The 576,716-nt window shown below is 45.3% G+C and overlaps 1 protein-coding gene and 1 pseudogene across 1 annotated transcript; one reads left to right on the top strand and one right to left on the bottom strand.

Annotated features, from left to right (window-relative positions):
• The first annotated feature begins 159,708 nt into the window (after positions 1-159,708).
• Positions 159,709-172,348, top strand: LOC147697942 (fez family zinc finger protein 2-like; annotated as a pseudogene).
• Positions 172,349-192,749: 20,401 nt separating this feature from the next.
• Positions 192,750-443,836, bottom strand: DNAJC3 (DnaJ heat shock protein family (Hsp40) member C3). The gene is made up of 12 exons (XM_086934645.1): positions 443,657-443,836; positions 425,598-425,708; positions 397,670-397,794; positions 390,228-390,302; positions 330,819-330,971; positions 308,334-308,515; positions 306,224-306,343; positions 271,630-271,735; positions 271,418-271,538; positions 226,822-226,954; positions 205,533-205,681; positions 192,750-196,731 (listed from the first exon to the last, which is right to left on the bottom strand). Exons 1-12 carry the CDS (start codon positions 443,736-443,738, stop codon positions 196,577-196,579), a joined length of 1,512 nt encoding a protein of 503 aa, XP_086790771.1. The 5' UTR covers positions 443,739-443,836; the 3' UTR covers positions 192,750-196,576.
• Between the last annotated feature and the right edge of the window lie 132,880 nt (positions 443,837-576,716).

Raw genomic sequence — 576,716 nt, forward strand, 5'->3', positions numbered from 1 at the left:
GCTAAGTCTGGAGACACAAATGGAACAAAGAACTAATGTATGTGCGAGCCGGGTTTTGATACTTCACCCAGAAGGCCAACTATATCTTCAGTAGAGAGAGGACAACAAGTATATAAACTAAGTGAGTGATACTTGAACTTGTGGTGTATCTTGGTCTCTAGTGATTTACCCCGATCCAATCCCCCTTATGCATGTATACAGGATTAGCCATCAATTTTCTCAATAGAAGCTATTACAACCATAGCCATTTCAACTACAGTGATCATTGCAGAGCATTATCTTATGTTCGCAGATATTTAGTAGGTAAGAAAAGTGTTTGTCCTACCAATCCGCTAGTCAAAATTGTGACATACAACATAGGTGTACATGAAGATCGGTACAGAACCTGGGACGTCAATTGTTCAGCTTACTCCAAAATCGATGGTCAACTGTCTTCTCATCATCGCCTAACAGATAGAGGTAGCGCCAGATTGTTTGTAATGAGCACATGTATACCCTGCACTGGGCGACACTGACCAAAGGGGCTAAGTGCCATCTGGCCGGGTACTTGCCGCTGTAGCAGTATACATCTTTGAGTCTTCTGGGCCGTCAAGAAATTTCTCTAGGTGTAGTGGGTCCGTGAACATTTGTGGTACTCCCTGAATCATTACTCAAAAGCGTGCAGTGCCAACGAAACCATATTGATATTCAAGTGAACGAAGTCGTGGTCGAAGGGCAAGGAAGTCTTTCCTCAGATTGACCGTCTCCTTGCAGTAATCTTGGGAAATGTATATTTTGTTGGTCTTCCAGAGAATGTGATTGTGTTTGCGCATGAACGTTAAGATTTGCTCCATGTGCTGGTACCTTAGCGGTTTGCAAATAATTGGTCTAGGACCTCTTTGTTGGTGCGTGATACGGCCAGGGACCCTGTGGGCTTGATCAAATTCCAGCGGAGTATTGAAGGAGAGATTAGTGGCTTGAGGAAACCAAGTCTCCAAGAAAGAAATGCATGATCCTTCTTTATCTTCTGCTCCTTCCGGAATCCCAAATATCTGTAGGTTCCCCCTTCGGTTCCTGTCTTCCAACTCCGAGAGGCGCAGTGACATGGATGTTGTTGATAGGGAGAGATCTTTAAGAGATTTGTTCACCTTTACTTCTGAGTCCTCAAGTGGTCTGATCCTGCACTCAGTTTCAGCAAGCCTTGTATTAGTGTCTTTAATGTCTTGTCTTACTGCCGCAATTTCCTCCCTGGTAGATTTCGTGAACTTCCGCGAGTCTGAGGAGTATTGTGTCCAGCGTCACATTCATGTCACGCGCCCCTTTGGTTGGTGAAATTGGATTTGGTGGTTCGTCTTTCAACCTTTTAAGGTTTTTAGCTTCCTTTTCCCCCATGGTTATGTTTGTTCCACTTCGGGCACTCAGTGATTGCGTCAGATAGTAGTAGTACTGATATGGAGCTGTGCGTGCCACACGTTTGTTGAGCGTAGAGGCGTTCTTAGTAGGCGTAGGTTGCAATGGGCTATATGGTAGTAGCCTGGGGGTTGAGATAGAAACTATGCCTACTTAACATTAAGCTTGCGGTTCGTGAACATCGTGTAAGTACAGTTGTATCACCCCTATTGCTGCAACCAGTGACACAATACAGTATTCAGACCATGATCTTATTTATTGTTGTTGTTGTTATTGTTATTATGGGTTTATATAGCGCCGGGTCACCTACAGGTCTCAGGGCGCTTTGACCACAGAACATAACATCCGAGAAAGAGAAAGGGTGGAGTGCCTAAGCTGGACTAAGTGCTGTTCGGAACAAGCTGGTCTTCAAGGCTTTCCTGAAGCGGAGTAGATTCTCCTCCTTTCGGAGTGTTTCAGACAGGGCATTCCAAAGCTTCGGTAATAAAACCGAAAAAGATCTCCCTCCCATTGTGGCCAGCTTAAAACGAGGACATACAAGGAGTTTGGCATCAGAGGACCTGAGATTTCTTTCCGGTCTGTATATCTCGATCCGTTCCTTGATGTAGGTCGGGCCTTCCCGTAAATGGCTTTGTGGGCTATGCAGAGGCCTTTGAAAACAGACCTCTGTCCAATTGGTAGCCAATGTAGATCTTTTAATAATGGAGAGGCATGCGTTCTCCGCGGGAGATTGAAGATAAGTCTCGCTGCGTCGTTTAAGACTACCTGAAGTCTGTTTGTTAATATTTTTGGCAGGCCTAGGTATAGCGCATTGCCGTAATCGAGTCTTGACACTATAGTGGCCGAGACCACTGTGCGTAGCATCGATTGGGAGAGAAGAGGGACCAGTTTACGCAGCTGTCTTAGAAGACCTGTACAAGTGCCAACCACGGTGGAGACTTGGTTGGTCATTGAGAGGCCACTGTCCAGTTTAATGCCCAGACTTTTGACCGTGGCTGCCGGCTGTGGGGTTGGGCCCAGCTCCTGGGGCCAGTACATATCGCTCCAGGAGGTGCACTTAGATGGTATTATCAGCACCTCTGTCTTTTCCGGGTTGATTTTGAGCTGGTTGATGGACATCCAGTGGACCGTGTATCGGAGTATATCTTGCGCGTGCAACTGGGTATGTGTTGTATCATCTATGCCCAGCAGCAGCTGTGTGTCATCAGCATAATTGAATACTCGACAGCCCATTCCCGCTAGTGTGTTAATCAGGGGCTGTAGATATATGTTAAACAGGAGTGGGGATAGTGCTGAGCCCTGGGGGACACCACAGGTCAGACTTCCCACTCCTGATACACTGTCTCCCATCTGGATTCTCTGCGTTCTCCCAGATAGAAATGATTCCAGCCACCGAAGGGCTAGACCCTGGATCCCAAACCCAGCCAGCCTGTTCAGCAGGATGGGATGGCTGACGGTATCGAACGCCGCCGATAGGTCTAACAAAATCAGGGCGCTCGGTCTTTTACTGTCAGCCATCCTTCTGAGCTCATCCAGCACCGAGAGCATGACCAACACGGTGCTGTGGTGTGCACGAAAGCCTGCCTGCCTCTCATGGAGTAGATGGTTAGACTCCAGATAGCTTGACAGAGATTTAAGTACATGCTGTTCGAGTACTTTAGACAGGAAGGGCAGCTGGGATATAGGTCGATAGTTTTTTAAAGCATTGGGATCTCCCCCCACTTTTTTTAACAGCGGTCTTACACGAGCTTCCTTGAAGCCAGTTGGGAGCCTGCCAGTACTCAAGGATTTATTAAGTGTGGCTAGAATATGGTTCTCTAGGATTGGGCCTGCCAAGCAAAAAATGCTTGGGGGGCATGGATCTGCTGGGGAGCCAGATTTCGTCTTTCTCATCAATGACTCAAGGGTTAGTGGATCCATGGGGGGAAATGATAATTTATCGCCGAATATAGGAGGATGAGCATTGTCCTTATATGGGGGACCGTTGCCCCTCAGTGAAATGTTGAGTCAAAGAATAGCATTTGGATCGACAAGACAAATTAACAAGATAGAATGTCCCATGCGTCGGCCATCTTGGGGTCAGGCAAGGCAGAAGGTGGATTAATTCCCTATCTTCAGCAGTATATCGTCAATTTACAGACACACAGATCATCGGGTATTCATATTACCTTTGGAATAGGCCACAAACGTCAGGACATGAACTCGAGCCTGATCACACACATATGGGCATTTAAGAGAGACCAAAAAGCCTGGCAGCGTCATGCAGTCAATTTGCGGAGAGACAGGTGTACTGAAAGAGCAGCCCGCGCCCTGGCCAATGTATTTGTTTTATCTTTGTGCTCTATGGTCTTGTGCACTATGCATCTTTCAGTTAGGTTCTGATAGGTTTTGCCCGCAGCGCTCGAGGACCCATTAATTAACCGCTTCACTGGGTCAGGCCGATGTATTTCTGGGCGGCCGCCATTTGTCTCAGCTAGCGCAGTACCTGTATTATTCAGCTGCGATTCAGCTGAGATTCCTTAAGCATGTCTCGGATGTCACCGAGTGTGCAGAGCAGCATTGAGGTCGTCCCGCGAATGCGCAAGTAGGTTCCGAGGATTTTCCTGGCAGTTCAGCGGTGCGGGCAGAGTTCCGCGTCAGGGACCATGCGGCTCCAGAAGTCTGACGGCATTCAGGCGTATAATGCAGCAACTCTGGTTTCATGGATCACCAGCAGGCTCCCAATGTATTCTGCCACCTTACCGCATCGATTAAAGTCGGCGGTATTCGCGGGGAAGCACTAGAAATACTTTAGGTTCGGCGCCACGGGAGGAGAGAAAGGCTTAAGCGGCCATCTTCTCCGGCGTCCAAGCCACGCCCCCAGAATCTATTTTTTTTGACAGAACGCCACCTGAAAAGGATCCTCTGCCTCTCTGAGTTTTCTTCAAATTCATCCCGATAGATCACAGACAACAAACATGTGCCTAAAGCAAAGCAGACCTATTGGTCTTGCCAGTGCTTATAACAGTATCCTATAAATGAATAAAACCATGTGAATAGTTCAAATTGAAAATGTATAAATTCTGGCAACATGAGACTGAATTAAACATTTCTAAGTTCTGGGGAAGGAGTGGCTTTGAAGTGTCTTATTCTGCTATTTTAAATTTACCTCCATTACTGTGTCTGTACCCCTAGCCCCGTTCCATCGCGGCTTCGTGCCGTTTGTGTGGAGGGCAGGGTGAGCTTCATTATTTCAGAGCCGGCTCCCCGAGCAGAACGGAGTTAGCGTTCCAGCTGGGGGCGGGGCTTAGAATATAAAATGGCCACCCGGAAGCGCAGCGGTCGAGCGCAGTGGGAGCGCCGACACCGCGCCGAAGCCGTGCCAAAGGGGTGCCAGTCTGCGCCAGTCCGCGCTGGGACCACGCTGCGCGCCACATGCCCTGATCCTTGTAATTCCTACCACACATCGAAGGTAATTATTTACTCTAGAGCACAGCTTCTGAGCATAGGTAATACACTCAATTACAAACAATGCTCTCATTTTAATGCAGACTCTTTATGCAACTTGCCTACTAACCCATGTCCGAACTGCGCTTTTAAAACAACTAAACCTCACTCAAACTTAGGAGCCCCTACGATCTTTAAAATTGCCGAAAAACACATAAACTGTGCCCTTATAAATGCCCGCTCCCTCCTAAAACATAGGGAAGAGGTGGCCGAACTTATAGCTAACCAAAACCTAGACATTCTGTTCATTACAGAGACCCAGATTTCAACACAGCCACTCCGGATGGCTATTATGTGACCCGATTAGACAGATCCTCTGGAAAAAGAGGAGGAGGTCTAGCTATTATACATCGCGCCAGCTTAGCTTTAAAAACCGAACCATTGAACCATGACTCCGTAGAAGCCTTAGGTTTCACCTTTATTCTTTCTCCTATTCAAACTTTTAAAGGAACCCTACTTTACCGACCACCCACCTCGCGAATACCTTTTTTGAAAGCTCTTAATCTTTTGTTAGAACCAGTAGCCGCCAATACAGAATACACAATACTGGGAGATTTTAACTTTCATTTAGAAAATCATGCAGACAAAGATTCAACTAGGATTATCTCTGATTTTCTGGCTGCCGGCTTAGAACAATGAGTCTCCTCAGCCACTCATCAAGCTGGTCATACCTTGGACGGTCTATTTACAAACAATTCATTAATGAATCAACCCACTGTGATCCCACTCACCTGGACTGACCACTCGGCAGTAAAATTCTCCATATTAGTTAGGAACCATAAAAACTCCATGCCCACTATACGCTCTCAGATCAAATGTCGTGATTGGAAAAATATTGATTATCCTGTTTTCAATAACATTTTTGAATCCACAAAACCCAAAGACTCAGACGACCCATATGAAGCATCTAGCAACTATGGGCGCTGGCTGAATAATGCATTGGATCGCGTAGCACCTGTCAAAAAATTGCAGCCTAACCGCAATAAACCTTCTGCACCTTGGTTCTCGGAACTATTAAGGCTCGAGAGACAACGATGCCGAAACCTAGAGAGGCGTTGGCGTAGGAATTATGACAACAATGATAGAGAGAGATATAAGAAAGCTCTGCTTAGCTACAAAAAACTCATCATTAAGGAAAAATGCAATTTTTTCACTACACAAATAGAATCAGCTCAAAACTCGAGCAAACAGCTATTTCAGGTGGTAAACAAATTATCCAACCCCCCGGTTCCTGATTCCATAGAACCATCTCATATTTTTTGTAATGAAGTTGCAGAATTCTTTAAAGGAAAGGTCACAGATATTTTTGATAATTTCACTAAAAGAACCTCTGCTGCTTCAGCTAGTCCAGATAATCCCCATATATCCACAAGGCCAACTCTGGAAGCTTTCTCCTCACTCTCTCAGGCCTCCATGGAAGAAATTATGAACACTGTTAAATCAGGATCACCCATGGACCCATGCCCCCCGCTTATTCTTAAATTAGTCTCTAATCAGATAGCCCCGGTGCTCACTAATATCTGTAACACCATGTTCCTGACAGGTGACTACCCTATAATCTGGAAGAAAGTCATTTTGAAACCCCTCCTAAAAAAACGACACTAAATCCAGCAGAGTTAAAAAGCTATCGACCTATTGCCTTGCTCCCCTATCCATCAAAAATTTTCAAGAAGGCAATTAACTTACAACTATCAAGCTTTATTGACAAGAACGAGCTGTTACATGATACCCAATTTGGGTTTAGAAAGGGCCATGGGACCAAGACCGCTTTGATAAAAGCAGCAGAAGAGGTCAGGATAATCTTGGACCAGGGCGGTGCAGCGGTCCTAATACTTCTAGATCTGTCTGCAGCTTTCAACACGGTCGATCATAACATCTTGATAGACCGTGTCGCTGCTATTGGCATTCAGGGCAAAGCTAAGGCTCTCCTGGCATCCTTTTTATCGGACAGAGAGCAGTCTGTGAAAATGGGGAGTTACTACTCGCCTGATTTCACCTTGCCTTGTGGAGTTCCCCAGGGCTCCTCGCTAAGTCCGACGCTTTTTAACATCTATGTGTCGGACTTAGCGAGGGTGATTAAGTCATTTGGCATTGGATTAACATCATACGCCGATGACACTCAGTTAGTCGTGGCAATCCACAAAAACGGAGCAGTAGTGGCCGCTAACTTCCAGGAGGGTATGAGAGCGATTAGCACCTGGATTGACCAGAACTGCTTAAAACTAAATTCCGACAAGACGGAGGTCATGCTATTTGGTGAGCTGACCCCGTCTTGGTCCCCATTCTGGTGGCCATCGGAGCTGGGAGCTCCTCCCCTACCAGTATCAAAAGTCAGAAATCTTGGAGTCTTATTTGACAATAGGCTAACTTTTGTCAGCCACGCTAACGCAGTGGTCTCAGCGTCCTTCTACACCTTGAGAATGGTAAAGAAATTACTCCCTTTCCTACCCCCAAACGCAGGTAAAACCTTAATGTCCACTCTGGTCCTGTCAAAGGTTGATTATTGCAACGGCCTATTGTTGAATGCAAAGGAGCAAGTCCTGAACAAGTTACAGCTTGTGCAAAATGCCGCTGCAAGGATCCTAACCGGCACACCTAAATTTTCATCCATCTCTCCCATCATTCGCCAACTACACTGGTTGCCGATCAGATGTCGCACAAAGTTTAAGGCCTTGTGCATCATTTACAAAACACTGAACAATACTGGACCAGACTTCTTAAAAAAATCTATCAGTGTCTACAAACCCAACCGATCCTTACGTTCTTCGGCATTTCAGCTGCTTAACATCCCACGCACAATGAAAGCAACATGGGGAGACAAACGCTTCGTAGTTGCTGCCTCGAAATTATGGAACAAGCTTCCCCCTCATATTAAATCCAGTTCATCTTTATTAATATTCCGGAAACACCTTAAAACTTGGCTTTTTGACCAGTAAATTTAGCAGGAACCCTTTGCAATCTTAGTGAACTCCAGCGCCGAGACACCGGAAGGTATTTGTGCGCTCTAGAAATTTTATAAATAAATAAAATAAATATACACTTAGACCCTTTCATTCCCCGCATCTTTCTGAAAGCCTCTCTCTAATCTCTTTCATCACCCTTTTCACTCACACCTTTTGCATTTACTTTCTTGCATCTCTCACTCATCTATAAAAACAGAATTCTCTTTTCGGTTTTGCACAGTCTGAATTTCCAGAACTGTGTACCTCTGTCATCTACTTTCACATAATGTAGGCATACTATCAGCATGCAAGGTAACATTGCTCTGAAGAGAGGCCAATGATTGGAAGAGCATGTAGTCTGCACACCATTATGATCTACAGACTCACTGTGAGGAATGTGTACTTCCTTGAAGTTGTACCCTGTAAACACCCAGACTGCAAGTAGTAGACATGCCAGGATGCCAATAATATGCTGTGGACAGGTAGAGAAAGTAAAGACAATCAGAGTTAGAGGTAGATAGGGGGATGGGAGTGGGAGATTTAGAGAAAAAAATAGAAGCAAGTAAGAGAGAGAAGGAATACCGGGGACTCCGCTACATTATGCTCCCAAACAGGACATTACATGTCCATGATTGTTCAGCAACTTTGAGCAATGTTTGTAATTTTTAGGACAACAAGGTTATAGTGAAATTAAACCCCTTCAGCCACTGGAAGTGACAGTGACTGATTCATTCAAGTGTATTGCATGATTTAATTCAGTTTTCTGATGAGTACTAACCATAGATGATTCAAATGAAAAGCTGTATATAAAGTAAAGGTTTTCTGAGGTTTACTAACTGTAAATCATATAAAAGGAAAGCTGTGTATAGTGTAAGGATTAGTAGTGCAGCTAGGATACCATGGGCTCTGGTGCAAGCAAAGAAAAGAGACCCTTTTACTGCTGTTGGGGTAGTAAAATACAGCAATGATCAGGATTCAATTCAATTCAATAAAACTTTATTTCGGTTTTTGTTTAAAAACCACAAAAGTACCATATACAGCATCCAAAAGACAATAGTACAAAATTAGCAGCAGTTTACATTGATATATGTTATAGTAAGATATCAGGATTCAAAGTGCCCCTCAGAGCTCAAAGCCCCGGTATCACTGCACCTGTGACAATAATAGTAGATGCGCCCCTGGTAAAGGTATTCTATAGTTTATCTGTTTAGAGTGTTTTCACAACAGTTTGGTTTATTTTGTCAAAAAATCAGCACATAGAGCACTGAAATTGTCCTTTTTCAATGCATTAGTGATTTTAGCTACTTAAAAGTGCATTTAAAGCACAATTTTCGAATAATCTTTATCCAAATTTTCACAGGGCAAGGGAACCTCCAATCAAAATCTTACTATGAGGAAGGCTCCCTTGCTGAAATTCAGACCGGGTATTACATCTGACTTTTAGCAGCGCCAGTTGAGGATGTGGGTGGAGCTAATAGTAAGTGGGTGAAGCCATTGGAAGAAGTGGGTGGAGCCAGAGAAAAGTAGGTTTGGCCCGACAAACATTTGAGCACCTGCCCTTCATATTTTACAAATTAAGCACTGAGACCCAGTAATCGCAGCCTGCTCTGTGGCAGGAGAATAAGGAAAGTTAAAATGGGGGTGTTGTGCATTCTCTTATCTGGCCACCAAACTTTGGAATGAGCTCCCTGAACCTCTTTGTGCCTGCCCAAATTTTACACAATTTAAAAAATTGCTCACGACCTGGCTATTTTAACGAGTGAACATCTTATTCCTCTTCCATTTGCCTCCTTCTTCGGGCGCCGAGAGATCCCCTTGGGGATGATTCGTGCGCCTTACAAATGAGTTAATAAACAAATAATAATAAAGAAGCAGAGGCTTGGACAACCAAGCTCTCAGGAGTGGGGTGTTGGGAGAGAAAGAGGGGGTTACTGGGACCTGGGCAATGGTATCGGGCCACGTTCCTGTCTACAGAAGCCCCTGTGTTGGGCCTGGACCAAGTGCCCAAAAGAACGTCCAAATGTGCATCATCAAGGTTTTCACCTGGAGGGGGAGGCAAGATGGCCGCTATGCTGCTGTAGAGAGCAGTCGCACCTACTCCATCTCCTGGACCCATGGATTACGAGGCTGGATGGAAGGGTAAAATATGCTGAATTTCCGAGGAGTTTTCTGCAGTAAAGAAGGCATCAAGGAATCTACTGGTACCAAGATATTGCGGAAGGTGATCTCAACCCTGAGATTCTACTACGGCAAACATTTAAGGAAAGTGCTGGCATATGGTATCATTACAGGCTTGAGGATGTCACAGTGTACTGGCGCGATCCCAAAAGCCACGCTGAACAAACGAGCCACAGCACCTACTGCTCCAAGCAATTCTGCCCAAAAGATGCAAGTTAAGAGAGGAGAGAAATCTAATAAAGAAAAGGAAAAGATTGATCCCAAGGCCGACCCCAAAGCGGCATTACAATAGACACAGGCGGGAACTCCTGGAGCCAAAGGTCAGACCCAACAGACACAACAACAGAGGCGCTCGCAATCGGACGGCGGAGCGCCAAAACATACGAACGCTGTACCTGTCTCCAGTAGAGATCTGCGACAGTCCACCGTTACGGAGGCGTTTGCGGGGAGAAGCCAGCCTACAATCGTGGTTACTGGATGCACTTCAGAGCCGACCACGAAGGTAAACGCGGAAGCCGTTCTCGCCGACCGCGAGGACGCAAGTACGGCGGTTGCTAGGCAACCGGCGTTGCAGACGTGTACGCATCAAGCGGGAGCCGCGCAGGGAGAGGAGACCGCTGCGAAGGCTGGCGAGGATAGGAACAGAGGTGGGGATGCGGATACGGAGACAACGACATCGAGCAGTACCGGTAAGCCTAGCAAGGGGCAGCTGGAGGAGCTGGCAGTCCCGGGGAAAGATAATAATGCCCTAATGCTTGAAGCACTTATGGAAGTAAATGTGGCACTCACACCTGCGGAGAAAAATGACATGGCACAGTCTAATTGGGGAAGTTTGAAAAGCCTAGAGAGCCGCACAACAAAGGGGGCTAAAGGAAGGAGAATACGCTCCCCGGAGGTGGAAAAATTCTACTCAGTGACTGAGGGATCAGACTCTTCTCTGTTGGGGTCAGAGGAGGAGGGCATTACTACAGATCTCTCATCAGGAACTGAATCAGAAGAATCTCTTTCTAGTGAGCATAGAAGTAAGGAAACTCAAAAGAAAAGAAGAAGAACTATGATAAGGCGAGAAAGAGATTTAGACAGAGCTGCGTCAAGCACAAATAGAAAGCTGCTATGGGATTATGGTAGCACCGCCAAAACGTATCAGGAACAAGACTTGGGTGATGCACCTGAGAGTTACCCCTTAAATGCTTCTCAAGACGTATCTGATATTCCACCTCAAGCGACTTTGGACGGAATGTTTTCCATGTTCAAACAAATGCACCTAGAGGCTCGCCTAGAAAGTAGAAGAGCGAGACAAGACACCAAGAAAATTCAAGCGAGCATTAGGAAAATGAATAGGAAATATGTGGAGGTGGAAGGCAGGGTGGAACAAGTTGAAGAGAGAACTGGAAGACTGGAGGATGAAGTCACGGACTGGCAGAACGTAAGAACAGAACAAGGAAAAGTGATCGAGGACTTGCAGTGGAAGCTGGAAGATTTCGAAAATCGCCAAAGGCGGAACAACCTACGCTTTTTGGGCTTAGAGGAAGGATTGGACGGGAAGGACCCAAGGGGGTTTATGATTAAATTACTAAAAGACGCATACCCAGAGGCGCAGTAGCAGTGGGAACTGGAAGTACAGAGAGCGCATAGATTTCCGCTAACGCAGAAGGGAGGAAGAGGCACTAATCAGAATGGTTTACCTAGGGCTATGTTGGTTTTTTTTGGTAACTTCTTGGCCAGGCAGGAAATTATGGAGTCTGCAAGACCAGATAGGAAAAAGTCAGTTGAAGGAATTACCTTTTTTACTAGGCCTGACTTTTGTCACACGACGGTGGAAAGGAGGTGGAAACTCAGGCAGCTTATCACTCCGTTCCAACGTCAGGGCTCTGAAGCATATCTGATGTATCCATCTAAGCTAAAAGTTATCACAGGGGGACGCACCAGAATGCTCTTTTCGGAAGTAAAAGCAGGCGAATACCTCGCAGAGATTACAGAGAATCAGAAAGATAGGAAAAGTAGGGAATCGGAACCAGCATAGGACGCATATGAAGATTCTAAGAGTTTGGTCTATCTTAATGTGAGTAACTTGGGCGGGAGAAGGAGGCGACACTACAGCAGAGAGCAGCCACACATAGGTCAAGATTGACCTATTTGCCTGTAACAGGGGGGGGGTTAGCAAGGGGAGGGGGGGAAAGGGGGGGTTGAGGGAGGGGGGGTGGGGAAGGTGGTGGAGAGGAAGTAAGGGTATGCACAGCACAAAGTAAGAAGGTATGTGGGCACAAACAGGTGGCAATAAAAAAACTTGAGGAAAGTGATTGTGGGCCTTATCTCAAAATTAAATGGCAATAAGACTTGCTACCATTAATATTTGCGGTTTGAATGATGGCGGGAAAAGGCAGAAAGTAGCGGCCATGTGTAGATTATTAAAGCTGGATGTTATCTGTCTTCAGGAGACACATGTGAGAGGAAAATATAAATATCTTATGGATCAGCTAGGATATGAAGTTTTAGCACATACACAGCAAGATGTTAAGTCAAAGGGAGTCGCTATTTTTGCAAAAAAAGGTTTTGTGCTAGTAAAGAGGAAGAAGGAAGACGCTGATGGTAGATGGGTAATGGTAGAGGGAGAAATAACAACTGGAGGCAGATACACAATTGTTTCTGTTTATGTCTCTAATGAAGACGAACCTGACTTATTTGATTTTTTAGACACTGAATTGGCATTATGGCCAGAACCAGTAATCTTTTGTGGGGATTTTAATATAAATGGTTTGTCAGGGTTGGGTATGACGGGAGGGGGGATATTGGGAGACCGTAAGAGAAGAACAAGAAGGGCTATTGCTAATTTAATGTATAACAATGCACTGGTAGATGTTTGGTCAGCATATAATCCTGCAGGAACAGGTAGCACTTTCTACTCTGCTCCCCACAAGAGTATGGCAAGACTGGATTATTTCTTAGTTTCTAGTCCCTTAGTACCAGAAGTAAAAATAGAAATGTTACCCCGGGTCTTCTCAGACCATAATCCATTGGTGCTGTCTATCTCCCGGAATTGTAACGCATGTCACAAAGAATATAACTGGACATTCGAAAGGAGGTTACTTAAGGAACCCGAGTATGTCAGCAGAATGAAGGTATGGATTAGACAATTCTGGGAGGTAAATAGAGGTACGGCAGCTACAGGTATGGTTTGGGACGCATTTAAGGCAGGGGTAAGGGGGAAAACACTGGCTTATACTCTACATAGGAGTAAGAAGGAGAAACTGGATTTGACTAGTAGGCTACAAGACTTAATGAAGTTAGAACAACAACTTATTCAGGCGGTCATGAGTCAAGAACCCCTCGAGCAGATCTTATTAGAAATAGAGCTGAAAAAGGCAGAGACTGGTGAAAGATTGGCTAACAAAGCAGCGAGCAATTATTTAGCAAAAAAGGAAAAATGTTACGAATTTAATGAAAGGGTTGGACATTTGCTAGCAGTTCGTACCAGACAAGACCTGGCAGCCGGGGAAATCAAAGAAATTAAGAATAAAGGGGGGAATGTTGTAACTAAGGTGGAAGATGTGAGGGAGGTGTTTAGGGAATTTTACTCAGAACTTTATGATCAAGACCTGAGAATTGGGGTTGAGGTGATAGAGGATTATCTGGCAGGAATCCCTCACAAAGAATTGAGCTTGGAGGATAAAGAGGCTATGGACCGACCATTAACACTGGGTGAAATACATAATGCGGTAATGAAACTCCCCTCAGGGAAGGCCGCAGGGCCCGACCAAATTCCGGCAGAATTTTATAGGATTTTCTGGGACACTTTGGGGATCGATATGTTAGAAATTCTAAGGCATGCACAGATGGGGGAAAATATACCGCAATCATGGGCTGGAGCAAGTATTATAGTTATTCTGAAAAAGAATAAATCGCATCTGGACCCTGGCTCATATAGGCCAATTACGCTTATGAATGCGGATGCAAAAATATACTCTAAGGCCCTTTCACTTAGGCTTAGCAGGGTAATTGAGGGGCTGGTATACAAAATGCAGCATGGCTTCATTCCAGGTAAAGGGACTACGGAACACACAAGGAGGATGGTTACCATTTTGGACGCTGCGGGTGCTGCAGGAGATCCTGCCTCGGCTATCTTTTGGGACGCAGAGAAGGCCTTTGACAGGGTCTCCTGGAGCTACCTGTGGAAAGTCTTGGGATGGTTTGGGATAGGAACAGGTTATACAAAGGCTATTAAAGCGCTATATTTAAACCCAACAGCTAAGGTAAGGATAAACAGAGGGTACACGGAGAGCATAAGCATAAAGCGAGGTACAAGACAGGGCTGTCCGGCTTCACCATTACTATTCGCCTTATATTTAGACCCCCTCCTGAGAAGATTAGAGGGAAATCTAAATATTCTCCCGATTGGATTTCATGGACATGAGTATAAAACGCTTGCATACGCAGATGACGTGGCAGTTGTCACACCAGATCCAGGGTCAGCTATTATAGAAATTGAACAAGAGGCCGCACACTTTGGTATGTTTGCAGGCTATTCATTAAACAAAGGGAAAACTCAAATAATACAAAACAACTGGGTAAACTATCAGGATATAAGAACAGCACCTGAAGTTACATACTTAGGGGTGAAGATTACAGCTGATTTAGACAGCTTGGTAGAAATTAATATGCGCCCGCTGCTGGAAAAAATTAAAACAAATACAGAAAGAATGAATAATCTACACCTGACCTTAATGGGCCGAATTAACGTTATTAAAATGGTAACATTCCCCAAAGTTTTGTATTTATTTAGATCCATACCTTTATTTTTTGATACTTTATGGTTTAACAAGTTGGAAGCGATTCTGAATAAATTTATCTGGGTTAAAGGGAAAACAAGGAGAGCCTATAGGCACTTAACTCTAGATAGGGAAAAAGGGGGTTGGGGAGCACCGGATTTCAGGCTTTATTATTGGGCAGCAGTATTACAGTATAGCAGGGTGTTATTAGGTGGGGGAGGTTCAGAACATTTAACAGGAATTGACTCCGGTTTACCCAATGTTTACACGATACTTTTGGGTGAGGAGAGTGAGAATGGGTTCTTAAATACAACTGATTTCACGTATTTTAAGCACACGAGATTTAAGACCTTGGAAGCGGCATATAGGGTGTGGAAAGGAGTGGCCAAAAAATTTGGCTTAGGCAGATATAACAATTATACAAGACTATATACAAACAGTTCTCTGCCGAGGGAGATCTTTAAGGATGCCACTATGTATGATTGGTACAACAAAGGCATAGTGAAGATAGGGAATCTACTGGATAGTCAGGGTAATATGATACAGTTTGGGTTGCTTAAAACGAAATTTGGTTTAGAGCAAAATAGTTTTTTTAAATATCTTCAAACCAGGAGCTTTTTAACACAAAAGCAAGGTGGCACGGCAGGGATGGGACAATGCAAATGTATGGAATATATAGGAACAACTGACAAATGCACGATAAGACAATTATATGCTGAACTGAAAGAAAACAAATCAGATGAAAGGGCGAAATATTCGCAGAAATGGATGGAAAAATTGGGGGCAGGCTCAGAAACTTTTCAGGAGTCATTGGATTTGGGTAGAACAGTGTTATGCTCGGCAACCCTTCAATCACAGCATTTCAAAACAGTGTTCTCACTCTATCATACCCCGGCTAGGATCGCCCAGTGGGGTGGGACGACGGGAACAACATGCCCTCGATGTAACGCGAATGGGGCAGATATTGTACACATGTTTTCGCAATGTCCACAACTGTTTACTCTGAAAACGGCCATTGAAGAATTTTTTGATAAAACACTGAGGATTAAGATTAAATTTGGAGATAAACTAGTTATTTTAGGGGTGGCCGACACGGCAGAAGCTATGCCAGTAGAGTTTATTTTTGTTTCAATTGCAGTTTTTCGTATCTGCATAGCAAGGAATTGGCTGAATAAGGCTCCCCCACTATTTTCAGATTGGATAGCCAGCCTTCTCACTATATATAATCTAGAAAAAGCAATATACGCCAGGAAAGGCAGAAGGGCTAAAGCATTGGGCGATATAATATGGCAACCTATTACGAGGTGGAAAAGTAGCAGGACAAACCTTGTATAGCATAAGAAAGTGTGGTATATAATTAATTTTTGCATTTGTCTGTTTCCCTTCCCTTTTTAGTTGTTCTGAATAGGGTTTGGGGCTGGGTGGCATGTAGTTTATATCTGAGGGTTGGATGAATACTTATTCTGTTTTTCTTTTATGTTTTAAAGAATTGGAATGTATATATAAATGTATATAGAACCACCAGAGGAAATGGAATGTGCTGTAAACATACGTTGGAATACTTGGAAAAATCTTTTGAAAATTTAATAAATATTATAAAAAAACTAAAAAAACAAATGTGTATCATCAATAGGCAGCAAGGGCCCCGAAGAGGTTTCAGCCGGCTGAAGCACTTCTGTCAGGAGGTTAGTCCTGAGGGCCACTGTAGGGAGTTCAAGGTGGAGGGCCTCGGCAGCCCTATGCAACACCACTGCGTAACTGGCTCCTTCCTCCGTAGCCACGGTAGGAGGAGACAGCCTGCCAAGGTCAGGTGAGGTGTCAAGACCCCTGGCATCCCCCAAGCCCTCTGCCCAGTCCAGATCATAGTCACACTGTTGTGTGAGAGGGTCCTCAGACCCCTCCCAGTCCTCCCCTTCCTCTGAAGTCTGTGAAACAGGCTGAAAATAAGGAGGACGCACATAGGGGTAAAAATGCCCCATCGGCCTAGGAATCTGCATTGAGCGACGCCGATCCGGCTCCGGCTCAGGGCTGAAACTGGGGTCGACGTTGGAGGTAGCACGGACGACGTCGGAGGTGGTCTCGGAGGATGGGTCAACACCGGTGGAGGTGTTATGAGGTCAACCGGTGTCACCCGGGATCTGGGTCTGGATCCAGGGGGGCCTGTGAATCCAGGGCCAAAGCTGGCGCTGGGGCCGAAGCCACTGGCGATAGAAGGGCAGGACCCCAAATCAGGCCTGTGGAGCCCGTAGGCACACCGGCGGGGCCAGACGTCCCAAAGAGTCGGGCAATGGCATCAAGAAAATCTTGCACCTGAGCAGGCGTCGCCGTGGGACCCGGAAAGGGCGGGTAAGCTGGCGGCGACGTTGCAGGCTCTGCCAGAGCCGCGTGGGGGGGGGCAACTTCCCGCACCCTCAGCCGCGGTGGGCGAAGGGAAGTCGAAGAGCGTCAACGCTTCTTCGACTTCTTCTTGGAATGCTTCGACTTACCTGACCCAACTGAGAAGACTTAGATCCAGAGGAACAATGGTGACTGCTTCTCAAACTGTCCCTCGACGACCCACGGGACCGGGACATTGGGCGACTGCCGGACTTCCAGCAACTTTTGGGACCGCTCCCGCAAAGTCTTCGGCACCATGGCCCAGCAGTCGAGGCACGACTTGGCGTCGTGGTCGCGCCCCAGGCAGTAGAAAAACACGCAGTGTGGGTCTGTCACCGACATCATGCGGTGACAGTCCCCACAGTTCTTAAATCCGGGCATCCCTATGACACCAGGAGTCGATTGACTCAAAAGAATCGAGACAAAAGGCCTCGAAAAAACTCAGTCAAAAAGTGAATGGGGGTACTTGCTCTTCCTGGATCTAGCGCGGAAAAAGAAAGAACTGCTGTCAGCACGCAACGGCGGCATCTAAGTAGCTGCCACAACTTCATCCTGGCAATCACAATGCCTACGACGGACGCGGAGCCGCACAACGCCACCTTCTGACGAGCAGGGGTATTGCTGACAAAAACTTTCCGGATCCAGTCTGACGCCTGGGGGTAATTCTAAGGTAAGGAATCTATCACCAAGTGTTTCTTTCAGATGTGCGTATTTAGTGTAACGGACCCTGCAACGGATTCTGGAGAGCCTTGTGTGTTTTATGCCCTGGCCATCTGTTCCCTGCATGGGTAAGGTGAGTGTTGCACACTGAGTCACTGGCTTAAGTCAGTGGCAATGTCCAGCCTCAATAACTGGCGAGCTATCACCTTCACCCTTAGCCAGATGGAATGGGCACAAGAGCAGCACAGCACAGCAGCGTGTTAATTGTAGGGCAACTGTGAGACAGCGAGGACGTCAAGGCTAAGGGAGTACTGCAGAGGTATCTGCAGAAGCATGAGGTGGTTGCACACTTCACTGAAGAGTGCAATGAAGAGGCTGTGGTGCAATAATAGTGGCTTCAGTGCGGCAAGGGATTCATGCGTTTGGTGTGCGTAGCAGTAGGGGATTGGGCCAAAAGATGACATAAAAGCCCCTCATAAGACTGGTGTCCACTCGGCTGCTGCTCAAGCTGGCCACCCACTGGCCCAGGTGTGAATCAAAAGGCCATTGTTATTGATCTAAATGCTTTTGGCAGGGTGTGGCAAAGACAATAATGGAGTGAGTCGTGCTCAGTCTCTGCTATGGATCAGTGTGGCCCATCTGCACCATTCCAGTGCACCAGGACCGACCACAACAGCCATGTCCCGCCTGCCTGAATACCCAGGGGCCTCCTGCAGCCTGTAACGCCCTGGAGACAGAGATGGAGAGTGGAGACCCTTACCTGGCATGAACACTATGTTTAGCTCGGACACCTTCTGTGCCTATCCTCCAAATCTGCCCGTACCGGACTCCTGCCATGACCATTGAGGGGGCTTGGCTTTGCATGGGAACACTTGCCCCCCTTTGGCTCCCATCCTGCGCTCTCCCCTGCAGCAGGTCTATGAATGTTGTGGGAAAAGAGGTTAGATATCTGGGTGCCAGTGAGACCATGCATACTAACATGAGGGTGCAGCGGAACACCTAGGACCCGATGTGGCACCTGAGCCCTGGACAAGCGGGCGTAAAGATCTCTCTCTGGGTTTGGACAGGCCTAGGGAATGGGCTGTATCTCTGGCCCATATCCTGCATTTCCCCTAGCTAGCAGCTACAGGCCTTAGTCCAATCGGAGCCCTCAGCCTGCCTGCTTCTTCAGAGATGTGTTGGGACGCCACACGGCCTCCCCCCGGCTGCACTTGGGCTCCTAGTTTGCCATCTGGAGAGGAGAGCAGCAATGCCTTAGACCTAAGAAGGTAGTTGAGACCTGGACAAGTGGGGCGTAAAGAACTCCGGACACTTGGACCGGCCAGGGGCATAAGCTCCATCTCTGGGCCCATGCCCTGCTTTAGCCCTAGCTAGTGACTGTGGGACATAGACCAACCAGGCCCTCAGGCTCTTGGCAGAGGAGAGGCTGGGGCCTCCCCCTGCTGGTGTCCAGGTGCGCATCATTCGCCCTGCAATGGTGTCTGGCCTGCATCTGCTGCAGATGGACCGAGAATCGACTGGGCAGGTATAGGCCCCACCCCTGCAACTGGTGAGATGTGAGGAATCTAAAATGAGAGGCTAACTTAGAGGAGAGAAGGGTCATGCCCCTCGGGATCCACCTGGGGCTACCGGTAACAGACTGCACTGTGCTGGGATCTCAGTTGCTATACATTACCACCCCTGTGGATAATCTCCTCTTCCATCCAGATGACAAAGGGTGGGCAACTGCCCTGCCATCAGAGCCCTGATGGGCCCTTACCCCACCCTCTACAATCAGACAAGTGAAGCCCCCCAACCACCCACCATGCCCTGTCTCAAACTTGTAAAAAAAAGCTCAGTAACTTCTCTTAGCCACAAAGCAAAAGCAGCTAAAATGGACTCTAAAGGAAACGCTCCACCAGCAGCGACCAGGGGATCAGCCCCTGTGTCCATTTCCCAAGATGACATGGAATAATTCTTTAAAGACATTCACTCTGAAATAGGTTCCTAGAAAGCCAGTTTTAAGTCCTGCCTGCATGAGCTGAACCGAGATGTCTAGGACATAGGTTCACGAGTTATTGACTTGGAACGAACAACTGACTCCTGGGTAGAAGATAAAAAAATGCTGTGGTGTCGTGTGGCGACGCTCGAAGAGAACAGCAAGTAGAATTGTGGGCTAAACAGGAAGACCTTGAAAACAAAAGCCGCCACACCAACATCCACATCCAGGGGACCCTCAAGATGCTGAAGGTGATGCCATCATGGCCTTCACTTCTGAGCTTCTTCAGAGGATCCGAGGCAAAGTGGAAGCCTCGCCCCAGCGCTGGACAGGGCACATCCTGTATCCCAGATCCCAGGCCATCCGAACGCCAACCTCAACATCCTTACAAGGGTCTGCTTCTTTACTGAAAAGGAAGCCGTCCTTTGAGCATCCCGGGGGAAAGCAGATTTGGTCTTCCATGGTCACACCATCCAGCTCTTTCAATACCTCTCCCTGGTCATGCTGCGTAACTGGCACAATTTTAAACCGGTCACTGACAATATAAGGGCATTGGATAGCTGATACCAGTGCTGCTACCCCATTGACCTCATCTTCCCTCATTCATGTGCCCACTGGCTGAAGCAAAGAAAATATTGGACAACTCCGATGACACAGCCAGCAGAAACTCTTCCCCAGCACGGACATTATCTGGGGAAAAGTGTCATGACTTAGCAGACAGTCTGCTCCTGAAGGCGGGACAAGCTGGAAAAAAAGCACATCTTCAGGAGGTCAAACAGGACATCATCACACACTAGCACAGTTTGAGGAAAGAAACCTCTTTGTCCACATCCACACTCCGCTGAGATCTGCAATAGACCACCATCACCCTCCCATACTAAGGGATCTTTTAGCGATGCACCTTCTCATTGACAAGGCCTGGGCCCTGGGCCCCGGTAGAAGCAGCACAGTGGGTCCAGAAGGCCATTCCTGATATTGGACCTTGTTCTCCTTTACCCCACTTCACCAAACTCGCCTTGTTTTGACTGAAACACTGCTCTTCCCTGAGGCACGCTTGCCACGATTCATACCCCAGGAGGGTGACAACTCCAGGGGGATAGGACAGTGTCAGCACCTATCCTAGTTGGGCTTAGATCGAATTGTTGGGACTCATATGATTTTGTTTGTTCTTTTTCTGTTTTGTAGCAGCTTGGTATCCCGCTCCCCGGAGAGGCAGGGGGTGGTGGTCTTCATTTGCCACACAATGTGAGCTTTGCTTGAACATGAGGGCACCTGTACCTACCTACATGTGAATCTACGAGGCCAGATGGTTTACTCAATTTTGGCGTTTACTTGAAGGAAGTCTGGAGAAGCAACTGCGAACCAAATTATACCAAAGGGAAAATAAGGCAGGACTGGAAATAATTGAGGCTGTTGTAAGTCTTTGAGTCTCTCTCCTCTCACTGGTAAACTTCTCCTGTTTTTTTTAAGCTTGTGCTTCTGTGGTGGGTCGTCCCCGGTTCACCAGGAAAGAAGACAAGAAGAGCAAGGTAAGTAAGACGGTCTAGGAGATGTTGGTTTAAGGGATAGATACCATCACCACACTCAGGGGTGTTGGGGAGAACTTTCTGGTGAAGATGTTACTCCTCCCCTTTTTCTATGGGGTTATTTGCTTCTTTATTTGTTAGATCTCCTCCTTTCTCTACCAGGACTTTGGGAAGGGAGAGTGTGTAAGGGAAATTAATCATGTGCAATAGTGTTTTATCTATGCCGCTGTTAATTCAATTTATACAGTGCAGGATTAGCTGTGACCCTCTTGTTATCTCAATTCTTGAGATACTCTTTTCTACCTCTTGATTATTCTTTCAAGCCCAGTCTCTTGCCTCGTTCCACTAGGGTATGCCCTCTACCCACAGATGGACAAAAAAAATTGTGTAAACAAATTGCCTAATAAAACTAAAAGAAAACACTCAATGGGCCGGGTTGTGACCTCTGGACAAAGGCACTCTCTTGATTAGGGCGACAGCACTTTCTTTTTGGTTCCCCAATCCTCACATGTCTCGTTTTGCCGCCCCCCGTTCTCTTCAGTGTCTTCCGGGTCCAGCTCACTCTGCTACTCTCGGTTTGTCCTTTCCTGATTCTCCACTCCCCTCCCTAGTTGGCTGCTTGTTAGGGTAGGCCTGCCTCCTCCTTCCGTCAGCGGATCTGCATCAACAATATTAACCTTGTCCTCTTCTGTTTGCTGTGCTGGGACAAAAGAGGTAAGTGAGGGCTTATTATGGAGGTTGTGTCGGGGTCTCCTAGGGAATATAAAGTGTTTTCAGGGAGCGGGGTCTGGTCCTCCCCACAATACCTTACCACCCAATCACTCCGACTTGTAATTTGGCAGCGATTGGGTTAGCATTAGCAGAAGCTATCCTGTATTTAGAGGCTATCTTGTCCATTTTGTGTAATCCATTTTGTATTTCTGGCAGCCATTTTGTATGCCATGTGCTACCTCGTGTTCACCATATGCTCTGTCCTACCTTTCTGTCATCTGCTCTTGTATTCTGCCTAGTGACAAGGTATATTTAACCTCTTCTGTTTCGCACATGCCTAGTTGAGCATGCAGCTGTCTTTGCAGCTGCTACTAGTCTGTAACTGTCAGGATGTGTTTACTGCAATTAACCACTTTTAGCTCCTCCCACTTGTTGATTGTACATTTTCTTTATGACCTTATATGTACCTAAAACCTTCTTTCTGTCAGGATTCAGACCTCGTACGGCATCAGGAGGTATGGAACTACACTTCCCATGATGCCAAGGTAATGACAGGAAGTGTTAAAACCTGTCCCGGTGCGCGAGTGGGTGCGCGTAATTCCTTCCTGTTTGGTTTCTCGCCGGATTGGCGAGGAGTTTTCAGAAGCCGGGGGAGCATCTGAACGCTGATACCGTTGGTGAAGTCCGTGAGTACAACGGAACAGTGCCTGCGCTAGGCACCGCCTCTCCTCTGTTGCTTGATTCAGTCAGCGGGTTCTTGCGACTTGCAGAGCTCTTCTTTGAGACACAGCGGGTTACTACGAACTGACAGCCCCGTAACACTGTGTGCGTGTGTTTACTTGCTACTTTCAGTTATTGACATTGCAGCGGGTTACTGCGTGCTAGGAGGCAGCGTAACGCCGTCTGCTTTCCTTGATTTGGCTAAGTGATTATAGGACATTACAGTGGGTTACTGCTTGCGGCTGCAGCGTAACACCGTCTGTATCTTGGGACCTTTTTCAGCATTTGTAGAACGGAGCTTAGCGGTGGTTGCAACCACAGGTTACCGGTACAAATGGATATTCCTTGGATTCAAACTTCTTTGCCTTGGCTGTTAGAATAACAGCGTTTATTTTTGTTTCTTTTATATACTGATACCATCTTCCTAGGTAGGGGGTTACTCAACGGGCATTCCTGAGATGGTTTCTGAATGGTACTGTTAAGCAGCCTGCAGTCAGGGTGCCTTACAACCTTGTCTTGCTGCTTTCACGTTCAACTATTCCTGTTGGTACATAAGGTCCTGCAAGGCTCAGATGAATCAGAAGCTAGGTAGGGGTCTGGAGATAACATTGATATTGAGAGTATGTTAATGATTGGCAATACACTGATGCTATATTCTGCTTTCCTCATCAGATGGTGTTACAGGGTGTCATATGGTGTTTTGTTATAAGCATATGCAGAGGAAAATCAGGTATCAATGACATCTGTGTTTTAGCGAGAATTTATGAGAGTAGTTTGTGTACGTGTATCTTATTGTTGTGTTTATGTCTTTTCAGAGCCTTTGTCCCTGCTGACCCCTCCCCTACCTGGTGTCCCTCGCTTGATAACTCGAAGACCCTGGGGGGTAACCCCATGTCAGGGTACTTGGTGATGTCAGGAGATGGTCCTTTATTCTACTGCAGCTGAATCCTGCAAAGCTATACCTGACACTTTCTGTACTTGTACCGCCTTATTTTGAGCCCCTGTGTGGGTATAAAAGGACCATGCTCCTTCAGTTCAGTGTGCTACTTCATACACTTCTGAAGGGTGTTGTGTGAATGTAGTTCCACCTCATGAGGTTAATAAACTTTGTATTTTATATTCCAGTTTCCGTGCCAACTTCTTCCTTTTGGTCCAAGGACTTTGTGCAGAGAAGGGTGAACCCCTAGCACTGGTAGGCCTTGCTGGGGCTCACCACGACAGACTGAGCCTTCAGGTCATCTATTGCCCTACATAAACACATCTCTTGGGCGTCCAGACCTCCAGGTCACACTCCATTTCTCCTGCTGCCCATTAGACTAAATGGGCCCAACAGTGTTTTTTTTAAATATATATCCTCATTGGCTTTCTTGCCACCCATTACTCAACGAAACCGCCCTTGGGCTTTTTACCTCATATACTGGCTGTACAGGAAAAAGGCTTGTGCAACGCTATTTAGAGATACAACCCTCCTCCAGGCACGGCCCCATTTATGTGTGGGACAGAGAGTCTTCCTCCCGAGCGTGTCAACCTTATCCTCGAATCTTCGCAATGCCTAGGAAGACTTTAACCAGTTGAGATAGGTGAAGGCCTAATCATTGGATTTATATGTTAACAAGGACTAAAACAGAATCCCTCACCCAAAACAAAAATGGGGTCCAAAATTAGTACCTCTTTTTAGTCTGATCCGAAATGTCTACTTAGTGATAGCTTTCATGGCTCGTAGCCAGTCCAATTCTGTTGGGGGCTGGAAAAACCCATAGTTTACAAATCTCTCTCCGTGCCAGCAGTATAAGCATAAAACAAAAGCTTAGCATTATCATCTGTGCATGTACCTTGCAGAGCCATTCTTCCCGATAGAACTAGCTCAGGGCTTACCTTGATCTGCAAGCCTAGGACTGTTGACATACAGCTACTCACGGCCTCCCAGAATTCTCTAATCTTCGGACATAGCAGAAACATGTGAAGATCATCCTCATTAGGACTTTTGCATTTAGGGCACTCCACCACACCGCCAGAGCTGAATTTAGAAAGTCTTCGAGGAGACCAATACGCCCTGTGGATCGTAAAAAAATGATTCCGCCTTAAATTTGCAGGTTTCACTATTTTATAGAGCATAGACATTGTTACTTGCCATTGGTCTTCTGTTGTGATCTCTGGCAAGCAGTCTCCCCACAGGGTCTCTGGCAGCTTAAAAAGGACCGTCCTCCATCTCCAGCATCAACTAGTACCACAATGCTACTTCCTTTTAGAATAGGCGGTCTGAAATAAGATTTTCTTCGAATTCATTATACGATCCGATTAGATTTTCCATTTCAGTTGATCAACTCTGAATCTGCAAGTATTTAAACCTAGACTTGCTCCGACCCCATTCTTGTTCGCAAAACCCCCAAGAAATCAATTTACCGTCCGGAAAAAATCCTTCCATCTCTGGGGGCCCACCTCTTTTAATGAATGAGCCAAAGCATCCTTTGACCAAGGGGTAGACCCTGGTGCATTCCAAATCAAAGCCATATAGCTATAATATGGAATCTTTAATGCCCTTCTAATTCTGAACCACAGCTCAGCTAAGTCTCTTAAAACCTTTAACCTGACCTTTTTAAAGAATTTCGGATCGGCAAACTTATACAAAAAACCCTGTTCATTCAAGCTACTAGTCTGTAACTGTCAGGATGTGTTTACTGCAATTAACCACTTTTAGCTCCTCCCACTTGTTGATTGTACATTTTCTTTATGACCTTATATGTACCTAAAACCTTCTTTCTGTCAGGATTCAGACCTCGTACGGCATCAGGAGGTATGGAACTACACTTCCCATGATGCCAAGGTAATGACAGGAAGTGTTAAAACCTGTCCCGGTGCGCGAGTGGGTGCGCGTAATTCCTTCCTGTTTGGTTTCTCGCCGGATTGGCGAGGAGTTTTCAGAAGCCGGGGGAGCATCTGAACGCTGATACCGTTGGTGAAGTCCGTGAGTACAACGGAACAGTGCCTGCGCTATGCACCGCCTCTCCTCTGTTGCTTGATTCAGTCAGCGGGTTCTTGCGACTTGCAGAGCTCTTCTTTGAGACACAGCGGGTTACTACGAACTGACAGCCCCGTAACACTGTGTGAGTGTGTTTACTTGCTACTTTCAGTTATTGACATTGCAGCGGGTTACTGCGTGCTAGGAGGCAGCGTAACGCCGTCTGCTTTCCTTGATTTGGCTAAGTGATTATAGGACATTACAGTGGGTTACTGCTTGCGGCTGCAGCGTAACACCGTCTGTATCTTGGGACCTTTTTCAGCATTTGTAGAACGGAGCTTAGCGGTGGTTGCAACCACAGGTTACCGTTACAAATGGATATTCCTTGGATTCAAACTTCTTTGCCTTGGCTGTTAGAATAACAGCGTTTATTTTTGTTTCTTTTATATACTGATACCATCTTCCTAGGTAGGGGGTTACTCAACGGGCATTCCTGAGATGGTTTCTGAATGGTACTGTTAAGCAGCCTGCAGTCAGGGTGCCTTACAACCTTGTCTTGCTGCTTTCACGTTCAACTATTCCTGTTGGTACATAAGGTCCTGCAAGGCTCAGATGAATCAGAAGCTAGGTAGGGGTCTGGAGATAACATTGATATTGAGAGTATGTTAATGATTGGCAATACACTGATGCTATATTCTGCTTTCCTCATCAGATGGTGTTACAGGGTGTCATATGGTGTTTTGTTATAAGCATATGCAGAGGAAAATCAGGTATCAATGACATCTGTGTTTTAGCGAGAATTTATGAGAGTAGTTTGTGTACGTGTATCTTATTGTTGTGTTTATGTCTTTTCAGAGCCTTTGTCCCTGCTGACCCCTCCCCTACCTGGTGTCCCTCGCTTGATAACTCGAAGACCCTGGGGGGTAACCCCATGTCAGGGTACTTGGTGATGTCAGGAGATGGTCCTTTATTCTACTGCAGCTGAATCCTGCAAAGCTATACCTGACACTTTCTGTACTTGTACCGCCTTATTTTGAGCCCCTGTGTGGGTATAAAAGGACCATGCTCCTTCAGTTCAGTGTGCTACTTCATACACTTCTGAAGGGTGTTGTGTGAATGTAGTTCCACCTCATGAGGTTAATAAACTTTGTATTTTATATTCCAGTTTCCGTGCCAACTTCTTCCTTTTGGTCCAAGGACTTTGTGCAGAGAAGGGTGAACCCCTAGCACTGGTAGGCCTTGCTGGGGCTCACCACGACAGACTGAGCCTTCAGGTCATCTATTGCCCTACATAAACACATCTCTTGGGCGTCCAGACCTCCAGGTCACACTCCATTTCTCCTGCTGCCCATTAGACTAAATGGGCCCAACAGTGTTTTTTTTAAATATATATCCTCATTGGCTTTCTTGCCACCCATTACTCAACGAAACCGCCCTTGGGCTTTTTACCTCATATACTGGCTGTACAGGAAAAAGGCTTGTGCAACGCTATTTAGAGATACAACCCTCCTCCAGGCACGGCCCCATTTATGTGTGGGACAGAGAGTCTTCCTCCCGAGCGTGTCAACCTTATCCTCGAATCTTCGCAATGCCTAGGAAGACTTTAACCAGTTGAGATAGGTGAAGGCCTAATCATTGGATTTATATGTTAACAAGGACTAAAACAGAATCCCTCACCCAAAACAAAAATGGGGTCCAAAATTAGTACCTCTTTTTAGTCTGATCCGAAATGTCTACTTAGTGATAGCTTTCATGGCTCGTAGCCAGTCCAATTCTGTCGGGGGCTGGAAAAACCCATAGTTTACAAATCTCTCTCCGTGCCAGCAGTATAAGCATAAAACAAAAGCTTAGCATTATCATCTGTGCATGTACCTTGCAGAGCCATTCTTCCCGATAGAACTAGCTCAGGGCTTACCTTGATCTGCAAGCCTAGGACTGTTGACATACAGCTACTCACGGCCTCCCAGAATTCTCTAATCTTCGGACATAGCAGAAACATGTGAAGATCATCCTCATTAGGACTTTTGCATTTAGGGCACTCCACCACACCGCCAGAGCTGAATTTAGAAAGTCTTCGAGGAGACCAATACGCCCTGTGGATCGTAAAAAAATGATTCCGCCTTAAATTTGCAGGTTTCACTATTTTATAGAGCATAGACATTGTTACTTGCCATTGGTCTTCTGTTGTGATCTCTGGCAAGCAGTCTCCCCACAGGGTCTCTGGCAGCTTAAAAAGGACCGTCCTCCATCTCCAGCATCAACTAGTACCACAATGCTACTTCCTTTTTGAATAGGCGGTCTGAAATAAGATTTTCTTCGAATTCATTATACGATCCGATTAGATTTTCCATTTCAGTTGATCAACTCTGAATCTGCAAGTATTTAAACCTAGACTTGCTCCGACCCCATTCTTGTTCGCAAAACCCCCAAGAAATCAATTTACCGTCCGGAAATAAATCCTTCCATCTCTGGGGGCCCACCTCTTTTAATGAATGAGCCAAAGCATCCTTTGACCAAGGGGTAGACCCTGGTGCGTTCCAAATCAAAGCCATATAGCTATAATATGGAATCTTTAATGCCCTTCTAATTCTGAACCACAGCTCAGCTAAGTCTCTTAAAACCTTTAACCTGACCTTTTTAAAGAATTTCGGATCGGCAAACTTATACAAAAAACCCTGTTCATTCAAGTTACTATTTCTGAGCATTGCACAAAGCATATTCCCAATATCTGAATTTGTCAGGTTATTCAATAGCATTCTACAGTTTTTTAGCAGGAAAGCCCATGAATAAATTTGAAAATCCGGAACCGCCAATCCTCCCTTCACATGTTTTCTCCTAAACTTCTTCCAGGAGAGGCGCGGTGAAGGACTGGGTTTTCCTAAGACCCAGCGGTGCCAGGGGACAACACCTGAAACCTTCGTGGGTTACCTGTTCCGGCGTACAAATGACAGAGACACGGGACACTTCCTTCGGCGTCAAAGATCGAGGTTTATTTACTGCAGGGAACACAGACGTCACAAGAAGTACAACATGTGTAGGTTCTAGGAGACTGCTTCAAATTGCAACTGTGGATCGCTCCTTTTATACAGATTTCTGTCATAGAACAACATGGCGAACAAAAGGTTACAACTTAGTTCCCACAGTAAATTTCAAAAGGGTCGCTTTCATGTATTCAGGGTCCCGGAACATAATTACAGTAGCATCGCTGGTTCCCAACTGTAAAAGTACATTGTCCCACCACTTGGTACATTCCATTCCGGCTGTAAACGAGTTAAAGAAGGAGTCAGAAACAGATGCAAGGGAAGACAAAGATAATCAACAGATTGAAAAAGAGTGTAAGGGGTGATATCGGAAACACGATTGCAGGATCAAAGGAGACATGCCTAATGAATGCATGGCTGAAACAATAGACCGGCACGGCAAGATGAGCCTCGAGCGGGGCCATCTGCCTTTGCAGTGTTATCCCCCTCGTCATAAAGACACCCTCAAAGGAACACGTGTCTTCCGCAAGAGCTTGGGAATCCCAGGTTCACGAAGCGGACAGCGTCCGTTCGCTGGCTACTTGAGGGCAAGAGACAAAATGGCTGCGGTATCTAAAATGGAAGCCGTGGGTTCAGATGAAGAAACCCACGAACAAGATGAACGGTTCAGGTCAGCATCGCAAAAACGCGTACACCCACTAAACTCGTCATTTGCGGTTCATAGATTCCAAACTCGTCCATATTCGAGCGAGTCGAAAACACCACTTTAATTATCACGGAACCTCAGACGCTCCTTTTGCCCTCATGTAGGCAAGCACTAGTCGATATCAGAATCAATCTCGATATTCATCAGACCATCCAGATGTTGCTGCAACATCATTCTATCCATCAATGCTTCCTTGGTAACAGATGGCCGCCTTATACACGTCGTAGCACAGAGGCCACATAAGGCAGGACCACACTGTACACAAAGACAACACGTGAACAGAAATGCTACAACAACCCCAATGATCATCAGAATCTTCCAACCCCACGTCGACATCAGGCCCCAAAACCATCCTAGTAGCGTCCAATCACCTACGTCCACGTGTATGGACTCGGAGATCTTATGCAACTTTCAGATGGCTTGATAGACAGTTGGAGCGTTATCAGGGATGAAAATGCAGCAACTCGAATGGATCACCTTACATACACCACCTCTATCTGCAAGAACAACGTCTAAAACCATACGGTTTTGCAACGTCATAAGCCTATCCGCCTGAAGCTCTGTTGTTACATTACCAAGGGCACTTGCAGTGATATTAGCAGTCGATTCCACCACTCGAGTCAACTGTCTCAGGTTCCTACTATTGATCATAGGTCCCCAAAACGGCAAGAAACCCTTAAAGAAGTCTCCTGCTTCTTGACCGGCAGTGTCTTCTTCGCTAATAACACCTCTCACAACTCTGGTCTTGTGATAGTCTGACCCGACTGTGAAAGTCGGTGGCAACAAATTCGCAATATAACAGGTGCCCGAGAAGTCACGAGGCAACCATGTATATGCGCGGTCGTAACATACAAAGTACGTACCCTTGGCAGTCAAAAGAACAGGGGAAGAGGCCATTGGTAAAACATACGTTTCAGTACAAGCACTCCTCCCAAGCTGAGCTCGCGGACTTCGGCCAAGACCTTTCAAACAGAAGTTACCAAGATGGGGTACGATCCAGATCGGAGACGAGCTTTTAATCTGCCGATCACCCACTGACATACTATACTCAGCCTCACTCAGATCTCTGTATGCTCGCACCTCTTCCTCTGGGATAAGTGATGCGTCAAAAATATCTCTATCTAATCGGCAATCGCTCTTGCCAAAGGCTTGTGGTACGGGCCAGGACCATGATCTGCAGTGCGTGGCTCTCGATGGAGGTAGGAATCTAGTGCGCTACGAAACATAGTTTGGAATGCGCGAGCTGACCCCTGGGAACTATAAGGAAGAACCAAGTACGGAATTCCCCTATCCATGGTATGTGGCATTAAACCACACACCCAACAGTTGGTAGTATTCATCACCAACTGATGTTGATGAAGAAGTTGGACAAAGGAGTTATTCATAAATTCCGCACGTCTAACCTGTTCGTGTTGAGGTAGAGGGTGAAAGGAATGTGGAGAAACAGTGGGAACAGATTTTGGTTCAGAAGAAGAAGTAGGTGAAGTAGAAGGCAATAACGATTGTATTCCATAATATACTCCACCCACCAATAGCATGGAAACAGTCAAGAACAGCAGGAACACCTGAAACAAAAAGCATTTAGTTCGTACAACCCTGTCTAGTGATGATCTTTGCGCTAGTCTTCTCCATTTCCGACAACTTTGAGAATTCCATCCTCTAAAAACCGTCCGCAACGTTCTTGACGCACTTCGTTCTGAGTAGCGATTATCAATTCCCAGGAGTTCCTAGGAATCGACAAAAGTACCAACCTAGTATCAGGAACCTGCTAAACAGAAGGAAGTACCCGCACGGCCCTACGGTCAACCCGGATGTAAGGTTCTTCAATCTAACACTCAAAATGTAATACAAAATCTTATAGCTGTGGAAAAACACACGTGGAAAAGAACTCAAAATCAATAGAAGCTACAATTGTTCATAATGTTCAAAATGACAATAAGGGGTAACGTGGATTTCAAAAAGGGGAAAGGCACAAAAAAAATATTTATTAGTCTTTGTTCTGAGAACAAAGAAAATATCTGCTTCTTCCAGGACGAGTCTGCTCTTCGAATAATTGTTCAGGTTGCGGAACAGAGTCCTGTCGGTCAGATGATAGTTCAAGTCTTGAGTTTTTCAATGATGAAGGTTCAACAAAGTTATCTGATTGCACTGAAGTATCTCCTACAGGCTGAGCATCACTGAATGGCACAAATTTCACCAGAGTTTCTGTTTCTGTTGCGGCGATGCCTGTTCTCACCCACGAGTCTGCTGGTAAAGGTATAGGCACCTTCTTTGTGTGGGTGGCATGCACCCAATTTTTGCGACCTTCCAAACGAACTGCAGTTCTCGTGGCGAGAAGGACCTGGTAAGGGCCCACAAATCTCAGCTCCAAGTTGCGCTTCCTGGCGAAATTTCGGGTGACAACCCAGTCACCCGGTTGGAGCCGATGTCCAGGACCCTCTGTCTGTGTCGACAGTGCTTCAAAGACCTGTTGATGAATTAACCTCAGTTTAGCAGTCAGATCATGAAGATAATCAATTAACATTGGATACTCAAGACTATCGAAGGACCTAGGCCTAGGGACCCCCCCAAATGTTTGCAGGACAGCTGAACACAATCTCATATGGGCTAAGCCCTACTCGAGAGTGTACAGTCGCCCTGGTCGACAAGAGAGCCAGAGGCAAGGCATCAGGCCATGACAGACCAGTCGTAGCTTGGATCTTAGCAAGTTTCAATTTTAGAGTATCATTGTACCCTTCAACCAAACCTGCTGACTGGGGATGATTGGCACTGTGGAATGTTTGTGTAATTCCAAGGCCCTTACACACACTCTTCATCACACTTCCCACAAACTCACTTCCGTTATCAGACCATACAATCCGTGGCATTCCATACCGAGGAAAGTATTCCTTCAGTAGGACTTTCGCTGTGGACAGGGCTGTATTGTCTTTGAGAGGATAGGCTTCGATCCATCTGGAGAATGCGCAAACCACAACTAAAACGTACTTCAGGTTATTACATCTCTCCATATGGATGAAGTCCAGTTGGATAACCTCAAAGGGACATGTAGGAGGAGCAAAATGGCCAGGTGGGGTAGGAGTGCCCTTGCCAGGATTGTACATCATGCATACCATACAATTCTTAACCACTCTTTCAGCACACTTAGCGATACCATCATTCTTCCATACAGGGGACAGTAACTTGTATATACCTTTCGCGCTAATATGTGACAAGCCGTGCGCCATAGTCACAACAGCTAGCAGCTAGCACATATGCATCGGGCAACATCCACTTCTGGCTTTCCGACAAATCAATCAAACATCCGTGCGCATCTAACTTTCCTGTGCTCTCCTTCCACTTAGTCTTTTCAGTTTCGGTGGCCTCATTCTGAATCGCTTTCACGCTCTCAACAGTGTCCTCACACAGACCAGTTTCTGCAGGCCACCTTACTGAACTCAGAGAATCAAGAAGGGCCTTGACTCATTACTCAGGATGGCTGAGTCCAACTAATACTATTAAACAAAACAAGAGCCAATACTGGAATGTCAATTTCAAAGACTGGTGAATTTGAAACAAAAGCTGCTTTGATTGAAGCAAAAACAACCTATATTCCTTTAACCACAGACAAGTTTATTCTATATTGTTAATCAAACTTTTTTTCTTTTTGAGCACACTATTCGTCGTGCATGGAAAATACAAAATACAAAATACAATAGGTGCTATATACACAATATACAAACAGATAAATATACAATTTCAAACACACTTGGCCGTCCATTCACACACCATGCATTCACAACAACCAAAAATAAAGAAACAATGCGTCCGGGCATCGGTCATTTAGTTCAATAGAAAATATTTCTTTTCATGTTTTAACAATCTGTTATAGTTGTAATTGTCACAATCTATCTTATTAAACCAAATAAATCCAACAACTGTTCCAACGGAAAAATGGTGACCAGATGCGGGACAGAAAGCTGGTCGACGCGTTTCGAACCCCTTTCAGTTAAGTGGGGGTTCTCCTCAGGACCGGATTGGTTCTGAAACAATAAGAAAGGCTTGCTTAAGCAAAATTGTATAGGGTTTCATGAGTGGAAAGAAGGGGGATCAACTCCCTGTGTTCAACAGCCGCTCCCTACCTTAATCCAATAGTCTTAAGAACTCAAACAATGGCAGGCAGGTAAAAATCCAAAGTGGAGTTGTATTTCCCAATATGCGTGGACAAAGCCGCTGTGTGAGGGAAAACAATACAAAAGACTACATTTACTACAGTGTCATCCCTGTCGCAATCATTCATTCAGCTCGTGTGCGATGAGGGAAAGGGATGGGGAACTTGTCAACTTACCCGCTAGTGAACAGCTTCGTGTTCGCTGTTCCGTCAGTTGGAAACTGTGCGGCCGCTCCTGTGCTGCAAAGCGGAGCAAAAAGGGTTGTTAGCTGGCTGGCGTTGTAAACGCGGGCGTGTTGAATCAAATGAATGCGTGACAACATACCGATGCGGGAGCGAAGCGTAAGTCCTTCTCCTTCGGTGGTGTCCGTGATTCACACTGATCGAGTCGTCGAGTGGGAATGGTGCCTCGGTGCTTCCTGGTTGGTAATGGAAGCCTGGGGTTGCTGGGACTTGTAGTTCAAGTGCGGTTTTGCTGGAGGGCAAACCAAAAGCTGAAGTGGACTAGCTCATGTATTTGGCTTATAAATTTCAGAAATTTCGTTTAGTCCTCGCACAGCGGTGTTAAATTTCATTATGAGCATAGCTTCGCGTTGGGACAATTTAGCTTCAGTGTCACCGCCCCTAGGGTCTTTTTCAATTTTGGACAGAACTGTCCATCGCAAATCAATGTTTTCGTGCTTGCACTTAGTCCAATGGTTGACTAATGGGGCATTTTCCACCCCCCTGCGGATGCGCGATTTGTGTTGCGCAATCCTATTTCTGATTTCCTGTGTTGTTTTCCCAATGTAGACTAGAGGGCAAGGGCAGATGATTGCATATACTACATTTTTAGATTTACAATTCGTAAAGGTGTTGTGTTTCCAATGAATATTGTCAAATGTAAAAACTGAATCCTCAATGGTCTCATTGCAACAAGTGCATGTCCCGCACTTATGGTGTCCTTTGGGTGGAGATAATCCAAAGAGGCTGTGTAATGTAGGAGCCCTGGTTATTGGTAATGCTGCCCTCACGACATAGTTAGCCACACTTTTATCCTTTTTGTAAGCAAAAAGCGGTGGTGCTGTGAAATCTTCGTGCAGGTTTTTTAGTAAATGCCAATTGGACATGATAAGCTTCTTATGTAGGTTTGCAGCTGGACCGAAGGTGGTGACACAAACCATCCTTTTGGCATCTGGTTTCACTCTTTTTTCCAACAACGTTTCTCGAGGGGTCCACCAAGCTCGTTTGAGGGAATTTTTTATTAGTTTTTTTGGGTACCCTCTCTGAATGAGTCGATTTTTCAATTGTTCAGCATGTATAAAGTATTCTTCTTTGCTAGAACAATTTCTGTGAATTCTCAAAAATTGCCCATAGGGCAAGTTTTGTCTTAAACTGCGAGGGTGATTGCTGGTAAAATGCAGCGCTTTGTTCCTATCGGAAGGTTTCCGAAATAATGTTGTACTCGAACCTCCATCCGAAGGTTCCACTTTCACATCCAAGTAGTTGATAGATTCATTAGAAGCTGAGACTGAAAATTGGATGTCAGTCGTTCTCGAATTCAGCCAACATACGAATTGATTCAAGTCATCATGTCCTCCTGTCCAGACCATGAATATGTCGTCAATGTATCGCATGTAGTGTGTAATGCTGCCGCCGAAAGGATTGGTTTGATAAATGAATTTCTCCTCAAATAGCCCCATGAACATTATAGCTAGCTCCGGGGCAAAGGGGCAACCCATCGCCACCCCTTTAACTTGATAAAAAAATTCAGCATCAAACGTAAAGAAGTTCTTTTGCAATGCAAACCGTGCAAGGTCAAGGATGAACTTGGTCGGAACTCTTACTGGTCTTTCCCTTTTATCCAAGAACACAGTTAAGGTTTCCAATGCTTGTTCTTGGGGTATCTGGGTGTATAAAGACACCACATCCAGTGTAACAAGGAGTTGTCTGTTCTGATCAAATTTGATGGTGGAAATGCGGTTTAAGAAAGCAGTGGTATCTTGGAGATGAGCAGGAATGGTCTGAATAAAGGGTTTCAAGAAATAATCAATATATTTGGCTATAGGTTCAAACAGAGATTCGCACCCTGAAATAATTGGTCGTCCTGGAGGATTTTTTTCGTCCTTGTGCAATTTGGGGAGCACATAGAAAACAGGCGTCCTGGGGTTTTTGTTTTGTAGGAATGCTAGCTCCTTTGGTCCTATTAATCCTTCATCAAAACCTTTTTGGATGATATCAAATAATTGATTCTTTAATTCTAATGTGGGATCCTTTCTGATGCGTCTGTAACAGTTCTGGTCATTGAGCTGACGATGTACTTCTAATTTGTATTTGTTAATGTCCCATAAGACCACAGCTCCGCCCTTATCGGCCTGTTTAATTACTATGGTGTTGTCATTCTTCATTGATATTAGTGCATCTTTTTCTGCTTTGGAAAGGTTAAACTTAACAAAAAAAAAGAGAAAGTCCACGTTTTGTCCTAAAGGACCTAAAATCCCAAAGGAAGTCTCAACATTTGAAACCACTGTGTTATCAGGTATTTCGTCAATTGAAAAAAAGAAGTCATTTGTTAAGTTTAACCTTTCCAAAGCAGAAAAAGATGCACTAATATCAATGAAGAATGACAACACCATAGTAATTAAACAGGCCGATAAGGGCGGAGCTGTGGTCTTATGGGACATTAACAAATACAAATTAGAAGTATATCGTCAGCTCAATGACCAGAACTGTTACAGACGCATCGGAAAGGATCCCACATTAGAATTAAAGAATCAATTATTTGATATCATCCAAAAAGGTTTTTATGAAGGATTAATAGGACCAAAGGAGCTAGCATTCCTACAAAACAAAAACCCCAGGACGCCTGTTTTCTATGTGCTCCCCAAATTGCACAAGGACGAAAAAAATCCTCCAGGACGACCAATTATTTCAGGGTGCGAATCTCTGTTTGAACCTATAACCAAATATATTGATTATTTCTTGAAACCCTTTATTCAGACCATCCCTGCTCATCTCCAAGATACCACTGCTTTCTTAAACCGCATTTCCACCATCAAATTTGATCAGAACAGACAACTCCTTGTTACACTGGATGTGGTGTCTTTATACACCCAGATACCCCAAGAACAAGCATTGGAAACCTTAACTGTGTTCTTGGATAAAAGGGAAAGACCAGTAAGAGTTCCGACCAAGTTCATCCTTGACCTTGCACGGTTTGCATTGCAAAAGAACTTCTTTACGTTTGATGCTGAATTTTTTTATCAAGTTAAAGGGGTGGCGATGGGTTGCCCCTTTGCCCCGGAGCTAGCTATAATGTTCATGGGGCTATTTGAGGAGAAATTCATTTATCAAACCAATCCTTTCGGCGGCAGCATTACACACTACATGCGATACATTGACGACATATTCATGGTCTGGACAGGAGGACATGATGACTTGAATCAATTCGTATGTTGGCTGAATTCGAGAACGACTGACATCCAATTTTCAGTCTCAGCTTCTAATGAATCTATCAACTACTTGGATGTGAAAGTGGAACCTTCGGATGGAGGTTTGAGTACAACATTATTTCGGAAACCTTCCGATAGGAACAAAGCGCTGCATTTTACCAGCAATCACCCTCGCAGTTTAAGACAAAACTTGCCCTATGGGCAATTTTTGAGAATTCACAGAAATTGTTCTAGCAAAGAAGAATACTTTATACATGCTGAACAATTGAAAAATCGACTCATTCAGAGAGGGAACCCAAAAAAACTAATAAAAAATTCCCTCAAACGAGCTTGGTGGACCCCTCGAGAAACGTTGTTGGAAAAAAGAGTGAAACCAGATGCCAAAAGGATGGTTTGTGTCACCACCTTCGGTCCAGCTGCAAACCTACATAAGAAGCTTATCATGTCCAATTGGCATTTACTAAAAAACCTGCACGAAGATTTCACAGCACCACCGCTTTTTGCTTACAAAAAGGATAAAAGTGTGGCTAACTATGTCGTGAGGGCAGCATTACCAATAACCAGGGCTCCTACATTACACAGCCTCTTTGGATTACCTCCACCCAAAGGACACCATAAGTGCGGGACATGCACTTGTTGCAATGAGACCATTGAGGATTCAGTTTTTACATTTGACAATATTCATTGGAAACACGACACCTTTACGAATTGTAAATCTAAAAATGTAGTATATGCAATCATCTGCCCTTGCCCTCTAGTCTACATTGGGAAAACAACACAGGAAATCAGAAATAGGATTACGCAACACAAATCGCGCATCCGCAGGGGGGTGGAAAATGCCCCATTAGTCAACCATTGGACTAAGTGCAAGCACGAAAACATTGATTTGCGATGGACAGTTCTGTCCAAAATTGAAAAAGACCCTAGGGGCGGTGACACTGAAGCTAAATTGTCCCAACGCGAAGCTATGCTCATAATGAAATTTAACACCGCTGTGCGAGGACTAAACGAAATTTCTGAAATTTATAAGCCAAATACATGAGCTAGTCCACTTCAGCTTTTGGTTTGCCCTCCAGCAAAACCGCACTTGAACTACAAGTCCCAGCAACCCCAGGCTTCCATTACCAACCAGGAAGCACCGAGGCACCATTCCCACTCGACGACTCGATCAGTGTGAATCACGGACACCACCGAAGGAGAAGGACTTACGCTTCGCTCCCGCATCGGTATGTTGTCACGCATTCATTTGATTTAATACGCCCGCGTTTACAACGCCAGCCAGCTAACAACCCTTTTCGCTCCGCTTTGCAGCACAGGAGCGGCCGCACAGTTTCCAACTGACGGAACAGCGAACACGAAGCTGTTCACTAGCGGGTAAGTTGACAAGTTCCCCATCCCTTTCCCTCATCGCACACAAGCTGAATGAATGATTGCGACAGGGATGACACTGTAGTAAATGTAGTCTTTTGTATTGTTTTCCCTCACACAGCGGCTTTGTCCACGCATATTGGGAAATACAACTCCACTTTGGATTTTTACCTGCCTGCCATTGTTTGAGTTCTTAAGACTATTGGATTAAGGTAGGGAGCGGCTGTTGAACACAGGGAGTTGATCCCCCTTCTTTCCACTCATGAAACCCTATACAATTTTGCTTAAGCAAGCCTTTCTTATTGTTTCAGAACCAATCCGGTCCTGAGGAGAACCCCCACTTAACTGAAAGGGGTTCGAAACGCGTCGACCAGCTTTCTGTCCCGCATCTGGTCACCATTTTTCCGTTGGAACAGTTGTTGGATTTATTTGGTTTAATAAGATAGATTGTGACAATTACAACTATAACAGATTGTTAAAACATGAAAAGAAATATTTTCTATTGAACTAAATGACCGATGCCCGGACGCATTGTTTCTTTATTTTTGGTTGTTGTGAAAGCATGGTGTGTGAATGGACGGCCAAGTGTGTTTGAAATTGTATATTTATCTGTTTGTATATTGTGTATATAGCACCTATTGTATTTTGTATTTTGTATTTTCCATGCACGACGAATAGTGTGCTCAAAAAGAAAAAAAGTTTGATTAACAATATAGAATAAACTTGTCTGTGGTTAAAGGAATATAGGTTGTTTTTGCTTCAATCAAAGCAGCTTTTGTTTCAAATTCACCAGTCTTTGAAATTGACATTCCAGTATTGGCTCTTGTTTTGTTTAATACCTTACTGAACTCGTCACGTACATTCTGGTTGTAAGGTTTCTAGCTGTCTCTTTAGCAATCTCGTCCGCAAACGCGTTACCACGACCAACATCATCCATCACCTTTCGGTGTGCACTACATTTAATAATCGCCACCTGCTTGGGCAATGTAAGTGCGTCCAAAAGATCGTTCACGAGCTGTCCGTGTTGGATCTTCGTGCCATGCGATGTCATAAAGCCTCTCTCTCGCCACAATCGACCAAAGCTATGTGCAACGCCAAAAGCCTATTGGCTATCGGTAAACACATTCACTCGCTTTCCCTTCGACAAAACACACGCTCTCGTCAACGCAATCAACTTTGCCGCCTGCGCGGAATTCTCGCAGTTTCCACAACCGTACTCAATGTTACCACAGCATACGCAGTCGTCACATCACCATTCGTCAACTTAAAACACGAACCATCAACATACAAGGTACCATCGGGATCTGCCAATGGAGTGTTTTTTAGGTCAACACGACCCTTCGTTTCTTCCTCAGTTCGCAGATAGCAATCATGTGGTGGTACTTCATCTGATTCCATATTTGTTGGCAACAACGTCGCCGGATTTAGGACATTACAGCGCTTTATTTGTATGTGACTTGCCAAAAGCGTCAACTCGTAACCGGACAACCTTGCGCTCGTCAAGTGCTGGGTTTTTGTATGATTTAAAAGAGTGTCAACTGCATGCGGAACCATCACCGTAAGCATATTATCCATGACCAATCCTGCAGATTGTCGAATGGACACCGCAGCCGCCGCTGTCGCTCTTAGACAACTCGGCAACGCTCTAGCTACTGGGTCCAAGGTCGAGGAAAAATATGCACATGGACGCTGCTTACCGCCAAATTGCTGCGTCAAAACACTTAACGCACAACCCTCTCTTTCGTGAACGTATAGTGTAAACGGCTTACTGTAGTCAGGAGTACCTAACACAGGAGCCAAACACAACGCATCACGCAATTCAGAAAAACTTTTCTGGCACTCTTCCGTCCATGGCAGAGGAGTTGGAACATCCTTGCACGTGAAGGCTACCAATGGTTTCGGTAGCAATGAGAAATTCGGAATACATTGCCTGCAGTATGACGTGATACCCAGAAAGGCACACACATCTCTCTGAGTTGTTGGCACAGTCATTCGAGCGATCGCTGCAATTCTCTCTGGGGTCAACCTTCTTCCCTCCTTTGACAATAAGTGACCTAGATAGGTTACTTCTTGACAACAATATTGCAGTTTAGAAGGTGACACCTTGTGATGTAAGTCACAGAGATGCTGTAACAGCGATACCGTAGCAGTTTTGCAGATATCTTTTGTGTCAGCAGCCGCCAACAAGTCATCAACATATTGGATCAAGGCCGCGCCAGCCGGTAACACAAACGCATCAAGTTGATTCTTCAGGGCTTAGCTGTATATCGATGGACTCTCACAGTAGCCCTGAGGAGCGCGTTTAAACCTAAAGCTGCGACCACCTAATGAGAAACCGAATAGATCTCTGCTTTCCTCAGCAATCGGAATGCTAAAGAAAGCATTCTTCAAATCGATCACTGAGAACCAAGAAGCAGAGACTGGAATCAGAGTCAGTAAAGCCGTAATGTCAGGCACCACAGGAAATTGTGGAATCACAATTTTGTTCACCTCCCGTAAATCAATAACAAAACGATAAACAGGAGGCTTGGATGGATCAGTGCGTTTCAAAATAGGTAACACAGGACTATTACACACATTTCCCCGAGTTTCCTCGATAACATCTTTCTCGATCAAATCATAGATGATCGCTAACAGCGCTCGCTCACCATCAAGGGAGATACGATACTGGGGAATACGTGGTAATCGCACATTCGATTTCAGTTGAACAACATAAGGAGAGATGTCAAGCAGGCCCACGTCATTGGGACCTGTTGCCCACAAAGATGCAGGAAGAGAACTCAATTCCGGTGGGAGCTTATCGGTTGACAAGTACATAGGAGAGATCACTCTCTGACCCAAAGTAAGCTCCACTCCGGCAGGAGAACAATACAAGGTCGCATATAACCGTTTCAGCAAATCCAGGCCCAAAAGATTTTCACTGCAGCCAGTAGTCAAAATCAAAGGAGCTTTCAGCTCACGAGGCCCAATTGTAAGGGGCAAAGGACTAGAAACCGGATTGCTAACGGGGGCGCCAGAGAATCCAACGGACACATTTGTTAAGCCAGACAAAGGTGCGACAGGGAGTTTTGAATGCATGATGGAACTTTTCGCTGCACCAGTGTCCAACAGAAAAGGCTCAACTACGCCCGATGTGGCAACTGCGACGTAAGGCCCTCTCTGATCAACCGGAACTGATACTACTCCCTCTCTTTGTCTGTGGCTGTCCTAGTAGTTACCGTCATCAATATCATGCTCGATGTAATAATCGTCCACATGATACTGTGCAGATCTACCTGACGAAGAACCACGCTGATCAAAACAATTATTTGAATCTGACGTATTATTAGAACGCTCATTATGATTCTGAGTAACACCACGACCTCTACCTCGCGAAGCCTGTTGAGGACCACTACGACCTCCTCTAGCTGAACCACCACTATTTCGGTCGCGCAAAACCGGGCAATCAAACTTCAAATGGCCCTCACCTCTACAATATGTGCATTGATTATAACCAAGCATAGATCTCTGCGTGGAAGAGTCGTTACGCGACTGTGACCTAGCAGATTGTGACTGCGATCTATTTCGCTGCTGAAAATCATTTTGATTTGAGCGCAGAGGATACGCTTGCTGTAACAAAACTTTGGTTTTGAGGTCCTTTGTTTTCTTATCCGCACGATCATTTTCCTCCTTCTCCCTATTTTCGTAATACTGAGCCGTGGCTAATATCTGAGCAGAGGTAGAAACAGCCCACGAACTCTCAGAATTTTTCAATTTGTTGCTAAGGTCAGGCAACAAATTCGATACAAACTTGTCTACAAACAACCTCTGACCTCCCTCGGTGCTCATATCTTGACCACTGTGATCGATGAATGCCTCCTCAAATCTCGTAAAGAAATTGGAGACACTCTCGTCCTTCTTTTGCTTACACGCAGACAGTTTATCCCAATTAACTTTCATTGCTGGCATAAGTGTCTTCATTAACGTAATGATTCTTTGGGGCAAAGCCGTAATTAACTGCTCAGGCTTAGCCCCACCAACCTGCAATGCATCAGCCGCTGTAAGTGCAGCCCAATCACCACCTAACTCAGCTGCGTGATCTTCTTGACGTATTTTCGCCCAAACCGGTTGAGGTACTACGTTGCCGAACAACATGTCGATGTCGGCAAGATTCATGATAGTAGCATTCACTAATTGGGACAACTCTTTATAGTATCCTGCAGGATTTTTGCGGGGGTCAGGCAAAGATTGTTTCACCTGCAAGACTTCCGATCGCTTCCATGGAAGGTGTATCCAAACTCTCTGGAAGTGTGGCAGAATCGGAGGGGCAGCATTAGGGTTACCTGGCATATACACTGGGGGAACTTCTCTCATGGGATACTGACCAGGCATTGCCATCCATTCCTCAGTATCATCTTTAAACAATGCTCGAGGTATTACAGTGGGACGAAAGGATAGAAGATGTTCTACAGCACGTCGAACATTACTACCCACAATCATACCACTCGAAAACTGAAGCTGAAGTTCAGTTACGTCGAGCGGTACATCGTTTACCTCATCATTTGCTATCGCTTCACGTAAACATTTGCACATTTCCTCAAACACAAATCTCTGTGTGGGCTCATTGAATTGAGAGAAGGTCTCAAAAATTATGCGCGGGTGTTTTTAAGGGGATACCTAATCCAATTACGCGCCATCCTAATTAACGTGTCACGTTCCCTACCACCAGGAAGCTGACTTCGTCGTTGGGGAGCATCAGAAACATCGGACCTAAGAAGTGGTCCAAAAGGAGAGTAAAGATTAGCAACAGCATTAGGAATGCGTCTTCGAACAGACGGAGAAGAGGAGAAAAGTACAGGGGCAACAACATGAGGACTAAACATAGGAGCAGCAGGAGCAGTAGGAGTAGCCACAAGAGCAGAATTAGCGGGAACAGCAGGTTGAGAAGGTATAGGGAGTGGAGCAGTAGGAACAGGAGCAGGTAGAGGACTAGGGACAAGAGGATTCGCAAGAACAGGACCAGCGACAGGCTGACCAGCAGCTGCCGGAACAGGTTGGGGAACAGGGGGAACCACAGGCGCTGTAGTATCCTGCGCATATGGAGGTGGTGACTTCAGTAGGTAGGATAACAAAGGGTCCTCTACTGCTTCCTCTCCTTTCTTATCAGTACTGGACGGTAAAACGGGATAACACTTATCCACCGCCATACGTTGTAATCTATCAGAAACTTCCTTTTCCTTCTCATCTTTGTCTCGCTGAAACTGCTCTGCATTTCTCATCGTCGTAACGATACCTTCCCCCTTATTTCGTTTAAGCTGTTTGATTTCTTTCTGCTTGGCCTCTTTACGTCATAACCGAAAGGAATCGAACATGGCCGGCCTTGCTTTCCTTTTAAACAATTTTGCTTCTAGATTATCCAAAATTGCTGTTTCAAAACTACCATGAGGTGGCCAACTAAGGACACCGTCATCTTTTGTGTAGCGGACCCAGCAATCATTATATGCAATAGGACCCACACCATGGCGACTATATAACTCATAGACCGGAGTTCCAACTGGAGGTATCGGACATGAGTCCTCCAATCGGGAATCCGCACCACAACCTTTAAAGCAACTAAACAAAGTACTACGGCCAGGCATCGTGCACGCTAACCGAGTTTCACAAACTTCAAGGGTTATCGATATGCGATATCCTTGCAAAAATGCAAGACCCTTGGTCTTTGGCAATTGCAATCATCAAATAAAACAACTAAGAACCAAGTACTAAGAACCACAAATGCAATGGAACCATGCAAAACAACCAAGCACCAACAACAATGAAGGACTCTGGGAGCAACCCACAAATACTTAACTGAAAGAGCAATGGCTTCGTCAGGAAGGCCCGTCAATTGTCTCGCTGTACAAAGGACTACGCCGAGCGCCAAAACAGGTCGACAGTCAAGGCATCAGTCCGTCGCAGCCGTCAGGAGGCGGGGAATCTTCGCGGGAAAAGTCTTCGGGCCACTTGTTTCGACAACAGGATCGATGAAGCGGGGTGCACCTTCCCTCGGAGATTTCACACGAAGTTCCTCACGATCGTCGGGCTTTGGACCGGTACCGCTGATGTCGCCCGACGTTGGGCGCCAACTGAAGGACTGGGTTTTCCTAAGACCCAGCGGTGCCAGGGGACAACACCTGAAACCTTCGTGGGTTACCTGTTCCGGCGTACAAATGACAGAGACACGGGACACTTCCTTCGGCGTCAAAGATCGAGGTTTATTTACTGCAGGGAACACAGAAGTCACAAGAAGTACAACACGTGTAGGTTCTAGGTGACTGCTTCAAATTGCAACTGTGGATCGCTCCTTTTATACAGATTTCTGTCATAGAACAACATGGCGAACAAAAGGTTACAACTTAGTTCCCACAGTAAATTTCAAAAGGGTCGCTTTCATGTATTCAGGGTCCCGGAACATAATTACAGTAGCATCGCTGGTTCCCAACTGTAAAAGTACATTATCCCACCACTTGGTACATTCCATTCCGGCTGTAAACGAGTTAAAGAAGGAGTCAGAAACAGATGCAAGGGAAGACAAAGATAATCAACAGATTGAAAAAGAGTGTAAGGGGTGATATTGGAAACACGATTGCAGGATCAAAGGAGACATGCCTAATGAATGCATGGCTGAAACAATAGACCGGCACGGCAAGATGAGCCTCGAGCGGGGCCATCTGTCTTTGCAGTGTCATCCCCCTCGTCATAAAGACACCCTCAAAGGAACATGTGTCTTCCGCAAGAGCTTGGGAATCCCAGGGTCACGAAGCGGACAGCGTCCGTTCGCTGGCTACTTGAGGGCAAGAGACAAAATGGCTGCGGTATCTAAAATGGAAGCCGTGGGTTCAGATGAAGAAACCCACGAACAAGATGAACGGTTCAGGTCAGCATAGCGAAAACGCGTACACCCACTAAACTCGTCATTTGCGGTTCATAGATACCAAATTCGTCCATATTCGAGCGAGTCGAAAACACCACTTTAATTGTCACGGAACCTCGGCGGCCTTTTAGACGCCCACAAGAAGGAACAAATCCCGATCTGTAACATTAGAAACCATTCTTTCTTAAATAACAAAGGGACTGTTTCAAACAAAAAAGTTATCTTTGGCAAAATCATCATTTTCACCAGATTTGTGCGACCAAACAGTGCCAGCGGTAAATGTGCCCATCCTCTGAGAGAAGCACTTATCTCCTTTTTTAGCTTTAAAAAATGTACTTTAGTAAGGTCCCTGATATCCTGCGTTATCCTGACCACGAGATATCTCATCTCAGCCTTACATCCAATTCCCTCAGCATTCAAATTTCAGGCCATGACTTCTGTTTTATCTCAATTTATAGCATAGCCTGAAACAGCCCTGAACTCCTTGGTCGATTCTAAAAGGCATTCCATTGACTGATGTAAATTAGGGGTGTAAATAATTATATCATTGGCATATAGCCCAATATTTTTTGACCAACCCTCAAATTTAAATGGAGCAATAATCTCTGCAGCTCTTATCTTGCATGCTAGGGGCTTGATGTATAAGTTAAAAAGAAGTGGCGATAGGGGACACCCTTGTCTTGACCCCGCATAATTGGAAGTGGTTGAGTTAAAATCCCATTAACTAAAACTCGAGACGTGGGGGAATGATATATAGATGCAAGAGATCTACTAAAGTTCTGACCTAAATTGAGATGTTTTATCACAGCCTGCAAGTATACCCAGTTTACACGATCAAACGCCTTGGCGGCATCTAACGGGATAACCGCCAAGGGCAGACCATGGGCCGCGGCCATATCCATAGCACCAATAAGTGAGAAGGTTAATTCTTTCAAGTATCTGCCCTTTAAAAAACCTTTTTGGTCCTCGCAAATTAACTGTGGAATAACAACACTCAATCTGTCGGCCATAATTTTTGCAAACAATTTATAATCGCAATTGAGTAGTGATATAGGCCAATAGGAGACCATATACTTTGGTGACTTCCCTGACTTCAGTATTAATATAATATTTGCCTCAGAGAAGGCTTTCCCCAAAAAATCGGATTAAATAACTGGCAGATAATTGGTGACAATATGCCTATCAATGATTTGTAAACTTCAGCTGGAAGACCGTCTGGCCCAGGTGCTTTACCTCTTTTTACTCCTTTGATAACCCGTTCAACCTCTAACTGGGATATTTCTTGATTTAGTACGCCCTTAAACTAGTCAGACAAAGGCTCCAAAAACTCTAACCAACCCTTTAACGCCTGCTCTTTAACCCCGAGATCCTCGTTGTAGACTTTTACAAAATATTCGTAAAAAGCAACCGCTATTCCCTTACTGTCCGCAATCGTAAATTCTAACTCCAACTCTTACTTCTTTAATCAGATTGCCAATTTGGTCTTTTTTCGCCTTCCAAGCTAACAGTTTACTGCTCCCCTCACCATATTCAAAATGCTCAAGTTGACTGGCATCCCATTTCTCCTTAACCCGTTGACTCAGAATTCCCACTAGATCTAATTTTAACTCAGCTAACTCTTGCAAGGTCCTTTCATCTACCACAGATCCACCAAGATTTACAATGTAAACCTCACACTGACTGATTTTCTTCTCTAAATCTGTGACCTTGCTATAATCTAATCTCCTCTTCTTCGCACCCAGGGCACCCAATCTTCCCCGCAAAAATGCCTTACATGTGTCCCAGACAATATGGATACTACCTGATCCCAAATTTTTTTCAAGGAAAACTTCCATCTCCTTACTCAAAACTTCCACTACTTCCTGGTCATATACGATCTAGCCTCCATATTGAACCCGAAATGCCGTCCTCTAATTCCAGTGACAATGTAATAGCTGAGTGATCCAAAAGATGCACACCAACATCACCCACATGGGTCACACAATCAACTAACCTAGAATCCAACAAAAAATAATCAATGCGAGATTTATGGTTACATTTTTTATTATAAAATGTAAATCCTAGTTGCTGGCCTGACCTAAATCTTCAAATATCCCACAAACCCAGCTCGGCGATTATCACCTTAACCCTATTCGACATTTTAGAGTTGACCATCGCTCTACTCTTTACTAATCGATCCAGTTTAGGATCCACTACAGTATTGAAATCGCCCGCCATAATTATCCTTCCAGAAAAACTCAATAGTTCCCTGGCCAGCTCATCTAATGGACCTACGTCATCCTGATTCGGACCATAATAACCAATAACGAGAAACATTTGCCCACCCATCTTTAATTTCACAATCAGCCATCTCCCTCTTACATCAGCAACTTCACCCTCCACTGAAAAATTTACCCCCTGCCTGATTAGAACTGCAACTCCTTTCGTAACTGCTGTTTGTGGAGTATAGACTGCATGGGCCACCGACCGCTGTGTCGAAAAAAGTTCCTTACTTTCAGCCCCTGATAAATGGGTCTCCTGCAATATTATAATTTGAGCCAAAGAATCTCTTAAATAATTCAAAATTAACTCTCTCCTCGATTTCACACTTAGCCCATTTATATTCCAAGATAGGATTCTCAGCTCCCTTAAACTAACCCCGCTCATAAAAGCCTAAACCAACTAGCACAACAAACCTGACAACAAAAAGGCTTCTGAGGAATTTTCCAATATTTTCCCCCTTCCCTTACCCCTACCCTTACCCTTACCACTACCCAACCCCCCCTCCCCTAAGGTCTCAAACCCCCCTACCCTGGAAAACCCAACCAAATTTCCCATGGCCAAGGCCATTTGGGTGCCAACTGTGGGCGGTGCGCATAAACACTAAACTAAAAAATAAAATGTACCTGCACGGCATCAGCTAAGAGGACCTAACAAACCCAAAGAAGAACAATCCATAGGCATAATATTAGCTTAGCGCAGCTTAATTACAAACTTCCAGCTTGACATTGTTCCAAAAAATTATCCACCTCCTCAACAAATCGAAATGAATGCATTTTGTTATTCCACATAACCTTTAGGAAAGCTGGAAACTTCAGTTGAACTGAAGCTCCCAGCCTCCTCAAAGCCTCAATCCGCTTACCTAACTCCCATTGCCTGTTAGCGGTTACCGGAGACAAATCCGATCTTACCTCCACCTTAGCACCATCTACCTCAATGGTTTTCTTTTTAAGAGCGGCAGCCAGGATCTTTTCTTTCAAACCGTAAGTCAAAAACTTAATCAGAATACTCCTGGGCTTAGAACGGTTCGGGTTCAACCTGAAGGGATCGCGGTGCACTCTCTGAATATCTCTTAGAATCTCCTCCTCACTCTCCTCCAGCTGCAATTCAGTCTTAAGAAGCTGTACTACATATTTCTTAATATACACCCCTTCTTTGCCTTCTGGCAGCTTTAAAATCTTCAAGTTATTCCTCCTTTGCATATTTTCCAATCTTTCTACTCTCTCTTCGTGTTCCCTATCCTTACTCCTAATGGCGTCTAACTGTACGATTAACCATAACAACCTGCCTAAGATCCTTAACTTCTGCCTCTAAAACATCTGTGCGGGAACTCAAAACATCGAATTTTTTCTCTAACAAACTGCAAGCAGCTCTAATATCTTCCTGATTTAGCTTGGAAACCTCGAACCCCTTATGCATGTCAATATCTAATTTCTTCAAGAGAGCAATAACTAGAAGATCACCACCTACTAGCTCGGATTTTGACTTTAACCCTTCCTCACTATGACAGCTCAACTGATTAAATTTCTCCACCTCAACAGCCGAAAGGCTCGGGGTACTCGTATTCTCTGAAAATCCTAGGATCTCTCCCGGGGTTAAGACACCTACATTAAAGGATGGGGCAAGCTGCTCTATACTATCCTCTGCACTTCCGATTGGATCTGTCTGAGCCTGCGGGGCATGACCAGCCTCCTCCATATCTAAAGAAAGGACCTGAAAGCGATTAGGGCTCAAATGCTTAGACCAGTCCAACAAATGTACCAGCCCAATAATCTTGTCGCCCTCCAAAGTGCAGTTCGTGGTCGGGCTAGCCTGATTGGATTTAGAAGCTACTGCTGTGTTGGATAAATTAGAAGGAGACTCTCCCTTTAGTGTCAGAGTCCTTGGCACGACTTTAAAAAATGAGGTGAGAGAGGGTTTTGTCTTAATCCTACGCTCCAGTGAGCCCACCTTCCCCAACTTATTACACCTACTACCCTGTTTACTATTTTTCTTTCCTGTATTTTTAGCCTTGGTCTCACAAACACTCAATACTTGCTTTGGGTGAACCACTGTGCTTGGTTGCTTGGTTAGCAACTTCTCAAGCCCCCCCCCCCTCCCAGCACTCCTCAAAGCGTACCTGGAGACCCCCTTCCAACCTGCTGTAGACAGGGATTCCAAATTTAAGATTCCCACAGATTCCCCTGTACCTCCCAAGTCCTGTGAGTCGTCCTCCGCATTTGAAACAGGGGGGAGCTTCTCCTTAATTTCTCTGCCAAAAGCTAATGTCTCCCTGCCTCTTCCACAAACGCCTCCTCCCCGAAACAAAATCCTGAAAGCAGCGCGACGACCTCTACCGAGCTCAAACGCTGCTCTCTCCCAGCAAAGCTCTGTCTCCACTCCTGGCTCCGCCTCCGTCTCCTTCCCGGTCCGAAAGCCCCTAACAGCCGAAGCTGCCATACACCACCGAAGCCGCAGTTCTCCACGGTTTGCTCGAAGAAAAACTACAAAAAAGACCCCTACGGTAAACCGCTACTCTCCACACCGTCAGTCGCTGGTTCCTGACCCAAGCAGGTGGGCCCAACAGTGTTATAACGACACTCACACGCATGGACCATGGGGACTACACAAACACTACACTGCTCTCACTCACTCTGAAATTGCCTAACAAGCATAAGCAAGTCCAGAAATATCTCCACCAACGGGACCCTGACATTATCTTCCTCCCGGAGACACACCTTCTTGTGGGATGCTGCCACTGTATGTCCCACCCTAAATACCCACATTGATTCTGGGCCCATGCCTACACTAAATCCCTGGGAGTCATTATCATGTGCAAGGCTGGTTTTTGCTCCACGGTTCTAAAGGTCACTATGATAGTCAAACCCCCAACCACGCACAGGATTCCTACATACATGGATTGCTTAAGGTACAGCTTGCCGCTGAAACAGGTAACATCATAATGGATGGTGATTTCAATCTAGTCTGGGACCCAGAGTTAGATTGCATTACAGCATCCTATCAGGACACTATTGCAATTTCCACTGAACATAAATGCAAGCTTGCGGGGCTGGGACAAGTAGATGCTTGGCACTATAGACATCCTGATACTCTGGACTATTTCTTCTACTCCCATGTCCACATATCTTACTCCTGCATAGATCATGTCATCTTCACACACATACACACTCTCCACCGGGGTCTTGAAATGGTGGTCATCTGACATCGCCATCTCGACCACGCGCATATGGAACTGATGTCATTCAGTGGTGCGATCTCTTGGCAGGGTCTGCCCCCACTGGTGCTTCCGCCCCCCCCCCCACAGCCACTTAGTAATCTGGTGGACACAGCTGAGATGAGTTAAGTAATTGTGGAGTACTTTGAGCTTAATGCCCTCCCAGAAAAGCCCCTCACACTCTCTGGGATGGATTCAAGGCCTCAATCAGAGGTGTAATCTCGACTACTGCCATTGCAAGAGCGAAGGAATCGAGACTGGTAGAGACTGGCCTCAAAGCAGAGATCAAAACTCTTGAACTACAGACTAGACCACCTCCTCCAGATGTAAAACAACAGCTGATGATGCTACAGGGACAGCTGCGGATCCACAGCACTAACAAAGCAGATTGCTCCATCCTAGCCTTGAAACTAAAATATTATAAAAGGGAGACAACGTATGTGCACGCCTTGCATGTACATTGCGTCACTAGTATCCTACAGCGCACATCTCTAAAATACAAATGAGGGACATGGCCTGGACAACCACTGAACGGGCTAAGCAACAAGCATATCACAATTACTATCAAACCCTCTACACTAGGGCCAAGATCACTCCAGCCTTAATAGACACGTATTTGCAGGACAGTGATTGGGTCCCAATTGACCCTCATCTTGCCAAACTCCTAGATGCCCCTACTACACCAGCAGAACTCCACCTGGCACTCAGGAAACTCCTGCGTGAAAAACTCAAGGCCCGAAGGTCACCTGCTCAACTCATTCAACCAGGATGTGGGCCTCACACCTACCATGGCTGCCCTAGAAATCACCCTATTCCCAAAGCCAGGCAAGGACCATAGACTATGCTCCTCATACCACCTCATAATTTTCCTAAACTTTGATGACAAAATCTTCACAAAGATCTTAGCTAATAGACTCAAACTGCATCTCCCAGAAATTTTAAATTGGATCAGGTTGGATTCATTTGCAACTAACAGTGTGCAGACAATGTACGCCCGATAGTACATCTGGTCTCACCACCACAACATCACAGCCTGCCTCATCTCTCTAGACACAGAGAAGGCTTTTGAGAGGGTGAGCTGGGGCTTCCTTTGAGCTGTCCTGGGCATGATTGCCAAAATGATGGCATCCTATGTAGCTCCTACAGTTTCCATCTTTCTTAATGGTCAACACACAAACCCTATCACTCTCACCAGTGGTACCCGCTAGGGATGCCCGTTACTGCACCTCCTTTTCGCCCTGGCAGTCAAACCCTTAGCCATTATTAACTGTCATGCTGCGGCCACCACAGGTATCCTCTTCAACGGTCTGTCCCATAAACTCAGTCTCTTTGCAGACGACCTGCTGCTTACTCTCACACAACCTGCTACCTGTCTTCCTGCAGATCTCCACTGGCTTAGTGCCTTTGAAGCTGTAATGGGCTCCAAGGTCAGCAAACAAAGTCATACAAATTGAACCTCACCGTACCCAGTCAGGACCTTCCTACCCTGCAATCTCTAGCCCCGTTTCAATGGGCCTCACGGTGAATATGATACTTTGACCTCAACTTGACTCCTACGCTACAATTGTGGACACAAGCCAACTTCATGAAATACTGTTGAGCCATCTTAGTTGACCTTTGTCGCTGGAAGCCATTGCATATCTCCTGGCCGGGCCACATTAACATTATAAAAATGGCCGTCCTCCACAGGATACTTTATCTCTTCCAAACTCTGCCTACTGCCATCCACTCTGACAATATCATGTTTACAGTGGGACTTCAGCACCTTTATTTTGGGAGGTTAGCATCCCAGGCTCTCCAACTCATTACTAATGCTTCCTAGAGACAGGGGTGGTTTGGCCTATTGTAACCTGTGTTAATGCCACTGGGCAGCACATCTTAGATTCCTTTCCAAATGGGAAGTTCACTAAAACAATAAAACACTGGTTTCAAATTGATTGTGCAGTGGTATGTTGTCCTTTGCCTGACCTAGAAGTGCATATATTGACACCCCGTCAGAAATGTCAGAGAAATCTGGGACAAACTTGGAGAGTTTACCACATTCCTGTCCCCCAACACACCCACTGCCAGAAACTCAGATTTTAGTCCACCCCTTCAGCCCCACACATTCCCTCACTTGGAGACTGCCAACCAAAAACCTCACCAGAGGTATGCATCCTGTCCAGGAGAGGATGTAGCCTTATGGCTAGAGCGGTCGACCTCAAAGCTAGTGACCTGGGTTGGAGTCTCGGCAGGGACGCTAAACTTCCTGTGATTCTTGGCAAATCACTTAATCTCCCAGCGCCTAACAAAAATGAATAGGTCTGTCTGTAATGCAACCGGTGTTCATGTAAAGAGCTCTGATACCGGATATCTTCGGGTTGAGTTTGCGTTATATAAAAACCTCTTTAAAAACAGGAACCACAATACTAGTCAGGGTAAGTCACAAACAAACCCTAAATTAAGCTGTACTCACCCCCAGGTGGGTTGGCACAGAACAGTCCGGCTTAATTCTGAAGTGTTGCACAAATACTTCACACATTGCCTCCTAACAGCCACACAGTGAAAACACCACAAAAAGACTCCACACCAGGTTAGAAAAATAGGGAATGTTTTCATGAGTAAACCAAGTCCAAAGCAACCAATATCCAATAAGTATAATCAGAGTAATACATTTCTAAAGCTTAAACTGAAATGTAGGGTTTAAAAGCATAAAGTGACAACCAGGGCTATTTGGTCACGTAAGAACGGCTCAAATTCACAAGTTCAAGCCAACTGCGATGGAGCGCGGGTTGGATTCAAGGACCAGTCTTGGCCCACTGAAAAGTCCTTGGTTCGCAGTGGAGTCAATGTTGAGATGCAGGGAGCAAAGGAGGCGATGCCTTGGAATTGATCCTTAGAATGTATACGATGTGTCAGTTCTGAGCTGCGCAAAGTTAGGAATGGGGGCGATGCGCCATGCTGTCGGCGATGCGATAGTCTTGCAGCAGGTGCGATGTGTCGGGCATCAATGCGATGCACTCAATCCTTTCAGCAGCGGCAATTAAGAACAGCACAATGGGGTTTATGTGTGGGTTTTTAGTGGAGCAGTACTTTATACCCACTTCCAAGGGCCCAGGACTGGATTGGCACCACTTGGCAGGGCACGGCTCACAGATGGCAGAGTCCAGGTGTTGTAGCAGGTGAGTTGGAAATATTTTATTTCCCTGAGACTTCAATGAGGAGGCAAGCCAGCAAGTCTTTGGAGTCACTTTAGTTTTGGGTTGGAGAGATGCATGTCCAGTCCTTCTCTCTCCTAGGCAAGAGGGCAGCAGATCAGCACAACAAAGCATGAGTCAGCAGAGCAGAAGTCCTTGTAGCAGCACACCGGTCCTTCTTCCTGTCAGAATATCCAAAGACCCAGAAGTGTACGGAAGTGGTGGTGTCAGAAGCCCAGTACTTATACCCAGTTGTGACTTTGTGCACTTCAAAGGCATCTCTTTGAAGTCTCCTCCACTTTAGAGTCCTTGCCCTTCCTCCAAACTCGCTGCGGGTGGGGAGGATGTAAGCAACCTTTTGTGTTGGGACAGGACACATCCTATTCAGTTATAAGTGTCTACTCCTTCTTCTCATATTGCCCAGGATGGTCCTTCAGGATGTGGATGTCCCATCAGTCACATCTATGTTCACTTTGTGTGTGGCTGTCTAGAGGTAATGCACAAAGCCAGCTGTCACCACCCCAGTCGTATATTCAGAGGCAGGCAGAGGCAACAAAACGACTAAAGTAAGAAATTGCCAACTTTCTTTTAAGTGGCATTTTCAGAATTACAATTTAAAATCATCCAACTTCACCATAAGCTATGGTTTTAAATTTAATTCCAGAGACTCCAAACTTTGGGAGTCCCATCTCTTCCCAATTGGAAATCACACTCTCATAAGGTGATCTCAATGTTATCCAAGGGAGAGATCGGCCTTGCAGTAGTTAAAAACGTATTCAGTGAGCACTTGAACTTTAGCACCGGTTAGCAGTGGTGAAATGCCCAGAGTACTAAGGCCAGAAAAGATGGAGTCAGAAAAAATAGGGGACCTGAAGGCAAAGGTCAGGGGAACCATGCTAAAGATGTACCTATATGTACCTGCTGTGAATATGCCTCTGAAGTCATTCCATGTTTTGTTTCTTGAAAAACATGTAATGAACAGATATTTAGTAAAACATAAAATACTTTTGGCTCTTCCTCACCAAGCGAAATAAGGAGAGTGAAGCAAGGAGAATGGCAGATGATTGTGTTACTATAGACACAAACTTAGTTAATGTTTTATGTGCTAATTATATGAAACCAAATATAGGGTTTTTCCTGCATTGTTTGATTCAAATTACATTAGATCCAGTAATGGAGCCAGAAGTTTTTTACTATTTTGATTACATGTGCAACCAAATTGACAGTGGTGCTGCATGTTCAAGAATTTTAGAAATGTTATCGAATTGTACATTTAAATTTGATTCTTTTTATAACTACTATTGTTTGTGTTTATATAGACTGTAGAGTCTAAAACTCAAAGTAAAAAAGTAATTTTTCCACTTTCAGTTCTCGCTCTTAGTAGCTGGCTGCCACAACACAAACACCTATTATATATATATATATGTATATATATATATATATATATATATATATTACCTACTGGCGGTCGCCAGTAGGTATATATAGTTAGGATTTTTTCTCTATGGAACTTTTGGAAATTCTATGTCTAATAACTTTGGCGTTTGTGGACGGAATTGGCTGAAATTTTCAGGAAAATGGCACATTTTGTTTCTGAGCAGGCACTGAAAATTTGGGGGGGTTCCGTCAAGGGGGGGCCGAGAAAAAAGGGGGGTCCCAAAACGCGTTTTTCCCATTCATTTTTCCATAGGGCCTTTGGCCTCACTTTTAGCTCGAACGGCTGAATGGATTTACACGAAACTTGGCAAAATTGTAGGGACTGTTAGCCCGATGTGCCTTTGCTGGGTCTCAATATATGTGCTCCAGTGGATTTTGAGAAATTAACGTTTAAAAAAACAGATATATCTGTGACAGCGTCCTAGATAGCGCACCAGATCGCGTACTTTTCGCGTTACGGAGCTTTGCGTAGCGAAGCTGATTGGCTCTCCGGTGTCTGTCAACATTCTAAACAGTCCGGTGCGGCCGCCATCTTGTCTCTCGGTAGGATCGAGAGACAAGAGGAGGAGAAAAATGAAGGGGGAATTTAATGAAAGGGGGCAAGGTAGACTCCTCTTGACCCCCTAGGAATGATGTTGGGGTTATTAAAGGGTCCCGTGGGGCAAATAATTAAAATTTGATTTTTCGCGGTAGAAGCGCTTCTCGGTTCGCGAACCGGGCCGCAAACTGGTAGCGAAACGGGAATTCACCATTTTGTGTTTCGATTTAATTAAATTACTAGGTATAAGGGGGTACGGGAGACGTATCCTGACCCCTTATGTTTCCTGAGGGTGGCTGAGGAGGCTCATATATGTTGATACATGTCTTCCAGTGGCTGTGCGTGAGCTTTTTTTTTTTTTTTGCTGCGTGACGTCTGTTAACGTTCGATTCGATGGAAATCAGGAACTGTTGACCGCCATTTTGTCACTGCGAGTTAATATTTTGTTAAAAATAATTGTTTATTGATAAACATTGTTTGTGTCATCTTGCCTTTTTTGCAATGCCACACTTTTGTTGAGCACGGCAGCCATTTTAGATGCCTTGACCAGACCTACTCTCTGCACGCCGCCGATCCTCAGCATGGCTCCCCACCCTCGCAAGCGTCTCCCTCACGCACTGGTCACCCCCGCTCTCTCTCTCATGCATGGGCCAGAAACCTCCTCCCATCTGCGCTGTTCGTGAGCGTTTTTTTTTTTGCTGCGTACACCCCCGCTCTCTCTCTCATGCATGGGCTGTGGAAAGTGAGCCCATATTACTATCGATGCCCGGGCTGCTGGCGCAAGACGCCTCTTAGTTCCCCTTCTGAATAGTTACCAAATAAAGAGACGGGCGCTGGAAGCAGGAATCACAAGAACAGGATTTATTACTCATGAGGAGAGCCTGTCATTTCGGACACGAAACACGGTGTCTTTCGGGAAGTGCTCTAACAAGTGAGCTGAGACATCGTCTTTTATACCTTACAAAACATTTGGCATTACAATCATGACATTGTGAAACAAAGAAAAGACATCCCCATAATCCTCGTGTCAATCCTACCCCACATATGTTTACAATAGGGACCCTTGAACTGTCGATAAGAGAAGGGGCAATGACGCAGCTGAGTGTTCCGCTGATTATTAGGATGTGTGCGCCTGATCGTATCCCAAGGGGTGGGGAAGCCAGGATCAATAGTGGGTTCTTTGAAGAGGAGTGACTCAATACAATAAGGGGCAATAAACAGTATCTTCCGGCTTAGGCGATGGCCTCGGACATGTGTGGACAGTCCATCGCGGAGGGAGGGTTTACTAACAGAGGGGTTATTCATAAAAGGAAAGGAGGTGTTGGTCAGGCGCGGCCGTGACTCCCAAGGACAGGGTCTTGCAGAAGAGGAAGGTTTATGACTTGTCCGTGTGAGGGAGGAGGGGGGGGGAGCCAGGGTGCGCACAGGGACAGAGTCGCACAGAGAGAGAGAGAGGTCTTATGACCCGTACATGAGAGAACAGGGGGGGCAGTCAGATACAGCTGGGGGGGGCAGTCAGATACAGCTAGGGGGTTATGTCAGCTGAGGCGAGGGATGCTTCTTCAAGAGGAAATGGGGGGGGGGCTTTGCGTGGGTCAAGCAGGAGGGTTGCCTTTCATAGCAGGGTCACGCAGAGGGAGAGGGTTCCATGGTCTATGCATGTGAGAGGGGGGGGTTCAAATACGCGCAGGAGGGAAGCCGGGGATTCCAATGGGCGGGCAAAAGGCCATGGTGTCTAAAAATGACTACCTGGTACAAGTGGGCACGGGCTTTTACTGGCGGAGTGGTGCGGTTAACGTACAGGGAAGGGAACGGGAAAAGGCAAATGAACGCCGCTTATGTACATCAATTTCGTTATTTTCCACAGTCGCCGCTTTTTACATAACAAAGTTCATTTTCCCTATTCTTCCTAGTTAATGGGCGTATATATAAACGTGTGTGGTTGATGAGATAACGTTTGTCAGTACTAGCAGATTGCATATAACCATGAGCAGTCGACGTGATTGGCAGAATGCAATACATAGAAATTTACATTGGTTGGGTTACTACAAGCCTAGGGTGCAGCATACTACACAGTATAAATGCTTCTGACTTTCTAAAAAAAGAATGGCATCAATGTACAGCTCTAAAGGTGACCGGTAAACATTTTGAAAACAATACCAAGTGGTTGAGGGAGGAATTCAGTCCAATACATGATATCTTCGTCACAGTGTCTTTTTTAGCAGGGAGCCATCACTGGTAGGCTCTAGTCCGTATCTTTTCGTTGGCGCTGTTGAGCACCGGCGGTGGAGCTATAGGTCCAGCTCAGATTCAACCTTACTCGTTGCAGGGTGCGGTCAGTCCTCTGCTGTTAGACCCCAGTCCTGTTTACTAATTAGTCCTGGTTAGGGGTGCCTTATGCTCGGCACCTGCATCTTTCTTTTCCTTTTGTGGCGATCAAAAAGTCAGGTGGAGAGAAGGGAGTGTTATTGAATAGTCGAGGGAGGAGAAGGCGGAGTGGGGCAAAATCTTTTCCTGCACACATCAAGAGACCAAGGGAGCGAAGGAAAATGAGCAAGCAGACCCATCAATCGGGCCCAAAAAGGGGGACGAGGACTCCAGGCACACATGGGTCAGCAAGCGGAGGGCTTCTGGACAGCCCGTCATCCTTTTATTTTCCACGTTTGATATTGCTGCCTCGTCCCGCACCTTGTTGCTCTGCAGCTCCACCTTTGGTCGAGGTCACATGTGTCTCAAGATCTGCAACCAGGCTGTACGTCACGTCCGACCCTTCTCCTCCAGTGTTCGTATATCTTTGAATAGGTATAAAACAAGTTTTAGAGAACTGGCAGAAGAAGATATTTATGCATTAGCATTCCTCCTTCAATCCTACGCACTTGGGTGATATGTTCATCGGTCACAGTCAGAAGTCTATTACCATGCAGTGTATATGTCGGCATTCCTACTATGTTCATGCCAAGGTTATTCATCGTCCACACATGGAGAGAGACTAGCAGATTCCTATCAACTGCACATCTCATCAACTCAACATTTCGGAACCTTCAGTGGTGACTCGTCTTCTAATCCGAGCCTTAACAGTCTAACATTTCCCTTCAGAGCTGGTTAACCCCTTCAAACAGGGTGGGTGTGCTATCATTGAGAGAGGGGGGTGGGGGCAAACAGGCTTTCCTCGGGGGGGGGCGACAGTTATTCGAGGTCATTAGCTATATGCATCGGAGACAGCAGCAGGGGTCAATCAAGTGGGGTGGGGGCGCTTCGGGCATTCGTGCTAGAGTACAAAGGGGGTGGGGCAATCTGGGCATTGGGGGTCAATCTGGACGTCGGCGCTTGTCTCTAACAATAAAAAATTAGGATGCCATTGACATATAGTCCCCCTTATAAAAGGGCCAGATTAGGGGATATCAGTCGTCTTACCTGTCCTCTCTTTCTTAGCCAATTCAAGTTCATTCATTTTGCAGAAAGGAGAGGTAGTAATATGGCAAGTTACAATCATTTTAGTTTCTGTCAATTTTGCTGAACACCTTCGCGTTCACTAAGTTTCCAATTAGACTGGTGCCGACGGGGCACAATATTACCATACAAAAAAGATGGGACAGGGGGACTCTCGTAGGGAGTGAGAGTCGTCCGCAACCTAAACGAGCCATCCGGTACACTTATTTATTTATTTTTTTATTTATTTTTGGAGTTTTCTATAGCGCTGGCCAGACCCCAGGGTATCGGAGCGCTTTACATTCAGTCAGGAAGAAACAGGTGCGAAAAATAGTGCAGCATACTGTAAACAGGGTACATACAAGGTCAGCAATTAGCTCAGTGGTCTTCCGCCTGGGTGGCGGTTTTGAGGTAGAGTTGTTGAGGTAGTCCGAGTTCCAGGATGCGCTATTGAGGTAGAGTTCGGGAATGCGCGGTTGAGGTAGAGGATTTTTAGTTGTCTCTTGAATTCGGGAAATGAAGGAGTGGTTCTGATGTCCACTGGGATGCAGTTCCAGATTTTTGGTGCGTTGCCGGCAAAGGAGCGGCTGGCAGTTTTTTGTTTCCGGGTTTTCAGGGGGATGAGTAGTAGAGAGTTTGAACTTCTGAGGTTTCTGGATTGACCCGCTTTCTTGAGCTTGGAGGCTAGATATTCCGGTTTTCCTGTGTGTAGGGCTTTGTGTGTGAGGCAAGCCGTTCTGAAGTTTGCGCGCATTTCCACTGGAAGCCATTTAAGATCTTTGAGTGCGGGGGATATGTGGTCAAATTTCCTTGCACCTGAGACCATTCTGGCTGCTGCATTAAGGGTGGTTTTCAGTGGCGCTAGGTGGGATATGGCTGTGCCGGATAGTGTTGCGATCCCATAGTCCAGTCTGGATAGGACCAATGCTTGGGAGCCTTGTTGGAGATCTTTTTGTGGGATGTGTGGTTTGATTTTATTGAGGAGCTTCATATTGAGGAAGGCGCTTTTCGCGGAGTTCTTGATGTGGTTTGACATAGTTAGTTTGTTATCCAGGGTGATTCCCAGTGATTTTACTGTGTTGGTCGGGGTGAGATTTCCTTTGAGAGCGTCAATGGCTTTCACCCATTCAGTCAATTTGGGGTTGTCATCTTTGTTGGAGATGAGGAGGATCTCAGTTTTCCCTTGGTTTAATTTGAGGTGATTCGTCCCTAGCCATTCTTGGATTTCATTTAGAGTGTTGTTGAGTCTTAGAATGTCGTTGTAGGAAGTGGCTTCTATGTAGATCTGAGTGTCGTCCGCGTATAGATGGAAAGGGATATTAGCTTTCTTCAGTATGATGGTGAGGGGAACCATGTATATGTTGAACAGTTGAGGGGAAAGGACGGATCCTTGGGGGACCCCTCTGGTCACGGGAAGAGGGTCTGATGTGAAGGATTTTATTTTTACTCTTTGAAAGCGGTTCTTAAAGAAGGAGTCGATCCATTTCAGGACCATGTCCTCCGCACCTACTCGTTCTTTGAGGACTTTGATGAGGAGCTTGTGGTCAACCGTGTCAAATGCCGCTGACAGGTCAAGAAGGATGAGTAGGCAGCGTTGGTCCGAGTCAAGGGAGTTGCGGATGTCATCTACTATGTTCAGGATTGCGGTTTCGGTGCTGTAGCCTTTTCTGAAGCCAGATTGGTTTTGATCAAGCAAGTTGATGCTGTCGAGCTGGTTGTTGAGTTGGCGTAGTACGCATTTTTCTAGGATTTTGGCTAGGAAGGGTAGATTTGAGACTGGTCTGAAATTGTTGAGGTTGTTGGAATCCAGGCCTGGTTTCTTCAGGAGGGGAGTGACCTGGCCAACTTTGAGGCAGTCCGGGATGATGCCAGATTTTAGGGAGCTGTTGATGATTTTACACCAGAGAGGGGCAAGGGTGAGTTTGAGGTCTTTGGCCATTTGGGCGGGGATGGGATCAGAGTTATAGGAGGAGGGTTTGGAGGATGAGATTAGGTTGAGGATCTCTGCTTCTTGGACGAGGTCGAAAGAGGACCAGGCAGTAGAGGTTGTGTCTCCAGCGGTGGTGAATGTTGTAGTTAGGTTGATGTTGATGGTCGGGGTAGGGTTGATGTCTAGGGATAGTTCGATCTTGGCAATTTTTTCATTGAAGAAGGAGACGAAGTTGTCACATAGCGTTTTGGAGGGTTGAGCATGGACGGTGGATGGCTTGGAGGTTTGTTTTTTGATGATCTCAAAGAGTTCTCTAGGTCTATTTTTTGCCTTTTCTAGCGCATTGCAGAAGAAGTTTGTTTTTTCATTGTTGATGTGGTTTTTGTACCTTCTTCTTACTGCTCTGAGTTCCTCGCGCCGGCTGCAGGAGGGGTATTTTCTCCACTGTCGTTCTGTGGCTCTGAGAAGTCTCCTCTCCTCGTTGATGTCTTTGTTGAACCAGGTTCTCGATGGAATGTTCCTGGGTCTTTTTTGTTTTAGAGGTGCCAGTTGGTCTAGGATGGCGGTAGTGGTGGAGTTGTAGTGAGAGATGAGTTCGGTAGTTGAGAGGCCTTCTGTGTGGCTCAGCAGGGAGGCGGCTATTTTTTCTTCTAGTTCTTTTGGGTTGATTTGTGTTTGTGATTTGGGTTGACACGTATGACATATAGAGAGAGAGAGAGAGAGAGAGAGAGAGAGAGAGAGAGAGAGAGAGAAAGAGAGAAAGAGAGAGAGAGAGACGTGTACGGTAATAGGTCATTTAGTGCGCTCACAACACAGAACGACAGGGGTCAGGTAACACGCAAACGCAGACAGAGGGAAAACATAAACCCGTACATTACATACACACAAACTCAGACAAGGGAAGACAGTACATGTGTTACATACAAAAGGGTTCACGACAAAACATAAAACAGTTATTGGCCAAAAAGATCTTCTGCATGCTGCGCATCTTTAGTATCCTATTTATGTACGTGCTGAGCTCTTTTTACCTTTTTCCTCCTTTTCCTCTCGCTTACTATCTTCGCGAGTGTTCTCAGTTGCTAATACTTACACCGCGGTCAGTTGGTCAGGAGTTAACCTGGTTGGGCTACTACTCACGGTGGGATCTTTGAGTCATTTTTCCTTTTCTCCCCTTGGCGGAAAGGTTCTCCAGGCTGAGGCGACGGAGGGCATTAATTGGGAGAACAGTCGGACAGCTTAGCTATATCTATAAAAGTGCGAGAAGGAGGTGGTACATTTTGAACATCAACAACATTCCTACTTTCCCAGACGGGTGGTGCCTAGGTAAACCTTACCCCGGAACTTTCCTTGTCTTTTCCCTATCTTAGTCAAACGTCATAGTTGTGTTACCTGTCGTGCTGGTTCGAGTCATATTCAGTCATACAGTACTAACCCGTCAAGTTTCTATGTCAGTCCATCCTCCCAGTCGTTACGTTCTAGGGAGGAACAGTCATATCTACGTCTACGTCTTTCAAAGCTTGTTAGCATAAGTACTATGTTCAAATCCCCTCCTTCCCTTATCGTCGGTCGTTCGACCATCGCTCTTCCATACTTCAGCCGACGTTCCGACGCGACCTGCAGAAAGGAGGAGAAGAAGGGGGTGGGGGCAGCATTTAAAACACATCAGCGCGCATAAATCCGAAAATGTTTTTACCTACCACATACTCGACCTATCTCCCCGGGGTGCATTCTCTACCATCTCGGCGTTTAAGCCCAGAGGGACCAGTAGTGTTAGATAGATAATCGTTGATGGTCTGCGTATCTACATGAATCACTTGATCGTGGCCTTTTAGGTCATGTGCAAGGGTGGTGGTCAAGTGGCATTTCTTTGGTATCATTTTAAGGGCGTCTAAAACACTTTTCCGGCTGTCTGTGACACATAATGTAGCTGCTAAGTATCGGGCCTTTTTAACCTTCAACCTTAATCATACTGCATGTATTTTACTTATGTTGGTGACAGTAGCCATACATTTCGATAACATTCATAAATACAAACGCTACGATAATATTTGCGTGTTCAAAGATTTTAATGAAAAAGGTTGGCACACAAATACGGGCCTACAAACCAGTGGGCCGGCTACGGAGCAGACTAGAACTGTGCATAAGGGGAACGAGGTCGGTGATCATTTATTTCAGAAAAGTGCGGCAGTGTAATAAAATCATATCAAACTTTCCTACACTGCAAGTATGATGCATGTCAATAATTCAATTTTTCAATAATTTTATCTCATTGTCCAACTATTACTCAAGACCTAATATTTACCAATTTATTGTCCAAATGCTCAATCAGTTCCTATTTCGTATCATTTCATTTCCTCCCAAACGTAATTAGTACCCACCCTAAATCAGTTCATTGTCCCAACACATAATCGTTATCTAACTTATATCGCTTTTCTTTCCGAACACCTAATCAATATCTATCTTATCTACTTTCATTGTCCAAAAACTGCATACACGTCTCGGAGCATCAAGGTTTGAGCAATCAAGGTGAACAAGGAGTTTGAAAGTTTCATTCTGTATTGACGCCATTTTGGGCGAGGTCAGGCAGGTCCCAGTACGGCCAGAATGTCTCCAATGACTCGTGGTTGGACCAGAACCTCTTTTGGCAGTTCAAGAAGTTTCTCGTAATGGGGTGACGGACTAGTAGTATGAACCATCAGTCAAAAGAGGGGAGGGAGGCAACAATCTTTCCTACCGGGTCATTCTGCTGTTCCACCGGAACTGAAAAAGTCTGTATCCTTGCGGGATTTTAGTCATTTTCAAACTGAGGCTGGCGCCGGCAGGAGTGCACCGACGTCTCGTGGCTCCATCGGAGGACAGGGCGGGGGGCACCTCGTGGAGAGGTCGGCCCCCCCCGGCTCTTCTAGAATCTTCAAGGTTGAGGAGCACAGGGTGTGAGCCCGTCCCGGGCAAGAAAACCCGCTTTGTGATATGGACCCTCTTCAAGCAGGAGCGTTGGGGTGTCGCTGGAAGCCTCCACATGGAGGGAGGTGGGGGAGGCTCGTTCGCGCCGCCTCCCCCTTCCAGCGACCCGGCGCCGTTCTTCGGCTCCAGCGCTTTGGTACGGCCGTGCCAGGCAATGAAGATGGGGGGGGGTCGGTGGCTGAGGCAAGACATCCCCCCCCTTTTTGACATGTGGCGGGACTACCTGCAACTCTCAGGCGTTGCCATGTGGCGGGACTATCTGCAACTGTCAGGCGTTGAGTGCAGTTGCAGCCATTATTGCGCAAAGAAACGCCGCCGTTCTCGCTTTGGCTTCGGCCTTCGATGAGGGCCGGATCAGGCGAGAGAGAGGGGGGGGTGTCAGTGGGTGAGGCAAGACATTCCCCCCCCGTGGCCCGCAGGGCAGCAGAAGAGGGGAAAAAGGAGAGACCATTACGATTTTCGGGCCGTCCGCCCTACAGCCTCCCCTTCCGACTGCGGCCAGCCGAGCCCTGCACGCATCGAGGCCTCGCCTTCCGGATGGGCGTAACCGCGGACCTGTTGCACTTCGGGAACTTCCGGAATGGGGGTAGGTACCTATTGGTTTGTTCCTATTTCATGTGACCGTTATTTGGGCGTGGTGGGCAATGAGGCAGACATGTTTGGAGCAGGAGTGGGCAGCGGGACCTAGCTACCTCGTGGCTGCCTTGCTGTCAAGCTTTTTCGCCATTTTATATTTCTTATTATGAACTGCTTCTAATGTTTCTTATTTTTAGTGAAGTCGAAAGCTCATCAGGGGGTTACTGACTTAGCCCGATTTCTTTTTATTTTTCCTTCTTTTCCTTAGCGTGTTTCGAGCTAAAGTCTCTGTTAATAGGGTACGGTGATCACTTCATATTTTTATATGTCCTTTCATTAGGAGTACTCCTGGACGGACCAGATGAGTTACCTCCAATAAATGGTCCGGGGTGGAACTAGATTATCAATCAGAGGGGAACACATATCCCTTCGTTAGGGTATCATCCTGGACGGACCAAATGATGTGCCTCCACTTACTAGGGTAGCCTCCTGGACGGACCAGATGGGTTACTTCCAATAAATGGCCAACAAGTGGGGAAATGTGTCCTCCATTAGGGTAGCCTCCTGGACGGACCAGGTGAGCTACCCCCAAATAATAGTCAATCAGTGGGGAGTGGGTAGGACTGACGAATCATAAAGGGGCATAACCTACCCTTTACTACTTGCAAAGACTAGACAGAATATTTCTATTCCACGTTGTTTGCAAACAGAAAATACCTCAAACAAACAATTCCTTGGACAACAATGTCCAGTCAATCAATCAATCAGTGGGGAGAAAAACAGGCATGACGGATTACAACGGGGACAAACGTCTGCATTACCTGCCCTTCGCTATCTGCAAAGGAAGACAGAATATTTCTATTCGTCTCTGTTTGTGGACAGGGAAGATCTCAAAGAGCAACAATCGATTATTTAATCGATTTCAAACAATCAGTGGGGAGAAAGGTAGGCATGACGGATTACAACGGGGACAAAAGTCTGCATTACCTACCCTTCTCTATCTGCAAAGAGAGACGAACGTTCCTATTCGCCGCTGTTTGAAAACAGAGAATGTCTCGTTCTCAAGAAGAGAACCAATATTTCAAGTAGCAACCAAAGCTAAATGAACCAATAACCAAACAATATCAGTATTTAAATACCGATTCCAATACAATCAATCAATCAATCAGATGGATAAAACCATCCTACCAATCAGGCGTAAAAACACCCTACTTAATCTTACCCGGACCGGACCATACGGACAGTTCTTAGTCTTCTTCCTCCAGCGCCCGATCGTTCTCTTACTCTTATGCAGCATTCCTGTGGGATTCCAGTCAGGACAGTAGGTCACTCAAGAGAGGTTCGTTCAGAATCGGTGAAGTTCCTTCAATCGGCAGCCGGACGAGGGCCCTCTCAAGGCAGGTATACTCCGATCATTTAGATGTTCACCTCTTCGTCTGGATCTCTCTTACTGGACCTTATGTCACTGATGGACCCCGCGTTGGGACGCCAATTGTGGAAAGTGAGCCCATATTACTATCGATGCCCGGGCTGCTGGCGCAAGACGCCTCTTAGTTCCCCTTCTGAATAGTTACCAAATAAAGAGACGGGCGCTGGAAGCAGGAATCACAAGAACAGGATTTATTACTCATGAGGAGAGCCTGTCATTTCGGACACGAAACACGGTGTCTTTCGGGAGGTGCTCTAACAAGTGAGCTGAGACATCGTCTTTTATACCTTACAAAACATTTGGCATTACAATCATGACATTGTGAAACAAAGAAAAGACATCCCCATAATCCTCGTGTCAATCCTACCCCACATATGTTTACAATAGAGACCCTTGAACTGTCGATAAGAGAAGGGGCAATGACGCAGCTGAGTGTTCCGCTGATTATTAGGATGTGTGCGCCTGATCGTATCCCAAGGGGTGGGGAAGCCAGGATCAATAGTGGGTTCTTTGAAGAGGAGTGACTCAATACAATAAGGGGCAATAAACAGTATCTTCCGGCTTAGGCGATGGCCTCGGACATGTGTGGACAGTCCATCGCGGAGGGAGGGTTTACTAACAGAGGGGTTATTCATAAAAGGAAAGGAGGTGTTGGTCAGGCGCGGCCGTGACTCCCAAGGACAGGGTCTTGCAGAAGAGGAAGGTTTATGACTTGTCCGTGTGAGGGAGGAGGGGGGGGAGCCAGGGTGCGCACAGGGACAGAGTCGCACAGAGAGAGAGAGAGGTCTTATGACCCGTACATGAGAGAACAGGGGGGGCAGTCAGATACAGCTGGGGGGGGGGGCAGTCAGATACAGCTAGGGGGTTATGTCAGCTGAGGCGAGGGATGCTTCTTCGAGAGGAAATGGGGGGGGGCTTTGCGTGGGTCAAGCAGGAGGGTTGCCTTTCATAGCAGGGTCGCGCAGAGGGAGAGGGTTCCATGGTCTATGCATGTGAGAGGGGGGGGGGTTCAAATACGCGCAGGAGGGAAGCCGGGGATTCCAATGGGCGGGCAAAAGGCCATGGTGTCTAAAAATGACTACCTGGTACAAGTGGGCACGGGCTTTTACTGGCGGAGTGGTGCGGTTAACGTACAGGGAAGGGAACGGGAAAAGGCAAATGAACGCCGCTTATGTACATCAATTTCGTTATTTTCCACATGGGCCAGAAACCTCCTCCCATCTGCGCTGTTCGTGAGCATTTTTTTTTTTGCTGCGTGACGTCTGTTAACGTTCGATTTGATGGAAATCAGGAACTGTTGACCGCTATTTTGTCACTGCGATTAAATATTTTGATAAAAATAATTGTTATAAATTAATCCTTATTGATAAACATTGTCTGCGCCATCTTGCCTTTTTTGCAATGCCACACTTTTGTTGAGCACGGCAGCCATTTTAGATGCCTTGACCAGACCCACTCTCTGCACGCCGCTGATCCTCAGCATGGCTTCCCTCCCTCGCAAGCATCTCCCCCACGCACTGGTCACCCCCGCTCTCTCTCTCAAGCATGGCCCAGAAACCTCCTCCCATCTGCGCTGTTCTTCTCTGAGAATCACACCCTGTGCCCGCCCAACACCTCCCTTTCACCCTATTCACTACCGCACCCTGTGACACTCCTCTTCCTCTGTGTCCGATTGTCCAGGCCGGTCCCAGGCTATCACCTAGTCCTGCAGGTGTATTTTATGGCCCCAGCTGTAGAGAATCACCCCTCTTCAAAGGAGTTACAGTAGATCAAGGCCCCCACCCGATGAGATCCGTCACACCACACGCGTTCCTACTATCTGATAACCATCCTGTATTGTGCTTGGGGAGGGGATTCTCACTGTGAGGGTGTGTGGGTCCGAGCCTGAAGCGGAAGATTCCAGGGATGCCTTTTTGTACATCAAAGTCTTCACAATTATGTGTCACATTAAAAATATATAGCACTCCAACAAAGTTGTAGGATTATAACACTTTAATAACTTATAAATATATACAACGGAACAAAAACAGTAAATACATTTAAACATTTTTTTAAAAAAGAAGCAACAATGGTCAGTAGCTGTGTTTTGTGCGAATAGTCCCAAGGCAGCACAACGTGCTGAGTTCTGGACGGCACCCAGGTGATGTTACCTGGGTGCCGCACTGGTTTTTGGTATCCTACAATGCAGCTCCAAAAAACGGCGTGGGGCGTCCCGGGTGGTGCGGGGGGAGGCCTCGTCAGTAGCGGTCGGTTGTGCGAATAGTCCCAAGGCAGCAGAACGCGCTGAGATGTGGATGGCAACCAGGTGATGTCCAGTAAGTTGCCGCACTGGTTTTGGCATCCTACAATGCTGCTCGGAAAAACGGCGTGGGGCGCCCTGGGGGGGGGGGGGGCGGCGTGAACGGGCCTCCCCAGGTGGAGGCTCGTCTGCTGTACTGGGGCGCCCCTTTACCGTTTCAGTTGCCATTCTGCCCGCTTTTGCTACACTGTGCCTCATCCTCCATTCAGCTGGTTATCGCCCGCTCTTGCGGCTACAGCGTCTCGCTCACCATGTAGTTGAGTTGCGCCCACTCTTGCGGTGCAGCGATAGGCGGCTGCTACAGGACTCTTAAAATGGCGGACGGCTCTTCGGATTTGGGCCTAGTCCACTAAAATGGCCCTGGGACACCTTGGAACTCGGATGTCCCCTGAGCCTTGAAGATTTTACAAAAGTCTTGAGGGCCCCCGACTCTTGCAGGCTTCCAGTGGGGAGCGGCTGCCATGATTGCTCGCGGAATGACCACGACGGAGCCACGAGATGGTGGTGCTCTCATGCTGACGCCAGCTTCAGTCTGAAACATCCAGAAACAAGGTGGGGCTTTCATCGTTTGGGAAAAAAAAATGTTTTAATCCAATGAAAAGTGTTATTTTTAGGTCATATGATCAAGCCTTCTATCATTAGGAAACCAAAAGTAAAATGAACCAATGAAAAGTTTTATAAACAAGTCACATGACCTGTTATGCTTACGTTACGCGCTGGTATAAAAAGCGTTGAAAATCCGTTGGCACGTGAGGCGGCGTCAGTAGCGGACCGATGTGCGAATAGGCCGAAGGCCGCACAACGTGCCAAGATCCGGATGGCACCGAGGTGGTGTTCAGCAAGTTGCCGCACTGGTGTGGCCATCCTACAATGCTGCGCCGAAAGTCGGCGTGGGGCGCCCCGTTGGCCTGTGAGGTCGCGTCAGTCAGTGGGGGCTGTTTGAGAAAGCAATGTGATGCTGTGCGTCGCCCCCAAGATGGAGGCTCCTCGGCTGTAGTGGGGCGCCCCTTGGTGTTTCACTCGCTATCCAGCTGAGTTGCGTCCGCACTTGCGGCTACAGTAGACCGAAGGCAGCACAACGCGCCGAGATCTGGATGGCACCGAGGTGGTGTCCAGCAAGTTGCCGCACTGGTGTGGCCATCCTACAATGCTGCGCCGAAAGTCAGCGTGGGGTGCCCCGTTGGCTTATGAGGTGGTGTCAGTAGCGAACCGATGTGTGAATAGGTCGGAACCAGCACAAGGCGTCAAGATCCGGATGGCAAGTCCTGGATGTTGGGTGCCATAGTTGAGAGCCAAGATCCGAATGGCAAGTCCTGGATGTTGGGTGCCATAGTTGAGAGTTTTGAGCAGTGCTTGTAACACTGTCTGAAGCTTATTTGCACCTGCTGCAGCTTCACTATTGCCCTGGTGTGGCCAAAGATCGCCCATGACATAGGCGGCCGGCTCCCATGGTCCGGCGGAACTTTTTTCCTTTTCCTTTCTGCATCTTGCCCCGCAATCCGTTTGACCTGAAGACACGACCAGGTCCCTGAATGTGTGCAGGGGGACGCTATTGATTGAATCAAAATGGCGGCTTCACACAAAGCTGACTCAAGCGTTGCTGGTGATGCTATACAGACAAAAAATGGTTTTCAGTTTGTACATTCTTCAGGATTTTTCCATCCAAGTCTGCTTGAGAGTTTGTAGAACAATGGCTTCAGATCTTGCCCTCCCCTCTTTTGACTGTTGGTTCTTGTTGCCTATCTCTTCTGTTGTCATTTAACTGAACCTTTTTTGACTGCCGAAAAGGGTTCTGGTCCGACCGCTGGTTGGTGGAGACATTTTGACTATATCCTGGACCTGCCCGGCCTCGCCCAAAATGGCGCCGGTATAAATGGGACTCGTAACTCCTTGTTGTGTACTGGTTGAACAACCTTGATATCACGAGATACGTATGCAGTTTTGAAGCACATGGCGGGCGGGGACGAGAATTGATTGAATATTTCGACATCCTTATTGATATTAAGTTCTGATGTGTTATTGATTACTGAACTATTGTAAGTTTGAATTAACGTCACCCATGGTACTTGCCCGTAAATGTATATCTAGAAAATTTTATTGTTAGTGGCCCTGTTGTATTTTAATTACAAAATGTACGTCCACCGATTCCGCAACTGTTAGACACCTTAGTTCTTGCAACCTAATGGCCCGCTTGTTACGTTCCTCTACAGTGTAAATGTTTCCTCATCATATACGTTTCCAGTTTGCTCCGTGGCTGGCCCACGTGGTTATAGGCCCGTATTTGTATACTGACATTTTCACAATAAAGGTTTTTAAAACAAAACATGGTAGTAGTATTTACATTGGTAAAGTTTTTAATTTTAGTCACTGTTTTCGAATCAGTAAAAGGCAAGTGAAATAAAGCAGTCCAATTACATGACGGATAAAAGGTATAATACGCAGGAACGCAGTAAAAATAAATGGTCAAGGGCTGTTGTGTTTTCTACTCCTGCAACATAAAGTGATCGATAAGAATCTGATATTCAGGCGTATCGGCGACTAAGACAGCAGGCCGAGCATCTTTTGCTCAACGGCTCCGTCATGGGACGAAGAAACGCCCTTTTGCTAGAAAAAGGAATATATTTTACTTGCAGGACAGTTGTAAATTTTCCGGGAAAGTACATTAGCCTGGAACATTATAACATATATGTTTAAGAAAAAATAATGTTCGAAAGCAATAAAAAGCGTAATTTTTAGGTCATATGACCAAGCCTTTCATCATTAGAATAACAAAAGTAAAATGAACCAATGAAAAGTTTTATAAACAAGTCACATGACCTGTTATGCTTACGTTACGCGCCGCGCCCCGGATCGCTTCCGGGAAGCTGCGCTTCGCGCACCGTAGCACTTCCGGGTGCGCTAACGCGACGTGTCATGTAACGCATTACGCGACAACGTAGGTCCAGAATATAGTCAAAATGTCTCCACCAACCAGCGGTCGGAACACAACCCCTTTCAGTAGTCTAAAAAGTTCTGTTAAATGACAACAGAAGGGACAGGAAACAAGAACCATCAGTCAAAGAGGGGAGGGCAAGTTCTTCCCTACCGGGTCACGTTAGGGCGCTACCGGAACTGATCGAATTGGTAGTCTACAGTGTTTCTGGATGTTTCAGACTGAAGCTGGCGTCAGCATGAGAGCACCACCATATCGTAGCTCAGTCGTGGCCATTCCACGAGCAATCATGGCAGCCGCTCCCCACCAGAAGCCTGCGGGAGTCGGGCCCCCAAGACTTTTGTAGAATCTTCAAGGCTCAGGGGACGCTTTCGAGAATGGGGCCCAAGTCCAAGCAGACAAGCGTCCGAGTTCCAAGGTGTCCCAGGGCCATTTTAGTGGATCACACCCAAATCTGAAGAGCCGGCCGCCATTTTGAGAGTCTTGTGGCAGCCGCCTATCACTGCAATGCAAGAGCGGGAGCAACTCAACTACATGGTGAGCGAGACGCTGTAGTCGCAAGAGCGGGCGGTAAACAGTCAAGTCAAAAGGCTTTATTTCGATAAAAGAATTACCATAAAAGCAGCACGTAAATCACAGTACACAATTTGTAAGATCAGAAAAGCATGTATAGAACATTCTCACAGATTGCAAAACAGTTCATTAAGAAAGAACTATGTTTTTAAAAAGGAATTAAACAGTCAATTTGAGCCTTTTGGTGCGGATGGACCAAGCCCATGATAAAAATTTGGCTAAAACACAAGCATAGGTGGCACGGCTATCAGACGTTAATATCCTGATTGCAGTCACATGATTCCTAGTACCCAACTGCCGACATAAATTTTTGAGCCAGACCCTTCTTGGATTTGTATACTCACTGCACTCGAACATAAAATGCGCCAATGTCTCTGGTTTGTTTAAGCACACTGGGCAAAGCTCTGTGGTTTGTCCATGTGGTTTCCAACTGGATGTAAAAGACTGAAGGGGAAGGGTTCCTGCTCTGAATTTGAAATATAATGCCCTATCAAAGGGTTTTTCAATAATGTCAAGATACACTTCCCGCTTGGGTTGGTCTTTAAACTTCAAGAAATCCGCCGTAAGCCTACCCATAGTAGAACTAGTGTTTCTTTTTGAGGAGATCCAGTCCCAATATAATTTCTTGAGCATAAGCTTCGGGGGTGAAGTTCTATTTGACCACGCTTCATTTAGGCCCAATTTGGATAGCAGCAACTTCATGTCTCTTAACCATTTAATTTTGTGCCACCCTGGTAGTGATATGATTTCTGCCAGGCCTTGAGCATATTTGCTGAGTTCCTCCACATGCCAAAGCCGCGCCCAGAGCAAGAGTGGACGAAACTTTGCAAGGTCATCAATTGGGCGACATCCCAGGTCCAACATGAGTGGGACCGTGGGCGTTCCCTGCGGTAAAGACATAATCGCTCTGCAAAATTTCATCTCTGATCTTGGTAGAGCATCGGAAATAGATGACCCCCAAAGTTCGGCCCCATAGAGAGCAGAGCTGACGCCCTTTGCCGAATATATTTCTAAGACTGTAGCTATAGGTCTTATTTTGCAGGAGCGTTGTTCTTTCAAGAGAGCTCCTGTTATTCTCTTGTGGGTTAAAAGCATTTTGTCCAAGTGTAGTGTCCAATCCATTTTATGTGAGAGGCGTATCCCAAGATAGTCAAAAACTTCTACCCTCTCCAGTGGTTCAGCATTCAGGATAGGAGGGCGGACTGGTTTTTTGGGAGGGTTCAGAACAAGATATTTGGTCTTGCTTGTGTTAATTACCAGGCCGCGGTTAGCACAGAAAGATTGAAAGTTATTTAAAAGTCTTTGGAGGCCTATTGGGGTCTTGGATATTAAGAGCGTATCATCCGCGAAGAGGAGGGTTGATATGCGTTTGCCAGCCAGGGATGGTTCGTCTGAGGGATGTTTCCGAAGATGCTCAACCACCCCATTGATGTAGAGGGAGAAAAGGGTGGGAGCTAACACACATCCCTGGCGGACACCTCTCTCTACCGGGATACTACTGGTTTTTCCCCCCCCTGGGCCCCACCTAATCTGGGCAAAACTACTTTCGTGCAGCCTAACAAGCAACACAAGCAAGTAGTGCGGTAACCCCATATCGGCCAGGACGCTCCATAGGGTCTCTCTAGGTACAAGGTCAAAGGCAGTCTTTAAATCGATAAACGCGAGATAAAGACTGCCCTTGCCTATGACCACAACTTTCCAGTAGACCATCATAAGCCTAAAGGCTTGCTCGATTGTCCCAGTTCCAGCTCTAAAGACCGCCTGGTAGTCAGTAAGGATTTTATTTTCGTCTACCCAATTAAGAATTCTTAGCAGTAGAACCTTGCCAAGCCAACTACTTTTTGGCTAGTATCTAACAGGCTAATGGGCCTATAATTTGCCGGGTCATCCCTGGGGCCCTTTTTGTATATAGGGACCACCTCCGCCCCCTTCCACGAGGAGGGGACGGGGGCGCCCCTACAGATAGCAACGAGTAGGGAATGGATCAGTTTTCCCCACCTTGAAGTATCTGATCTTAAAAGGTCACCGGGGATGCCATCCGGGCCGGCCGCTTTTTGAGGAATAATAGTGCCTATTGCGTATTCGACCTCCTTGATGGTAAAATCAAAGTCGCTAGGCTGGATGTTCCTAATTGGAAGGAGCATGGAAGAGCCCCCAACCCCCCCTTGTGAGTCGCTCGTCTGCAATTGATCAGCTTGGCGGGTGTAGAGCTTGGAAAAGTGTTGGACCCACGCCTGACTAGGGATATTACAAGTTATTAGATCACTATCAGGCCTATTCCGAGCTCTAATAGTATCCCAAAAGCTTTTTGGATCCCTCTTGGAGCTAGCTTCTTTAAGAGTAGACCAGTAGGCCTCCTCCCACTCCTTTTTTGCTAGACCTAATATTCTCTTATGTTCTTTCCTGGCTAACTGTATTTGGGGTTGAGATTTGCCTTTAACGGCCTCAATTAGCCGGGACTTGGCTTTCCTGCAAGCTGCAGTATACCAGACGTGCATACCCTTGGTTTTATTCTGGGACGTAAGCCTCCCAGCATTGCCCTTTACCCAAAAGACTTCCCCTATAGTCTTAACAGCAGCCTCAAAAATGGGTGTTGCCCTATCCACTGCCGTGGATAAGTCAATAGAGTCAAATTCTATTTGTGAGGCTGCAAGAATCACCTCTATATTAGCAAGTTTGTCAGGATTACTGCAACTTTGTCCCACTTTAAGCGCCTTCCGCAGGAGGAAACAGTAACCTTATGTGGGCATTTGGAGGGTGCTGACAGTGCTTTATTAGACCAGGGATTCATGATGGTTAGAGAAAGCGAGTTGTGGTCGCTCTCGACAGTCGGTATAACTGACATATATTCTACCCTACTCCAAAGCCCCAGGTCCAACAGGATATAGTCAATCCTTGAGGTATGACTAACCCTGTTGAACGTCGGGGCGCCCATCCGGTCAGAAGGTGTACGGCCATTAGCGGCTCTTAGCCCAAACTCAAGAGTCAGTGCATTTAGCTGTACTGCACTGCTGGTTCAGCGCCTAATCGGAGGGATGGAAAGTGAAGGGATGCCCCATCTGCTGTCTTCTTCGCCCAAATCAGGGATACCATCTAGGGGGAGTGGCTCAAAGGTACAATTAAAATCACCTGCTACTATGGTATGATCAGCTCCTTTGCAATCCCTGAGCTGCACCTCCAGATCTGCTATTGCGGGTGAGACGTGCCCATTTTTAGTGCCTCTAGCATAAACATTGTAAAGAGCTAGAGTCAGACCACTACATGGAGTACCTAGTAGGATGCCTAGAATGTCTGGATTATTTATCTGCTTGGATATTATTCTACAGTTCAGGGAGATGCTTACCCAAGTAATGAGACCCCCCGAAGGGCGCCCCTTTCCATTCATTGGTTTCACTGCTGGGATGAAAAAGGTGACAAACCCAACCCGGTGGAGTGGTTCTGTGCTCCAAGTCTCTTGAAACATACAGATCTTATGTGCTTCTACCAGATCACTCCACTCAGGCAGATCCAGTTTCCTATGGATGCCCGCAAGGTTCCAACTAAGAATTTTTATTTTGTCCTTGGTGGTTTTCCCTCTAGTACCTACGGTGTCTCTAAAACTAGGGGATTCTACACATTCCCTCTCTAAGGCAGGGGATGGTGGCTTGGTCAGGCTAGCGGCTGACTCAGTTGGAGAGTTAGAACATAATGGGTAAAACATGACTGGTGAACCCTTCCCCTCACCCCTATTGATGTCAAAATGCATTGGGAGAGCTTCAACATAATTAAGTCAATCCACCTCTTCTAGCGTGCTGAATCTATTCCAGTGGGCAAACTGGGATACAAAGGGGTCAAAAGGAGGAGGTGGACCTAGCCATGGTTGCTGCCACTGATGGATAGTATGTTGTGGAGCATGCATATACCCTCTATTTGTTGGAAAGCTGAATTGGGGGGGATATTGTCTGGGGGGCATGGGTAGAAAGTAAGACAAGGGGAGTGGGTAAATTTGAGTAGCCGGCCCACTAATAGGTGAATTGCAAATATAATTCACTACCCCTACGTCCCTAAAGTTGATAGTTATAACATCACCTGCTATGGTCTTGGTGTTTCTACCCACCCAATCCCCTCTTCTAACTGCGTGTATTTCACCACACATGTTATTGGGCAGTGGTTTGTGAAGGTGGAGCCACTGGGCACATTTATTCTTTAATTTGACAAGGGTTTCTCTACTACCCTCCTTCAGTGGTGGCACCCCCGTCAGTACAACCACAAAGGGTGAGACTTCCGGCGGCAGGTTGATTGACTTAAAGCGAGCCGGCCTTGTTTTGGAATCACAGGGCTTGTTAAGGGAGGTAGTTGCTGAAGAAATGGTGGCTGAGCTCTTGGGACCCTTAGCAGATTGGTTAGATACTTTTTTGGAGCCGTGTGGTGTTTGAGGCTTTATAATAGGGTCTATTCCACTAGGAGTTGGTAAGGGCGCAGGAACTTTTTCCCCCCTTTGAGCCTGATGGAGCGGTGCTGCTCCTGGTTTATCAGATATATCTTTGGTTTTTGCAGTAGGGACTTTAGATAGGTTACTATTGATGTTATTCACCAAGCAGACTTCTTTGGTTTTCCCTTGTAACTGAGTGGTCACATTTCCACTTGACTTGTTAGTCCATTTAGTGTTGATTAGGAATGTTAGTCTATCAATTTTTGACATTAAGGGCTTAATTTGAGCCGATATAGTAGCTTCGAGATCTGATTTTAAGTCTGCTACCATATTTTCGACCCAACAAGGAATGCCTGAAATTAAAAGTTGGAGCTGGTGACACAAGATTATGGTTCCTGGTGTTGGTTTTAGGTTTTTTCTTGGTCTTAGGTATATTCCTTGGTCCAGACGATACAGGAATGCCTCCTTCCCCTGATGCTTGAGGGCATTTGTCTTTGATAGGCTCTGGCCTTTCAATTGATTGGCAAGCTTCAAGGTCTGGAGTGGCCTCTAGGTCAACAAAAGATGAATCAGCCTCTAGTTGAGAGACTGATAAGTCAACTAAGTTTGGGACTGTAAGTGGACCAACAAAAGGTTGAGGTAATGGAAGGGAAAAATTAGATACAGTTTGCTGGGGAGGTGAGCTTACAGTTGATAATGGGCCCAAGGACGAGCGTTTAGCGTTCATAAGGTCCAAGGATACTCTTCGTTCCAGTAAAGAGATACTGTGATCGATTGTCTCATTAACCCGGGATATAAATTGGTCTATAGGCCCAGTTATTTGGGCTACGGCCATCGCTGTTTTAGTTTTACTTCTTGTTCTACCGGGCATGACGGACATGTGTGGAAGCTTGCAAGTTGAATATTGGGACGGTGTGAAGAGCCAAGAGAGGTGGCCCGGTCCGGTCACTGCCGGTCACTGCCGGGCACTAACGGGCAACAACGGGCCCGCCCTTGGCCCGGGCTTCGCCCCGGGTTGCGACCCGCGTGCGTCCCGCGATGCGCGTCACTGGTCTTACTAAAGTACTCCCGGGTAGAGAGGGGGCGTGGCACTGGGAGGGGGCGCGGCTCACCCAGGAAGAGGACACAGCTGAGGATGTTGGAGGCTGGTCCTCGCAGTCCCGGGGCCGCGCCTCTCGCCTCCTCTGCGGCCTCGCGGCTGGAAACTCTTTTCACCGGCAGGAATCACAAGAGTGGAACAGGTAACAGCTACTCCAGTAGCACGAGCAGGGTTGTGGCAAACAAACTCTTCTGAGCGAGCGGCTCCCGCGAAGCGGGGGCCGCGAGGAGTAAAGAGCACTTCGGTGGGGGCGGGCACTGGGAGGGGGCGCGGCTCACCCGGGAAGAGGACACAGCTGAGGATGTTGGAGGCTGGTCCTCGCAGTCCCGGGGCCGCGCCTCTCGCCTCCTCTGCGGCCTCACGGCTGGAAACTCCTTTCACCGGCAGGAATCACAAGAGTGGAACAGGTAACAGCTACTCCAGTAGCACGAGCAGGGTTGTGGCAATCAAACTCCTCTGAGCGAGCAGCTCCCGCGAAGCGGGGGCCGCGAGGAGTAAAGAGCACTTCGGTGGGGGCGGGCACTGGGAGGGGGCGCGGCTCACCCGGGAAGAGGACACAGCTGAGGATGTTGGAGGCTGGTCCTCGCAGTCCCGGGGCCGCGCCTCTCGCCTCCTCTGCGGCCTCGCGGCTGGAAACTCCTTTCACCGGCAGGAATCACAAGAGTGGAACAGGTAACAGCTACTCCAGTAGCACGAGCAGGGTTGTGGCAAACAAACTCCTCTGAGTGAGCGGCTCCCGCGAAGCGGGGGCCGCGAGGAGTAAAGAGCACTTCGGTGGGGGCGGGCACTGGGAGGGGGCGCGGCTTACCCGGGAAGAGGACACAGCTGAGGATGTTGGAGGCTGGTCCTCGCAGTCCCGGGGCCGCGCCTCTCGCCTCCTCTGCGGCCTCGCGGCTGGAAACTCCTTTCACCGGCAGGAATCACAAGAGTGGAACAGGTAACAGCTACTCCAGTAGCACGAGCAGGGTTGTGGCAAACAAACTCCTCTGAGTGAGCGGCTCCCGCGAAGCGGGGGCCGCGAGGAGTAAAGAGCACTTCGGTGGGGGCGGGCACTGGGAGGGGGCGCGGCTTACCCGGGAAGAGGACACAGCTGAAGATGTTGGAGGCTGGTCCTCGCAGTCCCGGGGCCGCGCCTCCCGCCTCCTCTGCGGCCTCGCGGCTGGAAACTCCTTTCACCGGCAGGAATCACAAGAGTGGAACAGGTAACAGCTACTCCAGTAGCACGAGCAGGGTTGTGGCAAACAAACTCCTCTGAGTGAGCGGCACCCGCGAAGCGGGGGCCGCGAGGAGTAAAGAGCACTTCGGTGGGGGCGGGCACTGGGAGGGGGCGCGGCTTACCCGGGAAGAGGACACAGCTAAGGATGTTGGAGGCTGGTCCTCGCAGTCCCGGGGCCGCGCCTCTCGCCTCCTCTGCGGCCTCGCGGCTGGAAACTCCTTTCACCGGCAGGAATCACAAGAGTGGAACAGGTAACAGCTACTCCAGTAGCACGAGCAGGGTTGTGGCAAACAAACTCCTCTGAGTGAGCGGCACCCGCGAAGCGGGGGCCGCGAGGAGTAAAGAGCACTTCGGTGGGGGCGGGCACTGGGAGGGGGCGCGGCTTACCCGGGAAGAGGACACAGCTGAGGATGTTGGAGGCTGGTCCTCGCAGTCCCGGGGCCGCGCCTCCCGCCTCCTCTGCGGCCTCGCGGCTGGAAACTCCTTTCACCGGCAGGAATCACAAGAGTGGAACAGGTAACAGCTACTCCAGTAGCACGAGCAGGGTTGTGGCAAACAAACTCCTCTGAGCGAGCGGTAAACAGCTGAATGGGGGAAGAGGCACAGTGTAGCAAAAGCGGGCGGAATGGTAACTGAAACGGTAAAGGGGCGCCCCACTACAGCGTGTCTTCAGGTCAAACGGATTGTGGGACAAGGTCCAGAATGGAAAAGTCATCAAAAGGCAAAAAGTTCCGCCGGACCCTGGGAGCCGGCCGCCTATGTCGGGGGCGATCTTAGGCCACACCAGGGCAACACGACTTGGGGAGGGAGCAGGAGCCAAGCGCCCCCTCCCAGTCCGCGCCACCACATCGTATGTTGAAAATCTGAAGCCATCGTTCTACAAACTCTCAACCAGCCTTGGATGGAAAAATCTTGATGAATGTACAAACTGAAAACCAGTTTTAGTCTGCATAGCATCAGCAGCAAAGCTTGCTATCAGAGTTTATGAGTTTCATGCTCGATCGATTGAGCTAGCCGGATCGGGCAACTAAAAGTATAAAATAGTTATGTAAATAGTTATTTAATAAAATGTTTTACCCTGTTACTTTGCTGGTGTGTTGTATATATTTATAATATTTGCATAGGGTTTGTCGTTATTTTGGGTGGGATGGGTGGCGGAGCCGAGCTGTATTGCAGCCATCATCGTGTGGAGCTCAGTTCATCTCACTAGTTTCGTATTTCTCATGAGGGGTTGTTCTTAATGTTTCTATTTTAGCTAGGTCAAAAAGAGATCCCATTAGTGGCCTACTGAGTTTGCTCGATTCCTTTTGTTTTTTAAAACGATTTTTCACTATCTGCAAAGACTAAACAGAGTAATGCGACTCTGTGCTTGTTTGTAAATAGAGAATGAACCAAAGAGAACCAATTCTAAAACAGTAAATGCTTGGATAACAATCAATCAAATGGAGAGAGAAGCAGACACGACGGATTAGAACGGGGGCATAGGCCTGCGTTAACTACCCTTCACTATCTGCAAAGAGGGAGTACTGCTAAGAGAAAAGAGGGGGGGGGGGCAGCGTTCAAAGTACATCAGCGTGCATAAATACGAAAATGTTTTTACCTATCACGTACTTCACATTTGACAGCTTTTGATATTTTCTATTAAAAAACCATTGAAATTCACTGAAAAAAACATAGGTTTTAGGCCATATATAGTTAGTGATTAGCATTTACAAAACCTTAATTTACTCGCACAAAACCATAGAAATTCGCATATATAGTTAGATGCAATAACTATATATCGCGCACCCGCAATCCACTGCTGATGATGTCACATATTACATCATTAATGACATGGTCAGTGACATCACTGATGACATCACTGATGACATCATCCAGTGACTGTATGTTTCTGTAAAGTTAAAATATGTCTTACATATTGAAGAATGAGTGGATGTATAAGTGTCTGAATTGAAGGATTTAGTAGGTGCATGACTGACTGTATGAGTAAATGATTAAATGTGTCTCACTGAGTGCATGGGTTAGTGACTAAACTGTCTTAATTTGTGCATCATTATATCTGTTGTTCTATGAAGTGCTGCATGTGTTAATCAGTAGCTATATGAGTAACTATATGGGTTATTGATTGGTTGCCTAAGTATTTCTATGGGAGAGTAAGTGTGTGTGTGGGGGTGGCTGGGAGGTGTGTGACTCTGTGTATACATGTGTGAACAGTTGATTCACTCGATCTATGGGTTCAAAACTGCATGTTGAAACAGCTGTATGGGTGGTTGACTGTGTACGAGTGTATTAGTGAGTGAATGGATATCTCAGTGCTACATGTCAAAGTAAGTAAATATGTAAAACACAGTACATGTGAGAGTTCACATATATAAATTACTGTGTATAAGAGCCAGTGAATGTGTGAGTGGCTGAATGGATCATTGAAAACTTGTATCAGGAATTGTATAAGAGAGTAAATATGTGTTAGTATATGTTTGAATAAATAAGGTGTGTATAACTGTATAGTTGAGGAAATGGAGGAGTGACTGATTCTTTTCATGACTGACTAGATGTATGAGTAACTCCATGGATGAGTGACAATCTGTGAGTGTCGGTTTACACTGAGTGTATCTAAGGTTATATTAGAGTCTGAAGAGGTTCATCGTATTATCACATGAATTATATCATCAGTGATGTGATCAGTAATGTCAAATGAGATGTTATCAGTGATATCATCAGTGATGTCATCAGTGATGTCATCAGTGATGTCATTTGAGATGTCATCAGTGATGTCATTTGAGATGTCATCAGTGATGTCATCAGTGATGTCACTGACCATGTCATTAATGATGTAATATGTGACATCATCAGCAGTGGATTGCGGGTGCACGATATATAGTTATTGCATCTAATTATATATGCAAATTTCTATGGTTTTGTGCGAGTAAATTAAGGTTTTGTAAATGCTAATCACTAACTATATATGGCCTAAAACCTATGGTTTTTTCAGTGAATATATATATATATATATATATATATATATATATATATATATTACCTACTGGCGGTCGCCAGTAGGTAGTTATAGTTAGGATAATTTTCAATGTTAAATCTCAACATTCTATTTTGAATAACTTTGGCGCCGGTTGACGAATCTGCCTGAAATTTTCAGGAAAATGGTCTCATGGCGGTCCGGTCCTTCCCTGAAAGTTTGGGGGGGATTCGTCAAGCGGGGGCCGAGATAAAAGGGGGGTCCCAAAACGCGTTTTCCCCATGTTAATTTCCATAGGGCGGTCGATTTCACTTTTAGCCCGAACGGCTGAATGGATTTCCACCAAACTTGGCAAAATTGTAGGGACTGGTAGCCCGATGTGCCTTTGCTATGTCTCAAGATATGTGCTCCAGTGGATTTTGAGTAATTTAGGTTCAAAAAAATATATATATCTATAGGCGCTCTCCCGTGCGCGCACCCGAGTGCGCTCCAGGCGCGACACGCGACTTGCGCGCAGGAAGCTGATTGGATCTCAGTTGTCTGTAAACATTCTAAACAGTGCGGAGCGGCCGCCATCTTGTGTCTCGGTAAAATCGAGACACAAGGGGTTTGAAAAAAAAAGGGGCAAATGACCATAAGGGGGAAGAGTAGACCCCCTCTGACCCCCTAGGTTTGATGTAGGGACTAAAATAGGGTCCTGCAGGGCATTAAAATTTTTTTTTCATTTTGCGCGGGGGAAGCGCATGGTACGCGCACCGGCGAAGCACGGGGAAAATCCAGGACCATATTTATGAAGGCCTTGCGCTGTTAGTTTTGCGCTTCCTGTGCGTCAATTTTTGTGACGCACCAGCGGTGTAAAAAAATGCGCATTGTTATGCAATATTTAAAAAGTGACGCATCTATCTAGATGCGTCACTTTTTAAATATAGTGCAACGAGGTACATTTTATTACACTGCTGGTGTTATGCGTCACTTTTCTGTGCGCACTCCTTATGACATTCCAGATGTGTCATATTTAATGTATGACGAATCATGTTGCAGATACAATATGGCGCAGAGTTTTAAAAAGTGACCCATGTACCTAGATGCGTCACTTTTTAAAAATAGCGTCAGGTATAATGCATGCAGAGGGGGTGTTCTCCCGCAAAAAGCTTTGTAATAGCGACGCAGTGAAATCTTTGAGATTTCACTGCGTCAGTTTTAGGATGCTGTTGCGTCAAAATCTTGTGCCTGCTTTACAGCAGGTGTTAGACTGAGGCAAGACCTTTCATATGCTGCTTTCCCCATTTGAAAGGACACATTACTGGAGTTGCGTCACTTTTGTGACGCACTCCAGCAATGCGTTACTTGGAATGTCATAAGGAGTGCGCACAGAAAAGTGACGCATTGCACCAGTAGTGTAAAAAAATGTGCCGCGTTGCGTTATATTTAAAAAGTGAGGTATCTAGGTAGATGGGTCACTTTTTAAAATCAAGCGCCACATTCTATCTGCGTGAGGTATAATGCATGCAGAGGGGGTGTTCTCCCACTAAAAGCTTTGTAATAGCGACGCAGTGAAATGTTTGAGATTTCACTGCGTCACTTTTAGGATGCTGTTGCATCCTTTAAATATAGTGCAACGAGGCACATTTTATTACACTGCTGGTGTGATGCGTCACTTTTCTGTCCACAGTCCTTATGACATTCCAGATGTGTCATATTTAATGTATGACGAATCATGTTGCAAGGAGTTACAGATACGTCAGTATTTCTGACATATGTGTAAACATAAAAGTGATGCGAGGCCGGCGCAAAATTTTGACGCAATAGCATCCTAAAAGTGACGCAGGGAAATCTCATAGATTTCAGTACGTTGTTATTACCAAGCTTTTTGCGCGGGATTGCCCCCTCTGCATACATTATACCTGATGCAGATACAATATGGCGCAGAGTTTTAAAAAGTGACCCATGTACCTAGATGCGTCACTTTTTAAAAAATAGTGTCAGGTATAATGCATGCAGAGGGGGTGTTCCTTGCAAAAAGCTTGGTAATAATGACGCAGTGCGTCACTTTTAGGATGCAGTTGCGCCAAAATCTTGCGCCTGCTTCACAGCAAACCTTTCACATGGTGCTTTTTCCATGTGAAAGGACACATTACTGGAGTTGCGTCACTTTTGTGACGCACTCCTGCAATGCGTTACTTTTGTGTTTACAGATATGTCAGAAATACTCCAGTTTATTCACTGTGTCATAACTTTCTTTTCTAACACTCACCTTCTTTCATTCCTCCTACTTCACTTCCTTTCACCTCTCATACCTTTCTGTTCTTTCTTACTCATTCTCCTTTCAATTATCAATGCACTATATTTCACTTACTCTTCATTTTTTAAGATTATAGCTCTTTGATGAGAATTGGAGGTAGTTCTGAAAAGAACTTTTGGTTTTCTTCTTTTAACTGAAGAGGAACAAAAACAGGGAATAGAAACTGCTCAACAGGAGCAAAAAGAAAAGAAAAAAATTAGGGGTGGGAAGGGCAGTGATGGTTCTCCAATGCCCGAACCATGAGCAGGACACTTTGCTCCCCATAGGTGAGGAGTTGATTGCAGTATCTGCATCTGACGACCCCATGGTTGAATGCAGGTTGAATGTTTGCTACCTGCCCCTGAGATTGTTCTCTTCCAGAAGAAGTTGCTCCTCCTGTTGATGTAGAGGCCCCATCTCTGGGAACCTCCTGTGCCAGAGCCCTGACACTTTCCCGGGCAAAATTCTGGGGGTGCCTCCTCTCCACATGGCGAATCATGGTGAAGTTGCCAAAAGAGTATTTTTTTTGGGGGTTACCCCGTGACAGGACCTGTTTGCAGATCCTGCACTCTACTTTTGGTGCATTCACCTTCTTCTGGCCTTCTGGAAACTTAAAAAATTTCCAGATGAAATGTTCCTTCACCTTTGGGGTAGGAGGCTCTTCATCAATGAAGTCATCTTCACTGCTGGATGGTCTGGCAGCCATGATGAATCCAGGAATATGGAGCAGCAAAAAAGGCAGGTCTTTCAGTCACAAAAGTGAAAGAAGAAGTGAAGGAAATGGGTGGGGATTTCATTCATTGTAAAAAAAAACTGTTAGCAACCAATGAAAAGTGTTATTTGAGGGTCACATGACCCGACGCGTTTACGCTGCGCGCTCCGGAGCACTTCCGGGTGCGTTTACGCAGCGCGATCGTAGGCGCTTCCGGGGCGCAAACGTGGCGCGATCGTAGGCGCTTTTCCGTGCGTTTATGCGCCGCGCACGTATGCGCTTCCGAGGGCACTTACGTTGCGCGCCGAAGTGACGTCATCAATCTTTTATAGAAATGCATAATCATTTTCCATATTAAAAAAAACAAATTTTATTTGTATGGTACGAAATGTTTTGCATTATTATTAACTTTTCATTCATATTTTTTTTTCACGAACGACAGTTGCGCTCTGGGTGCGCTTTCAGATGAGCTCTCGGAGAAGCTTACAGGAGAGCTTAGCTGAAAGCTTCCCGGAGCGCGCACCCAGAGCGCAAAAGAAAAAAATTATAAGAAAAAATGAATACTTAAAAAAAAACAGCAAATTGTAAAAAAAAAAAAGGTTAGAAACTCGATATACAAAGGAATTAGCATTTAAAAAACCTATGAAATTCACTGAAAAAACCATAGGTTTCACACCAGTTATAGTTAGGAATTAGCATTTAAAAAACCTATGAAATTCACTGAAAAAACCATAGGTTTCACACCAGTTATAGTTAGGAATTAGCATTTAAAAAACCTTTGAAATTCACTGAAAAAACCATAGGTTTCACACCAGTTATAGTTAGGAATTAGCATTTAAAAAACCTATTAAATTCACTGACAAAACCAGTTATAGTTAGCTGGAAATTTTACTGATATAAAACCAATGAAATTCCACGTTATAGTTAGTTGGACTCACTATAACTTGCGCGTGCAATGCACTGCTGATGACGTCACATATTACATCACTCATGACATGGTCAGTGACATCACTCATGACATCACTGATGACACCATCCAGTGAATATGTGTCTTTCTGAAAAATAAATATTAGTGAGTAATGTTTAAATATTTAAATATATATATTATTGTTTCACTTTGTGTATAAGTGGCTACATGTGTTGGTAAGTAGCTACATGCGTATGTATATGGGTTATTAGATGTTTCTCTTAGTATCAGTATGAGTGTCTATATGGTTTGGTGGGGGTATTACTTAGCACATAGATGCATGAGTGACTGACTCGCTGTTTGTATGTGTTTTGAAGACAGCATATGTGCAGGACTGTATGGATGGATGAGTGTGTATATGTGTTTGTTAGTGAGTGAATGACTGTCTCACTAGTGTCTTTATCAGTAACTACATATGTTTTAATCTAGTATATGTGAATATTGATGTATATAAGTGAGTATATGTGAGAGTAAGAGATTGTAAGAGTTCCTGTTTAAATAAGTATGTGTTTCTATAAGTGATTGTTTAAGAGAATAAATATGTGTAATTTTCAATACAAGTAAGGTGGAAGTGTGTGTATAACTCTATATTCAAATAAATGGATGTTCAATAGTTTATTTGCACGTGTGAGTATGTGTGTGAGTAACTTTTGGATGACTGTCGGTGTGTAACAGGATGTATAGGTGTATCACTTCATATGATAAGTGAGTATATGTATGAGTGACTATATAGAACTGTTGGTGAATGACTGGATGTGCATATAGATGGTGGAATTACTGAATTGCTTGTTGTAACTGATATGGGTATCTCCATTTTTTTTTAAATTTCAGTTTCTATTTTTGAATATGTGTTTCAAGGGTTACATTACAGTGATAGGAGGTCTGTCACTATGTCACAAGGATGGTGTCATCAGTGATGTCATGAGTGATGTCACTGACCATGTCATGAGTGATGTAATATGTGACGTCATCAGCAGTGCATTGCACGCGCAAGTTATAGTGAGTCCAACTAACTATAACGTGGAATTTCATTGGTTTTATATCAGTAAAATTTCCAGCTAACTATAACTGGTTTTGTCAGTGAATTTAATAGGTTTTTTAAATGCTAATTCCTAACTATAACTGGTGTGAAACCTATGGTTTTTTCAGTGAATATATATATATATGCACACACATCTCTATTACCTACTGGTGGTTGCCAGTAGGTAGTTATATTTAGGACCTATTATCCATAGGAAATCCGCACCATTCTATTCCCAATAAGTTTGGCGCTGATTGATGAATCTTTGCGAAATTTTTAAAACTTTTGGCCAGTTCCTGTCCGCTCCTTTCCTGAAAGTCTCGGGATGATTCGTCAAGCAGGGGAAGAGAAAAAAGGGGGGCCCCAAAACGTGTTTTCCCCATGCAATTTACCATAAGATTGATGAACTGCTAAACGGAATTACTCCAAATTTGGCAAAGAGGTATTCCTCAGTTCAGACTCTTGCCTTCTGCTTAAATGGTGTCAATCTGTTCAGTAGTTCCTGAGAAAATGACAGTTAAAAGCATATAAATATCTATGGCCACTGTGGATTCGCGCATCCTGCGCGCACCCTGAGCGCACCCTCCTGATCACATGCTGAATGCTAATTGGTTGTCAAGTGGTTGTCAACATTCGAAACTAGGAACTGTTGGCAGCCATTTTGTGCCTCGGTAGAAGTGAGGCTGAAGTAGTCTGTGGAATATGTATGCAAAATTCATAAAGGAGGCAGGGTAGAAATACCCTGACCCTCTAGACCTGCTTAGGGGGTCCCAGAAGGAATCCCAGGCCCCCCCCCCAATTTTTTGTTACCTCCCTAAGTGTGAGCAGGGTGCGCGGATCCTGGCGTAAAAAAAATATATATAACAGAGCTTCTTTTATAATTAGCCCCCGGTGGGGCAAAGTCCCGGGGGCAAAACTAATAAATTTAAAGGGTCCCATAGAGGTCCCCAGCCCCGGGGACCGTCACCCCCCGGGGCTAAAAAATATATTTTTGGGAGGGGTTCAAAAGCCTCTCCCAGTATAATTTTTTTTTGGGGGGGCTCAACTGCCACCCCAAGCCCCGGGGACCACCACTACCCGGAGCTTTATGGATTGTGGGAGGGGGGCTGTGTGGCCCCCCTCATGGAGCTCTTGAGGGCTCTGGGGACCACTACCCCCCAGGGGGTGTCTTGGGTTGCCCACCCCTGGACACTGCTGTTTGCTATGAGAGGGCGGGAGTCTCCTGCCCTCCCATAGCAAACGTGGTTTGGATTTTGAAAGAGAGAGTAGAGAAACCTACTCTCTCTTTCAAAATCCAAACCATATTGCTTTTCCACAAGGGGAGCTGCATGTTAGCAGCTCCCCATGTGGAAAAGCAATGCCCGCTCCCAAAGGACGAGGGGAGCCGGCCGGGACCATGGGGGTATTAGGGCTCCTCCCACAGTCCCCAACGTTTTTTATAAGCCCCAGGGGATGGAGTCCCTGGGGATAATAAAAATGAGTGCTTTTGAATTAATGTGGGTAGCAATGTAATTTGATGTTTAGGTATATATGTGTTCAAAATGAGAGGGAAACGTTGCCATTCATTAGTTCTGGTGTACAGAACAGATATTCTGTATAAGAAAATCTGGTGTTTGACTGACATACTTCTTATTTTACAAAACAATTTGAAAGGTGAGTTATTAATTTGTGAGGGGATGTATGTGGTGAATTTTGATTTTAATCAGACTAATGTGTTTCTCCTGGTAAAGTGCAGGGAATACTTTTCTTTCTCTAGAATCTTATGGTGAGAGTGTGTGCATTTAAAAACCATTCTGAGATGAGCATTTGTATATTTCATGTGTTTGCAGATAGATAACTGTGCTGTACTCATGTTTTGGTAGATTTAGAAACCAGTCATTTTTTGTATATTTGCAAAATGAGTCAAGTTTCTACATTAAAATGGAGTACTCCTTCTAGACTATGAAATGTGTGTTGGTAAAATGCAAGGTATAGTGTTCTTTGTCTAGAATCACACAGTGACTATTGTGTGCATTTAGGAATCATCCTGATAAAGCATTTTATACTAATGTGTAGTAGAACATTCTGTGCAATGTGTACAGTCACCTTATGTCTTGTAGACTAGTAAATGTGTTTTGGTATAATGCAAAGGACAATGTTGCTTGTCTAGTATCACACAGTGAGCCTGTGTGCATTTAGGAATCACTCTGGGAGAAGCATTTTGGTACTTCATGGGTTTGCTGACATGTAATTGATTGAAAACGTATTTGTTCTCACATTTTGGTAGAATTAAAAAATAGTCATTGGTTATGTGTTTCCAAAATGAGTTTAGCTTTAATAGTAAAATGCAGTAATGAAATACATGTCTGCAAACACATCAAACATCCATTCCACATAAGTACACGTACTGTTGCAGTGAGCCAGGCTTTAGGGACTGCTGTGCTTAAAACTCTTATGCACTATGCAATAAGTAGTATAACCACCTTCACATTTGCGTTTTAGGCCTACATTTCCCCAGTCAGTATCTATACACTCCATTTAAAATACTGTTATTTGTCTAGAATCACACTGTGAGTTAGTGTCCATTTGGGACAATTGAGAGAGAATGATTTGGTTGGTTGATGTGTTTGCAGACATACAAGTACATGTACTCTTGCAGTGACACTACCCCCAGCACGACCCTCTACACTACACAAACACAACTGCACTACTCTAAATCAACCTCCAGCATGACCACCTCCACTACCAATTCACCACTGCACTACCCTAAACCCTAAAACACTACCCCAGCACGACCCCCTACACTACTCAAACACCATTGCACTAGTAGTAGTAGTATAAGGCTTTATTTCAATAAAAACATATCTTAAAAGCGTGGCATTATACAATAATTTAACATCAAGAAATGATTTGATACACATATTGCAATTGGGATAAAATTGCTATACAAAAAAGATAAAAGGTTACGTAGACTTCGGTATAAAATCACAAGTTAAATATTATCACTAAGCTTTTAGATATGATGGACCAAGCCCATCTTAAAAATTTCGACAGTCCACATACATACAGCAACCGAGTATCTGACATCAAAATACGCAATGCTACAGTGTGATGTCTAGTACCCAGTTCTTTGCATAATGGTTTTAGCCAATATTTCCTCAGTGAATTATATGCCGGGCATGCGAACAAAATGTGTGCAATGGATTCTATTCTGGTGTCACAAATAGGACAAAAGGGTGATGTTTGGAACAGAACTTTTCAGTGGGCAGTTCAGTCCGCGTACTGGAAGGATTCCAACCCTAAATTTAAAATAGAAAGCTTTGTCAACGGGCTTCAAAATGATATCAAGGTAGGGTTCCCGAAATGCCTCAACCTTGATCGTCAAGAAATAATCTGTTAATCTGCCAAGTTTTGGATCAGAGCTGTTTTTGCTGGATACCCATCTCCAGTAAAGTTTCTTCAAAACTGCTTTAGGGGGAGCAGATCTAGTTTCCCAGGCATCGCTAAGGCCCAACTCACCAAGCAAGGATTTAATATCTTTAAGCCACTTGATTTTGTACCAACCCGACATCGATATTACTTCCGCCAGACCTTCCGCATACTTTGCTAGTTCTGGCACTCGCCATAGCCGAGCCCATAGAAGGAGCAGTCAGAGTTTTGCCAGATCTTTGATCGAGTGGCACCCCAAATCGAGTAGCAGTGGCATCGTAGGGGTGCTCTGTGGGAGTGCAATTAGGTCCTTAAGAAATTTGTTTTCGGATCTAGATAGCTGTTCTATATTACTTGTACCCCACAGTTCCGCCCCATAAAGGGCCGAGCTGACTCCTCTTGCCTTGTAAATATAGATGACTGGGGCAATGGGTCTGGTTGAAGAAGAGCGTTGTTCCTTGAGGAGCGCCCCCACTACCCTTTTGTGGCTTAATAGCATTTTCTGTAAGTGAGGGTTCCACTGCATGTCGGAAATGCATATGCCTAGATAGTCAAATTCTGTGACCCTTTCCAGGGACACATGATTCAGGACAGGGGATCGCCCGAGTTTTATAGGGGGATTCAGGACCAGGTACTTAGTCTGGTCAGTATTAATTATGAGCCCTCTCCAAGTACAAAAGGACTGAAAGCTGTCTAAGAGGCTCTGGAGGCCCACAGGGGACTTCGAGATGAGGAGGGTATCATCAGCGAATAGGAGGGTTGGAATTAGCTTGCCCGCCAGGGAGGTGCATCAGATGGATTTTTCAGCAGGTGCTCCACCACACCATTCACATAAAGTGAGAACATTGTGGGGGCAAGGACACAACCCGGGCGGACACCCCTATTCACTGAGATTCTGTTTGTCTTCTGCCCCTGCGTACCCCACCTCACCTGAGCAAAATTTCCATCATGGAGCCTCACTAATATTGACAGGATGTATGAAGGGATCCCCATTTCGGACAATACACCCCATAAACGTTCCCAGGGCACCAGGTCAAAGGCAGTCTTTAGGTCAATAAACTCGAGATAAACACTGCCTTTGCCTATAAAAACCACCTTCCAGTAAATAAGCAGCAATCTGAATGCCTGCTCTATGGTCCCAGTGCCAGCCCTAAATCCTGCTTGGTAATCCGATAGGATTTTATTTTCATCAACCCACTGCAGAAGCCTCCCGAATACCACCTTTCCGGCAACCTTCTGGGTAGATCGATTAAACTTATTGGACGGTAATTGGCAGGGTCGTCCCTGCGCCCCTTTTTAAAGATTGGGACGACCTCTGCCCCCTTCCATGAATCTGGGATTGCAGCGCCATTGTTAATAGCATTGAGTAAAATTGAGATAAACCTTCCCCATTGGATACAATCAAGACGGAGTCGGTCCCCGGGGATCCCATCTGGGCCTGCTGCTTTATGTGGCACTATACACTTAATCGCATTTTCCACTTCTTTTGGTGGAAACGGGTGGCTTTCGGGTTCTCCTGGGGATTCCAAAAAGTTTGGGGGGGTGAACTCATTTGGGCCATCCGGATGGTTCATGTATAGTTTTGAGAAGTGATCAAACCACATTTGACCAGTAATATTGCATGTGATAAGGTCATTAACAGGACTATTCTTGGCTCTTATAATGTTCCAGTAACAACCAGCATCCCTCCCAGCGCTGGCCTCCTTTAATGCTTGCCAATACTGGTCCTCCCACTCTTTTTTCGCTTCCACAACAGTCAGCTTATACTCTTTCATAGCCAACTGGATCAGCTCGGGAGACTTGCATTTGACGGCTTTAATTAGTGCAGACTTCTTTTGTCGGCATTTTATTGAGTACCAGCCCTGGTTGCCCTTGAGCCTTTGGTGCTCCTTTTGTGCAGTGCCTCTATTTTGTACTAGGAATAGATTGCCCAACGCATTAATAGTGTCTCGAAAAACAACGGATACCCCCGATGGAACCAGGGTAGTAGTATCCAACTTGATCTGTGCAGCTACCAGGAGGGCCCCTATGCTCTGGACTTTCCCCTCACCCAGAGCAACTTTACACCAGTTAAGGCACCTCCCGCAATTAGACGGACAAACTTTTGAGGTTGACATTATTTTAATTGATGCGACCGGTCCATTTGCACACGGCCACAAAGGATGTAATCTCAGAGAGAGCGGGTTGTGGTCACTATCAGTGGTTGCAAGGATCTCCATATCCTGCATAAAACGCCAGAGCTTAAAGTCTAGGAGGATATAGTTGATCTTTGAAGAATGGTTGACCCTGTTGTACGTATGAGCCCCCGATGGATCCGAGGTAGTTCTGCCATTTGCCGCCCTTAGGCCAAATTCCATAGCTAAGGTATTCAACTGTATGGCCTGTTGGGACCACCTCTTTATTGGTTGGATTGCAAGTGTAGGTATACCCCTCCTTGCGTCATCCTCGGTGATATCCAGAACGTCCTCTGCCGCGAGGGGCTCGAATGTACAGTTGAATTCCCCCGCGACCAGGACATGCTATTGTGGCACTGTCTGAGTTCATTTTCCAGAATTGTAACTATGGGGGATGAAGAGCCACCTTTGGTACCCCTGGCATATATATTAAATATTTCTAGGGTTCGCCGTCTCCGTAGCCCCCTTGTTGAGATCCTTAGAATATCAGGGGAATTGGATTGCTTTTGCGAAACATAGCATCCCAGAGAGATACTAACCCATATTAGAAGCCCTCCTGAAGGGCGGCCTCTCCCTGTGGGGGGGGGGGGTAAACTGCTGGTAAAAAGTAGGTGGCATAGCCGACCTTATATTGAGGCTTCAGACTCCAGGTCTCCTGGAAAATACAAATCATGTGAGACTCGATCAGGGTATTCCATTCTGGCAAGTCTAGTTTCCTGGAGATGCCCGCTATATTCCAGCTGAGAATCTTTAAAGCAATGTTAGCTGCAGCTGGCTCCTGGGATGGGTGTGTTAGTACTAGAGGTGAGCTATCTCGGCCCCCAGTGAGCTCTGTTGTCGAATGCAACAGATTAACGACATTTGAGTCAAGGGTAACTCCCAACCTAGTGAGTTGTTCTGGTGGGGTCAAACTGGTTTCTGTGGGACCATCCTGGACGGCCTGTATGCCAATCATGCTGGTCCCAATTTTGTTTTCTTACAGACGTCTCTCTGTCTCAGCGATCCTACAACTGTTCTGGGTAGATGGATGTTCAGACACTAGCCTATATGTGGGGCTGGAAACATTAGGAGGAAAAGCGCTGTCAAGGGTATGGGTGATCCCAAATGGCTCAACAAACGTCCTTATCCCTTCGGACCAGGACATATCAGCTACATTTAGTGGCAATTTGTAAGGGAGGTGATCACCATGTCAATAACCACAGTCTGTCCCATTGCACTACCCTAAGCCTTAAATCTACCCCAGCACAACCTACACTACTCAAAAACCACTGCACTACCCTAAACCCTAAATCTACTCCAGCATGACTACCTAAACTACCCATTCACCACTGCACTACTCTAAACCGTAAAACACTACCCCTGCACGACCCCCTACACTACCCAAACACCATTGCACTACCCTAAACCTTAAATCTACCCCAGCATGACCTCCTACACTACCTAAACACCACTGCACTACCCTAGAATACTACCCCAGCATGACCCCTACACTAGCCAAACACCACTGTACTACCCTACTACTCCATTTATAAGAAATATTGTTATTTGTCTAGAATCACACTGCGAGTCAGTGTCTATTGGGAACATTGAAAGAGAATGGTTTGGTTGGCTGATGTGTTTGCAGACATGTAAGTACATGTACTGTTGCAGTGAGTCAGGCTTTAGGGCATGCAGTGCTTGAAACCCCTTTGCACTATGCAAGTAGTAGGGTAACCATCTTCCCACTTGTGTTTCAGGCCTACATTTCCACAGTCAGCATTTCTTATAAATGGAGTATGTATATAGATATGGTTATTTGTCTAGAATCACACTGTGAGTCAGTGTCCATTTGGGAAAATTGAGAGAGAATGATTTGGTTGGTTGATGTGTTTTCAGACATATAACTACATGTACTCTTGCAGTGAGCCAGGCTTTAGGGCATGCAGTGCTTGAAACGCCTATGCATTATGCAAGTAGTAGTGTAATCACCTTCAGACTTGTGCTTCAGGCCTACATTACCCCAGTCAGTATCTATATACTCCATTTATAAGAAATACTGTTATTTGTCTAGAATCACACTGTGAGTCAGTGTCCATTTGGGAAAATTGAGAGAGAAAGAGTTGGTTGGTTGATGCGTTTGCAGACATATAAGTACATGTACTCTTGCAGTGACACTACCTCCAGCATGACCCCCTACACTACCCAAATACCACTGCACTACTCTAAACCACTATCCCAGCACAACCCCTAAAGTACCTAAATACCACTGCACTACCCTAAACCTTAAACCTACCCTAGCACAACCCCTTACACTAACCAAACACCACTGTACTACCCTAAAAGAGTAACTTAGTACGCCCCTTACACTACACAAACACTAGTGCACTACCCTAAACTCTAAATCTACCCCAGCACAACCCCTACACTACATAAACACCACTGCACTACATTAAACCCTAAAACACTACCCCAGCACGACCCCTTACACTACCCTAAAAGAGAACTTCAGCACGATCCCCTACAGTACCCAAATACCATTGCACTACCCTAAACCTTAAATCTACCCCAGCATGACCCCCTACAGTACTGTACCACCCTAAAACACTACCCCAGCACGACCCTCTACACTACACAAACACCAGTGCACTACCCTAAACTCTAAATGTACCTTCAGTACGAACCCTACACTATATAAACACCACTGCATCACCCTAAACACTAACACTACCCCAGCATGACCCCCAACACTACCCAAACTCCATTGCACTACCCTAAACATTAAATCTACCCCAGCACGACCTCCTACACTACCCAAACACCACTGCACAATCCTAGAACACTACCCCTGCACGACTCCCTACACTACACAAACACCACTGCACTACCCTAAACCCTAAATCTACCCCCAGTACGACCACCTACACTACCCATTCAGCACTGCTCTACCCTTAACCCTAAAACACTGCCCCACCACGGCCCCCTGCACTACCCAAATACCATTGCACTACCCTAAACCTATCCTAGCACAACCCCTTACACTACCCTAACACCACTGTACTACCCTAAAAGAGTACCTCAGTACGACCCCCTACACTACACAAACACCAGTGCATTACCCTAAACTCTAAATCTCCCTCGAGCACGACACCCTACACTACCCAAATACCATTGCACTACCCTAAACCTTAAACCTACCCCAGCACGATCCCCTACACTACCCATTCACCACTGCACTACTCTAAACTCTAAAACACTCACTACATCAGCACTACCTCCAACACTACCCAAACACCATTGCAGTAATCTAAACCTTAAATTCACTCCAGCACGACTTCCTACACTACACCAACACCACTACACTACCTTAAACTCTAAGTCTACCCCCACCATGACCCCCTACACTACCCATTCACCACTGCACTACCCTAAACTCTAAAACACTACACCAGCATGACCCCCGACACTACCCAAACACCATTGCACTACCCTAAACCTTAAATCTACACCAGCATTACTCCCTACATGACTGCCCTACCCTAAAACACTACCCCAGCACGACCCTCAACACTACACAAACACCATTGCACTACCCTAAACCGTAAATCTACCCCAGCACGACCCCCTACACTACCCAAACACCTCTGCACTATCCTAGAACACTACTCCAGCACGACTCCCTATGCTATACAAACACCACTGCACTACCCTAAACCCTAAATCTACCCCAGAACGACCACCTACACTACCCATTCACCACTGCACTACTCTAAACCCTAAAACACTACCCCAGCAAGACCCCCCACACTACCCAAACACCTCTGCACTATCCTAGAACACTACTCCAGCATGACTCCCTACGCTATACAAACACCATTGCACTACCCTAAACCTTAAATGTACCCCAGCACAACCTCCTACACTACCCAAACACCACTGCACTACCCTAGAACACTACCCCAGCATTACGCTCTACACTAGACAAACACCACTGCACTACTCTAAACTCTAAATCTGTACTGTTGCAAAACCATAGTGACTGTTTATGTACCATGTACCAATCTATTCACTAAAGTAAAAGTGAACCAATTATGAATTCACTCAGTGTCTCTCCTTATCGTATTGTGATCATTTAGTTAATATGCATGTACTCATACAGTGCTCCAGGTTTTAGTGTTATGGAGTGCTTCAAACTGCTCTGCACTATGCATGTAGTGGTCCAACCACCTTCACACTTGCGCTTCAGGCCTATAATTTTAGTCAGAATTTATATGAAATGTGTTTGTATAATAATAAAAAAGTATAATTTATAAAGGTATTAATAGATACTTATTTATCATTATTTTTTACAGATACTGTTTATCATCATTAAAATAAAGTTATCATGCCGGAGAAAGAAAGAAGAAGAAGAAAAGGTCAGAAAAAGGATACTTACTTGAAAAAACTCAACCACAAGTATTGGATGACCAACATAATGTGGCTAAAAAGAGAAACATTTCTGGTAAGACCACAAAGAACGTTATTTAAAATATTACTAGATTCAGGAAAAAAACTGGAAATGTTCAAAGCACTGAAAATGTTCCAAGCACAAAAAAAGTGCAAAGAATAGGAAAGGTAAAAAGGCAATGTACATACAAAGGATACAACTTATAGTAAAAGAAGGGAAAATCAATATAAAGAAATCCGCAAAAAAATATTTTACAACAGAGTAGTCCACAATTTGATGAAACATAGTGTTCTCTTTCTATATTTCTTTGTATTTTTTTAAAAAGAAGAAGCATATCGAATCCATTGTCGAAAAGGCTTTTGAAGTAAAGAGGAAACTATTCATTTTAGTATTAAAGAGAATTCGATCACTAGATAAACTAATCCATTTAATGTAGGCCAAAAGTAAGAGGAAAAGCGTAATTAACAGAAGTAATTTTTGTGTTTTTTTTTTTTTAGGGGAATGGAAACAGTTTGAATTCGGAGCTTTTTTTTTTTAATGAAGAGAGTTATTTACAGCCCAATGATTTATTGCATGCAGTTGACACCAGTGGTCGAGCTGATGAGGTTAGAAATGGTTGTCCAATTGACAAAGAGCAAATGGTTCCTAGAAATGCAGAAGAAGTGATAGCTGATGAAGTTCTAGGCAGACGTCCTGAAGCCCCAGTGTACACTTGGGATTGCAGTAGTAATTGTAATTTATGACAAGAATCTATTGATACATTACGCAATGTTTTACAAGCATATTGTAAAAAGAAGTGTTAAACAAAAGATTAAGGTGTTGCAAGGACTAGACCATTGCACAGTGAAAAAACATACTAGTTTGCATAGTCATTCTCCGGCTTGTCTCTCTAGGAAAGTATGTCAAAGTGTTGTTCACCATTTCAGGATGTTGGCAGTATATCATACTCAAATGCAGCAGTTAGTGAGAAGATTGTATTATGCAAAAAAGTCCAGCACTAAAGTTAAATGAGTTGAACAGTGCTCTTTTGCGTGGGTCAGTATCAGATGTGAAAAATGTTTGTGATGATATTGAGTTTTGTTACTTTGGTCGTGAAGAAGAAAGTGAATGAACCCAGACATTAATAGAAGAAAATGTTGTAGAGAATGTTGAACATAGTTGTACAAAACATTCTGAAAATGAAATTACAAAGTTTAAGGTGATTTCAGGTGAAAGGCCGAATTTTTCTTGTATTTGTTGTCAGTGAACTCACTATAAAAATCAGACTAGGCGTGTTGATCTGTATTTAAAAAGTGAAAAAGAAAATAATAAGTGGAAGGAATTTGCAACTTATTTGTTGGTAGAGAATTGTTTTGATTTGGGTTCTGATCAGCTTATTTATAAATATTGTTATAACAAATTAGATGAGAATAAAATGCCCGCTAGAGCTGTGGATAATAAGTTAAAGTTAGTTGCTATTCCTCCAGAATTGATAGATTTAATTTCAAATTTGTTTTATTGGTTTCAAGAGCAACAGTAGACAATACATTGCAAGGGAGGCATGGTAGGCATGAAAGGCAATCAAAGCAGAGAGATATACAGTATCCAGTAGGCATATGGATGGTCATTTGCACTTGGTACAACAAAGATATGGTGCTGGAAGTGCAGATGTTCCTTGCAATGCAGCAATGAAATCGTAAGAAGAAAAGCCGCAACCGTAACCCCTCCGCTCCCCCAACCCCCCTCCCTGTTCCCCACCCCACCCAGTGTGCCGAACATGTGGGGCAAACAGAGCCATAAACGTGTAGTGGATGATACAATCACTCAGATGGGCATAAGGAGTCATGTGTATTCGCAGTGAGTCGTAGAATGTGCAGGTACTTAGGGCACGTGATCTCATTAAATTCTTTGGACAAGAAGGAGAACAGCGGAAGCCACACCTTCTGATAAGCAGCCGTGGAGTGTGTAAGCATGGCATGAATACATTCCATTCCCAGAGTGAACCATATTTTATGTAACCAACCCGTGTGAGTGGGTCTGGTGGTGGAGCCCCATAGGGATAGGACATGTTGTGGTGCAGCCTGCATGGCGACCCCCATCTGGCGACCTCTAAGAGATTTTAGGGGGAAGGTGAGTGTATTGGGTAGGCCCAAAATGGTGTATGTCGGGAATCTAGGGATTTCAGTGTCAAATGTGGAGTCAATGTCGTCTAGGACAGCCTTCCAATAGTCTTGGACTTCTCGGCAGTCCCAGAGGAGGTGAGTTAGGGTGCCCCTTTACCTGCAGCCCTTCAGCATAGCGCGCTTCATGTGAGGTTACCCTTATTGAACCGGACCGGCGTGAGGTGCCAGTATATGGCCAGCTTCGTCGCCGCCTCCCTGGAAGCGGTGTTGCGAGTGGTGTGAGCGGCTCTATAATAGACATAACTCCATTCCTTGGGTGATAAGGCCCTCCCCAGCTCTGCCTCCCAAAGCTTTTGGCCTGCTGTCTTGCCCGAAGGGGAAGGGGCTGTAAGCATTTTGTAAAGGTCCGTGATAAGATGTCTGTCCGAGTCCTTTGTCACTAGCCATTTCTCGAAGGCTGTCATGGGCCTGCCAACTAAGGGGGCGATGTCAGGATGCGTAAGCCAATGTCTAAGCTGGAGGTATTGAAATAAGTGAGGGGAAACAACATCATAGCCCTGGATTATGTCCTTAAGGGGGAGGAAACCCTGCAGGTCGAAGAGGTGGCCGGTGGAGAAGCTACTAATACCGCACCATTGCGGGAAAGCCAGAGGAGCATTGCCCGGTGGGAACTCTGGGTTGTCCAGAACAAGCGTAAGGGGAGAGGGGAAGGTAGTGAGTCCTCTTTTGACCGCGACCGCATTCCAGACCTGCATGACAGTGCGAGTAATAGGAGACCGTAGGAGATAGCGCGATCGATGCCGTCTAGGAAGGAACGGGATTTTCCATAGGGAGGTACCAGCCATTGCCCTGTCCTGGAATAACCAGCGTTTCTCGGATTCCAGCCTGAACCACTCTACCAAATATGGAAGTTGCGCAGCTTGGAAGTATTGTAGAAGGTTGGGGACACCCAGACCCCCCTCGTCTGCGTTCCGATAGGCTAGGCGTTTATGTAGGCGCGCCCGTTTGCCCTTCCAAAAATGATGGATGGCGGCCTGGAGGGCCTGGATGGTGCCAGCCGGGGGGAGCACCGGGACAGTCTGGAAAATATATAGAATTTTAGGCAGGGACGACATTTTAACCGCCGCAACACGTCCCAGTAGGGAGAGTGGCTGTTTGGCTCAACGTGTGAGGTCGGACCGAATTCGGGAAGAAAGGGCCGTGTAGTTGAGAGTCAGCGTAGAGTCCGTGGAGGCAGTAAGTGTGACACTCAGGTAGGGGAGGTGCGTAGCCGATGAGACTCCTCCTCCGTAAGCAGTTGGAGGGGTCTGTGTTTGGGCGTTCTTACTCAAGGGTAATACGAGGGATTTTCCTTTATTGATTTTGAAGCCAGAGATGGCTCCAAAGGATTCTAGCTCTGTCAGAAAGGCGGGGACGGAGCAGTCCGGACGATCCAGAGCGGCGATATCATCGGCGTAGAGGCCGCTCACATGGGGCTCCCGACCAAAGGTCATGCCTCGGATGGTAGGGTTGTCATGGATCTTTTGCGCTAGAGGCTCTACATAAAGGGCAAATAGAAGGGGCAAAAGGGGGCAACCCTCCCTCGTGCCCCGCTGAATCTCAAAAGGGTCAGAGCGCAGACCACCTATGCGGACACAAGCCTGAGGGCGGTGGTAGCAACTTGCAATCCAGGCCTGAAACTGATCTCCTATCTGAAAGCGCCGCAGGACTTGCTGAAGGTAGTTCCAGTCTACCCGGTCGAACGCTTTCTCCGCATCAATAGCCAACAGCGCGGAGTCCGAGTTCTGGAAGTGGGCCTTATCAATCAGATGTAGTATATGTTTAGTGTTGTCGCTGCATTGGCGATTCGGGACAAAGCCGGATTGATCAGGCTCTAGGATCCCGGGCAGACACGGGCCAAGACGCGCAGCTAGGATCCCTGTAAAGATCTTCAAGTCCATGTTAAGTAGGGATATGGGCCCGAACGCGGAGCAGCATGTGGGTTTTTTGCCTGGTTTGGGCAACACAATAATCTCAGCTGGCAGCATATCTGGATGGATGGAACTCGGGCCCTCGAAGGAGTTGAAGAGCCGGGTGAGGACCGGAGCCACCAGCTGGCCAAAGGTTTTATAAAACCCGGCTGAAAAGCCGTCAGGTCCTGGGGATTTAAGAGGGCGGAGGCGAGAGATAGCAGTAAGGACTTCGTCCAGGCGGATAGGGGCGTCCAAGGAATCCACATTGTCCTGAGACAGCTCCGTTACATTTGCCGATTCTAAGTAGTTATGAACATCCTCCGACGAGACAGAGTCGACCTTATGTAGTGTAGCATAAAACGTTCTGAATGCCTCTGCGATCTGGGTCTCACCAGAAATGTCCAGACCAAAGTCATCTGTTAGGCTAGTGATTTTAGAACGTTGGGCCTTCGCCCTCAGAGTGCTAGCAAATAAACGTCCTGTCTTGCTCCCCCCGACATAATAAGAATGACGGAGGCGCAGAGCGGCGAATTCCACTCGGTCCGTGTCTAGGCTGGCCAGTTGGGCTCTGGCGGACTTCAGTTGTCTCCAAACCCGCGGGGCGCTGGTACGGCTATGGACCCTCTCGAGTTCAGAGACATGAGCTGTGAGGTCGTCCCTCTTCGCTTTGCGGCCCTTGGCTTCCGCTGCTGCAATAGCAATGAGCTCGCCGCGGGCCACCGCTTTCAAGGCCCCCCATAGGGCGGTCACAGAAGTCCCGGGGGTGTCGTTAATAGCCAGGTAGTCAGTGAGGCAAGTGTGTAGTTGTTTGGTGACTTCCGGCCGTTGTAGGAGGGTTTCGCGCAACCGCCATGTCCCAGGGGGGCGGGTGGACCTGGGAACCTGTAGTGTCAGTTCCACAGCGTCGTGGTCAGACAGCGCTGCTGGGGTGATGCTTACATCTTTGAGAATGGGAAGCAGTTCAGAAGAACCTAAGAAGTGGTCTAACCTGGCATATGTGCGGTGGACGTGGGAGTAGAACGTGAAGTGTGATGTGTTGGGATGAGCGGATCTCCATAGATCCACTAGGCCTCGGTCGCGTAGCCAGTCCTTACCGGCAGCAGTTATGGCACCAGTGTCCCCGTACCGATGACCTGATCTGTCCATGTTTGAGTCCATTACTAAGTTGAGGTCCCCACCCCGACAAGCAGAAGAGAGGCAGGGGAGTGAAGGGACTCGGAAGCAGCATGTTTCAGAAAGGTTTCCTGACCTGAATTCGGGGCATATAGTGAAGCAATCATAAAGCGTTGTCCCCCCAAGAGGAAGGTGTGTGCCAACAGCCTGCCTTTAATCTCCCCCACTTTGTCCCCCACGCAGCCGCGGGAGCGTTTGGAGACTAGAATAGCCACCCCTGCCTTCTTCTTTGGGAGCGAGGAAAAGAACTGCTGGGGAAAGAGCGTGAGCGTATCCTATGCCAATCTTTGAGTAAGAGATGGGTTTCTTGCAGTAAGCATATATCGGCTCCGGAATTCTCCCAGGCACACTGGGTCCAGTTAGCCCCGCAAAACTCCCAGGCACACTGGGTCCCTCCCGCAATCCCACCCCCAGTCCCCTGTCCAAGTCGCACCCCCCCAAAACATCCCAGGACCAACCAACGTCCCCCCCCTCGCCCAGGACCTGCCCCCCACCCCTCCCCCCATCATCCCAATTTGCACACCAACATCCCCAGCCCAAGGCCCAAATTCTCAGATCAGGACTGGAGTTCTGGACTTAATTAAGGTCCAGAGGTGTCAGGGACAACACCCGAAGACCCCTGAGTTCTACCTGTCTCGGTGCACAAATAAACAGAAACACGGGCTTCTCGATGGTGGCGTCAAAGACCAAAGGTTTATTACTGCAGGGATACAGAAGTCACAGAAACTACACACGGGCAGATTCTAGGAGCCTGTTCGATTTGCACTAAGTGAGTTGCTCCTTAAATACAAGTTTTTTAGCTGAAGGCAACATTCTTTTCATACAAGTACATTCCTTAAACTTTGTATCCTAAACAATAAATATTTGGCATCAAACAGGAACCGTCAACGAATTTCTGATGTCAAACATTACGAATGAGGGGTTCCCACTGTTCGATCATAATCCCATGTCATCTTCTCATTCAGGAGCCGGACCGCCTCATCGTAAATTTCGTTACCTCCCCCTAATAAAGGCCCAGAAGGAAAGGAGCAGAGCCAGGTGTAGAAGATAGAAAAACAGGATAAGAGATGTTTGTGGGTCGTAAATGGGCAAGGCTACCGACTTCGGCCGCCTAATCATGATCAGGCCAACGAGCACGAGAACCAGTATAGCAGGACTGGCCTCAGGCAGAGGAGGCAGCTTTTGCCGAGTCATGCGGCCACAGCGTTTCTGACTTAAAGTGCACGTGTCATTTAACAGGGTGAATCGCCGGCTAAAGCCTACGTGTCCTTTAAGCGAAATGAATTGATCAGAGGTCACTGTTTGTTCATTGACTATGTGAGGGCAAGAATACAAGATGGATGCCATATTCTAAAATGGATGCCATTGGTGTACCGGAAATGTGCTCATAACAAGAGTGCTCTTGCTCGTAGCATAGCGAAAACACCAGGATATACTATATGGATCATTTACGGTTCACTGGTACCGAAATTTTGGGTTTACGACGATGTCGAAAACACGGGTTCGAATCGTCACAGAACCTCAGACCCTCCTTTTGCCCTTACATAGGCAATTACTCACTCTATGTCAGAGTCTATCTCGATGTTCATCAGGTCAGTGATATGTTGTTGTAGCATTATTCTTTCTCGCACCTTGTCTCCCAACACAGGCGGTTTCCTTAAACAGGTTGCAGCACAGAGGCTACACAAGGCAGGGCCACACTGGATAATAAGGCAGCACGAGAACAGAAATACTAAGACAATACCAACGACCATCAGAACCTTCCATCCCCACGCTGATAATAGAGTCCCAAGCCATTCCATTAACGACCAATTTCCCTTGTCTACATGAATAGAGTCGGAAATCTTGTGTAGCTTAGAGATCGCTTCGTACACTGTCGGTTTATTATTGGGGATATAAACACAGCAGCTCGATTGGATCATTCTGCATACCCCACCTCGATCTGCAAGTATTACATCAAGAACCATACGGTTCTGTAATGTCATGAGACGATCCGCCTGGAGCTCAGCTGTTAAGTTACTAAGGGCACCAGCAGTTTCTGTAATAGTAGACTCAACTACCTGCGTTAGCTGACGTAGATTTCTACTATTGGCCATAGGCCCCCAGAACGGAAGGAAACCTTTGAAGAAGTCTCCAGCTTCCTGACCAGCTGTGTCTTCCTTGCTAAAGGCACCTCTTACTACTCTGGTTTTGTGATAATTTGGGGCAGCTGTGTATGTCGGAGGCAACAGTCGAGCAATATAGCATGAACCTGAAAAGTAAGCAGGCAACCATGTATATGCCCTGTCTCGACAGATGAAATAGGTACCCTTAGCAGTTAGGAAGGCAGGGGAAGAGTTTGATGGATACACGTAAGTTTCAACACAGTCACTCTTCCCTAGCCGAGCTCTTGGATTTCTCCCATTACCTTGCAAGCAGAATTGACCTCGGTGAGGTACGACCCAAACTGGAGTGGAGCTCTTACGCTTGTTTTCACCCAAACTAATGCTATACTCCGTAGCATTCCAACTCAAATAAACTCGTAGCTCATCTTTAGGGATAAATGGGGTGTTATTGACGTCTTTAATCATGTCAGTTATTCCCTTTAGCAAGGCTTTATTAGCGGAGTTATACTTGGTGGAACGTGGAGGACGCGGGGGATAGGTCTCGAGGGCATAGACAAATACAGTCTGGAAGGCACGACATGATCCATTATAGCTGAAAGGCAAGACCAGGTAGGGAATGCCTTTATCCATAGTGTGTGGTATCAAACCGCACACCCAGCAATCCGTTGTGTTAACTACCAGTTGGTGTTGGTGCAAGAGCTGTACAAAAGTGTTATTTATGAATTCTGAGCGTCGAGCTTGCTCATGTTCAGGAAACGGATGAAAGGAATGAAAAGAAGCAACAGTAGGAGAAACAAGAACATGGGGAGGTACTGTAGTCGTGATCGGTGTAAATATTAAATGGATACCAAAGGCAATTCCACCCACCAACGTTATTAAAATAATCAAAAACGTAATTGCACATTGCATCAGAAAACATTTGTTATGTAGAATTTTGTATAATCTATTTCTGCAAACATAAATTACATTCTCTCGGTGCAGCCCAGGAAGCTCCATCTTCTACAACCGCTCGCGATCACTGATGATATGTACGTAGTTGAAAATGCCTCTATCCGCCCTGGGAGTTCCCAGAACTAACAGAAAGGCCGACCTTGTGTCTGGCCCCCGCAGATTCAACTAGGCACAAAGCCACGACCCTACGACGACCCAGACGGCAAGGTAATAGAAACAACAGAAATACACAGGGAAATACAAAATATTCAGCAAGCTTCCTGGCTGAAGGCAATGTAATAAATCAAATATGAAAAATAGGCAGTTTCCTGCTTTATTTGTCCTTAGAATGAGAACGAAGGTTGTATCTCAGTTTTCTTGGCGTTGTTTGATCCGGGAATAGTCTGTTTCCAGCAGGGGCAACAATGTTTGAATTCGCAGATGACAAATGTTCGTTCGATGCAGTGTTCTGGTCAGTGATCAAAGAGGCAGCTTCGGGGGGGGGGGGGGAGTCAGAGTTTGGTGAATCAGGTGTCAGTTCTGCATCACTGAAAGGAACATATCTAGGAACAGGTTCTGTATCAGAGGCACCAATTACTTGTCTAACCCAATTGTCATAAGGGAGTGGAAGGCGTACACGCTTAGTGTGAGTAGCGTGAACCCAATTTTTCTGGCCAGCCACACGTACAGCAGTCCTTGTCACCAAGAGCACTTGAAAGGGGCCCACAAACTTCGGTTGGAGATTCCTGGTCCGTCCGAAGTTTCGGATGACGATGAAATCGCCGGGTTTCAGCTGGTGACCTGGACTTTCCGGAGGCTTTGGCAATGCATCGAAAACCTGTTGGTGAATGAGACTCAATTTAGCAGTCAAGTCAAAAAGGTAATCAATTAACATTGGATACTCTAGCTGCTTAAATTCTCGTGGTCTCGGTACCCCCCAGACATTTGCAGGGCGACCGAACACAATCTCATATGGGCTAAGCCCTACTCGAGAGTGCACAGTCGCTCTAGTGGATAACAAGGCCAGCGGTAGTGCATCTGGCCAGGACAAACCCGTGGAGGCTTGGATCTTAGCAAGTTTCAGTTTAAGAGTACCATTGTACCCTTCAACTAAACATGCTGACTGGGGGTGGTTCGCACTGTGAAACTTCTGCTTGATCCCTAAGCCTGCACACACACTCTGCATAACTTTCCCTATGAATTCACTCCCATTATCTGACCATACAATCCGTGGCATGCCATATCTGGGGAAGTATTCCTTTAGGAGGATTTTAGCAGTGGACAAGGCAGTGTTATCTTTTAGCGGATATGCTTCAATCCACCTTGAAAAAGCACAGACTACCACTAGGACATATTTAAGGTTATTACATCGGTCCATGTGGATGAAATCCAACTGAATCACTTCGAAGGGGCAAGAAGGAGGAGTGAAGTGTCCAGCGGGTGTGGGGGTTCCCTTACCAGGATTATGCATCAGGCATATCATGCAGTTTCTAACCACTCTTTCTGCACATTTACTGATTCCATCATTCTTCCAGACTGGGGCCAACATCTTACAAATCCCTTTAGAACTGATGTGCGCTGCTCCGTGCGCCATCGTTACCACCGCAAGCACATACGCATCAGGCAACATCCAGCGCTGATGCTCCGACAAGTCAATCCAACATCCACTCGAGTCCAATTTACCTGTTTTCTCTTTCCATGCAATCTTCTCCTCTTCAGTCGCTTCTTCCTGAATTGCTCTCACACTTTCCACTGTGTCCTCACACATTCCCGATTCAGCAACCCATCTCGCAGACGTTGCAACATACATCCCACTCATCGTATTCCTAGCTGTCTGTTTAGCTATCTCATCAGCAAAAGCATTTCCATGACCAACATCATCCGTAACCGCTCGATGAGCACTGCATTTCACAATCGCAACTTCCGTTGGTAAGGTTAGAGATTCCAACAAGTCATTGACTAGCTGACCATGCTGGATCTTAGTCCCATGGGACGTAATAAAACCTCTTTCCTTCCACAGTCGACCAAAACTATGCGCTACGCCGAACGCATACTGACTATCTGTGAACACATTCACTCTCTTTCCCTTTGCTAAAACACACGCTCTAGTCAATGCAATTAGTTCTGCAGCTTGGGCAGAATTCTGACTCACTCTTGCAGTCTCCACAATCGTACTCAAAGTCGTTACTGCGTAGGCAGCCGTCACATCACCATTCTCCAATTTAAAACAAGACCCGTCAACATATAACGTGCCATCTGGATCTGGTAACGGAGTGTCCTTAAGATCAATCCGTCCTTTTGTCTCCTCCTCGGTTCTAAAACAACAGTCATGGGGTTCAGAATCACTCGACTCCTGGCTAGTCGGCAACAGTGTGGCTGGATTCAGTACATTGCATCTTTTAATCTGAATATGACTCGCTAGCAGTGTCAGCTCATAGCCTGATAATCTAGTACTGGTGAGGTGCTGAGTCTTCGTTCGGTTCATGAGTGTATCCACGGCATGTGGAACCATGACCACCAGCATATTGTTCATGACCAAACCAGCAGATTGTCGAATGGACACTGCAGCTGCTGCTTTAGCTCTTAAGCAACTTGGCAACGCTCTGGCTACCGGGTCTAATGTTGATGAAAAATACGCACAAGAACGTTGTTTATCACCAAATCGTTGCGTCAAAACACTCAACGCACAACCTTCTCTCTCGTGAACATAGAGTGTAAATGGCTTACTGTAGTCAGGTGTACCCAACACCGGAGCTGAACACAGTGCATTTCGTAATTCAGAGAAACTCTGCTGACATTCGGCAGACCATGGCACCGGATTCGGAACACCTTTTCCAGTCAGGGCCACCAAAGGTTTTGCTAAGAGAGAAAAATTTGGGATCCATTGCCTGCAGTATGAAGTAATACCTAAAAACGCGCGCACTTCTCTCTGTGTGCTAGGAACATTCATCTGCGTAATTGCTTTTATTCTCTCCGGGGTCAACCTTCTTCCCTCCTTTGACAAGAGATGACCTAAGTAGGTCACTTCTTGGCAACAATATTGCAGTTTGGAAGGTGACACCTTGTGATGTAAATCAGACAAATGATGCAGTAGGGAAATTGTAGCTGTTTTGCAAGTTTCCTTGTCATCAGCAGCCACTAGAAGGTCATCTACATATTGCACCAAAGCAGAACCAGGAGGAAGTACAAAAGAATCTAACTGACTTTTTAATGCCTGACTGTAAATGGATGGGCTTTCACAATAGCCTTGTGGAGGGCGTTTAAACCTGAAACTTCGACCTCCTAGAGAGAAGCCGAAAATATCTCTGCTTTCCTCGGCTATCGGAATGCTGAAAAAGGCATTTTTCAAGTCAATCACTGAAAACCATGTGGCTGTAGCAGGAATCAACGTCAACAATGCAGTAATGTCTGGAACCACAGGAAACAGCGGAATCACAATTTTGTTAACCTCTCTAAGGTCAATTACAAATCTGTAGACTGGAGGTTTTGAAGGATCTGTGCGTTTTAGAATTGGCAGGACAGGACTGTTACAGACATTTCCTCTAGTTTCTTCTATTACGTCTTTCTGGATCAAATCTTGCACTATCAATAAAAGCGCACGTTCGCCTTCGCTAGAGATCCTATATTGTGGGATTCGTGGAAATTTGACATTTGCTTTCAAACTTACTACATAAGGAGGAATTTCCAAAAGACCTACATCATTAGGACCAGTCGCCCAAAGAGTATCAGGGAGAGAACGCAGCTCCAGTGGGAGCGCATACATTGACAAGTACATCGGGGAGATGACTCTCTTACCCAACGTAAGCTGTACTCCTGACGGAGAACAGTACAGTGTCGCATACAGGCGTTTTAACAGGTCTAAACCAAGCAGATTTTCATTGCAACCGGTCGTCAAAATCAGGGGTGCTTTTAATTGACGAGGCCCAACAGAAATAGACAAAGGACCAGAAACAGGGTTGTGAACAGGGGCGCCTGAAAAACCTACTGAAACGTTTGTTAAGCCGGACAAAGGTGCGCCAGGGAGTTTCGCATGGATGATAGAACTTTTTGCTGCACCAGTATCCAACAGAAACGGTTCGACCACACCTGATGTAGCTACTGCGACATAAGACCCACTCTGATCTACTGGAACTGATACTACTCCCTCTCTTTGTCCATGGCTGTCCTAGTACTCATTTTGTTGAATTTCCTCGCTAACCTCACAGTAGTCTTCAACATGGTACTGTTGAGATCTACCAGGCTGTACAGATTGTCCGTTTCGCTGATCGAAATAATTAGAAGGACGATCATTAGTCTGCGGAGGCATAGTACCTCGTCCTCGGCCTCTAGCAGTTTGCGTAAAACCACCACGACCTCTCTGAGTTGGAACACCATTATTTTGTGCTAGGACTGGACACTGATTCTTATAATGACCTTCCTTTTTGCAGTAAGCCCACTGATTCCATTGGTACTGCGGTCTTTGGGAACCGTAATCGGCCCTCTGATATGGCCCTTGCTGTGAGTTTGTCTGATTCGTGCGAGGCGGATATGCCTGTTGTAAAAGGACTTTAGTTTTTAAGTCTTTTGTTTTCTTTTCTGACTTTTCTTTCTCTTCTTTATCCCTATTTTCATAGTACTGAGCAGTCGCAAGTATTTGCGCAGTCGTAGAGACAGCCCACGCACTCTCAGAATCTTTTAATTTATTACTAAGCTCTGGTAACAAATTGTGCACAAATTTATCAACAAATAATCTCTGGCCTCCCTCCGTGCTCATATCCTGACCACTGTGATCTACAAAAGTTTCTTCAAATCTAGTGAAGAAGTCGGAGACGCTTTCGTCTTTCTTGTGCTTGCATGCGGACAATTTGTCCCAATTAACGCGCAATGCTGGCATCAAAGTTTTCATTAAATCAATTATCCTACCAGGTAAATTGGCAATTAGCGGTTCGGGCTTAGAACCACCAATTTGTTGACCATCTGCCGCTATTATAGCTGGCCAATCACCACCAAGGGCAACTGGATGATTTTCGTTACGAATTTTAGCCCAAATAGGTTGCGGCACTACATTGCCAAATAGCATGTCGATGTCTGCTAAATTCATTACGCAAGCTTGAACCGTCTGAGTCAGCTCTTTATAATACCCGGCTGGATTTTTACGCGGATCTGGCAAAGCCTGTTTTACTGCTAACACTTCAGCTCGTTTCCACGGAATGTGTATCCACACTCTCTGGAATTGTGCTGGAGCGGCTACAATACCATTGACCGCATCAGCTTGAATGGCTTCGCGCCATATTGGCGGAACCTCTCTCATCGGATACTGATGACCTTGTTTTGTGCTACGTGTCTCTAGGTCCCTTGGTGAGCGGAGAGAAGGATCAAACCTATAGCCTAAGATCAGTTCCATCGCTTCTTTTACATCTTGGCCTACTATCATACCTGCGGCAAATTTTTGTTGGACATGAATTAATTAATCCGGAACTGATTCAGAGTCGTCCTCCTCCAACTCCTCACGCAAAAGGGAACACATTACATCGAACACATAGCGCTGTGTCGGTTCATTCCATTGCATAAATGTTTCCAATACATCTTGTACATTATACCTTCCAACTTTCGAAATCCACCTAAGGGCTGTAGAATCTAATATTCCTCGTTCTTCAACAGTAGGAAGCTGACTACGTCTCTGAGTATATTCAGAGGTAGGAGTCTTAATTAGAGTTTTGTAAAAAGGAGATAGAATATTAGTGACAGATTCAGTGATTCTCCGACGAACAGAAAGCGGAGTCATATAGCTCGCAGACGTTTTAAGTAGAGTAGTAGTTGGAACAGATGAAACAGCAAGAGTAGGGGTAGCAGGTAAAGTAACTTGCGAAACAACAGGTATAAGCGGAGCAGGCATAGGCAGAGGAGCGGGCAACCCTGGAAGAGGGGGTGCCGGAGGAATATTGTTAACCACAGGGAGTGCAGGAGCTAGATTCAAGGGAACAGGAGCAGGCATCCCAGGCTGTCCAGCAGCCGGTAAAAAAACATTTGGCAGAGGTGGAGCCGTAGCACCTTGTGCATATGGTGGAGGTGACCTCAACAAGTAAGATAACAGAGGATCCTTTTCAGGGTCCTCTACTGGCTTAACAGCACTCAATGGCAAAGCAGGGTAGCACTTATCAATCGCCAAATTACGCTCTCTACCAGCTATCTCTATCGCTTTCTCAGTTTCATTGAGTTGCAGCTGCTTAGCAGACTGTATTAAGGTCAACTCTTGCTCTTTTTGCTCTTTCTTCAATTTTTTTGTCTCTCTTTGTTTGGATTCTTTTCGCCAACAACGGAAAGAATCAAACATTGCCGGCCGGGCTTTCTTCTTAAACAGTTTAATTTCCAAATTATCGAGGATTTCAGGTTCAAAACTACCATGTAGTGGCCAACTAAGGACACCATCCTTTTCCGTGTAACGGATCCACACCTCATTATAAGATATAGGACCCACACCATGTTTGCAGTAGAGTTCATAAAGAGGAGTTCCAATCGGAGTCCTCCAACCGGGAATCCCTGTTGCAACCAAAACATGAAAACATACAGTTTTTCCGACTTACCATTTTACAAACCGAAACACAGAACAAACACAAACAAAGATGCGCAATCGAACTTAGAACTTAGGCCTACCAAATGAACAAATGTATCGATACCCAAACCAAACCAAAGATTATCGTAACAAGAACAACCAGTGATAATCTACAAAACCAAGTCAAATCAGAGAACTGAAAGGATTTATCCAAACAGGAGCAACCAATTGATAAATCCTTACAAAGTAACCAAAAACAACTAGCAACCACTTAATACTTAACTGAGGCACTGAAGACGTCACCAAGGAGAAACCCGTCACGTCTCGCCGTACTAAGGTCTGCACCTCGGGTCCAAGACAGGGCGACAGTCAAGGCAGCGGACCACTGCAGCCGTCCGAAACGGGAACCCTTGTGGAAGAGAACGTCGGGCCACTTTTGCGATATACCGGGATCGATGAAGTGGGGCGCCTCCCTCTGGAATCTTCACACGAAGCTTCTCGAAATCTTCAGGCTTTTGGACCGGTACTGAATGACGTCGCACCACATTGGGCGCCAATTGGAGTTCTGGACTTAATTAAGGTCCAGAGGTGTCAGGGACAACACCCGAAGACCCCTGAGTTCTACCTGTCTCGGTGCACAAATAAACAGAAACATGGGCTTCTCGATGGTGGCGTCAAAGACCAAAGGTTTATTACTGCAGGGATACAGAAGTCACAGAAACTACACACGGGCAGATTCTAGGAGCCTGTTCGATTTGCACTAAGTGAGTTGCTCCTTAAATACAAGTTTTTTAGCTGAAGGCAACATTCTTTTCATACAAGTACATTCCTTAAACTTTGTATCCTAAACAATAAATATTTGGCATCAAACAGGAACCGTCAACGAATTTCTGATGTCAAACATTACGAATGAGGGGTTCCCACTGTTCGATCATAATCCCATGTCATCTTCTCATTCAGGAGCCGGACCGCCTCATCGTAAATTTCGTTACCTCCCCCTAATAAAGGCCCAGAAGGAAAGGAGCAGAGCCAGGTGTAGAAGATAGAAAAACAGGATAAGAGATGTTTGTGGGTCGTAAATGGGCAAGGCTACCGACTTCGGCCGCCTAATCATGATCAGGCCAACGAGCACGAGAACCAGTATAGCAGGACTGGCCTCAGGCAGAGGAGGCAGCTTTTGCCGAGTCATGCGGCCACAGCGTTTCTGACTTAAAGTGCACGTGTCATTTAACAGGGTGAATCGCCGGCTAAAGCCTACGTGTCCTTTAAGCGAAATGAATTGATCAGAGGTCACTGTTTGTTCATTGACTATGTGATGGCAAGAATACAAGATGGATGCCATATTCTAAAATGGATGCCATCGGTGTACCGGAAATGTGCTCATAACAAGAGTGCTCTTGCTCGTAGCATAGCGAAAACACCAGGATATACTACATGGATCATTTACGGTTCACTGGTACCGAAATTTTGGGTTTACGACGATGTCGAAAACACGGGTTCGAATCGTCACGGAACCTCAGGACGATCGTGTCCCCCCGCCCAACTCCCACTCCCCAACCCCCCGACCAGAAGAACGTATAGTCCCAGTCCTGTCAGTCCACACAGGGCCGTGGTGAACTTACTTACAGGGGTCATATCCAATGGCGGCCATCCCGGCCCCCCATCCGTCACAACCCCATCTGACGAGCAAGGTACATGCTATGATCAATCTCCCCATTAAGTGCATGTATTATTCAGAGGGTGAAGTCTCTCGGGCCACCTCCGCCACCGCCATCGCCCTCTCCTGCGTGATGATGGAGGCGTCGGGTTTCAAGCGGTGTGTTGGGATCGTCTTCGGCCCACCATTTGCCATCCGCCTCTGGAGGCCCCCTGCAACGCTTTCACCGCGGGCACATCGTCTTCCAGATCGAGTCCCAAAAGAGCGCAAGTGTCCTTGAGCGAGCGAATTTGATGCAGGGTGCCATTCCATTTAAAAATCAGTCTGAACGGGTGGCCCCAGGAATATGGGATTTCTTGTCGCTGCAAAAAATCCGTCGCCACTTTGAATTCTTTCCGTTTTTGTAGAGTGATGGCTGAGAGGTCCTGGTACAGGGCGACGGGGTGACCCCGAAAGTGAAGGGGCTGTGCACGCCGAGCCTCCCGGAGAATCCTCTCTTCGAGCGGGAAGTCAGGGAGAAAGGCCAAGATGTCCGGCGGCGGGGCAGAAGCGCCCCTAGGAAGCCCAACTCTATGTGCCCGATCGATGCAGACAGTAAAGTCAGCAGGTTCCCCTAGAATATCCCGGAAAAGGTCTTGCAGGTAGCTAGTGACATCCATCCCTTCTGTTTTCTGAGGAACTCCCTGGACCCGTATGTTGTTGTGACAGGAGTGGTTTTCAAGGTCCTCCGCGTGGGCCTGAAGGTCCAATTGTTGATCCGTGAGTCGCAGGACCTCCTGCTGGAGCGGTTTGATTTTGTCGTTTCTGGTCTGGTCAGCCTCTTCGATGGCGACCACTGGCTCTCCAAGACCCTCCACGTCCCGCCGGAGCTCCCGGACCTCCCCTGCCACCTCCTGCTGCAGGGACTTAGTCATCCCTGAGGGAATTAAACAATGTCTTCAGAAAGGATCTGGTGATGGGCACTTGATCGCCGGACGGGTCCGGTGGCGTTCCCGCGGACTTCGGGGAAGGAGGGTCCTTGCCAGACCGATGTTGAGATTTGGCCATCATCTCCGGGAGTGTCTGGGTCCCTTTTTTCCCCTCTGAGGCCTGCAATGTCGCGGTCAGCCAACAGGACAGATCCGGCCGGTGGTCCCGGTGGGGGCGGAGGCAAGCACAGCGGGCTGGTGGACACAGGGGAGAAGGCGGGCTGCACCGCAAGAGAATCGGCGCTCCTCATGGTCTATCAGGGCCCCCCGATGGGGGACGAGGCGATTGGCCATTCCGCGGCCGGCAGACTGCAGCTTTCAGCGCGCTTTGTCCCGATCGGGCTGCTGTGGATCTGGCAGGCTCCAAGATAAAATGGCGTGGCAGCTGGCCTAGAGGCACCAAGGGACACTCAGACAGCAGGCGGGTTCCTCGAGGGGCCCTCGTGTGTACCACTGCTGGGCCCCGAGACCCCCAGGGGGCAATCAGCAGCAACCAGGTAGGGCAGTGAAGTGTGGTAGGCCTCTCCTCTCAAACCACTGTCCTCGCCCTCAGGCGGCCCCCCGGTGACCACACGCATGTACAGCAAACAGTAGATGGGGCCCAGGTGTTCGACATCCGCACTGGGGAGCGCGGTGTCCCGCCACCTGGTCTTGGGTGTAGCGCGGCCCATAGGCCCAGCCGGTCCTCCCACCAGGAGCTCGATTGTGCCCCCTGAACCCTCCTCGCCGTGCCCACCTCCACTCTCCTCACTTCCGCTCATGGTGTTGGTGCTCAGGCTACTCTCCGGTGCAGCCTCGGCCCCCCGGCCGTCCGCCATTCCAGCAGGTGATTCCAGGCCTCACAGGGGGAAGCAGCCCTGTCGTTCCGGCCTAGTACAACAGCCGCGCAGGTCTAAAGCTGGGGCTGCCCTCCTCCAGACCAGTCCAATCTGGGGTGGCACTATGCACACAGCGGTCAGTGGGGACCGCCCCCGTGCCACCAGGGGGTTCCGGTGTGGCCGCGTAGGACACCGCAGGTGCTCCGACCTGTAGGCAAGAATAAAGCATATGTTGCAGATTGGCAGCAATCAAGTCGCATTTAGGACACTTAGTGCGATCACTCGATGGGTTTCTTAACCCCTTTGCTGCTCCTGACGAGCTCAGCTCGTCATGAGGCACAGTGGAGCTGTGCTTATGACGAGCTGAGCTCGTCATGAATAATGGGTTTCAAGGAGGATCCGCACAGGAGGGGAAAACCATTAGCAGCCAAGGTGTTAATGGCCAATTGAAAATTCTTTGAGGAGTATAATATAATTGACAGATGGTTCTATACAGGTGGAATCTAATATTAGAAGACTGGACCACTTGATTGATTTGACTAAGAGAGGCGGATATCTGATTTGGAGTTACATTTATCCCTATTCTATTAGTCCATTTAACCGCCAAATTACAGCAATCGTCGCTTTTCAACTGTACTAAGAATCTATAACTTTCACTAATGAGTGATTTGGTCCTGTCGGAATATATACAATCTATAAGATGAAAATGTCAGACTTCATTATTCTTCATTTTCCAGACTAAAAAGTCCTGAATTTGCATATATTTAAAATACATACCATCGTTCAGTTTATAAAGAGATTTTAAAGAAGCAAAGTCGAGTATTCCTTCAGAGCCATAAAGATCACCTAAGGTATTGATGCCAAAGCTGGACCATAAAGCCCCAGCTCTCTCCGAAAAGATTCCCGAAAGTCCAGGATTGCCCCATAATTGTAATTTTGAGTAATAGATAGGAATCCTACCATAAATCTTAATCAAAGTCCAGATTTTTATTATATCCCTGGCTGTCTTGAACTTGACTCGTTTGTAGTAATTCGGATCGTGGACTCTAGATAGAAATTGTTTACAGTCAGGACCTAAAAAAAACTCATGGAAGAATAAAGAGTTATCTTTTTTGAGCAAACTTCGAATATGACAGAAAAATGTTGTGTTAAAGTACAATCTAAAATCAGGAAAAGTCAACCCTCCTTTTGCAATTGGAAGTTTCAATAACTGAATCGATCTACGAGCTTTTTTGTACCCCCACATAAAGCTACTGCATATCCCATCAAGCTTCTTAAAGAAAAGATTATTAAGACGTAAAGGAATCGATCTAAATAAATACAAAAATTTAGGGACAATTTTGATTTTGATTAAATTAATCCGTCCAACTAAACTGAGTGGTATTTTATGTCATTTTTTTAACAAGATGGTTACTTCTTTTAACAATGAATAATAGTTAAGTGTGATTATCTCGTCTAAGTTTGCAGAAATTTTCACTCCCAAATAAACAGCGTTTGTGCACATACCTTGAACAGAAGCCGATGGTTTATAGTTAGCGATAATCTGTGTTTTATTTATATTTAATTTATAGCTGATATGTCCCCAAACTTTTTGGCTTCCTGAGTTATCACTGGAATAGCTTTCACTACATCGGTAGTGAAAATCGCGATGTCGTCCGCGTACACCAATATTTTTACAGTACTCGTGCCATGTTGGAAGGGGACATTATCTGTTTGAGACAGAAGCGCATTTAAGAATGGTTCCAGAGAAAGCGCAAACAGCAAGGGTGACAATGGACACCCTTGCCGGTGGCCCCTTGCTATTGGAAATCCTGAAGAACTCATACCTGCATAACTCATTTTAGCAGTTGGGTGATCGTACAATGACTGAATCCAGCCTATGTATTTGTCCTGAAAGCCAAATGTTTTGAGTACTGCCCATAAATAGTCCCACCCCACTTGGTCAAATGCTTTCTCAGCATCTAGCATAACTATTCCGAGTGGGGTGGTTTCAGTTAGTACAACATCAAAAGCTGTAATAGCCATGTTGACATGGGCGGTGGTATCTCTCCCCATGACAAAACCATGCTGTTGTAAGTTGACCAGCTCCGGCATGAGGAGAGTTAATCGGGTAGCCAAGATTTTTGCAAAAGCCTTGGCGTCCGCATTTATTAACGAAATTAGCCGGTATGACGCGCATTCATCTGCGGGTTTTTGTTTTTTAAGAAAAAATAAAATTTTAGCAATGTTCCATGAGGCAGGAGCTTTCCCTGTTTCACCAATTGAGTCTATAACTAGGGTAAAAAGGGGGGAGTAATTCCTGCAAATTTTATACAATTCGATGGGAAGCAAATCCTCTCCGGCTACCTTTCCAAAAGGGAGAGAGGCGATTGCAAGCTGTATCTCTGTGGGGGTAATGCTTGATTCAAGTTGGCAGATTCCTTCTCTGAATGGATGGTCCACTTAATGAGTATTAAGATATGAGAGTATATGGTCATTAGTAGGAGATATTTCTGAAATGTAGAACCGAGTGTAATATTTAAAAAATTGATCCAATACCTGTTCTGGTTGATTATAAGTCACCATGTTATTATCCATAAAAGCCTTAATAGAAGTTTTGACCGGCTGATCAGCTACCTTGTAAGCTAAAACCTTCCCGATCCTGTCATCGGTTTCATACTGTGACAGATGATATTTGTGAAGTTTCGCACTGTATGTCTCCCTTAATGACTTTTTAGTAGCTGACTGCAGGTTCGCCAATTCCATTCTTAACTCGGCAGACCTATGAGTCTATTCTCATTCAATGTGTGCACCCGTTTCAGGCTATTGTTTGTATGGAGCCTAAAAGAGGTAAATTGCCTCCTTCAGATTTACAAAGAGGATTAAAAGGAAGAGTTGTGTATTTACTGTTAGATTTAAAGAAAAATATTTAAACTATTGGTGTAGACAGTGTAGAAAGTTGACCACTATTTATTCTTGTTAATGGTGTACCAACTAAGAATAGGAAAATCTGGCAGGAGTTAGTTGATGTTAAGAAAGTGCAAAAGGCAACATTGTATCTGATAAAAACAATGAGTAATACAGAAATGTGTGTGTGGGAGAAGAAGAAATTGTTTTAGCAAAGGATACTGAAACGTCAAGTGGACAAATAGAAAAATTGGACATGTTAAGATGTGAAGAAATCTATGAACATTACAGTGTACATCCATTTTATTCAAAAGAAGTGATGGGGAATACTATTAAGTTGTTCCAAATGAAAAAAGCAAAAGGAACTCCCATGAGTGTATGGGAAGAGAGCTTGGAAGCTCATTGTTTTCCGCAGTTATTCCCAACTGGAAAAGGAGGACGATATGATGAACGTCCTGTGCAGATTCCAGCATCTGAATATCGGACAACAAGGTTGTAAGCAGAAGATCCAAGATTTCGACAATGTATTCCTTATATATTCTATCTTTTGTTTGCTTTTGAAAGGCCAGGCAATTCATTCTCAGTCAATCACATTTTAAAAACTGGAATAAATTTCAAAATGTATCTGCAAAAGATTTTATGGATAAAGTGCACCAGAGAGATGATCATCTAGAATCTCAGCTCATTAATCTGATGGCATGTCAGCGTGGGACTAATGAATATTGGTACAGTCGTCATGGAGAACTGAAATGTATGCTACGGAACTTAGGAACGCCTACATGGTTCCTGACCCTAAGCTGTGCTGAGTACGCTTGGGATGATTTACTTGAATTTCTTCGAGAGGCAAATTGCAATATAAAAATATTGAATACAAGACACCTGGGGAATTGTGCTCTTTGGATCCTGTTAATGTATGCAAGTATTTTAATCATAGATTTGAAGCTATGATGTCTTTTATCTGCAATAAAAAGAATCCTCCTCTTGGAGAAGTAGTGGTTTTCTTTTGGAGAAAGGATTATCAAGTGAGAGGTGCTCCTCATATACATATGCTGTTATGGATTAAGGACGCCCCCAAATTTGGAACAGATGCGGATGATACTGTTTTGAGTTTTATTGAACAATATGCAACATGTGCTGTATCCAAAAGCACAGAGGAAAACAACTTAAGAGCAAAAGTGCTACGATTCCAAAGCCACCGATGTGGAAAATACAGTCAACGAAAGTACAAATCTAAGGATAGGTTCTACACCAAATGTCGTTTTGCATTTCCACATCCTGTATTATCCAAAGGAAGAGTGAACAGTTTTATGTCATCTTTGCGACATACCATCACAAGAAAGTCTCCAAAAAATACCTACAACTTAAGAAGAAATGAAGAGTCAAAATACTTAAATGACTACAACCCAGTTATTTTGTCCATGTGGAATGCTAACATGGATATTCAGTATGTTGGGGACAATTTCATTGCTGTTGCTCGATATGTAACGTCCTATATAACAAAATCAGAAAAGACAGAATTGAAAGAAATGTGAGAAGAGATTTCTCATGAGCAGACTCTAAGTAAGAAATTATACAGTTTCAGTTTGAAGATGTTATCCCATCGAGAAATTGGAGCATATTAATGCTCAGATTGGTTATCATCTGCAAGTCTATACTCCAAATCTAGAAGAATCATTTGGGTGAGTCTAGGTCTTGCAGCAATGCGAAATCGAGTACTGAAATCTGTACAAGAAATTTATTATTTAGCAGAAAAGATCCAGAAAGTACATATATTTTTAAAACAAATATGCTGGACACAAATTACCCAAACAGAAGTCCTCATCTTCAAAACATGTGGCTCTATGAAGTGCTGCAAAACTACAGTTTTAAACGGAATGCTACAGAGAACATCAATGATGGAAAATATGGAGTCATTGGTTCTGACGGATGTTTGTGAAACAAACGAAAGGAAATTTGATTAATCACAGAAAGCGGAGTTGCGACACTGCTGATAAAAGGGAATTTTACTATTAAGCCCTTTTACAACTATTCAAACCATGGCGTTCAGAACTGGAATTACTTGGAGATTTCCAGAGCTATGAAAATTCCTTTAATGCTTGTAAAGATAGCATACAATGCAGTGCTTTTGCAAATTATGGGAAAATGTTGAACAATGAAATTGATCAAGAAGCTACAATTACAGCTGAGATTGCTAGAGACAGTTCCCAAGACAGTCAAAGTTCTGCTGTGCTGAGTCAAGATCCACTAGGACAACCAATTGTTGAAAATGAAGCAGCAATCGCCATGTATGAGGTGGGAACAGCAATACATCAAGCTCAAGAAGATGTAACAAACTTAGCAAACTTGGAAGAGCAACTAAATTTTGAACAGAAACAAATATATGAGCAAATGAGACAACAGATTGACCATGGATTACTTCATGAAAAGAGTGCTCATGCACGTCATTTCAACCTATCTGAATGTACATGAGTGGACAAGCTGGAACAGGAAAACGTTTTTTAATTAAAGTAATTACAAGTTATCTACAGAAAACAACTGAGGCACATTTGTCTTGTGTTGTCACTGCTCCAACTGGGTTGGCAGCACACAACATTAAAGGAATTACTTTACATCGTTTACTAATGCTACCAGTAGAGCATGAAAAGAAATTGGAATACCACAAGCTATCTGGAGAAGCTTGTTGAGAAGTTTCAAGAGTCTTAAAGAAAATGAAACTTATTATTGATGAGGTAAGCATGGTATCAAACTTAATGCTTGCCTTTGTGCATTTAAGAATGCAGCAAATTCTTAAAACAGAGTACGACGTGTTATTTGGAGGAAAACGTGTCATAGTTTTTAGAGATCTACTGCAACTGACTCCTGTAAAAGGACAACCAGTAATTAAAACACTTGCACATGAAGACACCAGAAAGTCTCTGGGTAGTGTTGGAAATACAAAGAACTCATTACAAATATGCGACAGGCAAATGATGTTGATTATGGAAGTAATCTCCAAGATATAAGAATTGGACTAATGACTGAAAATGGCAAACAAGCTTTGCAGACTCGATTTCTTTCCAATTTGTTTCCAAATGAAAACTTAGTTCCTAAGAAAATATACATGAAAATTGCAGAAACCAAGGGGCCGATTATGATGGCGGACGGACCTGAGTCCGTCCGCCACCATAGAGTAGGAGGGACCGTCCGCAGGGGCAGCGGCGGTCCCTCCGTGCAGATTAGGATGTGACCATGGAGTTTTGTGGCTCACTGGTTAGAGACGGCAGACGCGGAAGCAGAGAATGGCACGGGACCAGGGTTCAATTCCCCACGCGGCAGGGTCGTGGACCAGGGTCAGCGGACTCGATAATTCTTGCCTCGGTGCCTACTCTAACCAGGGATCACACTCAGCAACTCTGGACATTAGCTTGCCTCATCTCTACACCGGCCCCCCACATTCGCCGGGTATGCCTGGTTTCACCTTGGAGATACCCAGTAGGGACCATCTCACAGGGATAGTCAGGACGGGTTCCCCAGCGGTCTACAGCGCCACGACGCCTCAGGGCAGCAGTGCGCTTTACAAGACACATACATTTACATTTACCGCCAGGGTGGCGGTCACATCCTCTATTTCTAACATTGCGGCGGGTGCAGCTTCAAGCTGCACCCGCCGCAATGTTAAAAATGCAAGCATGGCATTTGCGTGCACAAAGCGGCAGGCACCGCGCGGTGCCTGCTGCTTTGTTCACGCAAATCCAGGGGGGTACCATAGGTACCCCCCATGTGCACCCCCCAACCCCCTTCACCCAGGGGGCCCGCAATGGGCCCCCGAAGTGAAGGTCCGTATGCTTTTCCACGGCGGAAAAGCCGCTGTGGAAAAGCATACTTTCTACTCCATCATAATTTGGCTGGCGGTGTCTGATAGACACCGCCAGCCATGTTAATGCTTTTCCGCCGCGGTCGGAAGGCGACCGCGGCAGACAGATTCCAAGACCCACCAGCCATTCTAATTTGGCGGTGGGTCTTTCAAGCATCCGTGGCGGTTTTCCCGCATCCTCCGGGCCGGCGGTGGCTTCCGCCGGCCCGGAGGATGCGGGAAATCCCGAATCGTAAGAGGCCCCCAAATCTGGAATCTGCTTAATGCCAACACTGCGTGAGTGTTCTATATTCAACGAACAACTTTTGAAACTGGAAAATGATGAAATAATAAAATTGGAAGCCATCGATAAAATAGAGCATGAAGGAATCACTATTATTTTGACAGAAAAATCAATATCTAAAACTGCTGGTTTAGAAAAGAATCTATATGCATGTAGAAACTGTTGAGTCATTTTAAAGCGTAATTTGGACGTAGAAAAAGGTTTAGTTAATGGAGCAATGGGCAAAGTTGTGGATTTTGTTAATTATCAAAATAAAGATGGTATTGAATTCTTAAAAATTTAATTTGATCAGATTGAAGAAATTGAACAAATCGGTCATTGTTCAGTTTGTTTCTTGCTTGTTAAAGATTTATATGTCCGTAGAAAACAGTTTCCAGTTTCTCTGGCATATGCAATGACTAGTCATAAATCGCAAGGTTTAAGTGTTGACAGTGCTTTGGTGAACATTGGAAATACTGTGTTTAAAGAGGGTATGGCATATGTTGCTTTGTCATGAGTCAGAAAATTATCTGGTTTGTTTTTGATTATACAAAGGTTACTGCAGATGCAAACTGTGTCAAAGAGTATAATAGGTTAAGAAGAACATATGCTCCCAATTTAGGTCAATATCCTGTATTTGAAAAGTGTGTGGTTGGTCGAAAAAGAAGGTATGAGAATATCTGTACTGAAGGTATAAAGAATGGAAAAAAACAAGATTATGTGATTGCAAGGAAAAAGAAAAAGGACACTGTTGAAGAGATTGTTGGTTATCAGTTTGAAAATAGTTCTGTGTCAACTGCTATGCTAATGCAGTGGTCAATGTTGTTTTTTTTCTTGAAGGTTTGCAACAGCAAATTATGGAGAATCTGGAAAAAACATGTTGTTCATTGTTGCATTCTGTTTATGAAAAATTGAGAACTGATACAAGTAAAATACAAACAGTTTCTGATGTGCGTAATCTTTTGGATGTATGTTCTGGTTCTACACAATTTACACAAAATATCCAAGAAGATGCTCAGGAATTTCTAATGTATATGCTTACCGTATTGGAAAATGAAGGTGTAGAAATAAAAAATATTTTTTGCCTTTGTTATAAATGGGAAAATTGTGAAAATTGTATGCATACAGGTAGCACTAATGTAGACACTGAAAGATTTCTATATTTGACATTACCGGACTGTAAATAAGTCTCTTTCAATAAATTAGTTAAAGTTGCAAATCAAAACATGGTGTAGCCAATTCAAATCAGAAATGTTATCAACTTTATTTTTACAAAGATATGGACAATATATAATTTTAATGATGCAACGTTGTACAGCTGATGGAAGAAAATTGGACACTTTATTAAAACATTGTGTAGCTAATCAACTATAAATATCAGGAAGGACTTTTGTGGCAGTAGCAATAATTTATCATGATGGTCCTTCCACAACATCTGAACATTACACTGTCTATCTGAAAAGTGACAAAAGCTGGACTTGTAATGATGCTGAGTTGGTTTTCAAACAACGTTTGCCGCACGAATTACCAATTTCCTACCTCATATTTTTGAAAGCCAAAGTTTTAGGAAGATAATTCAGCCTCTGAGGAATTTATTATTATGATTTAATAGGATTACCATTGGACAATTTACATAAAAATGACTGCAAAAATACAATTTGTCCTCAAGGAAAGGTCTTTCTTCGAATTATGGACTTTTTCTTATACATTGTCTCAGTGTATATTTTTAACTGACAATATTTACAGTGTTTATAAATTTAAGTTATAAAAGTTTCTTAGCAGTAACCATTTTATATATGTGTGATTTGTATTATCCGGTATTTTACTGTGGATGGATTGTTGTTTTTTTTAAACAATCTAATTGATTGGTTTTTTTTTTGCCCGCTGTTATGTGATGAGCAAGATTGAAATCACTGTTTGTAGTGAAATTCAATATATTCTGAGAACAGCAAAAAAGGCAAAGAAATTACTTTGTAAAGTGTTCAAATTATGCTGTGCTGTTAAAAATGTATTATTACATGTTATAACTATTTTTTCTTTTCTTTTACAGATCCTAATTCTAAAATATGGAATTTACTATATTTTACATTAAAAACACTACACATTTTATTCAGTTTTTTATAGTTGTATTACTGCTGAGGTAAGTTTAAGTAAGTCTTAAAATGAGCAATGGACTGTGTTTGCACACAGTTGAAAAAAAATGGAAGATCGATGGACTAGATTTGTGCCAGAGAATTCCATTGCAAACAGGTATCAAATACGAGACAGCTTCAGAACACCTGTCTGCAAGATACATGGTATGGTACACAATAGAGACATATGGTGGTCTTGTAGGTCCTGGTAATTTTACAATTATAATAAATACAACTATTTAACTTAAAGCACATCACTAAGTGTTTTTCCACATGTGACGGTAGGCCCCATCCCTTCTCTTCATTCATAAATAAATATGTGCTCTAAGTTTCGTAAAACATAAGTACTTATAATTGTATCTTATTCTCGGTTAGTAGTAGAGAAATGTACTCCTAAAATAAGAATTGGCCTAGCCATTAACTCTCTTTCTTAACTACAAGGTGAGATAAAGGCATTCTATTCTATATACCTTTTGTTTTCCAAGTAAAGATATCTCATCATACACAGCACTTTCCGTTGAAAAGGTGTTCTTTAGGTTTTGCTTTGCGTGTTTGCACAGAACAGTCATAGAACAAGACATATATCCAATTTTATCAAACATTATAAATCTGGCCATGTTTGTGAATGCTGCACCATCCTTCAATTGGTGTAGCAAAGCACATCAAGGAGAATTTTCACTTCTAGTTTTTTCACTTTCAATATATGCTACAATGCACAGCATATATTGAAGGTGAAAATGCCTTTTCTGATTGTTATTGTGCAGAAAGGTGTCCCTTACTGCACAAAAACTATCTCCGCATGACACGGACATTCTTGCACCATGGTGCAAGGGTGCATGTGTCACCATATGACTGCAGTTTAAGCAACTGTGCAGCGGGAAGCACAGACTTGCAACATATTTATGTACAAATGTTGAATCCCTGTGCTTCGGAAATACCACTGCATGATGTAGCTAAATAGTTTACAGTGTCATGCTGCAGCATTTCCTTACAGTTCTGCACTTATGTATTCACCACAAATCAAAAATACATTCTTTCAATTATGCACTACACATACATACATCAAAACTTTCACACAAGCATATAAGTTTAGCTCTTTTTTTAACCAGATTAGGTAGTTCTGAAAATAACTTTTTTTTGTTTTGTGGTTTTATATATTTTTTTTCGTTTTTTTGAACGATTTTTTAAATATTTTTTAAACAGGGAAACAGGACGAACAGAACCAAAAACTATGAGGTGAAAAAAAAAAACTAACAATGGTGTTTGTCGATAGCCTGACAAACAAGGTCCACTGATTGCTCACAATAAGCAATGAGACGCCCGCATTTTACACAATTCATTCTGACTTGTGCAAATTGGGGACGTATGTCTGGTGGTGAACCAGAAGTTGATGGTGCTGTCGCAGATGTGCTTGGTACTGCTGGTGGTGCAGGAGCGTTCTGAAGTAGCCTTCTTATCTCCTCTTGTGAAAAGTTGACTGGATGGCTTGTCTGCAAATGCTTCTTCATACTCGCAGTCCCACACAAGTATTTTTTGTTGGGGTTTCCTCTAGAGAGGACCGCTTTGCAGATTTTGCATGTTACTTTGGTCGCATTGACCTTTTTTAGTCCAGCTGGGAATGTGAAAAACTTCCACACAATAGATGAATACCTCTCTGGAGGGGGAGGTTCTGGAACAAATTCCTGAGTGGTAGACTCTTCAGAATCAGATGAAGAAGGTGGATTTGTTGCCATTTTGAAAATTATAAAGGACAACCAGGTCTGCAATTAGCAAAAAAACAGCAGTTCTTCTCAGCAGGTCTTTCCCTAAGAAAAGGTCTAAGAAGAGTGATTGAAATGGGTGGGGTTCTTCAATACTTTGAATATGAAGTCTAATGAACCAATCAAATCTCTTTTTTTGTGTGGTTACATGGGGTATGCGTAGGGTTAGCGCACCCAGCACACACACAGCTCGCACATAGCGCGACTTCGCAAAATTGCATTTAAAAGTAATGTACTTTTTTTGAAAGTTACAGAATATTATTTTTATAATTACTTCAGATAATGTCTTGTCTTAATATTTATATTAAATATATATATATATGTTTTTGCAAATTAAAAAATTTTGGGCACCCACTGGGTCTGATATGCATATGACATCACGCGCTACCGCCCGTACGTCGCGTAATACGTACATCTCATGTATGCGCCAGAAGTCGTGTACAAGTCGCATAGCGTCCCTACGCGGATCCTATACAGCAATTCTAAAAATGCGGATACGTTACGCGCAGTGAACGAGCAGGGTATGCTTTGAGTGCGTGACTCCAAAAAATAGAAAAAAAAGAATAAAATAAATAAATTTAAGTATATTTTAAACAATATAAAATAATCATAAAAATATATTTTTATTTTGAATGTTTTTTTTAAATATGTGTAATGTAATTTAAAATATAACATCTAAAAATAAAAAGATTAAAAAATGTAGTTAAAAATATTTAAAAAAATAACAAAGATATTTTAAAATTATTTTAAAAACATTTGAAATTCACTAAAATAAACATAGGTTTTAGACATGTTATAGTTAGGAATTAACATTTAAAAACCCTTTGAAATACACTGAAAAAACCATAGGTTTCAGACATGTTTTAGTTTGGAATTAGTATTTAAAAAACCTTAGAAATTCACTGAGAAAACGATAGGTTTCAGGGTGTTATAGTTAGCTAGACATTTCCCTTGTACAAAACCATTAAAATTCCTCCATTATAGTTAGTTGTACTAACTATAACTCGCGTGCCAGCAATCCACTGCTGATGATGTCACATATTACATCATTCATGACATGGTCAGTGACATCACTAATGACATCACTGATGATATCTCAAATGACATCACTGATGACATCATCTACGTGACAATGTGATACATCTCATCATACACTAGTATAACCTTTCAACACTATTATAAAATATGGAGTACCATATTTGAAACCAGTCACACCAATTCAAGTTTCTAAAAATCCACTCAGTGATTACTACATCTACACACACATCTAAACACTTCCATACAGATTCACTCATATGGAGAGTGCGCCAGAGAGCTGTGTGAGCTGTGTGAGGTCGCCAGAACACCAGAACGCCATTTCGAATGGGCTGCAGCGGGAACGGGCTGCCGATTGCCGGCTGTGTGCTGCGAGCGGGCTGTTCACTGCCTAAACTTCAGCCATCGCTGTAAGCAGTAAGCAGTTTGAAGTTTGAAGTTGTTTGAAGCCCCACCGAAACCCCACTGAAGCTCGTAGAAGCCGCGGACGTCGAGGCTTGCCCCCCCCCACCTGGCCTGATCCCCCTTTGCCTGGCCATTTTTAATCTGAGCCGTGCTCGACTCCGTGCCTAGCAGGTTTGGTGAGTCCGGCTCTGCTCTGCTCTGTGGAGCTCACGGAGGAGCTGCGGAGGAGTTGCGGCGCTGGTGCGCAGATCACAGCAGGACGACAGCGGGCGTGACGGGCTGAAGGAGAGACTGGCTAGTGAGCCGGTGAGCAGGTGGGCGGTGCGGAGTCCCTGTGGAGCTGAGAAGGAGCCCCAAGGACCCCCACGGAGCAAGCAAGTAGTGAGTAAGTGGGGAGAGCGGTGGATTGTGGAAGGAGGCTGGTGTGGCCATGGCTGTGGAACCTGGGTGGCTTGATTGGTTGGTTACGTTGCCCAGCCAACAGCACAACTGCAAAACAGTACTTGCAACTGCAACTGCAACTGGTCAGTGGTTCTGTTGTAGTTCATCCACCCCCCCCCCGTTGAAAAAAAAAAGGGAGAATAAAGGGAAATAAAAAGAAATTTAAAAAACGCTTTTGGCCCTGTTCATGGGCTCCGGCTCCCGCACCTGTAATGCCCTGAAAAGATCTGGATAAGCCCCTGGTGCCTTGAGGTGCCCCTGCTGGTGGTTAATAATAATTATGTGCGGTTAGTGCAAGCGTGCCTGCCAGCTGTTATTACCTCTTGGAGAGCGGCGCAGGAACTGCTGGAGCGCTGAAAGAGTCTTTCCGCTGTGAACCATTTTGCAGAAAAGGTGCTTCAGTAGGGGACCCGCTTAATCTCAAATACTGACTAGAGAGTTTGGATAAAGGCAATAAGTTGCTAGCACCATCTAGCACCAACTGGATTCACTATGAGGTCTGGTAAAGTAAGGAAGGCATTAGGTGACAAGATACCAGCCTCAAGACGTGTACTTAAACGGAAAAGACTTGACAAAATGAGTTCAGAACACCAGAACGCCATTTCGAATGGGCTGCAGCGGGAACGGGCTGCCGATTGCCGGCTGTGTGCTGCGAGCGGGCTGTTCACTGCCTAAACTTCAGCCATCGCTGTAAGCAGTAAGCAGTTTGAAGTTTGAAGTTGTTTGAAGCCCCACCGAAACCCCACTGAAGCTCGTAGAAGCCGCGGACGTCGAGGCTTGCCCCCCCCCACCTGGCCTGATCCCCCTTTGCCTGGCCATTTTTAATCTGAGCCGTGCTCGACTCCGTGCCTAGCAGGTTTGGTGAGTCCGGCTCTGCTCTGCTCTGTGGAGCTCACGGAGGAGCTGCGGAGGAGTTGCGGCGCTGGTGCGCAGATCACAGCAGGACGACAGCGGGCGTGACGGGCTGAAGGAGAGACTGGCTAGTGAGCCGGTGAGCAGGTGGGCGGTGCGGAGTCCCTGTGGAGCTGAGAAGGAGCCCCAAGGAGCCCCACGGAGCAAGCAAGTAGTGAGTAAGTGGGGAGAGCGGTGGATTGTGGAAGGAGGCTGGTGTGGCCATGGCTGTGGAACCTGGGTGGCTTGATTGGTTGGTTACGTTGCCCAGCCAACAGCACAACTGCAAAACAGTACTTGCAACTGCAACTGCAACTGGTCAGTGGTTCTGTTGTAGTTCATCCACCCCCCCCCCGTTGAAAAAAAAAAGGGAGAATAAAGGGAAATAAAAAGAAATTTAAAAAACGCTTTTGGCCCTGTTCATGGGCTCCGGCTCCCGCACCTGTAATGCCCTGAAAAGATCTGGATAAGCCCCTGGTGCCTTGAGGTGCCCCTGCTGGTGGTTAATAATAATTATGTGCGGTTAGTGCAAGCGTGCCTGCCAGCTGTTATTACCTCTTGGAGAGCGGCGCAGGAACTGCTGGAGCGCTGAAAGAGTCTTTCCGCTGTGAACCATTTTGCAGAAAAGGTGCTTCAGTAGGGGACCCGCTTAATCTCAAATACTGACTAGAGAGTTTGGATAAAGGCAATAAGTTGCTAGCACCATCTAGCACCAACTGGATTCACTATGAGGTCTGGTAAAGTAAGGAAGGCATTAGGTGACAAGATACCAGCCTCAAGACGTGTACTTAAACGGAAAAGACTTGACAAAATGAGTTCAAACAAGGCAAACAGTCCATTGCAAAATCCTTTAATATCTCCAATTGCCTCATTATTTGAAAAGTCCATCCTAAGTAAAAACTCGTCAATTTCACGATTCCAGTTTCTGAAAGACCCTGGGGCAGTATTGTTCTCCTCAACGGAGGGAGTCTTGGGCTTATCATCTCCAATTGCCCCTAATGTTACGACTTCCCCTGGGGAACTGGGGGCAGTCCATGTTATGACGAATGAAGCTTTTTCAACACCCACATCTGTCCCAGTGAGCCAAATTCTACACACAATTGATACTCGTGAGCCATTTAAACAAACAGAACAATTGGAAAATACTGGTAATATAAAAGGCCTTGGGGGGGAAAAAATGTGGAATAATGACAGCATCAATAGTACACACCATCCCAGAGGACACATCCATCATATCTATAAAACCGCAGTTTCCAATAACTCCAACAATTGCCAATCTAAGCTCAACTATAACAGATATAACAGTAAATCTGGATCATGATTGTACGGCACCTACGGAATCGAGCCCTGAGGAGTTGTCTCTCTTCTGTTCCAACCTAAGCCAATCAATAGGCACAAGCAAAGGTAGGGGTGATTTGGTTGAGTTTCACCTAGGCAACGGAGAGACAGTAGTAGAAGCTGCAAAAGGGTGTACCAAAGAGGCGAAGCAATTGGCCAGTGCGCGTCTCAGAGAGCATTTACAAAGGCCATCAGGCCCGAGGGAGGACCATCTACCATCAGTTAATGCAAGTTACAATGAACTATCAAAAGATTAACTCATGTCTAAGGACCTAAAGGATGAGGCTTCTGTGAATCTGGTTACTCCTCTTTTAAAAGCACTGCAAACGTCAACTACAACCTTGATAATGCAATCTGATAAGTTGGACATACAAATTGATTTAATGAACATTATTGCTTCCTACATTGCAGGGATAAATACAAAGTTGGACAATTTGAACAGTCTAATAAATAGAGCACAAGTACATACATATCAACCTCAATCCTCCTGCATTTGTGGACCAGTCCTGGACAAATTGAGTTATCTTCCTATCATTCTAGAACAGATTCTCACTTTAAACCAAAGATCAATGCGGATCTAAAGTTGGACGGTCCGAACAGTCCTAAAACCGACCAAAAATCACGGGCTAATAAAAATCCCTCAATTGCGTTATCTACCAAAGAAGACAACCGGGCTCTTGGAAAGAGTGAAATGAGTGAAGACACCAATGCAACAGGCGAGAAAGAGACAAGAAATGACAAGCCTATAAAGCAAATACTAATAAAGAGACAAAGGAAAAAAGAGCGCAAAGCCAGAAACAAGAAAAGCGAAGCCGCTCCAAATGTAGGTAATGGAATATATTCCATCTTTTCAAACCCAAACCATGGATTATTTAAAAACGTTTGCACTAGTGAAAGTCACTCTGACAACACGTCTAACAGAGGAAAGTTGATGACCAAAATAGCCTCTCAAGGCTCCCAACTATCAATCACCATAACTAGTCCCTTACATACCACATAAAATCTGCGAATAGAGAAGTTAAGTATGAATCACTTGTCCATTCCAATTCCTGAAAAAAATTGCAATAAAATTGGCGAACAGGGTACGCACCCAGCAGTTAATCATAAGGCCAAGTCCTGGGAAGATTTAGTCCAAGGCTCAGATAAGGACGACAAGAAGGGGCAATTGCAATCAAGTGGTATTATATTGGAATCAATACCCCCAACATTGCAAGTAGATGATCAGCCAGTAGGTCAAAATACCGCTCCAGGTGGTATAATTAGCCAGGCACAATTGTAATTGTGTAGTGAAGACGGGGCAAAGGCAATGACAGTCTCCTCTACACAAACAATATCAAATCCAGACGTCCCAGTAATCATGGATAACGTTCGCTGTGAGCGTCAAGATCTGACCTCAGAAACATTGAATACTCCGCCACAGGGAATTTTAATATTTTGTGTAAAAAATACTGATGTGGTACAAGTAAAGGATGAAGCAGGCATCACGACACGGACAAATAGTTCTAACAGTCCTAAATCCGGCAAAGAGCTGCACCAAATTATTTGGACTCCGGAGTACAAGACACAGGGAGCCCACGATATACTGAATAGGAGCAATATCCTGAAGCTCATGGCTGAATTTGAGGACTTAAAAGTTATTAAATCAACTGACCTTGATCAGATATAATTTCTTAAAGGCCCTAACAACTTAACACATGAACAAACATTGACAACTTGGAAAACGCCAGTAATAGCTAAAGCAATCATGGGGAGGTCCGACATTTTTCAGACTTGGGGCATACAAATAACACATCCCACTTCCCAACGCTATCCGCCTCCTCTGAAGAAGCCGGACAGTGTTCAACTTATCAGGAAAATTACAGAAGTACATCCAAACCTACAAAAACCAGTCTATTCAATTTTACATAGTGTAAAGGGTAGAAGTGAAGCCCCACACGCATGGACAGGAACGGACCTTGGTAATGAGGAGACGCAACATACTATGGATACCTGGAAATGGCTTGCTAGTACGTTGAATGAAAAACGGAAGATTTGACCTTTTAAAGATAAACCTAAACAACCTAGCAATAATGATATACATCTGTTATCTTGGATCATTGCAGGCGCAAAAAGAGTATTTGAGGGAGGTTCGCCATTGTATGAATGGGGCGGGTGTGACATAATCGCGCTACAGGAAACATGGGTACAAGAAGAAATAGCTCTTGTTGGCTTTATACACCATAGTGTAGTTGCTGAAAAATGTAAGATCTATGGCCGTGCCATCAGTGGCCTTTCGGTATATGTGTCAACATCTCTAAAAATTAATTCTGAACAACTACAATCTCCAGACCCAAGTATCCAACTAATTAAATTAACAGATCAAAATATAAATAATACCAAGTCAACAATCTTGATTAATTATTATACGCAACCCAAATATCAGGTGAAAAAGACAAAGAATGCGATATTGTGCAACGTAATCACTGATCTACGCTCAACTGAACCATTGTCTAATATCATAATAACTGGTGATTTCAACTCTAACCTGATACTAACTCCAGAGGAAGATGATATACTCACGGCTGATAACATCCATTGGGACGTTCCTCAACAGATACAAGGGGGAGTAGGAACTCGGAAGGATAACTTAGCGATCCAATTAGTAACAGAACTGGAGTTTCTCGGTATGCAGGTCCTGAATGGGAGAACAGCGGAAGACCAACCCCCCAGTAAAACTTTTTATGGTCCACATGCTCAATCAACCTTGGACTTTACAATTGTTAGCCTTTCATTAATCCCCCTAGTAATTAGCTTTTATATTGAATACACCCCAATGAGCGATCATGCAATGCAACACACCAAATTCAACCTTAACACGGAAAGATTGCTACCATAGTATATACTAGAAGGTCATCTTTGTTCAGCTAATCTGAAACGTATAAACTGGTCCAATTTAAATGAAATTGAGTGGTTTACGATAATAAAGGTCACATTGAATGGTCCAGGGAATGCTTCAATGAATACGATCCAAGCATGGTCTCTCTTTTTGGAGAAATTAAAACAAAAAATGAAGCTACCCGTCAAAATAACCAACAGTGACGGTTTGCAGAGAAAACTTTCGTAAGAACTACAAGATCTACGAAGGAATCTGCGAAGAACCCGCAAGAAGTTGCAGTCAGCTGGCAATGGTGCTTGTCAGTTAGTCATCTTTCGTGCGCAAAGAAATATATACAAAAACAAGGTCTGGGAATATAATAAGAGGACTAACGAGAGCTTTTGGTCCAAACTGCTTTTTAGTTCAAAACTCCAGAACTCAAATTCATTTTGGAAATTTATAAATCAGCTACAAGGCCTTGTAATGCACTTACATCGAATGTGCAGGAATCTGAGTGGACTACATTTCTTGCGACAAAATTTACTGATACCTCCATAAAAATTCCAGGTAGAGAAGTTTTCCAAAAAAAAGATAATATAACATACACAGTTAAAGAACAGATTAGGCAGCCTTCCACCGGTAATCTAAGCAATGCATTAAGTACTGATCTCTCAAATAATCCATATACAGCAGAAGAGATCATAAAAATAATTAAAAAAGGTAAATCTAATGGGGCACCATGCCCGAATGGCATCCCACAAGCAGCTTACAAATATGCACCAGAATTCTGGGGTCCGCGACTGGCGAAATTGTTTGCAGACGTGAAAAACTATAACCAAGTCCCGGAAAGCTGGCAAGGATCTATAATTATGCCAATATATAAAGGTGGTGAAAGATCTAATCCGATTAATTATCGATTAATAGCGCTGCAGGATGTGGAGGAAAAATATTTTGCATCGCTTCTTTTAAACGATCTGGTAACTTGGTCAAGCGAAAGAGAGTTGATCCCCATTAATCAAACAGGGTTTGAAAGGGGATCGGTACAATGGCAAATATCTTATCCATCTGCATGATAGCGGAAAAATGCATGAGCAGTAAACAGGACTTGAAATTGTGTTTTATAGATATTCAAGCCACCTTTGACAGTGTACACTGAGATTTATTATGGTCGAAATTAAGAGCATGGTCCATACCAGAGAGCATTTTAAGGGGCCTGTTGCTATTCTATTCTGATATCCGGTCTCAAGTCAAAATAGGGGACGGTTCCCGGCTATCAAGAAAAGTCTTTACATCGATTGGCCTTAAACAAGGGTGTGTCCTTGCTCCTCATCTATTCAACCTTTTTATTTCAGATCTTTCCGGGAAGCTGAATACCTGCAAAGCACATCCTCCAAAACTAGGTAACTTACAGCTCACACATCTGGCGTATGCTGATGGTATTGTTCTCATGAGTCTAACGAAGGTGGGTCTAACTAGACTAGTAACAGAACTCTCAGTTTTCCTGTTGGTAAACAAGTTGCCCCTAAATGTTACAAAAACTAAAACAATGTTAATAACCAACCGCCGAGCATCACAACACAATATTTGGCTAGAAGGAAAGCCGTTGGAGAAAGTCTCAAATTATAAATACCTGGGCTATTTTATTGATGATAAGCTCGACCGAATAGACCAGAAAAAATATCTGAAGCAAAGAGCAGGAGCCTTGATATTCGGATTAAGCACTCTGTCGAAGAAATTGGAAGGTCCATCATTAAAACCTCTATTAAATGTGATGGCGAATAAGGTTCTTCCCACCCTGACATATGCAAGTGTAGCAATGCATGGAAAGGATGCGGACCTATTACACAGCCTAATAACTAAAATTTACAAAAAGGTACTTCGACTACCCAACATGGCTTCTTCAGCGCAAATGCGCCTTGAATTTGGCTTAAAAAAGGAATCATTGGGAAGACTATACTCCTCTATCAAGGTGTGGTACCAGATTAAGAAAAAAGCAATTAACAATAATCTTAATACCTTTCTGTGGCAGGAGTTGAAAACACGTGAAAAATCAAAAGCGAATCAATTCCTGTCTCATGCTTTGGAGATAACATGCTCGGTAAATCTTTGGGATCAAAATTTGCCATTTGCTACATTAAAACAGACACTAAACAAAGTGGCTAAATTTCATTCATTGGTTACGGACAAAGTAATCCTTTCCCATTGTTCTCACACTTGGGCCGTCATCAACGGTTATAAGTCACTTACCCCAGCCTTTACTTGGAAACAACCTATTCTATCTTTATCAAGAAAAAACTGATGGCATTGAGATTTGGTAAGTTTCCGACCTTAGCTGAGGAGCCCGCCTGGAAGCAGCATGAAGCCGTCACCTGCCGTCTTTGTGGTAGTCCCAAAGAAGATTTAATTCATATAACTTGCCATTGCAAGATGTTGACCAAGGAACGGACATACTTTTAAAAACATATCTTTCCGTTTAAGAGACTACGGACATGCAGATCTGCCATTATCGGAGGTTTGGACTCAACTGCCCCCCGAATACACTGCAAGCTGTTAAAGTTCTTGCAGGCATTCGAGAAACACCTTAAAACTACAGGAAGTCCATAATTTTTATTGGTTTATTCTTTTGCCTTATCTCCTTATCATGACTCGAATAACTGGAGGAAAATTATCTAGTTTTTATCTTTGTTCATACTAAATTTTTACGTGACTGTTCTTTTTTTTATGAGTACCTTAATAGTTTTAAGATTGGTTGTTTGATGCCCATGAAATTGTTATGGTTTTAATTAACTAAACAAAGTTTAAATTTCAATTTCAATTTCACGCATACATGCTAACAGAGATCAATAGAACATTATTAAATATACTTTTACACCAACATTACACACCAGCACATATTATATTCACTTATGCAGTCATCCTACTCACTCATGCAAATAATTGATCATACTTACATTTACTCAGCTACACACTTATACAAACACCACATTATTCATATAGTAACTCAGATAGTAACTCATGCTTAGTGTGTTATAAAAACACTATTGCATGTATAAAGTTTTCGATACAGTCACTCATACAATTACTGAGTCTAATGTGTACTTATGTATATACAACTGTCACATACACTGCCTTTTATATTTCTAGTTTGTTGGACATGTATCATTGAGAAATATATTTACTCATCACCACACCCATAAAGACATTGTCTCATCCAAACAAATGTTTCCACATACAGTCTTAACCTCATATACCTACTACATCAACTGTTTACACATCTTTGGACAGTCACACACCTCCCACCCAACAACAAACACATTCACTATCTCATACAAATACTCATTTAACTAATTAATAAGTAATATAGACTTTCAAATAGCTGGTAACCAACTTATGTAATAGTTCACTCAACAAGAGATAACGTGATATAGATATTCACACTGTTTAATCACTATCACAATATATTTAGAGAAACACGTTAAATTAGTCACTTAGACAGTCAATCACAGTGCTTCTAAATCCTCCATCCAGACACTTATATATATAGCAATATGCATTGAAGACTGAGTGGATGTATAATACTTATTTAAATATCAAACCAAACCACATTCACTGGATGATGTCATCAGTGATGTCATTTGAGGTGTCATCAGTGATATCACTGACCATGTCATGAATTATATAATGTATGTCATCATCAGCAGTGGATTGTGGGCGCGCGAGTTACAGTTAGTACAACTAACTATAACGGATAAAGTTCAATGATTTTGTACGAATGTAATGTCTAGTTAACTATAACACCCCTGAAACTTATGTTTTTTTTCAGTGAATTTCTAAGGGTTTTTAAATGCTAATTCCTAACTATAACATGTCCGAAACCTATGATTTTTTCAGTGGAAGAAAAAAAAAAAAATATATATATATATATATATATATTCACTGAAAAAACCATAGGTTTCACACCAGTTATAGTTAAGTGGAAATATTACTGACATAAAACCAATGAAATTCCCACTTTATAGTTAGTTGGACTCACTATAACTTGCGCGTGTAATGCACTGCTGATGACATCACATATTACATCACTCATGACATGGTCAGTGACATCACTCATGACATCACTGATGACACCATCCAGTGAATGTGTGTCTTTCTGAAAAATAAACATGTTTTATATATGTATATGTAAAGGTCGATGGAAGAATAAATGTTTCAATAAGTGTCTTAATGGATGTTTTTTTTTAAAAATGATTGATTAACTTGCTTATTAAGTGTATCTTAGTGAATACATATATTAGCGAGTAATGTTTAAATATTTAAATATATATATCAGTGTTTCACTCTGTGTATAAGTGGCTGCATGGGTTGGTGAGTAGCTACATGTGTGTTTATATGGGTTATTAGATGTTTTTTTTAGTATCTTTATAATTGTCTGTTTGATTTGGTGGGGGTGTTACTTAGCACATAGATGCATCAATGACTGACTCACTGTTTGTATGTGTTTTGAAGACAGCACATGTGTCGGACTGTATGGGTGAATGAGTGTGTATATGTATGTGTTAGTAAGTGAATGACTGTCTCACTAGTGTCTTTATCAGTAACTACATATGTTTTAATCTAGTATATGTGAGTATTGATGTATATAAGTGAGTATATGTGAGAGTGAGAGATTGAAAGAGTTCTTGTTTTAATAAGTATGCGTTTCTATAAGTGATTGTTTAAGAGAGTAAGTATGTGTACGTTTCCTTAGAAGTAAGGTGGTAGTGTGTGTATAGCTGTATATGCAAAAAAATGGATGTTCAATAGTTTATTTGCATGTGTGAGTATGTGTGTGAGCAAGTTTTGGAAGACTGTCGGTGTGTTAACAGATGTAAAGGTGTCTCACTACATATGATAAGTGAGTATATGTATGAATGACTATATAGAACTGTTGGTGAATGAGTGGATGTGTATATAGATGGTGGAATTACTGAATTGGTTGTTGTAACTGGTATAGGTATCTCCACTTTTTTGTAAATGTTAGTTTCTATTTTTTAATATGTGTTTCAAGGGTTACTTGACAGTGAAAGGAGGTCAGTCACTCTGTCACAAGGATGGTGTCATCAGTGATGTCATGAGTGATGTCACTGACCATGTCATGAGTGATGTAATATGTGATGTCATCAGCAGTGCATTACACGCGCAAGTTATAGTGAGTCCAACTAACTATAACGTGGGAATTTCATTGGTTTTATGTCAGTAAAATTTCCACCTAGCTATAACTGGTGTGAAATCTATGGTTTTTCAGTGAATTTAATAGGTTTTTTAAATGATAATTCCTAACTATAACTGATATGAAACCTATGGTTTTTTCAGTGAATTTCATAGGTTTTTTAAATGCTAATTCCTAACTATAACTGGTGTGAAACCTATGGTTTTTTCAGTGAATTTCATAGGTTTTTTTAACTGCTAATTCCTAACTTTTTATATGGACTCATACCTATGTGTTTTTAGTGAATTTCTAAGGTTATTTTTTCGCAAATATCTATAGCTTAGAAAGGTATGTTTTTCTAAAAATGAATCCTATATTGTATATTAATATAATATATATATCTGTTTTAAAGTATATTCTTTTTTTTTATATTTCACTCAGGAGCGCTCCCGGTGCGCGTACCGGTCAGCGCCCCGGTGCGCGTACCGGGCCACGTCCCGTCAGCGCACCAACAAAAAAAAGAAAAAAAAAATGAGTGAGCATGAGGAATGGGGAAAAAAGAGAGTGGTGTAAAGAGAAAGAGAGCTAGAGGGAGAAACACAGAGGGACTGTGTAAGAGATAGTAAAACAGATAAAAGGTATAAGAGGAAGTAACTGAGAAAAGGAAAATGAATAAGGGAGCAAAAGAAGAGAAGAAAGAGGAAGAAAACTAAAGCAGATGTTCTAGGAGAATGTGAATGGGTGATGACAGTAAAAGGAAGGAGAGTAAAGGATGAGGAATGAAAGGTAGTGACGGAACCAGAGAAAAGGAACAATGGTGACAGAGGGAAAGAAAATAGCAGTGAGTGTAAGTAAAGAGGAGTGAAAGAGGGTGGATAAAAGTGAATAAGGGTAAGACATGGGGAGTGACAGAAAGAAAGAACAGAGAGAGTAAAGGAAGGAGTGTCAGAAAGGGACTAAGTGAAGCAGAAAAAAAAGGAAAGAGGGAGTGTGGGTGAGCAGGGGCACTGAAAGAAGTTGAATGTGGTAGGAAAGTAAGGAAAAGAGAAGTAAATATGGAGGATAGGAATAAGTGAGGGAAGCAGAGTAAGAAAACAGGGGTGAGGTAGGGTGACAGAAAAGTAGTGAGGTTAAAACAAAGGGTGATGATAAATTACATTTTGTAGTCACACTTACCATATAATTAATGAAAATGTACTTGCATCTTTAAACTACACTTTGTATCTGTGAAAGACAAAAGAAAAAACAAGTTATAATTAGTAAAATATATTTTTTTAAATAGAAGAAACAGGTCAAGAGGTAAAAAATCTAAAAAAGTTTACTAAGAAATAAAGCAATAGTGAAGGATACAAAAACAGAAATGAAGTAATGTAGAAAGAGAAAAAAGTGGGAAAAAGAAATAGAAAGAGAACAAATTACTGAAGATAAGTAAGATACTAAAACAATGCGAGATACCAAAACGAAATCAGGAAAGATAAGAAAGTAAAAGGAAAATGAGTGAAAAGGAGAGAAGTCTAAATGAGGAACTATTAATAAGAAAGAGGAATAGAAGATGACTGAGAGTGAGTGAAGGGGAGTCACAGAGTGAAGTGATGAAGGGAATGAGGTTAATATAGACCGATGGAGGAAAAAGGAGTGAGAGAGTAAGTACACAGAAAGACAAAGGGAAGGACTGAGTGAACTGCAGTACAATGAGTGAGAAAGGAAAGAGTAAAGGAGCAAAATAAGGAAAGAGGGGAAGAGAACTAAAGCAGTGGTACTGACAGAATGTGAGAAAGATGAAAAGTGGTGGAAGGGAGAGAGGAAATGCAGACAGTTGAAGTTGGATTGAGGAGTTGTGAATGAAGTGGAGTAAAGGAACAGCGATGAAACAAAGTTAAATAAAGGCAGTGTAAGTGAGTAAAGAGAGCTAAAAAAGGGTGGAAAAAGGAAAATGAGTGTGAGACAATGGGAATACAATATAAATTACACAATGCAAACTATAGAATAACCTATACAAGATGTTACATTGTTTATTTTTGCTGTTCTCAGAATATATTGAATTTCACCTAAATTAGTGAGTTCAAACTCTTCATCATATAACAGCGGGGAAAAAAAACACAATCTAAAAGATTGTGTTTAAAAAAAAAACATAAAAACTTACAACTCATATATGTACACTAATCTTTGATTCACTTACTTTTCCGTGAGGCCAAATAGAAGATAGTGAAGGTCCTTTTGGTGGAAAAAAAAGTCTGCTGTTCTCTATAACTTCCATTTCATCGACTTCCTATGAAAAAAGATCTAAGAACATCATACCTTACACTTTCCTTACGGCCAAATCGTGTCAGATATATGAGTATTTTTTACTATGAGATCCACTTACAGTACCTATATGAGATAAATAATTTTAAACATTAGATTAACTAACTAACTTTTATTAACTATTCCCGTCTTCAAAGGCCAATTACCTTTACTAAAACTTTGGTTTTAAAAACACTAGGTAAGAATTTTTAAAGTCATAAGGCAAACGTTGTTTATAAGTCAAATGAGAATCATTGCAGTAACTCCAACCTTTTTTACATTTTAAGTAGCATGTATAATGTCCTGATGTTGTCGAAGGACCGTCATGATAAATAATAGCTTCAGTTGTAAAGGTTCTTCCTGAAATTGATAACTGAGAAGCCACAAAATTGTTGATACAAGTTGTCAATTTAGTTCCATCCGGTCTACATCGTTGGAAAACTAAAATGATATACTGACCATAACTTTGTATAAATAATGTGGGTAGCATTGGACACTTACATTGGGTACACACCATATTATGATCTGCTGCTTTAACTAGATTTTTAAATGACACTGATTTACAGTCTGGTAAAGTCAAATATATAAATCTTTCAGTGTCTATTCTAGTATTACTTGATGAACTACAATTGTGGCAGTCATGCTGCCATTGATAAGGCTGAAAAGATTATCTACATCTACACCTTCATCTTCCAAAACACCAAACATATACATTAAAAATTCCTGACAATCCTGCTGAATGTTCTGTGAAAATTTATCTTGACCAGAACACATATCTAACATATTTTGAATTTCTGTTACACTTTCTATTTTTGCTCTATCACTGCTACATTTCTCAAACACAGAATTCAATAAACCACACAATCTTTGATCCCGATTTTCAACAATCTGTTCTTGTAAAGTTTGAAGAAAAAAAACAACATTAACCACTACATTAGCATAGCAGTTGACACCAGAACTATTTTCAAACTGAAATACAACAACATTTTCATCACAATCCTTTTTCTTTCTGTTTTGAATTACAGTTTCATCTACTTTTTGTCTTTTTGCTACTACCTCACTGCAATTATTCTCATTTCTTCTTTTTCGGCCTACCACACGTTTTTCAAACAGAGGATATTGAGGCAAATGTGGAGCATACTATCTTTAACACAATCTAGATCTGCACAAATCTTTGTCTCATCACATTCAATCAAGTACAATCCTGATAAAGTTCTGACTTGTGATAATGCCACATATGCCATACCCTCTTTAAACACAGATCTTCCAATGGTTACCGAAGCACTATCTATACTTAAACCTTGAGATTTATGAATTGTTACTGCATATGCCAAACAAACAGGAAACTGTTTTCGGCGAACATATAAGTCTTTTACAAGTAAAAATCTAGCAGAACAACGACTGATTTGTTGTACTTGCTCAATACCATCAAATTTTATTTTTAAAAATTCAATTCCATCTCTATTTCTATAATTCACAAAATCAACAACATAACCCATTGCTTCATTTACCAGACCTCTTTCAACATTTAAGTTCCTTCTCAAAATGATACGACAATTTAAACACACATTCAGAGTCTTTTCAAAACCAGCTGCTTTAGAAATACTTTTAAGAAAATAAAAAATTTTTAAACAAAAAAAAAAAAAAAAAAAAAGAAATACTTTTCTCTAATGAATCCAATTTTGTTTTCAAATTTTCTGACAAAACAATTGTTGCACCCATATGCTCTATTTTATCTATGGCTTCTAGTTTCACAATCTCTTCATTTTCTAACTTTAACATTTTGTTGTTGAAGATGGAACATTCTTGCAGAGTTGGCATCAAACATAACCCAGATTTCTTCTCAGTCATTTTTAAAAAAATATTCTCTGGAAGAATGTTTTCATTTGGATACAAATTTGAAATTAATCGAGCATGTAAAGCTTCTTTCCCAAGCTCACTTACTTTTCCAATTCTTACATCTTGTAGAATATTTTTATAATCTTCATCCTTTGCCTGTCACATATTTTCAAGCAGTTCAGCATATTTAAAATGTAACCATATATTAACGTTTCCAATGCTTCCAAGGGACTTCCTGGTATCTTCATATGTGAGCATTTTAAACACTGGTTGTCCTTTTACTGGAGTCAACTGCAATAGATCTCCAAAAATAATAATGTGTTTCCTCCAAATAACACATCATACTCTGTTCTAAGAATTTCTTGCATTCTCAAATGCACAAAAGCAAGCATTAGATTTGAGACCATGCTTACTTCATCAATGATAAGAAGTTTCATTTTCTTCAAGACTCTGGAAACTTCAGAACACGCATCTCCAGATAACTTGTTGTAATGCAATTTATTATCATGCTCAACTGGCAGCATCAGTAAACGATGTAGAGTAATCCCTTTAATGTTATGTGCTTCCAGTCCAGTTGGAGCAGTTACAACACAAGACAGCGGTGAATCAGTCCTTTTCTGCAAATAAGTTGTAATGGCTTTAATCAGAAAACTTTTTCCTGTTTCCGCTTTTCCACTTACGTACAGTCTAACAGGCTTAAATGATGTATATGAGCACACTTTTTTCTCATGTCTGAATCCATGTTCAATCTGTTCTGTAACTTCGTCATATATCTTTTTCTGCTCAACGTTTAGTTGCTTTACCAAATCTTCTAAGTTAACTCCATCCTCTTGAGCTTGTTCCATAGCTCTTTCCACCTCATCCATGGCAGTTGCAGCTTCATTGTGAATAATTGGTCCTCCTAGTGGATCCTGACTCAATGAAGTAGAACTCTGACTGTCTTGAGAACTGTCTCTAGCAATCTCTTCAGCAATTGTGGTTTCTTGCTCTATTTCTTCGTTCAACATTTGCAGATAATTTAGAAAAACAGGACATTCTATGGTATCCTTAGTTGCATTAAAAGAGTCTTCATAACAGAGAACATCTCCAAGTAGTTCCTCTTCTGTACGCCATGGCTTAAAGAGTTGCAAAAGAGCTAAATAGTAAAATTCTCTTTTGTCTGGAGCTTCGCAACTCAATTTTCGATGATTAATCAAATGGCCTTTTCTATGCTTCACTAGACATCCTTCATACCCAATGACAGCATATTTTCCATTATTGATATCTTCTGTGATGTTCCTCTTATAACTGTAGTTTTGCAGAACTTCATACAAACAAGTGTTCTCAAGGGGAGTACTTCTATTTGGATAGTATGTATCCAACATATTTGTCTTCAAAATATCTGTACTGTTTGGTTCTTTCTCCGCCAAATATTCAATTTCTTGTACAGATTTCAAAACTCGGTTTCGTGTTGCAGCAAGACCTAGACTCACCCAAATGATTGTTCTTGATTTGGCATAGAGACTTGCTGATGATAACCGATCAGAACATTCATATGCTCCAATTTCTCGATGCGACAACATCTTCAGACTGAAACTGTATAATTTCTTGCTTAGACTCTTTTCATGTGAAATGTCCTCCCACATTTCCTTCAGTTCTGTCTTTTCTTTTTTTTGTGATGTAAGATGTCACATATCGAGCCACAGCAATAGAGTTGTCAGCAACGAACTGAATATCCATGTTAGCATTCCACATGGACAAAATCACTGGGTTGTAGTCGTTGATGTACTTGGACTCTTCCTTTCTTTTTAAATTATATGTATTTTTGGGAGATTTCCTCGTCACAGTATGTCGTAGAGATGACATCAAATTATTTACTCTTCCCTTAGAAATCACTGGTCGTGGAAACGCAAAACGACATTTCGTGTAGTACGTTTCCTTGTTTTTAAATTTTCGAGGACAGTACTTTCCACAACGATGAGATTGAAAAAGTAAAACTTGTTGCCTTAAACTGTTTTCTTCAGTACTTTTTGGAACAGCACATGTTGAATACTCTTCAATGAAACTCATCACTGTTTTATCCGAATCTAATCCAAATTTGGGTGCATCTTTAATCCATAACAACATATGTATATGAGGAGCACCTCTCGCTTGATATTCCTTCCTCCAAAAGAAATCCAAAACCTCTCCAAGGGGAGGATTTTTTTTGTTGGTAATAAAAGACATCATAGCTTCAAATCTATGATTAAAATATCTGCAAACATTCACAGGATCCAAAGAACACAGTTCTCCAGGTGTTTTCAATTCTATATTTTGTATGTTTCCATTTGCCTCTCGTAGAAATTGAAGTAAGTCGTCCCATGCATACTCAGCACAGCTAAGAGTGAGGAACCATGTAGGAGTTCCAAAGTTTCTTAGCAAACATTTCAATTCCCCATGACGATGGAACCAATACTCATTTGTTCCACGCTGACATGCTATGAGATTAATTAGCTGAGATTCCAAAATACTGTCTTGCAGATTGACTTTCTCCATAAAGTCCCTTGCTGAAACATTTTGCAGATGAGCTCCACTTTTCAATATATGATTAACTGCATAAGAAAGCCCAGACAAATCACTTTCATACAGTAGATGAAACAAATACGGAATGCATTGCCGAAACCTTGGATCTTCAGCATATAATCTTAAAGTCCAGTATTCAGCTGCAGGAATTTGAACAGGTCGATCGTCATATCGTCCAACACGACCTGTTGGAAATAATTGTGGAAAACAACGAGCTTCCAAACTTTCTTCCCATACACTAATGGGACTTCCTTTTGCTGCTTTCATTTGAAACAAGTCAATTGCATTACCCATTACTTCTTTGGAATGCAAAGGATGAACAGTATAATGTTCATATATTTCTTCACTTCTAGACACATCAACTTTTTCAATTTGGCCAACTGAACAATCACTGTCTTCTTCTGTAGCTGTATCCTCTGCTCCAACACTTACATCTTTATAGAACTCATTGTTTTTGACCAAATACAACGTTGCCTTTTTAACTTTCCTAACATCCACTAAATCTTGCCAGATTTTCTTACTCTTTGTCAGAACCCCATTAACTAGAATAACCAGAGGATCCTCTTCTACTCTTTCTACACCAATTGTATCAATATTTTTCTTGACATCTAGAGGCAAATAAACAACTCTTCCCTTTAATCCTCTTTGTAAATCTGTAGGAGGTAATTTCCCTATCTTAGGCTCCATGCGAACAATAGCTTGAAAAGGATGGACACATTGAATCAAAATTGATTCATAAGTATTTAAATCCATCAATGCAGAAGGAATATCTATCAACTGAAGATTATTATGAGCAGCTCTAGCAGGCATTCTATTTTCATTTAATTTTTTCAAACAATAATTACAAATACGCTGATCAAAACTCAAATCAAAACAATTCTCCACCAACAAATAACTTACAAAATCCTTCCATTCACTATTATTTTCCAATTCACATTTTGCATATAAATCAACTAACCTAGTCTGAATCTTATAATGAGTCCGTCGACAACACACACAAGTTAAATTAGGCCTTTCACTAGATTTCAACTTAAACTTGGTAATTTCCTCATCAAACTTTTCTGTACTTGAAATCTGTACATTGTCTTCCACATTACCATCCATTACTATATCCATTTCTGCACTGTCCTCTTTGTTCTCAAAATAACAAAACTCAATTTCTTCACAAATAGTCTTCACATCTACTTCAGATCCATGCAAAAGAGCACTGTTTAACTGTTTAAGCTTAAGTGCTGGACTTTTTGCATAATACAACCTTCTCACTAATTTCCTCACCTTATTATGATGCACTGCTAACATCCTAAAATGATGAAAAACACTCTGACATACTTTTCTAGAAAGACAAGCCAGTGAATGCCCATGCAAACCTGTGTTTTCTCTTACTCTGCAACGATCTAACTCTTGCAAGATCTTAATTTTTTGTTTTAGACTTTTCTTACTATATATATGTAAGAAATTTCGAAGCCAATCGATTGAATCCTGTCGCACACTACAAATACTACTGCACTTCCATGTGTACACTGGACCCTTAGTACGTCTCCCTAATACTTCATCACTTAACACCTCTTCTGCATCTCTAGACATAAGTTTCTCTTTTTCCATCACACAACCATCTTTCACCTCATATGCTCAACCACTGGTGTCAACTGCATGCACCAAATCATTTTCCTGAAAGTAACTCTCCTCATTAAAAAATGGCTCAGAACTTGAACTATGCATCCATTCTCCAGAAAATACTTTACAAAAATTAGTCCGATTAATAATTCTTTTCCATCTACTGTTCGTTTTGAAAACATAAATTGCCTTATTAAGTATCCTAATCCTATTGATTACTAAAATAAATAATTTTTTCTTAACTTCAAAAGCCTGATCAACAATCTTCTCTACACTTTTCTTTTTCTTGTAAAAAGCAGCTCTCTGTTTACCTTTCTTTTCATTTTTTAGCAAATTTAAAACTACCCTATTGGGAAACATTCGTCTACGAATGTCCCTAAATTGATTTTGCCTTCTATTGTACCTATGTACAACCACTCAATATCACTTCTGAAACCTCACTGTTTCCCAAAATACAAATCCTCTATCTTGCAAATGTTCATAGCAAGCATTATCAAAAAGCAAAAAACAAACCAACAGCAAACAAACTTAGGGCCTTATTTATGAAGGCCTTGCGCCACCAGAGCGTCACTTATTTCCCATGTTTAAAGTGATGCACCGGCAGCACAAGGCAATAATAAATAAGGGCAAAATGAAAATACCATTGATTTGCACCCAAAATCGTTTTTTGAATATCATTTCAGAAACACTGCGCAGAACCTATGTACAACCACTCTATATCACTTTTGAAACCTCACTGTTTCCGAAAATACAAATCCTCTATCTTGCAAATATTCATAGCAAGCATTATCAAAAAGCAAAAAACAAACCAACAACAAACAAGCTCAGGGCCTTATTAATGAAGGCCTTCCGCCACCAGTGCGTCCCATGTTAAGATAGACGCACCGGTGCCACAAGGCAGTCATAAATAAGGACCAAATGTAAATACCATTGATTTGCCTCCAAAATCGTTTTTGGAATAATATTTAAGAAACACTGCGTAGAACCTATGTACAACCACTCAATATCACTTTTCAAACCTCATTGTTTCCCAAAATACAAATCCTCTATCTTGCAAATGTTGATATCAAGCATTATCAAAAAGCAAATGAAAATACCATTGATTTGCACTCAAAATCGTTTTTTGAATAACATTTTAGAAACACAGCAAAGATCCTATGTACAAGCACTGAATTTCACTACTGAACCCTCACTATTTCACAAAATGCAAATCCTCTATCTTGCAAATGTTGATATCAAGCATTATCAAAAAGCAAGACACAAACCAACAACAAAAAAAACTCAGGGCCTTATTTATGAAGGCCTTGTGCCACCAGAGAGTCACTTTTTTCCCATGTTTAAAGTGATGTACCAGCAACACAAGGCAATCATAAATAAGGGCCAAATGAAAATACCATTGATTTGCCCCCAAAAACGTTTTTTGAATAACATTTAAGAAACACTGCGCAGAACCTATGTACAACCACTCAATATCACTTCTGAAACCTCACTGTTTCCCAAAATACAAATCCTCTATATTGCAAATGTTCATAGCAAGCATTATCAAAAAGCAAAAAACAAACCAACAGCAAACAAACTTAGGGCCTTATTTATGAAGGCCTTGCGCCACCAGAGCGTCCGTTATTTCCCATGTTTAAAGTGATGCACCGTCAGCACAAGGCAATCATAAATAATGGCCAAATGAAAATACCATTGATTTGCCCCCAAAATCGTTTTTTGAATAACATTTTAGAAACACAGTGAAGATTCTATTTACAAGCACTCAATTTCACTACTGAACCCTCACTATTTCACAAAATACAAATCCTCTATCTTGCAAATGTTGATATCAAGCATTATCAAAAAGCAAGACACAAACCAACAACAAAAAAACTCAGAGCCTTATTTATGAGTGCGTCCTATGTTAAAAGAGACGCACCAGTGCCACAAGGCAGTCATAAATAAGGACCAAATGTAAATACAATTGATTTGCCCCCAAAATCGTTTTTTGAATAACATTTTAGAAACACAACACAGGACCTATGTATAAGCATTCCATTTCACTACTGAAACCTCACTGTTTAACAAAATACAAAGTGATGCACCGGCTGCACAAGGCAATCATAAATAAGGGCCATATGAAAATACCATTGATTTGCACCCAAAATCGTTTTTTGAATAACATTTTAGAAACACAGCAAAGATCCTATGTACAAGCACTCAATTTCACTACTGAACCCTCACTATTTCACAAAATACAAATCCTCTATCTTGCAAATGTTGATATCAAGCATTATCAAAAAGCAAGACACAAACCAACAACAAAAAAACTCAGGGCCTTATTTATGAAGGCCTTGCGCCACCAGAGAGTCACTTTTTTCCCATGTTTAAAGTGATGTACCAGCAGCACAAGGCAATCATAAATAAGGGCCAAATGAAAATACCATTGATTTGCCCCCAAAATCATTTTTTGAATAACATTTTAGAAACACAACACAGGACCTATGTACAAGCATTCAATTTCACTACTGAAACCTCACTGTTTAACAAAATTACAAATCCCCTATCTTGCAAATGTTCATAGCAAGCATTTCCAAAAAACATGCCATAAACCAATAAAAAAGAATCTCAATCTGCTTCCAAATCTGAGGTAATGCAAGTGACATTATTCTAAATGGTTCAAATATATTTATTTATTGAGGCAAACACTATTAATTACTTCTCAAAAATATAAAAGCCATTCTTTTACCCCAAAATCGTTTTTTAAATAACTTTTTACAAACACAGCACAAGTCCTATGTACAAGGAATCAATTTCACTACTGAAACTTCACTATCTGCTTCCAAGTATTCTCCATAGAGCAAACAAGTCTCTATCTAAATTAAATAAATCATTACTTACCTTTACAAATGCTTTGGGAGATTGAAAACAGTGTCAGACACACACACCAATTTTTCTTTAGCAGAGCAAAAGGTGTGCACTCAATACACTGAAACCAAGACTGGCATAGAAAATCTCTAACTTTACACACATATGCCTTATTTCAACCAATCAAAAGTCTTCCCTCACTATTTTCAAACCAACACCCTTCCCCCTCTCAGACCTTTCTATCTGTTACCATAGCAACTCCCTCCTAACTGAACTCTCAGGTTCAAAAGTTTATTCTACAATGTTGCAAATTAAGTCAGCAAGGAGGTTTGACCTCTAAATACACCAGCTTATCCAGGGCATTATTGCTTTTAGTGACTTTTTCTTAACCATTCAAATTGCTTCTTACACACAACACAACCATACACCCTAACTTTCTGTTTTCAACTAACTGAATCCATCAATCATTGCTTGTGATTCAACAGCAGGGAAACTCCACAATTATTTTTTTGTAAACTCCTACTGTTCCAACTGCCATTTCATTCCCACACTTCATCTGACTGCACCTGAACCTTCTCTCATCATGTATTCTGTGTGGATTATTGGACATAGCTACATCCACTGGGCTCAAAGGTATGCAGCAAGCAGAAATTATCACAACCTTGATTTATCAAATGTGGAAATCAAGTGGATTGGCCAGAGAGGATTGAGATGTCATCAATTGATACCATTGGTGAAAACCGTTTTGCATCTTCCAAACCCTGACCTCTTAATAGTGCACTGTGGTGGAAATGATTTGGGCACTATGACTGGGGTTGGTCTGGAAATGCTTTTAAAGGACACCTTTGATCAATTGATGACACTTTTTCCACAAACTGCCTTGGTATATTCCAATATATGCCAAAGACAGAAATGGAACTGGTCCAAACAATTTTGTCCACAATTTGAGAAAGCACGGAAACATGTGAATAAATCTGTTTCTGCTTACATGAGAGACTTTGGAATGGGTTCAATATACAACAACAACTTGCATTACAACATGCAAGACATCTTCAGAGGAGATGGTGTGCACTTCTCAGATGAGGGGAATAGAATATTCCTCTTGAATTTAAGACTGTGCATTGCAACCTACTTGTAGGTACCTAAATCAGCCACAGAACCCAAAAGCTCTTTTCAGAGCTACCCTACCTCTGATCATTCAAAACGTTTATCTTTTTCTAACTTTTTTCACTATTTTTCACCAAAGTACGCTCCCTGGTAAGCTTACCGGTGCGCGTACCGGGCGCTCCCCCCGCAAATTTTTATTTTTATTTTTTATTTTTGGCCTATATGAGCGTCCTAAGCCCCATTCAGAAAACCTAGAGGGTCAGGGAGTGACTACCGTGCTCCCTTCTACCCATTCCCAACGTTGTTTGTCCTCCATCTTGTGTCTCTATTGTACCGAAATACAAAATGGAGGACTCCCGTAACGCTGCCGGTGCGCGCACCGGTAAGCGCTCCCTAAAAAAAGGTTGGAAAGTAATTTACAGAAAAACCACTGGAGACACTTTCATCAAATATAGAATAGGCCCTACTACATAGCAGTCCCTACCATTTACCCAAATTTGATGGAATTCCATTGAGACATTTTACATGACAAAAACACATATGAAGTGTTAGAATTGACAACCAATTAAAATGTTACTTTCATTTTCTACTATTATTTCATGACATTTGATTGGTTATGTACCTGAATATATATAAAGAAAGAGAGAGAAACACAGCCATTTTGACTACTACTTCCTGAAGTACATTTCAAGAGCATTTTCACTGACAACTTAAACTTCTTTTTGAAAGGTAAGATGTTATTTTAAAAACTGAAGTATGTTGTGCCCTTTAAGTTAATTTGGAAAACATTTTCTGATAGTTATATACTATCCCTCTGTGATAGTTATAGAATGAGATAAACTTTTCTGTTATAGTTATGGATGGAGTTAGGCTTGTCTTGTATAATTATGAATTTACTTAGGCTTTATCACATACACTTTTTTATATTTCTACTTCCAGTCTGATACCGTACACTGCCCAAAGATAAAATCACTGTTAAAAAAACCAAAGTACCTGTCTGAACTTAAACCCAACAGTGCCCTATCTCTACTGATATATTTTTTAAATGCAAATTACAGCACAAAAATGGAAGGAGAGCAAAAAATTTCCATGGAAATTGTTCTGGAGAGCAACAATGAAAAAGTTATTGAACCCAATGACTCAGAATTCATGGATGAATCACGGGACTATGAACTACTTCAATGTGTACAATCAGTAGATTTCCTGATTCAAAATGAGGACATTTCCGACAATCAATTATTAGGAGTTCTGTTAAATTTGGAAAAGGAATCTGAAAAATAAATTTATATTTAATAATTCAAAAATTGTTTGAGACATTATTCATTTTTATATGTATTTCTTAAACTAGTACCAAATTGATTATAATGTCAGACTTAAAATATACTGTGCAACTTTTTGTGTTACATAGTAAGTTTGCTCATAGTTACTTCCTTTCTCCCACTATATTATCTCCAATGTGTATTTAACATCTCTTTATCATCTCCTGCCTCCATATTGTTTCTGCTTTCCTGACATACTATGGTATGAATTCCATATACCACAATAACTTCTGTAACTGCATGCAAGATATCTACAAAGGAGACAGTGTATATTAAATTTTAGACTCTGCATTGGTACCTACATGTTGGTACTTAAATAAAAAAAACAAAAAAAAACAACAAAAAGAACAATTAATAAACATACAATATTTGAAAAGTCTATCATTCTTTTTTCCCCATAGTACGCTCACCGGTCCGCTTTGCGGTGCGCGTACCGGGCGCTCCCCCCGCAAAAAAATCGAAAAAAAATTACTTTTTTTTTGGCCCCGCGGGTCCCTTTTAAAGCCCCCACATCAAAACTAGGGGTCAGGGAGGGTCTACTCTGCCCCCTTATGGTCGTTTCCCCCTTTGTTTTGGCCACCTCTCATGTCTCGATCCTACCGACACACAAGATGGTGGGCGCTCCGGACTGTTTAGAATGTTTACAGACACCCAAGAGCCAATCAGCTTTCCGTGCGCAAGTCGCGTGGCGCGCCCGGTGCGCTCCCCGGTGCGCGTACCGGGGCGCGCTTATAGATATATATATTTTTTGGGAACCTAAATTACTCAAAATCCACTGGAGCACATATCTTGAGACATAGCAAAGGCACATCGGGCTACCAGTCCCTACAATTTTGCCAAGTTTGGTGTAAATCCATTCAGCCGTTCGGGATAAAAGTGAGGTCGACCGCCCTATGGAAATTAACATTGGGAAAACGCGTTTTGGGACCCCCCTTTTATCTCGGCCCCCGCTTGATGCATCCCCCCCAAACTTTCAGGGAAGGACCGGAGCTCGACGAGGCCATTTTGAGGAAATTTTCAGGCAGATTCGTTAACCGGCGCCAAAGTTATTCCAAATAGAATTTTGAGATTTAACATTGAAAAAAATCCTAACTATAACTACCTACTGGCGACCGCCAGTAGGTAATATATATATATATATGTTTAAAGCAAATGTCCTTAGCCGGGGGAGCGGCTATCAGCTGGTGCCGGCGGCGAGGTCAGGACCTCCTCGCAAAACTTCACAACAGCAAACCTCTTCGGTAAGAAGACACCGCACACCTCTTGGAATGTTTAAGTTTAGGGTTTAATGACCTGTTTTACTCCTTCCACCTACGCGTTTCGAACACTAAGATTCCTGATCACGGTAGTAAACATAAGTCCATTGTCAGTTTCTCTTATTTATGCAGTCACCATATTAGCACTTAATGATGCATTATGGGCTATGTAGTGAATTACATGTTACTAACTATGTTTATAGCTTGTCCATTTTACACACCTTCGTTTATGGTTGGATATTACTTTACCTCAGTGTAGGTGGTTAAAAATAGGTCAAAAAGACAGAATATATTCACGTCAATTAGCGAGACTGGGCAGATGTACCTACCAAACATATAGTATGGTTGTAATAAATAGTACAATAACACTGTACTCAGTGCCAGTTTGCTCCATGGGGCATAACAGACTTAGTATCTTTTTGACCTGAGAGCCGTCGTGAGGTGTCGGAGGGCACCGAAGGAATCGGGAGTCTCCCGGGTGAGTAAAACACACAAGTGCATCTCCAGTATGAGAATCGCTTTGTTTTAAAATCGATGTTGCAGCGAGTGATTTCTGAGCCAGAGTGTTTTTGCTAAACCGGAGCCCAGTATCAGACATCAATAGTTGAATTACTCTCTTGGAAACAACAGTTTGGTTTGACCTGGGGAGTGGAAGAAAATAAACCTCCTCGAATACCTCCACATTCAAGACATAAGTCATAGAAACAGAGACTAAGATAATTTGTGACACGCTCAATATTTCCACAATATTAGACAATTTCAGTGGCATACAGCCAAGTATAATTATGGAACAAAGAGCTGCGAAACGACAGGCAAAGGCTGAAAGAATGTTTAATAAATCAATGCCTGGCACGTCATCATCTGCCCCTAAAACAAATAGTGCAAAACCTACGATATCGACTGCCAAACAGCTATTTCAACAACTAGAGAAGCTGCTTAGAAAAGACATTTCACGGGGATGGGAAATCATCACACTAGAAAAGTACATTGAATTGGGATTAGTACCCCGTGGTTTGCGCATATTCACCCTACCGAATCATCCAGACACCAGCCCAGAGATGCTGGAAGAATGGGGCAGAAACAACATGGAATGCTCACAGAGAATGATATTAATCACCATTAAATATGCCAAGAAAAACGTAGAGGAACTACATACTAAAATCGAAGAAATTGAATTACAAATCAAATTACTGGGACAAAACGATGAAACGATCAATAATCTGCGCCAGGCAATGGAAAAGAATTTAGACAGACATGAAAGTGAAGTTGAGGAGAGAAAACAACGTAAATACAAAAGAGATGAGGCCAACTTTGAAAACTGAACAATCTTTACATTTGCCAAGAGATTCGATATCCTTAAACAACAAAACAAATTGAAACAGTCAAATTCAACTGCAAATACATCGCAACGTGAGACAGAGTCTGGTTTGAGCGAAACTGAACAAAGGCCATCAGGGACCAAAAAGTTGTCCTTTTTTGACGAGATGCAAATGCTGTACAAAGATCAACAGAATCCAAAAACAAAGGGAAAAGGACGAGGGGCAGCACGGACAAGGGGCCGAGGAAGAGGACAATCTGCAAATCGAGACCCAGGCGAAAAACAAGGAGAAGCAGAAAAACAAAGGTATCAACTTCGCAACAGAACAGTGATGGGAAAGTAAAAATGATCGTGAAGAACCAAGTAGATCCCAATTTGGTAATTAATCTATCCCAATATAATCTCTCAACGACAGAACTGACATTATTGAACAAAGGATTGAGCTTTTGTCCTGACAAACATTATGATGAAGTAGAGACCAGGATAGACATGTACAAATTAATCCGTAAACTTAAATTAAAAAAAGTTTTTTACCAAATTGTCTTTAAGATCCATGAATGCCCCAACTAGTGAAGCTTCAAACTTGGTAGACAGCACAGATGAATTTATTGTAGCTGACACCACTAGTTTGAGAAATGCATATGAACTGGTGCATGATATAGATGCCACAGAAAATACTGACACGCAATTTCTGAATGAAATGGGAATATCTACGTATATACATCCACAAACTAACTTTAAAACCAAATCCAAGTTCTGTCCAGCCTTGTATCCTGGAAACCGGATTGATACATTCCATGACCTAGTTGTGGCAGAACTAGAAGTCATGGATAATACAATATCATGGAAGCAAGAAAATCTGTCACAAAAAGAACGCCAAGCTCGGCTCTCGCTCAAGAACAACACGATAAAAATAAAACCAGCTGACAAGGGTGGCAATATTGTCATCCTTGACAAAAGGGATTTATATAGAGGAAGCAAACCAACAGCTGGGTGACACAACCAACTATATGCAGTTAAGATCAAATCCCATTGCTGAAATGACCAGAGAGGCACATGAGCGGATCTCCGAATAGTATGAGAGAGGCTTGCTAAGTATAGAGGAGAAAAAATATCTAACTATACAACATCCTGTGACACAAACAATATATTTCTTGCCCAAGATCCATAAAACTCTACACAAGCCTCCTGCACGTCCTATCATCTCCAGTTGTGGTTTGCTTTATGAAAACATGGCCCTGTATGTCGATCATTTTCTGGCACCTATCGTTCCAACTTTGAGCTCTTTTATCAAAGATACTGGAGATTTTCTGAGAATCTTAATGGTAACCGTATGGCAACCGGAATATCTGCTAGTAACAATTGATGTTGTGTCTTTATACACGTTAATCAACCATGAAATAGGTCTAAAAGCCATTGCATATTTTCTGAGACAAAGGCCCTTAGATGAGCTACAACATACCAACATGCTGCTGGCCATGATCAAAATGTGCCTCACCAGCAACATCTTCCTTTTTAACAAACAAATCTACTCACACATGTGTGGATGTGCTATGGGTGTTTCCTTCTCTCCAAGCTATGCTAGGAGAGAAGAAAATGAACCATACATGGAGAATGTTGCATTATGGTTGTGCTTTATTGACGACCTTTTTTTGCTATGGAAGGGACCCAAACAACAACTTGTTGATTTCATAACAATTCTGAATCAAAATGAAGTAGGTCTTAAATTTACATGTAACATACAAAAAAAGGAGATTGTCCTTGATATATACTTTAGTGCCCAGAAAGACAACCAGCTACAGACAAGACTTTTCCAGAAAAAAATATCAACCAACAGTGTCCTCCACGGAACAAGCTTTCACCCACAGTCATTAAAACAGAGTATTCTGTATGGTGAATTTCTACGGATTAAAAGAAATTGCTCTGAGCCGGAGAAAAAAATTCAAGGATACAAAAGCACGCTTTTTGAAATGTAGATATAAGAACAGTGATATAGTAAGGGGCGAATCAAGAGCTAGGATAAAAACAAGAGCTGACACCCTTATTGTTAAAAACAAGGAGGCAAAAAGATCTAATGGTGAAGAACAACAACGATTGATCCTAACATACTCCAAGGAAAGCTTCCAAGTCCAAAAGATACTGACCAAATACTGGCATGTACTCAAGAAAGATCCTGACATTGGTTGTCTGATTGGAGAAAAACCATTAATATCGTACAGAAAGGCACCATCAATTCAGGACACATTAGTCAACAGCCACTTTAAAGATGTGAAAACAGCCGGCTGGCTTGAGAAACGTCAAAAGGGACTCACTAAATGTTTGACCTGCAAAGCGTGCAAGGTTGGAAAAAACCTCAAGAGACAGACCAAAGAGGATTGATATTTGAAGTACAAAATAAGATCACATGTGAATCCCAATTTGTTGTCTACCTGGTTGAATGTTTCTGTGGAAAACAATACATTGGTTCAACAATATGTCCCCTAAAATAGAGAATATTGGAACACATTTGGGAAATTCAACATAATGATCAAAGCTATGCCATAGCCAAGCATTTACAAACCCATGCCAACAAAACCTGGCAGGATATAAAATACTCCGGATTAGCGACCATCATTGAACACAAGAGAGGTGGGAATCGCATTAAAAAACAGAAGCTTGGAGTCGAAATTAATAATTCATTTTAAGACCAGAATTCCGTGGGGACTCAATGGAGATGAAGAGATGCACGTGCACTTCTAAATACCTAATAAGAACTTGTGAATGAAATACAAATTTTATGACTGACAATGCTATCCTTGGTTAAAAATTTCCCAAAAAATGAAATTAAGAAAAGTGACAGAATTCCTTTATAAATACGTTTGTTTGTTGGAAATAGTTCGCTATGTCAAATCCTCACTTGATTTGTAGGTCTGCATCTTTGCATGTGACTTATTATTATCACCATTGCTTATCGTTCTTTTGACCCGTGAATATATGTAGATATCATGAGACTGTGGAAAATAAGTAGTCGTATAGATTTAAACTGAATCTCTTGTTAGTAATAATCTTTATTCATTATATCGCACCAGAGTTTGGGTAGGATGGTGAACACCTCAAGGGTAATAGGTCATTATCAGGCACTCAGCCAATAACCATTGGACACTAAGTCCATTATGCCCCATGGAGCAAATTGGCACTGAGTACTGTGTTATTGTACTATTTATTCCAACCATACTATATGTTGGGTAGGTACATCTGCCCAGTCTCGCTAATTGACGAGAAAGTATTCCGTCTTTTTGACCTATTTTTAACCACCTGAACTGAGGTAAAGTAACATCCGAAGGTGTGTAAAATGGACAAACTATAAACATAGCTAGTAACATGTATTTCACTACGTAGCCCATAATGCATCAATAAGTGCTAATATGGTGACTCTGTTTAAATAAGAGAAACTGACAATGGACTTATGTTTACTACCGTGATCAGGAACCTTAGTGTTCGAAACGCGTAGGTGGAAGGAGTAAAACAGGTCATTAAACCCTAAACTTAAACATTCCAAGAGGTGTGCGGTGTCTTCTTACCGAAGAGGTTTACTGTTGTGTTAATATATATATATATATATAACGCTCCAACTTCTCTTCCCATTCGAAGAAAACAACAGCACTCGAGGGGTCCTTTCAACCATGCAAGATATATTATTGCAGGCGCTCTACACAGACGCGTTTCGGCGTGCTGCCTTCGTCAGTGTGGATATATTCACTGAAAAAACCATAGGTTTTAGGCCTTATATAGTTAGGAATTAGCATTAAAAAAACTTGAAAATTCACTAAAAAAACATAGGTTTCAGGCCTTATATAGTTAGGAATTAACATATAAAAAAAACAATGAAATTGCTCCTATATAGTTAGTTGAACTAACTATATATGGCGCACCCGCAATCCACTGCTGATGATGTCACATATTACATCATTCATGACATGGTCAGTGACATCACTGATGACATCACGGATGACATCTCAAATGACATCACTGATGACATCACTGATGACATCACTGATGACATCACTGATGACATCACTGATGACATCATCCAGTGACTGTTTTTCTGGAAAGTTTAAATATGTTTTACATATTGAAGAATGAGTGCATGTATAAGTGTCTGGATGAAGGATTTAGTAGGTGCGTGACTGACTGTATGAGTGAGTGATTAAATGTGTCTTACTGAATGCATAGGTTAGTGACTAAACTGTGTGAATGTGTGCTTCAGTATGTCTGTTGTTGTGTAAGCTGCTGCATGTGTTGATCAGTAGCTATATGAGTGGCTATATGGGTTATTGATTTGTTGCCCAAGTATTTGTATGGGAGACTGAGTGTGTGTGTGAATGGCTGGGAGGTGTGTGACTCTGTGCAGATCAATGTATACTTGTATCAGTGATTGTATAAGAGAGTAAGTATGTGTTAGTATATGTTTGAATAAGTACGGTGTTGTGTGTATAACTATATAGATGAGGAAATGGAAGTGTGATTGATTCTTTACATGACTGACTAGGTGTGTGAGTAACTCCATGGATGAGTGGCAGTGTGTGAGTGTCTGCATAGGTGTATGAGTGCATACAATAGTGTTGCATTGATGAGTGACTGTATGTATGAGTGATTGTATGGGTGAATGAGTGGATGTGTGTGTAGACCTAGGAATCAGTGAGTGCCTATGTAGTAACTGGTATTGGTGTGTCAATGGTTTCAAGAATTGTAGTCTGTATTTAACACTGGGTGTATCAAAGGTTATATTAGAGTGTGACGAGGTGCATCGTATTATCACATGAATGATGTAATCAGTGATGTCATCAGTGATGTCAAATGAGATGTCATCAGTGATGTCATTTGAGATGTCATCAGTGTGGTGATTGCATGCGTCAGTGGAATAAAGCGACCAGTGGCATCATGTCTTTTTATTTACCGATGTTGCACACTATTGGAAAAATCGTATATCTTCTCCAGCACCACAACACTGTGCAGCATCAGGAAAAGCCATTAGATAAGCAGATATATATTCTGGTACATTGTCATTTCCATTAAACTGATAGCCACTTTACTGGCTCACTTTTCAAGTTGTTTGAAAACAACTTCTCGATTATCAGGTGAGCAGCTTGTTGACTAGTCGCGCACTGTGGCTAGTGACAGCCGCGCATGCTGCTGGTGATCTGAGCTGCTGCACAGTGGCCCTCCCATGCCATACTCTGCCTGCCATGACTCCACATGATGTCAGCTTCCTGCACGAGACGGCGATGTGGCACTGGTGAAGATGTTGGCAATCACAAAGTGACAGTGCAGCCAGGCAGTCTCCCCGGAGTGCATCTCCTAGCAGCTCTGGTGGCACCAGGCACTTCCGAGTCCCCCCACCCCCCCAGTCACACTTCCCGTGTGAGGAGCCGGGCACTGCAGATCGCTGGGTGCTCCCTAACAAGGTCGAGCATGTCTGCTACTTTGTGTGTGCCACTTAATGAGCACTAATCGGGCCCCCCGGGTGGCATTGTTCCTGGGTATGTTCATTTGAATGTAAATGGGTGGCACGGCGCGGGCTGGGTGCTCAATTGAGTGGTGCGTGCTCCGGCTTCCCCGGAATGCAGACTAGTTCGCAGTGACCAAGGAACCAGCCCCTGCAAGGATGGCGAGCTCGGCGTCCCTGGAGCCCATCGTGGTGCCCTCCTGTCCCCCCTTTTGTACCGTTTTTTGCCGCCATAAGTGTGGCAGGGTATGCTCAGACGTGAGTCCCTTGCTCACTTTGCCACTGGATTCAAGCAAGCCGGGCTGAAGACGGCTGGAATGCCAGAAACCGGTCCTCAGAAGCTTGTTTCCGGTCCAGGGAAGACATGGCTTGGCAGTTCGGGCTGGACTGTTCCCATGAGGCACAGGGTCAGACTGAATTGCATATAACCATGTCTGAACTGGAGTGGCAGAGTGGGCTAAAAAACGGTGATGGATTCAGCCCAGATCTTTTGACTGGGTGTGAGTGTTTGATTGATTCGGATGCTCCGTCCATCACCACCCCCTTTTGTACCGCTTTTGGCCGCCATAAGTGTTGCAGGGTATGGTCAGACGTGAGTCCCTTGCTCACTTTGCCACTGGATTCAAGCAAGCAAGCCGGGCTGAAGATGGCTGGAATGCCAGAAACCGGTCCTCGGAAGCTTGTTTCCGGTCCAGGGAAGACATGGCTTGGCAGTTCGAGCTGGACTGTTCCCATGAGGCACAGGGTCAGACTGATTTGCATATAACCATGTCTGAACTGGGGTGGCAGAGTGGGCTAAAGAACGGTGATGGATTCAGCCCAGATCTTTTGACTGGGTGTGAGTGTTTGATTGATTCGGATGCTCCGTCCATCACCGCCCCCTTTTGTACTGCTTTTGGCCGCCATAAGTGTGGCAGGGTATGCTCAGACGTGAGTCTCTTGCTCACTTTGCCACTGGATTCAAGCAAGCCGGGCTGAAGACGGCTCGAATGCCAGAAACCGGTCCTCGGAAGCTTGTTTCCGGTCCAGGGAAGACATGGCTTGGCAGTTCGGGCTGGACTGTTCCCATGAGGCACAGGGTCAGACTGATTTTCATATAACCATGTCTGAACTGGGGTGGCAGAGTGGGCTAAAGAACGGTGATGGATTCAGCCCAGATGTTTTGACTGTGTGTGAGTGTTTGATTGATTCAGATGCTCCGTCCATCACCACCCCCTTTTGTACTGCTCCTGTCCCCGGCACGAGGGCAGGAGCCCGGGCACCGGCACTCCCAAGACCCTGGCGTTCTCCATCGACAGGATCATGGCAAAGAGCGCGGAGCCCCGGCTAGCCGCCTTCCACGAGCACAGGCCGGGCACGGAGCCCGAGTCCAAGAAGGCGCCCAGCCTGTGTGCCCCCGTACTTTGCATGCTGCCCATGCAGCCCGTGGGCTACGAGATGCACCCCAAGTCTCTCCTGAACTACTCCTAGCTCTGGAAGTCGAGCCTGAGGGGCGCCGTCTGCAGCTCGCTGTGCAAGTCCATCTGTGGCATTTGTTGCAAGAGCGACTTGAACATTGGGCAGTCCGTGCTGTCCACCAGCCGGGTCATCAAGCCGCAGGTGATAAACCAGGCAGTGGGGATGCCCGACAACGGGTCCCTGTACTACTTCAACCATGTGGACTCGTCGTACCACCCGCACGACCTCCTCAGCGGGCACTTGTTCCCCTCCGGCATCTAAAACGTTTAGTTCCAGGCTTCCCTGTCCGCCCATCAGACACTGCTTTTGTTGGAAAATGCCAAGCTGGCGAGCCTGGCGGCGGAGAAGTTTTCGAACCTTCAGTACCCGCACAAGGAGCGCCTGCCGGGGCAGCTGGACCAGGTGATGAAGGAGAACACAGCCTTCTCCGTGGACAGGAACGGGGTCAAAAGTCACAGCAAACTCAGCTCCACTGCCCCGGATGGGAAACCGAAGAACTTCACGTGTGACGTCTGCGGCAAGGTAAGGACCCCCAGAGCACTTCTATGGGTACCGGGTGCTGTAAGGGACGCCAGGTCAGCGCTCTGGGTACAGAGTATGGTAAGGGCCACCAGAACGGTTCTCTGGGTATAGGGTGTAGTAGGAGACGGTAGGTCAGTACTCTGGGTACAGAGCATGCAAGGACCCACCAGTACAGTTTTCCGTGTGCAGGTCATTGCTCTGGGTACAGAGTGTTGCAAGTGCCCCAGGACAGTTATGCTTGTCCAGGATTTAGTAACAGACCCCAGGACAGTGCTCTGGGTGCAGAGCATGGTAAGGGCCCACCATAGCTGCCAAGGTTTCAGATTGCTATGTGTGACATTTTCATAATTTCAGTGTAATTATGAGTGACATTTCACCAACTATGAGTGACATTCCTCGCGGCCTGCAAAATCAAGCAATGAAGATGAGGGAAACATATAAATATCAGAAATTACATCTATTTGAGCAATGAGATCGGCTTTAGGATCATATATTTAAACACATAGTTAAGCTGAAAGAGTGGTGACCAAAAACTCTAAAGAGTTATAAAACAGGCAATTGACTTTCTCTATCTATGCATGAAGGGTCTGGAAAACATCCCTGTATCCATCAGGACTGCCTCAACACTACTTCAACTGAGGAAAGAGTTGTACACGCACTTTTTTAAAGAGCAGGACAGCAGAATGCAGTAATATTACATGTCTCCTCCCAGAATCCAGGTACCTCTCCCATCATTTGCTGACTTCTCGTGCCTTGACTATGTACATCACTCCACTTGTCTTGGTTTGTGCTATTAAAATAGCATATACTTAGAATAATCTCCCTTCACAGACATACATCTTCAGAGTAATCTACATGCACAGGTGCAAGAAAGCAAACGTTTTGCCTAGTCATATATGGTGACTAATAACTAGAATGTTATAAGCAGAGAAGCAATGTTAAATACAATAATCAAATAAAACAATCTTTTTATAAAGTAACACTACAGATCTGGGTAATAATGTTAAGAGTTATTTTAAAACTGTAATGTATGCAGATACAGCCCTGCCTGTGGGTGTTTCAATTCAGTTCTAACAGTGCGCCTACCTGGAAACCCTCACTGCCTGTGCCCCTTCTTAGCTCAAGCAGTTCCTATGGGCCCTGGCTGCCTGTGCCAATACTCGGGTGTAAATGTACGAAACTCCCCATCTGCACTGCAAACAGAACACGACTGAGATGGTGAAAGGTTTCAGGCTTCCCCTGCAGTACTCTAGCCGCCCTCCAGCAGAGATAGTGCTACAGGAGATGGCCTGACGTTACATAAATGGAGGCTTAGGTCTGGGGGCTGGAGGAGGAAGGAGGGAATACATGTTTTCTTTATGTGTATTTTTATAAGGCGCACACATTTATGTCCATTTTTTAGGATGATTATAAACAGTCACATACAATGCTAGAATTCAAACATTAACAAAAGAAGTAGGTTATACAGTAATAATGTCCATTAGTGAATCAATCGCTTAGTACAACATCAGTAAGGCAGTGATATTTGTGAGCAGCACGCATCCGATGAAGAGGAGCTGGTATCTTTCAATGCCAAGCAGCGAATGGAGTGAGACCGTAATAAGAGCAACTATTTGTATGAAACAACCGACTGCTTGCTACTTAAAGGTAGTCAGTGTGAGACACTTACTTGTGGGGTGGGGAACACTGCAGTGCTGTCACGGTACAGGCCAGACAGCCGCCACGACCTCCTCTCGCCCCGTGAGCAGAGGCCTCCATGGCCTAGGCCTCGAGTCAAGGACTGGCGCAGGCCCTACATTTTTATTATGCCCTTAGTTCTGCTGCACTCACTGCAGCGCTACAGGGCCTGTTGAGGCACCATCAGTTTGGCGGACGGGTCGTGGGTGACGGGGTAGTCAGATCACGGCAGTAATTCAGGGCATACATCATCGCACGGTGAGAACAGAAACTGTGTGCGAAGCCACGCCGCCCACTCGTGCAGCCTAAGGACGGTCCTGTGACTGTTCCCTGCACCACTTAAAGTTACCCTCGCCGCCTGCACCCTCTAATCGCTGGGGTGTGAAAGCTGCCGCCCGCAATAGCATACACTCAAAATATGTTTTCAAGGTATTATTATTTATTTATGCATTTTTATATAGCGCGGACTTTACCCGAAGGTGTCCGAGCGCTTCACAATAAGAACAGAACTGATACATAAAACTGAAGTAAACAGATTAAAGAAAAAAGAAGGCAGGCAAAAGGAGAAGCAAGAAGGGGTCGGGGGAGTAATTGGATTGCTACGGAGCGAAACAGGTACGCCTAGGAAGAGACGGAAAAGGTTGGTATATACCGGCTTGTGTGGCCTCCATCTTTTAAAAGAAGGTGGATTTTTGGCATTAGTTAGTGTCAGGAGTCTACTGTCAATCGCAGTGATGATGAATCTTTTTCACCAAAACGACATGGGTAGCAGAAGTGACATCATACACCCTATTAGCATTGATGACATCACACGGCTGATGCTGGCCATAAACTATACACCTCAAGAACTTACGGTTTGCTCTTAAGCTGCTATGCACTGAGCAAGACATGCAAATTAGCGACACAGTCTGCCATAGCACCCTTCTACAGCGCCTCAGAAACATCGGAATCCAAGGAAAAGCACTGGATTGGATCACCTCGTTCCTCACCGGAAGAACCCAGAGAGTCCGCCTTCCACCATTCAAGTCAGTGGCCACTGAAGTCATCTGCGGCGTACCACAAGGATCTTCACTCAGCCCCACCCTTTTCAACGTATACATGAGCCCCCTCGCGGCCATCGCCCGCCAACACAACCTCAACATCATCTCCTACGCGGATGACACTCAACTGATTCTATCACTCACCAATGACCCTAGCACCGCCAAAACGAACCTACACGAAGGGATGAAAGAAGTAGCCGAATGGATGAAACACAGCCGTCTGAAACTGAACTCAAATAAAACAGAAGTCCTCATCCTAGGTAACTCCCCCTCCGCATGGGACGACTCTTGGTGGCCAGAAGCCCTTGGAAAAGCACCCATCCCGACAGACCACGCACGGAACCTGGGCTTCATCCTGGATTCCTCACTTTCAATGAACAGACAAGTCAACGCCGTCTCCTCATCCTGCTTCAACATTCTTCGCATGCTCAAAAAAACATTTCGTTGGATCCCCACCGAAACTAGGAAAACGGTCACCCACGCTCTGGTCACGAGCCGACTGGACTATGGAAACACCCTCTACGCCGGGACTACCGCTAAACTCCAGAAAAAACTCCAACGAATCCAAAACGCCTCAGCCAGGCTCATATTAGACATCCCGCGTAAAGAACATATCTCTGGTCACCTGAAAAACCTCCACTGGCTTCCCGTCAATAAAAGGATCACTTTCCGGCTCCTAACCCACGCACACAAAGCACTCTACGAAATCGGACCAGAATGCCTCAACACACGACTGTCCTTCTACACCCCCTCCCGCCAGCTTCGATCTTCCAACCAAGCCCTTGCCACTCTACCTCGCATCAACAAGACCACCATGGGAGGCAGATCCTTCTCCTACCTGGCAGCTAAAACCTGGAACTCACTTCCCACTTACCTTCGCCTTACCCAGAACCACCAAGCATTCAGAAAGCAACTTAAAACGTGGATATTTGACAAGTAATTCCCCACCCCTCCTTAAGCGCCTTGAGACCCTCTGGGTATGTAGTGCGCTATATAAATTCTCTGACTTGACTTGACTTGAATCAGTGTCAGCAATAGGGTTACAAAAAACGGTAGCCAAGTGTAAACGCTGCTTCTCCTTCCTATCCTTTATTGATGTCCCAGCTCAGGCCGGAGGGTGAAAGGGAGCAGACGCGCAGAGCTTGGTAGGCTCTCTATCTATTTTCTACTTGCACATTCGATTCGATTTTATATGATTACAACCCTGTTTTGTAATTGAACAAACATGAATTGTTTTTACTGTGGCCTGTTTTTAAGTGCGTTATACTCAGCATTTTAAAAACGGTGACTTAATTTCTGTGTATTACTTGTCATGAGGCAGCTCTGTCCACCCGAGTCGACGCGCCGACGACGGACACACTCCTCGGCTGCCACCGGGCCCCGACCCCCGGGCCAGGCGTGGCCACGTTCACAGTCCTCCTCTTGGTGGCCAGAGAGCAAAAGCTGCCAGGAGGTGGTCAAGGTGCGGCCTGCCTCACCACAGCAGTTCTCTGTGTACTGTATAGCAAGGGGCACAAGGTCAGCCCCGCACCAGCCGGCAGCATCACCCGGTCTCCCCCTCGGCACGGGAGACCGGCGGGCACATTGAAGGCTTCCCCCAGGCAGGGGGAAGCAGAAACCACGTCCTCCCGGCCCCGCCCACAACCAGGCGGCGGCCATCTTGAGGCGGCTTTGGCCGCGGCGGTGATCTCGGGGTAAAACGAGGGGTGGGCACCCTCGAGATTAAAATAAAGACATTAAAATAAAAGACAGAAGCCCCCCAAGCCCCCCCCCCCCCTAATTTTTTTTCCCGAAAAATCGCAGGGTGCGCGCAAGGTGCGCTCTTACAGATATATCATTGTTTTCTCTTTTAATTTTCTCAGGAACCACTAGAGGGATTTACACTATTTAACCAAAAGCGTGATCTGCGTACCAGACTCTACCATTTTAACAAGTTTGGTGTAATTCCGTTCAGCGGTTCAATGCGGAAGCCGTGTCTAAAGGTCCTATAGAAATTAACATGGGGAAAACACGTTTTGGGACCCCCCTTTTTTCACAGCCCCCACTTGACTAATCTCCCCAAAACTTTCAGGGAAGGAGAGGAGCGGAGCGGGCCATCTTCTTTGAGAAATTTGGGAAGATTCATCAACCAGCGCCAAAGTTATTCCCAATAGAATGTTGTGGATTTCCTATGGAAACTAGGTCCTAACTATTTATACCTACCGGCTACCGCCAGTAGGTAATATATTAATATATATATATATATATATATATATATACACATACATATATATATATATATATATATATATATGTTACCTACTGGCGGTCGCCAGTAGGTATATATAGTTAGGATTTTTTCTCTATGGGATTTTTGAAAATTCTATGTCTAATAACTTTGGCGTTTGTGGACGGAATTGGCTGAAATTTTCAGGAAAATGGAACATTCTGTTTCTGAGCAGCCCCTGACAATTTGGGGGGTTTCATCAAGGGGGGGCCGAGAACAAAGGGGGGTCCCAAAACGCGTTTTTCCCATGTTAATTTCCATAGGGCGGTTGGCCTCACTTTTAGCTCGAACGGCTGAATGGATTTGCACGAAACTTGGCAAAATTGTAGGGACTGTTAGCCCGATGTGCCTTTGCTAGGTCTCAATATATGTGCTCCAGTGGATTTTGAGTAATTTAGGTTCAAAAAAAGATATATATCTGGGCGGAGCCTAACCACACATCTGATCTGATTGGCTGTCAGCACTTCATCCAAGAAGTGTTGGCAGCCATCTTGGGACCAATATACATGATAGCACCTCATTAAAAAGCATTGTAGTTAATAGAGGGTTTTAGGACTTTAGTTACATTATAAATCATTTGTTGATGGTACCATACTCGTTTTAGGAATTGTGGTGGGTTCTAAGGTGATTTTACCATGTGAAAAAACCTTCTGCTGTGATATCATGAATATTGTTTGAAAGAAAACTAATATCTCATGATTTTCCCACTGTGGTTTGGAAGGGGATCTATAAGCTAAACTGAAAGCATATTTTCTGTAAATTCACATTATCTTTCTCAGTCATGTGAAAATGAAGTCTGACATTCTCAGTAAAACATGTACATCCAACAAGGACAGAGACTGTCAGTTGATTCCTTTGTGTTCTACTGCAGCCTCCTAGAGTGTTCTAAAGAACAACTAGAGCGCTAACAGTCCTACTTATTACAAAGGTATGGCACACCTGAAGCCATCTTGATTGGAATGAAGTGGTAAGTCTGAAAACACTCAATTTAAAAAGGAACAACATGAGGGGGTTAATTTTGCCATAGAAAGTATAATTAGTGCTTCAGAAAGAAAAATTAGGGATCATTTTGAGTGACTTCTCAAATCCTCTTCTATTTCATTAAAAAAATTCTGACATGCAGACTGAAACATGCACTTTGAATACCAGCAGCAGACGTCCCTGGTGAGCAGTAGCTTTACTACAGTGATCTAATGTGCAACTAGAGTGCTAACATTCAGAATTTATGGCAAATGTGTGACGCATCTGAATGCCTTCTTGATGGAACCAAAGTAAACAAGCATTGAAAATGCAATAGATCTCGCCCTCGTTTAAGTTAAAGCCATTCTGTTTGTAATGAGGTGGCTTTTTAGCTTTGCTTTTATTAGTGTTTTTTCAACTTTCATGTAAATAACATGCATCTGTATGCATATAAGTATATGTATGCATGCATTTATGTTTGTATTTATATAGATATACAGATGATATATGTATGTATATATATATATATTCACTGAAAAAACCATAGGCTATAGACCATATATAGTTAGGAATTAGCATTTACAAAACCTTGAAAATTCACTGAAAAAACCATAGGTTATAGACCATATATAGTTAGGAATTAGCATTTACAAAACCTTGAAAATTCACTGAAAAAACCATAGGTTATAGACCATATATAGTTAGGAATTCGCATTTACAAAACCTTATTTTACTCACACAAAACCATTGAAATTCCATATATATAGTTAGTTGCACTAACTATATATCGCGCACCCGCAATCCACTGCTGATGATGTCACATATTACATCATTCATGACATGGTCAGTGACATCACTGATGACATCACTGATGACATCTCAAATGACATCACTGATGACATCACTGATGACAACATCCAGTGACTGTATGTTTCTGTAAAGTTAAAATATGTCTTACATACTGAAGAATGAGTGGATGTATAAGTGTCTGGATGAAGGATTTAGTAGGTGCATGACTGACTGTATGAGTGAGTGATTAAATGTGTCTCAATGAGTGCATGGGTTAGTGACTAAACTGTCTTAATTTGTGCATCATTATGTCTGTTGTTCTGTAAACTGTTGCATGTGTTGATAAGTAGCTATATGAGTAACTATATGGGTTATTGATTGGTTGCCCAAGTATTTGTATGGGAGACTGAGTGTGTGTGTGGGTGGCTGGGAGGTGTATGACTCTGTGCATAGATGTGTGAGCAGTTGATTCACAAGATGTATGGTTTCAAAAGTGCATGTGGAAACAGCTGTATGGGCGGTTGACTGTGTGCATGAGTGTATTGGTGAGTGAATGGATATCTCAGTGCAACAAGTCAAAGTAAGTACATATGTAAAACACAGTACATGTGAGAGTTGACATATATAAATAACTGTGCATAAGAGCCAGTGAATGTGTGAGTGGCTGTATGGATCATTGTGAACTTGTATCAGGGATTGTATAAGAGAGTAAATATGTGTTAGTATATGTTTGAATAAGTAAAGTTTGTATAACTGTATAGTTGAGGAAATGGAGGTGTGATTGATTCTTTGCATGACTGACTAGGTGTGTGAGTAACTCCATGGATGAGTGACAGTCTGTGAGAGTCTGTTTACACTGATTGTATCTAAGGTTATATTAGAGTCTGAAGAGGTTCATCGTATTATCACATGAATGATATCATCAGTGATGTGATCAGTAATGTCAAATGAGATGTCATCAGTGATGTCATCAGTGATGTCATCAGTGATGTCACTGACCATGTCATGAATGATGTAATATGTGACATCATCAGCAGTGGATTGCGGGTGCGCGATATATAGTTAGTGCAACTAACTATATATATGGAATTTCAATGGTTTTGTGTGAGTAAAATAAGGTTTTGTAAATGCGAATTCCTAACTATATATGGTCTATAACCTATGGTTTTTTCAGTGAATATATATATATATATTCAATTACTTGAGCAGAGGATTAGTTGCCGGGATCCATATCCCATGGTCAGGTGGCGTGTTGCGCTCGGCCAATCCCACCGCCGAGTAATGACAATGTCCAAGAAAAACTGCTTTGATAAGCAAAAACACGCACTCGGAAAGGTGCAGCTAGTAAGGGTTTATTCACGAGGTAACCTCGTGAATAAACCCTTACTAGCTGCACCTTTCCGAGTGCGTGTTTTTGCTTATCAAAGCAGTTTTTCTTGGACATATATATATATATATATGACCTACTGGCGGTCGTCAGTAGGTAGATATAGTTAGGACCTATTATGCATAGGAAATCCGTAACATTCTATTTGGAATAACTTTGGAGCCGATTGACGAATCTTCGCGAAATTTTCAAAACGTTTGGCCAGCTCCAGTCCGCTCCTATTCTGAAAGTTTCACGGTGATTCGTCAAGCGGGGCTTGAGAAAAAAGGGGGGGTCCCAAAACGCTTTTTCCCCATGCAATTTCCCATAGGACCTTTAGCCGTAGCTACAACCCGAACTGCTGAACGGAATTACACCAAATTTGGCAAAGAGGTAGTCCTTAGTTCAGACTTTTGCTTAAATGGTGTAAATCGGTTCAGCAGTTCCTGAGAAAATGACAGTTAAAGTAATTTATGTATATATGGGCGCTGTGGATCCGCGGAGGGATCCAGGTACCCTAAGCGAAGCCTACATGCACCCTGCCGTGCACGAGCTGTATTTTAATTGGTTGTCAACACTCCAAACCAGGAAGTGCTGGCAGCCATCTTGTGCCTCGGTAGAACCGAGGCACAAGACAGCAGAAAACAAACACGGAAAACACACAAAGGGGGCAGGGTAGAAACACCCTGACCCATTAGGCCTGCTCAGGGGTCCCACAAGGACCCCCAATGCCAAAACATGTTATTTATTTTTTTAAACAGGAGGATCCGCGCAGGATCCGCGCATCCTGCTGATAAAAAAATAAAAAATAAAACGTGATCTCCGCGCTAAATATGGTAATTTGCCCCCGGGGGGCAAATCCCGGAGGCTTTATCAAAAAAACAGTGTGTGGGGGGTTCCCAATCCCCCCACACTGCCCCGGGGACCGCCACCCCTGGGGCTCTAACTTAATATATGCGGGGGCTCACGGGGCCCCCCCGCAGACCCGGGGACCGCCACCCCCTGGGGCTTTAAAACATTAACTGGGGGCTCTGAGGCCCCCCCAGCCCCGGGGACCACCACCCCCAGGGCTCTAACTTAATATATGCGGGGGGCTCACGGGCCCCCCCGCAGCCCCGGGGACAGCCAACCCTGGGCCTTCAACACATTAACTGAGGGGGCTCTGAGGCCCCCCCAACCCCGGGGACCGGCACCCCCGGGGCTTCTCGAAAATGTCTAGGCCCTGGGGACTGCTACCCCCCAGGGGCGGCTCCTGCAGTGTCCCGGGGTGCCCACCCCTGGGACACTGTTGTTTGCATTGATAGAGTGGGAACCTCGTGGCTCCCACCCTGTCATTGCAAACTGTTTTCCAATTTGGAAGAGAGAGCAGGAGACCTGCTCTCTCTTCCAAATAGGAAAGTAGATTGTTTTTCCACATAGGGAGCCGCATGTTAGCTGCTTCCCATGTGGAAAAGCAATGCCGGCTCCTGCAGGCTGGGACTGTGAGGGGATTGGGGACCCCCCAACGCCCCCCAACGAAGAGGGCCAGCCCTGGGGTATGGAGTCCCCGGGGCTAGTAGTGGCCTGGAAGGGGGACCACGCAGCCCACTCCCCCCCCCCCAAAAAAAATATGTATTTAAAAAAAAAAAAACGCCCCCAGGATATGGGACCCCGGGCCAGAACTGGCCACAGGAGGGGGCAAGGCAGCCCCCCTCCAAAATATTAATTTATTTTAAAAAGGCCATGCCCCGGGGCAAATTATGGCCTTGGGAGGGGGGCCACGCGGCCCCTTCTCGATTTTTTTTTTTTTATAAAAAATTGGGGGCAGGTCATGGGGGATGGGGTCCCCAGGGCCAATAAATTAGAAAAAGAATGGGGGGCTAAAGAGCCCCCCTTCTATAAATTTGTTTAAAAAAGAACGGAATCAGGCCGGAGGCCACTCCCCCTTCTTCGTCCACTCTGCTAACACGCCCCCTGGTGCGTTTGCAGAGGGAGAAATAATTCCCCCTGAAAACTGGGGTCCCTGGGGGCCAACTAGCCCACCAGGAACCTCCGGTATGTGCCAGGGGGCTGTGTTGCAGAGAGGTTTTCTGAGGTCACGCCCCTTTATACACCTCTCTGCAACGCAGCTCAGTGGCGCTTACTGAAGGTTTTCTACAGAGAGGGAGTGGTCCACAGGAGAATCCAAGTCCACATCAGTTTTCACATGGTTTTGGTGACGGTAACACACTCAAAAAACTCTGGACCTCTTGAGTTTTTAGACAATGAAGTTTTGAAGGGGGTAATGGGAGTGTTAAGTGTTAGGTCTTAATGTCCTTAGGCTCAATCCTTATTTGTATAAACAGAATCAAAAAGTCCTTATTTTGTAGAAAAGTTGCTCTTTATTTGTGTAGATAAAAACATGGACAGCCGACACGTGTTTCGCCCCTATGGCGATTTGCGCCAGGGCTTTTTCAAGGCTATTTACAATATTTTTTGTTCTGTACAATTCCTCATCTTTTGCAAAATAATTTCCAACATCGAATCCGGTTTTTCAATCAGCTCATGTCGATCTGGAGCCCCTGCACTTCCCATAGGAATCCATTGTCTGGTTTTCACCACAAAAGTTTCTAAGTGTCTATTTTCAAAAACTGAAAATATTCTTTCAAAATTGCCTGTATGACTTTAACGCATTCTTTCAACTGTTTACAGGAGATGCCCCAGTGCTTGATTCAGGATCTACCACGGAGTAAGAAAAAGTGACGATAGCACTACTTACCTGCTAAAGGAATTTTCTGTGATAGCATAACATTGGTGATTCTATGTGAAAAAATGTCAGTCAACTTTTAAAATACAATAATATTCCTTAAAAAACACTACTGTAACTAAAACGCTTTACTCAACCGCTTACAGGAGATGTCCAAGGACTGAATCTAGGATCCAGTCCTGTGGTTAGAAAAGTAATCCATAAAGTAACTAATTGCATTTAACTAGAAATTCACATTGAGGTCAATGTTGCATTGTGTTTGCAAATAGACAATAGACTTAAGTACAGTAGTTACAGTTGTTCCAATGGGCAACACAATTTCAAAGTATTTAAACTAAAGTAATTCATTCTGAGAAAGTATATTTTGTAATGTAATGTAATTTGAAAAATAAAATATCTAAAAAAAAAATTTAAAAATGCAGTAAATCAGTATAAAAAAATAAATATAACAATTAATACATGTAAAAATTGTCATTTACAAAACTTTCGAAATTCACTGAAAAAAACATAGGTTTCAGGCCTGATATAGTTAGGAATTAGCATTTAAAAAACCTTTGAAAAAAATATATATATCCTACTGGCGGTCACCAGTAGGTAGTTCTAGTTAGGACCTAGTTACCATAGGAAAATGGCAACATTCTATTCCCAGTAACTTTGACGCCGATTGACAAATCTTCGTGAATTTTTTTTAAACTAAGTCTTTGTTGATATGAGCTCCTATGTTGAAAGTTTAGGGGTGATTCGTAAGGGGGGGGCGAGAAAAAGGGGGGTCCCAAAACGTGTTTTCTCCATGTTAATTTTCAGAGCAATCTTTAGACAAGGCTACAGGTCGAACAGAATTACCCCAAACTGGCAGGGAGAAGGGTCTTGATCTATAAAGCACGCTTTTATTTATTTGGTGTAAATTCTTCAGTAGTTTTTGAGAAATTTCGAAATTTACAGATATCGATATTTGGGAATTTTGCAATCTGATTGGCTGAGGCGTTACGAGCACTAGCTTGCTGCAGATTGGCTGTGAGTGGTTGCAACTAGGAAGTGTTATCTGCCATTTTGTGATTCCGTTGAAGCGAGTAAAGGGAAAAAAAGTGGGGGAAAAAGTAGGAAATAGGAGGGTAGGAGCACTGTAACCTCTGTGGGGTGTTTAGGGTGTGCTATAGAGGGGATGCAAAGCAAAGTATTTACCCCTACCGGTGTGTAAGTGGTGGACTACAGAAATTTAGTGAGGTATTGCGTGGAGTCTGACGCGGGTAAGGTGAGCTGGTGCAGGACTCGGGGATTAAAGCGTGAGCCCAAATTGTGTGTCTTATGCTGTGAAGTCATGTGCCGTGGCACTACAGTTGTGGAAGTAGTGTCCGCATGTGTTTATAACTACTAAGACGAACTACTGACCCGTACTGGTATGAAAGTCCTGGGGTACGGAATATATGTATTGTCTAGAGTCTCATGCTGCTAAGCTGAGCTGCGGCCGGAGTCAGGGATTAAAGCGTGAGCCCAAATGGTGTGTCAAGCTGTGAAGTCATGTGCTCTGGCCGCTGTGCCACATCTGTGCAAGTAGTGTCAGCATGTATAGCCATTTGGATGAACTTTTGTTTAGAACATTGTAGCTTGTGTATGGTGTTTAAGTGGTGTTGTATAGGGAGTGCGAAGGTAAATCAATACGGTATTTGTAAAGCGCAAACTAGTCATCTCTATGGGTGAGTAGAGCTGGGGATCAAAGCGAGAGGTCTGTGCTGCAAAGTGAGATGGTCTGGCTGCTGAGCCACAGCTGTGTGGAGAATACATTTTGGCGAGGGTAGAGGAGTTGGTGTTATATGGCCCTAAAATAGCGGGCCTAAGTTGTAAGTTATAGGATGGCTCTAAAAGGAGCCCTTGTGTTCCTTAGTTGGAGCAACATATAAGTGCTGATGCACAGCTTCAAGTTATTCAGCAAAACTTGGTTTCCCTGATCTGTGAAGTGTACTCCATCACTTCTGTATATATCTACCATATCAAAACGTATGTTGTTGTTGTAGATGGAGCCTACTTTGTGGTCTCTGAGGTATGCAAGTATCTTTGTGATTGGTTAAGAAAAAGCAGTTTGCACGTGGAGTACATATTATAGGATAAAATTTGCTCAACTCAACTCAAGTCAACCACACCTGCTACTTGCATTTGGAAGGCACTGTTCGAACTTAAAACAATTGTGAACTTTTAACCTACACGTGCCGTTAAATGTTCGAGAAAATGTTGCAAAAAAATATCGTTGTTTAAAAGAATTGATGAACTTTTAACCTCCACGTGTTGTAGAATGTTCTAGAAAGTGTGTTGATAGAATACGTTGCATTTCTGACTTCGATGTGTACTTGAATATTAAAAAAACTATTTATATGGGAAAGTAGAAAGACCGTAATAGAGAGAAGTTTTAAAAGCTAAAAGTAATTTGTTCTTGAATACCTCACCAGTAGGTATCACTGTTAACTGTCTGAAAGTGCAGTTTTGCTCAGAGTGGCATGGTGGTGATATGATGTGGTGCTACACTCTAGTATGAAACCGAGTCTAAACCGTTAGGTCATTGCTGTAAAGTGATGTGGTCTGGTGTTTGTAGCATACGTGTGCAAGTAGTGTTAGTAGGCGTTTATACCATACAGGTAGTGGGAAACGAACTACTGACCGCTACTGTGTGTTGATTGTATACCAGGAACAAGAAGCGAAGTAGTTATGCCTACCGGTGTGAAGATTTGGGGATGTAACCAAGCTAATTGCTGTAAACTGATGGGCTCTAGGCGCTGTAGGATACTAGCCGCTGTAGTATAAGTATATAAGTAGTTTTAGTATGCGTTTATAGTATATAGGTAGTGGGAAGCAAACTACTCACCCCTACTGGTGTGAAGACTCTGGAATTAAACCGTGAGCCTAAATTGTGAGCTAATTGCTGTAAAGTGATGTGCTCTGGGTGCTGTAGCATACCTGTGGAAGAAGTGTTAGTTTACATTTATACAATATAGGGAGTGGGAAGCGAAAGACTTACCCCTACCGGTCTCAAGAATCATGGATGAAAACATGAGCTCATTGCTTTGCTGTAAAGTCATGTGCTCTGTGTAGTATTCCATTGTAAATCATAGTAGAATGTTAGCATGTAATTAGCATGTAATTCTACTAGAATCTAAGTATGTAATGTTAGAATGTAGGGCTGTCATGAGGGGAACCTTGCAGAGTTTGTACATGGTGCTGGATTAGACGGTTGCTTTGCTGTCTGCTCCTGTTTGTGGTTGTTTCAGGCGTCTTGTTTTCTTGTAATAAATCTATTTTGTGGATCCACTGCTGTCTGCCTCTTCACTACATAAATTTGGCGATGAGTGGGAGAAGGCAAAAAGAAGGCACCACTCACCAATATTTCAAAATTGCATGCGTTGTGCTGAAGACCCGTTTTCTTTGTGTAGCTGTTTCTACTCATGCCAGGGTCGTAAGCTCATTAAACTAAGCCATCTGACTTCTGGTAGGATTTATATTTTTAGGTATTACGCTTCCTCTGCTTCTTCACTACATTCTGGTCACTGTACTAAACATGTGTAAGTAGTGGTAGTATACGTTTATACTAACAAATGCATCATGGTCCTAGGGAGGGCGACCTCTCAGGCGCAGCTCACACAATGTCCCGGGTGTGCATGGCTTCCACCCTGTGATAGCAAATACTTGTTCGACTACTTGAAGCGAGAAGAGGAAAACCTTGTATCGCTATAATAGAGGGGATGCGGATGGTACAAATGGAGAGTAAAGAACAAAAAACAAAAAAAAGCAGGGTCTCACCCGTTTTTTTTAATGAGGACCCTCGTTCCGTGGTCAATCCAAATATTATATTGCGGGGTCTCTGTAGGACTGGGGATCTTAATGTCACATGTAAATTAGGCGCGGAAGGACACAGAGACGTTTTGCAGCCTAGGGGAGCGCCACCTTCTCGGGTATTGTTTACTAATTGCTCAGGGGGTTCGAGGCCAACTGCAGTCCGGGTATCGCCACACTCCGGGTCTTTATTTAAATATGCAGGGTGGGCCTCGGCAGTCCCTGAAACCTCGGTGGTCCTAGGCAGTGCTTTATTTGTTCTGTAATCACATGGGCAGTACTTATGGTGTTATAAAGTGATACACTCATAGAACTCTTGCAGTTGTACAACTACCCAGGCTTCATTTGTCTAATAGTCAGTTAGATTATGTTTGGTAGGTGGACTCTAATATTAAATAATGTTGTCCTTAAAATCTCCTTAAAATCTCCTATAAACAGATGATTTCCACAATAAATAATAGACAAGTGTTGTCAGAAAAAGAAGACCTATACACTCAGTTATTTATTTGAAAAAAAGTAACCTTTATTAAAACAGAAATAAATAGAAATGTAACTTTAATAGAACAGTATACTTTAAAAAACGTAGGTTGGACTCCAGTGGAAGCAGCGTAGGAAACCCGCCAGACAATAAGGAATCATAAGTATGTGTGCTATGTGGAAAAGGAAAAGAAAGTTAATCCGAATGAAAGGACCATAGTGAGAATGGAAGGGAGGGGGAGTGGGTGGAAGGGAGAAGGGGAGGGAGAGTCAAAAGATGAGAGGGAATAGGAGACAGAGCGTCAGCCTATGCACCCAGCCCTTAGTGTTTACCCTCTGTCACTCGTTTGTCTAGGACGCTGGGTTCCATGAGAAAGAGTGTGGTTCAGCAAGTCCTTAAAATTAAATACACGAGGCCAGAGATTAAGGGCCATATTATCAATGAAGGGCAATAACATTATCGCCGCTTTAGTGGCAGGAAACTGCCGCTAAAGCGGCGATAAGGGGTTGATAATAAGCCCTTGTGAATTCCCTTTGAAGCTCAGGTTCCGGTATGAACCTGGGCTTTTATGAGAATTCACAAGCGCATATTATCAACCCCTTATCGTCGCTTTAGCTGCAGTTTCCTGCCGCTAAAATGGTGATAATGTTATCGCCGTTCTTTGATAATATAGTCCTACACTATTAGCTATGGGAAAATTGCTTGCATGCACCTGTGCACCCAGGGTGCTGTACCCCAAACCCTTCCCCCGCACTGTGCTCAATTGTAGGTCTTTCACACCGAGGATTCACTGCTCACCTACCACCATTGGTGTGTCCCACGACGTGTTGGTATAACATATTATTTAACCTTGTGTATTCTCGTGTAACAACGTTCACATACAAGGGAACAGAGCGCATGGTAGAAGCATTATGTGCACATGTAAAGCAGTGGCGGGACCCTGTGTGTATGTACACTTAGTAAGGAGCTCACTACAGTGCCCTAAAAGCCAATGCCACGTGTTTGCAGGGAAGTGCTGCCCGCTGGCTCAGGCCTACAGTGCGCTCCAGCAGGTCCTTGAAATTAGACCGATGTGACTGAATGAGGTCAGAGATCACATCATTATGCACGGTAACATCGCTTTTTCGAACGTGCGCACTCATGGCGATGCACCCCACCCCTCCCGCAGCATCGCGCTCAACAGGTGTCTGTAGGGCAGCACTACCCGTAGGCTCAGGCCTACCTTATGGAACAGCAGGTCTTTAAAATGAGACAGAGATGTGACTGAATGAGGTCAAAGATCACATCCTAACACATGGCAATATCGCTTATTCGCACATGCGCAGTCTGGCTGATGCATCCCACCCCTTCTGCAGCACCGCGCTCAAGACTTGGCAGGACCCTGTGTGTATGTACACTTAGTAAGGAGTTCACTACAGTGTCCTAAAAGCCAATGCCACATGTCTGTAGGGCAGCGCTGCCCGCTGGCCCAGGCCTACAGTACAGTCCAGCAGGTCTTTCAAATGAGACAGAGATGAGAATGAATGAGGTCAGAGATCACATAATTATGCACCGCAATATCGTTTGTTCGCACCTGCGCAGTCAGGCTGAAGCACCCCACCCTTCCGCCGCACCGCGCTCAATTAGAGACCCTGTGCAACCAGGCCGCTCAACTTACCTGCTGTCACTACGGGCAGCGGTGCTCACAATTCAGATGGAGTGTTGATTGCAGGAAAGTGTACTACCTCATGGATTCAACGATGGGCAGTAGGGCTCACAATTTAGAGCCCGTGTTGATTGCCAGGATGGTGTACACCTCATGGATACATTTCTCTTTTTTTATTGCGCACTTTGATATGCTAGGTGGATGCAGCATATCATTTGAGGTAGTGTGGAAGAAGAGGGACGTGTGGCGTTGTGGTTTTCCTATTTATACGTACGCAAAGTGGGCTGGGCTTCCGTACGCCAGGCCAGCATAGGGGTATGAATAATTATTCCAGGGACCTGGGAGTTGTTCCTGTCTGGCGAGGAAGTGTACTTATGTGTGTTTCTTTTATAGCTTTGACCTCGCAGAGTGTGCAATTTACAATAGTGTAGCATGTGTCGGGAGGGCGTAAACTATCGTTAATGAGATGGCATGTGCTCTAGGATGTGCAGTCTGCCCGTGGCTGATGATACTTCTTAGAGTCACCAATACCCAGGCCGAAAGGCAGCACAATAATGTGCACACACACACACACACACACCAGGGGCATCGTGTAACACATTTGTTTTTTGATGGAACATTTGAGCTGCATGGCAATCACGCATGGAAGGCTAATATACAGAGCATAAATATTGATCAAGATGATCGCTGCATGTTGTGTGTAGTATAAGATATGTGTATACAGGAAAACACTTTTCAAAAAAGCTTTCTAAGCACAGGAGGTGTCTCTCATCAAACGCTGTAGAGAGAATGAGTAAAATGGGTGGGGTCGTCCAACTATTACAATGGGAAATGTTATGAACCAGTCAAATGCTTTTTTTTTTTAAGGTCACATGGCAATCGCGCACTGAGCCCGCAAGGAGGCCACACCCGACGCGATTTTGACAAAATATATCTATCATAATATAAGTGTATTACAGTTAGAAATATATAAATGTTTAAAATAATTTAGATTTTCGCGTGCTCTCACATACTGTTTAAAGTTATTTAGATATACTTTTGAGACAAAAAAAGGGAATGGGATACCCGGCGGGATACTATATGTCTGTGATGTAACACACGGCCTGGCAGCGTGTACTCGTCGAATACGCAAAGCGCAGAAGTCACGACCCCATACATACATAACGTAACGCGTGGCTTGGTACTGCGTACCCGTTGGATACCAAAGTAGCACCTGGGGTGACTTCATGCGTATATGATGTTACGCGGGACGCGGTGCCACGAACTCGGATACAAAATGTGCATCATTTACGAGTTTAGTAATATGGCGGATAGGATTCGTGTGGCGATGGAGATTGGTACGCTACCGGTATGGGAGTGCAGTTTCTCCCCCAAAAAGAAATATATTTTTTGGGAAGATATAAAACATTACATCTTTTTTAAAAGTTAAAAAAATAAGTATAATAGAGTTTCAAAATATTTAAAAATATAATAGAAAAAATATAGGTTTTAGAAACAATAAAATATGAAATTAACATTTAAAAAACCTTTGAAATTCACTGAAAATACCATAGGTTTTACAGACGTTATAGTTAGGAATTAGCATTTAAAAAAACCTTTGAAATTAAAAAAAAAAAACATAGGTTTCAGGGACGTTGTAGTTAGTTGAACATTTGACTCATATACAACCAGAGAAATTCGCCTGTTATAGTTAGTTGAGCTAACTATAACTTGCGCACCCGCAATGCACTGCTGATGATGTCACATATTACATCACTCATGACATTGTCAGTGACATTACGGATGACATCTCTGATGACATCTCAAATGACATCACTCATGACATCATCCACGTGCAATCTGATGCACCTACTGATGCTCTAATATAAATTTTGAAACATCCATTCTACAATGCTGACTACTATTTTTGAAACCATACACAGAAGAATACCATATACTACTTAACACTCACTTATTTCCTAGGTCTACACACACACACACACATCCAGTCACTTATACATGTAGTTACTCATCAATACAGGACTATAATATGCACTCATACATCTATATATACAGCCATTCATCCATAGAGTCACTCACACTCCTAGTCAGTAATGCAAAGAACCAATCACATGCCATTTAATCATGTACAGTTATACACATCAACTTCGTTACTTTTAGACATACCACATCACTTATTTATACAGATACTAATACATATTTACTGTCTTATACAATCACTGATAGAAGCAGACACTTATTTATACACCCACTCTTGAAATAACTTAGTCTCACATATTCTCATTTATATAGTCCAACACTCACATATAGTGGCTTAAAACATATGTAGTAGTCACAGATATACCACTGAGACATTTATTCACTCACCAACACACCCATAGACACACTAACTCATACAACCCTTCCCAGCTGCACTTTTTAATCCATACAACCACTGAATCACTACTCAGACATCTATGCACAGACTCATACACCCACCCACCCAGACATTCAGGGACCCATACAGATACTCAGACAACAAATCAATAACCTATATAGACACTCGTGTAGCTATTCAGCAACCCATGCAGTTGCCTTCACACCAAATGGGGAGACTAATACAGACTTTCACAGTTTAGTCACTAACCCATGCATTCAGTAAGATATGTTCAATCACTCACTTATACAGTCAGTCACGCACCTACAAAATAATTCCTTTAGGCACTTGTAAATGTATTCAATCTTCAATAAACCTTGGTGAATATATATAAAACATATTTAAACTTTACAGAAACACACAATCACTGGATGATGTCATGAGTGATGTCACTGACCAAGCCATGAGTGATGTAATATGTGACATCATCAGCAGTGCATTGCGGGCGCGCAAGTTATAGTTAACTAAATTAACTTTAACGGGGGAATTTCAATGGTTTTATATGAGTGAAATGTCCAGCTAACTAGAACATGTGTGAAACCTATGGTTTTTTCAGTGAATTTGTAAGGTTTTTTAAATACTATCAAAGGTTATATTAGGGTGAGGAGGTCTGCCACTCTTTCGTCAGTGATGTAATCATTGATGTCATTTTGGATGTCATCAGTGATGTCATGAGTGATGTCACTGCATGTAGGAGAGTAGGGTCTGCAATCCTATGGTCACCCCCGATTTTTGCTTTTTGCTTCACTGGTTTACGACTTTCCCTGGCTGTGGGCCTGCTAATCAGACCCACAGCCTAGCGTATCAGTCCCTGTACAGTGTACTATAGGTACCCAGGGCATAGGTGTACCCAGGGCCTACCAGGGGTTGAAGCATGTATTATGCCACCCCTGGCTGGCCATCTAAACAGACACAACTGGCTGCACGACAGCTGGGGCAAGGTGGTGTAAACACCCTTTGCTTTAGATATAGTATCCCTATATCTAACCCTAAAATGGACACATATATTCCTATCAGTCACTCCTATGGCAGGCCTTATCAATCCTGAAGGCAGAGTGCTTGGAATTATGTGAGATGGTGCTCTGGCATGAGCGGAGCCCGTTTGCAGCTTGCGGAACCAAGTCCTAATAGCTGTTCCATGATAACGCTATACCATATACTCTTAAGTGCATTATGAACCTCGCGGTCAAATGCTAACTTTGGTATAGCATTATCCAAACATGTCGAGTAAGGTGTCATACGAATTGGAATACTACCCCCTCGCCAATTCTAGCGATGGGGGTAGCATTCCACCCTTCTAGAGGGACACGACATGTATGTAACTGTGAACCCCGGTTAAAGTTAACTCGAGCCTCAGCATCACAAAATGGATGCTGCCACCACAGACACAAGTCTGACCTCCTGCTGCTGGGAGTCCTTCCAGCGAGGGCGGCTCGGACAAAGGGTTTCCTGCCTTGGGAGGTGCTAGCACAACCCCAGACAGGATTTTGTGTATTAGGTAGGCCAGGGCTGAAAGGAATGAGACATGCCTGGGGCACACAAGGTGTCCCTGTGCATATGCCAGTTTAAACCAGTTCCTGGGGCACTCCAGCCCTAGAGCTGGCGCAAGACCGGACAAAGGAAAGGGGGTGTAACCACCCCCTTCCTGGTCCCACCCAGAGGAGGGACCTAGTCGTAGTGCAGCCCCCTTTAGCTGAATAAAGGTAGGAGCTGGTCCCATTCCAGATTAGATTACTCTTGACAACTTCTACGAAGAACTCTTGACCTTCTCCCTCCTGAACCATCAGAAGACTGAAGAATCTCCCCTATGGTCAGGGAGTGACCATCCTGCTTCGCAGGCAGCATCAAGCTCCTGTGCAGTTTGCTGCAAGTCCTTCCATCCCGGAATCCGACAACCCAGCTCGACAAGACCCGGACCTCCAGACCTCTCTGACCTCTACCTACCTCCACAGCACAGCTGGGACCCGTGGGTGCGGCGAGCAACGTGGAGACGGCCATCTTGAGAAACCAGCACAGCGCTTCCAGCACGACCGCCGAGGGATCCTCGAGTGAGTGCATTGGGGTCTGAGAAGCCCCACACCGACGCAGCTCCTGCACCAAAGACCAGCCCCCCAGCATCCACGAGATCTGCGTGGGGCCCTTTTGCCTGGTTGCTGCTCTTCCTGTTGTCTGGTCACTCGCCGGCTGGCCTGTGACCCCTGAGACGATGACCCGAAGAATCCAACACTGCTGGTCTGGTCCCCCAGACTGGCCCTTGCTTCCCTGTGAACGAGAAGCACCCCGGACCCTCCTGGTCCGCACCAGATGCCATCTTTGTTCCACCGCGTGGCTTGCATTAGCGAAGGCCTGTTGTCCAGATCGACGATCCGACACCGCCGACAGCAGCAGACTACATGGGACAGCTCGTGCCTCCAGCCTGGTCGTGAAGAACAGCTCCTGGTCCGCGCAGCTACAGAGAGAAGCGACCCTTCCTCCACCTGAACGCGGCGACAGCATCTGGTTCCCTCCTGGTTTCAGCACCGTCACTGGCTAGTGACTGGGACTCTGTCCCCTTCCCTTTCAGGACTTCTTCCTAGTTCCATCCTTGGAACCACCGGACTCCTCCATCTGGCTGCCTGCAACTCCTTGTTTCAGGCATCACCGGGGACAACGCAGCAAACCCGACGCAACTTCAGCCCTATGCACCCGCAGCCTGTGGGTTAGGTAACTAAAGCTTCTAGATGCTGAAGTCTGTGTACACTATCCTAGTGTCCAGGTCAACTGTTTTCCCTTCATCCAGCCGGGTTCGTCCAGAATCCGTAACTTTGTAAACTGTAGCATCCATAGACGTTGGTACGCATCCTGCGTGAGAGTTCCCACTCTGCACGTGAGTCGCGTGGGCCTCCTGCTCCTTACTTACCTAGTTTGTAGCGTAGTGCCAGCGATCCTCCAGCCTCTGGATCTCCTTACAGTACTTTCTTTCCTCGCATTCCATTGTTTTGAGTATATGGTTTGTCGTGCCCCTAAGGCGCACTTGTAAATATTGTGCTAACTCGTATTTCCTTTTTAGTATTGTCATGTGCTTAGCCCTCTGACCTCATATAGAGTTCAGAGGTGTATGTTAGTTAATAAATATCTGTTTATTTTCATAACAACCTGTGTGGTGTCCTTTCACTTGGTAGTCAAGGGGTTATATGTGGTAAAACAGCTGGCTTCACATGCCATTCAGAGTTTAGCCTAAAGACTGTTTTAGTCCACGCTACTAGGATAGCTGGTCTATAAGGTTGACTTACAACCAATCACCATAAGGGTTGTTTGGACTGATACAAGGTGATCACTAGAACTAGTGAGCATCATATATCAGGCCAACTTCTCACAATGACCATGCCATGAGTGATGTATTATGTGACGTCATCAGCAGTGCATTGCAGGCGCGCAAGTAATAGTTAACTAAATTAACTTTAACGGGGGAATTTCAATGGTTTTATATGAGTGAAATGTCCAGCTAACTATAACATGTGTGAAACCTATGGTTTTTTCAGTGAATTTGTAAGGTTTTTTAAGGGCTAATTTTTAACTATAACTTGGCTGAAACCCATGGTTTTTTCAGTGAATATCAAAGGTTTTGTAAATGATAATTTTTAAATGTATTAATTGTTATTTTTTTATACTAATTTACTACATTGTTTTAAAGTATTTATTTTAAGATATTTTATTTTTTTAATTGCATTACATATTTTGATATAAATTGAAAAGAAATGTTTTAAAAAATATTGAAATCGTACTTTTTTTTATTTAATATTTTTTTAATTTATATATATTTTATATAGCAGGCAATGACATCCTATGGAAGGAAATTCAAGTTACTGTAACTATGATTAGAATTACTTTTCAGGATCAGTAGTGGGCTGAAAGATGCAGCACTGATGTCTCTCCTAATAACAGATGAGTAAATCGGAATTCGTAGTTCGGCTGATTTTTGAGGAATTTTTTAAAGTTCCAAAACTCCACACTTAGAAGAATTTCCAAGTGAAACCAGTCCTTGTTGGCCTATGGAAGGAAATTCAAGTTACTGTAACTACGATGTAAATGTAAATGTAAATGTACATGTATTTATATAGCGCAAATCACTGACCGAGGTCGGTATCTAAGCGCTTGCTTAGGGAACCCGTCCTGGTATTCCCCTGTGAGATAACCCCGGCAGGGTATCCACAAGGTGAAAGCCAGGCATCCCACCGCGAGGGGCCGTTGTGGAGATTAAGCAAGCTATTGCCCAGAGTCGCAGAGTGTGAACCCGTGAGTCGAGAAGGCACCGGAGCGAGAATTATCGAGTCCGTGGAATTTTTGAGCCCAAGACCCGCCGAGCCGGGGAATTGAACCCTGGTCCAGGGCCGATCTCAGCTTCCGAGTCTGCCGCCTCTAACCCCTGAGCCACACTTCTCCACGATTAGAATTACTTTTCAGGATCAGTAGTGGGCTGAAAGATGCAGCACTGAGGTCTCTCCTGATAACAGGTGAGTAAATCGGAATTCGTAGTTCGGCTGATTTTAGAGGAATATTTGTACGTTTCAAAAACAGACAAACTTTTCTGGTGAAAACCACACAATAGATTCCAATGGAAGGAAATACAAGTTACTGGTAAGTACGCTTAGATTTACTTTTCAGGGTCCGTACTGGGCTCAAAGATGCAGCACTGACGTCTCTTGTGATAACAGGTGAGTACATCAGAATTCGTAGTTCCGCTGATTTTAAAGGAATATTGTGCTCAATAGTGAAAAAAGGGGGTGGGGCCTGAGGTTACATGTGTGCAAACACGCCCTGTGGCGCGTTTTAGATTGGGGAATTAATTCCTCTTCAATCCTGAGGTCCCCTGTGAGCCAACTAGCCCACCAGGTACCTCCAGTATGCGCAAGGGACCTGTGTTGCAGAGAGGTGTTCAGAGGGCACGCCCCCTTTTTACAACACGCTACAATGCAGCTCCGTGGCGTTTAATGGAGGTACCTGTTGGACTAGTTGGCCCCTAGGGAACCTCTGGATTGAAGAGGAATTAATTCCCCAACTTAAAACGCGCCACAGGGCATGTTTGCACACATATCACCTCAAGCCCCGCCCCCTACCTTCACCACTGTGCAAACGCGCCCCATAGCACGTTCTAAATTGGGGGATTGTCTCCTTGCATACTGGGGATTCCTGGAGGCCAACTAGCCCACCAGGAACCTTCAGTATGCGCCAGGGGGCTGCGTTGCACAGAGGTGTATTGAGGCCCCGCCCCTTTTTACACCTCTCTGCAATGCAGCCCCCTGGCACGTTTACAGAGGGGGAACTAATTCTCCTTGCATATTGGGTGTCCTTGGGGGCCAACTAGCCACCAGGAACCTCCAGTATGCGCCAGGGTGCTGCGTTGCAGAGGTGTAAAAAGGGGCGTGGACTCTTTACACATCTCTGCAAGGCAGCCCCCTAGCGGATACTGGAGGTTCCTGGTGGGCTACTTGGCCCCCAGGGACCCCCAATATTCAAGGGTAATTATTTCCCCCTCTACAAACGCGCCAGGGGGCGCATTTGCAGAGTGGTGCCTTTAAGCTTTTTTCGGGGATCGGCAGGGTACATGTACCCTGCGCGTATCCCGGGATTTTAAAAAAAAAAAGAAAACAATGTTTGGGCCTTGGGGGTCCTTGTGGGACCCCCTGAGCAGGGCTAGGGGGTCAGGAACCTCCAGTATGCGCCAGGGGGTTGCCTTGCAGAAAGGTGTAAAAAGGGGCGTGGCCTCTTTACACGTCTCTGTAAGGCAGCCCCCTGGTGCGTTTGCAGAGGGGGAACTAACTCCCCTTGAATACTGGGGGTCCCTGGGGGCAAACTAGCCCACCAGGAACCTCCAGTATGCGCCAGGAGGATGTGTTGCAGAGAGGTATAAAAAAGGGTGTGGCCTCTTTACAGGTCTCTGCAAGGCAGCCCCCTAGCGCATACTGGAGGTTCCTGATGGGCTACTTGGCCCCCAGGGACCCCCAGTATTCAAGGGGAATAATTCCCCCCTCTGCAAACGCGCCAGGGGGCGCATTTGCAGAGTGGCGCCATTATGTTTTTTTTGGGGATCGACAATGTACGTGTACCCTGCACGTATCCTCGGATTTTTTCAAAAAAAGAAAAAAAATGTTTGGGCCTTGGGGGTCCTTGTGGAACCCCCTGAGCAGGCCTAGGGGGTCAGGAACCTCCAGTATGCGCCAGGGGGCTGTCTTGCAGGGAGGCCTATAAAGGGGCATGGCCTCTTTACACGTCTCTGTAAGGCAGCCCCCTGTTGCGTTTGCAGAGGGGGAACTAATTCCCCTTGAATACTGGGGTCCCTGGGGGCCAACTAGCCCACCAGGAACCTCCAGTATGCGCCAGAGGGCTGCATTGCACAGAGCTGTAAAAAGGGGCATGGCCTCATTACACCTCTCTGCAATGCAGCCCCCTGGTGCGTTTACAGAGGGGGAACTAATTCCCCTTGAATACTGGGGGTCCCTTGAGGCCAACTAGCCCACCAGGAACCTCCAGTATGCGCCAGGGGGCTGTGTTGCAGAGCTATAAAAAGGGGCATGGCCTCTTTACAGGTCTCTGCAAGGCAGCCCCCAAGCACATACTGGAGGTTCCTGGTGGGCTACTTGGCCCCCAGGGACCCCCAGTATTCAAGGGGAATTATTTCCCCCTCTGCAAACGTGCCAGAGGGCGCGTTTGCAGAGTGGTGCCTTAATGGTTTTTTTTGGGGATCGGCAGGGTACACGTACCCTGCGTTTATCCATGGGATTTAAAAAAAAAAAGAAAATCATTTTTTGAGGGCCTGGGGTCCTTGTGGGACCTCCTGAGCAGGCTTAGGGGGTCAGGAACCTCCCGTATGCACCAGGGGGCTGCCTTGCAGAGAGGTGTAAAAAGGGGCATGGCCTGTTTACACGTCCCTGCAAGGCAGCCCCCTGGTGCATTTGCAGAGGTGGAACTAATTCCCCTTGCATACTGGGGGTCCCTGGGGGCCAACTAGCCCACCAGGAACCTCCTGTATGCGCAGGGGACTGCGTTGCACAGAGGTGTAATGAGGCCTGCCCCTTTTTACACGTCCCTGCAACGCAGCCCCCTGGTGCGTTTACAGAGGGGGAACTAATTCCCTTTGCATATTGGGGTTCCCTGGGGGGCAATCGGCCCACCAGGAACGTCCAGTATGCGCCAGGGAGCTGCATTGCAGAGAGGTGTAATGAGGCCATACCCCTTTTTACAACACCCTGCAAAGCAGCTCTGTGGTGCTTACTGGAGGTACCTGGTGAGCTAGTTAGCCCCCAGGGACCCCCAGTATTCAAGCAAAATTACTTCCCCATAGCAAACGTGCCAGGGGGCGCGTTTGCAGAGTGGTGCAGGGCTTGAGGTGACAGATGGCGCCACTCTGCAAACGCGCCCCCTGGCGCGTTTGCAGAGGGAGAACTAATTCCCCTTGAATACTGGGGGCCCATGGGGGCCAACTAGACCACCAGGAACCTCCAGTATGCGCCAGGGGGCTGCGTTGCACAGAAGTGTAATGAGGCCCGCCCCTTTTTACACCTCTGCAACGCAGCCCCCAGGCAAACGCGCCAAGGGGCGTGCTTGCAGAGGGTTACCGTACTTTTTTGGGGGGGGGAGAGAGAGAATCGGCAGCGTATGCGTACCTCGTGATTTACATATTTGGGCCTTGGGGGTCCTTGTGAGACCCCCCTGAGCAGGCCTAGGGGGTCAGGGTGTTTCTACCCTGCCCCCTTTTCTTTGTTTTACCTTTGTTTCCCTGTTTTCTTGTGACTCGGTTCTACCGAGGCACAAGATGGCTGCCAACACTTCCTGGTTTTGAGTGTGGACAGATAGTTGACAGCCAATCAGAATGCAGCTCGTGCTCGGGAAGGTAGGCGTACTGTGCTCCGTCTCTAGATATCGCTATGATTTTACTTTTGATTTTCTCAGGAACTACTGAACGGATTTACACCATTTAACAAAAAGCACAATCTGCTAAACGAAATCTACCTCTCTGCCAAATTTGGTGTAATTCCGTTCAGCCGTTCGGGCTGTAGCCCTGGCTAAAGGTCCCTATGGAAAATTGCATGGGGAAAACAAGTTTTGGGACCCCCCTTTTTTCTCTGCCCCCACTTGACTAATCACCCCCCAAACTTTCAGGGAAAGAGCGGAGCAGGCCATTTTTTTTGGAGAAATTCGCGAAGATTCGTCCACCGGCGCCAAAGTTATTCCAAATAGAACGTTGCGGATTTCCTATGGAAACTAGGTTTTAACTATAACTACCTACTGGCAACTGCCAGTAGGTTATGGATATATATTATATACATATATTACCTACTGGCGGTTGCCAGTAGGTAGTTATAGTTAGTATTATTTTCAATGCAAAATCTCAACATTCTATTGTGAATAACTTTGGCGCCGGATGAGGAATCTGCCTGAAAATTTCCTCAAATTTGCCTCGCGGCGCCCCGGTCCTTCTCTGAAAGTTTGGGGGGGATTTGTCAAGCGGGGGCCGAGGAAAAAGGGGGTCCCAAAAAGTGTTTTCCCCATGTTAATTTCCATAGGGCGGTCGACCTCACTTTTAGCCCGAACGGCTGAATGGATTTCCACCAAGCTTGGCAAAATTGTAGGGACTGGTAGCCCGATGTGCCTTTGCTATGTCTCAAGATATGTGCTCCAGTGAATTTTGAGTAATTTAGGTTAAAAAAAATATATATATCTATGGCCGCGCCCCAGTACGCGCACCGGGGAGCGCTCCGGGGCGCGCTACGCGACTTGCGCGCGGAAAGCTGATTGGCTCTCGGGTGTCTGTAAACATTCCAAACAGACCGGAGCGGCCGCCATCTTGTGTCTCGGTAGGATCGAGACACAAGAGATGGCAAAAACAAAGGGGGAATTGACCATAAGGGGGCAGAGTAGACCCCCCAGACCCCCTAGGTTTGATGTGGAGGCTATAAAAGGGCCCCGCGGGAGAAAAAAAAAATTTCGATTTGCACGGGGGGAGCTCCCGGTACGCGCACCGGGGAGCGGACCGGGGAGCGTATCATGTTAAAAACCCAGTGAAACAGTAAAATAATAATTTAAAGTGCTTAGAGGTAGTGATGCATTGCTGGAGTGTGTCACAAAAGTGATGCAACTCCAGCAATGCATCCTTTCACATGGGGCCAGCCCCATGTGAAAGGACCTGCGTCAGTCTTACGCCTGCTGTGAGGCAGGCGCAAGATTTTGACGCAATGGTGTCCTAAAAGTGACGCAGTGAAATCTCATAGATTTCACTGCGTCACTTCTACGACTCTTTCTTGCGTCAATACGATCCCTTTGCATACATTACACCTGGCGCAGGTATAATGTGAAAGGGCTTGCGTTAGTCTTTTCTTACCCTTCCACACCACCGTTCTTTTACTACATTTTCTTCACTTTTCCACATTCCCCATGTTCACTCTCCTTCTCCTCACTCTCGTTCCCCACATTCACCTTCTTTCAGTCCCCCTACTTCACTTCCCTTCCCCTCTCATCCCTTTCTTTGCTTTCTCAATCATTTTCATTTCCTCTCCTCTCTCACTGCACTCCACTTCAGTTACTCATTTTGAATTTGATAAGAATATAGCTCTTTTTTGAGAACTGGAGGTAGTTCTAAAAAGAACAGTTTTTTTTCTTCTTTTTTGATGTTTTTTTCAGAACAAAAACAAAAACAGGGAATGCAAAACTGCTCAACAGGAGCAAAAAAAAGGGGAAAAATTAGGGCTGGGGAAGGCAGCGGTGTTCTTGCCTCTTGCGTACAATGAGCTTGATGCTCTGCTCACCATAGCAAAGCAGTTCATCGCATTGCTTGCACTTTATAGTAATGTCACTAAAAACAGGTTGAATGTTCGGAATCATCTCCAATTCCGCTGCACGTCCTCTCCCTGATGTTGTGGCTCCTCCTGTAGATGTAGAGGCACCATCCCTTGGGGGATTACGTGCCAGGTCTCGTACACTCTCCCGGGCATAGTTCTGGGGGTACCTGCGTTGGACGTGGCGAATCATTGTCGAATTGCCAAAACTGTACTTCCTTTTTGGGTCTCCTCAAAAACAGGTCTTGCTGTCTCCAAAGTGAAAGAAGAAATGAAGGAAATGGGTTGGGTTTTCATTAGTTGTAAAAAAAAAACTGATAACAACCAATGAAAAGAGTTATTTCAAGGTCACATGACCAGGGCTTTCATCATTTGGAAACCAAAACTGTCCTGAACCAATAAAAAGTGTTACTTTTAGGTCACATGACCCGACGCGCTTACGCTACGCGCCCCGGGGCGAGTCGCGTAAGCGCGTCGGATGCTTACGTCGCGTGATCGTATTCGCTCGAGTGCTTCTGGGTGCGCATCACGCGGACGCGGCTACGCGATAAGTCACGATGATGTTTTCGTTTGCGGCAATAGCGCTAACGGGACGCTCACCGGTGCGCGCCGGAAAAGTGCACTTTCCGGTGGGCACACCGGGAGCGCACCAGGGCAAAAAAAAAATAATAATAATAATTTTTAAAAAAGTATTATATAAATGTACAATATAGGATTCATTATAAAAAATATTACATTTCATAGGTTTGAGGTCCTATATGTAGTTAGGAATTCGCATTTAAAAAACCTATGAAATTCACTGAAAAAAACAGAGGTTTCACACCAGTTATAGTTAGGAATTAGCATTTAAAAAACCTATTAAATTCAATGAAAAAAACATAGGTTTCACACCAGTTATAGTTAGCTGGAAATTTTACTGACATAAAACCATTGAAATTCCCACGTTATAGTTAGTTGGACTCACTACAACTTGCGCGCCTGCAATGCACTGCTGATGACGTCACATATTACATCACTCATGACATGGTCAGTGACATCACTCATGACATCACTGATGACACCATCCAGTGAATGTGTGTCTTTCTGAAAAATAAATATGTTTTATTTATGTATATGTAAAGGTCGATGGAAGAATAAATGTTTAAATAAGTGTCTTAATGGATGTTTTTTACAAAAAAAAGTGATTGGTTAACTGGCTTAGTGTGTATATGTGTGTGTTAGTGAGTGAATGACTGTCTCACTAGTGTCTTTATCAGTAACTACATATGTTTTAATCTAGTATATGTGAGTATTGATGTATATAAGTGAGTATATGTGAGTGAGAGATTGAAAGAGTTCTTGTTTAAATAAGTATATGTTTTTATAAGTGATTGTTTAACCACATCGCTGCTGTGGTTATTTTTCCCCTGTGCTGGAAATTGCCATTTTGCTGGTGTCATGACGAGCTCAGCTCGTCATCAGCACAGCTCAACTGTGCCTCATGACGAGCTGAGCTCGTCATGAGCATGGAAGGGGTTAAGAGAGTATGTATGTATAAGTTTCCTTAGAAGTAAGGTGGTAGTGTGTGTATAGCTGTATATGCAAATAAATGGATGATCAATAGTTTATTTGCATGTGTGATTATGTGTGTGAGTAACTTTTGGAGGACTGTCGGTGTGTAACAGGATGAATTAATATATGTATGAGTGACTATATAGAACTGTTGGTGAATGAGTGGATGTGCATATAGATGATGGTATTACTGAATTGGTTGTTGAAACTGGTATGGGTATCTCTATTTTTTTGAAAATTTTAGTTTCTATTTTTGAATATGTGTTTCAAGGGTTACATTACACTGAAAGGAGGTCTGTCACTCTGTCAAAAGGATGGTGTCATCAGGGATGTCATGAGTGATGTAATATGTGACGTCATCAGCAGTGCATTGCAGGCACACAAGTTATAGTGAGTCCAACTAACTATAACGTGGGAATTTCAATGGCTTTATGTCTGTAAAATTTCCAGCTAACTATAACTGGTGTGAAACCTATGGTTTTTTCAGTGAATATATATATATATATATATATATATATATATATATATATATATATATATATATATATATATATATATATATATATATATATATATATATATATATATATATATATATATAGCCCTCCCCCCCAAAGGAGGTAGGATTGTGGTTTGAATGTTTACATGTTTTGCAGAAATTGCACAATCACACAAATGCCACCATAAATATCTTTATTAAATGTGGAAGTATAAACATCATATAAAAATAATGACCACTTTTCTAGGTACTTATGAAAATACAGAGGAATTGGGCTTTCGTTGTTGTACGTGACAGCAAATTTTTAAAATGATTGGAAACAAAATGATAGGTTGATCTCAATCTCTGATCTTAAAATCCTATATTTGCTCCAATGCAAATAATTAACTACTAACACTGGACTGATGCATCTGAGTAGATTTACAGTATGTACTTTAGCTTCCATTTGGCACTCAGAGTTACGGAATTGCAGAAGATGGATAAAAAACATCTAGTCAGCTTTCCAAAGTAATTGTAGCTTTGTTAATTGGGAAGATGCAAATTACAAATATGAGATACTACAAAGTGCAATTCATATTGAATATATCAAAAAGGAAATATCACCTTCAGAAGATTGCTGTCTGTAAACACAGTTCACCTTACAAATAAGGCATGCTTTCTGAATTATACAGTTACTTTGTTTTAAATATATGTAAAAACATGTTTGCATCCTCGATTTTCTTAACCTTTTTTGTTTGCAGATTACTTAGATCTACAGAAATACAATAATACACAATTCCAGAATCTGGTTTAAAGGTATATTGCAAGGTATGAAAATGCCATGGGTGTGCTGATCTTTTCTGAATGCTTTGTCAGCACATCCCAAACACAGTTTGTGACCTCCATTTCAACTCCTGCTCGCTGAATCCAGAAATGAAAAAATGTAGCTCAAATGGAGAAAACGCTTGTGATTTTAATCCATTGGCAGTTTCTGATTACCAATGCTACTCCTATTTGCAAATTGGAATCCAGAGAGTAGTGCTCAAAGAAATAAAATAAAAAACAATGCAGACTGAAACAAGAGTTTGTCCCGCACACTTCTCTATAAGGGATATTCATTTTGGGATGCCACAAAGGTTCTACATTCATTGGTATGCGACATACGGTGATTCAGAAGGCAAGTACATTATTTGTGATCAAAGAAGGCCAGTCAAGATTACAAATACTATCACAGTGGCAAATCCCTGTGTACAATCAGTACTATTACTTATTAATCTCCATAGAATCAAGGTTACTTTTAACAGAGTCTCTTTCAAGTATTAAAAACCAGGGAGAAAAATACACAAGATTCTTGGTCAAATAAAAATCTATAATTTTTTAGCTATACGGTACTGGGGACTTGTGCCGGTTTACTTCCAGATGTCTTCTGTGATTTTTATTTTTATGTGCCCCTCACAGCAATTTCCCCACCACAGAAATCACCTTAGGTTTTCTTAGATGCGACTTTAACATACAGAAGTATCCTCTGCAGGCATATTGTCTGCAGAGACAAAGAAAATGACAAAATGATATTTGTCCGTGGCTTTTACTGAATGGGAAACAACTTTATGATTACAGAACCAGCTTTGAAGTAGCTATGGGATTAAAACCTGACAACGTCAATATGAGAAAGGGCATGCAAGTGTGTTTTTTTCAATTTGTTGGAAACACTTCACTTAAAAGATGTCACCTTTACGTGGGATAGCAATAAGAGTAGCAGTAGAAGACAGGAGGAGAAATGCGTCTAGTATTTTTAACAATGACAGTGGTAAATAGCGTAGCCAGATAATCTAATCATTTCACATCTCACTTTTCTGTCATTGAGCTATAAGCAGGGGAAGGAGATATGATGCGAAGATTGCAACAGTAGGCTTATGCCCTCGAGCAGCTTGCATATAGTACAATGTGTGAGAGGGCAAACAATGAAGAACATATTTTTCTTCAATGAACCATTTCACACCCTTTGCATAACTAGAAGGGCAATGATTTTTAAAGATGTCGCAGGCCTCTGAAAATTACCAGCTTAAAATAGTACAGCATCAAGCTGGATATGAAATTATCTCACGTTGTGCATCACAATCAGGAACTTTTATTCTGTGAGTGGATGGGTTTTACTCTAGACTTGGGTCTGATCTGCTCCTGAGTTTTCCAGCAGTGATATATACTTATGTAAAAATGCGTTTGTGAATCGGGCCCAGCTTAAGGATATGACACTGAAACTTTTGTCAAACGCTTATGATAATTTAAATGCTCAAACAGCACATACCTTAACAGAGGTATGTGGTAGGGGAAGATTACCTCACTGCCAAGCAGTCTTCCATTAAATACTACCTTGATTTTTAGAAAAGCCAGTATCTAGTTCCGGTCTTTTAGGAATAAGTGATACGCCTTATTTAGTGACAAGATGTTGCCTGTCGAATATCTGTCACTCTGAAAACAGCGCGATTTTGGCAACTCCTCTAGTCAAACTATAAAGGAACCCCCATTGTTAAGATTTAGCCTGTTCCAGTGACTTTCATTCTCAAGTATTGCTGCTGCTTGAAATGCTGTAATAAGGAAGTGCAGGCAAATGTATACCTCCAGTCTTTACAATAAATACTAAAAAACTAATGATATGGCTGCAACTGAACATCATTTTGTTACTATATTTGGGAGAATGTTGATGTTTGCTGAGTAATTGGTTTTGTTCTGCAATACTGCTTACTTAGCATAATACCATATTTAATAATCAAAATTAAACTGCGATTATCTCAACTTTAGGGTCTTAATACAAGTCTACATTTAGAGTAGGATTTGTATTTCATACTTCTAAGTAGATTCTGGGCGGGCAAGGGGTAAAGGGAAGATGCAGACTCATAATCCTACTTCCTTTCCACAAAGTTTTTTTTTTTTTTGCACAATCAGTAGTGTCAAGCAGTGGTTGCGAAATCCTTATGTAAACGTTGAACTGTAGGATTTTTGTTTCCTCCTCCGCATCCGTACTTCCTATGACGAGTACCACTTCACAAGCAGGTTATGCAACATTTATTCTACACTTGCACAGTTATTGATTTCATGTTGAAGAAAATCATGGACAGGTATGTGTGGCAACAGCAGGGCCCATTGGGTGCTCCTCATGCAACACTTATAACAAGCATCAAGTCCATCTCCTACAGTTAGTAAATAAAACGTAACTATTTATCGGATAATTTCTTATTTGGCACTACTACTGCTTCTTCAAGGAGTTGGGAAGAGATGTATTCCATGTGTATGGGCATTCCATTTGCATGCTTCCACAACTACCGCACATGGCAACCATACAGCCACAATGCACCACATAAGTAAATGACCCAGAATATAAGTCTACTGATCGTCAATCCATTAAAGGGAGAACATACATCATGGTATGTAAAGATAGTGAATGCAGTGCTGTATTTGATTTAGGTGATGGAAATGGCCGATGCAGGTCTTATGTTCAATTGCACCAACTCTGGATTCTTGAACATGCTACCAATTTTGCTCCCCAAGGAAGAGGCGCCACCTTCATGAAGAATTACATACAACTTGTTTACACTTGTAACGGGGTTTGTGTTAAATACACTAATACTTTGCCAAAAGTAGTCTGGATGTCCTTCCACGGTGTTACCAACTATTTGATACAGCAAGGACTTCAGATACACAGTCAAACACTGTAGGTTAAGGACTGGGAGAAAAATTCCTTGTGAAAAAACCCAGTCTCCTTTGAATGGAGGTGATGCCACGGAGATAATAACCAACTGTTATTGAATGTCACATGGTGAGTTGAATTAAAGCGAAATTCAAGCGTCAAAAAGGTTGGGTCAATGGAATTTAGCTGTGCCTGCCCATAATTCCATCCCATTTCATCTTAACATTTCAAAACCCATTCAAAGACACCAAGAAAGAGGAATGTCACAATTCATCAGAATCCCAATGTAAATTGTTTAAAAACTGTTTTTATGATGGGAGGGTTTTGAAGCAACACAAACTTAATTGAAATTAAATTTGAAATTAAATCCGCCTCCTGAGCCAAAGGGATTAAACCCTTGCCACTGGTTCCATCTGTGGAAATTCTGACCACCGCCACCCTGCTGGTTTTCTGGGTCCAAAGGATCTTCTCCAGCATCGAACCGCCTCCTCATTTCTTGAAATAAATAAACAAACATAGAAAGAGATAAAAATAAATACATATATTAAAAAATGCTTTTTTAAGAACCTTGCAGTTGATAGTCTGAAGAATTAAAGTTAATCCATTAACCTTTGATTGAAATCAGTCAGTAACAAAAGGAGTATGTTACTTACCATGTAAGCATCTAGTCGTAGCATGTAGCAGAGCTGCAGATTCACATGCAATGCACACTCTTGCCATCTAGTGTTGGGTCCAGACCCTGCAAGTTGTTTTTCTCAAGGAAGTATTTTATGGTCGACATCATGCGCCGTATCTCCTCCTCCTCTTGGTACTGTGCATGTTCAACGGCTCCTTAGTTAGATGGGGGTATTTACTCCCACCAAACAGGAAGTTTGGATATGGTCTGCTAAGTTAGTTGTATGCTGTTGAACAGGTTATAATTATTTCTTATAGGAGTCATCATCTAATAACCTGTTGGGGAGGTGGGAGGATACATGTGAATCTGCAGCACCACATGCGACGAATAAATACTTACAGGGTAGGCAACATACTTCATTTGTAGCATGTGTTGGCTGTAGATACAGGCATGAGATGGTGTATTTGCTAAATATTGTGTGGAGAACTGTTTGCCCTACTAAACCCTGTTCTCTGGCTTGTACATCCATAGTCTTTAGTTAAAGTGTGTGGGTTTGTCCATGTTGCCGCTTTGCAAATGTCTGTTAGCGGGATATTTCCCAAGAATACCATTAATGCTGCTTTTTTCCTTGTTGAATGTGCCCTTGGCATTTTAGGTAAAGCTTGTTTTGCTTTGATGTAGAACATGTCTATACATTTTACTATCTAACTTGCAATTCCTGCTTTTGAGATGGGCTTCCCTTTACCAGTGTTTGAAAAGGTCACTATTAACTGTTGTGTTTTCTTAAATGATTTTGTTTTGGTCTTTTCACATAGTACATTAGGGCACATATGACATCTAATCTATGTAACGGTCTCTCTGCAACTGTTTCTGGGTTAGGAGAGAAAACTGACAAGTCTAACGTTTGATTTAATTGGAAAGGTGATCCAACTTTTTGGCAGAAACTTTGGGTTTGTGAGTAGTCGAACTTTATCCTAGAACACTTGGAAGTAAGGTTCTTCTATAGTGAGTGCATGTATTTCGCTAACTCTGTGTAGCGATGTTATTGCAACAAGGAATGTATTTCACATTTTTGCATGGGTTCAAATGGTGTGGACATTAATCTTGTTTTGGTGCCATTATGGTACAGGGTGTGTACATAGTTGAATTACTCTTAAGTCCCTCCATAAACGCCTTTTTGAATGGAATATGAAGAAAAGATTGATGTTTCCTATTTTGCATTTATGCAGCATTTGTGCGAAAAGCAGTTTTATAGATATGTATGGTAAATGTGATGTCTGATGTCCTAAATAACATACTACTTGTTTTTCAGTTGGCGAGGAAGGGTTTATGCTGTTTGTTGCACAATAGTGTACAATCAGTTTCCATATTCCTGCATAACACATTTTTGTTCTTGGTTTTCTGGCTTCTTTGAGAATGTTCATACATTCTTGAAGTAAATGTAGGTATTCAAATGTCTTAGACCTCAGGAGCAATATTGCAAGATTGAGTTTTTGTACATTGGGGTGTCTGACTCTGCCCCTAGTGTGTGTCAGAAGTCCTGGAATATTGGGAAGCTTCTTGTGATGTACTAGGGAGAGCTCCAGCAAGGTTGTATACCATGATTGTCGTGCCCACGTTGGAGCTATGAGCATCATTGTTAAAGATGTTTGTTTGAATTTCCTGACCACATATGGGATGAGCGGGAGAGGCAGAAAAGAGTATGAAAATACCCCAGACCAGGCCAGTTAATCTATAGTGCATTGCCCTTGGATTGTGGGTGTGGGTGCCTGCATGCGAAGGTCTGAAATTTTGCGTTTTGTGCAGTGGTGAAGAGAGGTATTGTTGGAGTACCCCACCGTCTGCCAAGATCTAAATCAGGGCCTAAGTGTTCTATTCTTTTCTTGTATACATCTCGGAGATGTTGCAATAAATCTTCCATTCTATCCCAGGTTGCTCTATGGTAACTTCTCTTACTCTCCTTGTAAGGAGAAGGATTTTCCCCTGTGCCTTGTGATGCTGATCTTTTTTGTGCTAATGTGACTACTATAGAGTCTGCAGTAGGGTGTCCTGAAATATAGTGGGTCCAATGGGATAAGCCTGAACTTTCTCTCAATTCTTGAGGTAAGTACTCTTGACTTTACCAGCTCTTTAAAAATCTCTTTGGATACCTTTAACATTGATCCAATCATAGATAAGTATTGGACAGTAATTTCTGTTTTTGAAAGTGTCTCCTCCTCTGTTATTTGCATTTGCAGTTTATGATATTCAGCCATTCCTCTATCACACTATGGTATGAGGAGGTGTCGTCTGGCTGGGAAGCCTCACATGGTATTGGGTGCTCTATGTCTGAGTCTGGAAGGACAACATCATAGTCATCTCATTGATCTGGGTAGTAATCTACTTGTTCATGTTCAGGGCTTGCTTTACCCCCCCCCCCCCCATATTCTTGTGATGGTGACCTTGTATGAGGGGCTTGAGGATGACTACTGGGTATGTGACTTGTGGCCCTATGCTCTGTTGCTACTACTTTGGGTAGTGACAGTTGCACAAATAAACTTTAACCCTGTCTTTTGGGTGCCTCTTTATTTTTCTTCTGCATAATCTTGTGCAGTCTCAACAACATTTCCTTCTTCATGTTAGGCTTGTTCTTGTTTTGTTTTTGCCTGCTTCTCTGGTGTCTTTGCAGATGTTCCAGAGGAACGAGTCTTTGTTTTTGGGGTAGGCGCCTGCAAGATCTTCTCCGGCATCGGAAAGTGTCCCTTGTCCTTGGAATCCATCGATTCTGAGAACTTTCTCGTCACTTCTTGGCTTGCTCCCGGTGGCGACCAGAGCCTGAAGGCTGTGGCATGCTGTGGCGATGAAAAGGAGGGATGTGTAAGATATTCTTAACATGGGGCGAGGCAATTGGACTCACTGCCCTTGGCATGGTCTTCATTCTGGACCCCATCCCCGGACACGGAGTCAGCTGCACATCGCCACCAACCGGCACGTCCAACTCTACCTCTTTGCTGTCTTCATCAGAGGTGACATAGTGAAGGCTGGTGATGGCTCGCCCTTGTTTGACCATTATCTTGGCATATAACTCACTCTCACTGTAGGTTTAGTCGTGGGAGAATCCTGCCTCTGCTGCCATCTCGGTCGTATGGGCTAGGCGTCGATCTTTGCTACTTTGCAGCGCCTTTTTGTTTTAAAAAAGGTTGCTCGCTGCACAGTTTTGTTCCTTGAGCTCCAGTGATCAGCACGGATTACAGAACTTATGGGTTTCGGAATATGCACATTTCGCCCCACACTGAAGGCGCCTCGTGAATAAAATTTCCTTTTTCGTCTTCATTACCCGGAGACGAATATTCTTACATGGTCTCATCACCGGCTGACAGCGGTGTGGGGTCATGTGCAGTGTCCCAGAGATATAGTCCATAGTATCGTCTACATGGACCCCAAACCCTGTTGAATTTACGTGGTACGTTCTACAGCCATGTATAGATACATTCCCCTGGTCCACTCCTGTACCGTAGGAGTTTCTTCCACACCCCCTCCCCCAGTGCCTGCCCATATCGAGCTTCATCACAGTCAGACCCAGGGAGGCAAAGATCAGTTGTGTACTGGTAACATCTCCCTCACTCGGGGTCCCCAGGAGAACAAATCCGGGGTTAAGCGGCAACAACACCATTAATATCTCTCCTAGTATTCCAATTATGGCCACCCAATAAGTTTGTACGATGGGACATATCCATATCGTATGATACAAATCACCTTTAATAACTCTACAAGTGAGGCAATGTGGTGTCTCTGACCTACCCATCTTGTGGAGCTTCTCCCGGTCGTAATACACTCTATGTAGAATGTGGTATTGTACGAAGCGTAACCTTGCTTTGATGGCTATCTCTCTATGGTGCATTAGAGCCGCCTCCCAGAGTATGTCTTCCAAAGGCCCTATGTCCTTCTACCACATTTTCTTTAATTTTCTTAAATTGTCTGGTTTGTTGTTGTTTATGGTTTTCTATGTCAGGGAGACTGCCTTCTCTACGAGCTCCTCTTGCAGTAGTCTCCCCTCTAGTGGAGAGTATTCGGGTAGGTCAATGCAGGATATGTCCTCCCTCTCCCACGCATTGCGCAGCTGTGCATATTCGATAAATTGGTATCTGTGCAGTCGGTATTCCTGACAAATTTTAGGCTAGGCTTTGAGTGTCCTTTTTTCCAGGACATCTATTGTGGAGATACCTAGGAGATCCCACTCCTTTAATACCTTTTATTTACGCAGTTCTCTGAACCTTCCCAGAGCGGCGTAGCCTTTGTGATCCGGTCTGTCAACCCAATAACATCTGGTGCTCTCTCTCATGCCTCTATGGTGACTTTTGCTGCCGTCAGTAATTGAGAAGTGCCCTCCCCGCCATAAAGATAATACAGATGTGTGCGCTGCGATATAAATTCTCTTTCTAGACAGTATGTAGGATGGTCCCGTGCCCAGTGTACCCATTCATTATTGGGAATGAGATGGGTGGCCCAACGGTATGCCTCTATATCCGGCAGAACAATTACACTGTTGTAGGGGTTGCGCTGTAATGTCTTCAGCGCTTTTCTGGGGTGCCCTCCTTGCCATAATAGGGATTTAACGTCGCTCTCCACCCCAGTGAACATTGACTGAGGGAGTGGGTGGTATACGCTTTGGAGCATGTAGAGCAGTTGCAACATGGCCGATGCCTGGTGGAGCTGCATCAACAGCTATAGGGGAGATTGGCTCCGGCACACCGGCATGGCCGTCACTTACCGAGCCGGACATCAGACATAGGTCTTGTCATTTCTCCGCTGCTGTCTCCTCCCTCCCCCTGCCTCCCGACGAATCATTGTTGGTCGGCTGTCAACGGAGCCAGTCTCTACGGTCCTGATGCCTGGTGGAGTTTCCTGGACGGCTGTTGAGGAGCTGGGATGAGGTTCACCCCTCCGGATCATCCCCAGGCCTTCCCTGGCTCGACTACCGCTTCTTGCCCTAATGCCTTCCCTTCAGCTTTGCCTCCTGTGGGACGTCTGGGACCCGTGAGCCCTTTCCAGGTACGGGGGTGCAGTGGTGGTGAGCTTTCACAGCACTACGGTGCGACAACCCCAGGCTTTTCCTTGCCTTCTGAGCCTGGGAGGCGAGCCCCCCTGGACTACGCTGCTGTCTCCCTTTCTCTAAGACTGCTCCCTAACTCCCAGGCAGACTTCCCCTCATTTACAACATGTGGATCGTCAACACTGATGACCCCATGGTCCAGAGTCTGTGCACGCAAACGGCCGACATTCTACAGCCTTGCACCCTCCTTTGGTAATGTGGCTGCGTCCCCCCGCCGACTCTACTCTATGGAATTCAGCTCTCTTGTTTTTTTTACTTGCATGCCCCCATTTTGGGATGGTTTCAGTCGATATCCATGACCCGGATCTTCCCTCTTGTTGACCTTGTCCGTTCTTCTTCCAGCTGAATTCCATCCTGGCAACCCTCAAATGTTTCTCTTTTTTGCTGGACTGCCTTAACTCTAACTTCCCCTCAGGCTCCCTTCTCTCCTCTCACCTATCACAGACTAATTCTTGTCCCCACTTACCTTCTCTGCCCCTTATAACTTGCCATTTACTTTGTAATCATTGTGTAACTAATGTTTAATTATTGTACCTAGCAACTCGTTCCTTATGTTAAGCGCTCTGATACCTCCGGGTCTAGCCAGCGCTATACAAAACTCATCAAAAAAATGAATAAGTTGTGGTAGGGTAATCATTTTAAAAATCGCTGCTCTTTCAAGCAAAGAGAGAGGGAAGTCTCTCCATCTCTCCGCGTCTTGTTTGAAGTTCTGTAGGACCTTTTGCAGGTTACGGTGTCTGCATCTTGCTCTGTGCAGGGTGATGAAAATTCCCAAATACCGAAAGCCATCTTATAAAGCTTTAAGGTCTCCGGGCAGTGGCAACCCATCCGAGGTTCCACCGGGGATATAAAGCATGGACTTAATCCAGTTTATCCTGTATCTGGAGTGTCATCCATACTCCTCTAAAGAGTCGAACAGGACTGGGAGAATGTCAAGATTAGTAATGTATAGAAGAACGTCTTATTTACCTGCTCGCTGACCAACTTAATTTTTAACCTCCAATTTCAAATTCCTTCATACTTACACAACGGCTTGAATTTTTCAGTTTTACATTTACCCCTTTAAAATACGTTTTAATAATCTGTTAATATTTAATTCTCTAAACTGGCGCCGGTCCCCTGAGTAGGCACTGTGGACCCCCAGGGGTCCACAGAGCACAGGTTAAGAACCGCCGGCATAGAGGTGAAACTATTAAACAGTAGACTGGTCACATCTATCTTACAAGCTCATGTGGAGAAGTGTGGCTCAGTGGTTAGAGGCGGCAGACCCGGAGGCTGAGAGCGGCCGTGGACCAGGGTTCGATTCCCGACGCGGCAGGGTCTCGGGCTCAAAAATACCACGGACTCGTTAATTCTCGCGCCGGTGCCTACTCAACTCACGGGGTCACACTCTGCGACTCTGGGCAATAGCTTGCTTAATCTCCACTACGGCCCCTCGCGGCGGGATGCCTGGCTTTCACCTTGTGGATACCCTGCCGGGGGTATCTCACAAGGGAATACCAGGACGGGTTCCCTAAGCAAGCGCCCTGAGACCTTCGGGTGATTTGTGCGCTATATAAGTCAAATTACATTACATTTTTACATTACATGCCTCGGAGAGCCCATTGTGCTAAAAACATTAATTCAATACTGGCAAAGAAACGCTACTCATAGAAGTCATGAAAAATGTGCCTTAGTAATAAGTAGCCTGTGGTACCATGAAACCAGCATCGACAAAAAGGTTACTAAGCTTAGCAATAAGTATCACTCTAATATCAACTTCGAAAGCATGTCTGAAGCATTGGCTTTTCATTTTCGCTAAATTGAGAAAACAGAAATAATTGTTGTTTTCATTAAAAAGTATAAATCGTGTTACCCTAAAATACAAGATTTGAATTGTTGGTAAACCACTTTATTCTTCAAACAAAAATGCGAAATTATCATAAGATAATAAAGTACTGCTGTCACACAAGGACACATACTACCTTTTATACGTGCTTCCCAACTTGGAATACCAGCCACGTTTGGATTTTCATCGCCATAATGCCATTTAAGACTAAAATGACCACAATAATTGAAGGACTGTAATATTGTGGCAGGGTGATCACTATGCAACAGACTGACACAAAATCTTTAAAACATTTATGTTATATTAAGCAATTGGAACCATTATGTTAGGGGGAGCCATAATGTCACCATTAATGGCCACAATATTTTATGGGTTGGGCCCAATAGTCAGTGATATCCAGAATGTTGCCTAGATTCTCGACAATAAGAAGATAGTGGGGCATCAGTAGTCTACAATAAGCCCCAACGGGGATGTTACCCTCCTTACCACAAATGCACGCGCTCTCAGACCCGTTCTCAAACATACATCCACACAGGCTATTCGCCACCCACCTCGGTCCCTTCCCGCAGCTTGTTCTGGTCAGATGAGTAGCTGGTGGTTCTTTGGTTCCCATCCAGCCCAGCTGAGGCCTTCCAAGTGGGAAGCACACAGCAACAGGACCAGGCATTTGCTGGTGAAATGACCTCCTCTGCCAATCAGCAGGTGAGAGAAGAATCACAAGAGGTCTTTGTTTGAGTAAGGGTTGAAGCTTACACTGATCCTAGCTCATGCAAAGCTATATATTTTTTTTAAATTCACACTGCATGTAGAAGGGGGCAACAGCTCAGGCGTGGTCCAACGACATGCTGTAAGCATGTGCAATGGAGCCATTTGCTAAGCTGATGGCTGGTGTAAAGGCCGTCAACTCTGCTAATGATTTTCTTAAGCAGCGGAGGAAAGTGGGGGGCTCTGCCGCCCAGCCACCACTGTCAATATGAACAATTTTGTTAGGAGGTGGTGTAACTACAAACAACCCAGAAGCCTCAAAACCCTTGGAGAGTTTCCAGTCACCTTCAGTTCTGCCTCTCACGTCACTACCCATCCCTTACAACAAGCCTCACCCCACCACCCTTACTCTCCTCACTGAACCTTTTAGCGTGATGCTGTTATACTCTGCCCAGGCCTGCGTTAACATAGCACATTGTAAAAACCCCAATGCGAACAGTACTTTGTTACTATGTAGCTAGTTTCAATCCATACATGCAAGTTGCACTGAACAAATATACTGCACCAAAAATACTTTAATCAGTCAACTTTTCCCATCTGGCACCAATCAGAACGCTAATAATGGAGCATTGGCCTCTAAGTAGTTTATTTGCACTTATGGAATTGTATACCAACCAGGGAATTTGAAACTAACCTCCTCCAGGCAATGTTTGAAAACATTCCTATTCTCTAGGTTTTCCGCACTGCTATGACCAATGATTTAGTAGTGTAATGAAATTCTAAACTGTATGAATGTTTGGAGGCCAGGCATGCAGTTGAATGCAGTGCAACGACAGAGCTATTCAATTTTTTTTTGTGTAAAATAGAGATAGTTATTGAGTAAAAACAATTCGTTAAACTATATGGACTCGTAATATTAGCAAAACACAGTTATAAATAACACAATATTATAAGACTGTAAAACGCGTATATTCTCTGTGGAATTATAATAAGATTAAAGGGGAAACAGACGAAAGCAGCCTTTGGAGCGGGACAAGAAGAGTGAAAAAACGTACCTGGATCAGTAAGTACTTCCTTAGCTGATGCGATATCAATAAATCTTTTCTCTGCTTTCTTCTTCTCCTCTTCATTTTGGAAGTTATCAGGGTGCCACTGCTGCGCTAACTTTCTATATGCTTTAATGATTTCTTGTTTTTTGGCATTTCTGAAATTAAACAAAACAAATCTATAGGCACTGTTCATAAAACTACTGAACATTCTCCCGACAGTTAATCACTCTGGCAGGAAAATAGCACGCAGCTGCAAGTAAAATACCCCTCCTACCAATGCCATTACACATGCATAATAAACCTTTTAGGTAGTCGGCAGGTACAATTTAAGGTTGATAGATCCTGCTGTTAGTTTCCCTAATACCAACTGAATATACAAAAGCAAATACTGCAAAAGATAACATGGGAATGTATGTGGAATTATAGTTATGCATCTGTAACTCGAAGCACAAGCGGGGCTGTCCGGGTGACTCAGTAGAAAGACATCCTCTGCTGCATACATTGCTGGTGGCTTTACAAGACCTCACATAGCCAATCGTGGATGCCCGCCCTTACATTATTCAAAAATCCACCAGGCACAACATCTGCTGCTCAAGAATCTGCTTCATAGTGTAGCAACACGTGGTAAGAGCAGTTGGAAGCTTCACTAAGTGATGTCCCGGTGGTTGCCAGGGAATTAACGAGTAAAAACATAAGTATTATACGTGAGGTAGCTATCAACTATTTGTGCCAGCAGGGTACACCTTAGACTCCAGAGTGTGGCAGTGTTGTTTAACAGGTCTGATACTTTTGTGATGGATATGTCTTGGACAGATTCACAGGGCTGTTATGCTGAAGTGTCTTGAAAGTGAAAAGGTGGCATTCATATTGGTGTATCTCCCAGAGAAGCTGCAGTTGTTGATCCTTGAAAGTTGCGTGCTTACTGTTACAATTGTTGAACCTGGTTAAGTAGAGGTGGGTTTGGCCCATCACAAATTACCCCATCACCAAATTCATCACCTCTCTTTCTATCGAAACAGAGTATTACGTCTTCCTGGGGGAACTAAACTTCCAGCTCGACGACTCCACTGACACCAACACCACCGACCTCCTGGAAAGACTAGACAACATTGGCCTCAAGCAGACTGTCACCACTCTAACCACATGTTAGACCCCCATCTTCAGGTCCAACAACAGAATCAGATACAGACACACATCGGAACTCACCTGGACGGACCTCCACATCATTCACTTTTACTCACTGGACCACTGCGCATCACCTTCAAAAGACACAGCCCACCCTACTGCAGCTGGACCAAGGTAACCAAGCAACAATGGAACAGAACCGTCAGCACCGCTTTATCCGACATCACCACTGACCTGAAGCAGACAAGAGAGAACTTCAATGCCTGGATCACCAGCACTGCCAACCAAGTCGCCCACACTAAACCAGCCAAAACTCACAGACTCACCAAACGAGCCAGCTGTTACACGCTAGAACTCAGAGCAATCAAAAGCGGATGCAAACAACTGGAAATAAGAGTGCAAACCAGCAAGAATGACAGAGAGTGCCTCCTTCAAATCAACCCTCAACTACTAGCACCACCAGATCAAATCTGCATAAAAGGAGCCTCAGACCCGCCGTATCGAAACCAGCACCAACCAAACTAAAGAACTCTTCGCCATTGTCAGAGAGTTCACAAGCCCAACAGCCACAGAAAACACGACCCCCCTCACAGGAACAGTGTGACTCCCTCACCGACCACTTCCACAACATGATAGCAACCATTTTAAGAAATTTCAATCCCCAACCATCCAACCTTCTCTGCCACCCTTCTACCACCACCACCACCACCAACCACCCAATCACAGCATGGAAACACTCAACATACAAACAACTAACACCCGATGAACGCCAACAACTCAGGAGAACCAAACAATCCATGCCCCCATCGATTTCAACCTCTGAAGCAACTAGATAAGTCACCAGCTTACCACCATCCTCAAGCCTCAATAACAACAGCCACTTTTCCAGACACATGGAAACATGCAGAGGTCAGACCCTTCCTCAAGAAACCATCAGCAGACACCAGAGAGCTCCAGTACTACCATCCCATCACCCTCCTCCAATTCCCCGCCAAGATCCTGGAGAAGGTCATCAACCTCCAACTAACAGATCACCGGAAAAGAAACAAACTACTAGACTCATTCCAATCAGGTTTCAAAGCCAACCATAGCACTGAAACGGCCCTGATCACAGCAAAAGAAGACACCCGAGCCCTACTTGTCAGAGGAGATTCAGCTGCCCTCATCCTCCTGGATCTCTCCACAGCTTTTGACACTGTGTCCCACCACACAATCATTGGTAGACTATGCCAGATAGGAATCCCAGACAATGTGCTTAAATTGATGGCATCCTTTCTTACGGGTTGCACTCAGAGAGTCCGCCTCCCGCCCTTCACCTCGCAGCCCAAACACACCATCTGCGGAGTAACCCAAGGCTTATCCCTCAGTTCCACTCACAACATCTACATGACACCACTCGCAGATATCGTCAGATAACGCAACATCAACATCATCTCCTATGCCGATGACACTCAGCTCGTCCTCTCACTCTCAGCGAACCCCACCCTGACGGAGACCAACTTTCACAACTGCATTAAAAGTATCGGACAATGGATGAAGGACAATGGCCTGAAACTCAACACCAATTACACAGAGGTCCTAACCTTTGGCAAACAAATCACCCTCTGGAACAACTCCAGGTGGCCAGCAGAGCTCAGACCTACGCCCACGCAGAGACCACACCCGCAACCTCAGCATCATCCAGGAAAGTGAACTCTCCATGAAATGTCAGGCCAACGCTGTTGCATCAGCCTGCTTCCACACTAACCGCACGCTCTGCAAAATCCTCAACTGGCTCCCCATCAACACAAGAAAGATGGTGACGCAGGCCCTCGTCACCAGCCGGCTCGACTATGGCAACACACTCTATGCCGGCACATCCACCAAACTCATGCAGAGACTCTAGACAATCCTGAATGCAGTAGCCAGAATGAGCCTCAACCTATCCAAGAGGACACACATCACCAAGCACCTGAAGGACCTCAACTGGCTCCCTTTCCACAAGAGATGCAAGTTCAAATTCCTGACTCACGCATACAAAGCCCTCCATTTCCAGGCACCAGACTACATGAACCACTGCTTGACCTTCCACCAACTCGCCAGAAACCTTGGTGCACCTCGTCCTCGCTCAGACACCACGTATTTCGCAGCAGCTGCTCTGGAGGACAATATTCTCCCACCTTGCTCTAAAAGCCTGGAACCTCCCCCCCTCCACCTCTGTACTTCACTCTTGTTAAACCACTTCAGGAAGGGACTCAAGACCTGGCTCTTCAACCGACACCTGCATCGCAGCGCCTGGATACCCCTCGAGGTGATTAGCCACGCTATATAAATACTGCTTGATTGATTGGTGAGCAAATCTCTTGATACAAGGGTCCTCGTGGGCAGGGAATGACATGATCAGAATGTGTTGATGAATATTAAATAAGAAATGCTGTGGTTTATTCTGGAATTGTAAGCACTCTGGTATAGTAGGATTGATGGAATGAAAAGGAAACTATCTTCTTCAAACAGATGCCTTAAAGCCATGTAGTATGTTGACGATCTAATATTTAAAAGGATTTTCAAATCCACTTTTGCGCCCAAATGTCAGAAAATGGTTCAATTTCAAGTTTTGTCCTATTGCAATATATGCTGATTATGTAATAATATTTGTCACTTTCTTTTACATAAAGTTCTGCCTTGATAAAATCTCTGGTAGTTATACTTTAGTAAAAAGAATAGAGGCATGTGACTTTTTAATACGCATTGTAAACCATATAGTATTTACCAAATTAAATGTTTAATGTGATGGCATGGTCTATATAACTCCACCATACTTATCTTGTCAGATGTTATGTAAAATATGCCTGCTTTAGCGGTGCTTAAACCCATTTCACACAAGATAGTGCCATGTTCCTTCCCATAGAAGTACAAACTGTTTGTAAATAAAATACTTTTTCGTAGCGAAAATAGCTGTGATGCAAAATTAATGCCATCATTTTCAGCAAAGGTATTATTTAGTTTTTTCCAAAACATTATTTTTCACCATCGTTTCTTCTGTTTATTTTCCTCATTGTCTGGAATATTGCATACATCTTCTCCACCAGAGGTAAACAAAATGAAGCAAACACAAGGAGATGATGGACGGAGCACTGAAACTTTTCAGACACTCACCCCAGTCACAGATCTGGGTTGAATCCATCATCGTTCTTGAGCTCAGTTTTCCACCCCAGTTCAGACACAGCTATATGCAAGTCAGTCTTGTAAACAATATGAAACCTTGTTGCAGATCAAGTGTTACTCATTTTTTTCGGGGAAAAACGCAGTTATCTTCGCTTGTCATTATGAGTATTAATGTTTTTATAGTGATAATTCAGGTTTTTACTCAAAACATAGGAAAGTCTGCCGTTAGTACGGTTTTACGAAAACGCAGAATAGGGATGGAATGTAACATACATATGAAGCAGGTAAACTCGAAACGTATCCAAAAGTTTTAGAAAGGGTATACAGTCATGAAGTTTTGGTTGAATACTTTATTTCGATAAAAATAAAATTTATCATAAAAGTACATACAGTTTCATTGTTAAAAGGAATATAAAAACTTTAAAAAAGAGAAGTCCTTTCTACAGTAAATGGAGACAATATACAGTTAAAGATAAGTAAAATGAAGTCCTAAGACAGAGAACCGTTGATATTCTAATGCTTTATAATACACAGTTTCCTACTCCGTTCTCGATTTTATCAGTCTTAAACATATCTGCCAGGCCTTTCCCAGAAACTTGGCGACTCCGCAAAAGACCATCATAGATGTTGTGTCCGTTACCAATATACGGAGTGCCGTCGCATAGTGCCTGACTCCCAGTTCTCTGCATACTGGCTTTAACCACCTTCTTCTGGGTCCACTATATGCTCTAAGGGCAAATAAGAAGTGTGCTAGGGACTCAGTAGGGTTTGCACATCCAGGGCAGCTAGAGTGGTTAGATAGAGAGGAATTACAACGCCTAGTAAATGTGTTTAATGGAAGTGTTCCATATCTAAATTTAAAAAAAACAAAGTTCTGTCTCTAGGTGCTTTAATAACATCGAGAAAGGGTTCCAACTTCCTCACCGGCTTGTACTCTAGGAACTGATCAGTTAAAACCCCCCAATTTGATTTTTCAAGCTCCCTGGCTTGAACCCATTCCCAATATATTTTCTTAATGGATTCTTTCGGGGGTGGCGATTGGGACAACCATGTTTCACTTAGCCCCAAGTTGGTGATCAAGTCCCTCAAGTTGTCCAGCCATACAATCTTAGTCGTCCTGTTCAGGGTAATAGGTTCGTCTAGAACTGCAGCATAGTGTACCAACTCCGGTGTCCTTCTCAGTCGCACCCAATATAGTAATGGTCGGAGGGTGACGATGTCTTTAATTGCACGACGGCCCACGTCCTGAAGTAGTGGTTTCAAAGGGGTAGAGACTGGGAGACCTACCAGGTCTCTTAAAAACTTGTTTTCAATTTTCGTTAGTTCTAGGATATTGTCAAAGCCCCATAGTTCTGACCCATATGTTGTTGCAGCCAATGCTTTCCCTTTGTAGATGACAAGGGCAGGGGCGATGGGCCTACTTGCGGAGGCTCGGTGTCCTCTGGAAATTGCTCACGTAACCCTTTTCAGATTCAGGAGCATTTTTGCTAGGTGGGAGTCCCACTTCATTCTCCGGTTCACCCTTACTCCCAAATAATCAAATGCATCAACCTCCTCCAGTGAACATCCATTAAGTGCCACATTGATCTTCCTAGATCTCTTTGTTTGGGACAATACCATTAGTTTAGTTTTTGTGGTATTGATTGTTAATCCACGTTCCATACAGAAAGTATCAAACCTGTTCAAAAGTTTTTGGAGACCAGAGGGGTTTTAGACATGAGGAGGGTGCGTCCGCGAAAAGGATGGTTGGTATTTTTTCACCTGCCAGGGTGGGAGCTTACGCAGGGTCCTCCCTCAAATGGCCTACCACCCCATTTATAAAGAGGGAGAACAAGGTGGGAGCCATCACACAACCCTGGCGGACCCCCCTGTTCACTGGTATTTTGTCAGTTAATTGACCCTCACTCCCACATCTAATCCTTGCATAGGTGCCATTGTGCAATCTTTTTACCAACTCGAGGAGGTAGCTTGGGAAGCCCATATCCTGAAGTACCTGCCATAATTTAATGAGTGGGACAAGGTCGAAGGCGGTTTTCAGGTCTATAAACGCAAGATATAATGACCCTTTGCCAACAGAAACAGTCTTCCAATAAATTGCAGTGAATCGGAAGACTTGGTCTATTGTGCCAACCTTCTGTCTATAACCCGCTTGTAGGTGTGTTAGGATGTCACCTTCCTCTAACCATGTCACCATTCTGGATAGGAGGACCCTGCCAACCACCTTCTGAATTACATCAATCAAACTGATTGGTCTATAGTTGGCAGGGTCCTCTCTAGCCCCTTTTTATATATCGTGACCACTTCTGCTCCTTTCCACGACTCAGGGACTGGATAGCCCTGGGTCAGGAGATTCATTAACGGGAGAATAAGATTAGCCCATAGGGTCGGGTCATGTAATAGAAGATCGCCAGGTAAGCCATCCGGGCCAGCAGCCTTTCCCGGGGCTATATTTTTGATAGCTGCTTGGACCTCAAGAAAAGTGAAGGGATCAGCTGGTTCAGTATTCAAGTTGGTTAGCTCGGAATCTAAATGTGGGACTGGCAGTTGTACGGAGTCAGCCTCACAAGAGTAAAGATTCAGGAAATGGGAGTGCCATTGCTGTTCAGTTATATGATGTAGGACATAATCCACTCCCCTTCCTGATGATTTATTTATTAGGTCCCAAAAAATAGTTGAGTCCTTTAGGGAGGCGGCCCTCCTATGTTCCTGCCAGTGGTCTTCCTCCCATGTGCGTTTTGCCAATTCTACTGTTTTTTTTGTATTCTTTTCTAGCTACCCTTAGAGCTACTGGGTCCTTTTTTCGAATCGCTAGTGAAATGGCTTTTCTCTTTTTCCTGCAGTCTAGTGTAAACCAAGGATTACCATTTTTAGATGTATTGTTTTTCCGTCTGCTCGGTCCTGTGGTCTTAAAGTAAGAGCCCATACTTTCTATGAAATCACTATAAATATTACCCAGGTCAGGACTAGGGGTATCACCCTGTAAGATATTCAGCATACTAAATTCCAAACCCTTAGATGCCACTAAATGGCCTAAACTTTCCAGAGTTTTCTCATGGGATGCCACCTTGTGCCATTTTAGCCTTCTATTACAGTTAGATGGGACTACTTCTTTAGTGTGTAGGAAGTTACTTAGACTTTTCCTTTTTAGATCCCATTTAAGTCCTGCAGAGAGCGGATTATGGTCGCTGTTCGGCATCTGCTTAACATCCATATCGACAACATTCCCCCATAATCTTGTATCCAAGAGGATGTAATCAATACGAGATTGGCCATTAGGGCTATTAAAGGTCATGGCCCCATTAGAGTCTGAAATTGTTCTACCATTTAAAGCACGTAAATTACGTTCCAATGTCAGGGCATTGATCTGCAATGCCCTAACCGACCATCTCTTAATAGGTCTTAAGTTCAATGGGGGGATAGACTGTTTAATATCCTCCTCAGTAACCCCCAGTAGATCATCCTCCGTTAAGGGTTTATACATGCAGTTAAGGTCTCCTCCCAAAATGATTTTAGATCTGGGGGGGGGGTACCCTCTAGAGCCATTTCCAATAGAGATATTGTTTCCGATTTTTTACAGGCTGGCGCTCCTCTAGCATAAACGTTAAACAAATCTACTCTGTTACCCTTTAGTGGGCCCCTAAAAGATAGATGTAAGATATCTTCTGAATTTGAATTATGACAGGTAATATCCAAATTCAGTGTTACCTTGACCCATATGATGAGACCTCCTGATGGACGGCCTCTGCCTTGGCTAACAGCAGGGACAAAGAAAGTGGAGTAGCCTGATTTATACAAGGGTGTCGTACTCCAGGTCTCCTGGAACATGCAGACCTCATGTTTCTCACTAAAATCATTCCATTCTGGTATTGCCAGGTTTTTTTTAAGGCCTGCAATGTTCCAGGAGAGGATACGAATTGTATCTAAAGTGTCCCCCACTTCCATGTTATTTCCAATTCTGTTTTGCTTTGGGAGGACTGTGCTGTAAGGACTGAGGGGTTCATTCACTGTAGTAGATATATTTCCCACAGTGCCCATATTAAGGCTACTTTCCAGATCGATACTAGAATTACCTTTATGTAGTCAATCTATTCTATTTAAATCTGAAAAATCATCCTCTTTGGTAATTGACCACCAAGGGGAAGATCTAATCTGGATATTAGAGTGTTTCGGGGGGGCAGGTTCGAAACTCTAACGCCACTAGATTTTCTGCCAGTGATTTATTACAAAGTTGGATTTCAATGCAGTCAGTGTGGGAGCTGGACAGGGACAGTCTCTTAATACTAATTATATCCTCCCTGATGATGGATCTACAGCCCCTCACGTGTCTTATCCAGTGGGTCGCTTTGTTGAGGATGGATTCTCTTATTTCATACCCCGAGTTCAGATTTAGTTTAGGAACCCCTGTCATATAGACTGTTGTATCTGGATTCCTTATAGCACTTAATTGAGACGTTGTGTTTTGGCCTGTCTTAAAATTCCCAAGTCTTCCCAGCCTTATACCCTTGAAGGGAGATACCTGATTATTTAAGGTCTTATTTCCTAATGCAATACCCCTTGGCATCGTAATTTCAGCATATGACATAGTGCTACGACTATGCTGCGCCATGAGGTTTTGATGAAAGCAATAAAACAGGACTAAAAAGAGACGGAGATATAAATCATTCACTTTTGAAGGGACTAGAGAAACAATGGAAATTAAAAAAACTGGTTACTCTTTATTTAGAGCCTGGTACAATAATAAGCTCTTGTGTAGTATAAAATAGATTAAAAAACATTGGAACATCATGGAAAATAATATTGTGTTACAGCAATTTAGTAGTTAAACAATTTTTTCGGTTGCCATGAAAAGAAATCATGACGAACAAAATTCCTGGAGCGAATATTAAAATCATTTTCATAAATAAACAACTGGAAACATTTCTGTGCCTTCATTGTTATAATTGTAAGAATGTTAATAAAGATTCTTGGCTTACACATTAACAGGCAAAAAAGAAGTTTTTAACACAATGCAACCTGTGATAAAGACAAAGTGGTATATGTATTGAAATGTTGTAGTGGAATTTTATTGGCATTTAAGAACATTGATTATAAAATAGTTATAATAAAGTTAATCACTAACATGAAAAAACAGAGAGACTCTTATTTATCTCAGTTTAAAACCATAATATAGGAATAAGCAGCGGAGCGTTTATGTGACTTACCAAATTAAATAAAATAAAATAGAAAGGTACTATTTTTTACCTTTCAGAGAACACCTTTCAGAGAACTTACAATGGAAGAAAACTATAGGTTGGCATGTTGGCTGGCATTTGCAATGCAATACGTCTTGCATTAGGAAAGTTTGAGCTATTGGTATGGTAAATTACAAATTTTTTATTTATGTGTTGGTTTTGAAAATAGCTAAATTAATAGCTTTGTCATTTACAATGCCAATAGTTTTGACTTTTGCTAATGTGACGCCTGTAGCATTTGTAATGCAATATTTGTTGTATTTACGTGACTTAGATGTATTGATATTACAAATAACAATGGCTTTTAATTTTTTTAAATAATTAATACTTAAAAGTTATTGTAATTTATAATGGCAATAGCTTAAACTTTTGTAAATAACTTTTGTAAAGATTATGTTCAGTGTATTTTATTGTGACGAAAATCCAAGAACAGAAGTGAAATATAAACATCTTTTTTTGACATTTGTAATAAAGTTTGAAACATTGAGAGGACATATTTGAACCGGTTGTTGTTGAATGGTTGCACAGATTGATGCTGTGGTGGCGCTGAGTAATGTTGTGGTGGCGACGAGTGATGCTGTGGCGTTCAGTGATACTGTGGTAGCGCATAGTGATGTTGTGGTGCCCCTGAGTGGTGATGCTGTGGTATGTGTTAGATTGACAGAGTGAGTGCGATAGATAGAGAGAGGGCGATAGATAGATAAAATGAGTGCGATATATAGATAGATAGACAGATAGATAGATAGAGTGAGGGCGATAGACAGATAGAGTGAGGGCGATAGACAAATAGATAGCTAGAGTGAGGGCGATAGATGGATAGAGGGCGATAGATGCATAGAGGGCGATAGATGGATTGAGTATGGTCGATTTATAGATAGAAAGATAGAGTGAGGGAGAGAGATAGATAGAGTGAGGGCGACAGAGTGAGGGCGAAAGATAGATAGAGAGAGGGCGATAGATAGAGAGTGAGGGCATTAGATAGAGAGAGTGAGGGCATTAGATAGAGAGAGTGAGGGCGATAGAGAGAGTGAGGGCGATAGATGGATAGATAGATAGAGTGAGGGCGATACAGGGCGATAGATAGAGTATGGGCGATATATAGATAGAAAGATAGAGTGAGGGAGATAGAGTGAGGGCGATAGAGCGAGTGAGGGCGATAGAGAGAGTGAGGGCGATAGAGAGAGTGAGGGCGATAGACAGATAGAGTGTGAGCGCAATAGAAAGAGAGAGTGAGGGCGATAGATAGAGAGAGTGAGGGCGATAGATAGAGAGATAGATAGATAGATGGATAGATAGATAGATAAATAGATAGATGGATAGATAGATAAATAGATCGATGGATAGAGGGCGACAGTAAACATCCCGTATTCGAGGAATTTACTGTGTGCAGTTTTATTTTGATTCAACCTTTCAATGAGTCACCTGGAGCACCTGTGTTATGCTACTAATATAAATGAATTTGCAGATGTTAATCACTGTAACCAAACAAAAGGAGGCGGGCATGTGGCCTCTGGCTTTAAAGGCACAAAACCGGAGTTCAGATCTTAGTTCCTGCACATAGGCAAAGCGTCTTATCTGACAGTTTTGTGCTTTCTGAGCGGGCGGGCACAGTGAGTGCTGAGATGCCGGACTACCAGTGTGCTCATTGTTTTGACTGCCTCCTTACAGTTTTTTTTCTATACAGCCATGAAGAGAAGGCACCTCAGCAAGTTAACTACACCACATATTTCTGCGTGCAAAAAGAAGTATCTGGGGTCTGATTCCAGTCAGGGCGAGTTAGAAGTTTATCCTTTTTTGACCAACAAAGTCAGTTTGAAATGGACAGTAAAATAAATAAAACACACTGCACGCCTTCTGCTGTGGGCTCAGAGACGAGAATGGGCAGTGAAGGAAGGCCCGGCAGAAGAGCTGTTATGTCTGATGCTTGTGGATGTCGGACGCTTGTGGATGCCCGACGCTTGTGGATGCCCGACGCTTGTGGATGCCCGACGCTTGTGGATGCCCGACGCTTGTGGATGCCCGACGCTTGTGGATGCCCGACGCTTGTGGATGCCCGACGCTTGTGGATGCCTGACGCTTGTGGATGTCTGACGCTTGTGGATGTCTGTCTGACGCTTGTGGATGTCTGTCTGACGCTTGTGGATGTCTGTCTGACGCTTGTGGATGTCTGACACTTGTGGATGTCTGACGCTTGTGGATGTCTGACGCTTGTGGATGTCTGACGCTTGTGGATGTCTGACGCTTGTGGATGTCTGACGCTTGTGGATGTCTGATGTTTGTGAATGCTTGAAGCTTGTGCATGCCTGACGCTTGTGCATCCCTTACGCTTGTGCATACCAGACGCTTGTGCATCCCTTACGCTTGTGCATACCAGACGCTTGTGGATGCCTGACGCTTGTGGATGCCTGATGCCTTTGGATGGCTGACTCTTGTGGATGGCTGACTCTTGTGGATGGCTGACTCTTGTGGATGGCTGACTCTTGTGGATGGCTGACTCTTGTGGATGGCTGACTCTTGTGGATGGCTGACTCTTGTGGATGGCTGACTCTTGTGGATGGCTGATGCCTGATGATTGTGGATGTCTGACGCTTGTGGATGCCTGACGCTTGTGGATGCCTGATGCCTGACGCTTGTGGATGCCTGATGCCTTGTGGATGCCTGACGCTTGTGGATGCCTGAAGCTTGTGCATGCCAGACCCTTTTTGGATGCCTGACGCTTGTGGATGTCTGATGCTTGTGGATGCCTAGTCATTGGACACTACTATGCTGTGTTCCAGTAGCCCATGTTTAGTGAACTCTGTCATTATGTCATTATGCCACCTTTTACACTTCCTTTAGCTGAAAATAATGCAAAATCTTTGAAAGCTCGAAATTCATTAAGTTATAAAGGTTTCCTGCAAACAAATTAAATTGCAAAAGCTAAGAAGTGAGACATCTACCACCTTTGCCTCTGCTTCCCAGCAATGTTCCACAAGAGCAATTTCTACCACAGTAGTTTTAGGTCTGTAAACCGCAGTACAAGTACAAGTGCTGATCCTGGAACCTTACTCTTAGGGTAGTCTTTTCACTGTTCAGTTTGTCAATAAAATACAGTGCAGATAATGTTTCTGCCAAATATGGCGCAATTGGTTTTACGGTCGTCTTAGGCTACTTCCGAGCACAGGCTAGGGGGTACAGGAGAGTAATATGAATTGCTCAAACGTGGGACGTCAGTTAATTTAATGATCCAGAAAAATACAATGAACTTGTTAAAGCTGCAGAATATCTTAAGTGTTCAACAAAAAGTGCCTCATCCCAGGCCCAATCAGAAAGGCAGACACTGCTAACAAGGACTGGCAAAGACAATAGGTCTGCCTGTTTTATTTTACGCTATGTTTTAGTTTTGTGATACGTCTAGATACAACAGACAGCTCAAAGGAGCATTCAAATGCAGCGCAAGTGGCACGTTTGATGCACAAGATTTTAGTTAACAAGTTTTAAGCTATGTTCCAAATTACATAGCAGCAGCCTGTGGTGTGAGAGACAAATGTTGGGGTGAGGAGGGAGAGAGTGCACTGCAGAGGAAGAGCCTGAAGGTGGGAGGGCGGGGGAGATAGCGAAAGGGTGAGAGAAGAGGCATTGTACAGAGGGGGGCAGGGAGAGCATTCCTTTGAAGGGTGAAGCTCTCGGCATTTCTGTGGCAACAAACGGCAAGCGCGTGCACGGGCACATGCACTTGGCGTAATCCGCCTGGTTCAGCTTTCCTGTTTTACCTCTATATGTCTCGACGTCTGCAATGCCAGGGGCATTGGCAGAGGTCGAGACCTAAAAACAGCTACCTGTCCTCTTGCTTCTTTTATTACTTCAGCTCAGACATTTCAGTTCATATGTGCTGTTTACTCATTTCTGCTTGTATGTGTAATTTTATTACCTTTTATGTTTTTGTGGCTTGTCTGTATGAGTGATAGGCATAAGTGTATTTACATTTAAGATAGTCAAATGTAGATGTGTGAAGATTTGGTATTTTTTGTACATTTGAGTCTGCTGCGCTGTTGCTGTGGTGGGGAGCAGTTGTTGATGAGGGTTCCGGAGTTAAATAAATTTGTTTTACAATTTGGGTCTACCTGTGTAGTCTTTGCGTTCCCAACCGTCACTCTAAGCGGTTGAGGCTCACGGCTGTGCGTGGTAGCGGTCTTTGTAATCTAGACAGCTACCCGTGTCTAAAGAGCTCAATACATTTCGGACATCTTTTGTGTCTGTGTTGAGACGCCGAACAGGATGTACCTGTCAGAATGTTTGTGTTCCGACAGGATTATTCACTCGAAAGAAACTGACCCTTGCTGAGCTATTTCTGTGAGCCGGCGGAGAATTCAGTTGGCAGTACTTACATTGCGTTTTGATGCGCTTGGCTATTTGGGTATTTCATTGCGTTGAATAACTGTTGTTTTTTTGTGTCATTCAAAGTTAAATGAGCATTTTTGAAATTTTAATTCAAATGTAGGCATCTTAATAATAAGGGAATAATTTTTGGGTGCTCTTCAAAAATATTTCCAGTGTGTTCTTTACGATTTCTGGTTGGTTTGGATCTAAAGTGGGCTTTTAGTAGAAACTTAGGAATTTGTTCCTTGAGAATGGAGCAAGGTGAGGGATCACAGGATCTTTCTCTGGGGAAAAGGTTTAATAAGGCTACTGAAACGATTACATTAGATTTTCCAGAAAGAATGGAAAGGAAATTATAAATGCTGGTGTTAAAGACCCCTAGCATTGAAGAAGAGCATTTCTGTTCTGCTACTGTGGCAAAGGCTGCCCATAACTCTGGAAGCAAAGTGGCAGAGGCTGCCCATAAGTCTGAGATCCTGCAAGGACAGGCTTTTAGACGTCGTGGGTCCACTTACAAAGATTTATGGCATGACTGAGGACACTTATGTGTTAAAGAATTGTGTTGATGCAGATGACCTAGGTCAGTGGATTCAGAGGCCAATTTTCCATTAGGCAATGGCAATGCTGCATTATCCAATGAAAGACAAAAAGCATTCTATTAAAAATAGATCCTAAACTGGTGGACCTAGCTGGTAACAAAGAGGGCCCCTCTGCTACTGGTCTACTGTTTGGCTATGCCTCTGTTAAGGGTCTTTCTAGATATGTGGGTGCTTTTAGCTCACTTCAGAAATCTCAGAAAGAGATTAAGAAAATGTTTCAGGAGTGTGTTTTGGGGATGGCCGGGAGAACAAGAAGTTGGTTCCCCGCCCGTGCCAAAGTATCACCAGATGCTCATTTCCTCCGGGACTCAGAAACTATCAGGGACAGCAGTCTTACCGTAGAGGCAGATTTTACACCAAGAGGCTGAGAGCTTGGGAAAGGTACACCTGTGGGGGCAGAAGGAACTGAGAACCAACAGGTAAGATCAGACCTTTTGGTTACCCTCTTAAAACTGGGAAGCAGACTTACCCAGTTTTACCAAAATTGGTTGCAGATTACAAAGTGTCCTTGGGTGCTAGAGACAGTTTGTTGATTTCGATAATAGTTTGTAGGAATACCGGTGCAAAATTGTTTGCTAAGGAGGATAGTATTCAGTGGGCCTCAGATGAGGTTGCTAGATCTGGAGATTCAGGAATTGATTGCAAAAGGAGCAGTTGTGATGGAAGACAATCAGGTGAATGGTTTCTTAAGCAATATATTCCTAGTGGAGAAAAGGGACAAAGGATTTTTTTTAGTTACAAATTTATGAGAACTAAATGATTGGGTAGTTTACCATCATTTCAAGATGGAGCGGATGCACTTGTTGGAGGAAGTGTTGCAGAAAGGGGACTGGTTGACTCTTTTCGATCTGAAAGATGCTTATCGGACTGTTCCGAGATGGGAGGATCATCAGAGAGAGTAGGTCTGCCTTTCGGTCTCTCGTCAGCACCCTGGTGCTTTACAAAAGACCTTTGGCCAGTAGCTGCTTATTTGAGAGAGACCGTGAGAGAGAGAGAGGGAGAGGAGTTTGGCTAATACTTTATTTGGGCAACATTTTAACTATGGACCAGGACAGGATGAAGGCAATTTCGCATCCAGGTCTAGCAGTGAGACTGTTGGGAGGATTTGGGCTTTGCGATAAACAAAACAAAGTTCGAATTAGTTCCAAGTCTGCAAACAGTTTCTTGGTTTTGTAGTAGACACAGTGAAAGAGGTTCTGAGGTTAACAAAGGAGATGCTGAAGAGGATACAGTAGGAGATAAAAAATACTCTAAAGATGAACAGTGTTTCTCTGAGAATGTTAGTCCGTATTGTAGGCCTTTTATCTTCTACTATTCAGGCAGTTTTCCTGAGGCACTTGCATTATCTGGCTTTACAGAAGATTGAAATCGAAGCACTTAAACATTCTCTGAGTACTTCAATGAATCCCTTGTCTTTCAAAGGAAGCAAGGCAGGAGTTGACTTGCTGGTTGAGGAATATGGAAGCTTGTAGTGGGCACGTAATTTTTGGAGAGAATGCAGATTTGGTTGTGGAGTCTGATGCAAGCTTGGAAGGATAGAGTGTAAGTTGTGGATTGCTAATAACTGGTGGTAGATGGATGGAGCAGGAAAATGATTTGCATATAAATTATTTGGAGCTATTAGTAGGTTATTTTGCAATCAGGTGCTTTGTAGATCAGACTGCCAAGTGTTCAGTAGTTTTGAGAATGGACAATGTATCGCCAGTGAGATATGTGAACTAGCTGGGAGGTCCTCGTTCAAAGGGACGGGCAGATTTCGCAAAGAGTTTTGGGGGTATTGTATGGAAAGGGGCCTGAATGTTCAGGCGGAGCACATTCTAGGGTTATCAAATTCGGTGGCGGATTGGTTTTCAAGGAATTTTCACAATTCCCGCAACTGGATGTTAGAAAGAAGTATGTTAAGAGGTTTGAACCGTTTTTGGGGTCCTTTTCAAGTAGATCTTTTTGCAAATACACTCGATGCTCAGGTGGAGAGGTTTTACAGTTGGCATTCAGACCCGGAAGCAGCAGGGATAGATGCTTTTCTACAGGTTTGGAGAGGCCTTCATACTTATGCTTTTTCCACCTTTTGCCATGATCGGCAGAGTAACAGAGATGATTTGCAGATGGAAGGAGACAGTGGTGGTGGTCATTCCTTTTTGGAACTCTCAGGCATGGTTATCCAATCATGTTGGAAATGAGTGTAGGCTTTCTGGTGTTGTTACAGGTGTTCCCAGAGATTTTACAAGCTCATCAGAGGGAAGAACACAGTCTAGTATAGGCAGGTCAGCATCAGCTGGTGGCATGGAAACCACGGTGTAACCATGGCCCGCAAAGCCCCCGTGGTGTGGGGGGGGGGCCCAAGCTCCAGGTGGCCCCCTCAGGCCAGTACACTTACTGGGTCTGACTGGGAACAGTTAGTTTGATGCAGTAGTACACCGTGCATGCTGTGATGGCACTGCATGGTGGCATGCCATTAAAATGCCCTCTAAGGCTCAGTTTGCGTAACCTCATTCACTGCATGTGTTCACATTTGGTGGTTGCTGCGCTGCTGGCTGTGTGTTCTTCTCGATGTGGGCAGGGTGCGTTAGTCATGCACAGTGTAAACTGCACATGCAACGGCGTCAGCAGTCTGTGCCTGCCACCGAATATGCAAGGTTGGGCGAGTACTGCAACATCCAGCTGAAAAGTCGCTGTATATATCACCCTGTGTTAAATGCTACACCCACTGAATGTGCAGGTATATGCAAGTGTACTTTGAGTAGGGTGGTTTATTATTACACTGTGAGGGCATGCATGTGCTACCTATGTGTACAGTACACTGTGCGATTTTGTATTTCCGAGAGGAGTTGCATTTCTACTATGCGAGCAAGCTCTTCAGGGGTGAGGCGAGGGGACACTCTGGTATCTAATCCTGGACTCTAGTGCTGAGCGATGGTGAGCGACACCCTTCTTGGGCAGGAGGAAACCCAATGAGCTGGATTGGCTCTAGAGACCCCCATATCACGCTGCATTACACAGACTAAAGTCAGAGGACCCTCCAAGGTCTTCCTCAGAACCGAGCATTCCTTGTGAATTAAGACACAAGGGAGCGCCGTGCCAAAAGAGTGAATCCTTCCAGCTAGGGCTATCTTGTTAAAAGTTCTCACACGGGCCACTGTGTTTGCTATTTAAGAAAATTCCAAACCAAATAAAACCAAATGCTACTGGCGAGTCCACGGTAAACTGCAAGGCACCAATTAGAATCTGACCTACTCCAATTTAGTGGCCATCTTTCTAAGGTTGGACGGTTCAGTAATACTAATCCTTGTTATGAACAGAGCTTAGAAACAGCAGGAGGGAAATCGAAATCTATAAATATAAAATATGGTATTAGTGCTGTAAAATTCCACCCGCATTCATTCAAATTTATCTTTCCCCTCTCTTCTCAGGGTTTAGGCATATTTATTTTGTGCTCTGACACAGTTAAAGTTGCAATTTCTATATTTTCACATGGTTGTAAATGTGCACACACACGTGCATGTGGGTGACTGTTGGGTTGTTGCAATACGCTCAAATTACGCTCAAATAAAAACATTCACTTTATTGTATAGACACGTGAGCAAATAAACATTTATTTAAAGAAATCTAATCTCTTTTTAAGTTCCCGTTGCTTCCAGTCTGCCTAGACATTGCTCTGATAGTCTTTTTTTTCAAAAATGAAAGGTCACTCAAAAGAAGTCATAGTTTTGGGATATTTTTAGATCCTAAAAGTAAATATAGACAAGGAAACACTTTGTTTCCAGTTTGTATTTCTATGTAAAAATCAGTATAAGAGGAAAAGTGGAAACGTTGGCTATAGTTACTAAATGTAATGTTAACTAGTGTATTGACTTCGGAAGAATGTAGTACAGAATTTGCCCTGCTGGGGTTTGAATTCATAGTTTGCAGGTCATGCCAGTGTCAACAGTGGGATAGTACCCTGATCACCTACTAGGGTTGGTTGCTACCCTATCAGAAGTTTTCTTTGGCTAATGCACCAGATTTTAGCCTCTATAATGACAAAATAGGTCATACAACAGTACAGAAAATGTCTAATGTCATCGCACCACGGGTACCCAGGAAAACAACTACTTGCATTAGCGTAGCAAGGATGCCTAGTGCCCTGGTGCAAGCAAGGAAAATGTCCCCTTTGACTGCTGTTTTGGTAGTAAATATAGCAATTATCAGGATTCAATGGCCCCCTAATTGCACTGCGCCTAGTGCCACTGCACCTGCTGCACAAATGGTAGCTACACCCTGGCTACTTGGTGAGGAACTACAAAGTATACGCACTGTGTAAGCAGCACCCAGGAGACCACGGACAGCAGCCACTGAGCATGCTCACTTTGTGCAGCAGAAGTGGAGCGCTGCCGACTTGGAGTAGAGCTGCTGGGTGCTTTCACTGTGTGAGCAACTCCCCAGCAGCAGTGGAGAGAAGCTGCTTGCACCACCCCATAGAGAGGAGAGATTCAATAGAATAATGACTAAATGGCACTACCTCTGCATGATGACCTGACTGTAAGATGATCACCACCCAAACTCTAACCAAATCTGGTGGGAGAAATCACACCCCTTTTTGGAGTGCTCCCCTGCTCATCTCTTCGGACTGAACTGCTGGTACTGTGACTCTACACATGGAGTAGTCCCAAGTGGTTGCTCAGTGAATGTGTTTTGAGTGTAAAATTGCATGAAAATGCACTGTATTGAGTTTGGCACCAACAGGCAGGCAGCGTGGTTGTTTTCTGTATTATAGAGCTGCAGAAAAGCCAGGCCTGATTTTCTTTACACAAACCGTCAGAGGCCTGTAGCCTAATCGTTCAAGGAAGAGGCCAACCTCACTTTCCAGAATGAATATGTGTGGTGGGCTACACACAGTGGAGCTTTAAAGACCAAGATGAGAAATATGGTTCAGGCCTGCTTTTATTTCTGGACTTAGGATAATGGGCCACCAAACTAATTTGGGAGTGAGCAGCATTATATCTGTGTGTTTGCAGGGGAGGGTGTAAATGAGCTTCACATGGAACATCTCTGTTAACTTTTGCAACATTTTAAAACCTTCGAACTGACCACTCACCTTATAGAGTTTTAGCTATAAATGAGAACCCTTCAGTAAACTGGGGAGTGGCTCGAGTGAAGGAACAAGAGTATGAACATCTCCACCACCCTGCAAGGTTTGCTATATCTGAGCATTTTTGAGGTGGAAGCTTCGGGTGTACACTGGCATACTTCACACGATGAAGTCTACTGCCATCCACACTCAGGAACAAACCTGAACATAGCCCCGAAGTAGAAGAAAAAAGTAAAGGTCACATGTATGTGCTATTATCCATCAGAATCAAAACTTTTGAAGGCTTTCCAGAGACAGAGCACAGCTGGAAGTACAAACACATCGGTAAGACAGCCATCCCACACAGGTACATGATGCAGAATGTTGAAGCAAAGGCAAGGGCATAATGCAATCATATCCTTCTGAGGCCCCCTTCCACTCCAAGGCCAATAAATACCTGTGCGATATGGGAGACTCAGGCGGGCCCCACCTTACATTCTGCAGGTGGGCCCAATGATTTTGCGTTACGCCACTGATGGAAACTTTCCGGAGAGTATGTTAAAAGCCAGGACTTTCACCTGAGGCTTCGAGACTCAGTGAAGAGTAACGGGCACCATGGACTAGCAAGGCATATAGATTGGCTTGAGGTAAATGGCTCAGCTGGTGTATTAAAATGGAACTCGATCCCGTTTCAGCTGATGTAGTACAATTTATAAATGTTTTGTCAAACTTATTTGCAAAGTGTCTGGCTTATAGGACAGTGAACATGTATAGATCTGCTATTGCAGTGGGTCATATTTTGGTGAATAGTTTTTCAGTGGGACAAGATGTTATGGTGAAAAGGTTGTAAAGGAGCATAATAATTGCTAAACCTCCAGGTACTAGATATATAGCCCTTTGAAATTACTAGGGTTTTGAGTTTTTTAGAATTATAGAGCTATAATGCTGATTTAAATCTGAGGGATTTGTCTTTGAAGTTGACAATGCTGTTGTGCTTGGTGTCTTTCTGTAAGATTTCGTATGCAAGTGCTTTGGAGGTATCTTTTAGATCTTTGACCCCAGAAGGAATATGTTTCTATGAGAGACAGAGAACTAAAACAAGTTATTCATCAATTTTGTATCCATATTTTGATGAGAGCCAAAAGTTATGTGTGGTTATGTCAAGGAATATGAGGGCAAGACGATGTTGTTAAGACTGGTGTGGAACAGTTATTTATTTCAGACACCCACATAAGGCTGTTTACTCACCAACTCTGGCTAGATGGGTGAAAGATGATACAGAGATAAGAAGAAAGAGGACAGGTTGTTGGATGGTTTAGTTATGTTTGGGATGTTTTAAGATTCTAAGTTCTAGAAGCTTTAAAGATGCTGCTGTATGGTGGTGGCGGCAATAAAGGTATTTACTGCATAATATTGGTCTCTGTGTCTTTAATAAAATCCAGATTTTCCGTCTACTATGGTTATGGAAAATCTATATTGTTCCTGGTGTGTGATGCCGAACTCTGAGTAGAGTACCAGACCAAGAGTAACCTGCAGCTTTAGAAAAGCGGCAAAGGGTGCTTTAGCAAGAATTCATCACAGGCATATACCGCACTCGTGATACTTTCTGTGGATCACCAAAAGTGGATAAAATATGAAAAAATGAGTGGAAACCAAAAGGGTCGGTAAGTCTTTGGCATATGCTGCTAAATTCCTACCATCCTGGAAGGTTTTACTTGCTAAAGCAGCAGTTCCTTTTGAAGATACTGTAAGACTTGAAGTTACCAAGAAGAGACAAAAGGAAAACTAACCTTTTAATACCCAAGATTTTGTAGTAATCTTTTTTCTGAGACTGTTTCAGTAGCTTCTGTGCTCGATCCAAACCCTCTTTGATCTCTTGGTCATCGTCATTGTTCTTCTGCGCAGTTTCATAGTCTCGAATTGCTAGCAGGAACAGACAACAAATGGAAAATAATAAGCAAACATGACAAAAAGATAAAATACACTTTGAATGCCATCAATCAGTGACCACTGTTACAAGTGTCATATGGATTTTGTGATCTAGTCAGAAATATAATTGTAGCGTTCAGGCTTTGCTACTAACTTTAAAAAGTACTTACAAAACCAGAACACCCAAAAATGAATATACACACAGATATAGCAAAAGAAGATGTTTTAGTGCAAAGTAACATGGTATTGCATAGTATTATAATTTTAAAAAACTGCACGTTTGTAACACCTTCTCGAACATTCTTTTGCACTTCTTGTGTTTCTGCAAGCATGTGTGATTGCTTCAAATAAACTATAACGCAAACATTCAAACAACCGTTGATCAACTTCGCTAAAGGAGTGATCAAAAAAACATGCTTTCGAGGACAACATCAAAATACAACACTTTAGATAACAAGATTTAACTAAAAGGAGAAAGTTACTTACCTTTGTTAAAGATCTTTCGGATGGATACTCTATCTACCTGCAGATTCCTCAAAAGTTGAACAAGCCCAGGTGTCAGACTGGATCTGGAAAACTCCAAAGCTTTGTGTTACCAATGGGGGACGGTGACTTTGTATCGACGTCGGAAAAATGTTGAGACATCACCAAAGCCATAGAGCACCCACTCCAGGTAACATCATCGGATATAATCAATTTTTTCCACCTTGAAAGAGACCAGACCGAGTTGCATCGAATAGAGAACGTGCAGCGTCAAATTCTAATTGGAACGTTATCAATCCTATTCCTGTAATTCGTAATTCCATTTATCAAATGGGGAGGAGAGTGGGATCAGTTAAGAATCAGCAGGTAGACAGAGTATCTACCAGAAAGATCCTTACCAACGGTTACTTTTTCTTCCAATGTATTCTTCCATCTACGGATTAATCACCAGTTGAATAGGTTCCTAAGCATTACCATTCCCAGAGGAGGGCTGATGGATGGTTAGAGGAGGAAATCTTGCAAAACAGACCTGGCAAAGTGCCCAACCCTATCCACCCTCGAGTCTAAGCAGTAATGTTTGGTGGAAGTGTGTAGAGACGCCCAGGTTGCTGCCTTGCAGATTTCCACAGCAGGCGGCCTCTTTTGAAGGCAGAATGGGGAGACGTGGAGTCTGGTGCAGTAAGCTTAGATTTCTTCAGGTGGCTATTTCTTGGCAACTGCATAACACATTTTGATGCAAAGGATGATCCAGCGTGATAATGTGCACTTCTGTGCCATCTTTCCTTTCCTACTGCCACAGAAACTGACAAAGAATTGGTCTATTCAGATGTCTCTAGTGCAGTCTAGATAAAAACTGCCCACCTACACTGCCTGTTTAGAGTCCAAATGATGCAGCTGTTCCTCCCCCTTTATGTGATAGTGGGGAGAAGTGTAGAAGGATGGGAGGGTAATTGAGTGGCCTAGGTGGAAAAGAGTAACCCCTTTTAGAAGGAAAGCTGCCCTGGTACACAACACTAGTTTGTCAGGAAAAAAAGTTTGTAAACTGTGGGTGGACCCTCAGGACTTGTGACTCACTAATCTGCCTTGCCAAAGTGATGGCCGCCAAAAAGACCTTCTTTATAGTTAACGACCCAAACTGACACCTGTGAAGGGGTTCGAGTGGAGATCCCATCAAAAACATTAAAACAAGATTTAGACCCCACTGGGGAACCCACAACAAAAGGAACCTGAGTGTACAGACTGGTCAACTCCTTTAGGAACCGCATCACAATATTGGAACATGAACAGGGAAGGTTGGAAAGGAGGAAAGAAAAGTCAATATAGCCAAATACCTTTTAACAGTGCTCACTGCACACCCTATCTGAGTTAGACAGTGCAACTGAAGGACTTTGGATAGTCAGGCTCGTAACAGGACTAACATGATCTCTGCATACCATGAAACAACATTGTTCCACCTCCCAGAATACACAGATTTTATGGGAGGAACATGAACTGACAGGATGGTGTTTGCCATCTCCAGTGGCAGCTGAATGTGGAGCAGCACATCGCCCAACTGGGAGAGCTCTACCTCAGATGGCAGCTGGGACTAAAGGACTACATACTACACTGTGCTCTGCCAATCTGGGGCAGTTGGAATTACATGGACCCAGTCTAAATGACTGTTTCTAAGAACTTGAGAAATGTTTGGTACAGAGAGGGTGGGAAATGTATAGTGCAGCGGAAAGTTTCATCTTAATTTAAACATGTCCCCCAAGGCTCTTCACAGTAGCCACTGAAGGATGGGTGTATGCATAGTGCAGCTGAAAGTTGTATCTTAACTGAAAAGATGGACACTGGATGGCGAAGAACTGCTGGCACTAAGCTTTTTTCTAAGAGGGGAACATGTCCACCTGAGGAACACCCCAATTGACGAAGATCAAGAAGACTCCACTTGTGATCAGCAAGATAATGCTGACTTGAGCTTTGGCTCTGGCATTCAGAGAACCTGCCAGGTTGTTTGCTTCAAACCATATTCCTTGGTGGTGTGACCAAGAAAACAGCCTCAATACATCTGGACACCGGATGGGATACCTTACTTCTGCTTGTTTCTTCACGTACCACATCCCAGTCGTACTGTATGTCAACCAACCTTGAATGGATGGGCGGATGGCCTTGAGTGACAGCCAAATCTCCCACAGATCTAGCAGATTGATATGAAGTAACGGCTCCTCTGGCGACTAGAGACACCTGATCTCTGGATCCCCAAGAAGTGCTCTCCGTCCTAGAGTGGAGGCATCTGTCACTATTGTGGCCACAATTGGAGGGAAACTGAAGGGCATCTCAGTAAAGGTTTAGCTCTTTCCCCTTCCAAGACCACGCCTGCCAGTGTTCCAGGAGACCACAATGATGTCAGACTGATCTCCCATGTGTTGGAACCACTCCCTGTGTAGCCACCAATGCAGATCACACATATTACAATGCAAATGTGTGACCAGGAGGATCCAGAAAGCCAGCAGGCGTAAGACTATAAAACGATCAGGACTGAAAGTATTTTGCTTTCCAGGAATGAATAAAATATCTTCTGGATTTTGTGGATCCTCTGAGGAGGAGGGAAGACAATAAGGTTTGAGTACAGAACTGATCCCATCAACTGGAGATGCTTGTGCGACTGCCGTGTGCACAAGTGGCCTCTCTTGAGGCCTCAAGAGACGCTGTCCAGCTGCAGGTCGGATTCATTACGTCCATCCCTATGATTAACGCAGGATTGTAATGCATTTACTTTGATTCTTTGAGGCTATCATCTCCTAAGAAGGATGCACTTGTGCACACGGCAGACGCCTAATCAGTGACTCCTCACTCCTACCTTTACACTGTGCCTGAGAGCCTTGGAGCCCGTTTTTCTCCACGATTGGAATGTGAGAGAAATACCCTCCCCTCCCCGCTGCTACACTCATTGTGCGCCCAGCCCCTAACACTCCACTCCAGTCTTGATGAAGACCCCATTAGTAAGGTTCGAGATACCTACAGAAAAAGGGGTCGAAACGTCGACTTTACAAACACCTGCCAATATCCGATCAACAGTGATAAATAAACTGTGACCCCATGTGTTATATGGCAAATATGTATATAAATGTTTAGATTGTGGCTATCCGGTATATAACAAACATATACCTGGAACTGTTTGTGATATTGTGTCACCACCACAAAACTTTCCTTCCCATCACTTACCTTCTTACACTCCCCCTCCCCCCCCCCCCCCCATCTTAGGGCACCACTTTTGTGATTTGTATACCCTGTTTAGACTGGTTTCCCATGAATGTCTATCTATATGAAAAGCATATTCCCAATGTTATTAAATAACATTGGTCGAAAGTTATTTTTCCTTTGCCTTCATTTTTATATTGTTGAATATTTACTCTATTTGTGTTTTTCCCTCGTATGAGCAAGTTGCTAATACACTAGGACCACTTCAGTGCATATCGTCTAGTACCCAGGTCCCAGAGATTCCGGGTTCACACTTTTTGCAACTAGAGCCCATATTAGGCTGGAGGTAAAGATAGAAGAGGTCCACCAAGATTCATTGCGATAAATGCAGGTGACTGCTCAAAAGTAGGGAAACACTTATTGCTCTTCCAGTGCACCGTCCTGTGGCTAACAATTGGTTGTCTCTGTCTGTACCCTTTCTAAGGTAATTGGCCCTCTTCACCTCAGATACTGCCCTTCCCCATGCACTTTCACCCGCACATCTGGCAACAGCAGTTGGAAGGGAGAGAGGGCTGTGAAGCTCAGGCCTGTTAAGGCAGCTTCTTGCTACTTCATTACGACATACCTATTTATCATGGGGTAATCTCTAAACTGCTAAAGAACTACTCCATATGCCCTTAATACAGTGTGGCGAAGCATCAGGCGCCATTTAACAGTTACTGCCTCGACTTCTAATCCCGGTTTGTTCTTTTGACCTTGCTGGAAAGAGTCCCCGGGCCGGTTTGGAAGAATTAGTGGCGGTGAAACCCGGCAAGATCAGCAGCCAAGCACTGGCCAACCTAAACAATGGCAACAGGTAATGAAAGCAGTGATTTCCCCAAGTCAGGACCAGTGAACTGAGAGAAAATATACTGAATCACTCAGTATACCCTAAGCATAGGCGCTCCATGACTATTAACGGCTGGCACGGAGCAGGGTGGGGAGGAGGCGGGGAGGAGGGCTAAGGGGGTTTAAAAAATGTTTTTTAAATAAAGTTCTTTGTATGTGGGTGGACCTGCACACCTGTGTAAACGTTCTTACTCAAGGTCTAACCTGTGTTACTTAGGTCCTAGCTGCGTTGCAGCGTGCTATCTCGCCGTAGGGTTTAGCCATAATCCCTTGGTAATAATAAGTAAATACAAGGCTTGGGTTGCCTGTGTGATGCACATCTTGTGACACTAAGGTCTCATTACATTTCCAATACTATTCAAATATTATTAAAATTGCTTGTAAACGAACTCAAACCCAAGTTAAATGCTGGTTAAACGTAATACCCTTTTATTCATCATGATTCTGATAATACAATATGCATTACATAAACTCAGATACATCCTTATAGCTCCGTGATGCAATATCATGCAAACGCAATGTTTCAAGGTTTCAAGGTTACAAAATCATAAGTTACAACTTTGAAAATAAATCCGAATGCATTTCGGGTTGTAGTCAACCCTTCTTCAGGGGTATTCCGTAACAACAAAGTAAAGAAGATGGTGTTTTTAAAGAATTCCTCCGTATGGAACTACAACAGAAAATACATATGTCTCAAAAGCATCAGCATTTATACATTTCAAGGTAATTAGATTTGCACTCAAGAAGTTAAAGGTGCTCCCAATTAGCCACATGCACCAACCAAAGTGTGTAAAATGTGTAATTTGTGGTCCATTGTCCCTCCGTGCAAAAAAACAAGAGCCATCATACGAGAAAGCTCCTATCAATAACCAACAGTGCATACTCACGTGAGACCGCCAAATGGATACTATCTAACATGCTTACCCAGAACGGAAGCAAGCATCTGATAACCGATTTTCTGCAAGAGCAAAAAAGTATGTGAGTATGTAACCCAAAGTGGGTTGCCAAACAATAAAGAGATACTCATGCTCACAGAATTCGTGATGCCGAAGATTACCGATAGATGTAAATGTGAAGCGTCCAGGCTGTCAAAAATATAAAACAAATTGAACCGTCAGTTCTCCAACCTCGGTTTCACAGCAGGTCAAACAATAGTACTGTTCAAAAGCCTGTGCAACGCGCTCACCTCCAGTACTCTCGACAGTTCTCTCGCTCTACTGTTCTGAATCGCTGCCTCCTACGTGCGTGATGACGTATAGGCGTATTGAGCGTTTAAAAAGCCAAAGAGCTCAAAAAGTGCAAAAAAACGACGGAAACGTTATTGTCACCCATGAACAATGTCAACCATACCAGAGCTGGTGAACCGAACAACGTAAGGGTGTGCTTACAAGAAGGCACAGTGCTCCTGTTTGTTAAATCAGTCACCACGCATGTAATAGTAATCTTTTGCAGTACCCTCTAAAATTGTGGTGAGCTGTATTTAATCTAACGATACCGTACATCAAAACTCCGAGTCATATTACATACTGAACTAACTAGTGAGTTCCTAAGAAATCGTAAATGTAGTACATTGTGGAGAACCCCATAAGCTTGCTAGAAGTGCCATGGGTCAATCAAAATAGCCGCTGTAAACTATAAAGTTGAATGTAGTCAACAAGTCCGGTAAAAAGAGGAGTGCGAGTGCAAATCTTGTACAAATAATATGTTCTAGAAAGTCATAAACAAAACAGTCACTGATAACCAGTATAATCAACAAACATATGTATATTGTGAGTATAAACTCATCATAGAAAACATAACAATTCATAATGATCATTAAACCCTCCCAGGATCACCATGCCCAGAAATCTGATCCAATAGGTCTCTGCGTGCTAAAGCTGTGTGTGATAATCTATGCCTGGTGTCAAAACATTTTTTTCAAGAATGGTGAATCTCAACTGGGGTATTGTGTGTGATGTATTCACCCAATGTGCAGCCAAGCATGAATTTAGGTTCTTGTTACGAATCATACTTTTATGTTCTATGATTCCTGTTTTTATTTTCCTTGAGGTTCTGCCTATATAGACAAGCCCGCAGGGGCATTGAATAGGGTAAATTACGCCCTCAGTATTGCATTCTGATGTGTGGTTATAATGTTTAACCAGCATTTAACTTGTGTTTGAGTTTGTTTACAAGCAATTTTAATAATATTTGAATAGTATTGGAAATGTAATGAGACCTTCGTGTCACAAGCTGTGCATCACGCAGTTTTGGAGCATCCCGATGTATTTACTTACCTCCTTGCAGTGTCTCACCACTCTCTCCACTGTTGTCACTCCGGCAGAGGAACAGTGCGCCCAAGCTCACCTAAACCAATCACAGTGCTGCAATGCAGCGTTGTGATTGGTCTGAGCAACATGGTTTGGTGCTCAGGCCGGGACTGGTAGCCTGGGCATGTTCTCCACCTAGACTGGAGAACTTGCAAAGTGCACATGGCTGTTTGGCCACCCCAGAGGGCTGGTCAAAAAGTCATGCGCACTTACAGTGGGTCACCACTCCTCCCTCTGCTCCTCTGTCATCAGAGCAGCCCCGCTTGCCTGGCAAAGCAGCAACAATAGGAAAAAATAAAAAAATAATACCTAGTTATTTTATTTTTCCTTTCTTCACTGCTACTATGGAGCCGACACTGTCATAATGTAAAGCTCGGGGAGAGAGCATGCCCCGCTACCCAAAAAAAAAATCCTCCGGTCAAAACTCTTAGCCAACACCAGATCTAAAAATTGAAAAGATGTAAAGATATACAAGGAACACAGATGCCAACATTGTAACACAATGTACACACACACACACCTTTATCCCTCAAAGTGGCACGGTGCGCATGAAACAGCTACCTGTCATGTTCTACATTTCAACCTTACAACATTTGCTTCAAAAATAAACGTGTTATCCCACCATCATCTAATAACGTTGACATCGTGAAAGCAATGCATATAAATGTGCGTACGCCAATTTTAGTTCTCTCGGAGAGGGCCGCTTTGCGTTTCACCGCGGTACAGTATTCCAAGACTCATTACAGACTTCAAACCTCAAGGGTTCCTTAAGCAAGACAAAGTATTTGCATCGCATTATTTTGTAAACAGATGTTCTAGCTCAGCGGGTGTTACATTTATCGTTTTTTGCAATTTCTGTAAAAGGCGGCGGGAGGCGAGAGCCAATTTTGAGTGTTGAGCCTCTTGACAACACAGCAGAATTCCCATCAACAGTGAGAGGTTACGACAGAAATAATAACACTCGCGCGGTCTCAAACGCAGCTTTCACACCCCAATTTTAAAAAAAAGGAAAAAAAGTCGCGAAAAAAAAAATCTGTTTACGCCCGCAGGACTGCGTCGTCTGTGCCCCACTGTGCGTCAGCTCTCGAGCGCAGCACTTATCCTGCCAACTTTAGACACGTTGGAGTCTTTTGCCCAGCCACTAAAAAAGCACGGTAGGATACGACAGGGCAAACGTGCTGGAAATGCCGCCGGGACGACACACATACTGAGGGGCTTTATTGCTCATCCGGCCAAGTGCAGATGTTCTGTAATAAAATGTCTTCATGGAAGATAAAAGGTTATATGAGTCAACCGTAAATACTTTATCTTTACGACATGACATGGCAATAAGTGGTTTAGCCAGGAATATTTCCCTTTGGCTAATGTCACAGGTTTTTGTGACGTAACTCGGAAGGATTGGCGAATGAAGCTTTTAATTGGGCTCGGTGTTAAAACTGGACCCAAACACCAGACCGAGAAGGCGCATCCTTTCACAGAGGCTGCCACGCGCCGGTGTTCTTGAGAGGTGAATGCGCACTTTCAACTTTGCAAAGAATTTTTCAGAAATAAATGGACCCAACATGGCCTTCAAAAGGAGACCAAGTGTAGTGCTGCAACTATTATGCACGACAAAACATAAATGTTGGGGTGCATATGTCTCATGCATGGTTCTGCGAGTGGGCACCACAGATCTCAATCAAATAATTGCAAGTATCACAGCAGTTTTGATTTTTAGCGCCCAGTGCACACCAATCCTGTAGCTCTGTGGAATAATATGAGGTAAGGTGCTGAAGACCCATGGGGGAGGGGTGTGTATGTGTTATGGAAGGGCAAGCCTTTTTTTTTTTTACATGGGACTAGTTCACTGATAGTAGGCTTTCTAAATGTGGGTTATATGTGTATTTAGTTTTAGGTTGTGTGTTGCTGCAATTGCAATTTCTGTTACATTCACAAGCAGGGTCAGATTTGGATCAATTAGGCCTGGGCAGTTCCAAAACAAAAGTCGCCCACATTTGTGGATCGTGCCATTTCATGAAACATTATTTGTTCAGTTTCCTTGGACTCATTTTAAGAGAAATGTTCGTTAACTAGTATTTTAAAGTCTATAGAAATTGTAAGATTGGTGAAAACTAGAAGCACTGCAGTTTGGCAGGGCATGTGAGAGGAGGTAAAATGTCCCATGGGTCACAATAGTTGATCGGGTTGGGGTGGCCACCCAAGCCCTTCTTAGGTCGAGCCTGGGCAGCGCATGCGCTGCTCTGCGAGGCATGCTGTATTAGAGTATGGACTTGAAGCTCCGCCCACTCTCTGCCCATGTTTGTCATTGTCCTTTGTAAATGCTGGCTTCTGATTCATTAATAGGCTGGTTAGTCCCTTCTTAGTACCGCCTTGTCTTCATTTGTAGCCTCGCATGAGGACTAGTCCCTTTACTTCTGTTGTTACAAGGTATGTCTTATTTTGTCTGTAAGCACTATTTTCTTTAACCCCTTGGCTGCGGGGCACATTCCCCTGCTGTGCTGGGGGGAGAGGGGCGCGCACAGCGCCCCGGTGCTCATGACGAGCTCAGCTCGTCACGGGCCACAGTTCTCGTGTGCTCATGACGAGCTCAGCTCGTCACGACCACGCCCGTTTAATGGAACGCTCAGCACAGCAGGGGAATTAGCCCAGCGTGTGAGCGTTCCACGGCTCATGACGAACTGAGCTCGTCATGAGCATGGGAGGGGTAATGCCTTTCTCCTACTGCATCATGAAAGGGGTGGTATGCACTACCACCCCTTTCATGATATAAATATAATTGCCCAAAATGTTGGTTTTGCACCCGGGACAAAAGACATTTTTTGAATAAAGAGTGAGATAGATTGAAAATTCCACATCTGGGAAGACGCAAAGTTCAAGGCAGTAATCATGTTCATAGTAATTATGTTCATAGTGTGAGAGCAAATAAAAAGAACAACACTGGATATATTACAGACATTGCACCGAAAAGAATGAAAATTATAATGATGTTTATTACACAGACGATCGTTGCTTCTTTTCATAAACAAGAGAATGGTGGGTTGCGTAGTTAACAAGGAAGCATAAGTAGTTTCAGGTGATCTGTTGGTTTGTTTACAGGGGGGCGGAGCATGCAAACTATTAATGGGGCTCGAACGCAGGGCCAGGCACGCGAGAATTTTTTGGTTGCTTAAAGCGCTTGCCGAGCGACCAAGAAAAAAAGAGTGAGCAGGTAAAGCGTTAAGACGAGCTATTCAGAACGTAGGGGCACGGTTGCAAAGAGATATGCGGTTCATACAGACTGTATTAAAATGGGGACTTTTCCGCATTGATCGGGAGAGAGGGGTAACATGGGAGAAAGGAACGTGTAAGGAGGGTTTGAACTGCTGTGTGCTCGGTGCTGAATATCAACCAGTTATTAGAACACAGAGGAAGAATGGTATTTAGCAGAAGGTGAAAGATGAATTTAGAGCATGCTTTGTGCAGTAAGAGGGTGACACCACAAAACTAAAGGGGACATGGGGTGGTATATGTTTATTTCATGTTTATTTTTATGCTTGCAGGGTGGATTACGATGATCATGGTGATTAGGCACTATTTGAGATTCTTGGAAACACAAAAGTGAATAATTTAGTGTTGAAGTATAGATTCTTGTGTGTATTGTGGAAAATGTTATTATCTGGCAATGATGAATTTTCCTGTAATTAATTTTATAGTGACCCACGACGGAGGGCTGATGTTACAGCCCGAAATGCATAGGGTGTGAAATAAAGAGATGCTGCTCTGAACTATCTGTTGTCTTTTGGATCGTATTTTCGAAGAAGTCCGGATGGGCACACGCAAATATGAAAAGCCTCCAAAATACATTATGTTATGGATGTGGGGAAAAGGAGAAAAACATTGGAAAGACTGTTGATCACTGGATTAATTTGGAGAAATGTGAAACGTTGAAAAGTTGGTTGGATTGTTTATCCAGTTATGCAGTGCACCTGGGAGTGGAGCGTGGAATCTGCGCTCCCCACTTCTGTTTCTCCTGCTGCAGGCACAACATACTTTTCAGCAACTTTCTGCGAGCCATGCATGCTTTCACTTTCCAAGCATAATGGCGGCTGAGGTCTTGCATTTACAAGATCAAGGGCGGCTCTAGGCTCATGGCGGCCCTTGGCAGGGAGCGTAGGTAGGGGGCCCCAGAAGAGGGGGTCTGAGCGGAGTTCCACATAGCTCAGGAAGGCATTTTAATAAAACGTCCAGCAAAGGAGTTAGATGACCAGTACCTGCGGCTACTCCTACCCTTCCGAATTCGTCTCAGAACGATAACATTTAGGAGGAGGAGGGTATTGTGACACATGACGTGGTCAGCAGTGGGTAGGAAAAAAAATCAGCCAATCACTAACCAGGAGGAACGCAGGCGCGAAGGCCAGTGAAGAGGGGGGAGTGAAGTTCGGGGAAGGGTGTTTGGAAGTGGAACAGAGCTGGAGGCAGCCAAATCCCTGCCAGGGGCCACCATGCAAATATGTATCCATCCTCAGAGGATTATTATATTACGGAAATATATTGGCGTGTCGGCCCCTGGGTTTGGCGGCCTTGTGCAGGTGCACAGCTTGCACATGCCTAAGGCCGCCCCTGACAAGAGTTTGAGTTATTGACATTGTAAATTAGAATGCCTTTTATTTATGTGTTAATCATCAAAAAAGATAAATAAAAGGCATTGTCTTTTACCATGCCAATAGCTTAAACTCTCGGAAAAGCGAAACCTATTACATTGCAAATGCTTCTTTATTTGAAATGGCATGAACGGTATTTTAATACCCTGACCGGTATGAAAAAGAAGAAAATCACCCACTCAGTATTTTTTCCTGTGGTCAGTATGTATTTTACACAGTCAACATAAGGTGAAAACACATTAAAATGTGTTTTAAAGCAGCCTTATTAGTCTGTGACTAATAGTTAAACTAAACAAAGACAGAAAAGCCATGTTAAAAAACTTTTTATATAAAAAGTCCTCTTTCATCATTATGCCCCGACCTTTGCAAAATCTTAAAACATGAATTGCAGTTTTACAAAAAAGTTTTTTTTGTAGTTTTATATACAAGGGCATTGGAGAGATTTAAATGAGCACGTCACACTATACATGATCAAAATGTGCGTACTCCCATTACTTGCAACAATTCTTCCATCTTGCCAATCGCTGCTGGGCCACCAGCACCTCACTCCTTGTCAATAGTCTACCTTAACACCCGCTCGCTGGCTAAGCATCAGCTTGAAATTTTTCAGTTGTTGGACAATAGTAATATTGACATTCTTCTCCTCTCGGAGACTTGGTTAACTGATGACTCTACCTCCGACATCCTCGCTGCTGTCCCTTCGGGCTATTACATCCTACAGTCCAATAGGGCAGCGGGTAGAGTAGGTGGGGGGGGGGGTAGCTGCTATCATCCGTTCCCAATATAACTTTACCAACTTGGAAACTACCACTCTCCCCAAAACTGACATCCTCACATTGAAATTTACTTCTCCCAAATTTTCCTTTATTTGTGTTCTTGTCTATCGACTCCCTGACAATATGCCTCCTTTCTCCCATCAATTTGGCGACCTCATTTCCCGGCTAGTTATTAACTCCGCCAAAATCCTCATTATTGGCGATTTTAATTACTGGCCGCTAGACCCCTGTGAAAGCAGCCTTTCTGAAGAATTCACGGATCTTCTACTTGGCCTGAATTGTAAACAGCACATCTCAGTGGCTACCCATACTAAAGGCCATATCCTCGACCAAGTGTGGACGGCCAATCTTGATATTTCTCCTCCCCTAGTTTATACCTGCACTTGGTCGGATCACTTTTTTATTTCCTTCTCACTGGAGTTAGTTTTGCCCTACCGCCCGTCACCTACTACCAACTTCACTGCGCGGAACTGGAAGCGAGCTGATCTCTCTGAATTTCATTCTATTCTACTCGCTACAGCTCCCAGTGACATGACCATGACATCTGCCCAGACTGACGTCCTCGACCAGTGGTTGAAACATGCGAGTGATGTGGTGGCCCCGCTGAGAACTACTAAAACTAAACGCCCTCATGATGCTCAGCCGTGGTTCACAGATCAATTAAAACTGGACAAATTGGCCATTAGACAAGCCGAGCGCCGTTGGAGGCGTAATTATGACCCATTATTAAAAACTGCTTATGTTGATTTATTAAAACTGTACAAAAAATCTATCTTACTGGCCAAAACCTCCTACTTCTCCCAGAAAATTCTCAGTTCGGTTTCTAAAACCAAGGATATTTTTTCAATCGTAGAGGAACTTTCCATGCCCGACCGGGTTACTGCCCAACCCCAACCCTCACAGGTCCTTTGCGATTCCCTTAACTCATTTTTTATCGACAAAATCACTACTATCAAAAACAATATCCCTCCCCCCTCTTAGTCTACTGCTTGCTCTTTACCTTCATGAATCCCTGTTTTAACGAGTTCCCTCCCATTTCCCAGACAGAGTTCATCTCCTTGTTACATGCGGTCAGCTCAGGTTTCCCTAACTACTGTTGTCCCCTTCAAATCATGAAAGCCGCCTTTTTGGCTTGTCCTGGTCCCCCGTTGGCACTCCTTAACAACTCGCTTGCTACAGGCTCTGTCCCCGATGCTTTCAAACAGGCGGTTGTAGCACGGTGCTGATCCATCTGTTCTGAGCAACTATCGGCCGATCTCCCTTCTCCCCTACCTGGGGAAGATTTTGGAGACTTATGTCACCCGCTGCCTCAGCACATTCATTGAAGGGTCTTCTTTCTTAGATTACCAGCAAGCCGGTTTTAAACCGGCCCACTCCACTGAAGCCGTCATCGTGGCTGTAATGGATGTGCTGAGGCAAGGCGCCGATAAGAACTTGGCCCAAGCCCTTGTTCTATTAGATCTGTCGGCTGCTTTTGACACGGTCGATCACGCCATCTTGATCGACCGTGTCAAAAAAGCGGGCATCCAGGGCATGGCTCTAACATGGATTAGCTCCTTCCTGCACCAGCGCTACCAGTCAGTCCATCTGTTCACTTTCTCAGCCCCCTATTCCTCACTTTCCTGTGGTGTCCCTCAAGGTTCTGCTCTTTCGCCCCTTTTATTTAATCTCTATATGCAACCGCTTACAGTTTCTCTCCGTCACATCCCGGTCACTACTTTCAATAATGCGGATGATTTACAGCTAATTTTTCCTATTGATTCCTCCCCTTCTTCCTGTGTCAATTTCCAATCCACCATGCTTGCCATCTCTGAGTGGATGCATTTTAGCCAGCTGACGCTCAATCCCAGCAAGACGGAGTTGGTGTTGACAGGAGGGTCGGCCAACCCTTGGAGCTCTAATTTCTGGCCCCCTTCTCTTGGCCCCCCACCCTGTCCTGTCAATTCGGTGAAGAGCCTTGGTGAAATCATCTCTAGTGATTTATCTATGAGGCCTCAAATCAATGCTGTCACCTCTTCCTGTTTTTTCCATCTGCGCAGGATCTGCAAAATTCGCAGGTTTCTCACTACTGAGGCTCTCACACTTGTCATCATGGCCCTCGTCACCTCCCGTATTGACTATGCCAACTCCCTGTATGCTGGGATTCCTGCTTACCATCTTCATTGGCTTCAGCTGGTACAAAACCAGGCGGCCAGAATTGTCTTTCAACAGCCTAAGCACCAACATGTCTCGCCCCTGCTGAGGAGATTGCACTGCCTCCCAGAAGCCTCTCGATGCATTTTTAAACTGGGTTGTACTGTTTTCAAGGCACTCCTTGCTCTTGCCCCAGCTTTCACTTCCCTTAGCCTCAAGCGTCACATTCCCTCAAGAAATCTCCGGTCCTCTGCACACAACCTCCTAACTGTCCCCAGGTTTAAACGTAAAAAGCACGGAGGCTCCTGTTTCTCTTTTCTCGCCCCTACACTGTGGAACTCTCTCCCGATTACAATCCGACTCTGTCCTATTTACACCTGTCTTCGCAAACTACTCAAAAAGCATCTCTTTCAGTTAGCTTATGAGTAACCATGCTGCTTGACCCCTCTGCTTTAGTCTATGAGCGCCATGAAACCGACTGGTGACCGTGCGCAGTAGAAGTGATTTTAACATAATATAACAAATTCATTTTTATTCTAGCGGTTTTGAGATAAGTGATTTGCCCAGAATCACAGAATTTTGAACCGATGCCAAGACTGGAACCTGGTTTCCCATTCCAAAGTCAGTAGACTTAGCTATAACTACTAAAAACCTAGTAAAGGTTGCCTCACACCGAGGCCTATACAAATACACACAAACACATTCACTCCAGTACGTTCTGAAGACATTGGGGCCAATATGATAATTTTCACTTTATTTTTTGCAGCTTTTATATAGTGCGACACAAAGGTATTGGAACGCTTTTACATTAGCACCAGTTACGTTACACAAGGACACATCACCAGCCGACCATAGCCTGAGGGCAAAGGCCTTTCAGGGGAGGGGAGTCAAGAAAAAGCACTCAATGGCATAAAAATCACCAAGCCCCCAAGTGAGGCCCCTGCATACTTCCAACGCCCACCATTGCCTGAATGTGATGGCCTGGCGTGGAAGAGAGATCAGAGGAAAGATGCAGCTTCTGGGCCAGGCCAGTCTCACAGGGGGGAGGGATGGGAGGGTGCGGAGGCCAAGGTGAGAATGGTCCAACAGCTACAGGAGCATCTGGCCCCCAGTGGGGCAGATCCTTCGACGCATCCCTCCCGCCCATCACAGCGTTGTGTGACACTCTGGTAGGTGAAAAATGAAGTAGAGGCCCTGAAAAAATGGCCTCCATCTCACCCTTGGGCACCAGCCCATCGTCCAATACCAGACAGCTCGACTTCTCAATCCCCTGCCTGACACCCTGCCATTCATATGGATATGTTCCTGAATTTTCTTTTATAAAAGCACCAAGTGTATAAAGTTCTTGAAATTTGCAATGCCGAACACAGACGTTAGGCTTGTGTTGCTCAAGTGATATGCTTTTGGCGCTTCCTAATCAACCTCAAAGCCAGGCTCTGTGGTTCACAGTCAATTTTAGGCCTTGGCCTCTGGGTAATCTAGAGGTGGTGCTGCTGCTGGGCCAATAGAAAGTCAGGATACCAGACTAACTAGCAGTTGGCAGTGCATGTCCATCCACCATGCAGAGGGCATGCAGGTACCATCCCAACCAATGTCAACATAACGCATGGGCGATCACTATGAGATCTGTCAGCGCTGGGGACGGACCTTTGGTTGGGCACAAACACTGAGCGCCAGTCGAGATACTGAAGGAAAGGTGCCTACTAATTGGACAAACAGCCTGGCCTATGGCGCGGCCCTGTACCCCACCTTCTGAGCCCCGCTGTGCAGGATTGAAGGAAGTCTGTCCAGGCCATGTGCCTAACTTTTCAATCAATCAATCAGGGGTTTGTTAAGCGCGACTACTCAACCATAAGGGTCTCAAGGTGCTGGGGTGGGCAGGATCCAATCCATCAAGGAGGGAGTCTGTCGAAGAGCCAGGTTTTGAGGTTTCTTGCTAAGATAGGGAGTGATGTTGTCTGTCTGAGGTGGAGTGGCAGGGCATTCCAGGCTTTGGCCGCGAGGAAGGAGGAGCAGCCTCCCAATCTGATCTTTCTGGTGAGGGGGGCCACAGCGTAGGAGAGCTGGGCTGATCGTAGGGTCCTTTGGGGTGCATGGAATTTGAGTCTGCTGTTCAGGTATGCTGGTCCGGTGCCATGGAGGGCCTTGTGTGCGTGAGTGAGTATCTTGAAGGGGAGTCTCGCCTCGACGGGAAGCCAGTGGAGTGTGCGCAGGTGCTGGGAGATGTGTCAGTGTTTTGGCAGGTTGAGGACCAATCTTGCGGCAGCGTTCTGGATGTTCTGTAGCTTCATGGTGAGGTTTTTGTTTATTTCGGCATGGAGTGCGTTGCCATAGTTGAGTCCGCTGGTGACCAGGGCGTGAGTTACAGTCTTTCTGTGTTTGAGGAGATCCATTTGAAGGTCTTACGTAGGAGGCGGAGGGGTGTGGAAGCAGGAAGACGAGACTGAGTTGATGTGGCGGTCCATTTTGAGCCATTTCGTGCATTCTACCAGCATGACTGATCGGAGTCCAGGCTCTGCACTCAACTGTCAATGATTTCTTCTGGATGGACATTTGTTTGACTCTGGGCCCAATCATCCAGGCTTATACCCAGATGGACGCAGAGATGGCTTTTGGCTTAACGTCTGGGGGTTTGACTGGTTGGGTGACGGCCATGCCATGCCCCCCAACTGCCTTTGCATCCTATAATGTGGGATGCAGGTCGAGACTTACTGCAACCAGGTTATCTACCAAACTGCACCATGTGCTATTTTCTCACCTTAATTATCTCTTAGCAGTTTTGTGTATGTTGTTAAAAAAAGTTTTTTGCACAATTTGTGCGTTTAGAGCTTGTGAGTGTGATGCAATTCCTGAGCTCACTGTCTTTTTAATCGTTTTTTTTACGCAAAAACTCTTGTTCTCCTTACATTTCACCTTCTCCGTCTTCAAAAGCGTATTCCATTGCAGTTTTACATGCATGTTTACTTTTCTCTTGGCCTAACGAAACGTGCAAGTTTCACCAAATTCAAAAGCTCACAATGTCCGAGCCCACTTCCAAAAACATTTTTAAAGCCTTTTCTAAGCTGCTGATTACTACTCTAACCCTCACAGCAGAATGTAACCAGTTACCATGTCTGCTCATCTCTGATTTTTTTTTTCACAGTGCTCAACTGACACGTTTCGCTATACTTGCAAATTCAAGATGGTGGGCAAAATGTAATTCAAGTTCGTAGTTAACCAATCGCACATCTCTCAACAGTTACATTTAATTTCAGGGGTTTCATGTTTGCGAAGTCAAACAACAAGACCTGCAAATGAGTTAAACCTCTGAAGCTTATCGAACACCTTTTTATAATTCTAGTACTGCAAAGATTTACACCAAACCAAAAGATGTACAATTTGAGCAAAGTTTTACTTTTATTCCAAACTTGCTATACTACCTTTCTGCTTTTTTGCTGTACAAAAGAGCAATATATCTTATGGTCGTTTGACTGGGAAATGCTTATTTTTTTTTACCCTCTCCTTAACTTTTCACGGAAAACTCTACCCAAAGCTTAACATGGTGCATGTTGCCTGTATAAACCGTGCATAAGCCACATTTCGTGCAGACTCATCAAACAGGGTAAAACTCCAAGTAAACCAAAGTGTCCTATCACTGGAAAGTCATGAACTACGATTAATAAGTGACCATCGCAGACTATGCAAAATATGTCTTTTTATATAGAGCTATCTGATATCAATCCGGGGGGAATCGGGAAGATGCATAGGTTCTCATGAGCAATACTGATGATGCCCAGAAAAAGAGTAATGACCCCCACCCAAATATTTTAAATATGCACAGGTGACAATTTTGCCTTGCGCTTGAATGCCTGTGACCAGCTAGTCAAAGACAGCAGTTGTCTACTATGGAGCAGGCAGTGGCGGGCACTGCTGTCAATACCCAGAGTGCAAAGTCAAAACCAGTGAGGGGGTTTCTCTAAAAAAAGACTAGGATAGTGTAGCACTCAAACATCCCGCTTCCACGAATGCTCCGTTCAGATAGCCAATGGCAACAAGTAATCTCCTGGCAATTATACACAAATTACTTCGAAAGAACATTACAATCTTTTTAAAGGCACACTGTATTTAGTTTATACAGTGTAATAAGTTAATTTCACTACAGTTACCACTTAGACACTAAAAACCAAAATCTGTGGTTCTGCAACTCGCGCTTAAGCTCTTCACATGCATAAACTTTACATACTTCACAATGCAAATCAATATTATGAAAAGTCGGCATTGTGGAATAAGATTCCTGACTAGGATTCATGGATACTTCAATTAAATGCTCCCAGTGTAAGACAAGCAATGAATCCAAATACTTCTTTTTACAATTTTGGAAAATAACGCGAAATGCTGATGAGTATCAATAAAATGAGACATGTTGTCTTGAAATGCCATTTGGCAGACTGTTCCGTTAGTACCCTGAAGGAAAGCCATCAAAGTTGCCCTATTGAGAATTAGTCAGCTTAAAATTTGAATGTCAATAAAGACACCTTTCAAATTACAATATTTAGCAGCCAATATGTTTTAACCTTTCCTTACAGCTTTATTTTGTATGCATCACACAATGCTAAGTCTAATAAAAAGTTAAGAGAATGGTGTTGTACAAAATGAGCGAAAAACCACACCATTAGGACCACATAGGCAACAACAAGAACCATAGACAATAAATTGAGTCACGAGAAAATGAGCAACTTTATAAGCTGCAGGCCTATGGATTATGTTAGTTACCCAGTAAGCATCTTTCGGTGACAGGTAGTGCTGTAGATTCACATTTCCTTCATACTCCTGCAATTTAGTGTTGCATTCAGATGTGTCCAAGTTGTTTTTCTTCGAAGAAGCCTTTCGAATCACAAGGTAAAGTGACTCCTCCTCTTGGTGATATTGCGCATGTTCATCAACTTAATTGTTAGATTGTTTTCCCTCATAATAGTGTACGTAGGTACTGCAATGGCCCCAGGTTTCCGGGGACGAGGGCAGGCACATGTAAATCTAAAGCACTACATGACAAGAACAGATTTTCACAGGGTAAGTAGCATAACCCCTTCGATGGCATGTGTGGATATAGATACACATGCTCTGAATAGACTATAACGCAGTGCCCTCCAGAAAAGGGTGGCCAACCTGTGGGTGTTGTAGTTGTTTAGAAAAGGGTAAGTAGCAATATGTGCCCTACATTTGCCTGTTGGCGTGCTAGAACATCCACACAGTAATGTTTAATGAAAGTGTGTGGGGTTGACCATGTAGCTGCTACAAATCTCAGCTATTGATATATTGCCTTGGAAAGCCATAGATGCTCCTAACTCGCGACTAGAGTGTGCTCTAGGTGTGTGGGCAACATTTTTTTTTTTTAGCTTTGACGTAACATGTCTGAATGCATTTAAATATTAATCTAGAAATACCGGATTTTTATATGGGCTTTCCTATGTGACAGGGCGAAAAAGCCACTAAGAGATGCTTGGTTTTATGAAACTCCTTGGTTCTGTTGATATAGTACATTAAAGCTCTTTTAACATCTAGTGTATGAAGGGCTCTTTCTGAACAGAATCAGGTGGCGAAAAGAGAGGTAACTCAACTGACTGATTTAGGTGAAAAGTAGTAACTACCTTTGGAAGGAATTCTGAGTTCGTTCGAAGGACTACTCTATCTCTGTGTAGTTGGAAGAAAGGTTCTTTCAAGGTTAATGTTGGAGCTCACTGACACATTTAAAAGAAGTGATGGCTACTAAAACGGCTACCTTCCAAGATATGAATTGGAGAGGGCAATTATGCAAGGGTTCAAACAAGTTCAAGTTCAAGAATTTGTATAGCGCACTACTCACCCAAAGGGTCTCAAGGCGCTTGTAGGAGGGGGTGCATTAATTATCGAATAGCCAGGTTTTAAGTTCCTTTCTGAAGAAAATGTGGTTCTGTTTGAGGCGGAGGTGGGCGGGGAGAGAGTTCCAGGTCTTGGCCGCCAGGAGAAGTATCTTCCTCCCATGGTGGATCTGTGGATGCGCGGAACTGCGGCAAGCGCTTGGTTGGAGGATCTTAGTTGGCGGGTGGGTGTGTAGAAGGACAGTCGTGTGTTGAGGCATTCGGGTCCTAGTTTGTAGAGGGCCTTGTGAGCGTGGGTGAGGAGACGGAACGTTATTCTCTTGTTGACGGGAAGCCAGTGGAGGTCTTTCAAGTGGCCGGTAATGTGAGCTTGGCGAGGGATGCCCAATATGAGTCTGGCAGATGCATTTTGGATGCGTTGGAGATTTTTCTGTAATTTGGCTGTGGTTCCGGCGTAGAGGGTGTTTCCAAAGTCCAGTCGGCTACTGACCAGTGCGTGGGTGACCGTCTTTCTTGTTTCGGTGGGGATCCAACGGAAGATTTTTTTTGAGCATACGGAGTACGTTGAAGCAAGAGGATGAGATGGCGTTAACTTGTCTGGTCATCGAGAGGGAGGAGTCTAGGATGAAGCCCAAGTTGCCTGCGTGGTCTGTGGGTATGGGTGCTGTACCCAGGGCCGATGGCCACCATGAGTCGTCCCAGGCAGAGGGGGAAGATCCTAGGATGAGAACTTCCATTTTGTCTGAGTTAAGTTTTAGGCGGCTGTTTTTTATCCATTCGGCTACTTCTTTCATGCCTTCATGAAGATTGGTTTTGGCGGTGTTAGGGTCTTTGGTGAGGGAAAGGATCAGCTGGGTGTCGTCAGCGTAGGAGATGATGTTGAGGTTGTGTTGTCGCGCGATGGATGCGAGGGGACTCATGTAAACGTTGAAGAGGGTGGGACTGTGTGATGATCCTTGTGGGACTCCACAGATGACTTCGGTGGCCTCTGATTTGAATGGGGGGGGAGTCGGACTCTCTGGGTTCTCCCGGCGAGGAACGAGATGATCCAGTCCAAGGCTTTTCCTTGTATTCCGACGTTGCTGAGGCGTTGTATGAGGGTGCTATGACAGACTGTGTCGAAGGCGGCGGAGAGGTCGAGTAGGATTAGGGCAACTGTTTCTCCGTTGTCCAGTAGCGTTCGGATGTCATCTGTCGCTGCAATGAGGGCGGTTTCCGTGCTGTGTTTGGCTCGAAAGCCGGACTGTGAAGAGTCGAGGGAGTTGTTGGATTCAAGGAAGGCGGCGAGCTGGCTATTGACTACTTCCTCAATGACTTTGGCAGGGAATGGGAGGAGGGAAATGGGGTGGTAGTTCTTAAGCTCAGAGGGGTCAGCTGTGGGTTTCTTCAGGAGGGCACTGAGTTCGGCGTATTTCCAGCTCTCCGGGAAGGTAGCGGAGTTGAAGGAGCAGTTGATGACATCACGGAGATGGGGTGCGATGATGGAGTCTGCTTTGTTGAAGATGTGATGGGGACAGGGGTCCGTTGGCGAACCTGAATGGCTGGAGTTCATTAGGCGGATGGTGTCTTCAGTGGTGATTGAGTTCCAGGCGCTAAGGTTGTTAGAGAGCGTTTCGGTTTTGGAAGTGGGTGGGGTGGGCTGTTCTTTCGAACTGTTCTTAAAGCGGTTATGTATGTCGGCGATTTTGTTGTAGAAGAAAGAGGATAACGAGTTGCAGAGGTCTTGGGAGGAAGTAATGTTGTTTAAGGCTGCGGTGGGGTTGGTAAATTCTTTGACGATGTTGAATAGTTCCTTGATGTTATGGGCGTTGTTGTCGAGTCGATCCTTGAATGCTGATTTCTTGGTGGATCGGATCAATTGGTGGTGTTTGCGGGTGGCTGCCTTGAAGGTGGTCAGGTTGTCAGTGGTTGGGTTTTTTCTCCATGTTTTTTCGAGAGTGCGGCATAGTTTCTTTGAATTCTTAAGGTCATCGTTGAACCAGGGGGCCTTTTTGCTACCTTGTTTGATCTGGTGGTTTTTTAGGGGTGCTAATTCGTCAACGCTGTGAGTGATCCATTGTTTGAGTTTGGTGGCAGCTTCGTTTGGGTCTGATGGGAGGGCTGGAGGGTTTTGGTTGAGCGATGTGAGGAGTTGGTCAGTGGTGATTTTGTTCCATTTTCTTCGAGGAATAGGTTGTGGGGGGTTGTGAGTCGTGGTCGTTTTGTAGCTGAAGTGAACACAGCTGTGGTCCGTCCAATGGAGAGCTGTGGTATGATTGAAGGAGATGTGTTTGCTGGAGGTGAAGATAGGGTCGAGCGTGTGTCCGGCTAAGTGGGTGGGGGTGTCAACAAGTTGTTTGAGTCCGAGATTGGCCAGGTTGTCAAGGAGGGTGGTGGTGTTGCTGCAGTTTTTCTTTTCTAGGTGAAAGTTGAAGTCTCCCAGTAGAATGTAGTTCTCGGAGGGGAGGGCATGTGGGCTGATGAAGTCAGTGATGTCTTCGCTGAATTGTTTACGGGTTCCTGGTGGTCTGTAGATGAGGGTTCCTCTAAGTGTGGTTATGGGGTCGGTGTGGATCTGGAAGTGGAGGTGTTCGGCGGTTGCAAGGTAATCGTCGAAGCTGGTCGTGATTCTGATGGTGTTCTTATGGACGATGGCGATGCCGCCTCCTGTTTGGTTAGTACTGTCTTTTCGGATGATCTTATAAGCGTCCGGGATGGCTATGGCGATGTCGGGTGCTGATGATGCGTTCATCCAGGTTTCTGTAAGGAAGGCGATGTCCGGTGACGCAGTGTCGAGTAGGTCCCAGAGTTCTGTGGCGTGTTTGTGGATCGAGTGGGTGTTTAGCAGGATGCATTTCAGGTGGTTAGAGTCGGAGCTGTGTTTGGAGGTTGTGGATTTGGTGTGGGTCTTGATGCAGGCGAACTTGCAGGAGTGGCAGGCGAAGGGACCGTGGGTACTTCCTGGGGCAGCTTCGTAGCATTGTGGCGTGCGTCCGGGGTTAAGGGCTAAGAGGGTGGCGGCGTCATACGTTATGCGGGTGGAGTGAGGTTTGCGGGGGGCAGGGGGTCTGGCGCTGGGCACGGTCCAGGCGTAGACGGGCTTACCTTTGGCGCACCTTCGGCGCACGACCGCTGCACGTGAACGCTGCGCACAAAAACATCTGTCATATGCGGATAGAAGAGGGGGAGGGGCGAGGGATGGTCAGCTGGGAGGCGGGAGCTGGGCGGAGATCTGGGCAGGGAAGGCACAGAAAGCAACAACAACAACAAGCTCAAAATGGCCTCAGCCAAAATCGAAACCGGATTGGGGCACAGAGATAGATAACGCGATTCTGATGGCAGTGGCACCGGTGAAATCAGGCAGCAATTAGTTAGACAGGCAGCGCAGCAATTTTAAAATCTAAATTACAGCGTAGTTAGGCAAACAGAGCGCTACGGTTAAACAATGCTCAACAATGTCCCAGTCTCTCAGGCAATCTAGCGCTAATGGGTACTTGCGATCTCGAGGCAGGCAATGGCAGGCAAAAGAGCGAGGTGAAGAGGCAGTAAGCACTTCAGGTGGCAGGCAGAGCGGGGAGCAGCGTCTGGAGCGACCGTCTCTGTGAAGAACAGGACGTTCTTATGGTGGACCCATAAGTCTGGTGAGCACAATGTTGAGATTCCAAGATTCAAAGTAGGTGCAGGGGGAACCCTGGGGGGAGCAGAGGGGGTTGGTGAGTTTACTCTTTTAAGGACTTCCTTGAATGCCTTAATAACTGGTATCCTGAACAATAATACATGTCTGTTTTGCAGGTAGGCAGCTACTGCAGCTAGATACAAGCATATTGAAGTGTACACTTGTCCAGAAGTCTTCAAATGCAGTAGGTAGCTGACAATGTCTTGAACAACTGCATCAAACTGGTCAATGTGCTTACCATAGCAGTAGAAAACAAATATTTTCCACTTCGCAGCATAACATTCTGTGGCTGTGGGTTTACGAGCCACTTTCACTTAGCGTTATATATTTACATTATTCGCGTGCTTGCTGCAGAATGCCGCGCACAAGGAGCAGACAGACTCCGCCTTTCATCTGTCCAAGAAAATAAAATTAGTATACCGCAAAACCGTTCCAGGCGCTGATATTGTACTGTTTGATAAGGACTACGTGTCTACGTCTTGAGAAATACCAGCAGCACGCGCAATGCGCGCATATCATTTATTAAATACTGGAATGGGTCGCGTGGATGGTGCTTGTGAGATGCAAGGCCAAGGGCTCACTGCAAAGGCAGCGATGTACCCGACGAACAATAACCCGCAACGCATATTTGATGAAATGTGTACTTTACTTGCTTCAGAAATGTGAATGTGCCCTTAATTGCAGATGCTTCTATGCTCTGGCACAATGGCCGAGACTGGGTGAAATGTGATTGTGTGCAGCTCGCCCACGCTAAGATGCCTTTGAGATTCGAAAACACTGCCTTTTTTGGCTCTTAGAAGCAACTTGGGTTTTCAGCCTGTTTATCAGCGCCGCGCGCCTCGTGAACAGCGCTGCGCCCCCCTCTGCAGACTCCCCCTGCATTCCAAAGTCAGTCACGTGAACTGTTTACGAGGCGCGAGTCGCGAGTCGCGATCCGGCTTGGTCTGCCATGCTGTGTAATGCAAAAGCGCACACGCCCAACGTTATCCTATGGGAATACGCTGCGCGCGCCCAGGTCTTGTATCCACTTTCCACTCGTTGTCAGCGGAGCCGACCGCTATAGTTCTCTCTGCGAGAGCGCGCTTTCGCACGCTTTGCGCAGCGAGCCCTAAAAACGACCAGTCTGCCAACTCCAACCATACAAGTGTCCTTCCAGTCAAATCCCCCCGTCTGCTTTCCAACCTGTCGCAAACCCCTTACAAAACACATTTACTCCTAAACAACAAATTCAACAAAGCGGGACATTGCACAAGCACCAACTAACTTTCAGGAGCTATAAACAATAACATTCAGGCATAAGTTGATTCACTAACCGAGATGGATAAATTCCTCCAAGTATTTACACCCTACATGCAACATTCAACAAACCTACACATATCACTCCTTCAACACCACATGTATGATCCACTTCACAACTACAATTTCAGACCTCAGTCTGTGTAATTCTCAGAATTGGGCTGCAAAGCGCAGACAGCCTAAAACAGCGGTTCTTAAGCTGTGGCCTACATCTTCTATTCATTTTATAGAAAATCAAATGCAGCAGCACACTAAGAGAGCTGGAGCCATATTATACATGTGCCCCTGCATTGAAATGGGTGTTTGCACCTGCTTTGCGCGCCCCGGGGCACTTTGGTATTACAGAAGGGGCTGCAGACGCTTGTGCAGCCCCTGCTGTAATACACATAGTGCTGGTGCACATATAGCTCTAGCACTATCATCTGAGGGTGTTTCCTCATTTGCATGGGGGTGAGGCACCATGCAAATGAGGGAATCTCTTTGCCTCTGTGCCCACGCTGTACTATAGACGTGGGTGCAAAAGTAAAGAAGCTGTCAGGAGGCGGGCTGACAGGTTGCCACCTCTGGTCTAAAGCATTGTGGCAGCGCACAATTGAGGCATTGCACGGGTTATATTGGTTAAACCAATACCAATAGCGGAAGTGTGCTGTAGGAATACAGATAACTTTACTTTATGGAAGGCAATGCCATGCCTAGTGTAAAGTTGGCAAACAGCTCAGGGATCTGGGTGATGGAGGAGATTAATTTTGATTCATGATCAGTGGTGCTTCATGAGGCTTATCCTTGTGACACTAGACTCACTTGAACATAGAACCGACCAAGAAAAGTAAAGGAACTTGGAGGCCTAGCAATGAAGGAAATAGACAGATTAAATGGTCTTTATGATGAGGAAGACCCTTCTGTGGCTCATCCCAACCTTATTCAGAAATAAATCTGAAATGGTGAGGGCTAGCAGAATGAAGATCTACTGTCTTGTACAATTTGTGTCAACACCAAAAACTCAAAAAGATTTCTGTTTGTTGCATTCCATTTTGAACTATGCAAAACATTTTCTGACTTCAACCCAAAATGGTCTGTTTTCCAAAATGTATCCAGAGTGGTTACAAATTATGCCATCCCTGTGCTAGACCTGGCAGTTGTATATATGTTGTTATACTTATTTTGTTCCTTTACCTTTGGCACAACGCAGAATAAAAACACCAAGCTGGCACCATTATGTTGGCAGAATCCAGGGGAGTACAAAATGCACTGCAGCACATACAGGGGTAAAGGAAAACTCAAATAGCATCATTCATTATACATTATAATATTATACACATTTCCCTCAGGGCAGTTTAGTATCAAACGGGGAAAAGGATTTCTGGAGAGTTCATGCAAAGTCTAAGAGCTTTAATTTCAGTCTGACTGGAGCAGTGCTGCCCATCCGGATGGCAAAAGACATTAATTTCAAAATCCCCATGGTAGTTGTTAGCAATTGTGTGACTGGTTGACTGGGGTGGGGGCCCTGGTCAAGCAGCAACTACAATCCTAGTCAGGGTAAGGCACAAGCAAACCCCACATTAATCTTTGCTCAACCCCCTAAAAGCTTGGCACAGAGCAGTCAGGCTTAACTTGGAGGCAATGTGTTAAGTATGTGTGCAACACTTCAAACACTAAAACAGTGAAAACCCCACACAAAAAGATCTCACAGAAAAGTAGAGCAAATGTAACAAATACAACACAACCAAAATGACAAGAATCCAATCAGTAGAATTGGAATTATGATTTTTTAAAGAATAAACTGTAAAATAGCACCTAAAAGCAGAAAGTGCTAACTGCGGCTATCTGGTCATGCTGGGCTGGTCAAAATCAAAAGTTCAGGCAGACTGCGCCGGAAGGATACAGTCCCAGATTGGGCCTGCTGAAGTTTTACCGTCTCAAGTTTTGTCAGGAGTCCTGTTCACGTTAGAGTGCCACAGGGAACAAGGAGAGCATCGCTGGCTGTTGTTGGTGCAGATAGGGGCAGCTTTGGCGTTTCTCCGCTGCGATAGGTATCTGCTGAGCGAAGAGACAGGCTAGTGCTGGCTGATTTTGGGTGCGAGCTGTGGAGTTGTGGTGTGAACAGGCCCATTTGCAGTTGCGAAGAACCCAAAAGCTTGATTTTAAGTGTCTATGAGTCACACCAAGAGTCCAGGACTTGAGAGGCACCACTTGGGGATCAGTAACTCAGTGAAGACATGCCAGGAGCTGTTGAGGAGCCTTTTATGTCCCTGGCTCAGACCAGGAGGCCAGCAGTCTAACCCTTGGAGTCACTCTGGGGTCCTGGGTTCAAGATGGGTTGCAGGCTCAGTTTTTCCTCCCCAGGCAAGAGGCCAGCAGGCCAGCACAGCAGGGCAGCAGAGTTGCAGTCTAGCAGAGTGGCAGTCCTTTCAGAAGCACAGTAGCCTTTCTTCCTGGCAGAGTATCCACAGTCCCAGAAATATACTGAAGAGTTGGTGTAGGAAGTCTTTCTTTTATACACTGATGCACTAGTTCTGGAAGGTGGGGAAACTTCTAGACAGTGGCAGCTTTGAAGTGCATGGAATTTCCCGTCTCCCCTGCCCTAGCTCCAAGCTGGCTAAAGTGACAATGTGTGGCGGCAGGACACAGCCTATTCAAGTGTAAGTGGGGCTGTGCCTAGTTCCTCTCTCCCATCCCGCCAGTGATGGCCCATTCAGTCACACCTTAGCCTCCTTTTGTGTGTGGCTGTGTAGGTGGAGTGCACAAAGACAAACTCCCAATTATACAGTCATTTCATCAGACAGGCTGCAGGCAACAAATGCCTAAGGCAAGGAAATGCAACTTTCTGAAAGTGGCATTTTAAGAAAAGCAGTTTAAAATACAACTTCACCATAAGTTAGGATTTTAAATTGTGATTACAGAAACACCAAACTCCAAGGGGTTCTCTCTTTTTCTATTTAGAAATTACACTTACAAAATGTAACAAGGTAGCTCCAATGTTTTTGTCTTTGGGAGATATAGGCCTTGTAGCAGTGAGAAACAAATTAATGGTTTTTTTTCCACAACAAGGACATGTAAAACTTGAGATTATATGTCTTACTTTTTAAATCCATTGCACCCTGCCCTCTGGGCAGTCCTGGGCCTAACCCAGGGGTAACCTTTTATGGATTAAAAAAGAAGGTTTGGGCCTGGCAAAAGGTTATTTTTGCCAGGTAGAAATGCCAATTTAAAACTGTGCACAGAGGATCTGCAATGGTAGGCCTGAGACATGTTTAAAGGGTCAATTTAGTGAGTGGCACAATCAGTGCTGCAGGCTCAATAATAGCATTTAATTTATAGACTCTGGGCACACAAAGTGCCACTTTGCTAGGGAAGTTTACCCTGGAGGCGCATCAAGACCGCGGAGCGCCGAGCGGGCCTGGGGGCATTTCTAAACTCACCTGCAGTGGTGGGGAGCCGTGAGGGGAACGGCCGGGCAATCCCTTCAGTATTCCAGCCGTGAGGGGAACGGCAAACGCAACGGAGCAACGGAGACACAGGGACTCTCCTGGGACTCTCCTGGCCAAGGCGGGCAGTCAAATCCTACATTTCCCAGCAGCCCCGGGTCCTGGCGCGCTCGTGACGCTCCCGCTGTGCCTGGAGGTGCCTCAAGACCGCCGAGCGGGCCTGGGGGCATTTCTAAACTCACCTGCAGTGGTGGGGAGCCGTGAGGGTAACGGCCGGGCAATCCCTTCAGTATTCCAGCTGTGAGGGGAACGGCAAACGCAATGGAGCAACGGAGACACAGGGACTCTCCTGGCCAAGGCGGGCAGTCAAATCCTACATTTCCCAGCAGCCCCGGGTCCTGGCGCGCTCGTGACGCTCCCGCTGCGCCTGGAGGCACCTCAAGACCGCGGAACACCACCCGCCCCGCGGGACGCGCGCGGGACGGCGCAGGGCTAAGCCCGGGCAAAGGGCGGGCCCTCTGTGGCCCTCAGAGGCACAAGGAGGACGGGACGGGCCACCACACTTGGCTCCATCAAGGGAGGAGGTACAGTCAGGTTCTATCCTTCCAATCTCTTCCGTTTTGAACTGTTTACTGTTGTCTTTGGGATCCTGTCTCCCAATTACTATGTCCATCTGGGAAGAGCTGAATGCCCTGTGTGGCACAAACTATGTCCCGGATGTATCAACCCCCCCATAGTGGGCAGAGACACTGATCAAGCAATCTGCACTCCCCAGGCATCCCCCGAAACAACCCTCTCTCAAATCAATATCTGCAGCCCCTCTTTATCCGCCCCCAACCCAGCCTTATTAACGTTGGATAAGGCTGAGACCCGACCAAATGACTCTGTATCCCCCCTTCAATCGACCCTACTGGCCCAAATCGAGCGACTGCTAAACACTGCTCTATCACCACTGGTTGCAAAAATCAATGATTTGGGGGACAGGCTGACCAGGATCGAAAAAACTGTAATAAGGTCCTATCCACTAACTGGAAACACTGCTATACCCACACGCTCTACCCTCACTAATACCCATGAAAGGCCTATGAACAATGCTCCCAGGATACTTCAAACTTGTGACTCCCCTTTTACACCACCCATTCTAGGTGGTCGCAATGCTACTCTTAATCCCGAACATGCCCCTCACAGAGTTCCTATGATCTCTCTAGAAAGAATATATAGCAAACAATGTCCCACTAGGTAACAGTAGCAAAGACAGTTAGAAAAATGCATACAATATGTATTACAAGGAAGGAATGCAAGGAGTCTCAGTACATTTTGTGAAAAGGTTATTAATCACCAGTTTTCATGGAAATGGGAAGCACAGTTAGGTAGCAGCACTGTACATGAAAAACATTCATGGAGCAACCCAATAGGCACTTGGTGACAACGTGATAACAAAGTGAAGGTGACGACGCAAGTGAACGTGGTGAACAGCGTGGTCGGCGCAAAGTGATAAAAAGCAATGACACATAGGCTTTACATTGAGTGTATAGAATTAAAAGCCTTTGAGCACTGAACGTTAATTTCTGCTTTCAAGTTCCACAAGAAACGGTGCTGTAAATATTCTTTCTTAAGGATTTAAGAGCTATTAAATAAATAGGCAGGGAAATTATTTATGAATTGCCTACAAAATGTTCATACATCCTAAGAAACAGTGACTTTGAGATGGTTAAAACTGCAGCATTGTTTTGATAAACTTTACTATTCAAATTCAAACTGGATCCCAATTATTACACATCAGATGTTTCAAAGAAACATTTTCAGGCTTACATGTTAAATTAATGGCCCTTTATTGCTGCAGAACTTCAAAGCTATGCCTCCCTTTTTCCTCCGCAGACCTAGAAAACATCAACACATCATGCAGAAAAATTATCACACTATAAATTTCTGGAAGACTAACAGAAAGTTGCTAAGGCCAAAAGGCATGACCCTATATTCAAAATAGCAGAAGGATATGAGGAAGACAGTCTTCCGTTCATTACCATTTCTAATTCCCAACAGATGAGATGATACGATCTTCATAGATCCAGTAATAAATATCTGTGCTATCCTAACAGACCCAATATACCTTTAATGATAGGCAGAAGGTAATCCTTGATAGCAATCTCATTAAGTCCTCTCTTATCAATACACACCTCAACTCTTGATTTCTTGGATATTAAAAATAAAGGTGCTCCCGGTGGTGCTGTCAAAGTCACAATCACAAACTGTTGTCTAAATTTTCATTCAGATATTGTTTTAAAACTTCTTTCGCGGAGGTAAATTTCTCCTCAATAAGGAATTTTCACTCCACGTTCTAAAATATTTGTACTACGAATGCCCTGATGTACCCTCTCAGATCTAACCGGGGTAGAGCAATTACATTGGCATTGGGAGGCGCCAAACAGGCACTACTGGCTAGATGGGGCACAGTGGAGATTCCCACCCATCTGAATTGGCTATATAAGTTATGGGAAATACAGTGGATGGAAAAGATCACAGTGGGCCTCACACATTCCATCCCTAAATTCGATAAAACATGGATAGCACTATAGAATTCTTGTCCAATTAATTTACTGAGCTTACTTGCCCGAAATACCTTAGAGTGCTCCGCCTCACTGGAACCCCCAACGGTTTAAGGATAATAGATGGCTGTCCAGCCCAGACCATCTGGGTGACCCTTGCCTGTTACACCACACACACTTATAGGGGACATTCCAAAGGATAATGGCAGTCAATGATTGATCCAGAAATTAGTGGGGATCCATCCACTGTGTGTAATATATTACACTTGGATTTCATTTGCTTTGGAATATCCGATGGGAGGCCGACAATCTAAGGTGCCGATAGGGGCAGGGACGTTTTCCGTTGCTTCTTGGCTATTGACGTCAGGATTTGAGCTATTCATTTCCAGAATTAATTTGTAAATTTTCCCTATAAAAAATTGTGCGAGATTGTTGCACTGTAGCTCATTGAGAGGTTGAGGAGTTGCACTGTTTGGGAGCCTGCCAGTTCCTTGACCATATTAAACAAGGTTTTTGATCGGTTGGTCGCTTCCGTGATGGTTTTGGAAACATACAAGGCTTTTGTTTTTATACAAGAAGTGTGATAGATATTTCTTGCTTTAGTATATATATAGCCTTCTACCCCGGTGCTTAGTTTTTACGCCATTGTCTCTCCAGTGCTTTGCACTTTGTTTTTTCAGCTTTTAATGAGCAATTGTACCAGGGGGCTGGGGGACGATGGTTATTGAAACATGAAAGAAACAGGTTAGTATTAGATTCCTTACCTTAGAATAGATACCCCAGCAATACCAACCCCGGTGGTGGGTCTGCGAACCAATGATCACCCCAGAAAGTCCTGGAGAACGGAACGGCCGAAAAAGCCATCTCTCCGGATTTGGCTGTCCAGGCAGTAGTGTCTTGCGATCGTGTGCAGCGGAGCTCACGTAGCTGCCTGACAGATGTCCTGCAAGGGGACTCCCCGACCCAGGGCAGTAGTAGCCGCCGTGGCCCGAGTGGAATGGGCACGTAGCCTCACAGGAGGCTCCTTTCTAGCCAGAGAGTAACAAACCTTGATGCACAAGACGACCTATCTAGAAATGGTTTGCTTGTGCACCGCCCGACCCTTCTTAGCGACCACGTAACCAACAAAGAGTTGGTCATCCACCCGGAACTGGCGTGTGCGATCCAGATAGAATGAGAGCGCACGTTTTGGGTCCAGACGGTGGAGCCTCTCTTCCTCTTTCGAGGGATGCGGAGGCGGAAAGAAGGTGGGCAAGGTGATGGACTGCCCGATGTCGAAGGCTGTGACTACCTTGGGCAGGAAAGAGGGTCGCGTCCGCAACACAACTTTGTCCGGATGGACAAAACGGAAAGTTGGTTTAGAAGAAAGAGCCTGGAGCTCACTCACTCTCCTGGCAGAGGTGATGGCAACCAGGAATGCAAGTACAGTTATAAAGTGGTTATGAAGTGGCTCAAAGGGAGCGCACATCAGATAAGTCAGAACATAGTTCAAGTCCCACTGAGGCATCACAAAAGGAACAGGAGGGAACATATGAGTGATGCCCTTCAAAAACCTATTTACAACTGGGGACTTGAACAAAGAGGGATGATCAGGGAGCCTTAAGAAGGCGGAAATGGCAGAGAGGTAGCCCTTCAGAGTGCCCAGAGCAGAACCCTGCTGGGCAAGAGAAAGAAGTAAGAGGAGAACCTCTGAAAGAGGGGCAGAAAGTGGATCCACAGCCTTTGCTGTGCACCATGTCGCAAATTTGTTCCACCTGCAGGCGTATACCGATTTTGTGGGGGGACACCTGGCTGCCAGAATCACATTACAGACTGCAGGAGGCAAGTCAAATGGCCTCAACTGCCGCTGCTCAATCTCCACGCATGTAAGTGGAGACTGAACAGGTTCGGGTGGAGGACTGTCCCCTACTGCTGCAACAGAAGGTCCTCCTGAAGAGGCAGACGAATCGGGGGGTCGACAGACATGCTGAATAGCTCGGGATACCAGTATCTTCGTGCCCAGTCCGAAGCCACAAGGATGACTTTGGCCCGGTCGCACCTGATCTTCTTCAGCACTCTGGGCAGAAGTGGTATTGGCGGAAAGACGTACAACAGACTGCAGCTCCACTCGTGACGAAAAGCGTCTCCGAGCGAGTGCTGCCTTGGAAATGCCAACTCGCAGAACTGATGACATTGCGCGTTCTCTTTAGTGGCTAATAGATCTAACCAAGGCTCTCCCCACTGCTGAATGAGGCCTTGCGCCACATCAGAGTTCCGACGCCAGTCGTGATCCATCATGCACCGACGGCTGAGTTCAGACGCCCTGGCGTTCAGGGAACCTGCCAGGTGTTGATCCACCAGCGTCGCGCCCGGATGTTCCAGTCACTGCCAGAGGCGCACAGCCTCCTAGCATAAGGTTCACGACCCCATCCGCCCTGTTATTGCAGTACCACATGGTGGTGGTGTTGTCCGTGAACACCTGCACTACACTCCCCCGGAACAGAGGGGAGGAAGGCCTTCAGTGCAAGCTGGATCTCCCGCAGCTCCAGAAGGTTGATGTGGAACCGGGACTCCGCCGGAGACCAGAGGCCTCTGATCTCCGCCTCTCCCATGTGCCCCCCCCCCCCAGCCCTGGAGGGACGCGTCCGACACATCTACGTGCTCTGGTTGGGTTAGAGAAAGGGATCTGCCGCTGACCCAATCGCGGTCCGTGAGCCACCGCTGCAACTGTCTCGCAGTGCCCTCCGAGATCAAGACATGGTCTGACAAGTTGCCCTGATGCTGGGCCCACTGAAACTTCAGGTCCCACTGCAGAGCCCGCATCTGCCACCTGGCGTGATGCACCAGAAGGATGCAGTAGGCCATCAGCCCCAGAAGCCGCAGCGTCAACCTGACCGAAACTCGGGATAACGGCTGAAAGATCGGAATCAGAGCCTGAATATCCCAAACCCGCTGTTCGGGTGGAGAAACCCGAAACTGCGCCGAGCCTAGAACCGCTCCGATGAAGAGGAGTTCTGAGAGGGACTCAGGTGTGACTTCGGCACATTGATGGAGAACCCCAGCAGGTGCAGGAGGTCGTCTGGAGGTGGCTGACGACTGTCTGGGACGCGCCTGCCTTCAACAACTAGTTGTCGAGGTAGGGGAAGACTGAAACCCCTAACCTGCACAGATGAGCTGCGACCAATGCCATCACTTTCGTGAGCACCTGGTAAGGCCGAAGGGGAGCACAGTAAACTGAAAGTGCTCGTGGCCTACCGTGAACCGCAGGTAGCGCCGGTGGGCCGGCAGGACGGGGATGTGAAAATAAGCGTCCTGCAAGTCCAACGCTACCATCCAGTCTACCGGGTCCAGAGCAGCTAAGACCTGAGCCAGTGTCAGCATCTTGAACTTCTCCTTCCGGAGGAAGCCGTTGACATTCCGCAGGTCCAAGATAGGGCGTAGGTCCGGCTTTGCCCTTCTTGGGAACCAGAAAGTAGTGGGAGTAACAACCACACCCTACTTCTGGCCCAGGAACGCGCTCGATGGCCCCCTTGGCCAAGAGGGACGTAACTTCCTCTTGCAGAAGATTGAAGTGATCCCCGACACATGGTGGTGCTGCGGTGACATGGCTGGAGGGGTCGCCTCGAAGGGGAGAGAGTAGCCCCTTCGGACGATTTGCAGCATCCAAATGTGCGATGTGATGTCGCGCCAGTGGAGGAGGTGATGGCGAACCCTGCCCCCCACGTGGGACTAGGAGGCTTTGAGGCAGATGCTGCAGGAGTGGATGTGGACTGGCCGAGCCGTTGTCCTCGGGCACCGCCACGGCGGTTACCAAGTCCGCCACCACGCTGGAAGTGTGGGGGCGCCCCTTCCTTTGCAACGAAAGGAGCGAAAGGCAGCAGTTTGCTGACGCGGCCCGACAAGCCCAAGGACTTGGCCACAGCCCTGGAGTCCTTAAAGCGCTCAAGCGCACTGTCTGCCTTGTCGCCAAAGAGGTGACGGTCATCAAACGGCATGTCCATAAGGGCGTTATGCTCAAATTGGTACCGCTGCTTGCGTTCCCTGCTGTTACACTGCTACGAATAGGAATTGTTCCATTATAGATCAAGGGCGTTATGGACATCAGCCGAAAAGTTGGCCATCGCTCTGCCCAGCGAGTCCGTTGTATCCAGCCCACACCGGATGGAATACCGTGCCACATCTCGACAATCCGCAAGGGCTTGGGCGAGTTTAGTCCGGGCCTCCTCCGTGCATTGTGGCAGCACGTCCGCGACCGCGTCCCGCAGAGAGTGGGTATAACGGCCCAAGAGGCACGCGGTGTTAACTGACCGAAACCCCAAACACAGTGAGGAGAACATCTTCTTATCATACTGTTCGTACCTCTTGGATTCCCGGTCTGGGAGTTAGAGGCCTGTATGACCAGGCTCTCGGGAGTGGGATGGGTGGACAGAAAGCAAGGGTCGCCTGGAGCTGTGCGGTGGCGTCTGGCCACGTTCCTATCTACAGGGGGACCTGTCGTAGGCCTGGACCAGGTGCCAAGAAGAACGTCAGACAAGGCCTCATTAAACAGTAACAGAGGCTCCGAAGAGCTTGCTTGCGGTTTAAGGACCTAAGTGAGGAGGTTAGTCCTCACGGCCACGACAGGGAGTACAAGGAATAAGGTCTTGGCCGCCTGCGTCAACACCACACTATAGGCAGCCCCCTCCTCCGAAGCCACGTTAGGAGGGGAGACAAAACCAGTGTCTGACAAAGTGTCCAAACCACTGGCATCCCCTAGCTCACCTGCCCAGTCCTGATAAGACTGGCACTCACGTGCCAGAGGGTCCTCAGACCCCTCCCAATCTGCCTCGCCACCCATCTCCTGGTACTCAGGGTAAAATGATGGGGCTGAATCATAGAAGAAAAAGTTCTCTCTACGTCAAATGTGGCGCCGAGCGGTGCCGCTCTGGAGTCGGAACCGGGTCAAGGGGGGGACCGGGGATGACACTGTCCGTGGACGGCGCCGGGGGCGACACCCTAGGGGCCGGCGAGGTCGTAAGGTCGACCGGCGGCGACACGGATCCGGAATCGGATCCGGCGGGGCCCTGTGGCGTAGGGACTGAAGTCGACCATAGCGCTGGGGCCCAAGCACCCGGCCCGCTAGGGCTCCCAGTCGGTACCGCGGGGCCTCAAGACGCCGCAGAACCCGACGGAGGAGTGAGCGACCTCATGGCGTCGATCTCCTCCGGCGTCGAGTTCTGCACAGGGACCAGCGGGCATGGAGCAGGCCGCGACGCCTCCAACGGGCCAACCCCTGGCCGCGTCAGGGGGGGGTGGGGTGTGCGGGGGGGGGGTGCGCGCGGAGGGGGCTAGTCAGAAGAGCGATGTCGCTTCTTCGACTTCTTGTGCCTCTTACCTGAGGACTTGGAGCTCGAGGAGTGGTGTCGACTCTCCCAGCCGTGATGACTCCGGCCCTGCGACCAGTCCCTCCAACTCCTTCCGGACCGGGACATCGAATCGAACGGTGTGGGCCGACTGCCGGAGCTCGAGGCGCTTGCGGGACCGCACCCCCCTAGCCTTCGACGTCAAGGCCCGGCAGTCGGGGCATGACTTGTCATCGTGGTCGGGCCCCAGGCAATGTAGACACCGGCGATGGGGGTCGGTAACCGACATCAGTCGGTTGCAGTCGACGCTGGGGTTGAACGTGGGCATCCCTACCGGCACCGTCGGAGTTGTTCGACTTCGAAGATCAAAAATGATGGAAAAAGTTTAGTCAAAAATTAACTAAGGGTACCACTTTTTCCGGATCGGCGCTTGCTGGGGCGGAAAAAAGAAGAACGGACGTCAGCGCGCGAGGGTGGTGTCTAAGTACTCCGGCGACGTCATCCCGGCGTCAACGACGCCAACGGACGCGGAGCCGCAGACGACGCCTACCGACACGCAAGGGTACTGCTACGCAAAAGTTTCCAGATCCAGTCAGACGCCTGGGGATATTCTGAAGTAAGGAATTTAATACTAACCTGTTCGTTTCGGATATTAAAGTTTTACATGTCCTTTCAAATATCATGTACCAACCTTATGGACAATAAGGCAACATAAGGGTGACTTATTACTATTTAAAAGGAAGGTTTAGGCCTGTCAAAAGGGACTATTTGGACAAGTGAATTTGCGGTTCAGAACTGCACAGCTAAGCTAAACATGGAAGGCCTGCAGTCATGTTCACACTGCCGCCGAAGTGGATGGCACAATGAGTGCTGCATTCCACTTGTGACATTTAACTAAGAGGCCCTGGGTACACTTTTGCACTATATACTAAGGTCTGATAGGTAAGGTAAATACAAGCTGAAAGGGAGAGCATAAGTACTCTACCACTGGTAAGCAGGGGTAAAGTGCACAGAGTTCTACAGCTAGCAATAACAGCCAAGGTAAAAATCTGGGATACACCATGCAAAAACATGGTCATTTCCAACAATGCCTCTTTCCTTTAGGGGCATACTCTGTGGTTTTTCGAAACTTTATCGGTTCCAATAGGGTACTGTAAGATCATGTGCCAATCTTTTGCACAGTACAAACAGAGACCCTTCTGTGAACCTCTTCTTCTGTAAAAGGTCCTTGTGTTACCCCTATGTGCATAGGTTCATCCGTATTGACATTAGGACATGAAGTCTCAGCTCTCAATATGATTTTAGTGGTTACAATAAGATTTGAACTCCATCCTCCTCACTTCTCTTTTCTTATTTGGTCTAAACGATTGTCAATATATACAGCTGATTCAATGGCATCATATAGATACATGGGATGAGGCATAGAAATAAGTTAGTATTACATCTCTTCCTTTAACGCCTGTTAAAAAAGAGTCAATACAGTTCTCTTAAACCCCATGTGTTCTTAGCTGCAAGCCTTTTACAATACGACAGACAGGAAATTACATCCGCAAATTCCTGGTGAATTTCGCACTGTACTTCTTCTGCAGAGCTCTCAAGGTCTGGCCTTTCAAACATCTTGCAGAAGGCTGTATAATCATTAAAACTTGAGTGGATTAAGATCACTAATTTAGAAATCCTGAAGAGAATTGCAGATACAAAAATATAATCAATTATTGTGGCACACCCTCTACCTGTAAAAGTTGGTGTTATATATGTAAACCCCTAACACCGTGCATTTAGACACACTGTTAGTTGAGTCAAGAGGGCTCTCACAAAAATGGATGGTAAAATCGGCAGCTATAATTAGATTATCCAGACCAAGCCTTTTTCCGTCAATGTCCCTATAACAGACCCTAAAGTGGTAAGGTTGGAAGTCTCATGAGACCAGGGTTAGCTCTATAAAAGTTAATCAGGGCAACGATAGTAGAACCAGGAAAAGTTAATTTTAGAACTTGTAAAAAATGTGATTACAGGTCAACTTCCTTAATCTTCCCATTAAAATCTCAAGAAATAAAAGGTGACTAAACCACCTTTAGTTTGACTACTTCCATATTTCTTGCAGACAAATCATGTGGCATTGCCTTACAAAATATAACCAATTTAAATCATTAAAGTTAGACACAAGTACAGCAATGTCCCATATCAACAATAAAACCTATTGGAGGTTACTACAGGGCATATCAACAGGAGAGCTTACAGAAAAGGAAATATCAGGGTTTAAAAGAGTATAATAATGAACTAGTCATTCACATGTGTTCAAGTTGCTCAAGGGGACATATCTGTTAGAGATTGTCAAAACAGAGTGCATAGAGGATACAAGAGACTGTCTATTTCGCGTGCTTGACTGACGAGACACCAGTTTCGAAGAGGAGGAACATACTACATCAGGTTATAAAGATAACCAAGAGGAAGAGACTCAATTGTTGGGAGTCTAATATTTCTGAGTAAGCTTATGGTGGTCAATACCTGTGCCGCTATTGTAGGCCAATTGAAATTGATCATCACACAATCTACCCATTTCTTTCCATCACTACCCACCCTGTTCACTCTTCTCACAATATTATCATATATACGAGGGCCCAAGTTAGAATGCATCTAATCAATGTACAATTTTATTAAGTTCATCAAAGGCTTCTGGCATAGACCCTTTCAGATGAGGCACATTCCCCAAAATCACCACATACAAGGTTGCTTCAGGGGGGTGGATTAATTACAACCCCGCCTTTGGATATCTGGTGGGTTCCAGGTTGGAAAGGCGGGGGCTTGGTATAGAAACTAGGGGGCCTAAAGAAACTGATGGAGTGTTATTTAGTGCAAAATGAGGCTGTGACTTTTCTAAGAGATGTTCTCGCCTTGCAGCATGCCCATGTAGGATGCAGGACTGACTAGAAGCACACCTGTGTTAGCTGAATTGTTACTTGAGAGGTTGGATTGAGCTGCTGGTTAACTCACTTTGTTCAAGGCGACCCTGATCATAGACAGTCTAGTTTAAATGGCTGTCAGCCTTAAAAGAATCAGGTCCCGTTTAGGGCACAAAACAGTTGTAAATTTCACCTTAAAACAAGCATTTGCAATGCAATAGGCCTCGCATTATTTAAGTTTGAGCTATTGGCATTGCTAAATATTGCAACACCAATTGCAACAAAAGTCTATAAATTGTAGGCCCAAAAAATGTTTTATTTATTTTTATAGCAATGGTGGCATACTGCGCTTGAGATGAATATGTTTAAAAGTAAAGTTAACAATTGATGTGTGCACTAATGGCTGGTGGTGTGTGTGCCTGGTGGAAGTGTGCACTGCCGGCTGGTAGTGTGTGTGCCTGGTGGAAGCGTGCACTGATGGCTGGTGGTGTCTGTGTGCCTGGTGAAAGCGTGCACCGACGGCTGGTGGTGTATGTGTGCCTGGTGAAAGTGTGCACTGATGTCTAGTGGTGTGTGCCTGGAGGAAGCGTGTACTGATGGCTGGTGGCGTTCGTGCTGGTGAAAGCGTGCACTGACGACTGATAGGGCCCGATTCACAGAATGAACTTACTACTTTTGGCATTCACAGAATGCACTTACTACTTTTGGTATTCACAAAATGAACTTACTCATTTCGGTATTCACAGAAGATAGGACTACTAACTTTAGGACTCCTAAATGCCTTCTGTGAATACCGAAAGTCTTAAAATTAGGATTTTTCTCAATTTAGTAGTAGTAAAGTTAGGACTCCTAACTTTAGGATGCCTAAATGCCTTCTGTGAATACCGAAAGTCTTAAAATTAGGATTTTTCCCTATTTAGTAGTAGTAAAGTTAGGACTACTAACTTTACTACTACTAAATTGAGAGAAATCGTAATTTTAAGACTTTCGGTATTCACAGAAGGCATTTAGACATCCTAAAGTTAGTAGTCCTAACTTTACTACTACTAAATTGAGAAAAATCGTAATTTTAAGACTTTCGGTATTCACAGAAGGCATTTAGGCGTCCTAAAGTTAGTAGTCCTAACTTTACTACTACTAAATAGAGAAAAATCCTAATTTTAAGACTTTCGGTATTCACAGAAGGCATTTAGGCATCCTAAAGTTAGGAGTCCTAACTTTACTACTACTAAATAGAGAAAAATCCTAATTTTAAGACTTTCGGTATTCACAGAAGGCATTTAGGAGTCCTAAAGTTAGTAGTCCTAACTTCTGTGAATACCGAAATGAGTAAGTTCATTCTGTGAATACCAAAAGTAGTAAGTGCATTCTGTGAATGCCAAAAGTAGTAAGTTCATTCTGTGAATCGGGCCCATAGTGTCTGTGCCTGGTGAAAGTGTGCACTGACGGTGTGGGTGTGGTTGTGTGTGTGAGGCTGTGTGTGTGTGTGGCTGTGTGTGTGTGGCTGTGTGTGTGTGGCTGTGTGTGTCTGTGGTTGTGTGTGTGTGTGTGGTTGTGTGTGTGGTTGTATGTGTGTGGTTGTGTGTGTGTTGTTGTGTGTGTGTGGTTGTGTGTGTGGTTGTGTGTGTGGGTGGGTGTGTGTGTGTGGTTGCGTGTGTGTGGTTGCGTGTGTGTAGTTGCGTGTGTGTGGTTGTGTGGTTGTGTGCGGTTGAGTGTGTGGTTGAGTGTGTGGTTGAGTGTGTGGTTGAGTGTGTGGTTGAGTGTGTGGTTGAGTGTGTGGTTGAGTGTGTGGTTGAGTGTGTTTATGTGCGTGTGGTTCTGTGTGTGTGGTTCTGTGTCGTTGGGTGTGGTTGTGTGTGTGGTTGTGGTTGTGTGTGTGGGTGTGTGTGTGTGTGGTTGTGTGCAGAGAAGGGGACAGAAGGAGAAAAAAGGCACAGAATCACGGGGCAACGAAGGGGACAGATGGAGAAAGGCACAGAATCATGGGGGCAGCGAAGGGGACAGAAGGAGAAAGGCACAGATTCATAATCTGAATGTGATCAACAGGATGCTGTCCTAACTATACTGAAGGAGGAACTTGCCAGGATCTCCTAAAAAAACACGATCCGGAGTTTCTGACAGTTGAGATCTTGATCTCGATCCCAAAAGATATTATAATAGCCTTTTACCTTAACTGCCGCATATGCTTTGAGCACACATTCTAAATATACTTCTCTTTTCCCAAGACGACTGGTTCTGCATCTAAGGGGCAGTGTTGGAGGCATAAGTATTGGGAAACAAGAAAAGGGTCAGCAACACACATGCTAGGAATCAAGTTTGCCTAGATTTCAGTGATGTTCCGTTGATTTGTCAAACATCAGAAAAGACACGAACATTGTTGAAGATGTATGTAAAATGAGAAAGTTAATACATGACTAGACAGGAGACCGCATCAAATGGCATGGTTTTCACTGGTGTTACTTTTTCTGCTCCTGAATTCTCACCACCTCCTGTTGTGCATCTATGATGTGACCAATTATACCCTGCAGGACACACAGTGTAACAACAGAATGTTTGGTGCCACAGAACAAGTCGCTGACTTCCTAATGAAGCCATGGTGAATTTGACCTTACAGAAGCTTTCCATTAATCCATGCTAAACAGTAAAGGTGTACACTTCCCTTCTCCCACGGCCCCTTGTGCATACCAGTCAGAAACAAGCAGCCAACACAAACAATAAGATATCAAAACTCACCTGGCAACTGTAGCCGAGTTTTCAACTGTCCTAAACTAGCATATACAGTTTTTTTCTGTTATGGTTTTCACGTGCACAGCGCAAGGGCATGTTTGTTTACTTTTTCAACATGCTCCACTCCCCCGAGCTATCGAATTGCTGTGTTCCAATAACAAAGCTGATCCAGACGGTTGGCCGTATCAACTCACTTTTTAGACACTTTGGTGCTGTAAAGAGTGGTCATGCGCACTTTGAAGACGCAGTAGCTCGAAAGTTAATGACATCAAAGCTTCCGTTTGAAAGTGCTGCAAGAGACTGCTGCATATGTATATACATTTACTGTGACGGCAACCGGCGCTTTATCATAAGGGACGCATTACATACATCAAAGTTCTGCAGAACAGGCAGCATTAATGGAAGTTCGGTGAATGGAAAGAAAACGATAATCGAAATACACAGAAAGGCCCTACAGTAATCAAGCATGAACGAAATTGATTGGTAAAACTGCTGACTCGTGCCTGAACACAGTTATTCACTGGAAATAAGTTATGGTGCAAGGAGGAGGGGGGCAGGTACAACCGGTGGGGTGGGGGGGGCAGGTCAGGAGCACGGTGAGGGGGGCGATGGGGGAGGGAGCAAAGGTGGAGCAGGCACAGGGGAGAGAGAGAGGCAAGCACAAAATTACTATTGCGGGCGGGGGCGAAACCAGGAAGTCAGGCATCCTTGCCCGTGCATGGGCGGGGCTTGTGACGCAGCCGAAAGAGGCCGTGTTGCTCGTTGATGCGGGGCTTCGATGAGGGAGGGAGAGCCCCGCGGTAGCGGTGAAAATCCAGAGAAGTCCTGGGTTCCAGGAGGGGGCCCGGGTGAAGTGGAGAGGCGGGGTGTGTTTCAGCATCGCATTACCCAGCAGCCCGGTGAGTGGGGCGCGCCCGTGCGCTGACACGTCTTGGGCATGGAAAGTGAAAGTGCCTTGCCTCTCAAAGGGGACAGGAGATGCGCACAGCGAGTGCGTCCACATTTCCAGTCCGGCCTGCAGCCTGCGCGTGCCTATCTCCGGTCTCCCTTGAGAGCCCTTGAAAGCTAAGTCGACGACAATAGTTCTCGCTGGCGACAGCGTTTCGCGCTGCGTCGCCAGGTGCGAGACCTAAAAATCGGCCAAGGCATCCCATGAAATAGATGATCCCTGAAAGGAGTTCTCTGCAGTGACGCAAAATATAGTAGACCACTCACCTGCAAAAAATTTTAAACCTGAGAACTATATCATATTATTAGCCGTGAGGGAAAAGTACGCTTTCTTGAACTTCCAGAAACAGCTTGCTTTACATAATTGTTGAAAGATATGAGAGAGAACGGATGTAGCAGTGCAAGTAAAATAAATGACTGCTAAAATGGAAAGAGACACAGCTGTAAATGGCCTTCATGCATCCCCTCTCCTTGATCAGAGGTTTATTTTATTATGCCTGCTCCAGCTCTTTTTTGCTGCTAGATAGCCTGCATTTGCATCAGTGATCTGCCATTGTCTGAAGACAGAATGCCTTTTGGTGGATTAACATTTATAGCTACTTATATTGGTCCCGAGTTCACCACATAACAAGTATTTGTGCCTTTGTATAAAAGCTCCAGGGAGTCTACTGCCAATAGGAAGCTAGGACTGCCTTTTTCTATCTAGGTTCTGAGGGGGGCAGGGGGAGGGGGGGGCGAGACATTGGTCTAAGAAAAAAAAACGAGGCAACGCTTTTAACCTCAATCTCATCAATTCTACAAGAGTTCTTCAAAGGGGCAAGAAGGACTTAGTACTCTACACATGTTATTGGAGTATGGCTGGAAAAAGGTTAAGAAGGAGAATCTGGATCATGTGCTACACGGCTTAACAGGGGAGACTAAAGCATGTGTGAGTGCTGGAAAGCCACTTCTAAGTAGTTGGTCACTCTAGATTGCAATTAAAATGGTAAGACCATAAGTAAAAAAAGGTTGTGGAAGGTATTACTACATCCGCCAGAAGTAGCCACACTACCACATAAGGTGTAATGCCACAGAAAATGAGCCATACTAAAACGCAAACATAATTACGAAGTGTCTGCATACAAAACTAGCTTAGGAGTATGGCTGACCAACTGCAGCATGACGTGATAACATGCAGTACTGTTTTAACATCTACTTTTAGAAAGACTCAGGCATTTGTCACTGGAGGGACAGCATTCATTGAGAGACTTGCGGAGGACAAATGTAAATTACAGATGGCACTTTGTTTCCCAATGGAACCTGTAGTAGATATTCAAAATCATTGTCCAAAAATGTTCAAGTTAATAGGGCAACCATGCTAGGATGGTGGTACGAAACAAGAAATCACCTTCCTCATATTGCTCTTCCATTAAAAGTGCTTCAGCCCGGTCTTTGAGAGCCCTCACATGGGTGGGTTGTAGTTGTAGAAATTCTGTGCAGACTTCTATAGCTTCAGCAGCTTGTTGGTTCTGTAAGAAGAAGCATAATATATATAAAGGCCCTGCTGCAAGAATGGAGACAGAGTGCAGATGTTCATCTGTTAAAGAAGACCAAGCTCACCTTTGACAAGCAGTGGCAGACGCGCTCCTTGACCAACTCAGAGTAATAAGGGACGTTTGGCTCAATTTTTGTGATGGATTCATATTTGTTGATGGCATCCATGTAACTAAAAATGATAACAAGTACTCAATCATACTATACCAAGTTTAAAGAAAATTAGTTTATTTTTAAGAGAGTATTATACACCACTTGATAAAAGAATAACAGCATTAAAAAGAAAACAATGACACGTCAATACCCTTCTCGATCTATGGGCCTCATTACCATGGCGGTGGGACCGCCACTGCCAGGCAGTCGGTGCCTTTCCCACTGCCATCGGACCATGCTTGTCCGCCCGCCACATAGTGACGGCGGGCTGATGGAGGGCGGGCGGAGAGACCGACCTCCACAGATCCGTCGGGCTTAAAGAGCCCGTTGGTGGGACAGTAATCCCTACAATAGGGGCGGTGCCTGCACAGGCACCGTCGTAGGGATTACAATGTCCCTTTCTGTCTGCCTTTTCATGTTGGTTAACCCGCCATGAAAAGGCTGGCAGATAGGGACTTGGGGGCCCGAAGCACACGTCGCAATACAAAGAATACACATTGCCACCGCCTTAAAGAAGGTCGCATCATAATCCCTACAGCGGGACCACCGACAGCCAGTCGGGTGGTCCCATTTCCGAAACGATGGTGGTCCGACGAAAGTCTGATTGCCATCATAGTGAGGCCCTATGTTTTGAGAGATTTTCCAGTTTCACTGAACAATAAGGCTATGTCTGCTTCTATCACTGTCCGCCTTTATAATCTTACTGGTTACCCTCTATCTATCCCCAACATGCCTTTGCCTTGTAGTGACCACGGGCATGTAGGGAGGGGTATTAACAACCACAAGAGCACTAATTATATGACTTGCTGATAAATGATTCTGAAATTAAGTCTTTTCAACAAACCACTTTCCTTTTTTTCTCTTCAGTTTTATATAGCACTAACTCGACCGGAAGGTATTAGGGAGCTTCACTTGAGCACCAGTTACATTACACAAGGACACATTCATTTTTGGTAAGCACAAGGGGATTAAGTGATATGCCCAGAACCACTACAACGTTCAGCAATTGTAAGAAGTAATCTCAAATATCTGAATTCAGATGTTAATAATGATAAGACATCGTGAAACTTCAAAGCATGGGTGTTAGCGATCAGTGTTTTGTACAGCATTTTATATGGTGATATGAACAAGCATGCAGTAAAACTGCCACATTGGTAAACCTCAGACGAGATGAGAGTTGGAAAAGAAATGCTCAACTGAGGAATACCGCAGCACAATTTGATCTCCAATGTCTGAGCAATACTAGAAAGGTAAAATGTGAGTACTGGAAGGGGAACGCAGGGCGAGAGTAGAGGGAGAATGGGAGGGTATGCACAGAACAGGAAAGAACCATTTTTGGGTGTGGTGAACAGCACCGATCGGGCAGCGTGGAGACCTTGGAAACAAAGTCAATTTACAATGTCTGACAAGAAGGCAGACTAATCCTCGAACAGCAAAGCCAGAAAGACTGCACCCAGCACACTATACACACTACAAATATACGAAGTAGGAATATAAGCCCTGAGGCCTAAGTGAGGAAAGTGGACAGGCTTCTGTAAGGAAGAGGTGAACATTAGGCGTAAAGCGAACAGCATCAATCAGCATGCGATGAATTAAGCAGGGAGTTCACATTACCATCCAACAAATAGATGGAAGGTTTGCCTAGGAGTTGCACAGACGATGAACCTCCAAAAACCAAAGGGTATTTGAAGCAATAGCTGATGAATTGCAAGGGGCAAAACAGTGATAAACAGTGGATAGGTGCTAACGTATTCGCCCATGACAAAGGTTTTTACCACGTTCAGAGGCACACTATCTGATCCCAAGTCACAAACCATAACAAACATAATGGTGGTATTGCAAAAGATAAAACAAAACGATCTCAATCACAAAAAATAATTAAAAATAGGTTGACTTTATCCTAAAGGCTACCACACAAAAGACATCTCTCCAGACTAACAAGCTCCCAAAAAGATTATTCTGGATGTTAGCTCCGAAACAGATGAGGAAAAGCACATTCAAAATGGTAAATAAAGACATTCTGATTAGGGCGTAAAAGCATGCATTCTCAAATTCAGGGTGACTATGCCAGACAAGCATGTGTTTTTAGAAGTGAAGAAATGTTACCATTGCTGGAACTCCTCAGACTTCTAGAAACAGAAGAGGGAAGTAGGAGTAAGCTCTGGAAACAGACGCAAGCAAGAGCCAAAGACAATAAAGACACCTTTCCACAGAGATCTAGCGGAGTGCTTCACATGAGAAATGGGCCACTTTACCTAAACGAAATAAAATAAGTAACTAAATAGAAACTATCCTACAAACCTGAGGACTAGCAAGGGGCATCTTCTCGCTCTTGCAACGCCTCCTCCTTTAACTCCTCATCGAAATCCTACCGTTGACTCCTATCACATCTATTGATGCTTTTCTACGTTAAAACTTTAAAACCTCCAAAAACCGGGAATCCTCTGAAAAGCAAAATATTGCAGGAGAGTTTGGCCTTACTAGATGTCATCGTTACAGCAATATAATCATAGCTTAACTAGGCCATATCAGACGGTCAGTATTGACGGCACAAAACCAGCCGATACACAAAGCCACCTAATTTTGTTCCAGTGTGGTAATATCTCACATTGGTCCACAGAAGTAAAAAAAAAACAACAACAAAAAAAACCCAATATATATATATATATATATATATATATATATATATATATATATATATATATATATATATATATATATATATATATATATATATATATATATATATATATATATATATATATATATATATATATAAAAAACTCAAATTAGACATTCTTGTAGATAAATGATGCACATTCTTGTAAACAAAGGATGAATCTGGCAATATTTTACAACCCCCACATACACACCCTCAAGTTGGCATTTTGAAAACGATTCTACACTCGGTGCTCACTTTTGCAAAATGCTCCCTATAACCATTTGTCTCACAAGATCGGAAATGAAAATCTCAGACTCTAAATCTTCCTCGGAGTTTATGTTCAGAAAGGAGTGATGGAATTTAATCAAATGAGAAATTTGCTGTATGGGTCATCTCTCACTGAACCAGATAATCCCCTTTCACATTTCCTCGCCTCTCTAGACAACTCTTATGTTTGTCTTTTTGTTTGTCTCACAAGTTTTAAACACTCGCCTTGGTTACTTCAGCAATTCTTACTGCTGCTTTGTGCTGGCATTGGTTAAGCGAATATCGATGACTGTCTGTGTTACAACTAGACAAAATATTTTTTAAACTTTAATGGTGGTCACTGTGTTGCGCGAGACAAAGTGTGTCACAGTACATCAAGCAACACAGAATCACTTTGAAAGCATATACAGCAATGTTTTCTATACCTTCAATATGGCAGCCGCAATCCACCTAAATGAGCGCTTTTAAAATGGCCAAGCTTTCAGTGAAAACAACTGCTTTCACGTTCCGTTCCACAAAGCTGCAAGCTAAGTTTAGTTTAAGCACCCCATCCACTGTATCTGGTCATCAATGACGCCATCGAAAGGGGAGGGGTTTTTCATGGAAAAGTGGATGTTGTGTCTCTATTATGAAGGCAAGCATTCCCCAAAAGTTTACAGAGTGATTAAATGTGGGTACTGACGCGGACAATACACCTCAAATTTCTATACATGTCAGTGTCCACATAATGCCGGACATTTCACCAACATACACTGAAATGGCAGAATTTATGCTACCATAAAGTACCCCCAATCAACCCTCAAACAGTTGTCTTCTGTGGAAGCAAAACTGTACCCAAAAAATTAGATATCCTAACATTTACCTCATTCGGTTCTCCATGTTACTGGATTGGTGACTGTGTTAAACCTCCATTTTCTGAGGCAATGTGTCCCTGTATTAAGACACCTCCCTCAACATAAAATTAGTAGAGTAATATAGCTTAATAAGTAAATGTACCCCTGCGTTCTAGATCAATAAAAAGTTAAAGGGTTTTATTACAAAAATGTAAAAATAGGCGATACAGAGTAATGGGCATGTAGGCTTTCAAAGGCAGTTATGCAACGTATGTAAACTCAGACATTATTCTATGTAGCAAATGAGCAGAAACATCAGTAATTAGATGGGCAGTATTTATAGTAGCATCAAGCAAAGCTCAAAAATCTTTGTCTCAACCCCAAATTAAATGGGGTTTTTTACACAATTCTTGCACCGAATATTAGCAATTCTACAAACTTATAATGGTGTGAGAACAATATAATTTCTTTAGCAAATCAGACCGCAAGAAAAATAAATGTCGATAACTTAACCCATAAGCACAATCCCATTTTGTCTAATAGTTATCCAACACCCTCTATGCTAATGTCATCCGAAGGTGTTCAAACAAATATGCAACATTTTACAATAAGACTTTCTCAGAATGAATACACGCAATAGAGGAACAGAAAATATGGACACACGTTACAATTTTACATTTGCACCATGAAAGATTGAAAATAAGCAGGACGACTACAGCCGTGAAAACAAACTATTATGACACACGTTTAACTATTCTCTGCAGAGCCTGTGAGGAGAGGATGTGCACAGGAGTGGGGGGCGGGAAGCACGACTGAGTGACAGAAATAGCTTCCACCTTGTTCAAAATTAAGTTTTGCACAGATATGTGGCCTAGCTAAAACGCATTACCAAACACACATCTATACATGCTAAGAAGTTTTTTCAATTGTCATTATGTTAATTCAGTCTATATATATGTAATCGTATGTGAGAATGCATTGCATAGTACATATTATTGATGCACAAAAATAATACACCTGAAAAACATTTCAACAATTCCATGGCACGACTTTGATGGAGAACGCACAGATGCCCAGAGTGGCATACTCAAAATGTGGTGTACTTTTCAAGAAATAGATTGTTCACAATTTGTCCATGTATGTGCAAAAGTTGAACACTACCGGCACGCCATGGATGCTTGTGCTGAAAACGGTGATGGCAGTGACGCCTCATCGCTGATTTCTGAAAGGTGTACAAGGTCCCCAAAACAGGAGTTCTTTGTCAGGCTGTGTCAATCCCTGGAGAGAACATCATGGTGAGGAAGCAATCCAGCCTTTGCAGGCAGTGCTACAGGAGAGCCTAATAAGGCGGTGCCAATAACATTTTAGAGGCGAACATTAACCACTAACAACCACAAGCTTAGGGGAAATAAATGTGCAACTGCGCTAATCGAACAAGCTGGGAATATACCCAGGCGATAAAAGAAAGTTCTGCAGCTGTTCAGAAACTCCAAACTCCCAGTGGTCCCATTCTTTTTCCAGAAAGTCATAATGAACTCTGGCAAATTTATTTATGCACACAGAAGGTATTTTATTTGCAAATATGCTGCGAGCTTCACATTTAAATGCTGATACACTGAAACACTATTAAAAATGCAATGGCATTTAACACCCAAGCAACGACGGCATCCATGTACTGTGGAAATGCATAATCACAAAAAAGCTCGTCCTATAGGCTCAGAGCAGTAGTCAGGTATAATTATTCAAACAGCTTATTGTACTACTCGTGTTTACTAATAAACTGGCGATAATGGCATTTCGCTTGAGAAATAATGTATGCATCTCCTGTTATTTAGTTTAACCCTTCTATCTTTTGTATTGTGAAAAGTTACATGAGGGGAGGTCTCCTCCGCTTCACAAATATATAAATATACAGGATATATTAAAGCTTTTTCACCAAGAAATTAATTTAGGGCAACGGGCCAAGATTTGATTTATATTTACGGATAACAGTATTTCCAATACATACCAAGAGCGGGCTTTGGGTCATCTCCCTGCTCACAACTGGATGGCTTTGTTGTCTATTTCAGGTATCTCCTCCATATTCATGTATCTGTCCCGCCCAGACGTAGTTCGGTCTCAAAATGTTCTGATGTAAATGTACAGGAATTTATATAGCGCGAATCACCGAGCGGTTTCTAAGCGCTTGCTTAGGGAACCCGTCCTGGTAGTCCCCTGTGAGATAACCCCGGCAGGGTATCCGCAAGGTGAAAGCCAGGCATCCCGCCGCGAGGGGCCGTTGTGGAGATTAAGCAAGCTATTGCCCAGAGTCGCAGAGTGTGAACCCGTGAATCGAGTAGGCACCGGAGCGAGAATTGTCGAGTCCATGGACATTTTAGGACTCAAGACCCCGCCGAGCCGGGAATTGAACCCTGGTCCCGGGCTGACCTCTGCTTCCAGGTCTGCATCCTCTAACCAGTGAGCCACGCTTCTCCACAGGATTGGGCAACTTGCATTCTTCCACTGATGCCATTGTTTGTATTCTGGGAAGTACTTTTCTCTCTTCACTTTCAATCACCCCTTCTCGCTTTAACTGTTGCTTCCCCCAATTCCCACAGCTCAGCATTCTTTATTAACATCGAGCAGAAGCATCAGGATGTCGTTTATTTTCTAGTGAGTGTGGGAGGATCTGGTCAGCAAAACCGTGTTTCGAAACTAGCACCTTAGGGGGTTAGCCCATAACACTGCAACTCCAATGAACCAGGCTGTTCCATGTAGTACCAGGCATGCTGACAAGTACAATACAAACTTCTGTAATCAGCCAAGAGTCAGTTGTTGGTCTTTGAAAGAGGCGAGGTGCAAATTCCAGGTGTAATTGCACAGAGGCAAACTAAGCGAGTCGGAACATTTAAGAAGGGTTATCCCACACCGAAAAATCAAGCTAAACTAAGGCCAACAAGTGCATCTTCCAGCAGCATTTTCAAAGGAAATTAGTTAAAAAGTCATAGTTTTAGCAGGCAGTTTTAAGGAGGCACTCCGGAAATAATTCAGTACTAAATGGTTTGCTGTGCATGTATGACTCTCTGCAGTGTCTTTATGGGCCCTCTTCCCCAAGTAAACTTTTTTAAAAACCATCAAAAACACAAAGAACAGCGCTTCTCACAGCACCATATTCTAAAACTTACAATTTGAAATTTCTAGGTGAGCAATCTGAAAGGGCCGTCTGTCATTCACAAAAAGTATAATGCATGTAGCACGTGTTCTCACTTCCGGCCCCCTGGCAGCTGCACATGGGGCATTGACGAGGCGAGATGCACCTCCGTGTCGGTGGCCCTGGGAGGTTCGTGTGGGTTATGTAGCTGCTTCTTCAAGCTACACTTGGCTTTGGTGGGCACATCGCGCTTATTCTGGCACTTAACCACATTTGGCAGGATGTGGGCTCCTGGAGGACTGCATGGTGCGCCGGTCGGACTTAAAGCCCTCCCTCTCCCCATATGCGGCTTGCAAGGTTGGTGGTGCTGCATTATGTTGTGGAAGTGGTTTAATGAACCTAACTTGTAGTGCTAATTAAGTTGGAGGATGCTCTCCTTTTAAACTCCCGCCCACAGCTGTCACTGTTACCTTCCTAGCTTGGCATGGGGTAGACTAGATTATGGCTGGGTGTGGCTGCTTGTCCTACAAATAACTAGGTACATCAAGGAACATGTCAGCCAAAATACCTAAATCGGCTAAATGGTGGTAACGAAACTGGTGTTAACGAAACCGTACCCGACAGAGCCCAGAGTTGAGCAGACCAGCGCCACGTTCAGCAAACTTGAACAACACACACGCTTGCGGTCTTGGCATCTGATCAGCGCTTACCTCCTGAGGAGCCCAAGCAAGACAGGGGAATGGAACAGAACAATTAACGGACACAGTTACTGTTCGGAGTTAAAAATAGAGCGTATTTATTTTTAGAACAGTAGCCATACAAACGGCTACCCTGTATCTCCAGTGAAAAGAGTGCACCGTGGAATAGTTTGAGCACTTAATTTATGGGCTGCTTAGAACACTGCCAGGAGCAGGTGGTGAAATTGTTATTTTATGCTGTGCATCCCAGTAAGTGTTCCAAAGAATCGCTCTTCCCACCAGAGTTCTTCAAGTTACCTTACTGGTGTCTGAAAAGTGCACATCTGGCTCCAGTATGACCTTGTAGCGTTACTGGATGTCTCTGGTCATACTCTCATATTATTAAGGTTCCTCTCGCAGCTGAAGTCTGAAGCGCCCTGTGTTATGTTTTGGGTTACGTTCTGGTCCTCTTACAGGACTTTCAAATCTTCCTGCCCGGTGTGAGTTCTGGAGATGGGATTAGTGGACCAAAAGGGTCCTCTTTCTTCGTTTTGCATTACCGAGTAGAAATACTGCCATCGCCGGGTGGTTGATGTTGGTTTGATACTGGTGTCAGATGGATTTGTGATTGCATCTGCACTTCATAGTGTGAAAATATGCTGAAAGCCTCACCAATAGTGTAGGGCCGTGATGTAACTGTCATGATGTCATGTCTGCACTATATTGGAAGTATTGTGTGATGTTCTGACTAGCGTATTCTCTGTGTATATACGATGGAGCAGTCAGTGCTGTGGGTGTATCAGTGTGGTTAGTGGTTGCATGTGTAATATTCTACGTAATCTTTGTGTGATATTTAAAAGGGGCTAGAGCAGTATGCGGAAATTAGATAACTATCTGCTAGGATTTCTTGCGGTAGTTTGTGTCTAGTCAGAGTGGGAACGGCACGGAGCCAAAAGCGTAAATCTGCTGTTGGATGTATGTGAAGCGTTCTTTTGATTAGGTGGGCAGTGTTATGTTATGTTAGTGATATTTATAGAGCGCACTGCTGCCCAAGGGCTTCCTGGCGCTATGTAAGATGTCCTCCTATGGCCTGATCACGGGGTTACTTCCTCTTCTAGGAGTTAACCCCTTCGAAGCTAATGACGAGCTGGGCTCGTCATGGCGCTTACCTGCCGTGCGCGGATGACAAGGCCAGCTCGCCATGAATAATGGTTATTTTGGTGCTTCAGCGCAGAACGGGAAAACGCCTAGCAGCCATGTGGTTAAATAGCCAAGTTTTCAGGGCCTTCATAAAGGCAAGCAGCTCTGTGATGCCTCTGATAGAAGGAGAAAGGGAATTCCAGGCTTTGGCGGCACCTACAAAAAAACTCCTACCTCCCCAGTTGGCTTTTTTGGCCCGAGGGATGCGAATGAGCTTGGCTTCAGAAGAGCGCAAGGATCTTGTAGGAATATACCAGTTGGTATTTTGGATCAGATGGTTTGGACCCATGGAATGGAGTGACTTGTGAGTAATGCATAAGGCCTTAAACAAGACTCGCTTCCTAACAGGCAGCCAGTGCAGCTTTCTAACTTCACCTGAAATAGATGGATGCCTTGGCGTGATTGACAGTAATCTTGCTGCTGCCTTCTGTACGAGTTGCAGTTTCCTTAAAAGACCTTCCTGCAAGTTGACATATAGGCCATTACAATAGTCCAGCCTGGACATTGCTAAGGCTGTAACCACTGTCTTCTGACATTCAGTGGGTAGATTGGGCATTATTTTTTTACATGATTTTAGAATATAGGAGGTGGTCGAAACAACAGAATTTACTTGATCCTTATGGGACAGCTTATTATCGATTAGGAACCCTAGGTTTTTTACTTTCCTAACTGGTGTTGGCTGAGGGCCCAGGGAATCTGGCCACCATGCTGAGGTCCAGAATTGGGGTTATTTCCGAACAGTATCACCTCAGTTTTGGCAGAATTGAGCTTTAAACAATTCCGAGCCATCCAGCCACCCACTTCTGTCATACAGTCGTGAAACCGACCTGCTTGCACCTGAGTTTCGTTAGGACGCATCAACACCACAATCTGGGTGTCATCGGCGTATGAGGTCAGCTTGAACCCAAAGGATCTAATAAGGGGAGCAAGCTGAGAGACAAACATTGAAGAGCGGGGGGCTCATAGATGACTCCTGTGGGACCCCACAGGGGAGGGAGAATGACTTTGCAGCAAAGTTGCCAAGTGTGACTGTCTGTACTCTGTCTGCTAGGAATGATTTCATCAGTTTACAGGCCCTGCCTGTGACCCAGTTCTCATGCAGCCGGTCCATCAAAAGATTGTGATGGACCGTATCAAACGCCACAGAGAGGTCCAACATGATCAGAGCTCCATTCCCTCCTTGATCTAGAGTGGCCCTTATTTCTTCGGTGATTTAATAAGGGGACGACTCAGTGCTATGACTCCCTCTAAAACTGTACTACGTGGGATCCAGTAAATGTCCATCCTCTAGGAAGCAACTGAGTTGGCTGTTTATATCTTTTCAGTGATTTTTGCCGGGAGCGGTAATCTAGAGATAGGCCTAAAATTATTTGAGTCCATAGTATCCAACTTGGGTTTTTTTAGTAGGGGAAGAATCGACGCGGATTTCCAGGCTTTTGGAAAATAACCCTCCAGTAAGACCTTATTGATGATTACTGTCAAAGTAGGTACGATTGGTTCGGATACCAACTTTTTTTATGGAGGGAGGACAGGGGTCCATTGGAGATCCAGATTACATTTTTAACAGGACAGTGTGGACCTCTGCTGCTGTAGAAGGTGCAAAGTTGCATAGTTGCGGCTTGCTATACCCCCACTTCTTCCCCATTGGCCTTTTTCATTTGAGAGGTGGTGTTTTTATCTCCTGTGAATGTGACGTAAATATCCTCTACTTTCTTAAAAAAGAAGCTGGCTATTTCATCGCATAGCTCTTAACTAGTTATGACGGGATTTGAGGGGGGGGGGTGGGCTAGGGCTGTGACTGTTTTAAATAGTTCTTTAGTAGAGTTCTCTGTCGACCGTATTTTCATCACAAAAAACTCTTGTTTAGTTTTGTGCAATAGTTTCTTATAGTCCGCCGACAGAGTTTATATTGGATTTTTTCCTCGTCATTATACTCCCTCCTCCATACCCTTTCTTGATGTTTACACAGAAGTTTGCTTTCTCTAAGATTCTGGGAGTACCAAGGCACCCTTGGACATTCCCTCTTGTGGACAGTTTTTAATCGGGGCTAATTTGTTTGTCGTTGCTTCCAACCAGGCAGTGTAAGCCAAAGTGGCCCCATCTAAGTCTCCTAGTAGCAGAGGGGCGGTACAGAACAATTGATTTTGTAGTTCACTGGCCTTTATTCGACCCCATGCTCTAATGGTTGTTTTTGTTTCGATCCTGGTTTCAGGGTGTCTTGAGCTGCTGATGTCACCTCAAAAAACACTATCCTGTGATCTGACCAGATAACGGGGAGCGTATTTAAGAACCTCAGATGGCTGTTGTTGGAAACAATGCCATCGAGTGTGTGCCCAGCTGTATGTGTGGCATCAGTGACCAATTGACCTAGATCTAATGAATTCATAAGGTCTGTCAAGCTGAAGTGTTGCGAGCCATTTGATTGCTGGCAATATTTGAGCTGTGTTGGATCTACACAAGGTGTTAGTTCTAGGTGTTGGCAAGGACCTATATGAAAAATGTAAAAACATTTGCTTAGATTATGGCAGGCAGTGCATCTAAATTAGTTAATGCTTCAATACCCCTTTAAAATGAATAAAGAGCAAATGAGCAGGACCTAGGCGCAAGCATCCAATGCTGCTGAAAACCAGAGCATTATTTCTGCCCTAATAATGGGTGCTGCTGCCTTTGATATAGTCACTCACTGAATATTCCTGTAATGCCCGGGGAAGACTATGGGAACCCCATGTTCATGATTTAGAATGACAGGCCAAATCATACCATAACACAACAGGGCAAATCTTACGATACCACGACGGGGAAAATCATACACTAACACGACAGGCCAAATCATATACCATACGATACAAAAACAAGTCATGCCATGTCAGACCATACTATAATGGTAAGCCAAAATATACCATACTGTGCAATGACACGCCATTCCATACCATACACTACCATAATATACAATGACAGACCATACCATTGGACACCATAGTATAAAATAACAGGTCATACCATACTATAGAATGACAGGCCATTTCATAGCATCCCTTGCTTTAATCAGGCCACTGGAATTATGCAACAGGGGAGGGCCAAATTATGTGGTAGAATTGAGTAAATTATGCAGCAAGAATGGAAAATGATGTGCTGTAATGCAACACATTTTGGCACAGTATTACTTCATTGTTTTCTCATTTTTACAATTAACACTACTTGGGCATAAGTTTCACCTAATTGGTACCAGTTTAACACCTAAACATAGCATTAAGCTACTGAAGGGTGACCAGTCAACCTTTGCAAAGGCTGTTCCGCTACGTGGGAACACGTATCATTGCATTTTTAGTAACTTTTCAACTGTTTGATTGTGAAGACGAAGGGGCCCTTACCTCCACGGGGCGGCGTCCGAGCATCGGGCCCCTGACCACCGGGACCGGTCATGCAGCGTCCCTAACACCCTGAGCTCCTCCTCTCTCTCTTCCCCTACAGGACCCGGCAGCATCGATCGAAAACGGAAGACCGGAAGCGAACTCCCATAACCCCGGAAATGAGGCGACCCTTGAGGAACCGGAAACAACCTCCGCCGACCCCGGAAGTGCTCCTCCGGAACCCTGCCCGGAACACAGAAAAGCCGTCAGTAAGGAAGGAAAGCCGTTCCAAGCAGCGGACTCGTGGCAGGAGGCAGCGGCAAGCGAAGAACCATTGACGGCGAGCAGAGCGGAGCAGAAGAACCGAGACGAGGAAGAAGAGGAGGACGTCTGGACCGAAGACTGGTGGCGTCCTCAGGAGGTGGCTAGAGAGCGGCCGCAACTTGGATGAGAGTTGCGGCGGGGCACGTGAGTACTCTTTATCCTTTCTCCGTGTTCCCCGGTAGTTAACTGTAAATATTGTAATAATAGCCTCACGAGCACGAGATCACTGTATATTGTATTATATCAACTGCACTGTAGAGAAGACCCGAGCACCGTTGCCCCGACACATGCAACACCCTCTTCCCATTCCCGCTTGCCTGACTTTTCCCAACCTACCCCACCGTCCCCTCCTCACGGTCGGTTTTCGATTCCCTCACTCCCCGGTGCAGGTGGAAGTGCTCAGAGGTCCTTTTGCCCAGGACTAACTGCCCTGTACTCTTCTCTCCTTTCTATACCTCCGAGGAGTACCAGTACCCTACTGTGGAACAGACAACATCGGCCCAGCAGAAGAGCCCCTCCAGACGACCCCGCCCCGCCAGGCCATCATCCCTGTTACCCAGCCCTACACATCCACCAGCGATTCACTCATAATACTCCGATCCGGAAAGACATTTGTCCTGGACTTTCAATAAATTCACTGATCATAGCACACTATATCCGGCCTCCCCGCCTGTTATTCCGGTCCGCCCGCACCCCTGCTCCACAGTTGGTGTCAGAAGTGGGATATCCCGGAAGCATGGAGGCTGCAGTCAAACAGTTGGCGGAAAGCCAGGAGCTGCTAGGGAAAATGATGGAGCGGTTCCTTAAGACGGCCGAAGACGATCGCGGACAGTTGCATGATGTCCTGAAGGGACAGGGCACTGCACAGGACCAAGCCCTTGAGAAGCTTACCAACGTCATGGGGCAACAAAGACAGGTTACCTCCCTACCCTCCGTGGTCTTGCAAAAATATGTGTCGGGTGGAGACCCGATTACTTCTTCACGAATTTCGAGCGCCAGCCCAGGCTGTTGCCTGGCCTGCCGACCGATGGGAATAGAAAGGACGAAAACCCTGCCTTGGGATATAAAGGCCCTAACAAAGGGGTCCAACAAATGTAGGTAGAGGGGTGATTGGCCTAGGGGTTGACACAACACATAACAATCACATGGTCAAATCAAGGATAAACAAAACAATTCATATTTGAAAATATATATCTTTTTTTATTATTTTTAAGAATAGCAATGATATAAATATAAAGTTTTTTTTAAAGTGTCACATGTATAAATAGATCATCAATAAAATAGACATGGATAAGCAAGCAATATAATAAAGAAAATTCTATCCTGCCCAGTAACGGCCACACTACACACACTCTAACTCACTCACTTCAATCTCTACCCACTCTTTCCTATTTGATCTCATTCACCATTCAAGCTACATCCATTCATCTAATCCTGGCGAATACAACACAAAGATGGTTTCACGTGTTGTATAGATCGGGATGTTTTAGTCCAGGGAGGTGGTTTTGACTACAGGTCCTGATGTAAAAAGGACAATAGTCATTTTCCTGGGGACATAAGCCGACGCGCGTTTCGGTGGAAGGCCAATGGGGCCACACCTTCGTCAGGGCAAAGGGCAGTATACTGGGAGGGGGCACAGGAAAGGAAACACAATCTGTATGTGTGTCTTATTCAGCCATTTAAGAGATGTCAGGACAAAGTTGGAGATAATTTATAGTGAGCAAGACTTCAGGTCGATTCAAGTCTTTTGTCACCAGCACTTCAGCGTAATGTTTTTCTCTTTAAGGGCTCACAACTCTCAGGCAGGTTTTGAGTAGGGCTATGCATCCGTCTTGCCAGCACCGCTGGATCATATAGACTGCACTGTCTTTTTATATACGTCCTGTTGTTCCAAAAGGTATGTAGGTTTAGTTGCCTTCCGTGTAAAAAAAGCTGTTCCTAGACTGGGGTTCTGATGAGCAGGTCTTTAGGTATAAAGAGGATTTTTCTTTGTGGAATCCAAGTCTATGTGCCGTCCTCCATCGGCGGTAGGTGACCCATGGGGGGGCTGGCTAATCTTAGTTCAAAAAGGCTGTCTCCGTGGAGCAGGGGTTCCGCCGTCCAAGTGTTCCGGCCAAATGATAGACTTGGATTCCACGAAGAAAAATCCTCTTTATACCTAAAGACCTGCTCATCAGAACCCCAGTCTAGGAACAGCTTTTTTTACACGGAAGGCAACTAAACCTACATACCTTTTGGAACAACAGGACGTATATAAAAAGACAGTGCAGTCTATATGATCCAGCGGTGCTGGCAAGACGGATGCATAGCCCTACTCAAAACCTGCCTGAGAGTTGTGAGCCCTTAAAGAGAAAAACATTACGCTGAAGTGCTGGTGGCAAAAGACTTGAATCGACCTGAAGTCTTGCTCACTATAAATTATCTCCAACTTTGTCCTGACATCTCTTAAATGGCTGAATAAGACACACATACAGATTGTGTTTCCTTTCCTGTGCCCCCTCCCAGTATACTGCCCTTTGCCCTGACGAAGGTGTGGCCCCATTGGCCTTCCACCGAAACGCGCGTCGGCTTATGTCCCCAGGAAAATGACTATTGTCCTTTTTACATCAGGACCTGTAGTCAAAACCACCTCCCTGGACTAAAACATCCCGATCTATACAACACGTGAAACCATCTTTGTGTTGTATTCGCCAGGATTAGATGAATGGATGTAGCTTGAATGGTGAATGAGATCAAATAGGAAAGAGTGGGTAGAGATTGAAGTGAGTGAGTTAGAGTGTGTGTAGTGTGGCCGTTACTGGGCAGGATAGAATTTTCTTTATTATATTGCTTGCTTATCCATGTCTATTTTATTGATGATCTATTTATACATGTGACACTTTAAAAAAAACTTTATATTTATATCATTGCTATTCTTAAAAATAATAAAAAAAGATATATATTTTCAAATATGAATTGTTTTGTTTATCCTTGATTTGACCATGTGATTGTTATGTGTTGTGTCAACCCCTAGGCCAATCACCCCTCTACCTACATTTGTTGGACCCCTTTGTTAGGGCCTTTATATCCCAAGGCAGGGTTTTCGTCCTTTCTATTTACATTGGTTTTTCCCCCCATTACCTGCCTATATCCTAAAGTTACCCTTGGGGAACCCCCTTCTGTGTCTACTGCCGACCGATGGGGCCACTACCTTGGTCCTCTTCTGACTGGCGAGCTACAGGCAGCCTATCAGCAAGCAAATATCCAGGGACAAACCCCTTATAACGACATCAAAGCCTGCATTCTGGAGCGTCTGGGGATTGACGATGAGACGTATAGGGTTCGTCTGCGTCAGGCACAGGAAGGACCCCAGAAAACGCCTCGGGCTTTGTCGTTCCGCATACAGGACTTAGCCAACCGATGGTTGAAGGCCTCCACGGCCACCAAGGAAGATATCCTATCAAAAATATACCTGGAGCAGTACCTAGCATCCTTACATCCGGCCACCCAGAAATGGGTGCGCCAACACGCTCGCCTGACGCTCGACAGTGCAGTAGAAATCGCCAGCGCCTACAGCAGAGCCCAGGAATCCCAGCGAACCAAAGATGAACATCCCCCTCCTCGTATACCACATGGTAGCCATCCCCAGGCCCAAAGGCCCCCTCCCGTGATTAGGAAGCCAGATCCTGTTCCCTTGTTGCCCTACCCGGTCATGCCTCGGCCTACTCCACCCGGTCCTCAATGCTACCATTGCGGTGGGTAAGGACATATCGCTCGCATATGCCCACAAAAGGAAGAACCAATGGACATAGGACTGGCAAGGAACTATGTTTGTCTCACCGCTGAAGCAACCCCTCCGCCTTTTCGATACCCGGTACGGATTGATTGTTCACCGAATGATGGCCCTTGCAGACACGGGGTGTCGGCATAGCGTTCTGCGACCGCAGGAACTGCCACAGCCTGTCGGTCCAGTGACAGGTACCGTGGCCATCAAATGTGTCCACGGTGATACTAAGAGTTATCCGACAACCAGAGTGCGTGTGCAACACCCCACAGACGAAGGAAGCCTGCTAACCGTTGGTCTGGTACCCAATCTCCCCGAACAAGCAATCTTGGGTAGCGACTACAGTGGTCTTCCCCACCTCCTTCAGGACACTACAGACTCCCTGAAGAAGTGGTGGGCGGAAGCCCCTTTTCCTCATGTCTCCCCTTCTGTGGACTCTCCGGCCAAACCGATCAAGTCGAAAAACCAAAAGAAGAAAGAAAAAAGGGACTTTACCATTGCATATCCCGCTCAGGTGGACAACCACCCGTGGGAAACAGATGGAGACTTACGCGCTGCCCAACAAGAAGACCCTGTGTTACAAGAAGCCTGGGGCCGTGCACTGGATAATGAGGACCCACTACAAGTAGGTCCTTACTTCTTCCGAAAGAACGGACTCCTGTACAGGAAGGGAGGGCCTCAGCAATCCCCCCAGTTGGTTATCCCTGGACTCTTTCGTGACAAAGTACTGTTTCTGGCCCACAGCCACTTACTAGGAGGGCATTTCAGTGACGAGAAAACGGGACAAACGATCCTGGAGAAGTTTTATTGGCCCGGTGTGCACGGGCAGATAAAACGTTATTGCCGGGAATGCCCGGTCTGTCAGAGAAACAGCCGGTATCGTCCCCCGAGAGTTCCCCTCCAACCCCTCCCTCTAATCGATGTCCCTTTTACCAGAGTAGGGATGGACCTTATAGGACCCATGCTGCCCTCTAGGAGTGGGTGTAGGTATGCTCTTGTGTTGGTGGAATATGCCACCCGTTTCCCGGAAGCAGTACCCTTGTGCCAACCTACCACCCAAAACATAGCCAAGGCCCTCATTTCCATTTTTTCTAGAGTGGGTTTTCCCCGCGAGATCTTGACTGATCAAGGGACACCTTTTGTCTCCTCCCTCATGGGCCAAGTATGTTCCCATCTTAGGATCAAACAAATAAGAACCTCAGCCTACCACCCCCAAACTGACGGGTTGGTGGAATGCTATGACGCCACTTTAAAGACCACTCTTAAAAAACTGTTAGGCCTGGAGAGCAAAAGGTGGGAGGAAATGCTTCCCCTTGCTCTTTTCGCCAGCCGGTGTAAGGTCCAAAGCAGTACAGGATACTCACCCTACGAGTTGTTGTACTGGCGAGCTCCCCGGACTCTGTTGGACATGGCTCGGGAGGCCTGGGAAATCGAACCGGACCGAACACGGCCTCTGCCTGAATATGTGGACAACCTCAAGACCCACTTAGGACAGATAAGGGAGATCATAAGGCAGAATCTGGTGGCCGCCCAAATCACACAGAAACATCAGTACGATAAAGGAACTAAGGCCCGTTCTTTTATCCCTGGGGACCATGTGTTGTTACTCCTGCCATCTTCTGACCATAAGTTGCTAGGGCACTGGCAGGGCCCGTTCCCCGTCCTAAGACAAGTAACGCCTGTCACTTACGAGGTCGAAACTGACTCCAACAGAGAGATCACACAAATTTACCATGTGAACCTCCTGAAAAAGTGGGAGGGGTGTGTCCTGTCCTGTCCAGTATGCCAATCCTTCTTTTTGAAAGGTGCCTTGACCCAGACCTACCTGAAAGAAACAAACAGGACCTCAGACGGTCCTTGTCCTCTGTGCAAACGGTGTTTTCGTCCCTACCGGACATACCACCGTAGTGGAACATGCCATCCACACTGAACCGGGAAAAACGGTGAGACAAAGGCCCTACCGAATCCCTGAAGCCCGCAGAGCCATCATTAAAGAAGAGACGAACCAGATGCTGAGAATGGGCATCATAGAACCCTCCAGCAGCTGCTGGAACTCGCCCATCGTCCTAGTTCCTAAGCCCGATGGCTCTACTAGATTCTGTAACGATTTCAGAGAGGTGAATAAGATCTCTGCCTTCTACTCCTACCCTCTACCCCGCGTAGATGAGATGGTGGAGCGCATAGGAAAGGCTAAATATATAAGCACCCTTGACCTTTGCAAGGGTTATTGGCAGATCCCCCTAAAGGAAGAAGAGAAACCAAAAACTGCGTTCTCCACCCCAGAGGGCTTGTTTCAGTTCAGGGTAATGCCCTTCGGGCTTCACGAAGCACCGGCTACGTTTCAGTGGGCTATGAACATGGTGCTACGTCCACATTCACAATACGCCGGGGCATACCTCGACGATATCGTCATCTATAGTGACAGTTGGGAAAAACACCTGCATCATCTACAGTCCGTTATAACCTCCCTTGGGAATCATGGCTTTACTATCAACCCCTCAAAGACCACGCTCGCAGCACAGAGCGTGAAATACCTGGGATATCTATTGGGAGAAGGGGTCATCCGTCCGCAGGACAACAAAATCAAGGCCATCCAAGCCATACCCTTCCCTCAAACCCGGAAGGAACTCCGTGCCTTTCTTGGTTTGCTGGGATATTACAGGAAATGTATCCCCAATTTTTCCCAAACCGCGGCCCCATTGACCGACTTGTTAAAAAAGGCCACTAGAACAGAACAGAAGTTACACCATCCCACTCCCATACTGTTACACGCCTTCAACCTGCTCAAGCATTCTCTAATTTCCGAACCAGTACTAATCAGTCCCGATTATACCCAGCCCTTCATCTTGCAGACTGACGCTTCCGTCAGGGTTTGGGGGCTGTCTTGTCCCAGAAGGATCCGAAAGGGGTAGAAAAGCCGATCCTCTACCTCAGTAGGAAACTCTTCCCACGGGAAATGAACTATGCAGTGGTCGAAAAAGAGGCACTAGCTATTAAGTGGGCAGTAGAAAGCCTTCGGTATTACCTGGAGGGACGTGAGTTTCTCTTAAAACACTGACCACGCCCCGCTAGAATGGATGGCCCGCAACAGGGGCCACAACGACCGAGTACTCCGGAGGTTTCTCTCTCTGCAGCCATTTCGGTTCAAAACATTACACCGGAAGGGGCTGGAACAGGGTAACGCAGACTACCTTTCCCGTTATCTGCCGCCATCAACCCCTACAAGAAAGACTGCTAGGGAAAGGGGGTGTGAAGACGAAGCGGCCCTTACCTCCCAGGGGCGGCGTCCGAGCATCGGGCCCCTGACCTCCGGGACCGGTCATGCAGTGTCCCAAACACCCAGAGCTCCTCCCCTCTCTCTTCCCCTACAGGACCCGGCAGCATCTTTCGAAAACGGAAGACCGGAAGAGAACTCCCATAACCCCGGAAGTGAGGCGACCCTTGAGGAACCGGAAACTACCTCCACCGACCCCGGAAGTGCTCCTCCGGAACCCTGCCCGGAACACAGAAAAGCCGTCAGTAAGGAAGGAAAGCCGTTCCAAGCAGCGGACTCGTGGCAGGAGGCAGCGGCAAGCGAAGAGCCATTGAAGGCGAGCAGAGCGGAGCAGAAGAACCGAGACGAGGACGAAGAGGAGGACGTCTGGACCGAAGACTGGTGGCGTCCTCAGGAGGTGGCTGGAGAGCGGCCGCAACTCGGATGAGAGTTGCGGCGGGGCACGTGAGTACTCTTTATCCTTTCTCCGTGTTCCCCGGTAGTTAACTGTAAATATTGTAATAATAGCCTCACGAGCACGAGATCACTCTATATTGTATTATATCACCTGCACTGTAGAGAAGACCCGAGCACCGTTGCCCGACACATGCAACACCCTCTTCCCATTCCCGCTTGCCTGACTTTTCCCAACCTACCCCACCGTCCCCTCTTCACGGTCGGTATTCGATTCCCTCACTCCCCGGTGTAGGTGGAAGTGCTCAGAGGTCCTTTTGCCCAGGACTAACTGCCCTGTACTCTTCTCTCCTTTCTATACCTCCGGGGAGTACCAGTGCCCTACTGTGGAACAGACGACATCGGCCCAGCAGAGGAGCCCCTCCAGACGACCCCGCCGCGCCAGGCCATCATCCCTGTTACCCAGCCCTACACATCCACCCACGATTTATTCATCATACTCCGATCCAGAAAGACATTTGTCCTGGACTTTCAATAAATTCACTGATCATAGCACACTATATCCGGCCACCCCGCCTGGTATTCCGTTCCGCCCGCACCCCTGCTCCACATTGATCTAGAAACATTTTTGGGGGGTTAAAATATGCAGCTTATGCAGCAGATCATGGATTATGTGGCAAATGCGGCTATCCATAGCTTTGGGAAAAATGATGCAGCCGCACAATCACATAATTCCAGCAGCCCTGACTATAAAACTGGGCAATGACAGGTCATACCTTTTTATACAATGATGGGCAATACTATACCATACTATGCAATGACAGGTCATACCATACCACACTATACTTTACCATCATAGGTCATACCATATGGAATAAATTAGGTTACTGGTTGAGGGGAGTGAAAATCTTCTCAACAGCAACCACAATTCTTATCTGGGTGAAGTGACAAAAAAGCTCCAAAATTAACCTGTTCCCAACCCTCTGGTAGCTTGGCACAGAGCAGTCAGGCTTAACTTAGAAGCAATGTATAAAGTACTTATGCAGCAATTCAAACATTAATAAAAATGAAAATACTACAGAAAAGAATCCACACCAGATTTGAAAAATAGAGTAGATTTTAATGAATAAAATGAGACCACCGCCAAAAATCCAATGAGTAGAACTGGAGAAAAGCAAATTAAACATTTAAAGTAAAAATAGCACCAAAAAGACCAAAGCACCATTTGCAACAATTTCGTTGTGCGAGACCGGGAAAAAGTCACAAGTTCAGGCCAACCACGATGGAGCACGGGTCGGATACAGGGACCAGGTTAGTCATGCTGAAAAGATACCTTCTCAGTCCAGTGCAAACAGTTCTGTTCCTGGTGGGGCTGTGAAAAGCAAGGAGGCGTCATAGACAGTTGTCGCTGTAGCTCGAAGAGCCTGTTGTTGTGAATGGTCGGGCCGGTACTTCACAATGATGCTCACTGCGAGCGGTCGATGCTGTAGCGCAAAGGGTCGGGCTGACAACGTCGCGTGGGCGGGCTGTGCGAGAGACAAAGTTGCAGGGCCATAGAGTCCACTGGTGGTTGCTAAGAGCCCAACAACTTAAATGTAGGCTTGCAGAGGCCACACCAAGGGTCCAGGACCCAAGGGGCACCACTTGGAGGTATGGGGCTTGGTCCAGCTGGACCTGGGTGCTGGTTCAGTTGGTTGTGAGCCTACTATGTGCCTGTGGCTCTGAACAAGAGGCCAGAGGACTAGCAGGTGAGTAACTCTGGGAGTTCTGGGTGCAGATAGTACAATCCCTCGGACTCAGGCAGGAGGGCAGCAATCCATCAAGAAAGACCTCCAACAAGGCAGTAAATCAGTAGGGCAGCAGCGTGGCACTTTCAGCCGCACAGCCGTCTTTCCTGGCAGAGCCTCCACAGGTCCAGAAATGTACTTAAGAATTGGTGTAAGAGGTCCAATATTTATACTTAGTTCTTCTTTGAAGAGGGAGAAGCTTCCAGAAGTTTCCCTTTGAAGTCCACAGGCTGCCTGCCTTCCCGGTCTCTAGACTAACTACAGGGGATATGCAGCCCTTTGTGTGGAGGCAGGACACAGCCCATTCAAGCGCAAGTAGGCCTGTGCCCAGCTCTGCCCTCCTATCCTGCCAGTGAAGGCCTATCCAGGCACATCTAAGCTCTCTACTGTGTGTGGCTGTCTAGGAGGAATACACAAAGCCCAACAGTCAGCTATAGACAAAGCCAAAAGAGACCTATTGCTTTTACCAGAGCTTGTTTAACATAGTTATTGTTGGAATCAACATTTAGGCTTTGTAGTGAAATGAACAACAGTTGTTAATGTCACCCATATCAATGTAATGCATTTTGTCCACTTCGTAATGATAAAATGCCTCGGGCACCAGAACCTGCTATCTGACATTTCTATGCGTAGATTTCTATAGGAATTAAAACTGTTCCATCACTGGATTTCTGCGTAGAAGATTAGCGAAAGGCAGATAGCGGCTGTCAGCCAGTTACCTGAACCCCTTACCAGCATGAGAAGGCTGTTCGAGGACTTCTAGATACAATAGGTGGCTGAAGGATACATGATTTGGCTGCTAATCCATGCTGACATTCTCTTAGGTACTGTGAGTCCTTTCAGAAGAAAATGTGCTTTCCAACTCATTGTTTCTGAAAATTAATGACATTGGTCACTTGTTTCCATCTGAAAAGGAATTTGCTTACATTTGTGAATGACCTCGCTAGATGGATACAAATTCACTGAGGTAACCACTCTCTGCAAGAATAGAAGAAGCATGTTCTGCAGACATGGCGCAAAGAGTAAAAGAGCACTCACTGTTAATGTCGGTCTGTGACGCATAGGTCTTCTGCTAGAGTATGTGGGCGGTCAACTCAGTCTTTCATCTATCCTAGATTGATAAATTAAATAACAGTAAAAAGGGGAATACCAACAACTGCTATCAAATTCTTTGATGCGGAGGTAAAACTGCAGTACTGAGAGCTATTCAAATAGCCGGGTATTTACTGCAAACATGAATAGTGAGAAATACTCTTAAAGGGTTACACGGAATGTACCTGGTTAAAACGTGCAGCGGTAGTCGCATGTTTCTAAAATGTTACTTTCCGTTTCAAACAAAGTGAGCTAGGCCTGATGGTAGACAGGCAGCTGGGAATAGGCAGAGGCTAGGATACGAATTTAATCTACAAGCCTGTTTTCTTATTAATACAAAGTGTCGAATATTCCTAGTCAAGTAAAACAATCTCTATAAAAGTGAGTTTTCAATGCTGCCAGCAAGACTACACAGAACTGGCCAATGTTTCAGAGAAAGCCTGCCTCTAACACATCCAGATGTGATGGGATCCCTGCAAGATATGTAAGAACCACCTTCTTAGAACATTAAGAACATGGAGAATGGCCCTGGCCAGGCAATACAAGGAAACAGAGAGGACTTCAGTCAATAAATGAATGCACTCAGTAAATAAAACAGCCACCGAAGACCTGACCAAACAAGAGAATGAGGCTTGTCCTATATGAGTGACAGAGAAGTAGGACACAACATGTCTTAGGAGGAGAAGGTGGAATCAAGATCAACATTGAAAGAGTCTATAGAGTCCAAACAAAGAGTAATGAGTCAGAAATATGCATACACATACTGGTCAAACATCACTCCTAGCCTCTTAAAAAACACAAGTGAGAATCTCAGATCACTAAAGATTTATGAATTCAATGGTATGAAAATACTGATCAAGATCTGGCACATGTAATCTTCGCCAAGAGATAGAACATGAAGTAAATGACGGATGACCTAATATAAGGAAAGAAGAACTATTGATTGACTTCAAATCAGTCTGATCTCGGAGTGATGAGACAAGGCACAACCGACCTTTTCACCAGAAGTAAGGAAAATGCTGCAAATTAAATACCATGAATGTAATGCTCATCTGACAGTGGATGACGAGATCTGCGCTGGCCTTCGCTGTAGCAGCTATTAGAAGAAGCAGCCAGACCCCAAGGAACAGAACGGAAAAAATAGGGGAAATGCACTAGAAGTCAAGCAGGAGGGGCAAGGGGTGCCTGATTAACAATCGTTCAACCCGTTGGGGAGGCAAACGTGGGACTAGTGCCTAGAAATATCTACAGATTTCTTGATAAGGGAGGGATGATTAATGATGCAAGGGATGCAAGGGAAGCAAGCGAGCAAACCGATGAATAGGAGTTTCAAAGGAAGATAAGAGGTGGTTGACAGAGGGCGTGTAAGTTGGGAATTCCCGTCTGGTGCCAGGAGATGGAGATTTGTAGCACTATCGGTTTACTAATGGGGTCCAAATGTTCCTTTTAATGTTCTGTGGTGCACATTGTTCATTGGAATTAAACTGTTAGGCAGTGAGAGGCTTGAGAAAAGAAAAGAGAAGTAGAAATAGGCATAGGGCTGGACAGGGGATCGAGTGGAACTGAAGGTAACAAAGAATTGCACATGTAATCTTATTAAATGTTCAATGGCTTAATGATCACCGTAGGAGGACCGAAAAGATTATATTGAGGCACTTCTTTGTATAATAATTTTCATCAGCATACTCAAAACGAAAAAGTGAGGTGCAGCTACTTTACTAAAGTCAGTCTTCCTGTTGGTGACTTATAACAACATTAAACACAAGGTGGGGAGGTATAACAGGCAATTCCATCATTACTATTGCATCTGCCCAATCTATTCGCAACAGTGTTAGCGTCAAGCAGGGACAACAGAATATGCTAGTACCAAAAAGGATTATATTTTTTACGTTGATCTTTCTGAGTATTATGGATACTGATATCAATGTTTGGGAAGAGATGCCAGAAAGAGCGAGTGGTTGGGTGCTGAATTACAAGTGATGTATGAAAACCTCGGATTTCTTACCCTTAAGACAAAGACAAACACAACCCTGGTAAAACAGCAAATATTACTCCTATTACATGAGATCTAACGGAACCCCTGACATTTTGGAATTAGCCCTCATGTCTTCCATTTTCTTCGTGACAGTTGGCAGGATCATTTTCCTTGTTGTTCTTATCTTCATTGGATGCTGGCTAATTGTGAGGATCGGTGTTCTTCAGTGGTCACCAACTGGCTGACCGTTTTCTCTGCATTGCTGGTTCTTATGGTGTTAGAGCTTCTGCTTCTTCTCCTCCAGTCATGTCCTGCCTGTCCAACACCACTGAGTTATCAACCTCTGGTGAGCACAGCTTCCTCTCCTGGTACGCAAGCATTGATGGCACCAATTGCCTGCTCAATGGTAGTGTTCTCCGCTCACCACAGACCGCTCCTCAGTGACTGGCACTTCTCAGTAAAAGAAGTGTCTACACCCTAAAGAACATAGCACAAAGGAACGGTTAGTGTGGGATCCGCCCTGTCACTTCCCGAATAAGCTGTTAAACCTTTGCAAAGACGCACTTCTGACCCATGGAAACGTACAAATGGTCCTGTCCAGAGAATTGGACAGGACCTCGAATTGAGGACGAGCAGTGGGGCTTAAATGGTAGCTGGAGTATCTGAGACTGGGAAAAGAAAGGAGGATTGGTAATCCAAATGAACAAGAATATTCTTTTAATTTGCAGGTACATAGTGACTACATGCTAACCTTACTCAGGCAATGGATTGATGGTGGCGGGCCTTGTAACACTCAAAGAATTGCAAGAGAGAATAACATCATACAACTTAAAAGCATATTTACACACCACAAGTTTCACTCCTGAGGAGGGCTCTTGGTGCTACTGATAGCTAACATATGTTTGTTACTTAACCCAGTTTTACTCAAAAACAGTATTACAAAAAAATAAAAGTGACGAGGTGCCTACACTGTCAGTCTGAGATGCTAGGAAAACAGTCACTACAGGTAGTATTGTGGCTACAGCATCTGAGCGGACAGAGTAAGTTAGAGCTGGAACTCCATGAGTTAGAGAAAAAGCAAAGAGTCTCACCATAGTTCAACATAGAAGACATTATAAGCACTGAAGCTTTAACGAATGTAAAAAAAGCATGGCAAGTTTTACTGAAAACAAAGCAGGTCTTTTATGAAAAAAAGTAAAAATAAACGTGCCAGGTACTTCAGGTGAAGTTGGAGGCCAGGCAGAACAGGACCTACAAAAATACCCCAATGAACAAGGACAATAAGTACACCCAAAACCAGGGAAAGCCATCTTGCTTCAGGACTTTTGCAGCTCCTCACAAAGGGCAGAAACAACCGCTGAGGAAGGGCAATTTGCATATCAGTGGAAAGATGCAGCTTCCTGAACTGTCCCCACACAACCATGGCTTTCGGCATTTTCTCCATGCACAAATGTGCGGCTTTCTTATTGACTGCTTGTGTATCCGCATATCATCCTTGAAATCCTAGCACTCTATGGTCTTTTGCTCTCTAGCGCTTTTACCACCCTGCGTGTTAGGTACGCGCTCTGGGTTTTAGTTTCCTTTTTCTCTCCTTATGATGTACTCTTACCCAGCCCTTGCAACACTGTATGCGTTCCTGTAGACACCGTGACCCCAGGTGCAATCATTTTACCCACCCAGCCTCCCAACCCCCTTATAAGATATATTAATGCGCCTTTGCCATCACAATTATCCACACAAAATTTTATCATCTGAGTCACCCGTCCCGTTCGAGTCTTTTTTCCCTTTCAGAGCGCACAGCGCATCAGCAGTACGTGCACACGCGCCCGACGCGGCTTTTTAAACAGCGCTTGCTCGTCGGGTCCCCCGCTTGTATGCTGACAGCCTTGGTCTTGACTGACAGATTGATTCCCTGTTTTGAGGTATTGCCTCGTTAACTGCGGTTTTACCCTGGTTTATATGTTGGTACTGTACACACCAAACTACCCCGGTTTGGAGTGTCTTGTGGTCTCATTTTATTTCAGAAGACCGCGGTATTACTGACCGCTCCTTGGCGGCTTTACTCATTAGCCGTGAACATTGCCCATGAACAATTCTCCCTTGTAAGTTCGAACCCACACTGTTTAACTAACTCCACAGTTTTTAGTTAGTCCTGTAGCCCGTTCCGACATCGTGCCCCTTATTATTATCTTTTCACAGATATGTTTTTCACTCATGGTTATCAACATGGTTCCCCTGTAGGTTTCGATTTGTAATTCTCTTGCTGTCATTTTTACCTGCTGGATCAGTTAACACAACTTTCAGTTCAGTTATATGATGTACATTATTTGTTCATAGATGACTACCTGGCTGTATGCACTGCCTGAGCCAGAATAGACCATTTGAAAGATTGAGCAATTTATTTCTGCTGTCAGGTGAGAAAATACTCCATGCTAGAAGCCATGATTTCAGTCATGCCCAAATCAAATAAAGATCACACGTTGTGTGCTTTGAGAGAGCAATCATCTCAATCAGCGAGGATGCAAAGATTTTCACAAAAACCTCGACCCGGAGAGTTCGGGAGGGGGGTCTGGAGGAGAAGGAGGTGAGAGATGGGGGACTTTATTCATATTTGCAGGGGAGTCAGAAAATAAGACACCATTTTAAAGGTTGTGGGACTGAAGATTCATGAGCATCCATTAGTGGTATTTTAGGAGGATGCAATATATTTTGTGTTGATGGGTGCAGGATATTGTGCAACCAAAATCTAACTGCAGCCAAGCTAAAGATTGCCATGTTATGCAGGAAAGACCAGGACAAAAAGAGACAAAGCGGTACATGAACAAGTGGAATATATTCTCAAGGAACATACCTATGCCAAAAGGAGAAATCTAGTTAATGGCTAAAGACAATTTAATTTTTCTGCCCAATCCTAATCAGAATTATACTCTTTTGGTTAGGCAATCCCTAGCAGATAAAAGTAGTTGAGACTTTCAATATCTAAGTATCATGAATCTTTATGTAACGGACTGTCATATAGCCCGACCAATGTCACTTCCAACGTTTGCTAGCCAAAGAAGAGAAGTTAAATAATCACCTTCGATGTTATTAACATAGCGGTTGTGAAATATAACAACCTATATGTTTAAAGTTTTTCATCAAAAACTTTAAACCAAAAAGAAACCCATTTACCATGCAATGTCATGTTACCTAGACCCACTGGGCTACATCACCACTATTGGGAGTAAAGAGACTTCGTTTTAAATCAGGAACTATGTTATTTACAACTTAGTTTTGTCCAAAGACATATCTAATCCGTGACTCAACATATCTTAATTTGTTGCTCCTAAATCCGTGATCCAGTGACCCTTCCTTTACAAGTGGGCTAAAGAACGGTGATGGATTAAACCCAGATCTTTTGACTGGGTCTGAGTGTTTGATTGATTCAGATGCTCCGTCCATCACCACCCCCTTTTGTACCGCTTTTGGCCGCCATAAGTGTGGCAGGGTATGCTCAGACGTGAGTCCCTTGCTCACTTTGCCACTGGATTCAAGCAAGCCGGACTGAAGACGGCTGGAATGCCAGAAACCGGTCCTCGGAAGCTTGTTTCTGGTCCAGGGAAGACATGGCTTGGCAGTTCGGGCTGGACTGTTCCCATGAGGCACAGGGTCAGACTGATTTGCATATAGCCATGTCTGAACTGGGGTGGCAGAGTGGGCTAAAGAACGGTGATGGATTAAACGCAGATCTTTTGACTGGGCGTGAGTGTTTGATTGATTCAGATGCTCCGTCCATCACCACCCCCTTTTGTACCCCTTCCTTTACAATGCCATATACGTTGTGCCATTATGATATTAATGCTATCAAGAGCCGCCACGCATCCCTCTCTTCATTATAGCTAATATCTGTGAAGATAGTGCTTGTTGTGGAGAGAATAATGTATGCATTTTGGTCAAAAGCAAATGAAATGACCATCAATGAAAATATGAATGAAAGAAAAAGTTACTTAATTTCGGTAACAATACTTCTGATGGATACATATTCTTCTGGCACATTGTCCATCATACTAATGTAGGTGTCAGAACGGTTTGGAATCTTTTCCTCAGTCTCTGCAGCCCACTGGGGCAGAGAGGAACTGAGAGAGCCAGAGGTGACGGTAACAGTGACAGCACGCAACACATTTACATACTTTGGGATCTTATAGTGATACAGCACTAACTCATCAAGTGCGAAGGGGAGGGGGAACGGAGCACATTGCCTCTCATTCCAGCACAGTTCACCCCACTGCATTCTAGTAAATATAGTACACTTTCTTCACAGTTGCTGTAGCTTTTCGCCAAAGTTCGTGCAGGTAGTGCTGTTCTCTCTAGACATGTGTTTCTGGGTTTAGCACTTCATCAGTAAGTAGAGAGCAGATGTACCAGAGAAAAGTCATCTGGGGTTGCTAAAATGCTAATGAAACAAAGTGAGAGGTACCCCTTAAATAAATTCAATGGAAGTAGGGTTAAACAACCAATACTGACAAGTAGTTCCCTTGAATAAAATATTCAATAAAACAACTTAGTTTACAAATCAATTAGGACAATAAAGTTAAGAAAATTGTTCACAATTTATTAATATTACAAAATATGTTAAGAAACACAAGTGGGCAAAAGCGCCACTGTACACAAATAAAAACAAATAAATTGGAGGAAAGATTGTTAAAACGTTTTTTTGACATACATGGAAATCAAAATCGACCAGCAATATTGATACAAGGAAGGGGGAACAGACAACAGTACGACATCCAATTGTACAGTACTAGGTGTATATTCAAACTCAATGTGATACCCATGTGCTGTGCACAGTTTTTATATTGTATCAACGCAGGTATCCGAGTCTTAAGAATTATACTTGAAAATGCGTCGACGCGTTTCGGTGGTTGAAATAGTTTTGGACCACCTTTATCAAGACTCTATATTTTGTCTGTCGTGTATCTGGGGTCAAAAACGATCACCCTTTAAATTCTTCTTTGGATAAACTCCCTGTACGTTTAGTTGTGGAAATGTGCGCTTTAGGATAAGTAGGTTGACATCAGTTTTCCTTCACACTTTTATATGACTGGCTTCAGTTTATCGGTTTAAAAATCCTGCAGATAAACGTGATGCGCTTGGCAATATTGCTCGTCAAGGAGCATCTTTTTCTTTTTTAAAAGAAGTGGAAACCAGGGGCGCTTTCGTCTTGTCCTCCCGGCGGAAACAATTGTTTCACTATTCGGCCGAAGAGAACTGCCTGCTTCTCTGGTTTCGGTCCGGACTGCAATATTGCCAAACGCATCACGTTTATCTGCAGGATTTTTAAACCGATAAACTGAAGCCAGTCATATAAAAGTGACCAGTATTGCTGGTCGATTTTGATTTCCATGTATGTAAAAAAAACGTTTTAACAATTTTTCCTCCAATTTATTTGTTTTTATTTGTGTACAGTGGCGCTTTTGCCCACTTGTGTTTCTTAACATATTTTGTAATATTAATAAATTGTGAACAATTTTCTTAACTTTATTGTCCTAATTGATTTGTAAACCAAGTTGTTTTATTGAATATTTTATTCAAGGGAACTCCTTCTCAGTATTGGTTGCTAAAATGCTGCCCAAGTCTTCACAGGTCGAAAGTACCACTCCACAGGTACACAGGTGCATTCCAGGTGAGCTTGTCAGCTCGTTGGCTAAAGAGACTCTTTTAAACACAAGGGGGAAGGGGGCAAACTGCCTCTCATTCCAGCACAGTTAACCCCAGTGTATTCTGATAAATGCAGTATGATTTCGTCAAAGTCGCTGTAGTTTTTCACCAAAGTTGGCATAGGTAGTGCTGTTATCTGTAGACATGTGTTTCTGAGTTTAGCCCTTCATCAGTAGAGAGCAAAATTATTAGAGAGCAGCAACTTTGAAGTAAGCTTACTGAATTTACCAGCATACAACGGGGTTAACTGTTGCGCCAAAAGCTTCCCTTGGTATGGGAGCCAAGGATTGAAGTAAAATTTCTGTGCTTTGATAGAAAAGCCTGTGTCATTGAGTTAAGTCATTGTGCGCTGAAGGAGCTCTGCAACCAGCACTGGGTTGATACAGTAGTAACAACGAAACCACAGCATTATTAAACATTACATCTGCAGTAGCACTAACTGGAGTAATTTATTATGTAATTAGGCACAACGTGGATGACCATTCCAGAAGGATGGTATTAGTACTGAATGATTGTCCCCAAAATATTGTAAAGTGATTTAAATACTGTTCACTTGCAAATATGGCGCGAGTTGAGGGTTCCAGGGGCAGAAGGGATGCACTTTTACTTACCAGTTTGGTAAGTGCACATGCCACTATTCTAGAGGCACATTATATAGAAGGTATGCAGAAAGGGCCTGTCATATACTACTGCCATAGACCAAACATGATCCAACAACAGCACTCAATTTGATGGCGAAAGCAAGTAAGGGAGGACCTTTGATGGATGCCAGAACATAAGCTAAAACAGACTAGAGATGGTAAATAGAAATGAAATGAAATGAAATTAGATTTCTTAAGCGCATGGCTGCCCAAGAGCGTCCCAGCGCTGATACACACAGCTAGCTTCTAAGATCCTCAGACAACGGACTCATACTCCTCGTGGGAAAAGGAATGTCTTTAAAGATTTCCGAAACTTCTGGAGACAGGGTTCCAGACGGAGAGCGGCAGGAAGATTATTCCAGGTCTTGGCTACATTCACAGAGAACCTCCTGCCTCCTGAGCGAGCTCTCTTTACTCTGGGGATGGTCAGTAAATTGCTCCCGTCAGAGCGGAGGGAACGCGAGGACTTGTAGGGGCATATAAGGTCCCTGAGGATAGGGGGGGCCATTCCCTGGAGAGACTTAAAGGCGATGGAAAGGGCCTTAAATTTAAATTTAAATTTAACTCTCTCCCGGATGGGGAGCCAATGGAGTGCTCTGAGAGCGGGCTTGGCCGAAGTTCTTTTCGCCGTGCCGGTCAGTACCCTGGCCGCCGCATTTTGTACTCGCTGGAGGGTGTTAATGGCTGATTCAGGGGCACTGAGCAGCAAGGCGTTGCTGTAGTCCAACCTTGACAGTATTAGCCCCTGAATCAGGAGTTTCCTTGAACTGAAGGGAAGAAGAGGCAACACCTTCCGGACAGAGCGTAACAAACCATAGCAGATCCCTGCCACTTTCTTAGTTTGTACTCTGAACGTCAGGTCGGGCTCCAGCCATACTCCCAAGCTCTTAATCTCATTCTTGGGTTGGGGCGCCTCACCCAGACAGGGGGGCCACATGGTTTTGGGAAGGGAGGTGGAAAGGTTACCCAACATCATAAGTTCCATTTTGGACCCATTGAGTTTCAGCCGTGATTCTGTCATCCAAGCCATGATACCTGTCAAACAGCACCCAAATCTTTCTGCCGCATTTTCCTGATGGGATAGCGAGACGACAAGCTGGGTGTCGTCCGCATAGGTCACTATTTTCACCCCGAAAGGTGAAACCACATCCTCCAGTGGGGCCATAGACACAAGGGATCAATGAAAACTGAGAAATTAGCCAGAGAACCAGTTGCCAAATAAAAGAGATTGTCTGGGAACAATATTAGCTACATGTCGGTTGTGTCTAGAACAGGAAGCCACACAGTAGGCAAGACTACTGAGATTCATATTTAACAAGTATTGGCATAGCCAAGTGGTCTGTTGTTGGCTGCAAGTCTTGTGGCTTTGTCAAAGCTTGTTTTGTTATGACATCATTTTGCAAACCTTTACTGTAGGGTGAGCTGCTAGGCCCTCATCAGTATGAAAAAAGAAAACATTGGCTAAAAGCAAAATTACTTTTGGTCTCAAAGACACCTTGTCATAGTGGTCACTGGCATTGAAAAGAACCACTTTGTTTAAGGATCTTCTGCTTGTGAAAAGAAAGTGTGCTATCACTCAAAGGTGGACCCTGCCAATTTAGGAAGTTAATAATATTAACATAACCTCCGTCAGTCTTTCGAAGGAGCTAGTGAGCTGCCCAAATTGGGAGAGTTATTGCTGCAAATTAACCATGGTGGTTTTTTAACCACCACATTTATTTCAGTCCTTAGATGTGCCAAATGTTTGCCACATTGTTTCTTCCTTTCCACAGCGCTTGTCACTTATCAGTTCTACTAACCACCTGACCATGGTGTCTCCCCAGAGGCTGCTTTTCATGTTGTTCCTTAGGATTTATGTTGTTTTCCTTTCCATTTTATGTTTTAGGTCGGTCTACATATAAGGTACTTCATTGCTAGGTCACTTAAGTGCTTGTTGTACACTTGACACGAACACTGGAACCAACCAATGTGTAGATAGTAGACATTTGGTCCTGAAGAATGGCCATGTGATGCTCCTGACACATTGGGCAAAAAACATGCCGACCTCTATTCCGTAGCCACCACTGTCCATTACCCCAGTGGTGGCATACCTTTCTAATTTTAATTGGGACCAGTGGACTCACTGATTAAATTTGATTTGGAGTACCACTGTGCCCCATGTTAGTCTTAGCTGCATATTTCCTCACATTCTGCACCCACATCTACACTATGATGCCCTATACCCACACTGCACCTAACGGCTTGGGAGGAAAAGATCTCCGATGAAGACTCCTCAAATATTACCGTCGGGCATTGCAGCGTAGGCCTCACAGGGAGCATGCCCTATGATGAAGCATGACACCCAGCCGGGTGTGAGAGGGCCCCAAATCCCAAATTGGCAGACACAGTCTCCACCATAGGGTTAGTGTGTTAGACCGACTAGTCCTTTTCTTCTACTCTCTCTAAAAGGAACTGCATACCATAGTTGCTTGCTTGTTCCTCTGGGGGCACATATGCTGGACCTACAAGTGCCCCTAGTCCCTCCTTTTTGACAAAACTCCTACAGTTCTCATCCAATGCCTCAGTACTAGCACCGCCTCATCCCACAAAGTGACTTAATACTATTCTTTTTCTTCAACAAAGTACTTTGTGTTCTCACTTTTCCATAATGTATGGGATTAATCCCCCTCCTTTGTAAGCCTACTGTACCCTTCACCCTTTATCTTTTCTGGTAGTGGTGGTGCACCAAGATAGATTCTGCATTCTTCAACTAAGAGTCATGTAGCCAATGATGGTGGCTTAGCTGGATTCATGCAGCTACTCCCTGAATTTGCATTTGAACCCAACACCACAGGTTCAAATACCGGTATCTCTACTCAACCTTTCACATTTCTGTGGTTGATAAAATGAATACAGTTTCAGTTGGGAAACCATAAACATCTACTTTCTGTAAAAAGTGACAAGACTTACCCCCTTGGGGTGAACGTGCAATCTACAAATGCACCGGTCATGTTAAGTAAGCCCCTCTAAACTATGTTTCTGGACGAACTCAGAAGGTCATCAACTTTGGTAAGGTTGTTCAAGCACAACTCAAATCCACTATAAGATCTTTAGTTATTGTACTAGGTAGATTCAGATATTGGCCCTTATTCAATGAGGTAATCATAATATGGATATGGATTAAGTTAGTGCATGACCCCCTACTCAATTTAACCATTACCATTGACAATTTGGATTGACACACAAAGCCATCTGAAACAACCATTAGCACCAGAGTAGTTGGTTTGGGGCAGCATAAGATATTTAGTCTGGTGTCAAGCCTGGGAGAATAGTTTATCACAATTCACACCACTTTGGCTAACAACCTTGTCTGCTGCACCTGGTAAATGCTTGAAAAAGAGATTAGTAGGAGCCTGCTGGGCAAAGCCATCTATATTCAGCGACAAAACAACAGCTTCCTTACCTGCCTCCCTGAATGAGCGCCTCTGCAGAAAGGATTTGCTTGTTTAGTTTCTTCACTTGCTTATAATGTGAGAAGCATGCCTTGTGATCTGGATCTAGCTTCAAGCATTCGCGTATCTCACTTTTTTCCACAAAGAAGAGGAGAGAAAAGAGAAACATTTAGCTCATAAGGCAGGAGGATGCACTTTAATACAAAAAGCATTTACAAATACAGCAACAGACTGGCTGGGAGTTTAACTTCTGATTAATTACATTTTGGTTATGTATGATGGGTATGATGTGAAAACAAATTCATTATATTTCACAATATGCACTGCAAATGATTAATAAAAAGCTAGCAAAAAATGATTACAAAACCAATCGCGGTATTAGTAAAGGGAGTACTTGTGCATCTGTGAGCATTACCTTTGCATCTACTGGCAGACACTATGTGGTCTCATAGGTGAATGACAAGTGATCCGCACCGCCACTAAAGAAAGAACTCCAGGGGATTAAAGATCTGGGCCCATTAGTAGAAATGAATTAGCCAGATGTTTAAGTTATGATATTAATGAAGCAGGGCTGAGTTACTTGAGGTGCCATCACCAAGCTCGAAAACACCCTTGCCAATGTTTATTGCATATTTCTTAGCTTTTAAGGAGCTATATCTTCTAGTGCCATCATTCACACCAAAGAAGAAAGGTGTCATGTACAGAATCCGGAGTCACAAGTGCTGGTTACAGGTATGTCACCATGATTGAAGTCCTGTATACGATCTTAAAATTATCAACAGAGTTAATGCCTATAAAACGCCTGATTGGCACCAAGACATTTTTTAAGAAGTAGAAAAAATACTTACCTTGTTCTGATCCTCAGCAGCTTGAGTTTTCCATTATGGATCAGTACAAATATTTTTAAATAATGATCCACTGCTTCACAGACAAAACAGCAGCCATGTTGAGAAACGCCACAGCAGTGGAAGGGACAGGCAAGAAAACAAAACTTCCTAGAATGTTGAAGGTGGCGGAGGTCTGTGGTGTGTGCACCACTACAGAGAGGAGCTTGAGGGTGTCTAAGCCACACAATCAAAGCATGCCTGGAGTAGTGATACTCCTGGCTGACAGTGTCCCTCCCTAGTAGCAACAGACTCCTAGAATCTCTAATCAGCCAAGCATTCGGTGCCCTACCATCCAAGCATACAGGGTCCATCACTGGCACGATCTGGCCCATCTTACCCATTGCTTAATAATGGCCAGTCTGGGCATACTCTGTAGGCACTTCTAGCTTGATGGGGCTCACCCAGGCATTATTGTCAACAATCCCTGCATTAAGGCACCTGCCTCTGGCGTAATGAGAATTAATGATGCATGATGAGGCACAGGGTCAAGACTGGTTTGCATATAGCTGGGTGGGTCTGAACTAGGGTGGCGAAGTGAGCTAAAAAACGATGATGGATTCAACCCCGATCTGTGACTGGGGGTGAGTGTTTGAAAAGTTAAGTGCTCCGTCCATCATCTCCCTGTGTTTGCTTTATTTTCCCTAATTTGGCAGGGTATGCCCAGACATGGGTTCCTTACTCACTTTGCCACTGGAGTCAAGCTATCCTGGCTGATGAGGGGTCTTACCCCGAAACCGGTCCCAGGATGCTTGATTCCGGTCCAGGGAAGATCAGGCTTGGCAGTTCGGGCTGGACTGTTCCCATGAGGCACAGGGTCAAAACTGATTTTCATATAGCTGGGATGAACTGGGGTGGCAAAATGAGCTAAACGATGATAGATTCAACCCAGATCTGTGACTGGGAATGAGTGTCTGAAAAGTTTCAGCACTCTGTCCATCATCTCCTTGTGTTTTTTATGTGTGCTGTTATGTCATACAATTGTCCTGGTCTGTGCACATTTGATGTGGGAGAATTCTGAAGTGGGAGTTTTCCAACAGGTGTTAGTTGCTGCCTTAGCTGGAAATGGCCTAAGGGGCAGCATTGCTCCAGTGGGGATATGTACTGACAACAGGTACCTTTTATGTGGACCAATAAACAAGTTTAAATCCATTTAGTGAAACCATTTCACCTGCATTTGAAAACATGTATTGGTTTTGCAGGAAAGTTGTGTGGTCCGGTTTTTTTGGCAAACTACCTGAGTGACATTTCATGGTCCCCAAGCTGGTAGTATATTGTGCTGACTTTATAGAAGGCTTCTGTGTTGTCGTTCTTTAGTTTTGAAGCTACTTTCAAGTCACTGATGGCTTTGCCAAGCTCCCCTTCCTGAATGTAGCATTCCGCTCGAAGTTCCCGCAGCTCTGCATCCCAAACGCAAACCTGAGTAAGAAAAAAAGAGACTGATTGTACCAAAGAGTTTACTGCAATAGGTAGTTTATTCCATTCTTATTCCCCCATTTTGTTTATTCTATATTTAACTCGAAAATGATAACAAAAAAAGACTGTTGGAGACAACATGGTAAGGTACTGGGCTCTTTAAACAAATAGCATCATTAGCCTGTTTGCAATGCAACTTAAAAGTATTCTTTATATTCTGAATTAAAGAAATGTAAACTACAATTTATGAAAACAATAGCCGATGCAGATCAAAGCCCAGACCAGCTGTTCACAGCTTTATTAAATGCAACTGAAGACATCATTCTCTTCTTCACCAAGTCTTTGTCAAGGAAACTGACATGCCTTGACTGGAACAAATTAATACGCTTTATTTAGATGAAGGGAGGAAAAGAGGATGCAGGGGCAGCAGGCAAATGTACTAGACCGGAACATTTACTCCGGAAGTAAAGAATGCATTTATAGACATTAGTAAAGCGAAGTTAAACAGAGTTTTCTGTCGTTACAGTAAAGGGTGTTTGAACCAGCTTTAAATAAAGCAAATGAAGAGGCTAGGGGTAGGTTTAGCGAGAAAAGCCAGGCCTGTACGAGTATCCTAAATTATATTAAGTTATATCAAATTCTGTTTTATTGGATTTTCCACTGAGATTGATACAGAGTTGCAACAATTGTCAGAATAAGCCCAGAGTTACAGAACTCACATGTAGGTGACAGCTTAGTCACAAGGTCCATGACTTACAAAACTTATAATCATCACATTCTGAACTTATTGCATGAAGTATCCCGCACCCGTCGTTCAATGCCCCCTCTAGCGAGAGTTACTTGAAAAGAAAACTTAGCAGACCTAAGAAGGAAAAGACAAGCATTTACAATGCAATAGGTCTCGCATTAGGAAAGTTTGAGCTATTGGTATTGTAAATGACACATTTTTTATTTAGGTTTTGTTTTTGAAAATAGCGAAATTAATAGCTTTGTCATTTACAATGCCAATAGTTATAACTTTCGCAAATGTGACACCTATAGCATTTGTAATGCAATATGGGTTGTATTTACGTGACTACAAATAACAATGGCTTCTAATTTTTTTAAATAAATACATAAATGTTATTGTAATTTATAATGGCAATAGCTTAAACCTTTGTAAATAACTTTTGTGAAGATTATGTTCAGTGTATTTTATTGTGACGAAAATCCAAGAACAGAAGTGAAATATTAACATCTTTTTGTTACATTTGTAATAAAGCTTGAAACATTGAGAGAACATATTTGAACCAGTTGTTGTTGAATGGTTGCACAGATTGATGCAGTGGTGGCGCTGAGTGATGTTGTGATGGTGAACGAGGGATGCTGTGGCATTCAGTGATGCTGTGGTAGCGCATTGTGATGTTGTGGTGCCCCTGAGTAATGCTGTGGTGGTGCTGAGTAATGCTGTATGCCATGCTATGTTTTGTTTTGCTATCCTATGTTTTGTTTTGTTATGCTATGCTATGCTATGTTTTGCTATCCTATGCTTTGATTTGTTATGTTATGCTATGCTGTGTTTTGTTATGCTATGCTATGTTTTGTTATGCTATGCTATGTTTTGCTATGCTATGCTATGTTTTGTTATGCTATGCTATGCTTTGTTATGCTATGCTATGTTTTGTTGTGCAAGATGTAAAGTCACACAAGGAGGAGATACAAACATAAAAAAAATTGCAAATGTACAAGTAGTAAAGTCACTCAAGGAAGAGATACAAATGGATATACTTTAAGAGTCACATAGGAATGGTAGAGAGTACAAACGTCTACTGCATATACTAGTGATTAGAGTTATCTCTATATACATATATATATATATATATATACATATATATATATATATATATATATATATATATATATATATATATATATATATATATATATATATATATATATATATATATATATACACACAAATAGTAGATTTTCTCAGGTCAAGACCCCAAAAAAACAGGAAACCAGAGTTCCATTAAGTGGAGTCGGAGGGAGGACGCAGTCACAGCACCAGGGGAGGGTGGGAGCGATACAAATGTATGGAGAAAAGGCAGAACAGAAAAGGGAAGAAACATTTGAGGATCGAATGGACAAGATGGCGGGTCAGGGTCCAGAGAAAAGCGGCCGAGAACAGCAGCAAAATAACAGCCAGGACAAAGGAAAAAGTAAAGAGGTCCACGAGAGTCCTTGCTGGTTTATTGACTGTTGGCTGGCAGTCACTGACGCTTTTTGTTGGGCCGCTTTATAAATCAAGAGTTGGATGTCCCGCGGTTATCCTGCCTCAAGCTGCAGCTTGAAGGAGGCTTTACCACTGTTGCGTGCTTATCTAGGTTCCTGATCGATACTGTGACCTTATGCCCCTATACGGCTATAAATCCATTTATTCCCTATATTGGCATAACCGTTCAAGTGCGATTTTCTGAAAAGTCATCTCTGGCCTCACACGAACAGAGCCACATTCCAGCATGACTCTCTGCTACTTCCTTTGCGACCAATTAGTGCAATGACAGAGCAGCAGTCACTATCTGATATTCCTAGATAACACTCCGAGTTCTTCAACAAGATAAAAACTTGGCAAACCTGGAAATCCCCGCTTGTTATGTTTTGATTAGTAATGGAACTCTAATGAGCAACTGATAACTGTCACTTCCTAGTGACATCTTTAATTGACGTCTTATGTCCAGCAAACTTGCGTCAAACCCGGCACCTGTCAGGTATAAATATTACCAACGTTGCCTTAAGCAAAGAGAGAGATACGAGCTGCGAGTTCGTTGCCTGTTGCTGATGCCAGCTGCCTGCATGACCCTGTGTTGGTAAAAACTAGCACTCTGTCGCTGCAGCCTGCTATCCTGTGGTGGTGAAGCTGCTGATTACCATTATCGCCGCTACAGCGCGACCTATGGTGCAGTACGCTTGAGGAGCCGTGCAGCCGTCCTCTGCGGAGACATCCAGCCCAGCTGCCCGCGGACGCTGTCACCCCTCCTTCCTCGACGCGCTGAGAGAAGCCGCTGCATTTCTCGTGCAGAGAAATCCAGTCCCGGCGCTTCCGGTTTACCCTCGCGGGTGACTGGGATATCGAGAGAGACCCCTGAAGGAGATACCAATCCTCCATCATTCTATTCAGAGGTATGGTGTTGACTAAACCCTTAGACGAGAATTCTTGAAACAAACCTTGGCAAAACCAACTTAACTTAAGCTACTTACTTACTCCCCCTTTTCACGTGTTAGGCTTAGGTCAGGCACACTGGGGTAGGCTTAGTTAGAAGCACCAGTTGAGTATGTTAGCCTAATGTATATATGACTGTATATATGTTTTATTACTTTTAAACCATTGTATGGCTAAGAAACCATATCAATGCTTTTACAGTTCTATTTCGCAATACTTATCTTACTGTACGTACTTTTTACAATGACAGTTATTGCAATTGTGGCAATACATTTCTCTTGTACGAGAAGAAAGACTGTTCAATAAATATTAACCTTTATTGATAAACGCCCGTCTCTCTATTCTCTACATACTGTGAAAGTAAACTGCACTAGACTGACTGAGTAAAATCTATGTCTATTGTTTCACACGACCCTAGAGATCGACTCTTGATCTGAGGAGCAAAGTTGTCATGTTGCACGGTTGTTGGAAAGCTGAATCCCTTCTTGTCTGTGCCAAGGAAGCTGATCACTTCCTATGCAGAGAAGAAAGTTTCCAGTGACCTCTGAGCTAGTTGGTAAACACAACCCAATTAAGTTTAGCATAGTCAGTGGAGGCCTGGAATATCCGCAGTTCCACGTCGATACTACTGTTTATGTTATTCCAATGCGCAGGGCCTAGTGGGAAACTAGGAACTACACTACATGGCGCCCTAACGTTTGGTAAGGCGATAAACTAACGCAAGACTTATAGAGTAACTCAGTCGTGCATATTTCACACCCTTTCTCCCGTAAAATACTCCAATAGACGTCTGGAGTGGGTGAAAGGTTAAAATCCGCCCGACCTTAGTAGGAAGAGATTCCTATGTAAAGCTCTGGTTTATTCAACGTTGAAGGATACAGTGTTCCAAAATATTGTGCATCTAATCTTTGTCTCCTTGGAGACCTACTCTGCAAAAACTGCATTTTTAAAATGTCAGACAATGAAGAAGCAGCTAGGCTGGCTTCCATACTAATAGAGGAGGACTCGAGTCTCCTACAGGCAGACCCGGATGCTATTATCATCCCGGTCCAGTTAAGAAGATCTATAACTTTAAAACTTATAGAAAACGGACTGCCACCTCAAGGTGGTACAGTAATTTTCGTGATAGAGGCTCACGAGTATCGGCAGACAGAGGTATTCTATTCATGGATAAACTTTCCAGCGGTAAACGCTATAACACAAGAGTTTCACTATTACAAAATAGAGGAACCTCCGGGAGAGTACGCTCCTTTCGAGGAGATTGAAATTCCACTTAAATTTCAAGAGCACCTGCTCTGGTTTAATGGCGCCCTAAAACACAATGATCACATAACTAGGCTCGGTCCACTAGGTAGACCAGGAGCCACGTGGCCGGTTCTAGCCAGCTACACACCACATCCTGACATTGCAAGAATGTCTAGAGAAGAGCTGTTAGCACAGCTAAACACATTAATAAAAATACATAGGCAATTAGTCCAATATGTAATGCGGACTGCAACAGTCCAGCCAGCTGTTAATACACCACAGCTGACCCCTCATCAGGGGAACACAAATAAAATTACACCACAGAACATACAGTCATGTCTTGGTAAAACACCCGTAAAACGGGAACAAATTCCTTTCTGGTTAGCCCAGAAAATCACTCAAATAGAGGCAGTATTTCCTGATACTACCCCTATTGAGAAACACAGAATCTTGACCATCTGCCTTCCTATGGGAATCGCACCACACGTGGAGGACTGTGACACTTGGGGTACAGTCTTTGCTTCCATTTACACAAAAACACACGGTGTTCCGTCTATGGCGGTAATACCAGAAGTGCTAAAACAAATTCAAAATGAATTCGGTCCAGAGCCCGCTTTAAATCTAGGTATGAAATTACTGAAAGATTTCAAGCAGGTCACGGCTATATTATTAGCCAACATAAAGGGAGAAGCAGCACCTGTGGCGATCCGCCAGAAGTTGAGGGAAACAGATATAAAAGATCCTGTTGAGCTTGCAAAAATCATAGAAAAATGCTATGAAGAATTAGGTAGAGACAGCTTGGGTGGGAAACCAGTAAAGCCCCAACTGCTCGAAAATCCTGAAAAATTATTTATTAAAAATAATTTAAACACTCCTAAAAAGAGCTGGGATGGAAATAAACAATCCACTCCCAAGGAAAAAGTTTTCCAGTCCAGAGGAAGGTCTCCTCGACGGAGGGAAAGAACTCCGACTCGAGAACGCCAGTCTCCCCAACGGGAGCCCTCTGAGAAAAGATATAACCTTAGAAATAGGGATAATATAAAAAAACCTGATAGATATCAAAGTATTGATACACGTCCCTCTCGATCTTCTCCACAGAATTCGGAAAGAAGAGGACGGTCAGACCCAGGAGAGCACACCAAGTCCAAAGACAAGGAACCTGCTCAGAGTAAAAAATCTCAATTTCAGAAAAAGAAGGTAGCCAGTATTAGAGTAATCAACCATGCCGAGAATACTGAGGACACAGTTGAAAAACGGGGAGTGGGCATTGACAATGTTGGACAGTGCAGCAGAAATCAGTATAGCGCGCAAGATCTTGATGAGTCATCTGGAGACAGTGGACACGAATGAATACATTCAGGTTGAAACTGCCGACGCCAGACTTAGCGAGCCCCATAAAATATACGAAATAACATTGCGTATGGAGGGTGATAAGACTAGGAAAATTAGGGGTCTATTTTGGGATAAGCTCTCAAAAGGCTATGATATTCTGTTAGCTGAAAAAGATTGGCCCCCGGAGTTTGTCAGGGAGTGCCCTCGTGGCGAAGAAGTGATTATGCCTGCCTTCTCGAATCACATTCCGATTCATAAAAAATACACATATGCAAGGAAATGGGCAGTGGCCCAGGCACCTGCATTGTATAAAAATCATGTAGGATGGGATGAGGATTCTCCACCTCACAAAATCCAATTAAAAAGTGAACCAACTGCCCAACGGCAGTATCCCATAAAGCAAGAAGCTAAAAAACAAGTCAGGGAGATCTTAGATCAACTTGAGTACCAGGGGGTGATTGAAACATGCACCTCTCAAATGAACCATCCTTTGTTTCCTGTCTCCAAGCCAGACAATTCATATCGTCTAGTTTTGGACTACAGACATCTTAATACATGTTGCAAAACCTTTGCAGTACAAAACTCGCATAGTGCAGCCCTAATGAATAATATAGTTAGGAAAAAATACAAAACGACATTAGACATTTCTAATGGTTTCTTTTGTCAAAACATTGCACCAGAAAGCAGATACTTGACCGCTTTCTCCGCATTCGGGTCATAGAAAAAATTCTGTCGACTCCCACAGGGGTTCAAGAACAGCCCAGGACTATTCTCAGCTAGGGTAACAGAGTTACTACAAATCTATGACGATGAAGCATTATCTTACGTAGATGATATTTATCTCACAGACGACGACTTGGATACTCACTTGAAAAGAGTGAACACCATTATACTTGGGTTCGCAGCAGAGGGTTACAAATTCAACTTTAAAAAGTCTCGAATTGCCCATCTGACAGTACTATTTTTAGGGTACGAATTATCAAGTGAAGGGAAAAGCCTAGCGGACAACTTCTTAGAGAAGTGCGCTGTACTCCAAGCTCCAAAAACGCTGAAGAATTTACAATCAATACTAGGTTTTCTGAATTTCGGAAGAACTTGCATACTAAATTACGCAGAGAGGGTTAAACCTCTCTACGAACTAATAAAACCTGATTTAAAACAAATCAATTGGACTCAAAAACACACAGAAATTTTGAGATCACTGCAAACAGACATGTTAGCAAAAACAAAATTAGATACACGTGACAACACGATCGATCTTGTAATCCGAGTCATCCCAGGAAGATGCGGATTCACGTACCTAACCTCTAATGAGGGAGAAAAGGTACCAATTTCAATTAAGTCTCACTTGTACACACAAGCAGAAAAAACATTCAGTCACACAGAAAGAACTGTGAACGCAGTGCAAATCGCATTAGCAAATGAACGAGAACTAGCACACGGCAAACGGATTAATATCCTTACAGCGGAATCCGCCTTCGAGGCGCTATTCAGCCCAGTAAACCTGCCTACAGTGTCACTGGACCCGAAATGGATACAGTGCATAGATTCTCTTGGAGCGGAAGACGTGAAATACTATTTCGCCCCGCAATACAAAGAACTGAATGATTTAGAATATGAAGAAGAATATCCTCTGCCAATCGAAATCCTGCCTCTCCCACAATACGCCTGTATAATCTATACAGATAGCTTTGTACAGCATTTCAACGTAGAGAGAAAATCCTACGATGCAGCATGTGCGATCATTAAAGGTCGTTGGCTGTGCGGTAAATTCAGACCGAAAGTAACAAAAACTGAATCTGTAAGAAACTGTTCGGTTCAAAGAACTGAAATCAGATCTTTAAAGATGGCGCTCGAAAATGCAGAACGCGAATTCCCCACACTTATCGTGTGCGATTCTCATTTTTGCGTCAACTCTTACAACAATAAGCTGCAGAGTTGGATCGAAAACGACTACAAAGATGACACAGGTGCCACAATAAAGCATAAATTGCTCTGGAACGAGGTAGCTCTTTTACACAAAGAACTACAAAAGACCCACGTGATTCACGCACAGAGTCTTCAACGTGATGGCGTTCACGTTGCAGGGAATTCATTGGCTAATACAGCCACCGCGGAAGCAACTAAAGCGGCTTCCGTAGCCACAAAAAAGCGTACAGATAAGTACATAGACGGGGAAACCATGCTGGCAGTAAAAACGACCGTAAAAGGCGACTGTGCAGCACTACCCGTAAACTATCCACTCAATTATGCATACATAATCGATGCAAACTCCGTTCCTTTTGCTCGAATCCCTGGAGTGGGGGACAGAGTAATTCCAAACAGGAGCAGGAGGGGCTTCCTCTTACTGGAAGCACACATGGGGTTGGGTCTGAAACACCAAACAATCAAAGCCTCTCTGAAAGAATTGCAATCAGAGTACTGGTGGCCAGGAATGAGTATAGATATTCAATGTTTTGCTCAAAAATGTGAAAACTGCAACCGAGATCGCAGAAATGAACAGGCCAGTGTAGTTTCAGGATCCCTTCTAGACAGCATAAGGCGGTCTATCTGCGCAATCAAAGAAGAGAAGCGCGTCCCAGTGTACACAATTAAGATGAAAAGCACTTAAAAAATGAGGCCCCCAGCGCTCGGCTGACGCTAGAACGGTTATAAAAGATTTGCGAGTCTTTATCGGCACATACGCAATTACCACGTTCCATTCTGACCAGGGTCCGGCTTTCAGCTCTCGAGCATATAAGGAGGCCATGGCCAGCATGGGAATTGGGTTGCGGTATTCTTGTCCGTCGCACAAGTGTGGTAGAAAGAAAAAACCGGGACATAAAGCAATCTATAACAGCGAAGGTATTAGGTTCAGGCGCTGGGTGGGTCAAACATTTAATAAGTGTCCAGACTAGTCTTAACAACATGCCAAGAAATTCTCTAAAAGGTTTCAGCCCATACGAACTATTGTTCGGAATTAGAATGAACATTCAGGACCTCGATAGTCAGATGTCCGTGGTACAAGAAGAAAAAACGCACTTTGATGTAAAAGACCGTTTGGCTGTTTTACAGGAACTGAATGAAACAAGAAAATCCTTAAGCAACATAAAGTTAAAGCAACAGCCAAGTACCACTGACGAGGCACCACCCGCAACAGCCCCAGCAAGGCCTGTCTGGATTCCAAAGATTGGGGATCTAGTCAGAATGAATGAATGAATGAAAAATATTTGTAGAGCGCACGATGGCCAAACGGCTTCCTGGCGCTGGGAGCTCTGAAGAACCGAACAGACAGGGCCAGGAGGTTTAGCAGGGGTAGGCCAGGGCAAACAGAAAAGTTTTCAGCGCTTTACGGAAATGAGAAAAAATAGGGATCGAACGCATAGAAAGAGGAAGGGAGTTCCAGAACCGGGGGGCAAGAACAGAGAAACGGGTTCCACCAGTGCGAGATTTGTGAAAGCGGGGAACAGTGAGGAGGGCAGAAGATGATGAACGGAGAGTGCGGGCAGGGGTGTGACGGGAAATCAAAGAATTGATGAAAGCCGGTGCAGAGTGGTCAAGGGCCCGGTAAACAAGGCACCCTAGTTTAAACAGAGATCTCTGCAAAATGGGCAACCAGTGAAGGAATTTGAGGACGGGAGTGATGTGATGGGTTTTGGGCAAATGAAAGATGAGACGGGCGGCCTGATTCTGGATAGCTTGTAAGCGGCGGGTTTCATAGGCAGGGATGCCAGCGAACAAGCTATTGCCATAATCAAGGCGGGAAGTGATAAGGGCGGAAATAATAATTTTAAGGGAGTCGAGAGAAAAGAAACGAGAAATTTTCCGGATCATTCGGAGGGAAAGAAAACAGGAGGACACCACGGCACTGACCTGGCCATGCATGGACAGGTCCTGTCTGACCTTGATGCCCAGAGTTTTAACAGAGGGAACGGGGGTGGGAGGGGGGCCAAGGATGGGAGGCCAGAAAGCAGGGGACCAGGGACTGGATGAGCCGCCAATCAGGACAAGCTCAGTCTTATCTGGGTTGAGCTTGAGGTGATTGGCGCTCATCCACCCAGAGATAAAGACCATGGTGGAGTGAAAAAAGGATAGAGAGTGAGAAGTAGAGGAAAGATCAAAGACGAGCTGGAGGTCGTCAGCGTAGTTATACACAGAGACCCCCAGCTCAAGAAGGGAAGAGATAAGAGGGTGAATGTAGAGGTTAAAGAGAAGGGGAGAGAGAGAGGAACCTTGGGGGACCCCACAGGGCACCGGGAGGGGAGAAGCAGAGAAGCCGGGAAGGTGAACGGCTTGAGAACGCCCTGTCAGGAAAGAGGTGATCCAGGAGAAGGCAGAACCTCGTATGCCCGCTGCGCTGACACGGTCCAGAAGAATGTTATGGTCGACCGTGTCAAACGCAGCGGACAGGTCGAGGAGGATCAGAGCTTGAGGGGAGTTGACGTCGGCCTTGGCCTTAAGCTCGTCGAGGACGGCTAACACCACGGTTTCGGTCGAATGACCCGAGCGGAAGCCAGCTTGGTGAGAAGCCAGAAGCTGGTTCTGCTCAACATAAACAGAGAGACAGGAAGTAACATAAGATTCAAGAATTTTAGCCAGATAAGGGAGAAGAGAGATAGGTCTGAAGTTAGAGGGAAGAGAAGAGTCGAGACCAGGCTTTTTAAGAATGGGGGAGACAATAGCAGATTTGAATGAAGAAGGGACCAAACCAGTGGAAAGAGAGGCATTAAGGAAGGAGAGAGGGGTATCAGGACAGAAAGAGAAGAGGGTTTTAAGAATACGGGCAGGGGCACAATCAGTGGGGGAACCAGACTTGATTTTGGTGAGCAAAGCTAGGAAAGAGTCCAAAGGGAGGGGGGGAAAAGAGGAGAAGGAGGATTTAGGCGCAGGGGGAGCAGAGTGAGGAGGAGTAAAAGGAGTGACCAAGATGTTAGATTTGATTTTTACAATCTTCTCGATAAAGAAGTTGTTAAGAGAAGAGCAGAGGGCCTGGGAGGGAGTGAAGGGAGGGCAAGCACGATCAGAGGTGGCCAAGTTGTTTACCAAAGAAAAAATTTCTTTAGCTTTGTTGGCCGAGAGCGCCACTTGTTCAGAGAAGTACTTGGTCTTAGTGGCCACGATGGCCTGCTTGTACTCTTTAAGAAGGGTTTTGTATTTGGCCTTATGGTCAGGGCAGTAGCTGCGGCGCCAAAGGCGCTCTGAGCGTCTAAGCTCCAGTTTAAGAGTCTTGAGCTCCGGGCTAAACCAACGGTGAGCCTCATGAGGGCGGATGGATTTGACTAGCTTGAGGGGGGCTACTAAATCACATGCAGAAGAGAGCCAATTACCAACTGCAGCAGTCTGTGAGTCAAGGGGACTACCAGTGAGATCAGGGGAAGAAGAAGCAAGGGAGTGAGAGAGGGAAGCCAAGTCAACACGATTCCAGCTACGGGAGAAAACATTCTTGGGGCGAAGGGGCTTGTGAGGGGAGCCAGTAGTGATAGAGAAAGAGATGAGGGAATGGTCAGACCAGGTACATGGGAGGACACTGGGGGGGGAGACTATGTCCTGGGATGACCAGACTTGGTCCAGGATGTGTCCGAATTTATGGGTGGGAACCTGGACGTGGGACTTAAGGTTGAGACAGAGGAGAGTGGCCGTGAAGTCCTTAGATGCTGAGTCCTCCCTGGGATCGCCAGGCCAGTAGTTAAAGTCCCCAAGCAAAAGGACAGAGGAGTTATTAACCACCAGCGTGGCGAGAAGTTCCTGCAGGGAAGCCACGAACAGGGGCATGTTCAGGGGAGGGCGGTAAACAAGGACGACGGTGAGAGATGCCAGCAGATTGGAAGAGCGAGCGACCAGGAAGTCCACTCCAGCAATGGGTGCTTGGGGGAGAAGCTGAAATTGAATAGTGGATCGGACAATCATGGCAACACCCCCCCCAACCTTGTCCGTGGGGCGGTCAGCCCGAAGGACATAGTAGGAGTGGGGAAGGATGGCAAGAATGTCGGGGAGAGAAGCCTCCGAAAACCATGTTTCCGTTAGGAATAGAAAATCAGGGGAGTCTGTAGTAAGAAGATTAAACAGGTCGAGTTGGTGTTTGCCTGCCGAGCGAGTGTTGAGGAGAAAAGCGGAAGCAGTGTGAGGGGGAGGTGAGGGTCCAATGGGGAGGGGATCAGTGTCTGGCGTAGGGAGGGGAAGAATTGGGTGAGGAGACACAACACGGTCTGAGCGGGGAACATAGATATCTAAAGCAACAAGATGCTGCGTGAGGGTGTGGGGGAGAGGCACATCAATGGTGTAGGAGAGAAGTTGAGCAGGCGTGTACGACAACAAGGAAGCAGGGGGTGTGGCCCCTGGTCCCGGCCCGTCGCGGACGGGCACAGACGGGCTTAACTTAGGCGCAACTTCGGCACGCCTTCGTCGCGCCCGCTGCGCTCGTCCGCTGCGCGGCCGGGATAATGGTGCCATAAGTAGGAGACCGGAAGTAGCAGGGCGTGGCAGGGGGTGGAGGGACAGAGGAGCTGCCCCGCCAACCAGAGAGCAGCCCAAGATGAAGCACACGCCCGTCCCCGCCCTCGTGACCTGCCCGTCAGAGGGGGAGGGAACGCTCAGCGTGGGGCGCTCTGGAGGCGGCTACCAGGAAGTCCCAAGAAGATAGGGGGTGCGCGGTGTCCTCAGCGCAGCCCCTGAAGCAGGAGCAGGGTAAGTAAAAAGTGTCCAAGCACTTGTTTAAAAAGATCGTTGCGCCGCGCCTCGGCAGCGTTGTTGCTCCCGGCGAAGCCTCGGGAGGTCTGGGGATTCAACAGAGCTAGGCGGGACTAGCCCGGCAGGAAGAAATTGCCAGGGGGGGAGGGACAGAGGAGCTGCCCCGCCAACCAGAGAGCAGCCCAAGATGAAGCACACGCCCGTCCCCGCCCTCGTGACCTGCCCGTCAGAGGGGGAGGGAACGCTTAACCGCTCAGAGAAAAGATCGCGGTTAAGAAGGAATTTGGGCCTTCTTACAGAAAAGCAGTACCTGTCTTAGCAGTCACCGGAACAAGATCAGTTGTGCTACCGCCCCTTGCTGGTAAAAGGGAGAACAGAGTCGTGTCCATCGACCTGGTAAAACCACAAGCATGTGGCCTATAATCAACAGTAGGCCCAGTGGACTCCCAAGAAACAACAGAATACCCAAACTTGCAACAATCCAAGAGGTTCAAACTGAAAGACTCATCACATTCGATCAGCCTGCAGTGCACAATGAAGGACTATGCAATAATGCCATGGAACTCGTGCCTCTTGAAACACAGATTGAAACAGTTCGTCAAGAAACAACACCAGTCTACAATGATGTGGCATCAGAAAGTGCTATCGAAAGACAGATTGAAAGAACAATCCCATCAATTGACAGAACTGCCTCTGGTTATTTCATCAACTTCGACAACTTCTCTGAAGATTTAAACGACCCTGAAGTGATGCCAGAAACAAAAAAGTCTTTTAAAGAAAAAGCAACGGAACTCTTTCATCAACTGAAGGAAATCTACCTTGTTTCCCCTTGGCTAGAGTTCTGGTTTGGTCTAGGTGTATTTTTCCTCCTGCTTTGGCTCATCATGGTACTTTGTTTGGGAAAATTCATTGAAGGAAAATATATTACAATGGACACAGCAAGTCAGAACATCAACCTAGTCCTGAAACCACACAGATCATCCCACGTGAAGAAAAGAGAACTGTCAACAGTAAATGTCACAGCAATCCCAATACCTGGTGGGGTAGTATGGGAGAAAACAGACTATGAGATCTATGGTCCGGTCGAAATCCTGAAGTATCCTCATCAACTAAAGGTTTCCTTAAGTGACTTTGTGACTCCTAGTACATTCTCTGATGATTGGGACTTTAATTAATAACTGATTGGTCTGGTCAATAAGGCCGGGGTGCACGGATTCAAGGCGAGTGACCAGAATCTTGGAGTAAATCTTGACTTCTAAATTCAGAAGGGCAATGGGGCGATAGGAGGAACAGGCTGAGGGGTCCTTACCAGGCTTGGGGATCACTGCCACAATCGCTTCACCCATGGAGGGAGTGACCTGCTGTGTTGAGGCAATGATATTGTAAAGAGTAGTTAAAAAGGGGACCAGCTCCAGAGCGAAGGTACGATAGAAGTGTGCCGAGAAACCACCTGGCCCTGGTGCTTTCCGAAGTTTAAGCGTGTCAATTGCTTTCTGCACTTCTTCCGAGGCTATGGGTTTTGCCAGCTCTTCATTGGTAGTAGCTGAGACTTGGGGGAGGTCCAAGGGATCCAAGTACTCCCTCTGAGCCTGCGCCCCTGGAGTTCAGAAGTATAAAGAGTACGGCAAAATTTCTCAATAATAATAATCCACATTTTTGTAAAGCGCACAATCACCCGTTAGGGTCTCTGGGCACTGGGGGCCATCGGGAAGATTAAGCAAGCTATTGCCCAGAGTCACATGGTGCTGGGCTGATCTGCCGCTGGTGCCAAGGATCGAACCGTGATCCCCAGATTCCGGAGTCTGTCATCCTAGCCGCGGCGCCACACCTCTTCCAGGCCTGTGCCTTCCTCACTTCTGTCTTGTGTGAGACGCCCGTGTCATCTACTATAAGGTTTATGTACTCCCTTTCATGTTTAGCCCCGAGTTGGCGTGCGAGCAGAGATCCCACTTTGTTCCCACCCTCGTACCCCATGGACTGTAGACGTAAGATGTTTTTTTCCGCCCTATTAATATATCTTGCCTGTAGCTTCCCTTTGAGCGCTGTTGACTTTTCTCATTGCCTGGACCGAGGGGCTAGCCTTATGTACCTGCTCTGCAGACGGAGTCTCGTTCTAGCATGAGGCGCCCCTCCCGCTGCTGTGTTCTCAGGGTAGTGGCCAGCTCGATGCATTTACCCCGGACTACCACTTTGAGAACGTCCCAGGTATTGGCATGAGAAGTAGTCTCCGGGTAATTCTGTTAGAAGAAATCCTTAATAGATTTCCTGAGGTCGTCGTGTAAAAGTCTATCCCTGCAGATGAAATTGGGGAAATACCAGCGCACATGCTTTGGACATGGGTTCGGCCAGGTAAGTGTCAACTTTAGGGGAGCATGTTCAGAGAGACATTTCTGGTGGAAATGTGTCTGCAGCATCGAGGGGAGCAGAGACTGACTCGAAAAGATGTGATCAATGTGGGAGTAAATATATTAAGTTAGATGCAGCTGGGAAGGAGAGCAGAAGAAATGTTCATAAAGCAGCTCCTTGGACTTAAAAGATGCATCCGCCCCAACTCTAAAACTTTATCTAGTAGCTCCATTCTAGTAGATGATTGAGGTATTCGTTCGTTCAGGGGTATACTTATTACATGTTTGGGAGAAACATTTTTGGGCTGGAGCTATTTAAAAAACACACACACACACTTCAAGCCTCAAGAAGCATTCAGATCTGAAATGAATGTGGTTCCCTATAGGAACCCAGTGAAGCTGCCTAAGCTCAGACAAGTGATAACATTTCCTCAACTTAAACAATAGTGTAAAAATATCATTCTGCAGCCTGTGCTAGCAGCGGTACGGTTTTGACAGATTTAGGCATTCAATCTGAATTTCTATACTGGACAAAAATACTGAAAAAATTACTCGGATCCCGCACAGCAATTTTATGTATAAGACGCTGGACATGTTGCAGCTGGTCTCTGGGAGTGCTAAGGACAGCCATGACTCAACAGCCTAGTCCAATAGGCAAGCCAAAATATAGGGTTCCCATCTATTCACTGTAATGAAAATGGGTAAAAACTCAGACTTGAATGGAAATGGTCTTCTCTAAATAAAGAGAGATCGCTCTTTTGGTTAGGCATGGTTATGTATTCACTGGCACTGCCCTTTAAGATTGGTCTCTGCTAACCCTGCCCATGATATCCACTTCACATCGCCTGCAACTGTGCCCCGGTGTCAGTGTGTACAGGCTGTTTGTATTTCTGGGGGAGTCTGATATTACTGAAGGAGTCACAGTTGTAAAGGTGGACCTTGCTGAATATGTTTACGATGCAAATGAAAAGTTAATGCAAGTGTCATTGACAATGGATGTTCGTTCAGCTGCACGATTCTATGCAGATAAGGCAATGCCAGGTGCTCATGTGCCTCCCCATATAACCGAAGCATGTGGTACATGGGGACTAAGGCCCTGTTTAGTGGCTCTAAACGGATGCCACCCACTGGGATAGCAACTGCAGAATACCTACAAACAAAAAAGCCCTATGGATGGGTGTATTGACAGTACCAATGGCTCTCACTCTGACCTGGGGAGGTGCAGTCACAGTCCCTTTAGCGTCTCCAAAGGGAGGACATGGCTTCCTCTGCACAGACACTGGCCTCACGGCGGAAGTGTCCGTAGATGTGCATGTGCACCGTGTACAGGAGAGTACAAGTTGACCACAAGACTCGCACACGGCGGGAGTGTCCGTAGATCTGCATGTGCACTGTGTACAGGAGAGTACAAGTTGACCACAAGACACACACATGCGTGTTGGTGAAGTATGTGAAGGCAGTGACCCTTAGTTTGGGACCTCGAGGGTCCCTCTCTTGAGAGTTGTAGGGCCACCTGCACGGAATCCACAGCAACAAAATTGTAACTTGTGTGGGCCTTTAGGTCCACCTCTAGACTTGGAAAGTGGCGGGTTTTTGTGGAGGCACACTGACAGCAGCCGCTTTAGGATTGGGGAGCCAACTGTACAGTAACCAGGAGCAGAAGGGGGGTGTAAAATGCCTACAGCACACAGACTGATTATGAAAGTTGGCACATGCTATGGAGACTGCTGTGTTTGTAGCTGTAAGTCCTAGTGGTGCCTGCTTCTGATTTCAGAATGGAATATGTGAGCTGGAATCCAGGCAGTTGCCAAAAAGGAGATAAAGATATAGGATGCTTCGTATTGGTGGGGTTTTGGTAACTGCATATACTTATTTTTATGAGAAATGCAAAATGGTGGGCAGTGGACCTCAACAGACTGCCGCACCCAAACCGTTATACCCCTAAAGTGAGCCAATTTACACATATTTCATACAGTATGCACTACCCTATATGCACCCTCTGCCCTAAAGGATGCTTTCTTCTCATAGGGAAATCATTCAAGTCATTACAGCCAGAGGTGCACCACATACGAAAGTTTCAAAATGACCACAGATTTTTTTTTTTAATTAATAACGAGTTTCCATGAATCCAATCATATTCTTCTTTTATTGAAGCTTCTTTAAAATACTGATAAAGCCAGCCAACGCGTTTCGTCCAACAAACAGTGGACTTCTTCAGGGCAGGTCTTGTTTATCTAGGGTATGAGAAACTGTCTGGTAAAGGACATTAATTTCCAATGAGAAACGTCCAAATAACACGGCAATTGGAGATCAAAACGCAGAATAACATTCCACACCCTTGTAGATTAGGTAAATATGTTCTAATCTGTAATTCAGGAAGGGCCCTTTGCAGGGCACTTTAATTAGTTCTGCGATGACTGAGTGGGAGAGTTCCTTCCGATTTCCGATGTGCGCTCAATGCAGACAAAATACCATAATAATGGAAATTAATGTCCTCTACCAGACAGTTTCTCATATGCTAGATAAACAAGAACAGATGTTACTTATTGGCTTCACTGCAATCTCTTGCCCTGAAGAAGTCATCGGTTTGTTAGATAAAACGTTTTGGCTGGCTTGATCAGTATTTTAAATAAGCATCAATAAAAGAATATGTTTGTATTGATGGAAACTCGTCATTAATTTCCCCCAAAGAAACTCTGTGATAATTTGAATCTTTTGTATGTGGTACACCTCTGGCTGTAATGTCTGTTATACTTATTTTTACATAGGTTGCACTACGTCGTGTCTCTACAGAGACTATTTTGATAACGGGACCCACTGTCCAGCCCTCATCATGTACACAGAAAAATTGGTGAGAAAAGAAAAGACGCGCCCTGTTCTTCGTTGTCCCCAAGACTGCCTCTGAGCACATCACCAGGGTAACATACTATTTAGTCTTGAACAGCTGCAGACTAACAGTGATAGCTTAACTGCTTGAGCTCCAGAGGCTAAGAGTGGGTTGTAGTGAATAGAAGGAACTTACAGTTGATATCACAAATCAGTGTTATTCTCAACTTGGTGATCCTGTCTGCATCATTTGTTGGTTTGCGCTACATGCAGGTCTCACAGCTCCGGCTTGCTCCCCCAAACTGGGTAAAAGAGATGCCAAATCCAAGCAGAAATGTCTCTGAATTAATGTCCCTTTCCCCGGACAGATATCCAGCGCAGCTGGAGTGCGAGTCCCAATTGTCAATGTTAGCATAGCATGTATGCTCAATAGGCCCCCATACTACTGCAAAAACCTTGGAAAATTGGGACACACGCTCAACCGCAGTTTGAGCCCAGACTGCCATAATCAAGGTGAGTTTCCCAGCTTCTATTTCCATCAAACCTATTGAGTTTACTGGTCTGTTTACACTCCTTGGCTTCCACCAACCACCACTGCTAAATGCTGCTAGCAGGCCCTGAACAACTTTCACACTGTACCATTTCTGCTAATTAATTTCTTCCACTCATCTATGCAATAGCACATTTGCCTGGTAGGAAGGGTTTACACCATATAAAGCATCTGTCCATCAACAATGGCTTGAGTTACATGGCACACACAAATAAAGTGCTGGTCAAGTTTTGTGCCCCGTTATCATTCAGACACAGGTAATTTAGCTCATGTGCACTTTTGTAACAAATGTAGATAGACTTGCTCAGCAGGCAATAGAGAACATCCTTCAATAGTAGTGGTCGACACTGATCAGCACTTGGTGACAATGACTTTAAAACAAGACTACACTGCATAACATTCTGGAAAAGAATAACAGCACCCACACATTTGCATTACTGAAACAATCCTATGAATGCCACTGAACTCCAATGGGAATCCTGCACATTATCAACTGACTACGCTATGCATAAGTATAGGGTGCCACACATGGCAAAAATCATGTTTGCTTGTTATGAGGGTTAATTATCTACCTGTACTACTTTCCAACTGTAAAATGCAAAGTTGACTTAGTGTTTTAGCTAGCACATGGAAATGGCCCCCGGCTAGTTAAGACCAGCAAACACAGCGCCTATTACGAATACAGTTATAATATCCCTTTAATGAAGAACAAACGTAGGGAGGGCATTCGTTCCGATAGTTGACGCTTAAACTTTGGAAAAAACTTACCTTGCAAACTCAGTAAACTGAAAATGATATTGTGTTGCACAGAGCTCTAAAGACTTGCAGAAGTATAGTCCCTTTTGTTTAGTTGCAGTTAGCTTCTGTTCACTGGGTCTTACCCTTTGCTGTTATTAATGCTTTTCATGCATATCTCCCACTAGCGCCAAAAAGTCTTTCAGTACGCAGCACAGATAATCAAGTAAATATGAATGTTAGAGTGATTTTGTGCCAGCACAGTATACTATGAGGAATTACTTTAACCATACTGAAGCATTTGTAAGCAGTCTCCTGTTAAATTCAGTGTTTTTTAATGAAGTTTCTGTAATTTTCCTTCACGGTATACAGGCATGGCCTACAGACAGCTTTGGCTGCCTGTTGAGATCCCATGTTATCACACAACACAAACTCATGAATAGAAATACAGAATGGGGCTTTCTTTTGGAAAGCCTCTTTCAACCATGGGCTACTATGGTTCAGCTGGCTTTAGGCATTGGCCTTAGGGAATGTTCATCAACATTGGAATCAGCCAGTGGCATTTCACGGGTGAAAACATTTTAAATAGTTACACACACTTTGGGACTTTTTTCATTATAAAAGTGGTGCACCTTTGGCACAAGGGGCTGGTAAATAAGCCCCCCAGTGTTCTTGTATTCCTCCAAGGCCCCTGCCCCTCCACGCTCTCCATTTGCTCTGCCCGCACCACACTGGTGAATTGAGCACCCTGTTCAACAATTTTTTTTATTTCTCTGTGGGGGAACCTTTATCCACAGGGAGGAAACTCACACACCAAATGTGGAGGTGATGTGTTACCCTTCCCATATCCCAAGAGGACTTACTCCAGCCTAGGTTGACCACCTAACTCCAAGTAATTTAGGGCACTGTCTCCAGTCCTGAAATTTTCAGCTACTAATCATTAATTTCAAGTGTCGAGAGTCGGAGTGAGTCTCGAGACTCAGACTACTAGTGGGGCCTAACCAGAATGTACTCTATGGAGAATTGGGAATAACCACCACCAATTGCTAGAAAGAAGTGGGAATCAGGGATCCGCCTTCAAAACACTACAGCCCTGACGTTAGATGACTGTGTGTATTGTTGGTGAATTCCGTATATTACTTTGTGGTCATATATAAATACTCCTTTTTTCATAAAAGCAAGTATTTAACTGGAAAATTATTTATTGCTGCTGCATGCATTTGAGTTCTGATCCTGTGTTCACCCCTCTGTGTTTACCTCCCAACATACGGAGAAGCCTTGGACTGCTCGACCCATGCTACCACTGACAGTCAAGTGCTGAAGGGATACTTGGTCCAGTTGCTCAGGATCCATGGTTTGTCGGGCCACAGAACATCAGGAGTAAAAGGACTCAACCCTCACTGTTGGTCCCAATTACTCCTGCTTGCCTTGTGGCCCTGTGAATGGGGTTAAGACACATTGATGTTCTAAAACATATCTCCAGTTTTAGGTTTACTACAGGGGGTTTGGAAACACATCTTTCCATAAAGGAACATCCCTGAAGAACACTGAAGTATGTTTCATATGTAAATTGTAAATGCCTCACTGGGACACACTTCAAAAATGAAGACATCAGACGTTAAAAGGGATGCTACAAATTTGTTTTTTTTGTAAATGAATTCGACATGCCTGCAGGTTCAGGGACTTACTTATCTACTCTTAACTGTGATGCATTCGACTCCAGAACTAGGGACCTTCTCTTTAACTAAACCAAACAAGAAATCAGTGACCACTGCAAAATTTACCGCATAGCATACAAGTAGTGAGGTATTAATTTTCCAAACACTTTGCAGGACAGTCAGACAGCAACTTCTAGATCTTGATTCGAGCCTTTTTGAATACAGAGATTAGCAAGAAACGTTTCAAGGGCTCGCCACACTGCCCAAAATTTCTACGTGATTGAATAAAGGGGTGAATAACTTAAACCACTCTTTTAGAGGGTTTTAATGGTGATCTGGATGTGTTTTTATGCAAGGCATGCCCGATGATTGAGAGTCATTATTACTTTTTCAGCTGCCCTGGCCCACAAGAAAAATCTTTAGTTAGCTACGCAGAAAAATATGTGCTAAAAACTACGCTGTTCCATTTCTGCGCCAACTTGGGAGTCCCAGCCTGGTACCTTGACGATAGAGAACAATAGTGAAATGGCAGCGCACATGTGGGCACAGATGGTTTTTCTATTTAGCACTTTATTTTTGCTTTTGACAAAGAATTTAATTTGACCCGACCTGAATAACGAGCAGCCACAATACATAGAGGAAGGCGGCAGACACAAATATTTGGAGTGCACAGTACCTGCAAGCTCATAGTTCTGTAGCGCTATGTAAGGGTCAGAGGAACGGGCCACACAAAAACAGCTGAAATATGTATTGGAGCTAGACCAAAACTCAAAAAATGCACTGTGTAAAAAGAGGGTTAGAGACATACATAGAAAGGCAGAGATACAGAAATTGAGGGGAGAGAAAAAAAGTTCACTTTCCCTGAAGACCCCTTTGAAGGTGGGAGTCCTGGGCAATTGGACCACTATGTCCATGCCTTAAAACTTCTCAGCATGGCAGGGCGGCTATCAGCAATGTGGTGATTTAGGCAGGTTGGTGTCTCTTCCCAGGCAGGGCCAGTGTAACTGAAAACTGTCGCACTCTGAAAAAAGACAAGCATTACGCTAATGAACGTACTTTCAAGCCAGACTAAAAACTATGTAGGTTGATGATTGCCCTGTCCAACATGTGCTGCTGCCAGAAAAAAAAAACTAAATTATCTAGTTATCTAAGAAACCTTAATAACATTACAATGTAATGTGTGTGTGCCCTCTGAAAGTAGTTCAAACTCATCACAATTGTCATAGCGTTGTGGAGGGCAGGCACTTTTCTGTGGAAGGACACAACTTCTGCCCAATGAAAAAAAACCTACGCCTGGCGCCCAACATGTGGGTGGCGCTATAGCTCCTCTACAGTGATGCTCACATAATTGTGTGGCAACAGCTGCAATGTCAAGCCAGACCACAAAAATTGATTCACAACAAGTTGGCGAGTAGATTTTTCGAGGCCTGTGGAGTGTCATCTTGAAATAACTGATGCTTTCTGAAAAGTTGATGCCAGTGTGAATCAGCACGAATAGCACAATGTAACATGCTCAGGTTAAATAAACCATTTTGCCACCTGGCAGGAGCTGCTTTTAGTGCTCTAACACAGTGAAAACAGAGCTTTAAGTATCCATTTCATACTGCAATATTTGTGCTTTACATTATCATTTGAATGCCCGATTTAGAAATATCACTTCCCAAATAAACATACTCCAATATAAAATATCATGGCATACTCCCAATGACTTTTTGAAACTAGAACGCAATCACAGGCTAGAGTTTACCTCAATGGCAATGCTGAGGAAAGTTTCAGCCGATTGGTAATCATGTTCACTGTACGCAGCAAGAGCCTGTGAGCGAAGGCGTTGCATTTCATCAGATTTCGTCAACTGCGACGTCGCTTCCTTCTCTTCTTGATCATTAGGATTAGACTTGAGCTGAAAAATAAAAACACACGAGTTTGTCATTAGACATAAGAGGCCAACGTGTTTACAAATGCTTAGTTGCCATTTTTCGTAAACAGATGAAACATCAGCCATGAAAATACGTGGCAGGCGTTTAGTACCCAAAACAACGCACAGGTGTAGCTTGTGTGCAGAAAACTACTGCGCACCTTTAGAAAAAAATGCAAGAAAAGCAAGCTTAAACGTGTGTGACAATTAATTCAAATAGGTGCTCAAAAGGCCTCGCCGTATGGTCTCGTAAACATTCAGGGAAGACAAAAGAAAATGCTTTAAACAGGTAAACGCTTTAGGGAATATTTCATTCAAGATCTCCATGGAGAAATACAGTATATGTGGAGATTGCAATATAAAAGCTCCTGAATTTGCGACATGACCGAACTTGCAGTGTGCTTATGCGTGACACTGCAATGTCTTACGTGTGACACCGAGTGACACTGATGAACGGGACAAGGCAGTTATAACCAGGTACTTTAAAAAAGTACTCCCTTTTCTGAAATGTAAGGCTCAAGAAGGGATTTAAAATGGCTGCAGCAACGTGTGACGGCCAGACATGGTTGACGAGAACATGGGCCTATCAGGGCTTGAAGGCACAACAACTTGGACACAGACAGAGTAAAGTGGAAACTTGGAGCCTGTCACCAGTACAGCAGCTGCCCCCGAGCTCTGTCCCCTCTGTCAGTCTGGAGCACAGCAGACACAGGAGAAGAGCAGCTCGAAGCAGGAGAGTTAAGCTGTCCACCCCAAACCCTCTTCTGGTTCGATGCCCCAGCTTTCTCGTCTGTTCATTCACTTACTCACTCTTTGCCTGCCACAATCGCTAGTTTTCTCCTCCACAAACAATACTTCCCTTTGCCTCAATCTTCTCTCGATGTTTCCACTTCACCACCTAAGTTCTATTTATCCTCTTCCCACATTCATGTGCTTCTCTAGTTTTCTTCCTCCTTCCTATGCTCTTTCGTTTATTTCCTCCTTCCTACTGCATCTCCACCCCCGTGCACCAATTCCCTTCCAAGTTATCTATGGTCCAGTCTGTCTATTCCAGGTGAATTCTAAACATATTTGGTGCTTCTACGTCACGTAATGTGAAATGCTCTCTACCATTCACTTTTAACAGCCAAGTGGCCCTATGTGTGACACCATCAGCCAGATCTGGCTCTTTAACCAACATCTCCTATTTCTCTGGGACTTGTAGTTTCACTTTTCTTCGCATCAATTTAAGTTTAAATACCAAACGTGCCAAGTGATGTTGGCTAAACAGCCATGCTTGGGGCTTGAAGCACTGAGAGGGTACGTGACACAACCCAAGGGCAGCAATGACGATGCAAGTAAACTCTTGCATTGAAGTCAGCCGAGTTTCTTGGCCTGTGATAGCATCACAGGGCTACTGCAGCCGCCCGTGATTTCATTTCAGATGTTGCCAGTTACAGCTCAGCTGTCAGCTTTAATTATCGGTCCCTTTTTTCCTGTTTCCCTCTCTCCACCTCTTTCACTAGTTTCTCCAATTTCTCTCCATCTTTCTCCTTCCACAATTTGTCTCCTCTGTTTCTTTCTTTGTCATTACAGCTCTTTACTCTCGCCATAAAATCTTTCTCTTTTCTACATTCCTGGGCTTTCTTCTGCCTGTGCTCAGTTATTGGCATTTGCCCATACCCTCAGTTCGATGACAACATTTGTTCTGCTGTGCCCAAAACAAAAAGACACCGACCCTCTTCACTTTATCACCCTACACACTCATCTGTACTCTACACTGCAGCACTTCACTCACCTTCCAGAGAGCCCTCCCAACTCAAAATCTACTTTTTTTCAGCCCTGAACCTTCCGTCCCATCTGCAGCCATGCTCTGCTCTCATATATTCTATCGGGTTCGCTCCACACACAATCCTTTCGGCCTTACTGGGCCATGCTCACCCCCTTAAAGCCCCGACGCCCCCTCCCTCCATTTGACAGCAGTGCTCAAGTCTCAAATGTCTCCCACAACCCTGTTGCTGTTTCTCTACAAGCCACACTCTCCCCATTGAAGAGATCACGGATGCTTTATCCAACATCTCTCGTCCTCCTCCTAAGGCATACAGACCGCCCCCCCCCCCCGTTCCTTCCAGCAAAAGTGAAAAAAACAAGAAGTGAGTCTTATGACATATTTAAATAGCTGCTCATTAAACTGAAATGGTAGGGAGTATTTACTATGAGACGACTCAATACCCATTCACCAGAGAATGACATAAAAGGCTGAGCCCACCATGCCAGTATTTGAACTTATTTCGTGCTGGTTGAATAAACCTTGGCAGCGGAATGGCCGTCCTACTGCAATAAAGGAGTAAGGAGAAAGTGTGCAGGGCTGGATCAGCGAGATGGTGCGAGAAAGGAGGCTAATTTAGTGGAAGAACCATCGGGAAAAAAAGGTCATTATTATTATTTTTTTTATCCCATCACCGGGAGGCTTGTGTTCTAACGTGAAGTGTATACGTTATGCATGCTGGAGTCCAAAGAGGAGACCTGAGGAGGAAAGAAGCATGTCTTTACAACCGGCATTCTTATATTAAAAAAAACACTGTGTTTGAATACTGTTCTTTTATACACAGTGGGGAGAGTATTGCAGGCGTGTAATGAGACCTACCCTATTTTCTCATTATAGACGATATGACAACCGGCAGCATCTTTAATAAGAAACTGACATCACCACTCTCTTATACTAACTTATGGCAAGCGAATAGGGCTATGCAAGAAGCCACAATTCCACCCGTCTCCTATAGTTGGCGGTAGGCACCCACTTACAGTCCATCAAACCATAGAGTCCAGTAGCAAAGCTTGCTTTTGCCAACTGATTACGTTGAATGATGTACACATGACTGCATACATTACAAGGATAAAGTAAAGCAGCTCAGTGGTCCATGACCATATGATGGCAGTCAGTCTATGGCCTTGTACAATTACATGGTCATGGAAGCTAAAGTGACTTCCAATATCCTTACAAGGTACAGTAAGGAGTCTAGTTTCCCCTATATAAATCAGAGTGTAAGCATAACGTCTGCTGATGTTGGTATTGGAACATGTTAAGGCAAGCGAGTTGGCGCCAAGAAGGAGTGACATTTGGCGAGCAAACCAAATACAGCTGTTCTAGAATCCAGAATTTTAAAAATGTGTACATGAGTATTTACTTTATATCAGTCAATCAAAACTGCTTCAACCCATTCTACCCACATTGTGAACTAAGGGTTATACATATCCTACTGGGGAGGGTAGGACCCCAAGCACAGCCTCCCAAAGACGAATAAATCACACCAAAAGTGCAAAAGTCACTTGATAGAGTCCATGGTCGACCGCAGGTATCCAACGGCTATGACGTATCCATATCTTCTGGCTAACTGAAGCTAACCTTTTCTAAAAGCTCCACACTGTGCCCAAAAAGAGCTTTTCCTCACATACTCTGTCCCTCCAGTGCTTCCCTTGACCTCTGTCTTCACTTACACCCATAGCTATCTTTTCACACTTCCTGATTCGCTTCCATGTATGCAACAGACAGAGATGGTAGCCAAACCGAAGGAGAGTAATAAATCAGATTTGCCCTTCTAGACCTCCTAAATCCTGGCCGAGCCTCACCGATGTATGGTGAAGCCCCATATCCACATAACTGGGCACAGTATAGAGTTCAAATGCAGACCATAGAAAACAAGCATTTACAATGCAATAGGTCTCGCAGTTGTTAGAGTTTGAGCTATTGGCATTGTAAATGGCAATGTCTTTTATTTATGTGTTGGTTTTTAAAATATAAATAAAAGGTATTGTCATTTACAATGCCAATAGGGTAAACTCTCGCAAATGCGAGACCTATTGCATTGCAAATGCTTTTTTTTATGTAGTGGTCTGTGAACTTCCACTTGCAAGTCATGGAGCACGCCCAGGTCAAGCAGAATCTGTGGTGTTTCTAGACAACTGAAACAGCCAATTGTTTTATGGCCATTTCTTGCAGGGGCTTCACAAAAAACAACCACGAGGACTGACAGGGGAGACCCCTCAGCAATCCTGCATATTAATGTTTTAGGAGAAAAGATAGTTGCAAAAAAATACTAGGCGTGACCGTCTGGACAAGATTGGACAAAACCAAAGAAAAACAGCAGTCTTTTCCACGTTTGGGGTGTCTTTAAAGCCCTAGCCTAGCAACATTTTAACGGCACTCTAAATCTGCACTCTGCACTCTGAATCTTGAATCTGCACTCTGCCCTCTGAATCTTGAATCTGCACTCTGAATCTGTACTCTGCACTCGCAACCTGCACTCGCAATCTGCACTCGCAATCTGCACTCGCAATCTGCACTCGCAATCTGCACTCTGAATCAAGCCCACATATACCACCAGAAGCACTGTCAAACACACCCCTGCTTGCCTTTACACCAGCAAACTCCTTCCTCACGCCCTCTCACAACAAACCTTAAAGTCATACACAAGCACAGTATAAAAAAACACAACATTGCACATTAGGCTAAAAGTTTGCCCTGGTACCGTCTGCGCTTTTACGTTTGTGTTTATTCATTGGATGTACTCATTCTGAGTAAACTTTTAAGTTTGCCTTCTATATTTTTCATTATGAATCACAAACTCACGTGCCGCCGAATGCAGTAAAACACCCACGCTGGTAACTACCACGCAGGCTGGTGGAAGCTACGCTCGGTCTGGGGTGAGACACGACCAGTACTGAGAGCCAGGTGTTCAGGTCTTCATTCTTTCTTCACCAGGGAGTGGAAGAACAGATTCTGTTAAGCACCGAGATAAAGCAGCAAACTCTGACCCATGGTGGTCGATAAGTCTACTGGGAAAAGTACCGAAGATTGCTCGCCTCATCGGCGTAAATCAATTGCTGGGGCTGACATAGCTGCCAAGGTTTCAGATTGCTTATGTGTGTCATTTTCATAATTTCATCGTAATTATGAGTGACATTCAATGACTATGAGTGACATTTTCTCGCGAGCAAAATCAAGAAATTAAGAGAAGGGAAACATAAATATCAACTATCGCAACCATTTGAGCAACGAAAAACTCTAACGAGATCCTAAAACTGCTCAAATCACCAGAAATGAATGGACACTAACTTAGTAAAAAGCAGTAATTGACAGCTAATCCACATTAAGGAATATGCTACTTACCAGTATGCATCTGTTCTTGGCATAGAGGGCTGCAGAGTGGTACATTATGAATAGATCGCCATCTGGTGTTGGGCTCAGATGATTGCACTTTGTTTTTCTCTTGGAGAGTCTTTTGTCTCTTGGTGACTCCTCCCTTGGTTGGTAGTGCGCATGGGCATCGGCTCCATCCTTAGATTGTTTTGCCATAGTAGGGTTAGATGGAGTAGTATAGTAGAATACAGATAAGAGTGCCCATGTAAGTGTATCTAAATAAGATAATGTTGGAACAGACACAGGTTTCCGGGGAGGCTGGGAGGGCATGTACCACTCTGCAGCCCTCTATGCCAAGAACAGATGCATACTGGTAAGTAGCATATTCCGTTCGAGGCATATGGGCTGCAGATGGTACATTATGAATAGACTATATAGCAGTTCTCTCCCTAGCGGTGGTCACCCGTGTCTGTTGCAACTGTCTGAAACAATGTTTTTAATACTGCTTGTCCCACTCTAGCTTGTTGTGTTGTGTGCACATCTACACAATAGTGTTTTGTGAAGGTGTGCGGTGTAACCCAGGTAGCCGCTTTGCATATGTCATCTAGTGGAATGTTTCCCAGAAATGCCATAGATGCTCCTAGTTTACGTGTAGAGTGAGCTCTAGGAGGAACAGTTAATGTTCTCTTTGCCTTTAAGTAGCATATTTGAATGCATTTTACAATCCATCTGGCAATGCCCGCTTTGGAGATGTGATTGCCTTTATGTGTGGGAGAAAACGCAACAAATAGCTGTTTTGTCTTTCTGAAAGTTTGTGTTCTTTCTATGTAGTACAATATGGCCCTTCTAACATCCAGTGTATGTAGGGCTCTTTCAGCTACTGTTTGTGGTTTTGGAAAGAAAACCGGTAATTCCACTGACTGATTGATGTGGAATGCTGAAATAACCTTCGGTAAGAATTTTGGGTTTGTTCTAAGAACCACTTTATTTTGGTGTAGCTGCATAAATGGTTCTTGAATCGTAAAAGCCTGCAGTTCACTTACTCTTCTAAGTGACGTGATAGCTATGAGGAAGGCTACCTTCCATGTGAGGAATTGTATTTCACACCTATGCATAGGTTCAAATGGTGGCCCCATTAGTCTGGTAAGCACTATGTTGAGATTCCAGACTGGGGAAGGTGGTCTTCTTGGTGGAATGACTCTTTTGAGTCCTTCCATGAAAGCTTTAATTGCTGGTACTTTGAACAATGACAGATGTTGTCTGTTTTGTAGGTATGCTGCTATGGCTGCTAGATGAACTCTGATAGAGGTATATGCTAGGTTACATTGCTGTAAGTGTAACAAATAGCAAATGATTTGTTTAGTAGATGCGTCCAGAGGGTTGATGTGCTTACTGTTACAGTGTATAGCAAACCTCTTCCATTTTGCTGCATAGCATGCTCTGGTGGTAGGACGTCTTGCTTGTTTAATGATTTCCATGCATTCTGGTGGTAAATCTAAATACCCAAACTCTATGACTTCAGGAGCCAGATTGCTAGGTTCAGTTGTTTGGGATCTGGGTGCATTATTTCTCCATGGTTCTGTGTAAGATGCATGGGTAATAACCTTAGCTTTTGATGTGGTACTTGTGAGAGTTGTAGCAGCGTGGTGAACCACGGCTGTCTTGCCCACGTGGGTGCCACTAGTATCATTGTCATTGAATGTTGCTGCAGTTTCCGAACCAGTAATGGAATTAGTGGTAGAGGAGGGAACGCGTACGCAAATCTGTTGGACCAATTTATCCACAGTGCATTGCCCTGGGACCTTTGGTGTGGGTACCTGGATGCGAATTCTTTGCATTTTGCGTTCTGATGATTGGCAAACAGATCTATCTCTGGTTGCCCCCATTTTTGGAAGAATGGCTGTAGTATTTGGTCGTGCAGCTCCCATTCGTGCACTTGTTCTGACTGTCTGCTTAGGATGTCTGCTATTTGGTTTTGAACTCCTGGTAGGTGTTCCGCTAACAGGTAGATCTTTTGAGGAATGGCCCATCTCCATATGTCCTGTGCTAGTCTGGACAGTTGGAGAGAGTGTGTCCCCCCCCCTGTTTTTGAATATAATACATTGCAGTCATGTTGTCTGTTCTGATCAGGACTGCTTTGCCTGTTATTTGCATTTGGAAGGCTTTTAGTGCTAGAAATATTGCTAATAGTTCTAGGTAGTTGATGTGCAGTTTCTTTTGCTGCACACTCCACTTCCCCTGTACTGTGTATCTGTCCATATGCGCTCCCCATCTGGAGAGCGATGCGTCCGCTGTTATTATTACTTGTGGAATTGGCTCTAGGAACGACCGTCCCTTGGAAATGTTTTCTGTGTTCCACCACTTCAGAGAGCGATACGTCCGGTCGTCCACCAACACCAGGTCTGTAATCTGCCCTTGAGCCTGATTCCACTGTGTCGCTAGACACTCTTGTAGTGGGCGCATTTGTAGTCTGGCATGTGGTATTAGCAGTATGCAGGAGGACATCATGCCTAATAGTTGCATAAACACTCGTGCTGGTAGTGAGTGCTGTGGTTGAAATCTTTGTATTAGCCCGACCATTGTCTGTACTCTGACTGGGTTGGGGTATGCTATTGCCTTTTCTGTGTCTACTGTAGCCCCCAGGTATTGCTGAATCTGGTTTGGTTGCAGGTGTGATTTTTTGTAGTTCACCGTGAACCCTAGGTGGTGCAGCAATTGAATTGTCTTCTGTGTGTTGTGAAGACATTCTTCCTTTGACTTGGCCTTTATTAGCCAATCGTCCAAGTATGGGAAGACATGTATTTGTTGTCTTCTTAGGTGTGCTGCCACCACAGCTAGGCATTTTGTGAAAACTCTCGGTGCTGTTGTGACACCGAATGGAAGGACTTTGAACTGATAGTGTTGTCCTTCTAACACAAACCTTAGGTATTTTCTGTGGGCTTTGTGAATTGGGATATGAAAGTAAGCGTCTTTTAGATCCAGTGTAGAAAGAAAGTCCCCTTTCTTCAGTAAAGGGAGTACTTGTTGGAGCGTGACCATGTGGAAGTGCTCCGAATTTATGTAAGCATTGAGAGGTCTGAGGTCTAATATTGGTCTTAGGGACCCGTCCTTTTTGGGGATCAGGAAGTATAGAGAGTATACTCCTGTGCCCTGTTGATCTTTTGGGACCTTCTCTATTGCATGCTTTTGTAGAAGTGCTAGCACTTCTTCTCTTAACAATGTCAGATGATCCTGACTCATTGGACGCTGTTTGGGGGGATGTTTGGCGGGGTATCTGTGAGTTCTAGGCAATAACCATGTTGGATAATTTGTCTCACCCACTTGTCTGACGTGATGTTTTCCCAGACAGGTAGGAACTGTGATAGACGTCCCCCGACCGGTGTTATGTGGTCTGGGGGGAGTTCTATGAAGTCACTGTTTTGGTGTTGAGGCGTTGCGGTTATTATTATTTCCGCGGCCTCTTCCCTTATTGTTGTTACCTCTGTAACTGCCTCTTGAATTACCTCTGGGTGATGTAGGTGTGAAAGATGTGGATTGCTGATTCGTTCCTGTATTCTTTGAGCCCCCTCTATAGGTGGATCTACGAAAGGAACCTCTTTGTGTTGGCTGTTGCAATGCTCCCATTGACTTAGCCGTTTCCGTATCTTTCTTCATTTTCTCTAATGTCTCGTCTGTGCTTGAACCAAACAATGTCTTCTGATCAAATGGTTTGTTCAGTAGGGCTGTTTGTACCTCTTGTTTGAATCCTGAGATTCTAAGCCATGCGTGCCTTCTTAGCATGATACTAGTGTTAATAGACCTTGCTGCAGTGTCTGCTGCGTCTAATGCACACTTAATGGAAGTATTTGTTATTATTTTACCTTCCTGTATTAATTGGTCTGCCTTCTTCTGATGTTCCTTTGGGAGATGTGTAAGAAGTTTTTCTAGCTCATCGTAATGTGCCCTGTCATAACGTGCGAGTAGTGCTTGTGTATTGGCTATACGCCAGCTATTCGCTGCCTGTGATGCTACTCTTTTACCTGATGCATCTATTAACTTTGACTCTTTATCTGGTGGGGGAGCCTCTCCTGTAGATAACGAGTTTGCTCTCTTACGAGCGTTTGAGACCACCAGCGAGTCTAGCGGTACATGCCCTCTAATAAATATTGGGTCCTTTGGAGCCGCTTTGTATTTTTTATCAATTCTTGGGTTTAACACCCTGGCTCTCACTGGGTTTTCGAATATCTCATCTGTGTGAGTAAGAAGACCCTTCAACATAGGGAGAGTACCTGATGTTCTCTGTGCATTAGGTAGAGTCTCTAACAAGAAATCCTCTATTTGAGGTTCTGTATGTATATCTACTTTATGGTATTTCGCTGCCCTATTAATGAGCTGCACAAAACCTGTGTTATCATCAGGTGGTGAAGGCTTTGAGGGATATAGCTCTGGGTCGTTGTCTTCATCTGACCCTACATCATAATTTTCCCATGGATCCTCCTCATCTGGGATAGTTTCGTCATCCCCTTGAGGTTCTCCCTCCCCCAGATCACTGTCTACATCTGACTGAGATGTAGCTGGTCTTGGTGTGGAAGGTGTAGGAATATTTGGCCTATTGTGAGGAATAGGAGAAGAGGGTGTTAGTCTAGGACGAGGAGAAGCAGGAGGAGTTATATTCGTCCCCATTGTTCTCTTTTTTGAAGGAAGAGGTTTATCTTCTGACTGTTCACTCCTTCTCTTCTTTGTGACCACTTTCCCAGTTTGTGGATCAATAAACAAGATCTTTTGTTTGGGATCTGTCTGTTGCTCCTGAATCGGTACCGAGGGTCCTGGTTCCGAGAGGTGCTTTTGTTTTCGATCGTCAGATCTTGTTGTTTTCGAAACCGAATGTTTGCTCGATTCCGACTTTCTTGGTATCGAGTGTCTCTTGGGCGATAAGTCATATTTATGTTTCGACATGGAATGTTTCGATCCCGAGCTGTCCTTTGTATGTAGCCTCGGTGCCGAAGTCGATGTCGCCCTTTTCTCGGATCCGACATGGTAGGAGTCCGAGTGTTTCGGTTTCAGTTTCGGTTTCGTTGCCGGGCCCGAAGGCGGGGCGTCGGAAACTTTTTTCAGCGGTTTGACCGGGCCCGAGGGCGGGGTCGTTACCGCACGGGGTCGGTTTTTCGGTAAGGGGACGTCGTCACTCACGGTTTGTAGCTCGATGAGTTCTTCAGCCTCCGACTGGTCCCCTTCCGACCCCGACTGGTCCTCTTCTTCCTCGATTTGTTCGTCTCCGAACAGCTCCGGGATCGCTTCTGCCTGCATTCTGGAAACCTCGTGTCTTCGAGCTCGACGATTTCTAATCGTTAGCTTGGAGGAGAATGCTGCGCAGGCTTCGCAGTCCCTGGATTCGTGTTCAGGCGATAGACAGAGGTTGCACACCTCGTGTAGGTCCTTGTGTGGGAACTTAGCACCACACGTTGGACATTTTTTGAATGGAGTCCTTTCCATGGACTCCGGGCTTGACTGCGTCGAGAAAGGCCTCCTGTTCTTCGACGTAGTTCCAAGTTTTTCTCTTCTATTTTGAATTTGTAACGCGTCGGAATGGAAATGAACGCGTTCGAATAACAATACCGTCGAATTGGAAAGGGAATACGCGCCGAAAATCACTTTCTTGCGAAGTTGATCTGGAGCGTCTCGATCTTCATCCGAACCCGATGGCGGAAAAAAACAATCTAAGGATGGAGCCGATGCCCATGCGCACTACCAACCAAGGGAGGAGTCACCAAGAGACAAAAGACTCTCCAAGAGAAAAACAAAGTGCAATCATCCGAGCCCAACACCAGATGGCGATCTATTCATAATGTACCATCTGCAGCCCATATGCCTCGAACATATAGTTTTGATAATATGCGTGGTTCATGTTCTTTCGTGAAAACTCACTAAACAAAACTTTATTCTTGCTCCAGTCAGAACTCCATTATTCACAAGAGTGATTTTGTCATTTTCATTGGTGCATGACAACTCTTGGACACACAAAGAATTCAGCCCCAGAATTGTCACACTTTGAGTGGGATGGTCAGTAGTTGCGTTGCTACTCATTGGCAGTATGGCAGGGGAACGTGTAGTGCAAGATGCTGTTGTCTCCTGACGAGAGCTCTGACGCATTTTTTTTTACAGCAACATAAAGTCACTTTTATGGAATAGGGGTTGTATACAGCCGTTCAGATGGTTCATGTGAAGGGGGGTTTGGGGCGGGGGTTCACACGGTGCTGGGCGAGCGGTCACTCTTGCAGAGCCCCATCATGCCAACTAAACATCACTCACTTACACCGGCCTAGTTTTTCCTAGAAGGCAAGACGCACTCATTTGCTGCCATAATTAACGGAGGACAAGATGAAACCAAAAGAAACTTACAGATGCTATGCATTTAATATGCAACATTTATCTGACGTGGGTAAAAATATCAGTTTCCTGCTGACATCCATTCATGCAAAACAAAGCATTTTCATGAAAAGCTAAAGTTGTATCCACATTATAAAGGTAGGGGAGCTCTTTACAGGAGCGGCAGGTCTAGGGTTTTTATATTTTATAGACTTGCATGGGTGCTCGTGGTTGTGTCGCTGATATGTCGGACTGGCAGAGGTGCCGTCCCCGGTGCCTGCGGCCTGCCACTAGAGAACAGTTGCAGTAACTTTAGAAGTCAGTGGCCCAAAGACAAGGACACACACACTGATCTCTTACCGCAGTCTTGATCTGGCAGGACGTACTTCAAGGGTCCGCTGCTGTGCCCTCCATGGCTGCGCTCTCTTCTCCTTGCGTCTCTCCTGTCCCGTACCTTGCACTTCCTATAGGCAGGGATGACTCGGCTGATTCTCCCATAGTTCTTTCACAGAGAAGAGAGCTAGCAGAGGCCGGACTCCTCCATGAGGATCCCAGCTGCAGGGTTCTGAGTCCGCACTCAGCAGATGAGTTGCTGAACCCTGACGGTACACGGAGCCGGCTCACTGTACCAGAGTGAGAGGCACGCTCAGCCTATAATAACAATTCCATGGAGCAATTTTTGACGGCCCCAGCCGGACAAGCAGAAGCGCTCAGCACCATAATTACAGCGCCAGCTCCGGCGATAAACAGTCCCATGCTGCTTCCTTCCAAAACAAACTCCCCGCCGTTGGCAGCAGGATGTGACGCCACCCCGTGGCGCCAGCCTTTAATTGTAATCGCCGCACGCAGCACTTGCTCTTCACACGGGGGCCGCGCGGCACTGACGGCAGCCTTTATAATGAATTTTATTATAGAATTTGCGTGTCCTGAACTAAATTATAAAGGCCTCCGCGGCCCCCGAGCACCTTGTAAATGCCACCGCCCCCAAAATTCTGCCGCCTGGGGCGGACCGCCCCACCCGCCCCCCCCCCCCCCCCCTAGCTACGCCAGTGCCCGGCGCCAAAGCTGAGTGCGGCATCTGAAGTCCCGGGTCCCAGGAGTGGGCCCGGGTGAAGACCAGCGCTGCGGAGGGAGTTCGAGGATCGAGACTGACCCCCTGGCTGACGAGAGACAGACACGGAACACGCTAAAAGAGCCCGGTGAGTTTGGGGGGGGGGGGGTGTGTGTGCGTTCGTCTGTCTGTGTGTGTGCCTGCCTGTGCCTGCGTGTTTGCCTGCCTGCCTGTGTGTGTGCCTGCCTGCGTGTGCATGTGTGCATGTGTTGTGAACAGCCGGCCGGGATCGGAGCGCGTGACCTGATCCGATTCCGGCCGGCTGCGTGCGCGTGACAGTCTGTTGTCTCTGCCTAGTCCTTGAACGGGAAAAGGACTGAAATGATTACAATAGATCGCTTTGCGACAGCAGGGGCTTTCGCCCCTGCAATCGCAGGCGCGACCTAAAAATGAACAATTGCTCTGTTTTTGGCCTTCCTTTCCTAGAAAACATACTTTGTAAGGATGTAACTCAACAGCTGAACTAATTTCCTTAACATCAATTGACTTACAATCAGATTTCTGCATTACACGTAAAACCTTAACTGCTATGCTGAACGTTGCGGATCACAACGTTGTGCTGAACACCCTTTTGCACATCCTTTGGAATCACGCTGGACAAACTGAACTTGAATCTACACTGCAGAGTAGCTGCCTAAATACCATCAGTTTAGACTACCAAGATCAAGGAGGATCTTACACCACCCAGGCCCCAAATCTTTCCCCGCATTGACTTGGAAATATCCGTCTTAACCTACCGCCCTCCCACACTGCCCCCAATGAAAGCTGTTCTACTTGGGTCAACCAGACTGATCTACGGCACCATGAAACTCGACACAATTTCCCCTGTATTCTCTGGTCAAATGGCCTCTCTTTAAAAGATAGTGCTTCTTCAGGCCAGGAGACATTACATTTAAGAAATATTATTGAACAGACTCAAACGTTCACAATGCAAACTCAGAACCCCAGTCAACTACAAAAAGATTCACAGCTCCCACTCGCTCTACCTTGTAGGGGCTAGATGTGTGAAAGCCTCCCCTTAACACACTTCTGTTTAGGTTTCTCAAAAATGATGAGGAATAACACCTCAGCAGAGGTTACACTATCCTCATGGTTTTAAAATATTTGTAAAAAATGTATTCAAATGATAGTCCTTTAAGTTTCTTCCTCTGCTCAACCCCACCTCTAGAATGCTGAAGAGCTCTCTATCTGCAATGACCCGGTTCCCTCTCTCGCACTCTATTGCCCAGCCTCTGCACTTTGACGCCATTAGGAAATCTTCACATTTCCTGACCTTATAGGGTGTAATCAGTGGGAGCTCAGACACGCCGTTGAACGAGCCTTGGACGTATGATCGTCACTTGTTGAAGGTGTGTGGGTCTGGTGCCCTGGTTATGTGGGCTGGTGCACCCCTGGAGAAACGCATCCTTGATTTGTGCTTTCTGGTTATTGGATAGGTTATTAAAATAACTAGAGCACAATCCGACACTATGAAGTAACTTGGGCTTTGGCAACTGTGTATTAACATGTGACCCGTGCCTGTTCATACGTCCTTCCGGTGTGCCACTTTCAACTTGAACATCCTGAAGCAGGCTGGCACGTGGCGCCTACAGTACAACCAGTAAACAAATGCAAGCGTGCAAGGTCCAGGTTTTGCCGAGTTGAAATGCGGGGTGCAAAAGTGTAGTAAAAAACATAAGTTCAGGGGCGGTCAAGCTTCCGTTCACAAAGGCAGCCTCGAAGTAAGTGTACCTCAATTTGCATATTCTGAGCTGGCCAATCCGATTTCCGGGGCTCGCTTCCTGTACTTCAAGGACAACGGATATCGATCGTGATTTGTGTGACATCGCGATGGACACACAAGCGAGTCAAGGGCGCAGCTCTCATTGGTAAAGCAGGTGCAGTGGCACCGGGGCCCAGGGGTGTGAAGTTCCCACTTCTCGCTGATTGCTGCTATCTCTTCCTACCCGATGGTGGCATAGAAGGGGCCAATTTCTGTGCCTCCATTATGGCCCCTGGGACTCATACTACGCCACTGCTTTTTGTCGCAGTCTACATAATATGCTTGTATGGCTCATATTTTCTTGAAATGAAAAAAGTATAACGTCGCTTTCAGGACCTAAGGGGGTGTACATTAGGAACATTTTAAAGCATACAGATTTCTATGAGAAACTTCAAATATCTTGCTAAACACGTAAGCCTGGGGCACAGTACCCTTCAGAATGTCAGTATGCAGACACTCAATATTACAGTTCAGGTTCAGAGCACTAGGTCACCTTATTCCTACAATGACTTCAGTCGAACGTGCCCCCTTGATACGAATCCGCGTTCTGACATTTTCATACCTACTATACATATTCAGCACGAGGAAGACTTTAAAATCAGAGCAGAGTAGCAACAGCATAAGTGTAGCCAAGCAACCGGAACATATCAGAAAAACAAACCAGTGTTGAAATGCCAATAGATTCGCTTTTATTCCAGCCTAGTTGTCAAAATTACAACTAGCCGAAAAATATAATTTACACCTAGAACGAGGGGTGTGTAAGTCGTGACTGATGGAGGGAGGTAAGGGGTATTTTCAGGAGAGGAGGAGAGATTAAAGTTATTTCCTGATTAAGAGGGGCGTGGGTGGCCTGCGCACACTCTCACAAGGTGCTCCTGGGATACACAGACGGTAAACCCTCCTGAGGTCATGGATTTAATCAGTGCTTTAAATGGAAATATAGAGCTGCTGGTACTCTCTATCAAGAATACCAGTTTGCTCCTACGGAGTGCCCTTACTCGCCCATTAAATGCATTGAAGCAGTGCTAAAAGTGCAGGTACTCTCCCTTTAAAATTTAAGAAGTGGAGGTACTCAGTACAGGACAGTGCCTGCCAAATTAAAGCATTGGAACAAATGACCTAGGAGACCTACAGTTTTTTTTTATGTTGCTGGGGAGCTTCTGCACTTCCTGCAGCCCCCAGCAACATTAAAAAAATGCTTGGTGGGGCTCCTGCTTCTTCTAGGAGCATCAGCAGGCTAAACAAAAGTTTTAAAAGTCTTTGCAGGGCATAATGGGGCGCTCCTTCCAAGGAGCAATGTATAATACATTAGACCTTTCTGCAACATGAGGACATTGTGAAACTGACAGGAAGGAAGCACACAGCACTCTGTTGGCAGTCCCTGGAGGTGGGCGGCACCTATAAAGCACCAGAGAAGGTCCCGCAGCGCAGGAGACCTTTTTGCAACGCAAGGACATTGTGAAACTGATAGGAGCCCTGCCGGGTCGAGGAAGGAAGCACGCAGCACTTTGTTGGTAGTCCCTGGAGGTGGGCGGCACCTATAAAACACCAAGAGTAGGTCCGCAGCGCGGGACATGCGCGGGGCGTGCCCGGGCTCAGCCCGGGCCAAGACAGGCCAGTCTTAGCTTGGGCCACAACCCTTTGCCCTGCTGCTGAAGGCATCAGGACATCCATTAAGAGGACTCTAGTGACCTAATCGCTGAGAACTCCAGTATAAGATTTTGGTGAGCCCGAGACTTTGCCCAGTCTTTGTCCCTTACTCACTTTGCCACTGGATTCAAGATAGCCTGGCTGATGAGGGCTGTGAGCCCGAAACCGGTCCCAGGATGCTTGTTTCCGGTCCAGGGAAGACATGGCTTGGCAGTTCGGGCTGGACTGTTCCCATGAGGCACAGGGTCAGACTGATTTGCAGATAGCCATGTCTGAACTGGGGTGGCGGAGTGAGCTAAAGAATGATGATGGACTAAACCCAGATCAGTTGACTGGGGTGAGTGCTTGCAATGTTCAACACTCCGTCCATCATCCCCTTTGGTTTTGCTTTATTAACCTATTGATACCATCAGCAGATTCTTTATGTGGTTTCCCCAAGCCCGCCCAAACTACTTCAATTAAGGATTTCCAACTTCCCCTGGATGCAAGAACCATTGGTTCCAAGACAGGCCATCAACCTATTCAGGAACCTCTAATTCCTCTAACCCCTCTACATTAGCCCCCACGCACAATCATGCAACTGATCCGCCCATGACAGTTCTGGACCTACTTCCAGCTGTGACCCCGTACAAGGTCATTTTAGCTAATCTCCCCAGATTATCAGCTGGAACAGTAGAATCCTGGGATACACATAGGAACAAATCATTATTTTGGTTGGGCTAAAAAATTGGCTCTTTAGATAGCCTCTTTTTAAACTTTAAAATGGTCAGAAGAGTTAGCGGGCTATGAAAAGGGCAGAAGTCTTTGCCAGGGGATTACGTGATTTTGACTTAAAGTCCCCACAGCTGGTACAAAATAACTTGACCAGGGTAGGTACTCACTCCATCTCGAATCAACATATAAATGTGATCCCTCTGTTTTTTTTTATATCAACCACCCCATTATAATTGTTTGAATTTTCCTTAGCGAGGCATACCCAATGAATGAATTCCCTACCTTTGTACAATGTTCCAGTCCAAAATCGTTCTGACCTTTTTTCTCACTTAGAGCAGGTGGATTGACTCCCCATAGCTTCCCCAAGTCTGGATGTGTCAAGTGTGAGGGCTTTTATAAACGCAGGTACATTATCCCCAGGAGCTAAGGAGATGGGCCATACTAATGTTCTAGAGAGTGTTCCACTAGCATTAGACTCCAGTCTATCAGGTTAGCAGGGTAACAGTAATTATCCCCCCACAGAGAGTGTAGGAAACAAGATCACTGGTAGCACATTGACTCTAGTTGCTTCTCCTGCCCAAAGCCTAGTTGATAGCCTAGTTACTCCTCCTGTGGTCTCTATGGTCTCTCCCCCTGGAAATAGTCCCCGGGGATGCCAATGGAAATAAGAAGGATAACATCTGCCATTTCTTGTTTTTGAACATTGCGGGCCTAAAGACGAAGATTGTGAACCCATTGTGGACAGAGTTTGTAAATGGTTTTGATGTATTTGGCTACAAGAGACCTGGACAGAGGACCCCATTCATGTTAATGGTTTCAAAACTTTTCATACGCTTGCGGTTGCACCATCTCATGGGAGAGCAATGGGGGGGCTGTGCATTTATGTTTCAAATCATCTAAACTTTGAGAATACCGCAGTATTGGTTGTTAATCGTGATTTCCAAATAATAGCGGCTGATGTGGATAAATCAACTGGCATTGTAATAGTACATTTTTATAATAACACGCCACGCGAAGACCTAGTAGGACTATTGAGGGCAATAATCTCCCACATCAACAAGCTACAGGCAGCTACATCAAAGGACTTACTCATCATCTGGGGTGGAGATTTTAACATCGCTCTATGTCAACTAGTGGACAACGGGGTTTGTGGGTTCAAGTATGATAAAGTCCAAAGTTTCCCCACTTTCATAATTCTATCCCTGGGGATTTCATAAACGAAATAATGTCCACAGAGGTCTTTGAATTTGCAAATAACCTATGTAGCCCGCCGCCTTTTAGTTCGACTTTCAATGGTCGAGGGATGTTTTCTATAATTGATTTTATTTAAATTTCATCTAGACACGTCTCCAGAATTGTGAATTTTCATACTCATGATATTTCCTTCAGTGATCACTTTGCCCAGAGTATTAGAGTTACGGTTGATCGCAAGTTGGTTAATAGGAAGGCCTTTTCTACCCATCTCGCTGACGATATTACTCTGGTCAGACAAAATGGTTATGCTATGCGCTGGAAGAAACCTGACCCAGATTTATTTAGGAGTAAGGTTATCACAAACTGTAGCGATGCTATCAATAAGTGCTTAGGAGACGGCGTGGCCACGGAGCTGATGGAGTCGGTCGCGTGAGCTCGGAGCTCCGCACCGACCCTGTCAATTATCCTGAAAAAAGAGCCGTTGCGCTGAAACTAAGGACCAGGACCTAGGTATAACTGGTTCTGGGACCCACTGGCTGCGAAACAACGTCGAATTGGGCAGATACCGAGCAGCGGCGGGCGAAAAGAGTAGTGAGATCGGCCCAAACTCCTCAAAGTGGCGCCAATCGCAGCGATCGGGAGGCAGCGGCGGAGCGAGTAAACTAATGAACTTGCTACCCTGCTGCTGCTGCTGAGATTATCGGTGGAGACCTAAAGCCCGACTGTGTCACCGGGGGAGGCCCCAGGGGGCCGAGAGAAGCTCCAGGGGGCCGAGAGAAGCTCGGGACATTGGCTTCATCCCCCATGAGAGGTACGCTGACTGGGGAGGCACGCTGCGATATCGATTCACAGTGAGGACGACGACATGCCTGCATGACGGTGCTGACTAGAGGTGCGAGCGCGACCCATTGGTGAATTTGGAGCCCCACGCCTGAGGAGACGACTGCGAGGCATATAGGACGCTGCTGAGTTTTAGCTGGGGGAGGCGTAGCCCTATCGCCAAACTCCCATCGGTGGGCTCCCCACGGCAGGTTTCGAAGTGACGGGGAAGCTGTACTTCCCAAAAACACATTGGAGGTCCTGGACTGTCCTAAGTGGGAGCAGTGCCCGGCTTGATTTACTGGGCTCCCAAGACCATGGGGAAACCACGAGGAAAACAGGGGGGTCCCTCCAGAATCTGAGGATATGCCGTCAGACCACGGGAAGCAGGGCTCCCCTGACCCACAACCCGAGACCCTGATGCAGCAACAGGTGGACCAAATTTTGAAGGCCATTACTGACACAAGGGATGCTCTTCAGCAGGACATTGCGAATGTGGTGGTGGGGCTGGGTCTACTTAGAGGGGAACACTCCAAGCTGGCTGACCATGTAAAACAAACAGAGGCGTCACTCGAGACCCTAGAACCGACCCAGAAGGCACTGGTGGCCCAGATGGGGGATGTCATGCATAGTCTCCAGACCTTGGAGCGGAGGGCTGAGGATGCGGAAGGCCGCAACCGCAGAAGCAATGTAAGGGTGGTAGGATTGCCAGAAGGAGTGGAAGGGGCAGAAATGATTGGCTACTTAGAGGGCTGGCTGCGGACTGAAGTGGCGCCAGAAGGCATGACTCAATTTTACACCCTGGAAAGAGCTCAGAGTTCCTGTTCGCCTGCTGGCGCCGGGCAGGCCTCCTAGGCCTGTGGTGGCACGCTTGCTTCATTATAAAGACACAGATCTTTTGCTGCAAAGGGCTCGCTCTTTAGGCCCTCACAAGGTGGACAATAGCAGGGTGTCCTTGTTCCCAGACTATACACTCGAGGTACAACGCGGCCAGGCCTCTTCCTTAGCGGTGAAGAAGGCACTGCGTGATGAGGGCCTCCAGTACTCATTAATGTTTCCCGCATGCCTGAAAATAATTCTCGATGAGAAAAACGTATTTCAGTGAGAACCCGGAGGGGGCATGGGACTGGTTGGAATCCTATTAGTCCGACGGTGAAGCGGCAGAGCGATGTGCGAAATCAACTATGGAAGGTCCACGACCCGGAAGATCAAAGCGGGTGAGGGGGCGGGTGAGGCGGCGCCGCACTGGCCTGCGGGGACCAACAACGTCTCAAACGGAGTTAGAGAGAACGGCCGCTTTGCAAGCAGTGTCGGAACTGTTCCAAGAACGTTTGTCTCCCATCAGTAGCGGAGACGGACTCTGAGAAGGGATCGCTGGGTACTGAATCTGATGGGACTGGAACGGGCAGTGTTGTTATGCCACATGTCACACCAGGAACAGCAGATGAGATTGTTTGAATGCTCTCTACTATATCCCTCACTTGCTGTTAATTTTGCCAGGACTGCCCCTCCCTTTTCCCCCTTTTACTTTGTTGCCATTAGTTCTACAGCCAATCAGGAGGTAATGTATTGTTTGCAGAGATATCACATTGTTTGGATGGCAGAAGGCAATGGCTCTCGCAGGGTTGGGAGCCCAAAGCTGGGAGGCTCTTTCAATGATTGGAGTATGGCGCACTATGGGCAACGTTTTGTTGACTATTTTCTTGGTTCGAGGCCGCCTTCCCTGGTGTTTGTAGCTACTAGAGGATATAGTTAGAATTTCATTCTGGATGGGAACTAGCGTTTTAGTACCTGTTCGGGGGGTGCTGGGGGAATTTGTGGGTTTGTTTTGGGGCAGTTGGGGTTCCCGGTGTGTCTCGCTGGATAGGGCATCTGGTTGTTGGCTTAGGATTACACCATGGGGGGGGCTGACTTGAATTGAAGTGCATTTCCTGGAATGTTGGAGGGATACATACGATGACACGTCGCCATAAAGTACATGCTTATTTGGTACGGACATTAATATGGATTAGAGCTGGGGTCCCCTTTCAACCTACACAACAATTAGTGGACCCAGAGGGGAGATTCGTGGTAGTTGCGGGCCGTCTTAATGGGAGGGAGATAAGTGTTGAGCAGTATATATGCACCCAACACGGAACAGCCGTCTTTTTTTAATCATGTGTCCGGGAAACTGGCTTCCTATCTGACCAGATCAGTGAATATAGGGGGAGATTTTAATTCCATTTCTTGACATACACCTGGATCGCTCTCATCCCCCGTTCCCCGAGGCGCCCATCCATAGGATCTCCAAGGCTAGGCGAGATTGGCAGACTAGGTGGGGGCCGGTGGACCCTTGGCGGGTGCAGCACCCGGGGGAACGAGATTATTCATTTTTTCTCAGAGCTGCATGAGCTTCATGTGTGTTTAGATGCAGTTTTATGCTCATCTGACCTGCATGCCATGGTTAACCACAGTGAATATCTTACCAGGACGTTGTCAGATCATAATCCCCTGCTGTTGCGCATCCATTGGTCCCAAGACCGCCCGGTGATCCCAACCTGGAGGTTAAGCTCTAGAAGACCAGGTCTTTCGTGCAGAGGTTAAGACGGGAATCACCCAGTATTTCACTGAAAACAAGGGTATGGCTTCATCGACAGCGATAGAATGGGATGCTTTTAAGGTTGTAGTACGAGGTATCTGCATAGCTAAAATGGCGGTTGTGAGGAAAACACTACTACTGGACATAGACTGAGCAGAACAGCGCTTGCAAGCGGCAGAAAGAACTCGTCCTGAGAACCCTGAGGAACAGGCAGAGGTATCAGATGCTAGGGAGGCAGTAGCGGTGCAAGTTGAAAGATTGCGTTGCTTTGACTACAAGAAATATCTGGCACTAGCGCATGCAAAAAGCGACAAAGTGGGCACACTGCTGGCCTGGCTAGCTAAACCCGCTCGTCGAGGGACAATTATACTGGAACTGGATGGCCCGTCTGGTAACCCGGTTTATACCCAACAGGGGATTAATGATCAGTTTTGGGGACATTATGCGGATTTATATAGGAGTAAGTTAAGTGCAGATGGGGAAGCCATAGATGAATTCTTAACTGACATAGGGTTACCACAACTAGACAAGGAGCAGGCGGTCCTGTTAGGGCAGGAAATAACGTTGGGGCAAATTCAGGGTGTCATCAAACATATGGCACAGGCACTCCGGGCACAGATGGGCTCCCGGTAGAATTTTATTCTACTTACATTGATTTATTGTCCCATAAATTAATGGCTGATTTTAATGATGCTAAAAAAGCAGGAATGTTGCCATCCTCTGCCCGCGAGGCCCTCATTATTCCATTATTAAAGCCTAGAAAGCCTCCCAATGATAGGGCGGCATACCAGCCCTTGTCCATACTCACGACAGACTACAAAATATTGAGTAGCATACTTGCATCGCACCTGCTTCCGCATATGGTGCACCTGGTTCATCGCCTGGTTCAGGCGGACTTTATGCCAACCTGAAACAGCGCCCTTAAAGTGCGTCGTCTCGTCCGTATCATGGAGGCGGATACTTACTTCTCAGCTTCAGCTGCCATCTTATTGTTGATATCGAGAAGGCGTTTGATAGTTTGGAGTGGCCATACCTGTTCCAAGTTATGCGAAGATTTGGACTTGGGGACGCCTTTGTGGCATGGACGGAAATGTTGTATAACACAGCCACGGCCTGGGTACGGACGGGGACTCTAATTTCCTCCTTCTGGATAGTGGGTTGTGGGACCCGACAGGGATGTGGGCTTTCCCCTCTGTTGTTTGCGCTGGCCATAGAGCCGTTATCAGCTCAAGCTAGACTGGTATGAAGGTATGCTGGTCTTGAAGTGCATGGGGTTGAGAAGTATATTTCGCTCTGTGTGGACGACCTACTCATGTTCCTAGCTGACACAGCAGACTCACTTGAGGGGGCGAGGGGCCTGCTATGAGACTTTGGGAAGCTTTCGGGCCTCGGAGTAAACTGGGCAAAGACGTGTCTCTTCCCGGTGACTCCGACGAGCGAGGGGCCGTCTCATGCTAACGAGATCAAATGGAATACCGATGCTTGACCTATCTTAGTACTAACATTTACCATATACCTGCTGATATGCTGGAGGGTAACGTGGGCAGGGCTAATCGGAATCTCAGTGGCAATATGACATTTTGGGGCACTCTCCCACTCTCGGTAGCTGGGAGGGTGGCGCTCTTGAAAATGGTGACGCTACCTCGGTTGTTGTATTACTTCAGAACGCTCCCAATCTGGATCCCAGGGTCGTTTTTTAAACAGATTCAATCATTGATCATGGGTTTTATTTGGGCGTCTGGCAGGAGGTGGGTCGCACTTAAAACATTGATGCGTCCGAAAGTCGACGGAGGGTTAGTGGTCCCTGATTTTGAGACCTACTATTTAGAGGCCCAGCTGCAATGGCTCACCCATGCAGTGGCGTTGGAATTTCAGGGCCCGGATGATCGGGTTACTAATGGGATCCAGAGGCCGGCACTCTTTTCTATAATTCTTCAACAGCCTTTGAGACTCGGGACACTTTCTTGTGAGGCTCGAACGTTGATATTATGTTGGAATCGGAGCCAGCGCAGAGCCATGATCGATCAGCCCTACGCACCGGAGATACCTTTGGCAATGTGCACGGTCCTCCCACATGGGGGGATTGGTCTGCACTGGCTGACTGGGAGACTATGGGACTACAGGTACGGGGAGATTTGTATGAGGATGGTGTCCTCCTCCCATTTCAGACCTTGCAATATAGATATGATCTCCCTCGTGGACATTTCTTGCTTCACCCGGTCCTCGTCTCGGCTATACAATGCCATTGGCGGGAAGGGTTATCGGAGTCACAGACATCCATGGCATGTCAGTATAAAGTAATGGCGGCAGGGACCTTTAAGGCAGTTACGTGCCTATATAGACGAATGCCTGGTGAAGGGCTGCTACCATTGAGGGACCTGCAACGGAAGTAGGAATTGGACCTGGGCAAGGAGATTCCTGAGAAACCATGGGCTCAGATCGTTAGGAGGGTGTGGAAAAGTACGAGAAACGCCCATTTCCAGCTGGTCCCCTTCTTTATATTATATAGAGTGTATCTTACTCCTGCCAGGATGAAGAAATACTTTAATACTGATACCGCAAAGTGCCCACGTTGTAATTTAGAAGGGGCGGAGTTTAAGCACATGATGTGGGCCTGTCCGCACTTAGGGACATACCGGGAGGAGGTGGTAGCACTGTTATGTCTAGTCACGGAGCGACAGATAACACCTGACATGGGCACTTGTTTACTGCACTGGTTCCCCCATACGGCCAAGATGAGAGTAACAAGCACATTTCTGGATTTGGGTTTATTGCTGGCCAAGAGGGATATTACAGTGCATTGGAAGGCTGTAAGGGGTCCAAGTGTTCTGAGATGGAATTGATAAAATGGGCCACAAGTGAAAGCACACTTAGATTCCAGCTAGCTAGACGAGCACAGGGAGATAGAGCTATGGAGGCTGCGAGGGTCTGGGAAGCACTGGTAGTTTCATTGCAGGCACCGGAGATGGAGTCTGGTGACAACTCGGCAGTGGGTTCCCCAATGGCTTCACCTTAAAGCTCTGTGAATATTGCTGGAGCATGCTGTGCTTCAAGGTGTCCTTGGCTGAGGGAATACTGATCTTCGCAGATTCTTAACAGGCTATAGTTATACAATGCTAATCCATGTGTTGTACAGACGCTTATTTTATTTTCTTATTTGTGTTTTATGTGCAGTTTTGCAGTACGGGACACACCGGGGCCATGGGTGGGTGGGACGGAGGAGGGGTTTGCAGTTTTCTTTAGTTTTCTTTATAGGTTGATTAAATGTTGCAGAGTCGCTTCCTAGACATTGATCAGTGTCAGAACATCTTTCAATCGCATATCCCATGTATTGCACATGTAAGTTGATGTATCAGATAGGAGATGTGTATTCATGCTCCTGCTACTTGACGCGTTGTGGGAGGACGAAGCGCCGATTAGTGGCCACTGATGCTTAAGAGACCACTGACTCATTGATATCGGCCTTCACTAATGTTTTGTTGGAAAAAAAAGTAATAAAAATATATACAAAAAAGTGCTTAGGAGATGGTAACTCCTAGGAAGACATCGTGGAAGGTTTTTCTGAAATTGCAGAGTTCATGAGTAATGTTCTTTATGTAAAATCAAGTAAGAAACTCAAAAAATGGGATGGTTTAATTCTAGTTATTCTAAAGCCCACGCCAATCTTAAACTTTTCCTCCACAGAGCTATTAAAAAGCAGCAAGAAATAAAAGAAGCCAGAAGGGAGTATAGTTGTGCACTAAAATCAAGGATTTTTTAAAAAAAAAGATGAAGCATGGAACTCCTTGCGCGCAGCGTCAGAACTGAGAGATTTTTCAGCATTCTGGAACGCAGTTAATGCCCCCTTTTTAATAGGCCCTGAGAAGGCAACAATAGAGATAGCAATAACAAGGGGTGAATGGGTTGAGCATTTTTCAATGCTCCTCTGTAACAAACCTTGCCCAGAACCAATTACTAGCGAATTAGTAGAGGATAGGGAAGAATCCCAGATTATAAATCATCACTCGCATCTCCAATTCGATTTTAGTGAAATAAAGGGGGGGGATCACATTGAGTATGGGTGGGAAGGCCCCTGGGCCAGACGGTATACCAGTGGACCTTTTTAAACATAACATTGCTTTTTGGGGACCCATACTAACACAAGTAATTCTGGTGCACTTTGCTTGGATTCCTCACAACCTGGTGTGAATCGATTTTGGTCCCTATTTTTAAAAAGGGGAACAGGCACAACCCCACATGTTATAGGCCGATCTCGTTATTAGACTCAATAGTCAAAATAATTGGGAGAGTCCTTTTAACTTTCAAGGGTGGATGCTCGCTCTATATATCAGCGGCCAAGCTTCTTTTTTATTTTTTTTTTATTTTTGAAAACCTTTATTGTGCATGAAATAAAGAACAAATACGGGCCCACAACCATCCGGCCGGCCACAAACTCTCATGTAGCACTAAAGTATGCAATACGGTGACATAGTAATACAGCTCCACATCGGTTATTACGCAAAAATCAGACTGGAGAATGCTGCAAGACCATGACACAGGAGTAATTAAGGTTAAGTTTTTAAATTTTTTCTTGCAACTATTTAGTTCAGGTCGTATTGGTCCGTACTCACAAAATAATAAAATAGGAACAAGGTCCATGCAGGTGGGACACGACAGTAGCTACATTGTCCGGTCAATCCACATCTCAACAAGCAGTCCCGACCAGGCAGGATGGCAACACAGTATCCGTGCTACAGGGTAGCAATCTCAACCTCCCACTTACATCTACGCCGCCACCCCTCACCCAGTATGCCTGAACACGGGCCAAGAAAAAGGAAAAAAATATAAAGAAGGCAAAAACAGGTCCCATAGAAACTAACAAAAAATGAAATATAACCCCCCACCCTACACACATGCAGAGGCTATGGCCTACCCCCCCCTAGCAGAGTGTCTGTTGCCCCATAAACCCGAAATATAGCAAGAGAGAAGAAGAAGAAAAAGGGCGAGAGAAAGCAAGAAAATATAGAAAAAGGAAAGAATGATAATAACGAAGAATTTCAACCCTTGAATATAGGGAGGAAGAAAAGAACAAGCTGATCTACCACTCCCAAAAAGAAGAGCGCAAAAGTGGGGAGGAGCCCACCTCACATCAGGTCCCCCGGACACCCCGGCCATAAATTACTGTCCACCCTTTAGTCAATAACAGAACAAATCTTAGCAAATTCAGGATAATAGGGCGAGATATTCCATCAGTCGTGGCACGCGTTGAGAAAGCATCTTATATACAGTCCACAGCCGCCACTCAATCACAACAGACAGAAGAAGGACTCCTAGCCCTGACCCGAGCGTATGCGTCTCCCCGAAGACAGCCACCAAGGAGGACCCGCCCCGTACAGAACAAAGGGATAAGATGGCCGCCCTCGGCACTGAGAAAAAGCCCCACTGCAAGATAAAGAATGCCAAGCACATAAAGTACCAAATGTCCAAAAGAGCGGTGCCCTCACGAGTCTCAGATGTTGTATGGCGCTAATAAGCAGGAGCGCATCTTGCAGTTCATAGGCAATCTGTAGTTCCAAGCGCCGTGCCGTCGGCACCACGGGCAGAGACGCTGAAGCTGCAAGCGAAGGCGAAGGATCAGGCAGGGCTGGCAACACTGTAGCCTCATTGACATAGATGGGTAACGAGCCGCCAACGTCGTCACCGGCTGATAGCTGTTCCGTCGTTCGCCCGTGTAGCAACAATGTATCTCGGCCCTGGCACTGCATGGGCCGAGAGGAGCAGTGCGAAGGATCAGCAGACACCATACACCTCAAGTCGAGTGCGGCTCCGTCCAGCCGGTCACCCAGTGCCGCAGCTCCCACACGCCATTCTGCACTCAAGTCGGCGAGTGCGGCAAGGATAGAGGCATGGGAGTAAACAGGTTGCAAATTGCTCACATCTACCAGCCGAGGCGTCTCATGATGAACAACCATGTTCTCTGATCCAGGAAGGGCAAAACAGTCAGGCTTAGGGGCACGATCCACAATCGCTCCGCAGGAGCCGGGCGCCATGTTAGGTTCACCAGTGGCACACACGTATGAGGAGGCAAGGTACACTGTGGAAATCTGGGGACTGACCCCCGCAGTAGTCAGGGCCCTCCGACAGTGGGCAGCATCATGTAAATTACCCTCCCCGTGCGACTTCCAACAGGAGGCAATCGCGATGGAGAGTCACGGTAGCCAAATCGCCTCCGAGAGCAAGTGGGGGAAGGGGAGCGGCTCACCGTAGCGGCACACGAGGGAGAGATCACAGGAGTAGCCTCCAAACAGCCGTCATCGCAGACCACCAAGAGCCATGTAGGATGTGTCTTCAGCGAGCTGTCGGGTGCTAGACGTCTGCTTCGTTTCAGATCAGCAGCCCACAGAGCTACGGCCGTCCCCGGCGGCGCACCACGACTCGGGTCCGGTTTCCAGGGCAGGACAAAGCCGAAAGCTCCGTCCGTCAATAGCGCCGGTTTGCAGGCAGGCAGGGACCCAGGAGAAACACCCTCGGCAACAGCGCGCTACCGTCCACCTCCCGCGGTAGCGTATGCAGGAGAAGGGACAGGATAATGCTGCGGGAAACAAAGGATCGGGGAGCCGGGAGACTACACGTCCGTCTCCGCGGCCATCTTGGCTCCTCCAGCGGCCAAGCTTCTTAATGTGAATCCCGGTGTAAGAAGTGAGAGGATAGGACTCGCCACTACTTTAATTAAGAAGCTTGGCCGCTGATATATAGAGCGAGCATCCACCCTTGAAAGACTACGGTGTAATCTAACCTGCGGATAGAGAAATAAGATGAAATAGCAGACGCAGATAGAGATATGGAATAAAGGTAGAATTTTTTGAATTGCCCCAAGTCCTGAAGAGGCCTGGAGTAAAATAGAGGCTAAAACGTGTCGACTGTTTGTTTACGGCATCAACATGAGACAATTTATATCAAATATATGAAATAACAAGAAAGGAGCTTGATAGAAAAGGAGGGAGAAATGATTAGACCTTCATAAGCTCGACTATATTTATTGTTGGTGACCTGAGTATAGGGAATGTATTGATGTAATTATAGGTTAACATCCCTTGCTTGAATTAATTGTGGGCATTGAACCAGAAGTAAGGTTCAAGATTTATGTTTGATTTTTTTCTCTGTTTGTAGTTTGTGATTTTGTATATATACTGTATATATGTCTATATATATATATATTTGTTAAATGTTTGTATGTATATATATATATATATATATATATATATATATATATATGTTTTCAAAATAAGAGAAAAAGAGAAAGATAAACAGAATATACAAATCAATATTTTGAATTCTTTCTGATTTATTAATTTGGTGGGCATGTATAGGAATGAAGTTTATCCAGAATGCAAGATTAATTTAATTCTGATGATAACATATTGTGTCAAGGAAAGATAATTGGTAGTATCCTTCCTATAAATTAACATTTACATAAAAACTGCACTGTGGGCATCATTGTTCCTATTTTTTGCTTTATTCCCAGATGTTTTTGGGTTATTGGGTTTCCCCTGTTTATATTGATGGTCACAGGAGAAGTTCCAGGGTCCCGCCAGCCCCCCTGTCAGCACCCATCCTGTGCAGTAGTCTTTATTTACGGCAAGAGGGGGCATGAAGGTTGGAGCTGCAGGTGGAGACCCAGAGCCCATGCACTCATCCTGGATGCGTTGGGAGCAGGCATTGCTCCTGTCTGGCGGGAGCAAGTATTTTTCTATGCTCCCACTGAGCAGTAACAATCTGAGTTTCCCTGCCAGCAAGAGTGCGGGCAGAGAAACAAATGTCTGCACCCACTTGGCAAGAGCATTTTTGCAGCTCCCGACAAGTGGGAGCAAACATGTTTTGTCTGCCTGTGCTCTTGTGGGCAGGGAAACAGGATCTTGGGAATTAGCTCCCTGGGACATAGTCACCGAGCTGGTCCAAGGGGATGGGGTCACGGGGGCCTTTTGAGGCTCAGGGAGAGGGGCAGCGTACCCTTCCTTCCCCTTATTTTCTACTCTGCTGGGATCTTTTGAGGCTCAAGGAGCGGGGGCCATGAGCCCCCTCCTAAAATCTACAATATGGGGCCCCCTGAGTTTGTCTTTTGAGATACATAGGTATATACATATAGATTTCCTTTTTGCCCTTCATGCACACCACCCTCCAGTATCCAGCGAGTCTTGAGGGCGAGCAGAAGAACAGCACCACCAACTCCTGTGTAATGAGGTAACTAATTTTTTTTTTCCTTCAAAGTTTCAAATGGCCTCCATTACTCACGGGGCCATCAATTTGCAAAGTGCAAGAGTGCATACAATCAGAAAAGATGACAAACGTTTCGGATTGCGCCTTCTACTGGGTCATGGAGTGATGTGCTGAGTGTCAATTTGAAGGGAAACCACTCCCTTTCACCACCATCAATTAAAACACTGTTATCACTTTTAAAGGGGACACACCCACAAATTAGATTAATAGATTGAAGTACTGCTGTACCAAACAAATTTCACGATAAATGTGATTAAGCAGCATCAAGAAAAAATTCATTGTAAAGTACACTTAGTCAGGGACTGGTTTGTAATTAGTCTGGTTTGAAATGAAGGATTATCTGTATTTTCATCTGAAAGAAGGAGTACGCTACGGGTAGAACAAATTATCTCTGGGAAGAACATATGTATGTATGTGTACATACAATATTGTATATACCACTGGGATAAAGGTGCTCCATTTGCTAATAACAGTAACATTCCTTGGGGATAAAGTAACCACCTCCATACCAAAAAGATACATATATAAATGTATAAATATTTTTTGCAAGTAAAATTACTCATCTCAGCCTCCACATTATATAGAATAGTTTTTCCACTGATAATATTATCCTTCCATATATTGATTGACACGTTACCCTACATATACATCATATATACATTTCGCACAAAATAAAATAAACATTTCTTAATATCTATGTAACGACCGTACATTGGCAACACCCTAATGGTGTATTCTTACATTGATCACCTATTCCAATACACATCAAAACGTTATAGTGAAAATAACCAGTTAGTTTTCGCTCATGAAAAGATGTGTGATTAATATTCACCATATCTTCCACAAGTGACAAAAAGCAATGTGTATGTATTGATCACTAAATTCAGAGATACATCCAAATTCTATAATCCTCCTCTTATTTTAGCTCACTCTATAAAGAATAGGTCACTTTATGGTGCAAATTACTGCTCACGAAGTGACACATGTTGGCATTTTAAACATTCCAAATAAAGTGCAAAGTGCAATATTCTAACAGTTGCTCTAACCCACCAAAAAGAAACACTAACTCTAGGTTCCAATTTTCATTGAAGTTCATAGTGCATGACTTCCAAGAAAAACACTTGCCCCAGGTTCTATGTCTTTGCTAAAACATTATCATGGGATCTTTGTAAATAGGTTGATCAATGTAATTTCCTCAAAATTAATCAAAGTGCAAAGTGCAACAGTACTCTGTTGTATAAAAAGTGACATTTTTAATCTTAGGATATCAATAGATTAGTATTGGTTGTGATCAACCATTATTTCAAAAACAATACCGTAGCATTAAAATTTATTAAAGTACTGAAATCTCATGGATCTTTACAAGTAGTAAAAACCACTGTTATCATACGGTTATGTTATAGTAAAAACAGCTTGCAAATATTATAGTCTTACAGAAAGGTGTATAGTTCCGCATCCATATTCAGGCCCCAAGGAATTTCTATGCCCAAATTCACAATCCATTGCGATTCGGCACGCCTTCGAGCTAATTCTCTATCCCCTCCCCTGATCTTTTTTGGGATATGCTCAATGCCGGAATAGAATAGGCGGTTTGTATCAAAAATGCCATCATGCTCTTTCCAAATGTGCTTAGCCATTACATATGTGAAATCTTTATTGGCCACAGCCCGCAAATGCTGGAGGATGCGTAATTTAAGTTTATTCATGGTACTCCCAACATAACGTTGTCCGCATCCACAACCCAGCAGATATACCACGTGTGGTCTCGCATGTGATCCTTATTTATTGGACTTCTTGAAACCTTATATGGTTGTTATTTCCACCATATTCTGCCCATAGTTGCAGGCTTTGCGCTTATGGCATTTGACAAACCCCTTGTAAGATAGCCAGGTACTTCTTTGGGCATTTTTGTTGGTAAAGTAACTTTGTGTTAACAGATTGCCCAATGACGGTACCTTTCTGTAAGTGATGTTCGCATGCTGTGCAATAACTGGATAGAGAATTTGGTACTTTTTCAAAATATTGCCTGTTTCACTCCGATATTGGAGCTATTAAAACCCGTAATAAACCTTGTTGTTTCAACAGTGGATTCAGTTGATGTCTCAGTACTTTGGGTAGTAAGAAAACCTCCCTCTTCATGTCTGTGGCCCTCAGACATGCATTTTCCAAAACCATAACTGGATATCCTCTTCGTAAAAAATGGTTGAACATTAGGTATACTTGTCTCGTGTATATATACAGATACTCACTGAAAAAAGGGGGACATTATAGTCAGGAAATTGAATTTTTTTTGAACGTAGAAATTCAACAACAGTTTTTTCAATTTTATCTCCTAACTATAACAGCCCTGTAACCTGGGTGTGCGAGTGGTTGTGTGGTGGGTGTGTGTGAGTGTGTGTTGGGTGTGTCACTGAGTGTGTGATGGGTGTGTCAGTGAGTGTGGGATTGGCTGTGTGTGTGTCTGAGTGACTGTCGGTTTGTGAGTGGCTGTGTGGGTCTGTGAATGGGAGTGTTGGGGGCTGTATGGGTGCGTACATGGGTGTGCGAGTGCCTTTGTGGGTCTGTGAGTGGGTAAGTGGTTTTCTGGGTTTCAGAGTGGGTATGTGAATGGCTGAATAGATGTGTGAGTGGGTGTTTGTGTGAGTGGGTGTGTTACTGGCTGCGTGTATTGGTCAGTGGGCATGCAATTGGTTTTCTGTGTTTCTAAATGAGTGTGTGAGTGGCTGAACAGGTGTGTGTGTGTGTGAGTGGGTATGTAAGGGTCTCTGAGTGGGTCTCTGAGTGTTTGTGGCTGTATGTGTGTGTCAGTGTGAGTGGGTGTGTGAGTGGGTGTGTAAGTGTGGGTGTGTAAGTGTGGGTGTGTAAGTGTGGGTGTGTAAGTGTGGGTGTGTAAGTGTGCGTGGGGTTCTGTGAGTGGGTGTATTTTATAAAGAAATTGAGATCTGGATTCGCCACATTTACACGGGGGTGTGCTGAGCGCCGTTGTGAATCCATGGATCCTTGCGCAACCCAAAAATAACTTTACCTACAATTTCATCCCCATTAGGGGTTCCTCACAGACCCCTCCATCATTACTATGGGATAAGGATACCTCTATCCAGACCCCTTATATCCTACTCCACTTAATTTCTCCCCCCAGCCCCTGGAACCGTGTCCTTATTGAAAAAATTGCAACTTTGCTCTAAAATTGCGGTTAGCCAGTCACGGCACTGCTGTTGGTGCATGGAATCACGGGTCTGTAGTGGATCTGCATCTCTAGATATACATAAATCTTTTTTCTATAATAACTCCAAAAATACTGAACAGATTCAATACACCAAATTACAAAAAAAGCACTCTTTCTAGTCCAAGATCTATCTAGCTTTCTGCCAAATGTGGTGTAATTACGTTTAGCGGTTTGGGCTGTAGTTGTGTCTAAAGTTCCTGTAAGAAATGCATTTGGGACACCACTTTTTTCTTGGCCCCCGCTTGACAGATCACTCTGAAAATTTCCATGAGCAAACTAGGCAGAAAAGAGCATTATATAAATATACAAAGAAAAAAGAACGCTGCACTCCAGGAAGTTGTTCTCAATAACTTTTTTTTTAAAATCCAGCAATCTTTTTCACTCCAGTCACTGGACACACAGGTCTTTGTCATGGACCGTGACAACGTAAATCTAGGCCATTTTTTTTTTTTAAGTTCAGTCTCCCACACTTTTTTTTCCAAGCCCCCTGGGTGGGCCAGGTTCTGAGGGGGGGGCAAATATTTAGAATTTATGGGAGGGGGCACATGTGGTCCTCCCTCTCAAGTCGATTTTGGCCCGCAGACCCCATTCCCCCCCCTCCCCGGGCCCCTTTCGGCCCTGGGGACCCCAACTGTAATTCAAATGCTGGAGGGGAGCAGCAGCCCATCTCCCGGTCCATTTTTGGCCACACGGGACCCCATTCCCTAGGGCCCAAGTGTGCAGTGAAAGGGGAGAGTGGTCCGCTGGAGCAGACTTTAGGCATTTATCCTATAATTATGAACAATGAAGGAGGAATACTCAGGCTGCCATTTGAAATGTTATGGATCAACACCATGCCAATATGGCGACCATCTAATTTGAGGTTCCAAATGAGACCGTATAGTCCTTTGCAGCTGCCTATGATTTTTTGAACTACCAATAGGAGGGACATTGATGCATTTTTAAACAGAATTAATCTTGCGTGCAATGTGTAGTATTCAATTAGAGAACATTGAAAAAGGCATTTGTTGCTGAAACGCGTCTGTTCAGAATAAAGCATCAACAGGATTACCTTGTGAGTGCACTGTATCTTTTTGGAGCTGTGGATATTCCGTGAATCTTACCCTTGCATCACGGGAGCACCCGCTGCGAGTTCGGCACCCACCTAGTGAGTTTTGGAGCGGAATGTGTTTAAAAGGGTGACTGAACCGCCACAAAGAAAGGATGTCTGTGCCTCAGCAGAATTATTTAATTCAAGGATGTTAGGTTATTTAACTGACTCCGGCAGGTATGAACTTTCAAGTCGTGGCAAGCGAGAGGTTTGTGCATGCAGAAAGTGGCTGGACAGAGCCAATTCAACAACTTGGGGATCGAAAAAATCGTTATGCCTGAAGTATTCCTTTGCATAAAAAGGAATTCAAAGAAAATGAGTGTGAAGGCATTTATTCTACAATTATGAACAATTAAGGAGGAGAATGCCATTTTGAATTTTATGGATCAACACCATGCCATTATGGCGACCACCAAATTTGAGGTTCCAAGTGAGACAGTATAGTCCTTTGCAGCTGCCTATGATTTTTTGAATTACCAACAGGAGGGACATTGATGCATTTTTAAACGGCATTAATCTTGCGTGCAATTAGTTGTTTTTAATTAGAGAACATTGATAAAGGCATTTGTTGCTGAAACGCGTCTGTTCAGTTTAAAGTATCAACAGGCTTATCTCGTGAATGAACCGTATCTTTTCTGAACTGTGGAGATATAATATATATTTATTTTTCACTGAAAAATCAAAGGTTACAGGGACCTTATAGTTTGGTGGACATTTCAACCGTAAAAAAAACATTGAAATTCAGCAAATATATTTACCTCAACTAATATATATATATGTGCAAAAAAAAGAAGCAGAGAACTCTGGGTAGTCCTCAAATTTAGGTGGAAAGCATCTCCAGTATAGAGCACTCTCAACACCAGCGACACTCTAAGTTTGCTCACCTCAAATGTCTGCTTTTCTATCAAAGTCTTAAGCGTAGGATTAGGACAGTGCCTTTCACGCTGAGATAGAAAGGGACAAAGTCTTCTACTATTTCTACATCAAAGTTTTTGAGCATAGGATTAGCACAGTGCTATCCTTGCCGAGCTGAAAAATGGACAAAGCCTTGTACCACTCCAGGCACAGTATTACAGCTTTGGATTGGTAAATACCATTTAAACCAACCTGAAATGAATAAAAGCAACCCCTGAAATGTGTTTCACTCTCAGAGTTCTTCAGAGAGGTACAGCTTTGTCCAGACGCAAGGGAGCACCCATTATAAGTCAAAACAATTCCCTTTCAGGCCTAGAGTAATGCATAAATTATGCAAAAAAAGAAGCAGAGAACTCGGAGTAGTTCTCAAGTTTAGGTGGAAAGCAGCTCCAGTATAGAGCTCTCGCAACACCAGCGACACTATGTTTGCTCAACTCAAATGTCTGCTTTCCTATCAGTCTTTAAGCATAGGATTAGGACAGTGCTATCCATGCCGAGATAGAAAGGGTTCTTCCAGAGAATTTTTAAGAAAGAGATGATGAAATATTGAAGGTTTGAGGGCATGAACGCAAGCAGGGTCTCTGCACTCAGAATACAATATTGAACACGTGGAACAGACTAAGGTCACCATTATTTCATACAACAGCTATTAAAACTATGTGAACCAATGAGTGAGTGTTAAGAAATTGGGTCTGTAGTTGGCAGAGGTTTGCACGCTGTCCAAGTGGGGACCACAATCTTAAGCAGGGTAAGTCAGATACACAACCTAAACTAACCTGTGCTCACCCTCTTATAGCTTTGCACAGAGCAGTCAGGCTTAATTTAAGAGGCAATGTGTAAAGTATTTGTGCAACACTTACATTTCAGTAGCACATTGAAACACCACAAATAGACTCCACAACAATATAGAATATTTATCGGAGTAAAGCAATACCAAACCGACAAAAATCAAATAAGTAGAAGTCGAGATATGACATTTTTAAATATTAAATCCAAAAACAGTGCTTAGAAGTCAATTGTGCTAAACGGTAACTTGAGGTTGTGCTAGACAGAGGCAAATCCAAAGCTCAGGCCGAATGTGATGGGGGGCAGGCCGTTTACAGGACTCATGCAGGTCCCACTGAAAAAGTACCTTGGATGGAGAAAGTGTTGGCATTGAAAACTCAATGCATTTGTTCCGATTCACGCAGTTGGAGCGTTGAGTCGAGCCTTGCAGCGGCGACTTTGGATCGGCGTTGTGACGTCATCTACCTCGCAGTCAGGAACCGCATCGTCATCGAAGTGCACAGCATCGGAAGGCACTGCGCCGGTTCAGATTGGCACAAAGGCGGCGCTGCGTTGATTTTAAAGCAGAAACTGCTGTAGAACCCACTTCTGCGGCCCAGGACTGGAAGGGGCACCTCAGGCAAGGGTAGGACTCACAGATGGTACAGTCCAGCAGAATTGCAAGAAGTCTTTTATGACCTTGAGACTTCAGAAAACAGGAGGCAAGGCAGCAAGCCCTTGGAGAAACTTGGGTTCAAGGATGTAGAGAACAGGTCCAGTCCTTCTCACTCCCAGGCAAGAAGCAGCAGGCCACCACAGCAAAGCAGTTAGCAAAGTGACAGTTTATCCTGCACCACAGCAGCTCTACTTCCTGGCAGAATGACCTTGGTTCCAGCAAAGTTCTGATTTGATGGTGTAAGGGGTCCAGTACTTATACCCAAATGTGCCTTTGAAGTGGAGCGACTGCAAAGAGGCCTTTGAAGATCACATGGTCCCTGCCTTCTATGCCCTGGCTCAGACTCACTACAGGGAGTATGCATCTCTTTATGTGGGGAGAGAGACAGACCTAGTCCAGTGCAAGTGTCAGCTCCTCCCTCCCAATCTACCACAGGAAAGGCCCATCACCCTGGTGATGGCCCATCAGGATGCAAATGTCCCTCCCCAGCTCCCTTTGTTTGACTGTCTAGAGGGAATGCACGTAGCCCAGTTGACAGGCAGAGGCACAGATTGGTTAAAGTAGGAAAATGCCAACTTTAAAAAAGTGGCATAGTTATACTTACAATGTAATATTAAACTTGACCATAAAAGTTGTGATTTTAAATTGAGAGTCCAGAGACACTAAACTTCAAATTTCTATATTTTCCCAACTGGAAATTACACTTAAGAGATTTAAGGCAATTTAAATGTGAACCTGTGGGAGAGGTAGGCCTTGTAGTAGTGAAAAATGATTTTAGCAGTTTTTACTATCAAAATCAGTTTTCACTATCAAACTCAAAAGTACATGTTCTATCTTTTAAATAGATTTCACCCTGTCCATAGGGATGCCTAGAGCCTACCTTAGGGGTGACTTATATGTAACAAAAGGGAAGGTTTGTGCCTGACAAGTAGGTTAACTTGTCAGGTTGAAATGGCAGTTGAAAACTGCATCCACAGGCTCTGCAGTGGCAAGCCTGAGACATGTTTAACCCCCTGTCTGCTGATGACGGAACCGCTCCGTCATCAGCTGCGGTGGCGCTGTGCTGATGACTGAGCGGTTCCGTCATGGCCCGCTCGCTGCTCATGCGCGGCGCGAATTCCGCGCCTGCGCTGAGCGTTCTATTGAGCGGGGCGGGCTGTGACGGAACCGCTCCGTCATAAGCACAGCGCCACCGACGCTGGTGACGGAGCGGTTCCGTCACCAGCATGCGGCCGCCCCGCTCCCTTAGCACTGCGGCGGAATAGCCGCCGCAGTGAAGGGGTTAAAGAGCTACTGAAGTGGGTGGTACAATCAGTGCTGCAGGCCCACTTGTAGCACTTCATTTACAGGCCCTGTGCACATATAGTGCACTTTACTAGGTACTCTTGTAAATTAAATATGCCAATTGTGGATAAACCAATGTTACCATATTTTGAGTACAGAGCATATGCACTATAGCACTAGTTAGCAGTGATAAAGTGCCCAGACTTCTAAAACCAATAAAAACGAGTTCAGCAAAATGGAGAGGAAGAAGGCAAAAGGTTTGGGGGTGACCCTGCAGAAAAGGCAATTTCCAACAGTGAGGAATAACAAAGAAACACAAAAGTGACACCTCAGGCATCATGTGCCACATACAAGCAGCAACAGGTACATGACAAGACCCACATACAGATTTTGAACACCAAGCAATGCAAGGTATGCATTTTACTTTCTCCTGTTTTATGTTTTACTTGGGTCACCATAAGCACTCTACGCAATATTGTGCATGGCACACTAACTTATTCGGCCAAACTACGGGCAAAACTCTGGTTAAAAGTTTTACAGAATCAACTGAAACAGATTTGCGGGTACGATGGCTGTTACTTATTTAGAGTGACCACCAAGTTACTAAATTAGAAAACACTAAGTCAGGGCCTGGTGTCTTGATAGCATAATTTGATTTTCCTCCCAAATGACATTTCAAATTCACTGTCCCTTACTGTATTGGGTTCTACATTTGTGCAACTTTCTGATGGGCACAATTTATTCTCTAGAAGCTTTTTTTTTAAAAACAAAGTGATGTGTTTTTTAGCCTGTTTGCACTGGTCATGCTCAGTGACAGATATGAATGCAGTCCGCTAATTACCAGCAGCAGAGACTAATTCACAATTCCACCCATCTCTTTTTTGTTTTTCTAATGGAGGCGATCCATGTGCCCCAAACTGACAGCGCCACTGGACCCAAGCCACACTGCACAGATAAGATGCCGAAACCGGTCTAGGGTTCGGCAGTATAAGCTGGACTGATCATAATGGACAAGAACCTAGACGGATGTATGGCGTTACAACGCATACATTTAACACGCATGCCTTCACAACGCGGATTTTACATCGCAAACCTTTACAACGCATAGCGCTTTGGGGCGCTGGATAGTGAATAGTTTAATTTACTATTCCAACTCCAGTCCCCGTGGACACTAGGGAAGGTGTTGGATAGTAAATTAGACTTATTCCCTATCCTAGAGCGCCCCCCAGCGCAATGCGTTGTAATGGTTTTCGTTGTAAATACCGCGTTGTAAAGGCACTGCGTTGTAAAAGTTTCATTGTAAAGGTTGTTCACCCCCCCTGGGGTATAACAAGTGGCTGAGATTAATTCAGAGAGAAGCTACAAGGGATTTTATTTGTTGACTGAGTATATTTAATTTAACAAAAGTTGAATATAGGGTCCAATACATCATCTCCACGACATTTGTGCATTGAAAGAAACCTTTTTTACATTTATGAATTGGTTCTTCCTTTTTTATTAATGGAGCTGATGACATATTATGAATTGATTTGTTAATGTTTATGTACAGCTATTCATGACTTTTTACTATATGATTGAATCTTTAATAACCCTGTGATTCAGATCTTTTGATTTCTGTCAAATATAATAATTTTTTCAGATATAATTTATTTGCTGTGTGCTTCTTATCATTCCTCCTCTTTTGATGACTCATTGAATGCATGTTTTGTATAATTTTTGAATGTTTCAGCAATCCTATGGATGCTTCTGGGTCTAAATAATTGATGGACCCTATATTCAACTTTTGTTAAATTAAATATACTCAGTCAACAAATAAAATCCCTTGTAGCTTCTCTCTACCTTAATCAATTACCTTGCCCAAGCCTACAAGGGTTTATTGGGTTACCCCGAATCTATTGAGATTAATTCAAGCATTCCACCCATTACTTTTTAGTTTTAATCCTTGAGGCACTGCAGCAAAGCGCTTTCTGTGAGCTTCTACCACAGCAGGCGCTGTAGACTAGTACCAGGTCAGTAGAGCTATCTGCTGCGTTGAACCCCCACCCTACGCAGACCATTCCTAGCACATCATCTAAACACCTTGTAAGTGCAAGGGTGTAGTTGCAATTGAGTAGAGCAGACATCTATGTCGAAAGTGTAGTAACTGCAGTGTGAGGCCAGTAATGCTTAAAAAGAACACCGTGAGCATCTCCTGGTTTTATAGCTCAAAAATCGCTAAAGCACATCTGGGAGCGGAACAAAAGCACTGAAGAATCCTTCAAGGGAACCTAAAAAAAATCACTGCTGAACTAAGTGAAGTAGGATTTCTCAGAGAGACGTGTCTGTTATTATGTGAACATTCTTTTTTAGGCTTGGCCCTATGGAACGCACTCTTAATAGAATGTTCTTGTTTGGGCATTTTTATATAGACTCAGACATTGCATATTTTTAGGTACAGGGAGATTACGTGATTTCGCCAAGATACCATAGGATATTGAGCAGAGGCTAAGATTCAAATCTTGTTCTCCTGGTCGAACGTCGGCAGCACTAGACCATAGATTTTCCTAAAAGCAAAAACTTTCCCCTGAATACGAGATCTCGGCTGGCGACATATATACTTAGTGCCAATATAGTCAACCCTCCCCATGCATGATGAACATAGCATGCACTGCAATAAATAATCACACAAACCCAGGTTTGTTCAATAACAGTGTGATGCAGGTTTATTTCCTACAAGAAGTATGCCAACATGGTGGTTTAACTTACAGGCGATCTAAGGGCATGCATCAGTGACTGACCTAAGATGCCCTGCCCGCCTGATGAGCCAAACTGCACCTTGGCCAACCCAATAGGTGCTACCATTGTTGCAAGGCATGCCCCCAGTTGCTCAGGCTTACTACTGCCTAAAGAACTAGCAGGCGCCGATGTTTTCATCCAGGGTCCTGCCGTAAAAACTCCTGTGGTTTGGCTTAGGGACCCCTTGTTGTGCTCCTGAAGAGGGTAACCCTATGTACCAATCAGCCTCCGGATCGCCGTGTAACTCCACCTGCAACTCAAATTAACATGTTCCTCACCTGGCCACACCCTCCAGCCAGCACGCTGGGTATGCGGTAGGGAGGGAGACGGCGTGACCAGGAGGGACCAAGAGGAAGGCTAGTGGGCGGGGCAGGTTTAAGTACCTCACCCCGATCCTCGGTGTGCCAGAAGTGACGCAGCTTCGGCCCTGGATTTTGGGGGAACTCCCTGGGGGGTTCCATGACTAGAAGGTGGTGAGGTGCCGTAATGTGGCACACTGCGTGCGCCGCGGGCCGCCTCATAGTGCCGATATGGGTAACCCTCCCCACGCATGATGAATATAGCATGCACTGCAATAAATCATCACACAAAACCAAGTTTGTTGAAGGTTTATTTCATACATGAAGTATGGGTTGTCATAAGGGTGATCCAATGGCAAGCAGCGGTGACTGACATAAGCTGCCCGCCTGATGAGCCTAACTGCACCTTCACCAACCCAGTTGGTTCCACCATCTACCTGGGAGATTTTAGCCCAGTTAAATATCGTGGACCCACCAGTCAATTAACTTACTCACGCCTTTTCAGGGATGGAGCATTGCAAGGTAAGCCCCCGGTTGCTCAGGCTTACAACCACCTGAAGGACTAGCGGGGCGCCAAAGTTTTCATCCAGGGTCCTGCCGTAAACACTCTTGGGGTTTGGCATAGGACAGGCCTGGCCTGTTCCTCCCGAAGAGGGTACCCCAATGTTCCAATCAGCATCCGGTTTGCCCTGTAACTCCGCCATCGCTCTGGATGTGGCAGCTGTCACTTCCAGGGCTCCTCCACCAAGGCAGGCAACTTTCTTCACTTACAACCTGCTGTTACCAGGGCTACGCCCAGGTCCAACAAGAACAAGTCCGTGTTTACCTTTAACCCAAAATACCCCTTGGTGTTGGCATCTATCAGTCCATGTCTTATGAAGCCAAAACCCCTCTGCTCCGTGAACTTGCACTTGGCGCCGTTTACCCATCTGCTGGAATGTTCGAAGGTCTCCCCCGACCTGGCCCTGTGCCAGACCCTTCGTGGGATGATCTCTGACCACCATAACTCGCATTACCCCATGCATTTGCTAATCACACCCATTGTGGCTTTCATTGCCTGTATTAGTGCACCTCCCCCCATAGAAATAAGGTCATTGCCACTGAGGTGAATGACTAAAATGTTAGGAGATGGTCCCCCCCCAGCTAGGTGCCGCTGCAGCCTGTTGAGCAAGCTGTGCCACTGCATGCCCGGGGACCTCAACCAAGCAATCTGTGTGCGGTAGAACCTGTGACTCCTGGTCCTGGTCTCAGCCCATTGCGCCACCCTAGCAATCCATGAGTGGCCGATTACCCACATCTTGAACCCTGATGAAAAACGAAATGCGAATTTGTACACACCATTTAATTTTACATGTGCAATACCCTATAGTGAATCCTGAGAATACACAATGTACATCTACAAAACCACAATTTCGGTAAACAATATACAACTACACGCAGCAAGCCAATAATGCACTACTTCAAAACACACTAATTTACATTGTTCGCCCCTTTCTCATTTGTGACCCCTTATGGGCAAATATACAGTTTATAGCACTGGGAGTCCCACTCTCCCACCTTGTTGAGGCGTTCAGGGGAAGGCCCACCATAAAGTCTGAGGTGGCAGCTCCAATCCGAAAGGGATGGATGGAGAGACACTTTCCATGCCCAGAGTTTCCTAACTCTAGACATGACCTCATAACCTGCTCAAATTGGAATTTGGTGAGGGGCGTGAGATCCGCATGTATTAACAGGTAGCCCCCTAGGAATCTACTAGCAACTGAATGTCCTGTCTGCATAGCCCACTCCAATGCCTTCTCCTGTACCACCCTCCAGGCAACGCTACTGAATTTGGCGAACAGCTGTACGATCTGATCACTCAAACCGCTCTCAACAATGACTTCAGAATAATTCTGGGAGACCTCAACCTAAGATGGAATGCAACCAAGAATCCGCTCATCCAATCTCCCACCTCCCTTCTTCAAGAACACAATATGATCAAACACCGCTCAGAAGAAACTCACCATAGAGGAGCGATCCTGGATGCAATCATTGCGGACAAAAAGACAATTTCAATTGACCACATCATCCCTGTGGACTGGTCCGACCACCACGCCATCCTCTTTCATATCAACCACTCAGCTCTTTCCCTCCCACCCACACAAACCTCCCCCAAGTGGGTCAGAAACATATCGAAAGTCCCCCCTGACAAGCTACAAGATGCTCTCAGCTCACTCCTCCCGAGCTCGACGGAGCTCCTCTCAACCACGGATCTCACCTCGCTCTATCACTCCAACCTGGAGTGCGTCCTGGACCAGCTGGCACCTAGAAAACTAAAAAAAAAACAGAAGCATTCCCTCCAGGTCTTGGTTCTCCACTGACATCAATGATGAGCGCAGACTCCTAAGAGCCATGGAAAGATCCTGGAGGAACAACCCCACTGCCCTCAACCGGGACCAACTCAAAACAGCTCGCAAAAACTACCTTAATCATATCAAGAACAAAAAGTCATCCTTCTGCTCTGCCCTAGACGAGGCTAAAAACCACCCGAAAGAACTCTTCAATATCATCAGGAACCAAACCTCCATACCTATGACAGACAGCTTAACTGCGTCCAAATCCCAGTGCGACGACTTTGCTAACTTCTTCAACGAAAAAATTGCCTCAATTGACCGATCTTGCAGCGATCTTTCCGTCCTCACAGAGTTAAGCCCCACTGCTTCTACCCACTCAAGACCAACAACTGCAGCCACTCACTGGTCTTCCTTCCAACCCATCCAAACCGAAGCGATAAGCGATCTCATTGCCATCGCTAATCCCTCGTCTCACTCCCTTGATCAACTGCCCTCGAGACTGACCAAAGACCTGAAACATACTCTAGCCCCTATCTGGGCCAAGATCATCAACAGCTCTTTGAGCGATGGCTCCATCCCGGCCTGCCTTAAACTAGGTCAAGTCACGCCACTCCTAAAAAAACCTGGCCTCGACCCCACAGTACTGAACAACATCCGACCAGTGTCGAACCTTCCGCTCTTATCGAAAATTTTGGAAAAATGTGTGTTATCTAAGCTAACCCATCACCTAGAGATCTTGAATCTTCTTGACCCACACCAATCTGGGTTCAGAAAGGGCTGCAGCAAAGAAACCGCAATCCTCAAATAGGATGGATGAGCTACACATGTCTCTCGCCTCCAAACAATGTAGCCTCCTCATCCTCTTAGACCTCTCGGCAGCGTTCGACACAGTGGATCACAACCTACTACTCAATGTCCTACAGAAGAGAGCGGGTTTGGAAAAAACAGTTCTCAAATGGTTCGCCTCCTTTCTTAAAAACCGCACACAAATTATCAAAATTAAAAGCTCCAAATCAGACCCCCTCCCCATTACTAGAGGAGTCCCACAGGGGTCAGTACTCTCTCCACAACTTTTCAACATCTACATGGAGCCCCTCACTACAATTCTAAGGAACTCCAACATCCCCTTTCACCTCTATGCGGACGACACACAACTCTACCTGGAAACCACTTCGATCGCAGACATCCACAGACTAAATGACACACTCACAGTGTGGTAAATATTTTACCGTATACTATTTTTCCATATAATTTCAGACAGGTTACAAAAGAATAGCTCAATCAAATGAGAGGCAGAGTCCGTGGTGTCTGAGTCATAAGGGCTTTAATCATAAAAGATGACTAAATGACTCGAGTCAATGGAGATCTAGTCCATCAATACAAGGGTTCGGGTATGCAATGATGGCAGGAAAAGATGTCAACGATTTATTTACAGTACATGACATATATAGTAAAATGACACAATAGCATTGAATACAGTAGGCGTGACAAGTGATATGTATATGATAAGAACACATGTGCGTAGCAAAAAGGCGTGAACATGGGTGTGCACAGAGGCGTACACTAGAAACGTCACAGAAAAAGTGTCATAAGTGGGTAGATGCTTAGAGAATTCTTGCAGAGTCAGCTGAAACCTATGGCCTGGATGCGCGCGCAGCTAATATGACGTGTGATTGACGTGCAACGGGAGGAAGCTAAAGGTCTGACTTTTAACACTAGTAGAAGAGACAGAAGTCTGGCATGTCAGATCGACCTGTTCCTATAACATATCTGATATCAAGTATTTGGAGGATGTTTAATCTAGAGGAAAAGGTCTCTTGGGCAGAGGCTACTCTATACTGAATGTTAGTGCGTGCATAGGTGTCTGCGTGTCTACATGCGGATGCTCGAAGCCTACCATGGTAACGGGAACTGTAAATTACTTGCACGGAGACAGGGAGACTTGCTCTTTGCTCTGCAGCCGGGGATATGTTTACCTAAATCACTAGACAGGAATGTGTTTTCGAGGAGCTGTGCTGGCTACGCTGATAACTTTAGAGGCAAAATACTGTTTTTGGCAGGCAGACCAGGCCGAGCCGGGCACCGCTCGGTTGGCAGGAAGTAAGGCAGAGGTCAGGGATGCATCTCCATGCTGCAGCTTTCAGAATCAGAGGCAGAAGTGGCTTGAAGACAGAAATCAGGGCCTAGCTCGGCAGAGCCAGGAAAACGTGAAAGTGCACCATATAAAGACAGTGGCACGGCATACTTAGGAACGGAATTATCGATCCATTCATGGTGGATCTGATAGAGGACATGTTAACCTTGGACGCAAATGTATTTGCGTCTTCAGATTCGGTCGTGGAGGGAAATTACATGTACTTGAAGTGTGTACATGGAGCCGTTGGGGTCTACGTTAGGGGACACAATTGACCATAAAAATTCCAATTACCTCAACAGAGGTACAACACTGGCTCTCATCCAACCACCTCAAACTTAATGAAGAAAAGACAGAAGTGCTCCTCATCTCAAACAAAAGTGAAAATCCCCAAATACTCGAATGGCTCAAAGCCTTAAACGCCCTCAATGTTCCTCTTGTTCCTACAACCTCCGTCAAATCACTGGGGATCACTCTGGACCCAAAACTGGACATGAAAGAACACATCTCTAAAACTGCCAAAAGTGCTTTCCTTAACCTGAAACTTCTCTACAAACCTAAACCCTTCCTCCCCTTGAAAGACCTGAAACAGGCCACTCAGGCACTGGTACTCTCCAGGATTGATTATGGCATTGCTACTCTGACTTGAACAGCCAAATCTCATCTAAGTCCTTTGACTGCTACCCTTAATGCAGCAGCTAGAATGGTCACGGGAACTAAGAAATATGAGCACATCACCCCGGCTCTCAAGGACCTGAAATGGCTTCCTATTAACCTACGAGCCAACTTCCGCACAGCCTGCCTCACACACAAAGCCCTGCATACATGTAAACTGGAATATCTGGCCAATAAACTCAAGAGAGCTGGTCAGTCCAGGACCCTCAGAAGCTCCAACACGCTACTACTCATACCTCTGAAATCACAGAAACGTAAAAGATCTAACAGGTCCTTTGCAGGAAATGCTCCAAAGATATGGAACTCCATCCCCCCCCACATCAGGATGACCGCCTCCTTCCTGAAATTCAAGATACTACTCAAAGCCTTCTTTCTTGAGCGGGCTGGATCGTAACGAGAACCCCCCGTTTGACTTTGTTAGTTCACTATCTCTTTGGTCCTAGCGAGAACATGATGACTCTCCCTTGATCTCCGCCATGTCGCCCTCATGCCGTTATTGTATAGACTTTTACTTGCTACTATACTCTCCCTACCTTGCTCCGACCTACCTATTATGTTGATGCTTATTTGTATCCGTTGTCAAGCGCACTGATACCTTCGGGTCTAGCTAGCGCTATACAAAACTTAAATAAATAAATAAATTGTTGAGCTGGCGATTGACTCGCTGACTCCGAAGGCTAAATAAATACCAAACTGAATGTAGCAACAAAAAGGCTGGCCTCATAGGTGTAATATTTAGCCCTGTGCACATCATCTTTCATTACCTGTAGTGTGGAATTCAATGGGCGACCTGGTATCTGGTACTCGTGTCTCCCCTCTAGCCATCCTTTAAGTGCCACCCTTATGGGGAACGCCCTGGCAGGATCCTGTTGCCCTCTGAGTTTGGCGTGATGGCTCTCTGCAGCTAAGTATCCCGAGATCCAGGAGTGGCTCTTGTCCTGATCCTTGGCCCATAGAACAAAATCTTACACCTTGTGCTCCAGAGTCACTATATCCCCGCCCCATGCCCCCGACACCACAGAGAAAGTAGAGATGCAGGACTTGTACCACCTCCTGGCCCCTGGTGCGAGAGACAGTTCACCCAGTTCCATTAAACGTTGGTCCACTGCAGTAGGTGCCGGAGGTGTGCAGGGAAAGGAGTAATTTCTGCTATTGCTCGTGGCCAAGTCTCTTGAAAACAGAGCCACTAAAAACTAGAAAAAGCGTCAGCTGTCACATTCTTAATTCCTTGAATGTGCCGGGCCCGAAACTCTATAGAGTTATGCACAGGCCCTCACTTAGTAGGCAGAGTACCAGTGGACTTTTTCTAGATTGCGCATTTATGGCCTGCACCACCGCCATGTTATCAGACCAAAACAAAACCCTTTTTGCCGCCAAAGCCTCTGGCCATAGATGGAGAGCTGCCACTATGGGAAATAGTTCCAAGACTTCGACATTGGCTGTAATCTTCCTTTTGCGCCATGCGTTAGGCAAATTTCTGTGCGCACCACTCACTCCCTTTTATAGTGGCAAAACCTTTCCTGCCTGATGCGTCTGTAGAAAGGAACAGTTCGGGGCTGCCTGCCCAGGGGGCTCTCCAGAACCGTGTGCCATTGAGGCTGGCCAAGAATTCTGCATATATTCTGAGGTTCTGTTTCAACCCTTTGCTAAGTCTGACTAGGTGGTGTTTCTTTTTAATGTTAGCTGTGGCCCTGGCCAGCCTTCTGGCAAAAACCCTACCCCGCTGGGATCACCATTGCTGCAAAATTCAATTTACCCAGGTGACGCTGAATGGCACCCAAGGTCGCTTTGTTCTTCGCCAACATTGTCTGGATGTCCAGGATCAGGGCCTGCACCTTACCCACCGGTAGTCTGGACACGTCTTCTACCGTGTCTAGCTCAATCCAAGAAACATCAGGACAAGCGCTGGGCCTTTGGTCTTCCCAGGTGCCAAGGGGACCCCTAGGTGTTCAGTCAGTCCTTGAAAACTTTGCAGTGCCTCCATTCAGTCCTGGGTCCCCTTCTCCCCGATGAACAAGACATCATCCAAATAGTGCTTTACACCTGTAGGCACATATCACTGCGCAACCCATTGGCATGCACTTGTCATAATAAAACTGTCCTTCCAACTTGAAGCACTTGAGGTGATGGCTGCCCAAGTGAACCGGCAGCAGGTGGAATGCAGATTCGATGTCTGCCTTTGCTAGCCAAGCCCCCTTGCCCGCTCTCCTTACCATGTTCACCGCCACATTGAACGAGCAGTAAATGACAGAACAAAGCCCGCCCTCCATCCCGTGGTTCACTGAATTAACCTCGGGGTATAACAAATGGTGTATCAGTCTGAAACTTCCTGGCTCTTTCATGGGGACCACTCCCAGGGGAGAAACCACAAAGTTGGCCAGCGGGGGAGAGGGGAATGGTCCTGCCACCCACTCTAATGCTAATTCCTTTGCAACCTTATCAGGTACTACTGAAGGCAGCTCTTTAGCAGACCTCAAGTTGTCTGCATCCCTACTTCCTTGGGGGCCAACATATGGAATCCAGAGCCTTCTACAAAACCATTCGCCAGCAATAGGCAGTCTTTGGTATTGGGGTATCTTCTGAGCAATGGGAGGAGGGTGTGCAAGATTAACGGAGAGGGGCCCTTTCCTGAGCTGGTGACGGCTAGGGAGCGGTCTGGGATGAAAGATGCGCCCTTACCAATGTGGCGGCAGCTGTGTTCTTAACTCTGTTGCAAAGGGTGGTTACGGGGGACAGATGCTTGTCTATTGACTGGTGCTTAACTGTCCTGTCGTTGTGTGGGGGGGTGACTCCCGCCTGCCGTTGCAATACACTGCTGGGTGTGGGGCCCCACATTTGTTGCAGCTGTGGGTTGAATTTACAGGCTTTCCCCCAGGAGTAGGACCCGACATTAAATAGTCTTCAAGTGCCCGAGGGAGGGGGGAGGGGGGGCGGGGGGACGAAGACCTTTTAAACTACTCCACCTTTGACCAGTTGCTCAGAGCATGCCTTGAAAGGGCTGCTTGAAGGGGCGTCTCCCTGCTTGGCTCTGAGCCTTAAATGATGTCTGCCAGTTCGAATTTTTGCTGAATGAGTCCTTCTGGGGTGGGATGAATTTGCCCATGTGCTCCATCCAGAGCTGGACTACTTTCTGATCCCAGCCTAGCTCAGGGTACATGCTACGTCTGCTTTCACCAGCTGTTGAGTGCTGGATGTGTCGATTTTGACCCCAGAATCCTCAGGCTCTTGCGCATTCATTATGCCCCTCGCGCAGTTTAAGCCTTTTGCCATCTCCATCTCCATGAACGCTGCCTAGTCTGCATCCTGTGATGTGCTGGGCTAGGAGACGCTGGCTGTTACCATCTGTGAGAATAGGGGGGGTAAGGCATGGCTACCCATACTCTTGTCTTCATACACTAGCCTCACGTGTGGGAGATCTTTCCAAATGGGTGCCGCGACAACCAATGACAACACTGGTATACTTACCCCTTGGGTCCTAATCCCACCTTGTGGCTGCTCAGGCAATGCACAGCCCGAGTCCTTTACCAGGGTTGAGAGCCACAATACCTCTAATAAACAAGCATTGGCATTGCCAATAGGTCTCGCTTTTGGGACCTTATAAGTATTTAGTTATACAGCACAAAATTGTTGGCGCAACAACATCAACTGTTGCATGGCTAAACACTTATAAGGTACAAGGTTTAGCCACGCAACAGCTGATGGTGTTGCACCAAGGATATTGTTCTGCAAAACTACATACTTATAAAGTACCAAAAGCAAGACCTATTGGCTATGCCAATGCATGTAACATAAGTGTCCTACGATTTGCTTGATTAATCATTTAGAACGAATGTACACAGCTCTCAAATACGCTCAATTTCTTTATGTATTTGGTAATTTAAGTTTATTAGCCAAAGGGTTAAAATAACCGCTGTCACAAGTTGTTACCTGTTAGATTTGGAGGTCTCTAGTTGGCACAGGTAGGTACGTGTGACAAATAGGGACCCTCTCCTCTAGTCAGAATAAGGGGATTACACTCCTGAAAAAAACCCCTGCTCACCCTCTAGGTAGCTGGGCATGAGCATCAAGGCTTAATCTCAGAGGCGTTGTAAGTTAAGCAGTTGTGACCACATACTGTAACCCAGTGACAACACTACAAATGGACACCACAACTACAAATGCACACCACACAGGTTTTATATAAAAAATAAATAGACTTTATATAGAGTTACCACGAGACCATAAACGACAAAAATACACAACACGATTACTTTAAGATGGTAGATTTAAGCTTACTTCAATTCAGTTCTGAGACATGACACTCTGCGTCAATGTACCTTAGGTTGCGTTGCGCTTCCACGACAAGCAATGTCGCAGCCATGGGAAATGTGTCAAAGTTCAGATACAAAGAAATAAAGACGTGAAGATCTTCCAGATGTGGTACGCTTCTCGGGGATGTGAGAAGTTCTCGGTTCGATGCATGGACTGCAGCGGCGACCCCCTTACGATGCGACGGCAGCAGCTCCAGTGGCGACGCTCTTCTCCCATGCTGCGTGAAGCTTCCACTTGATGCGACAACTATAGCGGCAACATCCAAGATCCGATGGCAGCAGCTCCGACGGCGGCGCGCTTCTGGGGGATGCAAGGTGGTCTTGGTTGATGCGGTGCAATATGACAGTTCCAGCTGCGACACCCTCCTACGGAGTTGCAACGGCAGGCACAGCGACGGCGACACGCTCTGACCTCGTTGCGAGATTCTTCTCCTGATGCGGTGCAGTGCGACAACTACAGCAGCGACACCCTCCTTCAGAGTTGCGACAGCAGCAGCAGCGACGGCGACACGCTTCCTCTTCGTTGCGGCATGCTTCTCTCCGATGCGGTGCAGTGCGACAGTTCCAGCGGCGACACCCTCCTTCGGAGTTGCGACGGCAGGCACAGCGTCGGCAACACTCTTCTTCTCGTTGAGTCGCGCTTCCAGCTCCTTGCGACACGCAGTTCCTCAGAAGGCCCAATACAGCAGCAGGCACTTCCAAAGAACTCTGGGGAGCTGGGGGGTGAAGTCCTGAGACTTCAGCAGGAGGCAAGCTCTTTTCCAAGCCCTTGGAGATACTTCACAAGATGAAAGCAAAGTACACTAAGTTCCTTTCTCCTTCCTTTGGCAGCAAGGCAACCACTGCAGGCCAATCCCCCAAGCAGCACTTCAGCTTCGGAATAGTCTCTCCTAATTTTCTTCAGGTTCCTCTTCTCCGTAAAGGTTTCTTCTTGTAGTCCAAAGTGATCTAATTTCATGGGATCAGGGTCCCAATATTTATACCCCAAAATCCTTTGTTCTCTGAGGGGAGAGGGGCCTTTGCCCAGTCCAAACCAGTTTGAAGCACTCTGTTTACCAGACTTCTCCTTTCCTTCCACAGTGCAGGGCAGGCACACCAGACGCCCCACAGGAGGTGGAGCCAGCATTGTGGAAGGCAGGCACAGCCCTATTCAAGGTTAAGCTGGGATTTCATATTTGGTTCTTTGAAATGGCATGGTTTCAGTCCCACTATTGTTAAATTTATAAAACTTTTATACTCTGCACCAACTACATCTGTTTCGGTAAACGGTTGTCAATCCAGATATTCCCCTCTTCTCAGAGATACTAGACAGGGTTGTCCTCTTTCTCCCCTCCCTTTCATCCTTGCCCTTGAACCCTTCTTAGAGACTATTAGATGCTCTAAACACTACACAGGGATTCATTTTCATTTCCGATGACATCCTACTTTAGATTTCTAACCCATCTGTCTTCCTACCGGCATTTTTTTCCTTATTAAAAAATTACTCTAGTGTCTCGGGATACAAATTGAACGTTGATAAATCAGAAATCTTAACTTTAAATACATTTTGTCTCCCTTCTATGTTCACCGATTCTGGTTTTGAATGGACTTCTTCCCATATCAAAAGTCTTGGTATTTAATATTGCAACAATCTCAAGGACCTTATTAAAATCAACCACACCAAATTCTTAGGAAAATTTCGGTTGTCACTGATAGTTGGTCTCCTCTTTTTCTTTCATGGTGGGGTAGACTAGCCACGATTAAGATGATGCTTCTCCCAATTATTAATTTTTAATCTCTCTATGCTTCCTATTTCTCTCCCTAATACTTATTTTTCGAACCGTTAATAATTTACTCACCAAGTTTCTTTGGCATAACCACAAACCTAGAATCTCACTGGCTCGTCTTCAACTCCCTAAGAACTCAGGCGGAGTTAATTTTCCTAATCTTAGACGACACCACTCAGCTTTTACTTTGAAACAAATTTGGACTTTTCTGTCTGACTCCACCACCGAGTCATGTACGGCATGGAGTGCCTTAGCTATTACTTTTCAAATTATTACTGTTAATTGGAAAGACACTTCAAAAATCTCTTACCAAGCATGGTGGAGGAATTTACTATGTCATCATCACAGAATGGACAGAGCTTATGCCACTTCCACTTCCTTGCTGATTAAAAGAGATTTATTATGGTTACCTTTAACTAACTTTCTATCTAGAAAGTCTACTTAACTTTTCTTATTACATAATTACAATGTTATTTAATGTATTTCAACTATGGCTCGTACTATTGTTTAATTTCTCTATCTCCCTTTATCTTTCAGGACTATTTCTCTCTTTCTTTTTCCTCCTCTCTTCTTTCCCTCGCCCTTCTCTTCTACATTCCCTTCTTTCTCTCCTCTTTTCTCACGTTAAAATCTTCTAAAAATGCACCTTCACTTAGTACAGTTTCATTTCATAAGGATATTGTGTAACATTGTTTACAGTTTCATTTCATAAGGATATTGTGTAACATTGTTTTTCTTCCATGCTCCTCGTTCTCAAATGTCCTGTTATTATTCGTTTTTGTAATGATGTTTTACATGGTTATATAATCTCAATAAAGCATTCTAAACTTAAAAACAAAGTCAGCCATCAGCACCCACCACCATACCCATCTCTCTTCCGACTCTAACACAAATACTTCAAGTCAATGACAGGCACAGAACGCCCTTTTAGCACGAAACTTTGCTAACTCCACTTCCCTGGGTACCAGAAGAGTGGCATCCTGCCAGGTTTAACAATCTCGCCACCAGCTTCTAGATTACCACAGTCTGGAATCCTTCTCGGGGTTTACCACAATCTGACTGCCTGGCCTCTTGCATCGATTCCGCCTAAAGACCATGTCTCTGCAACAGTAATGCTGGAATTCCAACAGAAATGTAAATTCACTGCAGCATCTGTCGGATGGAAGTCGGAAAAACACACCTCCTCCGTGCTAAATTAAGCCCTTGGATTCTACTGCGTTAATTTTCAGCATAGCTGCTTAGTTAGCATCTAGTGACACCTGGTGGATTCATGTGAAATAACCATTACAAGAAAAGGTACCTAGTCTATCCATAAATACATACTTCTAGGAAAGCATATAATTAATTGCTCTATCTGTATCAAATTTGTGCCAGAAGTTTAACTATATTACATTTAAAAACTTCCAACCGTTATCTGACGTTTACCTAAGGATTTCCCTTTGCAGTGGGGTTGTGAACGAACGTATCGTTCAGCTAAAAGTCATTTTTTATTTCAATCATTATTACCGACATTATACTGATAAAAAAAACGATGCTAAGCTCAATTTAAGACATCGCCTAACTGTATGCTTACATTCTAGTGCCAATCTTAAAACAATAGATTTCGAAGAATAGATTTAGAATAAAATACCAAATATGCAAATTAGTGTTACTACTCACTGGCTCTTCTGAAGAGAAAATCCAAAATGACAAACAGGGAAACTAAACAAGAAGACCTAAACCGAGCTCCCAAGGTCACCCATGGAAGTAACCCCCACAATGAGTTGCCCGCATTGCCACCGGCAGCGAAGTGTTACAACAACTAGTCAGCCATCAACCATGTTTCCATCTGGTAACAACAAATCTTTTATCTGGTCACTTAATTAAAACCATTCCAACTTAGCAATAACACTCTATACAATTACGATAAAAATAGTAAAATACCTCATAAAATAGAATCAATTCAAAGGGCTAGTGCCTTCGTGGTCCATAACACCAGAAACGCTAGTAAAAATCAACCCAGGTCCTGATAAACAGTAATGCCTTGATCAATACTGACACAATGCTTCCGGGTTGATCAATACTGACACAATGCCTCCGGGTTAAAAATATTCAAGGGCAACCCTCATCACACAGTGCTAACTACAGCAGAATCGATACATCTACAACCTCAAAGAACAATGTAATGCGTCCCAATCAAAGACTATTAATTAACCTTTAAGAATTAAGGCCATAGTAGCAGACAGCTGACGTCACTGCCAGTGAGCCATAAATGTCCAGAAGCTGCCTTGTTATATGGGGATGGCTTCTACTACTTCGTCCATAAATGTAACAGATGTTGTCGTTAGTCTACAGTCAATTCCTCGGAAAAAAATGAGATATGGTAAGCCGTTGGCAGCGACTGCCTAGTTCATAAAAATAAAGGCTTGAGCAGTTTGTCTTTTACAATTAAAAACTTGACAGACACAAATAAACTGCGCCAATGACTACTTGGTTGTGTGCAAAACCGACAAGCCTTTCTTGGATCAGGCGTGTTTCCATTTTAGTATTCTTGCAGACATCAAATAAATCCAAATATAAACTTACACATTTCACCTTAAATTACCAGAATACGGGCTTGAATAGATATTCCCGTGGAGTAAGGTTTTCATAATTTGCCACAGTGAACTGATTGTGATATTTTATCAGCAGGGTTCTCAAATCAAATTCTTTTGGATTTGTTTTTATTATTGTACTTAATATCTTATACAGTGATTTCAAAATCCTTTTAAGAATTTATGGCGGTGTCACACTTAATTCACGAAGAGTGGACTCCGTGTCACTGGCTCAAGGCGTGGATTTAGACTTAACGAGCTCCTGGCAGAGGTGATGTTTAAAGGAGTTCTTATCAGCTTTTAAAAATGTAAACCATTTCCACTGGGTAGAAGAGCATCGTGTCCAAAAAACACCACCCAATCCCAGTGGGAATTGTCAGCCAGTCACCAGCCTATCGTTTTTGGCACTGATTTGTGCTAAAATATGTAATAGCAAACTCTGGTTTAGGAGGAAGTAAACATTAGAAAATTGAAATTTACACTGCACTCGCAATTGTGAAGGATACATTAGAACCAGTATCAGAATGAGGATTATCCTTCCAAACAGGTGTAAAACAACTCTTGCTGTTACGGTGACCAAAACACTCACCGTCACTGCATTGTTAGTGAACTATTAAAACAAATCAAACCTTAAGCAGCACTTTAAACTTAATTCCTAACCCGAATCCTAGCTATAGTCCGGACCATTATCTTTCGCCACTATCTAACCATTAACCAATTCTACCTTAACCCAAACCACAACCCTAACTCGAACCTCAAAAGCAATCCTAACTGCAGTCCAAAATCTAGCCCTGACCCAAACCTAGCCAGAATCTTTATCTTATGCATGTTCTTACAATAGTGTTTACCTTAATACAATCCCTATCTCTACCCCAACAAAGCTTAAAGCATTACTAAAAATAAAACATGGCTTCCAGTGCTTAAATAATGGTCTTCGTTATGAGAAAACAACATTGACAAGTCAGGGTTACTTATGAAGGATATTGCAGCCCCTAGTGTGGTACCAAAATGCTGCTACTTCACCCCTGGAAGCATGCTGATGTACAAGAGAAGGGTAATAGTTGGAGTGGCCTGCATTTGAAGGAAGATCAGAGCAGAGGGAGTGCGAATGCCAAACAAAAACCTGCACGACATGTACCTCACATTGAGGGGCCAAGATGAGCCAGACACATAGAATAAAAAGAATGAAGGAGGAGCGATTCACTCCAGCAAAGAGCTCAATGAAGATGGACTAACAAAAACAAGATACAATGATCAAATACCAAGCTGGGGACTGGGCCATCTTAGTATGGATTCAAGATATTACACTTCACTGATTGAGATTAAGTAGCCTGAAGAAGTAAAGGATTTTTTAGGAGATACTACAGAAACCGAGTCAAGAAAGAAAACTGGGTAGCAAATCCTAAAGTGAGAAGACAAATGTTGAGCAAGGGAAGATTTAAGTTTTCCAGTTTTTACATCTCTTGCACTTTTTAAATTTTAACGTAATGAGACTGAGACATTCTATAGTGGTATGGAGCGAGAATAGGGAAAGGCCGGTAGTGGCTCATGTCATTTTAGCTATGGGCGCAAATACAACATGCTTTTTTGAAAAGGGTCCTATTCTCAAACAATGCATCATCACATCAACCACTCCACTGACATACCAGAAGAGTGGAACAAATCAGCAAGCAAAGCATCAACAATCTAAGTTAACTTGTCTTCATAAATAACAGCAAACGGTATGATACTTCTTAACTGCTTGCCTTGGACTTTTATTTACTTCACTTTTTTTTATAGAATTAGATTATTAGAAATAATTATGTACAATAGTCAGGAAACGACAAAATACATATTAGGATAAAAATAACTTCTTTCATGCGCATCATTTTTTCTGTGGCACTCAGATGCTCATTGCCAACTAAGAAAATGGAAACATTCTATTATCGTCCCTGGCACTCCGCATTTTTCTATCACTTGCACACTGCACTGTTCCAAGACAGAGCCAATCTCAGGTTACTCACCCTAGTGTACACTGGAATGGAAAAGGTTAGGATCAAAAATAACCTTCTAAATGAACCCTTAGTGCTAAATCTGAGAGACTACCTTCATGGGGAGAGAGTAGAAGTAAATTGATAACTTCATTGCTTAGAATAGGATATGACAATGTGAAAACTGGATAGGACTAGATTGTCTCTGACAATGATCCATCTTTTGTTAATGAAGTTATGCTGGCATACCATGTTAAGTGTGGTGTTAGGAACAAGACAAATGTGGTGTACGACCCTGAAACCAATGGACAAGTTGAAAGATTTAACAGAGTAGCCAACAATTCAATTAAGTTTGCCTTCAATAGTTGAGGTAGGCCCACTTGACTATCCTTCTTTCCTACAAGTCTTCTCCCCATATGGTCACAGGGGGGTTCCCTTAGGAGTCATTGAAAGAGCACAGGTCAGGCTCTTGGTTGGTTCCTTGGTAGCTGAAGAACAGAGTTGCAGTTTAATCATCTGTCAATTTCTGAGAGATAAGAGACCCAGTTAATGCATACAAAAAGTAGGATGCCAGTTTAAATAAATAGAAAGGTGGAAAAGTCCCAACATGAGTATTTGCATTGGTGACTTGGCTAGAGTCAAATGCTGCTGAATTGGTAAAAAGCCTGTCGCAGTGGTCTAATCTGATATGTGTTGCTCTGGATTTTAGAAATTCTGTAAGAGTGGAAGGATGGAAGGTGTGGAACTTATCTAGAGTGTCAGTTTTCAAAGGTGTGGTTGATTCACATATCGGGCGCAGCAATTCAAAGGTGGCTTGGACCAATGTTTCCTACATATAGCATTGAGGCAAATGCTGTTCCTGGTCTGATCCCTCCTCATTTTGAGGGACCAAAGAAGTCTGGCTCGGATGTGCAAGAAGTTGGTGGTGAGGAATGTTGAAGGTGTTCTAGAAGTGGATAGTGGTGAATCGCTGTTGAGCTGTGTGAAAAGCAGCAGGCATTTGCCTAACAAACTGCAAGATTTTGCTTTGGAGTAAACTTTGGTATTCTGGTGCTTTGAGTTTCATTTGTACTTTTATCATGTGGGGGAAGGGGAAGTGTGTAGTTGTGTGGTCAGTGGAATGTATGTATGAAGAATGTCTGCGTTCCATTCTTGTGTGGGGAAATGGAATATGTAGGTTTTAGTGGTGGTATATTCAAGTTCAATCAGCGCTGGCTCATATCATGGGTGCTCCCTACTGCACATCTATCTTTGGGAATAAATTGCCCTGAAGTTATCTCATGGAGCACAGACTCTTCTTTAGCCACTTTTACAAGGACTAGCAAGTTTATAGTGAAAAAGCCTGACAAATTTGTGCATGGATAGGTGAGAGGTTGAATGTGATAATGAGCAGACAGTTTGAAGAATGAGTCAGAGAATGCATGAATACATTAATGAACTAATGGTTGAATAAGCACAGATATATTTATGAATATACAAGGTAGTGAATGGATTAATGTTTGAATGAATCCAAACAGGTTGTGTTAACCTTGGAAGGTAGTGGCTTTCCACTGTCAGAAGTGAGTGTTATAAAAGCCAAGAAAAACCAATAGTAGCCAGTGCAAGTACAAGATTAGGGCTGCGTATAGTTGTGCCAAGAATTCCCAAAACACAAATGCCAACATTATGCCAATGTAAGCATTACAACAAAGGTGGCCACCACTGTCACAAATTACCATTTCTCTCCATTACGCAGGTTCATTATCCTTCACTGTACATTTGATTTGTCCCATTGCTTAGTTATCATTAGTGAACTTTTCAATAATCGTTAGGTCCTGGCCAGGATTGTGTAATCATTCTTTAATCTTGTTCAGATTTCCACTCATATATCCGAGTATCCAGCAAAATGTGTACCATTACTTGGAAGAGTTGGCTATGGATGCAGTGTAACAGATTATTATTTTACCAAAGATGCAGCTAAAGTATCATATATTCACTGTAATCTACAGTAGATTCAGCCTCCTACTAAGCTTGGGTGAAATCTAAATTACACTGGGGTATTTTAGGCAATTTCAGGAATGTTGTGGTGATGCACAATTCCAAAAGCAATGCTATTACGCCCCACTGTGAAATTATGCGCCATTTGCGGCTAAAGTTTACTGCCAGCATCTGTTGCTTGCGCCACTTGTGTTTTTTGCGCTTCTCTTACAGCAAAATGCATCCCCACAAACAATTCATATGAAGACGCATTTTGCGCTACAATATAGCACTAACTTACAGATTTGCACTTTGTTAAATTACACGAAAGCTAATTACGTGAATTTCGTTCACCCTCCCAAAGTCCAACAGCTCAGGCACTAAATTGTTGTGGTTGATCTTGTACAGATACCTATAAATCCTTTCTTAGTGACTAGTGCCTGCCTAGCACTGACATGAAGCAGAGGTTAAGACGCTGTCTTTTTACTTTCTGCTAACGCAGCAGTGTTGGCATTTCACCAGTCATTGTTATCAATTCAATGCAAATCTTTTTTTGGATATAGATGTATCCATAAAAGCACACATCGTATAATAATACATGGGGTGTATCACAATCCATTAACATAAACACAATAAAGCAAAATCATACAAAACAGTCAATTTAGCATAAAAATATTTACAGACGAGACCCCATAAATCATTTCTAGTATTGGAAGCCAATTAGCACTAAGTAAAAACAGATTCCATTAAATTCATATTAAGCATAAGCACAACATATACCAAATGATTCAATAAAAACAAACAAACCATGTTATAAAAACCTAACAAAGAAAAATGCAAAAACAGTGCCAAAACATTCCACCTACAAATCCTAGATGTTTTTTTATGTATAAAAATGCAAGTAGTTTTCTCTCCTGTCCCATTGTACATCGTCCTCTTCACTTACCACTTTCTTGAAGTCGTCTTCAGCTTCGTCTAGTTTCCCCTGTTTTAGGAATAAATGTCCGCGCTGTAATCTAGCCTGCAAAGACATTGCAAACAGAACGATGAGTTGAGGGTGAGGACGTTTTGCATCAACACTGACGAAGGACTAATTGCAGCATGACAGGTTTGTCAACACAAGAGAAATCAACAAGTGATCTGTAAATCAACACCACCTGTTTGCGATTTTTGGGATTGGGGAAAATTGCAATTTCAGTTGAGGATAACATCACAGCAGCGTCGCTGAGAAGATCAGAGGCCATGAAAGGAAGACAAATTGTGTACATTTCTGTTGGTTTTAGAGACAATTCAAGAACGAAGAACACTGCGGTGCTGTAAAATGGGCATCCTGGTAACGTACGGCCATTCTGGCTTGGTGTTATGTACCTATGCACAGCCATTTAGGCTGGCTTAAATCTTCCTAAATGCCATTAATAAAATAAAATGACTATACTTGGCGATTCATGTACACTCTTTCCCATCCTCACCGTTAAAAGTTTTCAGCAATTTTACCACTTGACAGAAACACATGTACATTGGTCTAATAGAAAATACTTCTGTATTTAAAGAATCGGTCTTCATATATTCATATATTGAATTCCCACCTGCTGAAAATCAATTCCACGATACAATGTAACAAGCACTGGCAAAGCCAACAGTTCTCACGTACACAAGAGCTATTGGCATCATCAAGGTCTTTTAGCCATGTTGTGCAGCATGGCTGAAAGTTAGGAGGGGGGTGGGGCGCTATGAAGTGGCCAGCGCTGGATGCGTCATGTTGGGGGACGGGGGGGGGGGCCAGCAACGCAGGAGTGTGCAAGAGAACTGGGGCAAGAAATATCAAGGGATGGGACAGGAGGGACTGGCCAAGCAACACAGCAGGAAGTTGGTGGGAGGAACAGGGCAAGTAGAAGCACGGCGAGCAACAACGACGGGACAAGCGACAAGCAACAACGAAGAAGGGGAATGGGACAAGCAACAACGTAGGAGGGTGCAGGGGGACGGAGCAGGCAGCAACGTGCGAGGAGGGTGTGAGGTACAGGGCAAGCAACATCAACGGAGCAAGTAACCATTTGGGAGGGGTGATAGGGACAGGGCAAGCAAAAGGAAAGCAATAACACGGGAGGGGCAAACAAGCAACAACATGGAAGGGGGACAGAAAAGATGAGGCAAGCAATAATGAGGAGGCAAGCAGCAACATGGAAGGGGAGAGGTGCAAGCAACAAAACGGGAGTTGGCAATTAACAACGTGGCTTGCGATTGGTGGTGAGAAATAGCCTGCAAAACACATGCACTCTTTTGGAATGCTGCGACTAAAAGTAAACAGAAGCTCCGAAAGCGCCAGCAGGGGAAAGGCACTGGGCAAGGATCAGTACTTCAGCCATGCTCTAGAGGATCGACAAACATAGGGAGAAAGTGAAGCCGGTGTGGGCTGACCAAAGAGAAGCAAGGAAACTAATGTGACGATGAAGCCAACGAATGGTGAGCAATGGGCGGGCTCTAAGCCTCCTGTAAGTTAACAAAATGTCTTGCAAGTGACTCAGCATGCAAGCAACATGGCTGCCTAGACACATTCTTGGACAGCTTCCAACAAGGGAAATAAAATCCTGCTACATACCGTGCTAAGCTATGGGATCCGGAATTGGGATGTGCAGGGTATCGTAAACATATGGGATCCGTTTGGTCCCCTGACAGCTTGATGAAAGCATCAACGGGACCCAGTCACCTGAATGCTGGTTTGAGGCATGCAGAGCCCCGAGCACTGGGTGGCCTGAGCTGTGAAATACGGACGGTGGAGGTCCAGCCTCTGTTCTTGGCCCCGTTCTTGTGCTGCAGCGGAGGGATGCAATGGGGGCTGTGGCGGCCTCCGGTGTTGGAATATACTGCCTGGCGGCGCTGTTCCCTGGAGGTGATGGAGTGCTGAGCGGGCAGCCAAGGTCTAGGTAACATGGCAGCACCAGGTTGCTGGATCCTGTGGGTGGCGCCATGCAGGTGAAGCTTGAAGCCCGGGCCCCACGGGGGACTGAACGGAGGGTACTCCCTCTCCCCCCCTTCTGAAAGATCTCCCTCTCCCCCCTTCTGAAAGATCCTGACGGGAGAGGGATCAGCCGACCTGCCTCTACTGCGTGTGCAAGCCCTGTGGCTGAAGTCAAGAGCGGGATGGAAGTGAGCTTCAGCGCTGCTGGAATGTGGCCTGATGTCCTGGGTAAGGGTGCTACCGCTTGCACTTTCTCTGCCCCTTGGATCCAACAGAGGTGCTCAGCGGCTGAACGTATTGACACTACAGTGCATCTGAGGTACAGGCGGGCTAAGAGCTCAAATGAGGCTGTATTGTCGAAGACCTTATTCTTCACTGTCTGGGGTCCCAGGTGAAAATAGCTCCTCTGGACTGACACAGAAGTGTGTGTGGGCCCTATGGGCTAAGACTAGAGTGGGACAAATGTGTGTTTTGGCACTTTTAGACAGTGACCAGGTTTTCAGTGTCTGGGGATCCCAAGTGCGCCACCTCACCCCCTGGATCAGCGTCTGGGCGATAGCTGCCAGCTGCAAGGGAGTGAGCAGGTGTTTATCGGTCTTGGCAGGCCACTGAGGGGGACAAATTGACATTGTCCCCCTGATCTAGGAACCTGACCCCGGTGGATCCTGTTGGACTGGCTCTTTACCTGGTGTTCGGTCCTCTGCTGCTCCGCTCTGTTTTTTTAGGGCAGGTGCCTGGCTTTGGGCACTGAAGTGGTGATCTTGATTGCTGTATCCCACACAACTTACTTGGGGGAACTGGCTGCCCTATGCAGAAGCGCCGGGGGGGGGGGGGGGGGGGGAGGGGGGTCTCGTTGCCCACCTGGCCCCTGGTGGAGGTGCCACCCTGATTTGGGCACACAATAGCGCGTGATAAAAACTTGAAGGGGTTTCAGGTCGATACAATAGCGCAATATGCTCGATCACCAGGTGTGAGATCTGGGGGCGTAGGGGGATCTCGAGGTCCGGACCCCAGAACAAAAAAAACTTCTAATATCCATGCGGCCATTCGAGACCTAAGGGTGGCGCTTGAGTCCAAGATGGACTCTGTGGCCTTGGTCACAAATCATTCCCACCTGGACTTTCACAAAGTGGCGGACAGCGACACGGTTAATAAGGGTGAGGTCACCACGCTGTGGCAGCAGGTTGACAAGTTCGAGACAACGTAGGAGGGGCTAAAAAGTTTTGTGATGTTCATGGAGGAGCATCTGGAAGATGTTAAGGGCGCTCGAGGTGCAACTATCTGCGTATTCCCAGATTCCCTAAGTGTGAGCAGGGCCCAATAGCAGATCCATTCTTGGAGAGATGGATAGCTACTGACCTTGAGCCCGAGGGACTCTCAAACTTTTTCTCCACTGAACGAGTGCATCAGGCCATGGCACCTGTCCCTAGTCCTGGCACACCTCTGCAGGTGCTTATTACACGGTTTCTGGATTACAGGGACAGAAACTCTATACTTCGACATGACCGGGTAAATGGCCATCCAAATCGTTCCAGATTACACAAGGAAGGTGAAAGTCCTCTGTAAATCCTTCCTGACCATCAAGAGACAGGTCCGGGTTCAAAATAAGAAATACAGTCTGCTCTGCCCTGTGAAGTTCCGGATGCAGCAAAAGAACAAGGTATATTTCTACAAGTCCCCACAACAGGCTGCGGATTGGCTGCAATTCATGGGAATAGGTGCAGAGTAGTGGCTAACTGAATGGAGAAAGCACAGGCTCCTGCTGATTATCCAAAATCCATGGATCCTACAAGACGTGACCATATCCTCATATGCCCAAACTGAACTCTGCGCACGGACTCTAAGCCCTTGGTCACACAGAACTCCTTCACGCCACTATGTTTGGTGCACGAAACTCAGAGTGATGTGGCTAGCTCTGGTTGAGTGCTGGGCGGATGCCTGTTGGGACACTGTTTATCCATATGTTTCGGATGATGCTGTGGTCTCCGATGACCGAAGGATTCTTGAGTGCTTTACAATCTCCTATATACATGGATGGGGTTCACCAGTCGTTGATACTTTGCCTATGATTACTGCTGAGCTGTTTTTCTCTCTTTTTCCGGTCTTCTTCTTTTGGGTCCTTGGGTTGACTAGTGGTACACAGCCTTCCCCTAGGCGGAGGGAGTCTAGGGCTGGGCCTGTGTGGATGGCTGAGCTTCATGTGGGCTCGTGATCAGCGCTAGTTTGGGCTCCCTGGACAGAAGCTACACTACAAGTGGCTGCAACCTTTTTGTGTTGACGGGATAGGGAGGGCGCTTGGGGTGGGGAACTGCTCCTTTTAGTCCATTGATTGTTGGTGGGGTGTTCCTTGGCCACTGCCTTAGCGTGGGAGTTGGGGAGGGAGGAGGAGGAGTTACTATATTGCTGTTTATTGCAATTTTGCTATGGTTTGGGTTAGACTGTGCGGGGTCTTCCACATATTGCAGCATTGGTCAGTCTGCTCCTCGTCCATGCCCATATACAGGAGTGCTAGCCTCTTCTTAAAATCTCTATATTGTTAGTGGTGCTATGTATAAAATATTGTCTTGGAATGTGCGTGGGCTGAATAGTCCTCGAAAGAGGAATAGAGTGCAAGCTTATCACCACAGGTATACAGTGGCCTTCTTGCAGATAACGCACCTACAGGGAGATAGTGTTAAAAGTCTGCAGAGGCGATGGAGGGACCAGGTCTATGTCACAACTTATTCTGGGTATGCTAGGGGGGCCCTAATATAGGTGGCTCATGGGGTGCCCTTAAAGCAGGCCTGAGTGTTCCTAGATGGTGAAGACCGGTAGGTCATAATACAGGGTTCCTTGGATGTGCATGATCTCCGTCTCGTCAAAATGTATACTCCAAATTTAGATGATGGGGACGTTCATGGCAGGGTGGTTGCAAAAACCTAAGCCTTTGTGCTGTCTGAAGTAATTTTTGCAAGTGATTTTAACTGTGTCATTGATGGTCTACTGGACAGTGCCCCTTCGTGCTCCGACACTAAATCCCACATGACCTCTGCCCTTCACCCAGTCTCTGCATAGTTTGTCCTTGATTGACTGGTGCCGAAGCCAAACCCTGCTTGCTGAGTACTCCCTGGAGAGGCATCGTTTCCGAGTTCCCTAAGGCTACTCAAAGCCAAGTCCCTCACAGATCAGGCATTTATGGGCACGTTAGAGGAGACTCTTACCCAATATTTTGATCATAATTGGAATAGCGTACAGCAGTAGGGCTGTGGAGTGGGATGCTCTAAAAGTAGTGGTGCGCAGCAAATGCATGGCCACCGTCGGACACTCGAGGGGGCCACAACGAGTCAGGTAACTGTGTTTGAATCACTTCAGAAAGCGATATTGGATTCTCTGAAGTTTATGGGTTACTGAGCTGAACAATGGAGGGTCTGCAACTAGTGGGATCAGTTATAAGAGCAGGTGCGAAATGTAGGGCAACATTGATGGTATACGGAAGGGGATAAGGCGGGGAGCTGTTGACGCACCGGATTAGATCCAAGGCACCCTATGCTGGTGATCAAGGATCAGGGAGGTCGAATAGTGCATACCCGGATGGCTATAAATTCAGTGTTTGCGTCACAATTGAGATTGGTATATATGGAGCCTCCAGGGAACACTGCAGATAGGGCGTTAACTGTTTATCTCTCTAAACTGCCTCTGCAGCACCTTTCTCTTGACGATTGTGAAAAACTGGATGCACCAGTAACGAAGAAGGAACTATTAGCAGCGGTTAGGGAACCTAAGTTGGCCAAGTTACCAGGAGCTGATGGACTCTCTGCAAAGTTTTACAAACAATTTCTTGACCGTCTGCTTGATAAGCGGCTAGCTGTGTATACGAAGGACTTGGGTAAATGTATCCTTCCAGATTATATGCAGCAAGTCCTGATTGAAATGCTACCGAAACCGCTGAAGATGGCTTCCTACAAACCACTCTGTTAAATGTGGACCAAAATATCCTTAGTCATCTGCTCGCTGCTTCCACACCAGATTCATGAGGATCAGTCAGGTTTTATCCCACAGTGGAAAATGCTCTGGAACTTGCGCTGGCTGTCTCATGCACTTCATACTCTGGAGCTGGGAGTAGACTCTCGTGCATTAATGTTTCTAGATACTGAACAGGCTTTCGACTCAGTGAGGTGGGGCTATGCCAAGAAGGTACTGGAGGAAATGGGACTGGGTAGCACTTACATTCAGTGGGTCCGATTATTGTATTGCTCCCCTGTAGCCAGAGTTAGTATGGTCCAGTGTCTCAGAGATCATAAAACTACAAAGGGGTACTCGTCAGGGGTGTCCACTGTCGCTTACATTTTGACATCACAGTGGAGCTTTTGGCCTGCAAACTCCGGCAAGCACTGCACTAATGGGGTATACAGCCTGGACCCATGGAGCATAGAGTGTCCCTCTAAGCAGACAACGCCATGATATACTTGAAGCATCCAGTTTACTCATGCATGGTGTACTTTTAGCACTTTCAGGCTAATAATCAATGTGCTCTAGGGCGAGAGAGACTCTGATTTCAATTTATGAGTTTATTGAATATAGGCATGTATGGAGCCGCTATGTTGGGAGGCTCCACTAATGAGGTGGTTGCTAAAGACACCAAAGGTATTTTAAGTTCAGAAAAATTTTATTGAAAGAATATGACATAAGCTTACAAAGTAAGACAAAGAAAATAACAAGCAAAAGTATACAAGTCCAGTTACACCAAAGGTATTTTAATCATTAGATGAATGGCCCTTTGGTATCTGCAGCCAGCACCGCAAGTTACTGAAGTCAGCGCACTGTATGGAAAGGAGCACCTGGTAGCAGCAACATGGGGAAAGGCACAGCAGGGAAAACGAGAGGGGCCAAGACTGTGCTGAAAATGTCAAGCCAAATAATTAACAAGTATGGGCTTACTCGTGTTTTGGCTTTGCCAATGGTTGTTTAGTTAACAAGCGAACACAAAATGCAAGCAGTAAAATATCGCGTGCTTACGTGGTTAGGGCAAAGGGGGCCTCATTATGCACTGGGGAGTAAAGGGGCTTGGGAAGTGGGGTAAAGAGACATGAAGGGTGAGTAGAGGCAGGCAGCCCAGTTAAGAGGCCATCACAGCTCACAGGGGCTACGTAGAGCCCCACCTAACCTTCCACGAAGTGCCATGGCTTGAAGCACATTCCACACAGGCAACGAAAACTTAAATAATGCCAAAAGCCCACTCTTCTGTGCTGGTAACGTGAAATCACTGACACAGGTACCGCTGTCTGGAGAAGAAACCTAAAATATCAGGTGATTCGAAGAGCAGCTTCCATGGCAGAAGACAAGCAGTGAACACTTAAGAACACAAGCCTCCGACTGTAAATTGTATTTATATAGCGCTTACTGCCCCTGGCGAGGCGTTGAATCACACGGTTTGCTCATGTGCCGCTTACCGCTGTAAAATCCGGCTTCAATTCAATCACTCGACTTAAATCCGGAATTGCAGCTTTCGATTTGCCCATGGCCAAATACGCGGTTGCCCGCCTATAATATGACATGTAGTTATCAGGGTCTCCATCTAGAAGAAAAGAAATAAACATTCTTTAATGCACGTGCTACTGACGCTATGAGTAAACTTGAAAGACTCACAAGAGAAAGCTGATTGGGAACAGAAGTGAAGAAACCAACCTTTAATATTCAATGTTTTGTAACTGCAAGGCAGGAACTAATGTCCAACACTCTTCAATCGCCCCACGCAATTAACTCAGAAAAGCACTTAATCATGAGCTCAGTGTTAGTGCCGCACAAGGGCGCAGCAATAAGAGGTGCAGTCGCACCAGGGATAAGGACTAGGAGTGGCTCTCTGCACTTCAATTACTGAGGTATTTCCTACCTAATAGTTCATTTTCCATAAGTGCTTTACGGCCCAGGGCACCCGTACTGTGCCACTGTTGACACATGCTAACTTTAAAAAAAAAAAACATAACAACATGTTAGAGATTGGGTTGTTGGTTGACTGGAGTTTGAGCTCTAGTCAAGCAGCAATCACAATTCTAGTCAGGGTAAGAAGCAAGCAAACCCGAAATCAACCTGTGCTTGCCCTCTAGTGGCATTGCACATAGCAGTCATGCTAAACTTAGAGGCAAGTGTAAAAAATGTGTGTAACACTTCAAACAGCAAAACAATGCAAACACCACATAAAGAGATCCCACACCAGGTTTGGAACAATGGAGTAGATTTTAATAAATAAAACAAGACCAAACTGACAAAAATCCAACGAGCAGACCTGGTGATGTTGATTTTAAAAAATGATGCGAAGGCAGGTGTCGAGGATGTGAGGCACAACTGCAGTGATGCGTTGGTTCCGATGAGAGGTGAAGTTACAATGCGTAGTTTCATTTTTTAGGCTGCCGTTGAGGAGGGATGCGAGGTCCTTGCGCCTGGAAAAGCGTTGCACAGTGGTGGGTCCAATCCATGCAACAGTGGAGATGCATCAGTGCTGCTTGGGGATGCGCTACTCAGCCAAGGAGATGCATAGATTCTGCTTGGGGACGCGTCGCTCAGTAGAGAAAATGCGTTGGTTCTGCTGGCAAGCACCAGCCAACTAGCCCTTTGAGTTAGTCTTTTCCCACCCAGGCAGGAGGGCAGCAAGCCAGCAGGTCAACACAGCAAAGCAAAGTGCAAGTCCTTCAGCAGCACAGCAGTCCTTCCTGGCAGAGTCTCCACAGGTTCAGAAGTGTACTGTCTTGGTGGTGTCTGAGGCCCAGTGCTTATACTCAGTGGTACCTTTGAAGTGGGGGAGACTTCAACAACATGTCTTTGACGTGCACAGAGGTCCTTCTTTCCTACCCTGGCATCAGACTCACTACAGGGGAGTATGCACCCTTAGTGTGTGGACAGGTCACAGTCTATTCACATGCAAGTCTGTGCCCAGCTCCTTCTTCCCATCCTGCCTGAGATGGCCCATTGAGACACACCTAAGCTTTCATTGTGTGTGGCTGTGTAGGTGAAAATGCCAACTTTCTAAAAGTGGCATTTTCAGAATTGAAATTTCAAATATGACTTTACGATAAGTTTGAACTCTGAATTGTGATTCCAGAGATACCAGATTTAAAGGATTCATCTCTTCCTAATTGGAAATTACTCTTATAAAATGTAATACGGTAATCCCAATGTTATCCTATGGGAGTGATGGGCCTTACAGTAGTGAAAAAGCGAAATTGTGAGTTTTCACTACCAGGACATGTAAAGCACATTCCCTATCTTTTAAATACATTGCACAGTGTCTTCTGGGTTGTCCATGGCCTACCTTGGGGTGACATATGTATAAGAAAGGAAGGTTTGGGCATTCAGGTCGACATGGCAGTGTAAACTGCACACACAGGCTGGGCAATTGCAGGCCAGAGACCTCGTTAAAAGACTACTTGATTAGGTGGCACAATGAGTGCTGCAGGTCCACTATAGCATTTAATTTACAGGCCCTTGGTATAGGGAGTACCACATTACTAGTAATTAAAGTAAATTAAATATGCCAATTAGGGGTGAATCAATATTACGATGTTTATGGGACGGAGAGCAGAAGAACTTTGGCACAGGTTAGCAGTGTTAAAGTAAGGAGTCCTAATACCATTAAAAGTGAAGGCAGAAAAACATATTAAGGCTGTCAGGTCTAACAACAAACATAAGGGTGGATTTACAAACAGTGGGACAAATGTAAATGGAATGATTTACATTTATTCCCAAATCCCACTTTTTTGTATTCCTGAACTTTATTTTCGGTAGCCATAGGCCCTGGAATTCAACAAAAAGTGAAAATATCCTGGAGTACGCCACGAAACACGGTCCCAGTTCCGGTGTCGGACTAGTCTATAGGGCAATCCATTACTGCCCGAAGGGCTGGTCTGACTGGTCAGTGTGGTGGTCATTTTTTAGGTCGAGGACAGTCTCACTGCGTAGCAGTGGGCGGAGCCCGAGATTTAATGTTTCTTAGAGGGGGCTTGGAACCCGCCCCTCTTCTCCATTGGTTGGCCTAGTAAATGCTGGCCAGCCATTGGAGGAGAGGGGCGTCACTCCCTTTAAGCCCTGTCTTTTTCGGATTCGGGGGGCGTGTTTTTTGCGTTCTTTCTATCTGTGACGTCATCAGTCACAGCAAAAAACACGCCCCCGATTGCGAAAATTTCGGATCTTTGCGGCAGCCATTTTTTTTGTGGTTGTTGTCAGGAACAGCCCCGCTGCCATTCCAGGTAAGTTTTTATTTTTTTCTTGTTTTCCGTAGCTAGCAGGACGCCGCGCGCTCTGCAAAGCAGAGAGGCCCCTGGAGTTTGCATTTCCACTCTTAAATTCGCAAAAGAAATAGGTCCTGGCCGTTAAGACCACTGCTGGTAATGGACGAGCAAACGCTGCCCGGAACCGTCGCCTCTTTCCCTCCACGGTCTCCCTTCACGGAAGCGGCGATGCTGACTGCAGCGTACAGCCGGGTACACGCAGTCACGGTTACCTGTGGTAGCTCTTTGTGTCAGCAGCAGCGCAGCGCTACATATTTTCTCCTCTCGTGTCGGTGAAAGCTGTCCTGTGTATGTTGTGTCTCTCCAGTGTTATTTGCATCCCTGCTCTGCGGATATGTCTCCTGTGGTTCGTGGTCCCACTCCGTAGGACACTGCATTTGGCATCCACTGGTTTTGGTTGAATAAACTATTTCTTTATAGGGCCTAGAGCTGTTGGTGGGAGCCCTGAAGATGACTCCTCCTGGATTTGTTGGAGGCCCTGCTTGAGTGGTTGTCTCCGCTAAGGTTTGGGCGCACGCTCCACCCGTGATCTGCTCTGTATCAGCCCGAGCTTTTCTCACATTCCTACAAGCTCTTCACGACGATCGCCCGTCGCTCAGCGCCTCATCGCTCTCACGCTAGGTTCGCGCATACAAGTACAGCACAGCCATTACTTCCATAAGGTGCCCGCTGACGTCATATTATTAGAGTCCCTGCCGGTATGTAGTGACCAAGGGGATGGATGGAACGACCGGGCGCACGCTGCCGTAAACCTGCGCCTTCCTTACCAAACCATTGTAATCTGGTATTTTAGTCAAATGGAAGAAAACCAAGACCACAACTCCCAGAAGGAGGGTTAAGATTCTAGGGAGCTGTGCTGATAGTCGCAGGTGGGGGGCTGCCGTTCTTCTATTTTTGGGATATAATCATGGGCTTATGTTTTCGTCATCAGCCTTTAACCCATAGCAAGAACAACAAAAGCATAATAGGTGACAAGCCAAGAGAATAATAAAGATCAGAAAACAGTGACAAAAAGGTAGACAGCAGGGAGACAGCAGGATGAAAACGAACCTGCAACGGTGCAGGAAATAGGCATGAAGTAAATCAATCCGAGGCACCAGCTCTGCCATGTTTACAAGGTTGGTCCAGGCCAGGTTATTGTTTTAACGCCGAGACTTATAATTGTGGCATTCACGTACAAAAGCAGGAACACAAGTCACGACATTCTAAGAAAAAAACAACCTGGATTGACTTGCTCATCACCCATGGACTTCAAACTCCATGTGTCCTGAGTCGAGGTTGGTGCTGTTTTAATGACCACCTATGCAGACACCACCTTCATGCGGGTCAACATGCTCCTGGCTATGCTTTTAATTTACCAAAGCACTGCAGTCCTGCTCCACTTCATTTTATTTACTTAAACTATCACTTCTTAATAAATTCATTTGTCAAAGAAAAGGCCTGAATTGGAGTATTGAATCTTTGCTGATATGCAACCCATCTATTCCAGTAAAGTGTGCAGGAGAGAGAGTCCTTTCACGCCGCACCCCAAACTGTATGCCAGTGCACCTCAGAACAAAGTGAGGCTCCTGGCCTCTGGCATCCTTCGCGCTTGGGGGCGTCCATTCAGAAGTTGGAAATCGGTGTTGCACCCAGATGCAAGATGCTGTATACACTATAGTGGGGGAAGTTCCACCCACTTGCTGCCCATCTTTTTGGCTTTCATCATAAATACTGTTTGTCTTCTTAGTCCCGCCCACTGACGCCTATGTCGTAATTTTAATCCTTCCGAAGCTCTGTGTGGGACTCCGGGTCTGTGTGGGGCTCCGGGTCTGTGTGGGGCTCCGGGTCTGTGTGGGGCTCCGGGTCTGTGTGGGGCTCCGGGTCTGTGTGGGGCTCCGGGTCTGTGTGGGGATCCGGGTCTGTGTGGGGATCCGGGTCTGTGTGGGGCTCCGGGTCTGTGTGGGGCTCCGGGTCTGTGTGGGGACTCCGGGTCTGTGTGGGGACTCCGGGTCTGTGTGGGGACTCCGGGTCTGTGTGGGGCTCCGGGTCTGTGTGGGGCTCCGGGTCTGTGTGGGGCTCCGGGTCTGTGTGGGGCTCCGGGTCTGTGTGGGGCTCCGGGTCTGTGTGGGGCTCCGGGTCTGTGTGGGGCTCCGGGTCTGTGTGGGGCTCCGGGTCTGTGTGGGGCTCCGGGTCTGTGTGGGGCTCCGGGTGTGTGTGTAGGGCTCTGTGTGTGTGTAGGGCTCTGTGTGTGTGGCTCGGTGTGTGTGTTGCTGTGTGTGTGTGTGTGTGTGTGTGTGTGTGTGTGTGTGTGTGTGTGTGTGTGTGTGGCTCTGTGTGTGTGTGGCTCTGCATGTGTGTGTGGCTCTGCATGTGTGTGTGGGTGGCTTTGTATGTGTGTGTGTGGGTGGCTTTGTGTGTGTGTCTCTTTGTGGGTGTAAATGCAATCGTTCATGCATTTGCAAGCGATTAAGCTAGTGGCATTGTAAATGACAATGCCATTTATTTAACGATTAAGCTATTGGCAATGTAAATGACAATGCCATTTATTTAGGATTTTAAAAAAATATATATGTCATGAGAAATGCCAATAGCTCTACCTTTAATAATGCCGAGACCATTGCGTTGTAAATGCTTGTTCCAATAGTTGCTGTACCTGGGCCTGTTTTACTGTCTGCTGGGCTGGGTTTTTAATGTGGATTTCCCCGATCTTAAAGCGAGCATTGTTTGCAGCAAGCACAAATTCATGCAATCTTCCATACCTTGCAAAATACTTCCAAAGAGTTTAATTATTTTTCCTCAGTTACAGATGCTCGCAATAGATCAGTGCTCATATACATCAGACAAAATATGTGTTGGCTACTTAAGAGAATGGCTTCTGTATTGAACTTTTCATTTGATTCATCAGTGCTTAGGATATTTTTGGGGGATATTGTGTGCATACTGCCATTCACTGGCAGACTGACACCTGTGTCTAGATCATGCAAACAGACATGTGTCAACTCTGCAGTCAACTAGAAGATGTCGGCAAACTATCCAAACACCTCTCTACATTCCCTCTGCTACTTAGTCATTAATTCCGGGGCTAACTGAACCCCTTCCACAGAGCCATCTATCACATCACAATGTAGCAAGTCGGGAAGAGGCTCCCTGTCTTCCTCTACTTTCTCTGCAATAGCCACAACATTCACTGGATTATCTTTCAGGGGTAAGGCTTCAGCCTGTTCACATGCAACACCTACTTGGGTTCCCTTGTGGCACCTGTATCCACCAAGTAGTTAACCTCTGATATTTTCTGAACTATCTTGTTTGCCTCGCAGTATTTGTCCTTTAAAGTCCTGAGACAAATAGGCTTTAGCACCAACACATTCTGACCTTCCTGATATCCGCAAGGAAGCAGAGCTGGAGTAGGTCTAAAAGAAACCGCCGCTTTGCGACCAAGACGTGACTAAGCTCTTCACTTTGCTTCATCCTCCAGTGGTCCGTGTTAGCCCTATGAAGGGTTATTTTCAGACCAGGTCAAGGTACAACTGCACTTTGCGACCCGATGTGTGATGGATTATTATATCACTTCTTATTAACTATTGAATCAAGTCACAGAGTAGTGTAGGTTTATGAAATTAGGTCCTGAAGAATTGCCATTTGATCCTTTGTGGGCAGACATACGCAAGAAACATGTGGACCACAACCAATTGACACACCCTGCTCATTAAGACCATTGTATTCCAACTAAGCACCACACTTTTAATGAGGGTAGGGAGCTTTTTTAAATCAAATATTCTGATATTAAGCATCACTTTACCTTTTTAATCCACCTCTAGCCACCATACCACACTACATATACAACACATCCCACACTTCACCATACGGAACTTAAAAGATCTCTGGCAAAGAGCCCCCTAGTAGGTGCCAGTCGGGCATTGCAGCGCTGGCCCAACAGGGTGCATGCCCAAATGATGAAGCATGACACCTCCCGGGGAGTGTGAGGGCATATGCTCCTATTGAGCTTTTTCCTTTAACTACGAACTAGGATAACCATTTTTTCTTCCCTCCTTTCCCCTTGTTCTAGAGGAACTGCACACACTGTTATTGACTAAACTTCCTGATATCCAATAAGCTTAACTTTCTGGTCATACCATTCCTTCATGAGTGCATGGCTGGCCTGATGGTTTTCCTAACTCGCGTATTGTGTGATCAACTGCCTGAGACCAATCACACAGTGCACCACATCCTTCTGTGAAAACTCGAAGGTTCTTTCCCACCCTGATCTGATTAAGAGGAGTGGACCCTGCTCCTGGTGTCCATACTAATGCTCAAAGGGATTGAACCCTTCCCCCTTTCTGTGGAATCACTCAGTAAGCAAATTAAAGACACTGCAGTATAAGTTCCTACTTCCTCCTCAGGTTCTCTGGCAGAGTTCCCATCATGCTCTTGAAGGTCTTGTTAAATAGCTCCACCAAACCATTGGTTTGTGGTTGGTTCATTGTGGAGAAGTGGTATGTCACATCAGCTTGCTCTCACATATTTCTCATGTAAGAGGAGATTAAGTTGGTTCCCCCGGACAGAAATTACTCTCCTTGGAAATATGACCCTAGAAAATATCCCCAGAAGAGCTCTTGCTACCACCAGTGAAGTCATGATTCTTAGAGGTCCAGCTTCTGGGTACCTGGCGGCATGATCCACCACAATCATGATATACTTGTTGCCTGCCTGTATGGGAAGGCAGTCTCATAGACCAATTAGGTCTATCCCCACCCATAAATGGAACACCCACAACTGGTAGAAGCACTAATGGTGCCTCAGTTCTCCCTCCTGTATTACCACTCATCTGGCAAGTAGGACTGGTTTTACAGAAGCTCGGTGTCTATGTGCATCTCTGGCCAGTAGAACAAAGGGTCTAACCTATTCTATGTTTTTCTAATCCCCAAGTGTCTTCTTAAAGGCACTTCATAAGCCAGTGGCAACATGAAAATCCTGTTCACTAATGGAAACCACTTACTTGCCTCTTGATAGTTCCTGTCTCCGGATTTACTGGTTCACTATGGAGTAGACCACCCTCCCAGCCAACAGTGTTTACTGACCATTCCTTTTCTGACTTTTCCAGGGCTTCCTTCTGAAATCCCACACGCATAGTGCAATTCTCCTGAGCCTTGCAGAAATCTTCCCGGGTGGCCCTCCAGCAGATAGCAAACCCTGCAACTCTGGAAGCAACCCCAACTCCAGCAACTGAACAGATTCAGAAGCCTCATCATCCCCTCCCTCTGGAACACAAGTGGACCTCCACGGCCATTGCCTTAATGAGGTCTGCCCTTTCCATCAATCTACTTTTTCCTGGTACCTCTAAATCAGGAATGATCCCAATCCCACTCCGAGATGGGTATGCAGCCTGTGTTCTGATCAACACAGCTGACGTTGTCCATACTATAAAGGCTTCTGACCCTGGCACCAAGCCTGGTGCAATCAAATCATTGTTCAAAAGACATCCAGCATCTTGCTTTTCCCTTATCCCGACAGCAACGTTGGCCACCTTGCCACAGAGCTCAATCTAAACCCTGGTCAGCAGATGTTCCATGCGCGCTCTGCTAGCTACCAAACCTGTATACTTGGCCCCAGGGAGGATCTCCCCCCAAGCTGTAGGTAGCCCTCTTCTGAACTATAGTGCAGAAGGCTCTAGTTTCCCTCAGTCAAGGCACGTTCCTCCCACTGATACTAACTTCTTGCACAAAACCCATTCTGTTAGGACCAATATCCAGCAATTGACTTATTTTGTGCTCCAATATTGCCATCAGAAGTCCCTGGTAGATTCGATCTGCATTATGCCGACCTGACATAATCATTAAAAGGACAGAGCCAATCCTTTGATCAATTTGCTGAGGGTGGAATTAGATTATAGTTCACCTGCTGGGGGCTGATCCACATATAACTCACAAAGTTCAGGCGACATTCACCAAAGATGATTGCCACACAGCCCAAGCGTACCTCCACAATTAAGGAGCTTCTATCAACATGAACGGAGCGGGACACCCCAAATCCACGAAGAAAACAGAAGATGACCAGAGTCCGGTGCCCACACCAATCCCCACGAGATGATGTGAAGCTTACCAAACGTTTTATGCTACAATTCTTCGCGGACCTTAAAAACAAGCATATGCAATGCAATAGGTCTCGCATTTCAGAGAGGTAGAGCTATTGGCATTGCAAAACGACAATATCTTTAATCTATGTGTTTTTGTTAGGAGTGGACAACGTGAGGAGGAAACACAGAGAAGAAGGTTGGCAGCATCGCAAGATGCAGTGGCAGAGGGCAGGGTTAGAGAGAGAAGGAGGGATATGGGAACAGAATAAATTAGTTCTGTGGCCTAGCCCCTTCGAAAGCTTGCTCGAAATGAGATCTTGCTCCACAGCCCTGCATGTCAGCATGATAGTGTTACATAGATTTAATCGTTAAAATTTATAGCAATGTCGCAACAGTTGTAACAGCGTTTCCAGTCACTCAGTTTCATACATCTCTTATCGGTTAAGAAGGCTAAGTGGTGAGTGTCGCAGTAATGCTCACACAGCATTAACCGACTCAGAAACCCCTGCCCCGGTTATGACCATCCTAACCCCAGAGCTACTAGAGATGCAACGCTCAGGCATGGAGCTGCCTGTAGATAAGGGTTGCATGCCCAATAGTTGTCAAGGAGACTAATTAGACAGGAATTTAAAGAAACCAGCTACAGGAACTCCCAAAAACTAGGAAAACAAACCCTTAAAATTAAGTTGAATCCGACGATCCATATTTACGTGTAATCTTGTGGAAAGCACTTAATGTGACTTTCCAACCTAGGTGACAAGCTGGTCCTTTAATTAAATGTTGCGCGCTGCCAAAAAAAAAAAACAAGAAAATGAAATGAAGGCACGCAGCCGCTATAGTTAAAGCTTGCTGCGCTGCCAAAATAAAAAATTACTTGGATGAAAATGTGCAAGATTCAAGGAAAGGAATTGTACGCGTCCGCTATAGTTAAAGGGTGCCACACTGCCAAAAAAAGAAAGGAAGGTGTGCGGCCACTATAGTTAAAGAGTGCAGCGCTGCCAAAATAAAATAAAAATATAAAAGTGGGTGCTGTGCTGAAATCTTAAGTGTGGCGCCCCAAGGCAGAGTGTCAATGAGGAGCAGACAGTCAGCAGAGAGAGGAAAAGCAGGCGCCGTTGCAGGAAAGCAAGTTGTGCCTGCAATAAGAGAAAATGATTTAAGAAAATAGTGCTCACAGACTGTAAATAAAACATACTGAGTAACAACACAAGTAAAAGTGCCAGTCCTCATAGGAGGTTACAAATGTAGAAAAGGCAGAACTAACGAGGGACTACTAAGCCTATTCAAGAACCAAAAACAACCGGACAGTAACAGGAGCCAATTGAAAAGATGGGTGTAAAATGGGCGGAGCTTCATGTCTTGCTGCCTAGGCGAGACCTAAAAATGAGATAGACTTTGTTTAATATCTGTACAAACTGGTCCTATCAGAAATTAAAAGAGATCTGGACGACCTAGGCTTCTGGTGCTAAACCTTTCGACTAATGTGGACCCCACTTGATCATTACTGAAATCCGGTGAACCCCACTGAATCATTTTGAAATTCGGGAAGCCCCATTAGGTCATTACTAGAAGCAGAGGACCTTGGCTTAAGCAAGTTTGATGATTTGAATATCAAAACAATATACACAATGAAATATTTGATTCAATTCACAGACAAATATACAATTTAATTTGAAGGGACTTTTGGGGAATTACTAAATCCAACTTAGGCCACCCTTTCTTTCATACAATATTCTATTTGATGCATTTGCACTTCTCCCACAAATCCATCTGAGGACACCAACTTCATCTTTAGTCACCCACTTTAAATTTCGTCATGTTTACTGAACATTGCAAAGTTTTCAATTTTGATTATTTAGATACACTTATTTAAATAGGCAATTTTATTAAATTTTCTAAGCAATCGCGGACCCCTTGAGTAGGCATTGGACCCCCAAAGGTCAGTGGACCACAGGTAAAGAGCCGCTGATCTAGGCCACGGTGTGGACTCACTCAAAACAAAACAAGATGAGCGATGACTGGATCTAGAGGAATACTGTACTGGTCTGTGTACAATGAACAACCAGTTGATATCGCTCCTAGAAAACAGTGTTGGATGCTACCTGGAAGCAGCAGGGGGGGGCAGGGTGGGGGCGAGGCAGGGGGGAAATCAGGTTAAAAATATAATAATCACTACCCTCCTGGCCAGCGGGCTGGCCAGCCACAGTCACCTCTCTTGCGTCCTCTTACTGGCTTCTTGGGGGAAACATGAAGCTCCCATCAGTCAATCACATCGCTGTAATGCAGCATAGTGATTGGTCGGAGTGTCGTGACACGGAGCTCAGCCAGGGGCTGGAGGGGTGGGCATGTTCTCCACACAGGCTGTAATGCAGCCTGCATGGAGAACATGTTATGCGCACATGTCTGTTTGGCCGGCCCGAGAGGGCTGGCCAATCACTAATGCTCCCATAGGGAGTGCAAACCACTCCTCTCCCTACTCTGAGAGCATCCCCTCCCCACAAAGCTGCCGCAATGGTAAAAAATAACATGATAACAACAGAGTTACTATAATTTTATTTTCCTTTTTTACACTGCATAAAGCAGTGGGGCGACACTCCTCCACCTTAGCAGATGAGCCGCCACTGCCAGAAAAGCAAAAAAACCTAGAGAACCCATCTAGATGATGCAACCCGGTATTTTTATTTAGTTATTTATTTATTTAAAGAGTTTTATATAGCGTTGGCTAGACCCGGAGGTATCAGAGCGCTTTACATGAGAATCAACAATATAACAGAACATCAACAATGTAACAGAAAAAGTTCAACAGTTACACAATGAATCCCCCAAAAATAGGCAATACAATTAGGAGAGGCGAGAAAGGAGAGAGAAAAGTAGTGGAGGGGGCAGGGGAGGTGAGAAAGGAGGATAAGGGAAGAGAGACAGTACGGAAAGATGAAAGAAGTCTTTCTAAAGACCGACTGGGTAGGTGATGACCAAGGAGGGAATCCACGGCCCATCTCCCCTATAGCTAAACCAGGTAGCTCCATCGGGCATCAGACAAAAAAGTTCAGTCTCAATACATTGAGAGAGGGGAGAAGGAGGGACATAAACAGAGGGAGGATGCGCGAGGAGACGATAGGAGGGACAAAAAGAAGTGCAACAATGTGGTTTAACAGTAGAACAGAAAAAGATCAACAATTACACTACATCAAACAATCAGCAATACATTAGGAGAGGAGAGAAAGGAGAGAGAAAAGAAGTGGGGGTTAGGGGAGGTGAGAAAGTGAGGATAAGGGAAAAGACAACCATAGAGACGAGAGGAAGTCTGTCAAAAGACCGACTGGGTAGGTGAAAACCAAGGAGGGAATCCACAGTCCCATCTCCCCTATAGCTAAACCAGGTAGCTCCATCGGGCATCAGACAAAGTAGTTCGGTCTCAAGTGTCGAGGGAAGAGGTTCGCAGAAAAACAGGATGGGAGGGTGATACGGCAGAAAGACGAAGGAAAGTCTGCCCAAAGACCGGCTGGGTAGGTGACGGTCGAGGGGGAAGTCCCAAAACCCATCTCCTCTATAGCGATCAGGTAGCTCCACCGGGCTTCAGCCAAATAGCTAGGTCTCAATGAGATAGATATAAATAACATGGAGGGCAAAATAAATGGAGCGTAGAAGGGAGGGAACAGGGAAGGTGAGAAAGGAAGGATAGGGGAAGAGACAACAAGGAGAGACAAATGAAATCTGTTTAAAGGCCGATTGGGTAGGTTACGACCAGGAGGGAATCCACGGCCCATCTCCCCTAGAGCTAAACCAGGTAGCTCCATCGGGTATCAGACAAAATAGTTAAGTCTCAGTACATTGAGAGAGGAGAGAAGGAGAGTTATAAATATAGGGAGGAAACGGGAAGAGACGACAGGAGAGACAAAAGGAAGTCTGGCTAAAGACCGACTGGGTAGGTGACGTCCAAGGAGGGAATCCCCGACCTGTCTCCCCTATAGCTAAACCAGGTAGCTCCATCGTGCATCAGACAAAATAGCTAGCTCTCAAATGACGCGGGAAATTCACAGGTAAACAGGGTAGGGACTAGGGCAAGGACAGGTGAGGGCAAAAGTTAGTAGCAGGAAAGAGGAGAGGAGTAGAGCGGGCAGGGGTAGGTAGTTCGGTAAAAGTTCCCATGGATCTGCTGCAAGGCATTCAAAAAGCAGGTCCGTTTCTTTACAGATGCCATCTTGAGGTTAAAACGCCTGGTGAGAATTACGCCAGAACTCTTGTGTTGTTATGACCGGTAGGAACGGCGGCTACAGCGTCAGACGCTACCGACCATTCGATGTCCGGGGACAAGAAAAATCCAAATAATGTCAGAGGACAAGTAAAATGTTTGCTTATAGTTCTGATTAGTGCTAATTTAGAGTTGTGGGGAATATGGAGTATTTCTTGTTAACAAGCTTGTTCCCAAAGTTTCCAGGTGCTGTTGCGAGGCACTCCTGTGGTCAGATGAAGTCATGCGCAATCTGTGATTCTAGTTAGCAGATGCAGGAGCCATTCCAAGATGGCCTTTTGATTATGTAGTTATAGTTGAGAGCAGGGTGTGTAGTCCTTTCCATGTATAGAGCCTTTCCAGGAATAGTCCTCTGTCCCTTTCCATGAGGATAATTTTACAATGGCTGGTTCTCTGTTTCGGTTTAGTAAAGTAAGAATTGTGGTCCTCTGTTTGTTTCTGTGAATTACTGCGGAGTAATGATTCCTCTCTCTTTTTAGGTACTTATGTCAGCCATTTCGGAGGGTGGCAATTACTGTACTTTTAAATGTGGACACAAAATGGGGGCTTTGCACTGCCCACTGGGCCCAAATCGGGGTTGCCAGCATGAGCAGTCAATGCAAAAAACATGAAGGGGTGGGGGGGTTACCCCAAACACAATTGGCACAAGAGAAGAAGAAAACTGGGACTGTCTCCCCGGAGTACAGTCCAGCGCTCCAGTGTTCAGCGTCACGCGAACCCCCCACAAAATGTAAACACCAGAAACAATTGCCCCCGCGCTGGCTCAACCATGCTCTGTCCCCAGTGTTCCCCATCATGCCAATGAGGAAACCGGAGGGAACAAAGCCTGAAACTGTTTGCCCCCGACAAAATACATAGAGATCCCGCAGAGATCCTACACACAAGGAACCAAGGAAACTCCCAGCCACTGAAGCATGAAACCACGCACCTCTTTCCAGGGTGCTCGTGATAGGGGAGAAAGGGAGGGTTACCCGTGCCGATAAATTCCCTGCCACATCAATACGCCTCTGGGGATCTGCGATCTGTGATGGGGCAAAAAAACGTTCAGAGGGCGGCTCATCATCGACGTTCCTCTGATTTTCCACACAAACCTCTCCCGGGATTTTTACCTCAGAGCATCGGGTCCTGCGGCAGTGCCAGCGTAGCTGATATAGGCGTGCCATTGAAAAAAAAGAGGCCACCATTAGGTGAGTGAGGTGCCTCCTCCTAATATCATCTATGACCCTGTAGGATAGATATCTAATGTATAGGCACAAATGGTCCCTGGGCCATCACATTTTGTGGTGAGAATTAGATCAACAAATGATACAGGGGGGATGGTTAACTCTTACCATGACCGAAACTACTATCTTCCTTATTCTAAAATCAAGTAAGGAGCCTCATGACTGCAGCTCCTACTGATCAATCTCCCTTCTGAATGTAGCTTGTACACACGGATGATGGGAGAATTGGTACATCCCGATAAGTTAGCCTTCATCTCTGAAGGCCAGATAGGAGGCGACACCGAAAAGGCCTACACCTCATAGATATAAGGTGATACAGAAGCCAAGCAATCCATCATGGTCATCATGGATGCGGATATAGCTTCTGACAGGGTTGATTAGCACTTTTTGTCTGACACGCTGAGAGCCGTGGGACTGGGTGACAACATTCTGAATTGGTTGAAGGCAGGCTATTACAGACCCAGGGCCTGTATTAAGGTCAATGGGCTCTATTCTCAGTGGCTGACCCTATATAAGGCTACAATGCAGGTGCCCTTTGGCGCACTTGTTGTTTGCCCTAACAGAAGAGCCTCTGGCCAGTGCATTCAGGCCAACCAACAAATCAAGGGCATTACATTTGGCAAACAGGACATAAACGTAAATATGTTTTACAGATGAGATCCAGACCCTCTCTGCTAGTTCATTTATTTATTTAGATATTTATATAGTGCTCAATTACCCGGGGGCGTCTAGGCGCTTCTGAAGGAGGTCCACAGAGCACTGCGTGTAAAACCTGTGTGGGCACAGTTCATAGTGTGTAGAGCCAAGTTTTCAATCCCTTCCTAAAGGATAAGAGATCGGTGGAGTTTCTTAAATGAAGAGGTAGTTTGTTCCACCATCTAGAGGTGACATTAAAGAAGCTTTTGACCCCCCCACCACTGGAGGCGGGTGGGATGATACTCTCACAAGCTTTAGGGAGGCCGAGCGGAGTGTGCGGACTGGTGAATACCATTGAAAGTGTTTGATTATATACTTGGGACCTGAGTTCTGTAGGGCCTTAAAAGCAACACTTATAGCTTTGAACCTGATATGCTTCTCGATCCGTAGCCAGTGAAGTGTGTTGAGGGCCTGTTTGGCCGATGCAAATTTGGACAGACCAAAGAGCAGTCTAGTAGTGGAATTCTGGATAAACTGTAATTTTGTTGTTACTGATTTATTTGCTCCAATTAGTATTCCATTACAGTAATCTAGTTTGGACAGCACCAAGGCTGCTACCACTGTTTTCTGCAATCCTGTTGGTATAAAGGGCAGTATCTTTTTCAGGATTTTCAGGATGTAGTAAATGGACGGAGTGAGTTTGTTTACATGGTGTTGAAAGGAAAGGGTGGTGTCTATGAGGACTCCTAGATTTCTTGCTTTACTAACTGGTGCTGGGAGGGTCCTCAGCTCTGCTGGCCACTATTCGGAGGACCAAAAGAAAGTGTTTTTCCCAAAGAGAAGTACCTCGGTTTTGTCAGAGTTTAGCTTAAGGTAGTTCTTGGCCATCCATGAGCTGACATCTCATGCACTCCTTAAAATTCTGAGCTATTTATGGATTGTTACTAGCGATTGATACAATAATGTGGGTGTCATCCGTGTATGACACCAATTCAAACCCATGGGATTTGATCAGACGTGCAAGAGGAGCAACGTACAAGTTGAAAAGGGTGGGGCTCAATGATGAGCCCTGTGGCACCCCACAAGGAAGCTGGAAACATTTGGATTTGTAGCCGCCTAATTCGACAAATTGTTCTCGGTTTAGCAGCAAGGATCTGAGCAGTGCTAACGCTAGGTTTTCTACTTCGACTTCCTGAAGCCGCTGAATCAGAATGCCATGGTCCACCGTAGCAAAGGAGGTCGATAGATAGTTTCCCCATGTCATGGCCAAACAGGAATTTCAGAAGGTACTGAGGGATCAAAATCAATGCCCCAAAGCCAGAGATTCTTAATAGATTGGCCCCCAAACCCATGGTAAAAAAACGACAGCAGTTGATCCCAGGGAGATAAGTGATCACTAATTAGATTACGTAAGCCTCATCCAGGTTAAAACTAAAGAAATCAATCTCCAATTATTGAGAAGAAGGATGAGGGCCAAATTCAAGAGTTGGAAGCACAATACATTATTGCTTTAGTGGCATACAAATGACAGTTCTATCCAGGATCCTTTTTTGTTTTCCAAACACCAAATCTTCATATTCCGAGGCAGTCCATTCAGGATTTACAACCTATTTGCTACTCTGATTTCTTGGAGGGTAAAGAACAGAGGATTGCAAAATGCAATGCTTCCTGCAGCCGCGATACACATGATTGTGAACTTCCAATATTTTTTAATACTATGCCACTGCCCACTTGCGATTTTTGATTCACTGAAAAAGTGCAACAGACAAAGGCTGGTGCATGACTGCCAACCACACAATGGCAGCATGCGCTGCTGTAGGAAACTCTCTTGGTAGACCAAAGCACAACATAGCAATATGTTCTACAAATACCCAATTACGAGGTCCACCCTAGAGGTCAGGGACAGGATAGAAATCGAACAAGGGACAACATCCTTCCCATCATCTTTTACCCCACTATGAGGGAACACAGTCTACTTCCGGAATCAATAGGGCCCCCTACCAAATCTTCTTAGAGGGGATGAAAGAAACTCTGGAATATGTTTAACCACAACCTTTCAACAGCTGAAGGAACACTACATGCTGCAAGCCATGCCTTCCCTGGACCGGAAACAAGCTTCTGGGCAGTTTGGGCTGGACTGTTCCCATGAGGCACAGGGTCAGACTGATTTGCATATGGCCATGTCTGAACTAGGGTGGCAGAGTGGGCTAAAGAACAGTGATGGATTAAACACAGATCTGTTGACTGGGTGTGAGTGTTTGATTGGTTCAGATGCTCCGTCCATCACCACCCCCTTTTGTACTGCTTTGTTCGCCATAAGTTGGCAAGGTTTGCTCAGACGTGAGTTGCTTGCTCACTTTGCCACTGGATTCAAGCAAGCCTGGCTGAAGACGGCTGTAATGCCAGACACCGGTCCTAGGAAGCTTGTTTCCGATCCAGGGAAGGCATGGCAGTTCGGGCTGGACTGTTCCCATGAGGCACAGGGTTAGACTGATTTGTATATGGCCATGTCTGAACTGGGGTGGTAGAGTGGGCTAAAGAACGGTGATGGATTAAACCCAGATCTGTAGACTGGATGTGAGTGTTTTATTGGTTCAGATGCTCCGTCCATCACCACCCCCTTTTGTACCTATAGAGAGCCGAGCCTCAAGAAGAAGTTCGAATACTAATGTGTAAGTGCGCAACAAAAGAGGACAAATGGTTACCACTACCCACATCTCCCAATAAAACGGCTAGAGGGTCCTTTGGAACCTCCAACACTATATTTTTAATGGGAGGAAGAAAAGCCTTTCAAAAGGTTTCTAGGGCCAAACGATCCACCACATGTAAAACATTGATCTGGGAGTGTTGCATCCTTTCGAAAATATCTCTTACCTCCAAGACACTGCTTTCAGAAAAACCAGATACCAGGGTCAATGAACTTCTTAGCAATTCTCTTTATACCTAAATGACACATGACTTTGCTGCTCTTTCACAGACAGCAGCCCATGATGTTTCAAGTATCTCTCCTCCCATCTCTCATTCCCAACGTAACGTGGCAAGTAATTATGTTTGGAGTGGGCTGTAGAGACAATTAGGTCTCCATACTCCTTAAATTATACAGATTATTTTTGCAGCAATAAGTTTTTGACAGGGAGGAGTTCTCTGCTCCCTGATGCTCATAATTTGTTTTCAGTGAGAGAATACCTATTAGGGTTTTCTATACAAATGGTTTCTAAACAGGCATCAAGAGCGGTCAGCCTAATGTTGGACTATAAATCTGCTGATCTCAATAAACCTCTCTGGACCCTAAAGTTATACAGAGTTTTGAAGAGGCCTGTCAGAAAGTCAGGGTTGCCTATGATTGCCTTAAGTAGAATAGAAGCTATTTTCACTGCTATGGATCTGGCGGTCTACTTCTAACAACATGATGATGTCTTTGCAGTTTCTAAGCAAGATTAGTAGATCGAAGAAGGCCGTTCCCGAAACGCTAGGTTTTCAGGTAGGAGGCTAGATCACATGAGGACTAGTTGAGCCAAGCAGCAGAAACATGCCATACAACCTGCAAGATGCAATAGAATTAATGTCTGATAGAAAACTGGACTGCATGGACACAACTGCACTACTTATTGGTGTGCAAAATCTGTACTGATACTCACAATTTGACTGCAAATCTGAGCAAGCATGCAAGAAGGACAAGTTATAATGCAGTTCTGAACATCCACCAAGGATTAGAGAGTGATGGGGAAAATATAAACGAGAGAGAAGAAAGCGAATATATATACACACATATATATATTCTTCACCAAATTGCCTCAGCTTCTAATGCGCACACAACGTATGGCCTGCCACCCGGCTTAATAAGTAACAACTCATTTCGTGTTTCACAATTTATTTAAATTGCCTGACGCATTTCAAGACATCCTTGTCTCTTCCTCATAGGCTGTTTATGGAATTCACGGAGCTTTCCCCTTGCTGATTGGATAATAGCATGCTGATAGTTTATATATATATCAAATGCAGTTTCCCCGTTAAGGGAGTTGAGTCTCCATGTACTCCCGGATATTTTCTGCAATTACAGCCATACACCAATGTTAGTAGATCGGTTTTGGGTTTATTTCATTTCTCAGCAAGCCAGCAACACCTTGCGCGTTTCGGTCTCTACGGAGACCTTGCTCACAGGAAACCATCACTACATTTTTTTTACAAAATTTAAATAAAGAAAGAAACATCCTCTATGTCGACACTTCACTTCCTGTTAACGGCACAGGAATTATGGGACATGTAGTTTTTGTCCAAATATTTGAACCATGATGTTAACTTGTATTTTCAACATTGCACCATTAAATATGACATGGGAATCACAAAATAAATGTATACCCTCCAGTGGGATAATGAGTCATTGCCATAATTCAAACTTATTGTTCAATTTGAATCAAGCCCTCCAGTGGGCACACCTGCTTACATTTCTAATTACAACCCATTAGATTTCATTATATTATATCACATCTTCCCATGTACTATTCATATTTCTATTATTTATCCTATGCGTCTAATTAAGAGGAAAAGTTAAGTAAACAAAACAAATTTGTGCACTGAATTATTTCATATAACCAGTGAAAAATTATTAAAAGTTATTGAGAGAGATAGTTCATGTTCAGTTCATTAGTTTTGAGTTCAAAGGTGGCAATGTAGTTCCTCATCCAGGTTGTGCCCATGAGGATTAAGGGTGCGAAAGCTCATTATATGTTTGTATTCTTTCTGTCTCATTTTTTCACGATCCCCCTCCTTGTTGATTTATTCCAACACTTTCAATTCCATAAAATTTTAGTTCTTTCCAATTTCCTTTGTGTTCTCTCTCCATATGTTTGGCCATTGTGTTACTTCTGTCATTATTAATTGTTGCACGTACATGTTCCAAAATGCGTATCTTAAGTTCTTTTTTGGTGCTGCCAATATATTTCAATGAACACGGGCATTCTAAAACATAGATAACAAATTGCGTTTTGCAGTTGATCAGTTGATTAATTGTCCAAGTCTTGTTATTTGCCATGGTCACTTCCTTGATATTTTTGGAGATACAACAAACTTTGCAACCAGAGCATTTGTAGAAACCTTTGGGTTTATACCAAGCCTCTGGTTTCTTCGGATCCTGAAAATGACTGAAAATTAATTTGTCTTCTGAGTTCTTAGCCCTTTCGATACATTATATTTGGATGATCTCCCACAATTTCAGCTGTTTTTGGATCCATGTGCAAAATATGCCAATTTTTCCTTAAGATTTTTGTTATAGATTCATTTGCTGTGGAGTGAGTTGTTATGAATCGGATTTTTTGATCATCACTTTCTTGGTTGGATTTTTCTTTCAACAAATCTGTTCTTTTGATGCTGGAGGATCGTTTCAATGCAGTTTGGAATGTGGCTCGATGGTATTTACGTTTTTCAAATCTTTTACTAGCCAGTTTTTTGTTAATGTTCCAATCTTCTTCCTTTGAGCATATTCTTTTGATTCTTAAGAATTCACCATATGGAATATTATGGATAAGACTAGATTGATGAAAACTTTGAGCGTGTAATACTGCGTTTGTCGCAGTGCTCTTGCGATGTAAGGTTGTTTGTATTGTGTTATCTTGAATAAAAATCTCTGTATCCAAAAAGATCACTTTTGATTCACTTATTGTATACGTAAATTTTAAACCAAAATTGGAGTTGTTAAGTACTTCAAAATCACTTCAAAAGTGATCTTTTTGGATAGAGATTTTTATTCAAGATAACACAATACAAACAACCTTACATCGCAAGAGCACTGCGACAAACGCAGTATTACACGCTCAAAGTTTTCATCAATCTAGTCTTATCCATAATATTCCATATGGTGAATTCTTAAGAATCAAAAGAATATGCTCAAAGGAAGAAGATTGGAACATTAACAAAAAACTGGCTAGTAAAAGATTTGAAAAACGTAAATACCATCCAGCCACAATCCAAACTGCATTGAAACGATCCTCCAGCATCAAAAGAACAGATTTGTTGAAAGAAAAATCCAACCAAGAAAGTGATGATCAAAAAATCCGATTCATAACAACTCACTCCACAGCAAATGAATCTATAACAAAAATCTTACGGAAAAATTGGCATATTTTGCACATGGATCCAAAAACAGCTGAAATTGTGGGAGATCATCCAAATATAACGTATCGAAGGGCTAAGAACTTAAAAGGCAAATTAATTTTCAGTCATTTTCAGGATCAGAAGAAACCAGAGGCTTGGTATAAACCCAAAGGTTTCTACAAATGCTCTGGTTACAAAGTTTGTTGTATCGCCAAAAATATCAAGGAAGTGACCATTGGCAAATAAGACTTGGACAATTAATCAACCGATCAACTGCTAAACGCAATTTGTTATCCATGTTTTAGAATGCCCGTGTTCATTGAAATATATTGGCAGCACCAAAAAAAAAACTTAAGATACGCATTTTGAAACATGTACGTGCAACAATTAATAATGACAGAAGTAACGCAATGGCGAAACATATGGAGAGAAAACACAAAAGAAATTGGAAAGAACTAAAATTTTATGAAATTGAAAGTGTTGGAATAAATCAACGAGGAGGGGATCGTGAAAAAATAATGAGACAGAAAGAATCAAAACATATAATGAGCTTTCGCACCCTTAATCCTCATGGGCACAACCTGGATGAGGAACTACATTGCCACCTTTGAACTCAAAACTAATGAACTGAACATGAACTCTCTCTCTCAATAACTTTTTAATAATTTTTCAACGGTTATATGAAATAATTCAGTGCACAAATTTGTTTTGTTTACTTAACTTTTCCTCTTATTTAGACGCATAGGATAAATAATAGAAATATGAATAGTACATGGGAAGATGTGATATAATATAATGAAATCTAATGGGTTGTAATTTGAAATGTAAGCAGGTGTGCCCACTGGAGGGCTTGATTCAAATTGAACAATAAGTTTGAATTATGGCAATGACTCATTATCCCACTGAAGGGTATAAATTTATTTTGTGATTCCCATGTCATATTTAATGGTGCAATGTTGAAATTACAAGTTAACATCATGTTTCAAATAATTGGACAAAAACTACATGTCCCATAATTCCTGTGCCGTTAACAGGAAGTGAAGTGTCGACATAGAGAGAGAATGTTTCTTTCTTTATTTAAATTTTGTAAAAAAAATGTAGTGGTGGTTTCCTGTCAGCAAGGTCTCCGTAGAGACCGAAACGCGCAAGGTGTTGCTGGCTTGCTGAGAAATGAAATAAACCCAAAACCGATCTACTAACATTGGTGTATGGCTGTAATTGCAGAAAATATCTGGGAGTGCATGGAGACTCAACTCCCTTAACGGGGAAACTGGATTTGAAATTAATCACGGCTTGGTTCTGCCGTGCTCCGTGTGCACCGCCATAGAGCACCCGGCAGCCCGCCCAGTGGACCAAACGGAAAGGAATGAATATATATATATATATATATATATATATATATATATATATATACACACAAATATATATATATATAATGCACTGGTATTTAATGCTATTAGCAGAACGCTACCGCTGGCTGAGGACTGCATTCATTTAAAATTGTATAACTGTGAAATTAACAGACTCCCATGCGCTGGCTGTGAAGGTGCTATTTTTAAACTTACACTTGCACTGAATTACACCTTCTCAGGAGCGCTTATCTATAGACCGCCGGGGGCGGCATCAAATTGGCTGACAAACATGTCAGAACTCATTGGCCCTTTAGTAATGAAAACTGCTAATTTCACGATCACTGGAGATATGAACCTGCATTTGGAAAAAGAGGAATGCACAACTGCCAAGGAACTTATAGAAGATTTAGCATCCCTTAATCTGACCTTGAAGAACTCGGGATTGACGCATAACGCCGGTCATCTGTTGGATCCTATCTTTTCCAACATAAATGACATCATTACGTATCCCGCCCTACCCGTGCCCTGGTCAGACCATTTTCTTGTCAAATTTTCACTCCAGGTAGAATTGTCAAATAAAGACAAAGTACCGGCACCTACCCAATTTGTTAGGAAATGGAAAAAACTTGATATTTCTAGTCTTAACTCTTTTTTGGAAGGACATCTTCCCTGCACAAAGTCAACGGTACAAAATTTTTCCACATCAGTTCAAAATTGGCTCATGGCAGCCATTGACTCTTCTTTGCCCAAAACGAAGTTAAAACTCAATAATCATCGCCCCCTGCTCCGTGGTTTAACGAGACACTAAAGCAGGAAAAAAACAGCTGTAAAAACGCAGAGCGTCAATGGAGGAAGACCTATTCTTCTGAAGCAAAGAAGGACTATAAAATAAAACTAACAAACTATCAAAAGTTGTGTGGAAAAGCCAAAGCAGAATTCGTATGTACAAAAATTACAGAGGCCCTGGATCAATCTAAAACACTCTTCAAAATAGTTAAAGAGTTGGCTGGTTCAAATACAACACAACCTTCGCCAGACCTTAATAAGACACAATGTGATCTACTGGCTACCTTCTTTGTCAATAAAGTTGATAAAATATATCAGGGCATAGAACTGGCACAACATGAACAAAATCAGGCAAATATGACCTTGCCAAATACTCCATCTGCCAAACCGAGCAATTATACTGACATACTAGATCCGATTGCTCCCTCTGAGACACCTCCCATTGTATTAGATAACTGGCCTAAGCTCAGTACAGACATAGTTTGCGAGCTACTTGACACTATTAAATCAGGTTCGCCCAAAGATCCTTTACCATGCTCAGTTCTAAAACAACTCAGCAGAGGCGCTATGGCCATTATCACCGACCTTCTAAATGCATCACTTCAGGAAAATTACGTGCCTGATGAATGGAAGCATGCAATGATTCATCCGCTGTTAAAGAAAGCGGGTGCTGACCCTAATTTGCCCTCTAACTTCCGGCCTATTTCCCTCTTGCCAATTTTTGCAAAAATATTAGAGAAACATGTTCATCTGTCCCTTACAGACTTTATAACCACACACGACCTGTTGCCCTCCCATCAATCAGGATTTCGGTCAGGCTTCTCTTCTGAGACGACCTTGCTGGGTGTAACAGAGAACATCCGTTCCATGTTGGATAGAGGAGAAACAGTGGCCTTGTGCTGCTCGACCTTTGTGCAGCATCCGATACGGTGTCTCATGCGGTACTCATGCGGACACTTCACTCTATAGGCATACGTGGTGCAGCCATCAACTGGATTAATTCACTGCTGGAAAATCGTACATTTCAAGTTCTCACAATCTGCTTGCTCAGACACCCTGACTTTCAAACACAGAGTACCGCAGGGCTCCATTCTGAGCCCGCTGCTCTTCAACATATACATGAGCCCACTTGCTAAAGTAGTAGAAGAGACTGGATTGCAAATGTTTTCCTATGCTGACGATTCTCAGCTTCTCTTCTCTCTTTCCTCTGCGGAACGTGACAATCCTTCCTCCTTAAAATTAGGACTGAGTAAGATTGCAGAGTGGATGCAAGAAAACTTTCTTAAACTGAACAGTGATAAGACCGAGTTAATAGTCCTGGGGAAAAATAAAGAGCTTTGGGAACCCCAACATTGGCCATCTGAAATGGGCACTCTTCCGGTTCCGGCCACGCAGGCTCGTAATTTGGGTGTCATTGTTGATGATTCCCTGAATATGCACCAGCAAGTTGTGAAGACATCGGCCACCTGCTTCGCAATACTAAAATGGCTCAAAAAGATATGCTGGATGCTGCCGGAACACACTAAGAAAACAGTCATCAACGCCTTAATAACATCTAGGCTTGATTATGGCAACGTTTTATACTTAGGGGCAAAAAAGGCCACAATCCGCAGATTGCAGGCAGTGCAAAATGTTGTGGAAAATCCCCATTAACACATCAACGTCCAAATATATCCAAGAGTTGCATTGGTTGAGAATAGAGAATCAGATCAAAATTAAATCCCTATGCTTTATGCATAAGATCTCCACTAAGAATGCCCCAAAGTACTAGCAAAATCTAGTACGTCCCTATCATCCCTCCCGGACCCTTCGATCAGCAACAGCTAATCACTTTGTGATCCCCAAAATAAAACTGTCGCACATGAGCGGTAAATCCTTCTCGTTTCTTGGACCCTCACTTTGGAACGCTTTGCCACACGCACTATGCAATGAGACGAGTTATATGAAATTCAGGAAAGCCTTAAAAACATGGCTGTTCAATATCTGAAATGCCTTGCCCCGAAAGCTATCACTGGATCTTTAGCACCGGGAAACCCTTTGTTGGGTAGCTGTTGCGCTATACAAATGAAATAAATAAATAAATACAAATATCCACCCAGTCACTCATCAGTTAATCATACAGTAACCAATTTACCCAACAATAATCCAGCCACCACCATTCATAGCACCATGCATCCATATAAATATGAACTCCCTACATATGCATGCAATTGGTCAGTTACTCCTCCATCCAAACACTCACTTATCCAACGGTTGACTTACTATTGCATTCACAAGCATCCATCCATCCATACAAAAATACATACACCTGCCAACCAATGGAAAAAAAATCACTTTCATTTATAAGACAGACCTACTACCGTAATTAATGCTATTTAGCTCTAATAACAGACACCTTTAGTTGTCTGTAAGACATCATGTCATCAATTCTTCAAAAATGTTCAAGTGCAGAATGAGATGACTTTTGACTCATATACTGGCATGCATGTATTTTTCATGGATTACCATGGCTTAGATTTGCTAGGCTAGCCATCAAGGCTATTGCATTTTGTAGAACGTACACTGATCTGTTTGTTTTCACAGAAGTTTCAGTGATGGGACATCAAACAGTCCTTTCTAAGGCATAACAGTTGTTTGTTTTTTAACGTACAGCAACTGCCTGACACAGCAACATTTATTTGCTGTTTTCGTTTAAGAAGTGCTACTGTTTATATGACTTAGCATTTCACAAAGACATGTATTATTCCCAAATCATACTTGCACATTTCACGGTTTTATTTTTCTGCCATAATACGAGGTTATTGGATTTTGAGCTCATTGTGTTTAATTCAATCAAAGACAAGTTCACTTACAAGCTTTTTTCTTTTTTTTTTTACAGGTGCAATTGAAATGGTGGCCCTTTGTCGAAATTATCTACTACGCATTTTGCTGTGTATGTTTATTACGTTTACCACTCACAGTGCAAACAGCACCTTCTAACTCCTTTTCTTAACAGTCCTCTTTAAGGAAAGCAATACAATCGGTTTATCAAAGCGGTCCAGCGAATCGCTCCCTAAATGTTGTAACAGCAAGATATTGCTTCATTATGGGATTTTCTTTGTATGACAGGTGGAGGCAACAACCACAAAGTCACCCAACTACTACCAAACACTTTGCAAAACAAAAAAATAAAAAGACACAGACCTGCTGACCTTTTTAGTGCTTGTTTTTAGGTGTCGAAACAGGGAGCTTTACCTGTATTGATAGATGTCCTCAACTTACCAATTATTTTACAAAGTACAATTGAAGAAATACAGACAAAAAAGGGAGCTTTGAGTCTGCATCGCCTCAGACATTCACTTTCAGGTGTTTTTACTACTTTGCCGTTGCTTGAATGGGCTGTCCATGGCATTTGGAGGACTGTTACTCTGTCCCATGTGTGTTCCCATTAAGGTAGATGACGGTGGAATCAAGAAAACCTGGTGTTCTACTGCAGATGCGACCTGACTTGTAGCTTATAATTAGTAGTGTGTGCTCTTAATTCATTTACTTTGTTGACATGATGATCTATCAATTGGCCATTTATTTAGTTTAGGAAGTGCTTGCTGTTTGAAGTCTTGGCTTCTAATAACGATCTGGCGCTATTTACTAATTGCTGTTCATTATGTTTCACTTTGCTGCCATGATATTTTAGATTTACAGCTATATTTTCCTAATATTGTCAAAGGGCCAGTATTTGTTTTGCATTGGCAAAAAAAACAATATTTGGGTGGGTATGCATTTTGAATTCATCACTTACAACGAAAGCTTCATCTTCGACCTCCATTTCATGTTAATATTTGTTGAGGATGATGCTTTAGTCTGCTAATGCAGCCTGCCCAGGAAATGCCCCCTACCTTTCAAAGTGCATACTGTGTAGTCCACGACGTTTCTTCCTTATGGATTTTCTATCTAGGGCAGCTGAGCGCAGCACATGTGCCAACTGTTACCAAACACTTTCCACAATTTAGCACAAAAAACATATTGGCTTTGCCACTGTTTATTTATGTATGGGAACATTTCATAATTTTCTACGTGCTTGGAACATACTGCTTTAATATTACTAACGAGACCGCTCTCAGCAAGACTGAAGAACAAATATCGATGTGGCTTTTCATAACGTTGGTGTAGTTATTAATCGAGGTCAGGGAGCCTGATGTTTCCGACTACATCCTGACTAACATATTTCCAGCACAGCAAATACAGTCACCGCATCCTCTCTGACACCTGAGACTCCACTGCATCATTCACTATTACCTGGCTATAATGGAGCAACATAACAATACCATGCTGCTACGTGAATCACACTTACAAGCCAACCCCTTTTTCCATAATATACTTAAATCCATCTAAAATGTGGATTCTAATCGTTAGGGCCTCATGCAGGGCAAATTTATAGGTAATTTGATTGAGAGTGCACTAGTGGGTACTATATAAACTTGAATACATGATTAGATGGATGCCTTTTTATACCTAGAAAAGGGCCCTCCAGTAAAGCTGGGTGAGGGGGGAACTAAAACACCTCCTGTGAGAACTCACCAATACTGAACCGGATGCAGCACCATTTTCATTCAATCAGTAATGTTTCATACTTAGAAACTATCAATCACAGAAGTCACATTCTTTACGTGGGCTATGCTCTACTGAAAAAGAGATTAACAGATTTAGGTTTTGATATACAGACCTATAGCAGAATGGAAGTGCGAAATGGCATCAGCCAACTGTCCAGCTGCCAACAACTTTTTGCCCATTTCAAGGTGTTTGTCGACTTCAGCATTTATTCCGCATTCTGCTCCTGCAATGGTGAAGATAAAAAGGTCATTTTTATTGTATGATATATCGGAGGTAAGGTAGCAAGAGAACCTAGCAACGTGATTTTTAAAATGAATGTGCACAAGGGTGTCAAAACAGTAAATTTCCTCATTTGGAAAAAAAACGCATTTTAACTGGAAAGTGCAATATTTTATGATGAATAAAACCCATATAATAAATACATTTTGGTAGTAGGTAACCATACTTAAGCATTGGAAGCACACAAATCAAGTAACATAATGTACTGACTTACGTTAGCCTGACCACGGATGCCATATTAACATTGATTTTACAAGGTAGGGTTAAAAGGCCTGTTTTTGTATTAAACTGTTGTCTTGAACAAGATGCTTTTCACTTCCAAAGCAGATGCTGTAACTTTCCAGAAGCCTTCTGTTAGCTAGTGAATAGGCATTTGTTAAGTATTAGACCACTGATAATGAGGTTCTCAACGAAGGAGAGGAAATGACAATGTTTTGCCTTTATTGTTTCTATGGCCTTTTTTCTCTTTCGTATCCTTCCTTCTGCCTTTTCTTTCGCTTCTTCCTTTTTTGGGTCAGCGTAGTGGGTCCACTCTTCTGTCAATTATCGATTTTTCTTATCTGTGCCTATACTTTTCACGGTATTTCAGTATCATTGGGCGGGCGCTTACCTGGTGCGAATTGCGATTGTATGCTTGTTTTATCCTGAATTGTATGCCTTAGCGCCACTGTCCTAAATGAGATTGATCTAATTGTGGAAATCCTACTATTTTTCCCGCCCTTTATGCGACTGTGATATTGTATGGCACCTGATCCTTCTATTTTTATATTGTAAAATGGAGCCTTTAGAATGCTGTCATTCGCATGGTATGCATAATAGCCAGTTTTAACCGAATCTGTGGTACTTTCGCTTCCAAACTGCCGAGTCGTGTCCTAACTGACTTGCTGTGATGAAACTGATTAGCAGCCAGCTCTGGTGGTTGTAGGCCCATACTTGTAACTGGTTGAAGTAACAATAAAAGTTTTCAACAAAAAAAAAAGATTCAAGAATCCCTTGGTGCTATTAACTCATGTTCCTAGAATTCCTGAAAGAGTGACGACCACTGAATCCTTGGCTCTTATATAATTTTTTTTTTAAATGTTAGTAGATAAATAATGTCCCAACTGTGACAAAATGTCAAAACTTTGGAGAACTCTGCAAAATTCTGCCCAACCAGAGAACAAAACAATCATTTGCAATGCAATAGGTCTCGCATTTACACAAGTTTAAGGTATTGGCATTGTGAATGACAATGCCTTTTATTTATGTTTTCAAAACTACAACATAAATAAAAAGCATTGTCATTTATATTATTAATAGCTCAAACTCGTGTAAATGCGAGACCTAGTGCATTGCAAATGCTTGTTTTATAGGGCCACAAGTTTTCACCAAACCCCCTGATCTGGAGAAATTTCACCATTTCAAGCCTGTGGTGTCACTGAATTGGGGTCCTAGCTTTTCCCAGTGGAAGGAGGCTGTGCAGAGGTCGGAAAGATTGCAGCATTTGAATTGCAAAAATGTCCCGTCATAGCACTGGACTCCGGGCCATCCCCTCCATCCTCAAATTGGAAACAGTCCCTGTATCGGCGCTGTGAATGGGAAGAACAGCCGCCAACACATCTGTGTGTTGTTACCCTGGGTCCTGGAAAAAGGAGCCCACCATTGCTGCGCCTAGAAAATTGTTTTAAGAGTTAAAAAAAAAAAAAAAAGAGAATAATAATTCCAAAATAACAAGCGAACTTGACATTTGATATATAAATAACCCGTCCAAGAGAAAGAGAGAGTGGGTTAGTGTTAGGATTCTGAATACAGGAAGTGCAGCAAGCTGCTCTTCTGTAGGTCTAGCCTCAGCTGTATGCCAAAGCTCCAAGAGGCGATTTAATTCATAGTAGGGTGCGCTATCACAAATGTCAATTCTTCCTACTTAGGACTGACACTCATCTTCTGTAACCTGTTCTACTGTCACCCTGTAAATACAGTCCTCAAATCAACGCAAATGCTCGGAGTAAAAATAAAATAAATCACCAGCTCGTAACAAGGTAACACAAAAGGTGACATAAATTCAGAGGTTAGATAGTAGTTGAGGTGGAGTAGACATAGGTGAGGTAGTAAAAGAGGAGTGAAGTACAAACAGAAATGCAGCAGACCGGAGATAGGGAATGATAAAAAGAGGAATGAGAGAGTCAGAAAGGAGGTATAGACAGTCAGTGAGGAGGTATAGACAGTCAGTGAGGAGGTAACCAAGTAGAAGATTTTGTGAAAATTAAGAAGTGAGACAGAAACAGAGGAGTGATGTGCAGAGAAAAGTGTGAGGTGTGCACAGAGCTGAGGTTAATAGGGGGAACTGTATAAATGTAGAGATAGGAACAGTATGTTGAGAATGTGAGAGAGGTACAATCAAGACAGGTTAGAGAAGGGTGTATGGAAAGATGAGGTAGACACAAGAATATTAGACAGTTGAGCGAGAGATAGGGAAGACAGACACATGCGGAGAGATAGGTGAGAAGCGACAGATTTTTTTCATTTTATCATTTTATTTCGCTGCCCAAGGGCCAAAGTCATCCCCCGACAGGCATGGTCAGCTGTTACATTTAAAAAATCTGTTTTACACCTACCATTATCACTTCTACAGGAGACTCTTCCACCTCCTGCTTACCTGGGTACGGTTCTTGGCTGGGCAGCGGCTCCTCCTGCCCCAGCAGAGCGGCTCTGTAGGGATTACCCCGCTGTGACCGCATTTATAGCAGGTGTCCACCCCGTGCCATGGCCACATTTAATGTATTTTTAGGCGCGTTCTGCCTTCTGAAAATCACTGTTGCGGCCCGGAGGGCGAAACCAGAAGTCAGGCATCCTTGCCCCTGGGACCTGGTCGAAGTCCTGAGAAGTCCCGGGTCCCAGGAGGGGCCCCGGGTGAAGTGGAGAGGCAGGGATAGTTTCTGCATGGCTCCCATATGCTGAGGAAGCCCCTGCAGGGTGTCGCATGGGAAACCCGCGCAGGACACCGAGAAGAGAGGAAACGGAGTCTATGCACAGCAGCCCGGTGAGTGGGGCTGCACGCTGGCAGTAGTGAGTGCCTGTCCCGAGTGGTCCCGCCGTTGCGGGCCACTTCATCGGGGGCATATTTTATTTTAAGTGCGCTGCCAAACAAAGTACAGGCTGTAAATCTTACACAACAAAGAAAGACGGTAAGGCGGGCATTAACGCGATAGCAAGTGCCAGGTGCCAGCTGTACATCTTTAACAATGAAACTGAAACTTAACTGCAAAAGCTCACAGTGGATGCTAGCACGTGTTCGCGCGTGCGTCCACATTTCCAGTCCATCCTGCGCGTGCCCATCTCTTGTCTCCCTTGAGAGGTAAGTCAGTAACAATAGATCTCGCTGGCGACAACGCTTTTGCCAGGCGAGACCTAAAAAGATGGAACTGTAATTACTCAGTAGAGACCAGCTCCTGAGGCTTATAAATTAAAAAACCCTACTCTTTTGTCGGTCGAAGTTGGTAGGGAGATTATCTGGTATTGAAAAGAGCATTTGCGGGAATTGGCTGCCAGCTTTTTGGCTTTGTCAATGCTCGTTTTGGTCTGGTTTTAAAAAAAATACTTCGTGGTTGAACTAGCTCACCAATATGTTTTTTTTTTAAGATGCTAAAATCAAAAACATTTTGCCAAAAAAGGAAACATTTCAAATGAGCTAGTCTTTGGAATAGAAGGGAACTAATTTGTCAAGTCGCTGAAATCTGCGAAAGCCGCTGCCGCCAAAAAGGCTGCCCAAGCTGCGAGCCAAAAACCCAAAGCCACAATCAGAAGGGCCAGAGGTCAGCTTCACAAGCTCAAGTATAGCTCGAATTTGGCTTAATGAACCAAGGCCCACAACCAATGAAAAATTACTAAATTCAACCTACATATTTCACAAGGGAAGAAATTAAACCTGCTCTACCAATTAGAAAATGTTTTTTTTTATTGCAACCTTAACTCAATTTTGTGGCACTGTCAGGTTGGGCCATAGCACATGTACACTGAAAGGCAGCCTTCAAAGAGTGCAATTAAGGCAACTTTATCCTTTATATTCAGGGCACTTGAATTATGCGGCAGAGGAAGGCCAAATTATGTGCCAGGGTTGAGTAAATTATGCATCAAGAAAAGGCAAATTATGCGGCATAATTCGGCACATTTTGTGATAGTATTACTTCATTATTTTCTCCTTTTTACGTTTATTAACACAGACTGGTATTGGTTGTACCTCATTAGTACCAATTTAACACCCAAATGTATCAATAAGCAACTGAAAGGTAACCAGTCAACCTTTGCAGAGCCTTCCACTGCACAACAACATGTGTGGCTGTGCGTTTAGTAATTTTTGAACTGTTTGTGCTACAAACAACTTTTTTATGTAAAAATCAGCAGATTATGGTTTATGTGGCAAACACTGCAAATCTATAATGATGCGAAAAATGCCACAGGTCCACAATCGCATAATTCCAGTGGCCCTATGTATATTTGATCCCAACTGGATGGTACTCACAGACCTGCCAACTCACACAGTGCCACAGTGTGTCACACGATTTTAGCTGCCTTCCCACGGTCACCCGTTCAGGAGCAAAAATCACACAAAGGCAAGAAAGTCAGCTGGAAAGCACAGCACAGAGTGGCCTTTCAGCTGTTTTTTTGGAGGCTCTAAGCAGCAAATGCCCATTAAGGGGTGTGAAAACGCCCCAGGACATCGTGATAGCCACAGCTACCATTTGTTTTTTGGTGTTGAGTGGACCTGGCCAGATTTGTGGAGGGCACAGTGCTTCTCAGGTAGCTCTAGGCACGATACCCCACTCCTTCATAGCCATGCCGGTCAATCACACCATCTTGATCGACCGTGTCGGACAGGCCGGCATCCGGGGCACTGCGGCCCGCTGGCTGATGTCCTTCTTGGAGAATCGCTCTCAGGCAGTTCGGCTTGGAGAGCTAGCCGGCACCAAACAGTCCATCACATGTGGAGTTCCACAGGGCTCTTCCCTGTCACCTCACCGGTTTAATCTCTACATTCTTCCTCTGATTCAGGCCCTCAGAGATGAGCAAGTGATGGTGTTTAACTACGCAGATGATTTACAGCTGCTGTTCACGATTGATAATTCTGAAACCTCTATTTTGAACTTTCAATCGACTATGAGGAACATCAAAGCTTGGATGGACCAAAACCACTTGATATTAAATCCGGGAAAAACTGAGCTAGTTCTCACGGGAGACAGCGTCAAACACTGGGGCCCCCACTACTGGCCGCCAGACATGGGTCAAGCCCCGACCCCCTCACTGTCGGCAAAGACACTTGGGGTCACCGTGGACTGCGATCTCTCGCTGAAGGCCCAAGTGGGCCAGGTGGTCTCTAAGTGTTTCTTTCAACTAAGAAAAATCCGGAAGATTCGGCGCCTTCTCACTCCGGAGGCAATCACCCAGGTAGTGATCGCCATTGTGCTGTCCCATCTGGACTATGCGAACTCCATTTACCTAGGCCGCCCCCTCTAACTGTCAAAATGCCTCCAGATGGTGCAGAACTATGCCGCCAGATTGATTCTGAATCAACCCAGATGGCAACCAGCTACCCCTCTACTTATGAAACTTCATTGGCTTCCGGTGATCCAGCGTTACACCTTTAAAACAGGATGCACGATTTTCAAATCATTACACTGCAAAAGCCCCAAATTCATTGACCAACTTATCACAAAGTACGTACCGTCTCGCAACCTCCGCTCATCCCATCTTGGCCTCCTTCAGATACCCTCTTTCAAACACAAGCGCTTTGGCGGCTGCAGGTTTGCCACACTGGCTCCTCGTCTGTGGAACACCTTCCCTCTTGAGATTCGGACCTGCCAGGACCTCTTCTCATTTCTGAAAGCCTTAAAGACCTGGCTCTACAGACAAGCCTATCAATAACCCTACATTCCATGTCCCCGGTTATGTTACTGTCTATTCCAGCGCCAGGAAACCAATCGGTGTTAGTGCGCTTAATAAGCTTTTTATTAACATAACATTAACATGCCACTTCTCATACTGAATTTTTTTTAGGTTGGCAGGTCTCTACTCATTTATTACGTACACACACATACAATTTATATCAAACACATTGAACAATGTATGCAATTCTGAAGATGCCCTTTTTCTGAAGATGCACTTTGCACAGAAGCATTTGGTGGATTTGGGCCCAGGTGTACGAACAATTTGAAACTCACAAATCGCTCGCAAACAGGGCAGCAACCGAAAAAGTAGAGTTTTGGCATGTGCGAAGTCATTCACTAACGAAAAATAATAATGCAACTGATTTGCGAATAGCTATTTTTTGTGACCAATATCTGCGAGTCGCAAATACAGAATTGGTATTAGCGATTTACAAACACTATGTTAGAGGAAGTCGCAATTAGTGACTTGTCGCAAAAATGGCTGTTTACACATCAATTTTGCATGGATACCTTTCAGGTGGTAACTGTGTGCAAACTACATTAGCTGGCCCAGAATGAGTTTTCACAATGGCTGCACTCTATGTGATTGTGAGAAGGAGGAAACAGGAGAGGATTTTTTGAACCAGGCTTACCATTTTCCAACAGACAGAGTAGAAAATCCTTGAAAAATACATGCTAAGTAGTGCAGTGATTTTAGATTGAATTACTTAAAACGCATCTTAAAAGCAGTACCCTGCACAGCAGTTTCATTCCCACTCATGAGCAGGTGTTGTGCTCACTGCACCTTTTGGCCTCGGGCAGCTACCAGGGTGCGGTTGCGGAGTCACAAAGTGTGCTGTCATGTTTTTGCAGACGTTCCTTGATGCCACGCTCCCAAACATCAACAGGTAAAAATACCTACCCAGGAATGCAGAGGAAATTCATAATTGAACTTTAACAGGGTTGACAAATTCCCCCAGGTCTTAGGATTGTGTAGATGGAACAGATGATCCTATCTGTCCTCCAGCCCATATAAAATCCCTGTTTCGGAAAAGGAATAATACACACTCTCTCATATCCAAGTGGTATGTGAAGCACATAGTATAATCACAGATAAGTAGTGGCAAAATACCCAAGGAACACCTGCGACACATACATTTTCATGCACAGTGAAATGTACCGTCGTCCACTGCTCCTGTGAATGAGGTACTATTTTGTTCTTTTTAACTTTTAGTGCCCTGCAAACAGAAGGCCTGTATCTGGCAAAAACTTGCCCAGCAGGAAAACAAAACTGCAAAGATTTATTTTCTATAGTTAGCTTTTATTTTGGCAAGTCTTCTTTCTCACTTTGCACTCATGTATTCTTTGATTTTTGATTGTGGGCGCTGTTCTCAAAAGAGGAGGATTATTGTATTGTAAAGCGATATTGTGTATGTGTAATTTCTGAAATGATGCTTTAACACATAATCATGCAGTACACCCCAGTCTACCCTTCTCTAATTCACCCCACCTCACACAAATCCACCCCAAACCAATACAAACCACTCCAGTCCACCACACATCAATCCTCCTAACCCACACACTCCAATCTGCCCCATTCCAATCCAACACAATCTGCACTGCTCCAATTCAACACAATCTGCCCCGCTCCAATCCAATGCATTCTGCTCCGCTCCAATCCAAAGCAATCTGTCCCGCTCCAATACAACGCAATCTGCCCTGCTCCAATCTGCCTGTTCCAAACCGCCAGCTCCAATACAACACATCCTGCTCCAATACAATCCATCCCGCTCCAATACAATCCACTCTGCTCTAATCCAGCCAAAGCCAATGTACCCCACCCCAATGTACCCCACCCCACCTCAATCCAATCCAGTACACCCCACACCAATCCAATCTATTCCACTCCAATCCACCCCACTCCATTGCATTTCACCCCACACCCCTCCAGACCACCCCAATCTATACACCCCATCCAGTCCACCCTGCACTTTACTCCAATCCACCCACTCTACCCCAATCTATTCCACCCCACTCCAATACAATCCACCCCACCCAACTCCAGTCTAATCCACTCTCTACAGTACACGTTAATTCACCTCACTCCAAGCCACCTTACTCTAATCCAATCAACCCCAATCCAAACCAATCCACCTCACCCCATTTCAATCCACCCCATTCAGTCCACCCACTCCAATCCACCAAACTCCACTGAATGCAAAGTACTCTACCCCAATCCAATCCACCCAATCTACTCCAATCCAATCCACTACACTCCACCCCACTGCACTCTGACACTGCACTCTATGACACTCTCTACCACTGAACTCTAGTCCCATCTATGATACTCTAGTCCCCCTACTCCAACAAATGTAGTCTACAACACTACTCTCCCCACTCTAGGACACTCCCCTAACTTTTAGCTATGTTGAACAGCAGCCACATTGTTGTACAACATGGCAAAACCAAATTACCGAAGCAGATAGCTCTTATATAGGCGAGAACTATTGGCTTTGCCAATGCTGGTTTTTCTTTCCGATCCTTCCCACGGTCTCCTCTGCTGAGTCTCTGTATCTTTCTTGGTCCCACCCTCTTCTGCTTTGTGCCCACCTTCTACCCGCTCTTATTCTCTTCCGGCAAGCCCCAGCCTGCCCCTTGGGTTTTTTGCCTCCTGGGTGTGCATCTTGCAAGATGATCATCATGGATACAGTTACGTAGCTCCTGAGATAGTTCTTAAAAATCATAACATCTACAGTGCCCCCAACCGAACACATAAGAGTGCATACATACAGCATAGACGAGACAATGACGCTATCTCAAAACTTGCAAAATAATTCAACAGTGCAACCTTTTTCACACTACCAGATATATTCATGCTGCATAATTAATCTATCTGAACAAAAACACATTAGAAACACTCCATGGCCTAAAGCCACATAGATAGCTAAGCTTTGTCAACTCAACAGCACAGCCATGCCCTCTCACCAACCTACACAGCATAATCAACGATTGCATCAAAACCATACAACGTGTCCACGATGCCTCAAAACTGAACTGCCACAGGACACAACAATGAACACAGCAGACCAGCAGAACAAAACACAGAGCAGTCATTCAGCACACACGTCCAAGCACAGAATACAATACTCTGATCCATTAATGTATTTATCCAGCCATTATCCAATATTAACCTCTAAACAGTCTAATAGGCGGTTCTACCTTGGTTGACAACTATCCAATATGAACTATTTTGAAACACAGACACTAAGGGGCATATGTTTGAAATAGACTTATTGTGAGTCCCTAATAGCGTTTTTTTGTGAATCGCAATTATGGACTCGCAATATGCTATGTATGTAGGACTCGCAATAATAATTGCGATTCATATATATTCCTTAATTGTGAATCGCAATTAAGGAATGCCTTCCCAAATATTCCAATGGGCCTAGAAGACATTCGCAATTTGCGAGTACCCATTTTGTATCCACTTTGTTCGGGGCCCTGATTAGCATACCATACTGCATCACTTATATATGTGTTTTTAGGCAAAAATCCTTTTAAAAATGTAGAGTTTTCCCTCAATGAAAATTACAGATTAACCAAAGCTCAGGTAAGGGACTGGGCAAAGCAACAGATTTAAAACCTATAACAACAAGATATCTTACTGACTTTGAGGCGTTTATATCAAAATACTCAGGCACTATGCAGATATTATCCAATATGTACAGATGACTAAAGGAAGGAAAAAAGAGCCAAATGGAAAATCCAGGAAACATGGGAAAGAACAGATAATAAGGAGTGTGACAAGCAGTCAGTAGCTATCATTGGCATTATAAATATGTTATAAACAGGGAATAAACTGATAAATGAATGTACAACTAGATCCTAATGTCAAGAGAGAGTGTTGGAGATGTGGTAATTTAGAGGTACCATCTCTGCATATTTGATGGTCAAGAACCAGACACTTCTGTAAAGATGTTCTTACCAAAATTAAACAAATGGTGAGCTTTCCAATACAGTTACAGCAGATGTGATCTTGCTAAGCATACAAGGCAAAAGAGCAATACATAGGTCTAAGGTGCAGTGAACATTTTTGAGCCATCGCCTTACAGAGGATAAAAACGTTGAAATCCCCCAATTCGAAAATGACAGAACCCCAAATCAATATTGAGATGGTACACTAAATTATGGATAGTGCTAGGAATGGTAATATATGACATACCTCAATAATGCAAAAAATTTCAAGCAATGTCTGGCAACCATTGCTAAATCATTTAACCAGCACGGCATGCATTATAACTAGCTACAGCGATCGAGAGTGCTAGATCTTAACTAATGGGAAGAGTATGTCGTCTAACGGATATAACGGCCGACCTCGAAGCTGGGGAACAGGGTTAGAGTCTCGGCAGAGACGTTCAACATCCTGTGATTCTGGGCAGAGGACTTAATCTACCCGTACCTAACAAAAAAAATGAATGTGTCTATCTGTAACGCAGCTGGTGCTCATGTGAAGAGCTTGGACACCTTCAGTCAAGTTCGCGTTATATAAAACTAAAAAAAAAAAAAAAATTATGAAGTGGAGCTAATACTTAAGGACAGATCTAGGAGGACGGCTACTCTCGTTCATGTGTAGGGCATTATGACAAATGTAATCAGTATGGAGGACATGACATTGGCACGGGAATTCAAGTTGAATGAGCTAGGGCGTCACGTGAAGATATGATGTGCCTACATGCCAAGTCACTGTTTTACCCGATAAAAACTATTTTCCAACTGATGACGAATGACGGCAAATGCAGACTGATTGAAAGAAAAAGTGTTTTGCCTCAGAGAGCCAACTAAGAGGTTTGAGATGGTGTGAGACAAAGAAAGTAGGCTGAAGGCCAATGATGAGGCAAGCAGCAGGGTTTGGAATCAGCTGAAAATACGGCAGGAAGCTCAAAATAGAAGGAAGGAATTACAGTAGCCCAGAAAGAATGAGTGCATACACTACAAATTGTAGACCAATCACGGTTTTAAGAGTACGAACTTTAAGCAAAATTTTAATAAGGAAGAGGCAGATCTAAGATACTTAGTTAACCGGCTTAACACGAGTGAGTTCTCAAAATATGTACATTCTGAGTGGAGGCTGAAGGTGTAGGAAGAGTAACTGGCTAGATGGTCACCACTCCCAGGTCCAAATTGAAGGAGCAGCCCAAAAACTTTGAAAGTCAGTCTTCTTATTGTTTACTTTGAGAAAATTAGTGCTCATCGAAGTAGCTGCAGCAAACATACAGCCATCAGTGAATGATATTAAACGGAAGCCAAAGGACACTAATAGAGAAACCAGAGGAACAACGTAAAAGATGAGTTGGGCTAAAAGATGATCTCTGAGGTACCACACAAGGAGGCGGTCAAACTGAAGATTGAAAAGGAGAGGGAAAAGCTTTTTGGCATCTCTCAGAAAAGACCAAGTTAAGATAGGCAGAGCTTCGGCATAAATACAGTGGTGAAACAGGCAAAGAAAGTCACAGTGAAGAGTGTCAAAAGTCAAATTTATGGCAATAAAATTAAGGCAGCTTTGTCCCCATGATCTAAGATACAGCGAAGATCATCTAGGACTGCTTGGTGTGCAATTTCCTTGCCATGAATAAAGCCAAATAGTACTCACTTTGTTTTAGATTATCAGAGGTGGGTACTACAGAAATCAAATGTGCAATCGATTTTGGGAGTAAATGGAATGTAAAGAAAGGGAAGGCCCACAAAGGAGAATTGAGCAGGACCCAAAACATATTGTTATACTACTGTGGCAGTGACAAGCACCTAGCGGATTCTGTTGTCTATCCAGCAAAAAAAGGGATGTGTAAAATGTGAAAGGCAGTGGCACTTTCCCAGGTGTGGAAAGTATAAGGAGATACCAGGGATGAGAGTTGTAGAAGAACTGAGTAAGTAGACCAAGTAATTCTTACAGTAAACAACGGTGATGAGGATGGTCTCATTCAATTGTATTCTTGGTTTTTACAACTCCCTCCCACTGAAGCCTAAAAACAATGCATTGTACATGTGCTATCTATACTACTATTATAAAGAGAGAACTGTGTCCTTTGAGCCAGGTAAACTCGAAAAGTACACCACCAATCCAAACACCCAAGACATCTTTGAAAACCTCAGGGCAAGCAGAAGGACATAGGCTATATAAAAATAAAAGTATTCGTTCTTTTAAAAATTTTGGAAAAAAAAAAAGTAGGCCCTTGCAAGTAGCACGTGCGTGATGACATCGGGAGCGCGGGGAGGAGCGGCGTTCAAGAGGAAGAGCGGCGGACATGAGCGCGGGGCGGAGCTGCGGACTGGCAGGGAAGAGCGGCGAACAAGCGGTGAGGAGCGACGAGAAGCAGAGGAGCAGTGGAGCAGTAAACTCAGCAGCGCAGGGAGGAGCGGCGGCTGAAGTAAGTGAAGCAGCCGCGGGTGCGCACCGAGGGACGGGCGGAGGGACGGGCGGGGGCCATGAGTGCTCGCAAGCCTTTTACTCAAAGTCAGGACGTCGGGGGAAACAGCTAACACGAGCGTGGGCAGAAGCGGCCAGGAGCAACAAAACCGGAGCAAGGAAACACTGTAAGTACGCTCTGCTGCTCCCGGCCGGTCTGCTGCGCCTCTCCTGCTGCGATGCTGTCCCCAGCCCCCTTCTGCCCCGGGCAACGCCGGGGCGGGCTGCTAGTATATCATAAAAGTAATATAATGATTACAACAGTCATAAAATAAATATTATGCTTTTAGTGAGTAATAGAAGGAGAGTATAAAACAATTTAAAAGCTTACTTGGTATTATATATATATATATATATATATATATATATATACACACACACACACACACATACACACATATATATACACTATTCCTTAAAACCCTTTTTCTCTGATAGCGCCACTAGCAAAGTTGAAGTACGTAGCAAAAAAAAAAAAAAAAATAGCACACTTGAAAATCTTGGACCCCTTCAGGACATAAAGTGCAGGTTCATTCTTGGTACTGTGCATCTTTCCGATAACACTGCAAAACGTAACTGTAGACAGTTAATGGCAAGCAAATGATAACAGAGGTAATGGCACAGAACACCTGGCTGCACTAGGGCACCCCAGAACTAACGACATAGTGGAGAGGTTGAATACACACCAGGGCTCGAAAATTCCACTCGACCACTCGCATAGTCGAGCTAAATTTAACAAGGTCGAGCTGTTTTTAGGTCCTACTCGCCCTTTCTGGCGAGTAGGAAAACAAACCAACTTTTGTCCTCTGTCTGTGAAAATGGAACAAATGTGACAAGAGAAGATTTAAAGGCATTTTTATTGCTCACAAAGTTAATGAGCACTAGAGATGCCTTTAAATGTTGTTATCTTGTCACATTTGCTCTGGTTTCAGAGACGGAGGTCAAGAAGGTGGCAGTTAGGTCGAGGACATTTTTTAAGGTACTAGTCCTGCAGGACTAGTACAATTTTTGGGATTTTTCAAGCCCAGCACACACAAGGACAATACTGTGATAGGGCGAGAGAAAAGAGAGATTGGAGAAAGCATTTGGATGATACAGTTGCTGCTGATAGTGCCCTTTGAGGTGTTGTGAGAGAGGAAGGCCAAATCTACACTATGTATGGGATACAAGGGAAAGTTGAAACAAGTTAGAGGGAATAAAAAGAAATTAAAAAGCAGTGTTGAGAAGAAGCATGATACGACCGATCATAGACTGAATGCTAGGAGAGCCACATGAGCCAGCAGAGTAAACAAAGTAGACGGGCAGCATATAAATTGTGCAATATACAATGACCAGTAAAGTTCTGAGCGTATGTTTGTAATCTATTTAAGACACGCTGATGCCAAGTACAATTTCCTCCTCCCATACTCTGAAACTCGCTGTCGATTGCGTACTGAAAAGTGCCAAATGTGTTAAGTTTAGAGAGAAAGCACAACAACAAATACCACTGCATTTGGCAATAGTCCAACACAATTATTTGCCCATTAAAAAAAAATCAATTATCAAATACAGCCTCAAAAACACCCAAATTTCTTCAGGTGTACAATGTTCGTGTGACAACTTGGAAACCCAAGGCAGTATCATTCAGATACAAAAGGTTTGCACTGCCATGGGGCAGGCCAGCCAGCATCACATCTACATACATCAAGTTTCACTCCTTATGAGTGAGTGTAAACTTTGGACGTCAGTCAGTCTTACCAACTTCAAAGACTCAATCGAATGAAAGTCTCATATTTGGCAACACTTTATTTGGTTAAAATATTATTAAAAGGTGAAAAACTCTTAAATCTAACTTGCGTCGATGTTAGTGCCTCAAGTCGTCATAGCCCAAGGCTGGCCCCACTAGTACATTCTATTCACTTTACTGCTGCGACGCACCAATTTTTCAGACACACAATTGATGGACGGAAAGCAGTACAAACCAAAATAGTCAACCCCAGAAAATAGATCTGGGTTAAATCCATCATTCTTTTGCTCACCATGCCAACCCAGTTTAGACCTGGCCATAAGCAAATCAGTCTTGACCCTGTGCCTCATGAGAACAATCCAGACCAAACTGCCAAGCCAGGTCCTCCCTGGAACGGAAACAATCATCCTAGGACTGGTTTCGGGGTTTCACCCCTCATCAGCCAGGAAAGCTTGAATTCAGTGGCACATTGAGCCCGGGATCCACATCTGGGCATACCTGGTGTACTTAATGCGAGAAAGCAAAAGACACACAATGGATGGACGGATTGCAGAACAAATCAAAATATTCACCCCCAGTCAAGAGATCTGGATTATATCCATCATTCTTTTCGTCACCATGCCACCCCAGTTTAGACCAGGCCATATGCAAATCAGTCTTGGTCCTGTGCCTCATGAGAACAGTCCAGCCCATACTGCCAAGCCAGGTCCTCCCTGGTCCCGAAACAAGCATCCTAGGACTGGTTTCGGGATTGCACCAAGCATCTGCCAGGATAGCTTTAATCCAGTGGCACAGTGAAAATGTTTGACATCTATTAAAAAGCACTTAAATAGATAGGATGTGTCAAATTAACAAATGCCTCAAAACAGGTTTTCCAGTTGTCAGCTGTGACCATATGAAACATTGGTCACCGAAGGTGAAGGCCACTATAAAATAACTGTTTTCAAATAGCGCAGCACGTTTTCGCAGGGCTACAAAAGTGTGAGGAGAACCCAACCCAAATGGTACTCATTTCAGCCACGCCAAAAAGGCTGAGTCTGTCACATCTTGAGTTAAAGCTGTCATATGCACGGTGAAACCAAATTATGCAGGTAGCCATTAACCTAAACTGCCACCTTGGAGAAATTAGGAAAGGAGGACTGCTAATGCAGTGATCCCAAAAATACATCTGAACAAGGGAGGCGTTTACATTAGTAACTACGTTTCTCTCAAGTCAAAAAAGTTATGTAGGTCGTTTCTAACATTACACTATAATGGTGGTTCAGCTTCACAGTGAACTCAATTGAATTAGACTGGATACATGTCCAGTGGCCAGTGTTTAACTGAGTGAATAAAAGGATCGGTTTCACAAAACAATGGTAAATCGGTGGGGGGTGGGGGGGGGGGGGGGGGGAGAAAACAAAACCTGGCCATTCTCAGGGACTTCCGATCAAGGAGATCTTATCTTATCTTAGCAAGTGTTATATAGCGCTCGTACACCCATAGGTTTCATGGCGCTGACCAACGGAGGCTATGAAGTTGCAACTTCGAAGGCTTACAGAAAAATTAGGCAAGAGTCTGGACAAACAGCCAAGTTTTGAGATGTTTCCTGAATGGCAGGAGGTTGGGGCAAGAGCGAATTTCCAAAGGAAGGGAGTTCCATAATTTGGAGGCGAGGGTGACAATCCTTCGCCCTCAATTGTGTTGGAACTTATAGTGAGGGACAATAAGGAGGTTTTGAGAGGCAGAGCGTACTCTACGGGAAGGAGTGTATCTGGGCAGGAGGTCATGAATGAACTTAGGACTGCGAGCATATACAGATTTGAAGGTAATGCAAGCCGTTTTGAATGTGATACGTTGGGTAATAGGGAGCCAGTGGAGTTGTCTCAATAGAGGTCTGGCTGGCTGCCAGCGCGGCAATCGGTATATAAGTCTGGCTGCCTGATTTTGGGCCATCTGCAGGCGTTTGCTAAGTGCAACAGAGACCCAGATAGATGGCGTTGGCATAGTCTAAGTGTGACAATACCAAGGCCATCACCACCTGGATCAAGGCTGACTGGGTGAGCAACCGACTTATCTTTTTTATCTTGCGGAGCTGGAAAAAACATGTGGACACAACCGAGTTCACTTGAGGCTTTAGAATAAGCACCCCCAGGCTTTTGACCGAGCTGGAAGGGGTGGGGGGGGGCGAGTTCTGGTGACCAATAATGCGGGCCCCAGAATAGCTGGCTTTTGCCGAGAAGGACCAATTCGGTCTTGTCAGGGTTTAACTTTAATTGGTTACATTGGTTATGTTAAGAAACATCATGAAAATCCTCTTGCTACCTGACAAATAAGAGAAGCAACCCGCCCAGTGAACATAGAGTCCACAACCGCCCATGACACTTTGGTGTTAGTGAGAACCAGTCTGTGGTCAAGCGTGGGGGGGGGGGGGGTATGAGGGTCAAAAACCACAAAAAGTTACAGAATATTTTTGTTTTTTAACCATGCCCACACGCTCAATCGCCCCACCCCCTTGCGCACAGCATCACAGTTTCCATACTGTTTAGGTTGAGCCTAGCGGCCTAGCGCCTGCACTGCTTGCTCTGCGAGGCATGCTGTAGTAGAGTATGCTGTGGAAGCTTTGCACACTCTCCGCCCATATTTGTCATTGGCTTGTGTTGTTGTACTTCCTAAATGCTGGCTTCTGATTCGTAGAAAGGCTTGTTAGTCCTTCCTTGGTACCGCCTTGTCTCCGTTGGTTACCGCCCAATATGGCTGGACCTTACTTGGCTTGTTACCCGGTCTGCATTATAAGTGGATGAGCACTATTTTATTTAAATGACACAGGGAACAATGGCAGCTGCTTTTTTTTTTTATTTTATCTGAATGCTGATGGCGGGGCCTGATTTAGTGACACCGCGCTCAGTTGTTTTTGTTTTGCTAACTTTAATGTGGAGCACTGCGCCCGCTTAAGGGACACCGCGCTCAGTTGCATTTTTTTTACTTTAATACTAAGCGCAGCGTCCCCTAAGCAGGCGCCGCTCTCTCCCATTTTTTCTTTTAACTTTGCTCACGTGGTCTATTAGGCTGCCAGTGGCGAGCCTCAGTACCAGTGCATATGTAAATGTCCAACTGTATTTCAGAAAGTTGGCGAGCTGGCAATAAATATTTTTTCCCAGGCGGCAGATCGACAGGCGCATTTATTTGCTTCCCTTTCTGAGTGACCAAACCAAGAGCAGGTGGTCGGAGAGTATCCCTCTTCCCAAGGTCCCTTTTCAGATCCCTAATTGAAAGGCGCTAAAGACCAGGAGAGAGAATTACTCAGCAGACAGCGTTTTTGCAACTTAAATCAGTTTTATTAATTATGTTTGACATTTCCTTAATTGGTTTCATTTATATCCCATCAGCCCGTACCAGACGATTGCCCCATACATCATCTTACCAGAAGCCTGGCACGCTTGCAGAATATAAATAACAAGCATTTGCAATCCAACAGGTCTCGCATTTACCCGAGTTTGAGCTATTGGCATTGTAAATGACAATGCCTTTTATGTTTGGGTTTTTGAAACATAAACAAAAAGAATTGCCATTTACAATGCCAACAGCTCAAACTCGGGTAAATGCGAGACATGCTGCATTGCAAATGCTTGTTTATTACTGCACTTCCACGGGCTGGTGGGAACACAGAGAGGGAGGGGGTCAATCTCCTCGGACATATGTCACGGTCTTGTGTCTTACCCGCTTAAATACTGTGGCAATGTTCCTTGTTTTCTACTCCGAAGAACTAAATATGTGCATTTCACAGTATCTTGTGGTACACATGGCTCCCCCCGCATTCTTACCTTCATACTGCAAGTCGAACAGCACAAGCAGGAAGGGAAAGAAGGAGAGAATCCTGTTGGCGCAGGCGCTGGGAGACACCATGCTGCTGTCGTCTGCAGTCACCGACCCCGATCTTCCTTCCTTTCGAAGTGCTATGAAGTGTCACGACCACGCGCCCCGACTTCCTACCCAGCTGTGCTGAGACTACCTTGAAACTCGAGAGAAACTTTGTGTACTACTTGGGTCGTGGGCGGCCCTGATTGGTTGGGGACGGCTATGCCACCCCGCCCTTTCTCGGTCTCATTAGGAGAACGTGGAGGCTCTGGAAGAGGCCTGGGCTGTCACTGGCCGGCCGGGCCGAGAGGGCGGGAGCGAGCAGGCCCGAGCAAGAGGAGGTGGGAGGGAGCATACGAGACGGCTCTCCTAGAGCTATTCGAAGGACAGAGATGGTCGGTTCAATGAGGTTAATCGCGTGACTGTCTTTCTTTAGGATTATTATTTTTTTGTTGTTAAAATTAAATTTGCAAAAAAATGTAATATTTAGAAGTGGACGAACCAGCAAATTAATAGAAAAGCAGAGCTCGAGACGAGGCATGGGTCGGCTCTGGTTCTTAGAGATTGGGCAGGAACCAAGCCTTAAACCTATTTGGCATATAAATCATGCAATAAATATAATGTAAGAAGATGATAAGATGTCTTCAAAATTCTAAAAAAGTGTGCGTTTAAACACGCGGAAGCGTTTTATAGTACATCACAGCATTTTTTTTTTAAAGTGAGAATACTGCCCCCCTTATATGATGTCAATGCTGTTAGTAAAGTAATAGGCAAGGCAGGTGTGTGTGTGGGGTGTAGCGTTCTAGTTTACGCACGTCACGCTTACGTGACATGCGGCGGCCATGTTGGCGCCGGATGCGCGCGCATCCATTAGCGCGCTGATAACTGCACGGAGCAGAGCGCCGGCCGGCGCTCCTCAGAGACTATATCCTTGTATATCAATAAACAAGAGTTTCACTGAGCACACCTGCTGCATGTCATTATTGATCATCTTTACAGTGGCGACGAGGTCGGGAGGCACAGCCAGACGACCACAAAGAAGACAAATAAAATCGTCGGCTCCACGTGGCAGCCACAAGGAGCAGAAGGACCCAGACACAGCCACCTGGCCCACCCAGACACGGGCAAGATCTTCCTGGCACTGCCCAGCCGACGAAACGAAGCACAGAGACACGGCAGGACACACTAGAGGTACGGGGAATCCGAGGAGCGTGGCAGTGCCACAGCTAATCACAGAAGCGGCGAATAGGCCAGAGCAGCGGCGCAACCACCCCACAGGCAACAAGTCACACGCTTGGCATTCCTGATAACCGACGCTAGGGAGGTGTAGCGCTGGCTACCAAAGAGGAGGAGGTGGGGACCAGCACCAAGAGTCCCCAAGAAGATAAAAGCACAGGGTTCAAGGACAACACCCCAGGCAGCCCCACCGGCAAAAGCTCCGACATAATAGTCACCAGGGAAGTGAAGATGAGCACACCGGCGGGGTATGCGATAGCACCAGTGCAATTCCTGCCGAAACCCGGAGAACCACTGATGAAGTGGGAGGACTGGAAAGAATACATAGACAATTTCATAGGGGTCCTGGAGGATGAAAATGAAGAAAAGTTCACCCCCCAAAGAAAGAAACGGATTCTGTTGCTGAATCTGGGTCCGGAGGGACTCAGGATCTACAAAAGTTTGGTACCGAAAAAGAGAGAAGACACCGACGACGATGTGTATGTACATGCAGTGGAAGACCTAGATGAACTCTATCGTCCCACCATCTGCGTCTCAGTGGACAGATACAATTTCCAGCAAAGGAAACAAAAGGCGGGAGAAACTATTGAAGAATACGTAGCAGCCCTGAGGAAACTGGCGGCCCCGTGCAAATACGCACTATGGGAGGACGAGTTCATCAAAGACCAGATTGTCATGCACACCACGAGCGCAAATGGACAAGACAAGCTGTGGGCGAGTGGCGACACCACACTCAAAGATGTAATGGTTATCGTGAAGAGGGCGGAACTCGCACGGAGGTGCGCAAACGCAACCAAGAAAGAAGTGGCCGCCCCGACCATGGTAAACAGAATACAAGAAGAGGAACACCGCAAAGACCAAAGAAGCAAGCCACCAGGGACCAAAGGAACCAACAGATGGCAAGGGAAGCAGGCGAACAATGAGAGCAAGAAAACGTGCTACAGGTGCGGAAGTTGGTCTCATGAAGCACACGATAGAAGATGTCCGGCATGCCGAGCCAAATGTCTACACTGCGGCATCATAGGCCACTACGAGAAGGTGTGCCGGAAGAAACAACAAAAGGGAATGGTGAAATATGTCGATCAAGATGAAGAAGACCAGGAGGAAGTCGCAGAAGAAGAAGTGGTCACCGTCTTATGCATATACGACCAGGTACTGAGCGTGGATGGGAAGAGGTCAACCAAACCTATCCTAGACATGTCCATGGGCGGTATCACCATCACAGTAGTGGCAGACACCGGATCTCCATTCACCATTGTACAACGGGCAGTATGGGAAGTAGAGTTCCAACCCAAGTTGGGCCCAGAATTGGAGAAATTAGACATTCGGCCGGTCACCTACAACGGGGATCGCATTCCCATGTTGGGATTCTGACACCTGCTATTTGAGTTCAGAGGCCGATCGGCGTGGTGCAAACTATACGTCGCGGAAAAAGGACCCTCCGTCCTAGGATGGCTAGACCAGGGCGACCTAGGGATAAAACTAGACCCTGGAGGGAAGGAGCAAATACTACTGACTGAACAGGAGGAATGGCCGGACATGAACAAATGGAAGGAGAACTACCCGAAGGTGTTTGGTGGCACGGTGGGGAGAATGGAGAAATTCCAACACAAGATCGTGCTCAAGGAAGGAGCCATCCCAGTAGCTCACAAGGCGAGAAACGTACCCATTGCAGTGAGAGAAGCAGTCCAGACGGAACTCCAAGAACTGGAGAGGAAGGGCATAATAGAACCGATCACCTGCGCTGAATGGCTCGCGCCCTTAGTGGTCGTAATGAAGCCCAATGGGAAGGTCAGGCTATGTGTGGACCTGAGAGAACTGAATAAAAACATCGTAGTGGAGAAGTTTCCCCTTCCCAGAATCGAGGAGATGTTGGCCAAGACCAGAGGAGTAAGGTGGTACTCCACTATTGACTTGACTTCGGCCTACCACCAAATAGCACTACATCCAGACAGCAAAAGCCTCACTTCCTTCATCACCCCATTCGGGTGCTACCGGTTCTGTCGCATGCCGTTCGGGCTGGCCTCGGCGGCTGCAGTCTTTCAAAAAATGATGCACCAACTATTCAGAGACTGTGAAGGTGTCCAGTATTTTCAGGATGACATCTTAGTGATGGGGAGTGACAGGCTGGATGATGATCGGAAATTGGAAAAGGTACTACAGACTCTGGAAGTCAAGGGCCTTACAGCAGAATGGACAAAGTGTCGGTTGGGCCTGCAATCGGTGACGTACTTAGGCCATGAAATTGGACGACAAGGGGTCACACCAAAGGCGGAGAACGTAAAGGCCATCGCCGAAGCACCGCCCCCCAAGAACAAGGAAGAAGTCAGGTCGTTCTTGGGAATGGCGGAGTACTATAGTAAATTTGTGGTACACTTTGCCTCAAAGACCTACAACATGAGGCTGCTGACCAGGGAGAGCACGGCGTTTCAGTGGACACCGGAAGCCCAAGCAGAGTTTGAACTTATCAAAAAGGATGTCACAGGAGCCATACCGCTCAAAGGATACGACCCACAAGGCACCACAGTGCTCACAACCGACGCCAGCGACAAGGGTCTGGGCGCTGTGCTCATGCAAGACCGAGGAAGAGGAGACATGGAGACAATCAGCTTCGCATCCAAGTCATTGACGGATACTGAAGGCAAATACAGTGTGATCGAAAAAGAGATGCTAGCGGTGGTATGGGCCATGGCGAGGTTCCGGCAGTTCCTGTGAGGTACCCGATTTCTGCTCAAGACAGACCACAAGCCGTTGGTAAAAGTATTGACGTCGAGTGGACATGCCAGTGCCACACCTAGGATATCCAAGATGTCCTTAAAGTTACTTGAGTTCAGATACGACGTGGAATACATTCCGGGGAACCGGAACCGAGTAGCGGACTACCTGAGTAGAGCAGCTGCCATGGAGCCCGGGGAGGAAGACCCTGTGGACAGAGGGGAGATGGTAGCCCTCATAGAAGACCAGGAGAAACTAATCAGCATACAAGAATGGACCGAAGCGTATGAGGAGGATACTGACATCAAGGAAGTGAAGATGCACATCATACAAGGATGGCCAGACAAGAGAAATGTGAAAACGAGCCTTAGGCCATACTACGAAGTGAGGGAGGAACTGTCAGTAGGAAACAAAGGGATATTCCTCTATAGAGGAGACAAGGTGATCCCCCCAAGGAACCTCACTAACAAATTGTTGGACCTGCTACACGAAGGCCATTTGAGCATAGGGAAACTCAAGGCCAGATCGAAACAAAATTACTGGTGGCCAGGTATGGACATAAGAGCGGAGAGGCACGTCAGGGAGTGTTCACAATGCCAAGGAGCTGACAAGACATTGAAACCACTACGTCCAGCCCTTGAGAAGTTTGATTCCCCCTCCAACCCGTGGGAAGAGCTGTCCATAGACATTTTAGGACCTGTACTAGACGACCAAGGCACGCAGAAGTACGTGTGCGTACTCATTGATCGGTACTCCAAGTGGCCAGAATTGAAGGTGGGCGAGTCCATGGACACCGAGAACATCCTGAAGTTCCTGTCCGAAACGTTCACAAGGGAAGGAATCCCCAAGTCCATATTAAGCGACAATGGCCCACAATTCACGTCGGAGAGATGGAACCAATTTATGGTAAGAAATGGCATCACCATCAGACACACGGCAATTTACCACCCAGCTGGAAATGGCCTAGTAGAACGATTTAATAGGGTAGTGATGGGAGCCATACAAGCGGCCATATCCAGCAACAAAGACTGGGAAAAAGCGCTGGAGAACATGGTGTGGGCCTACAGAATAACCCCCACAGGCACGGGGTACAGCCCGTTCCAAATATTGAGAGGACGTGAACCCTTCACGCATGACAACAGGATCTGGAAGGAAAAGGTGGTAAGCAGTGAGTGGTCCCCTGCAGTGGTAAGGGCCAACCTGAAAGAGCACAAACAATCTACACAAACCACTACAACAAACGGAGGAATGTGAAAGAGACTGGCCTGGAAAAGGGAGAGTGGGTGAGAGTAAAGCTAGCCACCCTACAAAAGAAAGGAGAAGCAAGTATAGCAAGCCGATGCAAGGCAAGGAAGTATACGATCGAGCGGCTCTGCTGAGTGATGGTAATGTGTGGTCGCAGGACCGCATGGCCCGGTGCAACAAGGTATTGAGGTGGGAACGACTTGGAACTGAATGTGAAGACATGGATGAATTGAATGTGGAGAGTGGGCAAAGCGGAAGTGAACAATGCGATGGAGCAAGTGCAGCGAGGGCGAGAGAAGGTGAAGAAGTGATTGAGAATCAAGGAGCTGAGATGGACCAGTTGGGAGAAAATACGAACGGTGATGGAGCAGCAAGTGAAAATATGGGAGGAACCAGAACGCAGTTTCAAGGCACTCAAGAGAACACTGGTAGAGTAACCAGGAGTGGAAGGCAGGTGGTAAGACCCTCCAGATTTCGAGACTTTGAGCTGGACAACGAAGTGTAAGTGACTAATTAAGACATTGGGAAAAGGGGGAGATATGTAGCGTTCTAGTTTACGCACGTCACGCTTACGTGACGTGCGGCGGCCATGTTGGCGCCGGATGCGCGCGCATCCATTAGCGCGCTGATAACTGCACGGAGCAGAGTGCCGGCCGGCGCTCCTCGGAGACTATATCCTTGTATATCAATAAACAAGAGTTTCACTGAGCACACCTGCTGCATGTCATTATTGATCATCTTTACATGGGGTGGGCAGCTTTTTTTAAAATATATACTCTAAAGTTGTTGTTAAGTAAATCAAACAAAATAAAGTTTTATATGCCACACACACCCTGGCCTGAACTCATGTATTTGAAGGTGCTCTAATATTTGATAATGAACAAAAAGGAAGCTAGGATCAAACAATTTGGCCAAGCAGGAAACCAGGGCTGATCCCCGATTTTCCAGTTTCCTACCATGTAGTCCAACCACTAAATGTTTATATCTTACTCAGTTCAAAGGTTAATGTTTTGTCCTTACTTCTTGGAGGGTGAGTTTAAAGTGTGGGTGGCATACATAATCCATATTTTGTTTTTAGCAGTTTTAAATAGCAAAAACCTTTCACAAGGTCATTAGGTCGCTTCCACAAAAGACAAAGACTAGGTTAAAAAATGTTTTGTGCACAGTGAGATTTGGTGTGTTTTCCAGGATGCTAAGCAGAGAGAGGTCAGGATTCAAACCAAGTTGCCATGTTACATGATCAGGAGATGTAGCCACTACACTGCATTATGCCCATGAAAGCTTGGCTTGTTTTGTGCTCAGTGCTCAAAAGGACCTTGAGCTGAGCCAGACAAAGCATCTAGCTCGATCTTGGCTCCATCATTAAGTGTCTCGACCACCTCTATTAACACAAATGTGTATTTCTTTTGCTCTTTGCTCTTGTATATAGCTGTAGTATTTATTTATCGCTTAAAGCGGCATGAAGTACTATAAAAATGTATCCTAGAGCTATACTTACCAATAGCCCATATATCACAATTACCATACATAGATCAGTCGGCAATGGAAAAGGTTCAATCGTTTATTTTGCAAAGTACCCTGTACAGGGGAGCCTCCCTCTGGTCACAGCTCGCGAGGGTGTGCAGAGGAGACTGCTGGATCATATTCAAAACAGTGCATATATACTTTCAACGTACCTCATACAAACCACGTACATGGAAAAGTACCAACACAAGAAGAGCCAACAGGAATAGCCATATAAGGCACATCAAATTGGTTAGAACTCTGCAAAAGCTATTCCGGGGGTAGGCCAGTAAAGGTGTCTCCCTTTCGTTCTGGTGCAAAGGAGTACGGGCATGGCGCCTGCAGGAATGTGCTCATCCTAAAAGAAAGAGCAGTGGTTGTTAAACTCGGGAAGGAGGAGGACGCCACGCAGTTCAGCTACCTTAAACAAAGTTGGCAGCTAATTTAAAAAGGCCCAACAAAGAGATCCTTGATTTCACACCAAAAGAAAAGAAGGAAGAAATCAAGTTTAAAGCAGTTCTCTTTACCAAAAAGAAAAAGTGGTGAGAAGAATAGAGACAGGTAGCTCCCAGAGGCGTCCCCCCAACCTTTCAAGAAACCACAAAAATAGGACCGGATTGAAGTTGGTCCATTTTTTTAACCCGAGTGGAGTACCATCGAAATTGAAATACAAGAACAAAGAAGAGGAAAGAAATCAAAACTTCCTTAAGACAAAACAAGAGCGGATGAGAACGTGCTCACAAAAACGATAAGACAGAGCCAGGAAAGAACTAACCTGGATATGATTAAACAAAGAACAAGTCCCGAAGAAGGTGCAAGATTAATAGAGGCACTGAAACGCCGCGTTGACAGTTTGTTCCTAAGACAGTTTATTGATTAATAAATACGATGTACATGTAGATGTGTGTAACAATGCCCAAACAGCATTTTTTAAACATTGAAGCTTTTTTATAAATAGCTGACTAACAGCTAAAACGAATGTGCATAAGTTTGTTTTTATGTAAAAATGTGTTATTATTATTTTTAAACTTTTCGAATAAATGAATGAAACTTTAAATTTTTTTGTGTATGTAATGTTTTCATGATACTCTTGGGTCTAACACAAACTAAGTTGTAAATTTGGTAACCTACACAATATTGTAATCTTTCCCATAGATGCAAACGTCCCCCAGGGGAATCTAACATCAACAACCATTTGCCAAACTCAGGAGAAGGAGTTTTGTTTTTACAAAATCTAACATTTCCTCTTTTAACCAAGTAGAATTTTCGTAAGTGGTATACATATTCATCCAAGCATTCGGGTCTAATGATCCCTCCCCCTGGTTCCCTTCGGCATCAAATCCCTGATGTTGTTCAATGTATTTTAGAACAGCTTCGTAATGTTTTTCAGTATATCGTTTGGGGTCCTCCACATAATGCAAATACATAAGTGATAACAACTGAAACCAGGCTTCGCAACTTGCTAAATGTGATAATGGTAAGGAAAGAAACAAATCATGGCGATGCATTACAGACGGCAGGAGGCCACATACCCAACAGTTTGTCTTATTCGCAGTGCTATGAGTCTCATGCAACATTTCTATAAATGCATTTTTCACATAGGTTTCTCGATGTCTCTCTTTATGAGGGGGCAAAGTATAAAAGAAATGCTCAGGTGGGGCTGCGTGGTACCTAAAACATGGTGCATCAGATATTGAAATTCTAAATATATAAACACACTCATCAAAATTATCATAATTACTGCTATAGTTATTACAAAGGCTACCTTCTCTCTGGTAGCCCAACCAGAAAACATAGGAACATTCTCAATAAAAGGTCGGGGTGCAAGAGGTCTCTCATCTTCAAGAGCAAATCGGGCAAAGGGATACATCCTAACTGAAAGTCCAAACTAAACTCGGGGAAAACGCAAGCCAACTGCCAGAGGGTTTCTTCCCCCTGTGTCCGTTTAGAGCCTCACAGGCAAGCTCGTACTATCCATCCACTAAAATGATCTTCTCAGTAACTTCACTGTTGCAATTTAGGCCCTATAAATGACACAGTCTTTCTTTCTGAACAGAGCAATATGTCAGTTCCAAGCTCTCAACGGGTTCAGTCCAGTGTCTCGCTCAATACCCCAGAAAAGCTTATCTTTCACCCTACAACTCAAGTCTTTCCCTTTCTCCTACCATCCAAAACTGGGGTATTGCGTGATTTTCTGGGCCATACATTGTATCACAGATGGCCAGGTTGCTCCTGATCATGTAACAACACAGCAGCAGGGATATTTGGCGCCACACTATTTCCAGAGGCCTAGGGGGAATCGGTATCGACAATCCTTCCTCTTGCTCAATTTTAATGGCATCCGAGAAAGGCACACACCGTACCCTTTGTTCTCCCTCTTGTGTTAGAACCCCGTCTCGGTTCTGTTGATCAGAGGGAAGTGGCAAGGGTTGCCTCTTCATGTGTGAGTCATGAATCCAGTTTTTCTTCCTGTCCACCTTTACTGCTGTCCGAGTGGCCAGGAGGATCGGATAGGGGCGGCTCCACCTCAGTTCTAAACTTGATTTTCGTTGGTAATTCTGCGCGAGGACCCACTGTCCTGGTTCCAGGCGATGTCCGGGACCCTCCGGCAGTGGCTGCAGTACTGCTGAGACTTGTTGATGAATGGAACGCAGATCTTTAGTCAAAGCAAACAGATAATCTGTCATCATAGGATAGTCGAGATCATGGAAAGGTTTGGGTCTCAGGACACCCCACACGTTGGCGAGTCGGCCAAAAACAACCTCATAAGGTGACAACCCAGCCCGGGAATGAGGGGTTACTCGTATTGACATCAATGCTAAAGGCAATGCATCAGGCCAACTTAAACCCCTACTCTCCTGTATTTTTGCCATCTTCAGTTTCAATATGCCATTATATTTCTCGACCAACCCTGCGGATTGTGGGTGCCGGGCTGCATGAAACTTCTGTTTCATCTGCTGCCCTGCGCAAACAGCCACCCAAAACTATGGGCCACGCCAAAGGCGTATTGGCTGTCAGTAAAGATATTTACTCTTAACCCTTCACTCAGCTCACAGACCCTTAATAATGCTATTAGCTCAGCTGCTTGCGCTGAGTGCTGTGAAACCCGAGCGGTTTCTACCACTGTTCTGAGAGTAGTTATAGCATAAGCAGCTGTGGTTGTCCCATCTGGTAACTTGAAACAAGAGCAATCCACATACAATTCCCCTTGGGGGTCAGATAGAGGGGAATCAGTGAGGTCTACACATCCCTTCGTTTCTTCTTCCGTCCGAAATATGCAATCATGGACATCGTCCTTTTGATCACTTGAAGGGAGGGGTAGTAACGTGGCTGGGTTCAGAGTGGCACATCCTTTAATTTTAATGTGAGGTGCAAATAAAGTCAATTCATAATCAGTCAATCGCGCACTCGTGAGGTGCTGAGTTTTTGTTCTGTTCAATAGTATATCCACAGCGTGCAGTACCATCTCTGTGAGATCAGTATTCCAAACAATCCCTTTCGACTGTCGAATGGCCACCGCCACAGCAGCAGTAGCCCTTAGACAGCTCAGAAGGGCTCGGGCAATATTATCCAATACTGCCGAGAAATATGAACAGGGTCTTTGGTTTGCGCCAAAATCCTGGGTTAACACTGAAAGAGAACAACCGTCCACCTCATACCCATAGAGTACAAAAGGTTTTCGGTAGTCAGGAGTACCCAGAACGGGTGCAGAACAAAGGGCAGATTTCAAAGAATTAAAAGCATCTTGGCATTCATCCGTCCAGGGTAAGGGTTCATGCACATCTTTCGTAACCAAGTGCAACAAAGGTTTAGTCAGAAGAGAAAAATTAGGAATCCATTGGCGACAGTAAGAGGTTATGCCTAGAAAAGCACGAACATCACGTTGAGTACAAGGCACAGACATGTTAGTAATAACAGATATTCGTTCAGGAGTTAATCGTCTCCCCGCTCTTGACAGTAAGTGACCAAGGTAGGTCACTCCCTGTCGACAATACTGAAACTTGGACAAAGACACTTTATTGCCATGCGCAGCCAGGTGATGCAACAATTTAACAGTGGCTTCCTTACAACCCTCCACTGTATCAGAGGCCACCAAAATATCATCCACATATTGAATGAGAACATTACCGGAAGGGAGGACTAATTCATCCAACACGGTTTTCAGAGCCTGGCTATAAATGCTAGGACTTTCAGTATAGCCTTGAGGTGCGCGACAGAATCTGAAGCTTCGGCCAGATAATGAGAATCCAAAGATATGACGGCTGTCGGGATGTACGGGAATACTAAAGAAAGATTCTTTAGATCGATCACCGAGAAATACTGTGCGGTAGGGGGCATCATAGTTAGGATGGCAGTGATATCAGGGACCACAGGATATTGAGGAATAACTATTTTATTAACCTCTCTAAAGTCAATTACAAAACGATAAGTATCTTTATAATCAAGATCACCATCTAAGGGGGCCTTCTTCAGAATCAGTAAAATGGGACTATTACAAATATTCGATGCTGTTTCCTCAACAACTCCCTTTTTATCAAATTACGAATAACATGCAACAAAGCCTGTTCGCCTTCAGGCGAAATTTGATATTGAGGAATACCGGGTAAACGCACATTTGGTTTTAGGGTTATGGATACAGGTGGTATTTTCAACAAACCAACATCCGTGTCCCCCTTTGCCCATAAAGTGGGTGATATATCTGAGAACTCAGGATGAAGGGGTGTATTTTTCATTAAACATTGAGATGCACATTCAGTAGGGGGCTGCAATTTTAAGTACACACCATCAGGAGAACAATAAATACAAGCATGCAATTTTTTCAATATATCCAAACCTAGCAAATTCTCGCCGCAACTAGAGGTAAGCAGAAACGGTGATTCTACAGTATTGGGCCCAATGGTAAAGGGAAGTGGTTTTGAAACGGGGCTAACAACAGGGATCCCTGAAAATCCCACTGATACTTTATTTTGCCCAGACAGAGCTGCCCCTGGGACCAATGCAAGAGCTACTGAACTATTCATAGCTCCAGTATCCACTAAAAACTTCTCAGATGTCCCCATCAAATTCCCCTGGATGTAAGGCCCCTGTTGGTCAACTGGTACTGATATATGGTCCCTGCTCTGTCGGTGGCTGTCTCATGCATAATTATTTCCACAATAGGTGTCTTCATGATAGTCTTCATTATAGTATTGCCTCCCTTGGAAATCATCAAAATAGTTTTTCCCTGACCGGTCACCACGTTTCATGCAGCTTCGGTCAGTACCTCCTCTTCCCCGTACCCTGCTGAAACCACCCCGCTCATACAGTAATGGACACTGGGCTCGCCAGTGTCCCTCCTGTCTGCAATTAGAACACTGATCGTACCTTAAAGGGGGTCCCTGCCCTCCGCCTCCTCTCATCATTGCGCCCCTAGGAAAAGGTCCCCTACTCGCTCTTCTGGCATTTTGCCCTCTGCTAACTTGTTGCAGTAATACACGAGTTTTCAAGTCCTTAACCTTTTTATCCGACTTATCCTTACTCTCATTTTCCCTATGCTCATAATACTGAGCCATGCTGAGGATACCTGGAAGGGGTGACGTAGTCCAAGTACTTTCGGCAGCTTGCAAACGTGTCTTTATTACTGGCAACAAGTTAGTAACAAATCTGTTGACAAATAGCCGTATACCACCTTCGGTGGACAAATCCTGTCCACTGAAGTCAATAAATACTTTCTCAAATCGGGTAAAGAAATCTGACACATTCTCATCCTTCCTTTGGATGCAGGCTGTCAACCTATCCCAATCTACCTTCCTCGGGGGAATAAGAGTTTGCATAAATGTAATAATCCGAGCTGGAATAGCTAAAATCTCATTTTTAGGTTTATTGCCAGGCTTTCGCTCTTTGTCCCATGCCTTAATCTGATCCCAGGTCCCTCCAAGTTCAGCAGCGTGATCTGAATCATGCACTTGTCTCCATACATCCACAGGGACTAAAAGAACGAAAAATGACTCGATATCAGCCAGTGTCATGACGGCCGAATTAGCGGCTTCAGTTAATTCTTTATAATAAGCCGTAGGATTATTCCGAGGGTCAGGGAGCTGAGCCTTTAAAGTAAGGACTTCACTCCGTTTCAATGGGGTATAAACCCACTGGTCTTGGAAATGTGCCTCTATGCGTGCTCTAGTGACATTACCTCCTCCATCCAATACTTCGGGAACTTCGGGGTGAAAGAGGGGATGCACTTCTTTCATAGGATACTGTGTCCCTACATCCGGGCATCTCTTAACCATTCGGTCCCGGTAATTTATCAGAGTTTCAACATTCTGGAACACCTCATCGACCTGTAATTCGAACTTAAACGCTCGATCTCGGATGTCACACAATATTTGAGGGGCCAGACCTTCATGGAAGCATTGTTCCCATAAAGAAATCAGTCTTATTGCCATGTGTTCTAATGCTAGTTGTTGAGTAACAGGTTCAAAATCTTTTATTGTACTCCAAATGTCTTCTAGAGTATAAATTGGATTCCGCATCCACTGGGACGCTTGAATCACCACAGCCCGTCTTTCTTCCTCTCCTAAGGATGATCGAGTAAAAACTCGACGACCGCCAATCCCTCCCATAGAGCGTCGCCGGGTGTCATCTGAAAAGGCAGTGGTCATCCGGCTGGGAGTAACCGTCATTCCTTTAGCCTGGGGTGCAAAAAATACTGGGGAGGTAGGGGAGACGCCCGCCGTCCCGGGTAACAAGGTTATTAATTCTGAGGTAGAGGGGCGGAGGGTAGGAGGGACAGACAATGGGGCAAGAGGGTGCACAGCTACTGGAGCAGTCGCAACCGCCGCCCCTATCCCTCCTTTTCGATCTACTGGAACTGCTGGGTACAAACCCTGGGTTGCATATGGTGGCGGAGGGCGAGTCTCCAACAGTTCCTCTATCTCATCTTCCGCTTCGGTTCGGGTCACATAACTTTTATCAGTCTGCAATCTAAACTGTCTATCTAATTGTTCAATATTCTTTTCTAACTTTTCTTTTTTATGTGCTACTGCCTTTTGGGTTATAGTCTGGCCTGCTTTAATTTTTTCCCTTTTCTCTCCTCATATTCGCCGTCGCTTTGCCTCCTTGACCCATAAGGTCAGAGAGTCAAACATACTCTGACGGCTCCTTCTTAAGAATAATTTGTTTTGTAAGTAATTTATTTTCCTTTCGTCAAACGTCCCTGTTAAAGGCCACTGTAATTCTGCATTGTCCTTAGTATATTTTTTCCATAAAGTAATAAACAAAATGGGAGTAAGACCTTGTTTGACGCACATATCAAAACTAGGACTGCCTTCCGGAGGAGCAGGCTGTCGTTCTTCCAGCCGTTCACTTTTCCGTCTGCAGCACCCAAAACATAATTTACTAAAACAAGACATTTTGGTAATTATTTCAACAGATCATATCATTCCAACTGCAGCCACACTCATAGACACGTCTACTCACCATACGCTCTTTCACTTTTTCCACTTACAACAAATAGTATTCATAATATACTTAAAGTGCATAAATTTGATCGAGAAAAATGCTCCGGTCATGACTTTACAATTCCTTACGACATGTCTCAAACGCGAGCAGAGCCAGTCGGCTCCTGTTCGGGGAATCGATCACCCTGGATTCCAGACCACAAAAATACTTCATAAACGAGACAGTCCAGAGACTGCCCTGGGATCATTAGACAGGCGAACCACGGACCCTCTTACAGACTATCCCCCAGTCCTGTGCTGGTTGGGCCAGGCGTTATGGGCGCCACCTCAGACCCTGCGCTTACCCAGTTGCTCCTGGGGGCTTTTCCGAAGAGGATCCGGCCGAGTGAGCACCCACCGTGCAACACAAAGGCATCCGACGTTCTACCAATTATTCACCAAACAAGTCTGTGGAGCATCTGCCCGTGCAGCCACACCTCTACCACGTCAGACCCCCAGATTACCTTGTGGTTCACCAACCACCATACCATACGCAGTTAACTGTTCTTCTGAGCCACTTCTCAAAAAGTGCTCATTCCATACCATACAATTCACTCACCTGGTGCACGCAGGTCTGATTGAACGTTTTCCACCGCCAACTTCCTTTGTAGACCAACAAGGTCAGCTGTTCCCGGGTTAAGCCCGAAGACTCCGGCGAAGGGTTATTAGCTGCTGGGAAGGTCACTGGGTCGAAGAGTGGAATTTTCCGCTTCTACCACAAACTGGTTTCTCAATTAGGATCCTTTTGCGATCCACCCCCTCGACCAGAACCCCTCCTCCTCCCTCTTCTCCCGTTTACGGGAGGGGACAACCCTATCGCGGAGTTCCGGCGGAGTCGCCAACTGAAGTACTATAAAAATATATCATAGAGCTATACTTACCAATAGCCCATATATCACAATTACCGTACATAAATCAGTCGGCAATGGAAAAGGTTCAATCGTTTATTTTGCAAAGTACCCTGTACAGAGGAGCCTCCCTCTGGTCACAGTTCGCGAGGGTGTGCAAAGGAGACTGTTGGATCATATTCAAAACAGTGCATATATACTTTCGACGTACCTCATACAAACCCCCTACATGGAAAAGTACCAACACAAGAGGAGCCAACAGGAATACCCATATAAGGCACAAAAAATTGGTTAGAACTCTGCAAAAGCTATTCAGGGGGTAGGTCAGTAAAGGTGCCTCCCTTTCGTTCTGGTGCAAAGGAGTACGGGCATGGCGCCTGCAGGAATGTGCTCATCCTACAAGAAAGAGCAGATGTGACCTTGGGTTTCCTAAGTTAGAATCACTGCTTCGTTTATAGCCTAGGCCAACCTTTCTGACTCTTCTCTCGGCAACATGTCACGTGCTTTCCTCACTAACAGAAAGAGGCTTCAGGAAATGAAACCAAGATGACGTTTGCTCAACTCGGGCCCCATTCTCAAGATGTACATGAGTCGACTCTATTTACAAGGGGCTCGGATATAAGTGAAAGATATACATTGGATATGTTATGACAACATTATATGGTATCGATTTTATATTCCGTCAGGTAGCACGTTAAACCATGGAGAGTGTGTGGTTGGAGTGTTGTATTTGTAGGGTGAGATTGCGTAGAAATAAGCGCAGCATCCACAAGAGAGAAAAAGAGCGCTTTGTTGGGCAGGTCCAAAGCTAGCTTTCAACAATATCACATTTTAAATGGTTACCCCACCTCATAAATACATACACTTTGTTAGTCCCCACTTCCCTTAAATTGTCCTCCTTATAATCAGACTTTCCCAAACAAACCAGCTCCCCCGAAAGCATGCCTCAACAATCCACCAACCATTCAAAACATAAGCCATCTGTTGCCTTTCGTGCAACAATCCTTCTTGAAGATCCCTCCTGCTACCCCTCTACCCTGTGATGTCCCTGCCCGCACTCTCCCTCTCTTTTACCCTTTTCTAGATTCAAGCTCCCATCCTGCAACCTTCTGGACCAGTGCATTAGCCGAACATTTTCCACCAACTATGAAAAACACTGCATAAATGTTTTTCCTGCCCCCTCCTATAGCTTCACTCAGGAGGCGGTCACTCCTGTAGCCATTTTTCCTCATCCCCTAAGTTAACATCAACACCATAACTTAACTATTAATTTATTAGCTAACAATTCTCGCTACACCAAAAAGTAATACTCATTCTCTAAAACAGAAGGATGAACCCCATCAGGTCTGAATAGGTTGAAATCATCATGTACAATACTTCCATGTTGAATAGCGCTTATAATTTTTTCAATACAAACAGGCAGCATCTCTCTATTTACCTTACGTCTTGCCCTCTCCACTGCACTATGTTCTATAGCACCTCTCCACAGTTGCCTCTGCACTAATTCCATGCACGCCACAAATGTACCTGACTACAAAGTACGTAACCTGTCAAGTTCAACAAAGCCATACACGAAAGCTCAACAAAATAATTTTCACCTGAGTTAACAGTACTTCTAGGCAGGCTCTGTAGGGCACCAAACTTGTTAACAAAGGCAAAAGCTAGGCCCATGCCCTGTCATTCTTACCTCACCATTCAAACAAAAAAAAGTCTACCCAAAAACTCTGAGCTCAACTCAAGGTGTTTTCCAAAGGGACTGCTTATTTTGCTGCCTATTGAACAAGAGAATGACCAACTATCTAAATGGTCACCACCGCTGACCACGGCCTACCACACAACCTGAAAGAAACATAAACACATCAACTTAAAGTGAACCGGGAACATGTTGGCCAACAAGTAGTGCTAGTCCAAAGCTCTCTTGCGCGCTCGGCAGTGCTAAATCTGTAACAAACATGTGCTTTGAATTTTTGGGTCCTTGTGTGAAATCGATGCTCGAAGAGTCCCCAGAGTGCCGGGATATCCGGGGGGGTCGTGCTGCAGCCCCCGAAAATCAGCTTCTGGTTTAGTTTTTGCTCAATTGCAAATATATGGTTTTGAGATGCACACCTCTGTACTCCAATTGTACTTGTATTCTCTGTGTTTTCATGAACATTAATGAAACAAATCTGAAAATGAGTATAATGAATTAAAGAAAATAAAGGGAGAAAAAGGATAAAAAATGTTGCATAAAATTGTGGAGTAATTGAAGAGTTTATTATGAATTTAATTCATTGGATTCGTTTGAGATTGGCTGTGCAGCTTGATGGGGATCGAAACGTGGTGCCCTCGTGTTCTGATTAGTTTTTGCTCAGCCACGGCAACGAAGCTGCGAGGAGGCGTATGGGCGGAGGATGCTGCGCGGCTCAGCTGGGGCCGACGCACTTCGGCAAGAGTCGGTTTCTGGGGGAGAGAGAGCAGGTCACTCGCAGCTCAGGCTCAAGGTCACATCCTCTGCCAGTATTTATAGATGGCAGATGTTATCCAGGGACCCCTGATGACCACGGGCAAGGAGAAGCGAGGGGGTCCCATGTGGTGTCGGTGTTAGTGCTGGTGCGAGTGTAGGTGGGTGTTTTAAACACAAGTAGACTGATTTTGTGGATAATGGAGACACCAGGAAAGCAGCTGTGTGCTCTGTAAATAGGTATATGCTGAGAAGTAGAGACATTTGGGGGAGAGGGGAGACCTCTCTAGGCACTTCGGTCGTAAAAAAAACCCCGCTAGTGTCACTGGTCTCACTAAAAGCCCCAAATTGGAGAACATCTTATCCCCCTCCCCAAGCACATGTCTTCACAGCCAAAAGATTATCCGCGGACAAACCACCGCTAAGGTCAGGGAGTAGGCACTCTAAAAGAAAAACGGACAGCGTAAAAATAACACCTTCACTTCACTCTTATTGCAAAGTCCAAGCCCAGGGAACTCTGGCTACTCCTTGTCTGATAGCATCGTCCCAGGTTTCTTAAAGTCAGAGGGCCCTCAAAGGCTATGGAGGATTCTGCTACTACTAAAGCAGGGGATGACACACTACGATTACTACCTTACTTCTGCAGTTAGCCGATATGAGTGAGCCTATTGTACTGGGAGTCGATTTTAATGTAATTCTAGACCCAGTTCAAGACACAACCTCCAAGAGGGCAGCCGCGGCATCTCCTAACATGAGAACAGCCTTGAAACAGGTGATAGCGGATATAGGCATTATTGATATTTGGAAATTCCCGGGAAACAGCGATGGGACAGAAGGGGGAAATTTAATTTCCATTACAAAAAACATGGCCACCGTTCGAGGATATACTTTTTCCTTGTAGATTCAGTACGAGCAAAAATACTAGCAAAGTCACACACGTCCTGAACACCTATCTGATCATTCAGCAGTTAATCTCGAGATCACTCTTAGAAATAGAGCCTCCCTGCGGAGATAAACTTTAAATTGAACTCTGCTCTTATATCCACTAGTAGTGGAAATTTGAAAGCGCTACAAATGAGTTCTTCCTCTCTAGTCAGCCCCCCCTTGAATATCGTATGGGACACATACAAGGCGTTCTTTTTTTTTTTTTGGTTTGAAAACTTTTATTGTCAAATCGAATGTGTACAGTTGCAATCTTCTAAATTATCATGAAACTATAATCCTCTCCATTTATACACAATGCATGCAAATCATATCGTAGAACACACATAACAGTCCCGTCTCGGCAGGTCCACGTTTCCCCAGCCCTGCGGTCCCAATCGTTGCTGCGCCCTTCTCCCAGTACCATCACATGTGATGCTGTGGCTCTGTCCCCGGAAACTAATGCATGTTCATGGGCTAGTCTCTGGGGTGGAAGTGGTGTGTGGTGGGTTACAGAACCTCCCTCTTGCTTCGTTCCATTTGCCCCATATTCTGGACCATTTTTTGGGGCAGCCCCTGTGAGTGTATACCGCTTTTTCTGCCACCATGGCTACGTGTTGGCGGCGCCCCCGATCCCCAGTGCCTGATAATGTTTCGCTTGGCAATGGTCATGCCCAGGGTCGCCCAGTTTTGCAACGCTAAGTTAAATGTTTAAGAGACAACATCGCGGGTCTCGCCGGACCTCAGCCCCTCCCACTTCCGATATTTCTTTTGTGACCTGGTCCCAATATGATTGTACCTTGGGGCAGTCCCATATGATATGATAGAATGTCCCGACGTGCCCACATCCCCTAAGGCAGAATGGGTCTGGTGTACGTCCCAGCTTGTGAAGGAGAGTGCGGGAATAGTATACCCTATGTAACACCTTGAGCTGTATCAGCTTGAGTCGGGATGGGATCGCCGCTTCACGCGCTGATGCTAATGCGCCCAACCAGTCAGTATCATCTATGTCTCCCAGATCTATTTCCCATTTGGCCCAAAGAATCAGCGTGTGGTCTGGTTGGTTATTGACTAGCTTTCGGTAAGTGTGTGATATCGCTTTTTTGTCCATGTGATCTGTCAAGATTCTGTCCTCAAGGGGTGAGGAATCTGCTAACGTGGAGTCCTGGGGGATCGCGCTTTGGAGGGCATGCCTAATTTGCAGATAGCAATAGTGTTCTGTGTTCCCCATTGCGTATTTGGCCTGTAGTGCTGCGAACGTGATTATCTCTCCCCGCACCCAAAGGTCTCTGATTCTTGAAATACCAATGAGGTCCCATTGTCTGAACCCTTTGGAGTTCACTAGAGTGCCCAGCCGCTGCGTCTCCCAGTGGGGTGTGGCAAGTGTTAGTACTCCCTCCCATCCCAGCGCCCTCTGCGTGGTATGCCAGATCTTTATGGTATGCGCAGTTGGACCTGTGAGTCTATGTTTTCGTTTGTTAGTGTAAAGAGCTCTCATTAGGTTTTGTGTAGGAAGGAGGACCCTGTCTAGCCGGAACGCCGGCTCATCATGTGGAACGTGCAGCCACTGGTTTATTATCATCAATTGAGTGGCCCAATAGTAAAGTTTCACATCTGGTAGGGCAATGCCACCGTCGTACCAGCTATGCACCAGTTTGCGCTGTGCAATAATGGGCGGTCGGCCGTCCCATAACAGTGAGGTGACTTCTGCTTCAATGGCCCGGAAGTAAGACAAAGGGACTGGGAAAGGGGTGTTTTGGAGGGCGTACAGGAACCTGGGCAGTGCTAACATTTTGAATAATGCCGCTCTCCCCAGCAGTGTCATTGGCAGCGATCGCCAATGCCTGACGTCCGCCTTAAGACGTGTGAGGGGTTTTGTTAGGGTATCTGCCATAAATATATCTACCTGTGGTGTGACATATATCCCCAGGTACTTGAACCCGGTACTCGCGATTTGGAGTGTGCATCCCGGTGGTAATTTGGGTACTGGCCAGTAGAGCACATACAGTAGTGACTTCGATCAGTTGATGGTATATCCGGAATTTGTCCCGTACGGCGTTAGGATTTCCAACAGGGCCCTCAGGGAGTCTTCCGGTGATGACAGATATATGAACACATCATCAGCATATAAAGACACTCGGTCCTCCCAGTCCTCCTCTCATCGTATCCCCCGTATTCGCGGCTCCTGTCTCAGCCACGTGGCCAGAGGCTCTAGCACTAGGGCAAAGAGGAGAGGGGACAGTGGGCAGCCTTGTCGTGTTCCTTTCCCCAACTGAATTTCCCTGGAGATATGTCCGTTCGCCACTACATTTGCCAGCGGTGCCGCATACAACAGTTCAATCCACCCACAAAATTTAGGGCCGAACCCTAGCTTCCGAAGAACTGCAAAAAGGAACGGCCATTTGACCAGGTCGAACGTCATTGTGGCGTCCAGTGAGAGGATGACTGCGTTTTCCTTCATCGGAGGTATGCGGGCCAGTACACTATGTAGGTGCCGTGGGCTGAGGGAGGTGTTGCGGCCAGGCATAAATCCTGATTGGTCAGGGTGGACTAAGGTGGTAAGATATGGCTGTAGGCGGAGGGCCAGTGTCTTAGCCAGTATTTTTGCATCTGCATTTAACAGTGAGATCGGGCGGTAGGACGATGGTTGGTCCTTCGGTTTACCCGGTTTATGAATTGCCACGATCGTCGCTAGCCTTTGATCTTTAGGCAGGGTTCTCCCCCCCAGGCAGTCAGTATACATTGCGAGCAAGTGAGGTGTGATGGTCCCTGACATCTTTTTATAGAGCTCTACTGGCAAACCGTTGGGGCCCATTGCCTTTCCCGTGTGGAGGGCCGCTAGGGCCCGCCCCAGTTCCTCTACTGTGAGGTCTGCTTCTAACGCTTGCATATCATCTAACGGTAATGCCGGCAAGTCTATAGCTCGTAAGAAGTGCAAGTTGTCATCTACTGTTGCCGTGGCTCGTGGGGTGTAAACCCGTTCGTAATAGGTCGCCAGCTCCACAATAAGTTGGGGGTCAGCAGAGACGGTACCATCTTCAAACGTCAGCTGCGTGATACATCTATTTGCTCGCTCCTTTTTCACGAGCCACCCCAGCATCTTGACCGTCTTGTCCCCCAGTTCATATACCCTGTGCAGGGTGTTCATGTGTCTAGTTTTCGCTTGCTCCCTCTCACATGCCCTGTATTCCTGGGTCGCTAGTGTTACGCTTTGTGCTGTCACTTCAGTTGGTGCTTCTGCATGCGCTACCTCCGCCCTCTGCACTGCCGTTTCCAGTGCGTCTAAGTGTTCCCTGCGTTCTCGGGTGTATTGGGTAATGGAGGAGATGGCGTAACCACAGATAACTGACTTGTAGGCCTCCCACAATATGCTTGGCGATTCTACAAAGCGTACATTTTCCGTGAAATATTGCTCAGTGGATTTCTTTAAGGCCTTAGCTATGGTGGGAGTTTGGAGATATCCTGGGTATATCGGGTAAACTCGTCTCTGCCTTGGCGTCTGTGTTGTGTAAGTGAGGTGTATTGGGGAGTGGTCAGAGATGCCTCTGGGCAGATGTTCCACTGTACTCACTTTGTCAGGGGGAACCGCTATCGTGAACAAGTTGTCTATACGCGAAAGACTATTGTGTGCCCCTGAGTGGAAGCTAAACTGGCGATCCGTAGGGTGCTTAAGCCGCCACAAATCGGTCAGCCCCATTGCAGCTAGGAATTCTCTCAGGGCTTGAATGTGTCCATGGGTATCCCTAGGGGTCCTGCGGTCCATTGAAGCGTCTACCACCGCATTGAAGTCCCAACCCATGATCAGCTCCCCTTCCGGCAGGTCTAACAGGAATTTACCCAGGTCTCTTAAGGCTGGCTGGTGAAGTGCCGGGGGTATGTATACGGAGACCATGTTGTACCTGCGTCCTTCCCACTGACAAGACAGGGCAGTGAATCGGCCTTGATCGTCTGAGCAGGTTTTGTGTATCACCAGTGGGGAGCTTTGGTGGACTAATATCCCGACCCCACGGGAGCCCGATGTGAATTCAGCGTAGGTGACCATCTTAAAACCCCACCGATCTAGCGCCTTGCAGGCCCCACCCATCAAGTGTGTTTCCTAGAGCAGCACAACAGTGGGGCCCTTCCTCTTCAGGTTTTGTAGAACCAGACCCCATTTTATCTTGTGTCCCAGCCCATTAACGTTCCAGGATATCACTGACAGTGTAGGGCAGGACATGTTCGCAGCTCGGGAGTTAGGGACTCCTTCTGTAGAGTATGCCATTGTATACTGACTGGAAATCTGTTATGTGTCCGATATATATGTGCGCCGCAAGTCTGAAGCGTGTCATTAAGGTGCCCTTACATACCAACACGATTAACAAAGGACCTGTGCGCGTGTTCCCGATCCCTAGCAGAAATCTTAAGTGTGTCTGGAGATATTGTGTACTGATTAACCTATAACAGTGCGAAACCAGGCCGATACCAGCCAACCCCCCTAGCCCCCACCCTGCCTCCCTGCCCGGTGGATCCCAAACTGTCCACCACCCCAACTGAGCAGAGTACCTGCTACCCTTAAACATTTGCAACATTCTGGAGGGTGAGACTTCTGTGACGGCAATGAAACCCTAGTCCCCTTACAGTGTTCACGTGATGCTGTGCCAACTTAGTGTGTCCTACCTGCGGCAGTCTTCTTTGGGTCCAACATTTCGCCGCAGAGCAGCTTACCCGTGATGCAAGCACAACCGCCTCCCTCCGCCCCTCTGCCACCCACAAATCCCAGTCCGTATTCCAGATGCGCCGTGTTTCCGCTGCTTAATAGATGTTGTCCATTGCAACCTGGAATCCACGAGCGGTGTTGTTGCAGAGGTCAGCCATGAAGTCCGTCTGTCGAGCTCATCGGTCGTCCCGTTATCTGTTGTGTCGTCTCGCATCTCGATTCTTGGGCCCTCCCGCTGGTCTCCAGCCTTCCAGCCAGTCTTGTGCGTCTCCGGGCGATTAAAAAAAACACACTTTCCCCTCCGATTCGACGCGCAGCTTCGCCGGGAATATTATTGCATATTTCAGTTCCCGGGTTCTAAGTTCCTTTTTGATTTCCGTAAAGCTACTTCGTTGCTGCGCCACCGCCGCCGTATAGTCGGGATAAAAAGAGACCTCCGAGTTATCAATTTTCAGCGGTGGGGCAATTCTCGCGGCCTGCAGAATCACGTCTGGGTCACGGAAGTTAAAGATCCTCACCAGTATCGGACGCGGCGGTGCTCCCGGTCGCGGATTTACTCCAGGTACGTGGTGGGCGTGTTCCACCGAGAAGTATTTGGACAGTCCTTTCGGTTAGAGCTGGTTTTTTAGGTCTTCTACATATAGGTTCAGTGCCGGGCCCCCTTCGGACTCCGGCACACCCACTATGCGCACATTATTGCACCGGGAGCGGCCTTCCTGATCCTCCAGTTTGGCTTTCATGAGGCGGTTGTCATCCTCCAACCTCTGCATTTTTTGTTTGAGTTCGACCGTATCACCCGTTAGTCCAGACGTCGTCTTTTCGACTTCTATTAAGCGATCTGACAGTTTCGCAAAGTCCGCCCTGATTAGGGCGACGTTGGTGGAGATTGATCCCATCGATGTCTGCATCATTTTCAGTGCGGCCATGACATCTTGGAGCGTAACCTGGTCGTCGCCTGCTGCCCGGGTGTTGGGCTGCGACAGCTGGGGTGAGGTGCCGGACGCGTCCGCCCGGGGGGCGTCTGAGGTGTCTTTGGTGTAGGCGAACTTATCTAGCCGTGGGGGTGGCTGTCCTCTGGTCCCCCTCCCATTCATCTTGCTGGGCCTTGATTACTTTCCCTGCACACTTGTTGTCTGTGCTGCACGCCCCGATATAGCAGTCCACCAGTCTCCAATTGACTGCCTGTGGGCCATGCCCACTCCGTGTCCCCCGGGACCTGACCTGGTGCTGGTATTGCACTGTGGCCTCAGCGCTGCTACAGATGGTTCGCGCACCTCACTGCAACGGTTCCATGGTGCTGGCGGTCACACTGCCCCCCCTTCATCGTGGAGGGCAGCCTTGGTTGGGGCTATAATGCCTGTGGCCCCCCCAGGGTCCGCAGAACCGTGCGGTGGTTCCGTTCGGCAGTTGCACGCCCACCGGGGATGGTGATACTGCTGAGGGTTAACGGCCGCTTTCAATAGTGTTTGGCGCGAAGGCTCCCGCGTCGCTGGGCATCGCGGTACCCAGTCCCCTTGGCCTCATGCGCTGTGAACAGGAGTCCACATTATCTCCCTGCAGGCGGCGCTGCCGTGAGGTGGCCTCGACTCCTCACCTCCACTCCGATGATGTCCTGTCCGCCTGGGACGCCGCGCCGCCGGTCAACTACAGTCCCCGGCTCCAGTGTGGCGAGGAGGCCGCAATTTCCACCGCTATGTCACTCTGCGAGGCTCAGAGGTACAGGTCCCAGAAGCGGTGCTCCGTGGACCGGAGATTCGCCCGATTCCGATGCTGGGGCACAGATCCGATCTTTCACAGGATAAGTGGATGGATTTTGCGGGGATGGCTTATACCGTCACAGAGCTCTATTAGTGTGCGGACATTTTGCCTGGTCGCTAGCCACGCCCCCTCTATAAGGCGATCTTAAGAGGTATTTTAACTAGTCTAAGTACGACACAAAATAGAAAGGTCAGGGAGGAAATCAACACTCAAGAAGCCTCTGTAAACATCAGTCAGAAAGCCTTGGAACAGGCCTCCACTCCCTCTAATATAGCCCAAATCGAACGGAAATTGCAACTAGCAAAATCCGAGCTTGCTGTCTACCTGGAGACTACAGTCCGGCGGAAATGGGAAGCCAGTAGGCTATCTCACTATGAGTATGGGTAGGGGTGTGGCAAATTGCTTGCATGGAAGACTAAAGCTAACCAGTCAAAGAATTTCATTAAAAACCTTAGATGCCAAAATTCAGGTAACATAATCTCTGGTGATATTGAGATTGAAAATGCTTTGGTACAGTTTCCCCAAGATCTTTACACGGAAGACGCAACTGTAAGCGGGGAACAATTGCGGACTTTCTTCAAGATTTGGATCTTCCATCTCTTCAGGGTGTCCCAAGAGATGACCTGAACAGCCCCATCTGCATTGAGAAGATTGCTAAAGCCATAAGTAGTCTAAACAAGCATTTGCAATGCAATAGGTCTCGCATTAGGAAAGTTTGAGCTATTGGTCTTGTAAATGACACATTTTTTATTTATGTGTTGGTTTTGAAAATAGCGAAATTAATAGCTTTGTCATTTACAATGCCAATACTTTTATCTTTTGCAAATGTGACACCTATATCGTTTGTAATGCAACATGATTTGTATTTACGTGACTTCGATGTATTGATATTACAAATAACAATGACTTTTAATTTTTTCAAATAATTAATACTTAAATAAAAGTTATTGTAATTTATAATGGCAGTAGCTTAAACTTTTGTAAATAACTTTTGTGAAGATTATGTTCAGTGTATTTTATTGTGATGAAAATCCCAGAACAGAAGTGAAATATTAACATCTTTCTGTGACATTTGTAATAAAGCTTGAAACATTGAGAGAACATATTTGAACCAGTTGTTGTTGAATGATTGCACAGATTGATACTGTGGTGGCGATGAGTGATGCTGTGGCGTTCAGTGAGGCTGTGGTAGCGCATAGTGATGTTGTGGTGCCCCTGAGTGATGTTGTGGTGCCCCTGAGTGATGCTGTGGTGTCCCTGAGTGATGCTGTGGTGGTGCGATAGATAGGTAGAGTGAGGGCGATAGATAGCTAGAGAGAGGGCGAAAGATAGAGTGAGGGCGATAGATAGAGTGAGGGCGATAGATAGAGTGAGGGCGATAGAGTGAGGGCGATAGATAGAGTGATTGCGATAGATAAAGTGAGGGTGATAGATAGTGAGGGCGATAGAGTGAGAGTGATAGATAGATAGAATGAGGGCTATAGATAGATGTGTGTGGTTGTGTGTGCTTGTGTGGTTGTATGTGTGTGTGGTTGGGTGTGGTTGTGTGTGTGTGGATGTGTGTGTGTGGTTGTGTGTGGTTGTGTGTGTGGTTGTGTGTATTTGGGTGGGTTAAGTGTGGTTGTGTGTGGTTGTGTTTGTATGGTTGTGTGTGGTTGTATGTGTGGTTGTGTGTGTGGTTGGGTGTGGTTGTGTGTATGTGTGTGGTTGGATTTTTGGCTGTGTGTGTGGTTGTGTGTGTGGTTGTGTTTGTGTTTGAGTGTGTGGTTGTGTGTGGTTGTGTGTGTGGTTGTATGTGTGGTTGTGTGTGGGGTGATGTGTGTTTGTATGTGGTTGTGTGTGAGTTTGTGTGTGGTGTGGTGTGGTTACGTGGTTGTGTGTGGGTGGTTGTATGTGTGTGTGTGCGTGGTTGTATGTGTGTGTGCGTGGTTGTATGTGTGTGTGCGTGGTTGTATGTGTGTGTGTGTGTGTGTGTGGTTACAGAAGGATGTATGTGAAAGAGAGCAGCAGAGCAGCACAGCAGAAGAAAACGGAGTTAAAAAAGGAGGTGGGTAGAAGAGAGCAGCAGATCAGCACAGGAGAAGAGAACAGGGAGTTAGAAAAGGAGGAGGTGGAAGGGAACAGCAGATCAGCACGGAAGAAGAGAACAAGGAGTTGGAGAAGGGGGCTGTGTGGAAGAGTGCAGCAGATCAGCATGGGAGAACAGAACTGGGAGTTAAAGAAGGAGGCGGGTGGAGGAGAGTAGCAGATCAGCACAGGAGAAGAGAATAGAACAGGGAGTTACAGAAGGTGGTGGGGTGGAAGAGAGCAGCAGATCAGCACAGGAGAAGAGAACAGGGAGTTAAAGAAGGAAGCAGGTGGAAGAGAGCAGCAGATCAGTACTGGAGAAAAGAACATGGAGTTAAAGAAGGTGGCGGGTGGAAGAGAGCAGCAGATCAGCACAGGAGAAGAGAACAGGGAGTTAAAGAAGGCAGAGGTGGAAGAGAACAGCAGATCGGCACAGGAGAAGAGAACAGGGAGTTAGAGAAAGAGGGGAGTTAGAGAAGGAGGTGGGTGGAAGAGAGCACAGATCAGCACAGCAGAAGAGAACAGGGAGTTAAAGAAGGAGGTGGGTGGAAGAGAGCAGCAGATTAGCACAGGAGAAGAAAACAGGGAGTTAAAGAAGGAGGTGGGGTTGGAGAGAGCAGAAGAACAGCATGGGAGAAGATAACAGGGAGGTAGAGAAGGAGGTGGGTTGAAGAGAGCAGCAGATCAGCTCTGGAGAAGAGAAGTGAACAGGGAGTTAGAGAAGGAGGTGGGTGGAAGAGGGCAGCATAACAGCACAGGAGAAGAGAACATGGAGTTAAAGAAGGAGGCGGGTGGAAGAGAGCAGCAGATCAGCACAGGAGAAGAGAACAGGGAGTTCGAGAAGGAGGCGGGTGTAAGAGAACTGCAGAACAGCACAGGAGAAAAGAACAGGGAGTTAGAGAAGGAGGCGGATGGAAGAAAGCAGAAAGATTATCACAGGAGAAGAGAACAGGAAGTTAGAGAATGAAGCAGGAGGAAGAGAACAGCAGATCAGCATGTGAGAATAGAACAGGGAGTTGGAGAAGGAGGTGGTGGAAGGGAAGGGAACAGCAGATCAGCACAGGAGAAGAGAACAGAACAGGGAGTTAGAGAAGGAGGTGGGTGGAAGAGAGGGAGGGTGATAGATAGAGGGAGGGAGGGCGATAGATCGAGGGAGGGTAATAGATAGAGGGAGAGGGATAGATAGCTAGAGGGAGGGCGATTGATAGATAGAGGGAGGGCGATCGATAGATAGAGGGAGGGCGATCGATAGATAGAGGGAGGGCGATAGATAGTGAGTGAGGGAGGGCGATAGATAGATAGATAGAGTGAGGGAGGGCGATAGATAGATAGAGTGAGGGAGGGCGGTAGAGTGAGTGAGGGCGGTAGAGTGAGTGAGGGCGGTAGAGTGAGTGAGGGCGGTAGAGTGAGTGAGGGAAGTAGAGTGGTAGAGTGGTAGAGTGGCAGAGTGAGAGTGGTAGAGTGAGGGCGGTATAGTGGTAGAGTGAGGGCAGTAGAGTGGTAGTTTGAGGGTGGTAGAATGGTAGAGTGAGGGTGGTAGAGTGGTTGAGTGAGGGCGGTAGAGTGTGGGTGGTAGGGCGGTAGAGTGAGGGCAGTAGAGTGAGTGAGGGCGGTAGAGTGAGTGAGGGCGGTAGAGTGAGTGAGGGCCGTAGAGTGAGTGAGGGTGGTAGAGTGGTAGGGTGAGGGCAGTAGAGTGATAGGGTGAGGGTGGTAGAATGGTAGAGTGAGGGAGGTAGAGTGAGTAAGGGCGGTAGAGTGAGTGATGGCGGTAGAGTGAGTGAGGGTGGTAGAGTGAGTGAGGGCGGTAGAGTGAGTGAGGGTGGTAGAGTGAGTGAGGGTGGTAGAGTGAGTGAGGGCGATAGAGTGAGTGAGGGCAGTAGAGTGGTACGGTGAGGGCGGTAGAGTGGTCTGGTGAGGGTGGTAGAGTGGTAGGGTGAGGGCGGTAGAGTGAGGGTGGTAGAGTGTTAGAGTGAGGGAGGTAGAGTGCAGAAGTGAGGGCGGTAGATTGAGGGGGAGAGAGTGAGGGTGGTAGAGTGAGGGAGGGCGGTAGAGTGAGGGAGGGCGGTAGAGTGAGTGAGGGCGGTAGAGTGAGTGAGGGCGGTAGAGTGAGTGAGGGTGGTAGAGTGGTAGGGTGAGGGCGGTAGAGTGGTAGAGTGAGGGCGGTAGAGTGGTAGAGTGAGGGCGGTAGAGTGAGGGCGGTAGAGTGAGGGCGGTAGAGTGATAGAGTGGTGATGGTGTGTGAGGGTGAGGGTGGGTGAGGGTGTGTGAGAGTGAGGGTGTGTGAGAGTGAGGGTGTGTGTGAGGGGGTGAGGGTAAGGGGGTGTGAGTGGGTGAGGGTGTGTGAGGGATAGGGCGTGTGAGGTAGAGGGCAAGTGAGGTGGAGGGCGTGTGAGGGTGAGGGCTGGTGAGGGTGTGTGAGAGGGTGAGAGGGGGTGTGAGGGTGAGAGGGTGGGTGAGGGTGAGGCTGTGTGAGGGGGTGTGAGGGTATGGGTGAGGGGGTGTGAGGGTGAGGGGATGTGAGGTTGAGGGTGTGTGAGGGTGAGGGACTGTGGGGTTGTGAGGGGGTGAGGGGGTGAGGGGATGTGAGGGTGAGGGGGGTTTGAGGGTGAGGGGGTATGTGAGGGTGTGTGAGGGTGGAAGGGTGTGTGAGGGTGGGTAAGGGTGAGAGGGTGAGGGAGGGTGAGGGTGTGTGTGAGGGGGTACGAGGGTGAGGGTGTGAGGGAGGGTGAGGGGATGGGAGGGTGAGGGGATGTGAGGGTGAGGGGGTGTGATGGTAATGGTGAGGGTGTGTGATGTTGAGGGTGAGAGGGTAAGTGAGGGTGAGAGGGTGGGTGAGCGTGTGTGAGGGTGAGGGTGTGTGTGAGGGTATGTGAAGGTGAGGGTGTGTGTGAGGGTGAGGGGGGTGTGAGGGTGAGGGTGAAAGGGTGTGTAAGGGTGAAAGGGTGTATGAGGGTGAAAGGGTGTGTGAGGGTGAGGGGGTGTGAGGGTGTGTGAGGTTGAGGGGGTGTGAGGGTGAGGGGGTGCGGAAGCGTGAGAGTGTGAGGGTGACGGGGTGTGAGGATGAGGGGGGTGAGGAAGCGTGAGAGGGTTGTGAGGGTGAGGTTTACAAATACCGGGCTTATGTACAGGAAGGTGGGACCCACAGGGTGGGATTGCTGCACAATGAGGCGAGGGGGGCTGCCGTTCGCTTTAGGGGCTTGTTAGAAGTAGTAAGCACTATGCATGCATTCTGTACAAGCATGAGGGAAGTGAGTAGAAGGTGACGGTGAGAAAAAGATTGAAGTGGGGGTTTGACAGTTGTGCAATTGGCGAGCTGACTGTGGGGGACTGGTGGGGTAGGAGAGAGACGATCAGAAGTGGAAAGTGAGGGGTCGAACTAACAGAGTGATTAGAAAGAAGGGGGGGCGGACGGAGATGATGAGACCAAATGGGACTGATAAGCGAAGATTGTGAATATGGACAGATGTAAATAGGGGGAGGGTCAAGAGAATAGAACCTGCACAGACTGGCTGATGGGGTGGGTGGCAGATGAGACCTAGAGCTAGAAAGTGATGTGGTGTATTGAACGTGCATAGCAGGAAAATGGGAGGAAAGGCGTGAGACGGAGGGGAGGCGAGAAGGGGTGGGGCAGCAGGCGGCGTGGCGGGGACAGGGAGAGAGTCACTCGGGGAGAAGGCGCCCTCACTCACTCTACCACCCTCACTCACTCTACCGTCATCACTCACTCTACCGCCCTCACTCACTCCAAGTAAATAGGACCATGGCCACATGCTGGGGTGTTATCAGGATTCTAAACAGGATCCGTAACTATCTTTCTCTCCAGGCTCGTAAGCAGATTGCAGTCGCTCTTGTTGGCTCCAGGCTCGACTATTGCAACTCCCTGTATGTGGAGTAAAACAAGGGCCTTATTCATCGACTGCAAATCGTGCAGAATGCTGCAGCGCGTTTTGTTCTGGCCCTTCAGCCACGACTGCCAGGAGAGATCTACATTGGCTCCCTGTTCAGCACAGAGTCTCTTTTAAGATTCTATGTCTTACATACAGAGCTCTAGCGGCTGGCACCGACGATGCACTTGGGTCCCTGCTTACCCGCTATATCCCAACCAGATCTCTTCGATCTGCTGGGCTATTTCAACTGGTAGTGCCCCGTACAAGGCTAGCCAGATGGGGAGCGAGAGCTTTTTCTGTCGCCGCGCCGAAGCTCTGGAACTCTCTCCCAACTGAGGTCAAAACCCTACCCTCAATTGAGCTGTTCAAAAAGGCCCTTAAGACATGGTATTTTACCAAAGCCTACCAATGAGAGAATGCTGGTCTGATTTGCGAGCTGTATTATTTGAATTAGGCGCCTTGACGCCCATTGGGCTAAGTTTGCGCAGGATAAGACTTATTTCATTCATTCATTCATTCATTCAAGAGTATGGCAAAAAACAAAGTTGATGGACAGAATGCAGAACAATGTCTTACATTCACCCCAGTACAAAGATCTGGGACTAAATCTATCGTTTTTTTACACTCCACACCACCCTAGGTCAGGCAATGGCTATATGCAAATCAGCCTTGACCCGGTGCCTCTTGGGAACAGTCCAGCCCGAACTACCAAGCCATGTCTTTCCTAGACCGGAATCAAGCATCCAAGGACCGGTTTCTGGCTATCAGCCTTCTTCCGCCTGGATAGCTTGACTCCAGTGATGTGGAGAGCCTGGGACTCACGCCTGAGCATACCCATCCCCCTCGGGGTAAAAATTGCAAAAAACACAGTTGATGGACAGAATGCAGAACAATGTCTTACATTCACCCCAGTACAAAGATCTGGGCCTAAATCCATCATTTATTTGCACTCCACACCACCCTAGGTCAGACAATGGCTTTATGCAAATCAGCCTTGACCCTGTGCCTCATGGGAACAGTCCAGCCCGAACTACCAAGCCATGTCTTTCCTAGACCGGAATCAAGCATCCAAGGACTGGTTTCTGGCTATCAAACTTCTTCAGGCTGGATAGCTTGACTCCAGTGATGTGGAGAGCCTGGGACTCACGTCTAAGCATACCCAGCCCACTCGGGGTGAAAATTGCAAAAAACACAGTTAAGAGGATGGAACAATGGGGGCAGAGAGCCAGGGAGAGGGCGGAGAAGGAGAAAAAGAGAAAACTTCCGCTTGGATATCAGTTAAAAGGAGAGGAGGGAGAGGGTGTGCTAAGGGGGCGGAAGAAACATCTGCAGGGGAACAGAGACAGAAGAGAGATGCACAGAGACAAAGGGGATTAGAGGAAAGGGCGAACGGGGAGGCAGAATCGGACGTGGGGAGAGAGCAACAGAGAGCAGGGGACATGGGTGGGACATCGAAAGCAGCAAAGAAGGTGGGTAGCAGGCAAATGGTGGTGCGCGATATGCAGGGGGGGAGTGGCAGCCTTTGAAGTCTGATGCAGAGGCATAGACAAATGGTGGTGCGCGATGTGCATGCAGGGGGGCGGGGTAGCACTTTACGAGACGACACCCGAGGAGACAACACGCAAGACCTATCTGGCAAAGGTGAACACTCTCATCACCTGTGCGGATGCATATTTGATATCCCTCTGCGCTGGAACATATTCATCTTTCAAAAACTCGATCAATCTACCACAAAAATAAAAGGATAGTTGCCATCCCAGCATCTGGAGACGGGTGCCATCATAATAGCTGGAGAAATTTGTTCCAACTGATAAAATCCAGAATATTAAACTACATCTCATCAATTCGCCCTGAAGAAGTCCTTCGGACGAAACGTGTTGGCTACTTTGTGAAGATTGAAAATAAAGAAAGAAAAGAATACATAAAGGCTTACTGATATATTTTTTGACCTCTCTGATATTGCTCATTGTACATTATATGGTGTGCCGAACTATTTCTTTGAAGGGCGGGTAGCAGCAGCCTTTGAAGGATGATGCGAGGCACAGACAAATGGTGGTGTGACATGGCTGCCGATGGCGTGCATGCACATAACTCACATGAACTGTACGTGATCCGCAAGTTTGGTAGAGTTTTTGAAGTGCTTACTATAATTCTCGCCTATCTATCCCTGAGGGACAGAATACTCGAGACCTAAAAAGGAAGTGAGCAGGGCAGATGGGTCTGACTGTCTTTAGATTGTAAATCTTTCATTCAACGAGTTTCAACCTATTTTCGAATCACATTTGATTGAAGGTTTGTCAAGCGGTCGTACTGCTGGCTCCCCTTCTGACATTTGCCCAGCAAAGTAGATGCAGAAAATGATTGTGCTATTATGCAGAGTACTTTTTAGAACAACAGTGGTCCCATGCATACAAGAATACAAAAAGCAATAAATATAGACGGAATCAAATCTATATTTGGAGCGACATGTCCAGCCGGACAGAGGTCTTTTAAGTTTACTCAATAAACAAGTGATCCATACAGAGAAAATACCTTCCACAATTTCACCAGTGTGGTACACAAGCCTGTGCCCAACACTCATGGATCAGATACAGAAGGTAGGTCTAGGAACATAAAAGGGCTTTTCAAGGCAAACAAACGATTTCTGTTTAGAATCCAATTGTACAGAACTGTCAATAAAGCACTATTACATTACATAGAAATCAAGTTTTGTATAGGGTGCTAGACAGGTCGACGGCGTTTCGGTCCCCCTATTTAATCATGGGGACCATCATCAGACATTCAATAATTGCCTTAACGTTATTTGGCCTCTAATTGCCCGAGGAAGTAAGGGAATAGAGAGAAAGAAATATACATTTAGGTACAAAAAATTCAGTATTTTAAATCACAAGACTTAGAATAAAACGTGCATCCGTTCGTTTTATTAAAGGTGAATAACGTCGCAATTGGGGGTTAGAGCGTGCCTGCAAGTGGAAGGACGAAACAATATAAAGGCAACCGAGGACAATAATACTAAAATATTCTTATTACGTAGTGCTCGGCATTGAGTTCATGAACGAGCTCCCGCAGGGTGTAGACGCTAAGGATTTGCGTGACTACGGAGGAGTGAAAGATCATGCCAAGTGCCTATGTTGAGGGGGCATGGTAGGGGGGATAAAGAGTGAAGGGTGTTTACCGAGTGTAAAACGGCAAGTGATTAACATGGTGTGTCGAACGCCGTTATGGGAAATGGCCGAAGTGAAGATCATTACACTAACCGGTATAAAGGCAACCGAGGACGATAATACTAAAGCATTCTTATTGCGTAGGGCCCGGCATTTAATTCAAGTGCGAGCTATCGCAAAGTGTGGATGCGAAGAATTTACGTGACTACGAAGGAGTGAAAGATTGCGACCTGTGCCTACGTTGATGGGCTTGGTAGGGCGGCTTTAAAGTGAGGGGTGTTTACCGAGTAAAGACGGCGGGTGATTAACAAAGTGTGTCTATCGCCGCTATGGAATGGATAAACAGGCTTACCAGGACTATGTACTGGTAATGGATCGACAGGGAGAAGTAACCAGTATTCGAAACAGCAGCCCTAGAGAAAGAAAGGCGAGTAATGAGCGGCATGAATTAAACAACCGTGACCGAGCAACCGTGGCCATGCACAGCTTCTTACCAGAATCAGGCGCGATTTTCCGTGTTACAATAACGTAATCCGATGGGGCCAGAGAAGTGCCTGTCGGAAAAAGCGGAGCATTAGAGGATTGTATTCAGGGCTATTTCGGTGTAGAGGAGCTATGGGCTGCTCTTGACTTACCGGGTTAGTTGGTCTATCAGTCTGTTCCCTGGCGTGCTCGGGCAATGGAGGGGGACGAAGTAAAAGGGAGTGAGAGGAGGCTGATTGGTCTGTGATAGTGACACCTACCAGGGCATAGAAATAGAGGATGGGCACGGGACTTGGCGGCCATCTTGGGTGAAATATATAATACTCAGGTAAAACGGTGGTGCATAGTGTTTAGTGCAAGTGACATTTAAAACCACATTATTTACATTTGGACAAAGGACCAGATGGCAGTCTCAACATGCCAGAGCAGAATTTCCAGGCTCAAGATTGCGGAGCAAATTTCAAATTAGAGCAGTCCATTCCTCCTGCAGGTTCAATCCAGAATTCAGACTGTCCGTTTTTAATATCCATTTGAGCTCTTCTCTGTTGAGCATTCGGGTCAGGTCGCCGCTCCTGGGTGGGATGATAACTTGCAAGGACAAAAAGTGGCATAGATGATGTTACAACTATTACAGTTAGTAAAAGTTCTCAATTCATTTCTCACATCTTTGTAAACAAACTCTTTGCAGTCTTTTGAGAGATCACATACAACACATGACCCACACTTGAAGTGACCTCGAACAGGGGGTAATAACCAGTGATCACGGAGTGTGGTGTTTTTCGTATTTACAGGCGGCAGGGCTGCCCTTACCAGCTGATCTTTTAGGTTTTTGCTTTTTTTAAAAGCAAAGAGTGGAGTTTCCCAGTTAAGTGGGCCAGAATTCAGTGTGTGCCAATTCCTTTTTATACTTTTTTTGACACGGTTAGAGATGGTTGAAAAGGTAGTAACACACACCATCTTGTCAGATGTTTGTTTTGGTTTTGGCTCCAGAAGGGTTTCCCGGGGGCAGTACCAGGCCCTTTTCATTGAGTTTTGTAGAGTACTGTCACACTTTTTTTAGTTTTGAAAACAGGTAATGTTCCACAAGCTTGGAAGAATTTTGGGAGTGAACCACTACTTTAAAACTTTCCCTGGACCCAACTGGCTTGAGCAATTTCTGTCCCATCCCATATCACTCCTTCCTTATATGTCCAAGTGTAGGAGAAGCTAATTTTCTCCAGTTATTCAACTTTCTGGAGTCTCAAACTAACCTTGATTAGCATCATGTGCGGTTTCGCCATGGTAAAAGTACTGAACTAGTTGTTGTATTGGTCTTGAATGTCATGTGCACTCTATAGATGCAGAGTCCGGGGACCCAATTGCTCCTCGATCTCTCAGCAGCCTTTGACACTGTTACCCATGGGGTGCTTTATTTCAATACTTAAATACTTTAGTTTAGATAGTGTGGTACTGATGTGGTTTATCAAATTATTGACCAATCGTTACCAAAATGTTCCAGTTCCAACCTTTGTCTCAGAATCTAAAACCACCAACTGTGAAGTTCCCGGGTTCCCAGGGAATCGGTTCTTAACCATCACGCTAATTTCTATGAGACCCTAGGTAAACCACCTCAGTTGGGTATGAGATTTTGTGTGTATGCAGATAGTACGCAGCTCATTTCCAGACTCTCTCCCTCATGACAACCTGTGCTGTACCCGAGAGTCCTGTTGTCAGATAACAAACACCAACATTTAACCCGGAGTAAAACACAGATGCTTTTAACATCACCAGTGGTCACCACTGGTCTGAGCATGACCTTTCTAGGATTGTCACTTGATATCTCTCCCGCCCCCTTCTCTAGCCAAAGAACAGAACCTGGGCATCTATATTGCCTCAAACCTTACTCCTGATCCCATATATCTGAAATAGCATAGACCTGCTTATTCCAAAATGAAATTCTAATCTAAGTAGATTAATGCCATGTCTATGGGAACGCTGCTGCCAGACTTTACGTTTGGCCGCAGGAAGTGTGACTCCGTTCCCCCTGTTCTGAGGGATTTACATTGGCTTCAAGTTCATAAAATAATTATTTTGAAAATCCATAATGTATAAGTGCGTTTACACAAAGAAGCCGGAATTGCTTGCAACTCAAAGTGTTTGTTTTAAACCAGTAAATCATTTATTGTACTCGGAAAGAACATGCCTTCTTCGCCTTCCACGAGTCCGCGCGGTCACGAACGGTGATGAAGCATTTTCTTCTGCAGCAGCTGGGATCTGGGTTTCCCTTCCACTATCGCGAGCGTTTTACAAAGGCACTCAAAACCTATCACTTTAACCGTTGGCTAAGGCCTGGTCTGAAGTCTGGAGTAGCTCAGGTAGGAAGAAGGGAACTGTGGTAGACAGGAAGCAACAAGCTGGATAAGATCATAGGGGCAGATAGGGGAAAGATAGGAGGGAGGAGGTCGAGGCAAATAGAATGGGTAAGGGGCAAATTGGTAACTGGGGAGAGAGGGGGCCGGGTCAGATAGCACGGAAGTGAAGCAGAACGGTTAACTAGGACACCCGAGGTAGCTGGGGAACCCAGGAGTCAGGCAGCGATTGAAGTCTGCGTGAAGCTGCAGCAATTGGAACACGTGCAGCTAGGACAGCTGGGGAGGTAGGAGCCAGGGAGCTGGGGGCAGTTAGGAGGGCAATGGGGCAAATATCAGGGAGCTGGGCAGACAGCAGGAGCTGGGCAGGTAGGAAGCGTGGAGTTGGAGCATACATGAGGGTGAGTGCAGGGTTCCCTGCAGCTGCAGATGTAAACCGTTCGCTGAAGAAGATAAGAAACAGGAAGTTGGGGTGAGGCAGTAGGCGAAGATGGAACAGACAGGAGGCAGGGATACAGAAATGAAAAAGTGGAACTGGCGGAGGAGATAAGTGGGTCTCTAAGGCAGCTGGAAACCAGGGGCCTAGGAGAGGCCGGAGGGTGCCGGGTCAGGCAGGGGGTTGGGGTAGATATGAGGCAGGGAACAGGGGTTTATAGATCGTTTGAGTCTGGGGAGACAGACTGGATGCAGGGAAGTAGAGCTGATGGGGCAAGTGTGAAGTAGGGCAGAGAGGAAGCCTGAAGCTTTCATAGAGAGGAGGCAGACCGCTGAGAGAGGAGGCAGGGAGCTGGGGCAGACAAGAGTGGGTGTGCAGGGAGCCCGAGCAAACAGTAAGGGTGAAAGGGCAAGTAGGAGGAATGAGGTTGGCAGCTCGGGTAGAGAGGATGCAAGGAGCTGGCCAGAAAGGAGTTAGCTGGAAGACAAGAATCGTGAAGCTGGGCACACAGAAATCAGGAAGCCGGGGCAGATAGGAAGAAAGGGCTGGGGCAGATAGCTCCCCAGCGCCCTTCTGTGCGTCCCCATCCCCCGAGCTGTGAGTTTATTTAGGGGGGGCATGTAGCACCGTAGACATGTTACCTTATGGCCACATCAGAGCAGTTAGCGGTGGGAGGTGCCTGGAAGCGCACAGGTGCTCACACAACAGATGCACACCGAGGGCAAGCACAGCACAGGCCCAGCGTTGTTGTTGGCAAATTGTTTTACTATTTTTTTTATGTGCGGTACAGCCGCTGAGTGACGTCAGGCGGGCGCATGCACTTCCGCGCAGGCGCAGAGTGTTCTTGGCCGTTTCTCCGCTTGCTGATATCGTAGAAGAGGCGACGGATGGAGAAAGAGCGGGGACCGGTGAGTAGGAGGCTGGGGGGGGGTGTTACCCCTGATGGGGTACGGGGGGAGGGGCGATGCCCAAGAGGAAAGGTAGAGCAGAGAGAGGGAACAAAAGAGGAGACTTTGGGGGAAATTAAGAAACACGTGTGAAAGTTGCGGGAGGTGTGTGTGCGTGTGTGTGTGTGTGTGTCTGTGTGTCTGTGTGCATGCGCGAGCAATAGGCTGACTTGCTGGGAATGTGGACAGGAGATGTGAACGGCGCCGGGCTGGACGTGCCCTTACAGGCGATGAAATCGCCGAGGGAAAGCGCTTGCCCATCCCCTGGCCACCACTCCCGGCAAGCCGGCAGCAAAAGGTCTTTCGCTGACGCAAGACCTAAAAAGGGGCCCTGATGCTCTCCCTAATGAGATTTATATGTTATTAAAAGTGGAGCTTGCTCCAGCTTTACTTCAATTTTTCAACTTAGCTTTATCTCTAACCAAGACTTGCCATCTTGTGGTAAATTAATTCAATATTACCTCATCTCAGAATTTCTATACTTAATAATCATAATTTCAGTCAAAGCAAGGAGAGGAGTCCGTGGTGCTCGAGTACAAAAATAAGGGTCCAGTAACTCAAGTTAAGGGGAGAGCTCCAGCACCAAGCGGGTACAGGAGTGGTCTGCAGCTTTATTCACACATCAGAATATTTATACAGTTTTCAGTCAATAGGAAAAAGAAGAAAAGAGAAGTGACAAGAAAAAATCAAGTGACAAGCAGTAATTTCCAACAGATGTGTCAAGGTAGGGGCGTGTCTTGTGTCTCGTGAGAGGGCATGTGATGTGTGGAAATGTGTTCTCTTTCAGTTGAAGGCCCTTACTCATTCGGGGGTTTATCTCTGGCTTAGAGTCAAGAACAGAAACCATCTTGTGTAAAACAGGAACTATCTTGCTGGTTCTGGGAATTGGCTGAACCACAAGAGTCAAAAAGAGGAACTATCTTGTGTAAAACAGAGACCATCTGCTCTCTGGCTTGCAGTCAAGGACAGGAACTATTTCTTTGAGGTAATTGAAATTTTTATGGTCAAGTATGTCCCCTAACGTGTACCCCAACGTCTCCATGTACGAGTTTAAAGTACATGTAACTTCCCTCCGCAACCGAATCTGAAGACGCAAATACATTTGCGTCCAACGTTAACATGTCCTCTATCAGATCCACCATGAATGGATCGATAATTCAGTTCCTAAATATGCCTTGCCAACATCTTTACATGGTGCACTTTCACGTTTTTCCTGGCTCTGCCGAGCTAGGCCCTGATTTCTGCCCTCGAACCACTTCTGTCTCTGCCTCTGAAAGCTGCAGCATGGAGATGCATCCCTGACCTCTGCCTTACTTCCTGCCAAGCGAAGCGGTGCCTGGCTCAGCCTGGCCTGCCTGCCAAAACAGTATTTTGCCTTCAAGTTATCAGCCAGCCTCCTCGAAAACACATTCCAGTCTAGTGATATAGGTAAACATATTCCCGGCTGCAGAGCAAAGGGCCAAGCCTTCCTGTCTCCTTCATGTAATTCATTGCTCCCGTTACCATTTTAGGCCCATGGCCCCGTGCATTGCACTTAGACACATATGCATTCAGTATAGAATAGCCCCTGCCCGAGAGACCTTTCACTTCAGATTAAACATCCTCCAAACACAAGATATCAGATATGTTATAGGAACAGGTCGATCTGACATGCCAGACTTCTGTCTCCTCTACTATTGCTAAAGCTAAAGTCAAAGCCCCCAGCTTTCCTTAGTTCCACGTCAATCACACGTCATACCAGTTGCGCGCGCACCCAGGTGAAAAGTTTCAGCTGACTCTGCAGAATCCTATACGCACCCACCCACTTATGACACTTTCTGTGACGTTTCCAGCACACGCCTCCGTGCACACCCTTGTACACGCCTTTTTGCTACGCACATGTGTTCTTATCTTATTCTTTTCACTTGTCACGCCTACTGTATCCATCACCATTGTACAGTTTTACTATATATGTCATGTACTGTTAATAAATCGTTGACATCTTTTTGCCATCATTGCATATTCCCCCCGAACCCTTGTATTGATGGAACTGATTTCCATGGCTCGAGCCATCCCGATTAAAGCCCGTATGCCTCAGATACCACGGACTCTGCCTTTCATTTGATTGAGCTATTCTTTTACCTGTCAGAAATTATACGGAAAAATAGTACGGTAAATTATATTTACCACATAATTTGGCGCCCGAACAGGGACCCCTCCCCCACCCCACGCGCCAGGGATGCGTCGCAGGCCTTGCCCCCTACCACAGCCGTGACGGACTCCTATGCGCATCTGGAGGTTTTCCTGTATCTCCCTCAGGCCTACGGTGGAGACGGAGACTGCGGGACAGCATCCAGACGAGGCGGTGAGGAGTGCGGAGGATCCCGACCAGAGCCTAGCCGAGAGAGCAGTGTCCGAGGTGTCGAGAGGCCCACCTGTCCGAAGCGTCGAGGCGCATGCGTAGTGCGCAGCAGCAGTGACGTCGTAGCAGTCCAGTCCAGTCGAGTTTCCGAGGCCTTCCGTTTCCGTGCTTCCCAGTGAGTACCGTTGCTGGGGACGCATCAAGACGGGTGCATTAATTTGTATCCGGTCAAGACGGGTTTGGGTACACAGATCCGGTCTGTACTGTTTTAGCAGTGCATCTATACTGTTTAGCAGTACATCTAGAAATTCAGTGATTCAGTGTTTCAGAATTTTTTGTTTTAGAATGTATTAGACGGTATCTGTTCAAAATGTTTCAATGTGTTTAATGTCGTGGTATGAATGATTGTTTGCATTGTATTATTGTGTTCAGCGTGTTTGCGTCCAGATCGAGGTAATCATGCCTCTGTTTTCAAAATTACGTCAGATAGGAACTAGGAAAGGGATACTCGAAGAAGCAGTTCCCGTCCCACCTAGGGACACTCCAGGTCATTTTATGTACCACAAGCATGGCTTAGATGCCATACTGTACTTAGACTTATGGGTGTATTACACGAAGGATTTGGAAGAGAAACAGAGATGGCCCGTTACAGGGACATGGGATGCCGAGTGCATCATGAGAGTAGAAGAAGCATTATGGAAAAAGAAAGCCAGACAATCACAGAAAGATGCCATAGAATTGTGGCGCAAAGAATCGCATAGACGGACAGAGAAAGAACTCAGAAAAGCAGAAAAAAGTAGAGAAGATTCCGAAAAAGCTAGAGAAAAAGAACTACTAGAAGAAGGAGAACGAGTCAGAATAGAACAACAAGACCGACAGAGGAATGCCCTTATTACAGGACTGTATCCAGTTCTAGCTGAGGGCCTGCCCAAGGCGACCCCGGAAATGCCAAGTGATCTGCCGCCACCATTGGTTCTGACCAAACTCCGTCACAAACAGACCGCAGCAGACATATTCCTTTCTTCCTATTTAGATGGCATAGCTCCAGCTTATACTAATGTGCCCGTACCACCCGTTAATAATGCACAGCAGCCTACTCCGGTTGCTCAAGCCACGACCCCTCCACGTCACCGACCTCCCATGCCTGTTGTCACTTCCCCTACTGTTCCCCCTACTACTGGTCCTCTTAATCCCTTTTCGACAGATGCAACCCAGGGTTCCACCCCATTACATATACCTGCCACACAGTCAGGCTATGCTCACGCTTCCGTTTCAGGAGGTGCCATAGGTGGCCTCCCCCACACCCCGCCACAATTACATCGATTGACAATCAGAGAACTAGCAATGCAGCGTACACCAAAAGCGAGCACATCTGAAAAACTTAAACAAGCAGATTGTAGATATGATCCCGTACCTGGCAAGCAAGGGGACATGGTGTTAGCATCGTTACGTCTAAGACGTGTTACAGATTATTTGATGACATTACCAGAAATGCCAGACCATCTAGACAAAATATATCACTTTATTCGAACGGGGGAGGGTCCAGAAAGTGTTCGTGAGGCCATGGCATATCAGAAAGTCGAGACTCAAGGGTTAATATTGCGATTTTTGATTCATTGTTTGATAAGGGAACAAGATCAGCCAGGTTTTTCGCAAGAAGAGATGGAGGGATTGACAAAATGGAGTCAGAATGTTGCGGATTGTAAACATGATAAACAGAATTGTATAGATGCCATGTCCAGAAAGATTCGTAAAGAAATAGTGGCAATACATGCCCGACGGGAGGCTGATAGGACACCCGAGTCAGACGAAAAAGACTCCTCAGAGGAGGAAGAACCAGAGAATCCAGCAGCGACTCAAGACATGATAGCATACGTAGGTAGAGCGAAACTCCCTAAACAGTATTCTTCTGATAGGCCTTTTGACAGACCGATACGTCTAGAAAATAAAAGACGTTTTCTTCCCCCCATACCAGAAAAATGTTCTCTTGAACATTTATTCCAAGCCACTGATAAAATCCTGAAAGATAGAATAGGTTACAATGAACTTAGTACAATGCGTGAACAAGAACTAGCACGGTCCGCAGTACAGTGGGCCGATAATGACAGCGTATATAAAGATGATTCAGTAGCGCAAACATTTTTGAGTCTTACCCCGACTGAACAACGTTTAGTTGGTATGTACATGATCCAGCATATCATTATGCTATATGAAAGTCAGCATTCTGATCCAGGTCCCCTATATAATGTATTAGACGAATTACTCCTGAACAGATGGAGAGGCCTAGGTACTGATTTGATTAATGTTATTCTCGAACAACGTCATAGATACAGAACGTTCTTGACTCCACATTTTGTTCCTGTTCCACCCCCAGTAAGCTATCCTTTTCACCTAGACAGACAGAACCCTTTACGAGAAGTCCACCCCGTTCAGACAGCTCCAGGGGGTGAGCTTCAACGCGTATTTGTATACACGCCCATAACTAAAATGGAATTATTGGAAATGAAGAAAATAGTGCCGAGTCATGATAAAGATCCAGGAGGGTTTCACCGTGAAATAAAAGACATGTTACTCATGGGAGATTATACCTATCCCGATATTATGAAAATATTAAAGGTATTTTTGCCTGCCGGTATTTACGAGAAACTCAAAGAAAAAGAATGGGAGGTGGGAGATAAAAAGATTAATTGGACGGAATTGGAAAACGAAGACACCGGACGAACCCCAGGTTTAGGTCTTGGGGACAAAACAAAAGCACTACCAGGAATATTAGTACAGGTTTTGCCAAGATTGTTAACAACTAAAAAGGAGGACTGGGATGCAATCTCAGCCTGCAAACAGAAACACGACGAAGACACTAGTGATTTTTATTCCAGATTCGAGAAATGTTTTATTATTAATAGTGGCCTGAAAACAAGTAGCGAGTCTTACCCACATCTATTCGTGACCAAATTAGTCGAGAATTCCTTGCCCCAGGTTAAGAACCGTGCACTGAAAGTCGAGAGCACATGGCAAGCAAATACGCCTTCCCAAATGTTACAAATGTTACAGTACCACCAGAACAGAATCAGGGAGGAACATGATCACGAACAAAGACGTATGAAAGACGCCAAAATGAAAGTATTAGTTGCTCAGTCAGTTCCAGCTGACGGTCAGAAAAGGGGTACGACACAGTCCAATAATTCGGCAGCTCCTGTTAAAGGGACATGCAACTATTGTAAACAGCCAGGTCACTATGTAAACGATTGTGCAGTTCTGAAACACAATATAGCTACAGGTAAAACTAAAGAGGGACCGCGTCCACCTAGACAGGACCAGGTCCAACAACATATTCAGCAGAACATACAGCCTATGCAGATTCCACAACAGACCGTAGCGGTACCACAGCCTCAGACCATTGCCGCAATACAACAGGTCACACAGCAGTTGTACCAGTATGCACAGTCCGACTACCCCGATTATCAACAGTACACATGAAACAGCCTAGAGAGGGAGGTTGGCTTGCCTCTTATTGAGGTTCCTGTAGATCAAGAGGGTCCTTATGTACATAGTGAGGTATTAGGAAAGGATAGAAAATTTTTGATTAACACAGGGGCAAGCAGAACTACCATCAGTCATGACGAGGTTCCAGGGGCACCCCTCTCAGGCTCACAGAATGTTTCCCTTGGATTTTCAGGAAAGCCTATTGTTAATGAAGTATCGAAACCAGTTCCCCTTGCAGTTGGTCCATTATCCCGTACTACAGATTTGTTGCTCACGAAATCATGTCCAGAAAACTTGCTAGGTATTAAAACACTGAAAGCTCTAGGAGCTGTAATTTGTTGTTCTCCGGAAGGAGTAAGGCTGTTCCTTCGTGATTTTAAGGGTCATTATGTATTGAGAGATTTTGATCCCAGGTTACAGAATGTTCCTGCACATTTATGGGCACAAGACCCAACTGATGTAGGTTGTATGCACATTACACCATACCGTGTCACACTCAAGCCAGGAGTTGTACTGCCCCGAATCCGACAATACAAGTTACCACCCGATGCTGTAGTGGCTTTACTGAAAATCATTGACGAGCTCATTGCACAAGGAGTGGTTGTAGAAACCGACTCAAATGTTTGTAATTCCCCTATCATTCCGATTCTTAAACGCACAGATCCGAATGCACCTCCAGTCTATCGGTTAGTGATCGATCTGCGAGAATTAAATAAATGTATTGTACCGCAGTATCCAGTGGTCCCAGACATTTCGTCATTATTGACAGCTATTGATTCGGAGGCGACGTTCTTTACTGTAATCGATCTCAAGAACGCCTTCTTTAGTGTCCCCATTGATCCGGAAAGCCAGTACCTTTTCGGTTTCTGTTTAAATGGCCGTAGCTTCAAATTTGCACGCGCCCCTCAAGGATTCACAGAAAGCCCCAGCATCTACAGCCAAGCATTGAAACGACAACTTGACAGTATTCACATGCCTGCCAACACTGCCCTACTCCAGTACGTCGATGATCTATTGATCACCGCCCGTAGTGAACAAGAATGTGAACATGCATCACTGACAGTCTTGTATTTCCTGGCGGACAAGGGACACAAGGTGTCTCCTTCGAAGCTACAATTCTGTGCCCAGCAAGTGGTGTACCTTGGGCACTTGCTGTCCAAGTGGGGTAGGCAGCTGACACCTGATCGTATCCAGTTGTATCCAGTTAATTGCACATCTACCGCAACCCAAGACACAGAAGGAAGTACGTGCTTTTATTGGTCTCACTTCTTATTGCAGACAATGGATTCCCCAATATGCATTTCTAGCTAAACCACTCATACAATTGACAACACAGGAGGCAGCGTCTTCGACTGTTCTCCCTTGGACTCAGGAACATACACAAGCTTTTGACGAATTAAAGAAAGCCTTATGTCAAGCACCTGTTCTAGCAACACCATGTTACAGCAAACCTTTTACACTTTTTGTCACAGAACGCGATGGCACAGCGTTATCGGTCCTCACTCAGGTTCAAGCAGACAAACACAGACCGTGTGCTTATTTTTCGAGTACATTGGATCCAGTAGCCCAGGCCTTGCCTGCGTGCTTAAAATCAGTTGCAGCAACAGCTCTAGCAATAAGACAAAGTGATTCCATTGTATTGGGACATCAATTGACAGTACAGGTTCCACACTCTGTGGAAGTTCTCCTAAACAGAACACAGACTCAGCACTTGACTATAGCACGACTGACAGGTTATGAATTGACATTGTTTCAACCACACATAGAGATCAGACGATGCAATACGCTAAATCCTGCTACACTTTTACCGTCAAGCACAACAGATCCTACTCCACATGACTGCGTGGATGTCATTAACACAATCACGAAACCCAGACAAGACTTGACAGACGTTGCACTACCCGATCCAGACCTGACACTTTATGTGGATGGTTCATGTATGAGAACAAGTACAGGAGAATTAGTGGCCGCATATGCAGTGACCACTGAAACTGAAGTCATAGAAACACATCGCATTGACACCCTGTCAGCTCAAGCAGCAGAGCTCATTGCTCTGACCCAAGCCTGTATACGAGCCAAGAACCTTAAAGTAAACATATACACAGATTCACGTTATGCATTTGGAGTCGTACACGACTTCGGTGTCCTCTGGCAAGAAAGAGGTTTCTTGACCTCTCACGGAGCCAAGATCCAGCATGGTCCCCTCATCCAAGCTCTGTTAGAAGCAATACATTTGCCTACAGCCATAGCCATCATGAAGTGCAAAGCACATACCAAAGTCACAGACACTATTTCCCAGGGTAACGACCTGGCAGATCGAACAGCGAAACATACAGCTCTGACTCATACCCATACGACTGATATGACAAAGACTGACGTAACTTCACTGACACATTGCATGACTGTTAGGGATCCCACACAAGATGTAATCGACATACAGACACATGCTACTCCAGACGAAATCAAGAAATGGACTGACCAAGGAGGGATCCAGACAGAACAGGGATGGATGACGAGGGGAAAGACCACATGGTTTCTCCCCGACTCTATGGTTCAAGTTATCATCAACACAGCACATAGTCCAGCACATTTAGGAGAGAAAGCCATGTTAGACAGTTTACAGAACCTCTGGTTCAACAAACATTTACGAGCAGCAGCAAAACAGAAAGTGCGTACCTGCATGATCTGTTGTCAGTTCAATCCAGGAAAAGGTATTCCCGTGGAACGAGGTGGATTTCATCCTCCCGACCATCCTTTTGAAGTCCTCCAGATGGATTATATCCAGATGGACAGATGCCGAGGATTCAAGTATGTCCTCGTAGTTGTATGTGCCCTATCCAGATGGACAGAAGCATATCCCGTCCCAGATTACACTGCCCCAAACACTGCCAAGCAGTTGGTTCGTGAATTCTTCCCTCGGTACGGTTTGCCCTGTGTCGTGTATTCAGATAATGGTCAGCCATTCTCGTCCGAACTCATGAAGCAGGTTTCACTCCTGTTAGGCTATCAATGGAAGTTCCACTGTGTTCGACATCCCGAGGCAGCAGGTCTCGTGGAGAGACACAATCAGACTCTGAAAACCCGTCTTGCCAAAGTGTGTAAAGAGAAAGGTGTAGATTGGATGGTAGCTTTACCGGTTGCCCTCTTTTATATGCGAATGGTAGCTCATTCTAGGACAGGGCTATCCCCGTATGAGGTGGTCTTTGGTAGGCCTCCTAATATGTGGGGGACGCCTATGCCACGTAAAATAACAGATGTTGACAGTACTATGCTGACAGATTACCTTGCCTCCTTGATGTCTGCACTACTATCATGTCGTTCACAGGTCGCGGCAGCCTTCCCAGACAACACCGAGGTGAAACCGCATGAACTTGTTCCAGGAGATGTCGTCGTGGTCCGCAACTTTGACCGAGCAAGCCCTCTGGAGCCCCGCTGGAAAGAGCCGAAGATCGTTTTGTTGACCACAAGGACTGCTGTAAAGGTCGAAGGCAGGAAAGGGTGGCTGCACTCGAGCCACGTCAAAAAATTTTATGGACTTCCGCCAAAGACCGTTTCCCAGGACTGCCGCATTCCAGACACTGATACTAAACTCCCCCTGTTAGAGAAAACTCCTCAGCAGGAGTACAGATTGAAATTGAGGTCTAGTAAGTCAGACAGTTTAATTGTTTAAGTCCCCCTCGGGTGAAGCAGTTAGACAGGTTCCTGACATGTATAAGATAGACCCCAATAGTAAGAGAGATAGACAGGAGATCAAGAAACGAAAATATTGTAAAAATCTCCGAAGCCGTTGCATCTGCACGTTACTTGTTATGTTTTTTCTGAGTCTTACGATTATTATCATAAGTTAGATGTTACATATGTACTTTCCTATTGCACATTCTTTTTCTAATGACACTGCAGAGCACACGTTTAGTGCCCTGCCTCCACATGAATTGTCTTATCGACTTGCGCTGCGCAACAATACATTCATCCGTATGTTACACCATTCTCACCAGATCAACAATGCTACTAATTGTTGGATATGTGGCCGACTCCCTCCCTATCAGAACTACAAGGGAGCTCTGCCCCTCTTTCCTTACCCGTTTACACATAATGGTTCGTGTGGTGCATGGTTTAGTTTAATATCCTCTTTAGACACTGAATCCAGAGTTTCCCAAGGCAATTGGATATGGGGAAACCTGAACACAGTTATGAACAAAGCATGTTTCCCAAACGAGGAAGGTTTTCCACAAATAACAGGGACCGATCTAGAAAATGAAGTGTATGGATTAGGCAATTTTACACTTAACCTCATGATTCTAAATGTTCAGTCCGAGACTAGTCCCGACTTGCCATCTATATCAGTTTTACCAGCTAAAGGTGTATTATGCGTCAGAAAGAATGGTTCAGTACATCTAGGCCATAGTGACTGTACTACTGTGGTCGAATTCAGTGATAAAGGCAAGTCTACATTCAAAGCTTCCCGACATTCCTATTTTATTTGTGATCAGACAGCTTATGGACGTTTACCTCCAGATTGGGATGGTACCTGTTTCATTGCATTCCTATTGCCACCAGTTTTTCTAGCCCCATCTGATTATCACAGGAATTCCCGCCTCGATCTCGTTAGACACAAGAGAGATCTCCCAATAGTTGATCAGACTGAAACTACATGGGAACAATATACAGATTTCAATAAAGGATTCTTTCCTTATCTAGGCACTGTCTCAAATAGTAAACTGATACGCAAATTAACCAGAATCCTCGAAGCAGTAGTGAATGAGACTACTTCTGCTTTGGGTAACTTAACAGAGGAGCAGTCTGCTATGAGACTTGTTGTTCTTCAGAACCGCCTTGTCCTTGACGTCATTCTGGCCGATAGGGGCGGAGCTTGTAGAGTCATCGGATCCAGTTGTTGCGTGTTTATTCCTAATAACGCGCCATCAGTATACAAGGCTATCACCAGGCTTCACGAAATAGCTCATCAGATATACCAGAATCCAGGCTCCTGGACTTGGTCCGGTTGGCTCTGGAGTGTAATATCAGCCTGGGGATGGAAGCTACTGTCATTCCTAGGAATTATATTGGCCATAGTATTCAGTTGTTGTCTATGTCTACAATGTGGGACAGCGATTTGCGGCTTGTGCGCCACAGCTTGTATTCCCCGCTCAAGTTCACGTTCCCATTCCCGAATAAAGAAAGAAGAACAGATGATGTTATATGAACAGATAGATGGTCTCATGAAAATAGATATATCTTGATGGGCACGTAGGGGACAAGGAGGGAATGAGGTAATTGAAATTTTTATGGTCAAGTATGTCCCCTAACGTGTACCCCAACGTCTCCATGTACGAGTTTAAAGTACATGTAACTTCCCTCCGCAACCGAATCTGAAGACGCAAATACATTTGCGTCCAACGTTAACATGTCCTCTATCAGATCCACCATGAATGGATCGATAATTCAGTTCCTAAATATGCCTTGCCAACGTCTTTACATGGTGCACTTTCACGTTTTTCCTGGCTCTGCCGAGCTAGGCCCTGATTTCTGCCCTCCAACCACTTCTGTCTCTGCCTCTGAAAGCTGCAGCATGGAGATGCATCCCTGACCTCTGCCTTACTTCCTGCCAAGTGAAGCGGTGCCTGGCTCAGCCTGGCCTGCCTGCCAAAACAGTATTTTGCCTTCAAGTTATCAGCCAGCCTCCTCGAAAACACATTCCAGTCTAGTGATATAGGTAAACATATTCCCGGCTGCAGAGCAAAGGGCCAAGCCTTCCTGTCTCCTTCATGTAATTCATTGCTCCCGTTACCATGGTAGGCCCATGGCCCCGTGCATTGCACTTAGACACATATGCATTCAGTATAGAATAGCCCCTGCCCGAGAGACCTTTCACTTCAGATTAAACATCCTCCAAACACAAGATATCAGATATGTTATAGGAACAGGTCGATCTGACATGCCAGACTTCTGTCTCCTCTACTAGTGCTAAAGCTAAAGTCAAAGCCCCCAGCTTTCCTTAGTTCCACGTCAAACACACGTCATACCAGTTGCGCGCGCACCCAGGTGAAAAGTTTCAGCTGACTCTGCAGAATCCTATACGCACCCACCCACTTATGACACTTTCTGTGACGTTTCCAGCACACGCCTCCGTGCACACCCTTGTACACGCCTTTTTGCTACGCACATGTGTTCTTATCTTATTCTTTTCACTTGTCACGCCTACTGTATCCATCACCATTGTACAGTTTTACTATATATGTCATGTACTGTTAATAAATCGTTGACATCTTTTTGCCATCATTGCATATTCCCCCCGAACCCTTGTATTGATGGAACTGATTTCCATGGCTCGAGCCATCCCGATTAAAGCCCGTATGACTCAGATACCACGGACTCTGCCTCTCATTTGATTGAGCTATTCTTTTACCTGTCAGAAATTATACGGAAAAATAGTACGGTAAATTATATTTACCACATCTTAAGACAGGAACTGTCTGCTGGTTCTGGGAATTGGCTGAAGCACAGGAAGGGGTGGTCAATGAACTAAGATGCCAGGTGCAGGGTGTCTTACAGTTAAGAAAACAGGAACTATCTGCTGCTGGTTCCCAGAATTGACAGAACCACAGAAATGTGTGGTAAATGAATGGGGTTGCCTGAGGCAGGGTGTCTTGCTTGTGGGTCTGAAGACAAAATGGATGTCACACAAAATGGGTGCTTGTCTGAATGAAAAAAGGGCTGTCAGGCAGAAACAGGGAAATGATGGGACACAATTGTCAATTTTATTTCCACATTCCCTCCTTGCCCCAGAGTGTACCTACATTATATCTCAATTTGCATGAGATCATCTATACATTCTTGTAGCATAATTCTTTCCCTTTCTCTCTGCTGGACAAGTGGTTTAGGAATGCAGTTTGCAGCGCATAGACCGCACAGGGCAGGACCACATTGGATGCAAAGGCAGCATCCAGTTATTATCAGGAATATTATACCTGCTGCTGATAGCAGTTGCCATCCCCAGGACGATATTATCTTCCAGAACCAATCAGACCACGTCCAAGTGCCAGGTTCTTGATGTAAACTTACGGCTATCTTGTGTAATTTTGTTATGGCTGTGTATACAGATGGGGAATTATCAGGAATAGATATACAGCAGTTAGAGCCTATAATTTTACAGGCTCCGCCTCTGTCAGCCAGGATGATGTCGAGGACAAGGCGATTTTGGAGAGTAACCAATCGTATGGCGGACTGCTCCTGGGTTAAGCTCCCCAGGGCAGACGCCGTCTGGTTTACAACAGCCTCTAAGGTCCTTGTCAACCTGCGTATAAGCTTACTGTTCTGTACAGGGCCAACAAAGAAGAAGAACCCTTTGTTAAAATCTGTATACTGTTCCCATGAGGTTTCTGTTTGGTCAACCCAGGAGGTATCGATCGTTCTTTCATGTCTGACATGGGGCACCAGGAGGTCTCGGTGGTAAGTGGATGGGGCCACAAAGACAGGGGGTAACAGGAATGCTATATAGCAAGTTCCCCCCCCCAGTTCAAGGGCAGCTGCACATAGGCCGTTTGGCCACAGACGAAATAAGTATAGCGAGATGCTAGAAATGAGGACTTTCCTCTGTCTTCAAAACTTATAGTGGTATGACAGTCACTGTGCCCTAATGGACCAGGGAAGACATGGCTTGGCAGTTCGGGCTGGACTGTTCCCATGAGGCACAGGGTCAGACTGATTTGCATATAGCCATGTCTGAACTGGGGTGGCAGAGTGGGCTAAAGAACGGTGATGGATTAAACCCAGATCTTTTGACTGGGTGTGAGTGTTTGATTGATTCAGATGCTCCGTCCATCACCACCCCTTTTTGTACCGCTAATGGAACAGAGCCATTTTTCTGGATGCACAGGTGTCCTTTTACTGGTGAGACCGAGATGGAAGAAGGACCAGCATTCTTTTTAGGTTTGGTATTTAACATCTTCTAGGACATGGTCATGTTCCCTTGCTTGTATTCTTCACTTTCTAGGACTGTACATGTCGCCTGGGATTTCCATCCTTATTTGGATAACAGGCAGCATTAAGTACCTTGTTTAACACCTTGGCTGCTAAGGGTTTTCCCCTCCTGTGCTGAAGGATCTAGATCCCCATTGTTCATGACAAGGTCAGCTCGTCATAAGCACAGCTCCACTGTGCCTCATGACGTGCTGACCCTGTCATGAGCATGGAAGGGGTTAAGTCCCCCCAAGGCCACCCATTCTTGCATGAATTATTTCTGTCAGGGCAGGAGGTGGGGTAGTATCGTCAGCTGTTATTAGGGCAAACCAGGCTTCACAAGTCCCATTATAGGAAAATGGAAAGGGGAAAAGAGGCATCCCTCCCTTTTTCTGATGAGGTGGGAGGTGGCCACATATCCAGCAATATGTGCTATTGCTGGCCTGATTAGTGTAGTGTAACATCTGTATAAAGGTATTGTTTTGCAAGGCTAGTCTATGGGCTTGTTCATGAGGGGGTAGGTCATGATATGTGTGTTCCTGAGTGCTGTTGGGTGTATGAAAGGTGTGTGGTGTTGGAGGAAAAACAGTGTGAAGGATCCAACCAAGACACGTCATAATGGTTATGAAGAAAAACAATATCATATGATAGAACCACTACGCAATTTCTTAAAGTTCTTGTTTCTGCGTTTCATTCTATCTTTTTCCCACATAGTCAAGGTGTTTAAATCCATCCCCATGCTCCAACCGCTTCACCACTGGACCTTAATTAGCCAGAGTCCGGATGGCAGACCTCAACTTTGATTTATATTCTTGTTGTGGAGTCAGTTCCAAGGGCACAAAAGATTGTTCTGTTGCAATGTCACTAGGGTTGGCAGCGTCGCCGGCAACAGTGTCTCTTTGTCCAAAATATTTCCGGCAGTGGCTCGCGTGTAGCCAGCCCTTCCTGCCTTCGACCGTCCACGTGGTTAGGAGCGCGAGCTTCGGAGTCTTCCACCTGGGCTGAAGAGGACTGGTCCTGTCGAAGTTTCTTATCATCACCCAGTCGCCGGGTCGGATGGTGTGTTCTCCAGGGGCGGTTTTGTCAGGGAAGGCTGCAGCGACCTGTGAACGACAAGATTGGAGTGCAGACATCAAGGAAGCCAGGTAATCAGTCAATATTCTGCTGTCTACATCAGTAATTCTTTTAGGCATTGGCGTACCCCACATATTTGGTGGTCTGCCAAAGACCACCTCATACGGAGATAGACCAGTTCTGGAATGTGCTACCATACGCATGTAGAAAAGGGCAACCGGTAAGGCTACCATCCAGTCCACGCCTTTGTCTGTACATATCTTGGCCAATTTTGTCTTCAAAGTCTGGTTGTGTCTCTCTACTAGACCTGCTGCTTGAGGATGTCTTACACGGTGAAATTTCCAAGTGTACCCTAACAGAAGAGACACTTGCTTCATGAGTTCAGAGGAGAAGGGCTGGCCGTTGTCTGAGTAGATAACGCGGAGCAACCCATATCTCGGGAAATATTATCTTACTAGTTGCTTAGCAGTTGTCGTTGCAGTGTAATCTGGGACGGGATAGGCTTCTGTCCATCTGGTCAGAGCACATACTACAACTAGCACATACTTTTGACCTCTACATCTCTCCATCTGGATATAGTCCATTTGGAGAACTTCAAATGGATGATCAGGGGGTTGGAATCCACCCTGCTCCACCTTTGTGCCTTTACCTGGGTTGAACTGATTACAAATCATGCATGTTTTGACTTTTTGTTTGGCTTCAGCTCTTAAATGTTTGTTGTGCATATGTTCTGTATGCTGTCTAACATTGCTTTTTCTCCCAGATGTGCTGGTCCATGTATGGTGTTTATTATAACCTGTACCATAGCATCTGGCAGAAACCATACAGCTCTTTCAGCTGTCATCCAACCCTGATCTGTAAGGACCCCTCCTTTTTCCTTCCATTCTAGCAGTTACTGTGGTGTGGTGTGACTTTGGACATCCTGGATGTCAGAAAAGGGGTCTCGTATTGCGTATTGGCGGTGTTGTATATTCAATTCTGTGTTTGCTGCTAATTTGGCTGCACTGTCTGCGGAATCATTTCCTTTTGATATTTCATCGGTTCCTTTTGTGTGTGCTTTACACTTTAATACTGCAACTTTTCGCTGGTAACTGACTGGCCTCTAGGAGGGCAGTGATGAGTGTAGCATGCTGTATTTTAGACCCATGTGATGTGAGGAATCCTCTCTCTTTCCACAATGTGCCAAAGTTGTGTACAACCCCGAAAGCGTACTGTGAATCAGTGTAAATGTTAACTGATTTTCCTTTTGATAAGTGACATGCTCGTGTTAGTGCAATGAGTTCGGCTGCTTGTGCAGACAGTATCTCTATCTTGTGTGCTTCCAAGGTGTTTGTACCATTTGTGACGGCATAGGCTGCTGCTAGTTCTCCAGTGGGGAGTCTCATGCAAGAACCATCAGCAAAAAGTGTCATTTCTTCCTTAGAAAGGGGAGTATCTTGTAAATCTGGTCTGGGTTTGGTTACTAAATCAATTATGTCAATACAATCGTGAAGTTGTTCAGTAGAAGAGGTCAGTGGCAACAGTGTTGCTGGGTTTAAAATGTTGCATCGTCTAATCTCAATATGTGGCTGAAAAAGCGTCATCTCATATCCGGTGAGTCTGGCTATTGTCAGATGCTGTGTTTGCGTTCTATTTAGCAGAAGTTCTACAGCGTGTGGGACCTGGACTATCAGATCAATCAATCAATCATAGGCATTTATAGAGCACTCCACTTACCCGGAGGGTCTCAAGGTGCTAGGGGGGCAGGGGGGGGGGGGGTGCTGCCGCTACCCGAACAGCCAGGTCTTGAGCTTCTTCCTGAAGGCGAGGTGGTCTTGGGTCAGGCGCAGGTCGGTCGGTCGGGAGTTCCAGGTCTTGGCGGCCAGGTAGGAGAAGATGATGTCCCAATACAATAGCATTGCTTTGTCTAATAGCTTGTGCAGTAGCTGCTACTGATTTTAGACATGCAGGCAATGCTTGTGCTACTGGATCTAATGTACTTGAAAAATAACCACATGGTCTATGTCTGTCTGCTTGAAGTTGGGTCAGGACTGATAGTGCTTGTGACCCGGTCCCTGTTTCACCCCCACCTGGACTGTGCTCCCCTGAAACCTTACCGTTGTCAAGGACTTCCCCCTCACGCACTTTTAGACAACCCCGTCGGGTCCGTAACAGTGTCAGAACGAACAGCATGACCCACAGTGCCCCGCCCCTCTCTCTGTTCCAGGAACCTATCACCGGGCCGCAGGCACCGGAAGTACGTCACCATGAACTCGGAAGTCCCACCTCCGAGGCAGCGACAGCACCAGTGAAAAGCGAACGCCACTGTGAGGACGAGGTCGGAGCATTGTGGCAGGATACTCAGACTGGTGTTGGAGAGCGAGAGGAAGAGCAAGCCGAAGTAGACGAGTGGTCGGAGGACTGGTGGAGCCCTTGAGGAGGTGGCTGAAGAGCGGCCGTAGCTCAACTGGAGAGCTACGGCGGACCGCGTGAGTAGCGTAAACCCTCCCGTGAGCACGCTAGGTGCTCAGTGTATATATTGTATAGTCCTCTCCCCTTTAGTCACGTATAGCACGATAACTGCACTGTGATTACTGTAAAGCACTTCACCTTGCAAACGCCCCTCTTCCCGCCACCGTCACCCTAACACTCTTTTCTCTGACCTACTTCCCCGCTTTCCGTAAAGTTCCTCTTCCCCATAGAACCCTACCTCACTAGTCCTTCTTTTCTTCCCTCGCACATCCCGGTGTCGGCGTCATCATACGATTGTGACCCAGTTCGGTCTAACGGTCCCTTCGCTCTCTTATTGCCCTCCGAGGTACCTCCCCAGCAACGGAGACGAAGACCATCCCGAGAGCCGGCAACAGAAGACCGTCGACCAGGAAGAACCACCCCGTCTTACCGGACTGCCTTTGTCATCCTGTCTATTTTGACTTTCGTACCAATAAATCCCAACTATAGCCCACTATATCCGGCCTCCTTGCCTGATTTTCCGGCCCGCAACACCCCCACGATCACATTTGGTGTCAGAAGTGGGATCAGCTGGAAGCATGGAGGCCGTCATGAAGAGAATGGCCGACTCCCAAGAACAACTGGGGAAACTTATGGAGAAGTTTCTGAAAACCGCCGAAGACGACAGAGGGCAGCTACATGACGTCTTGAAGGGCCAAGGAACCGCTCATGACCAAGCTATGGGCAAACTGACGGACGTCTTAGGACAACCACGGGCCATGGCTTCTCTCCCCTCCGTTGTTTTGCAAAAGTACGTCCCGGGGGAAGACCCGGACTATTTCTTTACGAACTTTGAGAGGCTGGCACAAGCGGCAAACTGGGCCGAGGATCGATGGGGCCAATATCTAGGTCCCCTCCTCACTGGAGACCTACAGGCGGCCTATCAACAAGCTAACATCCAAGGCAACAACCCCTATGCCGACATAAAGAAGTGCATTCTAGAGCGCTTGGGGGTCGACGACGACACGTACAGAGTGAAGCTTAGACAAGCTAGAGAAGGGCCGCAAGAAAATCCGCGCGCTCTATCCTTCCGCATCAAGGACCTTGCCAACCGGTGGCTTAGGCCGGAAAACTCCACCAAAGACGAGATATTGGAGAAAATCTATCTTGAACAGTTTTTGAACTCTTTGCACCCCGCCACTCAGAGATGGGTTCGGCAACATACTAGGCTGACTTTGGAAACTGCAGTAGAAATCGCCTGTGCCTATGGCCGTGCTCAGGAGCTACAACGCGGTAAGGAGGAAATCCCGCACCGACCCCACAACCCCACAGCCAGCCGTCCAACCCGCCCGTTGCCCTCTCGAAGACCTGAACCTCCTCCTCTCTTACATTCTCCAGTCCTGTATCGTCCCCCCAATCCCGGACCCCAGTGTTACCATTGCGGGAACTTTGGCCACATTGCCCGCATGTGTCCTCAGAAGGAGGTACCCATGGAAATTGGACTGGTTCGGAACTATGTTTGCAACACCCCAAGGGACACCCCACCTCCGTTTCATTGTCCCGTGACCATTGAAGGACAGGAGATGCTGGCCCTCGCTGATACTGGGTGCAGACAAAGCGTCCTCCGGCCGCAAGACCTGGTTCTTCCCAACGGACCACCAACAGGAACAGTGGCAATACAGTGTGTACATGGCGATACCAAACGATATCCCACCACCCAAGTCTGGGTACAACATCCCGGGGACCCGGGAACCCAACTCACGGTTGGTCTGGTACCAACGTTGCCCGAACCAGCTATATTAGGTAGCGACTATCCTGGACTCCCAACCCTTCTCCAGGACACGACGGACTCCCTGTCACAATGGTGGAAAGAAGCCCCTTACCCTCAGGGTCCCTCCTCTCCTTGCAAAGAACCGAAACCTCACAAATCAAAGAACCAGAAAAGACAGGAGAAGAAACATCCTTCCTTTGCCTATCCCGTGAATGTGGATGATTCGCCCTGGCAAACCGATCAAGAGTTCCGTGCCGCCCAACAGGAGGACCCGCTCCTGCAAGAAGCCTGGGGAAGGGCCTTAGAACAGGAAGACCCCACACAAGTAGGTCCTTATTTCTTTAAGAAGCGGGGGTTGTTATATCGAAAGGGAGACCCCTTACAATCCGCCCAACTGTTGATTCCCGGCCCCTTCCAGGACAAGGTCCTCTTTCTGGCACACAGTCACCTGTTAGGGGGTCATTTTGGGGACGAAAAAACGAGCCAGGCTGTCCTTGATAAGTTTTACTGGCCCGGGGTCCATCAACACATTAAAACTTATTGTCGCGAATGCGTTGTCTGCCAGAAACACAGCCGATACCGACCCCCTAAGGTACCCCTACAACCTCTTCCTCTCATTGATGTCCCATTCACTAGGGTGGGGATGGACATAATAGGGCCCCTGTTACCCTCCCGAACAGGGTGCCGGTACGCCCTGGTCATAGTAGACTATGCTACCCGCTTCCCGGAAGCCTTCCCATTACGCCAACCCACAGCACAGAACATCGCCAAGGCACTAATCACACTGTTTTCCAGAGTAGGCTTTCCCCGTGAAATCCTCACTGATCAAGGCACCCCCTTCGTTTCCTCCCTACTCAAACAGGTCTGTTCTACACTAGGAATAAAGCAAATCCGAACTTCAGCATACCATCCCCAGACGGATGGTCTAGTCGAACGTTATAACGCAACGTTGAAACAGACATTGAAAAAACTGTTAGGCCTGGAAGCCAAAAGATGGGAGGAAATCCTGCCTATGGCCCTGTTTGCCATAAGATGTAAATCCCAGAGCAGTACGGGCTACTCTTCATATGAACTGCTGTATGGGAGGCCCCTGCGCACCCTACTTGATATGGCCCAGGAAGCCTGGGAAGCCGAGCCTGACCGTACCCGCCCTTTGCCAGAATACGTCAACAATCTCAAGACCCATTTAGCTGAGATAAGAGAGATAGTGAAACAGAACATGGAAAAGGCCCAAAATACGCAGAAAAAACAATATGATAAGGGTACCAAGGCCAGGGTATTCGCTGTGGGTGACCTGGTCCTCTTGATGATGCCCTCCTCAGACCAAAAACTCTTGGGCCAGTGGCAAGGGCCCTATGCCATTCAACGACAGGTCACCCCCGTAACTTATGAGATAGAACTCGATCCCACAAGAGGCACGTCGCAAATCTATCATGTAAACCATCTAAAAAAGTGGGAGGGACCCCGTCCTGTTCTAATGGGAAGTAGACCCCCTTTTTCCTTTCCATTCGACCCCTGTCTGGACCCTGCTTTAACTCCGGTACAGGTCCAAGCCCTCCAAACAGCACTGACCCCTGTAATGAAGGTTTTTTCTTCTTGTCCCGGACGTACCACCGTCACCGAACACTCGATTGAGACAGAACCCGGTAAGGTGGTTAGACTGCGTCCATATCGAGTCCCTGAGGCCCGCAGAGCAGTTATAAAGAGGGAGACCGAGGACATGTTAAGGATGGGAATCATCGAACCCTCGGTCAGTGAGTGGAACTCCCCTATAGTTCTGGTACCGAAACCCGACGGCTCTGTCCGGTTTTGTATAGACTTCCGGGAGGTAAACAAGGTCTCCCGATTTGATACATATCCTCTACCCCGAGTTGACGAAATGGTCGAAAGGATAGGGAAGGCCAAATATATTTCAACCCTTGACCTCTGCAAGGGTTATTGGCAGATCCCCCTCCGAGAGCAGGATAAGAAGAAGACCGCTTTCTCTACCCCAGAGGGTTTATTCCAATTCATTGTCATGCCCTTTGGGTTACACGGCGCCCCTGCCACCTTCCAGCGGGCCATGAATCTGGTACTACGTCCCCACACAGCCTATGCAGGGGCCTACTTGGATGATATAGTCATCTATAGCGACAGCTGGGAACAACACCTCATCCATTTGCATGCGGTTGTCTCTTCCTTGGGCTCCTTTGGGTTTTCCATCAATCCGGCTAAAACCACCCTGGCCGCCCAAACCGTCCAGTACCTCGGTTTCCTTTTGGGTGAGGGTCTGATCCGTCCCCAGGAGTCCAAAACCAAAGCCATTGCGACTCTCCCCTTTCCCCGGACAAAGAAAGATCTCCGGGCATTTCTAGGACTCCTAGGTTACTATAGGAGATTTGTCCCCAACTTCTCTCAAAGGGCTGCCCCTCTTACCGACCTGTTAAAAAAAGCTACCCACACCGAGCTAGCTCTAAACCACCCCAGTCCCCTGGTATGGCAGGCATTTAACGACCTAAAAGACGCCCTGACCTCCAGTCCTGTCCTTGTAAGCCCTGATTATTCCCGGCCTTTTGTACTCCAAACAGACGCGTCCGATCAGGGTTTAGGAGCAGTCCTCTCCCAAATCGACTCACAAGGAAACGAAAAGCCAATACTGTATCTCAGTCGAAAACTCTTTCCTAGGGAACTTAGCTATGCTGTTGTAGAGAAAGAAGCCCTCGCCATCAAGTGGGCTATCGAGAGCCTGAGATACTACCTAGAGGGTAGGGACTTTACCATTTACACCGACCATGCCCCCTTGGAATGGATGGCCCGGAACAAGGGACATAATGACCGGGTCCTCCGATGGTTCCTATCTCTCCAACCCTTTCGGTTTCAGACACGCCACCGAAAAGGATCTGAACAAAGCAACGCAGACTTTTTGTCCCGGTACCCCAGTTCTTCCACCGGTACAAGAAAGACAGCTAGGGGAAGGGAATGTGACCCGGTCCCTGTTTCACCCCCACCTGGACTGTGCCCCCCTGAAACCTTACCGTTGTCAAGGACTTCCCCCTCACGCACTTTTAGACAACCCCGTCGGGTCCGTAACAGTGTCAGAACGAACAGCATGACCCACAGTGCCCCGCCCCTCTCTCTGTTCCAGGAACCTATCACCGGGCCGCAGGCACCGGAAGTACGTCACCATGAACTCGGAAGTCCCACCTCCGAGGCAGCGACAGCACCAGTGAAAAGCGAACGCCACTGTGAGGACGAGGTCGGAGCATTGTGGCAGGATACTCAGACTGGTGTTGGAGAGCGAGAGGAAGAGCAAGCCGAAGTAGACGAGTGGTCGGAGGACTGGTGGAGCCCTTGAGGAGGTGGCTGAAGAGCGGCCGTAGCTCAACTGGAGAGCTACGGCGGACCGCGTGAGTAGCGTAAACCCTCCCGTGAGCACGCTAGGTGCTCAGTGTATATATTGTATAGTCCTCTCCCCTTTAGTCACGTATAGCACGATAACTGCACTGTGATTACTGTAAAGCACTTCACCTTGCAAACGCCCCTCTTCCCGCCACCGTCACCCTAACACTCTTTTCTCTGACCTACTTCCCCGCTTTCCGTAAAGTTCCTCTTCCCCATAGAACCCTACCTCACTAGTCCTTCTTTTCTTCCCTCGCACATCCCGGTGTCGGCGTCATCATACGATTGTGACCCAGTTCGGTCTAACGGTCCCTTCGCTCTCTTATTGCCCTCCGAGGTACCTCCCCAGCAACGGAGACGAAGACCATCCCGAGAGCCGGCAACAGAAGACCGTCGACCAGGAAGAACCACCCCGTCTTACCGGACTGCCTTTGTCATCCTGTCTATTTTGACTTTCGTACAAATAAATCCCAACTATAGCCCACTATATCCGGCCTCCTTGCCTGATTTTCCGGCCCGCAACACCCCCACGATCACAGTGCTGTACCTGAGTTTTCTGTTACAAACAAGGTAAAATCTTTGATGTAATCAGGTGTTGCTAACACTGGGGCTTGACACATAGCCTTTTTAAGAGACTGAAAAGCTTGCATGTGTTCATCTGTCCAGGGTAATTGTGGAGTAGCGCCAGCTTCGAGTGTTGTCAGCTGCACTAATGGTTTAGAAATTAGTGCAAATTGCGGGATCCACTGTCTACAATATGAGGTGAGACCAACAAAAGCTCAAACTTGTTTTTGTGTTGTTGGTTGTGGTATTTGTTGTATGAGCTGGATGCGTTCCTGTGTAAGCTGCCTACCCTCCTTTGACAGCAAGTGCCCTAAGTATGCCACTTGCTGTAAACAAAATTGGAGCTTACCAGGGGAAACTTTATGGCCATTTGCAGCTAGGAATTCTAGTTCTAGTAGTGATGCTTCAGAACATGCTGCGTCAGATCTGACCGTAATGAGGATATCATCAACATATTGTAGTATGGCTGTATCCGTGGGCATTTGAATAGTATCCAATTGTCTTTTCAGCGCTTGGCTATATACACTTGGACTTTCGGTGAAACCTTGAGGAGCTCTTGTGAATTGGAAACTTCGTCCTTGTAAGGAGAAGCCGAAAAGGTATTGACTGTCTTGGTGAATGGGTATACTGAAGAATGCGTTTTTTAAGTCAATGACGGAAAAATGCGTTGCTTCTGCATCTATGGCTGTGAGTAAAGTGGAGATGTCTGGGACCACAGGGTGTTGTGGGATGACACATTTATTGAGCTCTCTCAAATCCACCACTAGTCTGTAGACAGGTGGTGTTCCTGGTTCCACTTTTTTATGAACTGGTAAAACAGGGGAATTGCAAATGTTCGAAGTTGTTTCTTTAATCACATCTGACTGTATTAGGTCCTGAATAATTAACATTAATGCTTGTTCAGCTTGAGGTGGAATTTTGTATTGTCTTATACGTGGTAGTTGGGCTCCCTCTTTCTGTGTAACCTTGTGAGGTGTTATTTCCATACATCCTACTGTGGTGGAATCAGTGGCCCAAAGGGTGTGTGGCAAATCTTTCAAATGCTCGTCTAATTCTCTACTTGTGTAGTGGCCCTTAAAATCTCCTAGAAATAATCTGACATCTTTAGGTGAGCAAACAATAACAGCTCCTAATTCTTTCAATGTTTTTATACCAAGCAAATTTTCTGGACATGATTTTGTCAATATAAGATCTGTAGTTGTCGTGAGGGGACCAACCTGCAAGGACAGTGGTTTTGACGTGGCGTTTCTCACAGATTGTCCGGAGAAACCCAGAAAAATACTTTTTGAACCCGAGAGAGGAGCCTCTGGGACCTCTTGATGGCTTATTGTTGTTTTACTGGCCCCAGTGTCTAGTAGAAACTTTCTATCCTCCCCAAGAAGTCGGACCTCTATAAATGGGCCTTTCTGATCTACTGGGATGGGGATTAGGGGCAGTTTGTCATCTTCTCTCCCTGGGCAACATCATGAAAAATCTGGGTAGTATTCAGTGTAGTCACTGTCTATAATGTTCATTTGGGCCATTTGTGTTGTCTGTAGAACTGAAGGTGTTGAACTGCCTTGGGAAACAATCTGTTTTGGCTGATATGGACGAGGCTGTGTATTACCAGTAGCCAAATTGTGCTTTAAGACAGGGCAGTCTTTAACGAAGTGTCCCGTCTTTTTGCAATAATTACAAGTGCTCTTCCCGTTTGTCTGGCTACCTGGTGTCTGTTGGCGCTGGGGTGCAGTTTGGGCTACTAATGCTTTCATCTTTGTGTCTTTCATGCGTTTCTTATCATTTTCTTCTTCATCCCTAATGCGATTTTGGTGATATTGTAGCATTTGTAACACCTGTGGTGGTGTATGTGCTTGCCAGGTACTTTCTACTTTTAGTACTCTTTCCTTAATAGCTGGCAAGGCGTTGTCTACTAATTTGGAAACAAGCAGATGCGGGTAAGCTTCGCTTGTCGGTGTAAGGCCGCTATTTACCGCAAAACATTTTTCAAGTCTGGTGTAATAATCTCCTATGACTTCACCATGTTTCTGTTTGCAGGAGGAAATGGTATCCCAGTCCTCCTTTTTCACTGTCAGTAACTGTGGTAGCACCTTTAAAATAGTGCCAGGAAGTGCTTTTAGTCTGTCTCCTATACCTTGACCTGCTACTCTAGTATTTTCGCCATTCTGAAGTTCGGTCCATCTAATGTGTTCACCTGCTACTTCCCAATCTTTTTCTCTTAGTTTTTCATATATACCCGATGGCAACAATAATTTCAGAATTGCTGTGATATCAGAAAGACTATGGGCCCGATGTAGGTAGGCCGTTACCGATCGGTAACGGCCGAAAATACCGATTTTTGGCCCTTACCGGTCGGTATACTGCCATCGAGATGTGGGGCAAAGAAAAACGTCCAAATCGGTCCAAAAACCGAATCGGAATGACGACCGAATAGAAATTAATCCGATACGTACATACCGAAAATCGGAAATGTAACGAATCGGTAACACACCGAATCGGATTGAAATACCGAATCGGTCCATGTTCCGAATCGGTAGTAACACCGATTCGGAAAATATCCGATTCGGTCCATGTACCGAATCGGTAGTGACACCGATTCGGAAAATATCCGATTCGGTCCATGTACCGAATCGGTAGTGACACCGAATCGGAAATTATCCGATTCGGTCCATGTACCGATTCGGTAATGACACCGAATCGGACATAAGCCGAATCGGAGAACCTACCGATTCAGTAGAATCACCGATCGGGAAAGTCCCCGATTCGGACAGATGGGGAGATGTAGGGAAGCACAGAAACACCGATTTCGGCTCAAAATCGGTAGTATTCACTCGGTATTTACCATGGATTACAATCAGGTGGTAACCAACTCCAACCCATAAAAACAGACCCAAAATGCATTGCAACTTGCAGGATGGCAGCTTTTTATGTCATTGCGAGGCGGCTACGGCTACAGCAGGAAGGACAGAGGGAATGGCAAAGAGAGGAACAGGTCTACAGACAGAGGATAACCCTGTTCATGCTCACAGAGGCAGAGATCCTACAGAGATACAGGCTGGACTCTGACACCATTCTTGAGCTCATCAGGGACCTCAAACCATTGTTGGACCACCCCACCCCAAGGGCACACGCCATCCCAGCACACGTCCAGGTGCTATGCAGCCTACACCTGCTTGCGTCTGGCAGCTATCAAAGTGGAGTTGCAGCGGTAGGAGGGGTGACCCAGAGCAGCCTGTCAAGGTTCTTCCACACATTCCTTGACGCCATGATACACAGGATGGACCAATACATCTCTTTCCCTGCAACCCACGCAGAACTGCTACAAACTAAAGCTGACTTCTACCAGATGGCACAATTTCCCCAAATCATTGGCTGCATAGATGGCACGCACATTCCGATTTGCCCCCCAGCTGACACAGAATACATATACCGCAATCGGAAGTCTACGCACACCATCAACGTGCAGGTGATCTGCAATGCGAAGTGCACCATCACAGACCTGGTAGCAAAATTCCCAGGGAGTACCCACGACTCCTACATTTTTCAACAGAGCAGCATCTATGCACGACTGATGGCTGGCGAATTCGGTGAAGGATACCTCCTAGGTGAGACACATCATCAGACCCCCATAACACAAAGTAGCTAGGTGTAATACATGTATGCATGTGAGTAATGTTACCCCTTTTCCTTCCAGGCGACAGTGCATATGCCCTCCGCTCTTTCATACTCACCCCCTACCTCAACCCCTCCACACCCAGCCAAAGGAGGTATAACCGGGCCCACAAAAGCACAAGGAATGTCGTTGAACGGACCTTTGGCATCTGGAAAAGTAGATTCAGATGCCTGCACAAGAGTGGAGGTGCAAGGCAGTATACCCCCATCACCTGCTGCAAGATCATAGCTGTCTGTGCAATGTTACACAACCTTGCGGTGAAGAAGGGCACTGAGGTGGAGTTGTCTGACTACGAGGACCATGACGACGACGATGCTGTGCCACTAACACAGCCTGCTGGGGTGTCTACGCCAAGTGATGGCAGATACAGACGTGAGGAGATTACAGAAAACTATTTCTGAGTGAGTACAGATGCACAGACAGGTAAATGGTTGTGGGGAAAAGCAAAATTTAATAATGTTGCAACACCGTTACTGCACTGATGTGCAACAAAATAAAATGTAAAAGTAAAGAAAACAAATGTCTAAGGTCCGGGTTGCCTCACCCGCCCTGGCAGGCCTACTTCTTGGAGCGCTTGGCAGCCCCACTGGGGTGTGCCTCACCCCCTTCCGAATGTCCTGCGGCTTCTGCGGAGCGCCTGGTGCTCCTGCGCGGCTCCGACGCAGCGCTGGCCGGGCTGCTGCGGCTGCTGCTGTCCCCAGCATCCCCCAGGTCCAGGGCTGGATTGGCGGCAGTGTTGGAGATTATCATAGCCTCCATGGCCGTAGTGATGCGGACCATTCCCCTGGTGACCTCGGCGGTGTTTTGGGTTAAACTTGCCTCCATATTGGCACCGCGCTGACACAGTTGCGCGGTTGCAGCAGCAAGGCGGCTAATGGAGCGGTTTTGCACGCGGGCAACCCGCCTGCGCGAGAGCTCATGCTCCTCAAGTCTTCCGCATAACTGTGTTATGGCTGTGGTCAGCCTGCCAAGACCTGCAGCAACCTCCTTGTTAGTGTCTACAAAAGCCTTGAAACCTTTCACCATCTCGCCCATCTGCAGGTTGTGCTGGCGGAGCTGGCGCTGGCAGGCCATGATGGATTTTGCCTGCTGCCGTTGGATTTTCACCATGCTGCCTTCAAGGCCCTGGAAGACACTGCCCTCCGGTGCCGGCGCTGCAGTGCTGGAAATGGCACGCCTCCGGGTAGTGCTGCTGCCGCCCTGCTGTGTGGGCTGTGGTGCCACTGGTGTGGGTGTGGTGGTGGCCGGGGCCTGACCCCCTGCTCCCTGGATAGAGTTTACTGGAGCCACAGCCATAATCGTGGCAGGAGGTGTTGTAGGTGCAGGGTGGGCCCTTGTCGGAGAGTTCTCAGGGGAGAACAGCAAGGGGGGTGTGCCTGACATTTGTGGGGAGTGAAGTAAGTCATAGTCAATTACCAGGTCTCCCTCAATACCCAGGCCAATGGTGTTGTCCTCCTCCTCCTCGGCAGCCTGACTCGTGCTAGGCCCTGCCACCGCACTGGTAGTTGGTGCTGGTGCTGGTGCCTCTGTACCTTGTGGTACTCCGCCTGATGGTGCCCCTAGGTATAAAGAAGCATTTGTAAATTGAGTGCTGATGTATTACAGTCACTACAATTAAAGCATTGCACATGTCCTTGCATCTCCTTTGAATGTGTTCCACTCTTTCCTATCTTGTGAATCTGCACTGCCATATTTTGCTAACTTCTGCTGACTACATATACCATGATGCTTTTCTCTTGTATGTTGGTTACAGTACTGGGCTGGGGTTTGGCTGTGCATTGTGTCTGAAGGGGATGTGTCTGGTAGGGTGTGTCATGATGCGCATGCTTCTTACCTGTAGCTGTAGCTCTGGCTGAGCTGTCCAGGGTCCCGATTCCTGTCACGCACTCCCTCTCGATGGTGCTAGACACCAGTTCCTCCAGCTCAGTGAGGGGTGGCGCCGGGTTCCTGCCTCCACCTGTCAGTCCTGCTTGCCTCTGGATCTCAGCCATCTTTCGTTTGGCCAGGCTGCGGATATCGTAAAAGCGTTTTTTAAGGTCATCAAGGGACCTGGGGGTGACACCTACAGCGTTGACCTTTTCTGCTATCTCACTCCAGAGCCTCCTCTTAGTGCTGTCCGGCACAGTGAGGGACAGCCTCCCGAAGAGCTGCCTGTGCACCCTCACCACCTCCTCCACCAACACCTGCAGCTCCATGCTACTGAACTTTGGCTTTCTCTTCTGGCCAGCCTTCTGGCTCTCACTGGTGTTTGCCATCTTGCTCTCCACAGTTCTCTGCCTCCTGCTCCCACTGCTGCTCACTGTGAGTGTTCAGCTCAGGCTGGCTCTCCAGAAAGTTCTTAATGAGCTGCACCTGCCAGGGTTGCCCATCCCTGCTTGGGTGGGGGAGGGGGGATCCACCTCATTGGCTGTATCGGATTTTACCGAATCGGATTTTACCGAATCGGATTTTACCGATTCGGTTTCTTCCGATTCGGATTGTTCAATGCATTCCTATGAGCTTTTTGGCCATGGGTGTGTTTTCCGACCTCCGATTCGGTAATTGCCGAATCGGATTTTACCGATTCGGCAATTTCCGATTCGGTGGTAGCCGATTCGGTACTTTCCGATTCGGTCCGTGCCGATTCGGTACGTAGCGAATCACAATACCGATGCCTACCGATTCGGTATTTTTTCGATGTTTTTTTCCTACATCTCGTTTTCCGATTTCAGAATACCGATTCGGCCCGCCTCGGTATTTTGAAATCGGAAAATCCCTTTTACCTACATCGGGCCCTAGATGTTTCCATCATTAATACATCTCCTAATTCTTTAAAGAATCCAGCAGGATCCTTTGAGTGGGAGGGAACCATCTCTTTTATCCTTAGTAACTCAAGTTTTGTCAAGGGTACATAAATAAAAACGCGTTGTAGCGCACCATTCGTGTCAGCTCTGGGGTGGACCTCTCTCATGGGGAACTGGCGTGTTTGAGGAAGTCTATTAATTGGTCCACAATTATTATTCAAAGATTTATATTCAGTCGTTTTCTGGTATTTCTGTCTAAAATCTATAAATGTGTTGAGAAAAACTGAACTATTGTGGAAGAACATGTTATCAGCGCAGTCAAACAGAAAATCTTCGAGTCTTGGATCATGCTTAAAATGAGTGTCATTGAGTGTGATGAGATATTGTACCATGTAGAGACTTGCTAATCTTTGATGTGAGCGTGGTAATGCTAGAAAAAGTTGGGCTATGAGATCATTGTCATATATCTTATATTGAGAGACCCATAGGGTTGCAGTTCTGGCTATTTCCTCCACCTCCGGTGTAAGCGGAGGTTCCTGGTCTAACCAGTAGTCTAATGCATTGGATGTTTTTTATATAGCTCATCTGGAGATGACCGTTCAGAGTGGCCTTGGAGGAATGTAGGCGGGGGTGTTCGTGAATTAGGGGCGGAAGAACAAACGGGTAGGACTTTTTCAGTAGGTTCAGTAATTTCCTCCTCAAGTTTCTTATTCTCTTCATTTGTTTTCAAGTTTTGCAGAATACGGGTCACCTTACGGGTGAACCTGTCTAGTGCATAATTTATAAGTTCTAGACTAGTGTGGTTGGATGCGGAATCTAATAAGTCAAAAAGTGAAACTGGTACATTTCTTTCCTCTGCTTGTATGTGTTTTATGAAACAGCAAAGAAGGAACCTATACATGTGCATTTTTACAGGGTGTGATCTTCTTGTAGTCATAGCGTTAATGGCTCGTGAGTTCTCTCCAGTACGAAGAAACTCAAAGGCCGCTTGAAGAAACGTGTCAATTGCTGGTAGATGTCCTATTTCTTCCCAGGAGTCATGAAGTATTTTACTTATTCGGCCCGCCTCCCCTGTGTTGCTCGGAGTCGGGTCATAGGGGCAGTCAGGGATTGTTTTACCTGGGTCTGGACCTACGGCACCCCCTTCTGGAGTGAGAGGTGGTGTGTTATGTTGTAAAAGGGGTGGCGGAGGCAGAGGGTGTTGAATTACTGGAACCTCATATGGAGGTGGAGTATCTAAGAGGAAATTGGCGAAAGTATCCTCTGGTGATGGGACGGTAGGTTGTGTCTTAAGTGGTGCAATGTTAAGGTTTTCAGGTGCAGATGGCAATACAGATAAAAACCAGTAGAAATGGTTGATTGTTCCCTTTTATTCCTTTCACTAACTACTTCTTTCCCTATTTCTTGTAACTGTTCTTTCTTGGCCTGCTCTGACATTCTCTTACCCTTTTCAACTTCATGCAATTCCTTCTGTTGCCTCCTATGGGCTTCTTTTCTCCATAATTCCACAGAGTCACTTTGTGACTGGCGGTCTCCCTTTTTCTTCCACAACTGTTCCTCTAATTTTATAATACATTCCATGTCAAAAGTACCATTTTCAGGCCATCTATATCTGTGTTCTAGGTCTTTAGTATAATCCACCCATAAATCACAATAAATAATTGCACCGACACCATGTTTTGCATACATGAAGTGTCCTGGAGTATCCCGAGGAGGAAGGGGAATTTCCTTCTCAAAATACTCCTTTTGGTTGCTATCTTATGTATTTTCGAGAAAATAGGCATGATGGGAAGACTTTTCAAAGATTTAGAATTGAGAGAAAAAAGAAAAACATACAGAACATATATCTTTACCGTACCCACGAAAGTAGTGAGTCCGTCTTTTATACTAGTTTAGCAGTCCTCACAAAATAAGTGAGAAACCAACAAAAACCTGTTTCTTTACCGCACCCACAAAGTGGTGAGTCGTCTTTTATACTAGTTTAGCAGTCCTCACCAAAGATAGGTGAGAAACCAACAAAAACATGTATCTTTACCGCACCCACAAAAGCTGTGGGTTCGTCTTTATACTTTTCAGCAGTACTCACCGAAAAAATAACTGTAAGGCCTCTTGAAGATCTTGAAATGCGCACAGCTTCTAAGGTGGGGCTCGCAGAACCTCGGACTCGTCTCTTCACAGGTTGGGCTCTGGTTCAGGACGTTCCGCAATTTTCCTCACCGCCTCGTGTGGATGCCGGGCCGCAGTTGGTCCCCCTCTTTGCCTCGAGGGAGTTAGCGGGAATTCCCCGCGTTGTGCACTTTAAAGTCCGTCAAAGGTCAGGAGGGGACAGTACCAGGTCATGCCTGTTCGGGCGCCAATTAATGTGGTAAATTAATTCAATATTACCTCATCTCAGAATTTCTGTACTTAATAATCATAATTTCAGTCAAAGCAAGGAGAGGAGTCCGTGGTGCTTGAGTACAAAAATAAGGGTCCAGTAACTCGAGTTAAGGGGAGAGCTCCAGCACCAAGCGGGTAAAGGAGTGGTCTGCAGCTTTACTCACACATCAGAATATTTATACCGTTTTCAGTCAATAGGAAAAAGAAGAAAAGAGAAGTGAGAAGAAAAAGGGAAGTGACAAGCAGTAATTTCCAACAGATGTGTCAAGGTAGGGGCATGTCTTGTGTCTCGTGAGAGGGCATGTGATGTGTGGAAATGTGTTCTCTTTCAGTTGAAGGCCCTTACTCATTCGGGGGTTTATCTCTGGCTTAGAGTCAAGAACAGAAACCATCTAGCTTTATCTCTAACCAATACTTGCCATCTTCTTGGGGTGCCGCTACAATAACTATGCTTTTTAAACCAAATAAAAACCCCAGGGCTTGCGAGTTAGACCCATCTCACTCCTCAACAGTGACTATAAAATCTATTCCCAGATATTAACCAAACGACTGGATAAGATAGAGCGGTCTCTGATTCATACTGATCAGAAAAACTTCATAAAAGGGAGACAGTTGTACAAACGAACGCAAGAGCTAATAGGGGCCTGCCTTCTGCCTCGCCGCCGGCCTCGCTGACGCCGTGGTCGCTCCCCTCTGGTTTCCCAGTTGTTTTGCCCTAAATTTGTGCTTGTCTGTTTCTGCCGTCTGCTCGCGTATTTTGCTGTTTTTCCTTGTTTTGCCCGTAATTTGTGCTTGTCTGTTTCTGCCGTCTGCTCGCGTATTTTGCTGTTTTTCCTCGTTTTGCCCGTAATTTGTGCTTGTCTGTTTCTGCCGTCTGCTCGCGTATTTTGCTGTTTTTATTTGTTTTGCCCTAAATTTGTGCCTGTTAATTTCTTTGTATCCCCTGTGCCGTGTCCAGTTTCCTTCCTGATTGGCCGCCTACCTCGCCGCCCTCCGCTCTCGCTTCCCGCCACCGTCATTGGCCCCGCCCCTTTTTCTCTTCTGTTCCCTCCCCGCTCCCGCCTCCCAGCTGCTCCGCCCACCCGCGCACTTGGCCTTAAATGGCGACCGTGCAGCGCAGGTGACTGTGACCCACTTGTGGGACACCCCCGCGCCGCACGGCCACCAGCTGCTGCGTGTGTTCCCCTCTGCCTGCCTTCTGCCTCGCCGCCGGCCTCGCTGACGCCGTGGTCGCTCCCCTCTGGTTTCCCAGTTGTTTTGCCCTAAATTTGTGCTTGTCTGTTTCTGCCGTCTGCTCGCGTATTTTGCTGTTTTTCCTTGTTTTGCCCGTAATTTGTGCTTGTCTGTTTCTGCCGTCTGCTCGCGTATTTTGCTGTTTTTCCTCGTTTTGCCCGTAATTTGTGCTTGTCTGTTTCTGCCGTCTGCTCGCGTATTTTGCTGTTTTTATTTGTTTTGCCCTAAATTTGTGCCTGTTAATTTCTTTGTATCCCCTGTGCCGTGTCCAGTTTCCTTCCTGATTGGCCGCCTACCTCGCCGCCCTCCGCTCTCGCTTCCCGCCACCGACATTGGCCCCGCCCCTTTTTCTCTTCTGTTCCCTCCCCGCTCCCGCCTCCCAGCTGCTCCGCCCACCCGCGCACTTCGCCTTAAATGGCGACCGTGCGGACGCGCAGCGGTCACGCGCAGCGGGCGCGCCGATTGTGCGCCGAAGGCGCGCCAAAGGTAAGCCCGTCTACGCCCGTCCGCGACCGGATCGCGACCAGCGCCAGGACCCCTGGCCCACGAAGACCCCGACCGACCCGCCTGACGTACTCCGCCGCCACCCTCACCGCTCTCAACACCGGCCGACTCCCAGAATGCCATCAAGCCTCTCCACGACGTACCCACGGACCCTTCAGTTGCCACGCCTGCAAGTTCACCTGCATCCGGACCTGCCTCGCACCAGCACCCACCAAGCCGAACACCAGCAGTACCCACCTCAAGTGCATCCTGCTCAACACCCGCTCCATCCACAGACATGCCATCGAACTCTGGAACCTCCTCGACACCACAGCTCCAGACGTTGCCTTCCTCACGGAGACCTGGATGAACGCCTCTTCAGCTCCCGACATCGCCATCGCTATCCCAGAGGGCTACAAGATCGTCCGGAGGGACCGAAACGCCAACCAGATGGGAGGAGGCATCGCCATCATCCACAGGAGCACCATCCGTCTCACGACCAGCACCGACAACTCCCTGACCACCGCCGAACACCTGCATTTCCAGATCCACACCAACCCGAACACCACCCTCAGAGGCACCCTGATCTACCGACCCCCTGGACCACGCACACAATTCAGCGAGGACATCGCCGACTTCGTCAGCCCACATGCCCTCCCCTCCGCTGACTACATCCTCCTGGGAGACCTCAACTTCCATCTGGAGAACAACAACGACCGCAACACCCGCACCCTGCTCGACAACCTCACCAACCTGGGACTCAAGCAACTGGTGTCCACCCCCACCCACCTCGCCGGACACACACTCGACGCTGTCTTCTCATCCAGCAAGGACATCAACTTCAGCCACACCACAGAGCTTCAATGGACGGACCACAGCTGCGTCCACTTCACCTTCAAGAAAACAACGACCCACCACCACCAGCAACAGACCGCCCGCAGAAGCTGGAACAAGATCACAGCAGACCAGCTCGCCACCTCCCTGAGCCAGCACCCTCCTGCCAGCTCAGCGAACCCCAGCCAGGCCGCCGACAACCTCACGAAGTGGATCAGCAACTGCGCGGACGAACTCGCCCCACTGAGGACCCCGCCCAGCAGACCCGGCAGCAAGAAAGCCCCATGGTTCACCGACGAACTCAAGAGCTCCAAGAAGAACTGCCGAGCCCTCGAGAAAGTCTGGAGAAGGGAACCGACACCGGACAACAGGACCTCCTTCAAACTTGCCACCCGGAAACACCACCAGCTGATCCGCGCCGCCAAGAAAACAGCATTCAAGGACCGGTTGGACAACAACGCACACAACTGCAAGGAACTCTTCAACATCGTCAAAGAGCTTTCCAACCCCAGCGCAGGAAACAACGACATCACCCCATCGCAAGACCTCTGCAACTCCCTGGCTTCATACTTCCACAACAAGATCGCGGACATACACAACAGCTTCAACAACCAACCAACGCACACCATGACCGAACAACCACCCCCCACCACCACCCTCCACGCCTGGACCCCGATCAGCACCGAAGACACCATCCGCACGATGAACTCCATCCACTCCGGATCACCGACCGACCCCTGCCCTCACCACGTCTTCAACAAAGCCGACGCTGTCATCGCACCCCACCTGCGAGACATCATCAACACATCCCTCGACACCACCATCTTCCCCGAGAGCTGGAAACACGCCGAACTCAGCGCCCTACTCAAGAAACCAACAGCGGACCCCACCGACCTCAAGAATTACCGCCCCATCTCGCTCCTCCCGTTTCCAGCCAAAGTCATCGAGAAGACCGTCAACAAGCAGTTGGCCGCTTTCCTCGAGACGAACGGATCCCTCGACCCCTCACAGTCCGGCTTCCGAGCCAACCACAGCACCGAGACCGCCCTCATCGCCGCCACCGACGACATCCGAGCCCTGATGGACAATGGAGAAACAGCGGCCCTCATCCTCCTAGACCTCTCCGCGGCATTCGACACGGTCTGCCACCGCACCCTAGTACGGCGCCTCAGCAACGTCGGAATCCAGGACAAGGCGCTGGAGTGGATCACCTCCTTCCTCGACGGGAGAACACAGAGAGTCCGCCTACCACCGTACAAGTCAGAGGCCACCGAAGTCATCTGCGGCGTCCCCCAAGGATCATCTCTGAGCCCCACCCTCTTCAACGTCTACATGAGCCCCCTCGCGGCCATCGTACGCAAACACAACCTCAGCATAATCTCCTACGCCGACGACACCCAGCTGATCCTCTCCCTGACCAACGACCCCGCCGCCGCCAGAGCCAACCTGCACGAAGGGATGAAAGAGGTAGCCGAGTGGATGACGACCAGCCGCCTGAAACTGAACTCGGACAAGACGGAGGTCCTCATCCTGGGCTCCTCTCCCTCCGCCTGGGACGACTCCTGGTGGCCTCCCGCCCTGGGCACCGCACCCAAACCGACAGACCATGCACGCAACCTGGGCTTCATCCTGGACTCCTCCCTCTCCATGACCAGGCAAGTCAACAACGTCTCCTCGGCATGCTTCAACATCCTACGCATGCTACGGAAGATCTTCTGGTGGATCCCCACCGAGACCAGGAAGACCGTCACCCAGGCCCTCGTCACCAGCCGACTGGACTACGGCAACGCCCTCTACGCCGGGACCACCGCCAAGCTCCAGAAGAGACTCCAGCGGATCCAGAACGCCTCAGCCAGACTCATCCTCGACATCCCACGAACCAGCCACATCTCCGGACATCTGCGAGACCTTCACTGGCTCCCCGTCAACAAAAGAATCACCTTCCGCCTCCTCACCCACGCACACAAAGCCCTACACGACCAAGGCCCGAGCTACCTCAACAGCCGAGTCAACTTCTACGCTCCCAAACGCCACCTCCGATCAGCCAACCACGCCCTCGCCGCCGTCCCCCGCATCCGAAGAGCGACTACAGGAGGAAGGTCCTTCTCCCACCTGGCCGCCAAGACCTGGAACTCCCTCCCGACCGACCTGCGCCTGACCCAAGACCACCTCTCCTTCAGGAAGAAGCTGAAGACCTGGCTGTTCGAGCAGTAGCGGCTCCCCCCCCCCCAGCGCCTTGAGACCCCACGGGTATGTAGCGCGCTTTATAAGTGTCACTGATTGATTGATTGATTGGGCAATCAACATGGCCAAGGAATATGGGAATCCTTTTACGGTAATGACCTTCTATGCCGTGAAGGCGTTTGACAGGGTCAGCTGGACTTTCCTGTATGAGATGATTCACTGCTTTAACCTATGAGAAACTTTCTTAACAGTACTCAAAACCCTGTACAAAAACCCTCAGCCAGATTGTTGGTCAATGTGAACCTTCTAAACCCTTGAATATCAGCAGGGGGACTAGACAGGGATGCCCTTTATCCGCGCTTCTCTTTAACCTTTATATTGAGCCTTTGGCATGCAAGTTAAGATCATGTCGGAATATCTCTCCTTTTGTTTGTAATGGCTGGGAGAAAAACTATTGAGTTGTACATGGATGATCTGATGGTTTATACAGGAGACTTGCATTTGTCTCTCGCTGCATTCTGGTAAACGCTTGAGGGTTTTGGCTGGGTATCCGGTTATGGCATAAACCAGCAAAAACAGAGATAGTGCAGTGGAATACCCATTACCTGTTTGATTTAATTAGACAAAAAATAAGATATCTAGGTATTCAAGTAGTGCACAATTTGGAAGAATTAGCACAAGTGAATTTTGATAATTTAGCATCCAGTGTGAGAAAACAGTTACAAGCCTGGGGAGTCCTCCCTCTATCTTTTTTAGGTAGATACAACCTTCTGAAAATGTCTGTCATCCCCAAATTTATTTTTTTGTTTAATATCGTCCGTATAGAATTTAAGAAGGAGTGGTTCAAGAAAGTGCAATGGGAGTTCACCAGCTTTTGGTGAAATAACAGGTCTAGAAATACCTATAAGAAACTTCGAGAGAAAAAGGAACGTGGTGGTATTGCCAGTCCAAACCTTTTTCATTACTATTGTGCTTTTCACTTGAAGATTTTTCGACAGGTTTTGAAGGCTACCTCCGCTTTGTCCCCACTGTTCAGAGCCCTCACGGTTGGCCTTTGTAGACCATACTGACTTTTTCCTTTTCAAATTTTTTTAACACAAATTTTTAAAAAAGTCAGACTTAAGGTCTTACTGGGTGCATGTAAGGTTTGGAACAAACTAAGATTATCTCTACAAATACCATACTTCAGCGAATATGCACCTATTTTGAACTCACCCGGCACCACAGCCTGCCTTCTCGACTCACTCGCAACCCCCTTAAAGGTGGCATCCTGAGATGGAGCCAACTCCTAAAAGATGCTCAACTAATTTCATGGCAGCGTTTGCTGGAGATCTCTGAGGGTTCGGTATCCAAATTTAAATATTATCAGTTAACAAGCTGGACAAAAACGTTGGGAAAGGTTAATCTCCCCCTATCTTTGGCTTTAATGGGCTCATAACGTAAACTTGCTCCTTGTCAATCTCCACGAGGAGACCTCTATTTGGTACTTCCTGCCTTTATCGCTATATGGACGGTCTTCCATTTTCAAAACGGTCTCACTCCCCAGGGTGCTATATCGCCTAGAGAATTTCCTATACCACATCCCTCGGGTGAGGTTTGCTCATGTAAACGCTATTCAGAATAAGATTTTATGGTGGGGGTGCGGTTTGGGTGGCACTGCAGACTTGTGCACAACCCACTTAATGTGGGGGCATTGCTGCCGCAGATGTCTACTCCTATTACATGGCAGCCCACCTTTTATTCATAAATGAGGTGGTACAACTCACCTACAGACCCGGCCTTCGCATTAGAACATGCTGCCATGAAGAGGGCTCCCCTCCTGCTCCTACTCTATAGGGGCAGAAGCAGGACTTCCTACTGCACGCCACCCAATCAATCAATCAATCAATCAATCAATCAATCAATCAATCAATCAATCAATCAAATATTTGTAAAGCGCACTACTCACCCGAGAGGGTCTCAAGGCGCTGGGGGAGGGAGGTGGGTGCTGCTACTGCTCCAACAGCCAGCTTTTGAGAAGTCTCTTGAAGGTCAGCAGGTCCTGGGGTTGCCGTGGATGAGGAGGGTGTTTCAAATCTTGGCAGTAAGGTGGGAGAACGATCTGCCGCCAGTGGGGATGGTGGCGAGGGCGAAGTCAGCAGAGCGGAGCTGGCGGTTCGGGGTGTAGAAGGTGAGTCGTCTGTTGAGGTATGCTGGTCCGCTGTTGTGGAGTGCCTTGTGAGCGTGGGTGAGGAGTTTGAAGGTGATCCTCTTGTTGACGGGGACCCAGTGTAGATCTCTCAGGTGGGATGTGATGTGGCTGTAGCTCGGGATGTCGCGGATGAGGCGTGCAGAGGCTTTCTGTATGCGTTGTAGTTGTTTCAGGAGTTTGGTTGATGCTCCTGCCTCAAGGGCGTTGCCGTACTCCAGCCTGCTGCTGACGAGGGCCTGGGTGACCGTCCTTTTGGTTTCGGTGGGGATCCATCTGTAGATTTTGCGGAGCATGCGGAGGGTGTGGAAGCAGGAGGATGAGAAGGTGTTTACTTGCTTGGTCATGGATAGTGATGAGTCGGGGATGAACCCCAGGTTGCGTGTGTGGTCAGCGGGCGTCGGTGCAGCTCCTAGTGTGGCTGGCCACCAGGAGTCATCCCAGGCGGAGGGGGTGGAGCCAAGGATGAGGATCTCCGTCTTGTCCTAGTACAGTTTCTTGCACGTAGAAAGCTGTGCATTAAATGGATACTGCCCAACTCTCCCAAAGAGGTAGAGTGGGTATGTTCAATATAAAAAATTGCGAATCTTGATCACACCATAGTTAACACTAAGAGAACAAAGTTTTGGGAACTTTGGGAAAATTGGGCTAAAACTGCATGTAACTGACCTTTTTCTCTACCTTCGTATTTTCACACATATTTTTTTTTTTTTTTATCTTTCTCCGTTTGTTATGTTAAATTACTGGTCCAATCATTAACAGTTTGATATACAGGTAGGAAGGCTGGACGAGCCTCGTTCTCTTCCATCCTGGTTTGTGGTCCATGTTTTGCACCTGTATAGTGGAGTCAGTTTCTTGCCCGCTGTACAATTAAAATCAGGATATTAAACATCCCTCCTTAAAGGAGGGACCTTATGTTTTTTCCCTGTTGCAGCTGACTAGATCCTTCTGACACCTAAAAACAACAATTGACAAATGAGGACTATTAGAAATGGGGATCTCTAGTTGGCAGAGGAAGGTACCTTTGCCCAAATAGGGACACTTGATTCTAGTCAGCGTAAGGGGGATACACACTTTAGATAATCCCTGCTCACACCTTCGGTAGCTTGGCACGAGCAAGCAGGCTTATCCCAAAGGCAATGTGTAAAGTATTTGTACCAACACTCACAGTAACACAGTGAAAACACCACAAATGGACACCACACCAGTTTAGAAAAAAATAAATTATCTTTATATAAATTCAACAAGACCAAAACGACGAAAATCCAACATACAGAACTCAGTAAAATGTCTTTAAAAAGGGTTGTTGCAAAAATAAACTTGTAGATCACAAATGCAACACTTTAGTTTCAATGTACCTGGGATGAGTAACGCAAAACACACAAAAGGGTTGCAGAGAAGGCGATCGTCGGTTCTTCCTGCGGTCTGGTTCAGATGCGTTAAGATGGCGCCCAACATGGGGCGTCTTCGGTGGCAGGCATCAAGTTTGGTGGTCGTGAGGGGTTCGTGATCGAATTCCAAGGGAGGCGCGCCACTACATTGGCTGAAAATTGTCTTTGTGGGCCCGAGGTCTCCGATTGCGTGATTCCTCCTTCCTGTGGGCTACCTGACTGCGGCCCCGACTGACGCCCCAGTTCCGGTTCCTAGTCTTTGGAGATCGAGACCTTTGTGGCACTTGCCGTGTGACTGAAGATTAACGGTCAGGTAAGTGTGGGAGTGGCCCACTTCTCTGGTGAATTGTATTTTGGTTTGGTATTTGATTCGACTTTTGAAAAAGCCGAAGCCAAGGGGTAAGCACAGTCAGTTATAGGCTGTAAATATTCGATTGTACCCTTTGACGTTTGGATACACATCTAGAGATGCCTGGACTTAGTGAATTCCGGAAATGGTGTTGTTGTTATTGTACACAGGACTCCGCATTGGAGGAATCTTGTCCGATTCCTCCTTTGGGGACCCCTAATCATGAAGTACAAAGGGTAGTACTGAATTGCAATGGCCAATATATGGTACTTTTGAGCCTCCTGTATTAGATAATTTAGAGGAGAAATTGTTTCTGAGAAATGTTAGGCCTGCAATGCTTGATTCCTTTCGGGTTTGGCGCAAGGAGTCCAAACAGAAAGAAATCAAACTCAAAAAGATTGAAGCTAAAATAATGCGTATGAGTGTGATTCAGAAAGCCCAGAATCATGATAATCAGAAAATAGAAGAGGGTATAGTAATACATGATAGATTAAAAAGGATGCATCTCACTCTAGTGATCCCTCTCTGTGTGCAGCATATTGTGGTGCTGATGAGAGTGCAGCCTACTGTGGCAATGTGTACTGGGCATGGTATTTTGATGCTAATAATGGTGCGTCTTTCGTGGTCCCATGCACTCTGCAGGCTACTGTCCTGCTGAAAACTCTGCATCGTTTTGGTGAAGAGAACTGTGCACTGTATAGTGGTATTGGTGATCTCATGGTAATGAGGATGAGTGTGCATGGTATTGTGGTGCAGAGACAGCAGCAGCCGATTGCTGTGGTGTGAACAGTGCAGGGGACTGTAGTGCTGATAATAGGGGCCTCGTATAATCCATTTTAAGGTGGCGAGGAGGGCTGTGGGTGGTGTTGTGGTGCTGACAGCTATACATCTTACTGTGTTGACGAGGATTATGCAGGATAGTATGGTGCTAACAATGGTGCATCCTCTTACGGTGATGATGTCTGTGTAAGGTATTATGATGGAGTGTATTGTAGTGATAACCATGTGCAGCATAGTGTGGTGCCGATAATGGTGCAGCAGGTTGTGGTGAGGAGGACTGTGCAAGTGTTTGTCACCCACCTGCTATTATTGTGACAATGAGAACTGTGCAAGGTTTGATGATGCTTAAATGGTGCATCTTTTGTGGAGCTCATTACTTTGAAGGGTATGGTAGTGTCGATGAGAACTTGAGCCTAGATGATCTTATTGTGATGACGGTGACTGTGGAGGGCATTGTGATGCCGATAATGGTGTCTCTTTTGTGCTAATGAGAAACGCACAAGCTATTGCGGTGCTGGCAATGATGTGTATGTTGTGTTGATAAGGGCCCTAAGGACAGCTTTAGTGGAGACAAGAACTGTGCAAGGTACTGCATTGGAGAGATCGAGGGCCACCCAGAGCACTGTGATGCGCACAATGGTGCACCTTCTTGGAGTGCTGATGATGATGGCGCATCATTTCTGCGGTGTTGTTCGTCGGGGTGACGATGATGATGGATTTCGGTGTGTAGTACTTGATAATGGCGTATTGTATTTTAGTGGTGTGGGTTATACACGGTAATCTACACATCGTTTACACAATTAGCTCGCTGTCTGAAAGTGTACACTACACTGAATGTACAGCGAGTAAGCATTATGTCTGTAGCCATATAAAATGCGATATTCATAAGTAGGACTTTGACAGGGGGTTGTGATGCTTTGGGATGAAATGTGTATGAAGCGCCTCCCCATTGCACGGTAACTCTGAATTCGATTAGTGTTAGTTGTATATCCCGCGGCCACTGCTCCTCCTGCCACTGTCCACAGAGCCACACTTCGCCAGATCCCCGCTCGCTTTGCCAAGCCGTGCCTCCAGTGCCCGTCCATGCTAGGTCGCTCGAGGTCTGGCCAGCCCTGGCTCCACACCGAGCCGGCAGGCGTGCTGAATAAACACACGGCCAGGAATTAGCCCATGGTTATAAATCTCATTTTCATATCATACGCTGCCCACATCTGTTAAGAGTGGCCGTAAAGGAAACAAGTTTGATTTCTAAATAGAAAATTGGTGTGGGAGCACACTGCTTCACCTCCCAGCAGGGTTGCCCCTAAGCATCATGGTAGATGCAGTCCGACAAGCGAGTACACTTGCAAAGTCTTTAGAGTGTTTCACCAGGTGGGTGCAGATTAGTGCTGGCCATCTCTGGACACGTGTTTCTAGATTATTATCTGTCATCAGCAGAGATTACACAAAACAGAACAAAGTAGCTAGTCAGGTTTATTTTCTAGTTAATTAGGAAGCACCCAGCCTGTCTGTACTGCGTGAACCACAAATCTGCTTCCACAGAGATTTTTTATTCTATTTTATTCAAATATTGTTAGTTCATCTGTATGTCTTCGAAGGACATCTTTGTCAAAACAATCAAGTTAACATTCAGACAAAAAATGTGCGCAATATATACAAGAGTGGAAATAGTTCACAATACATACTCAGATTTACAAACACCGAAAAAAAATATGCTATATACAAATAAATTGGAACATGAAAACATTTAGCAAGACACCAGTCCTTTAAATAGTGAACCAATGGACAGGCGGACACACAAATTGAATGCAACTGCCTGCCTGTCTCAATAAACCTGTGATTAAGTCTTTTTTTGTGATTGAACAGCTAGGGAGAGTAGCAGTGATATTAATAATTCCCTGGCTGCACCCTTCTTCCTTATCACAGGATGTTCTGTTTTGTGAGATTGCGTAGGTCCAAGCTGGTCAGTGACAGGACCAAACCTTCTTTTGTTTAGTTCTTATCAGCAGAGATTAGGCATTATTTGGGGTTGCTGAGCAGGCTGCAGTATCCTTGGAATGTAGTATCTCTCCAGGCGCACAGGTGCCTCTCCACGAGCTCGTCAGCCCACAGCAGCTCGAGTGAGCATTCAAGTAGAAAGTTGGTGTGGGAGCACACTGCTTCACCTCCCAGCAGGGTCGCCCCGAACACAAAGCTGTTTTCAGTTCTTCAAATGCATGCTGGCACTCATTTGTCCAAGGGAGTGGGTGAGGAACATCTTTAAGTGTGAGAGTCAATAAAGGTTTAATGAGTAAAGAAAAATTGGGTATCCACTGGCGGCAGTAGGAGGTGATACTAATGAAAGCGCGGACCTCCTTCTGCGTCTTTGGTGGGGGCATTTTACTGAGTGTTTGTATTCGTTCAGGGTTGAGGCGGCGTCCCTCCTTCGGCAGGAGATGACCTAAGTAGGTCACCTAATGTCAACAATATTCGAGTTTGGATAAAGAAACTTTGTGATTGAACTGGGCCAGATGTACAATGAGAACAGTGACAATAAGGCACCCCTTGTTATCAGATGCCCTTCGTTTGTTTTTTGTACACAAGCAAAATGGGTGCGTATTGTCAGTGCTCACACAGTGTTTTGGTAACAGACAACGCCCCTGTGGATATTTTTCTGCAGTTCTAGATCCCATAGCCCATGCACTACCCAGCTGATTGAGAGCAGCAGCTACAGCTGCCATATCCATTCGCCAACCTGCAGGCCTGGTCCTTGACACTGCACTTACAGTTATGGTTCCTCACGCAGTTGATTGGGGAACCCCACTGTAAGTATTAGAACAACTGTACCTGTGTCTAGCCATCAGAAGTAAGTATTTTCAGGTCAACTATGAGATGCGCGTCGTGCATGAAAAAGTCCTTTTGTGTAAATAACGCTGCATTTTTCTTCGTGCAAGGTACATGTATTGTCACTTCCTATTCTGAATTGTGTGTATACATAGACTGTGCATTTTGTGTTTCCCTTTGGTTTATGTACTTAATATGCGAATTGTCCTGTACTGTCCTACGTGGTAAGTGCACTGGATAACTTGTTGTGACCTCTCTCTCTCTCTCTCTCTCTTTGAGCCTACCTACGTTGTCCAGGAATGACCATGCTAGGATCAATTCCATATGACAACTGGGTGGACTCACTCTTAGCCGTTCGCTTCACCGAATGCTGTGAATTCGCTTTTTAATAAATAACGACACTGTACCTTCAAGTACACGTGTAATTGGCTTTAACACAACAGTGTTTGAACAAATTGACAGAAACAAAATACCATATTTTGCCATGTTACTACCCCTCCTTTCTGTAAAATGATGGAATTTAATTGGCTGAAAATGAAAGGACGGGTAAGATGACTGATGTCCCCTAATCTGACCCTTAAAAAGGGAGCTATATGTCAGTGGCTTTTGTTTTTAATGCCTTTATAGCACCACCACCATCATTCATGTTACCACACACATTGCATAAAAGTAGAGGGACCAGATGTCCCCGTTTGTCCAGGACGGTCCCAGTTTTTAACCAGCTGTCCCAGCAAATTTCAAGAAATGTAGCTCATGTCCTGGTTTTTAAAAAGAGTCAACCAAAAATGGTGGGAGGTGTTTTTCTCGTTCTGCAAAACCTGGGATATTTAGCAGGTGTTTCAAGAAAACAATTTAATTAACAAGCAAGCTACTAGGTTTAAAAATTGCATTTTATGTATGTTCTTATTGACTGTTCTGTAATTCTCTGCTGAGGAGCACGCTCATCGCTTGAAGTAAAATCGTAGTCCTTCTAATTTTGTGAAATGTCCTGTTTTTTTTTAGTTGTAGGGACATCGCAAGTCCTTCATTAACTAATGAAGTAGCCAGGTTGTAAAGGATAATGCAGAAATAAGAATAATATTTATAAAAAATTATTTGAACTAAAGTGAAAGGAATGTTGTAGAAAGCCCTGCTGAATGGGTACTGAGGTCAAGATGTTTAGTTGAAAGTAAGAAACATTAACAGGCTGGGACAACACTCAGCCTGTGTACTATTATGATGCACAATACTAGGAAGGGTACATGTAGGTCCATGATAATAACGCATCACACTTTTTATTGTGGTTAGCAGATCTTGAAGAAAATGTAGCCCTGCAGGAATTTGCTTTGTAACAACGGGTTTCTTTTTGCTCGGAAAGTCAGTTTGAATTTGACAGACTATATGATTAAAAATTTTAGAATTCCTGCAACAGCCATAAATGTGAAAGGAATGGACACAAAAGATAATATGTACGCTGGAAATTCCTATAGGTGTTTGTAGACCTGCACAACAGTGAAAGTTCATGAATGAATAATATACACAGATGCAAAGATTCAGAGTATCAACAGTATCTACCTTTTTTAGTAAATGATACGTATTTCCTCAGCTGCTTGGGGCTGGGAGAGAAAACTAAATTGTCTAACATCTTCCCCTGCCAGTTCTCTAAAAATTTGTTTTATACTCACTGCTAGATTCAAGAATGCCCTCCAGTCATTGGAAGAGAGAGGTCGGACGCGATGCACAGCCTGACTGCAAGGCGTGGAACACCTATGACCACAACCAAGGTGGAGCCGCAGAGCAAAGATATGCCGGACGAGGCACTAACACCGACAAGGAGAATGAAAGAAAGAATGGCTGGGTTTGGATTTACTATCTGTATCCCACATGATGATATTCCGCCATAAGGGTGGGCTGATGGGAGTTTCTCAGCCCTGTGTTATTTCATTTTGTTGCTATACGATCCCACTTTGTCTTTAGTTTCTAGTACAGCACACATTTTTATTTTGACCAGACATCTCTTTTCTTTGTTATCATATTTGAGTTGGGGTGTCGAGATGTCGGGGTCGTTAAATTAACCCCTTTAGACCATCCTTATCTCTCTTTTTTCAAGAAAGAAGGGCTGTCCAGAAGCCCCCAGCCTGTTGGTCTACTTGTGCCTGAAGTCTCAGCCATTTGGGGCTAATTTGTGGGCTCACTGGTGCAAAGCCTCTGTCCCCCTTAGTCCATCTCCAGTCTGATCCCACTCCACCCTCTCTTCCTTTGGCTCCCCCAAACCCCCCTTTTTCACATGGTTTTTTTTATCAACTTGATGAAGGAACAATGCACAAAGATAGGATAGGGTTAGTAGGGATGGACTTCACGGATAAAGAATAAGGTGCGGGTACCCTGTCTAAGGTACCAGCGATGGATTAGTTAGTGAACAGGGAAAAGGGATTGTGATCCCAGAGAAAGAACGACCTCGCCCTGCAACGTGGAATCTGGATCCGAGCTGGACGCATAGCTCCATCGCCGGTGCTCAACAGCGCCAACGCTAAGATGAATATTAGGAGTCTACCAGTGATGGCTCACTGTAAAAGGACACTGGAAAGAAGAGCTCTAACAAAATTAATGCCCTGACCATCTATTATATTTGGTTACATTTCTCTCCCAATCACCTTGTATTCATTATGCCCCAAATGGACCTTGGTGAAACACTCACAAACTTTTTCCCTACTCTTCAAGTCATACGCACTGCTTATACCAGAATGCTGAGGGGCGATCCGGCGGAGAGGCTAGCAGTGTGCTCCCATCGTTGATTCCTGCTATAGGGCTCCCGTGAGCCCCCAAGCTGATGAGCTTTTGGAGACTCACCTGCGCGCCTGAGAGGCAACGAAGCCTGTGACGGTTGGTTGGCGGCCTTCTCTGCCACCCCAGAACTTTTCTCTACTGATGAGGGATACTATCCCGAAACACGAGCCATGTCTCGTGTCTAGAGATCCTGGAAATACCAAGTACTTACTTGCACCAACCTTGGTGAAACACTCACAAACTTTTTCCCTACTCTTCAAGTCATATGCATTGCATATACCAGAATGCAGAGGGGCGATCCGGCGGATAGACTAGCAGTGTGCTCCCATCGTTGATTCCAACATTTATTATTTATTTAATTTTCCCTTGGCATCGTCCCTCGAAACCTACCCCTCCCCCCCACCCGACCCTACCGCTGATATCTGCACGGACCGCAGCTGATTCTGGCACCTTTGCTTGTGGCGACCTAACCTCCATTGTTATTATGTTCAGCTCAATACCTCTGGGCGTTCAGTCTTTTCTGGTGCAAATAGAACCCCTGACTCCTTTGTCAAACTCTGAAAAGGTGGCAGTGCTTTACTACATGTACCTATGCCACCAATGCCTATGAACAAAAAGCATCCAAATAATGCATAATCGATTATTAACTAGAACAAGCCACAAAACACCACGGCAAAAAAGTGCTTAACGTTTCTAACCATTTGCAAGACATAACACAACCCTTGGGCAGCAGTTTCCCAACAAATATACAACCTTAAAATAGAATTCTTAACAAAGTCCACCAGGTGGACAGGCAATAGCCTAAATGCTGACCAAATGTCACATTTTGCCAATTCTTTGCTTTCTCCAAAAGACATGACCAATACCATGGCCACATCCACTGATACAAACTGCACAACTGCATCCTCTCTTGCAATGAAATCATTCACTGATTATTCTTACAGCCATGGTAAATGATGATTCATCCTAAACTTCCGAATTTCTTTTTTGCACAATGCCTGCAGGGAAAATCATCAATTCCTCCAATGCCCAGTACTGAAAGGGGGCTGCCATCCTACCTTCTGTCCCTTTGTTATGCAGTTTTTCCATCACACCAGTTGGCTTACTTTGGCTGATTTCAGATTGTCTGCAAATCTCCCCCCTCCCCCCGGACCTTGGTAGCCTAACCTAAACCCCTGCTTAAACCACCATTCAAACAATAATGCAGGTTAAAAATGCAACCAATGAACCAAACCTTCTGTTTAACCAGTGTAGAAGCTCTTACCTCCAGACTATTGTTGTCATTGCCCTTTCCCCTGATACCCCTACCCTGATTCTAAAATGTGCCCCAAACATTCCTTCCCCAGCTTTTAAAAAATGTGGATTGTATTTACAGAGGTTCCAGTGTCAAAATCCCATATTGAAAACCCAGCAGGTGCCTCATCAAGTCCTTGCACTCACCCTCATTTCTACAACGTCCCTGGGGTGGTATTCCTCAAAAATGAACTATAGGGCAGTGATGTGAATTTTTGGTGCCACATTTATATAGGCCATGCATTGCAAATACAGTTTGCGGTCTCCTCCCCCTCCCATAGCCTCTCTGGCTGTGCCTCTAAACTGTCCTAGAATGTGGCTCTCTTCTTGTCAACCCTCCCATACAAGGCTTGACTGTTCACTGCATACCATCCCTAACATAAATACCAGTTTAGCTGCTGGATTGTACCCCAATATGCACAAACTTGGAGTAGCCATGAGCCTGTGGGTCTCATCAAGCGCATCCGCTTGCCCATACCTATCTAGCACCGCTTTTTCAGTTGGCATCCACAGCCTGTCTCTAGTCATACCTACTAACCCTAGCCTTCTTTTTGACACCTGGCCCTTCACAAGCTACTGTTGCAGTTGGGTTCTATCTATTTAGAATGCCCAGATTCTTTGCTTCTTTGATCACCAGGTTTTGTACGTTTTACTTTGGATTAGTCTCATTACTTGTGCCTCACCCATGGCAATCACATGGTAAATGGACTGCATAGGTTTACTGCCAGTGTCTCCTTTAAACAAAAGGCTGCTGCAACGCAGCTAAGGTAAAGGGCACTTGGCCTGGTTTTACGTGAAAACGTGTGCACACGTGTGGGCTGAATGTGCGAGACAGCCGTCGGGTGCAGCCCCCTAACTGCGCACAGGTAGCCTGGTGCAGAGGTGACTCTGCATGGTTAGAGGTTGACCTATGATAGGCCTTAGGACTGGCCAGGGGTGTCTGGCTTCTAAAACGTTTCACCCCCATTCAAAAGCTCTTGCGCACGATGAGAGAGAGTTGTTGTTGGATTTGACACTAGAACTGGACAGCGGCAACAGACATGGACAACTGGACGGACAAGCCCTCTGTTGCCCAAATGGTCTCAGGATTCTGCCTACAGTTGACCCCAGGACCAGTGTGTCTCTTCTGGCTCAGGGAAGCTGGTTACCTTAAACCCTCTAACAGCCAGTTGGGGGACTTCTGTGCCCAGGCATGAAGAGAGTAGCCCCAGAGCATAATGAAAAAGAAGAAAGCTGGTGCTGAAAGCTAGTGAATGCAGCTCAATTCGAAGTGCAGCCTTCCTAGGCTATGAGGCCCACTAAAGCTACTCCTAGTGACTCTAGCTGACCATCAGGAGTAAATTGAGCCCAGGATCATCCACATTGGCACAATGGAGACCGATTTATGGTCTTTTAAAAGTTGGCAACCTTCACCTATTGAAAAACAAAGTGTGTGGCTCTCTGCCCGGACTTCCTTGGAAACGCCCAGGGTGAACCAATAACCCAGGGTCAACTCAAAGCTGCATTAATAATTAATGAGCTTTGGAGGGGGCATGGGCGGGCTCTCTCCCTAGAGCTCTTCGAAACCAAGGGACTCCAACTCCCAGGCCAGTTCATGCAAAGGGGGGCCCAGGACCCCATCTCCAAGCCCCCACCAAAGAAAAGAATTTGAATTTAAAATTTGAATTTAAAAGAATTTATAAAGCGCACGTATACCATGCGGTTTCTTGGCGCTGAAGGATACTAATACATAGGGCAGGAGGGCGGGTGCCCAGGGCAGAAAGGCTTGCTGAAAAAGGAAAGTTTTGAGGGCTCTACGAAACTCCATGTAGGAGGTAGCCGTTCTCATGGCGAGTGGAAGTGTATTCCAAAATAAAGGGGCCAGGACAGAAAATTTCGAGCCTCCCATTCTGCCTTTCCTAAAGCGAGGAACTGAGAGAAGGCGTTTAGAAGAGGAGCGCAGCTCTCTGGTAGGATGATAGGCCTGGATTGCAGAGGAGATGAAGGCAGGGGCCGTCCCTGCGCAGGCTTGAAAAGTCATACAGCCCATCTTAAAGAGAGCCCGCTCTTTAATAGGTAGCCAGTGTAGTGCTTTAAGTAAAGAGGTGGCATGATGGAATTTGGGGGAATCTTTCGTGATCTTTGCCGCCAATTCCTGCTGACACGCCTGAAATCTCCTGAAAGCGCCAGCTACCAGAGTCCTCTTAGCGGACCTTGCGGCATGCCTCCCACCGCCCTGATACTCAGTTCACATCACGAGTGGGGCTGCAGTGTGGAGAGCGGGCTAGGGGGCGGAACTACAAGCCCCAGCAGCCCTAGCAGCTCACGCGTCACCTACCAGCGCCAGGAGGCGCTTAAAAGCAACATCACCTTCGCTTCGCGGGACGCCCGGATGAAGCCCGGACAAAGGGCGGACAGTTTTAGACAGTCCGAGACTGTCCGTGACTGGACTGGGCCAGGATCCCTGCCCATGCTGTGACAGAGGTAGACCCCTGAAGTAAGACTACATTGCCTAATTGAACCTACTGCATTAAGGGACATTATTTAACTTAGTCTCTTCTATTCCGTGCATTGATTACTCTTTGGCATCAATCCCTTTATCAATTTGTGCGTCAAATACCATGGATAACTATCTGGTTCAGGTGGTAACTAAAATCAACAGTGAAAGAAGGCAGTCATTAGGACTGAGCCAATCCCCCATTCTTTACCCCCCGAGTCAACACTCTGAATCGCCACCGATAGTCACACCACTGCATGCTGCCAACAGTGATGCCCCTGACACTGACCTCCATGTCAATGAAATTTTCGATCAAAGCGCACTGTTGGTGGCTGACGCAGAAACTGATGCTGAAACTGACCCCGACACACAGGTGGATGTGATAATTGAGGAAGCTCCCCCCCCTGTGTCTGTAACTACGGCAGTCAGAATGTGTAGAAAAACACAGCTTAAGCGTGGGGGATTACGGTCTGGGAGAAAAAGGGTTACACCGCCACCAAAAACTAAGGATATAAGTATGGATCATGAGGAAGATAGTGCTAGGCAAATCATGGATGATGAGTTATTTAATAGGATAGCTGACATGATCGATTGTAAGATAAAGGCTATTATCAAACCGCTGGTGAGCAAAATTGATAAGCTCACTGCTGAGGTAAAAAGATTGAGTGGGGTCCAGAACAAGATAGCTGAGGAGGTGGGTAGTATGACAACCCTAGTATAAAATTTAGCAGACACAAATAACAAGCATATTGTGAGCGGGACAGAGGGCAGTGGAAACGCCGCATTGACTATCCCCCCTGGGCAGGTACTAGAAAATCCAGATAACGAGGCAGTGACAAGAGAAGGCCCTTTATTAAGACCAATTGTGCCAACTGCACCGTGCCCGGAGAAAGATTCTCTCCAATTTATAGTAGAGGCTTCACCTTTGGTGCTGGTGTTGGCCAATGTACACGTCTTGCCACCTGGCCAGTCAGAATCTGTTTCCTCCCTGACTAGCAAGGCACTACACTGGCAGTCAGGTAACATGCAGATGGCTCCATGGAAGAAACAACAGTTAGCTGGGGAGATCAAGACGGCCAGGAGGGTAGCCTGGATAGGGAACAGACCAAAAAAGTTCAAAGGTGATTGTGTAGTATTGAACTTCTCTAACTCGGCTGTATTACCTAATGTCTTGTCAAACATACTCCCCCCCAACGCAGGAGTTGAACTATTATTCCCCTTAGTCTTGAATTTTTTATGGTGAGCAGAAAAGTGTGACACACCCAAATACTTCAAGGCCTAGGTGTAACGCATGGGCGCATAGATGGGATGCGGGTGCTTCAGTAAATGATTGGGGGATAAGCTTAGGAAATAGATTTGGGGTGGTACACCCTAATACTTCAAGGCCCAGGTGGAATACAGGGGTACATAGATGGGATGCGGGCGCTCCAGCAAATGATTGGGGGATAAGCCTAGAAAATAGATTTGGGATACTGTCAGGCCTAAATGACTGCGACTGACTCAAGAGGGGTCATAATATGGCATGCAGCATAGTATCTGATGACCTTGGAGTATGCGATTCTATAACCCAGAGAATTGCCTCTACAAATGACATTCCCATGAAAGAGATAAATAGGATGGGAAACTGCAATATACTTGAGGATCTGGAAAGGTTGAACTGTGCTAGTCAAACTTTTAACCTTAATGTTCCTGACCCATACAACTATCAAGGGCAAGAATCACCAGAATTAGTAGCGATACTGGGTAATCCACCGGCCAGTGAAATATCTCTGCCTATACTAGATGGCAGGACCCAATGTACTCCTAGGGCTACGTATCCATCTACCTTAATGGCTTGTCCAGTAGATGCAGATCTACCAATATTAGTTGCTCCTGAGAGTACTATCATGGCCTCTGGGCATGTGACCTGTAATGGAACAAGGGAGGCCAGGCTAATCTCCTGGAACATTGCGGGAATAAAAAAGAATCTGCCTGATCCAGCTTGGCACCAATATCTTGATAGCGGGGACCTCATTTTATTCCAAGAAACCTGGGGGCTAGAAAACTATTATAAAATTGTATATAGGTCCTTCTTTATCCCAGCTGATAACATACATGGTGGCAGACCATCTGGGGGCTTGATGATCTGGGCCAGAATCACATTGGGGGTTACCTTTAAACAAATAGATTCAAACAACCCCGATATATTGATCATAGATCTAAAAAAAAACAAAGGACCCACACTTTATGTGATCAATATTTATAGCAGACCGCATAATTCATGTAAGGAGTCACCAGTAATAACGCAGTTATGTAATATCATTTTGGAGCTTGGTGACAACCCTATGCTAATTATAGGTGGTGATTTCAATAGGAATTTTGAGCCTATATGGGGCCTGGAAGATGTCCACAGGGACGAGGATAGTGCTAACAACATTCCTTACGTTGATGCAGAGCATAAAGTAGCCTGCACAACAAGTGCCCTACAAATTTTAAGCATGACACTGGAATACAGATTACGTGCATGTAATGGGTGATTTTCCTCTGACTGTCCCACCTGACCAACATTTGCTAGAGGGGACTATATAAGCCATCTAGACTATATTTTAGTCTCCTTGGCTTTATGGCCAATGCTAGTGGACATAAAGGTGGATAAGCGTACCGAAAGTGATCACTTTCCACTCTCTTTGTTCGCTCAAAACTCACTTTTTACTTCCTCTAGCGCAAAAGGTAGTATGAACTCTATACCTTCACATGAACCTATAGAATCCAACAATCGCAGGTGTCTGAAGTGGCCTGCGGTGTTGGGCAATGGGGGTACTGTCAGGAAGATTTATCAACTTTTTGTTAAACATATGACCCCATTAGCTGATGCTGATGTTGTTATTGATAACTCCTTCGTCATGGAGACCCATGGCCAGTTAATTACCGAACTTGGCATTACTCTGACAAAGGCGATAAAAAGGAAGGACCTCGGTCGCCAGTCCCCTTCACAGGAAAATCCTTGGTACAATCAAGCTTGTCGACGAGCCAAAACAGATCTTATCAAAGCCGTGAAAGGGAACCAACTAGACATCGTTAGAGCTAAGAGGACACATTATAAAAAAACTGTCCAGCTAGCCAAGATGGAATGGGACGAGAGAGTCTGGTCGGATTTGCTCGAGGCCTGCAAACTGAATGATCAGACCTCCTTCTGGAGCCTTATTGCATGAGGCACGAAAGGGGTTACAGTGGCCAAAGATAGATTTCTTGAAGAAAGTACCTGGGTTAAACACTTTTCCTTGCTCTATTCGTGCAAGGGAGAAGAAGAAGACTGTGTAATAAAACAAATTAGGCTAGCTCCATATGAGAACCCCTTAACTTTGAACTTAATGGAGACCATTTTAGCAATTAAGGCGGTGAAACCGGGCAAAGCTCCAGGTCCAGATAGAATACCAGGGGACCTCTGGAAGCATGAGGATTCTATCTGGGCCCCCTATATTAATTTACTTACAAATAAAATAACTCGAGGGGCCCCAATCCCGGAGACCTGGAGGGGCGCAGAAATCGTGACTATATTTAAGAAAGGCGATAGGTCCAACCCATCCCATTATCGACCTATTAGCTTGATCGATGTGCTGCAAAACATTTTTGCCCGCCAACTCCTTAGTAGGCTTAGTGCATGGGTCGAGGACCATTTTATTCTTACAAAGTACCAGGCTGGTTTTAGATCTAGAATTAGCACAGTGGACCAGGTTTTTAGATTTTTATGTCTAGTATGGAAATATATTAACATAAGGAACTCCCATATGTATGTGGCCTTCGTCGACCTAAGAGCAGCTTTTGATCTTGTTCCAAGAGGGAAACTTTGGAGAACGCTTAATGATATGGGTGTACCTGGGAACATTCTCCAACAACTGATCAGACTGCACGAAAATAATTTTGCAAGAGTCAGATGGGGGCCCAATGGGGAGCTGAGTGAGAAAATAGATATAGTGAAAGGAGTTAGGCAAGGATGTGTTATGGTGCCTACCTTATTTTCCCTTTATGTTAATGACATCCCTGACACGCTCTTGGGCTGCAAGCATGACTCTCCCAAGTTGTGTGGTCAAGCCGTTCCGGCATTATTATTTGCGGATGACACTATTTTAATTTCCCAAACCCCCAAAGGACTTCAGAACCTTCTTAACAAATTTAGGTTGTATTGTCAGGACAAGAAGCTTGAAATTAATTCGTCCAAAACCAAGGTCATGACAATCAACCCACACAAAGGTTTTAATAAAATTTTCACTATAAATAATGAAAAAATTGAAGAAGCCCAAAGTTTTAAGTACCTGGGTATCACTTTAGATAGTAAAATATCTTGGAAATCCCAACTAGAAACCTCAAAGATCAGACTAGTCCAGAATCAAGCTCCTATTTTAAGGAAACACAAAAATAGCTATTATAAATCAGTCTCTACAGCAATTAGTTTGTTCAAATACAAAGCACAATCTGCCTCCCTTTATGGTGCAGAACTTTGGGGACATGTTTCGAAAGGCACGTTCTTAGTTCAGGAAAATAAATTCATCAGACAGCTTTTAGGGGTACCTGCCTCCACTCCCCTCACCCCGGTTCTATGGGATCTTAATTTCCGCCGATCAGATGACCACGCTGCATTGCGCCCATTGTTATACTGGGTTCGTCTTTGGTCCACTGATGAGTTAGCGGACTATAGAGAGGCGTTAAAAGAGATAATGGTAATAAAAGATTCCACATGTTTAGCATGGTTGGCCTACATTGAAAAGTGGTTTATAAAGCTGGGGTTAAGTAGCTTTTGGTCAGACCCGGATTCGATTACCAACAATTCTAAGAAACTGCTTAAGAATAGGTATTGGGAATATATCAAAGATTCTGTGTTGGGAAACTCCAACCTGGGGACTTTGACCCTCAGGTTCTTTGAACTAAAAATGGACATGAAATTAGAATCCTTTATGGATGAAATCTACCCACCTATGGCCAAATCGTTATATTTAAAATTTTGCTATAGTGCCCTTCAAATTAAATCTAGGACTTCGAAATGGTACTGCAACAAAGGACCAAGAGGTAGTATTGGATCTGATTTATGCGAATTATGTGAAATGGGCCTGAGGGAAGATGAGCCCCATGTGCTATTTATATGCCCCGCTTATCTACAGGCAAGGAAAAAATGGTTAAAACCCATATGCCAACTTTTGGGTCTTCGCCACATTAAAGATGGCGAAAGAGTGTTTAAAGGAGATACTGCACGCCCAATAGTATTTAGTTTGAGCCGCTTCCTCCTATCAGTAGCGATAGTCAGGAAGAGAAATGGCTATAAAATTTAAGCAGACAATCGGCATGATTGTAGTCTAGCAGCTGAAATGCACCTTGATTTGTACTCTATCGTACCTGAACTAATTGTATATATGTAATGCCCATTGGAACGTGTGTGCAACATGTAACTATAAATGCAACTGGACAGATAATATTACTATCAAGTGGTGCATGTAATTGAATTTGATTTAGATTTATACTGCAATACTGCACTTTAAATCGAGTGACTTAAACTAGAATAATGATAATAGGAACTTGCCTGATCTTAGCGTTCCTGGTGCCTTGTTTTTATTGTTTTTATAGTATTATTTTAAACTTAATGAATTGTCACCTAGCAAGTGCTCCTCGAACATGTGTGTTAATCTAACTGCGAAGGACCTTGCTGCTAGTTTCCTTTTAATCTTAACCCAATACTGGGTAGACATGTATATTGTATTGTAATGTTTTAAAATTGTATTGTACTGCATTCTTTTAAGGTTGTTTAACCGAAATAAAGAATAATGAATCAAATCGAATTTGGGTAGGCCACAGATCAAGCCAAAGATAGATTTCTTGAAGAAAGTACCTGGGTTAAACACTTTTCCTTGCTCTATTCGTGCAAGGGAGAAGAAGAAGACTGTGTAATAAAACAAATTAGGCTAGCTCCATATGAGAACCCCTTAACTTTGAACTTAATGGAGACCATTTTAGCAATTAAGGCGGTGAAACCGGGCAAAGCTCCAGGTCCAGATAGAATACCAGGGGACCTCTGGAAGCATGAGGATTCTATCTGGGCCCCCTATATTAATTTACTTACAAATAAAATAACTCGAGGGGCCCCAATCCCGGAGACCTGGAGGGGCGCAGAAATCGTGACTATATTTAAGAAAGGCGATAGGTCCAACCCATCCCATTATCGACCTATTAGCTTGATCGATGTGCTGCAAAACATTTTTGCCCGCCAACTCCTTAGTAGGCTTAGTGCATGGGTCGAGGACCATTTTATTCTTACAAAGTACCAGGCTGGTTTTAGATCTAGAAGTGGTGCATGTAATTGAATTTGATTTAGATTTATACTGCAATACTGCACTTTAAATCGAGTGACTTAAACTAGAATAATGATAATAGGAACTTGCCTGATCTTAGCGTTCCTGGTGCCTTGTTTTTATTGTTTTTATAGTATTATTTTAAACTTAATGAATTGTCACCTAGCAAGTGCTCCTCGAACATGTGTGTTAATCTAACTGCGAAGGACCTTGCTGCTAGTTTCCTTTTAATCTTAACCCAATACTGGGTAGACATGTATATTGTATTGTAATGTTTTAAAATTGTATTGTACTGCATTCTTTTAAGGTTGTTTAACCGAAATAAAGAATAATGAATCAAATCGAATTTGGGTAGGCCACAGATCAAGCGGGCGGCCTGATTCTGCACTAGCTGGAGGCGTTGAAGTGCATAAGCGGGAACACCGTTATACACGATGTTCCCGTAGTCCAGCCGCAATAAAACCATTGCCATAAGGATCAGTTTAAGGGCCGGGAGAGAAAAGAACCTAGAGATCTTCCGGACAGTGCGAAGGATAAAGAAACAAGAGGAAACAACAGAACTAATCTGGGAGTGAAGTGTGAGATGTTGGTTTAATGTAATACCTAGTGTTTTGACTGAGGCTGAAGGGGAGGGAGGGGGACCAGGGGCTGCCGCTGCCACCGGTCAAAACTAACTCAGTCTTATCCGGGTTGAGTTTGAGTTGGTTACGGTTTATCCAATCCCGGATAAACAGCATGACTGATTGGAAACTGTGGATACCAACTGATGAGGAGGAAAGATTAAAGACAAGCTGGAGGTCGTTGGCGTAATTATACACCGTGACCTCAATCTGTTGTAATGCAAAAATAAGAGGGAAGATGTACAAATTAAACAATAAAGGGGAAAGAGAGGACCCTTGGGGAACACCGCACTGCACTTTACAAGGGCGAGCAGAAAAGTCAGCCAGATGGACGGCCTGGGTCCGATCGCTCAGGAAGGAGCCAAGCCTGGCCAAAATCGAGCCCCCGACGCCCTCTGCCTTGACACGGGACAGAAGAATTGAATGGTCAACCGTGTCAAAGGCAGCGGACAGATCTAAAAGGACAAGGGCCTGGGGGGTGTTTGTATCCAATCCCTCCCTGAGGTGGTCCAGGACGGAGATGACGACCTTCTCGGTCGAATGTCGAGGGCGAAAGCCGGACTGGCAAGAAGCAAGATACCCACTGTCTTCCACAAAGGAGCTAAGTGCCTGGGCATCGTAGGACTCAAGGACCTTGCCCAGAAAAGGAAGAAGGGAAATTGGCCGATAATTTGTGGGAAGGGAGGGGTCGGCCCCAGACTTCTTTAAGATGGGGATGATGGTGGCCGCTTTATGAGGAGTAGGGACTATGCCTAGTCTAAGGGAATCATTCATAAAGGTAAGAGGAAATTTTTCTCAGGACGTGAGCTGGACTAATATCAGCAGGGGATCCTAACTTAACACGACCCAGGAGAGGGAGAAGGGTTTCTTTGGTCATGGGTAAGGGTGGACCTAATGGGGGGAGGCTGGGGATCACAGAAGGAAGGGGACGGAAGGGGTATATTGGCCTTAATCAATGAGACTTCCTCAATGAAAAATTAGTTGAGAGAGTCGCACAAAAGCTGAGAAGGGGGGGTTTTAAGGGATATCCTATCAGAGGAAGCCAGCTCCCGTACAGTGATAAAGATTTCTCTTGGCTGGTTCTCTGCGGCAAGGATCTTCCCCGAGAAGTATTCGGTCTTGGCGTGGAGGATGTCCCTTTTATATTCGTTAAGAACCACTATGTAGCACGCTTTAAAATTGGGACAATAGGCACGCCTCCAAGCGCGCTCTGCTTGGCGCACCTCTAATTTTTTTTTCTTTAAGGCCAGGGGAGAACCACTTGTTGGCATCATGGGCGCGTCTGACCGTGACGTGCTTCATGGGGGCCACTTGGTCACAAGTCATCGAAAGCCAACTGTTGGGCGTGGCTACTTGAGGCAGAGGGGCAAGGCCAGTTAGGTCCGGGCACAAGGTTGACAAAGAGGTACAGAGGGAAGGGATATCAACTTTACTCCAGTTCCTAGTCCAGATATTTCTGGGGAAGAAAGGTTTTTTGCTAGGCTGAGGTCTAAGAAAAAGGAAATCAAAAAATGGTCAGACCATGCACACGGAGTGATGGAAGGAGCGGTGATCGGGACATTAATAGTCCTGATTTGATCCAGGGTGTGGCCATGAGAGTGGGTAGGGGTGTGGACCTGTGAGACAAAATTAAGGCTTAGTAAAAGGTGAGAGAAGTCTCTAGACAGGGCGCTCTGTGCCGGGTGGTTGGGCCAAAAATTTAAATCTCCTAAAACTAGGACCGATGCGTTGTTGACTACCAATGTGGCCAATAAGTCCTGAAAGGCAGGAATAAAGCCGGGGATAGGCTGGGGTGGGCGATAGACCAACACACACGTGATAGGAGCCTGAAAGGAAGCAGAGCGCGCAACTAGGCAGTCAACTGCTAACATGGGAGGGGAAGGGAGGACCTGGAAATGAAGTCCAGCTCGAGCAATCAGGGCCAACCCCCCCTCCCTTCTTCCCCTCCAGCCGATCGGCCCGGAGGACAAAGTAGGGGGGGGAGAGCTGCCAACACGTTCAGAAGGAGTCTGACCGAAACCAGGTTTCTGTTAAAAACAGAAGATCCGGCTTGTGGGAGTCCAGAAAGTTGTATAACTCCAATTGATGTTTTACCGCTGACCTGGTATTCAGAAGGAAGGCCGAGATGGTAGAGGGGGGGGTGGAACTGGACAGGGAAAGGGGTTGGGAAGGGGAAGACAGAGAAGGCAGAGTAGCAGGAAGGGAGGAAGAGGGCGTAGCATGGGCCACACCAGGTTCCTTAACCTGTGTGAGAATGGCGGGGGGAGTGGCCAAGAATCCTGATACAAACAGAGTTGTGTAGTAGAGTAGGAGAAGAGACGGGCATAGTGAGGTGCCCCTCGCCCCGGCCGGCCGCAGACGGGCGCAGACGGGCTTAACTTAGGCGCGACTTCGGCGTGCCTTCATAGCGCCCGCTGCGCACGTCTGCTGCGTGTGCGCATGGGGCTGGCCTTAAATGGGGTCTCGAGCGCGATGTCAGGAGCGCTGACCCAGCCTAGACTGCCCTCCCAAGACTAGGGGTGCAGGCAGATGGATTATGAAGAAGGCAGCAGGTAAGCCAGGTAGAGAGTGCACGCAGTAAAAACAAAAGCACAACACAGTTTTTAAAATTTAGCAAAAGCCCAAGCGCCGCAACAGCATCCACCGTCCCACTGCCACTGGGGATTAGTGTCCGCTGCGCGCGCGCATGGGGCTGCCCTTAAATGGGATCTCGAGCGAGATGTCAGGAGTGCTGACTCAGCCTAGACTGCCCTCCCAAGATGGCGGCCTGTTGACACCGTCAGCCCTCCGAGTAGGGGCACACTGCCGATCCGGACCGGGGCTAGGGGTGCAGGCAGATGTAATATGAAGAAGGCAGCAGGTAAGCCAGGTAGAGATTGCACGCAGTAAAAACAAAAGCACGACACAGTTTAAAAGAGTAGAGGGGAGTGGTGTTGCACCACCCTCTCTAGAAAGAAGACAGGGACCCAGGACCTTACATCTGGGCCTCCAATGCAGGAAGAGGAGGAGCGCCCTTGCACCCCCCACGAAGGAGTAGATTTGCCTGGGAATCCATCTCTGGGTCTTCCACGAGGGAGAAAAGGGAGGGGTGTCATTGTGCTCCCCCCAACCGTAGTAGGCTCACTCTTGCGCCCTATGCCCATGTCTAGTGGGAGCAGAGCAGATACTGCACTAGAAGCACACTACCCAAACAAGCTGTTGGCTTCCATGCCATCAGAATAGAATGCCTGCCGGTTGGGGAGTCGCCATGGGGAGCAGGGTTGAGCTCCCTGTGCTGTCCTCAAAGAAAAGGCTAGTCAGTGGCACCCAGGTGTGGACTGAACACACCCTAAAGAACAAAAACACAAAAGGGGAAACTTGAGGCTATGCACCAAATAAGAAAGCATCTGTCATCTACCAAACATGGAGAGCCACTCATACAATATTCAAAGAATCCCAACTGGAGTGCCTCATAATCCCTGTAGGGCTTAATTTGCATTCGTGTTTCTGCTTGTAGTGGTTCCAAGATGGCATGGGCACCACCAACACATTTTAAGGAGTGTTGTTGGCAGCTGTAGTAGTGACAGCAGTGATCTAGAAGTAACATTTTAAAAGTGACCCTATGTGTGCAGGGTCAAAGAAATTATGTTCCCACCTGGCAACATAAGGTTCTACACTTTGAAGAGTAGAGAACTTGCTCGTTAGATAGACATCCAGCACTCTTTGAAGTTGCATTTTAGGTGACTTGATTGTGTATAAAAACACACAGTCACATGTGGTGCTTGTTTTAAATGTTTTATTGATGATATAAGGCTGATATTGTTTGTTGAGTAACATTGAAATGTTTTTTGTTGAAGATAATGATTCCATTCATACTTGGTTAATAATTACAGTGAAATGACAGTGTTTTTGAACATGTGGTTATTGGTCTTTTTAATGTGGTGATACTCTCTTACTGATATATATTGTTGTGGTGACCCGCTGACAAAGCCAATAGGCCTGTTTTATTTGAAGTGATAACCCCCTATACTGTGATGTTCTATCTGGCATAGATGGGAGGGAATTGTGATTTTGAGGGTCATGAAACTTTAAGGGTCAAATGGGATTTCATAGTGTCACACATGTGCTCTTAGTCTACCTGATACATATATTTGTAAAGTATTGCATAGAATTTAGTAGTGTTTGCATGTAATACATGTACTTTTGCCTTTCTTACTAAAAATCTCTAATAGGATAATCCTTTATTGAGTGCTATTATTGTGAGCCAGTGAATGGTGATTACTAGGCCATGCCATCTACCCAGAGTAGGCCTTGAACTGCTCTGCTTCGCTACCCTGAGAAAATCAAGCGATACAGTGAAGTTCTTGGTTCCCAGTAAGAGGAAATTGTGGATCTATCACTAGTTCATGCCTCATTTCCTGCACAACTAATAACCCACTTTCTTACATTGGTGCTCTGTGCTCGTGTCAATAATATTAATTTCCAGTACATATTGATAACATTTGATAAGTTCAGTTTTGCCAAACATTACCTATGTATCAATGTGCAAATATCAGATGTCAAGGCTCTGAGAGAGGTTTAAAGGTTTAGTTAGGTGAACTCTATGTGTGGGAGAGGAAAGCCCTAACACACATTTGTCATGTGAAGACATTGATGTTTGGTTTATGTATTAACCATGTTTATTATGATCAGTTTACATTTTGAATGATGAAATTATGGGGTGGACTTTCACACAGTCTTCCTATTAAAGTGTTGCAGGCCATAGTGTGCTTTGAACCCTAGCATTGAACATGTCTGCATGAGGAGGGTTCTTCTCTATAGGGTTAGGGACTGCAACAGTCACCCCAACATAGATCTGGGTGAAGTGGTGCGTCTGGCTTCTTGGTTTGTAGCAGTTGATAAGGGGCTGCAGAAAATTCTCATGCCTGCCGTGGTAAAGCAGATTTCCTGAAAAGAAGCCCACTGTGTGTCATCCATTTGCATGTTTTTTCTCACCATTGCCACAGGCCAGAAATCACTGGAATGGTAGTACAGGAGGGTTCCCAGAAGTAGTGACCCCCTTGAGGGTTTCCAGCCAGGAGAATGCGGGGTCCCTGAGAAATTCTCCTGACGCGGTGGTGCAAGAATATTTTTAATTCCCTATGTCCCCATAAGTTATCTGGTAGGGAGGGGGAGCTCTCCGTGGGTGACCCATAGTGATAGATTATCCTTGTGAGAGGATATTTCCAGGATATAAGGTGTAGAGACTGATTGAGAACGTCAGAAACAGGGGTAGGACTCCCTAGTTTTCCGGGATGGGTTGGTGGTGGATCCTGTGATGTCAGGGTAAGATACGTGACTGCTAGAGTACAATGAGGATGTCATCCTAGGACTGTTCTACTTGTACCTGAGGTGGCGACTGTGGCAATGCCCGCCGGATGTCCAATCAGGTCGGTCCGGTGGGTTCAGACCCCAGGACTTAGGGCAGAGGCCCTGTATATGGAGGGTGTGTAGGAGTCTCTAACTTAAGCAGACACCTGCCAGGTGTACTTCTGGTATACCAGTCTTGGGGTGCACCCCTGAGCCTTCTTAAAGTCCTGGCTTGCCAAGCATTGGTTTGGCTCATGGGTACATCCCGCAGCATGGTGTGATGGTACAGAAGGCAGGTACTCTCGCAGTGACTCTCGCAGTGGCCATACCAGGAGCCCTGGAGCGGCCTATCTTAAGTAAAGTAACCCTGTGCCCCAGTCTGTACTAGTGTTAGCCACTTCTGTCTGGAAGGTTTGCTTTCAGCTGGCAAACAGGGGGCCTTTGATTACTGTACCTAGAAAACTTTTAGTGGGTCTCTTTTAGGTGTACCAGTGAGGCAGGCTCCTGTGTTGAGGGTGTTTCAGAAGATGGGTGCACCAACAGTAGGCATACCAGATGCCCAGGTGATGCCTATCTTAAGTGAAGGGACCCTGTGCATCTGCCTTGGATGGTTAGCCACTGATGTCTGTGAGGTTTACCTTAGGCAGCTGTATGGATAGCTGTTAAAGACTGTACCAGCAAGTGCCTTCTTGGTGCACGTCAGGAGTACCAGTCTTAGGTTGCTTTAATGAGAGCCCTCAGGAGTCATGGTTTGCCAGCCGGGGACTCAGCAGGTGGGGAAGACCCCTCAGCTGAGTGAGTTGAAAGTAGGCATTGTGGGCCTCATGTATACCTAATTTGTCTTCATGTTGACAGCATGGGGGCTGGGAAGAGATTTAAATGGGGCCTGGGTGAGGCATGTCATATTTTTTTTTTTTGAGGCATGTCCTACACAGTTCCCAGTGGCACTTTCTATTGAACTAGTGGAGCTTTAGAGAGTCCTTGTGTGAAAGGTTCCTGTGGTAGGAACTGCCTTAGGGGGAATCTTATCAGGGAGTACTCTGTGATTGATCTGGTGTCCCCTAAGGGGACACAGTCATTCGAGGAGGTGTGGTGGCAGTAGAGACCACGGACTAACTATCGTGGGTGTGGTTGAAGGTCCTGTGAAGGGCCAGTGTCTGCATCTTATGGCGGAGTGGCTCGATTTAGTGAGGGTACTGAGTAGTATATTCTCCTGAGAGGGAACAGCCAATGACCCAGGGGACAGGTGTCAGACCTCTCTGTTATGTTGGCATCAGTGCTGATGACTGAACACTTGCCAGGAATAGTATGGTGGATGCAGGATTGTGTGACCCAGGGCAAGTATGTGACATACAGTCCATAAGGCCTAACTTCCTCTGAAGCAGGTCAATACTCAATTCTCTCAATTTTTGCAGAATCATTGACATATCTGCCTTTGATGTAGTTGTCGTCTGTCCTTATCTTTCCAAGAGCCTGTGAAAGACTCAAGTTATTCAGACAATGACATCAATAAGATACCTAGGGGCATATTTATCAAAATGTCATGCAGCGCAGCAAGACACCTTGCTGCACTGCTTTGCATGATAGAGATAGGGGAGGAATGAGCCATATTTAATATTAGACGGCACATTCCTGTCCTCTCTTTGTGCTGGGGCACTCTGTGCTGCCTAACGCCAATGCAGGCACCCTTGTACCATTGTGCAAGGGTGCCTGCATTGCATGCAAGATTGTTTTTGTGCAGGCAGGGGCATCGTCCTTCACAAAAACAATTCTTTGAGGCATTTCCCTCTTACTGCGCATGCTGCATGATGCAGCACACATAGAAAGGGAAAAAAACAAGGAGAAATACAGATATTTCCCCTTGTTACACCTCCCCTGGGAAGGCGTAACAATTTAGTGCATTCCCAGAACACTCATGGGAAATCTGGGAATGCACCAAAGTCCATGGGTAGATGTGTGGGAATGCCCACACTCCACCAATGGAATGTCTTCCTGGGACAGACTAGCGCAAGGCTGCTACATACACTGCTTTGTGTTACTCTAGATTCACCAAGAACTGCAGGCCAATGCAAGGTGGTTTTGCGTGGCTTGGTAAATCTCATCTAGGTTTTGTGTCGCCCTTGCGTTACCTGGCACGGCTCAAGGGCGACGCAAAATGTTGATAAATATGGCCCATGATGCTCATACAATGACCTCACTAGAACTCCTGTTGTGACATCAGTCTGGAACATGTGTCTTGTTATCTCTATTTCAAGTTCAGATAATAATACCTACATAAACAGTATATTCTGAATTGATATGTTTTTACCTTATTTGTTTATAGTGATGCGTGTAAAACTAGCATGTTGATGCACACTGGTTGTGCCAGACATTCTAAAGTTATGACAGAAATTCCACTATCAGATAAGATACAGTATGAAAAGCTCACTAATCTACCACTTGTCAAGAGTGGTCCTTTGTGCCAGATTATTGTGCAAGATATTGCCAGAAGATTTTCAGACTGCTCTGATGCTGCTGCATCCCAATTCTCCCATTCTGCACTGAAAGCTGATCCTGAGCCAAGTCCTGGAGGAGAGAGGCCATAGCCTGTGCGTCTTTTTCGAGAGAACACTTTCTCTTGACTGCTCGATTTTCCTTAGCAGGGGAGAAGCCTCACCATGATAGTAACTCGGAGCTGATGCTCCGTTGTGAACCCTATTACCGACTACCTGGACAGTGTTCTGCCGCACTATTATCCCATCCAGAACAGTGATTCCGCAATTGGAATGCAGGCGGATAACCTGAAGCCCGAAGTCACCTTTCTCCGATCTTTCTTCGCAAAGCTTTGAGCTGCGACGTCCCTGCCAGTTAGTCTGCCAATATGGTGCTTGAGGAGCTATGAGGAAGCACCCGGTGGCTGAGGGAGGTGCTCTCCTTTTCCGTAGACCTTTGTTTTCCAGCAGACTGTGACGCGGAGACATAAGAGTCCATGAGGCAGTAGCGCAAGGCCTGTCGGAGACAGAAGGAAGTCTAGATCTCCCCGCATAACGATAAGCAGGCGGATGTCGAAGAGGTGAACGTGCGGACATCTGTGCAGAAGTGAGGGAGGACAAGGAGCTATTTAACCGGTACGGAAATACAGAGAACAGCCCGGGGGACCAGGCGGGCGGATTCACCGGTGAGGCCCATCCTGAGTAGAGAGCACAGAACTGACTACGGTGTTGGGGCAGAGACCGCCGACCGGGTGATGTGGGCCAGAGCGGCCAGTAACGTGCTGTAGTGCCCCCTGCGCTCACCTCACGGGGCACACGCAGCAGGAGGTGGTAAGTGTGGAGCAAGGGTGGGAGGATTGCCAAGCCTCAGCCAGGAGCAGGCCCTAGGGTTCGCGGGGTATATGGCCCCTTGTTGTATGTGGCGTGGCTTGACACGACGAAGAAGATGGTAGCGTCTCTTTAAGCTCCATTGAGCCTCCATCATGTCGGCTGGCCCAGACTACTCCTGATGCTACATAAAACATTTCTCATGCGGCGCAACGTATTTCAATCATAAAGCGACGGCTCTGGGGACCTTATGTCCGCGAGATGTGATCCCTGGAATGATCTTACCTGCAGCCTGTCGCACTCAAGATGGTGGCTTTATGGGCCTTTTACTGCGGTGGGTCAGGGCGGGCGGGACCGGGGGTCCGGCGTGGACAGAGAAGATCTCATCACTCATCACCCCCTCCCCTACCTCTTCCCTCCCTCACTCTTTCTACCTCCCTTATTCCTTTCCTCTCTCCCCTGAATTTTTCTCCCCTTGCTTGCTTTTTCCCCATGCCTGAGCCATGCTTCTGTTACTCATAAATATATGTAAATATGTAATATATAATTGTCCAAGCCTAAGCACTGGTAAAATGTAATCCTGAGTGAACCAACTATTTGTATATATAGAACTCTAACCACTAGTATATGTGGTAGACCTTTGTACTTACAACCATTACTATGTGATTTTATAGTTTTCTGATTGTATCTCTTCCTTGAGTGACTTTACAACTTGCACATTTCCAATTTTTTCAGTTTTTATCTCGTATGTAACTCATGCAATCCAAAGTCCTTATGTAACGCAACTGGTTCCTTCGGATAATGTTTGCGCTATATAAAATCGCATTAAATAAATAAATAAAAGAAACTCTATTTACACTACTCCATGCTCTCCTAATGTAGCACATAGAAGTAGGTTGTCAGGTTACTAGATGATATTTTAACTAAGGTAAAAATGTTAACTTTATTCTTGTTATTCGTAACCTGCACTTGTCTGTTTTAATATTATTCTGTGTGGGTATTTTTAGATATGCCATGAAACAGGATAAGGCTATTAAAATAAATGCTTTTTAGTTAAAGGGCCCGATTTACCAACATTTTGCAAAGTGATGCAAACCAGCACTAAGTGTTTTTTTAGTTATTTACTTTCCAGCACAAAAACTGTTTTGCATTGGAAATTGCCTAGAAGTAACGCAAATTAGCACAAAGAGCTGCTTTGCGTTACTTAGCGTCAAGTGAGAGTTTCATGGGCGTTTCCATGCAACCACCCTTGCTTTTTGATGCAAAGCCCCATCTACCAAAAATCTGAGACAAAGTTTTGCATAAAAAATAAACCTCATTTGAAAGCAGGCGTTAAAATGAGAAATGTTTTAATATCTGCTTTCTTTTCCGACTTTGCATGTCTGCAGCACCGTACAGCACACATACACAGTAGCAAACGTTGTAAAAGTTGTCTAGGCATAGTATTTTGTACTGAAAGGAACCCTCCCAATACACAACTTATGGTAGACTCCCACAAACACACCCTTGCACTATGGCGCTACGATGTTTGCATGGTGCACGGCAGCAAAATTCTGCGCTATCTCTATGGATAGGGAAGGAGAGTGCCATATCTCTGCAGATTTGGCACTCTCCTGCTCTTTCCCTGTCACGCAATGCAACATGACTTTTTTGCCTGCTGCGCTTCATTGGGTAACATTTTGATAAATCTGGCCCATAGTGTCTTTTTCTTAGAGCAGTTCCTGTGTGTGATATTGTGAAGAGCAAAATGGGCTTCTATGTTACCACTGCATCCATGGTTCCTTGTTCAGGGCCTGTTAGTAACCTAAAAACATGGACACCTCTTCAACTATGTGTTGAGTGGGGTTGTGTGGAGCTACAGCAACCTACTTCTTCACATGCAATCGCTGGTGCATTGAACTAAGTTTACCTGTGACACCCGTGGGTGTGAAAGCAAATCTTGTAGAGCTAAGCTAGAGTCTAAGTTTACACAACATTGGTGCCAAACGTGTGGTAGTCATTCAAGTTTTTGGGGAACCTTGACAAGGATCTATCAATATTTACACACTAGTGAACCATCATTACAGAGACATCAATAGCAATCATGGTTACCTCCTACAGGGAATAAGGGAGCACCTATTGCGTAGGTTTGTCAAACTTGACTTTTAAAAGGCTATTCTTCATCTGCAGACTTTCCATGTCTTTTGAATCCAATGTGTTTGAATCCATTTGGTTGAAATCTTGGCTCCTATTGTGATAGGAGTAAGTTGCCTGAGACTAGAGGTGTCCCTGAAGCAGGGGGGCAGTTACATTTGTAATAGCTGCTTATGCAGCGTCTGCCTTTGAGACTTTTAATTATGGGGAGTTCGAGGCTATATATGCTGCCTCAGGGCAGTTTCATGTTTACAATCCTGCTCCACTACCTGCACACTATTGGGCACACCAAAACTGGTTTGCTGGGGGGTTACCAAAACACACACAAGATAGTCCGATTAGGACCCCTCAGCACCTCAGTAATGAAGGGGCTACAGGGGCAGTACTAACTGGCTAAACACCCTTTCCGCGTCTTGCAACATTAGCACTCACTGATATTGCATGGTCTTGAATTATACAGTCTCCTCATACAGGAAACATATACAATTTGTATTGCATGTCATAAACTCTAGACCTGCTCAAGTGACGGGACCAGTATTATAGAGACAAGTGCAATCAATCAGTCCAGAGAGGATAAAAGCTACCATGGGAAAAGATGTCCTTGTAGCGTGATGAGACTGCTTCTGGATTGCTCAAAAGAACAACCATTTGGACACAGTCTATCAGCACATGACACCCCAAGACAAACAGAATATTGGCTATGTGTCTTCCATAACTGCATGCATTTTTACTAACACATATAGCACAACTTTATTGGTAGTTCTCCCTGAGGGACTGAAACAAGTACAGAACAGTCACAGAGTTGCACCAGCTCTGGACTTGGGTAGGGAGTTGTTAGGGAACTTCTCTACAGTTTCCTCAACCGTCCTGAACAACATTAAAGGAGACGCTTAGATTTCTGCTATACATCAGCGACTTCAAGCAGTTCTAGACCAAGGTCGTGAATGGGAAAAGAGTATAGCAAAATGCTCACAGCTCAGGTTTAATGACAAACCTGGTAATATAAAACAACCGTGTGTATCTCCAGTGCGATTTGTAGACAGAACATAGACCTTAAAGCGAGTGTCTAACCATCTTTTATTATGATGTATTGATGATATCTATCTCACGATGATGATTTTGAAGTGCACCTAGCTATGGTGGACAGGATTGTACAATATTAACCGGCTCAGAAACCTTAGCGAGACCCCCCCCCCCTTAATAAACGTCAATGTGAGGATCTTGCACTCTTTTTTGTTCAGAAAATAGAGAATATCTACTCAGACATTGATATCACGAATTGTGGTAGTCCCTCTCATCACAGCCCAGTTTTTACCCCCAGCTTGCACCTTCACCCCATATGGCTGATAACACATTCCATGACCAAGACAGGGTTCTTGATCCCCCACCCAATGTCTTAGATTCCTGGCCCCTTCTCAACGAAGACTCTTTTAAAACTTTCCTTGACAGGGTGAAATCCGGCTCACCCAAGAATCCGATACCAATCTCTGTGCTCAAACAACTTAAGGCACCCCAACTGCGTATCATTATGGACCTACTCAATGCCTCCCTACTGGAATCTTTAGTCCCGTCAGCCTGGAAGCACGCTATGGTGACCCCTCTACTAAAAAAGCCAAATGCCGGCCCAAAACTATCTCCAACTATCGACCTATCTCCTTGTTACTGGCCTTCTCTAAAATCTTGGAGAAACACATCCATTCCCAGCTTTCAAAATTAGTTGAAACCAATACAATTCCTCATCCGTCTCTAGCTGGTTTCCGTACAGGTTTCTCCACAGAAACTACCTTACTGGGAGTCACTGAATGGCTGCGGCATCACTTGGATGAGGGTGATACAGTTGCGCTTATACTAAGCGCGGCGTTCGACATAGTATCTCACTCGTCAAAACACTGAAATCACTTGGCATCTGTGGCACAGCTTTAAAATGGTTAATTTCCTTTTTGGATAACCGTACCTTCCAAGTTTTCTCGGCAACTGCCAGCACAGACAATCACCGCTTACCCTACGGGGTGCCCCAGGGCACCATCCTTAGCCCCTTGCTTTTTATCCTATTGTCAGACCTTAGCTTGCATTGCAGAAGAGGCTGGGTTGTCTCTCGTTTCCTTCGCTGACAACTCCCAGATTATCTTCTCTCTCTCTAAAACAAACACTGGTCTTTCATCACCCCTTCAGATTGGATTAGGGAAAATAGCTTCATGGATGCACACCAACTATCTAAAACTTAATGGTGAAAAAACCAAAGTTTTGATCCTTGGTAGAAATAAAGATCTATAGGGTCCACTCCATTGGCCCAGTGAGATGGGAGCTCTACCGCGGCCGTCCGATTACATCCGCAATCTAGGCGTAACAATTGACGACTCACTCACTATGCACCACCAGGCTGTCAAGGTCACTGCCACATGCTTCACCATTTTGAAGTGGCTCAGTAAAATCATCTGGATGCTGCGGGAGCCTACCCAGAGAACAGTGGTCCAAGCTCTTGTCACCTCAAGGCTGGACTATGGAAATGTACCATACCTTGGGTCCAAAAAGGCTGTGACTCAAAGGTTACAGATGGCACAAAACTCTTCGGCAAGACTTCTTTGCGGGGTCCCCAGAGCTACCTCCATCTCCAGCCACATACGAGACCTACACTGGCTCAGGGTAGAGAACCGTATCAAGTTTAATACCCTGAGCTACATGTCGAAAATTAAAACCGGCATGGCCCCACAGTACCTACAATCCCTGGTCTGCCCCTACGTGCCTGCTCGACTCCTCCGCTCATCAACTCAGGACAATTTCCTTTTACCCAGATTCAAACTATCAAGGATGGGCAGCAGATCTTTTGCCTATTTTGGCTCCTCTCTGTGGCACTCACTCCCCCCAGCCATTCGGACTGAAACAGTCTACACCTGCTTCCGCAAGTCCCTTAAGGCCTGGCTATTCAACCATTAAAAGCTGCTTGTATTCGACCCAGTTCGCTCTCACGCCGGGAAATCCTTCTTGGGTAGCTGTTGTGCCTTACAAAATCAACTAATAAATAAATAAATAACCTCACATGGTGACAAGATTACCTTTAAAAAGTCTAAGATTGCCTACATTGAGGTCAATGGAGACAAGGGTTTGGCTTCTGATTTCCTTCAGAAATGTGCTACATTGCAGCCTCCTGACACACTGAAGAAGTTACAATCCCTGCTGGGATTCCTTAACTTTGAACAGTCTTTTTTGCTGCATCATGCTGAGCGGGTGAAGCCCTTTGATGATTTGATTTCATGTATTCAGCAAAAATCAGCAAAACAGTGGACGAAAAAAAGACAATCATATCATGTATACTGAGCAAGCAGACGTGCTAGAGACGAAATATTTTCAAACTGGGGATAGTAAGACCAGCTTAGTGCTCAGAGTCATATCAAGCCAGTCAGATTATTCTTATTTGACCTACAGTGAGGGATAGGCAATTCCTATAGCATATAAGTCACACTGGTTTTCTCTAGCCGAGGCATAATTTTCTTCTATTGAAAAAGGTCTTGCAGCTATGGAGACCGCTATCTTGAAGGAGTGCCCATTAGTGGAGGGAGAACGAATGATTGTAATTTGTCCCTCACTGGCAATAGGGGCAGCCACCAAATCGAGCTCAACACCCGAGATGGGTGTAGTGGGCCTCTTCTCTAAGTGCATTGGATGTAAAGTTTCAGTATGATCCCACGCTTCAATCAATCAGCATTTGTATAGCGGGCTAATTACCCCACCGAGTATTCAGTCGCTTCATTCACAAGCTTTTCTATAATATGAACAGAATGTCACTCTAACTCCAAAAGCGTTCCCCATTAAATAATATCTGAGTGTGTTCTATATGAACGCCCTTTGGACCTGGCCCTTTCTGCATGATTATTCCAAAACTTTTTGCCTTCTTCCTTCTATTTTTATTTACCTTTTTTGAGGGCTTTAGGAATATGGGCCCTTTACCACTGCTAACCAATACTGAAGTGCATATGCTCTCTCCCTAAAATAAAATTAGAATTGGTTTATCCATGATTGGCTATTTGGTTTATTAGTAAGTACCAAGTACAGCGCCCCAGGTGTGTCCAAGGCCTGCAAGTCAAATGCTTCTTGTGGGCCTGCAGCACTGAATTTGCTACAAACATGAGTAGCCCTGCAAACATGTCTCGGGCCTGCCCCTGCAAAGCCTGTGGGTGCAGTTTCAAGTTGCCATGTTGACCTGGCAAGTGTACCCCTTCCTAGGTCCAAATCTTCCCTTTTATTGCATATAATACGCCCCTAAGACAGGCCCCAACCATGCTCCAGGGGCCGGGTGCAGTGCATTTAAAAGGTAGGACATGTATTTTGTGTTTTACATGCCCTGGTAGTGAAATACTGCTAATTCTGTTTTTCACTACAGCAAGGCCTATCTCGCTCATAGGTTGGCACTGGAGCTGCCTTGTATCATCTTACAAATTGCCTATCTGCCAATGGGGAGCTGATAGAAAATTGAAGTTTGGTGTCTCTGGACTCACAATTTTAAAATACATCTTTTAGTGAAGTTGGTTTTCATATTGCAGGTCTGAGAAGCCACTTTTAGTAAGGTGTTGCAAGAAGGGGAATATAGGCCCAAGAGACCGGACCCAGGTAGGGCCATCTGTATAATTAAAACGAGAAACAACCTGGTATCCTACTTACTTATGGACTACTTTGTAAACAACCACACTATATTCTTTCGGTGACTGGGTTATTTATTCACCCTATTTTAAATTACTCTTTTCTTTTTGTAAGGGCTTTTTATCCTTATCCAGAACAGATAACTGTCATACACATATTTACATATATCACAATTTACATAATACTTTTAACAATGTACAAGACCAACACAAACCAATGTGCCACATATAATCCAGTAATGGCTCAATTTGGATGTCATTCAAATTTAGATGTCAGTAAGCATTTATAACATTTGCATTTTTTCATTTTTTGAATCAGACGCATGATCACTGATAAAATAGGAGATTTCACGACATTGGTAGATGTGCCCAATGTGTGGAAAGTAAGATGCCCTGATGAGAGCCCATAGAGAATCCGTGAGGCTTGAAACGCGTTGGCAATTGCTATTAAATTAGCTGAATGTGGAAATCGGATCAAAAAAGAAATATAATTGATTCAAAAAATGAAAAAATGCAAATGTTATAAACGCTGAATGACATCTAAATTTGAATGACATCCAAATTGAGCCATTACTGGATCATATGTGGCACATTGGTTTGTGTTGATGTAGTCTTGTTTGTATGAACTTTTGTGTAAAAGTATTGTATTAGTTGTGTTCAAAAAAATGTTGGTCTTGTACATTGTTAAAAGTATTATGCAAATTGTGATATATGTAAATATGTGTATGACACTTATGTGTTCTGGATGGTATACAACTGTTACAACGAAGTTTTTACAACGCACTACCATTACAACGCAGGCATTACCACGCATACCATTACAACGCATTGCGATGGGGGGCGCTCTAGGATAGGGAATAAGTTTAATTTTCTATCCAACACCTTCCCTAGTGTCCACGGGGACTGGAGTTGGAATAGAAAATTATACTTACCACTATCCAGCACCTCTAAGCGCTATGCGTTGTAACGGTATTCGTTGTAAATACCGCGTTGTAATGGTATGCGTGGTAAAAGTATGCGTTGTAACGTCATACATCCGTTCTGGATAGGGATAAAAAGCCCTTACAAAAATAAAAGAGTCATTTAAAATAGGGTGAATAAATAACCCAACCACCGAAAGAATATAGTGTGGTTGTTTACAAATTAGTGCATAAGTAAGTAGGTTACCAGGTTGTTTCTCGTTTTAATTACTTTTAGAAAGGTGGCATTTTCTCACTGTAACCCTTTCGCTGCTAGGCCTCCCTATGCCAAGCCTTTTTTTGGCATTTTGGGGTAGTTTGAGCTTAGGCCCCTGTAACTTTTAAGGGATCCATGCCAAATTCGCACCCTTTTCTTCCACCATCATGGGGATTTTAAAGGTATCCAAGGTTTGTGGATTCCCTTGGAGGAGACCCATAAATTAGCCAAAATACAGCAACATTCTATTTTTGGGGGGGGAAATGGGGAAAAAGTGTTGCAGATGAAAGTGTCTGGTTTTTTTCGCTGAAAATGGGATTCAACAAAGGGTTTGTGGTGCTGAAATTGCCATATTTTCAGTTTTCAGGGACAAGCACATTTTTCTCAGAAAACCAAAATTGTTTACACCGTTTTGGCATTTTACTAGGACATAGCTATTTTTGCTACTTTTTGTGCTTTCAACTTCCTTCTAGTTAGTGGTAGAAATAGATGTAAAAGCAATAAGGGATGCCAGAAAGCTGGAGATGTCTGAACAATAGACAGAATTCTGAATTCAGCAAGGGGTCATTTGTGTAGATCCATCAAGGTTTTTTAATGGAAACTAACAGTTGAAAAAACATTTTTTTTAAATGAGTTGAAAAAAACTGCCTTTTGTGCCAACGTTTTCACCTGTAACTTCTTATAAGTATGACAGATACTTGAAAGCAATATACTGTTTTATCCACTGAATTCTTCTGGTTGTAGGATATATATGACTTTTAGGTTCACCAACAACCCAAGGAACGCAGAGCCAATAAATGAGCAGCATCTTGCAGTGGTTTTTCATTGTGTACCGGGTATGCAGCAATGGATTTGGTAAAATGTAATGAGTAAAAACAATAGGTATCAAAGACACCTATCAATTTCCAAAATGCAAACAAAATATAGAGTTTAGAAACAGTAGCTATTTGCACATCTCTGAAATTGAGGGTACCCTTACTAGCCTGTGAATTGTAGGACATTTTTCAAAGTGACTTCATTTTTACACATTGTCTTACAATAGGAAGGCAGAAATGCATAGAAAGTCAATAGTTAATAACAGTTGCTCTACAATTCTAAATTCCCCTAAGTCTCCAGATAAAAATGGTACCTCACTTATGTGGGTAGGCCTAGTGCTTACAACAGGAAATGGCCCATAACGCAATGTGAATACACCACATGTTTACTGTGAAAACAGACCCTTTTTTTGCACAGTGCCTAGCTGTGGATTTTGAACCCTAGCACAGCCGGCACTTAGGGAAACCTAGCAAACCTATACATTTCCAAAAACTAGACACCCAGAGGACTTCATGATGAGGTGACTTTTGTTGCTCTCACCAGGTTCTGTTACCCAGAATCTTTTGCAAACCTCAAACTTTGTTACATTTCTGTGATGGGAAGTGTTAGAATCTGCGTGGATCCTCAAAATTCCACCCACCCCGCGTTCCCCAACGTCTTCGGATAAAATTGGTACCACACATCCCCAACGTCTTCGGATAAAATTGGTACCACATATGTGTGGGTAGGCCTGGTTCACGCAACAGGAAACAGCCCAAAACGCTACTTAGAAACACCACATTTTTACAGTGAAAACTGACTCTTTTTTAGCAAAGTGCCTAGCTGTGGATTTTGAAACCTAGCTCTGCTGGCACCTGGGGAAACCTAGAAAACCTATACATTTTTTAAAACTAGACACTCAGATAAATCCAGGAGGGGTGACTTATGTGGCTCTCATCAGGTCTTGTTACCCAGAATATCCTGCAAACCTCAAACTTTGTAAAAAAACATATTTTCCTAACATCCCTGTGATGGAAAGTTCTAGAATCTGCGTCGATCCACAAAATTCAACCAACCCCGCATTCCCCAAGGTCTTCCGATAAAAATGGCACCGCACTTGTGTGGGTAGCCCTAGTGCCCACAACAAGAAATGGCCCAAAATGCTATGTGGACAAACCACATTTTTACAGTGAAAACGGACTCTTTTTAGGCAAAGTGCCTAGGTATAGATTTTGAACTCTAGCTCTGCCAGCACCTATGGAAACCTAGCAAACCTACACATTTTTTAAAACTAGACACCCAGGGGAATCCAGGATGGTTTTATTTGTGTTGCTCTCACCAAGTTATGTTACCCAGAATCCTTTGCAAACCTCAAACTTTGTTAAAAAAACAATTTTCCTCAAATTCCTGTAATTGAATGTTTTAGAATCTGCATGGAGCCACAAAATTCTACCCACCCGACGTTTCCCAAAATCTTCTGATAAAAATGGTACCTCACTTGTGGGTAGGCCTAGAGCCCGCGACAGGAAACAGCCCAAAACGCAACGTGGACACACCACATTTTTACAGTGAAAACGGACCATTTTTTGGCTAAGTGCCCAGCTGTAGGGTTTGAACGCTAGATCTGCTGGCATCTAGCAGAACCTAGCAAACCTATACATTTTTGGAAACTAGACACCCAGGGTAATCCAGGATGGGGTCACTTGTGGTGCTTTCACCAGGTTATGTTACCCAGTATCCTTTGCGAACCTCAAACTTTTTAAAAAACAAACACATTTACCACACATTCCTGTAATGGAAAGTTCTAGAATCTGCGTGGATCCACAAAATTACACCCACCCCACGTTTTCCAACGTCTTCAGAAAAAAATGTTACCTCTCTTGTGTGGATAGGCTTAGTGCTCGCGATAGGAAACGGCCCAAAAGTATGTGGACACATCACATTTTTACAGTGAAAATTGATACTTCTTTTGCAAAGTGCCTAGCTGTCGATTTTGAACCTTAGCTCGGGAAACATCTTTTACAACGCGGTGTTTACACCACGGCGCCTTTACGACGCAGCCATCACAACGCAACTCATTACTACGACTTGCGCTGGATGGCGCTCTTGCTTAAGGAATAGTTTAATTTTCTATTCCAACACCTTCCCTACTGTTACGTGGGCTGGAGTTGGAATAGAAAATTAAAATAATCCACAATCCAGCACCCTCCAACGCAAGTCGTTGTAATGACTTGCGTTGTGACAACTGCGTTGTAATGGTAGCGCAGTGTAAACACCGCGTCGTAATGACATACATCCCCCTAGCTCTGCCGGCACCTAGGGTAACCTAGCAAACTTATATATTTTCGAAAACTACAAACCATGGGAATCCAGGAGGGGGTGAAGAGTGATCATCTCACCAGGTTCTGTTATCCTGAAGCCCCTGCAAACCTCAAACTTTGTAAAAAAACAACATTTTCCTTACATTTCTGTAATTGAAAGTTCTGGATTCTGTGTAGATCCACAAAATTCCACACTACCCACATTCCCCAAAGTCTTCAGATTTTTTTTTACCTCACTTGTGTGGGTAGGCCTAGTGCCTGCAACAGGAAACGGCCCAAAACGCAACGTGGACACACCACATTTTTACAGTGAAAACTGACCCTTTTTTGGCAAAGTGCCTAGCTGTAGATTTTGAACCCTAGCTCTGCTGGCACCTAGGGAAACCTAGCAAACCTATACATTTTTGAAAAACTAGACACCCACGGGAATCCAGGGGGGTCACTTGTGTGGCTCTCACCAGGTTCTGTTACACAGAATCCCCTGCGAACCCCAAACTTTGTAAAAAACAACACATTTTCCTTACATTTCTGTAATGGAAAGTTCTGTAATCTGTGTGGATCCACAAAATTCCACCCCCCACATTCCCTAAAGTCTTCTGATAAAAATGGTACCTCACTTGCTTGGGAAGGCCTAGTGCCCGCAACAGGAAATGACCCAAAACGCAACATGGACACACCACATTTTTACAGTGAAAACTGACCATTTTTTTGCAAAGTGCTCAGCTGTAGCTCTGCCCGCACCTAGGGAAACCTAACAAACCTATACATTTGTTAAAACGAGACACATAGGGGAATCTAAGACGGGTTGACTTGTGTGGCTCTCACCAGGTTCTGTTACCCAGAATCCCCTACAAAACTCAAACTTTATAAAAAAAAAAACATTTTCCTCATATTTCTGTGATATAAAGTTCTGAAATCTGCGTGTATCCACAAATTTACAGCCACCCAGCATTCCCCGAGGTCTCCAGATAAAAATGGTACCTCACTCGCATGGGTGGGCCAAGCACCCTTGACAGACAAGGGCCCAAAACGTATTGAGAAGACATCTAAGTTACCTATCACAAAACAACCTGGCTTTGCAAGGGGGGGTCACCTGGCTTTTTGGCCCCGGGCTCAGTGGCCATCTTGGAAAACTGCCAAACCCACACATTTCTGAAAACGAGACACCCCGGGGGAGTCCATTGAGGTATTCCTAACCAGAATCCCCGGCAAACCTCAAATTTAGCTGAAAGAAATCACATTTTCCACATATTTTTGTTTGGGCTCACTGTGCGGGCACAAATGTCCTACCACATAGCATTCCCCTCAGCCTAGGCAGCAGCATAGTGCTACCCTCCCGCTATCTCTCTCCCATCTAGAGGCAGGAAACTCAAGCAAAGAAACTAATCAAGCGCTCACCATGTGCTGGATTTCAGGCCACACAGGGCAGAGCTGGGCCTGAGCAGGCCAGCTCACAGGGCCCTCCAGCAGAGGGGAAGGTTTTCGTGGCAGTTCCTCCTGGTGTCCAGCAGTCCTCCAGCCTCAAGTTCCAAGTAAGCACACATGGGTCACACCCCCAATATTTACATTGCATACAGTCTTTGTTCTGCCCTGGCACAGGGCCTTGGAAATAGTCCAAACCACTTTCGGGGGCACTTATCAAGTGCACAATACTCCCCATTGTCAGTGTAGGCTCTGGCCCGAGAAACACCACATGGGGTGGAGCCAGCATTGTGGAAGTCAGGCACAGTCCTATTCAGAGTCAGATGCTACTCCTCCAACTACTCCAAATTCAGATCAGGCAGATTCAGCCTAGCGCTGACTCACCCAGCCCCTCTGGAGCCTCTGCACCTCCTCAGCCCCTGTCGTCCAGAGCCAAACATGCAATGCACAACAGGCGGGCACAAAGACACATAGCAAACAGAAATGCCCACTCCTAAAAGTGGCCTTTCAAAAATAGTGATAATAAATCTGCGAACACCATTATGCAGCATTTATCACCAGTATTCCAGATAATCCAAATTTGATCACGCCATCCCGCTCATATCAGGAATTACCACTAAAACACATATCAGGGAATCCCCAGTGCACTCCTATGAGAGGGCAGCCTCGCAGCAGTGAGAAACCAAATAGGCTGTCTGTCCCTATGAGGACATGCCACACAGTTAGGGCACATATCCTAACTTTTACCTACAGTGCACCCTGCCTATAGGGCTAGCTAGGGCCTACCTTAGGGGTGACTGATATGTAGTAAAAGGAGAGTCACAGACGTAGCAACCACTTTGTGTGCCACGTCACAGCGGCAGTAAACTGTGCGCACAGGCCTTGCAAAGGGAGAGGCCTGAGACAGGTTTGAAAGGCTACTTTGGTGGGTGGCGCAAGCAGCGCTGCAAGCCTACCAGTAGCATTTAATTTACTGACCTTGGGTATATGAGAGACCACTTTACAAAGGACTAATAGATAAATTTAAATACCCCAAAGAGGTGTAAACCAATCTTACCAAGATTACCATAGAGAGCACATGCACTTTAACACTGAACAGCAATGATAAAGTGTCCAGAGTCCTAACACCACCAACACCAGGTCAGACAAAATACAGGAGGAAGACAAAAGGTTCTGGAATGACCCTGCAAAAAGGGTCTACCACAACACAACCCCCTTCCAGCATAAAGTCAGGGTAGACCAATCAATACCTTGATGGGCTTCCCTGTTTGAGGCGATAGAACATGGACGCGGGCCCACAACTGCAGGGGCACACTCCAGTTCTACGCCAATCTGAACCCATGTGGTTCCCTCTGTCAAAGCTCCCAGGACCAACTAAACTACCCTACTGGGACTCCCTAGCTGTCCGTGGCCAGGACCAGGCCCTAGGCCATCCAGATGTCTGTGGTCAGTGCCATCTCACGGAGCGGGGGGCAGTAGCCCCAGGTACACAGTATCCATTCTCCACTTTACCCCTAATTAGTGCTGTCCTATAATGCTACTGATCCCTCTATCCAGGCTCTGCACCCTCAGGCTGACCATGGGTCACAGGTGAGGCTCTCTTCCCCCTACCTCTCTTTCTGGGGTTCCACACTCTCCTCCTAGGAGAGGCACTCTCAGAAAACACAACTGTCAGGACGCTGAAATCGGCCCTCCTACACAATTCTCCTACCAGTTCAGGACCTTGACCCTGCAACTGGTGTCTCAACCTTGGGACTAAACCCACTGGTTGAGCCGGGGTCAGAGGCAAGGACTCCCTCCCTCTGCACTCCCAGAAGACAAAATGGTAGGGATACTGCTTACAGATGTCCTACACTCCAGGTCAAGCATTACCTCCTGAACCTGGCCTCCAAACCCAGGGATACACCCTGGGTCTGAGCACTTGCCTGGCACACCAGGACTTCCTGGGGACCACACATGCCCCCCCTAAGGGTAACACATATCTCATGTGTTGTGTGACAGTCTGCCTGGCGCTGATCTCCCGACCCCTGCCCATCTGACAGTACGAGAAGACCCCCCAAAACAGAAGTGGTGTTGCCATGGTCACTCCTTGAATTCTCAGGCCTTATGGCTGACCCCTGAGCCACTGGTTCTCCTGCTGGGGACCTCATCCCCCTCTCACCCCTCCATCTGGACTTCTTCACCCTCCACTCAGGAGTGGCACCGCCAGACACCAGAACTGATGGAGCTCTGCTTACAGATGCTCCAAGTTCTCCTGACACTAGGAGATGCCCCTCATTGGATGGCCTACCAGTACAGCCTAGGCTCCCTAGCTGGTGTTCCCTTAGGGGACACTCCAGGCCCTGAGACTGGGTTTCGGGCACCTTGGGATGCATCCCATTCTCTTTTTTTTTTGTCCTCATTTTACCACCATAGTATCAGGTGATGTCGAGGGTGGGGATACGACATGCTGTCTCAGTTTATACAACTGGCAGGGCGACTCCTCCAAGTACAAACACCACGAAACCATTACAAAATGTCTGGTGGAAATTACAGCCGATAGGGACCGGGCTTAGTACCGGGTAACGGCTCTACAAGTAGTATAAACCACAGTAGCATAATCATTGGACCCGGGAAAAAAAGAAACCCCGGGTAACTCAGTGCTGCCAGGTCAACAGATGAAAAAAGTCCTTTTACTTTGATTGCCAGCCCTAGCCAAATCAAGTCTGGAGACTTGCAAGACTGAAACATACCAGTCATTAAGAGAAGGTGGTAAGAAATCTTTCCACTTTTTGCAAATCTCCCTTCTGGCCAGTAAAATAGAGTAAAAGAACAAACTTTTGCCGGGTTCTGGACCCCTTCCAGAATCCCAAAGATCACGAGGGGGAGCTCAAGGACCACTTGGAAGCCCAATGATGTAGAAAGAGTGTTACCAATCACCTCCCAGAATGAAACCAGACGGGGTCACTCAAAAAACATGTGTGCATCCGAGGCAGCTAGCAGACCACACTTAGCACAAGCTACAGACTTTCCCTCAGAGAATTTTGAGAGTCTAAGAGGAGAATAATATGCTCTGTGCAGAGTATAAAGATGGTTCCTGCGTAGCCAAGCGGGCTTAACGATGTCCCATAAAAGCTCGCATGAAGAGGTCCAAAGTATTTCAAGTTACGACCAACAATAAGAAAGCCCCACAGCATGTCTGGTAGCCGAAAGTCGCCATCTGTTTCATCCAGGATAAGTTTGTACCAGAGGGAAATCTCCTTTTTTGCAGGTGGATTATCAACTAAACTGGATATTAGCTGACTCTAACTTCCAAGTGGAAACCTATTCTCTCGTGAGGGAACGGAAATAAATGAATGAGTCCAGCTAGCTATTTGCATATATTTAAATGTGACAACATTTTATTTTTAAGATAGTCCCAAGAAAGCAAGTCACCTTCGAAGAAGAGGTCCCCCCAAACTTCCAGGCCTGCTTCTTTTAATAGAACAGCAAGAATGTCTCGCAACCAAACGGGGCTTTCAGGAAGGCCCCAAAGAGGAGTCCTGCTACAAAAGTACCCCAATTTCAAAGATTTCGTTAGTTCCGACCATATTTTGGCCATCCCTTGCAAAACCTTCAGTTTGATTTTCATAAAAAACTTGGGGTTTCCAAATTTAAATAAAAAGCCTGACTGACTAACTCCTTCCCCTTTAAGCAGAGCTGAGAAGAGAGTTCCAACCCCATAATCAACAGGCATTTTTAACAACATTCGAGTATGGGACAACTGGAACGCCCATGCATACATTTTCTGGTCTGCAGCTGCCAAGCCACCTTTCTCCCTGCGTCGTCTAAGTTTCTTCCAAGCAATTCTTGGCAGATGTTTGTCCCCAAAAAAGGATGTAATTTCCGCCTGTAATTTTATTAACAAAGATGGATCAAAATATCAAGGGATGGTATTAAATAAAAAGGAATGGATCCCATTCTCACTCCTTCTCCTAGGAGACAGGACATGAGTCCATGCACCCCTCCCACTACACTGGGACTTATCTGGGCTACTAAGAACCTTTCCCAACACTCTCGGCTGGGAAATACCTGAGCCACTAATCTTAGGATCACTCCCAAATGCTTCTCAGACCCTCTGACACTCACCCAGATGTCTACCTCCGGTGAAAGCTCTGTGGAACTCACACTCCAACAGGTGTAGGTGTAACCCTGGAAATCAAAAACAGAACATGTGCTGTCTGACAATCGATTGAATAGCCCTTCAAAACTGTTTGCCTTGCTGCCCATCACCCAACCTTCCAGTGCATCACAGCACTCATCCACAAACTACCCCCAAGACTGGTGGGACAACAGTTTCCTATTACCCCTGAACCTTAGCCTATATCCTTCAGGTGTGACACCCTCCTCCTGGGAACTAAGTACCATGGTCTTGGATCTGGGTGTGGATCTACCTACACTGGACTCTCTATTGCTGCCAACACTGGGCCTCCTCATCACTGGTGAATCCAGACCACTAAAACTACACTCAGGGTACATATCCTTTTCTCAGGCAAAGGCCTTCTCTGTCTCCACCATCCTCTCCTGAACTAAGGCTATGCAGCAGACCAAAGCCTCTTTTCAAGCTGGGGGACATGAGTCACACAAGACTGTCCTGGAATCTGCTGACAAACCATGTGCTCCTCACTTGATGAGTATCCCCAACCCTTAATTTCTGAGGATTTGACCTTCGAACATTACGCATCAGTTAATGATGCCATTGATCTGGGACAGGGCAAAGGGCTGGGGTTTCTCATGCAAACGGTTAACTAAAATCAGCAATTCAATTGCTTCCTTTTCTCCCATTCATGGAGTTGTTCTTGGAGTTATTTCCATTATCGGTGGTGCTGATGTTAAAGGGCAGATATATCAAGAATGAGAGAGTAGCTTTTAATATTGACAACATGTCAGTGATGCACATTGTAAATAGACAGGGGGTAAGTGATGTGAAAGTGTTGAAATTGCTGAGGGTTTCAGTTCCAGGTTGCTTAAAGCACAATTTCGTATTGGGGGCACACCGTGTCCTGGTAATTAACAATTACATTGCAGATGCATTATCTCATTTTCAGTGGTCACGTTCCAGTGGGCTGCCTCTTGAGCCTGAGTTGCAGTAAACAGTGATGCCGACCATATTGTGGCAGATAGATCACTGAGAGTTATGAACTGATTGAGAGATCACTTTAGGTTTCTACATGGAAAGTTTATTGCTAAGCATTGATTGAGTTCTCAGCTTCAGGGGTAGACGGCAGAGCAATAGTGAGGGTATACAGCTGAGTGGTGAGAGGATGTTGTGAATTTTATAATTGATATGATAGACAAGGGTTTGTTGGCAGTGACCTGGGAAGCTGGCAGATGTGACGTTCTGCCGTAATAGGTAGGTGGCAGAATTGCCAGTGGTTTGCTTCGATGAGAGGAGGCTGCTCTTTTAGTTTTGGCAATGCCATGGTTGCTCTTTGGAGATTTTTAGGTTTTGGTGGTGATGTGGAGATTGGGGAGAGAGATTTGAGGATTCAGGATGCTCAGGTGCCTAGAAATGGTTTGCGGTGTTGTTGTTGATGGATAAGACAGGGCATAGAAGCATTAGCGAGGAGGTATGAATGCCATGGTATCCAGTGGAGGTGTTGTACCTTGTGGTAAAGTGGTAAGAATTTGTGAAGAGGGGGGGGCGTGGCCGACGGCATGGCTGACTAGACGTGCCTCGCCGGAGCTCCGGCCGAGTTGCCCCAAAATCCGGCTTTAATCCTTGCCATCGAGCCTAAAAACCACACTACCCTGCAGAAAAACCTCTCCGTTTCACGGTGTGCTAGTGATCCGGGTGGTTGTGTGGGCTTTCTCGGATTTTTGAGTGCGGAGAGGCTACGTCGCGGAGCGGGTATCCATGATGGCGGCGGCGAGGTGCGGAGGACGGCGAGATCGCTGACTCACCGCTCGACGAGCGGCTGCCAGGCCGAGGGACAGACCGTGCAGTGCCACCCTCTGACTGATCCGTACCTGGGACGCTGAGCCGGGGAGACATTCCGGACCCGCGTTGGACATTTGGCCGGGAGAGCCGTTGGGCCAAGATGGCGGCGGGCGGTGAGTGCTGCGGCGGGATCCCGCCCTGCCGGGACACTGTGGAGAGCTAGGGGTCGGTAAGGAGAGACACGTCGAGGGAGCTGCACGACATCCCGACACGTCCAGACCACCCCGGCCGGAGCACCTCCCCGATCTACATCCACCGGTGCGAAGCACCCACGGACGGCGAAGGCTGAGAGCGGGGCGAGCCACCCAACGTCTGCTCCCCGCCTGCCCCCTTCGGGACACACGGATCGGGTCTCGCTGTTCCCCCCCCTGTCCGCGTGGGGACCATGGGGAAGAAGGAAATGGCCTCCAGGGTGCTGAAGCAGGGGCCCATGGACAACTTTGCAGCCCCGAGGACGATGGCCGAACCACCGGGCTCCCGCCCCGACATGACTGTACTGCTGGAGGCCATCCAGGCGTCCAGGACGGACATACAAGCGTCGCGTTCGGCGCTGGAAACAAAGATCGGCGAGGTTGGTACGGAGGTGACTCTGCTCCGCCAGGACTTCCGAAACCTATCTGAAAGGGTGTCGACTGCGGAGGAAAGGCTGAAGGAGGATGGCGAGGCGATCACCGCACTTAGGAGAGACGTGGCGGAACTCCAGGCTTCCCACCGTAACCTTCAATGGAAGGTGGACGATGCGGAAAACAGGTCCAGGCGCAACAACCTCCGTTTTGTGGGGTTCAGAGAAGGAATCGAGGGCAAAGACATGGCGGCCTTCCTAATGAACTGGCTCAAGACCACCTTCCCGACGGCGCCATTTTCTCCCTGCTTCATCATCGAACGGGCGCACAGGGCGCTCTTGGCTAAGCCTCCGGAGGGGGCCCGACCCCGGCCAGTCATCGCCCGTTTTTTGAACTTTGCAGACAGAGACCTGATCCTGCGAGAAGCCAGAGTTCTGGGGGAGATCCGCCTGGAGAATGCTACGATCATGATCTTCCCTGACTATAGCCAAGAGGTATCGAAGCAGCGCCGCGCATACGACTCGGTCAAGGCTAAGTTGAGATCCCTCCAAATTAGGTACATGCTTCTGTTCCCCGCCAAGCTGAAAGTGATTTACAAGGACAAGGCGCTCTTTTTCGCTCATCCGGAGGAAGCATGGCAGTGGCTGGAGGAGCGCCCCATCCTGAACAGTAGGGATGTGGCCAGCCGAGAGGCAATGGACAAAACCGCCCGCAACAAGCCACGGTGGGACCTACCCAGGCCCCAGAGACTACGCTCCCGGAGGACCCAAAACAAGACCGCGGCGACTCCGTATAGAACCAGGGGAGCGGAGAACAGGAGGACTGGCGGGTCGGAGTCCCCCGACCCGACGACAGGTGCGAGAGCTAGCGCACCCCGGAGGGGAGCTAGATCGGAAGGGGACGACATGGAGGATTCGGAGGGCCCTTCGTCCGGAGCTGAGGACCTGGAACTTTTGCAAGAATCTTTACACCCGCTGGTCAAGGAGATCCGACACATGGAGCTGGAACTGTCGGGGCAAGGCCCGTCAACGGACACACAGGACTCCCACTCATGAACATTGCTAATGTGAGACTCGATGGAGATGGCAACTCGGCGCATTAGGAGCACGCAAGTTGGCACGAAACCCCTCAAGTACTTTACTCTTTCTTCCTCAGAGTTCGCTCTGACTGTTGTTTGAGTTGGGGAGGGATGTGCGGGAGGGCAACTGACCTGCTCCCATTGATAGTATGGCCCCATGTTGGGGCGCAGCTAGAAGGGGAGGGAGGTGGGGTGGGGGTGGGGGGGATTTGTTGGAACTGTTATTACCTCATGTTGGGGTGTTGGTTTGTTGAAGGGGGAGGGGGACAGCACAACACCAAGCAGCGGAGTCGGGGAGGGTCACACTTACTGCCATCCGGGCCCCGGGGCCCGGCCTTGGATGATCACCGAGCAACACCATGGCAGGTACACTAACTGGACCGACCCGAGACGGCCCCGGGGTGAAGGCGCTCACGTGAATGGCCTGGGCTCCAAAATTAAGAGGGGCCTGGTCACGGCCTACATTAAACGCGCAGCGCCAGACATTATCTTCCTTCAGGAAACACATTTGAGAGGGAACAGATGCGCTTTCCTGGCACGAGGCCAATACGTAGTTCTAGCACATGCGGGGTACACCATGGACTCACGGGGCACGGCCATACTCATTAGAAAAACGACCCCTTGCACTGTAACGCGCACATGGTTAGATCCACAGGGAACATTTGCAGGGGTGCAGGGGACCTGGAGGAGACGCGGGTATACTCTGCTGTCGGTTTATGCCCCACCCAAGCTTCAGGCACGCACAATGCAGGAGGTCACCAACATACTACTGGACACGGCTGACACGGTGCAAATCATAGGGGGGGATTTCAATGATGTGATGTGCACGGCACGAGATAGGTCTAGCAGCTCCCACACAGTAACAGCAGACACGGCGCTTGCTCGCCAGATGAACACACTCGGCCTCACTGATGTTTGGAGGTGGCTCCACCCCGCGCAGGCCGAATATTCTTTTTTCTCCGGGGCACACAAAGTCTTTTCAAGATTGGATTATATCTTCACCTCGAGGCAGGAACTATCACTGGAGGACCAGGCCGAGTATAGGGCGAGGGGCATATCAGATCACTCCCCACTGTTCGCACACATAGGACGAGGTGGGAGGAGAGGACGGCCTCACTGGCATATGTCGGCATGGGACATACAGACTCCTGAGATTCTGGGTGGTATCAGAGCAGATATTCGAGTGTTTGTGGCAGAGAATGAGGGCTCGGTACAGTCTAGGGTTACACTGTGGGAGGCCATGAAAACAGTCCTGAGGGATCGATTCCAATCCAGGGTGGGTGAGGCTAGGAGGAAACGTAATGAGGCTATAGCAACTGAAGAGGCGACCATACTGACTCTGGAGGCCGAATACCACAGGTCAAAGAGGGAGGTGGACCTTAGGAAACTGCTAGATGCTCAAAAACTTTACAAGGAATTAACCACGAATGAGGCACGCACGCAGGCACTGGCCACCCTCCACCGTCTCTACGATGTGGGCGACAAATCAGGGAAACTTATGGCCTGGCTGAGTAGGCGGGAGAGGGCGGCCAGGTGGGTGGACGGGATCGGACTCCCCGGGGGCGCGCGGGCGTCCACGGATGACTCCATAGCGGAGGCCTTTGCGGCCTACTTCGAAGACTTTTATAGGGCTAGGGACCTCGGGGACGCGGAGGTAGTGCAGGCGTTCCTGGGTGATGTGGAGGTCCCACAGTTGACCCCTGAAGACAGCGAGGCCCTGGAAGCCGACCTATCCCTCGACGAAATCACGGAGGCGTTAGTGCTATTGAAGCCCGGGAAGGCGCCGGGCCCAAACGGTTTCCCGGCGGAGTTTTTCAAACGGACGGGGGACCTCCTCTCCCGCCACCTGAAGGGATTGTTTGTCGAGGCGTTTGACGCCGGGCGTCTCCCGCCAGATTTGACCCTAGCCACCATAGTCCCGATTTACAAGGAGAATAAACCCAGGGAGGTGTGTTCCTCCTATCGTCCGATCTCTCTCCTTAATATCGAGACCAAACTATTGGCCACCATTTTGGCGCGACGCTTGCGACAGGTCATTACAGGTCTAGTGCACCCAGACCAATCTGGGTTTCTCCCGGACAGGGCCACCAAACTCAACCTACGGCGTACTCACAATTGGCTCCAGGAAGTTTGTGACAGGGATGAACCCCACTGGTTCCTCTCCTTGGACGCAGAGAAAGCGTTCGACGCGGTGCATTGGCCCTTCCTGATGGGCACCCTTGAACGCTTTGGGATAGGGCCCAAGTTTTTAGGCTGGGTGAAGCTGCTATATTCGAACCCCAGGGCGAAGGTGCGGGTCAATGGAAGGCTCTCCAGGGAGTTTGCGATAGAGCGGGGGACACGACAGGGGTGCCCGCTCTCCCCGCTCCTTTTCACCCTCACGATTGAGATCCTGGCGATCCGCATTCGGCATAACCGGGATGTGGTGGGGTTTCACTGGGGGGAGTCGGCCGCGGAACAGGAGAAGATCTCCCTTTACGCTGACGACGTTCTGCTGTATATCACGGACCCGGCTAGGACTATCCCTGCGCTATTTAAGGAATTGGGGGACTTCGGGGCAGTAGCTGGACATACCATTAACTGGCACGAATCGGTCATGTATGACCCGCAAGGGGCCCCTAGGGGGGAGTGCCTGCCCGAACACCTCCTACACACCACAGAAGGCTTCCGGTATCTGGGGGTCTTTATCACCCGAGATGCACGTCGATCATATACAGATAACATAGACAGGGTTCTGGTGGCAGCGAAGACGGAGATGGATAGGTGGAGACAGCTTCCACTCACCATCCTGGGCAGGGCCGCCCTGTATAAAATGATCCTCTTGCCGAAGTTTTTATATGCCCTCCAAAACGAATATTACCCTCTGCCTACTCCAACTATACCGAAAATCCACGCTGACCTCCGCTCCTTCTTGTGGCTGGAGAAACAACCCCGAGTGGCACTTAAGACCCTGCAGCGCCACCAGTACAGCGGGGGAATCTCGCTACCTAACTTGGAGGCATACTACTGGGCTGAACACCTGGCCCCCATTAATGAGTGGTTACATGCTCCCGCAGACCACCCAACTTATGCACTGGAAAAATCCAAGTGGGGCGCTAAGACGGTGCTCCACTTCCTCTACGGAGGGAAGGGAGGACGTAAGCTTCTCCCGGCGACTAGAATTACCCTGACAGCATGGCGTAGAGCCACGGTAAAAATGGGATGGCAGGAAAGATCCACCCGTCAAACCCCCCTGTGGTCGTGTAGCTGGCTGGCCGAGCTGCACAAACTACGGGGATTTAAAAAGTGGGATGACATTGGCATCTCTACGATCGGGGATGTCATAGCGAGGGGGGAGCTAAAGACCTTTCAGGCGCTACAGCAGGATTTTGGCCTCCATAACACCCAATACTTCAGATACTTGCAATTGCGGCATGCGTGGGGGGCACAAAACATCTCCCTTACTGACATCCCCTAATATGCGCCACTCGAGGGACGCCTGCTCCAGGAACAGATACACCGGGGGGCGGTGTCCATGACATATAAAACGCTGACAAACAATATGTTGGGAGACTTACAGGCTCTGAGGGAGAGATGGGAGGGTGATGTAGGCACACTAGAAAACCTGGATTGGGAACTCATCCTCATGCACCCTCGAGAAGTGGCCATAAAGTCGAGGCTTCGCCTCATCCAGTTCAAGGTTCTACACCGGGCCTACTTTGACAGGGCAAGACTCTTCCGGATGGGGAGGGCTACTAATGCCTCCTGCCTAAGATGCCAACATCCACTGGGTGATTTTTTCCACATTATTTGGGGTTGTTCCGTGGTCCAGGAATATTGGAATGAGGTCTTCACTGAATTGTCAGCGGTATTGGAGGTGGACATTCCCAGGGACCCCAGGCTGGCACTCCTGGGCATGTCAACTGAGGTGGATGTCACGCGGCACTCACTCATCTTTTTGTTGCTGGCGTTGGTAGTAGCCAAAAGAGATATAGCGAGAATGTGGGGGGCGCCAGGAAGGCCCAATCTGGATGACTGGAGGCGAGGCCTGGACATGTACATGGCGGCTGAAAGGGTTACGTATAAAGCGCGGGGATGCCCGAGAAAATTCCGCAAAATCTGGGCCAAGTGGCGGCACTACCACGGACTCGAGTAGGGGGGTGAACAGGAGGGGGGGGGAATGCAGGGGGCGAAATTGATCACTGGGATGGTCTCATGTGTGACTGGTCTGAACCTGTTGAACCTGGAAGGACTGGGGTGATGAGACGACGTATGCTCACGACACATGCCTTGAGGAGTGAGGAGGGCACGGGGATTGGGTGGTAGAGTGGAGGTAAAGAGGACGAGCTGCTTGGGGGGGGGGGGGTTGGGGGGCAGAGGGCGGGAAGGGGGACCTCAAATAGTGGTCTCTCAGTTGCCCAGGGGAGTTTACATGGAGGTTGGGGGGGGTTCGGGGTGAAAAGACACAACACAAATTGATTATGTCATGATAACTGCCATGTGTTGATGTGTTCCAAAAGTTGCGCATAATACGGGGGGTGCGGAATGTTGACGCTCCCCCCGTGATGGCGTAATGCTTTTATTGATGATCCGCATGATGCAACAATGAAAAAAGAAATTAAAAAAAAAAAAAAAAAAGAATTTGTGAAGAGAGTGCTGGTCAGCAGGAGGAAGGCTTTGTGCATGTGAATGGCCTTCCTATAATTTTTGCCTCTTTCTCTACATCATCCGATTTTCTCTCAACCCAAACCCTCACCCTACCTTCCCAGTCTCAAAGACAACATCCTTCCCTTTACCCTCTGCACCCATGATTGTACCCCCTTGCAGAAGTCCTCTCTCCACACTTCTCCCTGAAACTGCCTGCCCCTTTGCCACCCCCTTGCACCTCTCGCCACCAACCCCCTAACACTGCCATCGCCCACAGGCCCCAATCCACCTCTCCAATCTGTGGCTGTTTCATTCAGGCACTCCTGACAACTTTGTGCTTCCCCACTGGCCCTTCTAGTACCCATGCCCCTTGCCTAGCTTCAGCCACACTGCACACCTCACTACTCCCACTATTGTTTATCTCCCATGCATTTCTCAGCCCTGCGCCAAAACAGAGGCCCACCCACACCTACTTTTCCTTTCTATTAGCAGACCTGTTCCTGTCTTGCAAGCTGCAAATTTAACCCCCTCTGTCACTGTGGTCTGAGCTCTCTCTTCTCTTTTGTGCTGCCATAATGAGGTAGCAATCCTCGTGCTCTTCCTTTTAGCAGTTCAGCTCCTTCCCGATGTCCACAATACCCTTACTTCTCAATGGGCCTTCTTAAGGGGGAAACAACCAATACAACCCATGCTTTACAACACATGCTTTTACCCCGCATACCATTACAATGAAATGGCTTCCTGTAGGGGGATATAAGGTATTGGATATAACTCCAACACCTTCCCTACTATTGCACATACTGGAGTAGGAAAAGTAAATTATACTATGCTAAACTCCAGCGCCCCCGACAGCAAGGCATTGTAGAAACTTGTATTGTAATGGCATGCGGGGTAAAAGCATGCATTGTAACGTCATACAACCTTCTTAAGGAGCATGGCCAACATCATGCCCTGCTGTGCACCCATAGCCCCAGACATCATTGCCCCCTAAAAGGTACCAGCCGCCCCATCAACTTCAGGTGAGCACACAACTTACCCATGCTCCTTTCTTGCCTTCCTCACCACTGCTCACACAGCTCTACACGGTCGCTCACTCTATGTGACCCAGGATCCCTCCACCTTTGCTCGCTCCTCCACCTCCACTTTCTTCATTAATCAATCAATCAATAAATGACATTCATACAGCGCACAGCTGTTTTGAGGAAGCGTCATGGTGAGAGCAGAAAAATTAAACACTACTATGGGCGAGCAGATGGCAATTAACACTAAATCTCATTCAAAAGGGAATTCTTTAGCTTCTTTTTGAAGATGAACTCTAATCGGGCCAAATGTAAGCTAATAGGAAGTGAGTTCCAAAGTTTATCCATAAGAAAAGTGGAGGATCTGCTGCTTTTTCTGGCTTTAATAAGTTTTAGAACTTGGAGCAGCCTGAGATTATTAGACCTTATAGACCTGAGTTGATAATCAGGTTTCCTTTCTTTAGGTAGAGAGGTCCTTCAGAGGCTAAGGCTCTGAGCGCAACAATGAGAGCTTTACATTGGATATGTTTGGCTACTGCTAGCCACTGTAGGCATTTGAAATGAGGAAAAACTTGTCGCTGACGTAGAATTTTTAAGATCAGTCTTCCTGCAGCATTCCGTTTGGTCTGTAGTCTTCGAATTTAAAAGGATGAAAGGCCCATATATAGACTATTAGCATAATCCAGTCTGGAAGTTACAACTGGGTGAACAATAGTTTTTCCTGTATATTCAGGAACCAAATGCAGCATTTTTTTAGCGATTTGAGTTTTTGCGAAACACAGCAGAAATGTGTTCAATTTCTCTTGTGAGGGAAAGATTAGAATTCAATATTAACTTGCAGTGGAAGAAGCGGCCGAATGAGGGCTTAGTTCGTGAAATCAGCATCTGCTTGCATACAGCAAGCACTTTGATGCAAAAAGAGATTTTCAGTTTCATCTGAGTTTAATTTAAGGAAATTTAAATGAATCCACCCTGCTACTCACCTCAGCATTGCTTAAAGGTTGATAGATCCACATCTTTATGTTTTGTAAAGGACAGGAAAAGTTGGGTGTCATCTGTATAAGATATTGCTGGTCTAGATCCCTCCCTTCCTTCTAATTTCCGTCCCATCTCTCTTCTCCCCTACCTCTGCAAGATCCTCGAAGCTCATGTCACTTCCTGCCTCTCCTCTTATATTGAGGAGAATGGCCTCCTTGCATCCCACCAGGCAGGTTTCCGCCCGGGCCACTCCACGGAGATGGTGGTCCTCGCATCTGGACGAGCTTAAGGGGAAGGCCGATTCTAATCTCCCCCAAGCCCTGGTCCTTCTCGACTTGTCCGCTGCGTTTGACACGGTTGACCATGCCATCCTTCTCGACCGTGTCAGCGCAGCGGGCATACGGGGCGTGGCCTTTTCCTGGCTGGCGTCCTTCCTTCAGGATAGGTCCCAGGCAGTTCATCTCCCCGGTTTCTCTGCACCTCCCCGCCCTGTCACTTGTGGTGTTCCCCAAGGCTCTTCTCTCTCTCCTCTCCTTTTCAATCTTTATATTCACCCCCTCATCACTTCTCTTCTTGAGCTGGGGGTCTCTGTGTATAACTACGCAGATGACCTTCAGCTCGTTTTCGATCTTTCTTCTACCCCTGATTCTCTTCCCAAGTTCTGTTCCACCTTAGTCTTTATTTCTGACTGGATGTGCGCTAACCAACTGAAGCTCAATCCAGATAAGACGGAACTTGTTCTCACTGGTGGCCCCTCCAACCCCTGGACCCCCGCACATTGGCCCCTTTCTTTTGGTCCCCCCCCTGTCCCCTCTTCCTCTGTCCGCACTCCCGGTATCAAAGTCAGTCATGACTTATCTATGCACAGTCAGATCAGCTCTGCTGTGTCCTCTTGCTTTCTTTCCCTCCGTTTAATTCGGAAAATCTCACGCTTTTTCTCCACCGATGCACTCAAATCCATAGTCATGGCCCTCATCATCTCCCGCCTCGACTATGGGAATGGCCTGTACGTGGGCATACCTGCTTACGAATTCCGCCGCCTACAGGCCATTCAAAATCAAGCTGCTCGCCTCATCCTCTCCCTCCCTAAATCTTCTCATATCACCCCGGCTCTCAAATCACTCCATTGGCTCCCTGTTCGTTTCAGATCCTTTTTCAAACTGGCCTGTCAAGCATTCCTGGCTCACTCCTGATCTGCGCCCTTGTTCATTAACACTGTTGTCTCTTCTCATGCCCCTGTTCGCACTCTTCGCTCTTCCTCTCTTTCACTTCTTCACATCCCTCGCTTCCGCAAATCCAGAACGGGGGGCACCCGATTCTCAGTCCTTGCCCCCCAGTTCTGGAATAGCCTTCCTCTCTCTATTCGCTCCATCCCCATCTACACTCACTTCCGCAAAGCCCTTAAAACTTTCCTTTTTCTTCAGGCATTCCCCTCTTAATTTCCCTGGGTCCCCTCCGCTGAGTTCTTGATCAGGTCCCTAGCGCCAGGAAGCCGCTCGGCCACCGTGCGCTCTATTAAATATTTTATTCATTCATTCATTCATTCATTCATTCATTCATTCATTCATTCATTCATTCATTCATTCATTCATTCATTGCGTGAATGCCCCAAGATTCAATTAACTTGGCTAGAGGTTCCAAGAATAGATTAATTAAAGTAGGGCTCAAGGCCGAGCCCTGCAGAACTCCATAACCAAGTGGTTTCAAAATTGATGTTAATGGAGAAAGACATACAGCCTGGAATTTGCCCTCAGGAAGGGGTTAGCCAAGCATGCACCTTACCTTGAATACCAGCCCTTCTGACCCTATCCAGAGGTAGTGAATGTGAGACAGTATCAAAGGCATCTAATTGATCAAGTCAAACTACCATTGAAGTACAGCCCTGTTCAAGATTTTCTTTAATGAGTTCAGTGAGTTCAGTAACTTCCAACAGAGCAGATTCAGTACTGAAGCT

This window comes from Lissotriton vulgaris, chromosome 8, assembly GCF_964263255.1.
Source record: "Lissotriton vulgaris chromosome 8, aLisVul1.2, whole genome shotgun sequence".
NCBI lineage: Eukaryota > Metazoa > Chordata > Amphibia > Caudata > Salamandridae > Lissotriton > Lissotriton vulgaris.

Bases quoted from the DNA above. Each gene is read 5' to 3' on its own strand.
- DNAJC3 (XM_086934645.1), bottom strand. From the start codon at position 443,738: ATGGTGTCTCCCAGCGCCTGCGCCAACAGGATTCTCTCCTTCTTTCCC. The intron at 330,972-390,227 runs GTAAGTGAAGAG...TTTATTTTTCAG, and splicing joins AAGACGACTTCAAGAAAGTG to CTCAAGTCTAATCCTAATGA. The intron at 308,516-330,818 runs GTAAACTCTAGC...TTTCTTACTCAG, and splicing joins TCCTCAGCATTGCCATTGAG to GTTTGCGTTTGGGATGCAGA.